We start from the raw sequence: 504,687 nt of genomic DNA, 5'->3' as shown, positions 1-504,687 counted from the left end.
TCAAAGCAGCTGGCTCTGTGTTTTCAGTCACTCACGAGGACGACTTATTACTTCTATGGATATGATTATTCATTTTTTATCAGTTCTTTTTGACAGTTAGGATTTAAATATTTTTGCATTAGCACTGTCATTCATTTATGTTTCAGGTGACCATGTAGATACAAGATTGCCACCTGTATTTATTTTGCTACAGAAAGTGAAGCATCCCTATCATTTTTAAAGAGAAACACCCCCTCAGATTTGCACCTCCTGTTCTCTTTTTTTTTTTTTGCGGTACACGGGCCTCTCACTGCTGTGGCCTCTCCCGTTGCGGAGCACAGGCTCCGGACGCGCAGGCTCAGCGGCTATGGGTCACGGGCCCAGCCGCTCCGCGGCATGTGGGATCTTACCAGACCGGGGCACGAACCCATGTCCCCTGCATCAGCAGGCGGACTCTCAACTACTGCGCCACCAGGGAAGCCCTCTCCTGTTCTCTTTTAAACAGACATGTACATGGACAGTAGCCCATGCGCCAGTGCCCTCACCCTCTGCTTTTCTGTCTTTTGTCTTTTTCTTCTTTCTGGCGTATTGCTTCTCAGGACCCCCATAATACCTATTGGCCGTGTTAGCTGCATCTAATTGGTGTCAGTCCCAGAGCAGGCACTGGCGTCATTCAGTTAGTGTCTGAATGCTTACAAATCAGCCAGTCCTTCACAAGACCAAGAAGGGAGGATGAATCAAGAATGCAAGACAGGAATTTGGGGGGCTCAGTAGCATAAAGCTGTGGCAAAGAGCTGTGCCTTTAAGATTTTTTTTTTTGCCTTTTTCTTCAGTCTGTATCTTTAGCTGAGAAGTGGCACATCCTTAATGACAACCAAGGGTACAGGGTCACTGTCCCCCACATTTACCTTGCTCTGTCTAGGCACTGGTCCCAGAGTTAGCGGCCATTATAGCCTTCATCTGTAGCTCTGCCCAAGGCAGGGGGGAGGGCAGTCTGTCTCAGTCCCTGTGTTCGCTTGTTCCAAGTGCCTGTATCAGGAGGTTAAGAAATTAGAAATAAAATCATTCTGAAGGGGATCACTTGTGACTCATTAATCCGTGTGATTTCTGATGCTCATTCTCACTGGAAATTGAGTTGGCTAAGTCTGTTTAACTTCTGTGATGAGGGATCAGCGTTCACATTTGAGGTTCTGGGGGCTGAGAGGGATGAAAGGATTGTGTTCAGCTGTCCTCCACTCCCCACCCCGCAGCCACGGCAGCACTCCTGGCTCTTTGTCCTTGGTCAGCAGGCCTCCGTCTGCAGTGAAACCCTGGCAGGGAGGCGCACAGAGCAGCGTGGAGGGTGGCACAGCACACTGGTAAACCCGACCCGCCCAAGCCCACTGCCACCAGGGGTGACGGGCACGACCAGCATCAGTGTCTCAACAGCCCAGGTGCCCAGAAGGGCAGGGGAGACACCTCTGCAGACCCCACAGAGAGAGCCATCTGGCCTCTTATTCCTCAGTGGCTGTCTTTTCACTGATTTTTTTTTTTTAAACAAAGTCCATAATTAAACTCTTACCATCTGATATTTCTCAAATCCAGTATTAAGACACCTTACAAATGTGTAAAAATGTGTTAAATCGAGTAACAAGCACCCACTCTCATTTCCCTTTGTATTCTTAGCACTCAACAGGTGGCCACTGTCTCTTCTTGGGCTCCAGCACACAGCCGGATTCTGGAAATGCCATCCTCTCTCTGTACCCCTGAGCCTCGGTGGGGATGCTGGTCCCCAGATGCCTTCCTTTGCCGATTGCTTTCAGTCTGCCCACACTTCTTCCCGTTGCGGAGCACAGGCTCCGGACGCGCAGGCTCAGCGGCCATGGCTCACGGGCCCAGCCGGTCCGCGGCATGTGGGATCTTCCCGGACTGGGGCACGAACCCGTGTCCCCTGCATCGGCAGGCGGACTCTCAACCACTGCGCCACCAGGGAAGGCCTGCCCACACTTCTTAAAAGTCTTTTCAAAAAGCCTGACTGAACATGTGTGTATCTCCTTCCCCCTTCTGGTCCTGCCTGCCTCTCATCGTCAGGATCTGACCCTGGCCCTCTCCTCCAGCGCAGCCTGCGGCCTGGCCCTTCTGCATCCTCTCTGTCTCTCACAGCAAACTCCTCCTCCCCACACACCTGGACCCTCGAGTCCGCTGCTCTTTCTGTCCCGAACACACTGTGAAGACGCCCTGGGCCCCTTGCGTGTGGGCTGCGTCTACTGTTCGCTGATCACATCGTTTTTGAATTGCTGCCTTGCCTTTCCAAGACTGGAGGTTCCCCGAGGTCAGAGACCACATCTTAATCACCTGTGCATCTCGGTGCTTAGCACAGCACGGAACACACGGATAACATCATGAAACCATCGCTAAATCACAGCTGAAAAGGTTTTGTCTCCTCTATTGATTTTCTCCCGAGATCAGCTTTCTATCTTTTCAAATTTTAATCAATTCAAAATTGAAGTGTCATTCGTTTCAATCTTGTCAGTATGTACGTAGATAAACGTATATCTTATAATTAGTATTCACACGATAGCATGTTCTTACCACACTGTATACAACAGTTATGCTCTCAAAAATTGAGTAAATTAATATTTCTAATTCAGGTGTTAAAATTTAAGGTCATTTGATTTCTTTATTAGTGGCGAGGCTTTTTTATTCCTCCTTTTTGTAGAGCAAATAGTCATACTCTAGGTTATTTTGGAAATACTACTTCCTGTACATCAGATTTACCTTAAGAAAAGCAATTGTATGTTGTACCCTACTACATTACAAGTAGATTTAACTGAGAAGTGTCATTTTTCTGTCTTTTGCCCGTAAATATAAAAGTAAAGACAACGATGCAACAGTTGTATTTTTCCTCAAGGCCACGCACTGTCTGTGTGTTTTCGGCGGTTGGAGAAGGTGGAGGGGTGCACAAGCTCCTCTGTCCCTCCCTGTGTTTTCCAGCGCTAGCAGAGACGTTTTCTGTAATTGGTTTTCCACATTTGCCAAGAGTCTGTTCCTCTTAACATTCAACATGTTTAACAGAAGTCTTGTAATAGTTCCAAAAACAATAAAACCAGTCTGGAGCATAAAAATGATACACATACAAAACACACTGGTTTTTTGTTGTTGTTCTTGTGGCTTTGGTTTTGTTAAGTTCTTTCTAATAATTTTTAGTGTCAAATCATGTGGTAGAAGAAAAAGGTTTTCTTCACAGTAATAGAAACCCCCTAAAGAAATGCAATCAGAGAGTTGTCAGCACAGAGGCCGTCCGGGGACAGTGGTTCCCCTGCACGTCGCAGTAGTGATGAAGTGCGGGTTACGATTCAATTTAATGCTGTGTCCTCAGAAGGAACAAAAGCTTATTTGAGGTACAGCCTTCTGATGTATCGGTAAGGCTGTTCTTAATCTGTGAAAGTCCGTTTCTCACATTGTCAAATGTTAACATAAAAAGCAACACTAGGGTATATCTTATCCCACCCACCATCACTCCTAAGAAGAGGGCTAAAACGTCCCAACGATCAATTTCTCTGCTTTAACAATTAGATGTTTGACAAGTGAAAAAAAAGTGGAGACTTTTTTCAATTATTACTTAATTTAAATATTACAGTTACTAGTTTTATTGTTGTTCAAGCAGCTTTAAGTGTTCAGGGCATCAGGACTTAGGAAGAGCTTTGAAATCCCAGAGAGGAATCAGAGGCACTGACAAGCTGGAAACTGTGGAGCTGATAACAAAAATCTCCACGATCTCGTGCAAGGCATTTTAACCGTTTCTTCATCAGTAAACTGGAATCCAAAAGATAAGTCCTTGGCAATAAAAATAAATAACCCTGGAGAAGGGACGTCACCGCAGGAGCGAGCAACACAGAGCTGGCAGGGTTCTATCTCCTGATCCAACCCATGATTGGGAGGCCTGTTCTGGACATTTCCCCAGTCCGGCCCTGGCTGTCCACTAAAGGAGCCGGCAGTTTTCCACCGCACCCCGATGGGGCGTGAACTAAAGCTTTGGTGCTCCAAGCATGTTGGGTGACCATAGACCACGCTGGAAATGCAGAGGCTCAGGCTGCACCCGAACCTGCATCTGAACGGGGTCCGCGGGTTCCCGCCAACACCACCCCAGCTGAAGACCAAGCAAGAGTGTCCAGAGCTGGTAAACTGGGAACCCCCTCGGATACTGTGGGTGTCATGTGAGCATCTGTTTCCCAGAAGTGGGAAATTTGGGGGGGAACAAAAAAGGAGTATTTAACCTCACGGAGCTCGACCAATACACGGAGTTCAATTTATATTATCACCTGCGAGGTAAAAAAACAAAACAAAAAACTGGTGGGCGCGCTCGTCACCCAGTGGAGAAGGCTTACCTTTCAAATTAAAGAAATGGGAGAAGGCACCCATTGCTCAGGGCTGCTGGAACAAGGAACCACGGCCTGCGCGACCCGCGGGCCTCGCTTCTCTCCGGAAGCAGAAGTGCCGGCAGGCCGGGCCGCTCCTCCCCGACGCTGGGCGCGTGCGCGCGGCCTGCGCCAGCCTCGCGGATGCCCGGCGGTCCTTGGCTCGCGGCCGCAGCGCCCCCATCTCCGCCGCGGGTGACACGTGGCCTCTCCTGGGTGTCTGCCTCTTCGCAGGGTGTGTTTTCTTCTTCTGGAAAAACCAGTCGTGTAGGATTAAGCCCCCTCTTTCCCAACTCCTCTGTGATGTCATCTGCAAAGATGTTATTTCCAAATAAGGTCACGCTCTGCCAGCCTCCAGGATGCGAAGGTGAGGAAGACCTCTTCTGGAGGGGGAGAGGGCAGAGCAGCGTGAAAGCCTCGCAGGGTGTCTTTCCAACTTCATTTCAGGACACCCCCCAGCCCCATTTCGAGTCCGTGGCCCTGTAACAAGCCCCAACCGACAGCCTCACTTGCAACCCAGCGCTACGGGCTCCAGGACGCTGGCGGAAGGCCCCATCCTCCCATGCCGCATCGCCCCCGCCCGGGGCGGCCCCAAGGGCGCTGTAGACGGATGCGGGAAGTGTGAGATGGAGACGGCGGAAGAGCCTCTTGCTGGGGAAAGCAATTAGGAGTTTGTCACTAGAGTACAGTGACAGTGACAAGGTCCCTTAACAGTGTCACGACGCACATTTTTATTGTTGTGAGGTCCATACACCAACCTCAGGCATTTCAAACTAGAGGCGGTAAACTCATCAAATGTTCGAGCGCCAAGCACGCGCAAGACCCTGTACTCAGCGCTGCGGAATTTGGGTGGTTGGCTATTAGAAACAAACAAACATCAAATTAAATAAATCTAGGAAATGAATCCAAGGTTGCAATTAAAATTTTTTTATTTTGCCAATTATGGGCATTTTTTAAAAAATTGCCATCATAAAAGCAAGGACTTCAATTACTTTATTTAAAATGTGTATTTATTTTGAATAGTAATATCAAAATGTACGAAGGATGACAGGGAAAAGTAAATGTCCCTCCCACAGGGACAACCACGATTTCTTGAGAAAAGACATTTTAACACCAAAGAAGTAGGAAGGACATAATCTTAGAGGGAAAAAAGGAGCTTTTTCCAAAAAAGGAACAGTTTGAAAAATATATATATATATATATTTTTTTCCTTTCTTTATTCATCCATTTATTTTTTACAAGTATTTTTTACACTCCTTTTATGAATGCGGCATTGTTTTTCGTGCAGGAGACACACATCAGAGAACAAAAGAGTGAAAGTAGCGTTCCCTGCCCTCTTGGACTCTACGTTTTGGCGAAAACTGAATCTGAAATTGGGACAGAGGAATCCAGGTGGATGAAGCTGAAGGAAGAGGATGCCACCGTGGCCGAGAGCCACCCGTTATCCTGCAGGCACACGAGGCACAAAGGTGGCGTGAGTTTAGAAGCAGCCCACCTGCCTTGCCCAGGACCTGTCAGAGGTCAGGTCACGAGGGCCAGTTTCATGTGTGGCTCTGAACAGACTCGAGAAACAGAGTCTGACAATAGAATTTGGTTCAGGGGTGAGTAAAAGTGCAGGAGGTGGGTGTCAAGGTGGGTGTTGGAGGGATATTATGGGCAGAGAGGAGAGTGATTTTTAATTTTTTGATGGGGTTTCTGCTCATGCAAAGAAACCAGCCAAGTCTGCATGCTACCTTCCTCCTTCTTCAAGTATCCGGGCGTGCCTCTAACCCAGGGAGCGGTTCAGCTGTGGCAGATTACTGGGCTCTGCCTGTGGCTCTCCCATCAGGAGATCTGGTGGGAAGCATAAACCTCAACCTTTACACTTTTTTTTTTTTTTGCAGTACACGGGCCTCTCACTGTTGTGGCCTTTCCTGTTGCGGAGCACAGGCTCCGGACGCGCAGGCTCAGCGGCCATGGCCCACGGGCCCAGCTGCTCCGCGGCACGTGGGATCCTCCTGGACCGGGGCAGGAACCCGTATCCCCTGCATCGGCAGGCGGACTCTCAACCACTGCGCCACCAGGGAAGCCCCAGCATAACATTTTTATCTTAAAATATTATGCTGCGTGCAATTTCTTTCTTGACGTGAGTTTGTCACTATTTGACATCACGACACAAAGCTAGAAATAAAATTTCCCCTCTTTAAACTCCATCAACATTTAATGACCAAGTAAAGCTTTAATCCTGGATGTTACTAAGCATTTTTATTTTTTGGTAGGCAAAAATTGGCATCTCTTTGTTTCAACTTATATTTTACTGATCTTGACGTCTTTTCATATGTTTGGAAGTAATTTGTATTTCTTCTTTTGTGAATTGTCAGTTCATGTCTTTTGCCTATTTTTTTCTTTTGAAATAAATGTTCATTTATACAAGTAATATATTAATGTAGTAGTATTATTAAGAAATTCAAATAGCGTAGAAGTGTATAGAATTAAATAAGAATTCTCCATCCAGAAATTAGTTATTAAGTCCAAAGTTTGGGATGTACTCCTCTATATAATTTTCTGTGTGTGATACATATATACATACATGTGTATATATGTATATATATGACCGTAATATATGTATTATGCTGCATTGCACTTTTTAACTTAACAATGTCTTGTAGATGTAGATTTATATATTATATAAATGGTTTTACTTAATAATGTCATACATATTGAAGCCTGATTTTTTTTACCATTGCTTAGTGTTACATGAATTCTTTTTTCTTTCTGTTGAGTCAACATTTATATACTGCTTACTGGGCATAAAGTACTCGTCTAGTGCTTCATAAATATTAGCCCATTCATCATCATAACAACCCCATGGAACAGGTATGGCTAGTATCCCCATTTTATCAACGGAAGCAGGTATAAAAGGTGAAGTAACTCTGCTCAAGGTCAGCAGTGCTAGTCAGTTGCAGAAGAGATTTAAAATTTATTCTAAAATTCCCTTATCGATAGGTTTAAGTTGTTTCCAATCTTGACTGTAATCAATATCCCAGAGACATGGCAAGATGCCTGAAGAAGGGAGGGGGAGGAAATCAGTCCAGAAAGGCTGACGCGGAGCGGCTGGGCCCCGTGAGCCATGGCCGCTGAGCCTGCGCGTCTGGAGCCTGTGCTCCGCAACGGGAGAGGCCGCAACGGGTGAGAGGCCCCGCGTACCGCAAAAAAAAAACAAACAAGTAAACAGAAAGGCTGAGAAAGTCAGAAGGAAGTACCAAGCCAGGTAGGAGGAGGGCCAAGGGCACTGGATGGGCACTGGTCTGCAGAGAGCACTCATCTTTACAGTGTCTCTCAGGTAAAGGGGTACCATGGAGCCAATCAGCGCAATCTGTCTTGGGGGACAAGGCTAAGAGAGCCCGCCTGCTGGGCAGGACACCATGTGGAAAACTCGATTAGGCTGTAAGCAAGGACTCCGATAGTCATTATTTTTTAATGATTTGGATGCATTATATTATCAAGTAGCACATTCACATGATTTACTATACTTACTTGGCAAATACCCAGTATTTGCTGAATGTTCATTTATATTGAATTGAATCAAATGCATACTGAGTGAATATCTGCTGTTTATTTGGGGCTGACATTTTATAAGTAAAACAAGAGAAAGGCTGTTTTTTTAGGATAATGAACTAAGAGAAGTATAGAAGAGGAAAACAAGCAGTTGAAAAATAAAAATAGACGAGAAATGAATAAAAATGAGCAGAAATCATAAAATGCCTCAGATTTGGTTAAATAAAAAGCAAAATGGGGGAATTCCCTGGTGGTCCAGTGCGCTTTCACTGCGAGGGCACGGATTCAATCCCTGGTCGGGGAACAAGATCCCCCAAGCTGCGTGGTGCGGCCGAGAAAAAAAAAAAAAGCAAATTTGAAATGCAGAAGTAAGATTAATTTTAGATTTTTGGAAACAAACTGAGCTCCTCAAAATTCTGTTTCTGGAATGAATGTCATTATCCTAAAAGTCCTTGTTGCACAGAAAGACATATCTTGTTCCTGGATGAGAACATTTAATATCAAACAATGCCAATTTTCTCCCAAGTTAAACTATACATTAAAACAATTTTTAAAAATCCCAATAGAATTTTGGGGGTCTTGAGAGATGGTGGGTGCTAACATAGAAATGTAGAAGTCTGTGACACAATAAAAATGTCAGAAACAAGTCCAAATATGCATATAGTTTTTTTGGTCTGAAATTAAAGCATTTAAATGTAATGAGGAAAAGATGAACTGCTTAATAAATAACACTGAACCTAAAGATTTTCAAGTCGCCAAAACTATATTTTTTTAAGTAAAAATTCCCATTTTTGGTAATTGAGTACAGGAAGCAGGCCACTCTCAAGGTCTATTTGGAATATAAATTGGTACATTTCTCAAGGGAAATTACATATATAAAATCTTTAACAATATCTGTACTTTATGAACCAGTAATTCTGTTTCTAAGAATGTATTTTAAAGAAATAATTGTTGATGTGCCCAAAGATTTAATGACAAGGATGTGCACTGAGTGTTGATTACTGTGTCTAAATACTTATAACCCTGGCAAACAGGAGGGGATGAAAAGATAACTGATATCACCTCCACACAGTGAAATGCTATACAGCCACCAACAGCATGCAGAAAATACAAGGTAATATTTACTGAGCACTTACTATGTGTCAAGCAAATTTTCAAGAACTTTCCACGTGGCAGCGTGTTTTCCCCTCCCCGCCACGGTATGAGGTGGGCGATTGCTCCTTCCACGTTATAGATGAGGAACCTGAACGAGGCGGTTCCATCCCTCCCAGTCAGCGGTCCAGCCTGTATTTGAAGGTGACAGTGGAGCTCCTGAGCCCGCATTCCTCCTCACTACAACTAAGGAGATTCTGTAACAACATGGCAATAAGTGAAAGAAAGCCATGTGCACTGTGGGATGCCATTAGCGTAAAAGAACATATGCAGACATAATCACAGAAAGAGACGGGAAAGAAATACAGCAAGCTGTGAAATCGTTTTCTGGTGGTGCTGAGATGCTGGGTCATCTGAGCGGACGCTGTTGGTGCCCCTGGTCCCCACCCTCGAGTCACCAGCGCGAGTCCTTTATTACAGGCCAAGACTTCCCTGCCTAAAGGCCCGCTCGTCGGTGTACAGGGCGGCCGGGGGGCTGAGGTCCCAGGAGCAATGGCCGCCAATGAAGGAGGGGCCCTTGGCTGCGATGCGTCCCGCTCCGGGTCTCAGAGGGTCGCCGTGGGAACGAGGCTGGGGCACCTACGGCAGTAACACATCCCATAACGCCCCTTCACCAGCGCCACCTCCTCTCCCCGTTTCTGCAGGTCCTCACTGTGCCCCTGGGATCCCCTCTCCCCCAGATCACTTGCACCCAGAACTTGTCTCAGAGTGGGCTTTGAGGGGTATCCAAACTTGGAAAGTAGTTTTACATTTTTCTTCGTTTATGTTCTCCACAGCAAATAGATCGCATTTTAACAAGTTACAAAGGAAGATGAAGTTTTTGTTTTGTTTTTTGTTTTTTTTGAAGGAATTCACTGGACTTCTAGTCAAACAAGGTGGATTGAACACATGCATTTATCTCCTCCCCAAGACCTCAACAAATGGCACTACAGGAATAAAATGTACAAATACACAAGGGCAAAGAGGATAGGAGAGGAGATTGGCAGTGTATAAAATGCCCGGGACTTCCCTGGTGGTCCAGGGGTTAAGGCTTTACCTTCCACTTAAGGGGGTATGGGTTCGATCACTTGTCGGGGAGCTAGGGTCCCACATGCCTCAGTGCCAAGAAACCAAAACATAAAACAGAAGCAATATTGTAACAAATTCAATGAAGACTTTAAAATTGGTCCGCATCAAAAAAAATGTTAAAAAAAAAAGGAGAAATGCCCACAATATTCTGACTTAGCAGAGGGAAGGTCTGTGAACAGTGAGCCAGTCACCTGGGAAGGGGAGCTGGAGACGTGCGGTTGGCCCATGCCACCGCCCACCACTGCGGAGCTGGAGTGCCCACCTCTGTCCCTCCAGCACAGGGGCGGGAGGGTGACAGGGACGCACCAAGAGACAGGTAAGGAGCCGGACTGAGAGCTCTGGGGAGGAGATTGTGAGATGGGGCCGGATGGGACGAGGGATGGCTGTTTTTACTGTAAACCTTCTAATACTATTCGTCTTTTTAAAAACTATGGGCAAATATCATTTTAATACTTTAAAAAATTAAAGTCATGCTTTTGTTATTTAAACGTAGAAAAATCAGAACCAGGTTGGCGCAAGTACTATCAGGTAATCAGACTGATTTACACACACACACACACACACACGTGTCCATTGCAGCCGTGGTCATAATAGCCAAAGGTGGAAACCAGCCAAATGTCCCTCAGTGACCGAATGGACAAACTGTGGTTTTACCCATGCGATGGAACATTATTCAGTCATAACCAGGAATGAAGTACTGATGCACATTTCAACACGTGTGAGCCTCAAAAACATTATGCTTAATGAAAGAAGTCAGACACAGATGGCCACATGTCGTATGCTTCCATTTATATGAAATGTCCAGAATAGGTAGAACCACGGGGACAGAACACAGATTAGTGGTCACCAGGGGCTGGGTGGAGGGGTCAGGGGAGTAACTGATGAATAGGTACGGGGTCTCTTTTGGGGCGATGATGAAAGTGTTTTGAAACCAGATAGAAGGGGTGGGTTGCACAGATGGTGAAGTACTCAAGGCTACTGATTTGTTCCCTTAAAGATGCTTAATTTTGTTATGTGAATGTCACTTCAGTCTAAAAGAAAGAAAGAAGCATTCTGGTTGAGAAAGGAGTGGGAAGGCAAGAAGGATTAGGAAGCTTGGTACCACTGCACAAGCCCCGTTTTCAGTAATTTCATTCTGCAGATGGCGATGCTGTCTGATAGGATGACACATGGCCCTCAGACCGGGTAGCATCATGGAGACCCACGCGTGCCGGCCCATGAAGCTGTGGAGGCCCAAGTGGCAAAGGGCTCAGGTTCCAATGTTTGTTTGTTTGTTTTTTTGCGGTACGCGGGCCTCTCACTGTTGTGGCCTCTCCTGTTGCGGAGCACAGTCTCTGGATGTGCAGGCCCAGCGGCCATGGCTCACGGGCCCAGCTGCTCCGCGGCATGTGGGATCTTCCCAGACCGGGGCACGAACCCGTGTCCCCTGCATCGGCAGGCGGACTCTCAACCACTGCGCCACCAGGGAAGCCCTCCAATGGGTCTTGATTAAGTAGTGAGACATTCAGAATTAGGAAGGGGCTTATTTCATGGTTGATTTAGTAGACACAAATGAAAATAAGGAACCTGAAGGGAGCATTCTTCAAAATCTCTACGCCTAGCTTGTTCATGTCATGCGGTGGTCCCCAAAGCTGCATCATAAACACAGACTAGGCTGATTATAGAGCTGAGTGCCTTCCTTTCATCTGTCCAAAATCCATAACCCATAACCACATTTGTTACGGGCTGCACTGTGTACCTCCCCTCCCAAATTCATATGTTGAAATCTTAAACCTCAGTATTGAAGAATGTGACCTCATTTGGAGATAGAATCTTTAAAGTAATCCAGTTAAAATGAGGTCATTAGGGTGGGCCCTAACCCATATGACTGGTGTCCTTATACAAAGAGGAAATTTGGATACGAAGACACACATAAAGGGACGATGATGTGAAGAGACACAGGGACAAGATGGCCATCTACAAGCCAAGGAAAGAGGCCTAGAACAGTCTTCCCTCACAGCCGTCAAAAGGGACCAGTCCTGCCGACACCTTGATCTTGGACTTTTAGCCTCTAGAACTGAGAAAATAAATTTCTGGTTTTTAAGCCGCCAGTTTATGACACTTTGTTCTGGCAGCCCTAGCAGACTAATACAGCATTACATAATGACCCCTGCTTTTCACCCTTGAAAGGCACATTGGTTGCATAAATGCTTCACCCATCATGTAATGGCTGGTCCCATGGAATAAATCATGGTCCTTGGAGATGGTAAGTTTCCATAGGACAGGTCCCAGGAACAGACAGCTTTGTGGCCACAGCCCCTGACAGAGCCATCTCTGATTACAGTCCTTAGCAAATGTTTTCATAATTCAAATTGCAAAGAGGATGTTAAACTTTAGTGCTTTAACACAAATCAGCACCTGCTTGAGGGAAAAGTATGAAATGAAGTATGGGTATGTGTCCCGGCTGCGCCCAACTCACGCAGAAGCGCGTGTGACAAGACAGAGCGGAGGGCGGACTGCAGCCAGTTTCCACGTTCTTGTAAATGTGAATTCTGTGCAGCAGCTCCTGGGGACTGGAATGTGGCAATTTTAATGCAAAATTAATTGTCAAGTAGAAGACTGCAGGGGCCTTCTCCCTGGTGACTATCTCACCCACCAGCTAGTTGCCTTCACTCTTGTTCTCGATGCTCTGTACCTTGTTAGCAATATTCAAATGATCAAAAATGATTCCAGGGGCTTCCCTGGTGGCGCAGTGGTTGAGAATCCGCTTGCCAATACAGGGGACATGGGTTCGAGCCCGGCCTGGGAAGATCCCACATGCCGCGGAGCAACTGAGCCCGTGCGCCACAGCTACCGAGCCTGCGTGCCACAACTACTGAAGCCCACGTGCCTAGAGCCCGGGCTCTGCAACAAGAGAAGCCACCGCAATGAGAAGCCCGCGCACTGCAATGAGAAGCCCGCGCACCGCAATGAAAAGTAGCCCCCGCTCGCCACAACTAGAGAAATCCCACGCGCAGCAACGAAGACCCAACGCAGCCAAAAATAAATAAATAAATAAATAAATAAATAAATAATGATCTCAGGATCTCAATCTCAAAACCCAACCCCTCTTGGTCAGCTCGCACCTACTTTTTGTTTTTACTTGCTTACTTTCACAACAGGATGTCATTGCTGAACTTGCGTTACCATCTCCACTTTCACTGTCAGCATCGTAATCATCGTTAAGATCACACTTGTACACACTGACATCTGCTTCAATTTTAAACTGAATTCTGGGCTTAAGTAACATTAAAAATGCTATCTTTAACGTCATATAAGGGAAGTCCTGTGCTGTATCTATGATTTTTCATGAAATCCCTATGTACAAAAATGTTCATATTCTGAATAGCATCTGGATGTGTAAATTAAATTACTCTGAAGCAGGAAGATGTAAAAATATTCCTAGAGATTAACTTTGCTTCTCTCACGATGATTTCTACACGTGCTACGCAGTGAAGCAGCTGTTACTCTCCCATAAACCCACGGCTTCAACACGACCTTTCACTGAAGGGACACAGACAACCTATCAAAAAATGTCTTCATTCATAGGATGTAAGGTATGTATTAATTTCCTAGGGTGGCCGTAACAAAGTATCACTGACTGGGTGACTTGAAACAGCAGGAACTTCTTCTTCCACAGTTCTGGTGGCTCGACACCAGAGTCAAGAGGTCGGCAGGGGTGTAATCCCTGAAACCCGTGGAAGACTCATCCTAGTGGCTGGTGGTTTGCTGGCCATTTCGGGGCTCCCGGGTTTGAGGCTGCCTCGTCCACGTGGCCTTCTCCCTGTGTGTGTATTCACATGGCCGTCTTCTGATAAGGACACCGGCCCTGATCCTGTATGACTCCATCTTAACTCATTACATCTGCAACCATCTTGTTTCCAAATAAAGACAAATTCTGAGATACGAGGGCTTAGAACTTCAGCATACATATTTTTTGGGGGGCTGGTGGGGAGCACAGTTCAATCCACGAAAAGGAGATAGGGTAGACTTCACATATTCAAGTTCTGAGAGCAACTCATAAGGCAGCATTTTTGATCGATGGAGACAAAGCCTTAACTTACAAGAAAGTACACACATCGGCCCAGTTTAAAAGATTTAAAGCAAGTATCCGTGTAACCCCCACTTAGGTCAAGAAACAGAACATGTACCAGAGAAGCCCCCCGCGTGCCTCTCCCTCATCAGAACTGCCTCCAGGACTCATCCAGCACCCCACATTACATTCAGCTACCACATCTGTCTCCTCCAATCTGTGTGCCTCATTATCTTTCACAACCTTGTATTTTTGAAGAGCGCTAGCCACTTTGTAGGATTTTCCTCAATTTGGGTTCGTCTGAGGTTTCCCAATGACTAGGTCGACGTTATACATTTTGCGCAAGAATTCCACAGAACTGTGCAGTGTGGTAATGTCACTTTTTAATACTATAGGTAGGTTCTCATTAGTTTTTATTTCATTTTGAGTTCCTGGTACATCATGGTTGATTTAATTATTTTCAGAGTATGTGAAACATTACTGTAGTTTTGAGTTAAACGAAACTGTATATTGAAAGGTGCTACTCGTCCCGATTCGCCTTAGTTTCCACTCTGTACTCACCCCCTAATGAGACTAGGTAACCAGTCTCATTAGTTTCTAGTTTATTATTAGTTTCTAGTTTATTATTCTTGTGTTTCTTTTGCACAGGTGAGCAGATACATGTATATTTTCGTCTCCTGCCTTCCTAATTAAATGAGCGATGGTAAACTGTAGACACGCTTGCATTTTGCTTTTCTCATTTTGCTTAACAATATATCCTGGAAATCATGACATCAGTACACAGAGCTCTTCCACAGACTCTTTACACCCGTGCAGGACTACATTGTGTGACGTACCAGCTTACTGAATCACTCTCCTATGTAAAGACACTGAGGTCATTTTCAATTATTTTGCAATTACAGCCAATGCTGCAGTGAGCAACCTTGTGCACATGTGCTTTCGCATTGTTGGAGGGTATCATCAGGGTATTTTCCTAGAAGTGGGAAGGCTGGGTCAACAGGTAAGTATCTCCTGGTTCTATTAGGTATTGTTGAGTTCCTCTCCAGAAAGCTAATATCAGTCTGCACTTCCACCAGCAACATGAGACATTTCACCAACAGAATGTGTTGTCATACTTGTATTAAACTTCTTCCAATATCATAGTTGAAAAATGGCATCTCAGTTTTAATTTGCATTTCTAACTGTCTGAATTTTAAAACATATTTTAGGGATACTTTTACTTCATTTTTTGGTGAACTGTCTTTTTCCATGTTTCCTATCAGGTTTTTGGTCCTTTGTCCTTCAATTTTTAAGAGCTGGCCTGATGATTTTCTAAACCTAATGAACACTGAATATATACACGTGCAGCTTAAAGTTTCCCATCATGACTTCAGCCAAGTAAGTAGTGTTATCCAGTATATACCAATGCAACATGAGATACTCTACTTATGGGGTTAGGCTCTATTCTCATTTGAACACTGAAGCACATGTGAACTCTTTCCAGGAAACACAGGTAGATATGTTCATGCATTTGTATAGTCAATTATTTATTATGGAACAGGGTTATCTTTTTGCATTATTATGGGTTTTTGTGGTATTAATTTTTAGCTCACATAGTCAAACCCTGTGCTGCCAACCTTAGTACTGAGCTTAGATGGAGCTTCACTACCTATGAGGGAATAAATGTTTAATGTGTCCCAAACACAAATCATTTGAGAGATTAGACACATTTTGGTATCATATATATTCCTACTCTCTTCACTATTAGAACGATTAGAAACAGGAACTATTTTCCTCTTAACAGGCTATTTTAAAATTAAAAACATAACTTATAATGGAAAAGAATTAAAAAAGAACATAGATGTATACATATATAACCGAATCACTTTGCTGTACACCTGAAACTATAACACAATACTGTAAATCAACTATACTTCAATAAAAAAATAAAAATAAACTGTGTAGGAAGATATAGTTTCACTCTCATGTACTGTTTGAATTGTATATCTAATTATACACTACTCTTCCAAAAATTTGGTCTTAATCCAGTTTTGTTAAACCCAGAAGGCAAATTATAACACTATATTTATGAAGATTACAACTTTGGAATGTTACATGTTGAGACATTAAAAGTTTTATTTTTTGTGACTGATTTTCTAGCTCTTAAAACATGTCCATAGGTGCTACCAAAATTGACCAAAGATCATTTAAAGACTTAATTACAGTATTAAAGCGTTTAGTTCCAGGTGCCACTATTACATTATTTGTGACAAGGATAATAAAACAGCAGAGTAGAAACCAGACGGTAACACTGTTTTGTCGACTGACATAAAGGATTCATCACATATGTTCCTTAATGGCAGATGAAACTTGTAGAGAAAGTGGTGACAACTACGGAGAAGTCCTCTACCCGCCCCTGTGGCCCAAGGCCGAGGCAGGTTAAGGCTACTGTGCAGGGGCTGCATTTGAGGGCTCCAGCTCTTCTTAGGTTATTAAAATACATGTGCTTTGTTGTTGTTTGTTTTCCCCATGACTTTCTCTTCTTACACTTGATTTATAAAAGAATTAGAGGAGACAGCATGGAAAAGAAACACATTAAGTTTCTGGAAAAATTAACAGCAGTTTAAAAGTAACAGTTACCAGGGCTTCCCTGGTGGCGCAGTGGTTGAGAGTTCACCTGCCGATGCAGGGGACGTGGGTTCGTGCCCCGGTCCGGGAAGATCCCACATACCGCGGAGCGGCTGGGCCCGTGAGCCATGGCCGCTGAGCCTGCGCGTCTGGAGCCTGTGCTCTGCAACGGGAGAGGCCACAACAGTGAGAGGCCCAAGTACAGCAAAACAAACAAACAAACAAAAAAACAGTTCCCAAAGAATCATCCTCTTCCTGGTACAGAGCAGAACAAGTTCTAGTTGTCTTAACTTGTCCTACTCACCACTAATGAGAGTGAATGGTAAGATCAGTGAATTTGATAAGACCACTTTAAAGAAAAAAAAAGTTCATAATAAAAATACTCAAGAAACTCAATTTCCCCTCACCTTTCTCTCTGTCCTCTAGGAGCTAGTTAAAGCAAAAAACTCAGATAGCATTGGGTGACTTCCCACAGGAGTAATGTCAAAGCTTTGACAGAGCACTGCTGAATCTTCAGGAAAGACCGGTAGAAAGCTGAAGTCAGTGAGCGGATTGAAAGTAGTTAGTTTCATACTTAAAATACTTGCTTACATCATCAATAACAAAAAGAATTTCAATACGGTAAAAAGATTTTTATCACATTCTAGCAAAATTTTTAAAAAGGGTAGTGTTGTTAAACATCCTGACCCTTAAAAAAAAATGTGCTTTATAATACATGTAAAAGCTGTGGATGGACTGAAAAACTGCATTCTTAAAAAATGATGTGGTCATAAAAAAAAAAGAACACTTTTATACATAGGATTTTATTTGCACTGCTATAACAATTTCATTATAGTCCAAGGGAGAAAAAGAAAAGGAAGGATAAAACCACCACACTGAGCAAATTACTAAAGCTTTTCTACTTTTAACAGGATTTTCCATCTGGTAGGTTTATTGTCATATCCCCTTCAAAACAGACAAGATGCTCACCATATTTTAAAGATTATAGGTTGCCACGGAAAGAAAAATTTTACACAGTCACTGTACATCAAGGGTTGAAAAACTGTCCTGCGTGAAAAATATATTTAGAAATCATGTGAATAAAAGAAAAAGAAAACATTATTGTGTTCAAGGAAAGATTAAAGTCCTCATAATGTGCCGTCTAAATGTGGACACTCATTCCTCCTGGAGTCGCTCAGGCAGAGGGAGTCCTTTCTTCCGCCTACCTCACTCATTATACTGTGTTTTTACCCAACAGTCTGCATTAAGGCAAACAAATCCTTTTCTGAAGAGGTCTTAAAGAAACTGTGGACAAATAACAGACTTTTGGCATTAAAACAGGTTAACACACACATAGCCTTTAGAATGTACATTAAGCATATTTCTCTCGGACTAGTGACAAGAAAAAGATGAACATGCTTGTTAACAATGTCAAAAAGTTTAAAATTCAGTGTCCAAGCAATTCCTAACGATGCTTCTGTAGCTTTAAGCTCTAAACAGTATAGAATTTATGCAAATGCATTAAAGAATTCAAGCTTGGCAAATTACACCCAAGCAGGTTATAAACTATATATACAGAAAGTAAATGATAAATACAGAATTAAAAGAGTCCTTCGGTTTTCCTTATAGCCTTGAAAATTGACAAACTTTTGAGGACAGTTCTATAATATTAAACATTAGGTAACCACAGGTGTGGGGAAACCTAACTACACAAACCGATTTAAAATACTCAAGATGACTCTGTAGTGTTCAATACAATTCAGTTCGTAGGTAAGGGCACAAGACAACATTTAACAAAAATAATCACGTCAATTGACCTAGAAATCAAATGCAAATAGATATGAATACAATCTCCAAAATCTGTCTTTTTAAGTGAACATTAACCATTTATTCAAAGTTATACAAGAATTTGAAGGATTAAAGTCTTCTTCTGTGACATAAAGCCATTTCGAAGAGTTTCATGTCTCAGCTGAGCAGGAGGGTGAAAGAATAGGTGAGTAGCCCCTTCTGGGCAGCGAGACAGTAAAAACAGACTCAACAGCAGCCTCCCCCGGCCTGCTGTCCTCCCTGACTGCCTGCGTGCGTGGCGTTAGTAGCAGCATGCTGAGGGCCAATTTTAATGCCATTTGCCTGGAATGAAAGACAGAAGGATAATAAATGTATCTGGAGCCAACCAGACAGTATAATTTAAATTTAAGAAATCCTCTGGTTTCTTAGTGGCACAATCTTACCAAACAACTAAAAAAAAAAAAAAATATATATATATATATATATATATATATGCTAAGCAGATTTTTACAACAATTAAAACAATATCTCTCAGGGGATGTTCCTTCCTTTTAAAATAATACTTGTGGAAATATTCCTGCAAACAATTCCTTATCATACCAGGTACTGCGTTAACAGAAACCAGAGTGCTGCTTTTAAGGGAATTCTCACAATGGAGAGATTGTTTAAAACGTAATCTTTAAAAGAGAAAAATATGCAAAGCCTATGCTCCTCTAATACAACGTACAATCTTTCCTCTAGACAGCGTTTCTGTTCCATGTTGAATCAGCTGTACAGGCTAAGGGCATATGAGTGTTCTGTGTCATCAATAATTTCTATGATCCCCAAAGACATGGCAGCTTGCCAAGAACCCACACACAGAGTGGTTCTTTCATTCATCAAACTCACACTTATGTCTCAACCCTCACTCCCTCAAGTGGATTTTACCTAAAAATACAACACTCTGAGAAAAGTAATACAGTAGCTTCAGAAATTAAGCTCTTAAGGAAACTTTACGTCACAGTAAATCTCAGATTTATAGTGCTTGGCAGTTGTTCTGCAACAGTAGTAGCCTTGGGGTTTCTGGCACTAGCTCAGTATTGACAGCAGCTGATGTGGTTTCTTTTCGCTCTTCTGACTCCTCTTTAATAAAAAGCATGCCCTATGGCTCATTGGTTTTGCCCCCTCTGGGCTGGTAGCAACTTCTTGAGGAATCAAGAAGTCAGACTTGGCATCAGGCCAGATAAATCGCACGGCCTGTTGGCTCCTGACAGCACATTGCAATCAAAGCCACGCCAGGCACAGTAAAGCACTCAGCTACTATATGAAACCAGTCAGAGACAATGAACATGCCCTTTACAAAGACGCCCAATTACTGTTCAATTTATATGGCATTAGTCTCTGAATGGTGTCGCCTTTAAATTAACTCAAGGTCTGTTGCCATATAAGCCTGGAAAGTATGGGTTAGAAACTTTATCACTACAAATTAAAAGAAACTGGAAAATCAAACACTTTTTGGAAACCCTAGGCAAACTGTTGTTTGTTTTAGCCAAGAATATTGAGACAGATAATAAAGAGGCTCTCTTGCACATGCCAAGAGATGCACACACAATGTCTTCCTAACACGGTGCTTCCTCACTGCACCTGGGGGAGGAATAAGGGTTTTTCTCTTGGAAGCAAGAAGTCTTATTATAGAATGGCAGAAACATTTATGTAAAAGTAAATAATATGCTCTTATCCACATAAAAATTCTGAAATAAATAAGGACAAATGCATAGTGGTGATTTAGGTCAAAATGATGGCCTTTGGTAAACACTCTGAATTATCTGTTTCAAAGTTACATTTTATCCTCATCATGTTGATCAAAACTGGCTCAAAATAATTTTACAAAAAAAAAAAAAGAAAAAAAAAAGGAAAAGAAAAGAAACCCACAAAAACAAACAAAACAACTAGTGCCAACTGCCAATTACATATACTAACTCAGGCTCCTGAAAACACACTATGCTGAACTGGGAGTAACTTCCAATTGGACGCCTCCCTTCTCCGCACCAGACACAATGGAGAGAGCACCTTGCATTAGCTGACGTCACACACGCATTTACACACTAGAAAATTATTCCCAAAGCAGATGACACCATATGGATGTGTAGATGAAAGTGGATTTTCTTCTCTCTTTGGAGGATTTATATTATTTTGCATTGCTTGCAATAAATGGATAGGGTCACTTATTTTAATCCGTTTTCATAGATAAAGTGATGCTTCACTAGAACATAAACATTTAGCTATTATACAACATATAACAAATTTTCAATGAGAAGATTATAAACTTATCTGTTAACTGACATCATAGATCCATTTTACGAATTTTAAAAAGTAGAAATCTTGACTCCAAGTAATTAAAATTCAATTCTAAATTAACTAGCCAATAATATTTATATATATATATATATACCTCATTATTAATGTCAAAGACTCCTTCTTGGATTTTTTCATAAATTTCTTTTGCTGTATTAATAAATGCCTGAAATATAAGGTAGAGAAATTGGTTCAAATTATTTAAAACCACACAGTAAGAGAACATTATATAAAAAGCTCCATAAAATATTACAATGCTCAACATAAGAAAATCAACCAATGGAACACACCATATTAATAGAATAAAGGACAAAAACCACATGAGCATTTTAATAGGTGCAGAAAAAGCATTTGACAAAATCCAACACGTTTTCACAATAAAAGCATTCAACAAACTAGAAATAGAAGGGAACTTCCTCAAGCTGATAAACAGCATCTAAGAAAACCCACAGCCTGTATCATACCCAGCGGTGAAGTCTGAAAGCCTTCCCTCTAAGATCACGAACAAGACAAGGACGTGTGGGAACTAACGCCAGTAGAGCAACAGCCAAAAAGTGGAAACAACACAAATGTTCACCAACTGAAGAATGAAACCCAAAATGTGGTATAACCATACAATGGAATATTATTCAGCCATAAAAAATGAAGTACTGGTTCATGTGACAATGAGGATGAACCTTGCTAATAAGTAAAATAAGCCAGACATGAAAGACCACGTATAGTTCAATTCCATTTATATGAAATGTCCAGAAGAGGTCAATCCACAGAAGGAAAATAATTATTGGTTGCCAGGGGTTAGGGGAAGGAAGGAGTGGAGTGATGAAAATCTTCTGGAAGACAGTGGAGATGGTCGCACAACTTTGTGAATATACTAAAACCCATAGAATTCACCTTTAAAAAAGGGTGAATTTTATGGTATGTGAATTATATCTCAAAAGAAAAAAATTCATGACTGGAGAAGGGGAAGGGGGAGGGGGAGACCATAACATAAGAACAGCACACCTGAGAAAAACATGTCAATTAGATAAGCTGCATAGATGTCCATGTTGAAACTAGCTTACTTCTGGAGGCCACCGTTCCATACAGGATCCTTTTTCCCAGACAATGTATTACTTAACATACAGTTTGGCAGGTGGCGGGGGGTAATAATCAAAGGATGCTTATGATAAAGAGATAAAGGCAGCTCAACTTCTATGCCATGTTGAATAAAGTTTCACCCTTTTCCCATAGAGCATACTACTAAATGACAAGAAATTAGCATGAGAACATTGTAACCAAATTAAGCCTCTAAATACCAGAATCAATCCAAAAGCATTCTATATTTATGTAAGACATTAAGATATTTTACACATTATTGCCAATGCTACAGAAGGTGTATACAAACTCAGGTTCTAAACTATCAGATTTGAGAGATAATAGTATTAATATTATATTCAATTAGCATTCTATAAAAATTCATAAAAGAAGGCTGTTCTCCACTACTACTGATACAGACCTAATTCAAAATTTAAAAAGTAAACAGGTCCATGGAGAGGAACACATCATATCTTTCGTCTTTTCTACACTGTAAATATCTGACTGCTGAACCTGCCACCAGAGCTTTTGTTTCCTAATTAACAGGACTGATATGTTTTCACCTTTAAGGCCCTACAGCTCCCCAGAGCAATCAATCTACTGCCGCTCAATTACTGCACCAAGAACACACCAGTCAGTGCAGGGCGCGTGAGCGACTGCGGCAGGCGCGCAGAGGAATGAATATGCATCAACTCTAAGTGGCTGATCGAACCATCAGAGAGGGTCACGAGAACTTGCAGAGAAATAATGAGAAGAATTAATCACTGCAGATTCACAAGGCACTTCGGAAGCCAGTGTGCTTTTCCAGTGTGTGCTGGAGCTCAAGTGAAGGAGAAACTGGCTGTCAGCCAACTATGAATTGATTCACATTCCTCAAAATGGAGGTTATCCTTATAAATAAGGGAAAACCTAACTCTATTTCCAATAACATGTCAATTACGGTGATGGCCAGGCTAACTAAATATTGAAGTCAACAGATTCATAAATTCACAGAGTTGGAATTCCTGCCAGGGGCACCCACACGTGTACATTTCACTAGAACATTAGAACTACAAGGTCCCATAAATGAGTTATAACTTCATATAAACAAGCATTTATATTATAAAAGTCATTATTACATGTGCCATTGGATGTAAATAAATTGGCTTTTTGCTAATCTGTTGATGAATCACTTTAAAAACTGGCTTAAGAAGGCTATGTCTTTATTTGTGCTAAAATTTCCAAGTCACTACTTATTTTATTACTTAAATAGTATACTTAATACTTTATTTAAGCACCTTCAAGAATAGCTGTACCCAATGGACGTAAGAGGTATTTTATATCAGAAAGACATGCAATTAACTCCATTATAATTAAATATAGCAAATGGTTTTCTTTTCTAATTCCCATCATCTCAGTGAAATACTCTTTGGACAATGCTACAATTTACTTGTCATCCAACTCTCTGATTACATATTAAAGACACTGAAATAAAATATTTTCTACTTCTCTGAGCACACTATACAGAGGACACTATATAAATGGATTGTTTTATTTACATCATGGCAAAAATTAATATTTAATATATATTACTAAGTGATTAATTAATGATCAATTTTAAGAAGTCCTTAAGAGTTTAAAACCAATGTGACAACTGTAGACATCAGTACACCTCTTTTCAAAGTATGTGGCTGTGGACTGAAATTGTTGAGTTCCCAAACATAATGAGCATTAAGCAAATACTGTTAAGGCTTAGTAGAGATAAAATAAAACTTCTAAGAGAACAGCCTTCGTTGTCACGGACAATAACTGTCCACTAAAGCTGCAAAGCACTTCAAAAACTCAGAAAGACAAGAGATACATATCTGTTACAATAATTGACTAGAATTTTCTTTCATTGCTCATTTCACTCCAGTCACTAAAAATCAATCTCCGTATGTATCTTTCAAGGAAGAGATGTAACAACCTGAAATACCTCTAGAACACAGGGAAAAAAAAAAAAAAAAGGAAGAAATTAGCAACAATAAGTTAACTAAATAGATACTACAAAGCCTTTAAAAGCCTTTACACTAAAGCTCATGCTTTTTTTTTTTTTTTTTTTTTTTTGGCTGTGCTGTGTGGCTTGCAGGATCTTAGTTTCCTGACCAGAGATTGAACCCGGGGCCCCGGCAGGGAGAGCACAGAGTCCTAACCACTAGACCACCAGAGAATTCCCTAAAGCTCATGCTTTAATAGGACAGTCTTAAATTGAAATTCCTTCCAATTTTAGACATCATTTTAACTAGTTTTACTTTTTCTATTCCCCAGGCTACAGAAGCAAATTATGAAAAGGAGAGGGAAGGAGAAAGAGAAAGAGAGTGAGTGTGAGGATGTGTCTGTGTGAGAGGCCAGCGGGGATGTGCATGTGCGGTTTTGGGGAAGAGGCCACGGGGGAGCCCGCACATGGCAGCGGCTGCGGGAGCAGTGGGCCTGTGTGAAGATGGGCTCACAGCTCCTGACTGAAGAGGGCATGTGTTGGCCAAGGTGGCCCGAGTCATCAAGGGGAGAGAGACTCAGGATTTGCTGTTTAACATAAGTAACACAAAACACGTTCTTGAAACGTCTTCATTATTCTTACGAGTTTTGATGTTTACCAGGGAAAGATTTTTTAACAATTAACTTATATGGAATAGTTATTTCCTTACTATCAGAAAAATGAAACAAGATGATGGCATAACTCCAGAAAATTTTTAGCACTGCTTAATTAACATAATACTCTAAAAACATGACATCCTAAATATCACTGCAGGTTTTGTGACAAGTCAGAATTACAAACATATTCATCTATACTCCATGTTTCAAATATAGTCAAATCTGAATATTAGTTAATAGATTATAGAACAGGAAAAAACATTTGCTGAGAAACTGATGTGAATGGATTTCATTAACCCTGTGAAACAATCTAGGCAGATCCACGATTAAGAAGTATAAGAGATTTCCTTGCAGCCAACTTAACTTGGCGAGCCTCTGGCCTTCCCATGCAGCGCTGCACACCCGTATCTGAAGCCTGACTCTCTCTACATTTTCCCATTAGCTCCCCGCTCTGCCCTACTTTGATTAATTGCCATGTCCAGTCCTTTACCTTCATTAGCCATTAATTGCCCTCCACCTCAGACACTAATCTTTCAACCCTTGGCAGTAGTTATCTGAATGATTCTGATAATACCTAAACTTAAGTAAGTTTTCAGGGACTTCTATAGCACAAATTAAAATAAACATAACCACAAAGAACTAAAAATGTATATCCTACCTATTACCTGGCCGTTACCCAAGGGCACCTATTCACTTGCTGCCACAGATCTGGTCCTTCTCTGGGTACCATGGAAGGTCCAGGGAAGAGGACGACTGCCGTAGTTCCTACTGCTGCTGAACTAAAACAATTTAGTTGGGAGAATCTCAGTATGAGGGCTTACATTTCGGTTGCAGATGCAGGAAAAGTAAACTCTGCCCTGGCTTACAGTGACAGCGTGTGCAGGGCAGAACCAAGGCAGGTCTAGTTGTGGGCTATGGACACTGGGCTATGAGGGCCTTCACAACAAACGAGGGGGAATACAGACAAAGGGGAACACGGAATAATATTTTGTTTTTATTATGGTTTAACAGTTTTTAAGGCAAAATACTGAAAACTAGTCTACAACAGAATAACATTTCAATTGTTTCCTTGTGTAACATGCTGCCACCTGGTGGCAAGATAAAAATTATAGCATCTGTTAGGTAAGAATTCAAAATAAATTGGAAGTGTCTTCGTTTTATTTAAACATCTTGAATAGATGTGAGTCTTTGGTTCTCTCTGAGAAGTGGGAAACAGAGAGCTATAGGATGCTGTTTAATTTTCTTCTCCATGCTAATCAAGGCTGTGGACATTCCAGGTGTCCATTTGCCAAAGCTTACACTAACCAATATTTACCAAATATTTACTATGGGTCAGTCACTATACTAAGTGATTTACACAGGTTCTCGTTATTTCTGAAAAGAAGTTCAAAATATGTGTAAAAACGAGGAAATTAATTGTGCGGGCTGAAGCTGTATCTCCCAGTTTGCTAGCAGAATGGCGAAGGGGAGGCTCTGAGCCAGGCTGTCGGGGTCAAAGCCCAGCGCCACCTCTTACCACACGTGTCTCTTGGACCTGCTGCTTTGCCCCTCTGTAAAAGGAGGGCAACCGTGGAGCCTAGTCCAGACCTGCTGGCTCGCAGGCGGACTCGGCACACGCCCGCCCTCGGCACCACGGGGTGTCGGAGCATACCACCGCGGGAACGAGAGGAGAAGCCGGGAACGAGAGAAGGGGGGACTCAGGAGCAGCCTCCTCAGCGAATTAAAATATCCTGATTAGATAGAACTAAGCATCAAAAGGTAAGTTAACAACATATAATGTGTACGGTGAGCCGAAAGAAGAAAATGTATTGAGATAAGACTTTAGTATTATGCAGATAGGAAAGTCCTGCGAAAAGAACATCAGACGAGAAGCAAGACAGGCGGTTTACACATGAAGCTTCGTCGAATTCCGTGACGGAAAATATTCTGGTTGGAGCTGCGTTAGCTTCAGGAGAGCCTCCCACACACCGCGCCCGATGCAATGGCTTCAAGCACGTTCACGGACATGCCGCGGGGGCCACCATTTCCTCCCCCTCCCCCTCACTTTCCGCGGCATCCCCTATTCCAAAGTAGAGTAGTTCTGCTCTTCTTTCTTTCATCCAGTTTCCTGTGTTTCATTAGAACAAAGAGGGCTGCTGCTACATCTACTGACCTGTCATAACTCTCACTGTACAGACGGCACTGGGCTGCCAAGGAGAAGTGACTTGCCCAAGACCGGGCACAACTGTAGCAGAAGCAGGGTTAGCAGGATTCATATTCTGCCCACGTTTATCCTCTCTTTATTAGGATCACTTATCTTTAACACAATTCAACGGAATTTTCATTTATTTTGCTTATGTTGCCACTAAAATTGAAAATAAAAAGCACACAATTATCCTCTTAAAAACCTTCTAGCTAGAAATTATTGTGGATTGCTAGGATTATTTTTGGAAGTACAAAATATTTGTGTTACTTATAACACACAGATATGTTTAATTCCTTAGTAATTTAGTTCTTCCATTCAACAAGCATTTACTGAGTGTCTGGTTTGTACCAGGCACAGAGCATACACTCAGTTATATACTTGGGTACATGAATGTCTTTGACCTCAAGGATGTGGGAGTACTACAGGACAGATGCAAATCCAAAATTGGCACGTAGCACGAAAACCTCCACAACAGCTGTCTAGAAGGGTAACGTGGCATGACCGCTTCTGCTGGTAAAAAAACTGTCAAGAGAAGAAAGCCCCGTGAATGAAGGCTTGAAGGAAAGTAAGCTCCCACTCATTTATTAGGAAAATTAAGGGGAGGAAAGACTGGTCTGGACGGAGAGGCAGACTTTAAGCTCAGTTACAGGGGAAGCTGGGGACAGGGAGCCACGTGGGATGAGGGTAGACAGGGCCCGACAGACCTCAAGGAACCTTGAAAAGGTAGGAAGCAGGCTGGGGACAAAATCAGAGGCTGCTCTAGAGGAGGAATTCTAAGGAGGAAGGTTGGCAACAGGAAGGCCAGTAAGGAGTTGAGAACTATAATCAAGGTAAGAAATGAAGGCCTGACAAAACAGTGGCAACCAGAATGGAAGGCAAAGATCAAACTTAATATCTCCTTTGGAGAAATTAACTGGACTTGGTAAAGAACACGGTAAGGATGACTCCATTTTTGGCTTAAAGTGACTGAGGTGGAAGGGTATGCCGTGAAATAAAAAAGGAAGAAAATCAGGTTTCAAGGAGGGAATGAAGAGTTTACTTTCGACACGTGGAAGGATCGCTAATGCTGATGGGAAAGTCTTGGTAGCTGGTGATCTATATAGTTGTGTAAGTGCATAACATGCACCTAACAGCATGAGTTTCTTCAGAAGTGTTTAGCTACCCTGGTTTAGAAGTAGAGAAATTGGACGTAACTTTCAAAGTTAGTTTGGTTTGGATCATCCCTGAAGTCCCCTAGGGTGACGGCCAAACAAGGAGCAGAGAAGCTGACGCTAGTCCGCAAAGCCTTCCAATCTGTGGAAGGGAGTAGTAAATATTTATTACACTAAGCTCCCCTCAAGGGATGCTGGAAGCTTGATAAGCTCAGGTCAGATTTCCAGTGAAAAGCCCCGTGGTACCCATGACACTGAGAACAGGGTTGAGGGGTAACACAGCTTTCAGTTTACAGCTACATTCCAGCTCTACAGAAACATCTGTTCCACCACTTACAACACAGCCCAAGGCAAGGAAGATGTCCCCTCAACCCAAATTCTGTCTGTAGATCTCAAGTAGCAGGACAGGACGCAAGTATTCACAAGGTGCCTTGAAACTGGTCTTAGTCACTAAAGCCTTACTGTCAGGTGTTCTCCCCGCCCCACCCCACACAGAAACCCACTGACCCTGTCAAGGTTAGATGTCTCGGCAGCCTACTCCAGTGTCTTCGGGTCAGGTGGCTGTATTTTCAGCTGTCATCTTGGCTATATCTTTAGTGCTCTAGCAGCTAAGCCAGGAATTTCCAGCCCTGATTTTTCAACAGTTTAAGATATTTTTAATTACTAAACTTTTGCCTCAAAAGTTTTTGATGTTTATATATTCTTCTGGTTTCACATAAATTTCCAATCTTAATTTTAAGTAAAATTGATGAATATTAGGGAAAAATCACCCATCAAATGGCTAAGAGATTGAGAATGTTTGACAAAGTGACAACTGTTTGACAAACAATATGTTTATTTCACACCACTATCACCTTTGGGTCCTAAAGGAAATATAATACTGTTGAAGTTCTGGTAATGTACAACTCCGAGAAAATGAAATTTTAATTTAGAGGGAATACAGAGAAAAACAAGGAAGGAATCATAGAAGTAAATATATCACTTCTAGAATATTCGGACACCTTTAAAAAGTTGACCTGCAGCCTTTGGGAAGGGGTACTTTCCCTAGCCTGCCATAATCTTTGCTGCAGTTATTCCTGGGTCTAAAAAACCTCTTTCAAACCACAAAGACCCCAGGCGGCTACTGGAGGGAGCTCCCAATCAAAGGAGAAGCCAATCTATTCACCTGTGTTTTTCAAAACTCATAGGTTTTAGAATGCTTAGGGCAAAGAAGGTTTCGGACAGAATTCCACCTACAAGTTAACAAGTGAGACCAAAGCATAAGCTGATTAAAGACTGCGGGGAGAGGAGTAAGGTTAAAGTAATTAAATAAATACATAACCATCCAAACAATTATCTACCGTGTGGGGAGAAACTGTGCTAGGCGTTGGGGATGCCGAGATGAAAAGACAGCCTATGTTTTCAAGGAACTCTGTCCACATGTTGAGCCAACGTGAAAAACAAGGGTCGTGACAGAGTCATGAGAGAGTGCGAAGATAATAAACCCCTGACACAGGAATGACTAAATACAGAGAAAGGAGCACATAAGAGTGGTGAAGGGGGCAGGGAGGGTGTGTCACGTGTCACGCATTCCAAGAGGAGGAATCAGACTCACTATATATCCTTGAAGGATCGGGTCGGAAGGAGGGCGTTTCAAGCGTGGAGAATACGTTCTGCGGAAGCAGGTCAGGGGCACTGCCCTGTGGACGCGCTCTCTAGTTTAACAAGAACACAGAGGGGAGGACTGGCAAATAAAGGGACCTGTCTTCCAAGCTAAGGAGTTTGATGCAGAAGCCGTGAGGAACCACCTCAGGGTTTTAATAAAGCTGGAGAGTGACATTCAATTTTCATTTTTAGAAAGATCTTATAGGCAACAGTGTAGAGGACTGAAAAATGAACACAGGGAGTCCAATTAGGAAGCAATCACAGAAGAGGACAATTTGGAGAGATATTTAACAGGCAGAAATAATAATACACACATGGAAGGCAATACATATTAACTGAAGAAATGAGTGTAAAAGGGTAGGGAAGGGGGTTGCTTTAGGATACACGAGAGTGCACATCTGCAGACTAGAGCAGAGGAGGGCTATCAGTTCAGTCTGAATGTGTTAAACCGGAGGCTCTGAGACCCACTCATGCAGAGCTGTCCAAGTAGAGCTAGACACACAGCCTAAGAAGGGTATTCATGGATTTAGGTGACATTTCAATGTGGAAGAAGGAGATGGTAAAGGCGTCTGGAAGGCTAGAGAGCACAAATAAAGATTAGACCATGATATCATGGAGCTAAGGAAAGAGCAAGTTTATAGACAGAAGAGTAGTCAAAAGTATCACTTACCCCCCAGGGACTGTTCAAGGTAAGAAGAGAAAAGCATTTGTTAGGAGGTCTAGGGTGACCTTGGCCATGATGGAGGAAGTCAGACTGTGAACCGAGGTGTGAAATCCAGTGAGGAAACAGCGGTAGATCTTACTAGAAGCTAGAAGAGAACATATCCAGGAGAACAGGGACTGATAGGGTTTGTTTTTAAGATGGCTGAAACCTGATTATGTAATTATATTCTGAGAGCCAAGAATCAGTAAAGGAGAGGATGAAGATGACGAGAAGGTCTGAAGAAATCATGAATCTGCAGAGCAGAGAAAGGACAGCACTTGGCTGGACCGTCTCGTTCACTCACAGCCGGGTGACTTTCCAGCCTCTCCGCTCCCCAGAGGGAGCCCGGGTCACGGTACTGACATCACCTGAGAGCAAGCTGCAAATGCAGACTTTCAGGCCGCACCCCAGACCTACTGAATCATAAGCTGCATTTTAACAGGATTCCTAGGTGAAGTGAATGCACATTAATGTTTGAGAAGCACTGTTCTAAATACAACTGATTTGGAAAAAAATATTTTTACAAGATATTCTGAGCTTAAGAAGAAAGTAGTCTCCACTTCCCCCACTGCAACCTCTATGTGACCATGAAGTAAGAGAATTAGCAAAACTAAAGGACATCAATCCTTTGGCTATTACGCACCCTCCACCCCAATTCCACTGGGGCGGGGGGTGGGAATGGCTAAATCACACTTGGAAAACTCTAGGTTAAATAAAAGCCAACAAATTTCTTAACAGTGGGTTTTCAGAATAGGAATAACACACTACTATTGTGAATTCTGGTTTCCTAAAAGGGGGGTAGACCCCAGCTCCTCCTAAGCTCACCTGACCACGGAACCCTAGGCAGAAGCGATCATTTTAATTCATGCTCCTCAAAGAAGGGCAGGCTAACCTTCAGTGCTGCTATTCTCCACTGTGTGGCAGACAGAAGGGGAACGAATGGGGAACCTGGAACACCTGGGTTTGAGTCCTGACTACGTATGTGAAAGAACTCTGACAATATGCCATACAAATATACAACCACATTATTATTTCAGGGACCTGACATATTTTAATCATTTGAAAATACTTCTGAAAGAAACCTTCCACTTATGAGACACTCTTCTAAATGCTGCAAGCAAGATCACCAGATTCCAGTGGCTGGAGGAGCGTCCCTTCATATCAACTCCTCAGTGTGTCATAGGACAGACCAAAGAGGTCAGATCTTCCTGGAACCCTGCAGACTAGGACACTAAACAAAGCTGTGGTTCTGGAATGAACTGCCAGAGGGTGGCGGCTGAGGAGGCGTGTAGCCAATGGGAAGCCTGGGCAGTTACCAGGCAGCATGATATCTTGATGTCCTCAATAACCTTTAAGTCTCATTTGAAAATTGAAGTCAAACTAATATTCAAAAATATTTACTGCTGGTCACATGGTCGATTTTTATTTCCTTATCAGCAAAATGGAGGTCAAAATAATCGTTTTTTTTCCTTTTTTGTCCACCAGAGGTAAAAGAGCCTAAACCTCATTTTCCCAATATAAGATGTGATGACACTATACATGCTCTGTATATTCAGCATGAACATCACTTGAATAAATGGTAGACAACTAAATACACGGGTCCCCCCACCATTTGTTATACACTCAAATATATGTGTATAGCATCTAAATATTAAGTTTAAAAATCTGTAATGGGAACTGAAAATGTAAAGGATGAGTTCTGGTCTCCTATTTCTATGGGAATACCACATAGGCAAGAATATTTTGGTTGCAATTGGCTTTTTAATTTCATTGACATTTAGGAGATGAATTCTGGGGTGTACCTCTACTATCACATTTAAACGTGCATTTCTTCAGCAAATAGCAAAAAGGATGAATGATAATTGCATGTTTGGAGCAACCCCAAGTTGTATAAAACTGACTAGAATCCACTTCATAGGAAGGGTGAATTCTCTTATTATAACTTGTAACTTGGAAATTATAATTTACAGTTTGGAAACAAATAAACATAATACGTGTGTACCACAGTAGTTTGCTAATACAGAGAGGTTTTATGTGGAGAGAGCTTTCTATGTTTGTATTATATAAAAAAGTGTTTCGGGGCTTCCCTGGTGGCGCAGTGGTTGAGAGTCCGCCTGCCAATGCAGGGGACGCGGGTTCGTGCCCCGGTCCGGGAAGATCCCACATGCCGTGGAGCGGCTGGGCCCGTGAGCCATGGCCGCTGAGCCTGCACATCCAGAGCCTGTGCTCTGCAACGGGAGAGGCCACAACAGTGAGAGGCCCAAGTACAGCAAAAAAAAAAAAAAAAAAGAAAAAAAGTGTTTCTTTGTGTGTATATAGTCTGTGTGTGGTGTTAATCTTTTTTTTTTTTTTGGTGGTGTTAATCTTATACATGATTTTATAAATATAAAACGATACCCATCTATTTAATAGTAGATCTATCTGAGAAATTCTTACCTCTGTAAGTATCTAGTTTAGGCAGACTAGGGTATCATTTTATTTTTATGCTCTTTATAAAATAATTTGGAAAAAAAAACTGGAAGTACAGTCTTGGGTGCCATTTTCCATTTATCATCCCAGTTGAAGACAAGCAGCATAAATTCAGGTAAGAGCAGAACAGTCGGCACATGAGAGGCTACAGTTAAAAGAAAAACATGAGTCCGCAATACTATAAGTAGAGCAGTGCTGAATGATGTTGCCAGCGGGGCCCCGAACTGGAAAAGAGAAGGACATCAGCGTGGTTTAGAAATATAATGAGCTTGCATCCAGCTGTCAGCATCATCAGCAAGACGATGAAACAGTTGAGGATTCTCACTGTAGAATTCACAGGTCAGAGCCAGCCCATAAAACAGAAGTGGGACCCTTCATAACAGGACTTTCCAGTCTTCACTCTCTCCCCCAGGTTGTCATTGAAATGAAGCTTTTTTAGATCAAAATATACACCATCTTACCTACTACTAAATGAATAAAGAGGATTCATGTATTATGCTAAGTTGTTGGTGCTTCACTTCATTGATTTTAATTATATCCTGTTATTTTAGCTCAGTGTTACTGACATTTTGGACTCGGTAATTCTTTTTTTGTGGACAGCTATCCTGTGCATTTTTCTCTAATACCACTTTGATCCTTCCCCTCAACAGATCCTTCGTGGACGAAATCATTATGCTGAGTAAATCAGTACATCCAGAGATTAACAGTAAACCTATTTCCAGCAACAACGCAACAAATGCTGGAAAAATGGTGCTATCTTATGCTGCAAATTGTCCAATTGCTTACAGGGAAATACAAGAGTAAACTTCATGGTCTCGACTTGCATTAGGTAACTGGACCTTGGTTAAAATATAAAGATAGACCACAGCACAACAGGAAAAGGAAACAGGTCTAGTTCTAAACTGAAAGGAATCATCAAGGTACCAGTTAGGCTTAATCTTAATGAATGATCACATAGTTTTAAATTTCTAAAAAGAACCCTTAGTCAGATGGTCCATAATCAGGACACTGGCATTTGTATAAATCATTCTATCTTTAAACATAATTATGTTTAAATAATTTATATTTAAAAATGGCTTTTAAGAAAGTTTTTTTCTTTAATACCGGAGTTCTCTAACTTCTCTACACATGAGAGCCAAGGATTGGCTAGGAATCAAGTACTTTTTAAAGATTATACAGAAGAGGACACTGACCTGTGAGCTGCCCGAACACCGACCACCACTCTTACTAGCTGACCAGGATGCACTCAGGATACCTGCCTTACTTTTTTAACTCCTCACATGATCAGCTCTCCCAGAGGGTCCTCAAGTTCAGGCAGTAAGCTGAGGATAAACTCCTGTCTGAGCCCACAGCCCAAGTTTCTACCCACTGTGCTAAATGGCCTCTCCCATGGAGGATGGCATAATTAGGCAAATCCAAGTCCTTAGAAAGCAAAAACAGAAGGTATAGCACTTAGAACAAACATCTTTGAAATGAATTATTATTTTCTCCAACCCCAAGTCTAAGTCACTAACTGATCAAGAATCTAAAGACCCTGTAAAACTAATGTACTTATTGCTTGTTTTCAGGATGATTCCTCTTTGGATCTAATTCTAGCAGGCTAACTCTTGCTTAAATCCCAGAGAGCGTATACTGTAATTTTATGAGCTGAATAGTTTCCCACTGAGGCCTCAGCTCTCCTGCTGCAGGAGCCGGTGCTGACTGCTGTAACAAGGAGGGTGTCTGACAGATGCTGGCTTAGTTCTCCTTCCTTCCCTTTTCAAAGTAGAAAGAACAGGTTTTGTTAGTCTTCCCTGACCTCGAAGAAAGAAACTAAGTACCTGTTTTCCAACATCAATTGCTGAATGAAAAAAAAAAAGGGGGGGGGGGGTGTTATTCAGACTTGATATCAGATATTATTAAGGAATTACTGCTAAGTTTAATAATGGTATAATAATGGTATGATGGACATATTTTTTTTTAAATTACTGTTACTGAAATTTGTAGGTAAAATATTTCTGGAATTTGCTTACAAACAGGGCACATAATAAAATAGTATCATCAAAATGTCAAAATGGTGGTAACTTCTGAAGCTAGATGATGCATATGTAGGTTTACTTTTAAAAATGGTGACACTATTTAAACTGATTTATAATAGCAGCTCCATCAATCTTACTGTGAGGCTACCAAAATGCTTTTAATACAGGGGATGTAAAAAAAAAAAAAGGATAAATGTGTACTGTCATATAAATGCTCTTTACTTAATGATGAACTTAATTATTTTAAAGTCTGACATACATAGAGGTCATCAATGAACTCTTTTTCAAAAAAAAAATACTAGTTCAAAACATCTAATATTTAGCCCATTTTTGGCATTCTTCCTTTAGTTACTTTGTACAACTCATCATTATCTTCCAACCAGGTGTTTTTTATTCCATATAGCCTGGCTGTCTTTTTTATGAATATTAGTGTAATTTCATGTTCTGCTTCTTCTGAGAAATAGTATGAAGGAAGTCTATGCATAATAAAAATCACAACAGTAACTCTATTATTTGTTAGGCATATGCTAAACATACAACATTTAGCATGGAGGGAACTGGTTGTATAAAAATTTGCTCTGTGTAAGAATGTGACAGACTCATGAAAGAGCCATACTTAACAAATAATGACAATAATTTGAAAAAGAAATCCTGGGGTCTTCATGAATTAAAAAAAAATCACTTAAGCCTTTATAATTATATTCCATATTCTCACATTAGTATTTCATTACAGTTGTGAGGTTTCGTAATCCTTAATTTTTATTTTTTAAATTGCCATTGTGATCTTAAAGAACAGGTTAAATTTAATTAAAGTTGCTTGTATGTGGTTATTACTATTATGTTTTGATCAAACTTTCTGAGATAATTAGACTGATGTGCAGGTGTAAGATAATACAGAGATATCCTGTGTGACTTTCACCTCGTTTCCCTCAGTGGTGGTATCCTGGAAGCATACAACCAAAATAATGAAAAGGGATACAGAACATTTCCGTTTTCAGGGATCCCTCACGCTGTCTTTTTATAACCATACCACCTCCTCTTCCACCCTGACACCCTGGCTTAACACTGGCAATGACTAATCTGTTCTCCATTTCTCGAATTTTGTCATTTCAACCAAGTCATATAAACGGAATCACACAATGTGCAACCTTTTGGGACTGACTTTACTCATTAAGCATACTTTCCTGGAGATTCATCCAGGTTGCTGCATGTCACAACAGTTCGTTCTTTTTTGATGCTGAGTACTATTCCATGATGTGGATGTACTATACACTTTGTCTAACTATTCATCCGCTGAAGGACATCTGGGTTGTTTCCAGTGTTTGGTTATCATGAATTAAGCTGCTATGAACATCTGTGTATGGGTTTCTGTGTGAACATACGTCTTCAATTCTCTCGGATAAATGCCCAGGGGTGCAACTGCTATGTCATATGATAGATGCACACTCAGCTTTTAAAGAAACTGCCGAACTGTTTTCTAAAGTGGCTACATCACTTTAACATTCCCACCAGCAATGCACGAATGACCTAGTTTCTCCACATGCTTGCTAGCATTTGGTGTTGTCACTATGTTTCATTTTAGTGTGTAGTGATACCTCATAGAGGTCTTAATTTGCATTTCTCTAATAGCTAGTGATGCTGAATATCTTTTCAAGTACTTATCTGCCATTTATATATGCTCTTTTATGAAATGTCTGGTCATGTCTTCTGACCATCTTCTAATTGGACTGTTTTTTTTACTATTGAGTTTCAAGAGTTCTTTATTTTAGATACTAGCGGTCCTTTGTCGGATATTTGGTTTGTAAATACTTTCTCCCAGTCTGTAGGTTGTCTTTTCATCCTCTTACCAGGCTTATTCATAGAACAAAAGTTTTTAAAGACTAATTTATCAGTTTTTCCTTTTATGGATCATGCTTTTAGGGACAAGCATGCCTACTGCTAGAACCAAAAGATTTTCTCCTGTTTTTTTCCATAAAAGATAAATAGGTAGAACATTTTACATTTAATTCTGTGATCAGTTTTGAGTTAGTTTTTGTATAAGGTTGTGAGACTTAGGTCCTTTCTTTTTTTTTTTGCTTATGGATGTCCAATTGCTACAGCACCATTTGTTGAAATGGCTATTTTACCCTGTGAATTGTTTTTGCACCTTTGTTAAAAAGCAGTTGGGGGCTTCCCTGGTGGCGCAGTGGTTGGGAGTCCGCCTGCCGATGCAGGGGACACAGGTTCGTGCCCCGGTCCGGGAAGATCCCACATGCCGTGGAGCGGCTGGGCCCGTAAGCCATGGCCGCTGAGCCTGCGTGTCCGGAGACTGTGCTCTGCAGTTGGGCATATTTGTGGGTTCTCTATTTGGTTCCACTGATGTTTCTCTCCCTTCACCAATATCACACAGTCTTGACAACTACAGCTACGTTAAGACTTGAAATCAAATAGAGTGATTCTTCCTACTTTATTCTTTTTCAAAGTTGTTTTAGTTATTCTAGCTCCTTTGCCTTTCAATATGTATTTTATAATAATATTGTCAGATTATCTACAAAAAAATCCTACTGGAATTTTGTTTGGTAAGAGTTGGGTTAAACCTGTATATCAATTTACGAAAAAGTGACATCTTTACTAGGTTGAGAATTCCAAACAATGAACACAGTGTATGTCTCTCCATTTATTTAGATCTTCTTTACTTTCTTTCATCAGCATTTTGTAGTTTTCAGCATACATGTCCTATACCTGTCATTTTTAGATTTATACCTAGGTATTTCATTTTCTTTTTGTGTGATTATAGATGGCACTGTACTTTAAATTTTGGTGTTCATTGTGAGTATATAGAAATACAGTAGATTTTTTATATATGTCTTGTAAAAATCCTGTAAACTTGCTGAACTCACTTATTAGCTCTAGTTTATTTATTTTGCAAATTCCTTGGGATTCCTACAGAGACAATCATGTCATCCACAAAATAAACAGTTTTATGTCTTCCTTCTTGAGCTGTGTGCCTTTATTTCATGCCTTTATATCATGAGAACAGGTATCCTTGCTTTGTTCCTGATCTAAGGGGTAAAGCATTCAGCCTTTCACCACTAAGTATAATGTTAGTTGTAGGTTTTTTTGTAGATGCTCTTTAACAAGCTGAGGAAGTCCTCCTCAATTCCTTTTTTTTTTTTTTTGAGGGTTTTTAAACACGGCTGGTGTTGGATTTTGTCACATGCATTTTCTGCACTGACTGCTATGATGTGATTTTTCTTCTTTATCCTATTAAAATGGCAGATTATACTGAACCAGCTCTGTATCCCTGGAATAAGTTCCTTCTGGCCATGATGTATGTATTACATAGGCACATGTATATGATTTCATATGTTGTTGAAATTCTACTTGCTGATATTTTGTTGAGAATTTTTTTCATATATTAATAAATGTTATCAGTCTGTACCCTTTTTTTTTTTCCTTTGGTTTTGGTATCAGGGCAATATTAGCTTCTTAAAATAAATAAGGAAATGTTCTACCTCTTCTATTTTCTGGAAAAGATAGTGTAGAATTGGTGTTCATTCTTTCTGTAAATGTTTGGTAGAATCCTCCAGTGAAACCATCTGAACCTAGATATTTCTTTTTGGAACATTTTTAAATTACTAATTCAATCTCCTTAATAGTTATAGGGCTGTTCAAACACTCTATTTCATACTAGGAGAGCTGTAGTAGTTTGTGCTGAGTTTGTGTTCTTTTTGTCCATTTCATCTAATTTACCATATTTATGTATTATTCCTTTGATGTCTGCAGGATCTATAGTTATAACTTCTGTTTTGTTCCTGATATTGGTAATCTGTACCTTCTCTCTCTTTGCTTCTTTGTCAGTCTTGCTATATTATCTACTTAAAAAAAACCAGCCTTTAAAAATTTCCTCTATTGTTTTCCTGTTTTTGATTTCACTGATTTCTGCTCTTATCTTTATTATTTTCTTCCTTCTATTTGCTTTGGGTTCTTGAGGTAGGAGCTAAGATTCTTGATCTGAGACTTTTCCCTTTTCTAACGAACGTGGTTAATGCTATAAACCTCCCTCTCTGCACTGCATTATGTGTTTCCCACAAATTCTGGGATGTTGTATTTTACTTTTCATTCAGTTCAATGTATTTTTAAAATTTCCTTTGAGACTTCCCCTTTGACACACACATTATGTAGAAGTGTACTGTTTAGCTTCCAAGTCTCTGAAGAATTTCCCAGTTACCTGTTATTGATAATCAGAACCAAAAGAACTGAGAGGAGAAACAAATCCATAATTATAGGTGGAGACGATGATTGATTTCTAGTTTAATTCCATTGGTTCTACTGGTTTTTGCTTCATACATCTTGCAGCTCTGTAGTTTGGTGCACATAAATTTAGGATTGCTATTATCTCCCTGGTGGACTCTTCTTTTATTATCATATAATGTCCCACTCTGTCAACTTTATCTGGTATTAAGAGAGCCACTCATGCTTTCTTTTGATTAATGTTTGTGTCATATGTATTTTCCCATCATTTTATTTTCAAACCGCCTGTATCATTATATTTGAAGTCAGTTTCCTGTAGACACCATATAGATGGGTCATATTTTTGAATCCTCTCTGCCAAGCTCTGTCTTTTGATTGGTGTATTTAAATCATTTATATTCCAGGTAATTATTGCTATGTGAGGGTTTAAGTATGCCACTTTATTTTTGTTTGCTAATTTTTTTCTTTTTCCTGCCTTTCTGAGGGTTAACTGAACACTTTTTAGCATTCTACATTGATTTATCTACTGTTTTTTAGTGTGTCTCTTTGTGTATTTTTTAGTAGTTGCTCTGAGTATTGCATTATACATACATACATACATACATACATACATACATAAATAAAACCTTATCACAGTCTGCTAGTGTTGTCATTTTACCAAGTCAGGTGAAGTATAAAAACCGTACATCCCTTGATGTCCCTTTCTCCAGTGTGGTTTTATTTCCTATATGTACACTGAAAACCACATCAGACATTAGAGTTTTGCTTCAATTGTCAAATGTAATTTACAAGACTTAAAAGTTTTAAGAAATAAGTCTATTGTGATTATTCATACTTCTGGTTACTGGTGTTCCCTCTTAAAAGGTTCTTTCTTTTATCATTTCATTTGTTAGATAATTTCTTTAGCCATTCGTTTATGGTGGATCTGCTACTGATAAATTCTTGCTTTTCTTTCATCTGAGAATGTCTTGATTTCCCTTCACTCCTGAGATATTTTTGTTGGTTCTAGTATTGTGGACTGAAAGGTTTTTTTTCAGCTCTTGAAAAATGTGCTATTTCCTTCCGGCCTCCATGGTTTCTGACAGAATTCTGCTGTCATTCCAGTTAGTAAGGAATTGTTTTTCAACAATTGTTTTTCACTGCTTTCAGGATTTTTTCTTTGTCTTTAGCTTTCAGAGATTTGCCTATGGACAGCAGTTTGTCTTGGTGTGGATTTTTAAGGTTTATCCTGTTTGGAGCTGCCTCAGATTCTTGAATCTGTAGGTTTATATCTTCTGCCACATTTGGGAAGTTTTCAGTCATTACTCCTTTGAGTACTTTTTCAGAGCCATCTTCTTTCTTCTCTCCTTCTAGGAGTCTGATAATACAATGTTAGAGCTTTTATTATAGCCCCACAGATTCCTGAGGCACTGCTCATTTTTTTTCTACTCTATTTCTCTCTGTAGTTTAAACTGAGTAGTTTCTATTGTTCTACCATCCAGTTCACTATTTCTCTCCTCTGTCCCCATCATTCTGTTGTTGACTCCATCCACTGAGTTTTACATTTGTTGTTATATTTTTCAGTTCTAAAATTTCTACCTTGTTCTTCTTTTTATCTTGTAGTTATTTTGCTGAGACTATTTTTCATTTGTTTCAAGCATGCATGCATGTTATTTCAAACATGTTTCAAACATGCATGCATGTTGAGGCATTTTTATGATGGTTGCCTAAACAATCTTTGTCAGATAATTCTAACATCTCTGTCATCTTGCTGTTGGCATCTATTGATTTTTTTTTTCATTCAGTTTCAGGTCTTCCTACTTCTAGGTATGGTGAGTTTCTACTGGAACTTGGACATTTTGGGTACTGTGTTATGAGACTTGGGATCTTATTTAAACCTATGCTTTAGCTGGCTTCCTCTGACACAACTCCTACAGGGAAATGAGGAGCGTGGAAAAACCTCATTATAGCCAGCCGATGGTGGAAGTAGTACCATAATTTCCTTTGTGATGTTTGGCTGTAGTAGAATATTTTCTCTAAAAGCTTTCTGTCTGGACTTCCCTGGTGGCGCAGTGGCTAAGAATCTGCCCGCTAATGCAGGGGACATGGGTTTGAGCCTTGGTCCGGGAAGATCCCATATGCCGCGGAGCAACTAAGCTTGTGCGCCACAACTACTGAGCCTGCGCTCTAGAACCCGCGAGCCACAACTACTGAGCCTGCACTCTAGAACCCGTGAGCCACAACTACTGAGCCCACGTGCCACAACTACTGAAGCCCGTGCGCCTACAGCCCGTGCTCTGCCACAAGAGAAGCCACCGCAATGAGAAGCCCACACACCACGACAAAGGGTAGCCCCTGCTCGCCGCAACTAGAGAAAGCACGTGCGCAGCAATGAAGACCCAAGGCAGCCAAAAGTAAATAAATAAAGTTAAAAAAAAAAAGATTATTTCTTAATATTCTTGGCTTCTGAGAGGCAAATTAATTTACATGATTAAGTAAAGTACTGCTCTCTCATGAGTATGGGAAATACCCGCCTGATCAAATTTAAACAATTATTTTTATTATTAACCAAGGATACAGAATTTTTGTAATAAATGCTGCCAAAACATTAATGAAATATATTTTATTTAAATGTTCAGCCAAACTGCCAATAGTAATTTGCTACTTACACATAAACACCTACTGTTACTTGTTAAAAATAAGAAAAATGAACACAAAGGCATTAGAGTCAAAACTAGAAATTTAGAATTACTTTCCGGTAGTGGCTGCCTTGTCATCTAACTTCACAGTATGGTTCTTTCATAAAATACAGACAATTCTGGCTTTAAGGTTCGCAAAATCAACAAGAAAATCCATTGTTAATTATCAGTAAGGATATGTTTCAGATGTCTTGAAACCCCCATAACACGTTGGCCCTTACAGTTTCAAATCCAACACCTCTAATAAAGGAGTGCTTCATGGAAACAGGCAGCTTTATATGTCTATTTTAAGTCAAACAAGAGAACAGAACGGATTTCTCTCTGGGTTTGCTGGGTGAAGTAAAACATTATTCTTGGATGTTATCAAGATGTAATTAATTTGCAACACAGGTAAACCATTAGTTGGAGCCTGTAAGAAGAGTATTAAGGACAATCACAGAGCACCTCATCAAGTATAGATGAGTATAATATCTTACCTAAGAATTCTTCAGTGAAAATACCAATGCTGTTGAACTACCGTAGTCAATTTTTGGGTTCAACGGTTAATCAGACATGCTCCGAGTACTATTCCTAATAAGTATTTACTCATTGTTCACTATGTTGAAGGCACAGTGCTAGTTGTGGCCTATGACCCCATCCTCTGCTATCCTTAGGACAAGTGCTTCTCCAATCATTTGTTTTCTAGAATCCCCTTCTGCCGCTGCTCTTAAGATTCTTACCCAGAAGGTGGAAACTCCAGCATTACTCTGGGCAAACTACATATTTTCTTATTCTCATTTCTGCTTTTTATGAAATAGAGTGTAGTAATACATTTACCTAAGAGAGGATTAACTGTCTATTCCTGTATGTATAATAAATAAATACCATATCCACATTCACAAAGCACAGAAGAACATGGTGTGTTCACAAAACTTCCATAGTTCAGGTTGATCAATGGAAATAACTGATACTACAATTTTTATTTATTAATTATGTCAGAATTCCCATGCTTTGTATAATGTTACATTGCAATAATATAATACTTTCCCTACTTAAGCAGAAGTGGATACAAATAGCTACAAATGTTTAGTGTCTTGAAACATTTCCAAATTTTGTTAGTGTTCTTTTTTTTCCCTCTCAAGAAACATAAAAATGATTTTAAGGAAAGTATATACAAAGATCTGTGAAAGCATTTTGGCTTCAAGTGAAGGCTCAGAATATAATTGAAGAGCCTGATATAAGATGAACATTACAAGGCATTTCAAAGGAAAGAAATTTTCTACTTTACAAGCTTCAAGGACTATCTGTGACTAAAAAGCTTACAGGGGATAATCAACAAATGAATATTAAGGTATATAAAAAGTTTCTATTAAGAAGATAAAACATTTTAAAAAGGCCTCTTACTTACCTCTTCTACATTAGAAGCAGTCTTAGCCGAAGTTTCCATGAAGATAAGTCCATGTTCTCGTGCAAAAGCTTCACCTTCTTCTTTTTTTACTTCTCTTCTAGATTCTAAATCACTAAACACAGGGAAAAAAGGACCAAGTTATCAACGAACATAGTACAATTAGAGACATCTGTGGAAACTGTACCATAAGATTCAAAGTTGTGCTGACCATTCTTTCAATTAATTTTTGACACACAATAATCAACTTCATTATTCAGTGTATTATGAGAGTCAAAAAGAGCACACTGCTTAGCTTCAAAGAACTAACAATCCAACTAAAGAAAGATTCTAAGTTAGAGCCCTAGAATGCTAAAACTAGAGAAACCCAAAGGGAACATCTAGCCCAAACCCTACCTTTCAGTTACAGTGGGTTCCCAAAGAAGGGAACCATCTTACTCAACATAATAATTTGAGAGAGCAAAATTACACTAGTCCCCTTATCCTTTAGCCAGACTGAGTTTCTATGAATGTGATAAAAATAAGTCACACAATTTTCAGAAACTATAGGAAACTGCTTAATAAAATTCAAAGCAGTTTAGAAACATTAATTAATTTTTAATCCCAGTTAATTCCCAATAGAACTGTTAATGGAAGAAGAGAGAGAGAAACAAAAGTCTAAGCTAGAAATTTTGGACAAAAGTATGGTATTCATTTTTATCATACTGAAATTGTATTAGTTAAGGTAGGGGTAAAAAGTAGAAGTCTCCTCTTCAAGTGTGTTTTATTGTAAACACATTTAAACTTTACTACTACAAATTTATGTGCCCAGAAAAGGATGGAGAAAAATATAATATCCGTGTACTTCCATCTAGCCTTGACACATATTATTTTGACAGATTTGTATCAGATTTCTTTTCTGCTGAGAAATAAAATCAATAGTTACAAGTTGACTGTGCTATGAAATACTAGTGGTAAAACGAGAACATAAAAAGCAGGCAAACTCAGTTTGCAAATATCATAGCATGACTGGACGAGGATAATTTATCCAACTATACTCTGGGGGCTTCCTGTGTGCCAAGCCCTATCCTGGATCTGGGGACAGACCACTCAACAAAACAGACATAGTACCAACCCCCTGCCTCCAGGTGGAGCTTATATTCTAGTAAGTGTAAAAAATGGCGGCGCGGGGGTGGGGGGGTGGGGGGGACACTAGCAACAGTGACATGGTAACGTGCTCCTGAAATTCAGTCCCCTTATCTGACAATCATTCTTAAAGGAAAATTAGCTTTGAAGTACACAAAATCTTCAAGAAAATACTTTCCCTTAACTGCCCTTTATCCCATTTTATGCATATGCCACATTTTATTTAAACAATCCCTTATTTGGAGATATTTAAAGTTACTCCCAGTTTTCCCCTACCAGTATCGCTGATGATGCCTGCATTTGCAAATGTTTCTTAACAAAGAGGGTTAAGGATGTGTACATTTAAGGGATGGTTTGAAAAAAAGAAAGCGGCACTTCAGTATTCTGTATTTCTGTTTTATCACTCTTCGTTTCCTCAGTTTTCCAGGTGTAAAATCATATTGTTGTCTTTGACTTTTCACTCCATTAATCCCATTTAAATTGCTTTTACTACTTAAATATCTTTCTTTCCTAAACCATTCTCTTAATTTATGCTTTTTTGTTTAGGGTATTCTAATCCCTTGACTATTAAAAACTTTCATCCTTGCAGACTCTGCATCCTATTTCCTGTATAACCAATATCAAATGCCACAGTTAAGAAAAATCCATATCATATCTGTCATTCTGACTAGGTCACTGTCTTTCTCAAACCCCTCCACTGGCTCCCTACTGCTTAATTCACCTAACTCAAAAATTGTTTATTCCCTGTTTCCATGTCTACCCCAATTCACCTCATCTAATAATAATCCCCTCATTTATCTCTGCTCGTTTCCATTCACTCTTTGCATGCCATACATTCTTTCTTCCCTTCTCCTAGTTTCTTCCCTAAAATGTCTTTCCACACCTACTGTATCCTAAGGATAAGAGCTACCCATCTACAATCATCAGAAACATCTTCTGTACATACTATACTTTGCTCTTTCTTTTCACAACTGAACTATGGGCAGCAACCAAATTTAAGCCACCAGTAAGCTGCCGGCCACCTTGTTTCAGACACAAGGAAAACACCGGCAAGACAAAACTATGAAAATTCTCTTTATTCTTCAAATATTCTCTTACTATTTCACACATTATCATTGAATGGTAGTATGAATACTCCCATATTACAAAGACTAAAGCTTCCCTCCAATAGCCTTATGCTTAAAAGGATTTTGATATCTGTGGGGAATCCAATCCCCCATGGATGTGGAAGGACAACTGTATGTTCTCTTAACAGCAAACCTCAATTAAAATAACACTTAAAAAAATCTAATCTATGCAGTATAATATTTGTTATATTACTTTTTTTACAGTTTTACTGCAATATAATTGACATAAAAAACTGCACATTTAATATAAAATTTGATGAGTTTCACGTATGTACACCTGGTGAAGCCATCAGTCTCCCAAAAGTTTCCTCATTCCCCACTGTAATCCATCCTTTCCTTCCCCTGTACCCTAGTCAACTAATGATCTGCTTTCTGCTACTAGAGAATAGTCTGCATTTTGTGGGGTTTCATATTAATGGAATCATATAGTATGTTTTCTTTTTTGTCTGCTTTTTTTCACACTCAGCATAATTATTTTGAGATTCATCCACTTTGCTGCATATATCAATAGCTCATTCCTCTTTATTGCTGAGTGTATTCCATTGTACGGCTGTATCACAATTTATCCATTCACCTGTCAATTGAATTTTGGGTTGTTTCCAGTTTGGTGCTATTGCAAATAAAGCCACTATGAGAGTCTGTGTATAATTTTTTGTGTAAAGCATGTTTTTCTTGGGTAAATACCTAGAAGTGAAGTGGCTAGGTGGTATGACAAATGTACGTTTATTTTCTAAAGAAACCACCAAATTGTTTTGCAAAATCGTTGTATCATTTTGCATTTCCACCAGCAATGCGAGAGTTTCAGTTCCTTTAGATCCTTGCCAATACTTGGTAAGTTAATCTTTCCTATTTAAGTGATGTTTGACAAAACCAGAATCCCTAAGATTTTATATGCTTTCTTCTAGAATATTTTTTATACTTTTAGCTCCTGTATTTAGGTCTGTAATCCATTTCCAGTTAATTTTTGTATATGGTGTGAGGTAAGGGTTAAGGTAAATTTTTTTGCACATGGCTATTCAATTGTTCCAGCACCATTTGATGAAAACATTACCCCTTCCCCCACTGAACCTTGGCATCTTTGTCAAAAGAATTAATTGACAGGACTTTCCTGGTGCTGCAGTGGTTAAGAATCTGCCTGCCAATGCAGGGGACACGGGTTTGAGCCCTGGTCCGGGAAGATCCCACATGCCGCAGAGCAACTAAGCCCATGAGCCACAACTACTGAGTCTGCACTCTAGAGCCTACAAGCCACAACTACTGAGCCCTCGTGCCACACCTACTGAAGCCCTCATGCCTAGAGCCCGTGCTCTGCAACAAGAGAAGCCATGGCAATGAGAAGCCTGCACACCGCAATGAAGAGTAGCCCCTGCCAGCCGCAACTAGAGAAAGCCGTCATGTAGCAACAAAGACCCAATGCAGCCATAAATAAGTAAATAAATAAATATAAAAATACTAGTTTTAATTGTTACCACTGTAATTTTCTACTAAACTAATGAAAACTTTCCTACACTCTTGAAAGTTTATAGAAACTATGGTCAAGAAACTGTTTTCCCATGTACTATCATTTTAAATGTAGAGCACAAGGACATTCACTGCAAATAATGATCCCTAGATATATAAAGTAAAATAAGATTGAAAAAACAACATGAGCACGACACAAATATGTAAGTCTTAGAGGTAAGCTTAAAAGTACTAACGTGATATCTACTAAACAATATTAAAAGTGTTTCAGGCCTTTAAGTAGAAATACACCTGATTAATCTATGTATTATATTAAGTCATATAATACACATTAAGTCATGAAGAAGGGAAAAAAATATTTTTCTGAGTTCTGCACAGATCCTTATTTACACTGCCAAGTATTTTTGATAATACTGAACAGTGACCTAACCACCAAACATATCAGTGGGATTTATTTTAAATTACTAATCAGATAAAACTACTTAAGAGTATTCTTTAAAGTATAGCTTCCAACAAAAACTATTTCAAATAATAATTTCCAATAAAGCTTATTATATGCATTTAAAAAAACAAAAGAAACATCTTAGTATCTTGAAATTTTTATAATTTAAGAAATCAATAACTTATATTTTGCACAATGTACAAGAGACAGGCACTTTAACAGTTACCACATAAACAGTTACCATATAACAGCTATCCAGTCTTCATCATTATGTAAAAAAGCTTTAAAAGAGTCTTTTTACCTTTTATTTCCAATAAGCATAATGACCATGTTGGAATTGGAATGCTGGCGGGCATCTTCTAACCAGGTTGTCAAGTGGTTGAATGTGTCTCTTCTAAACATAAATGATAATTTGATTACTGTTTTCAAAGTATTTCCCCTAGTGGTGTACAATGAACAGTATACATTCCATTAAAGATAATTATTTTTAGCCATGTCCAAGTAGGAAACAGATTTTAAGTACAGTATCTGGAGTCAGAGCTCACTGACTATAGTTCAGTTTAGAAATTAAATGTAACCTCACTTTAGGAAATTCCAATGTATAAATATCATTACTAAATCGATCAACTTGGGGTGCTTATTAATATAAGAGAATAACTTAGTTACAGATTTCTGTAGTAAATTTAAAGTTAATTCAAGATACATAAGTTTTAAAGGCAGATAGCCAGGACATAAAGGCAAAGCTATACTTTTATTACTGATAATCATATTTATTTAGAAAGATTCTCTGCACTGACCACTGAACCAAAAAATTTCCACGTTCTCACCTTGTAATATCATACACTAGCAAAGCCCCTGCTGCACCTCTGTAATATGACCTTGTGATGGAACGGAAGGACTCTTGCCCTGCCTGTGAGGAGAGAAGAAAAGGTTGATAATTTCCTTCAACAAACTGTCCTCTACATTTTCTTATTATTCATATGTAGAATATGGACAGGTAGGGAATGAGTGCATAAAGGAAAAGAAGAAATCCTAACTTCACCAGTCTTAGGAAAAAGTCACATAATACTATACTACTACTGCTCAAGTCAACCAGACGCACATGCAATCCACAACCCCCCACCCCCCAAAACAAGACCTCTAAACCTTTTTTGGCAATCCCTGACAACCCAATTTACTGAATGGCTTCACAATACATGAATCATTATTAGAGCACAGAATGGACTCCTAGCAACTAAGCTCTGAAGACAAATTTGAAAGGAAGCAAATAACCCAGAGCCTCACATTTGAATTCAATAACCCACTCCCTGGGGCAGCTGTTGACACTAGAATAAATAAAGTCCATTGTAAATAAATGATGAATGACATCTTTACGCCCACCATCTGCTGGTGTAAAGGTTGTTGGAAGGCCAAGGATACAGATTTTATCAGTTATATCATAAACTACAGTGAGCTTTCAACAGTCATCAGATGGAATTCTTTGAGCAATCATTTTATTATGAAAAACAGAAAATGGTTCTGAATTTATGAAATTTTTTTCTCTACACTTAATCAATTTTCTCTGTTATTTGATATAAAATGCTTGTCAAAAGGCAACAGGACAAAAAGTCATCTTTATATCCACTTGTGAAAACAGACTTCAGAGATTATGCAAAATTAGTTACTTTCCCTTCTACCAGTAGCACTAATGTTCTGCTTCTTAAGAAAGGCTGGTGTGGGATATGCCTTTTGCCTCTGAGTTTAAAATTGAGACAGTTCTTATCAAAAACACTTTTTCATTTTTAATCACTTAATTTCTACCTTTGAGAAAAAATATATAAATTAAGTAAACAAAGCCAGTGTTCACAATTTTTGTATTCAAAATCTACTAAGTCCTTGAAAAATACTCATGTTTCCATATTCTGAGTTCTGATCTCCAAGTGTAAATATTAAGCCCCTCCCACCCTCAGAATGCACATGGACAGTCAGGTTCTGCCCTGTGCTAACACTGATACTCAATGCTGTAATTCTTGTTGCCATCCCACTACACTCCTGTCCCCCAGCCCCAGTGCCTAGCACTGGGTCTGGCACACATCAGGCATGCAGAGAAAGCCTGCTGAGTGAAAGAATGAATTCTAATGTCTCAGTCAAATGCACAAAATGGTCATTACTCCATCCCACCTAAATGAGTGGACATCAGTAAGTCCTGACATACTAAGATTCAGTAAAAATAACTTCTCCCAAGTGGAAACTAAAGATTAGACCTTCTTTTGGTAACCCGAACGCATTTCTGGCACTTAGAATAACGTCTTATGATAAATTAGATACTGAGAAAGCCATCACATAAAAGGGCTGTAAAAATAGCCAACTCGTTTCACAGAGTTTGAGGTTAAAACACTAGATGATACTAGCTGGAAGCATGAAATTAATTAGTCATTTTTATTGAGACACATCTTTCCCAAAAAATCCTTTCAAATCCAAGTTCAAAACTCAAGCATTATGGGAATTTCTTCTTTAACTGCTTAGCATGGGAAAATTAAGGACTAGAACAGTGTGAATTATATATACCAAGGAAGGATCATGTGGTAAACAATACAGAAAAAGATAAATATTAGTTCAAAATGAAAATCAAGCTTAGGCTCTTGTATCTCCCAAGCCTAAACAATGAGCAATGGTAAAAGTTCTTTAAATCAATCTTGGTGGGACCTTTTGTGGGAGGAGTTAAAATGAATACAGTTGACCCTTGAACAACACCGTTTTGAACTGTGTGGGTCCACTTACATGTGGAGTTTTTTTCCATGGCAAACAATACAGTACTACACAACCTGAGGCTGGTTGAATCCACGGACACAGAAGAACTGCGGATAGGAAGAACCACAGATAGGAAGGACCAACTATAAATTAGACCCAGATTTTCGACTGTGTGGGAGTTGGCAACCCTAACCCATGTTGTTCAAGGGTTAACTGTACACTGCTATAGATCTTATAGAAAAATTATAAGATCTAAAACTTCAGTGTTTCCAGTCTAGATAAGAAATAGTGAAAGGGAAAAAGTTTAGGAAAAGCACATATCTATATACCATTCCCATTCCTCCTGAACTGTTTTACAAAGAACAAACATGTTGCAATATGGAAATAATGTATATAATACATCAGTTTATACTGAATCCACTGAATCTGGATGGATTTTGCCCATCATTACAAAATCAAAAACTCCAGCAAATAAAAAATGAAACATTCCAAGTGAGGGCTGTGAAGGTAACTGTGCACCTTGAAATTTAGGATCACTGTGTAAAAAGCGAAGATCAGTGTTCAGAACAGTTTCCAAAATCTGGAGACCTGGCTTGTCGGGACAACACCCCACACTCTGGCCTAGTCTCTGTCAGTGGTGCTGGTAGCCTTAACATAAGTCTTGCCCGATAACGTGTTTTATAACAGCTTCTCCAGCTATAAACAAACTGTTAAACAACTAACTGCAGAAAGCTAGCCCAATGGTTATCTTGATCACATTAAAGCAAAGTAATCTATTTTTAAGAAGCATTTTAATATAAACCTATTCAAACTGTGATCGACTGATATTGTTTTAAATGAAAAAGAACGTCAACTTAGGGCATATAGATGTTTTTGATCCTCTTCACTATAAGATGCTGGCTTAAAGAAATTTTAGAACTTGGAACTGAACAGGATATAGAATTCTTTGTATCAAAAGAAAGGGACGCCTGGGACTTCCCTGGTGGCACAGTGGTTAAGAATCCGCCTGCCAATGCAGGGGACACGGGTTCGAGCCCTGGTCCGGGAAGATCCCATGTGCCGCGGAGCAACTAAGCCCGTGCGCCGCAACTGCTGAGCCTGCGCTCTAGAGCCCACGAGCCACAACTACTGAGCCCGCGTGCCACAACTACTGAAGCCCACGTGCCTAGAGCCCGTGCTCCCAACAAGAGAAGCCACTGCAATGAGAAGTCCGTGCACCACAACGAAACGTAGCCCCCGCTCGCCACAACTAGAGAAAGCCCGCACGCAGCAACAAAGACCCAATGCAGCCAAAACTAAATAAATAAATTTATAAAAAATAAACAAAATAAAATAAAATTTGTGCCCAGGATTTAAAAAAAAAAAAAGGGGACTCCTAACAGCAGCTAAGGGTATAAAGGAAAATGCATTTCATGAGACAGGAACTAAGTGAACAGCACCAGAAAAACCTGGTTGGGACAGCCAGAGTAGACCATGAGCTGCCAACTCACAATACAGCTCTGTGATTTCTGGGTAAAAAAAAAAAATCAGCAAGATACCAGATATGCAAAAAAGCAGTACAGAAAAGTCCGCCTCGGGAGATAACAGGCATGTTCATTTTGAGGACACTTACTACTAAAATTAGAGCCACAGAACACGTGTGAAAAAGAAGCCTTGTAGCCCTCCATTTTTCATGTGAGAATTGTTAAATTAAATAAACTTGATTCTTTGCCCCAATACCTTTAAAATTGACCTCCAATTGCCAGATAAAGATTCCCCCAAATTGGCTTCTCCGAGTGCCTAAGTCTTTCTTTGAAACAATTTTTGTAGTAACCAGTCTGGCAACTTAACTCCTCCTCTTCTGTTATCTCCATAATATACAACTTCACACACATCAAGCTACTGTTAAAAAAAATCTCTACCCTGAATGTAAGTCCTAAGCTCTTGGGAATCTGATCTCTATTTGGTTCTCTAGAATTTTATATTATTATTCAATAAAAGTCTTGTTCATACAGCCATTTTTTTTCTTACTGGTATTCTGCCCATATTCTGAATATTCCTGCTTTTGTGCCTCTGTTTAAGTCTTCGCCTGAAAATCTTTCTCCTCTATCTATTTATCCAATTTCTATTCCCTTTGAGGACCAGTTCAAGCCCCCTAATCTTCTCACAAAGCTAGGAAGCTTGCCTACCACAGCCTACACTTATCCTTTTCTCCTCACAAATCCAAAAGCAATTTCATGTGATCATTTGGTTCTAATACTATTGATTAGATAAAATGAACACACTGCTCAAATGCTTATCTTTTTTCCTCCTTAGTTCTCCTTGAGGGAGAGCCTAACTCAGAACACTGAAGTATATTTATAGTGGACACTCAAATATGTTATCTTGATTGATCCCAAACAGCCAATGAAGTTAGAAAATTAAGATTTGTGAGAATCAATATTACAGTAATACCTCTTACTTTCATTGTTAGTCATTTATCTAACAACTCCAGCTACACAGAATACAGCCAAGAGCCAGAAAGAAAAAAAGGATTTCTAAGTAGCCAAATAAGTTGTCCAGTGCTCAAGCATGGAATCTCAGGTACTTTACTAAACAGACTCAACTTAAAAATCTAGACCTGTGATCAAGGAACTGCTGTCATCGAGGAAAAAGATTTTCAAATCTACACACAAGAGCAAGACTTCTGGTTGGGACGACAGCAAGATTAGTAAGAATCACAGTAATTTTTAGGCTGCCTCAGTGACCACAGCAAGGATGGAGAAAAAGTCAACTGGGACAATTTAATTCTAGGTCTTTTAAAGGAGTTTCATACAGAAATTAAAGTAGATTCTGGTAAGAGAAATAAAGGTTGTGACTATCTAGGAAAGAAGAGATGTTGAATGCTTTAACAAATTTAAGAAAAGTTACTTTGAAAAAAGACTCAGGATGCAATTGCTGACTTCAGATTCTTCTAACACTGCCATATAAGAGAAACTGGAGACCACAGGTGGGAGGTAGACATTAATGTAGAATGACATGTCTAAGATAGTTTCCTGTCCCTGTGCTTGTTCAAGAAAATGTTGATAAACAGCTGCCAAAGGAGGTGAAACAGCTGGACCTTCAAAGGCCTCTCAGCTCCTGGGGCTGGGGGGCTGGGGGGCTGGGAGCAAGGACTGGCAGAGGCAGGACTGCTCCCCGGGGCTTGGCTCCAGGCTCTTTCTCTAGCGCGCCTGAACTCTGGTCACCCATCCTCACTGCTCCATTGAGACAACAAAAATTCTCATTTTGGGGGTAAGAAGGTGGATATGAACTGACACATTTTACAAAGGACCAAAAAATGCCTGTCATTTGCTGAAAAGGTACTTTCAGCATATAGGTTTCACATGATTTTCTACATAGTTTCACTAACTTTTATTTGATGGGAAAAATATTTGTCAGTCTAATGTAAGAATATTTTCAGGGAAGCTGAACAGACACATGGACTTAAAACATCCATACTACAAATTTTGGGGGGAGAATAAAATTTGGATATGCTGGGAAGGCAACTGAAAAAGTTAACAAAAAGCAAAAGACAAGCAAGAATAGAAAAAGGTAGGTAAAAACTGGATGAGGGTCTGAGAGTGAGAATGGAATTGGGTACAAGGCATGTTTCTCCTCTGACTTACCTTGACAGACACCAGAAATATCAAACATTTGACTTCCCGTAAAAGAAAAAAGGTTACAACAGGGGCAGCGGAAAGTGCTTTAAAGGATACACTGATAACTATTATCACTGCTTCTGGCAAGGCCTTCAAGGAGTATCTGTTGGCAGCTGTACTTACTATTTTTGAAAGAAAGCAAAGATGCTGGATGTGGAAATTTTGCAAGGAAAACCCCTTACATTTATTTTTATTTTTATTGTGAATGGAAACAGATATACAACGGATGACAAACATCCTAAGATACTGAGACTCAGTCATTGGGAACAAAAATTCAGTTTCTTAAGGCTGATGAAACAAACCATAATATTTGGCTAATTATTCCCTGAAGGACTCTGGGATGGGTTTGTAAATATCCTGGGCCAGGAACAGCCATGACCCTTGCTACTAAAAACACAGCGTGCTATACAAATGTATAGACACGCTGCAAAACGTTAATGATGTGGGAAACTGTGTTTCACCAGATATAAACTAAGTGTGGGAGCAACCTTCATGTGTGTCAGATAACATCCATTAAAGAGTTTCGGAAGTTAGCTATGAAAGAAGAAAACCAATGATAAGAGGAAAACCTGTCTGTAGGGCAGAGACTCAAGAAACTTTCATAAGTTAACAGAGTTTTTTGAACAGTCCTTAAAATCTGGCCATGGTTCCTAGCACCCTCCATTTGGAAGCCCTGGAATTCTTTCTGGGGGGGGTCACAATGTCTTCAAAGACGCCAGTCTCTTCGTGTTAGACAAAGGGGAAAGAAGACCACCCCCTGCCCTTCAGAGTAAGTGTGAACAAGAGGGTTGTTTTTGTTCTATTCCCCTTTCATACTGTCCAGCATAAGTAATTATTATAGATTTCTTTTGAAAGATCACTGCAGGTAAAACAATTAACTCATAAACTAAGGGGAAAAAAGGTACTTATCAAAAGAAGGCATGGCTAGTTATTCTAGAAAACAACTGGGGAATGAATGATTTGTTCAAGTTTCGAAAAGAGGGGAGGGATTATTTAACAGAATACCTTAAGGATAGAAGAACAACTGAATAAACAAAATGAACTACAATGAGGTGGTTTGTGCCTAAAATATCATACAATTTTTATTACTATATTAATCTTTCCTTTTGAAACCATGTACTTTAGTAGATGGTATCTTTTCAGCACTTCCAATGATCCTAAAGTTGCTTAGACAGAATGAGATAGATACTTCACTCATTCATTCAGTAAAATTTACCAAACATTGCATCAACCAGTATAAACTAAGAATACAAACAAGGCACAAAGCTGAATAAGACATAGATGGTTCTTTCCCTCATGATGCTTATTCTGAGGAGGGTAAATATGGGAACAAAAAAACTCTGATAACAACGGGGTAAGAGCTATAACAGAAATATGCATAAAACCTTAAGGGGACAACCAGCTATCCCATGGGGGTCAGAAAGGCTCCACAAGTATTGATACCTGAGCTAGTCTTAAACAGAAAAGGGGGAAAAAGTACTTCAAGCAAAGCAGGTATTTATGCAAAGTACAAGGTATGAAAAACATATTTATTAAAGAATAGCAAGTAGTTTGGTTCACACTACACTGCAGGATGTGTGCTGCACAAGTTTATTAGCTAAGGAAGCAAGTTGGTTTATGTTAAAACAATCCTTCTGAAAAAGAAGTGAAACTTTTAATACAGAAGTAGAAAATACTTCCTTTTGGTTAGAGATCATTAATTTTAAATCTTCAGGAAAGAAGGGACTGTGCATATTTGACTTTTTGTCTTGCATGGAAATGCAGTTTTGAAGTAATGTCGCCTCAAAGAATATAAATCCAGAAAGTTATGAGATGCTACTGGCTGGGAGGGGAAAACACTAAGAAATGGTAAAAGCATAAATCTTTACTGCAAAAAGAGGAAATAAGAAAGCATAAAAACACAGAGCCCAATGTATAACTCTGGGACAGAGCAAGACAGAGATTTGGGGTTTTCCATTTCAAGGATGATTGTGTGATGCATGGGAAGGATCAGCCTTCAGAAACTTGCTTGGTCTTCTTGAGAATCCAGTCTGTGAGACTGAATAGTCTTCAAGGTGCCTTCCTTCAATAATGGCTATTAAAGGTGACAGGTGAGACACTACGACTGCATGATTAGGGGAAATAAAAAAAAAAGACCGGGGTATATGATGATAAAATTCCCCATATTTTATATTTCATTTACTAGTTTAGAGAGATGCTCTTTGTAGGAGACATTTTGGTTTTTCTCAACTGGGGTTCTGTGAAGAATAAAGTCCTAACTGCCCTAAGGTAGTGGTACTCAAATTTTGATCCCTGACCCTGGGGAGTCCCTGAGTCCTTAAGCGTCCATGAGATCCTCCACTTCCCAACTACCTATTTGTGTGAGGTTATATTTTCTTCATATACTTCAACAAAACAACACATAAGACTCAATACAGGGGCAGATATGAGAATCTAGCTGTCTTCCACGAAGCAGACAGTAAAGAGATTTTTCAAAAGGTAACAGAATGGCACTCTTCACACTGGAAAAAATATAGTTTTTTTGTTTTGGAAAAACAGTTAATTTCCATAAAAATTGCATCGTTTATCCTAACATACAATGAGTTTATTATGGTTATTGTACAATGAATTAATCATTAACTATTTAATAAGCTTCTCAGTTTTAATTTCTAATATGGTAAATATTGATAGCTATAAGCCACATAAGCAAAGCCTCTTTGAGGTCTTTGCTAATTTTTTAAAGTATAAAGGGATTCTCAGACAAAAAAGTTTGGGAACCTCTACCTTGAAGCATCCATTGTATATAATAAAGTAACTTCTCTTTTATGCATAATATAGGAAGACAAAGAAAAGTCACTCAAATCATTTTCTGTGGTTCAGATGAGAACCATTAAAACACTACATAACAAGATATGTAATAGGCACTCAATGAATATAAATGACAGAATCAGGAACTGGAGCAAGGTAGCTTCAAGTGGTTGGAACTAAATCATACTTTTAAAATAAATGAATAAACTGTCAGATCAAGTGACTCTATCGTATTGACATTCATGTATTTTACTTCTTATGTGTATGTTAGATATACTGCTTGTTTTTCTTAAAAACATAGTTTCTAGAGCATTTCTGTTTAGATCCCATAGACTGAGCATTCGCTCAGATATGTTCACCAAAACCTGACACCTCGGGTACCACTGTTTGAAAACACTGCATAATAAAAACGAATCTTTTCTGGTACCACATTTTCCACCATGGCTGCAGGGGCGTTGGTGTCTAACAAACCATAACAGGCATAAAATAACATTAAAATAGAACAAATGTATAATGTAATTTTATAAAACAACTTTACTGAGGTCATACAGTGTATTTTTGCTATACTTACTGTATCCCAAATCTGAAGTTTTATCTGTTTCCCATCAATGGTTATCATTCGAGCACCGAACTCTACACCTGAATAGGACAGAAAATGTTTTGTTATACAAACTAGTGAGAATATATTTCACATTTAAGGATTTTTTAAAAAAGGCTGTCTATTTCTAGCACATGTTATGCCAAGTGATATACAGATTAACAAATACAGCTCCTATCCTTAGAAAATGTATAAGCTAAGGCAGAGGCTAAGGATATAATTAAAACACTAAGATATCTGAGTCTAGTGTAGTCAAGAAACCAACTGTGGTCTTCATGTTTTGCAGGCTCTGTAATATTTAAAAAATCTAGAAATGAGATTCAAGAACCATAATTATTAATCACAAATATTAAAATTTCTTAAAAACTATTAGTGTGTAATAAAATTCACTAAAACGGACAGATGAATTTCAACATCATCGTCTTGGTTCCCAGCATGGGTTATCAACTAGGAAAGAAATCTCCAAATCCACCCACTAGAGATGACCATTGTTTAAACATATTTTCAGACATTGCTCCATGAATAAAATACACACAGAAGTATACAATTTTATATAAATGGGAACACATAAATGCTGTTCTGCAATTTGCTTTTCAGTCACTGTGTCATCAACATTATTCCATACCACAAAGTATCTTTACAAATCAAAAAATATATAAAACTATACTATTGTTTTTGATGGCTGCATAATATTCCTGTGTGTGTGTGTTATCTCTCTATATACACGCATTTTATTAAGTTGGTTACTCTATTGCTACAAATTTTGGTTGTCCTCAAATTTTCACTAAGTAGTTGATGCTGAAATGAATTTTTCAACTTATGATTATGATTCTTGGCAAATTACAGGAAATAGGATTGCAGGTCAAAGGGAATACAAACTTTACACTTATCAGTTTACTACTCTGGCTTTTCTCCCTGCATATATCAGCTCTTTTGAAAGTACTCATTTAATCATCAAAATAGGAGGAGGAGAAAAAGAGGGGGTAATTTCAGAATAGCAAACAACTGTGAAGGCGACTCTGCAAGAAGTCTATCACTCACATTATACCACATCATTACTGCTTGGAGTGTGTTCTATCAGTATTTACATCAGAGTCAGGGTGAAGGGAAGACACATATGGTCCCCAGAAACCAGATGTCATCCAGGCAGAAAAACAGCTTTTAGTTAGTTGCCCAGGAAAGGGCATACTGCCCAGTGCCAGAATTCCATTTCAGCATCTCCTATAATTCCCCCAACTGTGACTAGGAGAGTGAGTACAAAGGTAAGTTAGCCTCCCAGAATATGTAACTTGATGGAGTTTCCACTCTATATTTTATTACTTATTCCATCCTAGGAGCATAGTCAATACAAAGAAACTAACGGTACGTTTCTCAGACTCAGAAATACAGGTAAGCCAAAGAAAGGGACCCAGGAGTCATGATGTACTAGAATGAAAAATGCAAAACTATAAAACTATGTCATATAAAACCATTACAGTGGGGCTTCCCTGGTGGTGCAGTGGTTGAGAGTCCACCTGCCGATGCAGGGGACACGGGTTTGTGCCCCGGTCCGGGAAGATCCCACATGCCGCGGAGCGGCTGGTCCCGTGAGCCATGGCCACAGAGCCTGCGCGTCTGGAGCCTGTGCTCCGCAACGGGAGAGGCCACAACAGTGAGAGGCCCGCGTACCGCAAAAACAAAAAACAACCATTACAGTGTTTACATATTTATCTATCTACATGCATTTATTCATACATACTGTGTGCCACAGGGTGGGGGGCACCCAAAACAACCATCCACCAGCTTACCGTTAGTGACACGAAAACGAGTAGCTGAGGAAAGAAACCAGTGACTAAGTATGGGACAAATGTTCTTTGAAATATCCAGTATTTAAAAGGAATGTTCTAAAGTAGAAAATTCTACACATCAGCAAGATAGTTGACAAAATGGAGGCCTTTTCATGAATCTATTGTTTTTTTGTTGTTGTTGTTGTTGTTTTTCGGTACACGGGCCTCACCGTTGGGGCCTCTCCCGTTGCGGAGGACAGGCTCCAGACGCGCAGGCTCAGCGGCCATGGCTCACGGGCCTAGCCGCTCCGCGGCATGTGGGATCTTCCCGGACCGGGGCATGAACCCGTGTCCCCTGCATCGGCAGGCGGACTCTCAACCACTGCGCCACCAGGGAAACCCTCATGAATCTACTGTTTATAACCACAGAGAGAAATCCTATATTTCCTTCCACTGTCATGGATGGGTTTTTAACCACAATCCAAAAACATCTGCATGGCTCAATGGGATTCAAGATTTCTTAAATCCAGTGCATAATGTCAAATTTGATGAAAAACAACTGCAAATTAGAAACAGACCCTTGACTGACACCAAGGGTGGGCAGGTAAGGGCAAGCAGATGCTCCTTCTCTGGAAATGACATCCTGGGCAGAGGGATAAAGATACTAAAATTTTTCTTTTTTAACATCTTTATTGGAGTATAATTGCTTTACAATGGTGTGTTAGTTTCTGCTTTATAACAAAGTGAATCAGTTATACATATACATATGTTCCCATATCTCTTCCCTCTTGCGTCTCCCTCCCTCCCACCCTCCCTATCCCACCCCTCTAGGTGGTCACAAAGCACCGAGCTGATCTCCCTGTGCTATGCGGCTGCTTCCCACTAGTTATCTACCTTATATTTGGTAGTGTATATATGTCCATGCCACTCTCTCACTCTGTCACAGCTTACCCTTCCCCCTCCCCATATCCTCAAGTCCATTCTCTAGTAGGTCTGTGTCTTTATTCCCGTCTTACCCCTAGGTTCTTCATGACTTTTTTTTTTTCTCCTTAGATTCCATATATATGTGTTAGCATACGGTATTTGTCTTTCTCTTTCTGACTTACTTCACTCTGTAAAACAGACTCTAGGTCCATCCACCTCACTACAGATAACTCAATTTCGTTTCTTTTTATGGCTGAGTAATATTCCATTGTGTATATGTGCCACATTTTCTTTGAGGGATAAAGATACTAAAATTGACTGGCAACCATTCCATCATCTGCTGTAGGATGGCTTTTATGGTCTCTGCTTCCTGGCCTCTTAAGATGCGTCATTCCTGCCCGTTCCCAAGTCCATGTCCCAACCCTCCTGTGGGTTCTTTATAAAACTCCATATATTCCCTTTCCTTAACTTAAGCCGTAATTGAGTTTTGGTATATTTATCACTTTAATCAAAGTAAATACACAAGAGATTACTGAAGCTTAAAAAGTCCTTAAACAAAGATTTTGCCCCTAAAAACACATCCAATTTTAAAGACATGTTACACGAAAATCAGGATTGGTTCTAAAGCAGGTAAATATAATAAGATTGCTATTTTAAATTCACTTATTAATAAGGTCAGGACAGAGAATAAAAAAACAAGAAGTCAAGAAACTAGTTAAAAGGCTACTATATTATCTAGGAATGAGATAAAGAATGATAAGAAGATAAAGAATGGTATACATCTCCAAAGAAAAAACTGACAAGCACTGTTGATTACTGAAAAACTATGATTTCTGTTTTCCTATCAAGTGAAACAGAAACAATTCAATTTCAGCCTCAAAAACCTTAACTCTTTCCCATTTACCTTCTCATAACTGGGTTCAATGCAGGTTTTACCTTTGTATTCTATGTGGCAAAAGAAAATACTGAAACCTGAAGTGTCCTAGAACTCACAGAAACAAACAAAAAACCCAAAAACCTCATACTTCTCTTCTGGATAGTAAAAAATTTTATTAAACTTTTTCCTTAAGTATATATATGCTTGAGAATCTCATTTAGAAAGTTTTCCTTATCTTTTTCTTTTTTTCTTTTTTTTTTAATGGGATAAACCATCATCCCCTATGCCCTTGAGGCTCTCTTCCCAGATACATTTTCAATTAACAGCCAATTTGGCTGCCAGAGAAATTACCTGTGGAACCAAAGGCCGGGCCTCATTTACCTGACACAGTCAGGGGGTGATGCTTATTTTCTTCTTAGATGTTAGTCACTTTCAACCTTCCAGGACAAAATACTCTGAAGGTAAATACACACTTTCTAAATTACCTCTAGATCATTACCATCCTTGTAGAGTAAGTACTTGCATCCTTGCACAGTATCCATTTCCTGAACATTCAATAATCGATACCTACTAATTGTGTGACCCTGAGTAAGCTAAGTTATTAAATCTCTTCTGTGTTTTAGTTTCTCTTATTTGTAAATGGTATTAATGATATCCATCTCATAAATTTTTTTCAAGATTAGAAGAGTTATTACATATGTGCAATCTAAAAAATGATACCAATGAACTTATTTAAATAGAAACAGACTCAAGGACATAGAAAACAAACTTCTGGTTACCAAAGGGGATAGTGGTGAGGGGGCGGGGGGAGGCGCATGAATTAGGAGTTTGGGATTAATGTAAACACACTACTGTATATAAAATAGTTAACAACAAGGACCGACTATATACCACATGGAACTATACTCAGTATCTTGTAATAACCTATAATGGAAAAGAATCTGAAAAAGAACATATATATATGTATGTATTACTGAATAACTTTGCTGTACACTTGAAACTAACATAACACTGTAAATTAACTATACTTCAATTAAAAAAAAAGTTACTACATACAAAATAAGTGCCTGGCACACAGTAAATATTTGGTATGGGTCCACTGTCATTATTATTTTATATTATACCCTCCTCTACTCATCAAGCAAAGGCAAGTACGCAGCAGAATCAAATACTGCCTTATGCCTATTTTAACAATCACTCCAACATTCCTTTAAAAAACACGTGCTAATTACCTTCTAAATTGTTTTTATGTCAGAAAGATAAATTCTTGTGATGGGTGTCACAAGGTATAGTAGTCAGGGTCCAACCAGAAAAACAGAAACCATACGTAGGTATTTAAAACAGAGGGGATTTAAAGTAGGGAACTGGTTACATTAAAGGAAGGGCTGAGAAGCCCAAGGAGCAGAGGGTAAAGCAACCCAGAGATTAGGAACAGCCGGAAGCTGCTGCTGTCCCTAGGCCAGGGGGCAAAGAGAGAAACCAGGGTTCCCAGAGCCCAGGAGCCAGACCATCAGTGGGCCTGTCGGGCAGGGGCTGTGGCTGAAGCCACGGAGGGCACATAGTCTCAGCAGAGAGGGGAGAAGTCCCTCAGCTTCACTTTGCTTTTAACCTCCTAACTCCCAGTGCCTCGCATCAGCGAACCCAGAGGGAAGCCAGCTGGTACAGTTACATGGGTTACAGTTTTCTAAAAACTCCCTCTGGTGTACTCCCCCTTACATAGGCTCCCACAAGTAGAGCCTATGCCGATTTCTAACAGCAGTGAGGTTCCGGCCCATCCGCCCAATCAGGTGTGCCCTAACAACTAGAAATTTACACGAAAGCTTCAACGAAAAGGAAGACACTTTTGTCTAGTACCCTATACGAAAAACAACTGGCTAGTTGTCTCGGGACCAAATCATGCCTAAGAGATGGCCTCAAGGTTCAGACCTACGGAGCAAAGAGCAGATCCTACACAAGGATGAGCTCACCAAAGTTAAACTGCACCATGACGATCAGCATGAAAGAGCAGTACCTGTTTTACCCATCATTACTGGATATAATTAAAACTATCAAAATGAAAACAGAACCACATATTCTTATTGATAGTAGCCAGTAAGGAAAGATTTTAATATATCTACAAAGTACATGTGGCTTGGCTGAATACTATTAACTGATCTAATAATTTGATTCGTAAACTCTATCTTCGATTTGGTATTTTAAAAGTACACAGGACATGAGAATCACCTTGTTATGAAGAGTGAGTTAATCATATCTATAGAACATAAGCAGTCACTGGCTCAAAAGACACATTAAGCTATCAATTGTAAAGTTTAACTAGATTTCCAGTTACCTTGTTTCTTCATGTTTGACAAATCTCTAATTGTTACTGGGCTACAGCCATAGAAGAATAATCTAGATTCTTTAGCTTTCAGGGTATAAATATTTTTTTAAAACAGATAAGAACCCTGAAACAGTATGCTTAAAGTTTTTAGTTTTTCACTTAATTTTACACTTTTGCATATTAATGAATAATATCACTAATAATAAAAACTAGTGTAGCTAATAGTAATAACAGCTAATATTTGTTGACCATTCCTTACCAGTAACTGTCTCATTTATTCTTCACAATTGAGGAAACTAAAAAATGCTTGATGGTAGTTTTTCTCAATTAATAATTATAGGTAAGCCTAAAGCACTTAACACGCTGCCAGGCACTGTTTCAATGCATCATATTTATTAACTCATTTACTGTTCAGAATAATTTTGTGAGATGGTTACCACTGTTTTTCTCATTTTACAGATAAAGAAACTGAGGCATGGAGTGGGAAAGTGGCTTGCCCAGCTAGTTAGCAGCAGAGCCCTGATGTGAACTCTGACAAACTGGTTCAGAGTCTGCTCTTAACCCCTCCCTATGATATACTGTCTCTCAATCAACTGTTTTATGATTAAATACAATCAAAATCAAGTATTAATGTCTTGCTGCATTCCAACCACTTTTACAGAGTTGGGGAATATTATTTTTACTATACATACTTATATTTTTTTAAAGTGATGGAGACTAAACTCTGTACAGCAACAAATCTAGTTTCACTGATTTCTGACTCATCACTGATGGAATGAGCCCTCTAGCACATTCCATTCCCACTACCCAAAACTTCTAAATGCTTCTCATCTCTTTATAAAACTTACCAATAGTAAGATCATGTACTGGCTGAAACCTCTTGTCTGTAAACTGTAGCAATAAGCATGATTTACCAACACCTGAAAGTTAAAAGAAAAAAAATTTAAGGGACAAAATTCACAGAAATTAAGAAATACTTCATACGAGTACTTGGAAAAGAGGCAGCTAGGGTGACTGGTGCTCTGAGAACACAGTCTGCCATGATTTTTCAGTGCTCTCATTTCTTGGGGAATTAGAGGACTGATGATTTGGGTGAAAGGTGTTGACCAATCCAAAACACGCTTTTCATCCTTTTGCATTCATTCAGCATTTCACTCTGAAAGATGAGAGTGGCAGCAACTCCCAGAGACAACCAACCAGGTCCTCCCAGCAGCCTCTACACCACAGGACTCATGCAGTGAAGTGTTCATGCACTTCTGTTTTTTCTGTAGTAGTGAAAATATTTTAAAAACATAGTATTTTCCTCCTTTTATAGTTTATTTTATCTTAGTCTCCTACAAACAAACAAACAAGTAAGTGTTCGGGATCTACTTTTCTGGGAAAAGCTGCTCACTCTATCTTCTGGCTGATCCATTTCAGGATCGACTCTATAATCTGAATAGCATTCCTACACTCTATTATTGAGGTCTTGAGTAACTTCCAAATTCCCAAATTAAAGGCAAATTTTCTATATACATCCTACTTGCCCTCTGAGGAGACCTGAATATTGAATACCACACCACTTCCTACTCATTTTCAGGCCTGTAACCTCACACTAGACCAAATCTGCTTACTTGGTAGCAACCTGCACTTACAAAACACAAAGGCAGTCATCACTTATTCATTCATTCACTTACTCAAAAAGTCTTCATCAAATGCTAACTGTGCACATGGAAAGCTGATATGCTTCCTTCCTTACAATCTAGCTCAGGGAGAGAAATTTAACAGAATGAGTGCACAAATAACCTATACGAACTGTAATTTGAAATAATTATAATGACTGCCATTTGAAAGAAGAAAATAAAGTTCTATGAGGAAGAGTAACAAAAGAGACTGAAGGGCCGGAGAAGGTCTTTCTTAAGTGATGCAAACTAAACTGTTCAATGTCTTCTAGATTATCCGCTCAATGAGAGAAGGACAATGAATACCTTGTCACTTGCTGCCTGTCTTAAGGCAGAGATAAATCACTTAATAATTTTGCTGAATGACTGGCCCTAGTGTCAAATGCTATAATGATTGTCAAAATGCCCAGTGACAAATCAAATACATGGTCTACTCTGTGTGTGTGTGTGTGTGTGTGTGTGTGTGTGTGGTGTGTTTTAGGAACTATTTTATTTGTTCAAAGTTTTTTGAATGTTTTAAGATTCTAGTTAACTGAAAATAAATTGGAATTTCAAAACATTTGACCTTGGTTTTCTTCTCTTTCTTTTATCCACAATTTCTCTTTTATATTACAAAAGGCACAAACTCCTTAGATTTCTAACACCCTTGAATAACCTTTCAGATCTAGGAGAGAAAGAAAAGAAATTTTTTTTTAGTTCTTTGTGTGTTTTAAAATTTTTTATATTAGAGTATAGCCAATTAACAATGTTGTGATAGTTTCAGGTACACAGCAAAGGGACTCAGCCATACATATACATGTATCCATTCTCCCCCAAACTCCCCTCCCATCCAGGCTGCCACATAACATTGAGCAGTGTTCCCTGTGCTATACAGTAGGTCCTTGTTGGTTATCCATTTTAAATATAGCAGTGTGTACATGCCAATCCCAAACTCCCTAACTATCCCTTCCCCCCATCCTTCCCCCTTGGTAACCGTAAGTTCGTTCTCTAAGTCTGTGAGTCTGTTTCTGTTCTGTAAATAAGTTCATTTGTAACAGAAAATTATTTTTTAAGTGTTAAAGTACAAAATAGGTGAACAACTGAGATGTGAAACTTCAGTTCTGTTTTAAAAAAAGAGGCTTTAGGGCTTCCCTGGTGGCGCAGTGGTTAAGAGTCCGCCTGCCGATGCAGGGGACTTGCGTTCGTGGCCCGGTCCGGGAAGATCCCACATGCCGTGGAGCGGCTGGGCCCGTGAGCCATGGCCGCTGAGCCTGCGCGTCCGGAGCCTGTGCTCCACAACGGCAGAGGCCACAACAGTGAGAGGCCCGCGTACCGCAAAAAAAAAAAAAAAAAAAAAAGAGACTTTATTTTTAAAAGCACTTTTATAGGTTCATAGCAAAATTGAGCAGGAAGTACGGCAAGTTCTCATATACTCCCTGCCCCAGGGGAGCACAGCCTCCTTCCTTATCAACATCCTGCACCACAGCGGTAACACTGGTTACAACTGATGAACATACACTGACACATCATCACTTAAAGCCCTCAGTTTACATCTGGGTTCATTTTCGGTGCCGTCCATTCCATGGATTGTGACAATTGTATAATGTACCCACCATTACAGTATCATACAGAATAGTTTCACTGCCCTAAAAATCCCCTATGCTCTGCCTATCAGCCCCTCCCTCACTCCTAGCCCACTAATCTTTTTACTGTCTCCATAGTCCTGCCTTTTTCTGATTGTCATATAGCTGGAATCATATGGTATTTTAGCTTTTTCAGATTGGCTTCTTTCACTTAGCAATATGCAATTAAGATTCCTCTGTCTCTTTTCTTCATTTCTATTTTTAACATTTGAAATTTCCCCATATGGTATAGAAAAAAATTATAATTAGAAATCACAGACTATTACTGAGGGACCTCAAGAATCATCTCACAGTCTGATAATCACTTAAGTGATACAAGAGCCTGAAACCCTTTTCTTACCTCACAACAGAGTATGGATTGCTCTAGCAATAACAATACCACTTATTCTGACCAAATACTGACTTCACTTTCAAGACACCATATTCTTTCTTCAGGTAATGAAAGTATCTTTCAATGCAGAGAACATATCCAAGTGCCACTGTGGTGTTTCCCAAGTCTCCTTAATCACCTATCTGTAGATCATTTGTCAGGATCGGTTAAATTTACAGGTAGCTCATCTTATTCAATATATGTTGACTTCTACTATTTAATTCTGGATAAAATACTTGGGGTTTCTGGCTCACAATCACCAACACTTTTCCAGATTGCCAAATTGAATTAGCTAGTCTTTTTCTCAGTCCTCAATTTATTTGATCCAGAAACAGGATCTGTTTACGTCCATAAAATATTTCCATATAGTTTATCTACCTACAACCTCCTTGAAAATGATCACTTCTAGCTTTAACCACCTCCTTGGTCCCTTGATTCTGTGACAACTGCTCTTCTTCCATGCAAGCCTTAAAAACTGGAGGTTTCACCACCATCTCATATTTGGTTATCTTTTCTCTTCAGCTGAGAGAACTAATCCAGTTCTATAGCCCCAACCTACATGTATAAATTAGTCAGTGATTACCAAATCCACCTCTTCAGCCACCATCTTAATTAATTTCACTTTTATTATATCCAATTGCCTACTGAACATGTCCACTTTGATTCCTTCAGGGCTGAAACTCAAACTTCCAAAACCGAATCCATTCCTTTTCATTTTCCTGCCTACCATCCTTCCAACAATTCAGAACAAACTCAGCATCTCCTTCAGTATTTCCTTATCTCTGGAGTTGGTTCCCAGGGCATCACACCAACAAGAAAATCAAGTCATCCTTAATTCCTCTTCCTCCTTTATCATCTACAGCGAATGGCTCACCAATCTCATGAATTCTCTCAGAAACACCTTGAATTCCACGTTCTCCCCTCCTCTTAATCCTCAGTACTCTAGTTCTGGTCCTAGACATGATCTTTCTGCCTTTAGCCTTTGCCCTTTCTCCAACCTACTTGTATAAACCTCTGTGAAATTTTTGCTAAAATGCACATGATTAACCCGCTCTCACGGAATACTGCTTAAAATATAAAATTCAAGCCCTTCGAAACAGTAAACAAGGTTCTTTGCATTTAGGCTGAAAAACTGTTATTCCAATAGATCATATTATCATACCACAGTCTAGAGACCCTAGATTTAAGCATAACACACCATCTCCTGTCCTCTGAAATGACACCATGTTCTTCCCCCGTATCTCTTACCAAGGAACACTTCACTCCTTGGCAACTCTAAACTCATGCTTAGAGATTCCAGCTTAGGGATTCCTATGCCTTCTTCACTAAAGCATTCCTGTTCCAAAGATTCTACCAATCCTCAGGCAGAACTAATGGTACATTGGATTTCCATAATATTTCATTTATGCCTCAAAACCCTGGTCAGAATCCCAGCTGTCACTTTACTAGCTGTAACATGGGGCAAGTATTTGACCTTTCTGAGCTTCAAAATCCTATCTATAGGGCTTCCCTGGTGGCGCAGTGGTTGAGAATCCGCCTGCTGATGCAGAGGACACGGGTTCGTGCCCCGGTTCGGGAGGATCCCACATGCCGCGGAGCGGCTGGGCCCATGAGCCATGGCCGCTGGGCCTGCGCGTCCGGAACCTGTGCTCCGCAACGGGCGAGGCAACAATAGTGAGAGGCCCGCGTACCGCAAAAAAAAAAAAAAAAAAAAAAAAAAAAAAAAAAAATCCTACCTATAAAATGGGGGAAACTCCTACACTTTGGTGAACTGTTGTAAGAATCAAATGAAATAAATAAATGTAAAAGGGCCCCTCTACAGTGCTAGTTACCTGTGTCCAGTTCCTAAACATTCTTTGAGCTGTTTATTTAGGACATGTGCCTTTTTCTATATGCATGATATACTGCAATAAAAATAACAACATTACGGTCTTTCTGATGCATCAGCTTGACTAGGGCCCTCTCCAGTTATTCAATCAAAGACTAATCTGGGTGTTGCTGCGAAGGCATTTGGTAGACATAATTAAAGTCCATAATCAGTTGTGTCTGGTATAAGATAGAGGTCCAGTTGCATTCTTTTGCATGTGGCTGTCCAGTCTTCCTAACATCATTTAATGAAGAGACTGTCCTTTCCCCCACTGTGTATTTTTGGCTCCTCTGTCATAAATTAATCGACCATATATGTGTGGGTTTATTTCTGGTTTCTCTATTCTGTTCCACTGATCTATGTGTGTTTCTATACTAATACCATACTGTTTTGATTACAATAGCTTTCTAATACAGTTTGAAATCAGGTAGAGTGTGGTACCTCCAGCTTTGTCCTTCTTTCTCAAGACTGCTTTAGGTACCTGACCATTCTTTAATTAATACAAATTACTGCACCTAATAATGCCGCTGTTAAGAGTTCCTACTATGAAGTCACCTTACCTTCCTCCTTTACTCAGGGTCCAACACACTGTCCTCAGCAGGACTCAGTGTTGTGAGAATTGACTATCTGACTACCACCATATCAATGCCAAACGATTACAAGTAACACTCATTAAAAATGCCGATTCGTAAAACCCCCACCCCACAGATTCTGATTCAGTTAAGTCTTTGGTTAGGCCCAAGAATCTAATAAACCTGCCAGTGACTTTTTTTAGGCAACGAGTCCTTCTCCACAAGGAACACTGGCATAAGTGCTAGGTATTCTACTGAAGTTTATTTTCCTAGTCCTAAACTGATTTCCACCAACTTCAAGATAATTAAAAAAAACTGACGATGGCTCCATTTTTAAAATTGTAAGACATATAGCTTTAACTTAAAGGATGTGGAAAAAGCAAAAATATAAAAGACCAATTCCTAACTACCGAAGTTTTGTCCAACTGTCATCCTGAAATCATGGCTGCATACTGTCATCTACTACACTGGGTTCTCAAAAAACAAAATGTAACAAACCACGAATTAATGACCTATCCACATAATTGAAAGTAACCCACTGAAGAGTTATATGTTTTAAAATCATACCAAAGAACTGACAGACCTCAAATACAGATCATACAGAGATATGGCAAATTGGTTTAAATGTTAGTAGCTTATTTTGCAAACACAGAAAACTATATCCTTTGTGCTAACATTCCAAATCGAAAAACCCGTGAAACATGTAAAAACAGTAAAGTCTGCTGCTCTTTTTAAACAGAAAATTAATAAACTCAGCATAGACATTAGAAAGAATACAAGCTTTACAGTTGTAACACCAGTATTCAAGTCCACCTGTATTATTTCATAACTTGTGCCCTCAGACAAATGAGTTATAGAAACTAAGCTCCATTTCCACATCTGTAAAATGGAAAAAAGAAAACATGGCATTCCTACTTCAAAGGAATATCATAAGGCTCAAATGCAAAAATTTTGAATTGTGCAAATTCAGAAGTTCAATAAAAAGTGTTAGAGGATTCTTCAGGATGAATACAGCTGAGGAGCAAAATCTCCAACCAAACCCATCTGACCTTGAGTTCAAATTTTTAAATATATATTTTCTAAAATTAACTGAAGAAAATAGTCACAATCTATAATTTTCTTTTAAATAAAATGACTTCAGAGTTGTTTTCATGCTGCTGGTTTTCCAAACATCATCCCCCTCACATGTACGATAGCAATCCTCTCAATTACTGCAACTAGATACTAATCTGGTGGCTTACTGGAGTGAGCTAGAATGGTTCCCAAAGAGATATGTCCAAGTCCCAACCTCTGGAACCTGTGAATGTGGCTTTATTTGAAAAAAGGATCATTGCAGATATAATTAAGGATTTTGAGATGAGATCAGCCTGGATTCAGGCTGGGCCTAATTCCAATGACAGATGGATATGCAGGAGAGAAGGCCGTATGAAGACAAGAGGCAGAGAATGGAGTTATGCTACCACAGCCAAGGAACACCTAGAGCCACCAGAAACTGGAAGCAGCAGGAAGGATTTTCCCTGGAGCCTTCAGAGGGAGCATGGCCCTGCCTATCCCTGGATTTCAGACTTCTGGCCTCCAGAACTGTGAGAGAAACAGCCTATTATTGTTTTAAGCCCTGAAACAACTTTCTGATAATTTGTTAAGCTGCCCTAGAAAACCAATGCACTTATCAAGAGTATCTGCCTTCCTTCTTCACCTTAGATTTTTACATTGCTCGTCTCCCACTCTTGTTGACTCCGTCTCTAATAATTCCTACTGTAATCAATAAAGAGACTCAAACACCAGAAATATTGAGAGAGTAATAAGGGAAAAAGGAAGCAAAGAATACAGAGCATTTATTTGAAAAATCTCTCAGTGATGGCTAGGAGGGTAGCAAAGAGAGAGTCACTCAAAAAATATTTATTAAGTACTCACTATATTCCAGGCACTGAGCTTAGTAATAAAGAAATTAAAGAAAGTTCTCAAGAGGATGTAGCTTTAAGAACGTAAGACATCTTTTCCTCAAAACTGGAAGATATAGAAACAAATACGCAGACAAGGCTGAAAGACTTGCTTAAGAATCAACAAAATGAAAAGGAAATAGGAAGATGTGGAGAACTAGCCCTCCTTCCCTTGATGCAAATCATCTACCGCTTTTCTTTATCTTCGTTTTACAATATTAAAGTACCCCAAGTACTAAAACACTTTTTCTGAGATGAGACCAAAACCATGAAAATGAGTAAAGCAGATAACCTCAGCTGAAAGTCTCTGATTCCTTAGGCTAGTACGCCTTATACATCAGGTCTCTGCAATATTTATTTAGCATACTTTAAGAGCTCTTTCTCCAACACTCAGTGACTTTTTGTCCACTTAGCTAACAGCTACTTATTTCTAAAACTCAACTCAAATGCTGTAACCTCTAGGAAGCTTCCATAGTGCACACCTACCTTCACAAAGTGAGTTAGGTATTCTTCTGACTCTTAAATATGGAGACTTCCTGGCTGTGTGTGTATATAAAATAATCAATATAATTGTCTGGCTTCCGGGAAGAAAACAATATCCTCTGCTGTAAATGCAAGAGGAAGGAACACTGCCAGGTTTCTGTGATCTCCCTCACCCTGTGTATGGCACGGGCTCCAGGAACCACATCCAGACCTGAGCTCAGACCAACAGATGAAGAAGGCAGGCCTCACTGAAGGGTAAAACACAGGCTTAGAAGAGCTCCAACCACTCTCTTTATTCAGCCACTATGGGGACTGGAGAAGCCCTAACCTGGCAGTTTATTTCTTACCCTGCAATCTTTATGAAACCTCCTCCGCAGTTTGGATTTTTGCCCCCTTAGTTTCTACCTCCGTTTTCTGTCCCAGGATCCCATCCAGGACACCACATTACACTTGGTTGCCGTGTCTCCTCAGGCTCCTCTCGGCTGTGATAGTGTCTCAGACTTTCCTTGCTTTTGATGACCTGGACAAAAGTCTTGAGGAGTACTGGTCAGGTATACTGTAGAATGTGCCTCAGCTGGGATTTGTCTGATTTTTTTTCCCTGCGACTGACTAGAATACGGGTGTTTGGGAGGAAGACGACAGAGGCAGAGTATGATTCCCATCAAAAGGGTACATACTATCAACATGACTGATTATTGCTGATGTAAACTTTGGTCACCTGGCTGAGGTAGTTTGCCAAGTTTCTCCACTGTAAAGTAATCCTTTTGCCCTTCCCTTTTCATACTAGATCCTTTGGAAGGAAGTCACTGTGTAGCCTGATCCTCTAGGCTTAACAAAGTTTTAACCTCTGTATTCCCCCTGCCTGGTTTCTCTTTGTATGATGTCATATTTCACCTCCCCCGATATCCAGTCTTCTGCCCTTCCATAATGTTTCAACAGTATCATGTGTTTTTGTTACTTTTATATTAAAAAATATATGAAATAGAGCTCACATTTGGAGTATGTACTCCTCTGAGATGGAAAAGTGCCTGAAAATGTTTTAATTTTTTCACTCCCTACAACATCCTCCCCTAAATCCTGTTAATTCCAACTGTCACCAGTATCCTCTTCATTTTCACTATCATTGTCTTAGATAAGGCCTTCGTTACTTCCTACCTGGACCACTGTAGTAACCATCCAACTACACCCCATCTTTCTAATCTGTCCTACATATGAGTGCACCAGAGATGGATAAGAAAAGATAGAAGGACTACATTTAACATCTAGTATGTCTCTGCTGCTGTATTACAACATGAATATATACAGACATATACATACACATGTGTATGTGTGTGTGTATATATACACATTTAATTTCTAATTTAGTCGTAACTCTAGTCCTGTACTCTTTCCTTTAAAAACTTCAATATTTTCTACTGTCTACAGAATAAAGTTCAAACTCTACCTTAACCTGTCACAACCCAGTACTTACCTAAGTCCAACATGTCTAATGAACTTATCTTTCCTTATTTCCACTAACTGTCTGACACAGGGTCTATACTACGGTTAAGCTGAATGGTTTACAATGAGGAAATTACAAGGTATGGCACTTAGCAGATGTGTAATAAACGACAACTATCTTTCTGGTTTTTGCCTAGCTTTACATTTTGATTATTTAACATTTTTACTTGTCTAAACCCTACTCACTTTCCAAGGACCAGCTCAAATGCCATTTTACCCTAAGTTTTCCGAGGAGGAAGGCACTCTGGACCCTATGAAGTTCCAGGCTTTCTCCAGGACCTCAATCAGAGCCCTTATGACATTCTACCAGCACTGCTAGACTATAAACCCCTTAAGGGCAGGGACACACCTGATTCACTTTTTAAATTCTTCTTAGAACTGTGTTTTACATTTGGTAAACTTTTACTGTTGCAGCCTCCTGCATTGCAACACACACCACCAGTTTAAGAGATAAATACCGGACTACTTTTGGATCCTGTGTGTGGTGCTGGTAGAAAAAGTTGTTTCAGGTCTCTAGGCCTTGTTTGCTTATTTGTATAATGGTAATCATACCATTCACCTTATTCAGAAGGCTACTGTGAGGAATAAAAGAAACAGCATGCAGAGAATAAAAGGTAACACGTCTGTGCTTTTTCTTCCTTCCCCAGTACGCAGAGGCAGACCAACACACCATCCCATGCTACGGCACAGTACTCTACACGTACGTTATTAAGCACTTCTCACATTAAACTTTTACCATCAGTTCACACATCTACCTGCCTCCCTTGGGGGCAGAAAATCACTTTGCTCTGTGGCCTGGCTTAGAAAGCGGATGCTCAGTGAGTGAAGAGCATGTGTATCGCATGCTCGCTGAAAAGGTCACAAAATGACGTACTCGCCTTTTCTACTTAGTGACAAACTTAGTCTACATTTTAAAAAGTCAATTTCTCAAAAATATTTTATTCCCCATAGTGGCTTTTCCAGATAGAAAAATGATGCTAGAGAATGAAAACGTGACTGCATGAAATTAAGAACTGCGTCCCTAATAGTATCTGCCCCTAATTGAAGTGTACTTGCCCTTTGGAAACATCAGGTCTAGCAAGTGCACTGCTGTGCCAGGTATCAGTCAAGTGCCTCCTGCTCTAGACCCTCTCTGGCCTGCTGGAGACACGAGGACGTCTCTCCCTTGACAGCTGGCATGATAGGAAGTACCACCGGTAGAAAGTAGCACTCCAGCTCTCTGTGGCCACTGGCCCCCAGCGCCCCTTCAGGCTGCTTCTCAGGGGCTCCCAGGCGCAGCCCCGCCCCACAGAAGGCTTCCCACAGCTTCCCAACCCATCATGGCCCCTCAAGTGCAATTCTCGGCCACCAGATGGGCCTCAGCTGCGAGCCTCCAAAGATGTCTGGATGCCAGATTTGTTTGTTCCTTCCTTCCTTGCTCCGCCTCAGTCTTAGGGGTAGTGGCTGTGCCCTCTACCTGCGGTTGCTGTATTCTTAGAGTTCTCTTAGCCAACTCCCCATTACTCTAATCCCATATTAGAGTCAGTGGTTCCTTACACCAGACATTCCCTGTTCGAATTCCTGTGTGGTTTCTGTCTCCTAGTTGGACTCTGACTGATATGAACTAATATGGTTAAAATACATGCTTCATTAAAATAAAACAAATTTAACTTGGTTAAGTCAAGGATTTTTTTTAACACAAGCCGAGTTTAGATATCCTTAGGAAAGACCTAGTTTGTGCAATATTTTCACAAAAACAAAGCTAGGTGCAATTTACATTTTTAAAAAATTGAAAAATAAAATGGAGCATTTGCTAATTTACAGAGAATAAATGACAGAATATTAAATTTAATAGCAAGTAAGATAGCAGAATGTGGTTAAAAATAGCATCTCTTTCCTTTTTTCCTCCCACTCTTGGGACTTTCCTGAACTAGTTTGTTTAATGGTGGAAAATGGCTTAGAGTGAGAAGAATCAGAACGAAGAAAACTGAAGTATAAACTACCTCTCAGAATATCAGAATGTCTCAGTATGCTGGAACCAAAGAGGTCTTCTATGCAGTGTTTTCTAAACAGTAGGCTGTAACCAGTTAGGTCATGAAATCAATTTACTGGATTACAACTAGCAGTAAAAAAATGAACTAGAATAAACCAGCAAATATTAGACTGTATGTACTAAATAAAGTTAGGATGAGTGCTGTTTGGAAACGATTGTTTTAGAGATATATATGCACTTACACACATATCTGAACCCTGGGTTGCAATGTAATAGGTTATTGCAGCTTGTAAAAAACAAACTTGGAAATTATTCTCCAGCATCTCATCCAATCACATATCCAATGAAAGAACCCATCCACAATATTTACGTTAGTAAACACGGCAAGACGAATCAGCCAAAGAATCTAGAATACTTCTATTCTCATTTAAAGAACATTTACAAGAACAGGGATCAAGGGAAAAATATGACTGAATCATCAGTTGGCAATTTAACATATAAATAAATAAATAAATAAATAAACCTTGCATACCATGAGTCATCTACTAGGTGACAATTCTATTACATAAACCTCTTTGCAAAAAGATCTTTCAAATAGGTAAAATTAGGATGACCCTGTATCCTGGTTTGCCAGGGACAGGCTTAGTTATTCCTGGTGTCCTGCAACATTAGGAATCAGCCTGGACGATGAATTACATGGTTTCCCTAAAGTGCTGATTCTCAAAAGTGTGGTCCCCAGAACAGCAACATCAGCAATATCTGGAAACTTGTTAGAATGCAAATCATCAGCCCCGCCCCAAACTTAGTGAGTCAGAAACTTTGGGCTGGAATACTGAAATCAGAGTTTTACCAAGCTCTCCAGGTGATTCTCATGTGCCCTAAAGTTTGAGAACCACTGGCCTAGATATAACCAATTAAAATGCTGGTTTCAGTGTCTCATCCTCTTTAGTTTTCCAGCTACACAACTAGTGTGACGCCATTACATGCTTGGTATAACAGAAAACAGTGAAGTATGTTTCACCTCGGTACAGGTTAAGTTCAAAACAGGGTTATCCTGGTTTCCACTTAGTATCTTTGGCAATTCCTCAGCTTAGAACAGCTAGACTACCTGATGCCTGCCAAATACCCAAAGGACAAGCTTCGCTATACACAAGTAGTTTTTACTGCAGCCATGGAGTCCTACAATTGAGTTTATGCTAACATACTCTTGTCTTATGTAAAATATATGCCTGACTTTTGACATTTTGAAGGTGAAAATAAGCTCCCTCTTCACACACAATCTTATCTGACCATAACAGTAAGCCTATGGCATCAGTAAAGCAGGAATGATAACCTTTTTTAAAAATTTTTTTTTTTTGCCATGTGGCTCGCAGGATCCTAGTTCCCTGACCAGGGAATTGAACCCAGGCCGCGGCAGTGAAAGAGCTGAGTCCTAACCACTGGACCACCAGGGAATTCCCGATAACCTCATTTTGAAGATGAAGAAAGTGAGGCTTAAGTGACATGCCTCAAGTTAACACAGTAAGAGGCAGAACTGAAAGTCAGAATCAGGTTTTTTAATTCCAAGCCATATTTTTCCACTATACTGTCCAACCTCCTGAGTTTGTTCTCAGGTACATATTACTACTTGCAACCAATACCTCTCCTAACTAAAAAGAAGATATCTCACTTACCAGGTTATTAGCAGCAATACTAAGAGGAAGAAGGGAAATGTTCTATAAGCTAAATGACTCTGACAGAGCAGAAATTTAATGAAGGAAGAAGGTTTTAAAAGAAATGAATATACAACTTCCTCGATGTTGACTTTATCCCAAACAACAATGTTCCAGTGAATACATCAGGTATACTAACATACTTCAATCTGACCATTTTCCTAATCCTTTCATAGGTAAAGATTCCAAATAAGAACTATAGCATCTCAGAAATAGATTTCAGTGAAGTAGTTTGAAGATGATACTTTTTCATGATGCTGTGGGAAGGAAGGTGTCTGGATGTAAATGTACAAAATAATTACTGTACAGTAAGTTTATTGTACATGATCTCTAAGTAGTATGTTACGATATAAATGGGTATCAAAATTAGAGGCTGTAAGCAGAAAGATCTATTTCAAGCAGCTGCCAGATTAATAAGAAGTATGTGATAACAGTAACTAAATCAAGCTGCTAAACCCCCAAACATAGACTTGGTATCAGTCGACAAAGATAATGTTGAGACTAGCCTGTTAAATTTAAGTACATGAAATACATACCGAGCTCAAAATTAAATATTCTTTCTAAATTCTTATTTTTAATGGAAGGTGATTTGTGACCTTCCATTGTGGTCACATGTGACCTAGGCTGAGCCAATCAGATGTTCCTGTTCAGAATTTGGAATCCTGAAGGAATACTTCAATATCAGGGACCAACAAGCGAGAATTCACGGTGGCTGCAGAGGAGGTGACAGACGACTGGCAACGCATCAGCATCTGCTTCAGCAGGAGTTTGGCTGTGCCTTGCCTTCCTTGGTTTTGTCATTTTCAAGCTTGATTATACTGCCTTCCTATTAACTCTATGGAGCACCCAATCTTTACAATAAAATCTTCCTCTGCTGAAGTTAACCACAGTAGGTTTCTGCTGTTTGCTACCACAGACCAGGACTAACAGAATCAGGAACTGACTGAATTAATAATGGTTCAGCTATGCAGGCTTTTTTAAAAGAATGAAACAGATTTACATGTGATGATATGTTAAGACACCCAAGATTTACCCTGAAGTGAAAAAAATAAAGGTATAGAACAGCACAATTTGTATAATCATATTGGTGGGACTGGGACACACACACACGCAGGCTTAAAGATGTACAGAAAATTTCTAGAAGGATACACAAACCATTACTATATTATGTAAAGTGGTGGAGTATTTAAATTTTCATTTTTTACCACAAGCATTCATCATTTTTACCATAATAAAAAAATGCTTTTCAAAGAATCTATTTTAGCATCAAACACTATATAAGCAATACTTTTACTGGCCTCATCCAGTGACCTCCATAGCGATGTGGCATTTAAATAACTAGCAAAACTTCTAGTGTGACCAGAAATAGTTACATTAAATATTGGTCTGCTAAGAAAATTAGAAGCCTGCAAGTAAAATAATGTGTTGTGAAATAGAAGATTTTGATTTCTTTTTTTAACTCCTAAAAACCACTAAAGAATAAGTAATCAGCAGTTCTTTTAACAAAACATACTCATGGCTAAGGCTCAAAATTCACCTATTCACGCTCACATCCAATACAATTTTTCCAGTTCTCAGGTAAATTCTCCAAGAAAGGAAACTCTAAGCCAGAGAGGACGGGGAAAAAAAAGACCGAGAAAGAAAATAAGGTTAAATGGAGGAAAGGCCTCAATAACCTTTGTCAGAAACCTGCATGAAGGGTTGAAATTTATCCCATTTAGAGATGGGGAATAAGGCTGCTTCTGTGAAGCGTCCAGAGGATACAAAACCGACTCTTGAAACTGCACCACACAACACTCTTCACGGTACATGGTCCCTAGATTCCTTCAGTCTTCACCCCCCAGAAACCCTGACAAAAACTCTACACGGTCACACTCCGGATCACGTTCCTGGTATAAAGTCATCTGCCCTTCTTGGCAAAATAAAAGACTGAGGAGCTCAGCTCAATTCTCTGTTCTCCACACATAACAAATACAAAAATAGGGGCAAAAGTACAAACTGATTCTACGGGATTATTAGGTGGAAAATTTCTCAAACAAACGAGACCATGCCTGATCAAGTCACATCTGATCTATCATTTGTAAAATGTGGCCAAGAGCTATCTAGGATTACTGTGAGAAACATATGAAAGCCATAGAACAGTATTCAGCATATAGTAGGTGCTCAATAAATGTTTACTGAAAATCCGAATCTGTCATGAGCCACTCACTCCAGTCAGAATGAACCTTCTCCATGCTCCTTTAGTACTCTCTGTACATACACATCTCTATTTCATCAGCTTGTAATCTCTGTGGCAAATTGGTCTCCCCTCTAGGGTGGGGCAGTCTTGTTCGTTTTTCTAACTCCAGCACAGGAAATGCTCACATAGTATCTTACATTTCTTTAAAAAGAAAAAAAAATTCGAATCCAATCCCCTACTGTTTGCATAAATACTATCTTCCAAGCCCTAATGTGTCAGTCAAACCTCTGCTTGCACAGCCTCGGTAACAGACCAACTCACCACTTAACACACTCTCTCCATTTCACAGGCAGTCTTCTCTTCCTGGTCCTGGTTCTGTCCGCGAAAAGCCACAAAGGGTAAGTTTAAGTCCTTTTTTATGTGACAGTCACCTAAGTATTTGAAGGTCATTATTATATTCTCCTTTGCCTTTTTTTTTTGTTGTTGTTAAAATGTTTCGGTTATTTCAACCATTCCTAAAATGTCATGGTTGACAGAGACCCTGACTGGTCTCCGAGCACAGACTCCAACGTGCAGATATCCCTCTGAAATAAGAGTTTCCATAAGTGAATTGCAGTTGAGTCCTGACAGAGTACAACCATTACCTACCTTGTTTGTACATCACACTTCTACTAACCTAGAGCCACATTTATTCCTTCGTTGGCTTTATAACTCATCTGACTCATACTGAATCTAGTCATGTAAAACTTTTTAGGTTTTAGACATATCCTGCTATTTAACCAGGTGACCATCATCTTGTATGGTTGTTTTAAACGTAAATATAGAGCTTTCACTTCATTTTTATTAAGTTCCATTTTGCTAAATTTAGCCAATCATTCTGGCTGTCAAGGTTATTTTGGATTCTGTCTGGTGTAATCCACACATCAGCTCTTTCAACCAAAGTGGACTTTATCCAAGTTCTTGCCAATACGAAATATAAAAATCCAGGACTGAATATAGCAGCATGCTCCCTCCAGCTTGCCTACATGGGGAAGTCCTTTATGGATAGTCATTCAACCAGTTAAAAATCCACTTTTTAGCTGCAAAACCAGAAGAATTTCTTCACCCCATACCAAAGGTTATCCTGAAAAAGTGTAACAAATACCTTCCTTAAAGGACTGGTGAATCAACTCACCAGGCACACAACTACTACTGCTTTAACTTGTAACTAATTTCCCTATTTATTAATCTTTGTATCAAGTAAAGCTTTGAGCGTAAGTGATTTTGGACACATGTACTTTTACTTTGCCCTTTGAAACGGTTTAAACTGAAACAACAATACTTCGTCCAAAGAGATAAGAAGATAACCTTTGATCAACAGATTCATTTATACTGAAGACTTCTGTAGATCTACAGAACTGCCTCTTTCCAAAAGGGTTCAAAATTGAGAGAAAGCATTCAAGAGGTACATCAAGGTACCAAGAGTGAGTGTAGGAGCCCACTATCAGCCTTATCACCTCCTTCCTGAAGACTGCTGAAAAAGAACACCTCCTACCTGATATTCTTCTCAATCTCAAGTGGCTCATGAGGACATCTGAGCTTGGAAAAGACGTTTTCTTTTATGCAGTCCAGAAAGAATTTCAGGATCAAAGAACTGCCATTTTGCAGGTTAACATGTGCTCTTGCTTCCTTCAACTCAAGTAACTACAGTTTGAGGTCAGCATGGTGAACAGCTTTTTCTATAGGCAAGACCTCCCAAACTAACTAAATTTTAGGGTACTCAACAAATTAGAAAAAATTATCTCTAAAATATTGCTATTAATGAAGCACTTTGCAGCTTAAAGGCATCTGTGCACAATGTTTATTTCAAACTCACAAGAAAATCCTGTGAAGTAGCTAAGCCAGACATTACTACTAACTTTTTCTAGATGAGAAAACTGAAGTTGAAGACGTCTGAACTTTACCAAGGGACAAGTAAGCAGAGGAGCTGTAATATTCTAATTACAAATACCAGGCTCTTAGACAATTTTCAAGAGTGCTGTCTAAGCTAAAATACCCAGAAAGGACTTAGAATAATATATTGTTTGCCTTCTAGATGCATAGTAGTTATTGCTAAAGGTGGACAAATGCTAAAGGGGGAGCCATCCATCAATGTTAATAATGCTGGAGGCCACAGAGCAAGCATAAAGGCACCACTTACACTGATTTATCAACTGTAAATAAACAAAGGGAAACAAATCACTGACACTTGCGTTTCAAAGACAGCTACAAAGTTAGGGGGAAAAAAACAAAAACCAGCCCTAGAGCACTGGTGAATAACCCTATAGAGTGCACTAGCCGGTACTTTACACATTTTACAAAGAGAAAACTCAGGAATCTAAATTAATTGTTCACCTGCACAAATGAGAGTTATTGGCAGGTATCCTCTTTTCACATTGCCCTATAAGGAGCAGGTGACACTATACATGCTTGGGAAATCTGACCACCATACTGCTTCCTGTGTGGGACAAGTGCTGCCTCTTCCAAAAGCCCATGGCAAAGGGGCATGCCTGTGACCTATGCCCTGATCCCTGCGAATGGCTGAACCAGGCTGGTGCCTAATAGTAGATAAAAATTCAAATTCCCCAATGATTAAATTCTCCTAGTAAAAGACAGCCTCTCAGATTGAATTTTTTAAAAATATATCACTGGGCTATATAAAAAATAGGTTTAAAAAAAGTGACATAGGGCTTCCCTGGTGGCACAGTGGTTAAGAATCCACCGGCCAATGCAGGGGACACAGGTTCAAGCCCTGGTCTGGGAAGATCCCACATGCCATGGAGCAACTAAGCCTGTGCGCCACAACTACTGAGCCTGCGCTCTACAGCCTGCGAGCCACAACTACTGAGCCCGTGTGCCACAACTACTGAAGCCCGCGCACCTAGAGCCCGTGCTCCACAAGAAGCCACTACGACGAAGAGTAGCCTCCGCTCGCCACAACCAGAGAAAAGCTCGTGCGCAGCAAAGAAGACCCACGCAGCCAAAAATAAAATAAATAAAAATAAAATACTTAAAAAAATTTTTTTAAAAAGTGACATAGTAGGGCTGAAACAAAAATCAGAGTTGACTGATAACTACTCTGGAGAGTGATTCAGATTAGCTGGTAGAGCTGAAGAGGGGCACCCATTCCACCCACAGTTCCACTTGAAGGTGTATCTCCAGAACTCAGCACATGTGCTTCAGGAGCAGGCATGAGAATAACCCATGCAGTGCTATCTTTTAGAATGCAACGGAATATAAAGAAAACTAAACTGATCAAGCAATAAATACCAACAAAATAGAGCAAAATATATTAATATATTATTATAGAGCAAAATATATTATTAATATATTATTATAGAGCAAAATATATTAATATATTAATATAGATAAAGCCCTGAAAATAATGTTGAACAAAACAGTTTCAGAGCAAGTACAGTAAAATTCCATTAATATGAAGTTGAAAAAAATACAAAAAAATACTGTGCATTGTTTATAGGTACATACATATATACATATGTAGTAATCATTTGGAAACTTTCATAGGAATAATAAACACCAAATTCAGGAGACTGGTTACCTCTAGGGACAAAGAGGTGAAGCGCATACAATGGGCTTCAACTGTATCTGTAATGTTTCCTAAACAAAACAAAACAAACCAAATACCTCATTCCAAAAGAAAAAGGAGAGAGGATAAAATAAGTATACACTAGGCAAATATGAACAAAAAGTTAATATTTAAAATTAATATCAAATACTTGAATACTAAAAAGCATACTACCAAATACACAACATGTAAAATTATAGGGGAACTTAAATAACAAAGGAATAATTAACTTTTCAGCGAGATATAATGCCCATACACACCTTACAAATTAGCCCTCAAGTTCACTGGGGGTGGGGGGGTGGAATCAATTTGACAAAAACTACAAAACAAACAAAAAATCCCCCAAACTCACCCAACCGTCGTAATAGGAGATATTTACATCTCGCCCCCAAATTCAAAAGACTATGAGGAATACAGAAGGTGTGACACACACAACTAGCAGGACTGCTCTGATGGACACGTATGGAGCCCTGAACCCACCACACACCCAAGAATATACTTTTCCAGCGCACATGCGACATATACAAACAGTGACCAAGTACCTGGCTACAAAATTAGTCTCAAATACTGAAGAATCAATATACACAGTCTGTATTACTTAAGTGAAATGAAGTCAGAAACTAATAATGAAAAAATATTGTTTTTTTAAAAGAAGAGAGAAAAAGAAAAAATATGTTTAAAACAAAAAACACATTCCTAATTATCTTAAGGCTTAAAAGAGAAGCCATGAGAGGAAAACAAAGATTTCAGAGTGTCCAGTTTCCCAAGACTTGATCACAGTTTTTCTTGGATTCCTCAGCACTCTTCAAATTCTTATCAAAACCTCTCTTCTTCAGCTAGCTGGAGGAGGCTTTTGTTCTTCTTAATCAAATGGGTCCTTCCTAGAACAAAATCAGTCCTTCTACATCATTAGTGGATTGGATGGGCATATAGACTACATTAAGCAAAGCCGATAAAAATAGACGCTTAATAAAATGAATCTTGCTAAACAATTTTGAATCTTGTTAAAAAAAAGTTGATAAAGGAACCTTCCATAAAACATCTAGTGGCAAACAAATATGGTAAGTACAAAAAAAACACCAACGTAGGCTAGGAAAGCAACAATTCGAGTCAAGGATGGCAAACTCTTTAAAGTATCAGCTGGCCATAAATGAGCAAGCTAAGCAGGGAAGTTGAAAAAAAAAAAAAAAAGAAAAAAATCACCACATTAGGACACATGCAGGGCGAAAGAAATTACTTCTGTTATGAACAGCATTAGTCAAACACTGTACAGCACTGGTCAAGTTTGGGTTAGTTTTTCAAATGTATATGGGGAAATTACTGAAACATTCAAAGAAGCAGAATAAAAAATGAGGATGAAATATTAACCATTTCTTGAGTCAGTGTTACACATATTATCTCATTTATTCATTCCATTTTATAGATGAGGACCCCGCGACTCAGAGACTGAAGAGGTTGCCCAAGCTCACAGAGCTTGTGAGGAGCAGAGAACAAACTTTATTCTTTTTTTACATAGAATAGTTCTGCCCTGTTTTGAAGAGTGGAGGTGGCTTCTGTTTTAGTAAAGGGAATTGAGGGACTGTGTACTCTCACGTCAACTCAACAGACCAAGCAGTTGGTAAGCCAACACAAGAGCCGTGACATGGAATTTGTGGGAATCAAGAAATGCATATGGGAGATGCATACGGGAGATGCATACGGGAGAGAGAGCATGGACTCTGGAGTCAGAAGGACCTGGGTTCAAATTCCAGCTTGGCCACTTAATGGCTGTGTGATAGGACAATAAGTCTCCCTTTCCTCACCTGTAAAATGGAGCCTTCCTCACGGATATTACTGTTCAGATTCAATGAGTTATACCACTAGAAAAGGCCCTATGTGTATAAATACATTACTTGTATATTTACATTTTTCACTACTTTACACTGTATTCTTTTTAAGAAGAATCAGAAGAAAATGCTTTTCAAGACTCAATTAAGGAATAAGTATATGAATGCACGTACTTTTAAAAATGGATACTATAATTAAGGTAAATGAAAACAGGGTTCTCTGCACAGCTTAGTACTAAGTACAGTGCCCACTTCAAAAAGGTATACACAACACGGGTATTTACTGTTTCTACCCACTGCTTCTCCTCAGCCTGCAGTGGTGGGCAGAAAAATGCCCCACCCCCAAAGACATACACACCCTAATCCCCGGAACCTGTGAATGTGCTACCCTACATGACAAGAGGGACCTTGCAGATTAAGATTACAGATCTCGAGATGGGAGATTATCCTGGATTATCCAGGTAAACCCAATCTAAGTATATGAGTCTTTAAAAGCACAAAACCTTTCCCAGCTTCAATCAGATATGGGATGACTCAAGAAGAGTCAGAAAGATGTGACATAGGACTTCCCTGGTGGTGCGGTGGTTAAGAATCCGCCTGCCAACGCAGGAGACACGGGTTCGAGCCCCGCCACAACTACTGAGCCCTCGTGTCACAAATACTGAAGCCCGTGCGCCTAGAGCCCGTGCTCCACAACAAGAGAAGCCACCGCAATGAGAAACCCGCACACTGCAATGAAGAGTATCCCAGGCTCGCAACAACTAGAGGAAGCCTGCGCGCAGCAACAATGACCCAACACAGCCAAAAAAAAAAGATGTGACATAAAAGGACTTGATCCACTGTTGCTCGCTTTGAAGATGAAGGAAGAGGGTCATGGGCCAAATCATGTGACGATGTGGGTAGACGCTGGAAGCCGGGAAGAGATGACAGCCAGCAAGAAAACGGACATCTCAGCATGGAACTCTATCCCTACCAACACCCTGAATGAGCAAGGACCCTCCAGAAGGGTACCCAGCCCTGCCAAAACCTTGATGTTAGCCCAGTGCAACACACATCAGACTACTGATATGTACATGAACTTATGTAGAGCTTCAGAACTCTAAGATAATAAATTTGCATTGTTTGAGCTGCTAAGAATATGGTGGTTTGTTACATTAGCAACATGAAACTAATACGCTCTCTCTTACTTGCATTAAAAAAACTGTAAAAAATTTTTATGTAAGTGTCCTTAAATCCTTTCTGAAACAAGGACAAATAAATTGGCCAATGCATGTAGCCTAACCAGCAGAGGCTACCTAGCACACATTCATCGTTTTCTGAGGCACTAACTCTGTGCCAGGCACAGTCTTGCCTTCAAGAACTTCACTCAGCATCATCCATCAATATTCATTTTCTCCCCCAGATTTGACCAGAAACACAAGTAACTGTCAGCTACCCCTGAAAAATGGCAACATTTTCAAGACAGAACTGGAGAAACTTAGAGTTACATCATAGCTATGAAAAGCAGAAGAGGTGGGGAGAGGGAAGAAACAGTTTGCCCCAAAGGACATAGCTCAGTTTCTTCATCTATGAAATGGTAACCTCACACATACCAGTTGAAGGACTGAAAGATAAAAAGCTTTTGATATTGTGTATGAACTATAAAAAGTGTGGAGAATCCCTCATAAGAATCTACTAGGTAGACAGAGTGCCAAGAACTAACGTAATGGAGAATTCCATATAAATTCACCCTGGATATGCCTTAGGGATTACTTCAACAGAATCCCAGAAAGCAGAAAATCTTACAGTTTTAGAAAAGAATCAATTTTAGAAAAACAGGCAAAAAGGCTCATAATTAACAAGGAGAGGAATGTCACAGTACCACTACAAACAATGCTTTTAAAAAACAGATGTCCAGGACTCACTGCAGATCTACTAAAACAGCATCTCCAAGGACGAGACCCAAGTCGTTTGAGTTGAGAAACACCACAGGAATGAAAGGGGGTGTCCACGGGTGTATATAGCAGAGGGAATCTAGCATCTTTTTGCCAGGTGTCCTTTACTTACAAGTGAAGAATAACAGCTAGAATGTGGAGTATTTTCAAACCAGCAAATAAACGAGGCTGATGAAATCAAATGGGGAAGTTTCACAGAAAACAAAAAGTCAGAAAGAGGGACAAGGGCGGTATGTGGTTGCATCTCTTGTGGCAAAGGACACAGCCTCCCAGACTGAGGATGAGCAGAGAATAACAAAATGGAGCAAGCACAGCTGGGCCAGAGTGAGAGGGAAAAACAGCTAAGCTGGCAAAATCAGGATCTGCTCAAGTGAAACAGCAAAATTACTGGCTACCACAAGAGGAGGAGAGCTGTCGAGATGACATGGGGGAGGGGGAGCAGTGGGGGAGATAAAGGAGAAAATTAATTTCAGGTTGGCGCAGGAATGGAGCGCGGGCATAAAGGACGAGAGCACTAGCTAGAAGAGCGAGGGCCACGACTGGAGATGAGGACGCAGGTTCACCAGGAGAGAAGGGGAAAAAGAAATGAGAACAATAGGGCCATGGCCTCCCCGCTTCACTAGAAAGTCTCAGGAGCAATATAAATATTAGGGGAAGCAAGCAGGACATAAACGGTCTAGGAGAGAAGGAGAAAGAGAAAGGGCAGTCAAAAATCCTGAAAGACTACAAACAACATGCATAAAGCAAAAACTTCAATGAAATTCTAGATGATGTTAAAATGTATGTTTCAGGCACATTTTAGCTCTCTCATTTAATGAAACAAGTAAACACATCTAAAAACAGGCAAAACTTAACAATATATTTTAGGGATGTGTAAATGATACAACTGTGAAGAAAAGCTAGGGAAGGAATAATACAGAATTCAGGCTAGTGGAAGCCTGGCGGAGAGGTATACGATGAGGCTCTGTATTTCTCTGGAATGGGTGTTTGATTCAATACTACTCTTTAAAGTGTGTAAACATATAACATGCATATGTTTTTATATGCATGATATATTTCATAATTAAAAAAAAACTTCAGTGGAATTTTTCTTCCTCCCAATTTCCCAGTTTGTTTTCCTACTGTTTGTTTTCCAAAATAATCTAACAAACTTGCTCATATAATTATATAAAATGATTAGCGAGCGTTTCTGGCCTCAGATTTTGTAACAAGAAGCTGCACCTCAGGTCTAGTGAATCAAAATCGCTGGGGGTTGGGCCACTGAATCCTTCAAAAAAAAGAATGAAATGAACACCCTAGGTGACTCACAAGAATCTAAAGAAACTCAAGTTTGAGTCTCCCACAGGAAGAGGTCTTCTTTCTGTTACAGCCCTAAAGCTCTGGAGAATCAAATGCCATTCCTTCCCCAAGTTCTCTGGGATTTTGCTCCTGCCCTCTCTCTAGTATTTTCAAACTTTCAACCTCAAGTCTCCCCTATCCTAATACACACACACACACACACCAGCCAACTTGATCCTGCAGCCAACTGTAAACTCACTCTTTCCTTCTCTTTCACACTCAAAGTTTTCTAAAATGGCCCACAGTATGGCTCTGTTTTTAACTTCCCAATATCACTCTCTCTTTTAAAATCATCATTGATTGAGCTGCAAACATGTACTTCCAATTACCTACTAGACATTTCCCCTTTGCTCACCTGGCAAATCCTTATGCATTCTAATTTCAGCTCAAATATCACCTCCCAGGTAAAGCCCTGCAGCACCTCCCCCAAGCGCCCATCCACTCACCTATTAAACATTTCTGATACAGAATGCCTACCCTTACTTTTAAGACAAAGCCAAAAACTTTCCAAACAAACAAAAAAATTAAGATGCACGTAGTAAAGGTGGTCAAAAGGTACAAACTTCTAGGTATAAGATAAACAACGCCTGTGGATGTAATGTATGGCATGATGAGCATAGTTAACAACAGTGTATTGAAGATCTGAAAGTTAAGAGAGTGTATCTTAAAGGTCTCATCAGAAGGAAAAAAACCTTTCAAACTATGTGTGGTGATGGATGTTAACTAAACTTATTGTGGTAATCATTTCACAATACATACGTTTATCAAATCATTAGGCTGTGTTCCTGAAACTAATACAATGCTATACGTCAATTATATCTCAAATTAGAAAATGCATTCAGATGATATGATAATGTGTGACCAGGCTGGTCTTGTTTATTTATTTATATAGCACTTGTCCCTGAAAGAGTTTAAGCAAAAACAAAAACAAGCCAACCAAACCAAACGGTGGAGGTGGGCAGAGGAGGAAGAGTGGAGGTGACCGGCACCAGGCGACAGGGACGGGTGGGGTTTGTTATCATCTTAAAAGAATGAACGAATAGGAGTTGCTCAGGTGAAAAAGTTCTGACCTAACCTGTCTTTTCACTTTGGCTGGGAGTGGGGCTTTGGGGAGTGGAGCACAGTAAGAAAGGGTATTTCAGACAGAACACAACCAGGTTTGTGCTTTTCTGTGCCTAGCTGAAAGGCAGGAAAGGGGAGGGAGGGTTAGTGATGAGATTAAAATGGAAGGCAGACGCCAGAATTTTAGAAGCAACAATTATAGGTTTACTACAATTTTTCTCTCCCTCTATACTTTATAATTCTCTGCTTATAATATTAGTCCAGGCTTGTTAAAAGCTAATTTCCACTTTATATCTAGGTTTAAATGACACATTTTCCTAAACAATTTTTCAGGAACAAGACATTACCAATGAAAAATTGTAAAGCTATATTTTAACTACATTTGGCCATGCAGTAAGAAAACGAACATTTCAACAGTATCATGATCATGTAAAACATTTTAAAAGTCTCTTCTGTGAAAGAGGGAACTCTGGAAAGGAAAATGTGTGCGGTACTTCTACATTTGTCCTCATTTTAGCTCTCTACTGAGAGAAGGGAAGGCTAATAATGATTGCTTCACAGGCTAGGGAAAGGGAGAATCAGGAAAAACAGTGATTTCCTTCTTTCTAAAATGCATATTTTTCACACTATGACTGTTTTAAAAATCAGGATGGATTTCCCACTACTGATTACTGATCATTTTTTTGTGTTTGGGGAGGGCCACATTAAGTGGACCTTACAACTACGGGTATACTTTGAATTAAGAAAACATAGTAAAGGATTTTGGCCAAAGTTAATGATAGTAGTAAGAAAGTGGCAGAATTGGACTAAAAAATTCTTCTGTCAAGTTATTAATGTATATTAGTAGGAACATTATGGCCTGTTTGGCTGTTCTTTCATCAATTTAATTAAACGTATGGAGCCTACCGTCCATCTTCTACAGGCTCTTCCTGGAATACAAAACCATACAAAACACCTTTTCTGCCCTCAAGAGGTATATAAGCAATTATAAATGTCTACACAAGTGTCTACAGAACAGTCAGGAATTAATATCAGAAGAACAATACAAAGTGGGATACATCCAGATAAGGAGTGGTGGTCACTTCCAGCCAGGATACCAGGAAGGCCTGACACATCAAAATAACTTAATAAACATTGACTCTGAAAGATTACAAAAGACTCAAGTGAGACTTTGAGGAATGAAAGAATTTCGACAGAGAGGCACTCCAAGCAGAGAGGGTAGCAGAGACCAGGAAAAAGCACAGGGCCTCACTGGCAGGAGGAAAGTGGAGACTCGCGAATACTGGGAACGAAGGCTAGAGAAGTTAAACACGGGCTAAAATATGGAGTTCCCTGAAGGTCAAACTAAAGAACGTGAACAGAGGAACAGCCTCCAAACAGCTGTGTTTGGGGAAGGTTAGTCTGACAGTCAACTATACCACCTGAGCTGGAGTGGGGTGAAAGCAAATGCTGTGGACAGTCCAGGGTCAACTGCTCAGTGCCGGAACTAGGTGGTAACGGTAGCAATGGCAAGAAAGAATGTCATCCCTTTGAACCGCCAGGGGACTGTTTTTGCATGAGGGCAAATTCCAAAAGAAGGGAGCACCGCCTTGTGAATATTTGTAGCCCCACTACTCCCAGTACAATACTTTACCCACAGCAGATGCTTGGTAAGTAAGCTGAACGAAGGCAACCTGTAAAGGCTAATCTGAAGCGTCACTACTGCTTCACGTCCATAATCACTCTTCTCTCTACTTCTCAAACCCGCTCATATAGCTGTTAACGTGAACTCCCTCTTCCAATCTCAGTGTTACAGCCTCAATTAAAATTTGCCAGTAGGCTTTAGAACCCCACTTCCTTCAAGTATGCCACAGCATTTAAAAAAGCATATAGACACACTATGAACATGTGCAAAACACTGCTTTATCCAGGATTTTACGCAGAAAACTATCCCGTTTCCACATGCACACCAAAAAGCCTTGCTGAAAGACTGTTTACAGCAGAACGTTTTTCTTTTAGGCAGCAATCAACATACTTCTTGTGCTACTTATTCAATCTGCCATATCACTAGTGCAACCACAAGCTGCTGCTTACATTTCCAAAGTTGTGCAAAGGGTCCAAAGTTGTGCAAGAGTCATCACTGCAACCAGACTCCGGTATATTAATAGTTATAACACCTGAACAAGTCTTAGTTTTATTATCAGATTCAAAGTAATGCCAAGAAATCGCAGATATTAAAAATATTTTCAACGAGTTTGACTACTTTATCTGCGAAATACAATGGAATGTTATCTTCAGTGCAAATAACTGTATTTCTTTCTGCTTCGAATGGACATCAGGTCACCTGATAACTGGCAGTTGTGAGCCTGGATTTGATGTATCGAAAAAACCAAAGTGTCCCCAACACACACACACACACACACACACACGCGCCAGCGCACACCAAGAGCGCTGAACGCCTTGCATTACTATCAAAGAACCTCAAGTTTACACGTGGCAGAAGTCGACAGAACTCTTTCATGCTTTAATGACCTCGAAAGGGCCCAGGCGTCAAGTAACGGGATGTGACTTACTCTGACTTGGGAGTTGAGTGATAAAACTACATACCTATGTTACTACTATTATTATTTTTTAGAGGTTTCTGTCTGTCCTCAGATGGCTGTCCCACGCCAGCAAGCGCTCTGCCCGGGCCTCGGCAGGTGCGTGTGGGTCAGGAAGCCCAAGGTCCTCCTCCCATCACCGTCTGCTCTCCTCGGCCCCGCTTTCCTCTCTCGGGGGCGGCGAAGAGGCCCAAGGCGAGGGGCCCGGGGCAGGGCGTGCGATCCTCAGAGCCAGGCTCTGACGGCCCCGGGCTGGGCCGGCCCTCCTCTCATACACTCCCCAGATCGCGCGTCGAAACGGCGGCCGCGGCCCCCAGCTGCAGGGCCGGGGCCGGGGCGGCGGGCCGGGCCGGCCAGGCCAGGCCGCGGCCTCTCGCAGTGCCCACGTCACCAGCTCCAGCACTGCGGAAATGGAGCGGCGCGGCCGGGGGGGAGGCGCCCGGCGGCGGCAGCTCCCGCGCCGCGGCCAGACGCCGTGTGCCCCCCAGCCCCGGCCCGGAGGCCGCCGACCCCCGCCCGCCGCGCTCACCTGTGTCGCCGATGATAATGTACTTGAAAAGATAGGCGTACGCCATGGCCGCGGCCGCTCGGTGCCAGGGCACGCGGCTCCTCCTCCTGCTTCTGCTCCTCCTCCTCCGCGCCCCTCACCCCGGCGCCGCTCGGCCTCGAAACGCCAGGCCCCGCCCGCCGCAGCCGCCGCCGTCGTCGTCAGCCTCCGGGAGTGTGGGGCCGAGAGGAAGCGGGACAAATTGACACCCTCTGAGCCAAGGGAGACAGCGCCCAGCGGAGCCCAGCTGAACAATAACAGCCGCCGCGGCGCCTCCGCCCCGCCTCCGCGCCGACCCGGAAGTGCTGCGGCCGCCGGCGCCGCCGCCGGGGGAAAGGGGAGGAGCCCCGCACGCCGGCAGCGCCACGCCGGCTGGAGCCCCGCCCAGCCAGAGCCCCGCCCCGCCTCGCCTCGCCGGAGACCTCCCCGGTGCAGCGTCGGCCACTGCCGTCGGCCCCGTCGGCCCAGAGCCAGGCGGGGCCGGGCGCTGGTCTTGCCGGCACCTTTGAGCGGCGGGCTCCGGCGGCCGGGAGACGCTGGGGCAGGGGAGGGGCCTTGCGGCTCCGTCGCCGCGACGCGAGCAGAGCCGCGTCCTTCCGCCCTGCGGTGGGGACGCAGGACACGTGGTGGGAAGGCGGAGGTCGCGTTCGGCGCAGGGCCTGCCCTGGGCCCGTGACAAGGTGTTCGAAAATGATGGAGCCTCTCGGGGCGGGGTTGGAGGGCGAGGCTGTATCTGTGGTGCGGGACGGGGCTTTGACAGGGAAAATGGAAGTGTTTGTAAATTCGAAACCCTAAGTTAGGGAATATGCGGTAAACCATGATATGCACCTGCGGTGGAATACTATGCGGTCTTAAAAAAAAAGCCTGACTTAACGTTACGCAAAAACAAGGCACAGGACTCAGTGTATAAATATACATTTATGTTATATATATTATTTATATATACAACTATCTTATATATAGTAAGTGATACATAAATTACATTTGTATGTTTATAAGCTATATTTTATTGTTATATAAATAACTTTTTATTTTACCATTGTGTAGAAAAATGACAGGAATATACTTAAAGACCCATACATAGTACGTAGTCAATCTGAAAGGACACACCTGGGACCAGGGGAAGGAAGGGATGGGATTGGAGGGAATATCTACTTTTCACTGAATTTTTCAAGGGCAGTTTGAAATTTTGCAGTGTTCATGAATAACCTATTGAAAAATGCACTTAAAGGAAAAAAAGTAACTTTTTTGTTTATTCAACTAACACTTTAAGTACATACTATATTTCATGCACTGCTAGGCCCTGGAACTAAAGGCAGACACTGTTCTAAAGGAGCACACAGATTTTGGAAGAGGAGATGCAAGACAGAGTTAAAAGTGTCAGGATAGGTTATCTAGAGAAGATGATGTCTGACCCAGAAATATGAAGGAAGAGTTTGTCAAGAGGACAGAAGGTGGGGGAAGGGAACTGAAGTTTAGGCGCAAGAAACAGTGTGCAAAGGTCCTGGATCTGTTCAGGGAATATGAAGTTGCATAAGGAAGCTTATTTGCTAACCCATAGCCTCTAATGTTGGCAGTGGAAGGAGAGCCATTGCTAGGGCAGAAGTGACTGGGGTTTAGTGGCTCTGGTTCCTGTTGCCTAATATTTTCCTCTCCCTTTTAGGATCTGTCATTCTACCGAAACCTTCATGCTGGGCTGGCAGTACTTCGTTGCTACATGGTTTGAATGGCCTTTCCAAATGTCAACTCACAGGTTTGTGTTTGTTTGTTTGTTTTTACTGTTTGGAGGGGATTTTCAGAGACAGCACACAAAAATTTGATGTGAAAAATTACCAGGAATTGCATAATCTAGTTCACCCATCTTTAGTTTGGGGGTGGAGAAGTCCCTTCTTAGGCCTGCCATGTTCCAAAGGCCGTTTTGTCCCTCCCATCTGAGTGCCTTCACTCAAGTCTTTCCTGGTGATAGACATGTAGAAAGTTCCCTCCTTCCAGGAGAAACTCAATTTCTTACTACTCTCAGCAGTATGCCCTTTACACATAGCCTGAACAGGACAACTCTGTGGGGATGTTCCACGAAAGCCTAGCATCCTTACGATCAGAAGCATTCCCATACTGTTAGAGGAGAACTGTGGGAGAAGTCACTGGTGCCAGGTCATGCACGGGCTTGTTGCCATGTCAGGATGCATGCGGCACTTTACCCAGTGGACATGGAAACTGAGAAGAGGAAGGTCAGAACTGAATGTAAAAAATTATAGAAAAGGATACGTATAGAGCTTTAGAGGCAATGCAGTGTAAAGAGAACTTAGGAAACCTGCTTTTGATCTTGGTCTTACCACAAACTGGTTGGATGATGGTTGCAAATCTTTTGGCCTCCTAGAGCTTTGACACACTCATTGATAAAGCAATGGAGTTAAGTGTTACCTGAAAGGTCTATTCCAAGTCTGAAGTCCTTTAATTTTATGTCTATCCACCTCCAGATCTAAAGCACCTGTAAAGTAGGTGGTAATCTTTCTCTCATGAAAATGTCAGGGCCACAGGAGTCAAGTGTATATGGTTCTTGCACAGAACTGAGAGGTGTTAGTTATTGGTGTGCAGGAATTATAACAATCAGTGGCTTTGAAAAGAGCAAAGACTAGCTTTTCAAGTCCCTCGCTAAGCCTCGGTTTCCTGGTCTGGAAAATGTAGAGAATAACTGCCTCTCAAAGTCAATTTAGGATCAAATGAGATAATATATGTGAAGATATTTTGTAAATTATGAAAAACATATACTTAATGTGTGAAACCCTTAGTGCTGCATAATTTCTAAAAATTACCTTGAAGGAGTTAAGGCCTAATCACTATACAAATTCCTGTTTTAAAGTCAGCTCCTTTTCTGTCTCTATTTTATGTCTCGACGTTTATTTTTTTCTATGTGTAATTCATAATATTTTGTTACATTTTCTCTAAGCCTATATGCTGTCTTAAATAATCTTTGAAACAAGGTGTAAATAAAACCCACACAAACTTCATTTTAAACACTTTACGTAGCCCCCAAAATCCAAAGACATTTTTTCAAGAAAAACTCCTTAGGCAAAAATGACAGAAATAAAACTCTCTTCCCTTAAATTATAGGATACTTCGTGGGATTTTCCATTCTGTTCGATTTTCAGCTATTTCAGTCCCTTGGGGACGAATTCTGATAACCTCATCTCTCAGTCTTACATCATATGTGGTCTGAAGGTCATAACGGTGAAATTTAAGGATTGTTTAAGGCTACATTCTCCAAGGTCTCCTCATTCAAGTTTTCCATGACATTTTAAAGTAGAGTATTATATTAGACTTTTGAATTTACTCTTCCCAACCAAACTTTCCATGTGTTTAAATTTTCTCTGGTTTTTTTTTTTTTTTTTCTTTTCCCTCTGGTTTTGATCACTCTCAGACTGTGGGAAGAGAGGTAGTGGGGGAATGGGATGGGAGAAGAGTGGCTTGGAATACTGCAATGCATAGGTTCTTACTTTGGTTCCCATGGTTTCCTTAGCCAGCTCTCGAATGCATTCTGGGAGCCCTGTGATCCTCCAGAAATGATATGCACAATGTTGTATGGATTTGCATATTTGTAATTTTATGGGAGAGATCCTCGCACGAGTCCATGACCCAGAAATAATTAAGAACCACTGTGAAATGCTTGCTTTAAGCCATTTCTAAACACCATGACAGAATTAATTTTCCTGCATATACTCATAAGCTCAGTACCAGTTCTGGAGGAAGAAAGAACTCCGTTCAACTCCTGAATTTACCCCCTGTCAGATGAGTGATCTTGGATAAATTACTAAACTCTCTAAGCCTTAGATTCCTCATGAGATGACACAAGTGTCTAGCAAAGTGTCAAGCTCTCAGGAGACACTAAGTAAACACTGAAGTCATTTCTCCCTTTCCTTCACCCTCTCCCTGTGTTCCACCTCCAACCTGTCACTGAGAACTGTAGGAGTTAAATGAGCCCAACAAAGACGCTCCCTTAAAGGAGATGAGAGTCTCTCTCATGTTAAGTCATGGGTAGTCATTGTAATACATGATGAAATAATTATACAACTCACCATAATGCAGAATCAGTGGGAGCCCTGAGCTGCTTTTCCTGCAACTAGATGGTCCCATCTGGGGTGATGGGAGACAGTGACACCCGAAGTGTGTTGCTTGTGTCCACTCTACTCTGTAACAATCAGCTTACTTGTCACTTGCCACTCACTGATAGGGTTTTGATATATCTGCAAGCAATTGATTTACTATGGTCTCTGTGCAGTCAAACCTCTCTGCTAATGATAACCTGTATATGTAGCTGCTCCCCAGCAGAAGCGGAAGGAGAGCCTCTAAGCTGAGCCTTAAAGGGCCTTATCTTCCATAGTTATTGCTTTACTAGTCATTCCAGATGTTTCAGCAGCCCTCTCCACTGTACTTTGTTCACCTTATCCACCTCATCTGCCATTTATGTTCTTGTTGGGTAACACACTTAGTATTCCCTCTCTTACTTTTCTACTCATGACTGATTTCTGACCACTTGTCAAAGCCAGAAATGACTGGTTTCTCTCTTCCATTGCATTCTTTTTTCTTTTTTAAAATATCTTTATTGGAATATAATTGCTTTATACTTCCATTCCATTCTGCTCATCCTTCAGAAGTTTACCTGAAGGGTCAAAATGGAATGATTGCAAATTCACATCCTGAGTCAATGTGTGTGTAGGTGAGTGAAGAAACTTTCTTTTGTATGTAGGTTAGTTTTGTTATCGATGGACTTACTATTCATAACAGAAGGGGGCTACATAAGTGCACAAATGAGAGAAACAGTGAATATTGGAATAATAATAAGCTCATTTTATAAAATCGTGGATTAAAAAAATATAACTACATAATGATTAATAACAAATTTAAAAGTGAGTTAAAAACCAAAATAGTGTTCTTAAACTACCTACTTTTCTCAGTCCTTAACAGTTGCCTAGTGCTTTCCACAGAGAGAGTGGTCTGGGGAATGGCCCGATATTGGATTCCAGGAGGCCTGAATTACAGTCTTTCTTGCCACCAGCAAGCTGACCTTGAGAATTTTTGTCATATACTCAATAGAGATGATAATTCCAGTTGCTAATAGAATCACTAGGAGGTAGATATGAGAGCACTCTGAAAAGTACATTATTACTAGGAGAGAGTGTATATACCAAATTGCAGGTGAATGATTTTCTTGAATGTATCTAGGTATATTAGAAGACTGACCCCTATAGAACTATATAACATCGGTAATATTTTACTATCTGCATTGTTGGGTTTTTGTCAGCAAAGACTGGACCATGTAATTACTTCAAACCCTCTGGTTTGAACACATATTCATCCGTTTATCCTGAACGTGTTCTGTGTCTCGTGTTCATTGGTAGGTGTCCTTATTTTGGAAAAGTCAGGATCAGAATGAGAATGAGGATACCTGAGGAGTATACCTTATATTTTGCTGAAAAGAAACCATTTACTACTCCCATGAGTGTTTCAATTTATTTTAATCTTTACCCGTAAAGGTCTTTAAATTTTGATAAAGGGAAATCCATTTTCTCTCCAATTGTGAGGACATGATAAGCTAGCTCTGTCCCAGTGGGAGGTGCGGACACTGAAAACCTTCTGTCACTGATGTCTTTTGTGTGAGATGGGTGCCAGGAATTACGAGATCACATTTCAGTCTTCTTCCAGCTCCCCTCCCTCCTATATAATCTTTATCTCTGCTTCTAACAGTCTCATTATCAGAATTTTAAACATATGGAATGAGAGAGAAGAAAATGACTATCAAAGAATCACATTTTCACTTCTAATATGGAGAAAATAGGAGTCTATTTTTCCAAACTTTTTTATTTTAAAGAAGTTAGTAAAATAAAATAAATCTGTCTGTTCTTCAGACATTGAGGTTACATCCATTTAAAAATCTGCAAGGCTAATTTAAATTTGGCCAAGAATCATTGCTGTACTTCTACCGCTCTTTTAAATTTCTCAATGTAAGTAATCTGGGGATCAATTTCCAGCAATTCCTTCAAATGAAACAGATTGCGAAAAAGTACAGTATAACCTTACAACAGCAGTAAACATTTATTCTCATACAATTTTTATGCATCAGAAATCTAGGAGCAGCTTAGCTGAGTGGCTCTGGCTTGGAGGTCTCTTCATGGGGTTGCAGTTAATCTTTCAGCCAGGGCTGCAGTCTGCAGTCATCTGAAGGCTAGATTGGGGCTGGATGATTTATTCCCAAGGTGGCTTATGGCTGAGGCCTTAGTTCTTTACCACATGGACCTCCCAGAGGACTGCTTAGTATCTTCATGACATGGAAGCTGGTTTCTCCCAGTGTGAGAGATACGAGAGAGTGAACATAAGGCCAAAACCTCAGTGTCTTTTGTGACCTAACCTTGGAAGTCACATCCCGCCACTCCTGCTGGCTAGAAGCTGGCTACCACAACCTACAGAGATCAAGTGGAAACAAGGATCTAATAAATGTCTAACCATCTGAAATCAGATACATTTTGGGTCAAATCAGTTTCATTTAACCTGTCTACAATAAAATTTTACTATAAACAGATTAGTCTATAAAGAAGTTTATTGTGGTTTTGGTTTTGTGCACTTCTAAAAGTATTTTTGAAAAAAAAGACCTGAAAAAGAATCATTTTACAGTTGCAAAAGGAAGAGAAAACATGTTTTTCAGGTTTTAAAAATTACATTTCAAAGCAATTTTTTGAGGATCAAATACAATGACAACGATCTCCTAAAAAGGATTTTTAAAAAGGAATTGCTGTTTTCTTTCATCTCAAGTCCTTAAGGATTCATGTGGTTCAACAGAGTTAACAATTTATTTCTACTTTTTCATTAACTTATTTGAATAATTTTATGGGAACCAGTATTCTCCTACCTGCACATATTTCCTACCTGCACTGTTATGTCCAAATATTATAGCAGTTGATCATGCGTTTTATGTCTCAGGTTTAAAAAAATCTATATTACAACATGGATGGACCTAGAGATTGTCATACTGAGTGAAGTAAGTCAGACAGAGAAAAACATATCATATGACATCGCTTATATGTGGAATCTAAAAAAATGTTACAAATGAACCTATTTACAAAACAGAAATTGAGTCACAGATGTAGAAAACAAACTATGGTTACCAAGGGGGAAAGGGGTGGGGGGATAAATTGGGAGATTGGGATTGACATATACACACTACTATATATAAAAGAGAACCGATAAGAACCTACTGTATAGCACAGGGAATTCTATTCAGTGCTCTGTAATGACATATGGGAATGGAGTGTAGAAGAGAGTGGATATGTGTATATGTATGGCTGATTCACTTTGCTGTACAGCAGAAACTAACAACATTGCAAATCAACTATACTCCAATAAAAAATTAATTTTAAAAATCTACATTAAATGGAGGTAGGGGAAACACTGCCTTTAAAAGGTTTAAGGTACAAACAAGTAGAGTTTGACTATCATCTTATTCCTTAAATGTAGTGTTTTCTTGTACTCTAATATTTATTAGAAGAACTGCAGGCTTATGTCACTTTGGGGTCTTATCTTGAAGTTTTCATTACTAGACTTAATGGAGAAGATTTTTTATTCTTAGTAAATGGATAATTTTCTTCACACTGTATTTGATACAAATTATAATACAAAAGCGTCTGTTGGAAAGAGTAGATTATTCATCATTGATATACTCTAATTTTTGTTAATTTTTCCTTTAGAAAAATCAGTTATAGACAAAGACCTCTTTAGAACTAGATCCCGCTTTCTCTCTTTGAATCAACTGAGTGCATTTCTGGAAGGTTCTCGTTTCACTTCACTCCAAAAAACACTAAATCCAAATGCCAAAAGTGAGATTGTCTCCTCTGAACCCTGAGATAAGCTATTTTGCTTATTTATAAAAGAACAGACTGAGGCTCTTGAATCACTAATTGAAACAAAAACTGAATTATTTACATTTTCTTTCTTGGAAACAAGCAGAGATGAGGAAGTAAGTATACAGATCTCCCTTGACTTACTGTAGGGTTACATCCAGATAAACCCATCATAAGTTGAAAATATCTGTTAAGTTGAAAATGCATTTAATACACCTACTGAACATAGCTTAGCCTATATACCTTAAACGTGCTCAGAACACTTACATTAGCCTACAGTTGGGCAGAATCCTCTAACACCAAGCTTATTTTATAATGGTGTTGAATATATCATGTAATTTCTTGAATACTCTACTGAAAGTGAAAAACAGAATGGTCGTCTAAGTGCAGAACGGTTGTGAGTGTACCATTGTTCACCCCCACGATCGCGTGGCTCCCTGGTGACTGCGGCTCACTGTGCTGCCCAGCATCACGAGAGACAGTATTGTACAGCATGTCACTAGCCCGGGAAGGAGCAAAATTCAACATTCAAAGTACATGTTCTACTGAATGTGTACCCCTTTTGTAAAATCAAAAAATCATTAAGTCAAACCGTGGTAAGTCAGGGACTCTCTGTATAGTATGTGTGACTATAAGCGACCCAGGATACAGGAAATGGAGGGTGGACTCAGTATACAGGCCTCCCACCATTAACATGAATTCACTTAAGAAAAATTTGAAGTCAGGAAACAACTACTCAGTGATTAATTTAATGTAGCTGTATAAGAAAGAACTGAGACATGCTGTTCATATGTCAGATACTATGCCAGCTGCTAAGGATATATATATAGAGAGAGAGAGAAGCTAAGGAACCTTAAGCTCAGGGTCCCTCACTTGCATGACCCCTTCCAAGGCAAATGTGTTCACGTGGTCAATTTTCTTTTTTGGTAAAATTTGCAAAAGTAAGATATTTAAACTTTAATTTGTGAATTCTGTTCTTTCTCTCCACTGACACTTCCCCCTTGTGTTGGGAAGTGCTGGAGTGTCTACAGGGTTTTTTTGTTTTGTTTTTGGTAATGGTTAAGGAAGGGTTGAGAGTTGAGTGAGGGAGACATTTAGCTCCCTAGGGTATATTTATTCAGTCTCTCATGTGTGTAGCTGAATCATTCCAAGTTGTCCAGCATAGAAAAGGCTTCCAGGGGACTTCCCTGGTGGCACAGTGGTTAAGACTCCACGCTCCCAATGCAGGGGGCCTGGGTTCGATCTCTGGTCAGGGAATTAGATCCCACACGCATGCTGCAACTAAGCGTTCACATGCCACAACTAAGGAGCCCGCCTGCCACAACTAAGACCTGGCGCAAACAAACAAAACAACAACAAAAACACATGGTATTCTTTTAAAAAAAAGGCTTCCAGGAATACTGTAATCCCTACTGTGCTGACTCATCATATGGTGTAGAGGTCATATCTCAATATAAGCGTGTCCTACTAGATTCGTTTTCTATTGCTGAGTAACAAAATACCACAAACTTACTGGCGAAAAACAATACCCATTTATTAGCTCGCAGTTCTGTAGGGCAGAAGTCTGGGCCTGGTGTAGATGGGTTCTCTTCTCAGGATCTCAGAAGGCTAAAATCAAGGTGTCCACTTAGCTGCATTCTCATCTGGAGCTTGGGGTCCTTTTGCAAGCCCATGTGATGTGGCAGAATTCAGCCTCCTGCAGTTGTAGGACTGAGGTCCCTATTTCTTTTCTGGCTATTAACCAGGAGCTGCTGTCAACAACTAGAGGCTCCTGCATTCCTTGCCACATGGCTTACTCCATCTTCAAAGCCAACAGCAGAGAATCTCCCTCATTTTTAATCCCTCCTGCTTTGAATCTCTTTGTTAAGAAGGGCCCCGTCACTTGTAAAGACTCAAGTGATTAGGTCTGGCCCATCCAGGACCATCTCCCTATCTTGAAGTCAATTGTTTTGGGACATTAATTGAATCTGCAGAATCATTTCACAGCAGCATCTAAGTTAGTATTTGGTTGAACAACTGGAAGAAAGTGTGTGTACACGGGGGAGTGGAGATCTTGGGGACCATCTTAGACTTCTGCCTGTAAGCAATGGACATATATATATAGTTTAGTAGAAGATATACCTATTATAAAGCTTTCCAACTCAGAATAGATACCTTCAAAGACTCAGAAGAAAAATTCAAACATAAATAAATGAAAATTTATTCTAACTTGACACAGCTCTAGAGAACCATTTTAACTGCAATGTTTCTAGTAAAACTAATAAGAAATTACAGGCTCCTAATTTATTTATTAAAAACCTAGAGATTTTTATTTATTGAAAACAAAGGGTTCATAAAACAATAATAGAAGATGCAATAAAAGCAATAAAGATGAATGATAAAATTAATAAAAATCATCCTGTCATAGAGAACTAAACTGTAACAAAAGTCTTTACAGGACACAGCAAAAGCCATAGTTTGTTACAAAAAAGAAATAAATTGTGAAAAGAAGTAACAGGTAGGCTCAGTGACTGTCTTGGACTCTGGGCAGAGGAGGGGGCCCTTCCCTGATCCCCGCACTTGAGAGCACCTTGCTCATCATAAATACTGAAGCACAGGGAGGGTTAACTTGCTTTTTGACCTCATGGAAGAGGTTTCTGAAAGTTTGGCACCCAGAAGAAGACTGGAAATTATAAGAGGGGGACAGGCAAGGAGGCCTGGCCCCGAGGCCAGAGGAGACCGAGGCAGGAGACAGCATGTGGGGTCAGGAGGGACTCAGCACCCCAGCCCTTGGAGGCCAGCAACCGAGGAGCTGCTTCAAGCTGGTCCCTCCACACCACCCAGGTGGGTGTCAGGGTCCCTAGGCGCTTGCTTTTTCCTCTCTTCTGCTCTGCTGGTGTAGTTTTGAGAGGTGAACTTCCAGAAGGGATGGGATTTTTTGCAAGGCAAGAGGGAGGGTATATGCCCACCCTGATTTCCTGAGGCTCTTGACCGTGTCCCTCCCCTCTGGCTTCCAGAGGGGTCCAGGCAGCAGCCAAGCTTCCAGGGTCCAGCCAGTCACAGCTAGCTGATGTAGTATATACGGAAGGACTGAGAAAGAGAACAAACAAGCATGATCCCTAGATATTTTGCCAAATGAACAGGTAACACATTAATTGCAGGAGAAGAACAGGTAGGTGGGAAAGAGGGGAGAGAATCAAAGATTCTGTTTTGGACACGTTGAACTGAGATGCCAACAGTCATTCAAGTGGAGGGATCAAATGAGCAATTGGACATTTGGGTCTGGGGCTTGGGGGAGTGGTCTGAGCTCCAGATAGAAATACCATGCAGCTGGTACGGTTGTTGGGACCAAATGTTTTCTCAAGTGTCTGATAGACACTTGTGGTTCTTCTATTGTGTATTACCTGTTTGCATGCTCTACCTGTGTATCTATTAAAGTCTCTGACAATCATTGTTAAAATTCACATACGTTTAATACAATTGAAAATGTGTAACAAACCTCCCAAATCATTTAATCTTCACAACAAATCTGAAAGTTTTTAAATTAATTTATGTTTTTATTTTTTGCATTTTACCCTGAGGGTTTTTTTTTTTAATTAACTTACAGTGTTGTGTTAGTTTCAGGTGTACAGCAAAGTGATTCAGTTCTTTCCCTTATAGTTTATTACAAAATATGAGTGTAGTTCCCTGTGCTATACAGTAGGTCTTCGTTGGTTTTCAGTTTTTTATATGGTAGTGTGTATATGTTAATCCCACTGATAGTTTTTTAATTTAAAATATTTAAAGAAAAAGAATAATAATCAGAAATGGAAAAAAATGTGAGGAAGTGAAAATTCTTTTGTAAAACTTGAAAGGGCAAATTGAATCAATTTTCAAAAAGGTAGTGAAAGGATTATCATAATCCTTTAATATATGCAAACACTTGCACCTAAATTTCCAAATTCTGATAATATAGCTAAAGGAAATAAAAATAAATATACAGAGAAAAAGTCTTTATTTGATAGAAAAGGAGACTGAAGCTTAAAGAGTTTAAATAATTTCTCATGTCGTGACAGCTAGTAAGTGGCAGTGCTGGAAGCTGGAAATATTGGTCCAATGAGAGTTTTGACCTCCACATACAAATTTAGAAGTCATCATCATGTAACATGTAAGAAAAATGTATTTGTCCTCCACAAGGAAGTGATGAATGCTTTATGTTCATGAAGAGGGGTTAGATTGAGTCTCCCAAGGGAACTCACAGGTTGGTATATATAGTAAATGACGCTTAGAAACCTGATTTCTCTACACATCAAAAGTGAATCCATCTTTCAGAAATGGACTCACATTAACCTAGTTTACAAGTCTGATTTTTAAAAGTAGAATGTCAAATTGCAATAAGAAATCACTATCTCAGAGACAGGAATATGTGAAATGCATTCCACTAGCTTTTTCTTTTCCTTACAAAGAGTAAAGTGCATGGAAATATTTAATGACTTTAAGTGGAGGGAACACAAAACATCCAGCTCACGTTTGGGATGGTCTTTCCTGGGGGTAAAACCTATGCCTCCTAGTGCATTTCGTCCCCTCATTCATTTCATCAGTTCGACCACACCCTGTCGTCTCACTCTGACCTGCAAGCCGTATCTGTTTGGCCTCCGAAAGCATTTGTAACCCTGGCCCAATAGCCTTAACCAACTACCAAATATTTTGATGAGTCAAAAACTCCCCTGAGTAATATTTCAATAGAGAATACCAATTTTTATCTCCAAAATTTTCCTTTTTCCAGCCTCTAAGACTGACCAATCCTCCTTCTGATGGACTTAGCCAATTCAGTCAAATTACCATCAAGTTCTGGCCCTGGGATTCAACCTGCATCTTTAGGTTGCTTCTGGTGAACTTCATTTTGCAGTATATTAAGCCCCCTGTCTCATTAATTACCTACCATGTGACCTAATGAAGACATTGATTCCATCTGAAATTCAGTTTCTTAATCTGTAGAATGGGGAAAATAATATCAAAATCATAGCATGACCATGCAACGCAGAGGGTGTGTGAAGCTCTCAGTGTGTTATCTGTCATTTTCACTACCTGACTGTCATCATTACATGTTGAATGTTAGCCTGAACTCTCAGGGCACAAACTTACTTCCAAGTTCTGAGGAGAACCCTTGCTGTAAAATCTAATGACTATAATCTCAGTCACACGTGGTTCTGATGCTAAGAAAAAATGGGACAGTGGGCCCTGTAACATGAGCTTCAAAATTGAACTGAGGAGCAGTGATCTGAGAGATTTTTAAAAGATTCGGCAGGAAACGTGGTGTTTTCTTTCAGCAATAGATCCCTTTAGCATTCGTGTAAAGCTCATGGATGCCTGCTCAGAATAATGGTATCAAAGGTACAAAAACAAAAAAACAAAGGATTACAGAAAAAATTATATTAGAATTGTTATTAAAATATTTCCAAAACAAATTTTTGTTAGAGTAATATATGTGCTTCTTTATTAATATATTAAAAACCAAGATCTAACAAGAGGTCTAATAATGGCTATAATTTAGCAGTTGGGATGAGTGTAAATGATATGACAAGATGTTTGTATCAAGTGTATTGTAAGATGACAACATCCGTATATCTATTAGTGACAAATCGGTAGATACTGCTAATAGACCTTGGTGCTGACAACAATCATAATTGAATAAAATGTTAAATTTCAGTTAGAGTTAATACAAATAAAGATGCAAATTTCCCCCTATCCATATCTATGTAATCCACAGCCCCCAGATTAAGAAGCTATGCATCAGAGGGTGGTAAACACAGACTCCAAAGGAAGAGAGAATTTTTGAAGGACAAACTGATTGACACATTTAATAAAAAGATTAGAAATGATAAAGATGAAAATACTTATTGGGTTTATCATTTAGGAGTTCATCAGTGGACATCGCCATTGAAGTTTCATTGGGGAAGTTGAGGGCATAAATCAGATAATGGTAGTTTAAGGATTAGTTGGGGAAGGGGAGTGCAAACACTAGGAAGTGGGGAAGTCAATGAAGGTGGCACTTTTTTTTTTTTTTTTGGCCAGGCCACGTGGCTTGTGGGATCTTAGTTCCCCGACCAGGGATCAAACCCATGCCCCCTGGGTTTGAGGAAGCGCAGTCTTAGCCACTGGACTGCCAGGGAAGTCCCGGAGATGGCACTTTTAAGGAACCTGGCTGTGACGGGGCCGTGCCAGAGATAGGAAGTGCATTAGTAGGAGGGAGGACTTGGTTGACAGGAGAAGGTCTGGGCATAGTATGTATCTTGGGTGAAGAACCATAGAAAGGGAGAGTCAAGGCAGAGGGAAAATGCGTGATGGGGAGAGAGGTGCGCACTTCTGAGGAGGTAGGAAGAGTCTGGACCAAGAGAGGGAGTGAAGGAATTCACCTTGGACTGAGAAAGGAACATCTCTTCTACTGAGAGGAGGGAGCTACACCAAAGGCAGATGCAGAAAAAATCTGAAGTAAAGAACAGAAAGTTGGGAAAGTTTTGAAATAGAAATCGATGCCTTTGTCCTGCCCTTCACTGCCACTAGCCCAAAGGGCCATGTTCTTTATGTAGAGACAGCAGGACCTAAAAGCCTAAGAAAGGTATTATATCAGGTAGATTACTTGCCATGGTAAGAAACAGGAAGTCCAACATTTGGGGTTTGTTATTTAACTTCATTGACTTAAGGAATAAAGGCGATTTATTGCCTCATTCAACAAAAAAACTCCAGAGATGAGTGAAAAGTTTTACATGAAAAGTTTTACATGAAAAATTCCAGGGTAAAAAAATCTGTTTCTTCCAGATATACTCTCTCCAGAGAGCTCCCTAGCAAACCTCCCCTTACACATCATTTACCCAAGCTGCATTCTTTTTTAAAAAATAAATTTATTTTTATTTATTTATTTTTGGCTGTGTTGGGTCTTCATTGATGCCCATGGGCTTTCTCTAGACGCGGTGAGCAGGGCCTACTCTTTGTTGCGGTGTGCGGGCTTCTCATTGCGGTGGCTTCTCTTGTTGCGGAGCATGGGCTCTAGGCGTGCGGGCTTCAGGAGTTGTAGCATGTGAGCTCGGTAGCTGCGGCTGGCGGGCTCTAGAGCGCAGGCTTGGTAGTTGTGGCGCATGGGCTTAGTTGCTCCGCGGCATGTGGGATCTTCGCAGACCAGGGCTCGAACCCGTGTTCCCTGCCTTGGCAGGTGGATGCTTAACCACTGCACCAGCAGGGAAGTCCCCCAGGCTGCATTCTTATTCCTGGACCACCACCTGTGGCAGAGAAATTCCACCCCATGGTTGGCTTACCAACCACTGCGTAAGTTCCTGAACTGTCATTAGCAGGAAACACTGTGCTCCCTATGGACCAGCTGTTCAAGCAGAGCCTTGGCATTCAGGTGTGTGTTGGGCATTTTGGGTCATTAGAATGACTGCAGGAGGAAGTTAGGGATGCAAGACATCCCAAGATGCATGGGACAGTTCAGAGCAAAGAGCTGGCCAGCCCCAAATGCCCATTGTGCCTGCTGCTAAGAAATGCTGCTGTAGACAGAGAAGCCCACGCTTGAATTTCACTGGCTTCATGAGGAGGTGTGGTATAATAAGAAAGATATTTGGTATGTCCCCATTCCTAGCACAGAGCTCCTAAAACCCTTGGAATTTCCTGAGCACTCAAAGTCTTTTGTTATTCATAAGAAGCCCATGTTTTGATCACACAGGAGTCTATGCTAATGAGGAGACTCAAGGCTGTGTCCCTACATAGCCTCAGGATGGGGCTGGTCACCAGAAAGACTGAGTGATTAGAAGGTGAGACTTTCAGGTCCACCCAGCAACCTCTAGGAAAGGGAAGGGGTACTGCAGATTAAGCTCTATAAAAACTCTTGAACAATGAGACATTTGAAGAGCTTCTGGGTTGGTGAACACATGGAGGTGCTGGGAGAGTGGTGTACCCAGAGAGCGCATCTCTTTCATCTAGCTGTTCTGAGTAGTATCCTTTTATGAAAACCAGTTAAATGTTAAGTAAATGTTTCCCTGAGCTTTGTGAGTCATTCTAGCAAATTATCAGACCCAAGGACCCCTCGCGTTTCTGGGAACTCCAATTTATAGCTGGTCATTCAGCAGGTGGCCCCTGGACTTGAGACTGGATCTCAAGCAGGGGAATCTGGTGAGCCTGAGCCCTTAACCTGTGGGATGTGATGCTATCTCCAAGTAGATAGGGTCAGAATTGAGATAAATTTGTATGACACCCAGTTGATGTCCACTGACCTTTGGAGAATTGCTTGGAGATGATGGAAAACACCCCAGGAAGATATGGATACCTGAACAAAAGTGTGGAAGGAAGGGGAAATGGATTTAGGGGAGGCGGTCAACAACACCTGCTATGGATATCATAGATCTCAGAAGCAGAGAGCCTGGGGCTTAAATCCTGGCTCTGCCACTGAGGAGCTGTGTGATCTTGAGCAGGTTAATGAATGTTTAAAAGCCTTACTTTCTTTAATAAGTAAAAATAGAATAATAAAACATACCTTTGAGACTTCTGAGAGGATTAATGAGAGAATGTATGCAAGGAGTCTGTCAAAGGTCCTGGCCCCTAGAAGGGATTCAATGAGTATTGGTTTCCTTTCTTCCTGCTCTTACATGCATTAATTTCCAGGGTAGCTATCTGATAGGATCTGAAGGGATCAGTACCTTGCTATTTCCAGCAAATGTTTTTGAGGTGCTAATATCTTCTAATGAGAACATGAGCCATCATTTAAACCATTAGATTAGGAACATTACAGATGGTCCCAGCACAATGTGTTTGCGTCGCAGATGGCTCGTAATAGCAAGTCAGTAGTAATAAGCAAGGAGAGAAATATCAGTTTTAGCTCTGGGCTTTCAACTCCATCTTTTTTTAAAAAAATTATTTATTTATTTATTTGGCTGTGCCGGTTCTTAGTTGCGGCGTGTGCGATTTAGTTCCCGGACCAGGGATCAAACCCGTGCCCCCTGCGTTGGGAGCGCAGAGTCTTAACCACTGAACCACCAGGGAAGTCTCTCAACTCCTTCTTAAATATACTAGTGCTGTAGAAAATAAATACAATAAGTATGTACACATATGTTTGCCTTTCTATGTTTCTTTTATTTTTTTATTATTATTATTTGGCCACACTGCGCAGCTTGCGGGATCTCAGTTCCCCAACCAGGGATTGATCCCGGGCCATCGCAGTGAAAGCACTGAGTCCTAACCACTGGACCGCCAGGAAATTCCCTCTATATGTTTCATAATTAGGTGAAGATTCATAAGAAAATGACCTTCATTCCGGTTTTGAATGCATCTTCTTCCCTTCAAACACAGGCCTTTGTGCTTTCTGCCCTCTCTGGAAGATGACTCTTATTTTTCTTTCAGAGTCCATGTAAATGATCAATTCCTCTGGAAACGCCTTCCAATTTTCTAGGCTAGGTAGGACATTTTGTTTTTGTTTTCATAGCCTTGTGTTTTTGTTATCTATTAATGTGTTACAAACCACTCCCAAATTCAGTGGTTTTAAATACCAACAGGGTATTAATTACCATGATTATTTTTGTTGATCAGGTGGTTCTCATTTCTTCATGTGAACTTGACTGAGGTGCTGAGATAGCTGGAAGGTCCTGAGCCCGGCATATCATGCTGGACACCAGCTGGGAGTTCAAGGCCCCTGGTGATCCTGCATGTAGACTGTGCACTTATTCGTAGAATGGCAACTGGGTTCTAAGAAAGTGCATTCCAAGAGGTCTAGTCCCATTGGGCAAGTGCTCATCAAACCTCTGCTGGCACCATGTATATCATGTCCCAAGAATCAAAATTAATGATGTAGCCAAACCATTGTCAACATGGAAGGGGGTTGCACAAGGGCAAACTGCCAGGAGGCCTGGTTCACTGGGGGCCAAAGTCTACCACATCCAGTGAGCCTTTCCTTCATAGGACTCATCATTGTTTTCAATTATATATTTATATGTGTTATTATTTTTCTCTCTCAATAGACTCAAAGATCCATGAAAACGGGATCTTTTTGTTTCTTTGCTAATTATTGTGGAGCAGAACCTTAAACGCAATTTAAAGGTTTTGAAGAAGCCCAAGTGACTGAGAAACTAATACCAGGTGCCATCATGCAGGTCTTGCAAAAGAGATCGGTCCCCAAATGGCCTGCCCACTGTTAGCTGATCACCTACCATGACACTGTTTCGAGGAGAATTGTAGGTATTCTGTTCTCCCTCTCATCTCAAGCCAAGGGAGAGGGATTTCAAAAATTATTTGGAGAACTTAGCATGTGATCCTTGAATTTTGATGCACCATCCCTGCTGACATCCCTTTGTTTGCAGGCACCAAGGTTATTTGTGGGCATCAGACCCTGCAAGGGAATTGTCTCAGGAATGTCCTGCCAGGCATTCCCTCTGAATGAAGTAATCTGAACATGTCCTGGATGGACACCCAATGATGTCTTCTACCAAACGACATGAGCTACATTTTTTGAGTGCTTCTTATATTCAGGGATGTCCCATACATTTTTTCTAATTTGTATGATAACACGGCAAGGTATGTAGGTTTCATTCACATTTTACAGATGAGAAAACTAAGTGAGGTTGAATTACTTGTCTGATGTCCCATAGCTAATAAATAGCAGAGCTGTGTTTCGAACCTGGGTCTGAATGTTTTCAAAATTCGTGTCTTTACATAGCACCCCACCGTCATAGTTCAGGCAGACATGGAGGAGACACATCTTCAGAGGCACACACGGAGACCAAGTGTGCGGTATATTTGATAGGAATATCAAATATTCCTTCCTTATAAAAGGAAGGGGGGTAGAAGCAGCATTGGGCAGATGGAGAAGTTGCAATACAGGCTTCAGCGACCCTGCAGGAGCTCTGGAACACATTGTGTCCGTTTGTGTGGCACCCTTCAGGTAGAAGACTGGACCTTCTACCTTCTGCCTTACTCAGGCAAGAGACGCACATTGCCCCTGTGCTAATTTTGTGTCAACTTGACTGGGATACAGGGTGCTCAGATACTTGGCTAAACACTATTTCTGGATGTGTCTGCGGGGGTGTTTCTGGATGACATTAGTGTTTGAACTGGTAGCGTCAGTGAAGCAGATTGCCGTCGCGATGTGGGTGGTCATCATCCCATCAGCTGAGCGGCTGAATAGAAGAAAAGTGCAGGGGAAGGGAGAATTCACTTTCTCTGCCTGACTGTTGAGCTGTGATGTTGGTCTTGTGCACTTGGACTGGGACTTACATCATCAGCTCCTCTGGTTCCCAGGCCTTGTGATTTGGACTGGAATCGACACCACTGTTTTTCCTGGGCCTCTGCCTTGCAGATGGCAGATCATGGGGTTTCTCGGTCTCCAGAATCATGTGAGCCAGCATCTTGTAATAAGTCAATCTCTCTCTCTTTGTATTATCCCTGTCTCTATCTACCTCTATCTCTCTATTGGTTCTCTGGAGAACTCTGACTAATATACCCGGGAAGCACCTGTCCTCAGGGTGCTCTCTGCAGCTGAAACCAGTCTCAAAGTGGCTGGGGGTTACGTGCTAACTTCACAGCCCACAGCTAGGCAGCACATCCTTTCTGCTCTTCACAGCACAGCCCCATGTCTACCACAGCTCTCAGCTATTAATTTTAATTTTGCTTTTGGTATTTTAGTTTTTTGACTTAAAAAATATTATTATTCATGTTTTAATAATATTGTTATCTTGAGATTCATTTAAAAGCTAATCAGATTTGAGCATGGACACCTATATTTAAAATCTGAGTGCCAGTTAAAATGGTAAATTTTATGTTATGTATATTTTATAACAATAAAAAAAATCTATGACTCCTACACATACCTATATGAGAGTCTAATTTCCTTATCGTGGTCCATGAAACCTATCAGTCAGATCTTAAACTATATTTATAAGCTTCTACTACTGATCAGTCCCGCTCCATTTTTAGCCTCCCATCCCTGACTCCCCCTGCTTCTGGACAATGCTTCAGCGATACTCAACTTTTCACTGATCCCCAAATATTCCATCTTCTTCAGCTACTGATGTTTTGCACATCCTAGATTGTCCGCATCACGCTTCCTTGATTTCTCTGCCTGATGAAATCCTACTGACCCTCTTCAAGACAAAATGTAAATATTATTTGACTCTCTGGGCAATTTTGTTTGCTATATCCTTGTGTTTTCCTATTATGTAGCTTCTAAGGATTCTTGGTTTACATATACATGCATGTGTATGATTGCGTTATACATACACGTTTCATCATTTGCACTGTATTAGGATGGTGTTGGCTGCAAGTAACAGAAAAATAGGTCTTGCCTCTCTATTGGCTATACCCCTTTAACCTATAATTCTGTTTTTGTTTGTTTGTTTCTTAAAATCTTTTATTTAATTTGTTACAATATTGCTTCTTTCCTGTGCTTTGGTTTTTTGGCCACGAGGTATGTGGGATCTTAGCTCCCCAACCAGGGATCAAACCCGCATCCACTGCATTGGAAGGCGAAGTCTTAACCACTGGACTGCCAGGGAAGTCCCTATAATTCTGTTTAATGTAAACATTGCAAATTCAGTGGTGGAGATGTTTCAGTTCTTAATTTACTTGACTTCAGTTCTAGTTATCTATTGCTATGTGTGGTACAATAAAGAATTTGTTTGATTTTTATCCAGGTTGCTGGCATAGAGCTTCACAAATCCTTGGAATTTCCTGTATGATAGGAATGTCTTTCTTATGCTAATGAAATGAGTCATGATGGGCCCCCTAGATAGCTTCAGGATGGGGTCTCATTACCAGAAAGAGTAACCACAGGATTAGAAGGTTGAGCCTTTCAGCGCCTCTAAGGAGGGGAGCTGGAGATTGAGTTCAGTCATGTGGTCAAAGATTTAATCAATCATACCCATGGAGTGAAACCCCAATAAAACCTCTGGAGCTGAGACTTGGAGGATCTTACTGGCTAGTGAATACATTGATGTGCCAGGAGGGTGATATGCCCTCATTCCATGGGGAGAGGGCCGGGAAACTCTACATTGGGGACCCTCCTAGATCTTGCCCTATGTGCACCCATTATAATAAAACCGTAATCCTAAGTATGCCACTTTCCTGCGTTCTGTGAGTCACTCTAGGGAATCATCAACCCCGAGGGGGCTGTGGGAACCTCTGAGTTTGTTGTCAGTTGATCAGTAGTAAGCGTGGCCTAGGGACCACCCCCCACCCGACCCCCCTTAGATATGCAGCTGGTGTCTGAAGTGAGAGTTGTCTTGTGGAGGACTTAGCCCTTAACCTGTGGAGTCTGTGCTAACTCTGGGTGGATGTGTCAGAATTGAATTGCCGTACACCCGGTTGGTGTCAGTTGGAGTTGACATGAAATACTCTGTAACTAACCATCCAAATATTAACTGTTTAAAATAATTTTAAAAAATCATGATTTCTTAAAAAAAAAAAAAAAAACCATGATTTCTCACAATTCTGTAGGTTGACTGGGCTCAGTCGATTGGTCCTCCCTCACCTGAGGTCTCCCGTGCAGGTACAGTGAGACGGCAGCTGAGGCCCGGGCAGATGGTGCCTGGGCTGGGATCGCTGAGCATCTCTCTTATCGTTAGCTCGGGCTTTCTCACAGTGTGGTGATCTTGAAGTAGTCAGACTTCTTACGTGGTGGCTGGAACCTTCCAAGGGAAAGGATTGGAAGCTGCAAGTCTCTTAAAGTCCAGGCCTGAAAATGGGCACAGCATCATTTTTGCTGTATTCTACTGGACAAAACAGTCACCAAACCCACCTAGACCTAAGGGGAGGGGACATAGAACCCCACGTCTTGATGGGGTTCTATGAGTACCAAATAACTGGCCATCTTTAATCTGCCTCATCCTCTCTTTGGCATTTCCCACTGTTTTCCACAAGTGATATGACATCATGTTCCCTGATTTTTCCTTTATCACTGACTCTTCTTCTCTAGTCTCCTTAAGTGCTATCTTGCCCCCACTATTTGAACGTCCTCTTCCTTTTTCTCTCTCACTGCTCATTTACCTTGGAATATCGTATCTACTCTTGTGACTCCCGTCACCACCTTTAGGCTGGTGATGCCTCAGATCTCTAAGGACGTCTACTCTAACCCTCTGACTCACACAGCCAAGAAGCCTTTACGACTCCTGGGAGAGGTATCTGGATGAGGCTCGTGCTCACCCACCCATGGGCAGAGCCACAAGTTTTGTCCAAAAGGCGGCCAGGTCTTCCTTGTACAGCTTTCCTGAGAGTCTCCTGCTTGTCCAACTGCACCACATTTGTGGCAACCTCCATGAATGACCTCCACAAATGACAGCCTAGGATGACACAGCTCATGGAACCCACAAGTGTCCAAAGGATGTGGCAAGGCTGACTGGCTGAATGAATGAGAATGATTTACACGAATATGTAAAATCTTTCACTGTAGAACCTACATTTAGTGCTTTCCAGATCCTTTGGCTATAAGAAGTGTAGACACAGTTTGTATGTTTCCATGAACTGCACTTCATCATAATTGCACCTTCACAGGTAAGAAAAGAACACCAGAGCAGCCAATGCATGACCCACAGCACTCATTTCTATAGAAACGGCGTTTAGCCGTATCCTTTCTCACAGGCCATGTGGACATGGCATTCGACAGTAAAAATAAGCTAGTAGTGGTTCCTGAAAGCAAACTTAAAAACAGATAGATTTGAAAGAACAGCTTGCTTAACAAAAAAAGAAATAGGCTATGAACATTGTTTAAGTAAATCCCAATTTTGTTATATGTATGTAACAGTTTGTGTTAATTTTGTTATATTTATACTTGAGTTCTGTGTTGGCAGACCATTTCTGTGTCACCCCACGTATTAACTCTAAGGGGCAAGGACCTATGTTTTGGAATGTGGGTCCTCAATTGGTTTCTTTCCCATAATTGGCCCAAATCTGGGACTGGTTCTCCTCTTTAGTCTGTTGTGTAAGCATCGCAGTTTGAGAATGTACCACGATTTGGCATCCTCAGTCTGACACCATCTTCAGTGAAATCCAGCAAACATTTGTAAGGCACTGTGTTCCATCCCGTGGAGGATACAAAGAGCCTGGGATGTCAAGATGAATGAGGGAGAGGGGAGCCACAGAAAACTGCAACAGTGCAGCAAGGCGACTGTGGCACACAGACACAGGCTTGCTGCCCTGTGCAGGGAATTAACTGTCGCTTCTCATCTGAGGAGCGAGAGGGATGGGAAAAGGATTCCAGATGGAAGGAGCACAGTAGAGGCACAGAGCAGGAGTTCAGGCTGCGGCTGGGGTGAGGAAAGCCTTGGCTGGAGTACAGAGCATATGCAGGTGGGTACCAAGGAAACCGACCGAACAAAAAGCGGGGGGGACATTGAGGAAAGCATCGTTCAGAGAGAGCTGAGTCATCAAGGCTTTTGAACATAACTAGGGCTCACTCCCAGCCCCCGTTCTGTGACTGTCTCCTGTGGAGTATCATGTCAGCCCTTGATTGCATGGGCGTCTTATTCTCACTCTTCCCTGATGGAAAAGACTCATTTAAAAATAAAAAGCAAAACAAATAAACCAAAAACCCTGTCCTTGAGCTGAATCTCTTTCTAATAACTTTCTCCCTACACGGCCAAGCCCATCAGAACAGGCGAGAAGCTCTGAGTCTGAGTCCCCCACTTCTGATGTATCTATATATCACTATCTCTATATATCTGTAGGTACATTATCTATCTATCTATCTACACACACACACACACACACACACACAAACCCTACTGGTTCCATCTCCTCTGGACAACCTGAACGAATATACCAGTGGATCTCAAACTCCAGTTGCATTCGAATCACTTGTCTTACTCATAATACAGAAGATGCCGTGAGTCCTTTTCTCATAGTTTGGCTTTAGTAAGTCTGGAATTGGGCCTGAGATTTTGCAATTTCCTCAGCTGCTTCTCAGGCACATGGTGAGAGATTTACACGAGAGACACTGGTCTGCATGACGATCTCCTCAATTCTCCTGGATCTGACTCTTGTCTGTAAGGAGATTATTCCCAGATCTATAGCTCTTGGCCAGAGCTCTGCCGAGTGCCAGATCCTTGTAACTGTCTGTTAAACATCTCAACTACTTGTTCCTTAAGCAGCTAATCTCACCATTTCCCCTGTAACACCTTTTCTTAGTTCCCATTTCAGTGAATGATACCAACATGTACCCATTCCTTCAGAGGAGGGAGCTGGGAGTCCTGCTGAATCCCTGCCGCCCACTTCTCCATGTCCTCAGCATCTTTCATATCTTCTCTACCTTTCCACACCGCTGCCATGGTCTGAACCTCCCACTCTGTGGAGCCTGGGCAGTAGTAATGAGCTCCACCCTGCCCCCTGTCTCTTGTCCCCTGCCCTCCCAATCCAATCTCCACTGCTTTGCCAGGTCCATTTTCTAAAATCAAATCTGATCAAGGTTAAACCCTTTAATTGCTTTACAGCCCACAGAGTAAAGCCTCCGTTCCCAGGATGACGTAAAAGCCCTCCTCCATATCTAGCCCTGCTCTGCTTAGTGAATGCCTCCCTTCCAGATAGGCCTGTGCTATGTCCAGCTGTTTGTAGCTATGTAGACACATGGGGCTGCTTTCGGCATATTCATGGTACTGTTAAACTGATCTGTCTTCCTAGAATGTGTCCTCTGCCATCTTCATGCAAAATACCCTTTTGCTTGCTCATCCTTCAAGACTCAAGAATCATCTTTTCTGCCAAGTCTCTTCTGATGTTCCTATAGGTAAAGTCACATTTTTCCAGTCTTACTTGGATCATAGCCTCTGGAGTACTTCATTGCATTTTCTAATTTACATGTGTAACAGTAAATAAATGGCAAATAATTCCTATTAGATTGGGAATTAATTGTTCACTTTTATATCCTAAGTACTCAGCACAGAGTGTGACATATAGTATAAATGTATGTTTGTTCCTATTGAATAAATAAATGAATGAATTATAGTGGAAAGAACATTGTTCTAAATAAGGTCTGAGGATCTAATATATAACATCGTGACTATGGTTGATAATACCATATTGTATAATTGAAATTTGCTAAGGGGGTAGACTTTAAATGTTCTCACCACCCCCAAAAGAGAAAAAATATATAAATATGTCTATGAGGTGATGGATGTGTTAATTAACTAGGTGGGAGGAATCTTCACGATGTGTACATATATCAAATCATCACAATGTGCACTTTATCTTACAATTTTATTTGTCAACTATATCTCAGTAAAAGTGGAGGAAAAAAAAGAAAGAACATTGTTCTGGAAGTTCAATTACATGAGTCTACTCCTGGCTCAACCACTAATTAACTTACCTCGGACAAGTCATTAACTGTCGTGCAGTACAGATAGCTTTGGGATTCGCTGGAAAGGAAGTGGTAAAAACAGCAAACGATGGCAGAACTGGCATGCAGAGCCTACTGTGACTATCATGAGCCCCTCTAAAAATTCTTATCAATGCTCAGTTTATGTACCAATAATCCATGTTGTGCTGAGGTCGCAAGGTTTGGAATCCTAAAAGAATTGGGGCAAAGCGTAACTCATGGTGCAGAAATAATACAGATCTCCTTCCTGCCAATCCAGAGGGTATGAGAGGAGAGACTTCAGGGTAAACAAGTCAGGGCGGGTGTCCAGCCAGCAGGGGAGCGGAGGGGCCTCTTACCACACAACGCGCATCTGCTGTGGGACTGGGAAGGGGCTTCCCTTGCCTCACGCGCAGGGCACACGACCACAAGGCTGCCCCATCACTGATAATGAATCAGACACCCTGGCTGGCAGTTGGCTTTTCTGATTCTGTCCTAGGTTTAGGGTAGATCTGTTGTGTGAGAGGAGTCCTGTGCTCAAGCTTCCTTTCACTCAGCCACTGGCAGAAAGCAAATGAAAAGAAGTAGGGCTCTCGGCTGACCTCTGCTTTGCTTCCTTTCTCTTCATGGCACCATCTCCCTGAAAGATTAAGAAGCGCTTTCTTCCTGAAGCTTGGTTGGCCACGTCCCCCTTTCTTCGGAAGCGGGGAGGGAGAAGGTCTTACGTTTTAGGCTTAGACGTTACCATAACAACAACAACAAAACAGCAGTAGCAGCTACTGTTTGGAGGACAGATACTGTTTTCCAGGCTCTGTGCTAACCATTTGGCACATGCTGCCTCATTTGCTACCCGTGATAACCCTAGGTGATGAGGACACTTTTTATCTTCCTTTACAGATGAGTAAATAGGCTCAGACAGATTAAGGGAGCTACCTTAAGCCACACAGCTGGTTAAGAGGCAGAGCCGAGGAACAACCCAGGTCTGTCTGACTCCAGATTCCTCCTAACTGAGGAGTCTTCTCCTGAACTATCCCAATTCTATAGCATACACTCAAAAATTGATATTGGTGATTCTGTATTCCTTGAATTCAAATCTTTGAATTGATCGAGCAGTTATATGCACAGACATGTACATGACTTATAAGAAAACTATGACAGGGGGCTTCCCTGGTGACGCAGTGGATAAGAATCCGCCTGCCAATGCAGGGGACACAGGTTTGAGCCTTGGTTCGGAAAGATCCCACGTGCTGCGGAACAACAAAGCCCATGCGCCACAACTACTGAGCCTGCGCTCCAGAGCCAGTGAGCCACAACTACTGAAGCCCACACACCTAGAGCCCGTGCTCCGCAACAAAGAGCAGCTGCAGCTCGCCGCAACTAGAGAAAGCCCGCATGCAGCAACGAAGACACACACAGACAAAAAATAAATTAATTAATTAAAAAAAAGACAGTAATGCATTATTAAAAAAAGAAAGCTATGACAACTTGAAAATATAGGTCCTTGGATTTTTCTGATTAAAAAAACCAAAAAACCAAAGCCCAACCAACCAACCAAGAACCCCCCAAAACCAATCAACTAATAAAAACCTCTTATGTTAGAAACTTTGTCCTAAAACAGAATGGCATTCTAAATACTGGTGAAGCCACAGGTTCATGGATTTGTGAGTCATCTGGTGAATCATTTTTCACCTCTAAAGGGCACTCCATTTCCAAACACTTTATCAGTGAGAGATTAATGCATGAGCTCTGAAGTCTTAAGAATTAATTATTCACTATATGTCTTACTTGCTCATCAGCTGAATATTTTCTCCACCTATGGTTCTGATCAGTCACTGCTTCAAATATGTTGTTTCCAGTGATAATGTTGTTCATTCCCTACTCATACAAGTTCATTTCTTCTGAGCCCTGTCTCCCACCGAGTGCCTCTTTTAAAAATTGTTCTTGTGAGTAATAATCTTTCACTGCCAACTGCTGTGATTCATGGGTGAGGGCAAGCCTGGAAGGTGAAGAAAAGACATTCTTATTTTTACCTTAGTGTGGCTATTCCAACACTGCCTTCCGAGTCATCCCTCCCACCTACACCCCCGTGCTCTGAAGATACCTGATTGTTTGCTGTTGAAATCATGAGATCTGTGAGTTACAGGGAAAGATTAAGCCCATTCCCTTAACACTGCATCAATCCAGATCCAGATGATTCAGCCAGAAGGACCGGCTACACCTGTCAGCCCCAAGGGCCAGCTATTACTCCCCAGGCTTGGGAAGCATCAGTACCTCGAGGTTGCAGACCCTCTTGGCTTACCTTTATCCCTTTGAAATTCAGTAGCCAGGTTCCACCCTGCTGCCATCCACAACTGATCTGTAATTCCCACAGGACAAAACCGTAAAAGTTGCCCCCAGGCTCGCAGTTGTGGCACTTGGGGCCAAGAGGAGACAACTTCCCTCAAGTCAACTTTGTAATTCTAACCAGTCATTCTTACTGAGTAGGTGCTAACATTTATAAAATCGTTATTAAGGTGGGGATCCCCTCTGCATTTAGGGGGCGTGGCACAAAGCTTTGGCATCCCACCAGTGCTTCTGTGTCCCTGTGGTAGTCTCTGGACGCTGCCTCAGTCCCCCTGCAGGAAGAAGGGATTTATTTGTGTCCATGCCGTCTTCAGGAATCACCTCAACTGAGGAGAGCTGCCTTGCCCATCATGGTAGATGTCTAGTGACCGAAGGAGAGCAGGGTGTGAAGACAGGTTCCCTACCCCTCTTGGGCTCTGCTCTGAAGGGTGACCAGAGCTCTAAGCTCTGGAACCTCACACCTCTCCCCTCAAAACTGCTCTACCTTCTGTCTTTCTTACCTTGATGAATAAGTCATGCAGCCACCCATCCAGCTCAGATGCCAGAGCCCTGGCAGTCACCTACGCGTCCCCTCTCTTTACTGCCCCATCCAGTCACCACGTCCTTTTTAGTGACTGTGTTGTGGACATCTGTCATTTGAAAAAAAAAATTATTAATTTTTTTTTTTTTTTTGGCTGTGCTGCGTGGCTTGTGGGATCTTAGTTCCCCAACCAGGGATTGAACCTGGGCCACCACAGTGAAAGCACCGAGTCCTAACCACCGGACCGCCAGGGAATTCCCTTAAAATTTTTTTATATGAAGAAACTTTGATTCTTTTTTTAAAATTGAGGTTTCATTGATGTATAATATATATATTTAATTTTTAAAATTTTGTTTTTATACATTAAAAGTTGACATATACCACAAAGTTACACTTTGCTAGGGCTTCTTCCAGAATCTTAGGAGATACCCCATACAAATGAAGTGACCAGAAACATATATTTTATTAGCTGCATAGTAAACCCCACTCTGAGTGCAACTTACTGGGCATTTGTTACCTGATAGACATTGAATTAGACACTTTATTATCTCATATCTGTTATGTCATATTTCATATTATCATCCCATTTATTTATTTTATTGAAGTATAGTTGATTTACAAAGTTGTGTTAGTTTCAGGTGTACAGCAAAGTGATTCAGTTATACATACATAATTATATATTCTTTTTCAGATTCTTTTCCTTTATAGGCTATTATAAAATATTGAGTATAGTTCCCTGTGCTCTAGTATAGAGTAGGTCCTTGTTGGTTATCTATTTTATATATAATAGTGTGTATCTGTTAATCCCAAACTCCTAATTTATCCCTCCTCCCCCCTTTCCCCTTTGGTAACCATGGGTTTGTTTTTTATGTCTGTGGATCTATTTCTGTTTGGTGTTTAAGTTCATTTGTATCATTTTTTTTTTAGATTCCACATATAAGCGCTATCATATGATATTTGTCTTTCTCTGTCTGGCTTACTTCACTTAGTATGATGATCTCTAGGTCCATCCATGTTGCTGCATATGTCATGTTTGATGTACAATACTATGTAAATTTCAGGCGTACAACAGAGATTCACGGTTTTTAAAAGTTATGCTCCATTTAAAGTTATTATAAAGTAGTGGCTGCATTCCCAGTACTTTACAGTATATCCTTGCAGCTTATTTATTTTATACGTAGTAGTTTGTACCTCTCAGTCCCTTCCCTACATTTGTCATTTTCTTGATGGTTCAGGCTCTGACTTCGTTTCCATTTGGGGGAATTCTGCATCGTGTGAGATTCGGTGAAGCCAGGACTCTGCCCTCCGCTTTGGAAGCCAGGCTCTCTCTCTTTCCATCCCTGGTAGCACTGGTGCAGGCACGTGACAGGCAGTTGGCTAATTGGATGCTTTCTTCGGCATTTTAAATTCGGTTTCCCATTCCACTCTTGGCCCTTCAATTTCTTTTCTGTAGACGAATCATTTAGAAATATAAGTCAGACCATGTCACTCCTTGCTCAAAATCTTCTAATGCCTTTCCATCATATGGGATACCAAATTCAAAGTCTTTATTGCAACCCCCAAGGTCCTCCACGATCAACGAGTGGCTGATTCTCTGTGTTCATGTCCTATTGCTCTTCCCCTGGCCCATCTGCTCCAGCATCCTTACTGTTCCTACAGCTTGCCAAGTACACACTTTGTATCTGCTGTCCCTCAGGCTGAAAGGCCCTTCTCACTGATTTTTACATGGTTCACTCTCTCTCTTTTTAAAAATATTTATTTATTTATTTTGGCTGTGCCGGGTGCACGTGGGATCTTTTAGTTGCAGCATGCGAACTCAGTTGCGGCATGCATGTGGGATCTAGTTCCCTGACCAGGGATCGAACCTGGGCCCCCTGCATTGGGAGCGTGGAGTCTTACCCACTGGACCACCAGGGAGGTCCCCATGGTTCAATCTCTTAATGCCGGTTTTATTCAAATGTTTACAGAGAGGCTTTCTATGACGCCTCCTGTGCAAAATAGTCACCCCCTTCCCAAGTCCATCTCTGACCCCTAACCCGACTTTATTTTTCTTCAAAGCACCTCCCACCATCTGATGTTATACTGTTTACTTCTTTGTTTACTGGTCTATTTTGTATCTTTCCCACCAGAATGCAAACTCCCTGATGGCCAGGATGCAGTATATCTGTATCTAGCCCTGGTGTATGGTAGGTAAGAAAATAGTCACTGAATGAAAACATGGTAGGGTCAATGGCTTGGGAGCCTCAGTGGGCTCACAGAATTGCTGCAATGGAATTTCAAGAGGCTTTCTCAACAAGGAAGCTGTTGGTATTTTGAGTGGTACTGCTTCACACATGGCAGGACATTCAGCATTCTTCACCCTTAGCCGTGACATGCCAGCAGCACCCCTTGTCACCTGATGCTATGGTCTGACTATCCAGCCCCTCCAAATTCACATGTTGGAAGCCAAACACCTGATTTTTTTTTTTTAATTTTTATTGGAGTATAGTTGATTTACAATGTTGTGTTAGTTTCCAGTGTACAGCAAAATTAATCAGTTATACATATACATACATCCACTCTTTTTTAAGATTCCTTTCCCATACCGGCCATCACAGAGTATTGAGTAGAGTTCCGATGGTGTTAGAAGCTGGGGCCTTTGGGAGGTGATTAGGTCATGAGGGTGGAACCCTCATGAATAGGATAAGAGCCCTTACAAGAGAGACCCCACAGAGCTCCCCAGCCCCTTTTGCCACGTGAGGACACAGCAAAAAGTCTGCAAAAAGGAGAGAGCCCGCACTTGGCCGTGCTATTTCCTTGGACTCCCAGCTTCCAGAACTGTGAGAAATGAATTCTTGTTTTTTGTAAGCTACCAGGTCTGTGGTGTTTGTCATGGCAGCCTGAACGGACTAAGACATCCACAACCAAAATATTGCAACACGTTTCCAGATTTGCCCTTGGAGGGAAGGTGCAGGGCAGCCCTTGACAGAGTACCAGTAGTAGAGGAAGTGACTGGAAGTACAGGAGGCTGTGATCAGAGACTCAGATGCTCTTGTTTTTTCATTGTTCATATTCTATCTTGGCTCATTCATTTCCACCTCGGTCCCTCCTACTAACCTCTGAGTTCTTTGAGGGCAGGAATCCTGGTTTGTCTGAGTGTATTAGCCCATGTGAATACATGAATGTATATGTACATGTATATGTATGTGTGTGTGTGTGCGCGCGCATATATTTGTATTTATATCTTTTCCCTTTTGGGCCGCCTGGCCTCCACAGCTCAGTTCTTTTCCCCACCCTCTGACCACGAGGCATCACTCAGCAGATAGAGTAAGACAAAGCAGGGACTCTGACATAACGCACACTGGCCCTTGTGGGACCATCTGTCCCAGCCGTGAGCCCGAGTCTGCTCTTGTCACTACGGGTATGATTATCTCCATTTTACAGATGAAGAAATTGAGGCTCATCTTTACCTGCCACTCATTGATTGATAACCAATCGGTCCTTGTAACCCAACCTTTGCTCTCGCCTCCATTCCGAAAAGCTCTTCCTCAGCCTCAAGTCATGATTTTATAGAGAAGGCTCTCCAGGTAGGAGGAGAAGGTGCTGATAGCAGTGTCATTATTTTAGGTTGGGGAGACTGATAGACCTGCAGTCGTGCCCTCAGCCTGTGCTAAGTGACCTTGAGAGTGACCTTGGAGTTGGAGCAGCCGCTGTGGCTGGCAGTCACTTGCAGCTGATTCTGCTGCTTTGTCTCGTGAGATGTGAAGTGACCTGACCTCCACTGACCTGACGAGTGATGTAGCTGGGACAGGAATTCAGTATTCCCTTCTTGGTCTCACCAGGTTCTCTGTGTGCTTGGTGTCTTCTTGACTTCAAATGTGCCTTGTCTGATAGGACCTGAATCTCCATCACCTTCAATTGTCAACTCCTCTGGCCCCAGGCGTCCCAGTGGCTGCCTGGAGCACAGACAGTCCCATGTGCTCTGTTACTAGGGCTCTAGGGCTTTTGCCCCCATATTCTTTTACCTTGGTGCCTTGGGCAGGAACATGTATAAACCCTTTGAGTTTAAGGTTTGGAGAGGCTTGGGAGACCCTCAGCCAATTTTCTTAGTCTAGACCCACACCCTCCTTTTTGCCCTTGAACTGAGGCACAAAAAATATGAGTTCTTGTCCTTCAGGCCTGAACAAAGTGGCCCCCTTTCCCCACAGCAGTGTTTTTTAAACTCTGGGTCATGACCAATTCGAGAGTTGTAAAGTCAATTTTTTACAGTTGACCAGCATTAAAAAAATGAATAGAATAAAATTTAAGCTATAAAAGTGGTAGTGAAGCTCTGTTCTATGAAGTCTTTTTTCAGTCATGTGTGTGTATGAATGTGTATATGTGTGTGTGTGAGTGTATCCTGCATCACAGTTCAAAATGTATTTCTTATTACATTTTATAGTAAAAAAAAAAAGGGGTTCTCAACTTGCAGGTGATGATTTTGATTTGGTAGAACATAGAGCAATATGCCACTAAAAGCATATCAGTCTCTGGAGGGAGCGCGATAGGTATGTGCGTTTATTTATTATTTTTGGCTGCGTTGGGTCTTTGTTGCTGCGTGGGCTTTCTCTAGTTGCAGCGAGCAGGGGCTACTCTTCGTTGCGGTGCGCGGGCTTCCGCTTGTGGTGGCTTCTCTTGTTGCAGAGCACGCAGGCGCGCAGGCTCAGTAGTTGTGGCTCACGGGCTCTAGAGCGCAGACTCAGTAGTTGTGGTGTGCAGGCTTAGTTGCTCCGCGGCATGTGGGATCTTCCTGGACCAGGGATTGAATACATGTCCTCTGCATTGGCAGGCAGATTCTTAACCACTGCGCCACCAGGGAAGTCCCGGTATGTGTGATTTTGTTATTTTATTTTATTAAGTATAGTTGATTTACAGTATTATGTGATACAGTTATACAAATATATACATTCTTTTTTATACTCTTTTCTATTATGGATTATCACAGGACACTGAATATAGTTCCCTGTGCTATACAGTAGGACCTTGTTGTTTTGTATGTGTGTTTTCAAAGTTCCTGATTAAAACATACCTGCCCTGCTATTTCCCTAGTGTGCCTGCACGTGCGTGCACACACACACACACACACACACACACTCTCTCTCTCTCTCTCTCTCTCTCTCTCTCTCCCTCTCTCCCCCCCCCCGCTGTTCTTTTTTTTTTTTTAAATAAATTTATTTATTTATTTATCTATCTGTCTTTGGCTGCTTTGGGTCTTCGTTGCTGCGCACAGGCTTTCTCTAGTTGTGGCGAGCGGGGGCTACTCTTTGTTGCGGTGCACGGTCTTCTCACTGCGGTGGCTTCTCTTGTTGCGGAGCACGGGCTCTAGGCACGCGGGCTTCGGTAGTTGTGGCTCATGGGCCTAGTTGCTCTGCGACATGTGGGATCTTACCGGACCAGGTCTTGAACCTGTGTCCCCTGCATTGGCAGGTGGATTCTTAACCACTGCGCCACCAGGGAAGTGCCCCCCCCCACACCCCCCTCCGCTGTTCTTGAGAACAACAATATCTTATCCATCTGGATAGCCCCTTATTCCTGAAACAGTGCCTGGCGCTCAGGGGTACCCAATAAATGCTTATAATTGTCAAATGACAGAGCTTCGAAGGTTAAAAGGTGGAATCTATGTAGTTTTCTTTCACCATGCCCAGCACACACTTGGCACTTCATAAATCACTGGGTGTGATCGTGATGACTTATGGAAAACAAAAGTGCAATCATGAGACGCTGCGTGAATCAAAGGCACAGGTGTGATGAACAGCCGCAGAGCGGGGCCGGCCTTCACAACAGAACAAAGCTCTCTTTCCCCCTCAGTGCACTTCAACAAACCCATCCAAACCGGGAAACCTCAGGGACAGAGTGGCTGTCATCTCCCTAAGTAATAGAGCCTATCTCCTCTTAACCTTTGTGACCCTCAAAAACCAGTAAATTCCTTCTTTTATCTATCCCAAATCCTTTATATTACCCCCTAAGCCAATTTTCTGTTGTACTGTATTCAATGGGAATTGAAAACAGCTGGTCACCATCTGCTGTAGATTAATTCTTCATGTACTTGAAGCCTATAATTAGGTCATTCCTCAGCCTTCTCTTCTCCAGGCTAAATATCTTCTTTCTTTTAGCCCTTCCCCAAAGGTTTTATTTTCCAATTATTTAATTGTCTTCCTAGTGTTACTCTCAGCGTCAGGCTTTCTGTTCTCCATACACCTCAAGTGGAGAAGGCTGATTAGTGTGAAGGGTTATGGGTGTTGAAGGTCACCACTGCCACTTTGGAGGAGTCTTTTCTTCCGTGAGTTGTTTATTTTCAGAGGGCCATTTAGAAATGAACAGCAGCCTTTGACTGCCACAGTGAAATTGGAAACAGAGTAATCAGACGGTTGTGCTTTGCTTCCGCCCTAATTCCAGATACACTGGACAGTCGCCTTGACTTTGCACCCCGAATCTGTGAGATGCCAGTGCAAACCTACGGGGAGTAATTTCACTCTGGATTACGGGTGCATCACTAGAACAGCATTTTGGAAGTGTCTTGGAAGCCTGGAAGGTCAGTGACAGCTGGAGACAGATTTTTAACTTTAAGCTCAGGAAACAAGCGTCTGGTAGAGAGAAGTGTTCTCCCTCTTAGGTCCAGGAAACATCCTGCATGTGGAATAACCCCGGTGTCCAGTCACCATTCTCCAAGGCAGTGGTTTTTACTTTTGTTCTTTCTGGAATTATATATATGCAACCCATTGCCTGGTATCCAGATTTTTTAATGAAATACAGGAATGTTTTGTGGATCCATCAATTTTTGAAATGATTGAAATCATATCTTCACTTCTGGGGCTTTCTGCTCTGTCTCTCAAAAGTGTGTTGGACTTTTGGTTGGAAGAAGTTACCCTCTGCTTATCTGTCCTTAAAAGACTCCATCATTACTCAGAAATGATGGCCAGACTAGGTGATATTCTTCGCCTAACTCTATTGACTATCCCCTCCAGCTGCACGCACCATGACTAAGCCAGAAGCAGCCCCTAATGCATGGATTCTGGGATTTCATGTGCACAGTCCCTTCATGAGGTACATAGCATCACCCTCATTTTCACAGATGAGACAGATACAGAGAAATTGTTTTTAAATGTGTTTACGGTGGCTTAGGCAGCAGAGCTGGGATTTGGATCCAGGTCTGGTTGGTCTCTAGTGTCATCATGGCCGCCTCTGCATGCTTGTTAAACTGCAGACATCGGGATCCCATGCTCAGATTCTGAGTTAGGAGATGGGGCCCAGGTACCTGCCTTTTCAGTCAAATAACCCAGCAGAGCTGATGCAGGTAACCCAAGTCCCATGCATACAAAAACACTGTCTAACTTGGTCCCTGAATTAGAAAATTTAGGTCGCTGTTCCTCAAACTCTGTCATACATCTACCCAGGAGCTTGGTGAGAAGAGGTCTGGCTTCCACTCCGCAGCTACTGAGTCAGAAGCAAAGAAGGGTCGAGTACAGATGCTGTATTGTTTAGTTTTTAATATTTGTTTATTTATTTATTTATCTGTTTATTTGGTTGTGCCGGGTCTTAGTTGCAGCATGCGGGATCTCTAGTTGCAGCATGCAGACTCTCAGTTGCAGCACGTGGGATCTAGTTCCCTGACCGGGAATCGAACCCGGGCCCCCTGCATTGGGAGCACGGAGTCTTAACTGCCCGACCGCCAGGGAAGTCCCTGGACGCTGTATTGTTAACGAGCAGCCTGGGGTATATTCTGGGTCACTCTGAAGTTTGGAAACCACTGGTGTGAGTCTTCCTGCCAGAGGTATCTTATGCCCAGCACTTCTAGATGCTTTTGTGGGAGATGGAGGCTGGTAGGGTGGAAGATGGGATGGTATGGGCTTAGAGCTCTTGGCTTCCTGAATGTGGAAGGAGCTCTTGGCTAAGGAAACAGTGGGGAGATCACCCCTGAGAAAGCCTGCTTCCTTACCTCCTACAGAAGAAACTTTAACCCTAAGGATGAAAAGCCAAGTGTTGCATTTGATATCAGAAGTCCAGCGAAGGGATAACCATCCGTTATGATGTCGTAGCAGGTAGTGTTGCCTTGGCAACATAGCAGGAGACTTACCGAGGAGATAGAAGAACAGATGGGCAGGTGTCATTCCTCGGAGAACACAGGGGTGACAGAGGTTTACTAAAATGAGCAACGTAAAAAAATACTTGGCACCCTGAGAAAACCAGTCATAGAAGATGAAAGCTTAGAAGATTTGTTTTACGAATATATTTTAAATCTACAAAATAATGTTTTAACAGCAGCGTCAGAAGAATCCTCACAGACGTCTGAGAAATCTTCGTTCTATGGACCCTCCTTTGCAAGCAGCTTTCTAGTAAGTCACATTCTGTACCATATGCTAGTAATATTCTGTGTGAGGGAAAATGAGGCGAGGGTTTGCACTTAAAAGCCAAAGCTACACAAGGATAATTAAACTGTCACTGGATGACCTGAAGAGAATTGATTGAATTCAGCACAGCAATTTCTTGAGTCAGTATGTATCAGGTAAATAGATGGAAATAAGTTTGAAGGTTCATGCACACTCGTATTTAAATTTCCGTATTATAATATTTATAGGCGATATTTAAAAATGGATCTAATTTTAATTCCCTAGATGAATTGTGACTCCTATTTATTTTTTACTTTGAACCAAGGAAAGGTTATTACTTGACACTTCAACATCTATACTCCATCAATTCCTCAAATGCATGATAACCTAATGAAGATTATCGGGGGAGGACCCTCTCTACTTCAGTAATTCAACTTCACTAGTTCCTTAAGTACACAATTACTAAATTTAAATCATTTAAAAGGAAACATATGCAATCTATAAAAATGTTTATCCTATCACTTGATAGAGATCAAGCAGGTTTTCTGCCAAGTTAGGCAGTAAACAGATGCTGACCTTATCAGATAGGGCATGGAAATTCCTCACATTTTTCTTGGTTGAACTGGTCTGTGAGCTCTAAGGATGGGAAAAAGAATGACACCTTATGCACGTGAATGAATCCCATCTGGATACTCCTTGGGATACCCTGAGAGACTGGATCCTTCCTATAGACAGGAGTATTCCCAGTTCTTGTTGGGCTGCTTCCCAGATCCTGTGCAATCCTACCCTTTCTCCTCCTGACTCCCTGTAATTTACCTATTCTAACGTCTCCTTTTGCTTCAGAGCCTGGTAAATGGTAAATGGAACACCTTCCGATCAGAGCATCTCTCTGCCTTTCTTTGGAGGCATCTGATTTTTCCTTATTCCCCTGTCGTCTCATAACCGCTCTGGGTCCCTGTGTTCCACTCTGCGTCACAGATGACATCTTCAGTCTTCCCAGGATGAATTTCCCACACTGCTTCCTCCTGTGAGAAGTGGAGCCCCTGAAATCCAATTCTGAAGCAGGCAAATTTGCTCAGGGCATCGATGGAGAGCTGAACTAAGCTCATGGCTGTGTGGGACCCACGCTGTTTATTCCTGGTCACCAAAATCCCACCCTTTCCTATGTCAGCACTAAGGAAGGTAGTTGTGGGGAAAATTGAGACCTGCTTTTACAGTGTGACCAAGTGAGAAAGTTATGGAATAACCTCAGTAAATACTTGCCACTTAGGGGTTTTCCTGGAGGTCAAGTGGTTAAGACTTTGCCTTCCAATGCAGGGGGTGCAGGTTCGATCCCTGGTCGGGGAGTTAAGATCCCACATGCCTCATGGCCAAAAAACCAAAACATAAAACAGAAGCAATATTATAACAAATTCAATAAAGATTTTAAAAAAATCCACATCAAAAACAAAATCTTTAAAAAAACCCAACAAACACCTCCTACCTAGAACATAGAAAAAGGAGAAGAGCCATTGTTGGTGATAAGCCCAGAGCTCATGCCTTCTATTGCTGATAAATTACAGGATCCCAGAGTCTCGGGGTCACCTCATTGCTGGCAGTGGAGTCAGTTCTCTGGTTAGCGGATCTGGAAGTATCAGGTTCTGACTTCTGGGTGCCCTTGTCTAGTGCCTTTTCAGGGCCATTGGAGAGTTGCACATGGGATGATGTGGGGTGTGCTCAAAGCAGTTCACTTTCTGTTGGTGCAAATACTTGGGCCTTGGGATTGCTTTAGAAAATGAGAAATTGTGGGCTCTCCTTCACTAGATCTGAGTTTCTCTGGTTTTTGTTTTTCTTTCCTATTTCTGGCAATGCAACTCCCTTAAATCATTATTTTAAATTCCAGGACTCCATTTGCTCATAACCACTGGCAGAAATCCTGTGTGTCTGTTTCCCAACATGGGGTCAGGTCATGCTCTCCCATGTCCCTGGCTTTCAACTGGAGAGATGAGTTTTCTTCTTTTTAAAAAAATTTATTTATTTTATTTATTTTATTTTTGGTTGAGTTGGGTCTTCATTGCTGCGCACGGGTTTTCTCTAGCTGCATGGAGTGGGGGCTGCTCTTCGTTGCAGTGTGTGGGCTTTTCATTGTGGTGGCTTCTCTTGTTGCGGAGCACGGGCTCTAGGCGTGTGGGCTTCAGTAGTTGTGGCACGCGGGCTCAGTAGTTGTGGCTCGTGAGCTCTGGAGTGCAGGCTCAGTAGTTGTGGCGTGGGCTTAGTTGCTCCACGGCATGTGGGATCTTCCTGGACCAGGGCTTGAACCCGTGTACCCCACATTGGCAGGCGGATTCTTAACCACTCTGCCATCAGGGAAGCCCGAGTTTTCTCCTTAATCTGCCCTGGAATGTTCCTCCGACCTCCTCTGTGAGCACCATCACCTGTGTCTGCCAGGAGTGACTTTGGTCTAATCCCTCCTTCTCAAAGGCTATATTTGGGAGAGTCTATCCAGATCTTGGGAATGAAGAGTTGAGCAAAGAGCAGTGATTATTCATTCACTCCATTCCCTAGCCCTTGAAACTGGACAGGCTCGCCACACACCACATGTGGGCTGGCTTTCAAAAGCAAGCCACGCATGATACTGGTGGGAGTGGTGGCGTATTCTAAACAATATCCACCATTAAACATTGTTTAGTAGTATTTAAATAATGTGTTCCTTTCCTTCTCCCAAAAATCTGCTTACACTCACTCTCTGGTCTTCTGGGCTGAACTCTTAGCCCTAGAGTCAGAATTCATACTCTGTCCCCCTGGAACCCTGGGCCCCCTTCTTGACAGTTTGAAGGGTGGCACTACCTGGTTTCCATGTCTGTCTGTTGCTCCAGTCTTGGCCCCCTCCTCATGACCTCTGATCTCACTCTAGCCCTGTAACCCAAGAAATCCAGAGCATCCCCAGGATCGGAGGGAAGACACACAGTGGGGAGACATTTCTTTGCCTTCTTCGTCTCTACATTTTCTAGTGTCTTTGTTCCTGGAACAACTAAATAATCCGGAGGGAAAAGTTAGAAAAAAGCACATTCCTTGGGAGCAGTGCACAGCCCCCTAAAACTATTCCTCCCAACAGTCAGGGCTCTGGAAGATCAGTCCTGAGCACACGATGAGAACGTCATGAACAAACTTTGCTTTGGGTCAGTACTTGGATCTTGGGTCCTCCCTACCATGGGCAACCTAACTGGGCTGTTCTTTTGAAAAAAGGTGGGTATGTCATGCTTTGGGGTTGTCTCTCTCCTTCCTCATCCCTCCCTACTTCCCTCTTTAAGTTGCTTTCTCTTTTAAAGATTTACTGCGTACCTATTATGTGTTGAGTGCAGTGCTCTGTGTTGGGAATAGAATGGTGTACACAGACAGACACTGTTCAGTCCAGTGCGGGGAGAGTCAAGGCATCACGTATTATCGTTGTGAAAAGTGCTGTGATGGGGAGGTGTACAGCGCGCTATCGTAGAGCAGAGCAGGGATGCCTAATCTGGACATGGGAGGGTCAGAGAAGCCCTTCAGTAACTTTACAGTTGAGATCTGAACAGTGAATAGGAGTTAATCGCGGAAATTTAGACTTGGTGATGATGGTGATGAATGGGAAGTAAAAAGAATTTAGGCAGCAAATGTCTAACAGATGTCAGCCATGTCTCCCTTCTGCTAAGATCTGGTTAGGATGGACTCCAATGCCCATCTCACATTCTGCAGAAGTTCAAAGTTGGCCTCAAGATCTCTGAGACTGGTTTTTGGGTTTGTGTCTCTTATCCCTGGCAAACTTTGCCCTTTCCTTAATTGCTACAAAAATCTACTCACACAAAGAAGTTAGTCGTGGACTTAACTTTCTTCAGCATTTAGGGGTCACACTTCTTGGCCAGATTAAGCAGAATAAGAAATCAGAGACTTTGTTTTGAAATGTCCTTTGCTTGCACGACCTCAGGGGCTTCCTCCCTTCTCCTTCACCCTTGAATGGCCCAATCCTGCACCCTGCTCTTGTTCTCCTCTCTTCCCTCCCCTTTCATTTGTCCTTACTACCTCCTCTCAGGACAAACCCGCAAAATTCCTCTCACTGTTCATCTGCTCAGGGTCTTATCTTTTACTAGTGGTTTCCTGAAAATGCAACCCCTTGACGCTGATGGTGGGAAATCCAAGCACAAAGATTGACTGTAGAGGAGAAATATTGAGTCATGAGTTTTCTTGCTCTCCCAGGATCATTCCATAAATATTCTCAGGCATAGGGATGGTTGTAATATAAGCTACCCACTTACATAGATCACTTCTATTACTGCTGCTACCGCTGCTGCTACTGCTATATCAATAGTACAGTTACCACGACTACGGCTCTTCCTTCCTCCTCCTGTTTCTGCTGCTCCTTATTGAGTACTTACTGGATGAAGCTCCTTACATCTGTCATTGTGTCTCATCATCACAACACCATTAATCAGGTATTATCCCCATTTTACAGTTAAGGAAATTAAGGCTTAAAGAGTTTAAGTAGCTTAAAGTCACTCAGCCAGCAAAGGGTGGTGACAGCCAGTCTTGAAGCCATACATTGAATCATTATAATAGCACGGTCGCTGTTACAAAGCCCCTTTCCATGTTTCTTGGCTTTCATTATAATATAGGTCAGGTGTGTGCCTTTGTGTATAGTGGTTAACAGTGCCATTCATACTGTAACACAGTCTGTGACTGAAAATATGCACATTAGTTGAATAAAATGGAAAAGTATCTTCACATCTGTAATGAAAATCAATGAGAAAATATATTTGAAAATTCAGTTCTCTTTTCAGAGATGTTAGCAATATACACAAATACAACAAGAGAGTAAGGCGCACTTGCCACACTGAACTGTGTTCTGTTTCAGTTTCCTACAGGATTTCACAGTCGCACTTATGGGTATGATTTCACACTGAAATATTTGCATAAGAGAAAGCTTGTGATTAACTGCATATTGCTTGAGTGTTCATCTGTGAACATGATGAATCTCTGTTTTTACTTATTCCTTGCTTTTCAGTAAAACAATCAAAATCCTGACAAATATCTAATATATTTGAGGACCACAGCTACAAATTTCTGCATTAGTACTTCTCTCCCTTCCTATCTCCAAATGGGTAACTCAGAATCACTCCCAATAAACTTTTCCAAAATGTTACCTGTGAACTGTGGTTCAAAATGCTTCACACATTCCCATAGCACTCTGCTTTTAAGTGTCTAAAAATATGGAATTGAAATACAAGATTTTCATGCTTTAGTGAGATTTATAATCAGAAAACTAGTGTCTGCATTTTGGCTTCAACATCTACCAGGTCGGTGACTTACCAGCCTCAAATTCCTTTTCTGTCGGATGGGGTTGTTTAAAAATATGGAGGTCTAGGGACTTCCCTGGTGGTCCAGTGGTTAAGACTCCGTGCTTCCAATGCAGGGGGCCTGGGTTTGATCCCTGGTCAGGGAGCTAGATCCTGCATGCCGTAACTAAGACCCAGAAACCCAGAACAGCCAAATAAATAAACACGTATTAAAAAAATATGGAGGTCTAGGGAAATATGCGAGTTTCTAGAAGCATACGGTAGGGAGTGGGCAAAATCGTTGAAAGTGATCAAAAGGTATAAACTTCCAGTTATAAAATAAACAAGTCCAGGAGATGTGATGTACAGCTTGATGATAATAGTTAATGATACTGTATTTACATTTAAAAGTTGCTCAGAGAGAAGATCTTAAAAGTTCTCATCACAAGAAAAAAACCTTTGTAACTCTGAGTGGTGATGGTTGTGTTGATCATTTAGCAATATCGAACCATTATGTTGTACACTTGAAACCAAGATAATGTTTTATATCAATTATATCTCAATAAAAATTACATTACAAAATTTTAAAATGTATATAGAAAAAAGAAAGACTATTATGACATCACTTTTGGTAGGTTAGACATCTGGCGAGTTTCTTAATCAAAAAAATTATTCGTAAAACTATAGTGTATCCGTATTAAAGAAAGGAAAAGAAATACTGAGATCTGGGGAAAGAATAAGCATTTCCTGAATACCACATATCAGAAACCCCTCCGTTAAGTCCTTCACATCTGCAATGACATTTAATTCCCATGACACTCCTCTATGGTAAATAACATTATCCTTTACTTACAGACCAAGAGGCAAAGGCTAGGGAAGTCCAGACATGCAGGGACCCACTAACAGGCAGGATCAGTGGCAAAGAGCATCCAGACAACTTGTTACTAGGAGAAGGAAGCCCATGCAGCTGAACTTTGTTTCGAAATCTTCTGTTTCCTAGTTCTTCTATGACCAAGTTCGTCTTCAGCACACAGCCACGTCCACCGCTGGACGGTGTCCGGCGAAGCCTTCCCTGTGGTCCTTGTCTGAGTCCCCTCCTCCTCTGGGCTTGCAGATGAGGACAGGTCCCTCCCACGAATCCTCTTCCGTTCTCGTTAGTCCACATTTGTTATCTGTCGATGCACACTTGGGGTTGTGTGTTTGCATCCCTCCCCTCTGAGTCTCATCCTCGGGCAGCCTTCTTTCTGGTCTGGGGCTTCTTCCTTTTTTCTGAGATGGCTGTTCAGGATCACTATCTTCTTAAAACACGGAAAAGCAAACATACGATATGAAAATACTCCATCTTTCTTTGTGTAGAAAGAAAAGTATGACACTTCTGCCTAACTCTAAGTTGGTAAATTTATCTTTCCAACTATTTCCTTCTCCCTCTGGGTATATTACAAAGTATTTCAACTTGGACCCTTTGAAAATTGAATTAATTATTTTCTTCCTGGAGTCTCCAAGCACCTTCTTCTGGGGTCCAGCACCTCATTCCCCCCTTTCCCTTCTCTTTCCCTCCTTTCCACCTTTTATCCCTCTCCTTCCCCCATCCTATCACTTACTTCCTTTACTTTGGCTCCACATCACCCAAGCCAGAAGCACAAGAAGCATCCTCAATGCCTGTCTTCTTCATATTCCACGGGTACCATGTCCTATTTATAGTAGCTCCTAATTGATCCATCTTCACTTCCTTAAAAATAGGAAATCAGGAACTTCTCTGGCAGTCCAGTGGTTAAGAATCTGCCTTCCACTGCAGGGGGCACAGATTCGATCCCTCGTCAGGGAACTAAGATCCCACAGGCCACAGGACATATTTGCCACATGCCGCAACTACTGAGCCCGCACGCTGTGGAGCTCGTGCCACAACTGGAGAGAAGCCTGCACACCGCATCGAAGATCCCACATGCCGCATCTAAGACCAAACGCAACCAAATAAATAAATAATTAATTAATTAAAAAAAATAGGTGCTTTTGATGAGATAAAGTAGGAAGTACACAGGATCACCTATGAAGCATTGTTGCAAAAAAAGTAAAAGGAAAAAAGGACATTTAATCTAAATCTGATTAAATCTTCAGATCTAGCTACAGTTTACAGGAAATTCAGGAGATAGAGGAACATGTTAACTGATACCATATGGATGCAATCAGCAGAATCCAGCAAGTGAGAAATTCTGTAGGTTTCTCCAACAAGTAAGTGGAATAAAAATAGCACAACAGAAAGAGTAGGGAGGGACTTCCCTGGTGGCGCAGTGGTTAAGAATCCACCTGCCAATGCAGGGGACACTGGTTTGATCCCTGGTCTGGGAAGATCCCACATGCCGCACAGCAACTAAGCCCATGTGCCACAACTACTGAGCCTGCGCTCTAGAGCCCGCGAGCCACAACTACTGAAGCCCGTGCACCTAGAGCCCGTGCTACGCTACAAGAGAAGCCACCGCAATGAGAAGCCCGAGCACCGCAACAAAGAGTAGGCCCCACTCGCCACAACTAGAGAAAGCCCGCATGCAGCAATGAAGATCCAATGCAGCCAAAAAAAAAAAAAAAGTAGGGAAATCGTGATGGTATAAAGAGACATAAAAGACATCAATTGAATGCAATGTGTGTGTCTTTTATTGGATCCTGATTTGAACAAGTACGTGTATGAAAAAAGTTTTGAGACATTTAGGGAAAAATTGAAAATATATTGAGTATTAAATGATATTGAGACATTAATATTAACTTTATTATTTGAGATAATGATTTTGTGGTTTATGTTTTAAAAAGACCTTATGTGTTAGTTTGTTGGTGTTACATTCTGAAGTATTGATAGATAAAGCAATATGTTTAGCACTTATTTTGTGTTATATACAAAATACACAGTTTTTAAAGCATTTTTACATACAATAACTCATTTAATCTGTATAGTAACCTTACTAGGTAGGTATTATTATTATCCCCATTTTACAGACTGGGCAACTGAGGCACAGAGCAGTTAAGTAACATGCCCAGGGTCTTGCCAGCCGGTAAGTGGTGGATTCAAATATATCACAAGAGTTTCTTGTTTCCTGTTGTCTCCCAGACTTTGTTCACACGCTCACATATTTCCATAGCTGTAGTTGTAATACACTTAAAATCAGATACTCAGACTTATGTTTATTAGCATATTCTAAACATTTCCCCCAAATTTTACACAGACCTAAATGTTACAATTTTAAATGACTGTATCACATTCTACTGAACATAACTCAGCATCACAGTCAGTTTGATTGTCTCTCTTTGGAAATTTAGGTTGTTTTCAAGTTTTTCTGTTACAAGTAATACTAGAATGATTGTGTTAATGCATGTAGCCTTTTATTTCTTTAATTTTTTTTTTTTACTTAGGATAAAAACCTTAACATCAGACTAGTTGTAAAAGAATGTAAATGGTTCATCATTCTTGATGTGTAATGAAATCAAGAAAAGCTGTGTAAATATGTACCATTAATAGCATAAGAATCTTGTTTTCTTCCCAACTGTACTTAAATTTTGCTGGGTATTCTTGCTTACTTTTCAATATGTATGTAGTAAGGAGTTCCCTGGTGGCCTAGTGGTTAGGATTTGGGCTTTCACTGCTGTGGCCCAGGTTCAATCCCTGGATGGGAAACTGAGATCCCACAAGCCACATGGTGTGACCCCCAAAATTTAAAAATAATAGGTATATAGTAGAATTTCTCTTTTTTCATTTTCACTTATTTATTAGGAATTTTGGATAATTTTTAATAAAATGTTTCTTTCCCTTTTTAACTGCTGTATTTGCTGCAAATATCTTTCTAATCTATTGTTTCTTTACAATTTTAATTTTAATAGTTACCTTCAAAGAAATTAAAAACCTTTTTATGGGTCAAAATGGTTTGTCTCTTCAGCTATAATATCTCCTGTTTCTTGGCTTTTAGAATGTCAGCATTCTAATACAAATATTGTGGGTTATTTGTTTATGGGCAGAGGGCTATTTGATTTTTGGTACACATGGATTAAATTGCTAAGAATCGGGGCTTCCCTGGTGGCGCAGTGGTTGGGAGTCCGCCTGCCAATGCAGGGGACACGGGTTTGTGCCCCGGTCTGGGAGGATCCCATGTGCCATGGAGCGGCTGGGCCTGTGAGCCATGGCCGCTGAGCCTGCGCGTCCGGAGCCTGTGCTCCGCAATGGGAAAGGCCACAGCAGTGAGAGGCCCGTGTACCGCAAAAAAAAAAAAAAAAAAATTGCTAAGAATCAGTAAAAGTCCCAGAAGTTACCTAAGCAGAGCTCTGAAGGATAGTTGGAGTGTCATGGAAAGCTGTGCAGATAGCTGTCTTCCTCACCACATCTACACCATGCTGTAGCAGTTCACAATTTAATGCCCACTGCTACTGAATTTATTTACAGTTCGAAGACCTGGAATCTTTCCCTGCAACACAGATCTGGCCCAAGACAGCAATTCCTCCAGTTTTATAGGCTACAAAGCTATTTGGAGGAGTATTTGAGGTGAACTGGCAGGTGCACATCTAATACTGTTATTTGTCTAGGTCTGTACAATGGCATTTGACAATGTTGGGATATTATTAAGGAAGGTTGGTTGTGTCAATGCCCACGTGTCTCCTAAATTGGCATTTACCACCTATAGATTCCACACTATCCCAGATCAGGTTCTCAGCTTTAAAGCTTCAAACATTTAACATTTTAAGCACACTTGGTATGAATCCAGCCCTCAGGGGCCGACTCCCATTAACTCAGGTGACAGAAGACTGAGGTATACATCGAAGTGCCAGTATTATTTTGCGGTGGCAACTCTGAGCATCCCTTTGGCGGAGAGATTTAGGCCAGTATGACGAGCATATGCTCTCTCTCCTGGCAGCTCTCCTTGGGGAGTAAAATTATACTCAGGAGATTCCCTAGTGAATACAGAATCAGAGCAAAGAGAAGGAGTTGTCTGATTTAGATAATTAATCACATTGGGTTTCAGGTCCACTGATCGTAGGGCTGGGGTCTGTGGGTCGCTCCACCCGCCCCCTTCATCAGCGCTTGTGCGGGTACCACCCCCTGGTGGATCTTCATGTTTCCTGAATCTGTGTGTAAGGCTGACCATGCTTTCAAGTTCACTCTTTCTTCTGATAGGGTTCAGTATAATTGACTGATTCTCTTGATTGCCTGATTCCCATCACACAGCAAGTCGGCCTTCCTATGGTAGTTCTTGAGTCCTTCTGGACTGGCGTTTTGGGTGTTCTGACCACCTTTCAACAGTCTCTTGGGTTAACCAGATGACTAACCTCTTACATGAAACGTAGACTCACCAGCTTAGCTCTTTGGGGACAACTTTCTTCCATGTTCCTGGGGGGTGGTCACTTTGTGTTACCTGCTTTGGCTCTCTACATTGTGGTCCAGGGAAAGTGAGGAGTTTTGGTCTCTTTGTCCTTCAATCCCTGGCATCTCCTTGTTGCCCCTTCTAGGGAATTTTCCTCGTTCAGACAGTTGGTCTTCTCCTTTCTTTGCAAATGTCAGGCCGTGCAAACTTGGGGCTTGGTTTTCTTCCTTCAAAAGTCACTCGTGATCCCTCCTGAGCTAACACGCAAGGCCCAGACTGATCTGCGGGGCCACCCGGGCCTCCAACTGCTTCATCTCAGCTGGGGTTTCCTGACTGTCCTCACACCCGCCCTCCGCTGCTGCCCTCTCCCGGGCTCCCCTCCCTCTTCTCTCACCTGGTCCTGGTTCCTGGCCTCATGCCTGGCTCACCAAGCCCAGGCGAGCTCTGCCAGCTGCTTAGTGATGGATGACACTCAGGGACACGCTGGCAGTCTGGCCACGTCCCAGGACAGGCTTCGTTAAAACCAACAGAATAAAATGTGCCCGAATAGGTAATGTACTACTTTGGGGAAAAATTTTAAGATGTTTAAAAGTATGTTAAGAATAGTAAATTTCACAGTATTTCCCAATGCCCGGCACAATGGCTTGGGCTAATAAAAAAAAGAACAAAAGAGCAGAAGTGAATCGTTTTCTCGTTACGAAGATATATCAAATGTCGTTAACTGTTCATGAACACCATGCCAAAACAATAGCATTTTTGTTATCAGAACTGTTGATTAATCAGGAATTTATAAAACTTAGCAAATGTTGTACTTGTAAAAGTTCACCTTCAAACTGATTCTATCACTTTGTGGGCAAGGACACAGCACTGGCTAGAGCCAGGTTGTATAGAATTCACATCTTCTTGTTCTGAGTTTAAGGCTCTTTCCATTATAATTGATGACACAGAACCATCTCCTTCAGTGAACCGCACCCCAAAGGCAAATGTGTCGACGGGTAGAGGTGAGCAGCTGGCTTAGAGCTCAGCCCGAACTGGGATCCAGTCCTGGCTCTGCTGGTGCCAAGCTGAGGGGCCTTGGGCAAGTTAATTCAGCATTCTGAGTATCAATGATTTTCCAGCTGAGAAGCTGAAATAATAATAAAAGCAAATAATGAGAATTATTACCATATAATAAAGTGGTAATAATGCACATGAAGTACACAAAGAGATGAGTCAAATAATAGCTTTTATTACATATATATGTATCACGTCATTACGTAGCCACTGGGTCATCAGTCTAATCAGTGGAGACAGAAAAACTGGATGGTCAAGGCTTGTGAGGATGCGTAAGAATTCTCTGTTCATAGAACAGCGTGTTATCACATTAGCCTGGTGGTTCTCATGGAAGCTTTTGGTTGGAACATCATTTTGGTGGTACTGAATTATATATTTCATAGTTATTTGCTCCAATGGTGTTCTATTTGAATTCCTGAAAAGAAAATGAGGAGCTTGAAAACTAAGTTGGAAAAATAAGTAATTGGATTGAGTGTAGGTCATGGTGAACCTGTTTTTTGAAAATGTCCCCTTTTTGAGAATACAAACAAATCCTGTATCTGTATAGGACTTTGAGTCTATGAAGTACTTCATATCTATGAGCTCATCACATCCTCATGATACTTTATGAAATAGTGTGTTATTTACATTTTCATACATGAAGAAATTGAGCCTCAATTTATTTTTATTAGAGTCCCATCTAGAATTCTAATTTCCGGACTTCCCTTCCACGTGGTCACCAGCCCTGGAGAAATGATGCCTGTATGTGACTAATGAAAGGTAGGCTTCTGACAAACATGTGCTTTTCTTGCCAAGTGCCTTCTTCATCAGGCTGTTACATGTCGTGGTTGACAACTACAGTGACAAGCACTAAGAGAACGCCTCTTCTGTGTCTGAGACCGTGTCAGTGTTTTTTTTCCTTATTTTTTTGTGGTACGCGGGCCTCTCACTGTTGTGGCCTCTCCCGTTGCGGAGCACAGGCTCCGGACGCGCAGGCTCAGTGGCCATGGCTCACGGGCCCAGCCGCTCCGCGGCATGTGGGATCTCCCCAGACCAGGGCACGAACCCGTGTCCCCTGCATCAGCAGACGGACTCTCAACCACTGTGCCACCAGGGAAGCCCCCGTGTCAGTGTTTTTATGTGTGTGTGCCAGGCATTGCTTATTTGCTCTTAGACCCAGTGTCACCCTTTTTCTCTGCTCTGTATCTCCAGGAATTACCTTTCCCAGGCCACCCTGTCTTCTGACCTCTCCCTCCTCCAGGCAAGGAGACTACAGGGTGGTGAAGGCCTTTCTCCCCGTTCCCATCTGCCTTGTGTGGGCTCTCCACATCCAGCTAGTTCTCTGTGGTGTTAATTCTCCTGCCCCACCATGGTCCTAGCTCCTGCTAGGGACCCTGACGCCTGGACTCTGTACAACTACCACCTTCCTTTGACCTGCCGGCAGCCAGTCTCAGGATGAGCTCTTTATTCTGTTTGGTTCCTCTTAGCTCTTCCATCCCCTGTGGAATCAAACCCCTGCCTTGAATCCTGTCTGTGTGAAAGACCTGGAGTGGTTTTGTTTCATGACCAGTCCATGCAGCTACAGCATGATATTTACATCTGACTTTGACAGCATTCCTGGGAGGAGGTAATACTATTATCTCCATTTACAGACAAGGAAATTGTGGCTCGAAAGACGCAAGTGATGCGGCCAGTCTCATATAGTCCATAAATGGGAGCTCTGGGGCTCCAGTCCAGCACTCCCCCGAGGACAGGTGACTCTGACTGAGTGCATTCCAGTGTCAGGCCTTGGGACCTGAGGGTGCCTATATGCACCGTCCCTTGTGGCCCTCACAGCCTCCCCGGTTATGGATGAGCCCCGAGAGTTCAGAGATGTTAGCTCGCCAAAGGTGCAAAGCTGGTAAGCAGCAGAGAAGAGATTCAAACCAGATCTTTTCTGACTCCAAGCTTGTTTTCTTTCTACTCCTACAAGCGCTTCCCAAAAGGTAGTGTGTATCACAGCTGCAGCGGTGTGGTGTGGTTGAGATATAAATTCCTAGTCCCTAACCCCCCGAAATTCCAGTTCAGTAGCTTTGAGAAGGGGCTCAGGAACAGGCACTTTGCACATCTGCCCTAAGTGATGCTGAGGCAGAGGGTGTGCGAACGGCATGGGGCCAACCTCAACCTCCATGCCTCCCGCCACCCACCTGTGACACCCATGTAGCCTCTGCATCCTCTCCCCACCTGCCTCAGTTTCCTTGTCTGTAAAGTGAAAAGTTGGACTGGATAATCTCCAAGGTGATCCTAGGTCTCTGCTGAGTCCCCTGTGCTGCCAAGGGGACCACTGCTGTGCCACTGAGCCCTCCCAGGGCACAGCTGAGGGCTGGGGGTCTGGGGTTTCTGATGGATCCCCCAGGCTGTGAGATCCGACAGGAGCCCTGTGGCTTAAGAGTAAAGGGAAGCCCTGTTTATCAGTTTGCAGTAGTTGGCAAACTGGCATTTAAAAAAGGAAGTGAATTGTGGGGTGCGGGTTTTAATTCAGGGAGATACTCGAAGAACTCAGTGTTTGCTCTGAGAGGTCATTAAATAAGTTTTGTTCCCACACTCTCTGGAAAAATGATGCTTCATTAAAATGGCAACATGAGGTGTAGAGAAAACGGTGAAATTGGGAACCCTGAAAAGACACATTCACTAGGTTCCACTTAAAATGTAAAAGGAGTGTAAAGAAAACAAATGGACATTTTCTTGAGGCAGCTGAGCGATACAAAACACAGGCATCTTTGTCTCCTTCTTGAAAACTTCCACAATGGGTTCTCCTTTCTTCCTCTTGACCAATCTCTACTTCTAAGAGGTGTTGAGTTTCCGCCAAACTTTCTGCTCCGCTCGCATCAAAGGCTGCCGTGTCGTGAATAGTCAGCTCTCACCTACCGATCCTCACCTGCCGACTCCTGCCCAGCGCACTTAGGTCATTCACCATAATTAGCTCATAGACAGAATTTCCGGGCGGGGTCCGGGAGCATCAGTCACAGGGATGAAGGGGAGGTCGGTGCGTGGGAACCGCGGGAGGTGCCGGGCGCAGAGCGCGCAGTGGTCCCTACGACCCAGTCGCCGCAGATCTGCCCGCGCGATGCTGCGATGCTGCCTCGGTTCCCCTCCGGCCACATCTGTGCTCGACAGACAGGTCGTGTTCGTTTCCACACAGCCTCAGAGGTGCAGAATACCCCATGGGGGGAGGCAGGCGAAGTTTCTGTTCCTGCTGTCTCATGCCCTCTCTACCTGGTTTCCAAATGCGTCTGGCTTCCAGGTTGGGGTTTTCTTCGTACCGTTAGCGGTTCTGCGCTTGGGGGTGGGGATGGAGTTGGGGGTTGGCGTGTTTAACAACTAATGGTACGAGCGAGACTTGGCTTCTGCTTTGGGCCCCGCTGCTTTCTCCTTAAAGCCCTGATTGCTCGTGTTTAATTGTTTCATCTATAACATGAAGATGATAGTTCAGAATTATTAGCTAATAATGAATAAGAGCGAGGTCAGAACACTTTGAAAATACAAAATAACTTTACGTATGACATCCTCGGTTGCTGTTTACTAATATCCTTTACCGGGAGTCTGGGGTCTTGTTGGTGCAAGTGCCCCAGGCGGCCTCTTCCCCCGAAAGCTGGTTCCTGCTCTCTGACGCTGCAGAAAGCGCTGGGGCCTGCGAAACTGTGAGTTCAGCGCTAACCTAAGTCTGGTCGTTTTTGATGCCTGTATACTGTGTGCCTGTTCTCTGGGACCACCTCTCAGCACCACCTTGCCCAGCAGCTGAGTGTCCTGCCGTGCATAGGGCAGGAGGAGGGCTGGACTCCAGCTCAGGCCGAGGGCCTGCTCCCGGGGGCTGTGTGCCGCTGCGCCTGGGGCACTTCCAGATCCTGCAGCGCAGAGAGGTTTTCCTGGGGGAAGGGAGGGCACTTTGACACTAGAGAAAGCAAGTGGCCCAAACCTAGTGAAGTCTAAAGCAGCATCAGGTCTATGCTGTCCCCTGGTGGTCGTATGTTGTACTACAGCCAGCTCTCGGAGTCTGTGAAGTTACAATGAGCTCTTCTTTTTCTATCCTGCAGTATGGAAGTCCAGAGACTTCAGGAGTCAGTCAAGATAGCCTAAGGGCAATGAAAGCATAGATCTAAATCTTCTCATGGGTCTGAATGTAGAACTTTTACTGTAGGAGCCATTTAGTCTTTACCTGGTAAGGTGTATAAACTAGTAAACAAGGCCAGAATAAAAAGGACGCATTTGATGGATTTAAATTGGTTTAGACGGTTATAATTAAAATCATATTATTTAGTCTATTTTGAATTTAGTCTATTTTGCCTTTTACCAAGTTTGTTTTCGAGTTCCATCTCATTTTTATGGTTTTACAATGGTTTGGGGGGAAGAGAACGATATAGTTTTAATCCCTGTTTCACTGATACGGAAAGAGACAGGGGCCTAAAGTCTCTGCAGAGTCAGGGTTACAGGTCTCTGGGCCCAAATCAGAAGTCATAAGTGGGACAGGGTGACCAGGGGCAGACCTGGAGAGCTTTCCTCTTGGATTCACGGCCTCACGCCCTCCACTTCTGCACATTCCTGTCACTCGCACTAGGAGTGTTTCTAGTCAGCTGTGTGCGCTATGTTAGGCATTTCAAATATGTTTCTGGAAGTTGTCAGGGCTGTTCTCTGTGAGGCCTGAAGGCAAAATTCAATGTTTGTAGTAAATAAGTACTAAAATTATAGCAGCTATTGAGAGGATGGATTACTTCCAGCTTGCTTAGCCGTATTGGCTGAGGCTTGACTTCAGCAGTGGTGCCAACATGCTATACACAAGAACCCTGTGTTCCCGGGAATCGCGCTGAACGTGGCGGTGCAGAGTCTGCTGGGCAGGACACCAAGGTGTGGCCAGCAGGGTTCAAGAAGTTTATGGAGATGCAACAGAAGGTTCTGGAAACTTTGCTGGGATGGCACTTCCCTTGGACTAGTTCCTGGAGACGGATATAGAGGAGACGGGCAGCATCAGAAGCTAGACTTACAGTGTTTTACAAACCGTGGGCTCCAAGGAACGTTTGTTCCTGGAATCAAAGCCACCTCTGTGTGGGATTCTCTCTTCCCATCTCTCTAAGTCTCTGTTATGGGCTGAGTTGTGTTCCTCCAAAATTCCTACACTGAAGTCCTAACCCCCGGTGTCTGAGAATGTGACTTTATTTGGAGACAGGGCCTTTAAAGAGGTAATTAAGTTTAAACGAGGTCATTAGGGTGAGCCCTCATCCAGTATGACTGCTGTCCTTAGAAGAAGAGGAAATTAGGACACAGACACGCACAGAGGGAAGACCATGTGAGGACGCAGGGAGAAGGTGGCCAAGCAAGCCCAAGGAGAAAGACTTCTGCAGAAACCTACCCTGCTGACACCTTGATTTCAGACGTCCAGCATCCACAATCGTGAGGAAATAAATGAATGTTGTCTAAGCCAGCCGGTCCATGGTACTCTGTTACGGCGACCTGAGCAACTAAAAGAGTCTCCTTTTGGATTTAGGGAGCGTGACTGAAGGGCCCATCCACTCAGAATCAACGCCAACCAAGTGAAAACCACCAAGCCACTCTGTAAGGAACTAAAACATCTTGAAAAACAGGAAAGTGACCTGTGAAATAGCATCTGGTTTGAATGGCATCCAGTATCTCTTACTAGACAAGATACACTAGCATGATTTCTGGAGAAAAGCCCAAATACATGCCCCAAATATGTACACCACGGTAAGGATTGCATATAAATCTTTTTTCGCCTGGCTCGATGGTGTCCTGTGGAAGGAATCCAAATAGTATGAAACATGTCTTCAAGTCTTAGTGAGTCATGCAGCCAAGTTTTATGGAGTCAAGCTACAAACCTATCAATTACTACAAGAAAAAAATATTTGCCTATGTCACCCTTAATTTTTCTTTAAGCTGCTGTGAGATATCTGGTGTTTAGCTTACAGGTTACATTATTTGATGAAGCTCTACAAAAGATTTAGTTAAAAAAAAAAAAAGAACCTAAGCACCCAAGACTTGGAACCCAGCAAATGCAGCTGTTCTGCTTGGTTTCATCAATGGTGGCCACGAGGTTGATGCTGGCGATGAGATAATTTTTACTGAGTGTTTCTCATGGCAAAGGCACTAAATTAAGTGCTTGAAATAGGTGACTTAGCTTTCACAGAAACAGATAGATAGGTAAGACGTGGTGTAAGGTAGCTGTTCAGTCTTGGTCCCCGCTGCTACTCAGCCTTGGGATCTTGAGCAAAGTACTTTACTCTCTGTGACTCAGCCTTCTCATTTCAAAAGTTCGTTGTTAATGCACGAAGTGCTTGCAATAGCCCCTGGCACAGGGTAAGGTTTCAGTGAGTGTAGGCTGCTGGTGTTTTTCTTTCTTCCTTTTTTTTTTAATTTTATTTTTGGCTGTGTTGGGCCTTCATTGCTGCGTGTGCGCCTTCTCTAGTTGCAGCGAGCGAGGGCTACTCTACATTGAGGTGTGTGGGCTTCTCATCGCGGTAGCTTCTCTTGTTGCGGAGCACGGGCTCTAGGCGTGTGGGCTTCAGTAGTTGTGGCACATGGGCTTCAGCAGTTGTGGCTTGCGGGCTCTAGAGCGCAGGCTCAGTAGTTGTGGTGCATGGGCTTAGTTGCTCCGTGACATGTGGGATCTTCCTGGACCAGGGATCGAACCCATGTCCCCTGCATTGGCAGGTGGATTCTTAACCACTGCACCACTATGGACGTCCTGGTGTTTTTCTTAATGTCTTCAGATGAGGAAACAAAGGGCAGTAGAGATGAGAGGCACTTTGCTCAGTACCTCGTGTACCACTGTGGAGGGGAGTCTAGGCAGGCACAGTGCTCAGGCTCTCCAGCACCTCCCATTTGGTGATACTGTCCTTTGCAGGTACTTGTGACCTTATTCTTTCTGGGACACACATGAGGGTGATCTTTTTTTTTTTTTTTTTTGCGGTACGCGGGCCTCTCACTGTTGTGTCCTCTCCCGTTGCGGAGCACAGGCTCCGGACGTGCAGGCTCGGCGGCCATGGCTCACGGGCCCAGCCGCTCCGCGGCATGTGGGATCTTCCCGGACTGGGGCACGAACCCGCGTCCCCTGCATCGGCAGGCGGACTCTCAACCACTGCGCCACCAGGGAAGCCCGAGGGTGATCTTAATACGTGCTTTCTTTACGTGTTCCCACGCTGGCTTCCCCTCCGAGAGGAGTAACCCTAGTTAACATTGCTTATCTCCAACCGTTCAATTCTCTCTTCTTCTAACCATTACAATTTTTATTCCATTTTCTTCACATCCTCAAATGCCTTATTTTCTTTTTTCTTTTTTTTGGTACGTGGGCCTCTCACTGCTGTGGCCTCGCCCATCGCGGAGCACAGGCCCCGGATGCGCAGGCTCAGCGGCCATGGCTCACGGGCCCAGCCGCTCCGCGGCATGTGGGATCCTCCCGGACCGGGGCACGAACCCGCGTCCCCTGCATCGGCAGGCAGACTCTCAAACACTGTGCCACCCGGGAAGCCCTCAAATGCCTTATTTTGACCATGCTTCTGCTACGTGGCTGCTTTTGGAATGTAGAAATGCCTCGGATGCTAGGACTCTGATTCCCAGACATTTCTTCCATCGAGGAAACGACTGGCTCCTATGGAAGAGCCCTGCCCCAGGGCTCTCAGCTTTACCACCACTGCACGGACTGCTGGTGGTTTATTCTTCCCAAGAAATCACTTGCTGTGTATACACACCTGGCAGGAACTGAACCACCTGCTAAATGACAGTGTAGACAAGGGGTGGCCGCAGTGCCATTGTTTCCTGGCTGGCGGTTCTCAGGCACACTTTCTAGATGTTAATTCCAAGGGCTTTGTTTGCTCCTTTTGGGGTAAAAGAAAGAGGCAAAAGGCCCATTGGAAGCTTAGATTTTGGAAATGAGTGAGAGCATAATGATGCTAAAGAGAAAGATGACATTTTGCTAACAATGACACAGTGAAGGTGTAGAGTTATTGTTGAAATGGGAAAGAATTGGCTGTTTACTTAAAAGGTGGGAAGGAAGGTTGGGAGTCTACATAAAAAGGAAAGTGTGAGTTCCAGAGAGCCATCTGCTTGCTAGTTATGGAACAAATAGAAATAGAAGTTTGCACATTACAAAGCACTTTCAGTACCCATGCCTCCATGCACCCATGCACCCATCCATTTGTTATCTGTTTATTCAGCACTTCCCCGCTTCCATCCTAGGCCCCAAGGATGCAGATGTAGAAAAAGGAAAACCTCAGTCCATTCAGTGGGGCAGGCATCGCAAAGGGTAATTACAGTGTGGTGTGGTAGGAGCCATACAGGGGCCATTGCTGGGATGTTGGGGGCATAGAAGAAGGACTAAGTCAGGAAATGTATATGGAGTAGGAACATTTCATTAGGATCTTGCAGTATGTGTAGGAGTTTGCTGTGTAGATGAGAGGAAAGATTGCATTTCAGGTACATGCAAAGCCTGGAGTTACAAACAAAAAGGAAGTGATCTTGTGAGGTCGGGGGAGGCAGAGCCCTTGGCTTTGACTGGCTCTGTGGGTACTTACAGCCAAGCAGCATCTGATTAGGGAGAATCAGCCCAGCTAAAGTCAGGAGGGGGAGACACTAACTTAAGCCCCCTCGCCGTGCCCTCCTGGGCCTTCCTGAACCTTCCTCCTTTGATCTGTTGGAGGGAAGGGGCTCTGAAGGTATTTGTTTAATGAAAGAGAAAAATGAATAACAGTTTAAGAGAGTTGTTCTCACCCAGGGCTGCACTCCGGAATCTCCTTGGGAAGTTTTTGAGATTTACGTGGTCAGACCATTATCCAGAAGCTCCGACTCAGAGGCCTGGGTGGGCCCAGCGCTGACCCCCTTGACAGAGCTTCTGAGGTGCGTCCTTGGTAGAGACCATCTGCTATATGTGTTTCCTTTACCAGGAGTGTCTGCCTGCGGGGGGAAAGGATATCGGGTGCCCTACGTCCCTCTCGGAAGATGGGCCCTAAGGAACCTCTCGGAGGAAACATGTTCTGTCTCCCCTGTGCTGGGTGTAAACTCTAGCGATAGGACCGCCACCCGCTTCCCACCAAGTGCAGCTCAATTCCAGGAAATACTTTCAAGTAAGATTTTCTAATCTCCTCTAGGGTCTCAGACTCCATTTACATCATACTTTCTGTTAATTTTTATATCTGGTTTTATCATCAAGTTGGAGGCTGAGAAGAGGCACATCCAGGGCTTCTGAGTGCTGGCTCTGCTCCGTTTCGTGACCGAGTGCTGATTCCATGGGGTGTTCACGCTGTAAAAACTCAGCGCGCTGCTCACTTACCATGTGTGTACTTTTCAGTCTATATGTGATATATTATTTTTCCAGTTTCTTTTTCTTAAATTGAAGAATAGGTGATTAACAAAGTTGTGTTAGTTTCAGGTGTACAGCAAAGTGATTCAGTTATATATATATATATAATATATATATATATTCAGCTTTATATATATGTATATTTCAGATTCTTTTCCATCATGGGTTATTACAAGATACTGAATATAGTTTCCTGTGTTGTACAGTAGGTCCTTGTTGTCTATTTTATATATAGTAGTGTGTATCTGTTAATCCCAAGTTCCTAACTTATCCCTCCTCTTGCCCTTTGGTAACTATAAGTTCATTCTCCGTGAGTCCCTTTCTGTTTTGTAAATAAGTTCATTTGTATCATTTTTTTTGATTCCACATATAAGTGAGATCATATAATATCTGTCTCTCTCTGTCTGACTTACTTCACTTAGTATGACAATCTCTAGGTCCATCCATATTGCTGTAAATGGCATTCTTTCAATAAGTGAATCATTTTAGAGCTGAAGTCGTAATGAATGCAGAGCCCGTGTTCCCCTTGGCCAAACCCCTCGCGGTGGGCATATTCCCAGGACGGCCCCGGGCGCTCTGTGCTTTGGCAAGGATGTACCTCGCGGTCCAGGCAGCGGCACAGTCCCCCATGTGTGGAGGGCTCCACGGGCTGTGGGAAGGGCAGACTTGGATTTCCTGACTTTTGTCCATTGATGGTCTCACTCACAGAGTTGCATTAACTTGGTTTTGTAGGCTGAATGAAACCACTGGCAACTTTCTGATTTGTTTTTTCAGCCCGAGTAGAGGCTGGTAACTAAGCCAGGAATTCCCAAACTTTCCCAGGCCAGCGCGGAGACACACTGGGACGTCTTTTTCTTCTCCCCCGTCCATCTGCAGGCCAAGTGCGCATCGGTCAAAGGCAAACTCTGAATTGAGCTTTGTGCCAGTCTCTGGAAAGACACCCAAGAGCGTGTGATGGGGAGAGTGACAGTGGCGGTGGCAGCGACATCTGCAGTGCCAGCCCCGTCCCTATCTGCACAGAACGCGTGTGGGCACGCTTCATGAGAACAATCCAGCCGCCAGAGAATGGGGCTTTTGACATCAGCTGCGGCCCGGGCTGCCTTACAATGAGAGGCCTGTTGGTGAAAGGGAGACTGTTTAATGAACTGAGAAGCAGAGGCCAGCTCTGGCCATCTGGACTGAGCATCTTTGGAGCAACTCTTCATCGTAAATGGCTACACTGAAGCACGTTGCCTTTCCAAGAAAGCAATTGCAACAGTAAATTCGTATTTCAAAATTGTGCACAATAAACTCCTATTTCAAAATCGTGAACTTTTAGATATTTGTGTGTGTGCATGTGTTGGAAAGCATTGTATAAAGATTAGATATTACCATCTTAATTAGCACGGAAGCCTGAAAAAGCATCCCACTTTTGGTTCTGAGGTCAGTAATGATAATGGCTTTTTCCTGACACCGGGTAGCCATGTCCTGTCAAGGATGTGAAAACACTCTCTGAAAATGAAATCCATTAAAGCCCTAATGATCAGGTGAGGGAGGCAGGTGATCACGATTGTCACCACTTGGCTGGCAAAACACTGAGACCCAGGGAGGATGATGACTCATGACCAAGGTCGAGTGGCAGGTGGGGGGTGGAGCTGATAGCTAATTGTGTCCTCCAGCCCCAGGCGCTGGGGAAGGACATGCAAAGCTGGGGCTGACTTTTCCTGGCAGGCTCGCTCTTCGCAGCCGGAATGCAGGTGGCACTGTTGTGATTCCTGGCGTAAACTTCAATGCGTCAATGAGCATGTTGGCTGGCGCCAGGCCCCAGCTGAGTGTCACAGTGCAAGACCCGGGCTTAAGCGGTGCGTGCCGAGGTTCTCCTAGCAGCGTCTCATTTATTAGCTGTGTTGGAAAGAAATCCTTTGCAGCTAACCGGGTACCTCTGGATTTTAACAGCTGTGGTTTATAAGGGATTGGGGAGAGGGTTGTTTTCAAAGTGCCTTTCAGAAAGTATCACCTTAGAGGGGAGTTTCCCTTCTGATCCAGGAGGACGACTGGCACCAGTGCTCTGCTCAGAAAACCAAGCCCGCAAGAAATATCAGGTTCTATTTTCTTACAACCCATTTTAGCAAGTGTGCCTTCACACCACCTACCCGTCTCTTCCCCTTTGTTGGCAACAGTCCCGATTGGAAGGGTTTTAAGTCCAACGTGTCTTAGAAGGTGCCCCGCACAGACTGCGTGGCTGGGGTCTGGCGGTCGCGGTTGGATCGGGGGACCTCGAGGGTCCCTTCCAGTCTGAGATGTTATGACTTCAGAACGAATGCGTCTCAACTCCCAACATGAAACGGGAATAACTACCAATTACCGAGTACTTACCGTGTTCCAGCCCTGTGCTGAGATCTTAACGTGTTACTCTGAATTCTAACAAAATTGTTGTGACTATCACCCCCAGTTCACAGATGAAGAAACTGAGGTTTAGAGAAATTAAAAACCTGTCTGATAACACAGGTTTAAGATTTCGTAAGTGACGGTTCCCTGGAAGTTGAGTCCAGACCAGGCTAATTCCGTGCTCTAAACCCACAACTTAACCAGGACGAACTTTAGTCGCCTTGTGGTTCCCTCTTGTCAGATGAGCTCAGATCTCCAGCTCTCACGGTAGCTGGTGCTAGTCTCTTGTCAGACTCAGTGTTGAAATCAGAGAGGAAAACCCCAGACAAAGGCTGCGGAGGTCCTGGTGCACGAAAACTCCTCTCAGCTTCCCATCCTCCTGCCGGTCAGAGATTCTCTAACTGTAAATACAAATGCCCTTGAAGAGATAACGCATTAATTGTCACCCATTAACACTATTGTGTAAATTAGTGTAACTTAGCAAATGCTCGGAAGGAAGAAACTCAAGGTCCGTAGGTCCAGATTAATTCCGACATGGGCACCAGCACTGGGGAACTCTGAGACGTCTGTTCAATAAAGATTTGTTGACTTTAAAGATTTGTTGACTTTTTGTTGACTGGAGAGTTTTGCTTTCCAGTGGGTCGAAAGCATAATATTTATTAGAAGGAATGCTTAAAATTCTGACCTGTGTGTATGGAGAGCACGTATAATAAACTACAATTTATTTTAAAAATATGGTCTGAGAAGTCAGATTTATTATACGTGTAAATATATTTTTTCCACAAAAGGAGATATCTATATCTATATATCTTTATCTGTATTACATATAGACATCTATAGCTGTCTCTTTCTCTCTCTGTATATATTTGCTTTTTGTGAAAAAGTTATCCCTACCGTCTGATCCCAAGGGAATATTATTTCTCATCCAGTCTGTGACTAACTGTATTACAAAGTAATGCTTCCTGTCTTTCGAGTGGAGTACAGGTCCAGTAGCAGTCTACCCGGACTACTTTTAGCTGTAAATGTTTTGTGACATCAAAAGTCACTTCTCTTCCACAATTGGCTCTAGAGGTTTTATGCAAATAGTTAAAACGTCTTTGTCATAAAGGAGATGATAATAATAGCCAAGTGGCCTTAAGCCGTGTGAAATATGCAAGTACAATCTAACACTCATGGTGAAAAAGACAATATTTTAGAATAATTCAAGCTTTGCAGCTTGTTTTAACTTTGGAATGAAAATGAACTCAAAAGTTAAAAAAAAAAAGGGAAATGGCTTTATTAGATGTCAGGGTGTTGAGACACAAAGTATACAAGCAGATACTGCAAGAATATAGGTTCATCTCATCACTCAAGGCTCATTAAAAAATCAACACCAAGCTCAGATTTCGTCCATGAAGCTAATATTTTTTTCAGATTTTATGAGGACTTTTCCAACTTTGATGTTTTCCGGAATCCACTGCAGGCTCAGCTGGAAGTTGCCTGATGATGCTGAGTGAGGAAGATGTCAGCCTGCTTCCTGCTGGCCGCCAGGAAGACGAGGTTGGTCCGAGCTGGGTCAGGGGCCTGCTGACAGTGCGTCCCATGCGGCCCCAGGACACCCGTCGGCAAGGGTGTCACTGAGGCTCTGCAAATCTTGTAAAGTGAACAAAACCCCCCCGAATCTGATATAGATCGTTCTCGCTGACATTTTAACATTTGAAAGATGTCATGAAAATTGCAGATGGCTACGTAGAGAGGCAAGATCTATTCTACTTTTAATGCCTACGAGTAGTTCTTTCTCTTTTTTTTTTTCAACAAGAAAAGGGAGCATAGCAAAACTACTTTGGAAAATATGAGCAGTGGAAGTACCTCGTTAGATAGGGATGCAGGAAGGAAGGGTGTGGCGAGTGGGGCTGCCAGGGCTGCACGGCACACTCCACTGCCTGGTGCTGTGTGTTCTGAAGGCAGCATCCCTCAGCAGGGCTCGGTGGCACTCGCTCCTTAAGGGGTACGTGTGCTCCAAGGCTACTGCAGGTGGAAGGCTAGTCTGCATCTCTGAGTTTTTCTAGAACTGTTGCTCTTCCCTTCTCCTTTATATAATTTGACCCCTGGCTGCTGTTCTGATCAGTAGTATTGCCTCAATATACTGAAAGGGGAAAATATTGGTGAAGTCAATCCATCGGTCAATCAAGCAGTGAAGTTTGATGTGATGTAATGAAACATCTGGTGCAAGAGAGTCTGGCTAAAATAGGATTTCGAAGGGATAATAATGGAAATTTAATCACGAATCTATGTATTTTCAACACTGACATTTCACACAAACATTGGTTGTAAATCTCCAATGTCACAATGTTTTTGTCTTATTACATCTCATTAATTATCTTGTTAAAATAATAGTGTAAGTCTTCCAAAATTCTTTTGGAGCTGGCTGGGTAAGTAAGATAAGTAAATCCTAAATTAGTGAAAGAATATACATTTCTCTTTGAAGTTAGGTCACATCCAACTGAAGAAGCCCTAAATTACTCCCCATCTCAACTCTAACTACGACTTCTTTCCTTCATCCCTTGTTTTGTTTTTTTTTTTAAGATGTTGTGGGTAGGAGTTTATTAATTTATTTATTTTGGCTGTGTTGGGTCTTCGTTTCTGTGCGAGGGCTTTCTCTAGTTGTGGCGAGCGGGGGCCACTCTTCATCGCGGTGCACGGGCCTCTCACTATCGCGGCCTCTCTTGTTGCGGAGCACAGGCTCCAGACGCGCAGGCTCAGTAGTTGTGGCTCACAGACCTAGCTGCTCTGCGGCACGTGGGATCCTCCGAGACCAGGGCTCGAACCCGTGTCCCCTGCATCGGCAGGCGGGTTCTCAACCACTGTGCCACCAGGGAAGCCCACCCCTTGTTTTTATCGAGTCACTGGTTCTACTCGCTCAAGCAGAACGTTTGGGGACCCGTCATTTATTCATCTCTTTGTTTTCCTGACCAGCAAGTATTTATTAACACTAAACGTTACACTCTGGCACCTGTCTTCCCGGGTTCTAGACTCAGACTACAACAGCGAAAAAAACCGATAAAAAGTCTCTGCCTTCTTGTAGCTTATAGACTGGTAGTTTAGAAAGTCAATAACTACGATAAATAAATTTTAAATTGGGTAGTGATATATCTTCGCGTGGCCGGCTCTGCTTCTGGGTGTCTGTGTCTTCTCTTCTGTCTCTTATAAGGACACTTGGCATTGAATTTAGGGTCCGCCCAGGTTATCCAAGATGACCTCATCTCAAGATCCACGATTTAATTCCATCTGCAAAGACCCTTGTCCCAAACAAGGGCACAACCACCGATTTCCCGAGATTAGGATGTACATATATCTTTTGGGGGGCCAGCGTTCAACTCCCTACAGGGGAGAACAAGAAGAGCTGTTTTTTTTCAGTTTTCAACTGGAGGGCCTTTCTGTTAAGGTGGGTTTGAGTAAAGACCTGTAAGAGGCAGGGGAGAGAAGCACGCGGACCCTGGAGCTGAGAGCCCAGGAAGCGGGAGGGGTTGTGATGGCCTGGCGTGCGTTGTAAAGGCCAGAGAGCAGACAGAAGGGGCGAAGGCAGAGACAAGGAGAGCAGGTCAGGCCCAACAGGAAGCCAGGAGCGGGCAGTGGCCCGAGCCCCCGTGGCTGCTGCAGACGTGGTGAGAGGTGGCTGGGCTCTGGCCGTGTTTTAACGATGCTGCCAACAGGATTTGCTTGTGGACCAGATTGGGAGTGAGAGGAAGCGGAGTCAAGGGTGACTCCACGGTTTTGGCCTGAGTTACTGGAAAAAATACAGTTGATGTTTACGAGATGCAAAAGACCTGGGGTGTCAGAGACCTCGTCCTGGGTGCTCGACTGTGAGCTAGGGTTTGGGGGCTGGAGTCGGCTTCTGGTCATCTGGATTCAGGTGGTGCTTACACAGCGGGGCACACAGTCGGGGACAGGCGGGGTCTGCGCTGGAGATTCAAATCTGGGACCTAGAGCATAGAGAGGAGACTGGGGGAAACCTGCCAGCGTGGGAAGGAAAGAGAAGTGGTCCAGGGGCTGGGCCTGGGTCACTCCAGTGCTTAGAGGTCCAGGAAACGAGGAACTGAAGGTGTCTGAGAAGGAGAAGAGGTGGGTGGGTGGGGGGGTCAGGCAGCATGAGGCTGCAAGTCCAGGAGAAGAAGTTTCCACTTGCTCAGTTGCATCCTTCAATGTGGTTATTTCTCCCCTTCCATCATTTCTTATTACGCCCTGTTCTTCCCATTTGCCTCGTCTTCCTCATTTCATCACCTCGCATTGCGGTGACAGTCCCAGCACCAGTTTGAGACACAAAAAGTGGGATTTCAGAGCCCATTCCATCTGTCACAGGTGTACTGGTCTCTCCCTGGCTTATACCCATGGCTGTACGGTGGGGCAGGGGGCCCTTTGACCAGCTGATGGAGAGAAGAAAGGCTAAGCTTAGTTCACGCTGGGTCAGCCTGGAATGTGATGCAGGCTAAGACTGGACCACGGCTGTACTCTGGCCCCATGCAGGGGGGCACTAAAGGACAGAGGGCAGGGGACATCCGAGGGGTGGGGAGTTGGATGGTCCAACTAATCACCCTCTTAGTGTGTAAGGGGAACGGCCAAGGCACATGGATTCCCGAGCAGTGGCTGATGGCCTGGTGGGATGGTCAGAGGCCCGCAAGGAGAAAGGCTGGACCCTCAGGGCAGAGCAGATCTGGTGAAGAAGCAGGTGGACGGGCACCCAGTGTGAAGGGCTTTGTTCCTCAGGTGGGACCTACAGACAGCATCCACCACTCACCAAAGCCAACCAGCCTCCCCATCGGGCTCCCCAGGGCTGGCCATGTGGCCTGACAATGGAGCAGCCCGGCTGGCAGGATTGGAGGCGACGTGTGGCCCATCAGCAGGCCCCCGGTCACTGAGACTACTGGCTGCAAGGGTCCAGCCAAGACAGGGGTGCACCTGTGTCACAGTCTACCCGCCCCATCTGCTCAGGGCTGCTGTCTTTGCTCCCTCACAGTGTGTTTCCCGAGAGCACGCCCTAAGGAACACTCTGCAGGCAAATAACTATCTTTGAGTTGTTCCCGGGGAGCCTGGGCTAAGACAGGGAGGGACACGGAAGAAAGTGGAAAACAGAAAAAGAGAAATGAACATCCGACATGATGTCATTGACTGACACAGAATGCTTCCTCCTGTCTGTATCTCTTTGTCTCTCTCTGTAGCCCAAACAAGTACATGCAACTTTTATCTTAGAGCACGTTTTTCAAAACATCCACTAGGTGGAGAACTTGCATCAAGTTTGCCACTCAAACAGTCCATAAATGCAGTTGAGGGAGCTGCATTTATGGACTCATTTATTTATTTATTTAACCGTTATTGAGATGAACTGATGGGTGCTAACCGACGAGATGCATTTATGGCTCTTCTTAGTGGCCCAAGCTTTTCAAATATTATCGGCCCGAAAACATCATACAGAATTACATTACTCTTGTGATTGACTGTTAGTACGGGACGTTTTTAGGAGAAAATGATTAACTGGGTGAGGATAAGCTAAAATTTTTGCATAATCATTTTTGTTGAATGCTGACTCTTGATAAGTTTGTTATGATTTACTCTAAGCTCTTTTAGCTTTGCAAGATTTTGATTGTTTGTCTGTTTGTTGGGTTTTTTTGAATCTCTGGAAGTGTGTATTGATTGAATGATAACTGCAGATTAAGGAAATAATTTTATTCATTAAAAAGCCTCATCCATTGACGTGCTTTTTACATTTCAATGTTCAAACACTGGGCAAAGGAACTTCTTTTCATATGCATTGTTATTCTTGCTGATTATTGAGAAAGTTTTATTGAGGTCACAGAATGTAGGTTAATAGAACTGAGTATACTGTGCGTTCTTGGTTGTAGCTCGGAATGGTAGGGATGCGTTCCCGATTCAGCTGCCAGCCATCCCTGTCCCGGGAGCACTGCCCCAGGTATCCTTGTTGCTTCCCCATGACGCTTCTGCATGGGCTTCTAGTCCCGTCACCAGTGTTAAGAGCCCTGGACAGCAAGGGTTTCGCAGCCCTCCAACTCAGAGTGGTTTTTACAGTTGGACACTCTCAGTCCATTTGATGATAGAAAATACTCACTTTGAGCCACAATGGTGTGAAATATTTTCCTTCTCTTCCCTCCTGCCAAATTCCATTCTTCTCATTAATAGACCTGTACTACAAAAAATCATGCTCACTTATGATATTTTGGATTTTATCAGGTAACATTTGTGGGAATTTGTTTTCTCTTTGGAATGTAAGCACCTAGATAATACCCATATTTTGCCTCTTGACCTGCAAAGCCTCTAGTATTTATTATCTAGCTTTTACAGAAAAAGTTTACTGACTCCTGCTGTAGAGGGTATGTCCAAAATTTTATGTAAAATAGTGTCTGAAGCATGTGAATTTTCTTCTGGAGAGAGGGTTCCTGGCTTTGCTTCATCTGAAAGGTGCATGTGAGCACCAAAATGTTAAGGACCACCAGTGTCACTGGATGAGGGCCTATCCACTGCCTTTAATAATAATAATGATGATGATGATGATAGCTCAAATCGTTATGGGGCCAAGGTACAAAGAATGATCAAAATATTACCCATCTGAATTTAAAGGGACCAAGTGTAGGGCTGAATTGAATTATTAAAAATTTGCAAGCAACTCTTCAGTCATAATCACAAAGCTTATTATGTTTTGCTGGGAATAGTGTAGGTGCTTAGTAAGTTATAGTGTGATCAACTTTATGACATAATGTGAAAAACCGGAGCCTCCTTCTGTGATGCACTTGAGAAAAGCACGGTGCTTAGCACTGAATAGGTGTTTAATTGGGGCCCATGACTGAATGCCCCACATGAACACAATTCACTGGACATTTGAACCGTCAAAGGCACATAATTAGGGTGATGCAATCATTTATCCTTATGAATTTGGAGCTAACCTAACCAGGATGGCACCTACAAGGAGTGAGGCTATAAATAGTGTTTTTTGGCATTTCCTCCATTTCGTAGGGCCCACTTAGCAGTTTACGTAGTGACTGCAAGACTCTGAGGAATTAATGTCTTTTAGAAAACAGACAGGGACAGAGAACCTTCTGAGAACCAACCAGTGATTCCTTAGAAGGCAAATGCCATAACTTAGTTCTGTTCAATTACAATTTCTGGAAGGCCCAGTCTTCTCACCTTTTCAGATCCTACCCCTGAGTATTCAGAAAGACTAAACGGGTGTTGGTCACACCAGACACATCCTTCCTTTCTGGAGCTGGCTCCAGTTCATCCTTTCTGCAAAGCCGGGTGCAGACATGTGGTCATTACCACTCCCACTCACTGGAAAGAAGCAGGGGCAGAAAGGAAAACAGAGACAAGACCATTGCCTGGAATCAAAGCCAGTATATTCTTGCTCAGCAACCTGGGAAGCGCTGTCTCAAAGGACTGTCCTTGGGGCTTCCCTGGTGGCGCAGTGGTTGAGAGTCCGCCTGCCGATGCAGGGGACGCGGATTTGTGCCCCGGTCCGGGAGGATGCCACATGCCGTGGAGCAGCTGGGCCCGTGAGCCATGGCCGCTGAGCCTGCGCGTCCGGAGCCTGTGCTCCGCAACGGTAGAGGCCACAACAGTGAGAGGCCCGCGTACCGCAAAAAAAAAAAAAAAAAAAAAAAAAAAAAAGGACTGTCCTTTCTTTCCCAGCAGGATACTTGGCCTAGTTTATAAAAAGGAGGAGGATTCAGACACCTTCTCCTCTGATTGAGCTGTTTGTGTTGCTGTGAATTCTGCCAAATGTCTCCTAGGGCTTAGCTGAGTGGTTTAAGTACGACATCGCTGACTGTTCCAATTTTGGAAACTCTCCCGAGATTGCATGAAGACAAAGAGGCTGCGGAGAGCTGCAGCCAGTAGTGCCTGACGCTCTAATCTGAGTTCTGCTCCCACAGACCTTTCTAATCCTCTTGTACCTGTTGTGGAGAGCAGTCTAGGGAAGGGCAGCTAGAGCAAAAGCTGCAGCATACAGATTTAATTCAATCTAGCAAACATTTACTGAGCGCCTCCTGTGTGCCAGACACTGGGCCGGGTTCTGGGGCTAGAAAGATTAATAAGATCTGATTCGAGAACTCAAAGCCATCACGGTTTGCAGGTGGAGAGGCACAGCTGCATGAATAATAAAACAAGAGCGGGGCAGGGGGAATTCATCACTAAAGGGATGACATGCGTGTGTCTTCACTGAGGAGGAGGTGGTAACAGGTAGAGAAGGGGCAGGTGGACAGCCTGGGCCAAGGAAACGGCGTAAAAGCAAAGTTAAGAAGGAATCCTAGTCCATGGTGTTTGGGGTGAAAGTTGAAAGGATGTTGTCTCAGGGAGAGGTGGGAGAAAAGGCTAGAAGTGTAGGCTGGGCACAGTTGCTACTGCTGAAGACAGAAAAGCAAAGATAAACAAGTCTCCCCTCCCCCTCCTTGTGAAGCTTACCTTTGGAGGTGAGGACGGATAATAGATATAAAACACAGGCTGATTATTTGGTGTGATTATTAGTTTGCTAAAGCTGCCATAACAAGGTACCACAAAGTGGGTGATTTGGACAATAGCCTTTATCGACTTACAGTCTGGAGGCTGGAAGTCCAAGATCCAGGTGTCTGCAGGGTTGGTTCCTTCTAAGGCTGTGAGGGAGAATCTGTCCCGGCCGCTCCCCTAGCTTCCGGTGTTTGTTGGCTTTTGCAAAAGCTCCATCCTGAACTCTGCCTCCTTTATCTCATGGCATCTTCCTGTGTGTGTGTGTCTGTGTCCAAACTTCCCCTCTTAATAAGGATACCAGCCGTATTGGATGAGGGCCCACCCTAATGACCTCATCTCAACTGGATCATCTGCAAAGACCTTTCTTCTAGAAAAGTTACATTCTCAGGTACTGGGGATTCGGGCTTTAACATTTCTGGGGGGGACATAACACAACCCATATTAGTATGTTAGAGTGTAATAATCCTCTGGAGCCAAAGAAAGCATCATAAAGTGTGTTGAGGGGGTCGTCTGTGTAGGAGGCAAGGTACGGGGAGGTTTGCAATTTTCAGTAAGGTGGTTCAGGGTATGGCTCACTGCAGAGGAGACATTTGAACATAACCTCGAAGGAGATGAGGGAGTTAGACTCACAGATGTTGGGGGTAGTGTTCTGGGCAGAGGAAAAACCAGTGCAAAGGCACTGAGGTAGAGTGTGACCGGTGAGGCTGGAACAGAGTGAGGAGAAGACGATAGAAGGAGATGAGGTCAGTGATCATGAGACATGCAGGGTCTTATTGCTGCTGGGAGGACTTCATCCATGGGGCTACTGGGCAGTTCTGTTTTTTTAAAATTTATTTTATTGAAGTATAGTTGATTTAAATGTTGTGTTAATTTCTGCTGTACAGTAAAGTGACCCAGTTATACACATACAAACACTCTTTTTTACAGTCTTTTCCATTATGGATTATCACAGGATATTGAACATAGTTCCCTGTGCTCTACAGTAGGACCTTGTTCTTTATCCATCCTATATATACTAGTTTGCATCTGCTCATCTATTGGTCAGTTCTGAGCAGAAGAGTAAGATGATCTGACATAAGTTGTAAAAGGTTTTGGGGGAATTCCCTGGTTGTCCAGTGGTTAGGGCTCGGCACTTGCACTGCTGGGACCCGGGTTCAATCCTTGGTCGTCAGGGAACTAAGATTCTGCAAGCCGCGTGGCGCGGCCAAAAATAGAAAAGGTTTGGGGGTTGCTGTGTTGAGAATAGTCTGGAAGCAGGGGCCCGGGTAGGTGTGGGAAGGTGGGTTAGGAGATGACTGTAAGAGTCCAGGTGAGAGGTGGAGGTTTCTGGGACCCGATGGCGAGTGGAGGTGGTGAGCACTTCAGATGCGTTGACGTTGAGCTACATTTGGCACACACAGGTGGAGATGCGGATGGACGCTGAGGCCAGGCTCTGGGGTTCACACTAGCCTAGGCCATCTCATCCCTTTCACAGAGATAAGCCTCTCTTTTATGAGGTCAGGGACTTATTGTACATACGCAATAGGACACTCCAAGGGTGTCCTTCTGTTTTCTATGGAAATGGCTTAGCTCCTTAAAGGCTCCTTAAAGGCTTCAGAATGTCTAGTTCTGAAGAATAGACATTCAGTGATAGGGAATCATGTACTGTGGACTCTCTCTTCTGAACAGCAGAGAAAAGACACACAGAGGTAAGTAACCCAATATGATCCAGACATTCTACTTTTGCATCATTTGGGTCTGGTACAATCCAGTGCCTTGACTGTCTTCACTGAGTGGTGGGCTTTGCAGTAGCTGTGCTGTAGGAACCTGCTCTACTAGGCAACCAGGCAAAGACAAGTCAGAGTTGCTTTGGGGTTGACATAACCTCATCCTAATCTACTTCTCCAATTAAACTGTGTGCCAAATTCTGAGTCCCTTTTGTCCCTTCCTCTGACTGTCCTATTTCAGGCCTGAATTTCCTCTCACCTGGGCTATTGGAATAGTTTCCCCAATGATCTTCCTACTTCTAATCTCTCTGTATTTCCTTCTAAACTGTTCTGACAGTTTTTTCCAGAATGTGTCTCCTAAAATATAAAGCTGATGATAGATGTCACTTCCCGCTCCCTCTTGAAACCCTTGGATGACCTGCGTTGTCTTACGGAAGCCTACATTCTCTGTCCTGGCCCACGAAGCTGTTCTCAGTGTGGCCCCGACCTGCCTTTTTAGCTTCCCCTTCCTCTGCTCTTGACCTCAGATCCCAGACCTTTTCCTTACTGTGTAAGTCCCTTTCCCCCTAACCTGCCCCTGTCTATGCCAAGAAGAAACCTTTCATCCACAACAGTAACCATGATTGACTAGTCTCCATGTCCAACTATATCATTCACTCTCATGGAATAATCCAAAGGGCATGGATTTCTAAATCGGCAAGACCTGGATTACACTCATGGCTTTGAAAATGATCACCTGTGTCACTTTGATCAGCTACACAAACTCTCTGAAACTCAATCTCCTCATTTATACAATGGAGATAACCATATCCACCCTGCAGGGGTGTGGTCCAGGTGGAGATCACGTCGTTAAAATGACAGCTCACCACCAGACTTGTAAGAGGTTCTCATTGAGTGATGACTGTTATTAGCAAACACCAGTTTGGAGCTCAGGGGAGAAATCGTCTGGAGTTAGACTTTGAGGAGTCGTGAGCATCTGTGGAAGCTGTGGGCAATTTATAATTTCCCAGGCAGATCGTGTGGAGAAAGAGACAATGACCCAGGACAGAACATGCACCATTAATTGACATTAGGTTTTAATCTAACGCATACTCACATCTTCCCAATTTAAGTTCAACTAATTTAGCTTTTATGACACTGCAGGCAAAACTGGGTTGGAGCTTACTTCTGTGCTATTTATGAGAAAATTAATAGGGAGAACATGATTCCGAGCTCTAACGTGGGGATGTTTAACCTACTTAAACAGCTCAGCTGAAGCTCTGTTGGAACCAGTTTAGCGAGATTAGTTTATGTAGAGACAATGTGTTACTTTACATGGTTTAGAGATGTACAGTTAGACTGTGGAAGCCAGAAAGGATATTGAGATCATCAGCATATGTCCCTCATTTTAAAGATGAGAAAATAGAGGAATTAAAAAGGTCAACTTGGGCTTCCCTGGTGGCGCAGTGGTTGAGAGTCCGCCTGCCGATGCAGGGGACACGGGTTCGTGTCCCGGTCCAGGAAGATCCCACGTGCCGCGGAGCGGCTGGGCCCGTGAGCCATGGCTGCTGAGCCTGCGCGTCCGGAGCCTGTGCTCCGCAACGGGAGAGGCCACAACAGTGAGAGGCCCGCATACCGCAAAAAAAAATAAATAAATAAAAATAAAAAGTTAAAAAAATATACAAATAAACTCTCCTTTTAATAGGCAAGGAAAAAAAATCTTTCCTTTTTTTTTTTTTGGCCAAGGGTGTAAGGTCCGCAGAGTTACTATTATCTGACTTCTGGAGAATCTGAAAAGAAGGAAATCTAGTGTGATGCATTTTCAAAAGGTCCATGTATTTGTTTGACTTAAAAATTTGTATCCTAGTAGCACTGCCCCAGGCTGTCAAGACAAAATAAATCAGTGTGTTAATTACTCGAATAAGATAACAGTAGAAAAATAGCTTCAGTTAATGGAACGGAAACAAATGGAAGCCGTTTTATTCCACTGGGGAAGATTACAAACTAGGCTGGAATTCAATACAAAAAGAAATCGGTAAAAATGTAAACTTCTTCACTCTGCAAACCACACAACAGTTAAACACTACAGTCCTCTTTCTACTCGGGGACGAAGCAAACTATGAGTCATCCTTTAACCGCTGAGATTTCCATGACTCTGTCTTTTTCCTCTTCTTCTCGGATTTAATAATTATAATGGGAATAAGAATGCAGATCAGACTTAAATATTAAATTAAATTAAATATTATATATCCTTTATCTTTTTTGGTCAGAAAGATAAAGAACATAGGAAAGACACTGGTATGAACCGTGCTAACTCGTAGTTTTTATTAACCCACACGGACTCCAGCATGTGACTGGGTGGTTATGGGACGCACCAGATGCTCTGTGCCCAGCTGGAAAGCTCCTTTCTTTCTTTCTTTTTAAAATTTTTATACAACTTTTAAAGTTTGCTTTCCACTTAAAGTTATTACAAAATATTGGCTCTGTTCCCCATGTTGTACGATACATCCTTGAGCCTGTCTTACGCCCAATAGTTTGTACCTCCCACTACCCAACCCCTAGAGTGCCCCTTCCCCACCCCCGTAACCACTAGTTTGTTCTCTACATCTGTGAGTCTGCTTCTGTTATGTTATACTCACTAGTTTGTTGTAGTTTTTAGAGTCTACATATAAGAGATCTCATACAGTATTTATCTTTCCCTGTCTGACTTATTTCCTTAGCATAATACCCTCCAAGTCTATCCATGTTGCTGCAAATGGCAAAGTTTTCATTCTTTTTTATGGCTGAGTAGTATTCCATTGTATATATGTACCACATCTTCTTTATCCATTCCTCTGTTGATGGACACTTAGGTTGTTTCCCATGTCTTGGCAATTGTAAATAATGCTGCTATGAACGTTGGGGGTGTATGTATCTTTCTGAGTTAGTGTTTTTGGCTTTTTTGGGGGATATATATCCAGGAGTAGAACTGCTGGGTCATGTGGTAGTTGAAATTTTAGTTTTCTGAGATACCCCCAAACTGTTTTCCATAGTTCGGAGGTATCTCAGAAAACTATGGAATGTAATTGGCTCCACCAATTTACATTCCCACCAACAGTGTACAAGGGTTCTCTTTTCTCCACATCCTTGTCAGCATCTGTAATTTGTGTTCTTTTTGATGATAGCCATTCTGAGAGGTGTGAGGTATTATCTCATTGTGGTTTTTTTAATATAAATTTATTTATTTATTTTTGGCTGGGTTGGGTCTCCGTTGTGGTGCACAGGCTTCTCATGGCGGTGGCTTCTCTTGTTGCGGAGCACGGGCTCTAGGCGCGCGGGCTTCAGTAGTTGTGGCACATGGGCTCTAGAGCGCAGGCTCAGTAGTTGTGGCGCATGGGCTTAGTTGCTCTGCAGCATGTGGGATCTTCCTGGACCAGGGCTCGAACCCGTGTCCCCTGCATTGGCAGGAGGATTCTTAACCACTGCCCTACCAGGAAAGCCCTCATTGTGGTTTTAATGTTCATTTCCCTGATGATTAGCAATGGTGGAAAGCTCATGATTTCTAACAATGTTAGAAATGTTAGATTTCTAACATGTTGCCGTGAATAAAAGAATCCAAGGCCTTCTCACGAAAAGTTTTGGCCCTTTGTAGCAAAGGCAACATCATTGTGTCATGATGTCAAGTTCTGTTTGGGGCTGTGGCTTTGTCTCCAGTGTCCTATCTTTCCTTTCTTCTCTCTCTCTCTCTATTTCTTCCTTCCTTCCTTCCTCTCTGCCTCTCTGGCACATAGTTGGTGCCAAATAAAAACTTGCTAAATGAACGTCAGATGAGCTGTGTTGAGAAAGTTAATTGGATGGGAAAGTCAAGCAAGTTGTTCCAGGAGATGTATCTGAGCTAGGTCTTGAAGGCTGTGCAGAAATTCATCAGATGGAGAAGGATGAAAATAATAATCCACGTGGGAGTGGAAAACACTGCTTCTTATATAAAGACCTTGGGTTGCTTTAGATCATCACTTTGAAGTAATGGCTAACAGCGAAGTAAAAGAAAGAATCATTGTCTAGCTGAGATGGTTTTGAAAATATTTGCTAAAATATTTTGAGGACGTGTGTTGAACAAGTCACCTTGGTGAACTTCATCCTAAAAACAAGTCTTTGATGGATCCTTACTAATTAAAACAGTACCTGGGTATATAGCAAGTGGTCAGGGAGGTTAGGTAACTCACCAAAGGTCACACAGCTAATATGTGGATTTGAACTCAGTTTTCTCTAGTTCAAGAGTCCAAGCCATGCCTTAAATTTATGAGTAAGGAAGAGTAAGGAAAATGCCTTAAGTTTAAGAGTCTAAGACAGTGCTGTCTAATAAAAATATAACGTGAACCATATATGTAATTAATACAGTTTTTAGTGGCCACATTAAAAAATAAAAAGCATGAGATTATTTTGAATGATACATTTTATTTAACCAAAATATTATCATTTCACCATGTAATCAACATAAAGTAATTACTGATGAGACAATTTACATTCCTCCTCCCATATTGTCTTTAAAATCAGTATATATTTTACATTTAAATTACACCTCAATTTGTTCAATTCGTGGCATTTCAAGTGCACTTTGGACACAAGTGACATTGGACAGCGCAGGTCTAAGCCCTTAACACAGTCTCTGAGTCTCGTATGATTTTGGTTGGTAATTGGGTTGTTCAAAGGGCTGAAGCATAGTTTTTCACCCTTTTCCTAGGAAACTACAGATTCAGCATTTTGCTCTTAACGTCCTCAGTTTTATTTATGGAAACTGTGTTAAGTCTATTTCTGTATTTCATTTCTAGGACATTCCTATTTAACTGCATTTGTTCTCTAAACTTGGTCATAAGAGACATGATTGGGTTGATTACAAGCAGCAGGTAACACTGTCTTGTAATTGTCCCTGAATGTGATCAGTGTCTATCTCCAGACTAGCTCCTGAGTCATCTGAGGGCAGGTTAGACCTCCAGGGCCTAACACATAATAGCTGTGCTGTAAAGTTTGCTGGAGGTTAAGTGAATATTTCCACAACAGACCCCGTCAACTGTTTCTTTCTTTTGGTGAATTACTTGGAATCAGGCTACTATGCAAGATCCTGGAAGGTTTCACCTGTAAATCTGTTCAACTCTGACATGGATTTTAGGACCCAACAGAGTCACAAAAGCAATCTGTATATAGGTGAACTTGCTATTTCTCGTAAGTTACCAGTATTATGAAATGGAGAGTTTTGGGGGTTTTTTTGCGGTATGCGGGCCTCTCACTGTTGTGGCCTCTCCCGTTGCGGAGCACAGACTCTGGACGTGCAGGCTCAGTGGCCATGGCTCACGGGCCTAGCTGCTCTGCGGCATGTGGGATCTTCCCGGACCGGGGCACGAACCTGTGTCCCCTACATCGGCAGGCAGACTCTCAACCACTGCGCCACCAGGGAAGCCCCTGAAATGGAGAGTTTTTAGAACACTCTTGAAACATTTTAAAAACAAGACCTGGGACTTCCCTGGTGGTGCAGTGGTTAAGAATCCGCCTGCCGATGCAGGGGACACAGGTTCCATCCCTGGTCCGGGAAGATCCCACATGCCATGGAGCAACTAAGCCCGTGCGCCACAACTACTGAGTCTGCACTCTAGAGCCTGCGAGCCACAACTATTGAGCCCGAGTGCCACAACTACTGAAGCCCGCGCCCCTAGAGCCCATGCTCCACAACAAGAGAAGCCACCGCAATGAGAAGCCCGCGCACCGCAACGAAGAGTAGCCCCCACTCGCCACAGCTAGAGAAAGCCTGCACATAGCAATGAAGACCCAGCACAGCCAAAAATAAATAAGTAAATAAATTTATTAAAAAACAACAAAAAAAAACCAAGACCTGAGAACCCATTAACAGGAATATGGTTTAGTTTGCAGAGTGATTCATAAAGTTCATGATCCTTTTTAAATTCACGTTACCCAAGTTTGACGATTGTCTTTGCACAATCACCAAGACTAAGATCTACATGAAAACAATGGGCCTTGGCTGTCAGGACCTTGCCCGCTCCAGGTATTTTTTATTCTATATTCCCATTTAACAAATATGAGAGCTCAGGTTGGGATATGCTGCTGATAGGAGCAAAGTTTTCCTAACAGTGAGTTTTCACTCTGCTTTTTGGTTGCTGGAAATATAAGTTTCATCTTGCAGACTTCTATTTGGTATTTCAACCACGTTCCCTATACATTCCCAAGGGTCAGTTGTTCTCTCTGTAAAGCTTGCAAAGGAATTTTTATTGGCACACAAGTGTAGATTCAACCTTTTTGCTTATCCTCCGATCTCTATCAGCAAATTGAGGTTTGGGATTTGATGGGGTCATGTCAGAATCAAATTCCCTTAATTCTCATTTTAACACAGTGTTCTATCTAGTTGAAAGGTCTTCTGCTCTGTCGACATTTATTTCTTCAACATGGGATGAATCAAAGCAGGAAGTATTAGCGTCTTGGGTTTTAAACATCAGTCTGAACTCTGGCAGTAATGGCTGATGTCTCCTGCACTGTGGATTCTTAACTACGGTATATGAATGGGAAGTTATGGGTTTGAATGTCTTGATCGAAAATGACTTTGTAACATATTAAGTGTTGATGACTTGTCCCGATTTTATGCATATTTTCAGCATAGCTTCATCTTGTAAACACATGTTATAGCAGCAATATTAAACTGTTAATTTGATGTTTACAGCTCTGTGATTCACCTTTTCTTAGGAACAATACTATTTTCTATTTTGTCACTGTGTCTCCAGTAGTTTTTGGACCATTTTTTTGTGACTTTTTTCTTGATTTTTCTGGGAAACATATTCCTGTCAGCTGAAGCTGTTGTAAGTAAATGAATAAATGAAACCCTTACTCCTGTGGAGCTAGTCTGTTCTTTCGTTTTCCTAAACTTAGAGTCAAACCACAATATCTGACCAGCACCGTCTAGTGGGATTTACCATGATTACTTCTAAGGTGAAAAATTTACATTTGATTGTTAATATTCTTCTTTAAAAAAAGTACTGATTTTTGTGGGGGAGGGTGTTTGGAAGGGGTCTACATTTTTTTAAAAGTTTAGATAGAAGTAAAATGCTTACTTTTCAGTTGAACATACCTAAATTGAAAAGGACTCAATAAAATTCACATCCTGAGTCCCTGAAAATAAATACAAGCATTTTATTATAAGTGGATCATATGTTTTGAGTTCAGTGAACAAAGAGTGACCTTAATTGACACCTGGAAAGCCTTCCTTTACAAGTATTTCCAGAAAGAAGGACTTCAGAAACTAAAAACTCATAAGTTTTAACAGACTCTGCTAACCTACAGCTGGCCAATAGTGAACAGCCCGATAAAGCAGGTCAGTCCAGTCAATCATGTTAGGGCCGATTCAGCCAGCTATCCTGGGAGGTTCGGGTGAGTAGTTTTACTACTTAAAGCTGGATCTCAAAAGGGGCTTCAATGAGGTTTTTTTTTTTTTTCCTGAGATTTTGGTAAATAATTTTCCATACAGAGACGCTTGTTTCCATGTTCTAAATAACAGAGCTTCGAGACTCAGGGGCTCATTTTTCTGTGTATTGGAGTAGAAAATCTTGCCTGGGTCCCCCCGTACTCTTAGCACCCTCACTGCAGGACTGGTGCCTTCCTACTCTGCATATGACTTTTTTTAGGTGTCTCAGCTTTTATAACCTTACCCCTCTCTCAGCCTACTACAGAAATACACGTGTTGGCTTGTAAATGGCAACAGGGAACTCCTGCACTTTTAAGCACTGGCAGGAGGGTTCCTATGATCCCAGGGTGCTCTGATGCAGTCTTTAGGGTCATGTGCCTGAAAGTCGTGCAGCCCATTTTCTAGATACTCTCACTTTTACTTCTACTTTATTTTATTTTATTTATTTCTGTATGTGTTGGGTCTTCGTTGCTGCGCCCGGGCTTTCTTTTAGTTGCGGCAAGAGGAGGCTATTCTTCGTTGTGGAGCATGGGCTCTAGGTGTGTGGGCTTCAGTAGTCGTGGCATGTGGGCTCAGTAGTTGTGGCGCACGGGCTTAGTTGTTCCATGGCATGTGGGATCTTCCCGGACCAGGGCTCGAACCCGTGTCCCCTGCATTGGCAGGCGGATTCTTAACCACTGCGCCAGCAGGGAAGTCTCACTCTCACTTTTAGTTCTGCATGAAACCTAAACCACATTGTTTTTGTTCTCCTACAATGAAATTACTTTGCTGAATTCAGTTTATATGACATGCCATGGATATACCTTGAAGGAATATTATAAATGCCTTATGAATATTCTTGTGTTTACTATAAGAATATTGGTGAAGGTACAGGGTACTAAATTAAAGAGAAACTTCTTTGTAAAGACCTACCACAGGAGACATTACGCTCAGATTTCAGATACTGAAAGTTAAATAGATTTTGCTTATGATTTCGTTTTTGTAGTGATTGCTAGAGAGCTCAGAGTCAAATTTCCAGGCCAGCTCAAGCAAGTGCACATGCTGTAATGCACTGTTTCATCTGTGGCTTTATTTCTGTCTTTCAACTATTAAGTTTCTATAAACTCAGTTCCTACTTGTTATCATGTTTCATTTTACAAATTTCTGGACTTTAAATCCTTTGGAACTAGATATAGTACAAATAAAGAAATAGTACAGGACTAATTACTTTTTTTGGGGGGGTGGTTAGAACCAATTAAAATGTCCACAGAGTGCAATTCCAGTGGCAGGAAGTGACTCCAGCGTCTATGGCAGTGGGTAGGACTTCAGCAGCTGGGTGGGCAGCAGACTGTGGTTCTCACCAAAAGGGGATGGGAACAGAGTGACAATAAAATGACAGGTTCAGGGTGATAGCAGACAGGATAGCAACCATCCTCCCTCCTCAATAAAAATACCTTCCAGAAATAACTGGAGCTGGAGACTTTCTAATGGGAGGTGCTGGGATCACAGATGGATGGATAAATCAGTGGTTTACATTGTCATTGCTGTTGGGACAGCTTGATTTTAAACAGAAAGTTGGGTTGGTCTAACGAGACAAAAGTTACATACAAATGAGGTAAGCAATTCTTCAGGATGAATTCTGAGGGGAAGCTCCATAACCTGCTGTAAAGACTGCACTGCCATGATTTGAACGTATCCCTAAGAATGAAAGTTTTGTGTTTTCAGGAGTCTTTTGTTAAAGATCCATAAGTCCGAAGGCAACACAGTGAGATTTGGCTGTGTCACTACCAATACACGGGGACTAGCCTATCAGATCGTTTATGTCTGGGAGGGGATATGAAAGCAAATGTGTCACAGAGGAAAGTATGAATTCTGCCTGGTTTGGGACATAAGACCCAGAGGACAGGGAGGTGGTCTAGCCCTGGGAGAGAGAAGAAATGCCATGAGAATAGAACTGAAATCTGTATCGCTGTGGTTTAAGAACCATTCTAGAACTGAGGAGGCTAGAAGTCCTACACCAAGGAAGGTGGTCCTCAATTCTGACTGATACTGAGCAGGACCCTGGGGGGCTCCTGGGCACAAAAGCCTTTCTGTGTCCCCTGTTTCTTGATTACAGGAAATAAGCTTCATTCAGCCTCCGTGACCTTCCCTGAGTTCTAACAAGCAGATTCAAACATTTGCTAATTAGGGAAAGGAGGGGATGCCAGACAAGGGAGGAACAATCAAAAGAAACAATAGTGCAGCCTTGGGGCAGGGTCTCTGTCCTCCCTCAAGAAATACACAATAATATCCCTGAGCTGTTTTGCAGGTACTGAGACCCCCACCAGGTGGGAGAAGTTAGCTGTGTGCTGCCCACAAGCACAGAGACCCCAGGTGGGTTGGAACCAGAAGGTTGATGATGCCGACTCCCACTTACCTTACCACCGACCAATCCTAAGAACGTCCATGAGCTGACCACGCCCTCTTTGAGCTATTACTATAAAATTTAATCAGAGAAGTGAGAAAATGCAGAAACAAAAGAAAACAGTCAGAGGAGACCAAGGAATAACAGTTTAGTCATTAAGCAAAGTCAAGGACCTTTAGTTGCTCCTCAAGGGCTATAGATAATATTCTGAGCCATATCCTGTGAGCTGTCTTGTAGATACTGAAACCCTCACCAGGTGGAAGAAGTTAACTACATGATGAACAGACTGTAGCCATGACATAAGCTGCCACAATTCCGAGAACTGGCCTCAAGGAAATGGGAAAAAACCGACCCTGGAACTGAAAATTAACTGTAGTTAAAACAATCAGGATGACTCCGATCAGACCACTGATGACCAATTTCAAGATGACTATCAGAGCTGACTGTGCTGTTTCTGCGTGTAGCCCCTCCCTGCACCTGTAAAAGCTCTTGCCCCCTAGTTGCCGGAAGGTGTTGGCCTTTGGACAGGAGTTCTCCTCTCCCCCACCCTAGTTGCCAGCATCCAAAAGAAAGCAAACTCTCCTTTCCACCAACCTTGGCCTCTTTATTACCTTTTGAGTGGTAAGCAGCCCGACCCCACCTTCAGTTACACTAAGAGTTCTTATGTATTCTCGAAACAAGTCCCTTATCAGATGTATGATAGGCAAAAATGAGTTGGGAAGTGTTTCTTTTCCCCTCTTTTATGTTTTGGAAGTTATAGTAAAGAATTGGTATTAACTCCTCTTCAAATATTTGGTAGAAGTCATCAGTGAAGCCTTCTAGTCCTGAGCTTTTTATTGTGGGAAGTTTTTTTTTTTGATTACTTTTTGATTAATTCAATCTCTTTACTTATTACAGGTCTATTCAGATTTTCTGGTTTTTTTGAGTTGGTTTTGATAGTTTGCATTTTTCTTGGAATGTATCCATTTCATCTAAGTTACCTAATTTGTTGGCATACAGTTGTTCATAGTATTCCTTTACACAGTAATTCTTTTTATTTATGTAATATTTGTAGTAATGTTCCCTCTTTCATTTTATGATTTTAATACTTTGAGTTTTCTTTTTTTTTTCTTAATTAATCTAACTAAAGTTTTGGCAATTTTTTGATCTTTTTAAAAAAACTCCAACATTTGGTTTTGTTGATTTTTCTTTATTGTTTTTCTAATCTCTATTTATTAATTTTAGCACTAATTTTTATTATTTCCTATTTTCTGCTTGCTTTGTGCTCAATTTTCTCTTCTTTCTCTAGTGACTTAAGGTGAAAGGCTAGTTTGTGGATTTAAAAATCTTTCTTTTTCTTTTAAGCTAGGCATTTGCAGCTATGAATTTCCCTCTAAGCATTACTTTAGCTACATTCCATAAGTTGTAGTACTACGTATGTCTTCATTTTCATTCTTCTCAGAGTATTTTCTAATTTCCCTTTTGATTTTTTCTTTGATCCATTGATTATTTAGTAGTGTGTTGTTTACTTTCCAAATATTTGTGAGTTTGCAAAATTTTTTTTCATTTTAAATTTCCTACTTCACTCCTTTGTGATCAGAGGAAATAACACTGCATGATTTCAATCCTTCAAAACATGCTGAGGTTTGTTTATGGCTTAATATATGGTCTATCCTGGAAAATGTCCCATGTGCACTTGCTCTCACCTGTGAATCAGAATTTGCAGAGCCCCTGACTGTTGTGCTGCTGGGCTTAGGGAGTTGCTCTTGTTGATTTTGAATTCTCCTGTTCTCAGGGCTCTCAGATGCCCCAGTTTCCTTTTTCCACATGAATGGAGATATCAAGTAGGTCTTGTCACTATTGGTGGTTCAATCCACACTTGTAATACTTTGAAATTCTTATCAACTAGTTTTATTGTAGATGCTTATATTCCTTTGATAGTGTGGTTTTACCCTAGATACCACCATACGAATACATATGTGGTTTCCTTCAACTTCTTAGATCACACCTAGTCATAATTCTATACTTTTAAATCTTTATGTGAATCACAGAATACTGCTTCTAAGCCGAGGGGAGATGACAGAACGACTGTCTAGGGTTTTTCTCACAGTGGTGAGGCCTCTGAGTCTTCTTAAACCTGATGAGCTGGTGTATCTAAATTTCATTGTATCTGAACTTTGTCTCTGATCCAGTTCTAAAGAGCTTCAGAAGGGAGAAGTGGCAGTTTAAGGCCATTCTATTTCTGTGTTAAAAAATATTCTCCAACCTAGAAAATTAATGTCTTCACCCTATGAAATTCTTAGTCTCTTGAAGTCACTAGGTTTTTAAATAACCAGGCCTTGATCCTCAATTAGAACTAAAATATACAAAGTCCTTAACTGCCAAGGTATTTGATTATCTACTTTCAAGGCAAGACTAAAGTTATAAGCTAATCATATATATGCTAAAAGAAATCACAGTTGAATTATGGTCAATTTTTCATTATCAGAGATGAGGCTTGGAATTTTCAATGAGTCCCCAAAGTCAGTTATTTTACATGTGTATGGGGTTAAAAGCAGTGAACATTTCTTTGCTGAACTGCTGATGTATAAATCTGGGGCATATCCTACTTTACTAAGTTCTGTAATAAAATGTAAGAGCTGGAGCTATTTAAAAAAAAAAGCAATGCCCTAGTGCATTGAACGTTTCACTTGCTCAGAGACAGAATAATTGATGGGATTTAAAAAATCATAATCATGGGGCTTCCCTGGTGGCGCAGCGGTTGAGAGTCCACCTGCCGATGCAGGGGACACGGGTTCATGCCCTGGTCTGGGAAGATCCCACATGCCGTGGAGCGGCTGGGCCCGTGAGCCATGGCCACTGAGCCTGCGCGTCCAGAGCCTGTGCTCCACAACGGAAGAGGCCACAACAGTGAGAGGCCCGCGTACCGCAAAAAAAAAAATAATCATAATCATGACTTTGACATTCCTAGTTTCTTTGGTCCAATTATTATTTACTATAAATCTCATTTAAATTTTCCTTGCATTTCCTTATCAACAAGTAAAAGTGTGTGATCTCTATTTCCTTTGGAATCACATGGAGATGGAGAGATAAAGAATGGTAAAGAGTGAAATAAAACAAAATAGAAATTATAAAAATATTTGCTTCTATATATTTCGAATACTTGAATTCACAAAGAAATTTGGTTTCTTTGAAGATTAAAAAAATGGCAACTCAGTGGTCTACAAATGGACTGTTTCATTTCATTCAGTCTGTTTTCTATAATTTTTTCTCCTTAGTAATATAAAACAGTTTCTAGCTTGGTCCCCAAATTCCCTAGTGATATGTGTTCCAGGGTCCTGCTTTCTGTTGGAGTAGAGACTGAAGGGCAGTCGGGAAAGTATGATTCACAATTTCTGCAGCACTGTAAGCCTCCAGCAACACGAGATGGAATAGGACAGTGAAAGGAGAGAAGCAAGAGTGCTAATAGGCAGTGCACTACTGAAGAAGTCCTGACCCCCTTTCTAGAGATCACTGTCAGCTACGTGCTTTTGGAAGTAGAATTTTCTATTACATTCTCCACTTAGGATGCTACTCTCCATACACCAAGTAGGCACAGCGAATAAATGAATTGAAATTCTTCCCAATCAGGATAAAACTCAAATACTGCTTCCTCTTTGAAGCCTGTCTTGATCCCTAGTCAGAAACGATCTCTGATCCTTCCCTTCTCTGATGGCCTATGGAGTCCTAAGAGGAGATGTGTTTCCTGGTGTTGACCAAATTCAGGGCTCATCCTAAAATCTTTACCAGAATGTAAGGTTGTGGGGAATTGTATTTCCTGTTGGTGGCTCCAATATGTATTCAATCCCATCCCACTGCTCTTCTTACAATATGACTGACACTCCTCCCACCAAGACATGGGGCCATTAGAGGTTATATTCCATCTTCTTGAGTCAGGGGAGGGTGGGGACACTCACAAATTGTCCCAGCTGCCCCAATGGAGTATGGCTGAAAGGGTCCTGTGTGACTTCTGAGGCTACATCATAGAAAGGAGACAGCTCCTTCTTCCCACTCCCCCATGATCTTACCCTCAGAACCCAGAGCTGGTTTTATAAGGAAGCCTAGGATGCTTCTCAATCTGTGACCAATGGCCAGCATCAACACCAGACACGTGTGAGTGAATCTTTGGATGATTTCTTTTTCTTGCCTAATTGCTCTGGATAGGACTTCCAATACCACATTGAATAAGAGTGGTAAGAGTGGGTGTCCTTGTCCGGCTCCTGATCTTAGAGGAAAAACTTTCAGCTTTTCATTGTTGAGTATGATGTTAGCTGTGGGCTTGTCATTTATGGCCCTTATGATGAGGTAATTTCCCTCTATACCTACTTGTTGAAAGTTTTTTTTAATCATGAATGGATGTTGAATTTTGTCAAATGCTTTTTATGCATCTATTAAGATGATCATATGATTTTTATCCTTAATTTTATTAATGTCATCACATTGATTGATTTGCCAAAGTTGCACAATACTTGCATCCCCAGTAAATCCCACTTCATCATGGTGTATGATCTTTTCAATGTGCTGTTGAATTCAAATTTGGTTGAATTTGCTAATATTTTGTTGAGAATTGGTTCATCTATATTCATCAGGATATTGGTCTATAGTTTTCTTTTCTTCTAGTTTCCTCATCTAGCTTTGGTATCAGGGTAATGCTGGCCTCAGAAAGTGAGTTTGGGAGTGTCCCCTCCTCTTCAAGTTTTTGAAAGTGTTTGAGAAGCATTGGTGTAAATTCTTTAAATGTTTGGTAGAATTCACCTGTGGACCCATTTGATTTTTGTTTTGTTTTGTTTTGTTTTTGGAGGGGAGGGCTTTATGGATTATTGATTCAATCTATTTATGTGTTATTGGTCTGTTCAGATTTTCTATTTATTCATGGTTCAGTCTTGGTAGGTTGTTTATTTCTAGAAATTTATTTATTTTCTTCTAGGTTATCCAATTTGTTGGTGTATAATTGTTCCTAGTAGTTTTTATGATCCTTTATATTGCTGTGGTATCTCTTGTAATGTGTCCTTTTTCATTTATGATGTTATTTATCTGAGTCTCTTTTTTTCTTAGTTTAGCTAAAAGTTTGTCAATTTTGTTTATCTTTAAAAAAAACTAGCTCAGTTTCATTGATATTTTCTATTGTTTTTCTGGTCTATTTAATTTCTTTCTGCTCTGGTCTTTATTTCTTTCCACGTGCTAATTTTGGGCTTAGTTTTGTCTTTTTCTAGTTCCTTGAAGTGTAAAATTAGGTTTTTTTAATTTGAGATCTTTCTTTTTTTCTTAAAGTAGGCATTAACCTCTATAAAATTCTCTCTTAGATGTGCTTTTGCAGCATTCCATCATTGTGCATTCATTTTCATTTGTTTCCAAATATTGTTTGATTTCCCTTTTGATTTTTTTCTTTGACCCATTTGTTGTACAAGTGTGTTGTTTAATTTCCACATATTTGTGAATTTTCCAACTTTCCTCCTATTGTTGAACTCTAGTTTCATACCATTGTTGTCAGAAAAGATACTTGGTATGATTTCAATCTTAAATTTGCTAAGACTTGTTTTGTAACCTATAAAATGATCTATCCTGAAGAATGTCGCTTGTGCACCTGAGAATGTGTACTCTCTGCCATTGGATGGAATGGTCTGTATATGTCTGTTAGGTCCAATTGTTTTAAAATATGGTACAAGTCTAATATTCCTTGTTGATTTTCTGTTTGGATTATCTCTCCATTACTGAAAGTGGGGTATTGAAGTCCCCTACTGTTTTTGTGTTGTTGCTTATTACTCCCTCAGGTCTGTTAGTCTTTGCTTAATATATTTAGGTGCTCCAATGTTGGGTGCATGTATATTTATGATCATTATCTCTTCTTGATGAACTGGCCCCTTTATCATTATATAATGACCTTCTTTGTGTCTTGTTATTATTTTTGGCTTAAAGTCTATTCTGTTTGCTATAAGTATAGCTATTTATGCTTTGTTTGTTTGTTTGTTTGTTTCCATTTGCATGGAATATCTTTTTCCATCCCTTGATATTGAGATTGTGTAAGTCCTTAAAGCTGACATGAGTCTCTTGTAGGCAGCATATAGTTGGGTTGTGTGTTTTTTAATCCATTCAGCCATATTAAGTCTTCTGATTGGAGAATTTAATCCATTAACATTTAGAGTAATTACTGGTAGGTAGGGACTTAATAATGCTATCTTATTGATTATTTTCTGACTGTTTTGTAATTCTTTTCTCTCTATCTTGCTGCCTTGCTTTGCAAATTGATGATTTTCCATAGTGGTATGCTTTGATTCCCTCTTTTTCTTTTGTGAATCTGCTATAGGTTTTTGCCTTATTTTTACTATGAGGTTTATTTGAAACATCTTATAGATATAACTATATTTTATGCTAACAGAAACTTAATTTTGCATACAAAAACTCTACCCTTTTATTGCCATCCTTTTATGTTTCTGATGTCACAATTCACCTCTTTTTATTTTGTGTATACATTAACAAATTATTGTAGCTATAGGTATTTTTAATACTCTTGCCCTTCACCTTTTAATTAGCATTCAGTGGTTAACACTTCACCATATTACAGTATTAAAGTATTCTGAATTTGACTATATACTTACCTTTACCAGTGTCTGGTATATTTTCATGTTACTGATTAGCATCCTTTCATTTCACTTGAAGAACTCCTCTCAGCATTTTTCATAAGGCAGGTCTAGTGGTGATGAATTCCCTCAGCTTTTATTTGCCTGGGAAAGCCATTATCTCACCTTCATTTCTGAAGGACAGTTTTGCTGTGTAAAAACTGGCTGGATTTCTTTTTCTTTCAGCACTTTGAATAACTATATCATCTCACTCTCTCCTGGCCTGTAAGATTTCTGCTGAGAAATCTGCTGATAGCTTTATGGGGGTTCCCTTGCAAGGTATAAGCTTTTCTTCTCTTGCTGCTTTTAAGATTCTATGTCTTTGGTTTTTGAAAGTTCTATCACAGTGTGTCTTGGAGAGGATTGCTTTAAGTTGATTTTGTTTGGTGACCTATGAGCTTCATGAACTTGGATATCCATCTCTCCGCAGATTTTGGAAGTTCTCAGCCATTATTTCTTTAAATAAACTTTCTGTTCCCTTATATCTCTTCTCTCCTTTGGAACCCAAAATATAGAAAAGCAGAGAGAAGACTATAGAAGGTAGTTGCTAATCCCATCACTCACTTATAATTCCTCTTAGAGTTGGGGTGTGTGTCCCTTCAGTTTTTTCTTATAGTTTATACAGTACAAAATGTTACATTCCAAGCTTTTTCCCTGAATGCTATTCTATAAATATTTTTCTATTCATTTAGAGATTGTTATTACTATTAAATGATAGCAAAATATTCTAGTGAAACACATACACCATGAATTATTTAAAGATTTCATATAGCTGTATATTCAGGTGGTTTGTTTATTTTTTTAATATTATAAGACAACTCTACAATAAGAGTCCTTGTAGCTCAGTCCTTGCACAAACCTCTAGTTATTTTCTTTGGAAAAATTATTAGAAATGAAATTGGTAGGTCAACAATATGCACATTTTTGAGGCCTTTGAAAGACTCACACCCAGCTGCAGTGTAAATATTGGTTAGCATCCAAACATCTTTTACTCTTTAGCTGGGTTTCCTGCATTCCAGCAAACATATTACTGGTATGGTGGACAGGCAGGGTGAGGCTTAGAGAAATAAACTTCAAGGACAACGTTTTGGAATAAAAATGGCTACCTTTTAAATCTTACAAGTATTGATGGCAGCAAGATAAGGGTAAGCTAGAACCAGATTGAATGTGTGTGTGGGCATCTCTGTTTGGTAGCTGTCATCAGGGGTCCACTTTTTCCCACAATAAGTTCCAGACCATCCTGACTTAGGGTGTATACTTGAACTTGTCTGGAATAGCTGCTGTTATGGGATCCTGACTTTTGAACACCTTACACTCAGAACCTGCCACCTCTCCTTTAACTGGCCAAATTCCCAAATAATACTCATCTAAAGCTTGGAACACTTGAAAATAAAGTAACTTCTGCAGGTGTAGTTGCTGTAGGGTAGAGCTCCGTTGGGTAAGTTCTTCATAGTGATGAAATAGAATCATTTAGGACAGAAGGTATATGCAGCTGCGTGAATCTATTTTTACCTCTTGGAAAGACAGCCATTGTGTCATCCGCGTACTATGTCATTGGCTAACTGGTGGCCATTATGTCTAGAGAAAACCACCACCACCATCACCATTACTTCAGTCTTTCTGCTTAGAGAGTAATTGATGATCAGTTCTTAGTACAGGATATGTATTGCTTACATTTAGCAATAAAGAAATAATCACAAATTCCCATAATGTGAATGTGAAATGAATTAGAGCCAACAGAGCATTGCCCATTGTTTACATGTCAGATCAAAATTTCTTTTTGGGGTCTGAACACATCAGATGGCAGAGAGCAGCAGCATTCTTCCTTTTCACCAAGGGAACTTTTACTGTGCCCGGTTTCTGTTTATGCATGCCCAAATTGGTCACAGAGACAAGACTTTGGTGCTTCCCTGGTCTTCCAAGTAGCTGGTGGTGGCAACGAATGGTATTTACGCTGGGAACTCTGCTTGCACTAAACTCGCTTGTGTGCTGGCAAGCAGTCCAAGTACTGGCTGTCAGGGCCGGCAAACCTGTGGTAGGCTGTTTGTCTCTGAGGTTCCTACCTCCCCTCCTTGTACACCTTCTTCACTTTCTGTTCTTCCTACTTCCTGTCTTGCAGCCTGGGTCACAGAGAAGAAAGCTCTGATAAACAAATTTTCAGTAAGTTGATAACAATGCATGTTACTCCTCCTAGAAATATTTAAAATTTAAAGTAGGTTCCCAAGAAGGAGGACATTCTTAACAAAAGAGTAATTAGTTCCCAATGTGTGCTTCACTGCCACTTCCATGTGTACGTACGTCTTTATGGAGACATATAGGTGGTAAGAGGGCGAGAAATGTCAGAATAAAGCGTAGAAGAATATAGCTTTGTAATGTAGTTGTTTTTATTTGGTCCAAGGATTGTTGATTGATGTGACAATTTGTCAATGTAAACAGCCATTTGGTTGGTGGAAGATTCATTCCTTTTTCATTTATAGTTCTTTACCCTTCATCTGTTCTCCTACTATTAATGGGAGCAGAATTTAGAAGCTGTTAGTGATTTGATTACTATGAAAATCACTGACTGTTTTCTTGCTTTGTTAAAAAAATTCTTCATGGTTCACTGCAGCAAATTTCTTCCTGATTATCCTGGAAACGTTCGCACAGCTCATTGTATTCTTTTTGAAATATGGAAAACATTTGCTACAATTTCTAGTCACTAGCGGAACATGTAGGGCTTTAAAAACGTAAACAAGATAAATGCATCTGGTCCTGTATTTATACTCCAACTCTTCCTATTCTTTTGGAATTCAAATTTCTTTTTAGGTACAAATACCTACTCATAAAAGGCAAAGAAAGATTGAAGAGACTGTATTCAAATAAACAGGCGCTTTTCTAGTGTGATTTCATGGTACATATCTTTTAAATTATTTTATGTGCTTTTATTAAGAAGAAAATTTTACTTTATCCTTTTGGTAATAGGTAGTATACATTAGAATCTATGGGAAGAATTATGTATTTTCGCCTTTAATTTTGTTTGGAGGAATAAACCCTAAAAAGAAAAATAATTTCTTTGGTCTTTTAGGATAGTTATTACTACGTATTGTACAGAAAAAGCTCCATATATATTTTCATTTTATTTGTTACCCAATTTTTAATGACTTTATTTCAATGCACCAGGAGCTTCTCTTTGGGTGGATCAAGCTACGAGGATTCATCACTGTGAGAAAATAGTTCAGTGTCGCAAAAGAGAATGTCCCTTGTAGGTCTGTGGAGTTGACTCAGCACAAATCAGTAGCTAAAATTCAGGTAAAGGTAATAAATATCTCACAAGAAGACCAAGACTCTGGTCAGAGATTCTTCGTTTCTTAGGCCGTTTCTGAAGAAGTCATTTAATTTCTCAAGTTGCATCAAATGTTGCTCTGATGTTTTAATTTCTTTGATTCACTCTCTCTAAATACCAATAGCATTTACTGTATGAAATTCCATTAGCACGTTGGCATTCTGCTCTTTTCTAAAATGGATCATAGCACATAGAAAGGGCATTCAAACTGCCACCACTACCACCATCACTGTCACCAACATCAACAACTTGATTATGGCTTGGGTTGAAGTAAATTCATCTTTGTGGGATTTCACAGAGCAAAGGTGGAGTAAAGAGGTATCTCCCAGTCATGCTGTGCTTTATTACACACATGGATCCACAGAGGACTAAAGTTGCACTGCAGAAATGGGTCAGGTCAAGCAAATCAATATTTAATTAGCAAAAGAAGTTCACCATTGAAATGGATGGGAATCTCATAGAAAATGGTTCCTGGAAAATTTTCCTTTATTTATTTATTTAGGTATTTATTTACCGTAGGTAAAACGTTATTCTCTGTTTAGAAGAAGTCTTTACGTGCTGATCAAATGTCAGTCCTTGAGGGTTTAGGGTCTTATCCATAAAGCGATTAAGAAAAGTATATGATGAGATTTCTGGAGAAAGCATAGGCTATTCACTTAGTGAGAAAATGAAAGGACTAAATGTTGATATATAAACTTTTTATCATGTGGAACTCAACCAATTCACAGTCACAGTTTTCACACCTAGATCCCCAGGATTCATGCACTTATCAGTCTAAGAAGTGTACGGTGAGTGGCTGCCACGTGTTGGCACTGGGATAACTGTTGGAGATAAAAGGTGAATGAAAATCTCTGTTTTTCGGAAGTTTATAGCCTTGTGAGAAGACAAGACTTCACAGAAATAACTATGGAAATTAAAAGAGGCATGAAAATTGCTGTGACATTCTGATGGACTAACTCCAGCCTGGCGAGAGTTAGGAAAAGCTTCACCAAAGAGGTGACACTGATTGGAGCTGAGTCCTGAAGAAAGAGTAGGAGTTGAAGATGGAGAAGAAAGGAAGGCGTCAGAGGCAAAGTGAACAGCACGTTCAAAGACACAAAGCAGAGCTTCTCAGAGTCCTTCAGAAGCACAGGGGCGGGGGGAGGGTACTCTCTCAAAGTGCAGATTCCTGGGCTCACGCAGCTATATTTGGAATCAGAATCTCTGTGGGCGGGGCCTGATAATTTACATTTTGGCATGCGTTCAAATGTATTCTTATGTATGCCACAGTGTGCGAACCACTGGTGTGGGGGAGAGACAAGAACTTCTAGATTCCCTAATATTATTAATAATGAAGGTATCATAGGTATTACATGCCACAGTGTGAGAACCACTGGTGTGGGGAGAGACAAGAACTTCTAGATTTCCTAATATTAATAATGGAGGTATCATAGGTAGTACATATTACATGCCACAGTGTGAGAACCACTGGTGTGGGGGGAGACAAGAACTTCTAGATTTCCTAATATTATTAATAATGAAGGTGTCCTAGGTACATATTACAATTATTATCATAGTCTGGCAGTTTGATGTCAGATAAAGTCAATTTCCTAGGCAACTGTTGTCCTTGCTTTACTCTGTGCTTTTTAAATTTTCATATCTGGAGGACCATCACTGGTTGAGTTGTGTCCCCCAAAAGATACGTGCAAGTCCTATAACCCGCAGTACTTGCAAAGGTGACTTTATTTAGGAAAAGGATCTTGGCAGATGAAATCAAGTTAAGATGAGGTCCTAAGAGTGGGTCCTAATCCAATATGATGTCCTTATGAGAAAGGAGAGATGCAGAGAGAAGCGCACACAGGGGAATTCTGTGTGATGCCAGAGGCAAAGTGGGGAGTTTCGCTGCCACGAGTCAAGGCGTGCCTGGAGCTCCCAGTAGACAGAAGAAGCAAAAAAGGATCCGCCTTCAGAGAAGTCAGAGGGAGCACGGCCCTGCCAACAACTTGATTTCAGACTTCTAGCCTCCAGAACTGTGAGAGAATAAATTTCTGTTACTTAAAAAAAAAAAAAAAAAGAATTTCTAGATTTTTCCTGAAAAAAGTCAGTCTTACAATGGAATGTAGAGATTCAGCAGGCCCTTTGGGAAATACGGTAGACTGAGTGGTTGCCATATTGGTAGAATTTTTAGGGGTCAGGTGATCCGGGCTGTGTCAGGACATCTCCTCCAAAGCACTGCATCTTACCCTGTCTTTCACGAAGAAGGGATCACAATACCTGTGTGGCCTCTTTGGACTGTAGAAGCAGCAGGTTCCACGGCTGGAAATACTGCTCCAGCTCCCATGCTAAGTGGACCAAAAGGCTACTTACGAGCTCTGAATGGGACCGAGTAGGAAAGGTCCCTGCAGCAGGTGTGGGATGTATCAGTAGCGGGGCAGAAGGTGTGTGGAGCACGTGGAAGGCCTCAGTGGGAGAATCACTAAGCAGGCCCCCAGCCTCCGCTGTGCTCAAGCCATTTCAGAGCAGCATGGAATTACACACTTTTGAAAAGCATCTCCTGCTGTGTTACTGGGCTTTGGAGCACCCCGTGACCATGCAGCTGGATCTGTCCATCATGAGCAGGGCAGACCTAGTAAATCATAAAGTCAGGCTGGCCCAGCAACAATCCAACGTGAGATGAAACGGAGAGTCCAGGATTGAGGTCCAGCAGCTCTAGTGGGCAAAGCAGACGGCGTGAACAGCAGTGCACACCCCAGTGCGCCATGTCTGTTGTTCCTTCCCCCAGTGGCTTAGCCCCATAGCCATACAGAGCTTCCCACTGGAGGGAGAAAAAACCCATGCTTGCTTGTAGAGAGTGAGCTCGTTAAGTGGGTGCAAACTGCAAACGGACCACCACCATGTTGCAGGCTCCCTGCGAGGCGGCCTTGCTAGAGTGTGGTGAGAGAAAATTCTTCCAGTGGGCAGTGCACCTGGTCACCCACTTTAAAATGAAAGAGAAGTGGCCCAGCGTTAGAAATCAAGAGAATCCTGGGAAATAGTGAATGGCCTGGCCAACTGGGCAGGGGTTTAGAAGGAAAAAGATTGGAAGACCACGGCTATGTGTGGATGGACACATGGAGGGGACCTGACGACCTTTGTGTCACATGTTAACACGAGACAGGGTAGCCTCAGAAGAGACACTAAACAATGGAGCAGACAGAACGCCCCAGCCTCATTGGTAACCACCCTAGTGCTGGCGTGAGGAGCCCCTGAATGCAGGGGCCGTGGTGACTATGCAAGGGCCCAACAGCACGGACCTACACCCACCAAGACCCGTCTGGCTGTGGCTGCCATAGAAAGTCTAAACTGCCAGCTCAGAGAAGAAGTATGAGAGCTTCTGTCTTCTCCAGAGCCCTGCCCTGGATCACTTCCGTCCTATCCCAAAGGGGCTTCGGATTCACCCTCAGAATAGCTTCTTGAAAAATCCGAGAGATTGTTCACTTTGGAAACACTACCATCATACTTAGAATTCTTAAAACTTTTCACCTGCTGAGCTGCTAAACTGGACAGATCCAGTTTTCTTATTTTTAGTTTTTCTTTTCCTTTGTAGATTATTACAGGATATTGAATACAGTTCCCTGTGCTATACAATAGGACCGTGTTGTTTATCCATTCTATATACAATAGTTTGCATCTGCTAATCCCAAACTCCCAATCCATCCCTCCCCCACTTACCCCTCCCCCTTGGCAACCACAAGTCTGTTCTCTATGTCTGTGAGTCTGTTTCTGTAAGATCTAGTTTTAGTCCTAGTAGAAATAAGATTTGACTTAAAATTCTTCACGTTGTCTTTAGACAGTTAATAAACTGACATTTATTGAAGAAGTCAGTTTTAATAGCACTAAAATAGCATCACAGAACTCTCATGTTGGGAGAGGTGGAGGCCTCATGCAAAGGCCATGGGTGAGAAGTTGATTTTCTTTAAAACTCCACTTCCCCCATCTTTTAAATCAAATGTGTCTCAATTTCTGTAGGAAAACTCAAAAGCATTAATATTACCTTTCATCAGTTCACAGTATCTCATAATAACGGGTGAAAATCTCATAGAATGTACTTTAAAACACCAATTGTGTTTGAGAGAAAAAAACCAAAGTGATCTTTCACAGAAGCCACTGGTCATATAAAAGACCAATTCCATAGCTCGGAAAACATAAGAACATTCATTTGTAATGTTTGTAATCCGTCAAGATGTGAATACACAAAAGTCTAGCTTTTGAGAAATCCATTCTTGGCAGGAGAGCAATTTCCACTGGCAGAAGTAATCCTTGAATCAGTTAATGAATTATCTGGAATTTCAACATCCAGATAAAGCCTGCTTGTTTGGGATAAACCTGCTTTGTGGCTCCAAATTTGTAAAACTTTGCCCCGCCCTGTATTTTGAACTTTATCAAAGTGACTGGTAAAAAAAAAAAAAAAAGTCTCTATAGGATTTTGCCCTAGAAGGACAGCATCATACAATGATCTCTGGAGGTGTGGTGTCACTACAGCACAGGACAAAAGCTTCTCTGGTTTTCAGTGATAGAAATGATCACGGTGTATACTGTAAGCTGACGGCAGAAGAGGCGTCTACATTCCTTCACCGCAGGCAACTAGGCAGAAGAGCCGAACTCTCTGAATGCCTGATGAATAATCCAATGGCACATGGAACTTGAAAGAGAACAGGAATTGCCTCAGGCATCTTTCCAAAGACTGTGCCTTTGGGAGGCCTCTGCTTTTAGAGATTTTGGTAGCAAAATAATCAGTGTTTCTTGTATTGAATTAATAGCTTAAAATTGAATGAAGTCATATTAGGAACTTACACCTTTGTTTTAGGGAAGACTTAGCTTTGCACTTCCTGGGGTTCCGACACCCTTCTGAAAATCTTGTACACCTGCCTCGCCAGTTCTACTTCTCAGCAAGCGTTTGGCTCTCTCACTGTGCTGTGTGCTGTGCCCTGAATTCTCTCCAGTCCTAATGCCCCCAAGTCTCTGCTCTGTTGGAAATCCTCCCCTGCCACCCCTGCCTCCTGGTATCCTATCCATTCTTGAAGATCTAGTTCAAATATCTCTTCCTTGAAGAAACCTCTCATCTGTACAACAGGAATCAGTCTCTCCGTGGTAAGATCGCTCACAGAATTCTCACATTCAGTCGTGTTAATGAAACTGAGCAGGACCCTGTGGGGCTCCTGGGCGTGGAAGCCTTTCAAACAGTTGCTAATCAGGGAAGGGAGGGGATGCAGAGATGAGAGAGGAGCAGTAAAGAAACAACAGTGCCACCTTGGGGCAGGGTCCCAGCCCCCCCCCATAAGGGAAACACATAACAATATCTTTAAGCTCTTCTGCAGAACTAAAACCCCTGAACCAATGCAAGATGCTAACTACTTGATGAAGTATTCTTCAGAGATCAGGAGACCACCCGGGGCCAGATTAAAGGAATGCGCGGGGGGTGGGGTGGGGTGGGGGGTTGGGGGCCTGCCCTGCACACACCCTGCACCTTATCAGCAACCCCGCCCTTGCACCATCGCTATAAAACTCACCAAATCCTCTCAGGTTGGGACACATAGTTTCTGGAGGGCACAAGTCCACTGTGTCTCCCTTTGCCTGGCAGAGCAATAAAGCTATTCTTTTCTACTTCACCCAGAACTCTGTCTCTGAGATTCGATTCAGCACCGGCGCACAGAGGCCGAGATTTCGGCATAGGGTTTCGGCTAATGCAAACCTATTTAGTACAAGTGTATCTCCTTCTCCGAAACACAAGCTGAGATGGGGACTTGCCTCCCTTTTCCTCCCCTCCCCTGCTTTGCACACAGCCTGTGCAGGCGTCTACTTCCTGCATGTCAACACTTAACACAGACTCCTGCCACTGAGGTCTGAACTGTCTGCCTCCCACCCACCCCACCCTTCAGCAAGATTGTAAGCTTCAGGAGGGTGGTTGTTCTGGAAGTATCTTGGGAGTCATTGTACCCAGTGTTCAAATCACGTGAAGAGCGCGTGACCCACAGAAGACGTTTAGTATATATTTGTCGCTGCTTTATCCCTCTGCACTTGCTTTCATAGTGTGATAAAATTAGTAATGATTTTTTCATTTGGGTCAAACTGCATTAATTAATAAGCCTTCCCAATCTGTCAAGTGCTTTTGGAAATGAAATAATATTATCGTCGTCTAAGCCCAGTTCGCTTCCTCTAAAGCAGAGGCCAGGCACCATTATTAATGACTTGAATGCTTTGGAAGATTACCAGATTGTTTATACAGTCGAGAGTGAACTTCTGCAGGCACTTGGCCTCTCTTAAATCAGCAAAAGCCACAATGTTGGATCCAAAGGAAGGTACACAAATGAACACAGGGTACATTTCCAGTGTGGTAACTTTTCCTTTAACAAAAGGATCTCTGGAAGCAACCTGTAACCCTATGTGTATTCCTGTGACTTCTCAACAGGTAACACTAAGGAATTGTAGCAAACTGGAAACTATCATGTGCTACACTAAGTACGTTAGAAATACGTACGATTTATACCTGTGGTTTTCTAATTTTGTAATGTGTAATACAACTGTGAGGATTTGGTACAAGAGTTGGCAAAATGTTTTCGTCTAAACACTGTTACATTAACTAACTGGCTGTTCTGCAGGGGAAAATGTAACTTAGGAAAACTTCAGCTGAATGGCGTGAATGTGCGGAGTTCCAACTCCTTGACCGCAGTGAAACCCTATTACCCAAGTTTAGAAACTGTTTACATAAAATAACACTGAATCTTAGAACTTCTCAGATATGCAAACCCAAGATTAAATAACAACACGAATGACGCAAACCAGGGAAAAGGCTGTTACCATTCTCTAAAATAGGTCTTTTCATGGAAATAAAATAGGTGATACATATTTTTTTCTGAGTTAAAATTTGGTTCATTTTCATTTAGGGTTGCTATTTGTTCACCATTCTCCCAGCTGCATAACATCTTTGGAATGTTCTTAGAAACCAAAGATCCAGACTCCTTCACTCTAGTGAAAAGAAAATACAAATGCAGAGTGGAGATTTTATGCCCAAGCCCGTATTTTGAATTCTGCAGGGGGCGTCCCACAGACGCTACTTCCACTTCTTTCATAATCACTTCTGACATTTTCCAAGAGAAGAACAATGAAGTTGAAATGCGGTGAAAGCTGATTGTGTGAATTTATTTGGTTTTACGTACTTGGAATTAGGGCCATTTGGGGAAAATTTACTCTGCACTATCACTGAGGATGAGAAAACACCCTCCTCACCGGCCTGCACAGGCTTTTCTACTTTCATATCTATGTCTGGGTCCGTTTTTGCAAACCTTCCCCCTTTTCAACTTTGGAGCCATGATAACTATTTTGGCTCTGATCTTTAAATAATTTTGTGTCTATTAAAAATGCTCAAATACATCATAACTTGATAAATGTCTTCCTTATGATAGTTGTAGAATAGCAGTTAGGTGTGGGTTCTGGAGTCCAACTTCATAGATCTAAAACCTGAGCCCATTGTTACCCGGTAGTTGCTGAGCCTCTCCAAGCTTCCGGGCACCATCTCTAAGATGGAGACGACGGCTGAACCTCTGTCTCAGGGTTGTTATGAGAATAAATGAGATAACGTTTGTATACAGCTTAGCAGCGTCTGCTAGACAGTGAGTGCTCAAAAAATGGTAGCTATTGTTTATATGTGGGTTACCATTACTGTGCGATCTTCTCATTTTTCAAACTCTATTGGGAATATCATCTTATTTGGCCCTTCATTAGAATCATAACTGGGTCATCCTAAGCTATCTCTGCCAGAGAGGTGCTTCAGGCCTCACCTTACCGAGCACTGATACTAATTCATTTCTTTTTAATTTATCAAGGGACTTCCATCAGCTACTAATTTAGCAGAGCCCAGAGTCTCCCTGTGTGTCCTTGAGCTGAGATGCAGAAGATCAAGTATGTAAGTGAGGAACAGATATGAACTGCTTAGCCTGCCAGCTGTTCACCTTCTTGTTTTTCAAAGCGGCTCTTAGCAGCAAGCAGGGCACAAGAGGAAGGTTGTTTTAAGTTGGAACTTGATTTAATGTGTTCTGGACACAAAATTTTCACTTTCAGCCCCGTCAAGCCTGAAATACATGAACTACAACCTGCAGTGTATTCAGTGCACTGTAAGTGGCCTAGACGTCAAAGGGAATCAGGCATTAGGGGAAATCTGATCCTGTTGAGAAGTGGCTCCTTCAGGCTGGCTTAAGACGGATGTGCTTGGGCTTCCCTGCTGGCGCAGTGGTTAAGAATCCGCCTGCCAATGCATGGGAAACGGGTTCGAGCCCTGGTCCGGGAAGATCCCACATGCTGCGGAGCAACTAAGCCCGTGCTCCACAACTACTGAGCCTGCGCTCTACAGCCTGCGCACCACAACTGTTGAGCCCGTGCGCCACAACTACTGAAGCCCGAGCGCCTAGAGCCCATGCCCCGCAACAAGAGGAGCCACCGCAATGAGAAGCCCGTGCGCAGCAACGAAGATCCAATGCAGCAAAAAATAAATATAAGTAAAATAAATTAAAAAAAAAAAAAAAAGATGGGTGTGCTTGACTTGGTTCCTGACTTGGGAAGCAGGGACAGGGAAGTTAACAGTGGCCCCTCTGGAGCGGGGACAGAAAAGCCTTTCCAGATTCCTTTCTCTTAATGTCTGACTTTAGGCAGACTGAAGTGGCCGTAGCTGAGGCCACAGGTCCATTGGCTCCACGCACAGAAGGGACAATTGCGGTGTGGGAACACGACACTCAGCTCTGTCAGTGCTCAGACCTGCAGGGTCCAGGGCCTGTTTGCTGAGAGCGGAAAGAAAAAGGCTACTTCCAGTTTATATGGGGTGGAAATTGTTGCTCTGCCTTGTTTAGCTCTGTTGCAACTTGTTGACTTTTATTCTAGTTAAGACTCATCAAGGGGTAAAAATCTATAGAACCTGAAAGGATATTTATAACAGAAAGTAATCTAAGGATTATTTTTCTTTTTCTCCACTCTGTCTTTATTCAGAAAAAAATTTACATGCAATGTGCTTAAGTTGAAACAGATTTTTACAGTTCAAATCATAATTCTGATACTAAATAGTTGTTTTACTTTGGTCCCTTAATATTTCTGGATGTCTGCTTCCTCAGATAAAAAAAATGAGGGGCTTGGAATAGATGAGCTATAAAGACCCTGTCAGATTTAAAAACTTTATGGTTCTTCCAGAGGCTTAATTTATAAAAAAATATACACTCCCGTATCCCAGTCAATCCCAGACAATGGGCTGTTTTTCACAAACATTACTGATGTAGCATGTATTTTCAGTTTCCTTTGAAATGGAGAACAATGTGACACATTTAAAAGCTAGCTCATGAGAATATTACCCTGCGTTTATCAATCCTTCTAGTTAATTCTCTTGATAAGGACCATATGATAGAAACCTTCCTTTGCTGCAAAACTAACAGCAATCTAGACTGTATTTGATAATACGGTACATGCACGCTGTAATAGCTCTGAAAAATGATTTCATATTTGTTGCCAATTGAGTTTGCTTGAGTTGAGAAAAAGAAGAAAATTCACTTTTATGTTCATCTGTCCTGAATGACTGAACAGTTAAAAAGACATATGGTTTCTCCAGATCGTTAGAAAGTATAGCTGTTAATTTCAACGTGGATTGCTCTTGTGCTGATGATCCAGAAATGATTGCTATTAAGATAATAAGAAATTTCTTTTTCAGTTTTAAGAAAATATTCTTCTGTTCACGTACATGCTTTCTTAGGATGAATTAAAGGATGTTTACTAAGAAAGACAGGAGAGTAACTGAATAATGGAAAGCAGCATTATTTTAATAAATAACTCAGTTCACGGATGTAGTTTCCTACATTTCATCTATCTAACAGCAATCTGGCTCATGTCTAACCATTGGTGATAGCTAAAAGAGATAGTAAAGATCTGTTTCCTTAGAGAGGAACAAGGCTGGGAGATATTGGGTAAGCGAGGTCAATGGCTCCTCGTCTTTATATTCACTTTTAGTAACAAAGCTCCTATTCCGGATTAGGGGCAAACACCAGAGTACATATTTTTAATGATGTGTTAACTTCTAAATGCATAAGTAAAAAAATACAACAAAGGGCTTCCCTGGTGGCGCAGTGGTTGAGAGTCCGCCTGCCGATGCAGGGGACGCGGGTTCGTGCCCCAGTCCAGGAAGATTCCACGTGCCGCGGAGCGGCTGGGCCCGTGAGCCGTGGCCGCTGAGCCTGCGCGTCCGGAGCCTGTGCTCCGCAACGGGAGGGGTCACAGCAGTGAGAGGCCCGCGTACCGCAAAAAAAAAAAAACACCAAAAAACCACAAAGTGATGGTACATTAGCCAGTAGACATTCTGCACACAGAGATACTTAAGGGATGCTTTTTAAAAGCAAAAAACCAACCCATCTATACTGATAGTACTTCTCTTAATACTTTTCAATCTCTGATATCCTTTCTGGAAACATGGCACACATGCGCGCATGCACACGCGCGCACACACACACACCTCTTGAGTTGTTGATGGCGGGGAAGGAGGACACACCCTTCAGTGGCAGCAGTGGCAGTGCTGGGTGGGGCTGGGAACCCGAGTCACGGCAGGAGCACCGCAGGAGCACCGTGTGTACTGTTCCCTTATCTCCAAAGGCAGCTGCAGAACAAGGTACCCAGGAGAGGGGGAGGGCAACACGGGGTGTGAACTGGGGAGCATCCTCAACCGCTGCTCAAGGATGATGCCTCTGTCTCCAGCTCACTTTTAACAGCAGTGATACGGAGAGAGTGTGGAAAGTGAGTGACGGGAGAAGAGGACAGTGAGACGGAGGGTGAGGGAGAGAAACTGAGGGAGGGGAGAACGTCTGTCCATGAAGCACGACGTGGCCTCAGAGAAGGGCAACCAGGCATCCGGGGTTGCCCGTTGTCCTCATATAATTAGAAATAGTGTTCCTTCACTCTAAAAGTGTCAAAAATGGATGACAAATTGTTACCCCAGATACATGCCCCAAATGCTGGTAACATAACTGATGACAGGTCACCAGTCCTGGGGCTCTAAAGGGTCAACCGACACAGCCAGGGAAGGAAAATTGCTGAGGGTTCGCTGATAACTCGGACAAAAAGGGAGAAAGTGTCACTGCATTCTTCCTGTGTATTTCTATGATTTGATTGGTAGGCTGCCGGCAGCTTAGCAGCGTGGCTGTGTGGAGGTGTTTTTGTATCAAATATTACAATCTTAAGGTTCAATAAGACTTTCCCCTCGTCACATCTCTCCCACTGTCTCTGTCTGCCTTTTGCTGCTAAGACAGACCCAGTGGTGCTCATACCCTCGTGTTATCCCTTCCCCTCGAATGTAGGCTGGGATTTGGGGACTTGCTTCTAGCAGATAGAATGGGGCACGGGGGATGGGATGCCTCTTCCAGGTTAAGTTATAAAAAGACTCTGGATTCATCCTGATTCTCTCCCTCCCTCTCTCTCAAACTGGCAGCCATGTCCTGAGCTGCCCTGTGGAGAGACCCACGTGGAAAGGAACTGATGTCTCCGGCCACCGGCTTCCAGGGACGGAGGCTGCCCATGGCCACGTGAGTGAGCGTGGAAGCAGACCCTGCCCCAGCAGAGCCCCAGGATGACAGCAGCCCCAGGTGACACCTTGACTACAGACTCGTGAGGGACAGAGGCTGGCACGCAAGCCAAGCCCAGAGTCCTGACCCACAGAAACCGTGAGATGATGTTTTTTAAACTCGTATTTTGGAATAATTTATTATGCAGCAATCGATAACTTAGATGAACATCATTTTTGTCCCCTTTCAAGGTTCGTGGATTAGCTTCCCACCGACCACACCCGATTAAAGCAAATCCTGTAACTGGGCTATCACTGAACAAGGTTAATCGAATGTCTGCTGCTTAGTAGGAGGGCAGGGAGTCAAGAGTTTCTGAGGGAAACGGTCCCAGTGAGAGGGTGTATATGCAGGGGAGGTGTCATCCTGGAGAATGTGCCCAGGGCAGACCTGGCCTTACTCCCGTCCAAGGTCTCTTACAGTTCGTATCGTCTATGGGAAGACTCCATCTAGACTCCTCCCGTGCAGCCACTTCCCCTTCTTATGAGCTGCTCTTCAGCGATGGGGTCCTCATACAGGTTCTGCACCCGAGACCCCGACCCTTCTAGTCCATTTCATTTGGGGCGGAGGCCGAGGCCAGGCACGTGGAGCTCTCGCTCTTACTTTGTTTGGAGAGTGATGTTTCCACTTCCTGCTGCTGACTAGAGAAACTTTTGGTTGACTCGTTCCACATTTTACTTTGTAGGTTTGAAAGCACAGCTGATGTCATGGATAAATGAGGCCCCCGTTTCTCTCTGATAAGGGTTCTTATCTGGTTTCATTCACTCTTGAGAAGCAACAAAACCTGGTGGTTCAGAGCTTGGCTCTGGATCTTGACTTCCTGGTTTCTGGTTTTGCTGTCATGTTTACCAGCTGTGTGACCTTGGGCAATCTGCTTCACCTCTCTGTGTACCCGTGTACTCAACCAAACGCTGGGTAATAATAACTGTTACTGAGCACTGATGACCATGTATCTCTTATTTATTTATTTTTTAAAAAGTTTATTTATTTTTGGCTGCATTGGGTCTTCATTCCTGCTTGTGGGCTTTCTCTAGTTGTGGCGAGCGGGGGCTACTCTTCGTTGCGGTGCGCGGGCTTCTCATTGCAGTAGCTTCTCTTGCTGTGGTGCACGGGCTCTAGGCACGTGGGCTTCAGTAGTTGCAGAGCGTGGGCTCAATAGTTGTGGCTCGTGGGCTCTAGAGCGCAGGCTCAGTAGTTGTGGCGCACGGGCTTAGTTGCTCTGCGGCATATGGGATCTTCCTGGACCAGGGATGGAACCCGTGTCCCCTGCATTGGCAGGTGGATTCTTAACCACTGGGCCACCAGGGAAGTCCCATGTGTCTCTTATTTATAAACACTAGAAATGGTTAGCTATTTTTTTGTTCTGTTTTTTTTTTAGGAAAGAACTAGAAACTGAGTTTGACTTCTTATTTATTTATTAGGCTGTGCCAGGTCTTAGTTGCAGCATGTGGGATCTAGTTCCCTGACCAGGGACTGAACCCGGGCCACCTGCATTGGGAGCGCAGAGTCTTATCTACTGGACCACCAGGGAAGTCCCAAGAAATGGTTAGCTGTTTTACAATGCTGAAAATCAGGAATACATGAGAACAGTCTCGCAGCACGAGCATGAGGAAGTTAGCCTGTGCTTACAGGACTGCCTGGCTTTCAGAGAATGCTCTGTGAACCTCAGCTATTATTATCATCACAATATCATTTGGCACAAATATAAAGCAATCATTTAAAAATCAAAAAACTTTCTTGAGCTCTGACTACTTTCTCCAACTTAAATTTTTGGAAGTTGCCGTGCATTGTGAAATAACCCATGGACATAGAGTGGATTCTTAGAGAGTGGTTCATGACTCAGGTTCCTCAAAAGAAATAAGCCCTCCCTCTGCAAAGCCTTTGGAAGTCATTTGTATTCAAAGAGTGGGGATAAGTCCTGAATTCTTTCAAGAAAAGAGAAATTGCCTATTTAATGGGTGAAAAGAGAACACTACAGAATCGTTTATGGAACTTTTGAGGAACTGAAATATGTGAAATAAATGAGGCATTGTGGAAAAGTCAGTTCTGTTAGTCAAAGGAGAGTGTGATTTAAGTTTCACTATTTTTTAAAAATTAATTAATTTATTTTTTATTTTTGGCTGTGTTGGGTCTTCATTGCTGTGCGTGGGTTTTCTCTAGTTGCGGCGAGCGGGGGCTACTCTTCGTTGTGGTGCACGAGCTTCTCACTGTCGTGGCCTCTCTTGTTGCAGAGCACGGGCTCTAGGAGCGCAGGCCTCAGTAGTTGTGGCACACGGGCTTACTTGCTCTGCAGCATGTGGGATCTTCCCGGGCCAGGGCTCGAACCCACGTCCCTTGCATTGGCAGGCAGATTCTTAACCACTGCACCACCAGGGAAGGCCCCTAAGTTTCACTATTTTTTATCGAGGAGATGAATCTGGACCCAGTGATGATGCACAGATATCCACAATAACCTCATGTCATACATGCTATTCATAGCAGTAGTTTTCAGTGGACTAAGGACATGTATGTATAGAATGCTTGGTTTATAAGGCCTGGAAATGGATTATCTGTTTTGATAATATATATATAAAATATAATTATAATATATATTATGTATCTAATATATATAATATATATGATATGATATAATATTTTATGATAATATGATAATATATTATATATATATATTTTGGCCGTGCTGCGTACCTTGCAGGATCTCAGTTCCCTGACCAGGGATTGGACCTGGGCCACGGCAGTGAAAGCCTGGAATCCTAACCAGTAGGCCACCAGGGAACTCCTGAGTATATTATATTTTAAAAAAATGACAGCAGATCCTAGACCCTTGAAACTCAAAGTGTGGTCCTTGGACTGTCAGCACTGGCATCCCCTGGGAGCTTGTCAGAAATGCAGAATATCAGACCCCACATCAGACCTACTAAATCTGAATCTGCTTTTTAACAAGATCCCCGAAGATCTGTATGCCCATTAAAGTTTTAGAAGCATTTCCTGAGACATAGATCAGGTTAAAAGTCAAGTTCGTACATTGGCCTGGCATAGTGGTAAAAGCATGGAAACTGAAGCTAGCATGCCTAGGTTTAAATCCTGCTTCCACCACCTACAGTCTGAGTCAGACAACTTTCTTAACCTCTCAGAGACTCAGTTTTCTCATCTGTAAAATGGGAATGATAACAGCACTATCCTATTGGATTGTTAATTGAATTAACAATTGTAGAATGCTTAGACTGGCATATAGTGCTATAGAAGCGTTGTTTAAATACATTTTTCTAAACCTATGTAACAATCAAAAAGTTCTAGAACTTCTTTACACAGTAAATTTATGGACTGATTACCAAGGCCTACCAATTTCTCCACATTCTCGCCATTACAGTGGTCCCTCAGTATCTGCAGGGGATTGGTTCCAGGACCCCTTGCAGACACCAAAATCTGAGGATGCTCAGGTCCCTTATATAAATACCCAGTCAGCCCTCCGTACCCTCGAGTTCTGCATCTGTGAGTCAACGGAGGGTTGACTTCCTTCCTTACTCCCCCTTCTGGGCGTCCTCTGAGCCTCACACATATTTCTACTCTGTGCTTAGTGCTCTGAAATGTAGCTGTCTGTTTATCGCTCTGCCCTCTACACTAACTAGCAGCCCTTGGGAACCAGGACGGTATCTTAGTCTTTTTCGTATCTGCCCCCCAGAGTCTGGCACACGCATCAACAAATGTTTTTAAAGTGAATGAATAGATGTTTGGTCACTTTTTTGTCATCTTTCTCAAGGCCCATGTTTTTCTCATGCATTTTTCTCTTCATATCATTTTAACACCATCAATTGATATTTGTGGAGAACCCATTATATGTAGCTGTATATATTTCTTGGTTTACTAAATACATTTTTGCATTATTTATATTTGAAAGTGGTGCCTGGTAGTCCTAATAATGCAAAACCCAGCAGATTTCTTTAACGTGATTTCTATAAGATGATTAGAGCAGGGAAGAGTTTCTGCTCTCAGTTTGGCCCCTGTATCCTTCGCAAACAGCAGGATGTGACTTCATCCAGCCTTAGCCCCTTTGGACGCATAGTATAGCCTGTATCACGCACCTAGTTATTTAGGCCTAATTAAGGCATACAATCCTATCTTTGAATACTTAAAACACTAGCAAACCAAATACAGCAATATATAACAAGGATTAGACACCATGAGAACTTGGGATTTATTCCAGGAGTGCAAGGTTGGTTTAACACCAGAAAATCAATTAATGAAATACACCATATTAATAGAATAAAAGACAAAAACGACGTGATCACCTCAACAGACACAGAAAACTATTTGACAAAGTCTGCTGCTCCTTACCAAGTTAGGGACAGAAGGGAAACTCCTTAAACTGATAAATGTGCCAAAAACCGTCAACAAGGATCATACTAAATGATGAAAGACTGAACGCTTTACCCTTAAGGCTGGGACTAAGGCAAGGATGTGCACTGTCACCACTTCTATTCAAGTGCACAGCGGAGGGTTGTGGAGATGGGGGAATGCAAGTGATGCTAATGGGCATAAGGTTTCTTTTCAGCTGCGCCGTGCGGCATGCGGGATCTTAGTTCCCCGACCAGGGATTGAACGAACCCGTGCTCCCTGCAGTGGAAGCGCAGAGTCCTAACCACTGGACCGCCAGGGAAGTCCCTAAGGTTTCTTTCTGAGATGATAAAAATGTTCTCAACTCAGATTATGGTGATGGCTGTACATCTCTGTAAATACAGTAAAAACCATTGAACTGTACACTTTCAACAGGTAAACTTTACGTTATGTATACTTGAATATAAGGGTTAAAAAGTCATTACAGGGGGCTTCCCTGGTGGCGCAGTGGTTGAGAGTCCACCTGCCGATGCAGGGGACACGGGTTCGTGCCCCAGTCCGGGAAGATCCCATATGCCGCGGAGCGGCTGGGCCCGTGAGCCATGGCCGCTGAGCCTGCTCGTCCGGAGCCTGTGCTCCTCAACGGGAGAGGCTGCAACGGTGAGAGGCCCGCGTACCGCAAAAAAAAAAAAAAAAAAAAAAAAAATTCGTTACAATACCTAATGACAAATGTTGTAACAGCAGCTACCCTTTTCCTAAGCACTGAAGGTGTCCTGGGCAGTGCAGGCAACTCTTTCAATACATTATCTCCATAATCACATAAGAAGTAAAGGTTGCTATTACATCTTACTGCGTTTTACAGGTAGGGAAGGTGAGGCTTAGACAGTTTTAAGCGATCTGCCGAGGTTACACAGCTGGCAATCGGGGGAGCTGGCATTTGGTCCTAAATACTACCAGGCTACACTGTACAGTGAGATTAAAAGGGAAGAATCTTCCAAACTCTACTGTTATTGAACACATGCTCTGGTCATTAAATATTTATGCCATTACAGTTCTGTGGACTTACACAGACCACTTCCCTTGGTATGAAGTGGGGGCCTGGACTCGCAAAAGGGGGCTCATGTGAGTCATAAACCGTTCCAGAAGTGGGCTCAGCTGAAACTCAAATTCACACATGGGGGGTCACACACCCTTTCATTCACCCTACAGCAATGAGAACAAAATCCCACCCAAATTATCGGCAACACACGCATGCAGGGCAGTAGGATCTTTCTCTTCCTTCAGCTCCTGGGGAGACAGCACAGAGGTGGGTGGGCAGCATGGCCTTCTACCTCTTACAAGACAGCCTAACCCATGGAGAGTGAGCATTCCAGAAGAAGGGATGGAGCGCTAGCAGGTGGAAGGGACCGCGGAAGGAGGTTTTCCCTCATGTTACGAAAAAGACGGGACACTCGGTGAGCGCTAAAGCGCATGGTTCTTCTGTCCTCTTCTTCCACAGAGGCAAAGGGGAACTCTTTGACCCTCGTGTGCTCTCTCTGGCTTCCCTTTTGTGATTTGTGTTGGCTTTCAGGGCTCTTGGGCATTTCTTTTAATGTGTTTAAAAATATTGAATTAGAAGGTGAAAATACATAGGACAGGGTGAGAAGCCTGAGTGTGCCGGGCTCATCACCACCCGCAATGATTCATGGGAGCACGGCTGCCGAGGGAGCTAGGACTTACTGCTGGCCCCCAAGGGCCCTGCATCAGTTTCTTTGGAAAGCTCCTATTAGTGTACTATAACTACAAAAGTAAGACCACTTGTTTTTATAAATTCGATCCTCAGTTTCACTTACCTGTTGCTTTCAGAGCCGTCTCCCCATTGTCTCACTCTGGGAAGAACCCAAGTTAACTTCAGGCACTTGAAAATAGCTATTTATGAGACATCTAACAGAGAAAACAGAATAAGCTCAGGACAGCTTTTAAATAAACCTAATAAAAAATAGGTGCATGGAGGCTTGTATGTATCTTTTTTTAAAAATGAATTTATTTATTTATTTTTGGCTGCGTTGGGTCTTCGTTGCAGTGTGCGTGAGCTTCTCATTGCGGTGGCATCTCTTGTTGTGGAGCACGGGCTCTAGGCGCGTGGGCTTCAGTAGTTGTGGCACGCGGGCTCAGCAGCTGTGGCTCGCAGGCTCTAGAGCGCAGGCTCTGTAGTTGCGGCGCACGGGTTTAGTTACTCCGTGGAATGTGGGATCTTCCTGGACCAGGGCTTGAACCTGTGTCCCCTGCATTGGCAGGCGGATCCTTAACCACTGTGCCACAAGGGAAGTCCGTTGTCCATATCTTTCATAAGAGGTAAGGAGTCACAGAAACAATGACATAAAAATTGTGATAAATAAATAAATCAGCCCAGGTACTGAGGACCTGCTCTGTGCCAGCCAGTTAGCTGATGCAGAACAGATTCACGGGGAAGCCAAACAAGCTCAGGTCAGGGTCCCTTACTTTCATGGGGTCACTTGTAAGACCCTTGAAGGCGCTCTGGCGATTTTATATTCTTAATTTTATATTCTTATTATTTTTTATTATGAATGTAAAATTTTTATTCTTTTTTTTTTGGCTACAAACGAGTGTTTATTTAAAAATAATGTTCAGGAATTTATACTCACAGGACATGTTATAGTTAACATCCAAAGACAATCAAAAAATATTTCTGGACGATTTATTATATGCTTAGTACTAAAAAGCTCCTAAATCTGTACAGTGTTGGCATTACAAGATTAGAGAGTTGTTTTTGGCTAATGATTATTATACAAAAACAACGAGGAAAATTTCAACCGTTACAATCAATCAGGTATAATTTCGTATTTCACGAAGGACAGTGGTCGTGTTTAGCAATAGCCTCGCTTATAAAGTGTACTCACTTCCAGGTTGTATTTTGATGCTGTTTCTTTTCCCTTCTCTTCTCACAAATAACCAGCAAGATACAAACTGCTTCCAGTTGACAATCCAAAGGAGGAATCACGGCTAACCATCGAGTTGCTAACATTTGTGAAAGGCAAATTGCAAACTTCACCGAAAGGAGTAAAGCTGTCCCCTCTGACCACCTTATTCCATGAAAGAAGTGTACTCTGACTTCTAAGATGCTATTTTAAAATTCAGTAGAAAGATTTAGGAGAGTCTTTTTTTTTTTTTTTTTTTTGCGGTACGCGGGCCTCTCACTGTTGTGGCCTCTCCCGCCGCGGAGCACAGGCTCCGGACGCGCAGGCTCAGCGGCCATGGCTCACGGGCCCAGCCGCTCCGTAGCATGTGGGATCTTCCTGGACCGGGGCACGAACCCGTGTCCCCCGCATCAGCAGGCGGACTCTCAACCGCTGCGCCACCAGGGAAGCCCTAGGAGAGTCATTTTATTGATGTATAACATAAGGAAGAGTGGACAACTGTGAATTATTCTTCCAGAAGAGCAGGCCCTGCCCTCAGACTGTATAAGTCTCAGTCCCACCACACCCGTGTCAGCCTCTGCTTGCCCTTGCTTCTGTAGAGGGTCTCCTCCCTCTTCCTCTCTCTCATCCCTCCTGTGGAAGCAGAGTTTGCTTACCAAACGCCTCCCTGAGTTCTGAGTGATTTTTGGCATCCAGTTTGCATTTTGATAAAGACAGAAATGATACAATAGTCATTTCCTCAGGTTGGAATAATGTACTCAAATTCTCAATATTAAATTTAAAAGGCATAAATGTAAGAAAAAAAATCTAGCATCTGAGTATTAAAATAAAATACTCAGTATTCGGTAGGGGAAACTTAGCTAGAGTATCATCTGTGAAGAAAAGAAGGAATGTTTTGTTTCTGTAGTGCTAATGAGCTCGTTAGAAAATTCTGGAGTTAGGAGATGTGGAGTAGCCCGGCAAGCAGAGAGGAGCCCACGGTACTCAGCACACATCCACTGCGTTATCCTGTGTGCCGGGAATCCTATTTCAGGAATGTGAAGGCATAATTTTCAGAAAGGTAAAATCACAAAAATAAAATGAATATGTGTCAAATATTTTATTAACTCATTAATTAAAATCCACTTAAATGTGTTTTTGACTTACAGAGATTTATATTCTCTGCCAGACAGACTTCATTTGCATTGCCATGAACAGGAATCATTTGCACTGCTATGGGCATACAACGTTTGTGTTGTTATCCGTTTTCTATAACTTAAACTCTATCCCTGCAGATTTGGAAAATAGGCTTGTCAATCAAGTGAAAGTGCTCACCCCTTTGGAATTAGATACGCCCAGAGGGTTTGGTAACAATGCCCTGAGCTCCAGAAATCACTTTGGCCCTTTTCCAATACGTGGACCATTTTTCCTATACGAGGGATATTTCCAAAGAAGAGGATGCTTAACAGAGAGTAACTGTGAAAGCAGAAGCTCTTGAAATCATGCATTATGTGGACAAATGATGGTACAGGGGATATTTTCAGCCTAGCAAACACAAAGACACATTGTTGACAGTGACTCAAGTTATAAAATACTAAAGAATTGTCATGAAGCAAAAGGTTATCCTTATTCTGTGCGGTTATGGAGGTCAGAACTAGATAAAGGAAAAAAACAAAACAACAAACAAACAAACAAAACAACCAAAAACAAACAGGAAGTTACAGCAAGGCAGGTCTTAATTCAACATATATGAAAGACCTGTTCAGAAGGTGCTCATAGGTGGATTCCTCGCCATTGAAAATATTTAAGCAGAGGTTATATAATTTTCTATAGGAATTCCGTGGAGTGAATTTTTACATTTTTAAGAAGTTTGGTCTAGAGCAGTCTTGTCCTATAGAAATATAATGCAGCTCATATGTAATTGTAAATTGTCTTTTAGGTGGATTAAAAATTTTTTAAAAACCGATTAAATTGATTTTAACAGTACACTTTGTTTAACCTGATATTCCAATTCATTATTATTTCACCATGTAATCAATATAAAAACATTAGTGAAATCTTTTAATATTTTTTTTTTTGTACTGTGTTTCTGAAATTCATTGTGAATTTTACACTTACCTACACATCTCAATTTGGACTAGCCATGTTTCAAATGCTTGATAGCAACTTGTAATTACCTTACTGGACAGCACAGGTCTAAGACCACTGGTTCTCAAACTTTAGCCTGTTAAAACACGATCGCTAGATCTAGCCTCAGAGGTTCTGATTCGGTGAGTCTGGAGTGGAGCCCAGAAATTTGCATTCCTAACTATTTCTCAGGTGATGTGATACTGCTGGTCCAGGACCACACTTTAAAAACCGCTGGTTTACACAATGTTCACTGCAGCTCTATTTACAGTAGCCAGGACATGGAAGCAACCTAAGTGTCCATCGACAGATGCATGGATAAAGAAGATGTGGCACATATATACAATGGAATATTACTCAGCCATAAAAAGAAACAAAACTGAGTTATTTGTAGTGAGGTGGATGGACCTAGAGACTGTCATACAGAGTGAAGTAAGTCAGAAAGAGAAAAACAAATACTGTATGCTAACACATATATATGGAATCTAAAAAAAAAAAAATGATTCTGAAGAACCTAGGGGCAGGACAGGAATAAAGATGCAGACATAGAGAATGGACTTGAGGACACGGGGAGGGAGAAGGGTAAGCTGGGACAAAGCGAGAGAGTGGCATGGACATACATACACTACCAAATGTAAAATAGATAGCTAGTGGGAAGCAGCCGCATAGCACAGGGAGATCAGCTCGGTGCTTTGTGACCACCTAGAGGGGTGGGATAGGGAGAGAGGGAGGGAGATACAAGAGGGAGGAGATATGGGGATATATGTATAGCTGATTTCCTTTGTTATAAAGCAAAAACTAACACACGATTGTAAAGCAATTATACTCCAATAAAGATGTTAAAAATATATATATATGGAAATTGAAAGAAAAAATAATACAGGATACAAGAATATCTGAGACTCATGAAAGAATCTGATAAAATTGATTAAATCCAGTTTATTCTGAAAAAAAAATAAATAAAACCCTCTGGTTTAGACAAACCTAAGATCTTTACACATAAGGCGAAAAATGCTTCTCTTGATAATGGGTACGCGTGTTGGATATTTGTTTCGTGTTTTTGTGAGATGATGGTGTTTGTTCAGGGAAATTAAGACTTTCAGGGTGGACTCCAAAGGATTCTGCCTTTCTCAGTCTTTGTTAAAGTTTCCTCTATTATGTCTTTTTTTTTTTTTTTTTTTTTTTTTTTGGTACGCGGGCCTCTCACTGTTGTGGCCTCTCCTGTTGTAGAGTACAGGCTCCGGACGCGCAGGCTCAGTGGCCATGGCTCACGGGCCCAGCCGCTCCGCGGCATGCGGGATCCTCCCGGACCGGGGCATAAACCCGTGTCTCCTGCATCGGCAGGCGGACTCTCAACCACTGCGCCACCAGGGAAGCCCTCCTCTATTATATCTTTATCTCATTCTTGAGCACCTAGTGTTTTATTTGCTTTTGACTTCCAACAGAAGGTTACAGCTTTTGAGAATATGTAAACATTAACATAAGAATAAGTCAAAAGTGGAGTTTCAGATTGTTGTGTTCTTATAAAGGGTATTCAGTGCTGGGACACGATTTTCCAATGTGTTAGACCCCAGAGGCATCAATAGCCCTGTTTTTCTTTGGGTACCATACCCATTGGCTATTGAACCCATGAATTTATCTAAATCTTTCAGAAAACTATAGATTTTTAAAACTATAGCATAATTTTTCAAAACTTATTAATTGTACAAGATAGACTTTCTTTTAATTTTTCCTGACATTACATCTTCTAATCTCCAAAAGGAACTTTCTTAATTTTATTATTGCAGAAATTGGCAAATACATCTATAACTAATTTACTGATGCCACATCATTTCCCAACTAGAATGTATCTAGTTATCCTTGGGGACTTCAGTTTGCCCATTGGTGCTTATCCAATGGTTTTATCCCTCAGTATCCATCAGGTATTCCTTTTTCAACTTATGCTATCAAAACTCATATTTCTTGCACAAGTTTTTTGGTTCGGCCCCTCAGAGATCATCAGTTAGTGCCAAAGCAGTTATGAAAAGGAAAAAAAAGGGAGGAGGAGTTATATTTCCGTGTACTGGAAAAGGAGACAGGTCTGGGTAGTCTTGGTAGCCAAGAAGACGAAAGTTTCTTCTTAGTAGATACAAAGAAACACAGATCCTTACAGAGAAACCAAAGTTCCTTCTCCTTAGGAAGTTCTGGAATACAGCAGGGACCACTTTCTCACAGTCGTCACAAATGCACATGGTTTCCATCAACTCCAAATACAAATGGGCTTGGATGTGCTCACCGGTCAGGAACAGCAGGTTCTCATCAGGCTTCTGTTACAGAGGGAAGCTTATCCAAGCTGGGGCAATTCCCAAGGAGGACAAAAATCAACGGTTTTAAAAGATAAAATGTAGAGACTTTCAAAATGTAATAAAATTTTATGAAGCGTTCCATAAAAAAGAACTGATTCAGATGTATTGTGGCTTAGAAACTCTGTGTAAGAATAGGACTTTGACCTTCAAAGTGTGCAGTATATGAAACAATACGGTTCAGTTATTTTTGCCTGGAAGTGTTCTAAATCACTTTTTGCAGACCCAGAATGTTCATTTTAGAGTCAGATTATGGACTTTCCAAAGCATTTGTTCTAGGTTATTTTAAAAATGATTAAAATCTGGTCATGTGCATTAGTCAACAAGCATTATTTTGAGGCAAGACCTGCCTCTTACTAGGTCTTGGGTATTCCAAGACGAATAATATGTAGTCACTGTTTCTTGAGAGCTTATACTCAAGCGCTGGAGAAAGATATGGAAGCAATGATTATGGTGCAAATGCTTCCAGAATAGAATAGCACCTACTTTGGCAAACTGTGGGAGGTGGGGAAGCCTACATAGGGAGGAAGAACTTGAGCAGAGTTTTGTAGATAGTCAGGGGCTAAGAAGGGCTGAGGAGGGGAACAGGAAAATGAACAGGAGTTCTCCATTTGTGTGGAGAAAACACCACCCGCAACGTGAAATACACGGTGTATCTGGGGACCAGAAAGTATCTGGTGTTGTGGGTATAGAAGAGGTTGATTCAACCCAGCTGAGATCAATTCTGTGTGCAGCGCATGCATGGGAATTTTGACAGCATAGAAGAGTCAAGATTGAGGGAATCTAGGAGGGGTCACAGCTAATAGGGAATCGGCAACAGTCGGTGAGAAACGGTAAGGTCTAATTAGCTAACATCTTGGTACTATACTGTGTACGTTGGTAGGGATCTAATACCTTTTGAATGTCAATTGCCTTTCTGAAAGACAGATTTTAGCTTGTCAGTGATCTTGTCAGCAGGTATTTACTGGTTGTCCAACATGCTTCTTGAGTCACAACATCCTCTTATTGGAGTAATGGAAGCCATACTATCTTTCAAGTGAGCAGATTGTGTGCATATCCTAATTTCATCGCTCATTGTTTCTTTCATTTTGGGGAAGTTATATAAACTCTCTGGGCCTCAGTTTCCTTGTCTGTCAAATAGTGGTAATAAAACTTACATCATAGAGTTGTCACAAGGATTAAATGAGTAAATAAGTCAAGTAGTGTTTGATTCATACTTGTTGCCCAAACTGTGCTCATTTCCAGCCCTAACTCCTTCCCCTGCTTTGGTGTGAAGTGCGGTTTTCCCGTGTCTGCTTACAGGGTTAACGTTGATTGGATTTATTTAAATAACATTTAGAATTTTTGGCATCTCTGGTTCACATACCTTGAGCAATTTCACAAGTATGCACATCATAAAGACATTCCTAAATACGAATACAATAACATGAATAACAGCGAGATGGACAGTATTCAAACTAAATGATGACAATAACCAAATTAACTCAAAGATAAAATGATCTAAGAAAACAGCCAGGTCATATACACCAAGTGTCCATTTCTTATATTACAGCAATAATAATCACACTAGCTGAGTGCTTATTAGTGGCAGATACAGTCTGTTTTGCTATAATGTGATACATGTGTTCCTAAAAAACACTGTGCTATGAAAAATTGGCAAAAACAGCCACAGGGCTTCTGGGGAAAATGGGATCAGGGGCACAACACTCAAACCCTTCATCAGTGACACATTTAAAAAAAACCCAAAGGAATGGAATAAAATGGTAGCCGCTTTTACACACTTCAAAGGTTAAGAAATGCATAAATGCTAAAATAAGTGCAGCATTTTAACTTGGAGAAGCCCTGATGTTGGCTTGTAGAAGGGTTTGCAGCTTGTGACTTGCTGTGAAGGGGTGGAAGGAGGGTCACCTGAAGTCTGACGGAGAATTGTCACGTCAGACGTAGCTGGCCGACGTCTGAGTGTGTGCATGTGCGCACATGTGTAGTCCCGTCATGACTCAGGTCAACTGGGTGCAGTTTTTTCTGCTTCCATCTCATGTTTCTCACAGGAAAGAAAGTGGCCTGAGCGAACAGGGAAGTCTTGGTGTGCTCAAATTGTTCCCTGATACATCAATTGCACTGGAACAAATCTGCATTTTCACAGCAAGCATCCTAGTAGAACTGGCTCTTCTCGTTCAGATGCATTATCTATATGAACTTAGGTAATCTTCTCAACACCGCTTTTGATCTGGTACCATTATTGTCCTCATTTTATTGATGAGGAAATCGAGGCAAAGAGAGCCTAAATGACTTCATCAAGATCAAACTTATTAAGCAACAAAGCCATTATACTATACCACCTTCCAACATAGTGTATTATGCTAAAGATAATAATCCATTGAATAAGATATGTATTTCCAGCAGACGTTGGATAATTCTTTATATCTGATAATTATTGTGTCTCACCTAAAGCTCTCATGTTGTAGTTTTAGTCTATTTCTGTTATCTCCTTTCAAGTTGGGGACTATCAAGCTATAATGTTGTGTGTTGCTGCCCCTTAAACAATTAAGGCCCAGTCGAAACTACTGCAGTCAGTCTGGTTCAGTACCTTGTGGGTACTTACTTAGCACCACGCTAACCTCTTTCTTCCATCATTGAAAATTATGCTAAAAGTGATGGTTAGTGAAGCCCAGTCGATGGGGTTCCTACCATAATGTCAACATGTGTGCTCCAATAGCATTAGGAATGTTTATTGCTTTGTGTATTTCATTAGTGTCCCTGGTTCCTCCTCATTACACAAACTCTTTATGAAATAGAAATATTTAATAAAAACACCCTGAAGGCTTTCTGTTTTTTGAGGAGTAGCGTGTTAGATGGCTAAGGTGGTACTTAATTTATATCCCGTTGAGTGCTGGGTGCAAATGCGAATGGATGAATAACTAATGACACTTTGAATGGGATTTTGTTACAATAGTGGCTAAAACCTGACTCTAAGGTGAGAGGTGGGAAAGGGGTATGGAATGAATGTTGGCTGTACAGCTGGGTAGACCTGGTTAACTCCTGTACTTGTCAGCTGTGTGAACATGGGCAAAGCACTTAATTCTCTGAGTTTCAGTTTCCTCATCTATAAAAAAATACTTTTTATCATACTATTATGAATTAATGAGTGAAATCACATTACACACATAATACATAATAGCAAGTTTTGATTAGCAAATCAGCCAGTGAGAGGGGCCCTGTAGTCCATCAAGAGACATCAAATCCTGGGACTTCCCTGGTGGTCCAGTGGGTAAAGCTCTGCACTCCCAATGCAGGGGGCCCGGGTTCAATCCCTGGTCGGGGAACTACATGCTGCATGCATGCTGCAACTACAAGTCCGCATGCCACAACTATAAAAAAGATCCTGCATGCCACAACTAAGAACTGGCACAGCCAATATTAAAAAAAAAAAAAAAAAGAGAGAGAGAGAGATCAAATCCTGAGTTGTTAGTCTGAGCAGGGCAAGCCTGAGGTTGAAGCAGAGGCTAAGACAAACAGAAGGACAGAGAGGGGAGAGGTCAGAGGAGCAACAGAGATGGACTAATGCATGGCTGCAGAGTAGGGTTAATTTGGGAGCAAATCTCTTCAACACGGGATTCCAGCCACAGATTCCCTTTTCTATACCTAAGCAAAGTCTTTCTTTTTCTTGCCACTCCACACGGCTGGTGGGATCTTAGTTCACCAACCAGGGATTGAACCAGGGCCACGGCAGTAAAAGCGTGGAGTGCTAACCACTGGACCGCCAGGGAATTCCCACTGCTGGATTGTTATGTTTGGAAATGGGATTCCAAGAGCAGAATAAAAATACCAAATTTCATCAAATCCCCAAAGCAGAGTCTTAAAGTTATACACAGAATGTACAACATAAAGAGTGAACCCTAATGTAATCTATGGACTTTTAGTTAATAATAATATATCATTAATATTGGCTCATCAATTGTAACAAATGTACCACACGAATGCAAGATACTAATAATAGGGGAAACTGGGCTGACATGAGGGGGTAGGTGGCAACTGTCTGTACTTTCTGCTTAATTGTTTTGGAAAAAAAACTGCTCAAAAAAAAGTCTATTAATTAAAAAAATGTTTCAGTTTTGTATGGCTCTTTTTCCAAGCTTCCTTTCTTAGCTTCCTTGACCCTTCCATTTTTGACCCTCTTGACTCCAGCTGCCAAGACTGGTCCAGCATACCTCCCTGTTTGCCCAGAGGCAGGATGCGTTAGAGCTGGAGTATGCATTTAAATTGCTGTCTGGTTCTTAACTGTTTTACAACCCACATTCTCCTGGTTGTGGAGACAGAGCACATTAGCTGAGTTCACCAACTCTGCAGGCAGTCAGTTTGGCAGTTCCGAGCACGGGTTCTAAGAGAGGCAGATCTCAGGTCACCCACACCTCTGTCTATGGCCACCGACAATCTCATCTGAACATGGAATGATATTTCTAAAGCTCTTATGAGACTTAAAGGAGACAGTCTATGGGGGATGCTTGACATAGTGCCTGGGACACAGTTAGTGCTGTTTCAGTTCTTTATGCTGCATAATTAACCACCCCAAAGCTTAGTGGCTTAAAACAATGATTTATGATTTCTCACAATTCTGTGGGCCAGGAATTCAGGCAGGTCTCGGACGGGCAATTTTTCTGCCCCACACACTGTCAGGTGGAGCCACTCACCTGGCTGCATCCGGCTGCTGGCTAAGCTGGGCTGGAAGGTCTCAGTCACCTGTGCCCTGGGCTGCTCCAGGTGTTGTCACGTGGCTGGCTTGGGCTTCCTCACAGCATGGTGGGCTTGGGGTGGTAGAGTTTCTTCCATGATGACTGGTTCCTAAGAGCAAAAGAGGAATCGGCCAGCCCTCTTGGAGGCAAAGCCCCAAACTGGCCCAGGGTCACTCTACCGCTGTCTACTGGACAAAGCAAGTCACAAAGCCAGCCCTGATTCAAGGGAAGGGGAACCAGCCTCCCCTCTCATGTGCCTACAGGACGGGAATTACAGCAGCCATCTTTGGAGACAACTGTAGTGCCCGGCTATTATTTTCCTATGAACTGGCTTCGCCATCTTGCACAACAGGCATAGCGCATCTCCTACTGCCAACAGCATGTTGTAGGGCAGAGTGAGGCATCCCAGTTGCTGTGGGAACTGAAGTATGAGTCAGGCCAACAGCCTACTCTAACTTGGCCATTGCATCGTTTCTTCATGTCAAGAGGGCTCAAAGCATTTGTTTTTTAAACCTATTTTTTTTTTGGCATAAAAGTCTCTGTATCCTTGAGGATAATTTTTTATTTGTTTGGCCATACCGCTTGGCTTGTGGGATCTTAGTTCCCTGACCAGGGATTGAACCCCAGCCCTCGTCAGTGAAAGCACAGCGTCCTAACCACTGGACTGCCAGGGAATTCCCTCAATACATTTTTAGCATTGTTGTTCTGTCAACAGTATGTACCTGCCTATCATTTACTTTGTACTTTATTTCACTTCATGAGATTATTTTGAGACTTAAAAAAAAATCACTAAAACAGAGACACACTATTTAAAGGTGTCCCTTTGCCCTTTTACTAACACCACAGAAAGCCTTCTATTAACACCACAGAAAAAGAAAAACTTGATCAAAAAGTGAACCCAGGCTGGCTTCTATATTCGAGTTTTTGCTGTTTGGTTTTCCTTTTCACTGGAATGTCTTTCTTACCTCACTTCCTTCTCCCTTCTGTGGGCAAAAGAACACTTATTTATCTTTTAAGACCCAGCTCACATGTCACTTCCTTTACGAAGCCCCTATTGACACACCTGCCACCAAGTGAACTTGATCACTCCCTTTTCCATGGTCCCACTGTACCCTGAAAGCTTCCACCTTAGCAATCGTAACTTTTTTTTTTGGCGGTACGCGGGCCTCTCACTGTTGTGGCCTCTCCCGTTGCGGAACACAGGCTCCGGACACGCAGGCTCAGCGGCCATGGCTCACGGGCCTAGCTGCTCCATGGCATGTGGGATCTTCCCAGACCGGGGCACGAACCCGTGTCCCCTGCATCGGCAGGCAGACTCTCAACCACTGCGCCACCAGGGAAGCCCAGCAATCGTAATTTTTATTGCACTAATATATTGGTAAAGGCTGATCAGGTGGCACGTGGAAGCTAAGTCCTAAGTCCTACCATGAGGGGATACAAAGAGAAATAAGATGAACCTCTTGCCCTAGAGGAGCTCATTTGTCTATTGGAGGAGGTTATACAACACGTACTTCAAACACAATCTTCATTTCAGGGCTAGAGATCTACACAGATTTATTATGAATGCACTTTAACCACTTGAGTGGGCGATTTCCTTTGGCAAACACTAGGAAGGCTCCCTGCATAAGGTTTTGCTTGTTATAAAGACAGATTGTGGAGCCATCAATATAATGGTCTCAGACATCCCAGATTCAGCCTCTGTCATTTTGGTGCTGAAGGGGGCACTGGGCCCCAGACATAATTGGTGTGATCTCAGAGAAGTGAAGAGAGCTATGGCCCATGTCTACTGGAGGAGATGTGGGGTTTTCCATGGATGAGGGCTTTCTCATGGTGTGGTGAGGTTGTCAGGATCCCAGTTAGGGCCAGGGCTTCTAAGAAGTTTGCAAGGCAGAGATAAGTGCACTGCTTTAGGCTGTTTAGTTTCCTTACAGGTCAGAGAGGTACTTTTACTTTGAAAAAAAGACAGGTGCCAAAAAGCATTTGAGCCAATGAAGATTACCCTTGAACTCATCTTTACCTGAATGGCTACTGTAACAATCAGCTTTTGCTAGGTTATGCTGCTGTAACAAACAGCCCTGAAATCTCAGTGCCTTATCAAAGGTTTATTTCTCACTGACGTAATAGGTTGACTTTGGGGTGTCTGTGGTTCTGCTCTCTGCATGTTTTTTTACTCCAGGATCCAGACTGACTGAAGGAGTAGTGCCTTTCTTGGACTGGGTCATTTTGGGGCAGAGAGACAAATATGGTGGTGGAACCACATAATAATTCCTAAAGCTTCTACTGGGAAGTGGTACATGCACTTCTACTGATATTTACTTGGTCAAAGCTGTGAGGTACAATCTCACAGAAAGGGCCAGAGAATGACAGAAAAGATACATACGAACCTTCAAGTTGTGAACTTTCAAAGATGCAAATATACGTTCCATCAATATCAGGCGTGAGTGAAATTGCAGCTTGCCCACTGTCTCCTATCGCTGACGATCCTTCAGCTCTACCATCTCCCACCTCCTCTCCCTCCTCCAGCCCATAACTCTTCCTGCCTGTTAACTCGATGCCAGCCCCTGGATGCCAGCCGTTGTACTGTCCTACTGTACTTTCCAAGGTACTGTACTGTAAGATTAAAAATGTTTTCTTTATTTTTTGTGTTTGTTTTTTATGTATTATTTATGTGAAAAGTATTATAAACCTATTACAGTACAGTACTATATAGCCGATTGTGTTAGTTGGCTACCTAGGCTAACTTTGTTGGACTTAGGAACAAACTGGACTTAGGAACGCACTCTCAGAACGGAACTCATTCATATGTAGGGGACTTACTATACAATCTTCCACAGCTACACTGAACCCAAAGACTAAAAGTTGATGATTCTGAAGACAAGAGACCAAGAAGAGGTCAAACAAATTAGGTTGATAAATGCTACTCGAAGCAGGCAAAATACGAGATTAATCTGTTGCAGAAAGAAATATGAAAGAATCAGAACTTGCCTACTAAACAAAGCTTGAAACCTTCAGAAATCAAAATGTATATAGTGAGGAAAATTTTGACATCTATACTGACAAAACAAAAATCAGATTAGCGAACGTAACAACCAGAGAAGCGTCTTACTTCAGACGTGAGCCCACTGAAGCACACATGTTTTGAGTATCGCGGATGGGTTTTGGCAGGTCATAGAAGGCCTTCAGAGAAGAAAATGGATCGATGACAAGCACTTTCATGATTCAGCATCATTGGTCATGCCAGTAATCGTACTCCCTCCCTCACTGCCCACCAAAAACTCCTACTCATCTTTTATGGTGGGCCTAAAATGCTATCTTTTCCCAGAAACCTTCCTGGATCATTCCCTTGTGTGTGAATCGCGTCTTCCTTAGATGGTGATGGTACTTGCCTCTCTATTTAACATACTGCCTTTATTACACTTAATTACCTCTTCTCACCTCCTCACTCCCAAGACAACTGTAAATTCTTTAAGGGCACAAACAGGATTTTATTCATTCTGGGGTCTCCCACAACAGAGCGGTGCACACAAAGGAACACAATTCATTGTTGGTGAAGTCCAGAAATTGATCTGGTTCAAAGCTACTTGACATGCAAATATTAGCTCCATCCTTGAGGTGTTCCTAGAGCACAAGGTGCGCACAAGAAGGTAATGATCATTTATGACAACTCTAGGGCCCAAACTCATCCGTACAGTAAGAAAGCCTTGGGAAGGTAGATAAAGGGTGAGAAAAGATTGGGAGCAGAGGGCTGTGTAGGTGTGCGGTGCTGTGATATCTAGATTAGTTTGCTCCTTTTAGGTATTTCTAGTTCTCTTTTCTTAGTATCGGATAGTAATTAGTTACATATATCTTAGTTTTAATAAATTGTTTTAGGATGTGGTTTGACCTCAGTTATGCAAACACTAAAAGTGAGCAATATACAGTTAATTTAAGGAATTATCAATCAAAATGATACTAGGTTGAAATGCATTAAAATTATACAGAGGGATATGTGTAGTACTAATATTCATAATATAGAGCATGAATATTTTTAGACTCTCTGATATTGGATTTAGGTGTGCTTGTTCTATCTTGTAAATCAAAGTAATGGCCTATATCTTTGATCTGTGTGTTCAGGTTTTATGGCAACAGATATCTTATAATAACTAGAAATAGAAACTCCACCTTTAGTGATAATATAGTACAGCGATCTGAGAAGAGAAGGTCTTAAGGTGCTGTTAATTAGCAGAATTCTGAAGCACACAGTCTCAAAGCAATTAAGCCTGTTAATTGAATATCTGGACGCATGGTGGAATAGCTCATATGTTGCTTGCTGGGCAGGTATCCTAGGCTTGCAGAGAGGAGTTACATTACACACATGATGTTGAAAAATTCACAAAGAACAAATATGTGTAAACATACGTTTGTCTAGTAGCTAACTGTATTTATGAATACATCGTGGGCTATATGCAGAATTGTCTATGAGTTGCAAAATTCAGCATTAACAATTCAATCTCTCAGCCTATCTGTTGTAGATACGGCGCACCATCTACTCATGGAAAACTGAGCTTTTCCCACAAGATTTTGCTGTCCTCTGGTTTGGTAAACATCTCTATAATTCATGTGATCCTTTAAATGAAATTGGTGGTCACACAGTGGTTGCAATCTAGCATCCATGCAGGTTTGGGGGCAAAGGGGAATGGACACTGCTGACGAGCTCAAGGTCACAAAGTGATCTATCTTGTTCTCACGATCCTGCCTGGGTTCCATGAGTTGCAGCATTTGATGAACGTGTGAACCTACTTCTAAAAAGAAAGTCGATTGAAATTTTCAAGACTGTGAAAAAGTTTTCAAAAATGGAAAAAGAAATAAAATGTTCCTTTTAGAAGAACTTCAGTGGAAAGTGGTTAATATTTTGGGCAGTGCTTATTATTATTATTTTAGTGCTTATCATTTTTAAAGGCTATATCTTTAGGGTAGACCTCTGCTTCTGTCAATCCCAGGCTTACTGGGGTGCAGAGGAGGGAGGGTCTCCACTAAAGAACACCAAAAGACAGTGAGCGAAGAATGAGTTTAGTCTCTCTCAAACTGTGTATCAGTCCTCTGAATGGTGGACTTTCTGGTCTCTGTGTTAAGGGAAAAGAGAAATTACAAGAATGCTTGAAATCCTCAAAGCTAAAGTTGACCAATAGCTTTTATCTATTTTGCTAAACATTCCAGAAAGTGGCAGAATTGGTTGAGTCCGCCCCTCCCCCCCCACCCCCTTTAGTCCCAATCCATTTTCCAGAGAAATTTCTAATAGCCTATAAAGTCGCTTTTTACAAAAGTAGAGGGCTGAGTAGGCAGTGAGGGCTGGGAACACAGAAACTAAACATCTCCAAAGTGAGCATCTCCATCCTTACACGAGGAGTTAAGCATTCATAAGGATGGTATCATTTAGAAACCCGCTATTCAACCTGCTTACATTTTGGTGCACATTAATAAAAATCTTACCTAAGGTCCAAATCTGAGCTTACTATGCACACAGACCTTCTAAAAATGCGGGGTTAACCTGCTCTGAGTTAAAAGCTCTTGGAACAGGGGGTTGAAGTCATTCACCCTGGATTGAGAAGCATATTCAAGAGGTGACTCTTTGGATCAGCAAAGTTCCTGTTTGTTATGTTATGTGTGCACTTCATTATTTACACGATTTCACCAGGTGATTGGGAGCTGTGTACACAGTCAGCTGCGCCCGAAGTTTTAAGCCAGGCTTAAAACTAAAACTAAACAGCCTTCCGTTACTGTCTTTCACTCCTCTTGCCTTTTTTTTTTAATGGAAAAATTTCCCTAAAATTTCTTCTCTAGATTAAAATAATTTTTTTTTCCTTGAGTGTTTTTAGGAACTATACGTTTCCTGGAAAATTTTCCATAATCGTTTCCGCTGGTCTCTAAGGATGAATTAAAAAGTAAATATTCAACGTCTAAGATTCGGAGCGGGAAACTTTTTTTTGTTTTGGTACAGGGTTCTCCAGCCCTCTCTTTACTCTTATCCGGGGCAATTCGTGTCTCTTCTCCCCGACCCCTTTCTTTCTTTGTGGTATTTCCTGGAATAAGATGACTGTAAATTAGGGTAGGAAGACCCTGGCCTAGCCCCTGCGCACCGGGGTTGGGCGCGGGAGGCCGAGCGTGCGTGCGTGCGTGCGTGTGTGTGTCTAGGGGTGGGTTCTCCTGCTTCGGTGCGTTCGGCCCGTAGCCCCGGGGCCTCTTCGTGCGGTCCATCCCGGGCCCCCGCCTGAGCGCAGGGGGCGGTCCCTCCCGTGCCAGCCACGCCCCGGCCGGGTTTATAACTCGCCTGATCGCGCTCCGGGAGCCGCGGCTTCGCTCCCGCTCCGGCCGGACTCGGGCACGCCCCCAGGACTGACCGCCCCACGACTCCCGCCTCGCGCCGCTCGCGCTCGCTCGCGCTCGCTCGCGCGCTCACACCCACGTTGCCCTTCACCGCACGCGCTCACACTCCTTCTCGCGCGCTTGCCTCACGCACACAGGCGCGCTCCCACTCGCGGGAGCGCTCCCACTTGCACGCGCGCTCCCACCGCCCCGTGCGGCGCCTCGCGCTCCGGAGCGCTAGCCTCGCAGAGGCGCAGGTACCGCAGGCGAGAGCGCCGAGGGGACCCACGGCCTCCCCATGGCTGACCTGAGCTTCATCGAAGATACCGTGGCCTTCCCGGAGAAGGAGGAGGATGAGGAGGAAGAGGAGGAGGGTGTGGAGTGGGGCTACGAGGAAGGTAACCGGCCGCGCGTCGGGAGGCTGGCGCCGCTGGTGTCCCGCTGCTCTGGCGCGCTCGCCGCGCCCCGCGTCCGCTCTTTCCCACGTGCGTCCCCGACACTTTCGCACGCCCCCGGCCCGTTTCGGGGCACCAGGCGCTCCGGGGAGAGCGGGGGTGCCAGCCGCCGGCGTTCGCGTCAGGGAGCCCGGCCTTGGTGCCGGGCAGCGGTTGGCATCTGCCGCGGTCCGGAGGGCGAGCCTGAAGGCTGCGGCGGTGACATTTCCGTCTTGCGAGTAGCGAGAAGAGCCGCGCTGTGCTGTACTCAATACCTTGAGAATACACCGTTAGTGAAACTAATAGTTTCTTTTAAAAAATGTTTTATTGGCGTATAGCTGATTTAGAGCGTTGTGTTAGTTTCAGATGTACAGCCAGGTGATTCAGTTATGCATCTACATATAGTCATTCTTTTTCAGATTCTTTTCTCATATAGCGTTAGTGAAACTATTAGTTTCTTGCTTGCCTGCGGGGAGAAAGTATTTGAGCCACTGATCTTTTCTCTGAGGATGCTGACACCGCTCAAGTCTTCCTAAGTTTTGAGCTGAATCAGTGGACCTGGCAAGACGGGGGCTGCCCTTATAATAAAACGTTTAGTTTCCTAAATGTATCCCTGAAGATGTAGGACTCCTAACAGAGCTGACTACTGGTGCTGATGTTGGCTACATGTATTGAAACAAACGGAGAGTTTACAACTTGAATTATAAAAATACGAAAAGAGTATTATGTATATATTACGTATATACAGGTCTGCGTATATACGCATATGCGCACTTCAGAATACTGTGTTCGCATTTCTGGTAAGGAGTGTTCATTCACTAGCAACAGATTTATGGTTTTTGGCTCTCGCCAAGAATGCTGAGTGTTACAGGAATTTCCCAAGTACTGCACATAATTAAACTAATGAACAGAGGAAATTTTTGTGGTGTCATTTTTTTTCTAATCACTTAAAGATGATCTAAATTTTCTAGAGCCATAAATTAGTACCTCTGTGTAGGCAAATAGAATATCTTATTAGTCTAGGACTTTGAATGTGTTGTTTGATAACATTAGATCATTCAAAATATGAATGCAAGAATTCACACACATTATTATTACCATATTTTATCTGTAAAGGGACAGTAGTCATAACCTTCTTAATAATGGCAAGGATCATAAGCAGTGTTTAAACTAGTTTTCCCCATGTTACATTTTGCTGTAACTTATTTTTTCAGTCTGTTCTAAGTTTGCTTCCTTTTGTCCTCAGGTGTTGAGTGGGGCTTGGTGTTTCCAGATGCTAATGGGGAGTACCAGTCTCCCATTAACTTGAACTCAAGAGAAGCTCGATATGACCCCTCACTGCTGGATGTCCGCCTCTCCCCGAATTACGTGGTCTGCCGGGACTGTGAGGTCGCCAACGATGGGCACGCCATTCAGGTTATCCTGAAGTCAAAATCAGGTATTTTAGATGTTTCTGCGTGCTTCTTAAACTAGAAGTTTATAGAGCTTGTGTAACCTTAAAGGTAGAACTAACCTAGCTCTGTTGTCAGGATACCTTTATAGACTATAAAATGCATTTTTTAGGGGAATAATTTTCTGAAACATTTTTGGAAGGATGAAAGGATGAAATTATGAAGGTGTCAGTTGGTTGTTCCATGTTGTGTGATGTTACTGGAACAGCCTTAGTTGGTCAAATTCCAGCCCTGTGGTACACAAGTGTACCAATCTGCATTTTGTCCTAAAGTGTTGATTAGCTTAACAGTATGTTCTAGATTGGTCGGTCTTAACAGTTTGCCTGCTGTATTTGTAGTAACCATTTTCCTTGGGGCTGTTCAAGCAAAAAAGGTAACTAACTTCATCTCCTTTTACACTTACTTGGAGATTTTAGTTAGAGTGTTTAACTGGTATGAATTAATAGGGTTAGATTTTTATTTTTAAGAAAAATTCACAAGCTAACTTCCACTTAATTCATTACCGTTTGTTTTATTGAAATGTATAATTAACTGAAAAAAAGATTCTTGGGAGTACGTTGTCATAACATTTAAAGAGAGTTCCCTTCATTTAAACTAAATTACTATTTTATGTTGATCTGCATATTTCTGTATATTTGTCATGACAGTGCTTGCAGTCTATTTGGTGTACTGAGCAAATAAACTTTCCATTTTAAAGAAACAAAAAAATAAATCATGTAGATAATTATAATTCTCTGTTTTACTAACTTGTAAAACTAAAGATTAGGATTTATTGACATAATCTGACATTCAAGATAGACTTTCCAAATTAATTTTCTCTGCTAAATTAATATGACAAGAAGAATTTTAATTAATAGCAATCAAAAACAGCCTGTAAACTCAGCAAAAGATTTAAATGGCAAACAAAGCTCTTTTACTCATTTATTTTTTAACTCTCTTCTTCCCCTCTGAACCTATTTGAGATGGATCTGAAATGTTTTTTAGAAAAGCTGTTGGGTAATTACCAAGGAAATTGGCTTTTGGCTCAAATGTAGGAGAGAGGAGAGTGGAATATTTTAAAATTAGCATTAATATCTTGCTTTTCATAGTGAATAATAACTCTGTTTCCCTCTTGGAAAGAACGTAAAATAAGGAGTACGTTGAAATACTAGGAAGCATTTGATAAACAGAGATCAACTGTACTCAAATTAATTCTGAATCGATAAATTTGATATTTCAAGCCATAAAATCTTTGGGTTTATTATGAGGCAGGGCAGGTATTGATTACCAACTATGGATATTTTATTCATTGTGAATGTTCCTGAGCTTTGTCTTCCCAGCTGCTCTGAGTCTAGTCAAGGTATGGGCGTCACCCAAAACAGAATCTAGGTGTTGTGTGGATGTAGTCAAAGAAGACAGCTTCAGATGTAAATTTGAACTTAAATCAGATTTTTTGGGGGGGGTTATCTATGATGGGACGTTATGTATTATTTATAAAATATATAGTAAAATTATTGTATGCTGACTGTCCTGACATAAAAAACATTTTAAGGTAATGTTGGTATTACGTTTTAAGGTTTATTGGTATGTTGACGTGCTTTTTCACTTCTGGAAATAAACGTTTATATATCTATACAACTAACTTGCATTTCACATCAAGCATCATGGTGATTGAATGTTGGTTTGTATACAAATGGATAAGAAGGTTCTTGAGGATTCATATTGATGAAAACACAGTCGTTTAGAGCCTCAGTGTAAATACGACATGGTGTTATAAAGTATCATGGGAGCGTAGAGGAATGACTGAGTCCAAACGCTGGCAGTTAAGACTCTGTGTCCATTCCTGCTCGAAGATCAAATTTACTCCATCACACTGAGTTGACCATTTTCTTCTGGTAACTTCTCAAGCCTTCTCAACCTTTTCCTTGGCCCCCTATCGCCTCCCAGAACAGAGCCGATCAAGCAGTGTTTCGACTCTCGGCCCACTGGGTCCACCCTGACCGCCGAGGAAGAGCTGTCTGTATTTTTGTCTGGGTCTGATTTGACGTGCAAACTCCAGATCCCTTACTTCTGACTCCTTGGAGACCTTGCTCCTTCGGATGCCTGTCTCCTTTCTGCCAGTATAATCACTTCTTCATTGTTTCTTCCCTTTCAGTGTTTCTCCAAGCTTTAAAAAAACGTAACCAAAGCAATCCCATGTCTGGACCAGCTTATTTATTTGCTTCCTAGCATATATAAGTTTTTCAAAGGAATGGTCTGCAAGCCCTGAACACCCTGTATTTCATTTATTTAGTTCAAGCTTTATCTTTATCAAGATAGAATGTAAACATAATTTAAATAGTTGGCTAGTACTATATTTGTCTCTGCTTCTGGTTATAACCCACCCCTCCCCACTTAAAATTGTTTGCCTTGATTACGACCACTTTCATCTCTTAGCTGTTTTTCCTGCTGTCACTTCCACATTTCTTTTCTTTTCTTTTTTTTTTTTTTGCGGTATGCGGGCCTCTCACTGTTGTGGCCTCTCCCGTTGCGGAGCACAGGCTCCGGACGCGCAGGCTCAGAGGCCACGGCTCACGGGCCCAGCTGCTCCGCGGCATGTGGGATCCTCCTGGACCGGGGCACGAACCCGTGTCCCCTGCATCGGCAGGCGGACTCTCAACCACTGGGCCACCAGGGAAGCCCCACTTCCACATTTCTTAATAGCATATTTATACTGTTGTGCTTTGATATTTAAGATATCTGTGAACTCCCTATGATGGACGACGAGTCTAGCTCTCTTATTACCCTCCCCCATCATGGGTTTGCCCCCCCCCATCATCCCTGTGTACTTAAATTACAGTTGTTATTTAAATTAGCTCAGTGTTTTTATTATTATGACTGTGTAACTGTCATTTCCAGCTGAGACTATATTCTGTTTCCTTTATTGAATAATGTGGGGTTCCCCCCTGCCCCTGCCCAGAGTTGGTATATTTTTGTTTCTTTGGTTTTTTGTTTATCCGTCATGATTTCATTTCCAAACTCTCTGATGTCGAGCAGGCACATCTTCTCCCAGGACATTCAAAAAGTCCTTCCAGTCCTCTCATCCATCCTTCCCCTCTTCAGCCCATCTGGACTGCCATCGCCCACAGCTCCCTGGACCTCAGGCCTAGTAAGTCCCTTGGCTTGTCTCTGTGTCCAATTCCATGTTTCCTGGATGATAAGACATCCTCTTTTTGAGGTTGTTCCCTCATTTCAGGGATTTGTTGGTTTACTCCCTCCTACAGTTCATCTCCCAATAACTTGCTGAGAAGAAGGGCTTGTGAGAGTAATTGTTTGCATACCTTGTGTGTCTCTCTGCTGGGCCCTTGGTGGGCCCTTTCAGTCAGGATAATTGTCTTTTATTTCTTAGAAATTTTCCTATATTATTTCATTGATAAGTTTGTTTTTTTTTAAGTCTTTTTCTTCTACTTTCTGGTAGATTTCCTCAACTTCTATCTTTCTATTAAACTTCTAATCTCTGCTCTTATATTTTTAATTTCTAAAAAATTGTGTTCTATGAATTAAAGAAAATATGGCTGCCAGTATTTATTTCATGATTATAGGATCTTTCTTCATTCTCTTCTGTATTCCTTTCTTTTCTGTTTCCCGTATGTCTCTGTTTTATTCTGGGATCCTTCTTCTGTTTGTTTTGGTGTCTCTGTTCTATGTTGGAGATTCTCCTCAGATGTCCAGCGATCTTTGGCTCTCTGTTCATATTTAGGAATGGGTCTAAAAACTGAATCAGAGGCTCTGCACATGGGCAGGGATTGAGGTCTGGTGGATGTCACAGTAACACGATTACATAGGACCAGGCTGTGTTGTTGGAGCAGCCTTTGTAGGTTTATGGATTTCTCTGAGGGGAGGGGTGTGATGGCTCACACCTGGCTGGCAGCATCTGGTTGTTGACCGCAGGCAAAACAGTGTAATCAGAGGGTACATCTGTTACAGTTAGTGAACCTGCATTGACAGCTGAACCCTCAGCGCCCAAGTCCATAGTTTACACTAGGGTTCGCTCTTGGTGTTTTACATTCCATGAGCTTGAACAAATGTTTCATGACACGTATCCACCATTGTAGCATCGTATAGAATGGTTTCAGTGCCCTAAAAATCCTCTGCGCTTCTGTTCTTCCTTTCCTCTCCCCAGCCCTTGGCGATCACTAATCTTTATACTGTCTCCATAGCTTTGCATTTTTCACAGTGTCATATAGTTGGAATCATACGTTTTATAGCCTTCCGCTTGGCTTCTTTCACTTGGTAATAATGCATTGAAGTTTCCTTGGATGCTGCTTTTTTTTAAATAAAAATATCTGTAGAATAAGCACAATTAAAAAAATTGTTCTGCTTTGTTTATATTAAAAAAGGATAAAGAATTACCAAAAAGAATTACAACAATTGTAGCATAATTTAAATGCTTCCATTTACTAAATTAAAGCTTTTAAAATAATCCTAATGGTATAGTTCCCATATATAGTAACCCTACCTGGGGTTTTAAATTTGAGGCATGTCATGAACAGGAGCCTTTCAGCCCCAATCCCCTGCTGAAAGTTCCCAAACGAACGTCACTGATAATCTCATTCTACGATCGAATGGCCACTTTATTTTTATTATTATTATTTTTTTGCGGTACGCGGGCCTCTCACTGTTGGGGCCTCTCCCGTTGCGGAGCGCAGGCTCCGGACGCGCAGGCTCAGCGGCCATGGCTCATGGGCCTAGCCGCTCCACGGCATATGGGATCTTCCCGGATCGGGGCACGAACCTGTGTCCCCTGCATCGGCAGGCGGACTGTCAACCACTGCGCCACCAGGGAAGCCCTCGAGTGGCCACTTTAAAATTCTCAAAATACTTTAATTCTGCTGCATTTGCAATGGAATTTTTGGAAACTCTTTCTCCTGTTGGTCTCTATGACGTCATAGATGTTTCTTCTTAATTTTGACTGCCTTTCCTTTGCCAGTTCTTCATGCCCCATTAACCTTAAATGATAGGATTTCTCAAAGTTTCTTTCTCCACCCTTTTCTCTTGTGATACAATCACCTTTCAGCAGCTCACTCACACAGACTGTATGCTACTTTCTTCAGTGTTCTGATTTCCACTAAGGCAGCCCATGAGTTTAGGAAAGGGGCTGAATCATATTCAATGAGTGGGATGGGCCCCTGGAGGCCCCCAATCCAGCCCCCATATCTCAGACCTTCTGGCGAGTGGCTGGGTGGCTTCATCATTCCTCACTGAGGAGATCCATTTTGCTTTTGAGTAATTCCCCAGATCGAAAAGTTTCTGGGATTGCCCTCCTTGTTTCTATTTTGGGATGCTGGACTGACATGGAACACATAAAATTGTACTTCCACATGACATTCTGTAAAAGATTGACTGCCATCATCATACCGTGGAGTTGCCATTTTTCCTTCTGGACATAATTAGTTCCTTCCACTGGTCCTCATATGATAGCCCTCCATTCATTAATACATATACTTATTGATCACTTACTACCAGAATTAGAGATTCACTTGTCTCTTCTCAGAGAAGTTCCTATAAATGAGGGCAACCAGGAGAGCAAAACTTGAATTCACTTATGATTATGTGTGTTATTAGCTGACTTTGGGGGACTTGAATTACCTGGACAGTTGCCTTCACCCCCTTCCCTTTGCTTATACAACCCAGCTTAACTGGTCTCCTCTCCCTACTGTTATGTTAGTGCTACACTTATTAGCTGATGATATTTATTCTTTAATATGAAATAAAGCTGTAGGTTAAAAGCTAAGGACTGTTTAAAAAATATTGATTAAGACTTCAAATGTTAAAAAAACTAATTAATACTATTTTTGGAATGCTTTCTGAATACATTTGGGATTCCTTAAAAGTTAAACTGAGGCTATAAAATCTTTAAACCTGTTGAGAATGAACTTTGGGGGCCTCTGATCCTTTGGGGGACGCATCAGGGACCATTGGCGTTGGTGTCCCTGCACGTTGGAGTCGTGGCTTCAGCAGCCTCTGTCTCCTGGCCTCACCGTCTTTGGCCGGCTGTGACAGCAGCCTTTTCAACAGCTGCGCTTGCTCTTGGCTGGTACACTGTCCATGCAGACTTGGGAGTAATATATATATATATTTTTTTTTTTTAAATAAATTTATTTATTTATTTATGGCTGCAATGGGTCTTCGTTGCGGTGCGCGGGCTTCTCACTGCAGTGGCTTCTCTTGTTGCGGAGCACGGGCTCTAGAGTGCAGGGTCAGTAGTTGTGGCACGCGGGCTCAGTAGTTGTGGCTCACAGGCTTAGTTGCTACGCGGCATGTGAGATCTTCCCGGACCAGGGCTCGAACCCGTGTCCCCTGCATGGGCATGCGGATTCTTTTTTTTCTAGTTTAAAATGAAGCTTTTATACATAGCTCTACACATATGAACAAGTAGCTCTGAAGGCCAGAGAACTCCAAATTCTGGAAACTTGGAGGCTCTACAGATGATACTGGTTTCAACAAGTTACAGAATCTTAGGTAATAGCATCTACAGGCTTAGCCTTACAACTGTGTGGGAGAAACTAACTCAAGAGTAAAAAGCTTCACATTCTGAAAATAAATAGTGGCGAAACACAGCATTCCTGGATTGAGAGAGGGACATGATTGGAAGGAAACCTGTAGAATTCTTCTAATCCCAGGTTCCTCAAATTGGTACAGATGATAGCAATCTGATAGCGCCACCAGAGCAGTCCCCTTGGGAGTAATATTTTAATCCTTTTTTTTTTGGCCATGCCACGCAGCGTGCAGGATCTTAGTTCCCCAACCAGGGATCGAACCCATGCCCCCTGCAGTGGAAGTGTGGAGTCTTAACCACTGGACCGCCAGGGAAGTCCCAGACCTGGGACCTGGGAGTAATATTTTAAAATGCAAAAATATTAGCCTCCTGCTTAAAAGCTAACGATGATTCCTTCCACGATAAACTCCAGCCCCTCCACGTGAGCTGCCATCCGTCCTGATGTTCACACCTTGAGGCCTGCCTTTGGCCACTGGGTACCTCTGACTTTATTGTCTTGGAGTACCCTCAGTTCGTTTCCCATCTCTGAGCCTCTCTGAGCCTCTTCTCTCTGCTCGGAATGTACTTTCTCACTCCTGCTGTTAGCTTACCCTTCAAGACTCTGCTTAGCTGTCATCTCTTCCAGAAAGTCTTCCCTGACTTTCTGACCACCCCCCACCGGCCTTGGTTTTGGCTTGGACCCTGCTGGGCGCCCTCTGAGTGCCTTGTGCATTTTCCCCTACTGCCCCGATGCAATCACCTTTAGTGCCTTAAGCACAGAGAATGCCTTGCCAGTGCTGAGACTATATCCTTCCTTTTATACACTGAGTGGTCAGCACAGGGATGGGCATGGGGACCATCTCAAAACGTGTGTGTTGAACTCAAATGAAATGAGGGGCAAACAGCTTTTGATCTATCTGGCAAGTCTGTTTTCAGCAAAGGATTATAGAAGCTTAAATGGATTTAGGTAAATGTATATATGTCATGTCTCTATGGGATTCCCATATTTTGCAGAAGCTTCTGAAAGGAACTCTTTTATGTCTATAAGCATAATGGCTGTGCCTATCAAAGAAGAAGGATTAAAGACAACGGAGGTGTAGCAATGGCATCGGTGTATGCTGTATTCCTTTCACAAGGTTGTTATTCTCAGGAAATGTAGCGTGTCGTCAGTGTGAGTTTCACGTTTCCTTGTAATTTTATTTGACATAATGGCGCCACAACTAATAAACCTGCCACATAGTGACAGAATATCACTAAGCAAAATGTGATCTTCATAAATGTAGGAAAAGTGCTCTTCTTGTGGTATGACTAGTTTTCTCATAAAACAAGGACATGGTCAAAAGGAAGAATAATGCCTTGAGAGGATGTTTCCAAATGGATAAAAGAGACCTGCTATTTATTTGTGGTCTGTAAACACAATCATTCTTGGGGGATGAACAGGTAACGCTTTCACCTGGCACCTCATAAAATTCTGAATTCATGATTTTGTCGTTTTTGATGGCTTTGCAGCGCCTCGCGATTTTAGTGTGGTTTAACTTTGGATTATTCTTCTGCAGCAAAAGTGAAAGGTACCAGAGCCAATTCCTGGCTGAAAGCTGCCCCTTTGTCACCTCTCCCTGGGGACCAGGCTTGGGAAAAACGCTTCCCTTCTTTGTGCTCATTTTCAACCCAATAGAATGTAAGACCCTGAGGATCTGGTTTCATTATAATTTTCTTGAAATAATGACCATGTAATGACCAAACATCACAGTAAAAGTCTGATCTTCATAAATATATAAATTCGCATGTCATCCCAATAGGATGTAAGATCCATGAAGCCGGTGAATTTTGTCTGTTTTGTCAACATCAGTGTATCTTTTTAAAAATTTTTATTTATTTATTTTTGGCTGTGTTGGGTCTTCGTTGCTGCGTCTGGGCTTTATCTAGTTGTGGCGAGCGGGGACTACTCTTCGTGGCAGCATGTGGGCTTCTCATTGCAGTGGCTTCTCTTGTTGCGGAGCATGAGCTCTAGGCGCGTGGGCTTCAGTAGTTGTAGCACGCGGGCTCAGTAGTTGTGGCTCCTAGAGCACAGGCTCAGTAGTTGTGGCGCACGGGCTTAGTTGCTCCGCGGCATGTGGGATCTTCCCGGACCAGGGCTCAAACCTGTGACCCCTGCATTGGCAGGCAGATTCTTAACCACTGCGCCACCAGGGAAGCCCAACATCAATGTATGTTAAATACTGAATATGGTGCCTGTTACAGTGTAGATGATCAAAAAATATTTGTTGAAATATTTTTCAGTGGAACCCCTGTGGGCCTGGAACTTCTCCCCAGTAAGACATACATCTGTGCAGTTTGAATTTCCAGGGCATTTAAAATATCAGTTCTATTCCCAAGGTTTAATCTAAAGAAATATTGACCATTGGTCAGGTGAGGGGTATACGTGTGAAGCACAGATCTCTTTTTGGCCCCTGAAATCACGGACAGAATCAGCTTCATCCATTGCTATAAGAAATTACTGGTGGACTGCTCTGTAACAGTTTCAGAAACTCTGTGTGTACCTGATGAAAATGTTTTGGGAAAATATATTTCCGATCTCACGTATGCTTCATTCCACAGTACTCCCGTTTCTTTTCCCTTGGCCGTGTGGCGCTAAGCCTGGTCCAAGACAAAAGCCTCAAGTCGGGTCGTAGACCCACAAGGTGAAGGGTGTTTCCATTTCAAATGGTGCAGGCTGGGGTGCAGCAAGCATGGGACTGATCTCGGGGAGATAGTGGTGAGCAGTGGCTTGAAGCGAGATCTTAGTTCCCTGCCCAGGAATGGAACCTAGGTAGCCTGAGTGAAAACCAGGAATCCTAGCTGCTAGTCTACCAGGGGCTAGAGGCTAGAGGAAAAGTTGCCCTGGCTCTTGCCCTGTTTGAAAAATGGATTTCTCAAGGAGGCAAAAACTGCAAAAGCAGATACAGAGTTTATTATCAGAGACACAGCGCAATGTGGGAGAGCACACAGAGAAACTATGTATTTAAGACAGAAGCAAGGCAGAAATACACACCCGGAGAGAAAGGGTGTGGGTGTCCTCCCTAACGAGGAGAAGCACAGTAAAGAGGTGGTTGAATCATTTAGACAGGGCAGTTCTTCCGGCTCTTTGTCTACCTTGGGCCGATTATCTTTCTTCTTTTCCCACACCTGACCTGTCCTAGGGTCCTTCCCTGGTACGTGTGTGCATCGATCTTTTTGCCAAGATCGATTCCAGCGTGGGATGGGGTAACGCCCCCTCCCTTTTTGACTCCCGAGGAGCCTTTCTGTGCATTTGCAGTTGGGGAGTTCTCCTTGACCTCAGGAGGGGTCCTCTTATCTCTTTACTCCAGCAGAGCTCAGCTCCCTCCATTAACTTGGTCCTTGGAGTGTCTGGGAAAACAAAGCTCCAGTTTATTCCACTTGGCAAAACTCCAGCTGTCCAGTCCGCGGGCCCATCTACCTGCTAGCCAGGACTCCCAAGAAGCCTTTCCCATTTATTCTTTCTGGTTGGGAGGTGGGGTACACAGCGGGTGGACTCCAGGCCTCTTTGCCAGTTTTTCTTAAGACCCAGTTCGGACAACCGTGGTAAGGGAATGAGTTTGGAGGGTATTCAGAAGCTGTGGCACTCTGGTTGAGATCAAAACACTTTAGACCTTCTTCAGTCCACAGCATGATGGTTATTGAAGAAGATGCAGTGAGCCTGCATTGTGGTTCTAGATTCAGTAATCCCTTTTTAGCCATGTATTTACATGGCTAAAGACCACTGTTTTCTGGGTCATGCTCACGGGCACCGAAAGCACGGTCTCCGCATCTCACTGCGGGCTGTGGGTCACAAGCTTGAGTCCCAGGTTCCTGGAGCTGGCTCGCTGGATGACCGGGGCTGTTCACCCTCAACTGGTTTCAGCCACATCGATGGGATGATAACACCGACCCCTCAGAGTTGCATCGAAACTTAAAAAAAAAGACCAAGCGTGAGGAACGCATTACAATCTTGCGACATGGTGTCACCCTAAAGGCCATCACTGCACTTCCCTTTCCTCCAGATGTGAGGGTTAAACCCTTGAAAAATTAAAGTCCCTTTTTGCCGCTGCTGGTTTTCTTCTTTGCTGGAGCTGGAGGGAGGCTTGGCACCAAATCTGTCGGGCGCTTTCAGCGAGGTCTGCGAGATGTTCATCTGTGCCATGGCCTCATTGCTCCGTCTCTTCTCTGCCTCTGTCTTTGTTTGCCCTTTGCTCTTCCTTCTGATTTATGCCCTCTGGCTGCAGGATAGGAACTTTGATGGAAGCAGCTTTAAATTCTTTGGGGGAAAAGTGATTAGATGAAGAACCAACCAAACAAATATGGCTGCACCAACTCCCCTTCTTCTCCTTTGAGTTTAGAGGAAGGATGGAGAACAAAGCTGATCCGCAGTGGGGCACCAAGTCTGGCCACCGTCGCTTCCTGCACAACGACAGTCCACGTGTGAACACTAGCCTCTTTCAAGGAGACCACATCTGGGGGAGAGGGTGAATTTTGTCAGCTCCTTGGCTGAAAATAACCAATAATTCTTAGCTGATACCATTTAGAATGAACAGTTTTGTTAACAGGAAGAATGCAAACAACCTTTATTTGTGTCAAAATTGGCCCTTTGTAATAAACTTTATGTTTATTTTTCCATATGATATCAGGTGTTAACTAATCAAAGTATTTTGTTGCCTCAAGACAAGATGTATTTTTTTTATCATCCTTTAGAGTGCTCTTATTTGGGACAAAGTTCTGGGTTATCTCCGGAAATGAGACATAGAGACAGGGCCCCATAGAACTAAATTTAATATTTTAAGTATTGTTAATATTTTATTACAATTTTGTTTACATTTATGACACTGGATGATAGATTGCTTTTGTAAAAATGTGATTTCATTGTTGAAAAATCAGATTGGCTTAATAATATTTCACTGCATGGATAATTTTGTTGGCTGACATCTGTTGTCTCAGTTGAAAGCCTGCTCGTGTAAATGGATTATCTGTAAACAAGTTTCAATTTATTGATAGGTCTATAGCGAATTATTGGTCAGCCTGAGACTCAGACCATATTCTTGTCCCCTGATCAATGATAAGTTTAAGTGTCGGGGAGTATAAATAGCTACTGTGTTTATTTTCTGTCAACTCCTATGCCTAAAATACACAAGAAGTTAACATATACATATCATTCCCAAGTATTTCAGAACTTTTACTGAAAGTAAAAGTTATTTTTGAACTTTTACTGTATGAAGATGACAGTATAAATTCATCTCACAGTTGTGATTCACTCTTCATTTTGGTTATGTGAATTTATTCTGTAGAGCTCATGAGACCTTTTTGGCAAAAAAATGTCCCTAGTGTTTATAGTGATGTGCTGATGAATGTGTTTGAGATGTAATTAAATATGTTATTTTCTTTTTTCAGTTCTATCTGGAGGTCCATTGCCTCAAGGGCATGAATTTGAGCTGTATGAAGTCAGATTTCATTGGGGAAGAGAAAACCAGCGTGGTTCTGAGCACACAGTTAATTTCAAAGCTTTTCCCATGGAGGTAAGAAGAACAAATCAGCTTGTAAAACTTTTGTTGTTCATGTAAAGTATTCAGCGATTTACTGAAAATGGTTTAGTTTAAAAGTAGATGTGTAGCTCTTGAATGTAATCAATATTAAATATATTAAAATAAAAAAGTGCTCCATGAAATATAAGCTTGGGGCAGCAAATGAGGCTTCCCATCAGCCTTAGTGGGCTTGGAGAATGCGCATGGGCTGTTGGTTATAACGGCAATCTATGCTATTAAGTTTCATCTTAGTATTATTACTGTTGTAAAAATTCTGCTGCCTCTGCAAATTCAGGAGGTCACTTTTGTGGATGCTATGAATAGATGATAAGCTGAAAACAAATAACTTCTGGAGAAACCTCAACAGTAATTAAAAGTCTGGTTTAACTCTGGTTAAAATTGGTAAGTTGGTTTTATTCGCCTCAAGCAGTTAGAGAGCAAGAGAGAGAGAGAGAGAGAGAGAGAGAGAGAGAGAGAAAGAGTTTTAGAGTCTTTCTTTTGTCTGAAGAGTTTTCTCCCCTACTTATCTTCTTAGCCAACTCCAGCTCTTTCTTCAGTATCTAGTTAGAGTATCCCTTCTTCCGTGGGACTTCTTCTGAGTTCCTTCCCTAAGCAGAACTAATTCCTTCTTCTTCTGTGCTCCCAGTGTCCTTGATGGATTGCTGCTGTGACATTGATCTCATGCATTGTAACCTTTAGTGTTTAAAGAGTCCTTCTCACTGAGTGTGGGCTCCTATTATGGACTGAAGTGTTTGTGATCCCCACCCCCCCAATCAAATTCATATGTTGAAACTCTACCCCCTGATGTGATGGTATTAGGATGTGAAGCCTTTGGGAGGTGATTAGGATTAGAAGAAGTCATGAAGGTGGGGCCCTCGTGAGTGGAATTAGTGCCCTGATAAGAGTCCAGAGAGAGTTTGCTTCTCCCTGCTTTTTGCCGGGTGAGGACACAGGAAGACTGCCATCTCCAAGCCCGGAAGTGTGCCCTCACCAGACACCAGTTCTGTCGGCACCTTGATCTTGGACTTGCAAGCCTCCAGAAGTGGGAGAAATAAATTCTGTTGTTTAAGCCTCCGGTCTATGATAATTTGTTATTGCAGCCCAAGCTAATACAGCTCCTGAAGAAAAAGTCTCCCTTTCACTCTCCGTGTTACTCCCAACATTTAGTGCAGTGCCAGGTACATCAGAGACAACCCACATTGGTGAAATTGACAGGATGTCTCTGTTGTTCATATTTGTTTCTATAAGGACCGCAGTTCTCTCCTGGGAAATAGCCCATCAGTGTCAAGTAATAGTACATTTCAGGGGCTGCCGAAACACCAGTCTTCCTTGTCTGTCTTTCCCAACTGCACATACTTAAGTATGGAATTGCTCCTGACCAGATACCACGTCCATGCCTGCCTCATTGCCTGGAAGTCACTACTGGTTAACTTATATAAATGATATATGTGCCTTAAAGAATGAAGTTAGAGAAAGTATTTCTCAATATTACTTTAATAATCATTAAAAAATTTCTTTTGAAAGCCCCAAATATCCCTTTCATTAAAAAAACTCAGGTCTTAAAAGTGAAATATTAGGACTTCCCTGGTGACACAGTGGTTAAGAATCCACCTGTCAATGCAGGGGACACAGGTTCAAGCCCTGGTCCGGGAAGATCCCACATGCCGCGGAGCAACTAAGCCCCTGTGCTACAGCTACTGAGCATGTGCTCTAGAGCCTGTGGGCCACAACTGCTGAGCCTGTGTGCCACAACTGCTGAAGCCCATGCACCTAGAGCCCATGCTCTGCAACAAAGAGAAGCCACTGCAATGAAAAGCCCACGCACCCAACGAAGAGTAGCCCCTGCTCGACACAGCTAGAGAAAGCCCATGCATAGCAACAGGGACCAAAAAAAAAAAAAAAAAAAGTGAAATATTAAATGTTTCGAGGATGGAGGGAAAAACGGTTGCAGTGTGTTGAATAATATATGTGGTATGTGATGCCGAGGACAGTAAGAGGAGACAGCTTCTTTAAGGCCTTGATGGGCGATGTTGGGTCTTCAAATGTTAGCCTTTCCAGGGGCTTTTTTCTCAGTTCCCACAGACATCCTGTCACTTCTAGTGCCTTGAAACAATTCAGCCCTGTCTCTGTGTCACCTCTGGCTGTTGCCCTGTCCTCACCCAAAGTGAAAGGGAAGAGTTCACACCAGAACATATCAAAGAGGAGGGAGGACACAAGACAATCCCAAATAGTTAAACCTGCAGGGTAGCGGAGGGCCGAGGAGGGGCAGGAAAACACTGGGCTGTCAGGGCCTCAGCCCTGCCCTCTTCTTTGAGTTTGAAAAGCTTTTTCATCTCAGTCAGCCTTCAGAGATACAGTCTCATAATCAAAAATTTTGGGAGACATGGGAGTCCTTGGGTCGGCGCCAGCTTCCGGAGGGGATTCAGTGACTTTGCCTGCGACTCACAGAATTTACAGCCTCGGGAAGCTCCATGAGATTAGGTTGGTGATGTGTGCTCTTCGCCCCACAGTCGAGTAGAATTTTGGACCCAGCGTGCAGACTGGTCCTGCTACTTGGTGAAGTTTTAACTGCCCTGGTCCGTTAAGCGCACAGGTAATGGTTTGTGTTGATGGAGATTAAATTCTGGTGGTGAGGCTTTGTTTCTGCAGAAGTATTTATACTTATGATGATGGAGTTTCTGACTAATTTTTCCAAAATAGGTGATGAATAATACTTGAATTCTTTGTTATCCCAGATTATCTCTGATCCAGTCCTAAAGAAAATACTTCTGTCGGTCATCTGACGTTCGTCTAGTGCTGGATCCTGTGGAGTGCATCCGTCTTTTGGGTTCGCAGAGTTTGAGGGGCATAGCTGTGAGTCAGGTGCTTTCTGTTTTGTTTTAATGGAGGCTGTGAAGAGTGAGCTGGGTTTTCAGGCGGAGAGGGCTGAGCTGGTGAGAGGAGAGAGGGACTCCACATAGATAGTCTGGGAGGGAATGAGATGCCTAATGTGGGGATAAGTAGGTAACTTCCCAGCATCCCCCTGTTCTGTACTGCCCTCAGGGCCGCTTGGAACCCAAGGACATAGCCGACAGGACAGTGGGGAGTGAGGGCGCTGTTTACCCGGTATGTGATTTAAAAAAATAACTTTTTAGGACAGTTTCCATATCTTATTTACATTTTAAGACTAACTTTAATCTCCAAAAGACACATCAATGTGTATTTCCTTTTTGCTGATCTCACTTAAACTTAAATGGATGGTTTATTCAGCAGCCATCTGTAAACAAACAATTACCTTGTCTGTTACATATAATGTGGGAATGGCTTTTAACAGAAGCTCATCAAGCTCCCCTCTTGACTTTTTAAAATTATAAATACAGGTATAAACGCAATCCTGAATATATTTTTGATGCTACGAGTCGTCAGCACCCACATCACTTCAAATATTAACACAGTTTGTGACATTAAACAATTTATTTATTTATTTATTTTTAAAAAGATTTATTTATTTTTCTGGCTGCGTCGGTCTTAGTTGTGGCACACGGGATCTTCACTGAGGCATGTGGAATCTTTTGTTGTGGCGTGTGGCTTTTCTCTCTCTAGTTGTGGCACGTGGAGTCCAGAGCATGTGGGCTCTGTAGTTTGGGGCGCACAGGCTCTAGTTGAGGCACGTGAGCTCAGGAGTTGTGGTGTGTGGGCTCAGTTGCCCCGCGGCATGTGGGATCTTAGTTCCCTGACCAGGGAGCAAACCTGCGTCCCCTGCATTGTAAGGTGGATTCTTTACCACTGGACCACCAGGGAAGTCCCTAACAATTTAAACTGCAGCTCTTGTACTCAGCAAAGTAGATAAAGCTTTGTCCTTTCTGCTTTTCCTTCTTGGGGTTGATAGTTTTCAGAAACACACATGCTTCCACAGCTACCTGACATTTTTTGCCATGCTTTCATCTTGTAACCGAATTCTATTACGAATACTCCAGGTTTCTGCTTAAATGACAGCGCCTTAACAAGAGAAAGGAGAATTGTGCTGCACTTTTCTTCCCATTACCCATTACCCGAAAACATAATGGGTTTGCACGTGTTAACTATATTCTTACAAATGTCTGGGTGAGGTCTACCAGCTGGAATTCTTAATGTGTGGGTATTTTGCATCGAGATATTTAATCAAGACAGCAAACGTGAGTAGAATGTTGTTGATTTAAAACAAGGATGGGATCCAGTCAAATTAATTCCTGTATGTTTGTCCTGGCGGTGGTGGTAGCTGCATGTTTTCTTTGGACGGCATTAGATGTCTTAGCTCTTGAAGTACAACTTTAATGCTGTATGAATTTTGTGATTTTGCTAATAGCAGTATCCTTTCTGCATCCACCGTATCACTAGAATTATTTATTCTGTTCATGTTAATTTTGTTACAAATCTAATTAATGGAGGAACTTCCAGGTATTTAGGTTCAAATTCAACTTTCAGGCTATGTATTGTGTTTTCGTCATTTTGTATGTGGAGACCGTCATGTTCTTTGCTACTTCAAGGTAGCCTAACTGTGTATATAACTCCTGGTAAATTAATCTTTGCACATGAATCGCTACTTTCATACTGCTATGGGAAAGTACATCCCAGGCATTTAGATTTTATGCTGGAGCAGCAAAATTAAAAAAAAAAATTGGGGGTTGGGGAGACCAACAGAGTGGCCAAGTTTTATTTTTTTTCAAGTAACATTATAACTCTCTGCTGTCCCCATCAGTTTGTAAAGAGAACATTTCTAATTTAATAGCTAAATGTAGGAAGGATATGGTCTCAGAATAAACACAGGCCTATACATTTTTTAAAAATTTATTTTTCATTAATTAATTTATTTTTGGCTGCGTTGGGTCTTCGTTGCTGCGTGTGGGCTTTTCTCTAGTTGTGGTGAGCGGGGGCTACTCTTCATTGCGGTGCGCGGGCTTCTCACTGTGGTGGCTTCTCTTGTTGCAGAGCACGGGTTCTAGGCTCATGGGCTTCAGTAGTTGTGGCTCGCGGGCTCAGTAGTTGTGGCACACAGGCTTAGTTGCTCCGCGGCATGTGGGATCTTCCCCATCCAGGGCTCGAACCCGTGTCCCCTGCACTGGCAGGCGGATTCTTAACCACTGTGCCACCAGGGAAGTCCCTAGGCCTATGCATTGAATAGACTGAGCTTTTAACAAACTCCCTACATTATTTCTGTTTGTCTCATTTCACTCCAGATGAAGGATAGTTTTCTTAGGATGGGCACTGATCCTGCCCACAGACCAGCTGGAGATCGTGTACGGCAGGTTTGACTTTCTTGCCCTTTTGGCCTAAAAGTTTACAATTTGAGAGTGAATTATCCAGATAGAGCACAGCATATTGTAGGGCAGACTCTTATCTTTATCTACATTGTATTTAAAGAGCAGGTCTTGCTCTGTGTACTCTGAAGGGCTCGGTGATAATTGAGCCACATGCCAGCTGTTTATGGAAAGCTGAGTGCATTTGATAGAGTTCCACTGTGCAGAGCAGGAGTCTGTAATTGTGAAGAGTCCAGATCTTGATTGCAAAATAGGCCGACAAAACATTATGAAGAATGTATCTCATAATAAAGTGCCAATCTTGAATATTATACCTTACCCCCCAATATCCTGGGTTTCCAGATAACCCTGCGTTTCTTCTTTTCTTGTCAGGGAGATAGTAGTGTCTGCTATTTAAGTGTTCTTTCAGTGAAAAAGACCTGGCTTTTGGGCTGCTGCCTCTCCAAGTGATTTGCATATTCATTTGACAGAAATATATTTATTTTTATTTATTTGCTTTACTACTCCGAGGAGATACCAGGAAGAGTTTGCCCGGTTAATAGTGAATTGATGATCTTTTCAAGTTATTTGGTTTCCACGGGCATCCCAAGTTGAGCTTCGAGTTTGTGAACCTCTTCCAAAACAGAGACTTCATTGCCTTTCCAAGGAAATGTCATAGGGTGACTTCAGTGAGTTAAACTATCATGAGGGGGCTTCCCTGGCGGTCCAGTGGTTAGGACTCCATGATTCCACTGCAGGGGGCACGGGTTTGCTCCCTGGTCAGAGAACTAGGATCCTGCAGGCCGCGCAGCATGGCCAAAAAAACCCCCGAAAACAAAAACATTATGAGGATTAGACATATAAGGCATGTAGATAATTTGTCTGTAAAAAGAACTCTAGAGATCACCTCGAAAGGGTGTATCAAACTAACTTTCCAAACTCCTGTTTTAACCTCGGAGAAATCTGGGGCTCCAAAAAGTTAGGAGTCACAGAGCATCTTATAGGAAACCATGATGTATGGCCTGGATGAAGAAGAGTGCCTTTTGTTTAAATAAGTATTCCATTTAAGAATTATCCTTTACTACTGGTCTTGTCTCTGGTGGTGTAGATGGAAGGAGACAGCACCACAGTCTTTGTCTCCCTCTCCGCCGCCCCTGGGAGGGCTTTTATGTCTGCATGCAGCCCCATTTAGAGGTGAGCGTGTTTTAACCTTGCTCGGAAGGGTTCTAGTGAAGCTGTGGCCTTGTGCCTGGATCTTACAGGCTATGAAGACAAAGCTCAGATGGGCTTTGTGAAGGTACAGGGGTATGTGGTCTCGAAGGTAGAACCTTGCTGCCCCCTGAGAATTGGGGTGGATTTAACGGACCATCTAGTTCTGCCCTCCCTCTGCCTCCCGCCCCCCAAACCCACTCTGCCGAGATGCTCCGCAAGGTCTGGGGGGGGAAGTGACTGGTTCAGGAAATGACAGAGGACACGTGAGACCTGTGAACTGACTTCTGCTCTGAGGGATGCTTTTTCCACCTTCCAAAGCCACTTCTTACTCGGAAAAGCAGCTCTACTTTGAGATTTTATTTGCCACGGTAGTTACAACTTTGGATTGAGATTGCTTTAATGGGAAAAAAAGGGAATCTTGCCATTAAAAGGAGTTAAGACTGACACTAAAGGAAACAATTTCACATTTGAATGTACAGCTTCTCTGGGAAGTGTTATCATTTTGACCAGAAGCAGGCTCTGACCATAATGTTTATTATCATTTGGGGGTCCTGGGATTGTCCACAGCACTAGCAGGCTGAGCCTCACGGGTAAGCAGATGAAGGAATTAGATCCCTGTGCTGTGGCCCCTTCAGTCGTCGTAATTGTGGGAACTCCCTCTCCCATCTGGGTAAAGAAAAATAAAAACAAATTTTATGTTTCCTGAATTCTAATGAACACTTGCCTTTTTATTCCATAAAAATCATGGCTCCTGCTTTGATTCAGCATATTTATTTATTTTTCATTTATTAAAATGTATTTGGAGCAGAAACCTCACAGTTTACCGAGTAGAAAATAAGTTATGGTGTTGAACGCACAGAAATGTTCTTTTAGTGGTACCACGTGATCTGGCAGCCTGCCATTTCCTCTTAGAAATAGAATTGTATAAGACCAACTTGACCTTCAGGTAGTCACTTTGAAGCTACCTTCAATTTTATCTTTGTAAGGATTTCTTATAGTAGATTATTCATTGTCATTGTTTGAGGATGTATGAGAGATTTTTTGGCAAACTACCTGAAAGAAACATTAGTATGGTAGCTGACTTTGCTATGTAAGGTAAATTTGTGCGAAATGAAAAATCAGTTCCTATAAATGAATATGACATATAATGAATTTATAGGCGGTTCTAGACTTGCTGCATGTAGAAAATATTTTAAATTGGGTTCTTACAGATCGAAATCCTCCAGTAAAATACATCGTCTCTTAATAGGCCTTCCAATAAAAATAGACTCTGGTTTAAATATGTAGTTCATAACCGAGTGGTCATCTTTAACTCATCTCCATCCGTTCTTCCGTTTATCCATGCATTCATTCAGTCAATCAACAGGTATTTCTGGGGAACCAGCTGTTCAGGCCGTGGGCTGAGTGATAGGCATATAGAGTTGAGGGCAATAGACAACGCGTGGCATGTTTGTTACACTGGGGGAGTCCAGGTGCAGTGTTCATAATTTGTCTCCTCCCCGCTTTTCTCTAAATCAATGAGTGTTCAGAAGACTTAATTGAGGGTTTCTGTGCCATGTAAAGGGCCTCATCCCCTCTCTCCTGTCTATATAGTATACAAATTCCAGCTATTTAAAGCTAATTAGAGGAAGATTTTTTTTAAAATTAATGTTTATTGGAGTATAGTTGATTTACAATGTTACGTTAGTTTTCTGCTGTTCAGCAAAATGAATCAGCTATACATATACATATATCCACTCTTTTTTAGATTCTATTCCCATATAGGTCATTACAGAGTGTTGAATAAAGTTCCCTGTGCTATACGGTAGGTTCTTGTTAGTTATCTATTTTATATATAGTAGTGTGTCTGTGTCAATCCCAATCTCTCAATTTATCCCCCTCCCCTCCTCTTCCCCTTTGGTAACCCTAAGTTTGTTTTCTACATCTGTGACTCTGTTTTGTAAATAGGTTCATTTGTACCATTTTTTTGAGATTCCACATATAAGCGATATCATATGATATTTGTCTTTGTCTGACTTACTTCACTCAGTATGCCAATCTCTAGGTCCATCCATGTTGCTGCAAATGGCATTCTTTCCTTCTTTTTTATGGCTAAGTAATATTCCATTGTATATATGCACCACGTCTTCTTTATCCATTCATCTATCGACGGACATTTGGGTTGCTTCCATGTCCTGGCTATTGTAAATCGTGCTGCAGTGAACACTGGGGTGCATGTATCCTTTTGAATTATGGTTTTCTCTGGATATATCTAGAGGAAGACTTCTGAAGACATTTATTAGAAAGCCAGTATGTTATTTGAGATATAAATTATTGTCAGCTAAGTGAAATATTTATCAACTAGTTTGCAAAAGGCACTGTGCTAGGTACAACCCTGTTATAGGTAGTTGTAAGCTAGAGTAACTAGGATAACCTAACAACATTAGGATTGGTGAGAGACAGGATAGGAGAGTGTTGATGGTGGGGAAGAGTCGGGAAAGGTCTAGGTTCTGGGAAGCAGCCGGAGAACATGGCACCAGTACTGCTGCCTTGATTAACAGTGGAACCTTGTGGGAGGGAGTCAGGATGGTGTAGCTGGAAGGAGTTTGGGCTTGGAAGTCAGAAAACCAGGATTGAAATCCAAGCTCTGCAACCTTGGGCAAGCTAGTAAACCTCTTCCAGCCTCGATGTTTCTGTCTGTAAAAGGGGCTTGAAACTAGCTCAGAGGCTGGCAAAGAGTAAACCCTTCAGCATGTACTTCCTGTTACTAGGAAGAGATGGGGGATGTCATTGTGGTTGTGATGATAAAAATCTGGTGAAAATACCGTGAGGGGGAAACCAAAAGCATTTTTTGTTCATACAGGTAAGAAACGCAGAGACTATGAATGGAGAAGAAATTTTTTTTTTTTTTTAAACCCCTACTCCCCTGAATACATTATCTTCTACAAGTCTAGTCAGTATGTCATTTCCTGGTCATTTTTCCTGACACATCTCTTCATGATTGCTTGCGTGCACACGCAGTAGCATTTATATTATCAGCTTATTTTGTAGTGAAAATCAAGTAAATATTTCCTGTGTAAACAGTGTGATTAAACTTCTAATTGAATAGAAGGATGTTAAGAGGTTTTTAACTTCATAAGATCTTAACCAGTATAAAAACTGCATACGTCTTTCTGGTTGTTTTTCTTTTTGTATTTAAGAATGATAAGTTAAAATGGCACAGTGAAGTTATTAGTAAGATAATTTTGTCCTGGCCACTGCTTTCCTGTGCTTGAATACATTTTTCCTTTCAGCTTCTTAAGGCTACACACAACAAAAACTCACTATGGAATCCTAGAGCAAAGTAGCATGAAGCCTATGGGGAACTGGACTTTTTGGTGCCGTGGTCCCCTAGGAGGCAGCCTGCTCTGGTGGCATAGATTATCAGTCAGGGAGGGCTACACTCTGACTCCAGTTCACCAGGGTGTTTGCTGTTGGACTTCTGTGTGGTTGTTTAACCTCAATTCCTTCACTGGTGCATAAGGATAATACAATTGTTCCCACCCTTGTGAAACTTAGGGAGAGGCTGTAAAAATTAATCGTATACTGTTGGAAGCACGGTTCACTGAATATAGTGGTGGAAAATAGTGTTACTCATTACAAAATCTGGTATTAAAGTGTTTCCTAAAAGCATTTTAAGGGCATAATTAGTGTTGGATGCAAATGTTGTAGCATGGGCCAGTACAGTTGTTTTGTTTTTTTTTAAGAAGCCTTGAAATGAGTAGAAACAAAGAAATCCAGATTTTAAACTGTTGACTATAAACATTACAAACACTAAGTATAAAAGAAAGACATTTGTAATGATGAGACCTGATAAATGAAAGATGAACTTTTTTTTTTTTATCAATTCATGCAGCGGTCCCCAAGCTTTTCGGCACCAGGGACAGGTTTCGTGGAAGACAGTTTTTCCACGGATAACCGTGGCGGGGCGGGGGGATGGTTTCAGGATGATTCAAGGGCATTACATTTATTGTGCACTTTATTTCTATGATTATTACATTGTACTATTTAATGAAATAATTATACAGCTCACCATAATGCTGACAGGAGGCAGAGCTCAGGCGGTAACACGAGCGATGGGGAGCGGCTATAAATACAGATGAAGCTTCGCCGGTAGCAGTCTGTGGCCTGGGGGTTGGGGACCCCTGAATTGATGTTTTCACTTGGGCACCGTAGGGCAAGTGCATTCTCTAAACCTGGCTCAGTGAATCACTTAGCTCTCTGTATGAGAGAGTTTATTCAGTGGAAACCAATTTATCTGGCTTCAGAGTTCATGTAGTTCCCATGAATATTCCTTGGTGGGTCTATAAATTGGTGAGCTCTCTGGGGAGATCCCATAAAGAGATTGCTTCTCCCCAGCCTGAGCCCTGAGCAAATAGGAAGTAGACATCGTGAGAGTCATCAGATAACGGAGAACAAAGCATCACCTTTATTATGGATGAAGGACACTGGAGACATAGCTTAGTATGAGGGAGTCAGCCTGCTCAGTTACAGGCAGTGGGTGGAGGGAGGCGAGATAGGAGGGAAGGAAGGGAGGTGAGGAGGTGGGGGGCGGTGAGAAGTTACAGGTTGGGTTTATTAGCCTGCTCTCTAAGCCTAGCTCAGATTTCAAAAGAGGAATAAAGAGGAGGGTGGAGTTGGTTGAAGGAGTGGAGAGGAAGGCTAGCTTTCTTTTGGGAAAATCCCTCTTTATGGGAACAAGGAACAGAGAAGAGGTATTTCCTGTTAATAAGACTATTCAGAATTCTCCCAAGCGCCCTTTAAAGTTCTATGGCACTGGACACTAGCACGAGACCAACCGCATCGGGGCATCAGTGAAGGAAGTCCTGTTTCCTTTTGCTGCAGGTTTGTCCCTTTTAACCACCTGGGACCACATCCCTTTTTGCCTGCAGGTCCATTGTACCTAACATAGTCGCACAGTCTTCCACTTTCTAGAAGGAGCTGGGGCTTGGAGTGAGCCAGGATTTTGAAGCATGTGTAGGATTTATTTATTTTTTCTTTCTGATTCACTTGGGTGGGTTGTTGCCCGCTTCACCATCTCAGCAGTTGTTTAAACACAAGGTATAACTGAGGGAAGTTTATGGATGTTTCTCTTTTCAAAACTTATGACCCAGGTCCAGGGCTGAAATCATTAATCCTGTTCCGAATTTGGGTTGTACGGCTCTGAAAATATTTTACAATAATTTTTAAACACAAATATCACTTATTCACCTTGTGATGGAGAACAAGCATTCCAGATTTTTATCAGTGGGCATTGTTCCTAATTAGCTTATCGGCCCGACATTCTTTAACTGTGTTCCCAATCTGGCTGTTGGGAACAGCAAGATCGAGATCTAACTGATCTAGAGCTCGACTGTGTGGTCAGTGGCTTGGGTCCTAGTGGGATAAAGGCTGTGGTGATGCCTGCTGCCTTTTCCTCAGCTGAGCTCAGTGGGCTGCTTTGTAGAAAGACATTAACAAGTTTTGAGTCTGTTAGGAAGGCAAGATGGTGGAGTGATATATACCATTCAGTTAGCAAACATTGGTTAAGTGTCTGTGTTTATGGCCAAACTCTGTGAGAAAAATAAAAGGTAAGAAGACAGCATTTGTTTTTGTTGTTGTTTTATATTTTAATTTTACCGGAGTATAGTTGATTGACAATGTTGTGTTAGTTTCAGGTGTACACCAAAGTGATTCAGTTATACATATATCAGTACATGTAGTCATTGTTATTTAGATTCTTTTCTCATATAGGTTATCACAGAATACTGAGTAGAGTTCCCTGTGCTATACAGTAGGTCCAGGTTGGTTACCTACCTTATATATAGCACTGTATGTGTGTTGATCCCAGGCTCCAGATTTCTCCCTCCTGCCCAGGCTTCCCCTTTGATAACCATAAGTTTGTTTTCAACATATGTGAGTCTGTTTCTGCTTTGTAAATAAGTTCATTTGTATCTTTTTTTAAAATTAGATTCCACATATGAGTGATATCATATGATATTTGTCTTTGTCTGACCTCACTTAGTGTGATCATCTCTAGGTCCATCCATGTTGCTGCAAATGGCATTATTTCATTCTTTCTTATGTCCTAGTAGTATTCCATTGTACATATATGTACCACGTCATCCTTATCCACTCCTCCATCGGTGGACACTTAGGTTGCTCCCATGTCTTGGCTGTTGTAAATAGAGCTGCAGTGAACACTGGGGTGCAGGTATCCTTTTGGATTATGGTTTTCTCCAGATACATGTCCAGGTGTGAGATTGCTGGATCACGTGGTGACTGTAGTTTTAGGGTTTTTTTTTTTTAACATCTTTATTGGAGTATAATTGCTTTACAATGGTGCGTTAGTTTCTGCTTTACAACAAAATGAATCAGTTATATATATACATATGTTCCCATATCTCTTCCCTCTTGCGTCTCCCTCCCTCCCACCCTCCCTATCCCACCTCTCTAGGTGGTCACAAAGCACCGAGCTGATCTCCCTGTGCTATGCGCCTGCTTCCCACTAGCTATCTACCTTACGTTTGGTAGTGTATGTATGTCCATGCCTCTCTCTCGCTTTGTCACAGCTTACCCTTCCCCCTCCCCATATCCTGAAGTCCATTCTCTAGTAGGTCTGTGTCTTTATTCCTGTCTTACCCCTAGGTTGTAGTTTTAGTTTTTTAAGGAACCTCCGTACTGTTCTCCATAGTGGTTGTACCAATTTACATTCCCACCAGTGTAAGAGGGTTCCCTTTTCTCCACACTCTGTCCAGCATTTACTGTTCATAGACTTTTTAAAAAAAATTGGGGTGTAGTTGCTTTACAGTGTGTTAGTTTCTGCTGTGCAACAAAGTGAATCAGCTTTATGTATACATATATCCCCTCCCTCTTGGGCCCCGCCCCCCCCATCCCATCCATCTCGGTCATCACAGAGCACTGAACTGAGCTCCCTGTGTTATACAGCAGGTTCCCACTAGCTCTCTGTTTTACACATGGCAGTGCACACACGTCAATCCTAATCTCCCATTTCATCGCACTCCACCCCCCGTGTCCACACATCTGTTCCCTTTGTCTCTATTCCTGCCCTGCAGATAGGTTCATCCGTACCATTTTTCTAGATTCCACATACATGCGTTAATATGCGATATTTGTTTTTCTCTTTCTGACTTACTTTACTCTGTATGACAGACTCGAGGTCCATCCATATCTCTACACATGACCCACTTTCATTCCTTTTTTGATGCTGGCCATTCTGACTGGGGTGAGGTGATAACCTCATTGCAGTTTTGACTTGCTTTTCTCTGTTAATTAGTGATGTTGAGCATTTTTTCATATGCTTTTTGGCCATTTGTATGTCTTCTTTGGAGAAATGTCTATTTAGTCTTCTGCCCATTTTTTGGCTGGGTTGTTTGTTTTTTTGACACAGAGCTGCATGAGCTGTTTGTATATTTTGGAGATTAATCCCTTGTTGGTTGCTTTGTTTGCAAATATTTTCTCCCATTCTGTGAGTTGTCTTTTTGTTTTGTTTATGGTTTCCTTTGCTGTGCAGAAGCTTTCAAGTTTAATTAGGTCCCACTTGTCTATTTTATTTTACTTTATTTATTTATTTATTTATTTATTTATGTATGTATGTATGTATGTATGTATGTATGTATTTTGCGGTACGCGGGCCTCTCACTGTTGCGGCCTCTCCCGTTGCGGAGCACAGGCTCCGGGCGCGCAGGCCCAGCGGCCATGGCTCACGGGCCCAGCCGCTCCGCGGCATGTGGGATCCTCCCGGACCGGGGCACGAACCCGTGTCCCCTGCATCGGCAGGCGGACTCTCAACCACTGCGCCACCAGGGAAGCCCTATTTTATTTTTTTAAATACACTTTTTTATTTTTGGCTGTGTTGGGTCTTCGTTGCTGTGCGTGAGCTTTCTCTAGTTGCGGCGAGTGAGGGCTACTCTTCGTTGCAGTGCGTGGGGCTTCTCATTGCGGTGGCTTCTCTTGTTGCGGAGCATGGGCTCTAGGTGCACGGGCTTTAGTAGTTATGACCCACGGGCTCTAGAGCGCAGGCTCAGTAGTTGCGGCGCACGGCTTTAGTTGCTCCACAGCATGTGGGATCTTCCTGGACCAGGGCTCGAACCTGTGTCCCCTGCATTGGCAGGCGGATTCTTAACTGCTGCGCCACCAGGGAAGCCCTATTTTTGTTTTTATTTTCATTATTCTAGGAGGTGGATCAAAAAAGACATTGCTGTGACTTATGTCAGAGTGTTCTGCCTATGTTTTCCTAGACAGCATTTTTTAATGATTCTGTTGTCTGGGTGGAAGAGGCAGAATTAAGATAGAAACGTATGAAATGATAACAATCGATAGGTGACATGACAATGGAAAACAATTCACAACATCCGTAGGAAGCAACTCCTATGTGTTTGCTGCTGTGGTTGGTGCTGTTATAGGGCAGTAAATAAGAAATAATCTAGATCTAGAAGAAGTTCCCATTCCCTATTAAAAATGACTGTTATATATGAAAATAGCTTTAAGGGATGAACTATAAAGGAGGACATACATCATGGAATAATGGATTTCTCCTGGGCTCAGAGAAAAACTGTGGGAAGGGGTGGATATTGGAGCTGGGCTTTGATGGCTGGGTAGGAGTTTGCTGGATAAGAATGACATGGATGGAAAGAGAAGAGGTGGGTGTAAAGATGTAGGAGAGGATATGGGGATAGGGCTTGATGAGTGATTAGAAAAGACCAATGTGATGCTGAGAAGTGGAATGCGAGTAATTGAAATAGTGATGGCACAACTAATAGGAAAAAGAGGGAGTCAGACAGTGAGGGACGGTGCTGGGGAGAAGCTAATTAATTTGGATTAATAAATGATACTATTTTAACAGGTGCCGTTTTATCCTATTACTACCTACAGTGCTTTTCATCCCTGCACACTTTCAAATTAGGTAAAGAATAATAGTAGTTGGGGTCACAGTTCTTTGAAAAATTGAAAAGATGCCCTTCATTGTAGGTGAAGAGGAAAATGTTTGAAGCTATACTAAGCCTTATATAATTTGAGTCTTAATTAGAGCTAATATTTCTCCACACAGCGGAAGAGTGAGTTAAAGTAAAGATGACTAGATTTTAGTTTTTACTTGTTAATTGGAGTTGATTTGTGTTCTCAAGGGAAAACATTTTCAGCTTTGTAATTTCCATTCCCTGTCTTTAGTCTAATGGTCTGAATTTATTGATCTTTGCAGGGTAATACGTATTTCTGCCTGGGTTTCCTGGGCAACACCCAGCAGAACCTCTCCATTTTGGTGTTTTTCGAGGGGCTTTTTCTTGATGTCTGTGCTCCTTGGAATTGCTACACGTTGCTGTGGTCCGTTGCTTGTTCCAGAGTCTGTCTCTTCCTCTGTCACACCCTTCACACGGTGTTTTTTTCCAACATAGATGTCCATGACCTGTCAGTGCACCTGATGGCTCTCATAAGTTTCTGTATTTTAAAAATTAAAGAAAGTGGCAGAAATAAAAAAAGGTATTGACAGTGAAAGCAGCAAGTGAAGATGCTTCGGCTTACCTGGATATTTACATTTACATCCATCTCAATTTTAATGGAGACTTTATTTTGAAGTTCGTGGAATTTTACTTTAGATGACTAGAATTTGTCTTATTGGCATTACTGATCCGGGTGAGTGAAAAGCTTCTGGAGAACTAGACTTTTTGCTTCTTGATTCTAGTTAAATTTGAGCCCTCTCTGTAGGAAGAATTATCCTTAGTTGTTTGAGTCTAATGTCAGAACCACGTAGGTGGCATCTCTTATTGAATAAATAGTGAGTCCGGTGGGGACAAAGATTGGGGAGAATGGAGGTGATTCTGCCTTTCTCTCTCTGACCTTCTTTTTTGGTGGCTTGGGAAAGATAGTAGGTGCAAAAGTGGGCTGACCAGCTACTATAATTTTTTGGGGGAATAATATTCGGTGAGCTGGTACATTGTATTATGTGTGTCAGAAATGAATGGAGATTTTGACTGGGAGGCTTGGGAGCATTGGCTGTTGTTAAAGGACTTGGGGATGCCAAGAGGGAGAGGGAATTGGGGGGAAGATGTCAAGGTCTGCTTAGTCATGCTGAATTGGAGATTGCTTGAGATTTGTATATAAGGCAGCTGAAAGATAAATTGTAGGAATTTTCATGTTTGGAAGTGTGGTTTGACTTCTAATAGAATTTCAGTTCCTGGCATGTAGGGGGCCTTAAATATAAACAAGTGGGTGAAAGCAGAGATCCGAAAGTTCGAGGCATAATACCAGGTGCTGGGGATGTAAGACAGAAAGTCCTCGCTGAGGGACTTTGGCCTTGCCATCTCTGTGTCTAGAATGTTCTCCCCCCCGATAGCCACATGGCTGCTTCTTCAGCACCTTTGGGTCTCTATTCAAATGTCACATAATCGGTGAAGCTAACCTTAGCCTGCATGCAGTCCACGTCCACCTCTAATTTGTTTTTCTCCATAGCGTTTCACAGTAATTTAATACATATATGTGGTTATGTATACGCATACGCCATGTATGTGTAAACATATAAATATAATCTATTCTAGCTGGAATTTAGGGGATCTGGAAATTAATTGGCTGGAGGTAGCTTTAGAATGGCAGGCTGAGGACGAAGAGCAGAGGCTCCTGAATGACAGGTTTCCGTGGAGAAGTTCTCTTTGTCGGATGTATCACGTATATGTGGTCTATTACTAAAAGCAGTGGGGAGCGCTGTTCTACACCTCACAGCTGTGAATTCTTCATTCATTCGCCAACTATTTATTGAGCACCTACTGTGTATGTTCCAGGCAGGTTTAGGTACACCCATGACAAAATACGCAAAAAATCACTTCCCTTCTAATACTTTCCTTCCGGGGAAATGTAATCAATTGCCTTGACCAGAAGAGGTGATGCCCTTTAGGAAATCATTTTAAAATCCAGGCATGACGTTCAGACGTTGTCAACCGGGATGACGGCCCTGACAAGAAAAAGAAGGGCATGTGTTAGAAAGGATGTGGGGAGAGAACATTCAGAGCTTTGTTTGGAGAATCAGGGGCTGAGTTGTGAGCCTCAGTAACTGGAAGAATGGTGGAGCTTTTAGGAACTCCAGAAAGGGACTGTATTGGTAGCAAATTGTGGTGTATACTTTGCTATGTTTTGGATTTGACAGTTGCCATTCATTCAAGTGGAAATGCCTAGGAAGAATCTGGAAATGCAGCTCTGTAACTCAGAAGGGAGGTCACAGACCAGGATTTATTACAGCAGCGGATGGTATTTACTTACGTATCCATTGAAATCTGGCTCTAGGTAAATGAGTTAATATAAGACCACGTGGTATCTTTTCTTCATCCAGTGTCATGGGATACCAGTGGCAATTTTAATTTGGTGTCTTCTCACCATCACTTATTGGTCAATATCACAGGAATATGTTATGTTCCCAAGTAAGCCTAATCAGGCAAGACTTCACCAAGGGGAAACTACATTCCTGATCCTAGGGAGGGGCTATTTTACGCCCTTAGTTGACATATTCCGATTGTAGCTATAATAATAGTATATATTGTCCTTATCTACATCCTCAATTAATCCATTCTTGAAACTTACTATACTAATCACCTTAATAATAAACTAATAAAATCTCCTGCCTATTAAGAAATATTAATGTGAGTATAAGAGGTTTAGGATTAGATTTATACTTCTGAAATCACCTTAGCTGATGATATATTTTATGCTCATTGGTAATTGGTTTACATTCTTCATGTGTTTGTTTTTCAGGGTATTATAAAGTGATGATATAGAGAAAATGCCCCTTAAAATATTTCGGTGAAAAGCTGTGTATCAGAGCAGAAAGCTCAATCTGCTTTTGTCCACTCTTAGGTATAACTTTATTTTCAGAAACGATTAGATTTTGTCAGAAGCCCACATTTGGATTGTAATGAAAATTTTCTTTTACTTATGAAATTATTCACGCTACGCATGCGTGTAAAATACTTGATGTAAGTAACAAATGGAGTGCTCAGCAACCTACATCTCTTTCATAGGAGTGCCTTAGTTTCAGACGAGTAATGGAAGACACAGCTAAGAAATAACAAGAGAAAGTTTTCCTGCCACATTACAAGGAGTCCCAAAGCGCAGGTCCAGGGTTCCAGGACTTTTCCAGCTGCTCAGCCGTGTTTCCAAAGGCCAGGTTCTCTCTGTTTTTCTGCTAAGCCATTTTAGCATTTTGGCTTTTTCCCTTTGGTTTTTTTCACTCACAGTTGCAAAATGGCTGTATCATCTGTAGACATCCAATCCTCACAGATTAATGGTTAAAGGTCGTAAGAGGAGAAATTTTATTCTCTGGCATGTAATGAGTTATAATTTATAAAATTCACTCATTTAAAGTGGGTGAATTTTACACATTATAAAAGGCAATGGCTTTAGTATATTTACAGCGTTTTGCAACCATCACCATATTCTAATTTTAGGACACTTTGATCCCCCCAAAGAAATACTCATCCTCCATCCTCTCTCCCCTAGGCAAGCGACTAATCTGCTTTCTATTTCTATGGATTTTCCTACTTTGGACATTTCATATAGATGGAATCCTGTAATATGGGGTCTGTTCTGACTGCCTTCTTTCCCTGGGCATAGTTTTTGATGTTCATTCATCCATGTTGTAACCTGTATCATTACTTTTTATTGCTGGAGAGTATTCCATTGCTTGGATACACCACATTTCGTTTATCTGTTATGGGTATTTGGTTTGTTTCTACTTTTTGGCTATTATGAATATTGTGGCTATGAACATTTGTGTACAAGTTTTTGTGTGGAGATACGTTTTCATTTCTCTTGGATATGTATACCTAGGCGAGGAATTGCTGGGTCATATGCTAACCCTTTGTTTAACATTTTGGGAATTGCTAATTTGTTTTCCAATGTGGCTGTACCATTTTACAGTCTTACCAGCAGCAGTGTGTAAGGGTTCCAGTTTTCCACATCTGGGCCAACACTTGTTATTGTTTGCCTGTTTGACTGTAGCGATTCTAGCGAGTTTGAAGTGGTAGCTCATTGTGGTTTTGATGTGCACTTCCCTAATGTTAATCATATTGCACACCTTTTTATGTGCTTACTGATGATTCATATATCTTTCTATTCAAATGCTTTGCTCATTTGAAAAATTGGGTTGTCTTATTATTGAATTGTATGAGCTCCTTATCCTTGATACAAGTACTTTATCAGACATATGGTTTGCAAATATTTTTTCTCATTCTGTGGGTTGCCTTTTCACTTTCTTAATGGTGTTGTTTGATGTCCCAAAGTTTTTGATTTGGATGAAGGCTAATTTATCAATTTTCTTCTCTTATCAGTTGTGTTTTTCATACCATCTCTATTAATTAAAGTAAAAATTTTATAGCTAAATAACATATAGACAGAAAAGTAACCAAATCACAAGTGTACGATTTGTTGCATTTTCACAAAGTGAACAAACCTATGAAACCAGCATTCAGATTAATAAACAAAGTAACCACTCTCCCTTCATGGCCCCTCCAGGGTTACCCATGGTCTTGACTCTGACACCATAGGTAAGTTTTACCTGTTTTGGGATTTTACATAAATTGAGTCATATGGTATGGGTTATTTTGTGTCCAGCTCTCTTTTATTCACCATTATGTTTAGAGATTCATGTGCATTGCAGTGTGTATTTTTTGTTTACTTGTCCTCATGTATGGTATTTCATTATGTGAATTTTCTATAGTATATTTTTTCAAATGTTGATAGATGTTTGGATTGCATTCATATCTGATCTGTTAGGATGGAGTTTCTCTGAATATTCTAGCCTTTTGGTGAACCTATACTTAGGAGTATATCCGGGGTTACAGGACGGTCAGAGTTCAGTTCTAGCGGACTCTGTCAAGTAGTTCACCAAAGTAGCTGTAGTAATCCACGCTCTTATCAGGTTTTGAATCTCTTTTCAGGAACTAGCAAACGTTTTCCCAGAAGTCTTCCTCACCTCCACCCTCGAGTGGAATTCCCTCACGTATTTTTGGCCAGAACTTCTGTGCACACAGGTTCCTGAAACAGTCATTTCAAGGGAAAAGACGAGGCTGGAATAGTCTTGGCTTGGTCAAGATTCACCCCATGGGGCTGAGGAGGGGTCCAACCTTCCCACTAGCCCTTGACCTGCTGCTGTGTAAATGCAGTTGGGTTTCTGTTTGCCTGGAAGAAAGGATGCTGAGGGCAAGTCAGCTGTGTCTCCTGAGAGAAGGATCATCCAGTTAAACCAGTTAGATGCCTATCTGAAAAAGTGGCTTTTTGCTGTACAAGATAACTCTTCTGGAATTATTTTGAAAATGTACCAGGCTTTTTAGTTTCAGGGTAGCTAAATTAGTAAGTGCTCAATAACTGTTTTCTATAGTGATTCTATTTTTCTCGCTTTAATTTACCTTTTTATACCCGTATGTTTTCAGTAGGGCTGCCATCATGAGCTGAATGTCTGCCTTGGTACAGAGTTGCTAGTCCTTACGTGTGTCTCCATCACTATGCCTTATTGGAAATGGGCTATGAAGTGCTCAAGTATAAAGCTTTCCCATTTTCCCAGAGAACACGTTTTTATTGAACTTTTATTCCTGTTAAAGGCTTAATAGCAAATTCATTAAAAATATCTAGTACTGTGTTATATAAAAGCAAAGATAATAAAACAACTGTATACCTCTATAACAATTTTAGATGCAAAATTATCTTCCGAGTTATGTTGCTTTATTTATTTATTTATTTTAAGATTTAATTGTATTTATTTTTGGCTGTGTTGGGTCTTCGTTGCTGTACGCGGGCTTTCTGTAGTTGCGGTGAGCGGGGGCTACTCTTCATTGCGGTGCGCGGGCTTCTCACTGCGGTGACTTCTCTTGGTTCTAGGCGCACAGGCTTCAGTAGTTGTGGCACGCGGGCTTCAGTAGTTGTGGCTCGCGGGCTCTAGAGCGCAGGCTCAGTAGTTGTGGTGCACGGGCTTAGCTGCTCCGCGGCCTGTGGGGTCTTCCTGGACCAGGGCTCAAACCCCTGTCCCCTGCATTGGCAGGCGGATTCTTAACCACTGCACCACCAGGGAAGTCCAGCTATGTTGCTTTAGAGCAAGAAAGGCTCTTGCTTTTCTAAGGGACCCATCTCAAAGAGTATATATACACATGAAAACAGAGTTTTGTTCTTTAATATATTTCATTTCTCTAAAACACATATGCTATCAGTAATTAAAACTTACAGAAAACAATGATTTTGTTTCTATTATTTGCATTTGCATAGGGTTTTGGAGGACAGTTTTGGGTGGCCAAGATGATAAAGGCTTTGAGTAGCGGAGCGTATGTACTGGTTAGACAACAGTGACTACATGGACCAGGGGAATCAGGAGTGTTGTAAAACAGAGACTCCCCCAAGTCCTGGAGAGGCAGGCCCAGGGGTAGGCAAGATCGGGCGTAAGCGAAGTCCTCATTTCCTAATTGGTGTTCCCATATCTGCCCTCTGAGCATCTAAAGCACTTCAGCATTGCTGATAATACATTTTGGATTATGTGCAATACGTAACCATCTTGTTTTAGAAATGCTTGTCCCCCTATGTCAGAATGAGCTGTACAGAATTACAGTGTATCGCCATGTAAATGTAGGTGAAGTTTCCTATCAGAATTGTGCTTTTCTGGTGCACACCCACTGATGTTTTTCCTGTTCCTAGCTGACCTTTTTTGCCCTGAGCTGTTTTGGTACAAGTTCCACATCAATCAAGGAAATTGATACTTTACCTTATCACAGCATTGAAAAGAAACTTGGACTCTGTGTTTTAGGTCAGTAATAAGTCACAATCCAATTTTCTAGAATGTCCTTTAAAATAATTTGATTCATACTTGGTTCCCTAGAGCCCTTGCTCCTGTGTTGGCAGGAAAGTTTTACACAAAGCCCTGGGAAGCACGGTCCCCTTTAATTAGCACTGAGAAGTGACGTGGTTTATGGTGAGTTTGCTAAAGAATGGTTCTTTGTGCAACTGTCTTGAGCAACAAGTGAGTTGGATTAATTCGTTATGATTTTAAAGTTAATAACAAAACTTATATAAATAAGGAAGCACTTTGTGGGAAAAAGCATAGGTGTCAATCTTTACAGAACTTTTTGTCCATAAGATTAGGGCCGCCTTCCTGTGTTCTCATCTAGTTGTGTAGCCTGTCAAAGTTCACTCTTCTCACAATAATTCGAAGATGCAAGACGTTTATATTGTTGGAAAGTTTTCTGTCCCTTGCATTTTCTCATAGCCATGGGATTAATGCAAGATTCATTTTACTGCAGTACTCAGGGAATTGTGGGGACAGTGTTAACACTTTTGAAGGCCATCCGTGTGCCAGGTACGTGCCATATCTTATTTAATCATTAAAACATCCCTTAAGGGTAGATGTTATGTCTGTTTTTCAGGTGAATAATTCAGGTCAAGAGGCATTAAATAAGTTGCCCAAGGTTACGTTGGTAATGGCTGAGACCCAGACCAACTACCATTGTTTTCCCTCTACAATATGTGCCTTCTCATATTTCTAATAAAATGGTCCTCATTTTTGCTCTAGATAACTGCCATTCGAGAAGTGAAAGCCTCTGCGTATGCTGTGTCCACAGACAGGTACCTTTCCAGGCACAGTGAGGGTTAAAATGGATTTTCTTCAACATTTTCAGATAAATGCATTTTATTATAAATCGTAATCTTTTGAATATTTTAATTGGATTAAAAAAATATTGTTTCTGAAAATTAGGTTGTGAGGCAATGTACTAGGTATATAATAAAGTTGGAGGGTGAAAATTGACAGTGGTATTTCGCAGAGAAATGAAATAGTTCTGAATTTTAAATACAATTAAGATTGCTTTCTATGTGTTCTTACTACTAAAAAGAACTTATTACTGTAATTTTTATCACCAACTCACCTGAAACAGTTAATACATAATAAGTCAAATTTGCCACACTTTCAAAGGTTATAGAAAGATATATTCTTTTAGTGCATTGCGAGGACTGTGCCCTATGGACAGGGAGAAGCCTCTGATGAACTTTCCCAGGCGGACAGTATGACATAACTGCAAGGTGGACTCTGCAATGAATTTGAAAAGCCAGTCTTGGAGGCATGGAGGCTAGTTAAGAGACCTGGGCCGTAATTCTAGCAGTAGATCGTGGATATCTAAAGTAAGGAATTGCTCGTGGGTGGAAGCCGAGTGGATGCATTTGGGAGATGGTAAGGAGGTAGAAAATGTCAGCACATAGTTCTTTTTTCTTTCTTTTTTTTTTTTTGATTTTGTAAAACTCTTTGTGTGAATCAACTTTACATACGAATTTCTATAAATACTTACAGAATTTCTTTTCTGTTAAAGTTGCCTATCATTTCTTCAATTTTGTAGATTTCTGAGAGTTAATAGAATGTTCTTTGCCTGGTTGTCGCTCTTATTTTTTAGTGTGAACACTAGCTTTCACTAAGGCCTTTTCAACTCCTTGGTCTGGTTCTGTTCTGAACACACCTCTAAATTAATGCTCTAGCGAGGGTCAAGCACTTTGAGCAGTGATATTAGAACAAGCTCTCCAAGTTCTCTAATAAAGAAATACTTAAAAATTTTTTCATCACATTCACGTGGCTATATTTCTTAGTTGTAGAAGTTGCAGGACATAGTTCTTGTTTGTTTGTAAGGGAAGAAGAGGACAGAAGAGGTTTTGGGCTTGGGTCCATTAACAGAGCTAGGAACAAAGAGGGGGACAGAGGTCTGAGGGATGGTGGAGGGACTTCAGTTTTGAAATGCTAACTATAAAATATTTCAGTAGGCAGTTTAGTAGAGAGATCTAGACTCAGGACAGAGATTTGGTTAAAGATGTTGACTTTGGAATCATGGACATCTAGGTGACAATTGAAGACACAGGGTCACCCAGCAAGAGTATGCTTAATGAGAAGAGAAGAGGTGAGAGGATGAAGCCCCGATGGTACCACCCCTCGGGGGGTGTCAGGGGAAGCAAACCAGTAGAGAGGCCTGAGATGAAACTGGTATTGAGGAGGTGGAAACCCACAGAGCATGGTGCAAGGCACGCACCGGGAGGGGCAGTTCGAGAACAGGCGGGTCTCAGATGCTGTAGAGCCGTCAAGTCAGCCCAAGCCAGAGATGTGAGTTAGAAGAAGGTTCTGGTGAACTTGGCGAGAGCAGTTTCACTACAGTGATAGGATGAGAGATGGATTTCAGTGGATCGTGGAGGAAATGGGCAGGGAGGAAGTGTCAATGGGGAGCATAGCCAAGTGTTTGAAAAGTCTGCTGTGAAGAGAAAGTAGTAGGAAGGATTTGAGGTCAGGGAAGTGTTTGTTTTTTAAGGATGAGAAAAATCTGAACGTATTTAAATGATGCACATATTTAAATGGTGATGACAAGGAGCTAATTAGAGAGGGAGGTGTCCGGCCGCAGAACTGATGGGGCAAGGCCCCTCGCGGGGCCAGGGAAGAACAGAGCAGAGGCAGGTGTTGACTCGGGAGGAAGGAGGGGAGATTGGCAGGATGTCCTGGCGGGAAGCAGAGACAGTTCCCTTTCCGATGGTTTTATTTTCGCTTCCAGGCAGGAGACCTTGCTGTTGGAATATTAACGATGTTCCCGAGGGGCTGCAAACCGGTCGCCTTTGGGGCTGGATTATGGCTGGATTCCGTTGGCACTGTTTTTTTTGTTTTGTTTTGTTTTTTTGCGGTACGCGGGCCTCTCGCTGTTGTGGCCTCTCCCGTTGCGGAGCACAGGCTCCGGACACGCAGGCTCAGCGGCCATGGCTCACAGGCCCAGCCGCTCCGCGGCATGTGGGATCCTCCCGGACCGGGGCACGAACCCGTGTCCCCTGCATGGGCAGGCGGACTCTCAACCACTGAGCCACCAGGGAAGCCCGGCACTGTGCTTTTTAAATTTGGGAGTTTAGGCACCGCGGGCAGGGCACCGATTCCCCTGTTTCACAGCCCCTCCCTCCTGCCCCATCCCATCTTTCCCTCATCTATCAGCCTACTTCCTGGAGGCCTTTGAACGGCTGACTGACTTTGGTGATCTGGCTTTCTATAATGGAAAGAAACATTATTAGTTATCGTTAAACCTTAAGAAAATAAACCTAGAGGGGTGGGATAGGCAGGGTGGGAGGGAGATGCAAGGGGGAGGGGATGTGGGGATATATGTATATGTATAGCTGATTCACTTCGTTATACAGCAGCAATGAACACACCACTGTAAAGCAATTATACTCCAATAAAGTTGTTAAAAAAAAAAAAAAAGAAAATAAACAGTGAGCTCAGGCAGCATAATGAGAAAATAACCAGACAGCAGGTAGATGAGCGCACCTCCGTTTTCAAAGATCGAGCTGTTTAAATACAGCCCTGCCCACTCTCCCTGGCACCTCCCGCTTCTCTTGACCATAATTGGCTCTAGCCAGCACCCACTTGCAATTTACCAGGAACTTTCCAAATAAGATCCCTTGTCCTGGTAACAGCTTTACACGTTAGGTGGTCTGATCTCTCTTTTACAGCTGAGACCCCCGGGGGCTCAGATAATTTTCCTAGGAGCTTGTAGTGAGAAAAGAGCATTCATTCACACTGGGTGTGCTCTTGGCCTTGGGCACAGCCTGGCTGGATTCTAGCCATTTCTTGGGTCATACATTCTCCATTCCTCTTCCCTGGTTTTCCTTGTCTCTCCAGAGGACGTTGTTTGTCGTTCCTCCGCGTGTCCTGTGAACAATCACGCTGAGAGTTCTAACCTACTCAGTCTTCTACCCTCCCTCTTTGGAGGAGAGAGGCGGCCTAGAGGCGACAGAGCCAAGCCTCCCGGGACCAGGTCTGGCTCTGTCACTTGTCAGCTGTGCAACCCTGGACAGGCTGCTTCCCCCTCTGTGCCTCCGTTCCCTTCTCATTAAGATGCGGGACTGGGGTTTCCCTGGTGGTGCAGTGGTTAAGCATCCACCTGCCAATGCAGGGGACAGAGGTTTGAGCCCTGGTCTGGGAAGACCCACATGCGGCGGAGCAACTAAGCCCGCGAGCCACAACTACTGAGCCCTTGTGCCACAACTACTGAAGCCCGTGTGCCTAGAGCCCGTGCTCCGCAACAAGAGAAGCCACCGCGATGAGAAGCCCTGCACCACAACGAAGAGTAGCCCCTGCTCGCCACAACTAGAGAAAGCCGGCCCGCAGCAACAAAGACCCAATGCAGCCAAAAATAAATAAAAATAAAATAAATTTATATATTAAAAAAAAAGATGCAGGGTTGGCGGCAGTCATGACATCTACCATTGTAAAGATGATAGTGAGGGCTGAGCGAGGTGATGTTTTTTAGGAACAGCGCCTGGCAGAGCAGGTAGTACCAGTGCTCGTTAAATAAATACACATACTCAGAACATCCTCTGTCATTTACAGGACACGCAGACCCTTTGTGCTCATTTTTTCTTCTGTTGAACTATCAATTTCATGTTTTTATTTATTCACGCCCTGGATTCTTTTATAAAACTATTGGAGGTCTTTGTATTTCCAGTGTTGAAAGCAGTGCACACTAAAACCCTAGATGTTATCGGTGCCCAGTAAATGTTTTGATGAATGCCTTGATTATTTTAGAGCTCTGTTGTGAAATGTGGTTCTCATTTGGGGGCAGAGGGGGATCGAATAACAGATGCAGTCTCTAGATGACTTACATTCTATAACACCAAGACCCTTTGACAGTCCCTTTACCTTCTTTATTTTATAGAATGACACGTGAAATATAGAGGATCTAAGTTATAGTGACTTAATTGCAGCCATAACCCACAAATAAGACAGAGGATATTTCCTGGCAAACCAAGAAACCAATGTCAGTGAATCAGTTTTAACTGCTTCTGATCTTACATTAAATATAAAATATTTCAAAATGATGTATTTTTTCTTCGATTCGCTCCAGTGAGCCTTTTCCAACCTTCCATAGTGAATTTCCTAAGGGCAGCTTTGTTTTTTGGGAAAAGAACCCTAACCACACTGCGATGCCCTGCTCCTAAGAAGGCAGCAAAATCGAGGTAAACAAAAGGAAATTAGCAAAGAGGAAATCATTCTGCTCTGGAAAAAGTGTTTTCATAAATTACATGAAACTAGTGCCTTTTCTTTTTTTAAAATTAAAAAAAAATTGAAGCGTAGTTGATTTACTAGTGCCTTTTCAAATTGAGGATTCTGAACCCTAAGAACATATAAGTAGCTTTTGATATTAATATATTAATAGATGAAGTTGCCCTGAAATGCTCCAGCACAGCCTCCTATTTCTCTTTTTCCGATATCAGAAAGTACATCATTAAGTTTAGGCAAATGTGACAAGTAGGCGACAGTTAGAGGTAGAGTTTCAAATAATTTATTTTCCATTCCTTGCTTTACAGCGCTTTGTCACTGTTCTATGTCTACACCTTGAATGTCCTTTTCTGAATCATAGCGGCATGATATATTGACGATGACATCTTAAGTGCCACAGCACCTGAAAATAATATACACTAAATCTCAATTTATCTGCAGATGGATGGCTGCTCCGCACAGTCAGGAGTGGATATGGAGAGAGGGGTGCTTTCTCTGCTGGTTTTCAAAGCTCCCATTTTGTTACTCAGACGTTTCACTTTCAGTCTTCTTGTCTTAAAAATTCCAATACTTAACGTCTTCCTTCTTTCAACCCTCAGTATCCTAAGTGTAGTCGAGACGTGAACCTTTCTTTTTCCTTTTCTAATTTTGTAGCTCTTTCCCAGTGCGCTGAGAATGGATATTTTGGGTGTGATAGGGTGAGAAATAGCCGGGTGAGAAACTTGGCTCTGGAAACTCAAAACCTAGTGGGAGATCTGCTACAACTCTCACGGTTGACTCTCTGGGACCGAGGAAAGCAGTTAAGTCAGGGCACAAAAACCAGGACGTGCTCTTGGTGACCCCTTTTCTTCTGTGACTGTGTTGAATTGTGGTCTAGCTCAGAGGAAGGGTCTTGATGACTGTAGTTTTCAGGAAAATGGTTTTCAGGTTCAGTTACACCTGTTGTCATAGGTGCATCGAATACTTCTGATTTTTCAACACTTATAGCAGCCTGTGATTCTTTCAGGTTTTACTTTTGCCCATTAAAAGAGTAGATTAAAAGAATATTACAAGTTAAAGGTGTCACATGTGGGGCTTCCCTGGTGGCGCAGTGGTTGAGAGTCCGCCTGCTGATGCAGGGGACGCGGGTTTGTGCCCCGGTCTGGGAAGATCCCACATGCCGCGGAGCGGCTGGGCCCGTGAGCCATGGCCGCTGAGCCTGCGCGTCCGGAGCCTGTGCTCTGCAACGGGAGAGGCCACAACAGTGAGAGGCCCGCTTACCGCAAAATTAAAAAAAAAAAAAAAAAAAGGTGACACATGTGGAATCTAAAAGACGACACAAATGAACTTATTTACGAAACAGAAACAGACTCACAGAGAGAGCAGACTTGTGGTTGCCATGGGGGAGGTGGAGAAGGATGCAGTGGGAGTTTGGGATTAGCGGATGCAAACTATTGTATATAGGATGGATAAACAACACGGTCCTGCTGTAGAGCACAGGGAACTGTATTCAATATCCTGTGATAAACCATAATGGAAAAGAATATGAAAAAGAATGTATATATATGTGTATAACTGAATCACTTTTGCTGTACAGTAGAAATTAACATTGTAAATCAACTATACTTCAATTTTAAAAAAAGGAATACTACAAGTGAAAGATGAATTTTTCTTAAACTCAGGCAAACTGATTCTTCTTATTTAAAAAAAAAAATCCCTCAGCCCTCCCTACAGCTACCTTTCGATTTGTTTTCTGATGCTCACTACCCACGTTCTAGGCTGAGCTGGCCCTGCCCCACTTGTTCATCCTGATGTCTTTACACTCTGCCTCTGCTCCTTTCATTGTATTGCAGCCGCCTTCTCAATTATCTTAAAGACATCAGTCCAAAGTCTCTTTCTGTCCTTCTTTTCTTTCTTTTCTTTTTTTTTTTTGTAGCTGTTGTCGCTTTGTTGTGGTAGAGCCTTGACTCTGCTAACCACGCTTTCTTCCAGAAAGTCTTTTCTCGTTGGTCCTAACAGGACTTTGGAATTTTCTGGGTTTCCTCCTGCGTATTTGATAGTCCCCTTTCCCTCATCTCACCCTTACTCAAAGCTCAGTCCTTACCCTTCCGTTGGTCTCTTCTGGGACTTGACCCCTGGGTGAGCTGACCTTATAAGGCTGTCTCTCTGGGTATCTAGGGATGTCTGCAGTCTGCACCTCGAGCCCCTGCTTCTCCAGGCAATTCTGGTTCTGCATCTCTTACTGATGGGACCCAGTTTGATTGTAATGATGTAACTTTCGACACCTAAAACTGGACTCATCCTACTTTTGGTTAGTGGTTTAGGACAGAGACCTGTTATCCCTTTCCCTTCGTATCTGTTGGTTCATGTTATCTCTATCTCCAGCTCCAATCTATCTGTCTATCAGATGCCTGTGGAGGCCTCGGAGGGTGGGTAGAATTTGGGTAAGCGGCAAGATGGGGGGAACAGCATTCCAAGTGAGTGGAACAGAAAAGGGACGGGGAGGGTGTTGTGAGGAGTCAGGAGTCCCACTTGATTTGAGTATTTGGGGATAGTTGGGGAAGGATGGGGTTGGAGAAATTTAAGCCCTGTATGGGCAGGCAATGAAGGAAGTTAGAGATTTTGAACAGAGAAATACGGTGAGAGCAGTGTTAGAGAGAGATTGGTTGAGCTTTGAAATGCAAATGATTAGGGGTCAGCAAAGCCTTGGTGAGTTGGAGATAAAGGGGTGGGGCTCCCCGGGGGGTTGGGGGCTCCATGAAGAAAACAGTGAGACGGTGCCTTTGAAGGGAATGGATGTCAGTTCTGGAAATACTCAGCTTGAAGTGGCTCGAAGCCACTTGAAAGGAAATGTCCATTAAGCATTTGAAGATAGAAGACACAGAACCTGTGTGAGTACAGGGCTGGGGAGAGAAACGTGTGAGTCATAATTGCCTTTCCAGTTTTTACTGCTTTTTCCATTCCTCATGATTCATTCTTTTGTACTCTAATGCGGTTGTGTTATTTGTGTTAATAATAAACCTCATTTGTCTTGACGATAGCTTTCTGTTAGGCTGCCATGAACTGTTCAAACTTATTTTTTCTCGGTGACAAATAAATGATTATAAGGCTACGGCTTGTCACAGTTTCATAACTTTGGACACATTTATCTATTGCTGTGAGTTAAGTACATTAAGATGAACGTTTCGCAGGTACTCATGGTGTAGCGGCATAATCAATGGCAGGAAATTGGAATTTGGGAGCCCTTCAGCAAAAGAGCAAAGATTTTCTCTAAAACTGTAAAAGGTTGCTTTACCGTTGTTATCCTAGGGTCAGATTTTTTTTAATAGGAAGGAGTGAGGGTCGTGATGCTGACAGAGTAATAATGGGTCTTTGCTCTTTTATGTCTCTGTAATAACGTACACTGTTAACACACGAGGCCACGTGCACGGAGGCCTTGGTGGGTGGGGTGGAGGAAGAATGGTAAGAGGTGAGGAAAGACTCAGCTTTAACTGTGGGCTTCCTGCTCTGATACCCCAGTTTGGGAGAAAGACAGAACATTTTGCTTCTCGAGGAAGAGTCACTGAGCGGGTGGGGAGCTGCCCCTCGCTTCCGCTGAGGAAGAATCATCTGTTGTTCAGCTGTTCTTGTTGGCAAGCTTGGTAGGAGTTTGGGTTCAGACTGCAAGAGGCAAGCCCTCTGCCACCTGCTGTCCCGTGTGTTTGCAGGCAAAGAAGGTCTAGGCTCCAGAGACCTTTGTGAGGCCAAGTCCTGCCTGTGTCATCGGAGGAGTGAGCTGGCTGAGCAGAGGGGCCCCTCTGAGTCGAGGCAGCGGACGGAATCAGCACACCCTCCAACCCTTGTCCTCCTTAGAAACGAGCAGTGTTGATGACCTTGGGCTGCACTGCAAACTGGAAAGCTGCTTGCCGCCCTCCAAGGCATCACCCCGCTTCTCTGCCTTTGTGGGTCACGTGTAACTAAAGCTAAGGAGGGCGAAATGTGATAGGAATATGGGGGTAAAGAGAGCCCAACGGGAGGACAGAGAAGGTGTGAAGAAGCCGAGCTTTAAGGCGTAGCTCTCCTTACGGTAAAGGGAGACATGCTCCGAGAGGTGGTGGCTTGTGAGGTTCGCAGAGCTAGGAGCTGAGACAAGCGTCCAAGGCTGGTGGCTCCCAGCTCAGAAGTCTTTTATGAGAGCTGTTGCCTCTAAGAAGTTAGCAGTAGAGTCGCACAAGTGCAGTGTTGCCCCTTGCCGTTCTGCCCTCTGCCGTAGACCTGCCCCGCCCCAGAGCGTGTCTGCACTGTTAGACTTGGAAATGAGTCTGCCATGTGCCCTCAGCAGATAACTGTCTGCTTGGACCTCTGCTAAGCCTCCCTGGGACTCCATGGGCTGCGTCATCATTATCTAAACCATATCCTTAGTATCAAATGCCTTTCCGTTCAAATCCATTTGTGCCCAGACAAATTTCAGAGCACATGTCCTCAATATGTTCATATTTATTACTAAATTAATTCATGCACTCATATGTATTATAGATGTGCTATGTGTATTATATATATAATATATAATCTATTTTGTGTAGCATAGGAAAATTGAAATGAAAAGACATTGGATAAAAATAAATGTAAGCAGACGTTCTGTTCTTTTTGAGCAGCAGTAGATCATTTTGTCCCTGACCCTTTGCCAGAGGAGCCATGTTTAGTCTTAGAAGAACAAATTGCAAACACTGTCACATTAATTGTTAGAGCCCTTTGTCTTTATTCCCGTTGCTTCTAATCTTGTTCAGGTTTAAACCTCCGTTCATCTCCACACTTTTTTTCTCGTCACACACTTTTTGTTTGTTTGTACCACCTGTATTAGAGTTCTCAGGAGAAACAGTATATGTATATTCTGAGACAGAGGAGAGTTAAGATTTATTTTAAGGAACTGGCAAATCTGAAGTATGCAGGGCAGGCCAGAGGCTGGAAATGCAGGTAGGATTTTTTCACTCCGGAGGTAGAATTCCTTCTCCTTCAACTGATTGGATGAGGCCCACCCACATAATGGAGGGTAATCTGCTTTGCTCAGTCGACTGATTTAAATGTTACCACAGCTAAAAAATACCTTCAAAGCAACATCTAGACTGATGTTTGACCAAACAACTGGGCACCATAGCCTAGCCACGTCGACACACAAAGTTAATCATCGCACACCTGTATCGTAATCTTCTGTTGGAACTTTCGTGGTAGCCACCTAGCTTACCTTCCCACCTCCCACGCCAGATACTTCCATCCATCCCCGTTCTGTCGGAAGAACCTTTGAAGGGGGATTTTGATTGACTCTAAGCAGCATAAGTAATGATAATATTCACTGCAATGATATATTGCTTTAGTGTTTCCCAAAGCACAGTTATGATAAAATTTAAACCTCTGTGCCATCCAAACCCCTCTAACTTTCCAGCCCCATCTCTCCTGTCACTGCTGGTCTTATGTGCCCTCTAGTTACCCCCAAAGTACTCAGTTCTTCACAGGCACTGATGATTTTCCTGTCTCTGTGGCTTTGCTCTATGAAACAGAAGCAACACTAATATAAGGCAAAATATAAGATAATAGGAATAAAGAAGGGGCTGAGGGAGACGGGAAGGTGATGTGAATAATTCAGGCTTCTCAGACCTGAAAAAACTTCATTAAGCTGGGGAGAAAGGGAAGCGGGGAGATAGACGGTGTTAGGCGCTGAATTCCCCCCCCCCCGCCCCTCCCGCCTCACCAACCAATTCATATGTTGAAGCCTTAGCTCCTAATACAGCAGAATGTGACTGTGTTTGGGGACAGGATCTTTACAGAGGCTGTTAGGTGAAAATGAGGTCACTAGTGGGGGCCCTTGTCCAGTATGACTGGTGTCCTTATAAGAAAAGGAAATTTGCACACAGACGTGCACAGAGGAAAGACCATGTGAGGTCAAGGGAGATGGTGGGCGTCCGCAAGCCAAGGAGAGAGGCTTCGGGAGAAACCAACCCTGCCCACACCTTGATCTCGGACTTCACGCCTCCAGAACTTTCAGAAAATAAACTGTGGTTTAAGCCACCTAGTCTGTGGCACTTTGTTATGGCAGCAAACTAACATGGGTGGAGTGAGGCAGGGCTCAGGGAACACAGGCCGAGAGGCAGCAAACATATGGAGTGTGCGATGGGCGTGGACGGCTCATCTATGTGACCGCTACCGGTTACAGCTGGTTTCCAGAATGTGTTGGAAATTTGCCTGGTCCTTGAATTAACCATCCTCTAGTGGCTTGGCAAGGGGATTTCTGATGATGTTTTGTTCGGTCTTAATGAGAGAAAGCACCTCCAAGAGAGGGGCGTCTCTCAGTAAATACCAGGCTGGAGCTTTGCCTCTGAAGTGTGGGTTCCTTATGGAGTGTGAGGGAAGAATCTCTTTTGCTCCTTACTGGAGTATCAGCTGATGGTAAGACCCAGGTGGTAGAGCAGACAACAGGTGGTAGAGATTCTCTTGCTATTTTCGTTCTGTGTTATTGTACTGGTCACACAAGGGCCATAGCGATCTTCTGTTATCCTTTTTAGCTTGAGTTAGTGGAAGTGCCAGGACGTCCCTTAATTTTTCTTTTCTTTCTTTCTTTTTTTTAAAAAAATAGACTGTATATTTTAAGAACAGTTTTAGATTTACAGGAAAATTATGAAAATAGTACAGAAAATTCCCACCTGACCTACACCCAGTTTCCCCTGTTATTAACATCTTACATTAGTATGGTACATTGGTTATAATTAGTGGACCAATCTCAATACACTAAGTATTTTATTCAGTTTCCTTCATTTTCATCTAATGTCCTTTTTCTGTTCCAAGATCTCACCTATGACACCACTTTACATTTAGTTCTCATGTTTCCCTAGACTCCTCTTGGCTGTGACATTGTCTCAGGCTTTCTTTGTTCTTTGACGACCTTGACAGTTTTGCGAAATACTGGTCAGGTATTTTGTAGAATGTCCCTCTCTTGAGATTTGTCTGACGTTTCCCTCTGGGTTAGACTGGGGTTATGCATTATTGGGAGAAAGAGCACACAGGAAAAATGTCCTTTTCATCACATCATGTCCAGGGTGCCTATATCAACATGTCTGATGACTGCCGATGTTGGCCTTGGTCACCTGGCCCAGGTGGTGTTGGCCATATTTCTCCACCATCAGGTATTCCATACTGTACTCTTTTTTTGGGGGGGGGGGGGATACAGTGGTGTGCTGCAAGCCTTGTGGATCTTAGTTCCCCGACCAGGGATTGAACCTGGGCCCCAGCAGTGAAAGCACCGAGTCCTAACCACTTGACTGCCAGGGAATTCCCCCATACTGTACTCTTTAAAACGAAGTTGCCATGTACAGCACACACTTAAGGAGTGGAGACCCTCAATTTTTTAAACACAAAAACATGTGAAGTAGGTTTTGAGGAACAGGTGTGAGTGATGATGTTGCTGAATTATGGAGGAGTGGCAAAAAAAAAACAACAAAAAAACCCCAAACATACTTTTTTGGGTTTGTTTTGTTTCAGAAAAAAAAAAAAAGCTCCATACTGTCGCTATGAGAAGTAAGAAAAATGTTGATTTGAACTTTGCAATTTGTGGAATAAAAATAGATTTCAGCCTTGGGCTTTTTTTGTTGATTTAATTAAGGCAATCAGTTCTTATCTGTACCACTGTACACTTATCTGTACCACTGGGGACGCCAAAGCTATTGTTGCAGCCGGAAAAGGAAAGATTAAATTGGTCTGTCTTTCATTACTAACTGAAAGGTTATAGAACATCGCTTTCTTAAAGGCAGTGCCTTGCCAGTTACATTTACTGGACAATCCAAGTTCATGTGGGCTTTTCATAGCCTGACCTGTCCTGGGTGACCGTTTCTATTATAGGCAGAGGACCTCATTACTTCCCCCTAGTGGTCAGCTTTATAATCTTGAATTCTAGTTGGACAAATTCAGCAGGAGAAACCTCAAAGTTCACGGCAATCCTCATGATAATTTTCCTTAATATTTTAATATGGATGCTAAAATGACATGGTGATTGAATTTTAGTATGTCTTTTTGGATTAAAACTAATTTTTAAATGGGTCACTGTTTTCAGGCAGCAGGTAATGGTAACTTGATTAAAAGCTAAAGTGAGGAAGATTAGTATTCTAGGCGGAAGGTTTACCTTGCTACTGTTCCACTGAGAACCTCAGCGGCCATTTGATTTTAACCAGGGAATTGAATCTGGCTTCTTGCAAGCATTTTATCAGCACTGTAGGAGCAAGTGCACATGCTACATAAACCTGAAGACTACAGAGCTTTACGGGGCTAGTAGTGGGAGAATCCTCTGGAGTATTGTTTGTCATTCCTTCACAGGTAAAATTTTATCTCCAGGACAGGAAATGGCCTTCGTTTAGAGTTCTCCATCAGCATTCATTATGTTACCATGCTTTAAAAAGATGCAGCGCCTTTTATAGGATGCTATCTGTCTACATATTCTTAGAGAGTGGAAAGAACTTACAGAATTGGAGACTGGTTTTGTTATTATCCTTGATGGAAATACTGGGTGACACAGTACTTGAGTATGTAGGTGGTAATCCTTCGAATGAGTTCTGGTGTTTGTGCCCAGACCGGAGTTCTGTTTTATTGAGAGCCAGAGGGGATGGCGTCTAAGGAAAGGCAGCTAAATCTGCTAGTCTTCTTAGATGTGCTCCTGATTAGGACAAAAGCAGAACCTGAATGAGAAATGAGAAGGGAGGGATTCAGACAGAGAACCAGTATTAAACCAGTCATCTCTGTGTCTGTTTGTGATACTCTCGTTGCATATGACACCATACAGATATGGTCAAGGAGCAGTTGATACGTCTTTGTTTTCCTGAGCGGAAGTACGTTTAGTAACGAGGTTACCTGTCTGTTCTTGCTCACTCAGCTCCACCTGATACACTGGAACTCCACCTTGTTTGGCAGTATCGATGAGGCTGTGGGGAAGCCCCGTGGAATCGCCATCATTGCCTTGTTTGTTCAGGTAAATGGTCTCCTGCTATGATTGCTGTATTGTGCAGAGATGCTTATTTCTAATTCATTTTGCAAAGGGTTTTTTGTTCTCTCTCATTTTTACTACTTAGAGGTGACATTAAACACCTATACAGAGAGCACTGATACTTTAAAAATGGAAAACTTGATCTCTCTGGGTCAAGGATGAGTAGCCGTATTCACTGGTAGAAAATGATTCATTGGCTTATTAGAACTTTTCTTCGGAGTGGCATTCAGGGTCTTTGGAGAAAGGAGTTAGGAAACGTCTCCTGAAGGCAGAGTTCATTTTATTATTGAAAAAGAATTTCAGAAAATATTTTTGGACCTCGCCTTCCTGCAAAATCTAAGAGAAATCAATACTATAATCATGTAGTAGATTCCTTTAGCTATTCGTTATTAATAATTTTCACTCTAAGATGATTTGAAGTGCCTTGTAGAAAACACTGATAGGATGAGAGCGGCAAAGACCTTGGTGGATATAGTCAATGTAAAGTTTAGATTTGAGCTCTTTGGTGGGCGAAAAGAATATTATATAAATTTAGTGACACGTACAGAAGCGGACCATATGCTTTCAAAGGTAAAATTTTAAATCAGTTCCTAAGGTGAATCTCTTAAATCTTTTGTCTTGTTGTAATTACTTGATGTAATAAAAGATTGAGAGGTGAAGGAGACCCTGGAAATTGTAGGCTTCCCCCTTCCACCTCTTATAGAAGAGAAACCAAGGGCCAAAGAGGCCACGTCATTGTTTATAGTCACACAGGGATTTGACGTCACCAGGCAGGACCAGAAACCATTGTCCACTCTGTGTGGTTCCAGGCTGCCTTTGGATAACCTAGTGGTCCTTAATAACTTAATTTTCCAAAGAGTGCTGAGGAAGGGGCCTTTTGAAACCTCTTTTTTTCGGGGTGGCATATATTTCAATAGTATTAATTCCAACAATTTCCTGTTATAAATACCGCTAAGATATTTCTTTATTGATGTTTGAAAGTAGCCTTCCAGTTTTATTTAGCCTTTTAGTATTTTGAAATCCATGTTTTTAAAGTATAACACATGTCATGGAATTTAAAACAAATCCTTACATTTTAAGATAAATCTTCTCAATTCATTTCATGCGTTTTTCACAGGCAGGGCCCTATATTCCTTCTATTTTATATCTGCATTGTATAAGGAGAATGGAATCACAAAATGTGGATGAAAAATGTTTCAAATGATACTACAAATATATTTTGATAATCTTTAGTATATTGAAAATAATAACTGTTAAAGTCCATCTTTTGTAACCTGAGAAAGTGAACAGAGCATCCAGATTTGACAGCATGAGGCAGTAGAAGTAGAAGGCAACGTCTCATTATTAGAAACAATAAGAATAAAATAAAAATAAGAACACAAATAACCAAATAGTCATCTGTAGGAGGGGAGGGAACATGTTAGTTTCATCTTTGGAGGCGGTACTCAGTACATACTTGGGAATGGAATTCAGTATGATAACTTGATGTTTTCACTTACTGCTTCTCAGTGTAGAACAGCTGACATGCAGCAATAGTGCACTAGATTGGAAGCCGAGTCTCTTGGGACCAAACATCGCCGTTCCCTGGGACCAGCTCATTACTGGAGGCAGGCAAAGCTTGGGAGCTTGTACTCTGGCTCTGACTTTCCATAGGAGGGAAAACCCAGGTTATCTACGTGAAAATGCCTTTCTCGGGAGAGAACAGAGTCGCAGAAACTATAGAGCAAACATTCACGGAGGAAAGAAGGGCTGATCGGGAATGTCAGCTGAGGCAGAGAGGAAAGGACCGCATGCGGGGGTCTTGCACTTAGGTCAGAGGCTGGGAGAAGCGGAGGGGAGGAAGTCCAGGCAGTGAGGATAGACTTCCCTTTCAGGAAGCTTGACTCAAAGACAGATGGGGTGATAACTAGTGGTGATGTGCACAGCAAGGTTCAGATTGTTTCATATTGAGATCCGAGATGGGCCTGTGTTTTTATTCTGAGCAAAAAGGGCTAGCGCAGATGTTGTTTAAACATACCAGCAAGAAAGGGGATAATTGATGTAGAAAAGCCTCAGAGGAGGTGGAAAGGCGTGAGATGAGAGCTTAGGTGGATGGACTGACCCTGGACAGGACGGGCCCCATCCCTTCTCCGAAATAGAGGGCCAGGAGGAAAGGGTGGGCATGAATGGCACACATTTTTAGGTGAAGAAAGCCAGGAATTTAGGGGAGTTTATGCCTGATGACCTGTACTATCTGAGACATGCAAAGCAAAATTATTTATAGAGCAAAGGAAATATGGGTGTGGGATTGGGTTTTGAGATAGCGCAGGAGGGGAATGACAATAGACTTGACGGTCCTTGTGGGAGACCCACTTGAGATTGGACATCACAGATGGTACGGGACAGCGGATCATCCAGGGAGAGGAGCAGAGAATTCTAGCAATTTTCTTTTTTTCTGGCCGTGCCCCGCGGCATGTGGGATCTTAGTTCCCTGAGCAGGGATTGAACCCATGCCGCCTGCAATGGAAGCACGGAGTCTTAACCACTGGACTGCCAGGAAAGTCCCTCTAACAAATTAATTGTTGTATTGATCCGTTACAGAGCATAAGGTTTAGGAGGACAAAGGGATTAGAGAATGGAGAATGGTTGAAGAGGTGTCATTCAGCATAGGCAGGAAGGGAAAGGGATGAAGCCAGGAGGGACCTGAGGGGCGTGACGCTTTGTGATCGGTGAACAGGAAGAGAGAGAAAAGAAGAGAGAGCTGGCCGGATGGGCACTTGTGGTCAGAGGCAATGGTCTTTGTTTGGAGTTGCAGTTTTCAGAGTGAAGACAAATGCAGGGTGTGTTCTTAGGATTGGTTTGCTGAGGTGGGAGGGAGCTGACGGGCATGAACTGAGGGGTAAAGAGACAGGCCAGGGAGGGCACAGGTCGCGCACAGGGACGCTGAAGTCCTCCGGAGTGACGGCAGGAGGGGATGAGCACTGCGAACGACCGGCGGGTCAGTAAGTGACCAGTAGAGCAGGATCGCAGCGGGGGAGGGCAGTCCGCTCAGAGGAGGAGGGTGGCTTTGGGCTTGTGGGGTAGAAGACCCATCTGAAAGTGACAGCTGGGAGCTGGCTACAGCTCTCACTCCTGTCTTGAGGGAGACTGCACAGTGTCCACTCCAAAGGCTTGGGAGGGTGGTGGCCTTGAGCAGACCCCAGGGGTTCACAGAGACCCCCTGGGGGAGGTGGCAGGAGAGCTTGTCAAAACTGCGGAGTCATCCAGTTTCAGAGGCTGCGGTGGAAAATGAGGGGGGATTAGCGTTAGAAGCGGAAAAGCGCAGGGCAGTGCAGGGCTGAGGTCGTCCGAGAGGAAACTCACCAGAGGGCTGGCATTTGGGGCGGCGGTGAAAGATGGCCGAGGGGAGGGTCAGGAGTTACTGGGTTCCTGGCAGACTCTTGGTCCCATGTTGCGTTGCCACCTGGACTGCTGTAGGATTTTAGGGGCTGAGGTGTGCAGAGGATCCATCTATATTTTCTTTTTGATGGCTGTAACCCCATCAGACAAAACTTTGACAAAGAAGGAAAGAGATCGAGCAATAACTGAAGTTGGTTACAAAATACAAAGTTTTGCCCATAAGGTAAAGAACCTTTATAGACAGAAGGAGCCAGTAAGAGTTACTAAGTGCTGCTTTATGTAAGAACTGTGTTCGATGCCATGTAGCATTCTGATGGGTGGTCCGGGTGATAGTCACTGAATTACAGTGCACCGTGCCCTGTTCTGAGGTTTGTTTTTTAAAAATATTGATTGATTGATTGATTGATTTGACTATGTTGGGTCTTAATTGTGGCATGCGGGAATTTTAGTTGCGGCACGTGGGATCTAATTCCCTGACCAGGGATTGAACCCAGGCCCGGCCCCCTGCATTGGGAGCGCAGAGTCTTAGCCACTGGACCACCAGGGAAGTCCCTGTTCTAAGGTTTTTGTTTGATTGAGTCTTGTCTTCAACCCCGTCACTTTTGTCTGCCCCACTGTATAGAGGAGGAAGCTGTAGGACACAGAGGTTAGGTAGACATGCTCAAGCCTAAAAAGAGAGTCAGGGTCAGAACCCAGCATCCAACGCAAGTGACCTTTGCTCCTGGACCACTACGCTGTGTGGCCTTACAGCGTTCAGATGTGGACTCTTCAAGGAGTTAAGCTCTGACAAGAGATGCATGAAGTAAAGACAGAGCTGACCTGTGGGTGTAATCACCCAAGTGCTACATTGTGGTTAAACCAGTACAACAGAGGGGTCTGTTTCCCCTGAAGATGGGGTGAAGGTGTCTGCCTACAGGTCCAGGCTTTTGCACCCAGGAGTAAATTTCCCTAAGATATACATATGTGTGTGTGTGTGTGTGTGTGTCTGTGTGTGTGTGTATATGTGTGTGTATATACATATGTGTGTGTGTATATGTGTATATATATATACACACATATGCACATATAATATATATATACATTTTTTAACTTAAGAGAATTCATTTTCTGTTTTTAGTGCCTATCTCAGGAATTGCAAACACTTGGAAAATGATGTCTCAATTATTTTGAACTGATTGGCCTATCTTAGGTTATGTAAGTTTTTTGTCTTACCTCTTTCCTCTGATGCCCTTTCACCTAGCCTGTTTCCCAGTTGGATCACGTGGAGAGAAACAGGGAATATAAACATGGTGACAGCTCTTCTGGCTCCTTGTAGGTCATTCTCCAAAATTTTTTTTTTAACATCTTTATTGGAGTATAATTGCTTTACAATGGTGTGTGAGTTTCTGCTTTATAACAAAGTGAATCAGTTAACCATATACATTATGTTCCCATATCTCTTCCCTCTTGCGTCTCCCTCCCACCCTCCCTATCCCACCCCTCTAGGTGGTCACAAAGCACCAAGCTGATCTCCCTGTGCCATGCGGCTGCTTCCCACTAGCTATCTATTTTACATTTGGTAGTGTATATATGTCCAAAATTTATGGGGAAGAGAAAAAGCCAACTGTAACAAGGATTGTTTGTCTGAGGTTATAAATTGTCTCTGCTGTGACTGCCCTCCATTATCATGGACTGTTGAAACTTGGCTGAAAAATGGAAATCAGATTGCACTTACAATTTTTCAAGTTAGAGTCAAGAATATTTAACGTCATATTCTTTTTAAAGTCTCGAATTCTTTGGAACATTTTATACACTGAAAAAATGTAACGATACATAATGCTTTAAAAGAGAACGCTACTGGGAATTCCATGGTGGTCCAATGGTTAGGACTCAGAGCTTTCACTGACATGGCCTGAGTTCAGTCCCTGGTCAGGGAACTAAGACTGCGCAAGCCACTCAACGGGGCCCGGAAAAAACCATAGAAAGCTACGAACAGCATATTCTTATTTATTTAAGAATAAAAAGGGGATTATAGAACTATGTCCTGTGGTAATCAAGAAATGTCCTGATTTTGGTGACAGGACAATGAGTACGTGTGAAACCATGTACTCATTTTTCTGAGTTAATAAAAGTTTTTCAACACGGATAAAATCTTTATAGTAATGGCCTAGAAATGCCCAGGGTGAAAATGGAAGGCTTTGGGAATGTGTTGAATAATTTTAATTCAGAAATATCCTTGAAATTTCTATATCGCAGTCTTATTACTTTATATATATATAGCACAGCGGGTAAACCTGTACTTAGCAAGGTGAATTTGGAATGGATTCTTGGAAATGTCTAGGAACATATCTGATACTTTCTTGTACTGGCTTCTGTTACTGTTACACCTTTAATTGCCTTCAGTAGATGTTGACCTGGCTGTTATTAAAAAGGGCATTTGTTCTCCAGGAAGGACATTCAGGTGAACTTGAACTTCACTTCTGTTGGTTATTTTAAGTAGAAGCTACATATTTAAAAGCTTTATGGTTCTGGTTTATGCTTTACACTTTGCAGATCGGAAAAGAACACGTAGGCCTGAAGGCTGTCACTGAAATCCTCCAGGATATTCAATATAAGGTAAGTCATTCTTTAAAAGAAAATAAAACTACTGGCTGTGTCAGAGGCTTCCAAGCCCACCTTCAGGCTGGGAGATTCCCTAAAAGGACTCACAGCCAAGTGCTTAGCCTCCTGGTTGTGGTTTCTTCCAGCGGAAGGCTACAGTCCCGGAGAAGCGAGCCACAAGCTTCCAGACAGCCCCGCCCCGTGGAGTCGCACAGGGACACACCTGATTCTCCTGGCAGTGAGGTCACAACAGGTGTGAAGCATTGCCAACCAGGGAAGCTTTCCTGGGCCTTGGTGTCCAGGGATTTTATTGGGGGTCAGTCATGCCAGCCGGCAGTGCCTGAGGGACTGACCTCAGCTACTCTGACTCTAGCCCTCCCCCACCCTGAGCAAAACCGGGCTTTCACCATAAATCACAGTGTTGGGATATACTTATCTGGTCCAACTGGTGCAGCCTGACCCAAGGCCTCAGGCACACAGAGCCACTCTTCTCAGGCAGCATATTCCAAGGGCTCAGAGACTGTCTCCCAGGAGCCAGCCAGGGGCCAGTCTTGAAGACAGGCCTTTTAAATTTTTTTTTGGATTGTGGATTCGAGCAACCCAGGCCAGCCGAGTTACCCCTTTCTGCCCGCTGGTTATAGGAAGGTAGTGTAAATGAAACAAATAAAAATTGTGGCAACCACACTTCAAAGTATTTAAGTAAAAAGAAAAAAAGAGACAGGTACCTATAAGCCATAAGATGATATATCCCACAGAAGGTGATTCAGGTTGATTTGAGCCTGTAGCGATTCGGCCTAGCATTGCTGGGAAGCCCAGTTCTCTTATAAACAGTACCTTTTATGCTCACGTTGAGTCAGTAGAATCTGAGTGGCCTTGTGGGGGAGAAGTTCAATCCCATGTGGGTGCTGGAGATACCGCACAGGGGTCCAAAGACCCAAGGCCAACCCTAAAATCTGTCTGGAAACAGTCTCGCTAGCTCTAGACTCACTAGCTCAAGCCCAGAGCATCTGGAACCAGGCAAGAACCTCTACAGAAGGTCTCCTGAGCGCAGGCTCAGAGTGAATCCAGCTGCCAAGGGAAGGCACAGACTGGTCACAGAAGCTGGTGAAAAGGGGACAAGGACACATTTTCACTGGCATTTGTTGAATAGAAATGGGTTGAGAAATTTTCCTTTATTGCTTCAGCTAATGTGACATCAGTCGTTACGGAATACAGGAGGATGGTGGGAGGTAAGTAAGCTGGATTCTTTAATGTGTCCAACAGTCCCCAGAAGTAAGGAAGAGAGCAAGAGGTCATGCACTTACCTTCCCTGTTATGTCTGCATTAGTGGAGTAATCTTATAAGAGACATCCAACTGGCGTGACAGGTCTGTCTGTCTAAGGACCGACATTTTAAATGGGCCTATTTAAAATAGTGATCAGACATGTGAATTGGTGATGGTACACATAGTTTATTGAAATTTAAATCTAGTTTTGATAAACGTGTATTGAAATTTAATATTTTCATCTGAGTGTCAGTTCTTCCTCTCTGGAGGAGGAGAGCATCCAGGATAGGTCCTAGAGCTGAGCTACCAAATCCAAGGGGGGCAAACCGAGAATTTGGGAGGCAGCCCGTCCTGCCAAGAAGGTTAGGAATTGAGATCGTAGTACCAGGAAGAAAGTCGTTACCAAAGAATTCCCTGAGCCAGTGCCTACGTCTCTGGTCTGGACGCGCCAGGAGCCGGAAAGGTAGCTGACATGGGGCATATGGACACTGGACGATGTTAAGTTTCACACCTGGAATTATAGGGAAAATTGAGCTGCAGCAGCAGAGAAAAGAGCTACAGACTCAGGGCAGGAGTGTCTTGTTGGAATCAACCCCTGTGGCTCCAATGAGAAGACAGATTGACACAAATCTGTGGGGTCTGATAAGCCGTTCAGAAAAGACTTCAACCTGGATTTTTAGTGCTCATAAATGTTCTTATTCTAAAATTTAGAAATTTTATGTTAACATGGGCACACTGTTTTCTGTTTCAGGGGAAGTCCAAAACAATACCCTGCTTTAACCCTAACACTTTACTACCAGGTAAGCATTCATCTGCGTAAGATGAATTTTAACTGTGGTCATGACTGCACTGTTTCCCTCAGAACATACACAACTATATCCTATTAGTTAATAAAGTTTCTTTACAATTTGTATTCTCTGTAGTTGGTACCAGTTTCAGATTGCTCTAAACCTGGGAGTAAACCTTTTGAAAGAATAAACACTTTACCGCTAGTTCCATTAATCCACGGAGAGGTTTCTTTTGGATTTTCATTCCTACAAATTGCCTCCTCTGTGTAAAGCACGACTGTAATAACATAACCTTGATATACGTGTAAGATTGGTCAGTGCAGTTCTTATTAATCTCTGGTGTGACATAAACTTTATATCTAATTTTAAAAGATAACCTCTTTGCAATGATACTATTATTTAGCTATTATTTCTAAATACTGAGGTATGCCTGAACAGGTAGAATTGTATATAAAATACTCAAAATATAATTTGTAGATAAAGGTTGTTTTGTACAAAGTTTTGGTCTTCACATTTCTCTGCCTAAACTATGTGAAATTTTTTGGTGTTCCAAACAAAACCAAATGCATCGTATCTTCTACTTTCTACATTTAATTGCACTGCTACAAACCAGTTTTTCCATATGTTGAACACTCACCCATCATATTTAATCACAGATTCTTCTAATGCAGGGCTACAAGATTTTATAAGAATGATTTTTTTTATTCTATCATAATACAATTTCAATATTTTGCTATTGAAGAAGCGATATAGAGGTAGCTAGAACAGCATGGTTAAATGCACAGACTGTTTTCTTGTCTCTCATTTTTATTAAAAAAAATCAGATGTATGATTTAACAGGCTTAAAAGAATCAAAAGCTCTAAATAATCACACCTGGGAACAACTTAAGCCGTCTCTCCCTTTAAATCCCAATAGTTACAGATTATTGACCTTTTTTTTTTTGTATTTTACACAAATTTATTTTAACTGAATTTTTAAAAAGATAATTTAAACACACAGACTTTGAAGCCAGACCGCTTTCGTTCTCATCCTGGCTCTGGCCAGGATGTTAGCCCAGTGACCGTGGGCATATTACATACCCTCTGTGATTCATTTTTCCCATCTGAAACGTGCGGGTAATAATGGGACCTATGTCACTGGTTTGTTGTAAGAGTTAAATAAGTTAATGTAAAATGCTTAGAAGAGTACTTCACGTGTGGTAAACATTCAATAGTTATTGGGTATAATCAGTCAGGTAAATCATCCAATAACGTAAAAAAAAAAATGGATACACTTCTCCTCAAGTGAGTAAACTTGATATATAGTATATATATAGTATATAGTATATATATCAAATATGTGTATATATAATATAGTATATCAGGTTTATATACATCCAGTTTATACAGCCATATTTAAATATGTATAGTAACCCATTGAGAGAAACTGCTATAAATAATAGAAAGAGGATTCATCATGTTTTTTATTGATTGTTTTCTCCATGATGATTAGATTAAAAACACAAACGTGAGGCTCTAGTTTAAAAATGACATCCGTCTGAGAAGTGTTATTTGGACAGTTTGTAAATTTGAAAGTTATTGTTGGAATCTTCCAAATTATTTTTCATTAACTTGCCTTTCCGTGACATGCCCACGTGATGGCACAGACCCTCTGCTGCGCGATTACTGGGTCTACGAAGGCTCTCTCACTATTCCGCCCTGCAGTGAAGGTGTTACCTGGATATTATTCCGATACCCTCTAACAATATCCCAGCTACAGGTGAGTGCAGTGCTTTTAAATCTTCCAGAATGAAGTTCTGCGTTAAAGGTTAAATGTTGTCTCTACAAAAGGGAAACATGTCTGTTTTACGTTTTGGCTCCCTTTGGATCAGTTAGATCAGTCACCTCTTTTCAGATAAAAGTTAAATGTCTTGAACCAGTGAAAGCAATGGAAAGGTCAAGGATGAAGAAAACCCAGCTCTCATTTATGATCTGTATTTTAAAAGTCAGTTTTTATAGAGTAAATAGAAGTCAGTGAAATAGCCAAACGTTTGATTATTATAGTTATTCCTTCATGTGGGTTTTCCCAGGCATTGGAGAGAAAAAAGGTCTTGGAAGTAAAGTGAGAATGCCGGTTATTTCTGTAAGTCACATGCAGGCTTTGTAATAGCTCTTTCTTGGCTTGCACAGGAAAATCCTGTATGCAGAGGGTGAGGGCGCTAAAAAGAACGCCCCGGAAAGTTCTGGATTGTTCTCTAGCCCCATTTTTGTTCACCTACCACCCACCTTGGGTACAGCATAGGTGCCCTACATGCTAATGCACAGTGGGTGTGTCTCCAAGGTGAGCTGTCCCCAGGGTGTTAGGTGGCAGAGCGGGAGGCAACATCACTACAAGGTGTTTAAACAATGGTTTTGATATTATTACAAAAAAAGCTTTAAATGTCTCCTGTCCCCCAGAGGTCTGTCTAAGGATGTGTTCTGGAAGGCTATACTTGTTCTTCATGATCAGTCTCAGAAGACTTGGGCAGTCCTCTCAATAAACCAAGATTCCTTTAGAAACTTTTTACAAACTTTTATTATATCCCCTATCATTTTATAAGAAGTTCAAGTTTACTCACTACTCAGGAAAGCCTTCTTTTGTTTGTCCTTAAATCTTTAAAATCCTTCTTTCAACCTTTAACAATTTCTTATTTCTCTTTTTTCTAAGGATTAATTTTAAAAGTGCCCCATTCAGCATCTTCATTGTTTCATTATTTTAGAAACTTTGATCACACCACCTTTGGGCCTTCGTATTTTTAATATGACAAACCCCAATTCCTTTATTTATTCATTCATCTGTTTTTTTCTTACAAGAAACTGTTCCTGACTGCCAACCAGACACAGAGGATGCAGAGATTCAGACACAGTGTTTACTCTTAAAAAGTTCACCATAGAGTTGTGGAGGCAGATGACTATTAGACAGCTATGTTGTGTCATAAGTAAGGTGCTCTGGAAACACAAAGGACAGAAACCCAATCCAGACTGGGAGGTCCAGGGAATAACTCCTGAAAAATATTAGGAGTTAGTCTAGTAAAGGAGAGGAAAGAAATTAGAAGTTTGAGTGTAATGTTAAGAGTAGAGGTTTGGACTAATGACATATAGATTTGGAATTTAATAGCAAAGGTTGTAACTGCTGTAACAGATATACCTCAAAACTTCAGTGACATCACAGTAAGAATTTATTTTTTACAAACGTAAAATGTGTTTTTACATTTTACAAATCCAGCAAATGTGTTTTTGATTCACAGTGAAGGCTTTTCTCCCGTTACGGAGCACAGGCTCCGGACGCACAGGCTCAGCGGCCACGGCTCACGGACCCAGCTGCTCCGCGGCATGTGGGATCTTCCCGGACCAGGGCACGAACCCGCGTCGCCTGCATCGGCAGGTGGACTCCCAACCACTACGCCACCAGGGAAGCCCAAGGCTTTTCTTTGTGCATTCAGGGAACCGGGTTGAAAGACAGTCTGCCATCTTTAATACCTCACTTCTGGGTCCTTAGGTGTGGTCATGTAGCCAGCATGAAGGGAAAGAGCGTGGAGGCTCTCAAAGGGGGATTGCTTTTAAAGGGCCAGACCTAGAAATGGCGAACACCATTTATGCTTACATTCTGTTGGCTGGAACTCAATCACATGGCCATACCTGATTGCAGGGGAGGCTGAGAAGTGAATTCTAGCTTCACGTCCAAGAAGAAGAAATGGATTTGATGATCAGATTAGCTCAAGCTGAGGAAGAGGCAAGATAGCCCAGCTGAGGGCAAAACCCCAGTGTAGGTAGAGGAGACGGCAGCACATAGGGAACTAGGGACTTGCCCAAGGGCCTTGGGAACAGCCAGGAGGGAGTGAGTCCAGGACAGGAGAGAGTATCTCCAAGATGCGGAGAAGAAAGGCTAATAGTGACAAATGCTACAGAGAATTTAAATAGGATGCATGCTGCCCACCCAGGTAGAAAATAACTACGCTGTATAAACACGTGCCCAGATGCCGCTGCTGGGTTCTCACCCTTGACTCCTGTTTCTTGGTCTTGTGTGTTCACTGGTGGATCCTGGTATTGACACTTCTCTGTTGCTGAGGTTTGGCTTCTCTTCTCCAGTATTATTCCTCCACCATCCCTTTCCGTTATGCTGCACTCGGTGTTCCAGGTCAACACCCCAGCCCATCCAAGCAGTTTGCCTTGAGGCTCTACCATGGAGAAAGCCTTCATTTCTTTTCAGAGTTGCCATCATGCAAACAAGATTCATGAACAAGGACCATCATTGCCAGTTAACTGAATTGTTAACTGAAGTGAGATGTTTCCATGGAGTGTTGAGCTGAAAGGAGAAGGGGACCAAGGGTAAAAGTTTTAACTGACATTAGTCACAAGGAGAGGAGACTGGCAGAAGTAGTAGAAGGAGCTCGGGGTCTACAGTCACATTTGTTCAGCAGTTTAAAGGTAATTTTCTAAAAATAGGTCAAATCTTCTAGTGAAAAATAAAATTTTTCTCTATAACCACAATAAATGTCTGTCTATTGGAAGTCAGTTCGAATTAACCTTGCTGAGCCACAGAAAAGAAAATTCTCAGTTCCACTTAGAATTCCATTAAGGATTCCCTTGCTAGCACGGTATGGGGAACGTTAACTGACAGTCTGTAAATGTGAACGAGGATGTTTTACTTCCACGTCGACCAGTATGCTATGCGAAAACCAGAGACAAATCGTCATGCCTTTCAGTCTCGCTGTCTTCAAAGGGAGCCTTGCTTTGTATTGTCCCTTTGAGTAAGGCCAGTGACAAAGTCTAGCCCTAACCCACTAAGTGATGCTCCTCAATTATTGGGAAATAAGCTGTATCTTCCTCAAAGGGAGCCAGAGGCAAAGGAATGTCCATTGGAAGGAATAATCCCAACTGCTCTTGGAAATAGACGACTTTCCAGTTAGCTGTGGCTTTTCAAGAAAGAAGATGTAGGTTCTGTTAGCACAGAGCTCCATTATAGCGTCTGTTCAGAGGGCAGGAATGTTGAAATGGACACACACACACACACACACACACACACAGGTAAATTAAAATGCAATTTAGAGTGATTTAGGAAAAAATTATAATTTTAGGAGAATATAAATCAGTCTGTCCTTGACTTGAATGTTTCACTGTTGCTGCTCATATAATTTCATAGAAGGCAGAGCCCAAAATAGAGAAGGTCCAGAGAGGGCAGTACAAACAAGAGGAACCCAAGAGAGAGGATGTGATTCTAGAATCAAAACCAAGAAAAATTGAGAAGCCTCATCCTGTTGTACTTAAAGAGGAGCAGAGAGATACAGAGAAGGAGGCAGAGAGGGACAGAGGATTGATACAGAAAATAACAAAAGGAATAGCCAATGGCAGGTGGAGTGGCTACTAAGTTGATTATATTGAGAAATAGAAAACTTTGTATTGAAAAAAATCATGTGTCCTCTTATAGACGTAACATGTAATAAAGCAGCTGGATATTATTGTAGAAACAGTTGTATCTTGAAATGCGTCATCTGTCACAGGATAATAGTGTCTGCACTTGCAACGTAATTAAGGAAAAAGCTCTAGATCATAATGCTTTCCTAGGAAATGCACAGCTGCTGGAGGTGGGTGGGGGGAGAAGGAGTCAGCGGCTGAAGTGTGGTGTTGACAGCTAAGCCTGTCGTGGACTATTTGCATCTTCTTGGGCACTAAGAATTCTAGCTTCTGGGACTGGAAGCTCCTGATTGGTTGACTTTTTCATGTTATTCCTGGTTAGCACACCCTATGCTAGGGGAAAAACCCCACACAATTGGATGGATTTGGATGAGTGTAATTTAAAACATTTAAAAAAGTGATCTGTAACCATTAAATTACTGTAAGATAAACAGTTGTCTAAAGCATTTAGAAAGCCGAAGTGAAAAAAAAATTTTTTTTTCAGCTGGATTGTTTTTTGTTTTTGTTTGTTTTTGGCTTTTTATAGCTGCACTGTGAGGCTTAGTTCCCCGACTAGGGATTGAACCCAGGCCATGGCAGTGAAAACACAGAGTCCTAACCACTGGACCACCAGGGAATTCCCTCAGCTGGATTGTTCTGTTTGGAAATGGGATTCTGAGAGCAGAATAAAAATACCAAATTTAATCAAATCTGACAACGGAAATTGTAAGACACATTCTGATTTCACAGTGACCTTAAAATGTGAACAATATTCAGAATTGATCACACGTGGTATTCTGATATGATGGCACATGTACAAATATGTGAGCATGTGCACACACACACACAAATGATTCTTCAGTTTTACTCTCATTTTCCTGTCTTTTTTCTCCCCACTTTTTCTGCACGTTCCTCTTACTCACCTGTTTCTATTTCTTAACTTACCTACTTTTCCCAGATTAGATGTGTCTGTCTTTGTTTAGTCCTTTCTCTTTCAACTTCCAGTAACGCCAGTGAAACAGAGGAATATGGATGTTGTTATTGGTTTTCACCGTGTGCATATACGCCCGTTAGAACTCGGAAAACCGTCTTAAATTTTGTTTCCTCCCAATCCTGCCTCTTCTTCATCCTTCCCCATTTCTGACTTCCTGTGGATTGAAAAGTGGGACTCTTCCTAGCCCGATTTCTGGCACAGATGCTTGTGGCCTGTGGGGTCTGGGAGCCCGTCTGGCCTTGGACCTCTGAGGAGCAGGCTTTTTTTTATGCTCCATGTGGGATTTGAGTGGCCATTAACCCTGCAGACCAGGATGCTGCGGGACCCCAGCACGGTTACGTTTGAAAATGATTCCAAGTGATGTGGAACATTTGTTGTGCATTTTCTTCTGTGTCCGTGTTTCTCTAATTTGAGTGTGCAACAGAATCCCCCCCGGGCGGGCATGTTAAAACACAGACTGCTGGGGCTTCCCTGGTGGCGCAGTGGTTGGCGGTCCGCCTGCCGATGCGGGGGGCGTGGATTCGTGCCCCGGTCTGGGGGGTCCTGCGTGCCGCGGAGCGGCTGGGCCCGTGAGCCATGGCCGCTGGGCCTGCGCGTCCGGAGCCTGTGCTCCGCAGCGGGAGAGGCCACAACAGTGAGAGGCCCGCGTACCGCAAAACAAAACAAAACAAAACAAACAAAAAAATGCAGACTGCTGGGCCGCACCCCAGAGTTGCTGATTTGGTGGGTCTGGGGCACTTATTCCAGGAAGCACACTTTGAGAACCACTGTTTCTCATCTACCCGCATTTATGTCCCCAGTTAATTGAGGTCAGCCGTCTTAACCCCAGAATGCTGAGTGCCTGAAGGCCGGTGTGCTGGGCGGCACTAGACCAGTCCTGTCCAATGGAAACACCACGTGAGCCGCATGTGTGAGAGAAAATTGTCTAGTAGCCACAGTAAAAAAAAGTCAAAATAAACAGGTGAAGTTAATTCAGGTAGTCTGTTTCAACCCAGTGAATCAAAAATATCATTTTAACATGTAATCAGTGTAACAGACCATTGATGAGATTTTTCACATCCTTATTTTCATACAAAGTCTGACTTTGTGTGTTTGAATCCTACGTTTCCAGTACATCTCAGTTCAGACTAACAACATTTCGAACGCTTGGTGGCCACAGGGGGCTGACTGGTGGCTGCTGTCCTTAAGCAGCGTAACTCTAGGACTTTCTCTTGCTCCTGGGAGACTCCCTCTTTCCTTTCTTAAAATGCGTTATTTTTAGGGACTTGTGAGAAAGTTCGTATTTCTTCAGCATCTTCCATGATACAGAGCACTTCCCGTGGAGCCACGAGCTCTGTAATCTCTATGTCTCGAGTAAGTTTCGATCTGTGTGGCTCATTAGTAGCTATCCTAATGATGGGACGACAGTGGCCGAGCCCAGAGCTGGGGATTGGGTTGATAGGCAAGTTTACGTCAGTGTTCCTGGGGAAAGAAAGTTCTTTTCTCTAAGCTCTGCCTCAAAAAAAAAAAAAAAGATCAGATTAAGGACTGATCAGTGACAGAATGAGGGTTGTTTTAGGGATGAAAGGTCAGGAAGAGAGAGCAGTGATGTTAGAAAGAAAGTTAGATAATGGGGTAGAAGAAAATGAAACTAGAACAACAAGGTTCAGTACATGAAAGGTGGAGAGATATGTGTGTGTGTGTGTATATATATATATATATGTATATATGAAATCTCGTTATATATACACATATATGGACTATTTAAGTACAATTTGCTTTGTTCCCTCTATTTAACTACTACCACAAGGAATTCATTTCCTCTAATTCATGGATCATCGCCTGGTGATGAAAGAGAATAAGATGAGAACACCGACTTATGTGTTATTTTTCTCTTCTAACATGATGACATATGAACTGTAAGTCAAAATAAGTCTATTATAGGATGAGCACAGGACCTCGGAAACTACTAAAATTAATGAGTGCCAAACCTCAGACCCTAGAAATTAGCCCTTTAAATGCACGCATGAAAAGAAAGCAGAACTTTGAGTGAATCATCGGGGTCCTGCAATAAGGAGGTCGCAGTAAATGTCTGAGACCCACTGGCGTGCCACCCGGGTTCAGAGGAGAGTGGCTGCTCAGCTCTGCTACCTTCAGAAGGTGAGGACTTGTCTCTGTCCTCTCCATCCGCCTCTTTCAAATTGGCTAAAAACAAATACCATGTTTAAGTAGAGTAGCATTAAAAATCGATGAAATCGTACATCCTGATATACGTGATAATGATAGTCTCTGTACAGCCATGACATTTGAGTTTTGCTGAAGACTTTTATCCTGGATTATTATTCTGTTCCTTTCTCACTCTGTCTCATTTCAATGTGAGATAACGCAGTGTGTACTTGAAACCATCTGAAGTGACTAAAGGGTTCCGAGCGGTGGTTACTTCAGAAAAATTGGCATTGCAGAGAGATGCGTCTTACGGGGGATTCTCCTGCCGCCGTGGCTCTAGACATTTTTCAGATGCAGCAAGCAATATGGGTGCTGCTATATTCCCCCCTCTAAGACCCTGTGGCAGCCTAGCGGAAGACGGTTATGTAGATCAAACAGCTGATGGCTTCAATATAAATACAGCACGTGGCCGTTGTTTCAAAAAACAGGACAGCTCTAGTTGGATCAGGCTTATCCCATTGAGTGAAATCAAACAGTATTTGAAGACATGGAAAACTAGAACCATCAGAAGTCAGATTTCTAACCTGGGTTCTGATCTAACAAGCCACTTAATTTTCCCCAACTCTTGTTTTCCGACGCATATATGAATGGTTTGAATCTTGTGGGGTTCAACTCTTTTGGAGTCAGGAACCTCTTCTTAAGAAACTACTCCACAGGGAAATTTTTACAAGTCATTCAGGAGTTTCATGGGTCCCCTAAAGTCTAGGGGTCTCTAGACTTTTATTCGAACCCTGAATTAGTTCATCTCTCGCATTTTTTTCACGTTATGATTGGGAGAAGTCTATGGGTGTGCTGTATGAACCTTTGCAGGCAGAAGCCTCTGATTCGCAGATGGTGAACTTTTGGTGGATTGATGCTGTTCAGATCACACTTGCTCAACATCCGGGGATAAGTGCCAGATGTAGGGTCTACTGATGACTAGAATTTCTGAAGAGGTGGCTGTGAAGCTGGGAAGGGAGCAGCTGGACTTGGCATTGTCAGACCCGGCTAATCTGGAAACTTCCTTAACCCATGTGGCCTCAGTTTCTCCTTTTGTATAAGGAGGGAAGAATATCTGTGGCATGTGATTTTATGGGGCATTTAAATGAAATAACAGACCATGACTTAACAGAGGTAAGTCAACTGCTAGTTGGCAGTGAGCCTCGCGAACGCTCATCACGTGTTTACTTGTTGTTCAGACACTTCCCAGGGGGTTGTGTCCGGCAGACTGTGGGTTCTTAGGAGGTGCAGACCCGGCAAGTCAGGGTCTTGCCGTGCACTTGATGGGAACGGTCCCGTGGGACTGTGGGAACCTCTTCGTGTGTAACAGGAAACCTGAAAAGGGAGATGAACTTGAAAATCGCTCTTGCCAAGGGAGGAAGATGGGCTCAAACTTTTGGAAAATCAGAGGCACTCTTTGGACCTGTGCTCTCCAGAGGGCTAGACAAACATCAAAGGGAGTCTTTTGATGAAAAACCCTCCATCTGATACATTTAACATCTGGTCAGTGTTAGCGTACAGTAACACCAGAATTCATTACTTAAAGAGATACTTGGGAAGCATTTCAGATCACTGCTTCATTTGTTCACTTTTTCTCATTATGTCACAGGTGGCCATAAGAGCTTCTAGAGAGAAGTGTGTATCATTTTTGTACAAACAGATGCAGCAGGTTTCCGTGGCAGTTTGGGTTGTCTGCAGACCTTCATCCCTGCTTCTGCAGTCTTCATTCTTCTTGCAGGGGTTGCGTCTAATGTCTTAGGTCTGGAAGGATGAACTTCTTTTTCTCTCTTTGAAGTTTAATTTTAATTCTCTTTCTAAATTCTTATAATGTATGCATATTTTAAGCCATTGATGAAACTGCAGTTCTTGTTCATGGCCGGTAAGTGGTTAATCTGTTTTGTTCTGCTTTTATTTTCAGATTGAAGAATTTCGAAGGCTGAGGACACATGCAAAAGGGGCAGAGCTTGTGGAAGGCTGTGATGGGATTTTGGGAGACAATTTTAGACCCACTCAGCCACTCAGCGACAGAGTCATTAGAGCCGCGTTTCAGTAGCTGAAGAGAGCAGAAGCCGGTGCGTCTTCATCTGGGTATGTTCGGATTAAGCAACGAAAATGAGGCACACACAGCTGAGCCTGTCACACCAAAGCGACTCTCATTGTCAACGCACTTTATTTAAATCTAGGACACATTCTCAAGCCCCATTAATCACAAGTCAGGTGGTTCGTAAAAATTTCATGCCGTGTTGGACAGAAATCTGCAGTCCTTATGTTTTCGAGCAGAGCAGCCTTTCATTCTAGGTTTTGCTCTAATATCGGCTTTCATGAGGGAAGGTGCCTGAGGCAGGGGAACCGTGACATGCAAGTACCTCTCGGTACTTTACTATGTTGTCGCACCCTTGAAACCGCAGCTGTCACCTCCTATTGATGGGGGAGCGTAAGGGAAGGGACTGGGGGACCTGTTGAGCCTCAAAGTGGCCCTCGTTGTTCGGTGCAGATTTGATCATCTTGTTTATCGGGGTAGGTAGGTGAGGGCAGATCTGGCATGAATGAAAATACTTGTCCTATGGAAGTGCTTTTATTCGATAGATCAAGAAGCCCTTGCTAATGATCTGAGTGTAGGATGTTTCTGTACTGATTAAAACCTAATCTGTACATTTTAATATATCGAATTCAGTGTTTGGATTCCTTACCCTTAAGGACTAACAAAGTAAAACATCACAAACATGGAAAAGCTAAAATATACATAAATGCCTCTGTACTGGGTTACTTCCTCACCTTGTAGGTTGCCCAAGGGCGTGTACCTAGGTCAGTGTGCATTGCTGGGAAACCACTGCTTCTCGTAAGAGGGAAGCGTCTGTTGGAACAGTTTCCTAGGAGTCAGGTCAGAGCTCTGACTGTTTAATGGACCGCTAAGGGTATGTACTCTCATCCCGTGTGAAGGGTACAATGGACCGGGGAGTCACAGAGGAACAGAAATCTCTGGCCTCAGGGAGCTCACAGTCTCACGAGCCAGACAGCTGATATAGGAATTTTAAAGGGTGATCACGTTGTCCATGTGTTTCCCTCTCCAGTTTTCTTGCCCCTCTATTATTACTCTACTGAGGCACCCAGTACTCCAGCCAATCTGTCTTTTCTCTTCTGTGAATGTGCTTTGCTCACCCAGTCCTTCCCCCCTTCCCTTTTGCTCGTTGAAACCCTAGCCGATTAGAGGCCCAACTTGCATACGGTCCTCAGCAGGAATTCTCTCCTTGTCCCTTACATCGTACCTCTGTTTCACATTTTTTCTTCCATTTAGCTATTCGTATATTTATTTCCTGTGTCAGATTTCAAACTTCTTAAGGGTTGAAACGTGTTGAGTTTACTTTGAATCCATCATGGCATGTAACACCTGGAGTCGTGGATGTCGTTAGGGAAATTAGAAATTCCTTAGAACTTATGTGTGTCCTGTATCAGCCAACTGTGTTCCAGTCCTTCGTTCCTTCTCAGTTTCTGTGTCAGCTAGTAGATGATGAGATGATGGGGATGATGAGGAGGAGGCCAGGCAAAGTCACCTGTGGTAGGAATGAGAAGGAACTTTCTGTAATTCATATATGATAACAATGGAGAACATCCCCGGGGGCTTTAAGCTGAGCCTTATAATGGATGAGCTAAAGAATTAAAATAATATTCAGTCAGAAATCATTATTGAGCACCTACTACGTGATTGGTTCTGTGTATACAGAGATGAGAAGAACAGATGTGGTCTCTGCCCTCATAAAAGCTAGAGTCTGAGATGGGGAACCTGACAATCGAGAAACAAACACTTCTGGCACAGGGAGATCAGCTCCGTGCTTTGTGACTACCTAGAGGGGTGGGATAAGGAGGGTGGGAGGGAAACGCAAGAGGGAGGAGATATGGGGATATATGTATGCATATAGCTGATTCACTTTGTTATACAGCAGAAACTAACACAACACTGTAAAGCAATTATGCACCAATAAAGATGTTAAAAGAATACACAGTTAATAAATTCCATGAATGAAAAGAACCAAGAAATGGAGTGAAGGAGATTTCAGATAGAGGGAATATCTTTTGCAGAGACCCCGAGGGCCCAGTCTCTGTGGAGGTGGTAAGAATTTGATGCATTGATGAACCTGAAAAAAGCCTTGTGAGTCTGGGGTGTGGAAATGCAAAGGGAAGATCAGGCAGGGCCCCATGACTTAAAGGGCCTCGGCAGCCGTGCTAAGACATCTTTACTTCATCGTCAGTGTGCTGAGATCTAAGCGTTCTCAGGGGAGTGGCCTTCTCAGGAGATCACAGTGGCTGGAGAACAAATGGATCAGATGATTGTGGGCCAGGCTGTGGCGGTGGAAGGATATTTTAGAGGTCCACTGGGTAGCCAAGGTGAAAGGCATGCAGGCATGGGTACCAGCCTAGGAGCAGTGCAGATGGAGAGAAGCTGACATATGTGAAAGGGTCTTGGAAAGTGATATCTAGGGATAAATTGGACGAGGGTGGGGGGAGATGGACATATCAAAGATAACACCCGGGGTTTGGGGCTTTAGAAACTGTGTGGCTAGAGTGCCATGGAGTGACAAGAGGGAAGCCGGAAGAGGCTCTGTCTGAGATGGAGAGCGGGGGGCGGGGGGGGGGGGGCGGGGACGGGGGGACTGAGAGAGGCTTGTCAGTCACAGCAGTGGGCCTGGTGTGAAGGAAGCTGGAATGTCGAGAGCGGAGGTCAGAAAAGAAGTTTGAACAGAATGCGGGAGTCGTGGGCATAGAGATTTTATACATACAAGTGTGTACGTATAATGTTCTCATGCTACACGGGGATGACCTCGGATGTTCATAAAATCTTACGGGATGCTTTATGACCAGTTAACCAAAGCACAGAGAAGTTAGGTCATCTGCTCAAAGCCATTGGGCAGCGGGACTGGAAGTTGGACCCAAGCAGCCTGCCTGGCAGAGCCCCTTGTTGTAAGCACTGCAGGACAGAGGTCAGGGAGCGTCACCACGCTGGCTCTCAGGGTGGCAGGAGGACGAGGGAGGCGGTTGCGGTGGGCAGAAGTTGGGCGTGAAGGGAGGGCTGGAGATACCTAGTGGTGGCAGCTTCAGACAAGCGTGTGTAAGTTTAAGGTGTACGATGTGTATTTTGATTTGATCCATTTTTATATTACAATATGATTCCCACCTTAGCGTTGGCTAACACCTCTGTCATGTCCCATATATATCATTTCCTTTTTTGAGGTGGGAATGAGACTTTTTTTTTTAAACAAAAGAAGTAGTAAAACTTTTCTGTATGTGGGGGGGAGGGGGAATGAGCCAGTGGATGGGCAGGGCTGAAGGTGCTGTTTCTCGAGGGGCTAGTCCTAGCAGTGAAGTCCCTGAAAAGTTGCCAGGGGATGGGGCCCTCGGCACACGTGGAGACTGACCGTTGTTATGGGAACGGACACTTTGTGCGCTATCACAGGAGGGAAGGAGGTGGCGGTTTATAGACAGTGTTTCACGACTTGCTTTACTGTTTAAGGAGGGTTGGGTAGAAGCTAGAAGAGGTGAGCGCTGCCAGACAGCTGGGAGATGGGTGCAGAGTGAGGGTCCGGAGGGCTTACGGGCACGGCCCGGTTGGAGGGCCAGGCAGAGAGGGGCGGTGAGGTTGGTGAACGTGAATTTATGAATTTCCCCAGTGTAGGTTTGGTATACTCTCTTTGAATGTCGGTAACTATAAATGACGCTTTTTATGAAATAAGATTATTGGCTTTAATTTTTGATCCATATCTGGTCCTACACCAGAATTGCCTGTCTCTAAATATCTAAGTAACCATCACTACTTTATCTGTCTCTTGCACGCACACACACACACACACACACACTCTTAAATGTTTATGAGAAGATGACATATATTTCAGATACTTCATATTCATGGTATGATAGGAGGACAGTGTGTAATTTTCAGTCTTCGATTAATTGCAGTTTAGATATTTTAAGAGAGGATGGATTTATGTCCTTGTCTTGGTGACTGAGATTGCTAAAAGGAGGTCATTTTCCCCCAAATTCCTAAGAGTGGTGCAGAAATTCTTTCAAAGGCGACTTCACTTCTGACCATATCCTTTTATGAATACATTTTTGATCCTTTTATCTTGAAATGTGTAATACAAATCTAGTCGTACTGCTACATAAAAATTATATCAGGAAATCAGACTTATGGATGTGTGCTTTTTATTTGATATTTAATAATGCCCTAAGGCAGGTAATTCAAATTTTTATTAAAGTGAAATGACTTGACAGTCAGACTTTGAATTTAATGCATGAATGTTTCATTTAAGCTCTTGGAACTGAAAAGGAAAAAAAACCTTTTTTTCTGATAGTTCTCTAAAAAATGTTCAAAATAATTCAGATTTATTTTAGCTACGCTTTACTAAAATAACTTTAGTTTTTGGACTTAAAATGACATTTATTTTTGCATGACATGTCTAGACATCTGGAGGGTTTTGATAACCAAGACTTATTACTCCCATGAATTATCTGTGACTTTTTGTATTACCATTTAGGAAGTATGAACTATGGTTTTGTACTTGTTTAAAGAGTTAGCACATAAGTCACCCACGTGCAGGGCTAGTTCAGATTTCTAGGAGCCAGTTTACCCAGTGAACTTTCTTTACGATGCAGGAGAACCAAATCTTACTAACAAACCAAAATAAAACCAAGCTTTATGTCCAGTTTCCTTGCTGCCCTTGGCGTGATAATATTGGTACTACCCTTCCAGTGAAATGATTATTTACCTGTTTGTTTCATTAACTATTAACCAATTTTTAGAAAGCTATGTTGACTGTTCAAAGATTTGCCTGCTTCCCCTGTGACTCAAATATTGTTAAACTGCACACATGGTTACAGTAACTATAGTTAATTATAATTATTTTCTGTAAAAACCAATGCCACAGAGCTCTTTAAATACCTCCCTGTAAACAGGTAAATAAATAACCTACATTTCTTGGCAACATTATTTCCAATTACATTAACAATTGATCTCTTTGTGAGATCTGCTATTTACATAAAACCGTGTTTCTTGAGTTGATTTAGCTTTAGAACAAAACAATATGATTAAACAACATATATTTTAGCCATAGAATTAATATAATTATGAATAAAAAATGTTTTCTCCAGAAAAAAAAGTAACCTCCCTTACCCTCCTTAAAAGGGGAAAATATGTGTGCTCCAAATAGATGAGGAGAAAAAAAAAAAAAAAAAAAGGAAGAAGAAAGAAGAGGGTTATTAAACAAGTATCTGATCCCTGTGTCAAACTTACCCTCGTATTTGGGCAAAGACCCGTTTTGGGTCTTTGAGTGACATTCAGACTGTACTGAACTCTTCCCCATGTATACTTTTGCAATTAATAATGTTCTCTTCTTAGCTTTAATAAATGCTATAGCTAACATCAATTTCATATCAGCTTTCTTTTATAACGTAACAGAGTTGGAGGTTAAAAAAGACTAAGCCATTATGGAAAAGGAGGGGATTTGTGGGAAAGGGATAATGTCAACTCTGAATGACTAAGTAGGTGAAAGCTACTATCCTTTCAGGATAAATGGAAAGCTCAGAGCCTTATTTTCAGTCAATAGAACTTGGACTGACTTCACTCCAATAATTTAATATGATGCACAGCATTAGGGTGAGAAATGAAAGCTTGATGGTAGAGCTATTTTTTATTTACTGTATCCTATAGAATTGCCCGAAAATGAATGGATTTCCTAAAGGTTCTCAGTATGATTTCAGGAAAAGGCCAAAATACCAAGGGTGGTCAACCCATCTATTATGTTTTGATTCTGTGATACAAAAATTGTTCTTAACCCAAGAATGAAAAGTATCAAAGCTGTATAGACATTTCTTCAAGATTGGTAAAGAAGGAAAATAATCCCTGCTTCCGTATCTGTCCTTTGTTTCTTTTTTCACTATTAGAAAGGTTAATTTATTATGGGTAAAAATTCCTGAATGATTTATTCCCCTCCCCACCCATGAATTTAAACAAAATTGTGTTTGGGAGGAAGGAAGAGAACATCTTGCAGTCATGGGTCAGCTTTTATGTTGAACATTAATATATTATGATACCCTCAATATAGTAGATTTCATGATTTTAAACTTCATATATTTTCCATAAGAAAATCACCGAGACCAGGTTATCTCCTCTAAACACGTAGTATTACGTCTTTTTCCTCATGGATGCTCATTTTTGGTAATTTTCTCAAGCCAATTTTTAAATTTTATTTTTCCAGTTTGAGACTTATTAAGAAAACATCGTTCACAAAGAAGCGTTCATTTCGGTTTCTTCCTCATTTACTGTCTGTCCTTTCCAGTTCCTCTTTTCCATGATGAAGTTCATAGAGACTTAGGAAAGCGGATTCATCATAGACCCAGGGAACTGTGAAAGCCCAGCACGCAAAGGGACCTTCCTGGAGGTCACTTGCTGTTGGAGTCCGCATGGCTCAGCCTGTGGCACCCCCTCTCTCTGTAGGTGGATCGTCTGCACCCACAGCCTCTGGTACCACCAAAGGCAGATGACCTTCTCATTTACCTGCCGACACCAGGTCTCTCTGTTAAGTTCTAGAATCGGATGCCCAGCTGTTTGCCTCACTTTGCTTTTGGATGCATCAGAGGCGTCTCACACCCAATATATAAAAGATTGAATATATGATCGTCCTTCGCAGACTTGGCTTTCTTCCAGTTTTCTTAGGAATTCAAGTCATACTGGACACTTCTCACGTCACCTCACCTCACATTTCCAATTTATCGTCCAGTTCACAGATTCGCCTTTGGATAGCTCCCAAATCAATCTCTGTGATCATCACAACCCATAAAGTTAGCATCAGCTCTCACCTGGGCTGTTGCAGGAACACCCCCCTCTCTTCTACATAGGATTGTTGAAGAAAGATTTGTAAAAATAAGAGACATGGGTGACAGAGAGCCCTCAAACTTGCACGTCAACTCTGATTGACTGATATGAGCTGTCTAGAGTGTTGAGAAGGATTCTGCATCCACGGCTGAGCGCAGTGCGAAAGGGTGACAGGACTAACTGGCGACATCTGTCGCTGGGGGCTGGTGGCGGTATTGTAGTTTGTTATTCCCATCCGCAGTGGAAGGTTGGGTGATTGGCATCTGACTGAAATGTCTCAGTTGTGAAGTTGCAGAGTCTTGAATGGGTTTTGGAAAATTGACCTGCGTTACATCTACTGATACGTAGCTGGATGTTAGCAGTTATCGAGGAAATACAGAAACATGATGAAAAGACTGAAGTCCCCTGATCAACCTGCTTTTTAATATTTTCATTTTCTTTTGTATTAGTTACTAAACATAACTAAACATAGCAAATAGCTTACATATAGCAAAACCTAGGAGATCTGAAATCTCAGCATAGAAATGAAATGGCATGAGGGTGATGGAAGGATCATGGCCTGAGAGTGGAGGAACTTACCTGCTCCAGGCCCTTTGTTAGGGATGGAAGCCATCTCCTGAAGAAGGGAAAAGGGTTTGTTAAAGAAGAAACCAGGTAAGGGAAAAGTAGATACTGACATGCCACCCACAAGGGTGAGAAACAATGTATTTTAAAGTATTAAAAAAAAAAAAAGCCATACCAAAAAATTGTCAATTTAACTATATAGATAAATTGAGATATTTATATGTTAGTACAAATAGATTTGCCTTATTCTTTCAACTACTTCATTTTTTAAAAATTGAAGTATAGTTGATTTACAATGTTGTGTTAGTTTCAGGTGTACAGCAAAGTGATTCAGTTATGCGTATATCTGTTCTTTTTCAGATTCTTTTCACTTATAGGTTATTACAAAACTTTGAGTATAGTTCCCTGTGCTATACAGTAGGTCCTGTTGGTTATGTATTTTATATATAATAGTGTGTATATCTTAATCCCAAACTTCTAATTTATTCCCCCACCTTCCCCTTTGGTAACCATAAATTTGTTTTCTATGTCTGTGGGTCTACTTCTGTTTTGTAAATAAGTTCATTTGTATCATTTTCTTTAGATTCTACATATAAGTGATATCATATGATATTTGTCTTTCTCTTTCTGACTTACTTTACTTAGTATGATAATCTCTAGGTCCATCCATATTGGTGCAAATGGCATTATTTCCTTCCTTTTTATGGCTGAGTAATATTCCATTGTATACAAAGACCACATCTTCTTTATGCATTCCTCTGTTGATGGACATTTAGGTTGCTTCCATGTCTTGGCTATTGTAAAGAGTGCTGCAGTGAACATTGGGGTGCGTGTATCTTTTCGAATCATAGTTTTCTCTGGATATATGCCCAGGAGTGGGATCCCTGAATCATGTGGTAACTCTATTTTTATTCTTTTAAGGAACCTCCATACTGTTGTCCGTAGTGGCTGTACCAATTTACATTCCCACCAACAGCGTAGGAGGGTTCCTTTTTCTCCACACCCTCTCCAGCATTTGTTATTTGTAGACTTTTTGATGATGACCATTCTCACTGGTATGATACTTCAGTTTTAATTAAACAAACATGCCAGTGAAAACTTGTTTTGGTAGCATACAAAGCTGAAATAGCCTCGACAACGCCCAATAGCTTGGACAGAGTCTGAAATATTTGTTGAATAATATGGAGGTTTCTCCAATCAAGAAATTTGCCCCTATGCAACACCATTCTCAAAGTAAATTAATTGTTAAAACAATAAAACCACGTTGGTTTTGGATGGGTCTGTTTTCTATGACAGTACTTCTTTAAATGCCTGCAAAATTTCTGAATTCTTATACTTTATACGTAAAGGTCTTTAAGGCTTGTCTGCAGAAAATATTTTCAGACACATCTTAGAAGCATGGAGTCGAACTGGATCTCAAAAAGTTATTTAATCTAGTCTTCTGCCCGAAAAGGTCTTCAGCTAAATTATTATAGTTGATTGGTCCCCACATCTAGAAACAAACAAGCAAACAAACCTTCCTTGTATGAGATACCTACTTCAGAGGTTCTCCTACTCCTGCATAATGCAAAAGGGAAAAAAAAAAAAAAAGAACCTCATGAAATGCTCTCCCAGTAAAGTAAGAACTGAATTGGAACACCATTTTGATAGTAATATTTTTTATGGTTTGCCATAAATGAATATTTTTGATGAACGTAACCAGTTATATTCCAAGTACTCCAAGATTTATGTTTTTCTTGTGTTTGCAGCATGTGAGAGTTCCTGTAACCTTTACAGTGCAGAGAAACTCACGTAATTATTCACAAATATGAGTGTTCATTCTGATTTTAGTATGGGTACAGCCGGTGGTTCTCTAATGGTACCATTTCTTTCAAGAATGATTATATTTAATGGGTCCCAGCAATTAAATCACTATAATGAGAAATAAAAGATTGTAAATAAGAATAACAGTGTTATTAATCATCTAAATTAGTCACTTATGGCACATTCCTGGACCTGAAATATTTCCATAGAATATGATGCTAAAATCCACATTTACTTATAATTAGACATAATGCAAACCTTCTCTCATTATAATAGTTGCCCAAATCCCACTTCAACTTAATTTCATTGACTTTGATTTCTGGACTGAAAGCATTAAGCTTGAACCTAGTGAAAAATGTATAATATGTGCATTCAATTAAGAAGTAATTAGATATTCAATCACCCTTACAGCACACTAGGGATTAGGGAAGGAGGAAGAAAAATGTGACGCGCTGTAGTGTGTAACACAGTTTTGTTAATTAGTGTAGTGCTAATTGAGATTGAGAAAGTGTCAGAATAGTATAACATAGGTTTGCTTGTGAAGAACTTTAAAAGCTAAGTTTAGTGTTTTATGATACTTTGATGCAGAGTTGTATAGAATATACCAAACAATCTGATGTGTCCTTGAGTTTCAGTTAAAGTTTACACATCCATTCTAAGTGACACATACTAGTGAGTGATGAAGGGGAAAGAACAGCTGCTTTTTTATGTTTCTGACCCTCTGCTATATTTTATCTCATTTAATCCTCACAACGATCTTGTGAGGCATGTGCTTTTATTTCCATTTTAGAGATGGAGACCCTGAGGCTGAGAGGGGTTGAGTAACTTGTTCAGGGTCACAGCCAGTACAGGGCAAAGCCAGGGTTCACACCCAGGTAGGTTTCACTGCAAACCCTGAGCTCTTTTCACCACGCCTTTCAAATAACAAAGGGCAGATAATTATGAAGTCCTTGTATATCTTTGCCTCCTTATCTCTTTAGATAAGTTCCTGGGAATGAGATTTCTAGGGAAAAAGGACACCCGTGTTTTCACTTTTGGTATCACGTTGCTAATAGTCTCCCTAAGGGTTAGTGCTAATCTATGCTTGCACCATGGATTGAAGGTATTTGTGCCCTTTTTAAAATCAATCACTCTGTATACTTTCCACCTCTTTGTCATCTCCTTTTTACTCCTCACTTTCTCGAAATGTGTTCATCTCCGTTTACCTATTGAAATTTCTGCGGCAAGAGTAACCCCTTTGATTTCTCTGAATATGGTACATGTTCATGGTGGAAAATTCAAACAGTACAGAACAAAATGAAGCAACAAGGATCTCCCAGACACGCCTCTCGGTGACAGTCACCATGAACACTGGGGTGAGCGTGGAGGTCCCCCCATAGCTCAGTGGGGGATGGCTTAGGTTCCATTCTGACTCCACTGGTAGGTAGCTGTGTGACCTTGACGAAGTTCCTAATATCTCTAAGTCTCTTTTTTTCATCACTTTAAAGAAGGCCATAGTAGTAACCCATCTCATAGGGTGGTTGTGAAGATACAGTGAAGTAATGCACTTAAAGTGCTTACCATGTTTTTGGTCCACAGTGTTAAGTATTTAATAAATGTTACCTTTATCATTATTTTTGTTCTTTTGATCTCTCTTTTTGCATAGCTCTCATAAGCACAAGTAGACACACATATAATGTTCCTCATGGGATTATATTATGCAGGATATTTTTCTGTCTGTTTGATGTATCTTTTCACGTCATTCAATAGATACATGTGTACATTTTAATGATTGTACATAAGTTGACTTTAATTATGTACCAGAGTTTATCGAGTGTTCCTCTATTATTGTACATTTTAGGTCATTTTCAGACTTTGCTATAATCAACAGTACTGTGGTTAACATATGCATTTATTTCCTTAAAAACTTCTTAGTAGTGAGATTACTGGGTCAGAGAGTTTTAATTGTAATACTATATACGTGCAAATTGCTCTAAGAGTTGTATCCCTTTATGTTTCCACTGACCATGTGTGCAAATACACATTTTTCTTCACCTTCAGTGACATCGAGTATTTTCAAATTTCTTATCGTTGCCAATCTGATTAGAAATGATTCTGTTACATTTTATATTAAGTCTTTCTTTGAATACTTGGTTTTATCCTTGACTTTCCTGTTCTGTTCCATTAATCTGTCTGTTCATGAGCACCACCCATTGTGTTTGTGACATTGGTGTATATTTCAGTGTTTGGTAGGACAAAATCCCTTATTAATCTCTTCTGCAGAATTTTCTTATTTCCTTGTGTTTAATGCTTCCAGATAAGCGATAGGATCATTTTACCAGAAGGATTGAAGTAAAGAATCAAAGAGAGGGTGAGAAAAAGAGAATGAAAGAAAGAGGAAAAGGAAGAGAAAGCATCTTGCTAGAATTTTTGATTTGGATTGCATTGAGTACTTAGAGTAATTTAAGGAGAATTGATATCTTCACAATGTTGAATCTTTCTGTCAAGGAGCAATGCATAGGTCTGTGCTTATTAAAGTGTTTTGTAATGCTCTTTAGATGTTGTATAGTTCTCTCCTCTGACTGAATTTGCTACAGGATGTGCATTTGGAGTCTGGAGTCAGCCTGGGGTGTGGCTTGATTGGGAATATAGCACTTTCACCTCCTGCTCCATGGTTTGGGCAGATTATAGATATTCGTTCAGCCTCAGTTTCCTCGTCTGTGAAATAGGGATACTAAGAGTCATACCTCTTAGAGGTGTTGTGAGGATTAAACAAAATATGGTAAAATGCATAGCCTGGTGCTTGGCAGGGGGCTGGCATTCAATAAATGTGAGCTATTACTATTATTATTGTTGTCTTTGTACTCATCAATTTTGATTAGTGTCATTTTTCACTACATTTTTATATGAGTTAATATTTATTCAATGAAAAAATAATTGCTTGGCTTTGTCCTTGGCTTTCTTATTTGACCTTTCATATAGTTTCCAGTGACATTTTAGTTGATTGTTTGTATTTTCTACATAGACCCTGGTCACATCTGTAAATAATGACAATTTCATCTTCTCCTTTCTAATTTTACTAGTTCTTATTTTATTGCACCCTCTAGAACTCCCAGAATAATGTTAAATAATTAGCAGTGATATCTGGTTTCCCTTTCTTATTTCGGATATGCCTGGATTTCTATTTCCAAATCCTGTGTTATCTTGCCCACCCTGTGTCCTTTAAATCTTCAAAAGCAGTTGACACTCTTGACCTTCTCCTTTCTCTTTCTCCTTTTTCTGTTTATTTTCCTTCCTCCTGAGCTGATACTGGTATTAGTGGGTGTGTTGAAAAAGAAGGTTCCTATCTTGCCCTTGCTTGTAAAGGAAGGACATTTATTTTTAACCTTCTGTTCAGTGTATGGCAGTATCCTAGGGACTGTGTGCAGATATACACATTATCAGCATAGACTCCCCTGAGGAGCTTATAGCCTGGTGTTGGGAGCGAATCAGGTAACCCAGCTAACTCCACATCCAAGCAGCATGAGAAGAAACTGCCCCGAGAGCATTCGGAAAGAGTTCTCACGTCTAGCATCTCGCTATTTCTTAAAAGACTCTTCTTTTGGAGATTTTACACGGAGTTATCTTACTTAAAGAGGGAGGTGGCAGTGGGTTATCAATCAGCTGAGCCAAAGTCACTGGAACTGAGGTCAGCCCTGTGACCTGCAGCAGCCTTTGTGAAGGACACGTGGGCACATGTGCTTTTTTTATTTTTGATAGCTTTGTAGGAAATTCTCCAATGGTGATTTGATTTGCGCTCATCCCCAGGGGTCTCTTCCCAGAAGATCATTTAAGGTTCAGAAATAGTCACATGAAAGATGGCATCTGTTATAATTATATTGAAATAGCTTTTGATTTAGAAGACTTCTTAGGATTATGGCCTTACTTCAAGGTCTCATTATGAACAATGATCACTGGATAATAGAACATTTCCTTTTATAGTTAAGCTTTCTTATTATTTATAGATAGATAAATGGGTATTTGGGAGGAGGTCCCAAAGGGGAGAAAGTCAGCCTGATTACCTTTGTGTATTCCGAGTGTCATTTCTTTATCCAAATAATAGGAAATCTGGAGAGAGAGCAGAGAAATTTTAGGAGAGGACCAGCAACAAAATCATTCAAAACACTTTTTCAGAACTCAGGGACATAAATTTACAAATTGGAAAGGCGCACTGAATTTCCAGGGCAGTAGATCAAAATGCACCCACACCAAGGCACTATCATCGTGAAGTTTCTGAACGTGGAGGGAGAAGTTACAGGGAGGAAAAAACAAGTCAGACTCAGAGAACCTGGAGTTTAAATATCAGTCTTCTCAACAGCAATACTGGAAGCTAAAAGCCAGGGAAGAATGACCTTCAGAATTCTGAGAGAAAGTTGCAGCCCACCTACAATTCCTCACCCAAACTTTCAATAGTCATGTTCAGATATCAAGGTCATTAAAAATTTATTTCCCAGGAAGCTACTGGAAGATGTGCTTCACCAAAATGGCGTAAACCAAGAAAACAGATGTGGGATCCAGGAAACAGGAGAGCCGACAAAGGAGAAAGGCACAGGAGATTCCCAGAATGATGGTGAGGTGAGGTAGCCAGCATAGAGGATGTGAGTCCAGATGTGAGCAGTTGAGAAGGTTCTAGAAGAGCTTCCTCCAGGAAGACGAAGTTGATAGACTGCATGATGTGTCTTAACTTCTTGAGAGGAGAGTCAGACAACTGTAGGTAGTTTTGGATTGAGGATGTAGGTGGAAGAAACTCAAGATAATGATTCACTCCAGAGTAAACAAGTTGTGCAAGAAAGGAAAATTAATGATATATTAACACATGTAGTTCAGTTCTGAATAATATTTACATCATCACAATGATAGAAATCAAATATTGATCCAACCCAAATTATTATATAACTGTATTGGGAGGGTGGAGTGAAGGGAAGGGTTTACAGTGTGTGAGTGGTGTGTGTGTGTGTGTGTGTGTGTGTGTGTGTGTGTGTGTGTGTGTGTGTGTGTGTGTGTGTGTGTGGAGAGAGGTAGGGGCTGATAGGAGGAAAGAAGGTCAAATGACATTCTCCATAGGGAAAGTTGACAGACAATGCTAAAACTGAAAAGGAGTGATGCAATCATACTGATTAGCTCTACAGTATTAATAAAATAATCAGCTCAAAGAGTTGAGGAGGACCAAAGTGGAGGCATATAAGACGGGAAACTGATAGTTTTCATAATACACCCTTTAGAACTACTTAACTTTTTCAACTATGTGCATGTATAATATTGATACAAATAAAAACGTTAATAAAAATGTTAAAAATTTAACTTTTTTTTTAAAGCTCTTTCTGTATTCAGAGCGTTTTTTTTTTTTTTTAGATGTTGCGGGTAGGAGTCTATTAACTAATTAATTTATTTTTGCTATGTTGAGTCTTTGTTTCTGTGCGAGGGCGTTCTCTAGTTGTGGCAAGCGGGGGCCACTCTTCATCGTGGTGCGCGGACCTCTCACTATCGCAGCCTCTCTTGTTGCGGAGCACAGGCTCCAGACGCGCAGCCTCAGTAGTTGTGGCTCACGGGCCTAGCCGCTCCGCGGCATGTGGAATCCTCCCAGACCAGGGGTCGAACACGTGTCCCCTGCATTAGCAGGCAGACTCTCAACCACTGCGCCACCAGGGAAGCCCCAAAATTTAACTTTCTATACAAGTAAAAACGTTAAATAAAAACGTTAAGTAAATGACAGGAGCAGTTGCTACTGTCATTTTGTTATACTTTTTAATGTATGTACGCACACATGCGTGGGCACACACGCCCATGCACAGACATACAAATGTGCATTTTCTTGGAGTGTTTGCTTTGAGCCAAATGTTGTGTTGGGCCTTGGGAACACAGTGCAGATGATATCAAGTATGATTCCATCCCATGAAAAATTTCTCTGAAGTGCTGAAAAGTAAATGTCAAACACATGCTATAGAAAATAATAGGCCATACCGTAGTTCAGTTTTCATTTAGTGAGATGTCTGTAAAATCAACGAAATAGTCACCAGTCACTCAGTTATGTGCCCAGGAGGCACTGTTGTCACATTATATCTGTTGTCGTATTCCATTCTCACACAAACCCTACAAAGTAGGTATTGCTATCTGGGGCTCAGAAGGGGCAAATAGATTGCCTAAAATCTTTCAGCCAGTTGGTGGCAGAGCTGGGATTTGAACTTGAGTCTTTCCGATTCCACATCCACACCCCAGAGTGTGATCAACTGAACTCAGGGATATAAATTTTTTTTGTAATTTTTCCAGCTAATCTGGTATCTTGCAGTGAATGAGATCAAACATCCATCTCTTGGTGGGGGAGCTAATAGATCATCCTCAGAGTGCCTTGGCTTTGGGAGGTGACATTTTCTTTGTTTGAACAATGTAAAGGAGAAAAATTCAAGAAGCATAGGGCATTAACTTTAGTTTTCCTGTGAGGGAGATTTTAACAGTGAGCAACCTAAATTCACCAGCAGAGTCCACACTCAGGTGAATTAGAATTCATTCTGCATTTATTGAGAATCCTGTAAATCAAGCCATTAGAGCTTTAAAATGAACAAGACACCTGAGAGCTTGTGCACCTATTGCACTCTGGTTGTATGTTCAATGTTAAGATGCTTTGGGTAAGACCTGACCTCATGTCGTTAGAGTGATTGCATATTTACTTACCTATCTTTTGTCTAATTGATGTTTTAGACCACGGTAGCTTAATTTTTAGAGTAGTTGGGTAAAGCGTAATTGAATTACTTTCATAAACTTGGAATCTCTGCCTCTAGACCAACCTTTCCCAGATGTGTTCTGCAGAGCACTGGTCCATCAAGATGTTTGTTAAATCAAGAATGACTGTCCCATACATTTGGAGAATCCTGAATATATTTTTCTTTTGCAGAGTGACAGTGCACATTAGCATATTAGAGACTGACATGGTTCTGTTTGAAAGAATCATATTTTACTCTATGTAATCAGAGTTTCCACAGTATTTTTTGAATACAGATTCATTTTTTCCACCCAACTTCTAGAGTTATGTGGAACACATCTTAGGAGATGGGGGACTCCAGTTATTTTCCTTTTGCAAAGAATTCATCCGTGCTGACCTTTAGGCTCCTTTTAAAAGCTCTGAAATGCTGAGGCTTTACAGTTTGGATCATCAGTCTGCTTTATGTCAGTCACTTTGACTTGTAAATGTGCTGGGTTATAGTTGTCAAATGCAGACACAGACAGTGTCCTCCTTTACCTTCGAAATCACTTCTGTGAGGCATAATCTTAAAGAGTTGGTCGTGACTCACTGTCTTATGTGAAATTTTAGTTTGGAAGTATATACCCCAGCATTATTAATGTTTTCTAATAAATTGTTCCAGAAATTATATGTATCTATGTGAACATATGCATACATGTGTGGACATGTATATGTACATATGTACAAGCCTATCCACCCACATACCATGTATGAACAATTTTAAAGTATTCCATTGTATCATAATTTATTATTTTTTTTTCACATCTTTATTGGAGTATAAATGCTTTACAGTGTTGTATTCATTTCTACTGTACAACAGAATCAGCTATATGTACACATATATCCCTGCATCCCCTCCCTCTTGCGTCTCCCTCCCACCCTCCCTATCCCATCTCTCTAGGTCGTCACAAAGCACTGAGCTGATCTCCCTGTGCTAGGTATCATAATTTGTTAAGGAAGGAAATTATTTAGCTTTTTCTAGTTTTTTTTTGCTTCAGTGAATATCCTTATACATAAAATCTTTGTATGATTAGGTGTTTATATCTCTATGATAAGTTCCAAGAAGTAGAATTCTGGGTGAAAAGTATATGCGCTCTAAATTTTAATAGATACTTGTTGTCCAAGAGATTGGGCTTGTTTATTTTTAGCAACTGTATTAAAGTGTGTTCCCCCAGTCCCATCTCTGGCAACACGAGTAGATGTATTGAACTGAAATCTTAGCTGATGTTGTTTTCTAAATGGGAAGACTATTAGTTCTCTCAAAATGTACGTTTCATGTGTTATTCTATATTTATTATTTCCTGATTTATTTAATAGAAATGTTACATTATTTGGGGACTAAGAAGCAGTGGTCTTTGTGCTCAAACAGTTACCATCTGCAGTTATTACACAGGAAATTAATGACAATAACTAAAAGCTTTAATTTTATTTATTATTATGCATGACGTGTAAAGTTTTTGTTTAGAAAACAGTTCAAGCGTTTGTTTATTTATTTTGGTTGAAAGTACATGTCTCTATGAAATTTTGCATTAATAGATTCTGCCAGAGAAATAAAATTATGGTAGACTTTGTGGGAAAATTGCAGAGATGACAAACTTGAGCACGAAGATATTTTTGAAATTTCCACATTTTCTCATGAAACTTCTCGTTTTTGCTGTCTCATTGGACTGTAGAAAGACTTTCCAGTCTGCCTTGGAGGAATGTCAGTAACATAATCGATTCCTTCTCTTTGCCTTAAAGGAGGAAGACAGTGGTCCTATAGTGCCCATGGGTGAGAAACGGAAACTTTGAGCTGCAGCTTCGGTTTATCCTCAAAGCCTGCATTGTTTGTCTTCATCTAATCGAGCTTTAATGGACATCTGTAACAGTTGCCTGTACACATGCTCTAATGAAATATTAGAAATGGCTGTAAATTCAAAAGAAACCCCATGTTATGTATCCGCATCACTGCTGCCAGTATTCATATTTTTGCACATACTGTTTATTGCTTATGTGTAGAAGAAATGAAACTAGTTTTCAGAGTTATTATTAATATGAATATATATCATGTATTAATACTGAGACAGGAAAAATACATTTCCAGCGTTTGCAGTCCTTCATTTCCTGTCTCCAACAGAAAATTCACTCATTCAGAAAATAATGTAATTCTTGATAATAAAATGAGAGTTTTGATCAAGAACAGCATATACAGCTCCAAAATGGAATGTGAAGGATTAGTAAAAAACACATCTCATGTTACTTTGCAACCCTCATACCATGGTTAATGTCAGGGTGATTTGTTATAAAACACGATTTGGGAGTTAATGTAAGAACATAATACTCACTTTATATATTACTTTCTTAGTTAAAGGATTTAATTGATTATACGAATCTAATCATACTTATTTGACATATTAGAAGCTGAGGTTTCTAGGAATTTGAGAAAGGTATAAGAAATAAATAGGCTAAAGAGAAAGTGGATACTTTATTTTATAGCTTTATTTTCCATGATAGAAACATAAATTTAATAGTATCCTATAATAATTTAGTGTTGTACATTTTGTAAGACTTTAAAATATTTTATTTTATAGGTTTCACTTTGGCATATTGAGATCTTTGTTTTGAAGATGAATCATATCCTTATTTTAATTAATTTTAAGTGCTACTGGCAAATTTAAGCATATGCTTAGATGCAGTTAGATGTGATAGAATGAGATAATTTATGTAAAGCAGTAGAGTGCCTGGCACAAAGCAAGTACTTAATAAATGTTATTAGTTGTTGTTATAATTATTGTTGTAAAACTAATGACTTCAATAACATGTTACACTCAATTTTGAGGGATTTTGTGATGCAGAATATCTAAGTTAGAAATAGAAAATAATACAGATGGAATAATTATGTGTTGAGAGATTTTAAATGTGTTGGGTAAAGGTTGTAATAATTAAAAGCATTAAATGCAAATTAAAAAAATCTTACTAAGTATCCCTGAAAACAGAAGCTAAGGAGGTTCACGGTGGAGCCTTGGACAGGGAGAGAAAGAACCAGAGCTGCCCCAGAGAGAGGAAGCGGAGGCGGATGAAGGGTCAGCATCTAACAAAGCCCTGGACCACAAGAGGGCGGCATCAGGCAGAGCCTCTGAGAGGTAAAGGCAGTCCCGGGATTTTCCCTTCTTTAGTTTCTTGTATACAAAAATGAAGAAATGGCAAAGCATGGCTACAAAAACTTGGCATATTTAAATACGTATCTTATAGACTAAAACTGATACCACGTACTTGCCAGACATTGGCTGCAGGTGTGGCCTCATTTGCAGTTAACATCAAAAGGCAAAATCAAAACCCTCTCATGAGTGAGAGGTCAACAGGGCTGCTGGCACTCCTCTGCTAGACCCTGCGTTCAGGCCCTGGGGCTAAACAGTACATGGGCACCCAGTGTCACTGATCCTGATGTGGTTGGCACTGAGCAGCTGGGGACCGTTCTTGGACTTAACTTCTGATGCTTCCTGCAGTCTCCAATCACTTGTCCCTGAAAAATACAAAATAAGCATAACAACAAAAACGAATTCAAATGACTCTCAGGGTAATATCTTGTTGCCCATACTTCCCCTCCAAAATATCTTTTTTAATTGAAGGAATCAAATTTATTTACTGGATATTTTCTGATTCAAAAGACTGAAATGAACTACTTGGTTCAGCTTGTGGTGTTCATTGGTGAGATTGTGTGGAAGCTTATATTCTTTAATGTGGGAAACCCATTCATTCCACCATTAGGTACCTCAGACTCAGATTAGGAATGCTGCTTGTAGTGATGCTTTTGTGGGAATGAAGTTGAAAGAGTAATTTGGCAATAACAAAAGTGTAAATGACTGGTCAGAAATCTATCTAGTTTTGATGGTGGCATGGGAAAGAAAAGCATGGGATGGACCTGGAAATTGGGGAAGAAGCCTCCCAAAGCAGAAGTGTGTGTATGGGGTAGTTAACTAGGGATAAGGGACAAATTTCACAGATCTTGAAATTTAATTTAGGGTGGATTTTGTTTACCTGAAAAAATGGCAAACTGAGGGTTTTCTTCTCATGTGGTTTACACATATATAAGCACCTCTTATTCAAGATAATTAATGTAGCTGATGGTATGTAATGTAATATTGATCTCAGAAAGTTTGGTCAGTTAAGGTAATTTGAGTCATTTTGTTGGTCAGTCTAGCTGAAAGACTTGCTGATTTTGTTGGTTCTTGATCCTTTCAAAGAACCAACATTTGATTCTGTTGGTTTTCTCTACTGTGTTTTTATCTAATCTTTATTATTTCCTTCCTTCTACTTGCTTTGGGTTTATTTTGTGCTTTTTCCATTATCTTAAGGTGGAAGTTTAGGGTATTGGTTTGAGATCTTTTTAATAAAGGCATTTGTAGTTATAAAATTTCCTCTAAGCATTGCTTTAGCTGCATCCTATAAGTTGTGTTTGTTATATTTTTGTTTTCTTTCATCTCAAAGTATTTTCTAATTTGCCTTGTGATTTCTTCTTTGACCCAATGGCTTTTTAGGAGTGTGTTGCTTAATTTCTACATATTTATGAATCCCCAAATTTCTGTTATTGAGTTATAATTTTCATTGTAACACACTTTGTGTGATTTGAATTCCTTTAAACTTATTGAGGCATGTTTTATGGTCTAGATATAGTTTATTCTGGAGAATGTTCCATGTGTTTTAAGAAGAATGTGTATTCTGCTGTTGTTGGTGTTATGTTCTATGTCTATTAGGTCTAGTTGATCTTCTGCATATTTCTATCTATCACTGAAAACAGGATATTGAATTCTCCAGCAATTATTGTTGAATTACCTATTTCTTGCTTCAGTTCTGTCAGTTTTTTTTTTTCATGTACCTTGGGACTCTGTTGTTAAGTATATATACATTTATCATTTTTATATCTTTCTGATGGAGTTATCCTTTTATCATTATAAAATGTCTCTCTTTATCTCCAGCAACATTTTTGTTTTATAATAGACTTTCTAAGACATTAGTGTAGCACTCCAGCTTTCTTATGGCTGCTGTTTGCGTGATATGTGTTTTTCCATCATTTTACTTTCAATCTATTTGATCTTTAAATCTAAAATGTGTCTCCTGTAGACAGCTTAAAGTTGGATCTTGTTTTTCCATCTAGCCTGACAATCTTTGCCTTTTGATTGGATTGTTTAACCCATTTATATTTAATATTATTGTTGATATATTTAGGTTTATGTCTGCCATTCTACTTTTTCTTTTCTACCTGTCTCGTGTCTTTTTTGTTTGTTTGTTTTGTTTTTGTTTTTGTTTCTTGCGGTACGCGGGCCTCTCACTGCTGTGGCCTACTCCCGTTGCGGAGCACAGGCTCCGGACGCGCAGGCTCAGTGGCCATGGCCCACGGGCCCACGGGCCCAGCCGCTCCACGGCACGTGGTATCCTCCCGGACCGGGGCACGAACCCGTGTCCCCTGCATCGGCAGGCGGACTCTCAACCGCTGCGCCACCAGGAAAGCCCTCGTGTCTTTTTTTGTTTGTTTCTCTGTCCCTCCTTCATTGCTGTCTTTTGCATTAAGTGACTACTTTCCAGTGTACTATTTCTTTTTTTTTCTTTTATTATTCCCCAGTGTACTATTTCAATTGCTTTAATGATTTTTTTAATACTTTCTTTGGAGTTTATTTTCTTAGTGGTTGCTCTAGGGCTTACCATATATTGATACATGTTAATTTATTAGAATCTACTTCAGATTTATGTTAACGTGATTACAGTTGGTGTTCTTTGTTCTTGTCAACTGCCTCTTGCCCTAGGCAAAATCTTTGAGTCACAGCTCAGGAGCTATGGGTAGAGACAGTGGTTTGCTCTTTGTGGAGTGACACTCCTGCTTTGCAGACAGGGTTCTGGGTAGGGGCAGAAGCTTCTGGTTTTTGTGGCTTGCCTCTCCCAGACTGAAACTTCCACCCTATGAATAAGCCAGGGTGAAGGTGATCAAGGTCCCAATATTCTCAGCCTGCTGCACCTGGTGTAGAACCTCTGCTCTGTGAGTGGGGGCTGGGTGGAAGAAGGGGGCTTATGAGCTCTTGGAATTTAGCCTCTGTGAACCTTTTATGTATCCCTTGGTTGGGATTTGAGGGAAGAGGGAGCCCCATCTTCCTGGCCTTACCCACTTAGAATGGATTGTTAATCATGCCAAACTGGAGTGAGTGTGTTTATGGCTCAAATTCTAAATAATCTTATTGAGATTTAGGAGATTTTTCTTGAGTACATGTTTTCTCCATTTGCTGTATGTCCTTGGGAAAATTTCCAGACACTTTAAATTTCTTCTTCTTCTTTTTATTCTGTCAGGTATGGTAGTTGCACTGGGAAGCAGGTCTGTGGAGCTTCTCTCATGTCCATTCTGGGTGTAATGCTCTGTCATCTAAGATGGCACATTACTCAAAATGTCAGGCTATCAGATTCCTTCTGGAATTTTCACTGGAGTAAGTGTATTTTTCAAAATTGTGTGTCAGATATCATCATTGTGATTAAGGGTAGACTCATGCTTTTGGATAACTTAAAGTTTCTTAAAATGAAAATGAAGTTGACATAACAATGATAGTAGTTATTGAGTTAATTACTCTGAAACTTCTCCATTTTATTTTTCTATTTAATTAATTAAAAACAATTAGTATATGCTGATTAATGATTTTCAAATCTGACCTCTACAAACTGAGACTCAAGATGGCATGTGTGTGAATAGACACCCAATAAACCTCATTTTCCTTAGAATCTATTCACTTCTATTAGAATATATTAACAGAGCAAATATTGATATGATGAAAAGCAACCTATATTTTGTTTAATACAGAATATTATTTGGGTCATAGTATAGAGTATTATGTAAAAGATGAGGCTTTGTACACCGATGATGTAATGCAGTTCCTAAAGATAAGCTCACAGAAACCTTTGTTCCTTTTTTTCTGTGTTCCCTTCCTTTGTTTAGAGGTATTTCCTGTGCTGCTTCTGTGTGAAGCTCTTAACTGACACTCAGTCAGGTAGTGAGGTGGTGACACGTGACCCTTCAGACGAGTGTTGTTGTTTTTTTAAGAAAGATAAAAACAACATAGAAGAAAGGCTTTTATTGGAAACTTTGTGTTGTGTCAGACTTAGATTACATTTTAATAAAGTATACTAGAAGTTTTACACTTCAGGTTGTACAGGAATCCCCACTTGGAAATGACACTATTGAGTTTTGAGAAACTTTTCAATTTCTGAAACTTCAGTGAATCTGCATAAACGACTGACTTGTAACACTTCTACACCTCCACCACCCAGTGGGACACTGTAGTTTAGTGAGTCAATAAAATTTAAGAAATTTCTTAGAGCTGCTCCAGAGACCTAGATATGCTTGTATTACTCCCTTTTGGGCCTGATTCATTTCCAGAATAACTCTACTGCACACTTCCTTTGATAAACTTTAATTGCTTTCAAATTACATTGGAATTTAGTCAACCTCAATAGGAATTTTCCTATGAAATTATATTAGAATCTGGCCCAAAGGGATTAAAAAAAAAAAAGAAGAAGCATAATAAAGTCTATACATTGCATGAAAAACATTTTATCTTTTATAACATAAAGATGCTTCTTTATGGCATGAAAGAAAGCTATAGTGTTCTTAAAGCACAAGACTGGGATGAAAATTAACTGTTTGAAATTTCAGTCATATTAAATAAATTTCCTAACAAATGCTGCTTTCAGCAAATCTCATTTGAATAAATTAACCTTAAAACAAAAAAAATCTTTATAATTAACATGACTTCTTTTCCCCTTTTTTTTTCTGCTCAGAAATTATCTTCAAATGACATAGTTCCAAATATTCAAGAAATATATTTGGGGCCCTATTAAAAAAATCAGATGCACATCTGATGGAGTCGTTTATGAGGATTTTGCCTTTGCTCTTAGGCTCGGTAGTTACAGTGGTCGAGCTCAGCCTTCATACCTAACCAGAAACTTGAAGCAGTTCAGGAAGAACTGGGACCAGCTAAGAAAAACCTACAATTCCACAGATCTTTATTTTCTAAGTCCACAGAAAAGAAATGTGAATACAGTTCTTCTGGTGAGGAAATTGGTTTTCCCAGGAAGAGGAATTGATGCTTCTAGAGCACCAAGGAGGTGATTTTCTCATTTATGTAAGTGTGAGAAATGTCCTAAGTGGTACACTCTTATGCGAGACAAGTACAGGTGAGCAGTTAACTCCAAGGAACTATGCGTCTCACAGAGGCCAGGGCCATTATTACTGCTAGTCCTTGCACGAAACGATGTATTTGAAAACATTTTATGGACATTGATTGCACCTATTATTTCTCAATGAAGTTCCGACCCTTGGGCTCCAGCCTTGCGTCTCTCTGTTCTCAACACCCCACTCCCTCCCCCCCGCGAAGACTAGAGGGGCCATTGTTGCTAACTGCTACATCTTTGGCAAGAGAACACATATTTTCACTACTGTCCTTGGAGGCCTTTTCTGATTTCTGACAATTGGTCTGTATTGTTTTTTATCATCTCATGCATTTGTATTAAATATGTTTGAATCATCATAATCACTCTACTGTGGGAATTGGCTCAAAGGAGGCAGACAACATTTAAGCCAGAAGAAGCTTTTTTTTTTCTTTCTTTCTCAATCACCTTTTAAAAACTGATCAATAGGATGATGTAATTGATTTCTGGGGTTTCTTAATTCTGTCCTCTGATTTAGCTGAGGGTAAACTTCCTTTTTTTGACCGGAAAGAAAAATGTGTCAAGTATATGTGTGGTCAAACCTATGCATCTTCTGAAGAATTATTTTTATTTTGAACTGTTTTAGAATATTTCCAACTTTCCCCAACAGTATTCATTTCCACCACCACCCTGGGAAGCAGGAAAATGAGCAGCAGTAGCTCCTCCAGGTGAACTGTGGCCAGAGAACAACTCAGCCAGTGGAGACAAACGGTGCTTCCCAGCAGAGTGCGGTATGTGAGGAGAGAATGTACCTGGGGTGGGTGGAGACGTGAAAGAAGCTGTGAAGACTTCCCAAAAGGAGCAGAGAATTTCAGTGAAGCCAGACCCGCTGTAGAGCAATAGCTGCAGCTGATACAGGTCAATACCTCGGATGATTCAAAGTGGTGTTTGTAACGCTGTTCTCTGGGCAAAGTTCTGTGACGGACTGCAGGTTGTGTGGTCACATCCTGTCATGCGATCAGATGGGCGGGGGTAATAGCGGTTCAAGACACAGACAGAAACCAAACTCCTTGACTTAAATGTTGGATCTGAGTCCTGCTGGAAATGTGTGGCCTTGGTCCATGTACTTAACCTCACTGGCCTCAGTTTCTTTGTCTTTATTTAAGATTTACTACTTAAATCTTGAGATGTCTGTTTATATTATTTTAGCACTCATTGGATTATCTGGATAAGGGGTTGCTATTATTCCTCTATCACTTATAGGCTCTTTGCACCACAGTGGCCAAGAGGCCCGGGCTGTTGGAGCAGGGCTACCCAATACGGTCATCTTGCTTCTCTTTTTTCTCACTCACTTTCCCCCTTTTTCAAGGACAGTCATTCCTGCGCCCATTGGCTCCACCAAGGGCCCTCTGTACAGCCATGGGCTTCCCTCTGCAGCGTATGCCTGTATTAGTATGTGCTCGGGTACCAAGAGAGGAACATCACTTTCTGAGGCAGAATCTGCCGAGATGCTTCACAGCCATTTTTTCTTCCCCCATGCTAGGCCCCCAGAGTAGCTGTATGCCTTAGGAAGGACCAACCTCAAATAGGCGCCCGAATGTCAAAATACTTGAAGGAAATGATGAAATAATTTGTGAAGGGTGAGTGAAGCCATACGCTGAAACGAGCGGCAAATATGCGATTGCCACGTGTAACTTTGCAGGCTCTGTCTGTTGACGCAGACGAATAATTGAAGAAGTTAACTCTGCCTGCCTCTTCAATAGGTAGGTAGAGACAGTCTCCCAAGGGTGCAACTTCCTAGGGCTTCAGAGTGGCTGAGGGACCCCCTCTGAGAGATGCGAAGGTAGGCCACTAGACACCCATTGCTTGGGGGAAGGGCACGGAGGGACATTTTGACCTCGACAAAGGTCCTCTGGAAAAGGAGAGCTCTGGGGTGGAGGGGAAGCTATTTCCATAAGGAGTTAGAGTCCTTCTGGGAGTGAGGGAGCTGAGGGTCTTAAGTGAGTTTTAAAATTAGGGAGACCCATGGGAGTTCACTGCTTGGGAAGGGCAGCAAAGCGCTGCACCACAGGGGGACGGGCAGGCCGACCTGGTGCTGTCTGACCAGTGCTGAGCCTAAGGGTTGTGGGTTCGTACTGGTTCCAGCATTGTGGAATCTTGTCAGCCTCACAGCTTTGGATAACACTGCTGAACGTGAGTGCCCCTCAGGGCCATGGGAGCAATAACGCCGGAACCACTGGACTGGCTTCCTTTGAAAGACAACACTGGTTGCTTGGACAGCTCCGGAGAGAGAGAACCCCCCAGGACGGAGCTTAGACTTCCTACTGATAAGGACGTGTGGAGAAACAAGCCCCACTGAAAAAAATAAGAGCTGTATGGCCATTTCTGACACCCAGGCTGGTAAGGGAAGTCATGTCCATTATTTACGCACAACACACTATAAAGAACATCTGGTGGAATTGATACAAATCTATAGCTCCTCCTAACTAAGAAGTGTTATTAGCCCTTAAGCAAAGGGGAACGAGTGTGGTTCTCTCTGGATCTTTTCCTCGTGTTGCAGATTATTCTCTTCCAAGCCAAATACCTTCTTCCTCATTATTATTATTTTTCCTCAGCACTGATAATTCTTAGTTTTTTGCTTATGTACTTGCTCCAAGTGCACTCTTGAAGTCCTGAGTTTTCTTCGGTAGATTCCTTCAGAAGCTTTCCTTTCCTCTGTGATGTTCTGTGAGGTGATGGCTCCCCTGAGGCCACAACTCGGCCTTTGTCCCATCAGGTGAGTCCGTGTCCTCTAGAGCAGCTTCCTTCTCTCTGGTGATAACAGCGTCCTCCACTGTGTAATGGTAGATGTCACGCTTGAAACTGAGCAGGACCCTGGGGGGCCTTCCTAGGTGCAGAAGCTCCTCTGTGACCCCTGTTTCTTGTTTGTAGGAAGAAAAGCTTTAGTTTCCTAGGCCTTCTGAGTTCCAAAGAGCAGACTCAAGCAGTTACTAATTAGGGAAGTGAGGGGATGCAGAAACAAAGGAAAAGCAGTTAAGCAAGAAAAGTAGTAATAGCTTAGATTACAGTTCAGTGATAAAACAGAGACCTAGTTCCTCCTCAAGGGGCATACGTGATAATCTGATGCATATCTTTGAGCTGTCCTGCAGAAACCAAGATTCTCCCCCCCACCTCACCCCCTTGGAGGGCCGTGAGTACATGCTGGCCACAGCACTTAGACCCCAGACTAGTTGGAACCAGAAGGTAAGGGATTAAGTTTCCTGAAACATCACCCTGTTACCTCACCACCAACCAGTCAGAAGAAAGTCCATGAGCTGCAACCCTCATCCCAAATGTTGCGTTTAAAAACCTTTCCCTGAAAGACATCAGGGAGTTCTGAGCTGCCTGTTCTCCTTGCTTGGGGCCCGGCAATAAATGCTGTCGTTTCCCACACTGCGACCTTGTGTCAGTGGATTGGCGTTGCTGTGCGGTGGGTGAGCAGACCCAAGCTCAGTTTGCTAACACACTTATCCCCAGTCTGGTTGGAAAAAGTCACTTTCTGCTTGGAATCTGAGTGGTATAATCTTCCACATTCCCTCATAACACACCAGACTTCTTATGCACTAATGTGAAATCTGAGTTTCCTGGGGCGTTATTTTTTAACCAGTTAACTCCCAGTTTTGTGTGGGCTAGATTATGATTAGGTTAAGAATTCCCAGTTTTTCTTATCTTGAGTAGAAAGAGAATATTTAGTTTCCAAGAGCCACTTAGATAAGAAAAAGTTGAAAACACCGTGAAGGTACGTGGAATTGCTGGAGACTGGAGGACTTCCTGTGTTCACTAACTATCGACACTCATTGCTTCTGCCTCCCGTGGAGAGCCGGCATTTGGACCTTGCCTGTGGTCTGTTTATTGCGCCCATCAAAGAGGCGTCTCTGAGGGCCAGATGGGTGAGTGAAAGTAAGCTCCTCAATTTCCCATCTCCACTGATAAATCCAACTTTGTCATAATGACAGAGCATCCAAAGCAAACGACTGCAATGCGTGGACACTTCGCTTCATCCTGGTTGTGTGCAAAGACCTCTTAAACCCGCACAGAGGTGGATTTTCAGTTGCCCCTAACCACCAACCAAATGGATGCCACTAGCAGAACTTTCCAAAGTTTCTGCCTGAAAACACTCTAGCAAGAGAATCTGAAGCAGATGAAATAGATGGTCATTTGATTCATACGAATCATAAGCTGCGGAATTTGATCTAGTTCTAGTACATTAAAATCGTAATAGTTTTGTCTTCGCTGGCTTTTAGTCGAGACTCTAAAAAAGTCAGCAATTACTGAATTATTGAATCGCAAAGGTAGGCAATGGGCAGGGCTTTTCTCAGCAGCACACTGACTACGGAAATTAAGTGACCAGGAGGCTTGAGGACCCCTGGGACTAAAACTCTCATTCCTTACACATTGGACAAGTCCCTTCTTAGACAGGATGTCGGTTTGCGGGAGGTGATCCGTGTATAAGTGTGAGTTAATAGTAGGCCCTTTAATTCTATTCCCCACATTCCTCATTAATCCCACGCTATTGGATCACTGCTTTATTTTGTTCCTTTATAAATTTATATCACAAAACCTCGATTTATGGTATGACCATTGATAAGTTTTTTCAATATACACAGTCCATTTATTTTCACGCCCACTTAGGACCAGTGAAATTTATGTAGCAACATATTATTAATTGCCTTCCAACTTCTGTCCGTCAGAAATATTTAACAAATGTCCACACCCATTACTATAATACTATTCCTGAAGCAAAGTGCTTTCAGAGATGCATCTAATTGACGCATTGTCTGTTTTTGGAGATGTACAGATTTCTAGAAAGCAGCCCACTGACGGGTCTCTACGTGTTGGGGGGCGAGTGTTGTTACTCACTGAGATGCCTCCTGGGATGATGGCCTGGCTCACTTTGAAGCAGAAAATAGAATAAAATGAGGTTTATGTGCTGTTGGCGTCAGAAAAGCCCATTACGATGATTTTGCTTAACGCTCGTCATCTAGTTTGTAGTTGTCTGTAATACAGTGCCTGTCCTGATGCAGATTTTTTGTTTTAGGGAGTGGGTATCCACATCCACAAATGCAGGGGCTGCTGGACAGTAGGAAGGGTACATGGAGGATGGCTGTGGATGGTGTGGGAAACTGGGCAAAGTCAAGGGCAGTAATTAAGCTCCTCCCTCTGACTTGCTTCTTTTCTTCCTCTTCTATTGCTGTAAATTAAACGTGGTTGCTAACGTCTGACATTTCTCCCTCGACAGCGAGGGGGACACGATACAAGTCTGTCATTTGTTTATTCAGCAGGTGCTTATTGATTTCTTCCTGTGTGTCAGTTACTGTGCTGGTGCAAAGAAGACTCAATCCTTGCCCAGAACACACCTAATTATAATTCAGAGCATCTTCTAAAAGCCATATGAGTGGCATAAATTATATGTTCAAAAAAGAAAAAAAGAGTATGCTGAGGCGAACAGGGCGTATTCATGGAGAAGGTGTCATAGGACTTAAAAGTTGGAGAAGCAGGTGAGAAGAAGGGGTCCACGTATGCAGACTAGCAGGAGAAAAGGTGTGAGGAGAGTGAAGCAGGAGGCCTTAGGCAGAGTTGGTGCGTGAAGCATTTTAGCTGAATTAAAATATATACAAGAGAGTGGAGAGATGTTATGATAAAAGGCAGGATGAAGGAACCAGACTGGGGACTTGGAGAGCTAGGTGATTAAATCAAACCTTTATTTCTAGGAGATAACGGGTCCATCGTGCAAGTTAGTTACGGAGCACTTGAGTAGCGGGCACTGGAATAGGTCCCGGGAAGGTTGGAGGATCAGTGATGCACAACCACGTCCCTCAACTAGAGGCAGCAACGAGGCCCAGAAGAGTTTTGAACACGAGCTTGATGTCTTCTGGAGATTAGCTCCACGTGAGGTAAAACGGGGGGTTGGCAAGCCTGTCACCCAGAGGTGTAGGCAGGTGTGGGGGGGATCGGGGCCAAGAAGCAACACGGAGAAGCAGATGAGGCAGGACAGGTACCTGCTCTACCTGCTGGCGTGAGAGCTGCTGTCTGAGGCTGCATCCTTTCCCACATCACAAGCTCTTCTCCTCTTCATCCAACGAATAGACGAGCCCAGATGTGAGTGAGCTGCTGCCCCTCAGTTTACTATTTGGGGAGAGTCATTTGCAAGTTTTTTACATGACTCCCCAGCTCCGAGAAGTATAAACTAGCTCTCTCTCTTTTTAAATGTCTTGCTTGTAAATTGTCCCTAAAAAAACTACTGTGCTCATGTCTGATCCTTGCAGGTAGCATTGAAGCACCTTGAAGGTAAGGACTTTGACAGGTTCCCACAGCTTATCTTTCTCCCCTACACCCTTGTCGCCTGACAGGTTTCCCAGTGAGACAAAAGAGTCTGAACTTATTACCAGACACAAGCAAACATCAGTAACAACTACATACAAATTTTCTTTTCGGAGATGTAAAATATACCTCTGTGTGTGTGTGTGTGTGTGTGTGTGTGTGTGTGTATGTGTGTATGTGTGTATTTTCCACCATCTTTTCTCAGCTGTCATTGCTAAATCCATGATTTCATGGTAAAAATAGCTGTAACCTGGAAAACAACTAGAAACTTCTTGGTTTTTAATATTCTCGTAAAGGCAGAGCATGTTTTTCTTTCCAACTTGCTGACAACACAGTTGTTGGGGGTCAGACACTCAGGATGGGTGCTTCTTGATAAAAAATAATGGACACGTGGTTGTCCTAGCAGCTTCTGACCTTGTTTCTGTTTTCTACGTGTTCTCTAAGAGCATGCCTGGGTCAGCTCTGACACACCCAGGGCTTTCAGCTCTTTCTCAGCATCCTGGACCCCTGCCAGTCTCCATTTTCTCCAGGTCCATGAGGCATAAGACAGATCTACAAGGACTTTGGAGCTGGGCATCTACAAGGCAAAGTTGAGGAGCCGGATGGTCCTCTGCCAGTGCATAGAGAGTTGGGGGTACCAGCTGGTTGATTGGGCAGGTCCCCAGGCTGAGCAGGATTCCAGCTCAGTAGACTCAGAGCAGCTCTGGGAGAACTGGTAAACCCACCCAGGGCTCTGGCCCGGCCCATTCTTCACCTTGTCAATGTCACCATCTTCTAACCTCTTTTTTGTTTGTCTTCAAACAGCCCTCCTTTTGAATATCGGTATCCCTTTAGAAGCTGATTTATTCTGTCTGCTTTATGCCACACGAGTGCTTTTTCATGTGGTGTAAGCTGGTACTCTTCCTCCTTTCGATGGGGATTTGTCTTCAAAATTAATTTCAGTCATTTCTTCTTCTCTTCGTATCTCTATCAACTCACAAACATTTCTTGGAAAGACCAGTTTATATGATTTATTGGATCTTTAGAAAACCATTACTATCTATTCCATAATTATTTTACTTAAAGGTTTATAAAGTTATACTATTTTCTTATTATTTCCTCTCTCTATATATATTTATTTATTTTTTATTGGAACATAGTTGCTTTATTCTGACATGAACGTAACAAAAAAAGTGTCCTTCTGTTTACGTAGTAAGTACAGGATAAAATATACCAGGATTTGTATGTTGTGTCCACATATTTCCGTGGGTTTTCTTCAGCCTTTGCAACTACAAAAGCAATACAGTTACTTTACTTGATACCTACCAGAGAAAAGGAGAGCTGTCAGCTCTAAGTAGTTTTTCAATTAATTTAGTCTTTCTTTCTCCACTGGTAACAAGTGTGTTGCCCGGAAGCCTTCTCCCATAGTGCTGGGGTGATGAAGCATGGCTGGCACATGGCATTGCTTGCAATGACATCTTTTTCTGCACAAGCGTCCTGAAATCACTGTGGATGGATAGATAACCTGTCTTAAAAGGACAGCCTACTGTGATTCGTAATCCTGGTACCGCAACAGTAGGCATAGCTGCCTAAGACAAAAAGGCTTTTTCCAGCTTTGTGTGAATCATCGCTCAAGCATTTAAAACACGGAGTCTGTTCTTCCAGTGCAAAGCCCTCTCGTTAATATTAATGAAAGTCACACATTTTCTCTCAAAGACAGAAAGGATGCCTCAGTCTTTCCCCAGGAATCCTAGATTATAAAGGAAGAGTATCTGTAACTGCTTTTTTTTTTTTTTTTTTTTTTTTTTGTCGTGGAGTAGAATGGAATAATAGAGCTTAGGCAGAAGCTGGCAACATTTAAAATCAAGCTCTCCGTTTGTTGACACTAGAAAAATACCTCAGTGTTGGAGCATAAATGCAAATGTCTCCCTCCGTGTTTGATACTTCTCAGGTTTCTCACTCTCTTTTTCACTTTGAAGGGAAAAGAAAAATCATTTTGGTTTTTAAAAGATCAAACAGATTTTTAAAAACATTTAACAGACACCAGCTACTCATTTCCCCATTAATTCAAATCAAGCCTTCTTATTGATGGAATCTGAGAAAAAGAGAGGAGATAAAACACAATAGATGAAAGACACCGATAAAAATAGTGGCAGCATAATGGTCCTGTTTTTCAGCTCTTAAGGGAGCCTATACTATCATTCTTCTTAAGCTAAACTACCTCTGGTATTGGAGGGCTGAGGGCACTGAATATGCCTCATTTTCAAAGTATTAGCAAGATCAATTAGCAAATCCTCACAACCAAGAGGAGTAAAAAGCATTCAGCAATAGAGCAGTATCGTGTAGCACTGTTCTAGGAGTTACCATTTTATGTTTCAGTTTTCTGTGTCAATCCACATGGCGAATCCTATCCACTTTGAGAATTTCGGAGTAGTTCAGTATTTTGCTCAAAAAATAAGAGGCGGCCCATTTAGTGAAAAGGGCATGGGTTTGGTGCGTAGAACACAGACTCACATTTTCTTAGTAAATACTTACGTGCTGTGCACTCCATTGCTTGTCCTTGTAGGGCTATGGAATTCTGTGTACGGGACTTAGTTTTTCTGAGCTTGTAGAAATCTATCGCAACTTGTCTGCTCAGCAGTTTTCTTTCAGGAACTACCACTTTTCTACCTGACAAGGTTGCCAAGATCTTACCTCCTCTGTAAAGTGACTCAGACGGGACAGTCTGAAACACTCAACCCTAATGGCCACCGTGATTAACTTGGGGTGGACCCGTGGCCCGAACTGAGCCAATCTGAGAATTTTTCTGGAGCTTCCTGGACAGAGGAGTGAGTGAGCTGCTCTCCAGGATCACAAGTTATAAGGATGGTGTTAACTTTGTTTCCAGATAAGTGCTTATCTGTGAATGGATTTTAACCCACAGAGGAGGAGGCCTACGGAGCTGTAAAGAGTCTGCACAGGAGAGCTCTGATGATGTGTTTTGAGCCACTGCATCTAAACTCACCTGGATGCAGTTCTGGACGTTTCAGTTGCATGGAATTAAAGGGGTTCCAAATGAGCCTCCCCACAGTGTGCCACTCTGACACGTGGATTATTCTGAGCTGAAGACAATCAAGGCCCAAAAGACTCAGAAAGAGCTTTTACCTCCCCCTTAACTGCCTAAAAGAATTTAGATAGAGGGCCTGGTCTAAGAGAATTATCACCAGAGATAACTACAAAGAGTGTGGGCGAGATGTGGTGAGCTGGGAGGGGCCAGCAGGCCTGCGTCCCACTGTGTGTATATGGCGTGTGTGTCCCATGGTGTGTATATGGCACGTGTGTCCCATGGTGTGTATATGGCACGTGTGTCCCATGGTGTGTATGTGGCACGTGTGTCCCATGGTGTGTATGTGGCACGTGTGTCCCATTGTGTGTATATGGCATGTGTCCCATGGTGTGTATGTGGCACGTGTGTCCCATGGTGTGTATATGGCACGTGTGTCCCATGGTGTGTATGTGGCACGTGTGTCCCATTGTGTGTATATGGCATGTGTGTCCCATTGTCTCTGCCTGGCTCAGCAGACATTTGTTTACCAAACATGTGCTCTTTCCACTGTCCTGTGAATTGTCTCCCTCCCATTTGAAGTTCCAGACCCCCATCCCCTCCTCCTTAGCTCAGGAAGGCAGATAAGCCTCAATAGCCTGACTGCCTTTGACCCTTTCATGTCTGTGTGAGCCTCCCATACATAGGAAATTACATTTAGTTTTCTCCTGTTAATCTGTTTCATTTCAATATAATTATTAGATCAGCCAAAAGAACCTGGAAGTGTAGAGGAAAATTTTTCAATATATTTTTTTCCTTTTACCTTTTTTTGTTGCATTTTGTTTAGACCAGTTCGAGTCCTGACACGTCCTGATTTTAGTTCTTCATTGGTAAAACTGGAATAATCTTTTTCCTAAAAGGTTTGTTGTGATGTCTGAATGAGATAATGTGAGTGAAAGGGAAACACACAGATTACCTGCAGGGTGCACTCACCACGGGGAAGGACTTGGAAGGTTAGGACCCAGTAACCTTTTATTAAAAAAATTTTTTTGGTGGAAATATAGTTGATTTACAATGTTGTGTTAGTTTCAGGTGTACAGCAAAGTGATTCAGCTATACATATACATATATCCATTCTTTTTCAGATTCTTTTCCCATATAGATTATTATAGAATATTGAGCAGAGTTCTCTGTGCTGTACAGCTTGTTGATTATCTATTTTATATATAGTAGTGTGTATATATTAATCCCGATCTCCTAGTTTATCCCTCCCCCGTGCCCCGGCTATCCCCTTTGGTAACCGTAAGTTTGTTTTCTATATCTGTGAGTCTATTCTATTTCGCCAATAAGTTCATTCATATCATTTTTTTAGATTCCACAAATCAGTGATTCTTTGTCTTCTGCCCTAAGGTATCATTATTCCAAGCAAATTATGTTTTGACTAACGGGAAAGGAATAAAACCTCCACAGCCGCTAGTATCCATTCGTTCAGCAAATATCTGTGAGTGCCTCTGTGTGTCAGGCACTGTTCTGGGTGCTGGAGCTAAAGTGGTAGGGATGAGGTGAATCAGCTTCTGCTCCTGCGGTGCTTCTTTTCAATATAGATGCAGGACTGTGCACAGAAATGTACTCCAAATGGGATTCGGGTCAGCACTTGGGTGCTGGAAATATGGCTAAGAATTCCAGTTCTATCGCTCAGCTCTCATTGGGGCATGAGGAGGTTAAGCCCCAGGTTATTTGATTCCTTTCCTTTCTTCAGTTACTTACGTGTACTTCTGATCCAGATCTGCCCTGATTTTCTTTTCATGAAAATTGGCAAAATGGGAAGACAGATTTGCAGATGGTCTCAGGGTCCATGAATGAGGCACCAGTGATGCAAAGGCAGTAAGACGGCTCTGAAGTTTGCTCATTTGGCGGTGCTCACCCCACTGCCTTATCACAAGTACTAGGAGTATTTGCTCAGCTTCCATACAATGAGGAGGGATCTTGCTTAGAATAATGAAAAATAACGCTTGACCCGTATAAGGCATCAACTGTTTTAAATGCATTTAAATTTTCACATTGGGGCTTGTGTTGAGCTAGGCTTTCACTGTGTTTTAGTCATTCTAGCCTTGTGAACAAATTGCAGTGTGCAAGAAGCAATGTGGGGTGTCCAGTGAAAGGAGTGCAAGCTTTGGAATCCAGTGGGTTAATGTGAGCCCTGGCTCTGCCACTTAGCATTTGCACTGACCTATTTTCCAAGTATGTAAAGATAATCTTGAATTAGTAACTAAATAAACCTTATTTAGAAATGTTACCTAATTCAAAATGACTTTTTGCAATTATTTGTTTTTTCAATCAGTGGATTATAAATGCATAAATAATATCAGATATGACATATTGGATTATTTTTAACTTCAAAAGGAGATCTCTCAAAAGTTATCAATATTTAAAAAATATTTGTCCCTGTTTGTTTTGTTGTATTTTGACCTCCTTCCAGTTCCATCCTTCATCCCCCTTCTTCCCCGCCCTTTTTTTCTCTCCAGCTAAGGTTCTCTAATCTCTGTGTCCAAACCCACCGTGGGTTAACACTTTAAAACTAGCCCCCTCTCCCCACAGTTGCCTGTTGCTTTTTCTCTCGGAGTTGCTTTCAAAGAGCCTTGCCGAAGTATACAAATTGTACAAGCGTTTTTCATCCCATGCTACCAAAATACATTTTTTAATGGCTTTTTATCCTGTCAACCAAGGTTCTCCTTAGGGGTTCACAGTGCATGTCTCAGTATACCAGTTCTGTTGTGTATACATCTAGGTGTACACCAGCTTCACCTCCGTGGATTCCAGGGCACACAACACACTGAAGTCCCTCTGGCCACAGCTTGAGAAAGAGATCACATAAAGTCACACTTCCTCAGCTCTCATCCACTCACGATCGCAGTATCTTCTCTCCGTCACCAAGCCAACCTACCGAAATCATTGCTAAATTCTCAGACTTTGAGTATCTTTTTACTTTTCTTCAATTTTTAACAATAAATTTGTAAGTTTAAAATTTAGAGAAAGTTAAAATAATGGTAATAAAATTAAGAGTGTATTTTCTCACCACCAAGAATTAACTATAAAGAAAATTTGTCATATTAGCTCAGCCTGTTTGTCAAAAATGCAAAACATAACACGAAGCAGAAACCCCCTTTAAGCACCATCACTTGTCCTACCCCGCTACCCATTTGTCAGAGGCAATCAGTATAATTAATTAGTGAGTAGCTTCCCAGTTCATCTAAATGCATATATATTGACTACATAGTGTTGCTTTTGCATGTTTTTATTCATTCATTTATTGTTATATAAATATCTTTTTTATCTTGCTTTTTCTCACCCAACATTTTGTTTTTACTGTCTCTCAATGTAGAGTATCCTACTTTATGGCTTTATTTTGTTTATTTGTTCCCGATTCGGTGGTCATTGCTACCATCCAAAGATGTCATCAATGCCCATCTTTGTATCAGTGGGGGAACTGTCCTAACATATAACATTTAAACATTTGGTACTGTAGGAAAATCTATGATACTGTGTTAAGACCTTAGAATTCTTCTGGTGGTAGAGTCGTGATGCTAAAATTCTCTTCAAGTTTTCAGCATCCGTAGTAGTGTTTTGTTTTGCCAAGTGTTCAAAATTCCTTTCTCCATCTTTCCCCTTGATTACCCCCACCCTTCCACATGTGCCCTGCCTCTCCTCGTAGATGTACTCATAAGCCAGCCTCCCACCCTATTAATGTTTTACCCAGTGTAGTTGCTCAGAGGATGTACATACGTATCGCTTTCCTGTGACACTCGCTTCAGAAATAGCACAAATAAATCTGTTGGAAGAAAATCACAGAGAAAGACCTATTCTTTATAATGCCAGCTATCAGGCTGATATGAATGACTCAGATTCAGGGAGTGACGAGTAATGTGTTGTCATATTTGAAACAGAAATTGCTAATCTTGAACCCTTGACCAGCCAGATCATCGCAGATAAGATTTTCTTGGTACTCCCTATGTGAGGGCAACAGGCAGCCTACCCAATACAATGCATATCCATTCCTTTATATGCCAGCTGTCATTACAGAATATTTTATAATGGGAGCCAGGTCCTTAAGCAAATATTTGAAGGAGCAAAAGGGGATAATAGTGTCAAGTGACAGGGTAAGGAGGAGGAAGAAATCCTTAGGTGCCAACAGGTTTTGTCCTAGAATTTGATCGGATTAAAAACTCTCAGATGGAGTCCGCCTGCTGATGCAGGGGACACGGGTTCGTGTCCAGGAGGTTCGTGCCCCGGTCCAGGAGGATCCCACATGCCGCGGAGCGGCTGGGCCCGTGAGCCATGGCTGCTGAGCCTGCGCGTCTGGAGCCTGTGCTCCGCAATGGGAGATGCCATGACAGTGAGAGGCCCGCGTACCAAAAAAACAAAAACAAAAAACTCTCAGATGCAAATAGACAAGATATTGTAGTTTTTACATATGAAGAATATTTAAATTTCACTACTCTGTTTATATGTGGTTTGTGAAGAGGAAACAGGCTTGGGTGAAGTCCACATAGATCTTACCAGTGGCGAGATGGTATTTGAATGCATGGCAGCTGAGTTCAGTGCTTCCCCGTTGTATGATTATGGGTATCATAGCTCAGACAGTGAAACAGTGGTCTCAGAAAATTAATGCTTCACTTCTGGGTAAGCACTCAGTGTCATTGCAAACGTTGCAGTGAACAGGGGCACTCAGTGTAGACAGTGTAATGGTTTGGAAGGAGTTTGAACTTGCAGTCAGAATCACAGTGGCCTCTCATTAGCTTTGTGACTGCGGGAAGTGTCCCTCTAACCGTGTCAGTAAAGGGAGCTAGTATATTATACACATATGAAATCCTCAGATCTCACCATTGTCAAATATGTTTCCTTCCTTCTGGCTTTTTTCCCTTTGGACCTCCAACAAGTAGCAAATGTGCTCACGGAAGTTTCAGACGTAAAAATTAGCGCTACTTAGAAAAACAATGGTTGGGTGAATGAATGAAAAGCCTTATAGGATAGTTCAAAAGAAATTCAGATGTCATCATTACAAAGTATACATTCATACAAATAACCGGGTACTTCTAATATCTCTTTTAGAGATGCTTTGCTAGATGGAAAATTAATTTGTGATTATTATGATAATCCTGGAAATAAATACCTGTTGGTGTATACTGTTTAACTAGGTTTAGATGTAGGCTGCATTAGCACTATTCATTATTAAGAAAGTATAAAATATTAGCTACTGCAGGACTTCCACTTCCGCCCGGGAAGAATTAAATACTTTGGAACCTGCTCTTCTCCCATAAAACCTAGAAACCTGGATTGTGATCCCAAGACAAGGAAAACAATGGACTGAGCCCTACCGTTGGCCAGTTTACTGCTTAGAGGCAGTTTCCAGACTGTGGCATAGGGCAGAAGACACACACGGAGCCGGCAGCTTGCTGACTCGAGGAGACAGAAATTCTAGTCTGGGGAGGCTGAAGCGGTCGCATTTCATGGGCAGAGCACCAGGGAGAGAGAGAGAGCTCTGGAGACCTGCAGAGGTTTCCTTCTGAGCCTTTGGCTAAATGCTGATCTGCACGTACAGTGCGTGAATCTTCAAAGCCAAGAAAAGAGCCACCAGAAAGCAGTATGTACACCAAAGGATTTCCAGAGCTCACACAGGACTAAGGAGAGTTTACATGCTCCCCAGTCTGCACGAAGAAATCTGGTATGACGTGGCGTATCGGCAAAATTCTCCAAGGAGTCACACCATCGTCTTGGGGCTAAATTAGCCCTGGAGTCGTCTGCTCTGGGATTACCCTGATAAAGTTTAGCACCAAGCCTTGAAGGGGTCAAAATGATATGCAAGTAAAAGTGCCAGAGAAGCCAAATACTCATGAAAAGAAAGCAACAAAATCCAACACTCAATGACATAAAACTCACAGTCATCAGTAAATGATAAAGAAATCACTCTGCTTGCAAATAAGCAGGTAATGACGACCAGTACCCAAGGGAAAATCAACAGTATGAAAACCAAAAATGATAGAGGTAAAGAAATTAGGAGACAAGAATCTTAAGACAACATTTATAAATCTTAAATATGCTCAAGGATGTAAAGAAAACATGAAAAAGATCAGGAAAGAAATGATAGACATGATAAAGAACCAAAGGAAAATTTGAGGGGTGAAGAATACAATATATATACACACAGAAATAGACTGAATGAGATTAACATCAGATTAGACACGGTAGAAGATCAGTGAACTTGACAAAGCAACAGAAACGATCTAAAGCAAAGTGAGAGAGAGAAAAAGACTGAAAAAAATGAACACAATCTCTGTGACCTATGCTACAATATCAAGCAGTCTAATGTATTTAATTAGAGTCCCAGATAAGAGGAGAAAGAATGGGTGGTACAGAAAGAATATTTTAGGATCTAAGAAAATCCACAACCCCTGAAAACAAAAACAAACAAACAAACAAAAAACCAAAATAAAACCACAGTGTGTCAAGTTCCAGTTAGAAGAGAAAAACGACACAGTCATTTGGACAGGGGAAGTTTAATATGAAGGTTTATTAACTGTAGCAGGGGGGTTGGAATAATAAGAGGCTGGCTAGTAAGTAGTAAAGAGAACGCTAAAGAACACAGGAATGGCAGCTATAATGCACAGTCAGTACCCCTAGGGCTGAGGAAGAGCTCTCAAGGATGACACCCTCCAGGGCTGAGATCCAGAGCCCATTGACGAGGGCACACTGATGGCAGAGAAGTCACCATGGTGTCATGCCTGGACCTTGCTGTAAATATACCCTCTGGTACTTGCTAAAATTCCACACTCTAGCGTGCTGGGGAAAGCTGTTTTGGGGGGAGGTGTTTCACTGAAGATAGTGCTACGAAACCAGCTGAGGGGGTCCTAAGGGGAGTTGCTAGCCATGATGTGCTCCTGGCCACACGTGCTGCAGGATACTGCCAAACCAGAGCTAGGCACAATCTCAGCTGCTCTAGGTTCTTTGGGTGGAACAACCCAAACATTCTTTCCTGAATGATCTGAGTCCTCAATCATTCCGCTTGTTGTTGTAGTTTTTAAATTACTTCTACTATTGGGCATGGAAGTGGCAAGAAGCATCCCTGAGGATGCCCTGGGCTCTGTATGCAGTCCTCCTTGTCTCTTCTGTACAGTAGCAATCCAATTTCCCTTTGGTGATTGGGAACAGTTACTCCAGTCAGGAGACTAAGACCTTTCTAAGCTATTGGTTCAATGGTGTAAGGAGCCCAACATGGCAGGTAGACGTTTTAGTGACACCACTGTTGTGTCCCTGATGGGATCATCTTCCCCTTGAGAATCGTTGCCAGAATTCTATACCCAGCAAAATATTTTTCAAAAATGGAGGCAAAATAAAGACGTTTTCAGATCAACAAAAGCTGAGCGTAATTCTTCGTTTCTTTGTATGTGTCATTTAAAGACACCCACCCTTTATTCACTGGTTTCTTTTAAAATTGTTTATTTGTTTTGGATTTTTTGCAGTTTCACTATGACAAGTACCTGTGTGTTTTTCTTCTTCATTTTCCTCTTTGGTATTCATCAGGTTTCACAAATATGTGGATTGTTTCATTTCTGGAAATTTATCATTTCTTCATCATTTCTGGAGAATATTTAGTCACTCTTCAAATATTGCTTCTACTTCATTCTTTTTGTTTCTTCTGTCTGGGTCTCCAATTAGGAATGTGGTAGACCTTCTTACTATATCTGCTATATCTCCTACACTTAAAAAAATGTTTTAAATCTTTTTGTTACTTCAGGTTTCATTCAGCTAATTTCTTCTAACCTGTCTTCTGTTTCATTAACTCTTCAGCTGGGTAATCTGATAAACTCTTCCATTCAGTTACTGTATTTTTTAGTTTTGAACTTTGTACTTGGTTTTTCTCCAAATCGTCTATGTCACTGTGTAATAGTTTCCATTTTACTGCTGATAATTTTAAACTTGGCTTATAACAATATAGTTGTTTTGTAGTCTGTTGTCTGGTAATTCCACTCTCTAGAGTTCCTGTGGGTCTATTTCAGTTTTCTGTTATTTCTGCTGATTCTTATTCGTAGGGTCTTATTTTTTCTAGATGTTCAGTCATCTCTGACCTTTTTGGATACCTGAAATTTTAAGAATAATCTGAGGTCCCAGATGATATAAACTTCTTTTGAATATCTTTAGGGTATCTATAAATTGTAAAATTTTGTGGTATCTATCTACAAAATTTGTGAGCTTCAAATGAATGAGATTCCATTGTGTTGTTAAAAATGTATGTGTATCTCTACCTTAATCTATCTATTCATGTCATTAAATGCTTTAATTTGAGGAATCTAACTTGATCTAATAGCTAACTCTGGACCAGGCATTTGTATTCCTGATTTTTGCTTATTTCATTAGAACTGATTTGATTGATGTCCTTGTTTCCCTTTTAAACTTTTTGTTGTATACTGTGAACATTAAAAAAATCATTCCAGATATAACGTTCTGAGTCACGTGACTTTTAGACTTTTAATTGATTAATAAATGTATTTATATTGCCTAAATTTAAAAATCATGTTTTTGGGCTTCCCTGGTGGCGCAGTGGTTGAGAGTCCGCCTGCTGATGCAGGGGACACGGGTTCGTGCCCCGGTCCGGGAAGATCCCACATGCCGCGGAGCCGCTGGGCCCGTGAGCCGTGGCCGCTGAGCCTGCGCGCCCGGAGCCTGTGCTCCGCAGCGGGAGAGGCCACAACAGTGAGAGGCCCGTGTACCCCCCCCCCCAAAAATCATGTTTTTTAAAAAAATAAATTTCTATATATGATATCTTTTTGTTCCTACTACCTTAAAATATGAGATGCAAATAATGGTCACATTACTTTTGCACAAGAACAGCCGTGCCAATATTACACTGTAATTTGTCCTGATTATATTGATGGCTTCTTACAGAATCTATGAGATTTTGATCACAGTGATATGGTCCCCTGGAGACTATATCCAATAGCTACCTGCCTGATATTACAGAATGCGGTAGATAAAAGAAATTAGCTTTAAAAGTTACCTTGATATAATTTAAGTTTATTAATTATTAAGCATGGAATTCATTCTTTTCTAGGAGCTGCCAGTAATTGTGTCTCCTTGAAATCAGTATTCATTCCAACAAAAAGATAAAACCAAATTGCAGCGAGTCATAAAAATTCCTTTTCCCTTCTCACCCTCATTTCTTGTCATACTATTATTTTATTTTAACTCTTTCTTCAGCTTTATTACTTCTAACCATAAGTATCTTACAGCTATCCCTCTGATTATAACATTTTTCCTTTGGGGAAAATGAGCCTTTGCATTACACTATTTTTCCAAATGTTTCTAGGATTAGAAATACAACATTACTCAGATAGGTAGTACACATATTGGTTTACTTAAAATTTATTTCTTTTGTAACACAAGAATAAAATATTGGTCTATTTATAATTGGACCACCAGATATATTTTCCTTTTTCCACAGGGGACAAAATCATACCCAGACTTTAGATATAAGAGCAGACTATGTATACATGAGGGAACTAACATTATTTGAATCTATTACCTTCCTTTCTGCCCATACCTCTTTTCTTCATCGTATTACCCACTCCTCGTGGAGACTCCATATTGAAACAAAACAAAATGAAACAAAAGTGAGACAAGATGCAGAAATGGATTTTTCCTTCATTCACATATAAGAAACCTCTGCATTTTGGTCTACGCTGGGAAGAAAGTAATTTAGTTTTTCTTTGATTTGTAGTTTCTTATTCGTTGAATAGAATGGTAATTTCTCACTTCAGTGTTTTTTTAGCCTTTTGTGATGGGGGGTGGTGAAGCAGGATAACTATATCATTTTTCATTATCTTTCTCAAAAATTCAAATACCTTTTCATCATCAGTGAAGTTTGCTCTTAAGATCATTTTAATACTTTTGTTATTTCAAAACAAGGATGTCTCGACCAAAGTTCTGAGCGGTACAAAAAGGAGGGGAGAAGAAATGAGCAAGGTAGCGATCTAAACCACCTTAGACTAAGATTATATTTCATTAGACTTCTTTAACTAAATGAACTAAGGTTCACTGAATGTTTGAGATGGAGCTGGACCTGCAGCCCTGGGTCAGGAGACCAGATGCCAGGTTGGGCATCTAAGCCTCAGCACCATATGAGACCCAACTCCTGGGTTTGGTGATCTGAGCCTCATGACAGATTTAACAAATAACAACCTTAAACACTTTGAGTGCTTTAACCAAACAATTATGGTACTAAATTCGACATTAAGAAATACTCATCGAAAGGCCTGGATTATATTATGGTGTCTGTATCAATTAGCTGAAAATACAAAATAGTATTTTTAAAGAAGCAAATTACTTCTCTCCTTGGAAGAATAACATTAGTCTTTTCTCTTCTTACGTGATCAACCTCCCTGCATCCTATCTATCGTCTATACAAGCCAGTGTGCATTCATCATACTGGTACTGAATGCATCTTGAAACTTTCAACTCCATCCTGTTCCCCTGAGTTCTTTCATAAATACAACATTGATTTCACATTTAGTGCTGTTAAAACTTTTGTTGTTTAAATTTGCCTTTGTAGAGTCCATTGTTACTATCATTATAATGCCTTTGGTACTTACATCTGGACAAAATATCCCTTCTCTCTCTTGTGTTAATGATTAGCAGGCAGGGGATATACAGGCTTCAACTCTTCACTGGCTTAGGAACTCCACTGACCAACCTGGTCTAAGTCACCATAGCATAGGTGCAGAATTCATCCATGATCCATTTACTTCCCTAGCATGTTTACCACCCTTTTCTCTTTGCCAACTTGATCTTGGAGCTAACGAGGGAACACTGCTGTTGAATTGTGTGCTATAGGTGAGAACAGAAGTGCCCGCTAACTCAATCCAACATTCGTGGGAGCCAGAGCAACGTCATTGCTTCCATTGACTTTTCTGCATTATCAAGAGAAGTAGCCAAAAAGCGTCAGCACCAAACGGCTCCAGAGAGAAGTCTGAGAGTATTGTTCTATTGCAATAATTGCATTCATCAGAAAGAAAAGCCTTGGCACCTGGTGATATCACTCTTACTCATCTGGTGGAAACCTTGTGTCATGCAGTTCGGACCAGCTTCATTGTTCCCAGAAAATCTAACACACTCATTACAAATGGTCAGCAATCTGCCCACAATCTTCTCTGTAACCCTTCATCCCAAATTGGCAGGGAGCAGCGAGTCTGTGGACTAACAGGATGGCTGGAACGAGAGGTAGTAGGTCCTGCTGGTCATTGGAGGCATTCTCTTCTGATAGTTCTTTTCCTAAGTCTGTGGTAGGCAGAGTAATGCCCCCCCGCAAACATGCCCACGTCCTAAACCCCAGAATGAGTGAATATGTTAGGTTACATGGCAAAGGGGAATTAAGGTGGCAGATGGAATTACGGTTGCTAATCATCTGTGCTTGAGATGGGGAGAGCATCCTGAATTATCCAGGTGGACCCAATGTAATCCCACGATCTTTCAGTGCGGGAAGAAGAGGTAGGAGAGGACGTCAGCGGAATGCAATATGTGAAGGACTCAAAACCTCTTGCTGGCTTTGAAGAGAATGAAGGGGGCTACAAGCTAAGGAAGGTGGGTGGCTTCTAGAAGCAAGAAAGGGCAAGATAGTGGATTCTCCCCTAGAGCCTCCAGAAAGGAGTGCAGCCCTGCTGATACCCTGATTTTTTCCCAGTGAGACCCATTTCAGACTTTTGAATTACAGACCTGTAAGATAACACGTTTGTCTTGTATTAAGCCACTAAATTTGTGCTAATTTGTCATAGCAGGAATAGAAAACTAATACGATGTCTTTAACTATCTCACCATTCATTCAGCTGGATCATGAACCCTATTGATGACAAGGCAGATAAACCATTTGTTTAAAATTATCTCAAGTTCACTTTCACTATCGTCAGAGAGAGTATCTACGCCATCCCAAAACTGTAGAGCTGCTATTGCTGACATAGAAATTTTAAATGACGTCAAGCGCATGTGGTGGTGTTTCAAGGTGTTTTTTTTAATGCAATTCAGGACCTTTCTGATTCTGGATTGTCCCCGAACAATACAGATAGAGTATTTTTAATTTGTTATTTAAAAATAATCTCTAACTATGGAAGTCAAAAACAGGAGTAGGGCTAGAGTCAGTCATTTGTTGGAGCTGCCTTGTACAGGCTTGGAAGATATGGTTGTTAAAATATTAGTTTTTTAAGCCATGAAGTTATCCGTGGTGGATGTATTTACTCCTCAGAAACCAGCAGACACTGCAGTGGGAGAGGTGACTGCTCGATCTGCAGCAGCACAGCACTGGCTAGAGTTCTCTTGGACAAGCATCCTCAACACAGGTTGCATCTCCCTACTCCCAAGATGTACCCACTACCGTCAGTTTAGTATGCACCGTCCACATTACTTTCTATGTATTTATATACTTTGGGGTTCACGCATAAAACATATAGTTTTGTTAGCATTTTTCCTATTTATTTTTACAAGTGTCATGATCAATTTACTTCGCTGTAGCTTGCTTTTTTCCCTCTCAAGAAAATCTTGGTCTCCCTCATTTTTTTAGCCTCTATCATGTACCATATATGTAGTATCCTATCATATTGTGTAACTTATTTAACAACTGCTCTATTTACGAATGTGAGCATAGTTTAGAATGTTCTACCACTACAAACATCGCAGCAGCAAATGTCCTTGTACTCATTTTCTGGTCACTGTGTGTCTAGGATAAATAATGACTTTTGGAATTTCTGGGTTTAAGGGTCTAAGCATTTATAATTTTAACATAAACTGTCAAATTTTTTTCCAAAGGGGCTGTAATAATTCACAGCTCTGCCAGCAGTACATAGCCATGAAGTTTCTCTGATTTTAACCTAGATTTAGTCAATGTATGTTTCCCAACATAATGGATAAAAAGTGATCATTTTAATTTGTGTTTCCTTGATCACTACTTACACTTAGCATAATTTCATGTTTATTGGGTATTTGCTATTTGTTTTTAGGGAAATACCTTCTGGTGCTTTCCTTACTTTTCTATGTTTTGGTCCTTTTTCTAATCAATTTGCAGACCACATTCTGGGTACTAATCGTTTGTCTATTACTATGGTACGAGTATTTTCTCCCATTGTCCTTTAACGGTATTGTTTTTTCAACGTTAACTAATCTTTTTATTTTCAATTAGTGTGCTACTGACAGAAAAGTTACAAAGACTGTACAAAGTGTTCCTGTATACCCCTCACCCAGTTTCCCCTGTTGTTAACACTTCAAGTTACTGTAGTACATTTGTCACAACTGATGAACCAATACTGATGCATTATTATTAACTAAAGTCCATACTTAATTTTTTATTAATTTTCCCCAAGGCCCTTTTTCTGCTCCACGATTCCATTCAGGATACCACGCTACATTAGTTGCCAAGTCTCCTTAGCCTCCTCTGGATTGTGACATGTTTTCAGACTTCCTTTTTTTTAATGACCTTGACAGTTTTGTGACGTACTGGCCATGTATTTTGTAGAATGTCCCTCAGTTTTACAAAACAGAATTTTGTTTGTCTGATGTGTGTGTGTGTGTTTTAAAATTAATTTATGATGTCAGAAGTTAGAAAAGTGGTTACTTTTTTTTTTAAATTATTTATTTTTGCTGTGTTGCATCTTCGTTTCTGTGCGAGGGCTTTCTCCAGTTGTGGCAAGCGGGGGCCACTCTTCATCGCGGTGCGCTGGCCTCTCACTATCGCGGCCTCTCTTGTTGCGGAGCACAGGCTCCAGACGTGCAGACTCAGTAGTTGTGGCTCACGGGCCCAGTTGCTCCGCGGCATGTGGGATCGTCCCAGACCAGGGCTTGAGCCCGTGTCCCCTGCATTAGCAGGCAGATTCCCAACCACTGCGCCACCAGGGAAGCCCAGTCTGATGTGTTTTCCTGGCCTGACGGGGATTGTGGTTGGGGGAAGAAGATCACAGAGGGTAAGTGTCATCTCACCACGTCATGCAAGTGTCCATGCTCTTCTGATTTATCCCTGTTGATGTCAACCTTCATTTCCTGGAGAAGGGAATGTTTGCAGTAGGAAGTACTAGGTAAATCATAGAATTGCATTCAGACCTCTGCTTTTTACTGTTTTTTCTATAGAAATTGAATATTGCCTTAATAAGAACTAATCGGCACAAAAAGAGAAACCAGAATATAGGTAATTGAGTTTATTGAATAATTCCGAGTAACTGCATGTTAAATATTTATAAAGTCTGTTGTTTTTATGAGTTTATTTATGACAGATGGATTTTGCCCATGAAAGTGCACTGGTTAAACTTTCTCTAAGGCTATTTGGTTAAAAGGGATGGTTTCATAAAAAGAAATGAAATTGAGTTATTTGTAGTGAGGTGGATGGACCTAAGGTCTGTCATGCAGAGTGAAGTAAGTCAGAAAGAAAAACACATACCGTATGCTAACACGTATATATGGAATCTAAAAAAAAAAAGTTTCTGAAGAACCTTGGGGCAGGACAGGAATAAAGATGCAGACCTAGAGAAAGGACTTGAGGACGTGGGGAAGGGGAAGGGGAAGCTGGGACGAAGTGAGAGAGTGGCATGGACATATATACACTACCAAACGTAAGGTAGATAGCTAGTGGGAAGCAGCCGCATAGCACAGGGAGATCAGCTCGGTGCTTTGTGACCACCTAGAGGGGTGGGATAGGGAGAGAGGGAGGGAGATACAAGAGGGAGGAGATATGGGGATATATATATATATATAGCTGATTCACTTTGTTATAAAGCAGAAACTAACACACCATTGTAAAGCAATTATACTGCAATAAAGATGTTAAAAAAAAAGGGATGTTTTCCTCTGTCTTGTTCTTTAATAGTAAACAATATGACAGGAAATAAACAGAATAAAGACTAGTACAGCACATATTGCATTTATAATAGTATAAATTTACAATTACATCTAATGACCAGCATTAAATACAGTGTATTAAATTATTCAAAATGCTCTTCAGTATAAATTATGCCATTGATTAGATTTACAGTGGTAGCTATGAGATGTAAAGTAAACATTGTGACGTTCTTTAATTGAAATAAGTGCTTGTACTTCAATTAATGGCCATTTTTTAGGTCATTAACTCTAGAAATTTGTTTTCATAGTCTATTCAGAATTCGACAATCAAGTGAATTGAGACACAGGCAGCATGGGTTTTTTAAGAACAAATCAATGTCATATAAACCTGATAACATTTTTGGGATATAATGATAAGGTAGCACACACAATTTGCTCTGCAAAGGAGTGAAAATGTCTATGTCTGTCTCTTCTATATCTTATTATGTCAAAGATGTCGACTTCTTTCCAAATAATAGTTTGTGGGCAAAAGATATCTAGACCTTACGGTGTATGAATTTTGCTCCCCTATCGTTTAACCCATCTGAGAATTCTTCGTTAGCCCTGATAAAATGCAGCCACATGTTAACCTCAAGTACAGAGTAGGCAGAGTTAGCGCGATTGTGCCAAAGTGTTCATGGGTGTCACCTGGAGGGAAGGGCAGGGTCTTTATTAAAGTGTCTTACAAAACTTGACCGAACCCTTGTCATTTCACTTCAGCAACGTTAAAAGAGTAAAATCTCTGAAGGACACTGAGCAAAGTATCAACGTCTAAATGATATTTCTCAAAGTAGGGGCCAAGGACGCATATCAAGATCACCTTGAGTACACATTAAAATGCAAACCTGCTGAATCAGATGCTTAGGAACTGGGGAGGCATCTGCAAGTTTCCCATCTCTTTAGGTATCCTTATGCAAACTGAAGTTCAAGGTCCACTGCCATGAAGGGTACTGTTTTATTTATAACATGTGTGGGAGAATAAAGATGAATACATGAAGTTCTCAAGTAGAAAGATCTTCCTACCAAATAAAATATCTGTGACAAGATGCTTTGCATTTCTGAGGATATCGTATTCCATGTAGCTTGTCTCCTTTAACCCTTTGTGGTGATAGACTGTGTCACACTCCACCTTGCAGTTACCCAGTATCTCTGCAGTACTAGGGTGTAACCTCCTTGAGGGCAGGACTCGTGACGTCATCTCTACATCCTTATAGCGCCTATTTGATTGAGGGCCCAAGAATATTTGACGATCTGAATTGGGAAAACAATTAGCTAATCAGATGAGGTAAAGTATTACAAGTTGCTGAACATTTGTATTACTATTAGGTCCAGTGATAAATTATGATAAATGACACTGAAAACAACAGGCATAGTTTCTGCCCACCAGAAAGTAACACAGTCAGTTCTCTTGATTATTTCCTAACATTTCCCTCCTAGCTTAATTCCAAGGCAAACCTTTTCCATCACTTTGCTTTGCATTTCTGTAACAGTTTCCCTCCAGACTTAAGGGACATTTCCAGGCACGCATGGTAATGTTCTTTGGGCGTAAGGGAAGTTGGATTAAATATATACTGACTCTTATATATGTATTTATGATTATTTAGGTAATAATAATGATAAAGGATCAGAAAACATATTAAAGATGCTTAATTCATTCTAACCTTGTACTAACAGGTGAGTAGGTGTTGATTTCTATTTCTCATCTCTCACGTGCTAGAAAATCATGAGATCTCCTACCCTGTATCCCCTCAATGAACTCAAAATGTTTTTCCTGTTCCTTGGGTTTGGGGATGGGGGCTGGTGGGGGGAGAAGACTGAAAAGATACTGGAGTTGTGTTTTTTCTGATTTCATCAATCCAAGCCGTACAGCTCTCTAGTGAATGGCAAGATGGTAGCAGCCTTTTATAGGTCACCTGCCGTTGGAGATGTCATCACACAGGGAATTGTTACTTTGTAAATTTCATACTTTTTAGCCGCTAACAGTGAAGAATTGCCTTCTTCCCCGCCAGCGACTGAACCCGTGTCCCCTGCATTGGCAGGCGGATTCTTAACCACTGCACCACCAGGGAAGTCCTGGAATAATTTTTCATTTTTATTTATACTAATTTATTTTTCCCAGCTTCATAGAGGTATAACTGACAAACAAAATCGTTTGTATTTAAAGTGTACCCGATGATTTGATATATGTATACACTGTGAAATGATTACCACCATGAAGTTAATCATAGTTACCATTTGTGTGTGTGTCTGTGTGGTGAGAACCCTTAAGATCTACTCTTTTAGCAAATTTCAAGTAGACAATACAGTATTATTAACTATAGTCACCCTGCTGTATGTTAGAGTCCCAGAACTTATCTTATAACTGAAAGTTTGTACCCTTTGACTAACATCTCCCCATTTCCCCCACTCAGGCCCTGGCAACCCCCCTTCTACTCTCTGTTTCTGTGAGTTTGACTTTTTCTTAGTGTGGAATAATATTTAATATTCATCTTTGTGGAGTAATATTTTGTTTATCTTTGTGGAACTTTGCACATGAGACTTTGCCTTTCTAAAAACAGGCTTGTAAAGTCTCTTTGCTTTTCACTTTCAGATTTATACCCGTGATAGAAAAAAGCGGAAAACAAGTCCAGTGATGAGATGAGGCCACCATGTGTTAAGAGCTTTGACAGCAGAGAGACTAAAATAAGTAGCCGGGTAGTTGAAATATCCTGAAAGCAGCAGATTTCTCTATCATTAAGTACGTGTCCAGGGGTGAGTAGATCGTGTGGAATGGGGCTGGACAGTGAATCTTTGGTTGTGTTGAAACTGACGATTCCTGCTATCACCACCAGAGGATGTTCTAGGCACACTTTTTGTCAGAGCAACTTGACTCAAACAGCCCATCCTTCCAGCAGAGACAGCATAACGGCTCTGAGGATGTGCAAAATCTCAGTGTCAACAGCAGCTCATAAATGGAAAAGAACATGGTATCAGCTTTGTGTTTAGAAAAGTCTGAGGCGTTTAGCCCAACTGTTCTTGAATCATTACCATGATACTGACAAGCAAAGAAGCTCCTGAGAAACCTGTCAGATTTAGTCCTTGACTGCATACGGTTAATAGAGAAAAGAGCCAGGCTACCTACATTACAATTCTTTTTTGAGTTTTGGGCAAGCAGCCATTTTGGTTATTAGATTTTTGTAAAAAAATTCTTGTGGTGAGATTAGGGTAGGAAGAGACACAGGGAAGAGAATAAAGGAGATATTTTTAGGGGAATGTTAGTGTAGTGTTCTTTAGGTAAGTAAGGGGAAGGACAGGGAAATGTGCCTTTACAGTCACCCCCAAAATAAGCTACAAAATGCTAAAAAGAGTAGCAAGAGCACCTGTTGTGGATAAGAGCTTTAAAAACTGGTGTCTCATAGCAAAGTCTGCTATCGAACGTCAAATGTCAAAAATGACTTGGAGGTTGAATCTCATGTCAGCTCAGAAGGAGAAACGGTTAAGCTGAAAAGCAACCTGTTTTCCATCAGTTTACCTCATTATGTAAATTATATCCTTTTTGCACGCTGCAAGAACACTTGAGAATATGTGATATATATTAAAATGGGTAAGTGTAATATGTTATTAGAGGTAAATCATTGTGTGCGTATGTGCGTGTGTGTGTGTGTATGTGTACACACTTACACTGAAAATCACAACAAATGTTTTTCAAATTTAAGGGCATGGGTTTTTTAAAATAATTAATTAATTTTTGGCTGTGTTGGGTCTTCGTTGCTGCGCACGGGCTTTCTCTAGTTGCGGCGAACAGGGGCTAGTCTTTGATGCAGTGCGCGGGCTTCTCATTGTGGTGGCTTCTCTTGTTGCGGAGCACGGGCTCTAGGCACGCGGGCTTCAGTAGTTGCAGCACGCGGGCTCAGTAGTTGTGGCTCGCGGGCTCTAGAGCACAGGCTCGGTAGTTGTGGCACACGGGCGTAGTTGCTCCGCAGCATGTGGGATCTTCCCGGACCAGGACATGAACCCATGTCCCCTGCAATGGCAGGCAGATTCTCAACCACTGGGCCACCAGGGGAGCCCAGGGCATGGGTTTTAATATAATACATATTTTAAAGGCCATTCACTGCTTTTAATAGAAAAGGTGTTTATTTATTCATTTATTTATTTATGTAAGAACACTTAACATGATGTCTACCCTCTTAACAGATTTTTAAGCGCACAATACAGTGTTACCTGTAGGCACAGTATTGCACAACAGATGTTTAGAACTTATTCATCTTGAAAAACTGAAAGTTTATGCCCGTTCATTAGCAACTCCCCATATCCCATCCCCCCGACACTGCTCCCCACCATTCTACTCTCTGCTTCTATGATTTAACTACTTTGGATACCATACATACCTGGAATCATGCAGCGTTTGTCCTTCTGTGCTTATTTCTCTCAGCGTAATGTCCTCAGTGTTCATCCATGTTGTCACATATGGCAGGATTTCCTTCTTTTTTAAGGCTGAAGAGTATTCCGTTGTACTTAGAGACCACGTTTTCTTTATCTGTTCATCCGTCGATGAACCTTTAGGTTCTTTCCACATCTTGGCTGTAGTGAACAGAGCGGCAATATATTCATTATTATAAGGTTTGATTTATTTTTTAAAAGATTCTCATAGTAAAATAATGAAATAATTGATATAAATCTTAGTGAAAGCTACAGTTCTTATAGAAAAAACAATTGGCATCTGGACCCTAGGCATGGAATCTAGCAGGCAGGTGACTTTGTGTACAAGTTGAGGTCATGGCTGCAGTCCCCTGGGACTTCAAGGGAATCACAAATGCCTTCCTCCTGGAAACGCTGGGGGTCAGTGTAACAATCTAGTGTCTGGGGTTCCGCTGCCACACTAGTTACCTCCTGCCCATCTGTTTATTACGTGAACATGGGTCGTCCAGACAACGGGGGACTCTAGTAGCTCACAGGATTACTGTGAAAATGAAAGAAACTAACAAATGTAATGTGAGTAGCCAAAGCCTGGCCCATACTAGGCATTGAATAAATACCAGTTATTATTATTCCATTATTTCTGTCTCTTGTTAGCCACAGCTGTACCTGAAAAAGACCACATTCAGAGCCCAACTCCATTGAGTTTGGAAGGAAAGCAGAAACTCTCATCTTCAGAAACTTTGAAGAATTACCTGAGTTAATTGGAAAGGAAGTCCCATGAGAGGCCCTTCTGATTTCCTTCCTAGAGCACATCTCACCAGAATCACTGATTGTATCATTTAATTGTCACCACCATGATGATCCTGGATTGGCTGAATTTTATCAAAGGAGTATTAACACCCCTTCTGTCAAAGGTGATATTAACAGCAGTAAACCTTGGTTTATTGGGGCTAGTGAGAGCACCCAAGGCAATGAAACAGGCTTGCCTGGGATCACCTAGGAGGTGCTGGTTTCAGAAAAACAAGTGCCAAACAACAGAGTGCTTGACGGGAGTGCAGGGAGGGGTCAAATGGAAGAGAGAGATAAAAAAAAAAAAACCCAAAACAAAAACAACTTCCCCTCTGCCCAGTGTGAGTCTGGTAATGATCTAGACTATGATGTTGATATTTACTATTATTATACAACTCAGTTTTCTAAAAACATATTTTAAAAGCCATCAAGGGAAAGTATCTGTACTTTGTCACTACTTATCAGAAACAAATGTGTTTATCAAGACTTTCACTTCACATGCCTCTTCAATTTATTTCCTAAAATTATGCTGGTTACATAAAATTCACTGTAAACATGAGTTGCTGGATTTTACTAGAACTCTACGTGAAGGTCAAGTTTCCAATAAAAATGCTATGGTAAAAAGGATTGGGGTCTCGAATTAAGGACAGACATTACTGTAAGTGTATTTTGGTAAGAAATCACAATTTTTAAAAATTAATTAATAATTAATTTTTGGCTGCGTTGGGTCTTCATTGCTGCACGCGGGCTTTCTCTAGTTGTGGCTAGTGGGGCTACTCTTCATTGTGGTGCACGGGCTTCTCATTGCGGTGGCTTCTCTTGTTGTGGAGCACCGTCCCTAGGCGAGCGGGCTTCAGTACTTGTGGTTTCACGGGCTCAGTAGTTGTGGCTCGCGGGCTGCAGAGCGCAGGCTCAGTAGTTGTGGTGCACAGGCTTAGTTGCTCCTCGGCATGTGGGATCTTCCTGGACCAGGGATTGAATCCATGTCCTCTGCATTGGCAGGTGGATTCTTTTTTTTTTTTTTTTTTTTTGCAGTACGCAGGCCTCTCACTGCATAAAGGGCATAAAGAGACCCGTATCCCAGCCTCTCCTGCAGGTTGGTGTGTTCTTTGGGACTAGGTTCTTTCTGCACAGTGGGGTATAAGCAGAAGTGATGCTGCCGTATATGCAGTTCATCTCTCTAAAAAGGGGTGTGTGCACACATCTCTGGCCTTTCCCACTGGTTGGAGGCCTGGAGCAGCTATTCTGCACCAGAAATGGGAGCTGTGTGCTGACCATGGCAGGGGCACCCAGCCCATCCTGGACCACTCTTCCCTGGCCTATTACATGAGAGGGAAATGAAGTTCCGTTTAAGCTATGTTTGGCTCTCTGCTATAGCTAGGTAGCCTGTTTTGTAACTGATATAATCATGAGGTGTTCTAACGGGTTTTAAAGCATTGACTTATGATAATATAAATGACTTAGGAATGTTCAGGAAAGAGTGTCTCAATTTAAAGCAATTGTCCCAATGTTGGGTATCCCAGATACACGGGTATTTGACAGGACAGGTCTATGCAGGCAACTGGGGTCCTGTAACACTATCTCAAAAATAGCAAACCCAGTCTGAGAGACATCTTACAGAACAACTGCGTGTACACTTCAAATATATCTGGGGCAATAAAGAGCAAGGCTCAGGAACTATTTCAGATTAAAGGAAATGAGACAATTAAATGCAATGTATGGTCCTGGACAAGGGAAAAAGAGCTGTAGGGGCCATTACTGGAACTGTTGCTGAAGTTTGAGCATGGACTGTCCTTTAGATACATCAGTTCTAATAATCTTGATCTTGATAACTGTGTTGTGGTTATATAAGAAAATATCTTTGTTCTTAGAAAAAACAATGAAGATTTAAGTTTAAAGCATCATGATGTGTACAACATATTCAAATGGTTCAGAAAAAATATGCACACGTATATATGTATACAACACCCATGAATACTACTGGGAGAGAGGGGGAGAGAGAGAGAGAGAGGGAATGATAAAGCAAATGGATAAAACAAATGTAAGCAATTGGAGAGTCAAGGTGGTAAAGTGTAGAATAAACACCAGCAACTTTTCTGTAAGTTTATTTATTATTCTTTTTTAATATATATGTATCTTTAAAAAACTATTTTAATTAATTACTTAATTTATTTGGCTGCACCGGGTCTTAGTTGCGGCCTGTGGGATCTAGTTCCCTGACCAGGGATCGAACCCAGGCCCCCTGCATTGGGAGCACAGAGTGGACCCACTGGACCACCAGGGAAGTCCCTCTATAAGTTTAAATTTAGGTCAAAATGAAAAAGTATAATGAAAAAGAGATGAGTATAATTTTCTCCTCCTCAGTCATCAACAATAACGTCAATAGTCACATCCTTGTATATGAATATCGCCTGCCAATTAAATTTTTGCTGTTGGCAAAACTTGGCCGGTTGCTCAAGCATGTGACCCTACGTTTTGGGCCCATTTCCAATGCTCCAAATTTTCCTTGAAGCAAATTTGTCAAAATAATTGTGGAATAAACTCCCAATTTAGAAGTTGTCAAAACAGACCCACTCTCCATCTTTTATAGAAGAGCAGATGTGGACTTTGGGTTTGCATAGCAGGTGGACTTAGAGGCCGATACTAAGCACGGGCTAAAATTCAATTCGTGTGTTTTGGTGATGTGTCTATTTCCCCAGTTTAGGGACATGCTCCAAAATAGATGCCTGTACACTTCCACTTCAAAAATATGGAAAGTGAGGTGGTGTCAGGGATGTGCATTAAGGTCATCTTTATACCAGTAAAGCTACTCTAAATCAGAAACATCCTGTAATCCAGTAATGTTATCTTCCAATTATTGATGAAAAGAGACAACACAGATGCATTCACAGACCAAACACCTCAGCGATTACTTCTTAGGTCATCAATAGGTCCTGAAAGATTCTTAGATTATTTAGACAGTGGATTTTGGGTCGCAGCTTGCCTTATTTTCTCCAGACCCTGGTTAGAAATTCATTCATTCATTCAACAAGCTTTTTTTTTTTTTTTTGCGGTACACGGGCCTCTCACTGTTGTGGCCTCTCCCGTTGCGGAGCACAGGCTCCGGACGCGCAGGCTCAGCGGCCATGGCTCACGGGCCCAGCCGCTCCGTGGCATGTGGGATCTTCCCGGACCGGGGCACGAACCCGTGTCCCCTGCATCGGCAGGCAGACTCTCAACCACTGCGCCACCAGGGAAGCCCTCAACAAACATTTTTAAGCACTGCCAACTGTCAGCCACTGAGTTAAGTACTGAAATGACACAGTTTGCCCTTCTAGTGCTTATAGTCAAGAGAGAATGAGGGAGGTAGTATTAGTTGAGAACCTTAGTCCTATATGAATTCATTCTTGTTGTGTCTTGCCATCTTCTTTTCATTTTTTAGCGTTTCCTCTTAAGATGCATAAGTTCCTCTTATACGCATAATATAAATTTTTTTTTACAAAAGTAGTGTATGGAAATCACATTTCCAACTACAGTTAAAGTTAACTTTCAATGCACGTGGGGGAGATGTTGGTTGAAGGGTACAAATTTCCAGTTAGAAGATGAATAAATTCTGGGTATCCAATGCACAGCGTTGTGAACATAGTTAACAATACTGTATTATGTACTTGACTGTTGCTAAGAGAATAGATCTTAAATGTTCCAACCATAAAAAGAAATGGTAATTTTGTCATGTGATGGAGATGTTGGCTAAGGCTACAGTGGTCATTGTACTGCAGTAGGTAAGTCTATGAAACCAACACATTGTACGTTGTGTTGACATATAACACACAAGTTTACATGTCAATTATATCTCAAGAAAGCTGGGGAAAAGTTAAATGCATGCAGTAACATTATGACAACTCAAATAAATATAAACCTAGTTTTACTTTCTGGTCAAATATCATGTTGACAGTTCAAAGTGGGATTTTGGAAAACTAATTACTCATCCCTCTTTCCTTGTGGCTTCATGCAAAGAGATTAATATATAGCAATTTTTTTTTAATTTATTTTTTTGGCTGCGTTGGGTCTTCATTGCTACGCATGGGCTTTCTCTAGTTGAGGCAAGCGGGGCTACTCTTCACTGAGGTGTGCGGTGCGTGGGCTTCTCATTGCAGTGGCTTCTCTTGTTGCGGAGCACAGGCTCTAGGCACGCGGGCTCAGTAGTTGTGGTGCCCAGGCTTAGTTGCTCCTCGGCATGTGGGATCTTCTCGACCAGGGCTCAAACCTGTGTCTCCTGCATTGGCAGATGGATTCTTAACCACTGCTCCACCAGGGAAGTCCCTATATAGCAATTTTTAATAAAATACTAATGTGTTAATAGCTGGTAATCACCCCATCTGTTCCAACATTGTCCTCTTGTGTAGTATCTGTGCAGGACAACGTGGTTCAGGCTTGAAACTTCTCTTCTGAATCTAGGATAATTGGATCTGGGAAATCTGCTGACTTCTGGGAAGCAGGAATGAAAGGTGGCATCAGATCATGGGGCTGGCTTCTCCCACCGGGAAGCAAAGCCCAAGAAAGGTCTCATATTTTGGCCAGTAACAACTTCTCTTCATCTGAGGGCAAGAAGCCTAGATAAGGACATTGGGATGAGGACAAAAGTTCCCTTTTTAACATTCTACACTGTCTTTATTAAAGATTTGTTGGGTGGGTTATACTTCTCTCTACAGCTGTAAGGTCCTTGTGAGCAGAAACCATACCTTAACACATTTTTTATTGTCTCTGCCTAAAGTAATAGAGACATGTTTGCTGATTGATCAACCTTAATTGCTTTATGCTTTAGGTGACATTTTTTAGAAGGCATTTTGAGATCTCCAGGTGCCTTCAGGATATGACTATAAACATCAATTTCCATTGTACTGTACATGTACACAAGTCTTGGTTAATAGATATTTCCAGATAAAGTAGGTTCTACGGCACTACAGTGTAGGATATTAATAGTTTTACAGTATCTGTGTCACTGTGGAACAACATCATTCAATAGCATAAAGCTACTGAATTAATTACCCCAAAGAAAGTACAGTGCCACCTGCTTTTAAACTATTTTAATATGAGGTTTATACCACAGGACTGAGCAAAAAGAAAATTATGCCTGTTGAAGAACAACTTTCTGGAGATTGTGTTTGATACAATTAATTTTTTTTCTCTGGAAAAATCTAATCAACCATTAATTTTATAATTACATAATTATCTGTTCCAAAGATCACACATTTACCAAGAGAATGCATGCAGAATGTGTTTTGAAGGTATTTTATCCATCTATTAGCCAAAAATTCTATCCATTCATGACTATTTAGTAAGCTTTTATGGATATAAATGTAATAAATACTCAACAAATATATAAATACTCAGCAAATATTTATTGAATGGATTCATTGACCTCCCTTGAAGAACTGGCTTAAAAAGCAAGATTCCACAAATACCTGAGCCTATTTATTCCCTCAACAGCTTTCTAGTTGACCTCAGCATCAATCCATTCATCTCAGTGATGAAAATTGTGGAGAATCACATTGGACCACACAGACCTGCAACTTCCAACAAACTCTGCTCTTGGTCAAAACATTTTCTAGTAGACTAACATTGTCTTCTGTTCTCTGGTTAACAGAGGGACATCATGGACATATCCATAAGTTAGAAATCATAGTGAGCACATCCATCTTCAGCGCTAAAAAGAAAGTGATGTGTAGACTACTGTAGCGTTGCAAGCTGGTGAATAATGGACAGACCTACAATGGGTTTAATTCCTGACTCTAGTTAGAAATTAACTCCCTCCTTAACGTATTAGTGTGCATGGGCATATTTGATGCTATTTATTTAACATTCTCTATGATAACTAAGTAGGATACAGCAGTGATGAGTCTGCATTCTAGAAATACACCTAAAGTAAGGCAGAGTTTCTCTAAATTGTAATTGACTAAATATGTAGTTTCTAGGGTGGTATTTCGTGAACTAGAGTTGCTGGGTTTTTTTTTTTTTTTTTTTCAGGTCCAATGCACCTCTAAGAACATTTCTTATTTTGTGTTTATAATATGAAGATACTTAAAATAGAACCACAAAAGTAATGTATGGATGCGCTGGGTCTTGTAGGTGACCACTTCACGATCGAGCATGGCCATGTACTTTCAGTGTCTGTGATCACCTTTGCTTTTGAGACAACATCAATATTTTCACACTGATAGCCTTGCCCCTCTGGGGATCCAAAGCCATATACTCCTAGGCCCCAGATATCTGAATTTGAAAAAAATCTTACTCTAGAATAGAGAAGAGGATTCCACAATCCTCTTACATCAGAGAAACCCTATCCACTCTTACTCTGGTAGGGAAAGGATTAATTAAAAGAAGCTTCAACTGTTAATACCATAGATGTTGTGAGATGCTGCTACACTATTGGGCTTAGCTGGATGAGAATGGCTGTTAAGTGTTGTTGAATGAAGTAATCCCACCTGCCACAGAAATCCTGGGAGCCTGTGTTATTGGCTCAGTCACTAGGGATTCTATACATGTCAAAAAGAACTTTGCCATGACAGGGTGACTCGAAGTTACTATGTATGATATAGGGGAACAATGGAATCTGTTATTTGAGTACAAAAAGAAGCTTTTATTCTATATTATTTTATCGTTTGGCCACACCATGCAGCCTGTGGGATCTTAGTTTCCCAACCAGGGATTGAACCCAGGCCCCAGCAGTGAAAGTGGAGTCCTAACCACTGTACCACCAGGGAATTCCCCAACAGAAGCATTTTTTTTTTTAACTTTTTTTTTAAACATCTTTATTGGAGTATAATTGCTTCACAATGGTGTGTTAGTTTCTGCTTTACAACGAAGTGAATCAGTTATGCACATACACACATCCCCATATCTCCTCCCTCTTGTGTCTCCCTCCCACCCTCCCTATCCCACCCCTCTAGGTGGACACAAAGCAGGGAGCTGATCTCCCTGTGCTATGCAGCTGCTTCTCACTAACTATCTATTTTACATTTGGTAGTGTATATATGTCCATGCCACTCTCTCACTTCGTCCCAGCTTACCCTTCCCCCTCCCCGTGTCCTCAAGTCCATTCTCTACGTCTGTCTTTATTCCTGTCCTGTCCCTAGGTTCTTCAGAACCATTTTTTTTTTAGATTCCATATATATGTGTTAGCATATGGTATTTGTTTTTCTCTTTCTGACTTACTTCACTAGGTATGACAGACTTTAGGTCCATCCACCTCACTACAAATAACTCAATTTCGTTTCTTTTTATGGCTGAGTAATATTCCATTGTATATATGTGCCACATCTTCTTTATCCATTCATCTGTCAATGGGCATCTAGGTTGCTTCCATGACCTGGCTATTGTAAATAGAGCTGCAATGAACATTGGGGTGCATGTGTCTTTTTGAATTATGGTTTTCTCTAGGTGTATGCCTAGTAGTGGGATTGCTGGGTCATATGGTAATTCTATTTTTAGTTTTTTAAGGCACCTCCATACTGTTTTCCATAGTGGCTGTATCAGTTTACATTCCTACAAACAGTGCAAGAGGGCTCCCTTTTCTCCACACCGTCTTCAGCATTTGTTGTTTGTAGATTTTCTGATGATGCCCATTCTAACTGGTGTGAGGTGATTGTAGTTTTGATTTGCATTTCTCTAATAATTAGTGATGTTGAGAATTTTTTCATGTGCCTCTTGCCCATCTGTATGTCTTCTTTGGAGAAATGTCTATTTAGATCTTCTGCCCATTTTTTGATTGGGTTGTTTGTTTTTTTAATACAGAGCTGCATGAGCTGTTGATATATTTTGGAGATTAATCCTTTGTCTGTTGATTCGTTTGCAAATATTTTCTCCCATTCTGAGGGCTGTCTTTTCATCTTGTTTATAGTTTTCTTTGCTGTGCAAAAGCTTTTAAGTTTCATTAGGTCCCATTTGTTTATTTTTGTTTTTATTTCCATTACTCTAGGAGGTGGATCAAAAAAGATCTTGCTGTGATTTATGTCAAAGAGTGTTCTTCCTATGTCTTCCTCTAAGAGTTTTATAGTGTCCAGTCTTACATTTAGGTCTTTAATCCATTTTGAGTTAAGTTTTGTGTATGGTGTTAGGGAATGTTCTAATTTCATTCTTTTACATGTAGCTGTCCAGTTTTCCCAGCACCACTTATTGAAGAGACTGTCTTTTCTCCATTGTATATCCTTGCATCTTTTATCATAGATTAGTTGTCCATAGGTGTGTGGGTTTATCTCTGGGCTTTCTGTCCTGTTCCATTCATCTATATTTCTGGAAAAGCAGACATTTAAAAAAATAGTTTTGTTTCAAGATTATTGCAAATGAATTTTTCCTCAAGCACGTTTCTTCTAGATGTTTTTTTTCCTCATAGACATTTAATCTCCATGCTTCTGATTTATTTACGCCTGACTCATCAAAATCTGTTTTTTTTTTAAAGTGTTCTTTGAAGTCTAAGGAACCTAAATAAGATTTGTAAAAGATGTTTAAGTCTGGAAATCATGTTGGCAACACAAAATAAAACATGAACGAGCCAGTTTGAATTGCCATAAGTACTGCTCTGATAATCTGCTATGAGGTTCCTTGTAATCATCTTTGTGACTGACTCACTCCCTGGATAGAGGCAAATTTGAGTAGAAAATCAAAAAATCTGCATTCTTGGGCTTCCCTGGTGGCGCAGTGGTTGAGGGTCCGCCTGCCGATGCAGGGGACACGGTTTCGTGCCCCGGTCTGGGAAGATCCCACATGCCGCGGAGCGGCTGGGCCCGTGAGCCATGGCCGCTGAGCCTGCGCGTCCGGAGCCTGTGCTCCGCAACGGGAGAGGCCACAGCAGTGAGAGGCCCGCGTACCGGAAAAAAAAAAAAAAAATCTGCATTCTCTTCCTGCCTCTCCCTGAAGATACAATGGAGTGCTGTATTCAAAAGTGAAATGTTTTATTTGCAATTAAATTCAAACAGCTGTTTCCTTTCTTTAAAAAATGATTATCCAGTAGTTTCACTATCATCAATATTGAGAAGATAACAGATTTGGAAGATTTAACTAATAGAAAAGAATGTAAGAATTCCTTGACTTTTGGAGTAACTAAGTTTAGGCTAATTCTGGAACATCTCTCATCTTGTTTTGATCTGAAACAGATGTGCCTTCTACCCCTGACAAAAGTACTGCATAGGTGATTCACTACGTTGTTTGAAGCGTCAGTTTCGCGTTACCTGTTGAACAGCAGAGATGGGCATGCTTTCTCCGTCCATGTGGTCACACGAGGTCCTTCTCGTCATCTCCCCACGGCAGAGCGAGGGCTGTGGGCTGGGGCAGAGTCAGGACCAGAGAGCGTGATGAGGGTCAGCGGTCCCGCAGGAACCCTCTACGCGACTAGGTTTGGGAGCACCTCAGCCAATGGGCCACAGCACATGCAGGAGGGAGAAGGGAGGCCATACCAGTGGGCACGAGGTGTGGGGGGCTGATGAGCCACTTCAAGAAGGCAAATGGCCAAGGCAGAGAAAAGTACAACCTGCCCTACTCAATATCGTAGCCACCTAAGGGCTACTGCCGCCAAGGGCTCTTTAAATTAGAATTCATCAACATGAAGCAAAGGCAAAGATTTATTTCCTCAGTCACACGAGCCACATATTAAGGGTTCAACAACCGCATTTTGGTGAGCGCAAAACACGAAACGTTTACAACATCGCAGACGTAAGCCGTCTGTGTCATAATCCCAAATATGACCATCTTCGCTCCAGGTTAAAAGCAAAGTCTCATGGAAAACAAACTTATGGTTACCAGAGGGGATAGAGGGGGTGGGGGGAGATAAATTAGGAGTTTGGGATTAACATATACACACTACTGCGTATAAAACAGATAAACAACAAGGACCTACTGTATAGCACAGGGAACCATATTCAGTGCCTTGTAATAATCTATAATGGAAAGGAATCTGAAAAACAATATATATTTATAACTGAATCACTTTGCTGTACACCTGAAGCTAACACGACATTGTAAATTAACTATACTTCAATTAAGAAATGGTTATTAAAAAAAAAGCAAAGTCTCACCTTTGCCCAATTACATATGGTCAGAACAGCCATCTTTATTGAATGAGAAAACAAAGGAGAGACATTGCATTGAGTCACTGCTAATTCAAAAAGAGTCATGTACCACAGTGTTCACTGCAGGTCTATTTACAATAGCCAGGACATGGAAGCAACCTAAGTGTCCATCGACAGATGAATAGATAAAGAAGATGTGGCACATATATACAATGGAATATTACTCAGCCATAAAAAGAAACGAAATTGAGTTATTTGTAGTGAGGTGGATGGACCTAGAGACTGTCATACAGAGTGAAGTAAGTCAGAAAGAGAAACAAATACCGTATGCTAACACATATATATGGAATCTAAAAAAAAAAAAAAAATCGTTCTAAAGAACCTAGGGGCAGACTGGAATAAAGACGCAGACGTAGAGAATGGACTTGAGGACACGGGGAGGGGGAAGGGTAAGCTGGGACGAAGTGAGAGAGTGGCCTTGACATATATACACTACCAATACACTAGCTGGTGGGAAGCAGCCGCATAGCACAGGGAGATCAGCTCGGTGCTTTGTGTCCACCTAGAGGGGTGGGATAGGGAGGGTGGGAGGGAGGGAGACACAAGAAGGAGGAGATGTGGAGATATATGTGTATGTATAGCTGATCCACTTTGTTGTAAAGCAGAAACTAACACATCATTGTAAAGCAATTATACTCCAATAAATATGTTAAAAAAAGTCACTGCTAAATTAGATAGATTCCACTTTAAAAATGGAACGCATAACTAATTTCTGATTTTTCCGGAGAGAAGGCATCTCTTGAGGGTCTTTAAGTCTCTAAAGTATCCAGAATGCCTTTTAGTATAATTATTAAAAAATACTTTGTGAATATATTATTTACCGTATTCAAAAAATGCGGGCAAGGGGCTATGGGGTATCTAGGCTAATGCAACTGGGACACAATTCAGTTTTCTCACTTGGCCCTTCGAGCTCCACGTATTGGGGTTGCTCTCTTTCTCCACCTTTCCTCATCAACTCCTCCTCTCATCCATCAGGCTCAAGACAGACTGGGGCACCGTCTGTCTTCTGAACACGCCAAGCCAGTTTTTGTTCCAGACATGTTGCAAATGTTATTTCCTCAGTGTGAGGTTCTCTTCCCTCAGATCTTTGCACGGCTGGCACATGTGACCTAACACCTGAATGCTGACAAGGGGTTAAGTCAAACATGATCCTCCTGGACGACCTTCTGGACACCTGTCTATGGCCCCTGCTTCCAGCTTTGCACTCCTGTAGCTCTATGTATTTATAATTCGTCTGTATCAGCTTCTTTGTGGTACTTGCCACTCCCTGAAATGACCTCAATTACTTGTTTATTGTTTGTGAGCAAGGACCTTGTCTCCTTCACTGCGGTATACAGTGCCTAGAACATAGTCTGGTAATAAACATCTGTTTAAACAATGAATGAATGAATGCACGAAAGGGATAAAGCCCTGCATCTGTGTTGCTTATGTTCTAGTGAAATAGTAATAGCTAACAAGTGAGAATTTACTATAGAGTAGACACTTTACATAAATTATCTAATTTACTAATGTAGAAATCTGATAAAAATACTCTTATTATCCCTGTTCTACAAATTAAAAATACTGGGTCTTAGATCAGTTGAGTAACTTGCACGAGATTAACGGGTGGAGACAGAATGGAGCTCAGGCAATCTTATCCCAGGACAACGCCTTCATCAGAGGTCTGGCTCTCTCTTTCTCCTCTCTGTGTACATTTCAGAATTAATTTCCTCAATTGGGTTCCACATCCCCTTGAGTCCTTGGTGCTTGAGTCTTACTTTGAATGAATAATAATGATAATGATAATAATCTACAATGTTTATAAAGCCCTCTACAGTTTATGTAGCAGATTCTCATGTGTTATCTCTTTTTGGATCCTTATAACTATCCTCTGAGCTAGGCAGGAAAGATATTATTATCAGCAAAATCACCCAGTGGAGAAGATACTCAGCATAAAGGAAAAAATCATTATTTTTGCATGTGAGAAAAACAATGTCACCCTGATTTTAAATGTCACCCCAATTTTGAGAATAGCCTCTGGCTTCTCCGTGAAATCACTGGAGTGAATGGTAGAAGATAAGTAGCACTTCTGTGCATGAATAAACCATGAAATACTATTTGACAATAAAATTTTCAATTAATGTGGAAATATTTGCTCTGAATCTTGGCTCTTGACGATTTAAGTCTTGGCCAAATATTAAAAATATGTTTTATTTCATTGCACAAAGCACTCTGCAGATGCTTAGATTCCTGAGAAACTGAAAACTGCCATTTTTCAGCATCCTGAATATGAATTAGGCTGATGGATGGACCATGTTGGGAGAATTAGGTTCTCTGGGACACTCAGTAGCCTTTACCCTTGCGCAGTGTGGCTCTGTTAGAGAAACAGGGGCTTTTACTCCGACCGGCTTTCAGATGCCAGTTTTCCTGGGCCTCTTGATCCTTTGTGGAATCCTCTTCAATCCAGTGATCATGCCAAAAAATAGTAAAAGTTTAAAAAGGGAATCTGATCAAATATTTTTGACTAACGCGTTTATTTAGAATTGTGTACCTTAAAAAAGATCTGTGTGATGTCTCAGACAAATACGCAGATTGCAGGGTAGGCATTTTATTGTGCACAGTGACGCAATGGGAGACTATGAAACAAAATGAATGAAGCGGAACTCCATGGATCATGACGGATTGACGTGGAAACGGAATGTTGAGTAAAAAAAGAGCAAGATGCAGAAGTGTAGTTATAGTGCACCAGTTATGTGATGTTACTAACATGTAAAATTGCCCGATTATTTTATACATGCATTTGCAGCTAAAATATAAGGATGCTGGTGATAAAAGGTAGACGTTAAATTCAGGGTAGTGATTGGTTCAAGGGCTGGTGGGGGAAGGTAGGAAATGGGACCTGTGAGATGTACTCAGGATGCTGCAATTGTATTTGTAAGTGGTAGATTCATGGGGGGTTATTACTTAGTTTACTTTTAAAAAAAATTTATTTATTATTATTTTTAAATTTATTTTTTTGTTTGGCTGTGCTGGGTCTTCATTGCTATGTGCAGGCTTTCTCTAGCTGCGGCGAGCGGGGGCTATTCTTCGTTGCGGTGCTACTCTCATTGAGGGGGCTTCTCTTGTTGCCGAGCATGGGCTCTAGGCACAGGGCTTCAGTAGTTGTGGCTCTTGAGCTCAGTAGTTGTGGCTCGCGGGCTCTAGAGCGCAGGCTCAGTAGTCGTGGTGCACGGGCTTAGTTGCTCCGCGGCATGTGGGATCTTCCCGGACCAGGGCTCGAACCCGTGTCCCCTGCATTGGCAGGCAGATTCTTAACCATTGCGCCACCAGGGAAGCCCTTGTTTACTTTTCAAAAAGCTAAGATATTTCATCACTAAACAACAAAAACCCCATTCTCCTACACAGTTGCAAAACAGTTTGGTAACTGCCACAACAGAGGTGTGTAGAGGGAGGAGGAAGCCTTTGTTTAAAGCTCAGAAGGTTGCAGAAGAGAGGGGAAAACATGCAGCTGCCCTGAAGGATGGGTGAGGCTGGCCTGGCGGTGAGATCATTCTAGAAGAAGAAAAGCACATCCAAAGTGCCAGGGGCATGACAAAACCTGATGTGAATGGAAGCCGGCGTCATAATTCCTGGGGCTGGAGCATACGCCACAGGTCAAAACCATACATACAAGGTCATGAGGTACTTAAGAAAGCGGATTCTGGACTACCTGGGTTCAAAATCCGGCTCTGCCTTTTACACTATGTAACCATCATTTTTTTAATTAAACAATTTTTATTTGTTTTAAAATTTTTTTTTAAATTTTTTTGGCTGCGCCCTGCAGCATGTGGGATTTTAGTTCCCCATCCAGGGGTCCAACCCGCACCCCCTGCATTGGAAGGGTAGAGTCTTAACCACTGGACGGCCAGGGAAGTCTCCTTTAACTATCATTTTGTTATTTAATCTCTCTGTGCCTCTATTTCCTCATCTATGAAATGGGGCTACAGAGACAATACTTAGTGTCAGCTGCCATTGTTGTTACGATGAGGGTGATAATCATTAACCCTTACAGCAACCCACCTGCTCCTCCAGGCACACTGAGTCCTGTGGATTCTGCCTTACTAGGGTCTCTAATGTTACTCCCTTCTACTGCAGCTCAAGTCCTCAGCCTCAATTCATGTGTCCTTCAAAACGAGACGATCGGCCTCAAGCCCCGCTCCTCTCACGTCAGGTCGGAAGGCCTTCCCGGGATGCTTTGCGGTGCCTGCACATTCAGGGGGAGTGTCTTCCATGGGCCAGAGCAGCCTCCCCTCACCCAGCCTGCTGACCTTGAGTGCCATCCAGAGTAACATGTATTCACCCCACTGTCCATAATCTGTTTCCACATATCATGTGCTTGGGGCGTCATAAAACTTTGGCGCAGAGAAAGTCGAAAACAAAGGAGAAGTCTTTAATTCTTATTATTTTAATATGCCACTTCGCTAGATTTCTCTCTCTCTTTTGTTTCTGTACTTACTGTTTCTAGGTTAACGCAGCTTTCATGCCCCTGTACCAGAGATGGGAATTGTTATCTCTCATTTCCCCGTCTCATTATTTTGACTCAGGAGGTAGAACGTGCATCAGCCATTGATGGCACGTTTCATCTCCCCCACTGACCGTCTGCAGTCCTCTCCTCACTCTGAGGTAGGCTCATCGCTTGCCTTTGCCTTTTGGTGTTATTGTACATCCTTCCTTCCTAAGTGTCTGCTTTCTAGGATGCTACAAGGAAGTTGTGTAAGGCATGTTGGGGGGATTTGTTAATTAGTCTGCATCCTAACCTGGATGTTCCATATCGCGGCAGGAGTGGCGCTGTGCCGTTCTGGACGCAGCCCTTTGAAGGTATAGAAACTCCTGCTTCTGTGCTTCAGGAATGCTGTAAGGAAGCTCAGGCTATCCTGCTGGAGAGAGAGGCCACTTGAAGAGGCCGTGGAGGGACAGACACCGTGTGGAGGAGGCCCCAGACTTCTTGGACCTTCCGGTCCATGACCAACGCCAGGCTGCATCACACGGAACAGAAGAAACACAGGCCACCTGCAGAATCTAGATCAGTCACCATTAATCGTTTTAAGATGCTGAGTTTTGGGGAGGTTTGTTACTCAGCAATTGATAACTGAAACACTCAATTAGTCTGCATGTTCTTCATTAAGAGACTATGAAATGGTAAGAAACAATGTAGAATTTTATGAGGACAGGCTTTCTCTCCTATCTCTAATGTTATCTTTATTCCACTTGCATGTCAGATTTTATTCTGCTTCTAACAGGCTTATTCCCATATCTGTGCTTATTTTTGATAAATCCCCAATTTTCAGTCTAGAGTGATTTTGTTTCATGTCTGCCTGAGTTAGTGTGATCTTTGGGGGAAAATTTCTACTCAGAGAGCCTAAGAACAATTACATTGCTTGTGAATTCTAGTCATGCAATGTTTTAAGAGGTATATTCATAGCAGTGCCTTCACAATATTTATTGGGAATAAAATTGGTAAGGTCCAATGATGATCTCTTTAAAACAGTTATTTGGTAAAATCTGTGGGTCTGGGGGGCCAACATGATGGCAGAATAATTGCTAAGTCACTGTCAAGGCGTTGCTCTATTTAATGTCTGCAATTTTGCACAAGCCAAGCGGAACTAATCAAAATATTGAAGGTAGGTTCTTGCTGCTGATAACTCCCCCAGCACGTACCAGGAGAACTGTTTACAAGGCCAAAAATACGAGTTTATATATCGTGAGTGAATTGGATTTTTAAAATAAGAAACCGTGGTTGAAATGAAGCAATCATTTGTTCTAAAGAGAACTACTAGTGATGTTTTCAGCGCTTAAGTTCTTATTGTGCCCGTCGCTGGTGCATCTGGGGTAACACAGGCATAGGCTTAAGCAGCCCCATCATTTTTTTTTAACCCATTTTGGACACATTTACCTGTTTTTCACAACAGAGTCTCTCTGTGTATATTTCAGAGCCTCTGTGTGAGGTGTGGTTGGCTTCCTCTGACAGCCCCTCCCTGTGTGTGCCCCGCCCAACCAGGACTAAGCCCATCCCGTGGGTGGAGACTGGGAGAGGTAACCTCACGGATTCTTCCTTGCCTGTTACCCTCTTGTTGACCTTCCTCCCAGAGGCTCAGTGCTTGCCAGCCTCACCCTTGATCCTAAAGGCTTGCAATCAGATCCTCCCTCTTAGTCTGTCCTTTCTTCCAGTTCGCCCTTCCACTGGAATTCAACCGTCCTGTCTTCTTTCCTTTATAGAACGTCATGTTCAGATGGTGGGCAGTCCTTGGAACTAAGAACCTGATACAAGATCACGTGTTAACCCAAATGAGGGTCCATAAGGATGGAATTTTTAGGCCACAGGAAAAAATATTTTGAGACAAAAGGCTACTTTTATTCTCCTAAATGAACACCAAACGCTTGGTGGCTCATACAGTAGAGCTAGCACAGTTTATGGACAGACTGACCCGGGCCCGTGGGAGTTTCATCAGCTCTGAGTCTCTTGAACACAGCAGTGATCCCAGAGGTAAGACAAAAAGCTGAGCAACAGTGAGAAAATCTGTCAAAATCACCTTGTTCGTTTTTTTGTATCAGACAAAGAATCACCTTCAGAACCAGGGATGTAGGTTCAGGTACGTAATTATGGAGTAGGGGAGCAGCTGTCAGGCCAAAGTAAGAGCAGAGCCGAGGAGATGGGAGACCAGGGAGACAGAAGAGGCAGGGCAGCCGGGCATCTTGTACGTTTGCAGGCTCGACGGCTGCACAGTGATATTCATACGGTAGGGTCAGGCTCAGGCATATTAATAGCGATTACCCCACATCCTCAGAAAAGATGAGGTTGTATTCAAGGCGCTTTGTTTAAAAAGGCAACAAAGTGTAATGCATTTTTAAAAAGGCCTAATTGTATGTGGTTCACACACAAAAATTTTGCTGCTACAAGAGGTAAAAGTTGAGTTATTTGGGAAAGTTAGTTATTTAGAACAGATCACTCCCTAAACATGCTAGGCGCGCGCGGGCACCTGCACCACCCGACATGCACACATCGATCTAGATTCAAACGCGGAAATGCAGTTGCCAGATATTGAGCATTTCATTTGGATCAGCTCCATTTATCTTCCCATTGATCTTGGGGACGATACTACTTTGACTTCCGATTTACATAGTTGCTAGTCATTCTCTGTCACTTCTTGCTGCCCCCTGTTTGTGCTGTGGGATTCCCTTTACCCTGTCTTTCCTATTCCAGTCCTACCTGAAGGCCACCTGGCTGCATCCTCTGCAACATGAAAAGCACCATTAGCTCATGCCACTATGGTTTGAGTCTACGGGAAAAGATGGGCCCTAGCCCGGGGGCGTCACCAGCTAGGGGGCCTGGATAAGGCAGGGTGGGAGGAGGTGGCAGCAGAGAGATGCAGAGGAGAAAGCCAGCTAAAGACACTAGGTTAAGGCTTTAAGCAGCTTAAACCAACATTGGTATATTTATTTTATGGCTTTATTTTCCCTCTTCAGAAATAATTAGCCTTCAGCATCATTAACATTGTGTAAGTTAAAGGTTGAATTAAGAGGTTAGAAGGTGGTTAAGAAATCTTATGTTCACACACTGTTACATTTTTCAACTGTTGGTATGGGTATGTGCATTTAATAATGAACTGTTGGGAAAATGGTTATGATAATCTTAAATAAGAGAGTCATTATACAGAAATTATTGCGTATTTTTCTACAAATAGTCATCTTGATTTGAAATAGGCTAATCAGCTGAATTTAGTGATATATTTGTTCTTTGTATTCCATCTCTGAGGCACTTAGAGAAGAAAAATCACATATTTTAATAGAGCCTGAATTTTTGGAAAATGTTGCCCATCACATCCCATGGGGCTGGGGGAAGGGAGCTGGACAGTCTGGGCTGTGAGCCCTCTACCCTCAGATGTATTCACCAGTCCTTTCTGAGCACTGCCAGCTCAGGCTCGGTTTAGAATCCATCAATTTCTTATCCCCATGAAAAGGCAATTTTGTCTAAAACCTTGGAGTCTGTAGACTTCAAAGTTGAAAGAAAAGTCACACCAAAGGCTGAATTTTCTTAAACTCCAAGTTGCACAACAAACTAAGTCTAGAAAAAGACTATGCTATTCTTTACGAAATGTATTATTTTGCTTCCAAATAAAGGATAAATTGGATTTTGAGTTTCTTAAGTTAACAGGTATTATTTATTATGTTAAAACATTACAGCTACTAACGTCATCATCCATGAAAGAAAATGTGAAATTGATTTCCAATATGTGCCTGGATGTCTTCCCTAATCCTTGCACCGTGGCTGGTAGTTAGAGATGTGAGACTTTTATACTCATATATTCTTGGTTGGAGCAATTGTACTTAGGATCACACCCTCTTAGATGGTGGGGTGACTTCGCTCTGAAGGGAAAATAAAACTATGCCTAGTCACCAGTTACAAGTAATAAGCCTTGCTTTGAGATTATGGGAACTTCAATTAACAGAGACCCTTTTAAAGGAATCTTGGCAGGAGAAATGTGATACTTGTTGGATGTCTAGGTTGGCTTCAATCCTGTTTACGCAACACATTTGTCTTAAACTATTGTCTTTTGTTAAATTTTGTCTTGTTTGTTTAGCATTTTACTTCACATTCAACCATTTTCGTACATTATAGTTTGCTCTGTCTTTATTATTTTCTGCATCTTACTGGCTTTTAACCTTTATCATGTTAGCACATACTATTGTTTTAATAGTTTTAGACTTTTGCTCATTTTCAGTTTTAATTTTTACTGATTACATACAGTTTTTCTGAGCTTTCTATCTGTTTTAGTTAGGATTTTATGTTCAAGGACAGAAAACAGGAAATCTCACATAACTGTGGCTGAAAGAAGATAGAAGCTGACCTAACGTCTCCCTCTGCATAAAAGATGTCCACAGACAGCACTTGAAGGCTGGCAGGGTAACCATTGCTATCAATGACCAGGGTCCAGACTTTCTGATGCAGGTCCTAATGTGTGTTTTCCACGTTCCTGGTCAACTCATGGTCCAGGATGGCAGCTGCAGCTCCAGCCTGGAAAAGGAATAAGATGAGAAGATTGAAAAGGGGCTCTCCCAGCAGCTTAACTATTTTAAGCAGCCCTCCAGAAGTCCTAGCCAGCTCTGGTGCTTACACATCTTGATCAGAATATGACTGCTTCGTTGCACCTGGCTGCCAGGTGGGCTGGTGAGTATAGTCTTACCTTCTGGATGGACAATGTGCCCAGTGAAAATTAGGGCTCTGTGTCTAAGTGGTAAAAGGAGAAGGGATGCTGGTCCTGGCAGCTAACCGTGTCTGCCATTTATTTTCTTATTTGACGCTACTTATTTTTAAATCTATTAACCTTTTTTTACATGTATAAGTACTTTAAATTTTTAATGAAAAATTTTTAATTGAAATATAGTTGATTTACAATGTTGTGTTAATTTCAGGTGTACAGCAAACTGATTCAGTTGTACATATATATATTCTTTTTCATATTCTTTTCCATTATAGTTTATTACAAGATATTGACTATAGGACCCTGTGCTATGCAGTAGGACCTTGTTGTTTATCTTTTTTTTTTTTTTTTTAGATACGCGGGCCTCTCACTGCTGTGGCCTCTCCCGTTGCGGAGCACAGGCTCCGGATGCGCAGGCTCAGCGGCCATGGCTCACGGGCCCAGCCGCTCCACGGCAAGTGGGATCTTCCCGGACTGGGACACGAACCCGTGTCCCCTGCATCGGCAGGCGGACTCTCAACCACTGCGTCACCAGGGAAGCCCTGTTTATCTATTTTATACTCATTAGCTTGCATCGGCCAGTCCCCAAATCCTAATTTATCACTAGCCCCAAGCCCCCTCCAACTTTCTCCTTTAGTAACCATAAGCTTGTTTTCTATGTCTTTAAGCACTATAAATTTGGTTTCACTATTTGAAAAATATTGTATTATTTTTAAGAACTATCCATTTATTATATTCTACTTTAAATGTATTAGTTTTTAACCCTTTTATTCCTATTTGCAGTACTTTATTTTTTCTAATTTTTTTTAATCTTTATTGGAGTATAATTGCTTTACAATGGTGTGTTAGTTTCTGCTTTATAACAAAGTGAATCAGTTATACATATACATATGTTCCCATATCTCTTCCCTCTTGTGTCTCCCTCCCTCCCACCCTCCCTATCCCACCCCTTCAGGCGGTCACAAAGCACCGAGCTGATCTCCTTGTGCTATGCGGCTGCTTCCCACTAGCTATCTACCTTACGTTTGGTAGTGTATATATGTCCATGCCTCTCTCGTGCTTTGTCACAGCTTACCCTTCCCCCTCTCCATATCCTCAAGTCCATTCTCTAGAAGGTCTGTGTCTTTATTCCTGTCTTACCCCTAGGTTCTTCATGACATTTTTTTCCCTTAAATTCCATATATATGTGTTACCATACGATATTTGTCTTTCTCTTTCTGACTTACTTCACTCTGTATGACAGACTCTAGGTCTATCCACCTCACCACAGATAATTCAATTTCGTTTCTTTTTATGGCTGAGTAATATTCCATTGTATATATGTGCCACATCTTCGTTATCCATTCATCCAATGATGGACGCTTAGGTTGTTTCCATCTCCCGGTTATTGTAAATAGAGCTGCAATGAACATTTTGGTACATGACTCTTTTTGAATTATGGTTTTCTCAGGGTATATGCCCAGTAGTGGGATTGCTGGGTCATATGGTAGTTCTATTTGTAGTTTTTTAAGGAACCTCCATACTGTTCTCCACAGTGGCTGTATCAATTTACATTCCCACCAACAGTGCAAGAGGGTTCACTTTTCTCCACACCCTCTCCAGCATTTATTGTTTCTAGATTTTTTGATGATGGCCATTCTGACTGGTGTGAGATGGTATCTCATTGTAGTTTTGATTTGCATTTCTCTAATGATTAATGATGTTGAGCATTCTTTCATGTGTTTGTTGGCAGTCTGTATATCTTCTTTGGAGAAATGTCTATTTAGGTCTTCTGCCCATTTTTGGATTGGGTTATTTGTATTTTTGTTATTGAGCTGCATGAGCTGCTTATAAATTTTGGAGATTAATCCTTTGTCAGTTGCTTCACTTGCAAATATTTTCTCCCATTCTGAGGGTTGTCTTTTGGTCTTGTTTATGGTTTCCTTTGCTGTGCAAAAGCTTTGAAGTTTCATTAGGTCCCATTTGTTTATTTTTGTTTTTATTTCCATTACTCTAGGAGGTGGGTCAAAAAGGATCTTGCTGTGATTTATGTCATAGAGTGTTCTGCCTATGTTTTCCTCTAAGAGTTTGATAGTGTCTGGCCTTACATTTAGGTCTTTAATCCACTTTGAGCTTATTTTTGTGTATGGTGTTAGGGAGTGATCTAATCTCATACTTTTATATGCACCTGTCCAGTTTTCCCAGCACCACTTATTGAAGAGGCTGTCCTTTCTCCACTGTACATTCTGTTATTTTTGTATGGAATGTCCTATAAATATCATTTAAGTCCATCTTGTTTAATGCATCATTTAAAGCTTGTGTTTCCTTATTTTCACTTTGGATGATGTCCATTGGTGAAAGTGGGGTGTTAAAGTCCCCTACTATGAATGTGTTACTGTTGATTTCCCCTTTTATGGCTGTTAGTATTTGCCTTATGTATTGAGGTGCTCCTACGTTGGGTGCATAAATATTTACAATTGTTATATATTCTTCTTGGATCGATCCCTTGATCATTATGTAGTGTCCTTCTTTGTCTCTTCTAATAGTCTTTATTTTAACGTCTATTTTGTCTGATATGAGAATTGCTACTCCAGCTTTCTTTTGGTTTCCATTTGCATGAAATATCTTTTTCCATCCCCTTACTTTCAGTCTGTATGTGTCTCTAGGTCTGAAGTGGGTCTCTTGTAGACAGCAAATATATGGGTCTTGTTTTTGTATCCATTCAGCCAATCTGTGTCTTTTGGTGGGAGTACTTAGTCCATTTACATTTAAGGTAATTATCGATATGTATCTTCCTATTCCCATTTTCTTAATTGTTTTGGGTTCGTTATTGTAGGTCTTTTCCTTCTCTTGTGTTTCTTGTCTAGAGAAGTTCCTTTAGCAGTTTTTGTAAAGCTGGTTTGGTGGTGCTGAACTCTCTCAGCTTTTGCTTGTCTGTAAAGGTTTTAATTTCTCCATCAAATCTGAATGAGATCCTTGCTGGGTAGAGTAATCTTGGTTGCAGGTTTTTCTCCTTCATCACTTTAAATATGTCCTGCCAGTCCCTTCTGGCTTGCAGAGTTTCTGATGAAAGATCAGCTGTTAACCTTATGGGGATTCCCTTGTGTGTTATTTGTTGTTTTTCCCTTGCTGCTTTTAATATGTTTTCTTTGTATTTAATTTTTGACAGTTTGATTAATATGTGTCTTCGCGTATTTCTCCTTGGATTTATCCTGTATGGGACTCTCTGTGCTTCCTGGACTTGATTAACTATTTCCTTTCCCATATTAGGGAAGTTTTCAACTATAATCTCTTCAAATATTTTCTCAGTCCCTTTCTCTCTTCTTCTTCTGGAACACCTATAATTCGAATGTTGGTGCGTTTAATGTTGTCCCAGAGGTCTCTGAGACTGTCCTCAGTTCTTTTTATTCTTTTTTCTTTATTCTGCTCTGCAGTAGTTATTTCCACTATTTTATCTTCCAGGTCACTTATCCGTTCTTCTGCCTCAGTTATTCTGCTATTGATCCCTTCTAGAGAATTTTTAATTTCATTTATTGTGTTGTTCATCGTTGTTTCCTCTTTAGTTCTTCTAGGTCCTTGTTAAATGTTTCTTGCATTTTGTCTATTCTATTTCCAAGATTTTGGATCATCTTTACTATCATTATTCTGGATTCTTTTTCAGGTAGACTGCCTATTTCCTCCTCATTTGTTAGGTCTGGTGGGTTTTTATCTTGCTCCTTCATCTGCTGTGTGTTTTTCTGTCTTCTCATTTTGCTTATCTTACTGTGTTTGGGGTCTCCTTTTTGCAGGCTGCAGGTTCGTATTTCCTGTTGTTTTTGGTGTCTGTCCCCAGTGGCTAAGGTTGGTTCAGTGGGTTCTGTAGGCTTCCTGGTGGAGGGGACTAGTGCCTGTGTTCTGGTGGATGAGGCTGGATCTTGTCTGTTGGGCAGGTCCACGTCTGGTGGTGTGTTTTGGGGTGTCTGTGGACTTATTATGATTTTAGGCAGCCTCTCTGCTAATGGATGGGTCTGTGTTCCTGTCTTGCTAGTTGTTTGGCATAGGATGTCCAGCACTGTAGCTTGCTGGTCATTGAGTGAAGCTGGGTGCTGGTGTTGAGATGGAGATCTCTGGGAGATTTTCGCCGTTTGATATTATGTGGAGCTGGGAGGTCTCTTGTGGACCACTGTCCTGAAGTTGGCTCTCCCACCTCAGAGGCACAGCACTGACTCCTGGCTGCAACACCAAGAGGCTTTCATCCACACGGCTCAGAATAAAAGGGGGAAAAAGTAGAAAGAAAGAATTAGTAGAAGTAGAAAGAAAGAAAGAAAGAAAGGAGGGAGAGAGGGAGGGAGGAAGGAAGGAAGGAGGGAAGGAAGGAAAAAAAGAAAGAAAGAAGATAAAGTAAAATAAAATAAAGTAAGATAAACTATAATAAAGTTATTAAAATAAAAATAATTATTAAGAGAAAAAAATTTTTAAAAAAAGGACAGATAGTACCCTAGGACAAATGGTGGAAGAAAAGCTATACAGACAAAATCTCACACAGAAGCATACACATACACACTCACAAAAAGAGGAAAAGGGGAAAAAAATCATAAATCTTGCTCTCAAAGTCCACCTTTTTTTTTTTTTTTGCGGTACGCGGGCCTCTCACTGTTGTGGCCTCTCCCGTTGCGGAGCACAGGCTCCGGACGCGCAGGCTCAGCGGCCATGGCTCACGGGCCCAGCGGCTCCGCGGCATGTCGTATCTTCCTGGACCAGGGCACGAACCTGTGTTCCCTGCATCGGCAGGCAGACTCTCAACCACTGCACCACCAGGGAAGCCCCCACCTTCTTAATTTGGGATGATTTGTTGTCTATTCATGTATTCCACGGATTCAGGTACATCAAGTTGATTGTGGAGATTTAATCCGCTGCTTCTGAGGCTGCTGGGAGAGATTTTCCTTTCTCTTTGTTCTCACAGCTCCCAGGGGCTCAGCTTTGGATCTGGCCCCGCCTCTGCGTGTAGGTCGCCTGAGGGCGTCTGTTCCCCGCTCAGACAGGACGGGGTTAAAAGGAGCCGCTGATTCGGAGGCTGTGGCTCACTCAGGCGGGGGGGGGGGGGGGGGGGGCCCGGGGTGGGGGGCGGGCCTGCGGCGGCAGAGGCCGGCATGACGTTGCACCAGCGTGAGGCGCGCCGTGCGTTCTTCCGGGAGAGTTGTCCCTGGATTCTGGGACCCTGGCAGTGGCGGGCTGCACAGGCTCCCCGGAAGGGGGGTGTGGAGGGTGACCTGTGCTCGCACACAGGCCTTTTGGCGGCGGCAGCAGCAGCCTTAGCGTTTCCCGCCCGTCTCTGGGATCCGCGCTTTTAGCCGCGGCCCGCGCCCATCTCTGGAGCTCCTTTAAGCAGAGCTCTTAATCCCCTCTCCTCGCGCACCAGGAAACAAAGAGGGAAGAAAAAGTCTCTTGCCTCTTTGGCAGCTCCAGACTTTTCCCCGGACTCCCTCCCGGCTAGCTGTGGCGCACTAACCCCCTGCAGGCTGTGTTCACGCCGCCAACCTCAGTCCTCTCCCGGCGCTCCGACTGAAGCCCGAGCCTCAGCTCCCAGCACCATCCGCCCCGGTAAGTGAGCAGACAAGCCTCTCGGGCTGGTGAGTGCCGGTCGGCCCTGATCCTCTGTGCGGGAATTTCCCCGCTTTGCCCTCCGCACCCCTGTTGCTGTGCTCTCCTCCGCGGCTCCAGCTCCCCCCCTCTGCCACCCACAGTCTCCGCCAGTGCAGGAGCTTCTAGTGTGTGGAACTCTTTCCTCCTTCATAGCTCCCTCCCACTGGTGCAGGTCCCATCCCTATCCTTTTGTCTCTGTTTATTCTTTTTTCTTTTGCCCTACCCAGGTACGTGGGGGGTTTCTTGCCTTTTGGGAGGTCTGAGGTCTTCTGCCAGCGTTCAGTAGGTGTTCTGTAGGAGTTGTTCCATGTGTAGATGTATTTCTGGTGTATCTGTGGGGAGGAAGGTGATCTCCGCGTCTTACTCTTCCGCCATCTTCCCGGAAGCCCTCTATTTTTTCTAATTTTACTGAGATATAATTGACATAATATTGTGTAACTTTGAGGTGTACAACATAATGATTTGATATATGTATATCATGTGAAGCGATTATCACAGTAAATTTAGTTAACATCCATCACATTCAGACACTATTTAGACATTATTGCTTATAATTTTGTTGACTTGTTATGAAGTTTCTTACTTCCTAGTTTAATAAGTGTCAGGAAGGACAGAAATAATGGGAACATCTAAGACAGGAACAATTTTTTTTTTTTTTTTTTTTTTTTGCGGTACGCGGGCCTCTCACTGTTGCGGCCTCTCCCGTTGCGGAGCACAGGCCCCGGATGTGCAGGCTCAGCGGCCATGGCTCACGGGCCCAGCCGCTCGGCGGCATGTGGGATCTTCCCGGACCGGGGCACGAACCCGTGTTCCCTGCATCGGCAGGTGGACTCTCAACCACTGCGCCACCAGGGAAGCCCGACAGGAACAATTTTAAGCAAGGGAAATAGGATGACTTTTCCATTAGCGGGGCCTGAGCTGCTATTTGTACTCCCTATAACATACTTCCTTGTCCTGTCAATGTTGAAACCTCTTATGCTAAAGGCTTTAACTCGAATGACCCAGGAGATCTTCAGGATGAAAACGCCACTCACCACACATCTCCCAGGATAACTATAATTCAGTTTTTATTAGTAATGCTCTTGAGCTGTTGTAGCAAAACTTTCTCATAGACCCATCTAAAATCCATGCATTTCGGAAAAATAAATAACATTCTCTGGAGTGGACTAACGTTTTTGCCGATAACCTTAACTTTTGTTGTACACAGACATTTTTAATTGGCCTAATAATCAGAAATACGAGCTTTGCTCTTTAGGTTTTATTGGAAAACTATGAAAAATGTTTCTTCAGATCGTTCCTATGTATATTTAATAAGGAAAACGAAAAAATATCATTTGAGAATTGACTTGGGTATTTTATCTATTGGCGTGTGTCAGTTTGTGTGGCATGCTTGCATTTCTGCTATGATTTTTGCAGACATGAAAGAAACCATTTAGGTCTTTACCAACTGAAATACAATTTTGATTATTGACAGCCACTGACCGACGAGCTTGACACCTGCTGGATCTCAGTGAGCCTGACTGGGTGTGATTGCTTGTGTTAATGTCTATATAGTGTCTTTATGTTATTTCTTCACAAATAGAACCAAACACCACTAGAAAATAGACCCAGTTTTATTCAGTGATTTAAATTTTATGTTGTGTTACAGGAATATTTTAGTATTTAATATTTTAGTATTAATAGGCTATGAGAACAAACTTGCAATATGTTTAAAAAAGTTTTTATTAAGAGCTATTTACATATTATTGAAAGGTTACCATGCACTGCTATGGGGAAAAAAAAGGTATGTTCCCAGCTCTCAAGTAGCTAAAATTATACTTGGTAATAAACTCAAGTACACGATATTTGATGAGTGATAAAAACAAGTGTACATACAGCAAGGTACAGAAGCAGCTAAACATGGCCATGAGTTGTTTCAGAAGGCTTCCCTGAAGGAGGGGACATTTCATATGAAGCCTGAAGAATAAGTAAAAAATATCCAGGTGAAGAAAGTGGAGTGGCAGTGAAGCTGAGAGAAGGGAATTACAGGTAGATGGTGAGAAAAAGTTAGTGTGTTTCGGGGGAGTGAATGATGAATGTAGAGACCAGTAAGAGGAGAGTGTTGAGACGCTGGGCTGGAGAAGGCGGGGCAGCATTCTGATAGGAGAGTCTTTCTGGCTTTGCTGCACGTTGAAAGTGGTACTCTGAAAGGCCACCCACGAAGACATGCCTCACAGAGGAACAAGACTTCAGTAATGATGCTTATTCATAAGAAACTGTTGTTGTTCTGTCATTCAACAAATATTTATTAAATATCTATTAAATCACTGGAGTTCCATTATATTTCGTCCTGGACGTGCAGCAGAGACAGATATTGACATTGTCCCTATTCTCATGGGGTTACAGGCTACTCCAGGAAACTAATGTTAAACCTCTAGTCACACAATGTTTTGACCTGTAAGTAGGTACGTCGGAAGATGGAGTGGGGTTTTGTGTGTTTACAGAGCATGGAGAGACCAGTGTGGCTGAGGTGGACCATTAGGGGTGGGAAGGGAAGGAGCATATGTGGCTCAAAGGGACTCAGGAAGAAATTGCAGAACATGAGTCCAAGGAGCAGAATGTGCAAGCATGTGTGGGTTGAGGACTGTGGTCGCCTCATCTTCATCATCTGAAGAGCAGTGGGAAATCTCTCAGAGGGATAAAGCAGAGACTGATCAGATTTACCTTCTGAAAAGTGTCCTTGGGGGCTGGGGGATGGATGGCGATGTTACGCTGTCTTTCACATGTTAGATGATGCCACCGTTATCAGTAGGAATAATCTCTAAGCTGCTTTATAATTTGGTTGGGATAATTGTTATCCACACTGTTTAGCCAGTCTAGCTTATGGCCAGAGACATGACTTCATGGGATGGCTATAGTCTGTGACAAGGACAAAGCAAAGCTAAATGGCTTAAGAAGAATAGATTCTGGGGTTTGGGATTAACATATACACAGTACTATATATAAAATAGATAATCCACAAGCACCTACTTGTATAGCACAGGGAACTCTACTCAATATACTGTAATAACCTACATGGGAAAAGAATCTGAAAAAGAATAGATATATGTATGTGTATAACTGAATCACTTTGCTGTACACCTGAAACTAGTACAACATTGTAAATTAACTAGACTCCAATATAAAATAAAAATTAAAAAAAAAGAAAATGGGCAGAAAAGCCAAAAAAAAAAAGAATAGGAATAGATTTCACCACATGGCCCTTATTAGCAGCACGTTCTATTCAACTGAACTAACCAAAGATGGGCACCTGTAATATCAGCCAACAGGAGTGTGTAATCTTAACTCTCATGATGAAGTTAAAAGTAGACAATATAATTAGACGTGGCTAGATCATGAGTGCCTCCTGCCCAAACCCTATAGGTACCAGTTATGAAAAGAAATGTGAGTAATTTTGCCATTTTTGAGTTCCTTTCAGTGCAAGAGGATCTTCATTTTTGACTTTATTTTCTTTTAGGTACAGAAAAGTTTAGAATCTTAAATTATACCTCTTTTGCCTTGTACATTAGAGCTGATTCCCCACAGGTAAGACCAAATTCTATCCTAAAGAATGGTGTGCAGTTCATCCTGACATTCTTATTTAGTGCCGGTGTCTTTCTTCTTGCTTTTATCTGTTAAGAGTGCATATGTCATAATATCTTAATCCTCAGTTGGATCCCTTTCAACAGAAGTAACTCTTTTGAACTAACCAGAATATCTCAGAATTGCAATCAGATTTAGAAATACGGGCTTTATCCTCCATGGGCCGTCGTTGGGTTTATTATACTCATCGAATACCTCAGACTTTGCAGTGTGATCAGACTGAATAAATACATCCTAAACTGAATATGTGCAAAATTATTCAAATATGAATATGTAGATATGCAGATCTATAAAGACAGTTGGGTTAAACTGTGAACACAACTCTAGGAATCTTAACAAATGAACACATGTCAGAGGGACGTGTCTTACTTTCTTGAATGTAATATATTTTATATGAACTTTCCATCCTATAATTAATATTAATTTAATGACTGTTTGCAATTAAAGAATCCTGTCTGTTCTTTTATTCACTCAAGCAAACTTTTATCAAGGGCCTGTTATGGACAGGAGCTACGCTATTATTCTAGTGAAAGCACAGTTATTCAAATATTACTTATCTAATTTTAAGATTAGACAGGCCTTTTATTCCTCCTCTTTGCCTCTCTGCTTGCTCTTTGAACATGTAATTGTTCATTGTTCTTTAGCATCTCTGCCAGTCGATGGACAGGAGAAATAAAATGAAGCAAGAATGAGATCAAGTAATTCCGTTACTTGTCTGCAAATTTGGTAGGAAAGGACTCTGTAACTGTGTTTTTGGTTCTCTCCTTATGAGTTTTCGATGAGTTTGGTCTCTGAGTCACTAAGTGTTTGAGCCACGTTTGGATTTCTACTCTCCTTTTCCCCTATCACCTCATATTTTGACCAACTGAGACTTGCTTAAATTCCAGTTTCCCTTTTGGATTTCACAGGGCTGTCCTGTTTTAACCATGTTACCGTGAGTGAGGTATGGTGAGGTCCAGGTGCACCTGGAGAGAGAGGACACCAGAAAGTGTTACAGTTTGTTATGCTCAGCGTTCCCTGGGGGAACGGAGCACAGGGAGCGAGGGGAAAATGGGGGGAAGAGTCTTTACTGTGGCTTCCACAGCAAGAAGTAGGCGAGGCTGGGTCAGCAGGCTTGGGACTGGCTAGTTTGAATGATTTCAGCGGGCTCAGGAGCATGGGGGCTGCCTGTGGTCTTCTGTACCTGCCTGGGGGTAATCAGGGCAGGGTACTCATGGCCTGGAGTATGAGGGCCGGATAAGGGAGGAGGTTGAAGATGTGGACGTACCCAGATGCTCAAGAAGGAGAACTGACCAGCCTCTGGTCAGGACCTCACAACTGGGTCAAGACAGAGGTTTAGAAAACTCGATTACACATACTTATTAAAATCCTTTTACGTATCTCCTGACAGTATCTACTTCTTTGCTCACCTCCCAAGTCATAGCTCTCCCATCGTTGGCTTGGGGCACTGTGACTGACTTCCGTCCCGCATTTACTTGGGCCCACTGGGCTCATTTCTCCACGCTGCAGCCAGAGTGAGCTTGGACAAGTTAAGCCTGCTCCCTCTGCCTCCACCCTAACCCCCATTTCCACTGGAAACATTTCAGGGCTTCCCATCGCGATTAGAACAGCAACCAAACTCCCACGTGGCCCTGCCTGGCTGGATATGTGTTTCGACCTCTGCTGGTTCACCCCCTGCAGCCTCTGCCCACCTGCCTTGGCCTTCTCCCTGCACATTTGTGACACTTTTCACATGCTGTCCCCCAAATATTCACCGACTGCATTTTACTAGATCTAATATTCTATTGATTATAAGAAACATCATTTTTTTCCCAAGAGGAAAAGAGCTGGCAATTAAAAGAAGACTGGGTGTCTTATTAATAACTCTGGAGAATGCAAAATTAGGCCTCCTCAGCCTATATTTACATTAAAACTTCTTTCTTGTATTTGAAGGGATTGGGTAATGTTTGCTGCCCTCAGTCACGGTGATCAGCCAGCTTTTTGCACTTCCTCAGTAACAAAACTTATCCCAGCATCAGCCATTTGTGAGCATCTTCCTTTCTTATGTTGCAAAATGCTTCTTGTTGTTGCTTTCACAGAAAACATGCATTTGTAGTCATTCCTCCGACTGGACGTATTTGCTCCACTAATATCCAACCCAGAATTCTTCCTTTGTTTTCACATCTTTCTGTGTTCACAATAACCTTTCATTTTGATGGCTAACTGGAAACATTTTAAAACATCTTGACAACACCTGTCAAAACAACGATGTACATAACTCAACTGAAGGAAGAACAGTCTGAAGACCCAAGACCAAGTTCATGCACAAACGGACAAAGACAATAACGTCACTATAGGTTCTTTTCTGTTTTTTCACTGGAACTCATCCTCTCAAAACTATTGTTCCATGATTTTCTCCTTATACACCCCCTTTCCTTTCTAATAATTAAACTTATTTGCCTATTTTCATGCTACAGCCTCACAAGATCTAATTCATGCCAGACTTGTTATTTAGTTGTCTGGAAGTTGAGAGTTGTCTGCAAACAGAAAGACTTCACTCTGAAATCTTCTGAGTGATTTATAAAATTGCTAAATAAGATTATTCTAATTAATGCTTCTCTATACCAAGAACTGTGGGTTTTTTTTTTTACCTGTTTCTCACTCAAACAAAGCATTTCTCATCATCTTATGTTGACTGATTTGAATCTGAAAAATTGACTTTCTACAGAATCTCTTCACTAGCTATTCAAAATCTAAATAAGTTATGAGAATAAATGATCCCTTTTCTATACTTAATAGACAGACCTGATTTTCCTTTATTTAAAGAGACTATGTTGCCTTTTCCCCAGTAGGCTATGATTGCATCATCATCATCAACTGTGTCATTTCTATGGCATTTTATACTTTTCAAAGGATTTTAACATATATTATCTCATTATGTGCCCCATGTTCCTACTTTTTCAGATTCCACTAGCCAGCCATGAGTATGCAATAAAGGTGTGCCGTTGAATAAATGAATGAGTGAGCAAATGAATGATCATCATGTTACATCCACTATAATCCAGAGTCTCACCTGGTTTGTGTTAACTTCGGTAGGATCTGTCTGGGACTGGCTTATTTTCTAGGACTTCATCATGCTTTGGCAATGGGTTTTTTATCTGATGCAAAGGAGCTGTGAAAGAGTCATGAGGAAAGCATATATTTCTTCTAGGATTTTGTTTTAAAAGCAAGACTTAAATGGATAGAACAGTAATGGCAGAAGACTAGGGGTTGAAATACTGTCCTTCCGCTCATGTCAACTCTCAATTTTAGTTTTCATCTTGCTGTGGAAACAGATAACCACATTTGCTAATTATATACTAGGTTCTAGGTGACTCTGTAATAAATGCTTTCATACATTATTGCATTTGATCTGGTTACACGTTGTTTTTCTCTTGCTGTTGCTGTCGTAGTATGGCTTGCAGCATCTCCTGTTTGCTTACAGAAAGAGTTCCTTCATTGCTTCTCATAAAGGTGTAAATTCTCTCATGGGTGCTTATCAGTCTATTACAAAATGACTGGAACGTGTTGTTTGCATCTCGGTCGGATGAATTGCCTCCCATCTGAATTGGCTATTGGTCCAGCATCCCTTTAGTGATGGGCTAAGGCTCAGTATTCCAGCCTCTGGATCCTTCTCAGTCTCTAAAGTTGCTCTCATTTGTTGCTCTTGGTTCCCTGCTCTGCGAAACTCATCCAGGAAGCCTGAGAATTCACCGTCTGGGCTGAGGTGGCACTTGCTATGAGCCGTACAACTCATCAGCTGCTCCATGGGTCTCTCTTTCTCTGGCTCCCAGGAGGCTATTTCTGGAGACAGAGAAAAACAATGGCCCATTTACCTAATGGCTCTTCACCCTAGTGGATATGAATGAGAACAGCAATTGGAAGTTTTCTCTGAGTTTATTTTTTTCTTCGGATTGGTTGCTTTCACAGCAATAGTTGTGTAGACAGCTCTGTATTAATATCCTGCTTCTATCAAGCAGCAGAGTGAGTGGCTCTTGCTTTCACAGCGCCAACTTGGCTGTTCTTGCTTTTAAGTTTTATACTTTTCGCTGACTTGCAACCTAATGGAGAGAATACCAAAGAATAAGTAGACTCCCCAAACTTGCAATTAAAAAAGAGAAGGTTCCTTAATCTCAGGGTAAAGAAGCAACTTAGTGCATATTAGTTGCTTACATTTCTAAGGAAAAGATATGTGATCGGCTTTGTGGAGTGTTAAGTGCATTGAAAAATTTGACACTACTGTCATAACACTCACATGGTGATGTCTATGACACCAGGCCAACTCCTGGAGACTTATACTACAATTTCTCAAATGGTATCGTCAGAAATACTGGTTTGAGTATTGAGTATATTCCAATATACTGTGCATTATAAAAAGTGTTAAAGATGAGGTATATCTTTGGAATGCTGACCTGCTAACATCATCAGTAGGTTTTTTCCTAGAAATTTTTTTTCAATATGGGAGAAAAGAATAGCTTGAGAATAAGTTAGAAATAAAGGTGAAAGTAAGTAAAGCCGGGCTTCCCTGGTGGCACAGTGGTTGAGAGTCCGCCTGCCGATGCGGGGGATGCGGGTTCGTGCCCCGGTCTGGGAAGATCCCACATGGCACGGAGCGGCTAGGTCCGTGAGCCATGGCCGCTGAGCCTTTGCGTCCGGAACCTGTGCTCCGCAACGGGAGAGGCCACAACAGTGAGAGGCCCGCGTATCGCAAAAAAAAAAAAAAAAAAAAAGTAAAGCCAATTCCATCTCCTGATACAGAGATTTTTAAGTATTTCCATGTGGATAAAGCCTTGAGGGTTGGGAGCCTGCATTTTAAAATGGTATCTATTTTGTCTTCCCAAATACCTAAAATTGGGGCTAGTCAATAAATATTAAATATTTTTGACTGAATCACTTACATTTGTCAAAGATCTGACATTAGGTAACTCCGCTTGGAGTTTCTTCTGCTTCTCCTTGAATTTATTGCTGCCAATTTAGGAGAGAACTTTTTCTTAACGGTAGAATTCAATTTTATTACCATGTAATTTGGTTTACCTAAAGCTACTTTTTTGTACGGCTTTATTGTATGTATTTATGTGCTATATTTCTATTCCTATCCTCATTTATTCCTGATGCTTGTACATTTAGCTTGCTAGGAAATAATCCCATGCCTGTCTGCTTCATTTTTCTATGTGTACAATTTAGAAAGCAGTTCACAAGATTTCACTTATGCTGTCTGCATCGGACACAATTTTACTTTCTACAGATATAATTTTCAGAATAAATTTTTTATGTTCAATTGCCAAGAAAAGAGTTTCTCTTGACATATTTTTGATTTCATATGTATATATATGTATATATCTGTATAAATGTATACATGTATATTATATCCTTGCACCTGTGTTTAATTTAGAAAATCTGCCAAAGAAACGGCAATGTTAAATAATCCTTCCTTTGCTCTTAAAGATTTAGAGATTCATCTGATACAGGAGTCCTTACAATTTGATGCTACAGACTTAATTTACTCCAACCAATTCTCATGATTCTTATGCTGAAGTAAATGTATTATGATGATATCCTAAGACGTGACCAGAGTTTTCAGGGTGCGTTTATAGAGATGTCTGAGATCTCTATTTGACTACCGCTGTGTTTCCGGTTGTTAGCCAGTGATGAGTTAGACCTTCACACCATTTCTAGGTAAGCCCAGTAGAGTGGTACCTTTGTAAAAACCACTGTGAAGACTCTACTTTCTAAGTAACAGTGACAGAGTTCTTGCAAATTGCTTTCTCCAGAGGGACGGTAACACATTGCCATTGTCTGATGACACAATGATGGTAGTCAAATTGCCTTCCATAAATTGGCCTGGATAGAAAAGTCTGGGTAGAAAAGTACTTTTCATTGCCTTAGAGCTTGACCACAGCCAATTAAAACATCTGGAAATGCTCTGAAGCATGTTCTGTGTTGGGGATTTGAAAAGAGAGGAAAGAGTGTGACAGTCATCTTCAAGAGGAGAGATTGCTAGAGTATGGGGGTTAGCATCATGTCCCAAGGCATAAAACGTTCAGATTTTTAATCACTGCAGATGAGAACAACTACACACTGAGATAACTGGTCTTACTTTCAACATTCCTCAGTTTCCACAGTCAACTCTTTGGCTGGAGTTACATACATAAGATGATCTCAGATGTCCTCCCAAAACCATAAAGTGATTGAGTTTATTCAGTAAACCTCAGGAGAATAATTGTGAGCCAAAGAGAAGGAGAGAGTAAAGTGATGGCAGATAGTAGGGCTATAGTTTGCCAGGTGGATTTCGGTTTTTCTTTGGCCCAGATCACACAGATGGGCAGCAGCAGTGCTACCATAGAGCTGGCCCTGAACGAAACTAATTCCAGGGGGAGAAAATGATCGTATTTTCTTTTAAACAGTATGTGAAGTGAATTAACACCCTCAGTTCCCTTGAAATTTGGTTTGATTTAATTTTTAAAACACTTTACTCAGATTGGTAATTACATGTTCACCTCTTACGCTTTAAGCCTAATCAACACTTGATTGCCCTGAAAAACATGTTCTGGTTATCCAGGGAATATCTCTTTCCAGTAAATTGATATTTTTATTCTTCTAAACAGTCTTTAAGACTTTTTTTTTAAATAAAAATTTCTTTGACATATCCCCAAATATAGTCTCTTCATGTTTCATTACAGCAATGACTTTCAACTCTACCTCCTCTAGGGAAAATTTTGGCTCCTTAGTTTCTGTAATGTTTTTCTGGTTCTTGGTGTCTGCACTATTTCAATTCCAATTTCAGCTTCAGTTTTAATAACTTTATTGTCATGACAAAGTATGTGAGTTTTGCCAAAGTCAATGCAGTGAGTCTCTGTGTCTAACCTTTTAGTTTTCTCAGAGGTAATAGAGCTTAATTTTCTAAAGTTCCTGTTCCCAACTGCTTTCTGATTCAGATTTGGTGATAGGCTGCCACACGGGGCAAAACTGTTTTATTTATTGCTTTTTCTCCCTTTGCCAAAGTAAGGCAGGATTTTTTTTTGTGTTCAATTTGTGTGTGTGTGTGTGTGTGTGTGTGAAGTTATACCATTTCAGTGATCAAATAACTAGCTTCCTTATATTTTTCTTTACATTGTTTTTGTCACTCAAAACATAAATGTTTTAACATAAAAAAATAAATGTCTTTATTTCCTTGCACACTTTTCATTCACTTGGTCATTTTATATTTCTAAGTGTCTCATGTTTCAGTTGGTAATCATGGCATTTGTATTTGATCTGCCGTGTATTTTCTACATTTAGAGCAATAAGAAAATCCGTACTTACCAATAAGGGAATTTTGTGTTAGCTCAATCACCATTTTAAAGGATGGAGTGAGTGAATATTTTTTAATGCCTGGGGCTAGCTGACATTTCAACAGTTTAGACGACCAGTACACTAATAGAACTTAAGTGGTACTTATGATGATTGTAATTAATTCCAATGTTTGAATTAAAATGTTAATCTTGCTAAGCAGGGCAGAAATTGTTTATCAACAAATTGTGAGGGATTGCCTTACCCTCTCCTTCATTTTGATCACAGGTAAAGGATTATTTTTCATCCCATTTCATTAAAAATGATACTCAATGGGAACAAAAATTAAAGGTACGGGTATTTTGGAGATGTGTAGCTATGGATAAAGATGTTTTCCTTTATCATGCTTTTCACCAAAGTATGCAATTAGATCTACTTTTGTATTCCATCTTTGTCTCAAAATACTCCTGGTTTTTGTTGTTTTCTTCCTTTCGTAGGCTGTGATGAATTGCATTTTTCTACAAAACATCTTAAATAAGATTACATGGTGTGGTGGTATTCAAAGAGGTTACATAACTTGGCTTCGTCCACAGCTAAGTGGAAGCCAGTATGGGGAAAGTTTTTTCCAAACCTAAGCCTGGATGACTCCAAAGAATTCTTTCCACTATATGTATAATACTGCTTTGGTGGTAAGAATCGAAACCATCCGTACTCACACAGCTTGCCATCTATATTAACATGATAGTACTATTTGCCTGTCTCACTAACTTAACTTTATTATTCTATTGTTTTTGTCAACATGACTTTACTATTCTAGAAAACTCTTGTCCAGGGAGATAAAATAATTTCATTGTTCACATCAGGAACTTTGTGGAAAACTCCATTTATTTTTATTTCATTGAAGTATAGTTGATTTACAATGTTGTGTTCATTTCAGGTGTATGACAGAGTGATTCCGTTATACATATCTTTACATATGTATTCTGTTCTTTTTCAGACTCTTTTCCATTATAGATTATTGAAAGATATTGAATTTAGTTACCTGTGCTATACAGTAGGTCCTTGTTGGTTACCTATTTTATGTATAGTCGTGTGTATCTGTTAATCCCAAACTCCTAATATATCCCCTACCCCCTTTCCTTTTGGTAACCATAAGTTTGTTTTCTATGTCTGTGAATCTATTCCTGAAAACTTCATTTAAGTGAACATCCCGTTGTTCAATTATTGAATAAATAGCATCAAATGACTGTTGACTCCCCAAGACTCTTCTGCTTGTGCACCAATGTGCTCTCCTTTGTCCAGCGAAACTAAACTATTGTGTTGTGATCTTTACATAATTCCCACCAAGCCCTCACACTGAAATATCGGTCTTAAACTAGATTCCCAAACCTCATACATGTCCTGATTTTCCTGTCCCCTCCAACATGCTGGTTACACTTTGCCCCGGTAGTGTTCTGCTGTACTATGGTGAGCAAACATCTCTACTTACCTTATCCTCAGGTCAGCTTGATGATATTGTCAAGGATTCAGCATTAGAAGGTGGTTAGTACTTATTACATTTCTTTGATTTCTATGCTATAAATGCTAAATGGATATCTGTTGATTAATTCTGAAAGAGACAATGAACGGTCTCCTTAGTTCCATTACTAAGTCTTCTTATTCACTGTGATCTGAGTAAAGTTCCTTCTCTTCAGTTTTCTTCTCTGGGAGATATATTGTGAGTTTCAGGGTTGTGGTGGGACTTAAAAGAGGTATCTTTGAAACTGTGCAGTATAGTGCTGTGTAAATCAGACTCATCTTTTCCGTGGTATTTTACTTATTCTATCTAGTGATGCTAATCATTCAGTGTCCAACAGATTTCTGACTGGAGTTTGGAGGTGCTGATGTATGTATTTTGTGTTCCTACCCTCTGTTAGGGACTGTGGAGAATAAAAAGAGGGGTAAGCCATTGCCTCTGACCTGAAGGGATTTACAGTTCCTTTTAGTTTTCCTCCCTTTTTTTGATTCGCTGGAATATTATATTTCCTAATATTTGAGCTGCTTTCTAATATTTGATGGTAATTTAACCCCAAATAGGAATTCAAATTTTAGTGACCCTTTCCTCCATGGTTTAAATTTCCTTTTTGAAGTTCTCATCTCCCTTTTCCATTTTTTACCTCTTTGTGTGTGTGTGTGTGTCTCACTGAGTATCTCTTCACTGTTTCTTTTTGATTGTAAGCCCATGGTGTGGGAACTGTGTAAGACTTTCTTTTGTACTGTTCCTAGCAAATGTGTCACATCTGGAGGTTAATGAGAGACAAACAATGAATACTGGTGAATAATGTTGGGTTCACCGATGACTGTGGCTGTGTCTGTCTCCTCTGAAGAGAGGAATTTCTGTGGTTAAGATGGAAACGGAATGCATTCCTCGGGTATTGATTAACAGATGGAATTTTCCTTGCTTTGTTCTGTAGCTATTGTTTGGAAAGTTACTGTATTCTGAAGAGTAGTCATTTGTAGCACAGCAAGTGCAGTTTTTCAGTTGGTGAGTTATACCACCTTCTGTAAATCTGTAGCTATTGTCGGAGTCTGATTTTTCTCATATATACTGGGGTAAGGTGAGCCATGTCATTGCACAGAATGCTTTGTCAGAAGCTGGGCATGCTCAGAGACTTTTTTTTTAAAATCTGAAAATAAAGTTCTTAAAGCTTCTGTTTAGAAAGAGTAATTTTCTTCTAAGCTGATCTGAAATTCCTTAATGTAGTTACTGTGAAGCACAGAGAGAGGTAGGGGTGTGTGTGTGTGTGTGTGTGTGTGTGTGTGTGTAAGTATATGTGAATGTAATTTACTTTGTGACTTTTTTCTGGCGAAAGATAAATACAACTTCGCATGTCTCCTCAGTTTTCCTGGATCAAATATTGTCCACTTAAGTCATAAAGGAAAATGATGCTAAGGCAGTGGCCAATCTCTAGAAGCCTGTGATGTTCCAAAGATGTCATGATTATCAGCCTCAACAGTGGTGACTATCTGCCTCTCGCAGGTACACCAGAGGAATGGATACATGACCCAAAGATACTGGCATCTTGCAACGTGAGGCATCAGGAGACCTGCTGCGTCTGGTTTAGTGTATACGGAGAAGCACAGAGCATGAGTGAATACATGGATATAAACATCCCAGTGGAATAGTTACGTAAAAGCTTGTTTCAGTAAGAAGCTTAGACTCAGTCATATGTATTGATACCACATTCTAGTTAACTTGTGCTAAGGGTTGGCAAAAATGGACTAAAAGAGCTCAAAGTAAAATTGACATATTTAAATACCACTGTTGAGGATCTTCAAGGGAACTCAATTTATGGGTGGCTTTGGGCTGTACCCTAGCCTCTAATGAAACCTTTTCTGGTACTTTAATGGAAACGTAGTTTAGTGTATTGTAGGAAATTTGCAGGGAAGGTTCAACAAGAGAGAGTACATAGTGCATGATGGGACTTGGAAAGGTAGGCCTGTGGGGGTGACGTGAATTGTTTTGTCACCCAGCCAGCTTCCCTGCCCCTCCTCTTTCCTCTGAGGTCTGAGGCAACGGCACTACCCCTTCCTGTAGGAAATACTCCTTTACACGCCCCAGTCGCGGAGTCTGAATGGTGAGGCCATTTCATTATTGACTCTAATATGGCCGCAGATGATGGAGATCCAGGAGTGGGCTTTCAAACCAGACCAATCAGGATCCTCCCCTGGAAGTTTTGCAAACATAAACAAGGGAAAGACAGAGTACCCAGATGGTGACAAGGCTGTGATATGTCAGGGACTAGAAGCAGCTGGGGGCTATATTTTCTATACATGGAAGAAGCAGGCCAGAGAGAACAGTGTATCCAGGTGGAGAGCAGCACAGACAGGAGATGGAGAGCCTTGGAAGGTATACATTTCTCTTTCTGTTGTTCCTAAGCCCTCCCTATACTTTGATCTTTTCATTGCTACATGTCTGCCAATAAATTCCTCTTTTGCTCAAGCTGGTTTGATTGGGTTTCTGCCACTTTCAAGCAAAAGAGTCTTGACTTATTAATCCTGAAAAATATAAACCAGGGGGAAGTACTATTTAGGGGCCAGAAAAAAGCAAGTTGGTTCTGTTAAACCAAGTAACCTTGCTTTACTAAAGAAGTCTGGTCCACCTGTTTGGGTGGAGCGCTTCTCTGTGAAAATTAACTACACAGTAAGAGTGTGATAAAAACCTGATTAGCGTCTGCATGAATCTGTTGTGTAGGATCTAGAAAACAATATTAAAGTTAGAAACCTGACACCTATGTGAGATTAATATTTTATTCATTTCAGCTTTCTCTCTCCCCCATCCTGCCAATGGAGTTATTCGGTTGGTATGAAACTCAAAGAAGAGCAATGTGCCAGGAAAACACAAGAATTCTAATGCAACCAGTATGTCACTCAAAGAAGCATTCATTTCATACCATAGTGGAGTTCCTACTACACAAGGTAGATGAGAAGCAAGCAGTTTCTTTTCCATGGGAGCAGTCCTAGATTGTAAGTTGTTATTTACTAATCAGAGAAGGGCATAGTTATAGTTTAAAATTATTATTTATTTTTTATTTTTTTGCGGTACACGGGCCTCTCACTGTTGTGGCCTCTCCCGTTGCGGAGCACAGGCTCCGGACGCGCAGGCTCAGTGGCCATGGCTCACAGGCCCAGCCGCTCCACGGCATGTGGGATCTTCCTGGACCGGGGCACGAACCCGCGTCCCCTGCATCGGCAGGCGGACTCTCAACCACTGCGCCACCAGGGGAGCCCTAAAATTATTTTTAATTTATAAGATAGCAACCCTAAACATTTTTCAGCCACTTGCCAATAAGCACAGGATCTGAGTCTAAGTGCGGGAGCCACATGCATCCATCTTGTCACATGATGTGTATCCCCCGGGGCCCACCTACTCCTTAGGATGTGGATACCCCTCCCTATGTCCATTTCCAACATTTGTCTTCACCCCACCCCACCTTGACTTTGGGTTGTATATACCTCCCAGGTAGCCGTGCCAGAGAGGAATGAGTCCTAGACTAGAAATCTGGAGATAACAAGAGGCTCTTCCATTTACAGATTCTGGAACCTTTTGGTTAATTCAAAAATATTTATTGGGCTTCCCTGGTGGTGCAGTGGTTGAGAGTCTGCCTGCCGATGCAGGGGATGTGGGTTCGTGCCCCGGTCTGGGAAGATCCCACATGCCGCGGAGCAGCTGGGCCCATGAACCATGGCCGCTGAGCCTGTGCGTCCGGAGCCTGTGCTCCGCAACGGGAGAGGCCACAACAGTGAGAGGCCCACATACCGCAAAAAAAAAATAATTAAAATAAAAATAAATAAATTTATTGAGTGACTGTTATCTGCAACACACTCTTTTGGGATCTTGGCAGTGAACAAAAACCCCCCAATTCTCTAGTTGCCTAAAGCTTATTGTCTAATGATAGAGACAGACAATAATGGGTAGAATATATATCAATATAATGTAAGAGATTGACAAGAACTAAGGAAGAAAATACAGTGGAGAAAAGGATTAGGAATTTCTAAATTTATAGCACATACATAGGGTGCTAAAATTTAGAAATATGGTAGGGAAGATGTCACTGAAGTTATAGCTGGGCAAGGACCAGAAGGAAGAAACGCGGGGCCAAGCCATGTACATATCTGGGGTAAGAGCTTTCCAAGGGGAGCGAACCATGTGTGCCAGGGTTCTAAGGTGGAATCACTCAAGGCGTGTGGGACAAACAGGAAGGACATCATTGTAGCTGGAGTGGGGTGAAGTGGAGGAAAGATCCCGGGGGCCCTTCTAGGTCCCTGTGAGGAGTTTGGCATTCACTTTGAATGAGATGGAAGGCTGTAGGAGGGTTTTGCAACAATTTCCTTGAAAATGCCTAGATCAGTTCTGGCACATGGCAGGTATTCAAGAAATGTTTGCTGGTTGACCCAAGATTTGGTTTGATCGTATCTGCTTGCACTTTCAGCAGGAGCATGTAGGGTTGGGACGATGGTCACACTTTACACAGTGTAAGAGATGACTCTGGACATCTCAGGGATGCCGGCAGCAGCTTACTACTCCTCCATTGCTGTCATTCATTTAAGAGGCTGGAGGGGTGGTCAGAACGGGCTTAGCATCTGTAATGCTGCAGACTGATACTCTTGCCAATAACCTGTTAGCGTCGGTGCGTGTCTTAGGAACAAATCTGATAGTCATCATATTTCCTCTCTATTAACATGGATAGGAGTTCATTAAATATATTTACTTAGTAGCTTTAGAACCATTAGGAAAGTTAGTTACACAGTGTTTCAGAGAGCATAAAAATAGAAAAACAAAGAGTTGATCAGAGAGGAAGAGTTACACCTGCTGGGTTTCCCACATGACCTTGATCCCGAGATATGGTTGTAATGGGAGGAAAGCTGGCCTGTGATGTTGAAAGTGAGGTTTCCACTCCTGTGTTCACAGATGTTCCCAGCTAGCTCGACTCGTCTCTGAGAAAATCAGAAAATCAGAAGATTAAGGTTAGAGATGTGTGCAAATGAGCACTTGCTATTCAAAACCGTAATTTAAAAAAGCCCCTTGATGCAGTGAGCAAACAAGAAAACCAGCTGCAAAATAAAATGTGACTTTCTTATTTTTCCTTTTATTTGTTTTAGGAAGGTGTTTAACCAATACTTGCTAGTTCTGAGTCTTGCTGGTTGATGACTGTTTAAGCTTCTAAACAGGAACCAAATTTAGTCTTTTACTTAACAAGGTGTCCATCGATACTATATTTCTTTCTCTCTCCCTTTTTTTTAACATCTTTATTGGAGTATAATTGCTTTACAATGGTGTGTTAGTTTCTGCTGTATTACACAGTGAATCAGCTATGTGTATACATATATCCCCATGTCCCCTCCCTCTTGCGTCTCCCTCCCACCCTCCCTATCCCACCCCTCTAGGTGGTCACAAAGCACCGAGCTGATCTCCCTGTGCTATGCGGCTGCTTCCCACTAGCTATCGATTTTACATTTGGTAGTGTATATATGTCCATGCCACTCTCTCACTTCGTCCCAGCTTACCCTTCCCCCTCCCCGTGTCCTCAAGTCCATTCTCTACGTCTGCGTCCTGTAGACGTATTCCTGTCCTGTATTCCTGTCCTGCCCCTAGGTTCATCAGAGTCCTTTTTTTTTTTTTTAGATTCCACTTATTTTTACCTCACCATCTTCCTCACCTGAAAAACAATAAGACCTATTGACTTTTTGGTCACGACCGTGTTGCAAAAGTTTTCAGTGCAGAGTATATTTAAAATGAAAAATCTACAATTCAGTTTGAGAGGATTAATTTCACAGCTATAAACAATCATTTTATGATTAAGAGGTCATGGTGGCAATTATATTCATCAAATGTGTTTGCAACAAATGGGAGTAAACATCCCTGAAATCACAGACAGTTTACTTTTTTCAAAATAGACACATTTATTAGTAACGTCTCTGAAACATCATATAGAGTATCTAATGCATCTATAATTTTTACATTTTCAAAGTAACTGTGAGAATGAGATTTGTTGAAATAGATTGAAAAAGAAGAAAATTGAAGTAAATAAGATTGAGGGTCAGGGCAGATATGAGATTTATATTTTTCTAGACCAAATAATTATGATCTGACTCAGTTTAAATTGGACTCCATGAAAACTGGTCCCATAAAAGTTGCCTAGGCAAGGCTAATTTGTGTTCAATGAATTTTAGATATTTTCCAATCTTTTTACCTTCTTAAAAGCCTGGCTAATCGGAAGGAAATGTAATTCGGCATAGGGTAAGAACATGTCTTTGGATGAGTTGAAGTTGGCAGGGATGTACTTGTCTAGTGAAATATGTTGTTAGGTGCCAGCACCCCTCCCAGCCTCTGATAAGAGCACTCACCCTCTCATTAGGAAAGTCACCTCCCCAAATTCTTTACAATGAGATTTAGTGGATGCTGCCAGCTTTTTACAGAACCTCTTCTTCCCAGCCACAGTGACTGGGTGAGGAGTAGGCAGGTTTGGACAACTGTGGTACCTAATCCCACAGCTGTAGGCATTGGTTGGGGAATAGGCATATATGACCCAAATCAGTCTTTCCCTATTTTTCAAAAAAATTAGAGCTAATAAAAGAGTGGTAATCCTTCTTGGAGGCCGGCAGTTCTAGGAAGCCACGTGGAAGAGCAGTGCAGGAAGTCCTGTGTGGAAGAGGTAAGCCTCCATAGGAGATACCGAATTGCCAGGAGAGACAAAAAGCAGAGTGAGAGTCCTGAACTTGAACTAGCTCTGCTAGACACCCAGCTTTGGAGTTGGAGCTGGCACTGTTGTTTTTGGCTGAGATTCGGAAAGACCAAGGCCTGGGATCTGGATGGTTGAGAAAAGATGGCATTGTATCTCTGATTGCGCAGAGGCTGGACAGTATTTTTCATACTCATTTAGAAATCTTGGAAAACCCAAAGATAAGTTTACCTCTCAGGTTGAGTTCAGTACTTAACTTGTTTATTTGTGTTTATTAGTGATGCTTTAAAATACCTTATTTATGTTTGTCTTTCATTCAGAGGCAACTAATATGCTGCATATGTAATGGATGTTTCAGGCAGAAGCTGAAATTACCAACAGGCTGTATGGAAGACAACTGAAAATATGACCTTTAAATTTTTCAGTGTATATTTTTATATTGCTAGTACTCATTCTATATAGTTTTACCTTTATAAAGAGAATTCCTGCTATGATAACCAACAAGGATTTAGTCTTGTATCTGGGCACTTTTATTGTGCTACATATATCTGTTGTCATGTAGAAACATAAAATATATATTATAACACACACACACACACACACACACACACACACAAACGCACACACGCACACACACCTGCAATGAAACCCATAATGATGCAATTTGCCGTTACTGAAACTAAGTAATCATCCACTTACCACAGGTTCTTTGCAAAATATTCTAATGATAAATGCAAGCTTACTGGTAAATTTTTAAAAGTCAGTTTAGAAGACTTTTGTTGCAAAAAGTCCATCTTGCACTGGTTTTTATGCTGCCCATTTATGAAAACAATTTCTATCTGTGGCTTGCCAGGAGTCTGTTGAAGCATCCCACAATCATCAGTGTTCATATGTAGATAGACATATTGCTATGTTTGACATCAATAGATGTAGCATTTTCATACCATACGGAAAGTAATGGTGCCTGACATTTCTAGGTTGAAAGACGTGCTTTGTTTCTTGCACTAATGGAAATAGATTTTGTGACCTTCTTGTTTACTTCAAGATTGTATGTAAATGTTTCCATACAAATAGGGAGGTTTCTTTTGATTATCTCCTGGAAGTTGGGAAATAAAGGTGAAGGGAGAAAATTGCCAAAGTAAAGATGATTTTAAAAATAGTTTAAATTCTATGTATCAAAGATAGAATTGAGATACCAGTAGTACTATTTTTTTCTGTTTTTGTAGATGGAGAATTGATACAACATTTCCATAAGAAACTAAAGGGTAGAATACTTCTGAATAGAGATATTCAAACAGCTGAAATATACCTATTCCCTGGTATCATTTCATATTTAGGTGTTATTTTGTTCTCGAGGACAGAATAAAAATCCTATTACTTCGATTCTGAAGAAAAGAGCCCTGACAAGGTCAGATGGGGCAGCATTAGCACCCAGGAATTTCACAAAGTCCACTTGAATCAACTGTATTTTGACCAGCTTCCATTTTCTAGTGAAGCACTGGAGTGTTTACCAGGGTGACATGATTTTTGTTACCTGAATGTTTGGACATGGTAGGGAATCAGTTGCTACAGAAAGACTTAGCAGTTGAACAAGTGTGGCCTGAGGTAGATGGTGTTTATATCCTGGAAGAGAAAACTGCATTTTTTATTCTTAGGTAAAATGTGGATGATACTAATACTCTAAAATTGTGAGGCTGACAGGCTGTGTTCTAGTCACTTAGTACGGTGGTCGGTGCTCTAAGGCAGTGGAAGCAAGCGGGTGATGAAACGAATGAAACTTTTCAAAAATAACTTTTATAGAAGCTTTCCTTATCATAGACCTTAGTTTGTATTTTTTAAAAAAGAATTCAATGTTTATGGTCAAGTTGTTTTAATTACAATGCAAATATTTTAGTTTTTACTCAAAGGAATACAAGTTTGTGTAGAAAATTTAGAATACCCAGAAAAGTAAATATAAGAAAAAAATTTCTGCACATTATCTCATCATCCAGAAAAAAATCACTGTTAAAATATGGACAGTATTTCCTTTCAGTCATTTTTCTATGCAGAGGCACATTAAAAAATCAGTCTTTTCATAGTATAAATTATGGTGTTCCTTCCTTTTTTTGCATTTTAAATGGGAAGTTATGAAATAAGCATTTCTCCTAATTAACTGTTATCTAAAAACATGTATAATGGTTACATGATATTATATCCTATGAATGTGTAAAACTTTAATTTTGTTGTTTCGGGACACTTACATAATTTATAATTATTTGATGTATAAAATGGTGCTCCAGTTTACATTTTAGTAGCAGTTTGTCAATATCTAATAGAGTTTGAGCCGTGCATATATATGGTATAGCCTTGCAATGTAATTTTACTTATATACTTGAGAGAACTATTGCCTACGTGTTATAGAAGGGGAAATGTACCTTGCTGCATTGATTATAATAGCTCACTGTTCTGTCAATAGGGTGTTATATAATACATTGGCGTCTATTTATGCCATGGACCAGTGCATAGATTTGCACATCGGGTACAGCACATGGTAGCACGGTACAGTGAGTATAAATTGAACAAACCAGGTCTGTAGTGAGTCAATGTGCACGAATTCCCCAAACTTCAGGTTAGGATCAAAAAAAAGTGACAAAAGGATTCATTTTATATCATTTATGAAAAAATTTTAAACACAAGTTTATTACATATTGTTTATGGATAACCCAGCAGCACATTTACCCACCTAATAGACTTATTGACTGATGCTAGGGATGACATAGCCATGTTTTATTTTAAGCCAATCCTCCCATTAGTATAAAAGATCCTAGCCCTTTTCTCTACTCAGGGATTTTGCTCCAGTAATTCTCCCCTGTCTCTTCTGCATCATCAATTTTTCCCTCTTTTCTGGACCACTTCCATCATTTAAAAAAAATCTGTAGGGCTTCCCTGGTGGCGCAGTGGTTGAGAGTCCGCGTGCCGATGCAGGGGACACGGGTTCGTGCCCCGGTCCAGGAAGATCCCACATGCCGCGGAGCGGCTGGGCCCGTGAGCCATGGCCGCTGAGCCTGCGCGTCCGGAGCCTGTGCTCCGCAATGGGAGAGGCCACAACAGCGAGAGGCCCGCGTACCGCAAAAAAAAAAAAAAAAAAAAAAAAAAGCACTTTATTTATCTAGTTTCATACACACACAGACACATACATATGTGACGCATGGAAATGTAGGCAACTTGAGTAATAATTGGGGAATTGAACAAGTGTTGACAAAAACTAGTTAATCTTTGTTATGCCATATTAGTTTACGTTCTAAGCGCTTTGCATGCGCCAACTCATTTCATCCTCACACTACGTTAGATAGATGCTATTATATAATACTAGTATAATAATAATAATAGTAATAGTTATTATTATTTAACAGATAAGGAAATCCTTGAGGCATAAGAGAGATTCCGAGACCCACCTAGAGTTACACAGGAGGAGGTGGAACAAATCTGGGGGTCAGCTTTAGAACTGCTCTGCTAAGTGCTAGAGTTAATATCACGCATTTTGTGACTTCAAGGGACTTGAACGCTGCTGTGAAGATGGTCGTGTCTACACGTAACAGACACCACAAAGCGCTGGAATGGAGCTGTGGGTAGGAGGATGGCTCTGTGCTCAGAATCTGCTGCCACCCGCCAAGCAAACAGGGGCCAAGTTCTCAGCCCTGCAAAACTTCAGTGATCCATCTGAAAAATGAGAGAGTGATGAAAGCCTCTTCGTAGATTTATGAAGACGATAGAGTAAGATAAACCATCTCAGGCACTGAGCAGAAGGTCTGTCACCTGGGGACCTCTTCATAAACATCAGCTACTCTTTTTGTTCCAGAGCATAGTGAGATGTACTGTCTGTCCCCTGGAAACACACATTTAGCGATCAGCCAAAGAAGTCAAAAAGCTCGACAGGAGCTAACTTGGGCCCGTGACTTAGGAAAACGCACAGTGTGTTGGGAGCTCTCAGGAGAGAGATCGTGTCTGGTCCTGGGACTAAGCAGTCTTCATGGTGAAAGCGGTATTTAGAAGGTCTCGGCAGGTGCTCACCAGGTCCATGTACTGATCTCCTTGGAACCTGAAAGTAGCGTGAGCCACAGTACAGAGGCTGTGCTTTATTCCCACCCTGCCCCCCTGCAAAAGAAAGAGGCAAAGATGCACTGACTTGAGAAAACTCAAGGCTCAGAGTAGTAAGCCTAAGGCTCTAGAGCCCAGCTCTTGTGGCCTGTGTCCTGGGAAGCCTCCCCTGAACCCTCCACTCAGGAGCACCCTCCTCTGTGCACCTGTGTTTGCACAGCTCTAAAAAGCTGCTGACAAAGCCTTGTCATTCTCCACGTGTGTGTCTCTGAGTTCCGCGAGGGCCCACGTGCCCATTGGGCTCATGGTGCTCTGGGAGCTTCTCTTGAAGGAATGAATTGAATTTTGCTTTGGTTCGAGCAAGTAGAAAATTGAAGATGGCCGGGACTTACGACTTCATAAAGGCCCTTCAGGCCTGACCCTGAAGACAGGGAAGAGAAAGCTCTTGACAGTGGAGGCCTTTCTGTTTTTATTAAAGGAAGAGAGGATGGGATGGGAGAGGAGAAAAAAGTGTTTCCAGGAAAGTTTTTTTAAAAAAATCCTTTCGTTCTTTATATCACCGTTGCTTTCATAGTCGTAGCAAATAAATATTCACCAAGTACCCACCATGGGCCAGGGACTGTGGAAGGTGCTGTAAGTACATTGAGGAACATGACAGTCCAGACCTCCTGGCCATGCATGATAGTCCTTTGTCCTGTCCTGCACACAGATATATTGTGTCCTCATATAATCTGGTCCCATTTAAGGCATATTTCTCCAGATTTAGGTAAAGCAAAGTGCGACATGACAGAGACTTTCATTGGGTCCTTGGAACCTGCAACAGTCTCTTGATGACACCAGCCCAAAGGGTCAACTATCTTGAATGTGTCATGGTTTGATAGGTGTTAATTCATCCGCGAGATTCTCCTCCAAACTAGAAGTGGAATAAGAAATAATCACTTCATCTTCGGAAACCGTCAAAGCTCTAGGATGAACGTGAACACTGAAATAATTGTAGGATGCCTGTTCCTATTACCCGGTAGCTGTCTGTTTGCAGCGTGGCATCCTGGGTTTGTGCCCTTTGGAGATTCAGGGCGTTCTTCAGTGATTAGGACTCATTATGTTTGTGATAGCTATTCACGCACGTTTTTCAAAATGGATGTGTGCTTGAATTAGGCTGGATTGGGTTTCCTTTTTCTTTCCAGGTGAGCTTAAAACTCCAAGGGGGGGGGCGGTGGGAGTGGGGAACCCACAAGAGAGTAGGAACATCAGATGATTCCCCAGCTCCCTCTATTTGTTTCTAAGTCATGCTTTTCACCGCAGAGAGTACATGACTACATATGTGCAGGCCCTGCTTGTTGCGAGCCCCGAACAAAGAATCGTGCTTCAGATTTCAATGCGTTTGGACCATAATGTGCTGCTTTCTTGATAATGGGCTCTTGGCATTGAAATGAAAAGCAAACATATCATTAGGAAGGCGCTCCATAAAAACTGTCTGTCATATATCTTAAGCTTCATTAGTTTAGATTAATGACTTACTTGATATACATGACGGTAGGTGAAGCAAATCTTTGTTTATTTATTGACAATTAAATGTGGTGGTGACATGCATAAACAGGCTTCCCTCTGATTAGTACCATGTTTTAAAGTAACTTTGTGTTATAAAACTTGTTAACTACAGTATCATTTTATTGAGCACTGCTGGGTGAATGATGTGATTGTCATTGAAAGGCATCAATATTGCAGCCATTCTTGGCAGTCACTGGAGCATTGTGCTCACAGATTGGAGTTGATATCTCATTGTACAAATTCAGGGACCCAGAAAATGCCCAGTTATTGAGCCTCTGCCCTGGGAGGACAATGTTCTATTCATGGAATCTGGGTGCAAGGTCACAGACAGAAATCTGAAGGAAGGATGAGATTCACATTTGCTTCGGGGTTTTGCCGAGGACCTCCCTGAAATTCAGTGTCTGGAAGGCATGGCGCTTCCCCCAGAGCATCCTACTACAGCATGATACTTCATAACGCAATGCAAAGGAGGCTATAAATAAATACAGCCCGTTCCAATTAGAAAGCTTCTCTAGGACTAAGCAAGCTTCTCTGAAGAAGATGCCGAGGCGTCTGATATTACACGGCTTCAGATGACATAAGCAGGCTTCCAAGAACACCTCTGTAGCAGACGTACCATTTTGGGGTGAGGAATGATGAGAAAAAGGGGAGAAGGGCAATGTGGCATAAAATGTATCTGCATGCTAGTCTCACTGAAACGTTTGTGGTTTGCCTTTCCACGCATTCCAGAGTTGGAGGCTGTCAGGGATAATCAGCCGTTCCCATCACGGACACCCCATGGTTCTCCTTAATAGCTCTCTTTTATGTGCCATCAGTCCTCAAAAATATATTTAGAAAAGATTTATTTAGAAAGAGGCATAAAATACAATCCATGTCGCGGTTGAGTATTACAAATGATTTCTGGACTCCATTCTGTGCCGTCAGGCTCTCTGTAGAATTTTCATATACAGTAAAAAATAAACTCTCAGCCAGCTTGAAAGAGAACTCCTTTGACAAAGGAAACCAGCTTATTCTTTTGCGGTACGCGGGCCTCTCACTGGTGGGGCCTCTCCCGTTGCGGAGCACAGGCTTCGGATGCGCAGGCCCAGCGGCCATGGCTCACGGGCCCAGCCGCTCCGCGGCATGTGGGATCTTCCCGGACCGGAGCACGAACCCGTGTCCCGTGCCTCGGCAGGCGGACTCTCAACCACTGCGCCACCAGGGAATCCCCAAACCAGCTTATTCTATAAAGCCTCTGACAACATCGCACGAAGGCAGATCTCTCTGGATGCTGGAGTCCAGGAAAGCATCATTGCTCTCCTCAGGAAACATTGGGCAAAAACTGCACACCTGGTGATCTTTCCTGTGGAATCGAGGAGAGTTTGAATGTAAAGGAAAGAATGAGGTTAAACCAAGCATTGTCTCATTTTACCTACAGACCCTGAAAACCTCATACACAGACCTTGTCCCAAGATGACTTTGCAATTGTTTTGTTCATAAGTGATGTTAATATTTCATTTAATATGCAAAATCAATCCCTATGATATAGAGGAGTAACTAAACTCTGCTTCTTGAATTACCCTTTTCCTTTTCTTCTCATTAAATAAGCCATTCCCGCCCTCCTTACCCAGCCTCCCCCTTCACCCCTCCCGGCGCCCCCCTCACCAATCTGTATTACAACCTCTCAACAGTCACCTTAGCCTGGGACGTTTGAGCTGGTGTGTCCTACCCTGCAGACACGGTCTTCGGATGGCAGCGTTTGAACTTTATATGGAATATAAACAATAAAAATACTGAATTACTATGTTTACACGTGAAACTAATATAATAGAGGAAGTCAACTATACTTCAATTCCAAACAAAACCAAACAAAACTTGCCCTCATTTTATATCCATCTTCTATCAAGTTTGCCCTTTGGGATAGAGCTAACCTCTCCCAGAGGAGCAGGGCAAACACCCAAGGTCTGGGTGCAGGAAACGCCTGCAGGGGCTGTGGATGAACATGCGCCCCGGGGATGAAAAGGTAACCTTCACCTGTGCCCTACTGCTGACTCTCTCTTCTTCTTCCTGGATTTAAAGACTTGAAAGTCCTGCTAAAACAGTGATGTGGTGAGTTTTGGGTTTTCCAGGCCCTTCACCACTGAGCATTTCCATGTTTCAGCTTTCATATAAAAAGTTGAAATTCTCACGTAATAATCACTATCATCAGTTGGCAATGAAGAACACTTGGGTGACCAGCCTCTTATTCCTTTCCGTGGTAGGTCCCATACTTATTTTTCAAATGCCAGCTTTCTAGTATAGAAAAGTCTTTATATTTGGAAAGAGGAAAATGTTCAGAGTTTTTGGAACCTAGGAAGATGTGCACCGTCACTGTAAAATTTTTGTGGGTTCATTTATTTACCTACACATTGAAGCTTTTTCTTCTTTGTGATTTTGGAAACATGTTTTGATATCGTATCAATATCTTTTGTGAAGAAATAGCAATCTTCATAGAATCATCTGTGGTTTATGTTTATGAACGAGGTTATTTTATAATTGGGAGCCGTTAGATTGTAATAGGTATATGAAATAATGTAAAGAAACTAGTTTCAAGACTATTGGACAATGGTGCTGAAACTAACATGCAATTATGTAAAAAAGATTAGTTGATAAGACTTTGTATTAGACCAATAGTAGGAGCGCTCTCACAAACCAAGATCCTTACCAAACCACAAAATTAAATGGAAAACATCTGCAACTTCAAGGTAATAAACATTTTTTTTCAAGACAGGCAAACGAACATGTTAGACTTTCCTCATGCCAGATTAAACTGAAGCTCAAAAATTTTTTCTCTGAGGACCTTTGTTATATTTGTCCATGTTTCACAAACTCTTCATCGTTAGGCTTGATTTACCTGTTCGAAGGGGATAGTCACACACTAACCAGGAGCTCCTAAAGCACTGTTTTTTCCTTCACATGCTTTGCTTATGTTATTTTGCTCTCCTTTGTTCCTAAGACTCAGCTTTCCTTTCAAAATTACACCCTCTTTTCTCTGTTGTGGTGTTCTGAGAATTAGAAGGCAAATGATCATTTACAAATTGAAGGTTAACAGAGAAATGCATTGTACTTGTGATTTGATGAGAAAAACCAAATCACAAAATGAGAACAAATAGCAGTATTATCCCATAGGAAAGAGCCTTGTGTATTGATCTATTATTTCCCAGCTTGAAATGTGCCACTATTGTAGTTCCACTTGATTATGAACCTTTTTATCACTTCCCCTGGTTGATTCAACTGGAGTGCTTCTGACATTTGCAAAGTTCCTCACATATTCTGCTGAGCAGCAGGGGAAACCTTGTTAATGAAGAAATAACAAGCTGAAGATTTGAATAAATATTTAGCCGATTGAAAGGAGGTATACAGTTAATTTTTTTTTTTAATGCTGACAACTGAGGAAACTCACTAACATGCTTTGCTTGTGTTAGCTAAAAATGGGTTCTAGTGGAGTTTTTTACTGAACCACAGGGCACTTTCATTTCCTGATTCTATTATAAACTAAGTGGCCACCTGAACCTGCCAATGAACTTGTCCTATTGTATTTTTCTATTTTTAATCCTGAAGGAGTAAACACATTTCTCATCAGATGTGTTACAGAGTCCATTGGGGAGATTAATGAAGGTACCATTGGATTATTACAGAACCATTCATTTATAAATGTGTCCTTTCTGAAAGGATACCATTAATAATAGCAGAGTTTTCTTCATTCCACAAATCTATATTATAAAAGGGTATGGCTATTTTTTTTTTTTGATACTTGCTATGGTGGCATGGAAACGATTTGGATTTTACGCCTGTTTAGGCGGTGTTTTCAGTCTTTATATATAGATTCTGGTCTGATAACCAAGGTGATGTTTTATGGGACTCACAGCAGTAGCTGTGAGTAAAAGCAGAATGGTTCCTTCAAGATTCAAGGATTAGTTACAAGAGTTCTGTGGGCTTGGTTTAGCTCTTCAAGGAATGGTTGCTGGTGGACGTGGGCACCCACAGAAGTTCCTAAATTATATCCCACGGTGTCCTAATAGGTTCTGTCCCCTGGGAGAGAGCTTCCCGTGTGTGTGTGTGTGTGTGTGTGTGTGTGTGTGTGTGTGTGTGTTTTTAAGACGTGAATCTATGAATCTATATATGCTTCTAGAGCATTTTTAGCCCACGTGATTTAATGTCCTGATCTGAGAATATTTGAAGCTATCTTCCAAAGAACACTCCCAATACCAAAATCTTTGAAGAAAGCTCTTCCTTGAACAAATGTATTAAGAGCGAAAATGAGGAAGGATGAAGTGCATTTGGGCATGAATGTTACTTATTTTCTGCTTCCACGTGTGATAGAATGTCCAGAATCATAGCAGCTAAGGTTGGAGGGTAAACTTAGAATTCATATAGTCTGAGAACCCCAAGAGATGCTTGAATGCCTTCTAAAATATCCTGGCAAAGTCTCCAACTAAATAAATAACCCCAGGCACAAGGAGCAGATGTCTGTTTCTCAGAGAAGCCTACACAATTTTGCACGACCATTACTGTTGGAAAGTTCCTCTTTATACTAAAATTTACCTCTTCTTACATTTACCAAGATCTTAGTTCTGTCTTTTGGGCATAGACAAAACAGGTATCCTCTTACTTTGCAAACTACCCAACTAATACTTGAAAGTAGCAGTGATGTTCCTCTTTTATATACTAAATATCCTTTATTCCTTCTAGATCAGTGTTTCTAACTTCACTTACATGAGATTCATCGGGGGAGATTAAAATGCAGGTAGTTTCCCCAGAGTATTAGATTCAGTAGGTCTGTGTTTGAGTCCAGAATTCTCCTCACCCAGGAAATGTAGGTACTGTTATTATTCATGTTCTACAAATGAGGAAACTGAGGCAGAGACAGTGAGCAATTTGATCAGGAGCTCATTCTTGTGGCAGAGCTAGGATTTGAACTTCAGAACTTAACCGGTGGCTTTCACTGTCACCGGTATAAAAAGGGCATAAGATAGCAGTAAATAGTCAAGGATCTTAAATTATGGTATAAGAACTTTGGACTTAATCTACCAGTTATGAGTGGTAGTAATACAGTAATTATTCTTTAACATACTGAATATTTGTATTCACCATAATGCTTACTCAGGCAGTGTTTACTGAGCTTTCTTAGAACACAAATTCTGCAGGATTTTAATAATGTTGCTCAAAATAAGATAAAAACAAACAAAAAAGGAGAGATTTAGTCTTCATATAACTTTGTGGAATAGTAGGTTAAAAAAAGCTAAGTGGGTTTCTTAACTGTAGTGCTTATGAGAGACTTTAATATGTTCATATCTATTTTTACACTCAGAGCATAATAGATTATGTGGGCTTATCAAATTTATTTGACAAATGAAGGCTTCTGTCTCTTTTCCTTTCTTTTTTAAAGGAAGATCTCCTGAGGGAAATATCTTAGAAAATTCTTTAAGGAATCCCTACTAAACTATGCATTGAACATTTGAACACAGAGCAGCCATAACTTCTGGTCACTTCCCTGGTTCTTTAGCTCCCAGTAGGTCCCCTACAAAAGTTAGTTTCCCGACAGCATTGAAGTAAGCATGGCTTTAGAGTTTTGAAAAAGTTACTTTACATTAAAAAGTGCACATAGGCAGCCTTGCAAGTCTTTGCGGTAGACTAGTCTGAAAGAATCTCGGAGAAGGAGAGCCACAGAAGTTGGCAGCGTTGTCCAGATGGAACTAAGAGATGAAGGGCAGGCAGTTCAGATCTCAGGCTGTTGCAGGCCTCCCAGCACAAGAAGATTAGAACGTGGTATTAAAGGAAATGGTGAAATAGCGGTGTATTTGAGACATATGAAAGATCACCAATGGGAAGTAGTAAAGATTGGCTATTGGGAGTAAAGGAAGAAGAGCCGAGCAGGAATTCAAGGTCTCAAGACTGTAAGACTAGGGAAAAAATATTAATGTTGATAGAAATAGGAGAGTTTGGCAAGTTATACCAGATCCTGGGATGGGGTGAGGAGGAAAGGGAAGAAAGGATAAATGTTAATCGAGCACTTACAACGTGCTCAACATTTATTCCCCTCTGTCAAAATTGATAAGGTTTTAAGGGGAAACCATTATATAAACCGAATTTCTCTGCTTGAAAGGAGTTGGCAGAGTCTTGAGTTCTACATGGTTCCTTCTTAACTCTGCGGCTTCTTAGCTGGCTCTGAGAAGCCCCTGGCATTTCTCAGAGCACATCAGGAACATTGCTGATTAATTCCAACCCCACATGTTGAGCTTGAGGTGATGGCAAACTATTCAACTGTGAGATGTTTCGTTGTGAGTTGTGAGATCAAGAATTGGGTGCCTAAAATAGTCAGTGTGAGTCCAAATGGAGAGCCACTTACTGCTGTCAACATAAATATTCAGTAAATGCTCATATAAATACATTTCTTGTGAGAGCCTTGTATAGCAATGCTTTGAGAAATGGCATTTTAATATTGACACATGAGAGATTTAATATTTAAAGAGGCAAAGCTCTTTTACATATGATATGGTTGAATATTTCTATATTCATACATATATGTGTATATATATATATATATATATTTTTTTTTTTTTTTGCGGTACGCGGGCCTCTCACTGTTGGGGCCTCTCCCATTGTGGAGCACAGGCTCCGGACGCTCAGGCTCAGTGACCATGGCTCATGGGCCCAGCCGCTCCGCGGCACGTGGGATCCTCCCGGACCGGGGTACGAACCTGCGTCCCCTGCATTGGCAGGCGGACTGTCAACCACTACACCACCAGGGAAGCCCTATATATATATATTTGAATACGTATGGCTGAATATTTCTCCATCCTCATCCTCTCTAATTAATCCCAGGCTTAATATATTGAAGAATACTTTGCCATGGGAGGAAGAACAATTATCACAGAAAAATTACATTCCTCTAATGAAAGTGGATTTTGAGAGTTTGACCTACTGGATTCATATAAAGAAATGCTATCTATAAAATTCACATATTCCACTTCTCAGACTATGTATATGTCATATTAATGCCCAAACGAAAACACGAACTCTTACAGAAGAGTTTCAGTAAATGTCTCTTCCGCAATTCTGTTTTTAATTCACTGGAAGGTCAGGAATAATGGCAGTGTTTATCAGTTACACTTGTAGAGTGTATAAACTTTATATATAAATGAATTTAATAGACTGTCTTAGAGGGTGCAGTGTTACTGGTTTAGTTTAATCTTGATGCTGGGAAGCAAATTTGGAGCTGCTGATGGATATCGTGCTTAGGTTCAATCATTGGCAGATGTTAACTAAACTATACAAGCATCATTTGGCTACGGCAACCTGTTAGCTAGGGGGATTATCAGATTAAAAATGGAAGTACACTCATTACTAAATCAATTATGTGTCAACAATGCTTTCTGGGTCATGCATAATAAATATGAATATTATCTTGGATGAAAAAATTATTGGCTTCATGTAACATGGAATGTTGAGAAAAAGTTTTGACTTTCATCCTGTTCATAATCCTTGCTAGTGAAAATAATGTTACATCAGTGTTTTTCTAGTCTTATTAAGAGGCAATGTTGCTGTAATTCAGCGGAACTGAGTCAGTTCTTAAAATAGAGTTGTTTTAGAGCAGAGAAAGACAATTTATCAGCCTTAATGGAAATGTCCTGTGAGATTTTCCAGCTTCCCTTGTTCAAAATTTGTGTTCATAAAACAATCTCTGCTTTTATATAATTTGTTTTCCTGGAGGAAATTTATCTACCGGGATTGGGTTTGCAAATAGCCTCCATTCGTAAGCCAAGTAAACTTTGTAAACTATTGAAATTACATCTGGTTGACAATGTTGTCTTTTGTATGTTTACTTAGCCCTAGTGTTCCCTTTTAGCTTGATCAATAATGGATGTCCTTAAAAGTTGAGTTTGGGGCTCTGCAATCCTAAAGGCAGAGCCAGGAATTGTGCCTTTCTGTCAAGGAGTCAAACACCGTGGGGGGCAGCCAGATGGTCTCTCTTCCTGACATTTTTAAAGCATGTCAACACCGTTTGTCTTATCTGTGATTTACCGAAAAAAGAAGAGATGGATTTATGACATTTCTAATGCAACTCAGAATTGGGGGGTTTTCCGATTCTTTGTGCTGGCTGAGCTGAGGATCCTTTTAGGGATCTGTGGTGAGACCATCCCGTTGCTGAACCCGCCCCCTGGTAGTTACGCTCGCATGTATCCAGCTCACGCTGACGGGTGGCTTGGCCCTTTGACTTGTTTTGGCCAATAGAACATTCGCAAGTGAGATACAAGCAGAGTCCTGATAAACACTTGAACAATGGGTCCTGCCCACTTGGAAGTCTATCTTTTGGAAGCCAGTAGCCATGCTGTAGGGAAGCTTGTGCCAGATTCAAACAGTGATAAGCCAGATGGTAAGAGGCCCTGGAGGGTGAGAGGCCATCTTGAAAATTCCAGCCCCAGCCATGGTCCCCCTGAGAGTACTACGTGAGACACCTCAGTTCCATCCCTTGAAGCAGAAGATAAACCCACAAATTTATCTTGAGTGTAGTTTATGCACAGACTTGTGATAAATAAATCATTATCCTTTTCAGCCAGTAAGTTGTGCTGAGTTGGTTTATTGCACAGCAGTAGATAAACAAACTAGGGTTCTTTTGCCATAGCTATAGATCCCTTTATTGTACGTGTACCAGTATTGAATATTTGAAGGAAATGCTATCTAATTTCAGGGGATGTCTTAGTGAGTAGTACTTATCCAAAGTCCCTTAAGCCCATTTTTTTTTTCCCCTCCTCTTTCCATACATGAATGGTATTGCACTGACATCTGGTGGTAAAGACTAATTGTTCTGGATGTTTCATGGAATCTGATGAGCTCATCCAGTAGCACCTGTGAAACTGTTAAAATATGAAAGTGCACACGTAAGCGCAGAGAACTCCAGGGAACCAAAACTAATAAGGAAAAATGTTTTGTGAGGTGACAGCAGTGACACTGACCCAAGTGTGTGCAGAGTACGAGAATCCCGTGGCCGGTGACTCTTATCTCCTAGTCAGTCTTGAGCTGCCGTGGACTCTGGGAAGATACAGTGTTACGGGAAGCCAGCTACCTCTCATCTCATCCTTTCTACTAGACCAGGGAAGAGCGGACGTGATACTCACGGGTGAAAATTTAACTCATGCTTCTTCCCTCATCTTGTGGGTATGAGGTTGTGAAATGTTCCTCAGTTCTCTCAGAGATTTGCCAAACCCTTTTAATGTGGGCAGAGGCTGCCGTGAGTGGGGTGAAGAGTGGGCGGGCAGTGGAAAATGAGAGCGTTTTCAGGTGCTGATTTCATTTGATGTTACCTTGCTTGTTTTGCCGTCATCAGCAGGAACCCATACTTTCAGGAAGCAACGCAGTAAGGCTGCTGCTAATGACTTGGCAGGCATGGCCACCTGGCCCCGGCTTCTCACTGCCCTGGGCTCTACTCCCATGTAAATGAGGTTGTTTAGACTTGGGTCTAGGGTTTTGCCATCGGGAAGACCTTTTCTTTGCCAAGACAGATGATAGGCACAACTCAAATACTTTGGGGGCTCGAAAACACATACTGCATAAGAACTACAAATTTCTTCCTAGTGTTAATATTTCATCAAAGAAAAATAAATCATTATATTTTCGTTGTGTGTTTACCACCAAGATACATCGACACAACATCTATTGTAATAAATAGTGGGTGTTTATTTGTGCTCATGCTAAATCTAGAAAGGAAAAAACCACTTTCTTCCAAGTAAAATGATTTTATCTGAACTCAGGATGTTGAAGGAAACAGTACTTATCTTTTCAAGTTGAAGTAAATTTCTCTTAACATAATATATATTACAATAATAGCATCTCGTTAAGATTTCATTATGACATTTCAGTTCAATATAATACAAAATCCTTGCCATGTTTTTATAAAACATTACTCGGTATAAGAAAGATATTCACATTAACTACAATTGCTGAAATGACTGATGTTTAAATCAGGCGACAGTTTCTATCATTATTAAACTTCATTATAAAATAAAGTATGTGGGTGGAATAGTGGCTTGATGCTTTTGTAATTTGCTCTCTACCTTTTCAATGTACTTTTCAGTTACATCAATTGAATCATTTCATCTTATAGATGCAAAGATGAAGGAAAAGAACAAAAACATAGCCATTAACGGAAGCAGTGCAAATGGGCATAGTTAATGGAAACCATTTAGACATTTTGTATTTGATTCCATGGTGTACCTACTCAAACAATTTCCATGGCATGTTAGAACAAAATGCTACATTGTGCTCTTCTCTAAGAATGCAAGTAATAGAGTTCAAAAATTACCTTTTCACTGAAAGTATTATCTGCTGGAAACGAAGAAATGTTTTACGTTATAAGAAGCTAATAGCAGCAGGAGGGAGCGATGGGCTGGCATGATAACGCAGGCAGGGGAGGGATTTGACTCTTTACTCTCCAAAATGCATTCTTTCATTTTATAAAGCACAATAACAATATTCCTCATCCAATTCCTGGTCTCTAATTTTTTTTTTTTTTTTTACATCTTCTGACTGCATTGTTACTAATCCAAGCGAAGGTTTATGCTAGTTAAGATGGAGCCCAGATCTCTGTTTACTGCAGGACCAAAATGTAAAGCATAATAACTGCTTTTGAGTTATGTTCATTTTGGTTCTGAGAGAGAGGCTTGCTTTATAAAAATAAGTAGTAAGTTTTAAAAATTATGAGCATAGGAAAAATAGCTACTTGGTCCCTATTGTACAGACTAACAGACAGCTCATTTATTGGGGAACAAATATAGGTTCCATGAATTCTACTAAAGATGTGGCTCATCAGGGGTATCTTGATGTAGAACAGGAGAAAGGGTGCCTACACATTTGAGGGAGTGGCCCCAGAGGTGCGGGGTGTTTACACATTCCATATCCTTCATTAAAGTACTTTCACATAGAAAAAGCTTATTTGATTCCCATGACAGCTCTGTGAAGCCAGCACTGTTTCCTTCATTTTTCTCAGCTGAAAACTGAAACTGAGAGAGATTAAGTGATTTGCCCAAGTTCGCACAACGAATAAGAGACATAACCAGGAAACGAAGCTGCGGAAAAGTGGAGGCGGGGAGCAAAAAGGGGAAATAAATCCATGCTACAAGGCCAAGTGAAAGAAGCCTTTTCTTTGGGTTGGGTGCGTTTTTACTCTGTAGGTTGACATTGATTTGAAGGCGGAAGCAAGAGTGGTTAGAGAGATGTCAGTGATAAACCCTGAAGACGGTTTTGTTTCAGGAACACGAATAGTATAAATTAACCAGATAATAGGTGACTTGATAGATGGTAGGTTCTAGCAGAACAAAATCTCAATCTCTGGCTCCTTGTATCCTGGGCATCTGCTCTGCAGCTAACTGCACTGATGTGATAACACACACCACACACCATGGGCAAAACCCCAGTGAATCTCTGCCTTGGTGCCTCGGTAATTTGATGGAAAAGGGGCAGGCAGAAACCAGGTCAGAGCTACAGGGAAACCCAAAGACCTACTTCTGCAAAAGAGAAGAGGATGATATGCTTTATGGAGAGAAGGCAAAGGAGAGAAAGCCCATTGCAACATCCTTTCCACTACCTTCTATTCCATGTTTTTTCTTTTTCTTTCTTTTTTTCTTTTTTCTTTTTTTTGCGGTACGCGGGCCTCTCACTGCTGTGGCCTCTCCCGTTGCGGAGCACAGCCTCCGGACGCGCAGGCTCAGCGGCCATGGCTCACGGGCCCAGCCGCGCCGAGGCATGTGGGATCTTCCCGGATCGGTGCACGAACCCGCGTCCCCTGCATCGGCGGGTGGACTCTCAACCACTGCGCCACCACGGAAGCCCCCATGTTTTTTCTTGCAATGCACCTTGCCCCACTGCAAGAACCAAATGAACACCAACAGTTCAGAAAGTCTCATGGTCCTGGTGATCAAGATGGGGGCCTTTTATGAAAATTCACCCTGCCCTATTGCTGGTCTAGTAGCTATAGGCTGACTGGAAGCCTACAAGTTATGTAGAGGAAAATAAGAGGCCTGAATACTAAAAAATCCATTTCTTCAACTATACTCCAATATAAAATAAAAATTAAAAAAATAAAACATCCATTTCTGTGTTATCTGAGAGAAGAAAAATGATAAATGTCTACAAACACCCAAGGCATCCCAAAATTTTTTATATGAAAATGAAAATTAGTCAATTCATTGGTTATACTGTTCTTAAACATAAAGCAATGAAGTAATAGTATTAGCCTACTTAAAATTCAAAACCTTATTGTCCTGGCCAGTTCCTAAGAGAATTGAAACAACAGTGTGTATGTGTGTTTTGGGGGAAGGGATGTGTAGTGTGAATATTTTTCTTTAAAACTAGCTTCTTCCTTTGCAGGGAAAACTTATTCTTTTAGAGCAGTCATCAGGCCACTGCATGTTGGAAGAAAGCACGTGGTAATGCGCATTACTGTACTCAGTATACACCAACAGTGAGAGTTCCTTCCTAAATATCTTCAATTTAGAATAAATACATTAACAGCTAGTGTATTTCTTCTAGTTCAGAAGGCACAGTGATACTTCTGAGCTGTAACTCATCCTTGCAGCTTCTGTTTTTAAATTGGACATTCTTTCAATCTTGAAGTAAAGTTCGCTATCTCCAGAGAGAGCAGGCTCTGGTTTCTCTGTGAAGAAGCAGTTGCCACATTCTTTAGCAAGTCAAGGAATTGCTAAAGACTAATTTCCACGTGAGAGTATCTGCCGTAAGCTGAGGAGCTGGAGGCATCGGGGACTCACCATCAGTCAACTGAATAAGGGCGTTGCTGCCGAAGGGAAGCCTGGTGGCATCTGGGTACTAAGCCAGGGCACTGCAGCGATGCTGCTGGTGGAAGCCAACACAGCAAATTACAAAGCGTCAGGAGAGATATGGACCTGTGTACTTCACATTAGCGTGCATACCTTGGGGAAGAGATGGAAGGTCTGAGCATGTGGTGGTCTTTAGAAGCTCAGTCCCAAGCACGTTAGACAGCAAGTGAGGAGGTACAGATTAACTTTGGACCCTCGTGTTTAGTAAGGGTTGAGGATACTCAGGGGCTTTCAGGACACTTAGGGGCTTGTCTCTTATTGGCTCATGGTCCGAAAAATACTAAGTTGGACTGTGGACTTTCTCAGACTGATAGACTACGGGCAATCAACACAGTTGATCCTTTTGTAAAATGTGAACTGTAGAAACACAGAAGGCTGATGTGCTCCTGCACTTACACATTGAAGGTAGGGAACTGATATGGACAGAGCTGTGGCAGGATTTTGACTTGATGGGCACTGCTCACCAGGACAATTACAAGGCCTGTAGAAGCTCTCTCCATGAGAAATTCAGGTGCTAGAGCTGCAGAAGGGATGCCTGGACCTCAGGTGCCCCAAGTGCTGGGAACAAGCTTTACTAGTTACCTAGGGCCACATATTGCCTGCCTGATACAGGTAGACAGGTGGATACGTAGACACAGGGCCTTATTTAAGCATATGCTTCTTTGTGACAATAATACTTCATATTATAATTGTTATTTGATAAACATATATACACATTTTGGTTATTTACATACATTTATGCAAATTATGTGAGCCACGATGCACCTACAACTTAACATTTGTACTTTTACCTGTGAGGGGACTGAAGTGTCACTGAAATGGTGAAACAGCACTTTTCTTGAGAGAAATGTGAAAAAAATACACTCTAGAAAAATCTGCCATTGGATTTCAGAGAAGATTTCTCTCTCAAACCGTATAGTTTTCATCAAACGATACTTTAAAATATGAACTATGTTACTTAAGCCAAGAAGCCATGTCTTAAGTTCTAGGCATATATATTGGTGACTATATACAATGAAGGAAAAAACCCGCAAAAAGAATGATCACTTGATGTGTGAGTAGTTGAGATAGACAATGGCACCAGGTGGTGCCTTGGTGCATAATAATGAGAACAGTATGTCAAAGCACAGCAATCAATACCAAAGGAAAATCAACACATATTCAACATCATCCTTACAGTGTTAAGCTGATTATCCACTTCAAGTAATTGAGGCAGCAAGATGAATGTGTTCAGCAGCCTTTATTTTTCTCCTTTAGAAGGCAGAGCTAGGTATAAGGGTTAACTGGTGTCTTGTATTGCTCATCATTCCATACCTCAGTCATAGATTTCCAAGGAGAGAGATACTTTTTCCAGTGACTAACGCCTACATGGCTTCTATCATTGTTAAGCTATGCTGTCAATGTAAAAAAAAAGTAAAAAGAGTAACATGATTTTTTCAATTGCACACACATATACGTAAATACATATATACAAACATGAAACATAGAGACATGCTTATGTATATATATACACAAAAGACACCATTTACATCATTTGAAGAGTTCAGGTGCATGATTCTTTAAACAGACCCTTTTAGAACAGACTTTCCCATTTTACATCTCTACCTTTGAAGAGACAGCATGTGTATATGGCAGAAGGAGGCTTGATGCCACTTGCTGAGCTATAACATGGGCTTGGATAACCCCACAGTGAGGAGCTTTTCCAGCTGTCCAGGAGGATTAGAGAATGTTTATTACCCTTAAACCCTTGAAAACAACACGGTCATCTATCTTGGGAAAACAATTTGTTACTTCATCACTCTGTTTTGTCATTATGAAAGTTTGAAATTTCTAATGTGTAAGCTTACAAACTTTGTTGTTTCTCACCCTCTGGGGAAGCACCCTTCAGGAAAGAATACCATTGTAACATGATTGCCTCAGCTTCCTGTTCACAAAACATGAAGTTCTCAGTTCCTTTAATAGCCCTTAGAAAATCCTTTGGAATCCCTTCTTCTTCAAGATTTTAATCTGAATCTTTTCTAAGTCTACATACGCATCTTAAGTCTCCATACCTTAGTACTCGACTCCTCCTTTAAGGGCCATTTTAAGTTGTACCTCCTCAACAGACCGTTACCCTAAGAAATACCGATTTCTCATTCTTCTCATAATACATCCTCATTAATGCATGCCAAGCACAATGTGCAGGTTTAAGAGCATAGCTTCTAATCAGCAGATGTGAGTTTGAATGGACAAGCTGTATAACATGTCTTAGCTTCCTTTCTTTCTTTTGTAGATCAGAGCGATTATATTGTTTGTGTAGGATAGTTGTGAGTATTACATGATCAAATGCAGGTGGAGCATTGGAGCCAGGATACATGATAAACGTTTTGTAAAAATTTCCTTTCATTACTACCACATATGCATTACACTTCTGTACTGCACAGATTTCCTTATGTGTGTGTATGCTTCATACTGTGGGTGTCCTGGAGCAGGACCCCATATGTGCATGCTATAGGGTCAAATATGACCAGGCTTATTTAGAAGAACGTGGGCCCCGTACCTCAAGCATCTTTTTTCATGAGTGTTCTAGGAGGTTCAAGGGAAGGAATGTACCTACGTGTGGTGGAAATCAAGGAGGAAAACTTGGTCGAAGAGGCAATTTTAAGTATGGCTTTTCTCAAAGGAAACTTTAGTCCAGAGCCCCAAGGTTTTTGCCTAAGACCTGGGAAAACAGCTGATAAAAGTAATAGGGGTGTGTCAAGAAAATCTCTAAAATATACTGAAGGTAAATGTCAGATGTTTTTGTGTCTTAGACTGCAGACTGTGATGTTACTGGGCTGAGAATATTTTTCGGTCTATTTTAGTGAAGTGACTGTTGAAGCATTCATGGCACAAGTGAAGCATATAGTCAGCCATAAAAAGAGGAGAGGGCTACTATTGTCTCTGAGACCCAGGGAACTTGGTGCTGAACCTCACTTCCTACACTGCGATATCAGCAGATGTTAGAGAATTGAATGGAACTCACGTGGCTGCGGCTGGGCAGGAGCGGGAAGCGTACTACATGGTATTCAGAAAAACTAGATTTTCAAGCACATGTTTTATACCATAGCAGAATCTGAAGATTTCCTTAATTAGTTGCATGAGTTTAAGGTAGGATGGGATTGCCAGGCCCTGCAGAAGAAAATTCCTCTGGAAAAGGACATTGTTGGGATGCTATTGTATGGCCTGATTTTATGAGTCTTAAAGCAAAGTGGATTAAACATCTTCCTTGCACCTAGGCTGTAAATTCCTTGAGGGCAGAGGCTTACCCATCTGTGTTCGTCTGCTCAACCTGACAAAACAAACAGAATGCCACAGATTCAATGGCCTAAAAATAGAAATTTACTTTCTCAGTCTGGAAATCCAAGATCAAGGTCCTGGCAGGTCCTGGTATCTGGTGAGGAATTTCTCCTTGGTTTTCAGATGGTTGTCTTCTTACTGTGTCCTTACCTCGCCTTTATTCCATGTGCATGGACTCTTGGTGCCTCCTCCTCTTCTTATAAGGACACCAATCCTATTGGATTAGGGCCCCATCCTAATGACCTTAGTTAACCTTAATTACCTCCTTATAGACCCTATATCCAGATACTAACTGCCACACTGGAGTTAGGGTTTCAGCATATGGATTTGGAAGGAACACATTCAGCTCATAACATCATTTCTATTTTATTAAGCACAGGTTCACTGCTGGGGTACATCTTTATTAAGAAGCCTGTATTGTGATATCAGACCATCAGGGGAAATGGATGGGGTGCTGAACACTGAAAGTATGAAGATTAAAGTGGTCTAAAATAATACAGGACCTAGCATATTAGAACTCCATCAGTTCTCACCAGAAAAGCCACCCCTATTCAACCACAGTTGAAGGAACTTTCACAAGATGTTTATGAAGCTCCTCGAAGATGAAATACTAAGATTATTCTATTCTTTTTTTTTTTTTTTTTTTTTTGCGGTACGCAGGCCTCTCACTGTTGTGGCCTCTCCCGTTGCGGAGCACAGGCTCCGGACGCGCAGGCTCAGCGGCCATGGCTCACGGGCCCAGCCGCTCCGCGGCATGTGGGATCTTCTGGGACCGGGGCACGAACCCGTGTCCCCTGCATCGGCAGGCGGACTCTCAACCACTGCGCCACCAGGGAAGCCCAGGATTATTCTATTCTTTAAGTGAGCTGACTGAAAAAAGTGTTAGGAGGGAACAAAATTAAGGTATACGTGACTGATGACAAAGAGTATGAGGAAGTGCAGACCCCAGAAGACCCCAGAAGGATTTAGTTGGGTTTGTGGTTCTAATACTCAGTAAATCATACATCAGCCACAGGACCACAAAACAAAAAATGCCAGAAAGTCTCATAAATAGCTGGTGCGAAATGTAAATTGTTACCCTTTGCTTCTGATACAATTTTTTATATGCTAGAAATATTAATTCTACTTGGTGAATATATTTTAAAGAAATTATTCAAAAGTGGAAAAGCTAATAGATACCATTTCTTTAATGTTTAGCATCTGTTTTATTGAAATTAGAGTATAACCACATTATGAATGATTACACAGTCTTTAAACTGACGATCATAGGTTACTTGTGCTAATGTAAAAAATGCTTATGCCATCGTATTAAGGGAGACAATCCATATTTAAATATATATATCCCACATATAAAATATTTATATAAATATATATAATATATATCAATTTATATGTAAACTTATAAGTAAATACATCCTTTTTTTTGAACAAAGGATTTTAATTGGCACTTCCATACTTTTTCATAGCTGTTCATGTATAAATATATATAGTATATATACAAGTGTATATATATTTAAATATGTAAACAGCCATGTTACATAGCTGGGAAAAGCTAGAAGAATGTATGCCAAAATTTAAGAATGATTATCTTTGGGTAGTGAGACAATGAGAATTTAAAAAAATATGTTTTCTTTCTTTTTCAATATTGTGCATAATGAGTGTGTATTATATGTATAATACAAATGAAATTAAAATATTTATACTTCAAAAAATATATCTTGCTAAATTGCCCTATCAAATAGTTGTATCAGTTTTATTCCTGCCTATTTCCTACACCCACAGATTGGGGATCATATCTACCCATTCTTGCCTGCCTTCTCGTATAGCAAACTGGACAGTGCCTACCATATTGTTGACTGAACGAGTGGACACCCTAAGATATTTTCTGTGGGTCAGATCTTCCTCTTCATTCCTACTGCCTCTTCTTCTACCCCTTGTCCAGATTTTTGCAATGGCCCTGACTAATGTCTTCACAATGTGTTTCCTTTCCTCCTCCTCCTCTGGTGACTGGCGTTGTTTCCTGATTAAGAAACTGAAACTGATTAAATCTCACTTTCTTAATTTAAAAAAAATAAAAGAATGAAAAATTGTATAGTGCTTGAAAGACATTAAGCAGTAGGAGAGTGAAAAGATGTGTCTTACTTCCCTACGAAACAATATCACTCAGTGCCATGTGGACATGCCTTCTGTGGAAGCTGTTAAAGATTGCAAATAAAAGGGAAAGAAAATGAATCATTTCCATGCCTGTGGGTCAGGAAAGAAGTTAAAGATAAGTAAGAGATAGTCGCTGAGGAAAAGAAAGAAAGTAAGTCAAGATTAAAAACTGCTTTTTTTTCTCCTTCTTCACAGAATACACTCTTGGTTCCTTTATCCTGCTATAACGTGGCACAGATGCACTGGAATACTATGAGATAGGAGACAAGAATATGAACAATGAGATGAATTTTTTTTCTTGCCTCCTCTAAAATTGGCCTTCAGCAAAGTGAAAAGGAGGATTTGATTGCTACATGGGAATATCTCTCCAGAATTCAAAGCAAGACAACTTCTCTCCAACAAAAGTAACCTAAAACAAAATAGATCACAGCTACAGAAGACAGTTTTGCTTCTCCTTCTTTCAAATAAATCTATTTCATTAAAATTTGAGGTATACTAGATTAAACATTAATTGTAGACAGGTAACAAATACTAGGAACTTAAATTTTCTGAAATTTTAGCCCGTACTCCCACACCATGTTGCATATAGTCTGAGATGAGGAATGACTTCAGAGTTTGCTTTGGAGACTTTGGTGTGGTTGCCATGACAACAAAACTTTAGGGCATTGTTGCCTGCATGGAATCACAAAATGACAGATGGCCCATTATGAAACGGTACATATTTGGAGATGAAAAGAAAATACATCACTCTGAAGTCCATTCATTTTGCTCTTGCAAAAGAGTTGGGATTTGATAACATGAGTGGGGTGAGAATAGTCAACCAGAAAGGAAGGGTTAAAATATAACTTTATCCATCTTGAAACCATGTCAACTGACTCGAAGATTGCTTGTAGATCACTGCCTCTCCCCACCCATGTAGAGAATTCTATCCCATCATTTGGCATTTATTTGGCACCATTCAATGGAAGTTTGAAACTTCCTGCATTATGACTACAGTTAGGAGGCCAAGGTACAACTGGCTAAAGACAAGGGGGTAAAACTCTTATTTAAGTACAAATGGGAAAGTGTGGTTTCCTAACCCAGCCTTTGGGTGGTTTTGACAGTGTGCTGGATGATTTAGATGCATGACTGTCTAGAGGGCTGAGTATCTTTCCTTGTAGGTCTGTCCAAGATGAAACATATCAAAATTATAGGTCAAATGGAATAATATCAAACTTCAAACACATGATGTGAAGTTTTGGGCTAGGTCCTGAAAAAAATCCTTGCAAATTCGGGAGAGATGCTTAGGAGGAACTGTTGTGAAAGGCTTAGCAATTTTGGCTAAGCTGGTAAACTCAGGATGGGTAAACAGTGTGATGTGTCTGCTGAGTGACACTGTTTGTTACCAAATCTTGATGTCCAGACAAGGAAAGTGTGATAGTCTTTTGTAATTTGTTCATCATTTTTCAAGATGTCTGCAGAAGTATACCTGTCTGTCTATCTATCATCTATCTGTCTGCCCAACCTCATCCTTGCTATCTATGGATAAACAACTGGAAACTCTGATAATGAGTGAAGCTTAAGTCATACCATAAGCCACGTGTTATGCAACTAGACAAATTTTGCCTGTTTTCAAATATACGAAGGATGATGATGTAGAAGAGAATTCTCTGTGGTCCCAAGGGGGACTTTCAAGAAGAAATGTCTCAGTTCAATATTTTGAAAACTTTCTGAAAGCCAACCTTTCTCAAAATAGCATGCTGACTTAGAAGGTAGTGAATTCCCTTTTATTGGAAGTTTTCAAGCGTCAGTATTTGGCCTCATGGCATGTGTATTGTCAGGAGGACTTAATTATCAGATGGGGAACCTTGGTTGGATGGCTGCAAGGCCTCTTCCAGCTTTGAGATCTGTTCTATGATCCCTGAGCTGGCCCTGTGATGCTCCTCAAACTCCTGAACCATGAAAGTCCTGCATTCCTCAGGCCTAGACACTTTATGCAGAGTGCACAAATCATTCACAAAGTTGGATTGTGCAGTTGAGAATGAGTGAATTTAAGGACAAGGCCAGCGTGAGTAGATTTATTCTTTTTGATGGCTACTTGGTATATATTTAACCTTGGCCTCTAAGGATGTAAAGTCAATACATTAACCCTGATGACACTACCTCTTTTCCAAGATTTCTGTTTAATTAATAGAAACATAAGGCTTGTCAAAATGAGGAAATGAGGCCATTCCACCTTTCTAAAGAGCTCCAGCAGTAAATCAAAACATACTATGTTGAACAACGCTTTCTCGAATTTTCACAGCACTAACATTTATTGAGAAATAGTTTTGATGCTTAGAATTTTTGTTGAATGCCATAAAATATTAAAAAATCTTTAATCTTGGGAGATATCTGTATGTGGTATTGCTAACACGCGCACAAAAATGTATAAGTACTATTCATTTTTTGCATGTTGGCATGTTGTAAAATTCTGTTTTCTTTTCATTCCCAGATGTTGTAAATAAACTGGATCTGTACAGTAGGTTTTTGTCAGACTCCCAGAAAGACAATTTTATTTTATAGCACATCCTAGAGTGACAGCCAGAAACCGTTCTGCACCACCTCAGTACAAACAAAATTAGCTTTTCACAATATTTTTGCAGATGTTAAAGGTCATTAATAGAATGAAACCAGATGATGAAAGCAATACATTTGGAATGATTGGGTTTTATTTTTCTCCCTAGCTTATTAAAGACACAGAGTCCCATTTTCTCTCCTACTTGGCTGCATTTCCATTTTTTTTCTGTTATTTAATGGTTTCCAAAATCATAAAAGTAAAAGTGGTCGGATATGTATTTCTTGGCTTATGCCACCTTCCTTGTTTGACAGAGTTGGAATTTTATGAGGATGAAAATAGTATTAACTGTTCAAAAAACCCACACTGTTTAACAATTGCCCAAGGTTTCTGCTTTTACGGAGGTCACATTTTTGTTATGAATTACCTGAAATCCTCTTTCCAATTAAAAAGAGGAGAAGAGGGAATTAACTGGAAGAAATGCTACCAGTTTTCTCTTTCAGAAGAGAAAGGGGAAAGCTATTTTGAAAGCACAGTGACTTGTTGATTGAAGAATGATCTGTGCTTTGTTGGGACAGAATGGACATGGTGCCCGTCCATACTGTTTTATTTGTAGCATCTGGCCCACAGGTAAGAAAGTTAATACCTACAAGTAGATATGTTTACGTTCGCAGTATTTACAGATCAGTTTGAAACTAGTATACTTTCCAGAATGATTCTGCCTTTATTATTCAGCAGGGGATCATTTAGAAAATAATTTTCATCATGTAAGTTATAAAAAACAAACAAACATGACTTCTCTCCATTCTTCAGTGAAAATGAAGCAGCAACAAAAATCTGGTTTTGGTCCTGCAGATTTATTGTGGACACGTGGTGCGTATTGAAGAAGTTAGTATGTTACCCTCCTATCAGGGACAGAGCAACCATTCCTGCCCCCAGTACAGCAAACCACACAGTAGGATTAACTCTTCTGTAGAAGGAAGTCCTTGAGGAAGTGAGAATAACCAATGGTGACTTTCTTGGAGGCACATTTTTCTTTAATCCTTTTCCAGCTATTTGAGGTTTTAATTTTTTCTTGATCTAATTTTTGAATTTTTAAAATTTCCAAGACAATTATCAATTTTAGCTGTCTTCATATTTATTGACATGCTTTATTCATTGTATTCCACTTTGAATGAAAATATTAAATCTGTCTGTGGTTATATCCTTTATTCCAGTCCTGATATTATTGTTTGTCATGATTAGTCTTCCCAGCTGTGTGTCTCTTCTATTTTTTCCACATATCTAGATTTCTGTTATGTTGCTCTTATCTAATGTTTTGGGTACATATTTGTGTATGTTCGTGTATTTTCCATTTAATAAAATTTTTGCTTTACTTTTCCTTTCTTCTTTCTTTTCTGTTGCATTTACTTCATTATTTTCTCCCTTCTTGAGTTGAATGCTTAGCTCACTTATTTTCAATTATCAATATGTTCTAATATTGGAATTTAAAAGTATAAACTTCCTTCTAAATATTTCTTCATCCATATTACACAATTTTCACTATGTACTATTTTAGTGTTCTAAAATTTATACTTTTTTTGTAGCTAGTAAATTATTTAGAAGTGCTTTTTTTTTGTATTCATGCAATTTGGGGGGCAGGGGAAGCTGTATTTTAGAATTTAATTCCCAGTTTTACTGCTTTATGGTTAGAGATGATGGCGTATGTGATATCAGTTCTTTGGCATTGATCTATTTCTGCGTATGTTTGTTTGTTGAAGTTATTCAAATCTTCTCTGTCATTTTTGTCCCCTTGATGTATCAGTTTGAAAGTTAAGCTAAAAATTTCTCACTACTATGGTGTCAATTTCTCCTTGTGATTCTCTTAATTTTTGTTTCATTTTTTTTGAGGTATGTTGTAAATTATAGTCAAATTCATGATTGCTATATATTTTCAGTGGACTTTTTCTCAACATAAAATATTCTTCTTGTTCCCTTTTATTGCTTTTTGCTTGAATTTTATTTTTTTGACATGGAGTTTATTTAGATAATTATTTGCCTTTATTTTTCTGTGTCACTTTATTTTTGTAGAACTCTAATAAACATAATTTGTACAGGCATACCTCAGAGATATTGGGACCTCTAAAACATAATGGGTTCATGCCACACAGATTTTTTTACAATGTTTTTATTTTCATATAAAATGTTTTAGAGTTATTTTCTATATCTATAAATGTATATGGGCAGGAGACATGGTTTTTTGTTTTTTCGTTCCTATAAGGGTGTCACACAACATGTACTTAACAAATATTTGTCAAATTTAGTTATTTACTTAACAACTATTTATCTATTTTGTACTAAGTATTGGGCAATGGGACATAATAGTGAGGATAACTTGAGACTGTCTTTTTAATTTGATTAAAATCATTGAATTCCTATTATACACCAGGCAACATCCTGGCTACCTGGGACATATCCACATTCAAACACACTATAGCTTGTAAGGGCCACAGATATTAATAATCACACATACGTATATAAAATTAAAACTGTGATAAATGAATGTTGTGAAATTTGACTTTGTCTAGGAGATCAGGGAAGGCTTCCCTAAGGAAGTAATGATTGGATGTCACCTAACAAAGGAGAATTAGTTAAAAAGTTGAAGGAAGGAATGGAAGAGATTAAAGCCTGTGTCCCATCTCTGAGGAGAAACTGCTGGAAGGCCAGCGTGGCTGGAGTGTGGATGGGGGAGGAAACATCCTGTGAGGCAACCTGGGAGAGAGAGAGGACCTTGTCGAGTGCATGAAAAAGTTTGGTCTCTATTTTAGGAGCAATGTGTAGGCTCTGCATTGTTTAAGTCATGGAAATGAGTGATGGGTATGTGACATAATAAGACTGTGCTTTTTGGAAAGATTCCTCAGGCTGCAATACAGGAAAATGTATCTATGAGTGAGGGTAGTTGAGATGATAAACAGTTAAGAGGCTATTACAGTGGTGGAGACACATTTCATGGTGAGATGTACTAGGTGGTGGAAATGTGAAAAGAATGGGTATCTGGGCTTGGAGTTAGAATGGAGAGGACCGGGGTACAGATGGCATTGGCCAGGGGTTGACGGACTACTAGCTGGTAAATGGCAATGGGATCTTTGACAGGACATTAGATGGGATTGAGAGATTTGGATTCTAGTGTTGGGTATACTGCTATCTTACTAAGAAATACTTTGATGCTCCTCAAGTTGTCTGAGCATCAGGTGATAGTGTATGTAAGCTCTTGGAGGGCAGGCCCACATCTGCCTTGCTCACTGATGTGTTCTCATCCCAGGCAGTGCCCTACAGAGAACAAGATACCGATTGAGAGGTTGACAACGCTAAAATTGCATACAACTTAAAAGATGTCGCATGGAAAAATACAGAGATAGGTTTTATTACGTCAGTATTGACAATAATAGTAAATATCTGAATTATTTTTCAATTATGTTTCTTTATCTCTGTTATGTATAATTTCTTTTTTTTTAACGTCGTTATTGGAGTATAATTTCTTTACAATGGTGTGTTAGTTTCTGCTTTATAACAAAGTGAATCAGTTACACATATACATATGTTCCCATATCTCTTCCCTCTTGCGTCTCCCTCCCTCCCTCCCTCCTTCCCATCCTCCCTATCCCACCCCTCTAGGTGGTCACAAAGCACCGAGCTGATCTCCCTGTGCTATGCGGCTGCTTCCCACTAGCTATCTATTTTACGTTTGGTAGTATATATATGTCCATGCCACTCTCTCACTTTGTCACAGATTACTCTTCCTCCTACCCATATCCTCAAGTCCATTCTCTAGTAGGTCTGTGTCTTTATTTCCATCTTGCCCCTAGGCTCTTCATGACCACTTTTTTTTCTTAGATTCCATGTATATGTGTTAGCATACAGTATTTGTTTTTCTCTTTCTGACTTACTTCACTCTGTATAACAGACTCTAGGTCCATCCACCTCACTACAAATAATTCAATTTCATTTCTTTTTATGGCTGAGTAATATTCCATTGTATATATGTGCCACATCTTCTTTATCCATTCATCTGTTGATGGACACTTAGGTTGCTTCCATGTCCTGGCTATTGTAAATAGAGCTGCAATGAACATGTTGCAATGAACAACTCTTTTTGAATTATGGTTTTCTCAGGGTATATGCCCAGGAGTGGGATTGCTGGGTCATATGGTAGTTCTATTTGTAGTTTTTTAAGGAACCTCCATACCGTTCTCCATAGTGGCTGTATCAATTTACATTCCCACCAACAGTGCAAGAGTGTTCCCTTTTCTCCACACCCTCTCCAGCATTTATTGTTTCTAGATTTTTTGATGATGGCCATTCTGACTGGTGTGAGGTGATACCTCATTGTCGTTTTGATTTGCATTTCTCTAATGATTAGTGATGTTGAGCATCCTTTCATGTGTTTGTTGGCAATCTGTATATCTTCTTTGGAGAAATGTCTATTTAGGTCTTCTGCGCATTTTTGGATTGGGTTTTTTGTTTTTTTGATATTGAGCTGCATGAGCTGCTTGTAAATTTTGGAGATTAATTCTTTGCCAGTTGCTTCATTTGCAAACACTTTCTCCTATTCTGAGGGTTGTCTTTTCGTCTTGTTTATGGTTTCCTTTGCTGTGCAAAAGCTTTGAAGTTTCATTAGGTCCCATTTGTTTATTTTTGTTTTTATTTCCATTTCTCTAGGAGGTGGGTCAAAGAGGATCTTGCTGTGATTTATGTCATAGAGTGTTCTGCCTATGTCTTCCTCTAAGAGTTTGATAGTGTCTGGCCTTACATTTAGGTCTTTAATTCATTTTGAGCTTATTTTTGTGTATGGTGTTAGGGAGTGTTCTAATCTCATACTTTTACATGTAGCTGTCCAGTTTTCCCAGCACCACTTATTGAAGAGGCTGTCTTTTCTCCACTGTATATTCTTGCCTCCTTTATCAAAGATAAGGTGACCATATGTATGTGGGTTTATCTCTGGGCTTTCTATCCTGTTCTATTGATCTATATTTCTGTTTTTGTGATAGTACCATACTGTCTTGATTATTGTAGCTTTGTAGTATAGTCTGTAGTCAGGGAGCCTGATTCCTCCAGCTCTGTTTTTCTTTGTCAAGATTGCTTTGGCTATTCAGGATCTTTTGTGTTTCCATACACATTGTGAAATTTTTTGCTCTAGTTCTCTGAAAAATGCCAGTGGTAGTTTGATAGGAATTGCATTGAACCTGTAGATTGCTTTGGGTAGTAGAGTCATTTTCACAATGTTGATTCTTCCAATCCAAGAACATGGTATATCTCTCCATCTATTTGTATCATCTTTAATTTCTTTCATCAGTGTCTTATAATTTTCTGCATACAGGTATTTTGTCTCCTTCGGTAGGTTTATTCCTAGATATTTTATTCTTTTTGTTGCAATGGTAAATGGGAGTGTTTTCTTGATTTCACTTTCAGATTTTTCATCATTAGTGTATAGGAATGCAAGAGATTTCTGTACATTAATTTTGTATCCTGCTACTTTACCAAATTCATTGATTAGCTCTAGTAGTTTGCTGGTGGTATCTTCAGGATTCTCTATGTATAGTATCATGTCATCTGCAAACAGTGACAGCTTTACTTCTTTTCCGATTTGGACTCCTTTTATTTCCTTTTCTTCTCTGATTGCTGTGGCTAAAACTTCCAAAACTATGTTGAATAAGAGTGGTGAGAGTGGGCAACCTTGTCTTGTTCCTGATCTTAGTGGAAATGGTTTCAGTTTTTCACCATTGAGGATGACATTGGCTGTGGGTTTGTCATACATGGCCTTTATTATGTTGAGGAAAGTTCCCTCTATGCCTACTTTCTGCAGGGTTTTTAAAATAAATGGGTGTTGAATTTTGTCAAAACCTTTCTCTGCATCAATTGAGATGATCATATGGTTTTTCTCCTTCAGTTTGTTAATATGGTGTATCACATTGATTGATTTGTGTATAATGAAGAATCCTTGCATTCCTGGGATAAACCCCACGTGATCATGGTGTATGATCCTTTTAATGTGCTGTTGGATTCTGTTTGCTAGTATTTTGTTGAGGATTTTTGCATCTATGTTCATCAGTGATATTGGTCTGTAGTTTTCTTTCTTTGTGACATCTTTGTCTGGTTTTGGTATCAGGGTGATGGTGGCCTCGTAGAATGAGTTTGGGAGTGTTCCTCCCTCTGCTATATATTGGAAGAGCTTGAGAAGGATAGGTATTAGCTCTTCTCTAAATGTTTGATAGAATTTGCCTGTGAAGCCATCTAGTCCTGGGCTTTTGTTTGTTGGAATATTTTAAATCACAGTTTCAATTTCAGTGATTGTGATTGGTCTGTTCATATTTTCTATTTCTTCCTGGTTCAGTCTCAGAAGGTTGTGCATTTCTAAGAATTTGTCCATTTCTTCCAGGTTGTCCATTTTATTGGCATAGAGTTGCTTGTAGTAATCTCTCATGATCCTTTGTATTTCTGCAGTGTCAGTTGTTACTTCTCCTTTTTCATTTCTAATTCTATTGATTTGAGTCTTCTCCCTTTTTTTCTTGATGAGTTTGGCTAATGGTTTATCCATTTTCTTTATCTTCTCAAAGAACCAGCTTTTAGTTTTATTGATCTTTGCTATCATTTCTTTCATGTCTTTTTCATTTATTTCTGATCTGATCTTTATGATTTCTTTCCTTCTGCTAACTTTGGTGTTTTTTTGCTCTTCTTTCTCTAATTGCTTTAGGTGTAAGGTTAGGTTGTTTCTTTGAGTTGTTTCTTGTTTCTTAAGGTAGGATTGTATTGCTATAAACTTCCCTCTAAGAACTGCTTTTGCTGCATCCCATAGGTTTTGGGTTGTCGTGTTTTCATTGTCATTGTTTCTAGGTATTTTTTGATTTCCTCTTTGATTTCTTCAGTGATCTCTTGGTTATTAAGTAGTGTATTGTTTAGCCTCCATATGTTTGTATTTTTTACAGATTTTTACCTGTAATTGATATCTAGTCTCATAGCGTTGTGGTCGGAAAAGACACTTGATATGATTTCAATTTTCTTAAATTTACCAAGGCTTGATTTGTGACCCAAAATATGATCTATCCTGGAGAATGTTCCATGAGCACTTGAGAACAATGTGTATTCTGTTATTTTTGGATGGAATGTCCTATAAATATCAGTTAAGTCCATCTTGTTTAATGCATCATTTAAAGCTTGTGTTTCCTTACTTATTTTCACTTTGGATGATGTCCATTGGTGAAAGTGGGGTGTTAAATTCCCCTACTATGATTGTGTTACTGTTGATTTCCCCTTTTATGGCTGTTAGTATTTGCCTTACGTATTGAGGAGCTCCTACGTTGGGTGCATAAATATTTACAATTGTTGTATCTTCTTGGATTGATCCCTTGATCACTATGTAGTGTCCTTCTTTGTCTCTTGTAATAGTCTTTATTTTAAAGTCTACTCTGTCTGATATGAGAATTGCTACTCCAGCTTTCTTTTGATTTCCATTTGCATGGAATATCTTTTTCCATCCCCTTACTTTCAGTCTGTATGTGTCTCTAGGTCTGAAGTGGATCTCTTGTAGACAGCAAATATATGGGTCTTGTTTTTGTATCCATTCAGCCAATCTGTGTCTTTTGGTGGGAGTACTTAGTCCATTTACATTTAAGGTAATTATCGATATGTATGCTCCTATTCCCATTTTCTTAATTGTTTTGGGTTCATTATTGTAGGTCTTTTCCTTCTCTTGTGTTTCTTGCCTAGAGAAGTTCCTTTAGCAGTTGTAAAGCTCGTTTGGTGGTGCTGAACTCTCTCGGCTTTTGCTTGTCTGTAAAGGTTTTAATTTCTCCATCAAATCTGAATGAGATCCTTGCTGGGTAGAGTAATCTTGGTTGCAGGTTTTTCTCCTTCATCACTTTAAATATGTCCTGCCAGTCCCTTCTGGCTTGCAGAGTTTCTGCTGAAAGATCACCTGTTAACCTCATGGGGATTCCCTTGTGTGTTATTTGTTGTTTTTCCCTTGCTGCTTTTAATATTTTTTCTTTGTATTTATTTATTTATTGAATTTTTGTGGTACGTGGGCCTCTTACTGCTGTGGCCTCTCCTGTTGCTGAGCACAGGCTCCGGACGCGCAGGCTCAGCGGCCATGGCTCACAGGCCTAGCCGCTCCACGGCATGTGGGATCTTCCCGGACTGGGGCACGAACCCGTGTTCCCTGCATCAGCAGGCGGACTCTCAACCACTGCGCCACCAGGGAAGCCCTCTTTGTATTTAATTTTTGATAGTTTGATTAATATGTGTCCTGGTGTGTTTCTCCTTGGATTTATCCTGTATGGGACTCTCTGTGCTTCTTGGACTTGATTAACTATTTCCTTTCCCATATTAGGGAAGTTTTCAACTATAATCTCTTCAAATATTTTCTGAGTCCCTTTATTTTTCTCTTCTTCTGGGACCCCTATAATTCGAATGTTGGTGCATTTAATGTTCCAGAGGTCTCTGAGACTGTCCTCAATTCTTTTCATGCTTTTTCTTTATTCTGCTCTGCAGTAGTTATTTCCACTATTTTATCTTCCAGGTCACTTATCCGTTCTTCTGCCTCAGTTATTCTGCTATTGATCCCTTCTAGAGAATTTTTAATTTCATTTATTGTGTTGTTTATCATTGTTTGTTTGCTCTTTAGTTCTTCTAGGTCCTTGTTAAACATTTCTTGTATTTTCTGCATTCTATTTCCAAGATTTTGGATCATCGTTACTATCATTATTCTGGATTCTTTTTCAGGTAGACTGCCTATTTCCTCTTCATTTGTTATGTCTGGTGGGTTTTTATCTTGCTCCTTCATCTGCTATGTGGTTTTGTGTCTTCTCATTTTGCTTATCTTACTGTGTTTGGGGTCTCCTTTTTGCAGACTGCAGGTTCATAGTTCCCGTTGTTTTTGGTGTCTGTCCCCAGTGGCTAAAGTTGGTTCAGTGGATTGTGTAGGCTTCCTGGTGGAGGGGACTAGTGCCTGTGTTCTGGTGGATGAGGCTGGATCTTGTCTTTCTGGTGGGCAGGGCCAAGTCTGGTGGTGTGTTTTGGGGTGTCTGTGGCCTTATTATGATTTTAGGCAGCCTCTCTGCTAATGGATGGGGCTGTGTTCCTGTCTTGCTAGTTGTTTGGCATGGGGTGTCCAGCATTGGAGCTTGCTGGTTGTTGAGTGAAGCTGGGTGTTGGTGTTGAGATGGAGATCTCTGGGAGATTTTTGCCATTTGATATTACATGGAGCTGGGAGGTCTCTGGTGGACCAGCATCCTGAGCTTGGCTCTCCCACCTCAGAGGCAAAGCCCTGATGCCTGGCTGGAGCACCAAGAGCCTTTCATTCACACGGCTCAGAATAAAAGGGAGACAAAATAGAAGGAAAGAAAGAAAGAAAGAAAGAAGATAAATTAAAATAAAGTAAAATAAAATAATTAAAATAAAAAATAATTATTAAGAAAAAAAATTTTTAAGTAAAAAACAAACAAAATATACCGGAGAGACAGAACCCTAGGACAAATGGTGAAAGCAAAGCTATACAGACAAAATCTCACACAGAAGCATACACATACACACTCACAAAAAGAGGCAAAGGGGAAAAAATAATGTATCTTGCTCCCAAAGTCCACCTCCTCAATTTGGGATGATTCGTTTTGTATTCAGATATTCCACAGATGCAGGTGCATCAAGTTGATTGTGGAGCTTTAATCCGCTGTTTCTGAGGCTGCTGGGAGAGATTTCCTTTCTCTTCTTTGTTCTCACAGCTCCCGGGGCTCAGCTTTGGATTGGGCCCCGTCTCTGCGTGTAGGTTCGCAGGAGGGCGTCTGTTCTTCGCTCAGACAGGATGGGGTTAAAGGAGCAGCTGCTTCGGGGGCTCTGGCTCACTCAGGCCGGGGGGGAGGGAGGGGCACTGCGTGCGGGGCCGGGCCTGCGGCGCCAGAGGCCGGCGTGATGTCGCGCCGGCGTGATGTCGCGCCGGCGTGACGTTGCACCAGCCTGAAGCGCGCCGTGCGTTCTTCCGGGAGAGTTGTCTCTGGATCCCGGGACCCTGGCAGTGGCGGGCTGCACAGGCTCCCCGGAAGGGGGGTGTGGACAGTGACCTGTGCTCACACACAGGCTTCTTGGTGGCGGTAGCAGCAGCCTTAGCGTCTCATGCCCGGCTCTGGGGTCCGCGCTGATAGCCGTGGCTTGAGCCCGTCTCTGGGATCCGCGCTTTTAGCCGCGGCTCGCGCCCGTCTCTGGAGCTCCTTTAAGCAGCGCTGTTAATCCCCGCTCCTCGCGCACCAGGAAACAAAGAGGTAAGAAAAAGTCTCTTGCCTCTTTGGCAGGTCCAGACTTTTCCCCGGACTCCCTCCCCGCCAGCCGTGGTGCACTAACCCCCTGCAGGCTGTGTTCACGCCACCAACCCCGGTCCTCTCCCTGGGATCTGATCTCCGAAGCCCGAGCCTCATCTCCCAGCCCCCGCCCGTGTAGAAAGTAATTTCTGACTGAAAGTTAAATTTCTGGTATCATTAAACACTGATTCTATATGAATTCTGTTTGTACTGAACTCTGTGCTTGGGTACGTATGGACAAATCACAGTTCTAGAAAAATCTGTGTGGTTGTGTTTAACTCTGAACATCAGGTATTCCAATGAAGTGAATTCGGATGCCCCCTTGAATACCTAGGCATTATATAAGTTAAATAGCTACCCCACCCTATCCCTGTGTGCTAATTAGGTCTCCTTTATCCAGGCATAGTTTGATGCCAGATGAAGTTTGCCCTTAAATTGTGTTACCTTTTACTTTAAAAGCTAAAAAACTTTAAGTATGAGTTTGGAACTTATCAAGTGCAGAGTTTTTGACATGATGTGTCTAATGTCATATGCAGAGTCACTGAAATACTAAATGCCAAATTGTGAATAAACTTGCACATAATTCATTTTCCCCTCATTTTCTGGTTGGAACTATCATTATTGTTCCTCATTTTAGGGTTAGACAAATGGCTTCCATTTTCCCAAATAACTCGGCAAAGCATGATTAAATGACCCACGATATAATGACCTAGCAAAGCAGGGTGACGAACTGGGGGACCATGTCATCATCAGGCAAAGCCCTCTTCCCAGTTATCCCCGTTTCTCTCTGAGGTTCAGTAATTCTTCAACTTTCTCAGCTATTAACATGGAATTTACATTTCCCATTTCTTCTTCCTTCATTCCGGCTTGGTATTGTCTCCCTCAAAGCACCTCTTAGATGTGACTACTGCTCAGTCACATCGCCCACTTGCTCAGGCCACACCACAGACTTCTGAAACCACAACGGAAGTTGGTGATTACCGCCCCTGGCTTCGCTCCTCTGCAATCCTCTCCATTTCACCGAGAAAACGTTGCAGCACACAGGGCCTCCCTGTAGTAAATGGCTGGCCTGGGATCCAAGCCTGCATGGTCCGCTTCCAGGCCAGTACTCTCACCAGTGTGTCGTCTCTTTTCTCACCCTTTCTCATACTGATCCTCATGACACATTGTAATGTTGCCTGTCACATTAAATCCAAGCTCCTAACTCTATCCAAGTCGAGCTTTCAAGGCCCTACCCGGTCCCGTTCCACATAATTGATATTCATTTCGTCAATGTCCCCAGCGTGCGGGCTCCGCTCCACTGAGTCTCAACTCCCTGAAGCCTGCTTGCCGTGTCCTCCTCAATGTGGGCCTCACCCATCTCTGCCTCTCTGTCCTCCAAGAGTCCTTCTGCTTATCTGTGTCATTCATGTAAGTACTGTTTAACTGACACAGATTTGGCTGCTTCTTTAAAGATACCTTCTACTTCATTCATCAGCTCATCCATCTGCTGAGTTTCCTTGTGATACCTCATTGTTTGATTCCTACCTCACAGATTAATAGGACCGCAGAATACTAAATTCAGCTTTTTAATTTTTATACACAAGGAAACTGAGTACCAAGGCATTCAGTGTTATTAGCAAGATGGGGCACATAGTACGAATATGGAACTTCAAAAGAAAGACACTGCTTGTTTTAGACCAGCGGAGCTTGGCTCACCTGTAGGTTACCTAAACTGAGATGTCTAGTAGGTCTTTGGCTGTACAGATCTGAAGTTCATGACAGATGTGTAGATAAGAGACAACGTTTTGGAGTCCACCACTGTAGAACTGGCAGTAGAAGCCTGGACTATGGCTTTGAAGGCTCAGAGAATATTTCGAATTAGACAAGGCATAAGGATTGGACCCCAGGGGTCACTGACAGGTTTCTGGGAAAGCTGCAGGAGGAGGGGCCAGTAGAGGTGATTGAGAAGGTAGGTAGTCAGGGGGGTGGAAGCAGGAGACAGTGGTGCTGACTGCAGCAGGGAACCTATAGAGTGTGTCCTTACAGAGATCTCTGAAAGCGATATGGAAGGAAGCTCAGTCCCTGGGCCTTGATTTTCATGCAAATGACCTTGAATATGTATATTCAAGACCTTTCCTCCCCACTGGTATTCAGCCACGATAACCAAGCGTGTATGGTTTTAATAAACCTTGGCCATGTTTTTTTGGTTGTGGAGGTATAGATGGAATCCATGTAAATATCTTGTTCCATCTCCAAATGATAAATTGTGTAACGATATGAAATTCACTTTAAACATTATGAGGTAAAGGAGTATGTGATTTAAAATATCATGCTTTGGAGGTATTGTATGAGCAAAATTCCTATATTCAATCATCCAAAGCAAACTATTATTTAGGAACTATTTGAAAATAGATAAGCTGAAAATATTTTAAGAGCAAGAGAAAAGTGATGGTATATCAAAAATTACTTTTTCCTATCATATTGGGTTTTGGGTTACATTTAGTGTTATTTAAAGAATCATAAGTTAGAACTTCAAAATATCTCAGGAAGGCAATAAAGATCGTCGAGAACACATCTCATTTAAATTTCTCTGAAACTACCTCAATTTCTCTCAAACTTATTGCATGATAAGTTTAAAACCAAACAAAAACATTTTTATATTCCAAAGGTTGGAATTGTTGCTTTAGAATGCTGCAAAAAATAAGTTTTAAGTTGGCTCAAGCTTTTCCATTACACACCACACACACATACATACAAATATACGCATGAAATTATCATGTAAATGTATATGCTATAGTGAAAGAAAACATTAGGGGCCTAAAATTATTATATAATATTGGGTTAACTTGAAATATATGAATATTGAGAGGCTTAAAATCTTAGAAGTTACTATCTATAAAGAATATTAACGGTTGTGCTCATTACATACAGGTGAGAAACAGGCCCAGAGGTAGCAAAAATTTAGAAAATAGCAATAATAACAATGATAAGAACTACTTGCTTTGAGTGCTTACTGTGTACCAGATAGTGTCCTACATGTGTTAATGGATGATCTTATTCAGTCCTTACAGGTAAGATTATTTTTCCTGTTATTCATTTTACAGATGAAAAAACAGGCACAGAGAAGTGAAATAATTTCCATGCCCTAGTTTGATAAAGCAAGTATACATTTTATGACCTCCTTTTATGATATTTGTAATTCAGAATAAATAATTCCTACGATTAAAATAATTCCAGAAAGTAGGAAAATGCTTCTTTCTTTTCAATCGGTGCTACCTTCTGTCCTAACACTTCCTCCCCAGCCTCGCCTTGACCATCCCTGCTCTATCAAATGTGGACCATGTGTGGTTTATGTGACCAGTTCTTAGGACATCCACCTTGGGAAGCTTGGTCTTTCAATGAAACATTTTCTGAGCATGCAGGCATCATGGTAGATGCCATCACGGAAGAACACAGTCTGAGAGATCAGAGGAGCACAAATCAAAGCCCAGGGTGTGGGGAGGATGTAAGGGCAGAGGCAGCTCATGAGCAAAGGCTCTGAGATGGGAGAGCCAGGGTGGGGATGGGAATGAGTTTTCCTATTCAGCTTGGGTACACAGAACTTCTTTGTAAGGTAGAAATTCAAATTCAGGTCCCCCTTTCTCCATCTTCCACTGAGGAAAAGGCAAATGTCTCTCTTTAGCTCTCCCCCTGCTGCCCTGACATCTTGTGGCATCATGACAAAGTCACGATGTCAAGAATCCATTAATCAGGCTTAATTTCAATTATAAGATACTCTTGTCCAATTAACATCAATTTATTAAGTTTACTTGATTTCATGAAATAATTTGGAAAGAAACAAACTCCTTTCAGTTTTTATTTTTCTTGGAATGTAGCGGAACATAGTAGAAGGAAAGGATAGCGAACTCAGAGTCACACGGGTCTGCGTTTAAATACTGACTGTGCCCCTAGCTGGCAGATACTTATGTGGGCAAGTTTCTTAAGGTCTTTGAACTTCCGTGTTTTCATTTATTAAATGAAATAGTAATGTGTCCTAGGGTCGTGGTGGAAATGAAGTGAAGTAACATGTATAAATCTCTTTGGCAGATGTTGCCTAAATGTTTGTTGAATTAACAAATAAAAAGAGGTGAACTGAACAACAAGATAAGATGGAGAATTGAGTAGAGGGACAGTGGTAGGGTGGACCAGAACCAAGCATGGTTAGCAACGTTCTTGAAGGTTCACAGAAGAGAAGTCCCAGCTCCGGCAAATGCCGAATGTCTTGCAGTTACAAAAGTCCCAGCTACCCCATCAAGCTTAATGTAGTCATAGATCGAGTGCCATCATGCCTTTGCCTCTTCTCAGCTGCTTTTGCTACGGACTGGGAAAAGTAATAGCTGGTGTACACAGATCCCCTGCCGACAAACTGTTAAGCATGGGGGGTGCTTTGTGAGTTACTTTATCTAAGCCTAAGCTAATGAGGATGTTTAGCACAGTCCTTAGCAATTTGTCAACACCTTGGCATTCTAGAGCCATTTCCCAGGGCACTGAGTAAATATTTACATGTTAGAGACGAAACAAGCTCCTCACTAAGAATAATGTTATACTTTTCTCTGTGTGCTTTATCCTGCTATTTTAGAAATGAAAGAGCTTTTCTTTTCAGCTGGTGATTTAGTAGACAATCACAGGATATTTTTACAAGAGTTTTGAAGGCTTTCCTATCAGAGATTTTCACAGGTCTTCTAGATATTCCTGGTGGGAAAGTCGTTTGCAAATCTACCAACCTAAGCCCTTAAATATACATGTTAATCACACCGAAAGGATTTCCAAGATGACAAAATATGAAAGAAAACAGAGAGGAAGTGAAGTAAAAATAGCACATTCTGTTCTTGTCACTGTCTATTCTGAGTTAATGATGTGAATATATGACCGTAAACTTCGTAGATGTGTTGGTGCTTTATAACAATTCATTTGTTTAAAAAAGCATGGATTGAACATGACTTTCTTAGTTTTGACAAATTTACCATGGTTTTGGAGGAAGTTATCATCAGGGGAAGCTGGGTGAAGAGTGTGCGCGAGCTTTCTGTACTCTTTTTGTAACTTCTCGGTGAATCTAGATGTATTGCAGAAACTTTAAAAAGTTTAAGTGAACTTTAAAAGTATTCACAGATAGGGCAGTTAATGTGAGAGATCTAGTTTTATCTTTGTCTTTTATCGCTTTATACAATCTTATAAAATGCAAAATAAGAGAAAGTGTTTATTGAACCCCTATAAAGTGCTATCCTAGGCCCCTGAGATTCATCAACAAACAAAAGAGACAAGTACCTCTGCCCTTACAGCACTTATATTAGTGTAACTTATTGTGTTCTGACAATAAAGAGTAGGAAGAAAAAAAGAAAGAGAGAAAGAAAGAAAAGAGAAGTAACTTAGAATGTGGTCAGTGGTATGGAAAAAACCACAGTTAGAGATAGTGATCACGGGTGTGTGGTGGGGGGGATCAGGGTGGGGCTTACAGTTTCGCAGAGGGTGGATCTCTCTGAGATGGTGCCTTTTTAGCCAAGGCCTGTAAGAGGTGCTGTGTCTGGGGGAAATGGAAGAGGAAGAGCCAACCTAAAGCTGCGGGAAAGAACAGCAAGGTGGCAGGAGCTGAGGGGAGGAGGAGGAAGGGTGGTAGCACATGAGATTTTCAGTCCATCTTTCTTTTCAGTGCATTTGAGCTCACGGTAAATACATTAGGCTCTCGTGGAAGGAAAGAGAAAGCACGTTTACCTGATACCTACCGTGTCCCTCGCCATGAACCCATAAAGTGGGACTAACTACCCCTCAGTTTATAGGTGAAGAAGTTGATCCTCAGAGAGGTTAAGTAACTTCCCTGAGGTCACACAGCAAACAAACAGCAGAGCCAAGGTTCAGACATGACCTCTTAGCATAGAGACCGTGACCCATCCGCATAGTCCACTTTGCCGTGCTGCCACCCCTGTGTCATGCAGATCAAACAAGAAAACATTTTGTTTCTTCAATTTCTTAGATATTGCTATTGATTATGGCATATTGAGGCATACTAGCGTATGGTTTTGTAAATTTCTGTTTATTTTCCAGTATCTACTGAATTTGAGGTGTCCAAATGGATAAATGGGAAATTTTGTTTCCCAATTTCTCGTTCTAGACAGAAGAATATTTCTGTTGACTAATATGTTAAAAGTTCCTGCCTTTGAAGTCTTTAATGTACATTACAACATAAGACAGAATCAAGAGTAATTGCTATTTCTGAATTTAAGAATCTTTAGTTTCACATGAGTCTGAGATTGTCGTCTAAAGGAAAAGCATTGCCCAAGCCTCAGTACAACCCAAGAGTGATCTGGATATAAAACAAATCTTTTAGGTTAGGTTTGATTTTATTTTATAGGAGAACACTTTGTTCAAAAGGAGATTTAGTCTTACATGGAGAGAATCTGCAGGACCTAATATCGTACTTATTTCAAAAAATTGAACATTTTAGTTGCAGAATAGGAAAAAACAGTTAAGTTTGGCAACAGCTATGTGGGACAAAGTGAAGTCTGACTGTTGAAAGAGGAAATAACAGTATCCACAGTAAAATCAATGCATAAAACTGGAATTATTTAATCATTTAAAAGTTGGGAGAATGTAAGATGATAATATTGTAGTATTGATAATATAGAAAATATTAAGACTTAATTAAGAATATTGATAATATTCTTTGCATAAGGTCCGAAAGAAAATCTTTCAGAGAGCATTAGACCTGACCCAAACTAAATTAATAATGTGCAAATCTCAGAATGGCCAGAGATCGGTTTAGATAAGATTAAAGGCGTATTTAAAAATGAAGTCTTTGCGGCTGTTTTAACTTTTTGTATAAGCAGTGTTTCTTGTAAAGTTGTGTCTACCTTCACAAGAGAGTACTTTTGGAAATACCCAGAATAAATATTATTAGCTCAGCATTTTTTATGACTGCTTCAGATTTGTGGTTTGATAAGGTAGAGGATTCTGTGCTTCTGTACTGCAGGTATCATTATTAGTAGCAGCAAGTGGAGACCTTGTTCTGCAAAATGCTAGCGTATCACGTGGAATCTGACTTGTCAACTGGGGAAAATTATTATGGGGTGGAGTTGCCTCTCTCCCTTTCCCTTCCTCTCTCCCCCATTTTCAGTGGAGTTGTCCCTTCACTTTGCTTCTTTGGACACAGTTCTCCTGTTCTGCCTGTTCAGTTGGTCCAAAAATGAGTCTGGTCTGAGAGCTTCCAGTCCTTTTTTGTTGACTGTCTGTGATCAGCTCTGTCTTCCCATCTCTCAGTACGTGATGATAAAATGATAAAAGAATAAAATGATAAAAGAAGGCCCTGTTCCAGTCTTCTCTTTGAGCTCTAATTTGTGGAGTGACCGGGATGAGCTCATTCCAGGGATCATGCTTTTACAACAGGGCCAAAAATTTCAGAAGATGTGCATGAGATTCTGAGTTAAAAAAAAAAAATTAAGATTCGAAACTGAAAAGTAACCATCCCATTCTGTCCTCCCCAGCGCCTGGAGGCCAGTCTGTTCCACATGAATGTTACGTCCTTCAGCTTCTCCAGGACTGAGAGTTGTCCTTCTGTCCTCCTATGTGGAGCAAGAGCCTTAGTTCTGATGAAGCAGCATTACAACACGGTTGATCCAAAGGTTAGACTATTTTAGCGTTTCTCGGCAGGATTTACCAAACTTGATGAGCCAGCTGGTCTTCAGCTGGGCTGTTGCTGGTTTAGCATTATTTAGAAATATTTTTAGCCATTTGTCATCTGTTCCTGATAACTTGAGCTAAGGTGGCTTACTGAAAATCACACGGGAACATGGACTCTGCTAAGGACCGCGATTCTGAACATGTGCAGAGAAGTGCAGCACGACTGCAAATTCTCAGCTCGTTCAGTTGCTGTCTTTCCATAGCTCACTTCAGAGTGGATATTGTTGAGGAAAGCGTATGTATGTTTAACATTTTATTTTGGTGAAAGCAATATCATCAAAGGGCTTAGATTTAGAGTATTAGGCTCAAATTTTACTTCTCGAGTTACTTTTCGAATTAGTTAAGGGCCTTTGAAATTCTACATGTAATTACAATATTTTCTGAATTCAGTTCAGCATTTCATAAAGTACTTGTTGCTGATTGTTTTTATAAATATTTCACATTAGCAAAATAATCTGTATTCCAGTATTTAAAAATAGATAATCATGTTCACTATTTCTCCTTTGAATGTCACAGTTGATGACTCTGAATTCAAACACCTATATTTTGAAAAAGAAGAATTTTATCTTCTTAACTATGTTTATGATTGGAGAGTATCTTCTGTTGTGTAAGAACAAAACCTGAGAAAAATATTGTTATTATATCTATCTACTTCCTTCTTTTTTGTACATAGCAACAGATATTTGTCATCTAGTTTAGAGAACTTTCTCAACGACTCTCTAACGTTTTCCCTTCTTTGTAGAGCATAAATCATGTGGTCACAAACTTGCAGAGTAAATTCATCTCTAGATTCATAGTGTGATGCAAGTGAAGATTGGAAAATAATCATTTACCCTCCATTTTAAGAGTGGACCCACTTTCTATGTGTTAACAAATTCCCAAGTTCTTCAGGAAAAGAGGACTATAAGCCATGTGGGAGATAATAGTTAAAAAAAATTTTTTTTTATTGGAGTATAGTTGATTTACAATGTTGTGTTAGTTTCAGGTGTGTAGCCAAGTGAATCAGTTATGCATATATCAACTCTTTTAGATTTTTTTGTTAGATTCTTTTCCCATATAGGCCATTACAGAGTACTGAGTAGAGTTCCCTGTGTTATACAGTAGGTCTTTATTAGTTATCTATTTTATATATAGTAGTGTGTATATGTCAGTCCCAATCTTCCAGTTTATCCCTCCCCGCCCCTTACCCACTGGTAACCATGTTTGTTTTCTACATCTGTGACTATGTTTCTGACATCATACTTTTCTGAAAGAACTCAGGCATTATAACCATACAGACCTGGTTTTGGACCCTTATTCTGCCATTTGTCAGTAGTTTCGCAAACATTACTTCACCTCTTCGAGCTTCCATTTCCTCCCATGTGAAATAATGATAATAAAGCTGCTATTGTGAGCAGCAAATGGTTTTGTATATACAGTGCCTGGTACTGAGCTTGGTGGATGATAAACATTCACAAGTGGTAACTGGTTTGAAAGAAGGGATGATACAAGTTGAATCGCAATTTAGCCACCTATCAGCCAGGCGATCATGGGAAAGTTAATTCATTCTTCTGAGCCTGACTTTGTGGAACCACTAATTTTATACGAATATTTCTGTGTCTGGACTGCTGCCTATCTAATGCTTAGAATATGATTAATATAGTCTAATATATGGCAGTTTTTACCACAATGACTATTGTCATTTGCCTTTCCTGACATTCTTCTAGTCTCTGAAATTCAGACTGCCACCCAGTAGTTTCATGTTTCTGCCTCTTCCAGCTCCCAGGCAGATCATAAGGGGCAGAGCTCTTATCCTTTCTTTCATGTGCTCAGGGAGTCTCTTTGTTTCCTGAATTGTGGAGGCCAATTGCATTCTGCGAGATGTTGGCAGCATCCTTCTGTAATTTTATGTTGTGTTGCTTCAACAGGGATTGCTTTGTTGACACACATTGGCCATATGGAAACGATTTTGGATGGTACTGTTGACAGCCGTGTTTACATTGCTGTTTGTGTCTTTTTCCCCCTAGTTCTAAAACAGTTCAGGCCTGGGAGATTCTATCCACATTGCAATAAGCATCTTTTTCTTTCTGTCGCCCCACCTCCCTTTTCTTCTTCAAACACAACTTGCTCCTTATTTGTATGTGTAGGCAAATTGCCGAGGTGTGTATCAGAATTGATGATGATGAGTGTGTTTTAGAAGAATCCTCTGTCTTAAGGGAAACACTTTACTAAGTTTCCACTGGTATAACTGAAAAAGATAAAAAAACAAGTGAGAAAAATAGGCTAATAAGATGAGTCAAAGGGGAAAAAGTTTGAAGTTTAAATAAAGGACTATTATAAAGACGGGGAATGGTATGAGGGTTTTCATGGGCTTTTCGGGGTAAGTCAGACTAAACAACCTATTATAATAAAAAACACAGCACTTTACATATTTAGACAGATTGCAAATGCTTACTGTTAAGTATCTCTTCTGGTTGAGAAGTGGAAATTTTGATCAAATTTTGGAGGGGAAGGGAGAGAGAAAAATCTCTAGGTGATTTATAACCTATATATAACTTTTGGCAACATGCCACATTTGTTAGATGATGTTCTGATGTTCTCTTAGTAAGGCATTTGCAGCAAATGGACTAGATTCTTAGAAACAAATGCAAAGGAAAGAATGATCAAATTTGCCCATATTCAATAGCTTCCATGTCATGAAAAATTCTCATTCTAATCACAGAGGTGGCATATGGGGCAAAATAAATTTATAGGATGATTCCATTAATATGAAGTACTAAAATAGGCAAAACTAACCTATAGTTATTAAAATCAGATCTGTGGTTGCCTGGGGTAAGAGGTAGGGGGGGATAAATTGGAAAGGAGCATAGTGAATTTTCTGGAGTGATGGAAACCTATATGTTGATGGAGTTAGTGGCTGATGGAAGAGTACACTTGTCAAAACTCACTGAACTGTACCTTTAAAATATGAGTATTTTATTACATGTTAATTATACCTCAGTAAAGATGACTGAAAAATTGAATCTGTACTAAGGCATAGGAGAGAATATAAATATTAATTAGGAAACCTGTTGAGAGTTAGAGACAATTATCACAAATATAAGAGTATAAATAGATACTAAGCTCTCAGAAAATTAGAACACATGATCCCGTGAAATATCATCTTTAGTCAGTTGTTGATTAAAACTAGCTTTCAAAGAAGAACTGCATCCTTATTTCTTGCAGTTGTCATTCATTTAATTGTCTACTGGATCTGAGTCAAAATATTCAGAGTCCAGATTCCCAAGGAGTTTTCTACAGTCTTTGGCCACACAATGGCACAATATTTGGGTGAAGAGAAAAAACAATCCAGATGTTCATTTAGATGTGAACTAATATCCAAAGACTCTTGGCCTCGTATTGAATTTCCTCAGTAAAATATGTATCTTGTTACAAAATTATCAATATGTGAATGTTACAGTCTTTTTCTGGTATTCCTCTGCAGCCTGATTTTTCTCCTTAAGTAGAGGGGTTCTGTGTGGGAACAGGTTAAAGCACACAAAGCTTTGTGATCTTGGGTCATGTGTATTTGGTGGCAGTAATGGACCCATTGAAACAGGTGCCGCCATTGAACTGTGTAACTGCCCTAAGATCAAGTTAGAAGGGAGGCACAGAAAGGGACCAGCCTCTGGGCCAAGCAGGTATTCACCTGGAGTAAGCTACTGCATTTAGCAGAGAGCCTTGTGCATAGCAGATGCTCCAAAATATTTAAAATTTAGAAGATATTCACTCCCTTCAACAGTCAATTTTATTTCCCATTTGAAACACCATAAGGATATAGCAACGAGTTAAGCTTCCTTAAACCCTGAATTTCTTTATGAGTTAGAACTTTATTGGACACATTATTATAGTGTACAATGCTAATTTATTTTCCTATATAAGTGACAAAAAAGTGGGAGCTTCCTCACAAGCATTTCTTACCATGATGAATCGTTTAGTTATCAAAAGGTTGTGGTGAATTTCTTGGTGATCATGGAATTCTACAATAGGGTATTAAAAAAAATTTATCCAGGTTAGGGAAAAGCTTTACACATTAATCTAAGCCAGCTGTAATGTTTAATATGATTTGGGGATCTAATTTTGCTTCATTGGTTCTGCTTCAGGTAATGCCAACTTAACGATCCATTTATGTAATTGTAGAATAATAATAAAAATGCCTAACAATTTTAAGATACAGGGTGTTCCGAAACATTTCTCCTGGAAACCTAATATATCACAGGGTGATCTGAGGGGAAAAATTTATGTCAAAAAAGTTTGGGGAACATTTTACAGTGTTGCAGTTTCATCGTGCCCATTTAGCAAATGAAAGTCTGTCTTAATTAGTTCAGGCTCTGTCACAGAACACCGTAGACTGGATGGCTTATCAACAACACACATTTATTTCTCACGGTCCTGGAGGCTGGGAAGTCCAAGATGAAGGCCCTGGCAGGTTCAGTGTCTGGGCAGAACTTATTTTCTAATTCATGGATGGCAGCTTTCTCGCTGTATTCCCAAATGGCAAAGCGGTGAGGGAGCTCTCTGGGGTCTTTTTTATAAGGGCACTAATCCCATTCATGAGGACTCCACCTTCATGACTTAATCACTTTCTCAAAAGCCCTACTTCGTAATACCACCACATTGGGAATTAGGCTTCAACATACGAATCTTGGTGGGGGGCACAGATATTCAGTCTAAAGCATTTCACTCCTGGTCCCTCCAATTCATGTCCTTGTCTTATGCAAAATCATTCATCCCATTTCAATATCCCCTGAACTCTTTTAACTCAGTCCAGCATCAACTTAATGTCGAGAATCTCACTGAAATATCGTCTAAATCAGATATACATGGGACTCGAGGTACAATTCATGTGAGGCAAATTCCTCTCTAGCTGTGAACCTGTGAAAACAAGTATGTCCTGTGCTTCCAAAATATAGTGGGACAGGCATAGGGCAGCATTCTCATTCCAAAAGGAAGAAATAGAAAAAAGAAAGGTGTAACAGATTCTAAGAAGTCCAAAACCTAATGGGGTAAATTCCATTAGATCTTAAGCTGGAGAATGACTTTTTTTGGCTCAATGTTTTGCCTTCTAGGCCCACAGGGGTGGCAGTGTCACCCCTATGGTTTGGCAGGACAGTCTGAGTTGGGTTTCAACATATGAATTTGAGGGGGCGGTAGTGGTGCAGACACAAACATTCGGTCAATGGCAGAGTCTCAGGGAAATAGCGCAGTGAAGAGCCATAGAGAATTTCATTTAACCCAGCATTTCTTAATTGTCCATTACACCTTCTGTTGTCTTAAGGAGCACTGGTCTTGAGAAAAACAGAGTTTGAGACATGTTGGTTTTTTTTTTTTAATTATGTATCTCCTTTATGTCTCAAAACTACCCAGTGAAGTACTCACAGAGCTTAAATTTCTTTCCAGAGTGAAAGTAGTAAGTAATGGAAGAAAGATCAAGTACTCAACGAAAGATCAAAAAGCTCAAGTTGTTGTCTTCTAATGCCATCAATCCATTCATCCACCCATCCTTCTATCTCCCTTTCAACAAAATATGTTCTTCTCTCTGTTCTAAGCTTGTTGGCTACAGAGCTAAACCAAGCAAAGGTGGTTCCTTAGTGAGAGGGGGAGGCATCTGATAAATAAGATGTTTCACACAGTGATGTCTACAATGATGGAGCCCCACTGGTGGATGTGACAGGGAGGGACTGGCGTGGGGATAGATTGGGCTATTTTAAATGGGGTAATAATGATGATCCTCCCAGTGGATGTAAAACCTGCTTTGAGACCTAAAGATGAAGAAGAAGCTCTTTCCACTGAGCCATATTTTAAATTTAACTAAAGGACTCCAATACGATATAGCATGTCATTAAGAGCATAAATCTGCCTTGGTGTAAATCATAATTGTTACTGATTGGGTAACCTTGGGCAAGGAACTTAATGACTCTGTGCCTCAGGTTTCTGATCTGTAAAAATGCTGTTATTAATACTACCTGTCTCAGAAAGCACTGTTAGGGGTTGGATGAGTTAATACAATGCTAAGAACTTAATACATCACCTGACACGTAGCAATAAATGCTAGTTGTGTTGTTACTGTTATTTCTTTGTGATTTCTGGTATTTGCCTCCTACCGGAGACCTGGGGTGAGCCTGGCTGTTGAGCTGGTTGTTGGGACTGCATGGCTTTATAAGGCTTATGGAGTTTGGGAAAAGCAAAGTTGTAATTTCCCCTTTGTCACTGTGAAGGTTATAATCCTGAGAAACTCCATGACATGATCATACATGAGCCCTTAAGACTTTTAAGTCCAGCATGGGCATCAGTGTGCTCTGCAGACTGTTCAAGCTGATGTGTGAGTGGCCTCGACTGGCCAGCTCTTGGCGGGGCTGAGCAGGTTGGGGGCCGTGCTGCTGACTCCTGTGCTGCTCACTCTGGCTGTGATCAGTCCCATCAGGACTGAAGAAGGCCAGCCAGCAAAGCAGACCTGAGCCTCTTCCAGCCCCCTGCCAAGGAGGGGGGGTTAGGTACACTCCTTTGTGGCACAGCTGGAAACCTCTGGCCTAGTGGTTCTCTGCAGCTAATTAGTATCCTGGGATGCTGTGGGGCAGTCTACTCATGTGGGACCCAAAAGATTTGGCAGGAGAGACCTTGAATCCCAGGAAGGTCATCGCGTTGGTGCTTGAGTCCAGCAAGTGCCCCTGTCTCCCCAGTAACAGTCTTTTAGGACCACAGACTGACTCTGGACTGATTCTTTAAGAAGGGAACCTTGATCAGTACAGCTCAAAACTGCTCCAAACCTAGTGCTCCTTCTCTCTGCCCCTCACCTTTTACCTTCCTCTTTCCTGCTGCTCCCATTTGAACCTGATTCCTTCAAGGCTCCTCCTTTAAAACTAGAAAAATCCAAAATCTGACTTGATGGTTTATGAAGAAAGACTTGATGGGCCAGGGAAAGGCATCCCGTCATTTACTCCTCCATAGCTTGCTTTGTTTTCCTTAATGATGAGAAGCGCTCAAGCTTAGGAATAAGATCTCTTATTTTTCCTGAAAAGAGAAATGTGAAATATGTAAAACTCAACATATCTATAGAATTTTCAAAACATTATTTTAATGAGTGCAGATGGTTAGCTAAATTTGATCATCTTAATGAAAATAAAGAAATCACCACTCTGGAGAATACAGTATTTATAGGATGCTCACTAGTGAATTTCCCATGTGTCTCCTCATTCACTTTTTCTCCCCAAATATCGATCAGCTTTCAATTTATATACTTAAGCCACATAATTTCTACATTCAAAATTTTATTTATTTAACAAACATTAACTGAGAACTTATTATGTCCCATACACTGGTAGATGTTGAATGAGTAAGCTATATTTCCCTCACTTGAAGAATTACTATTATATAGTGATTCAGATACAAAAATTGATAAATTAAGACACATTACAAAAATCACAAAATTCAAGGGCTCAGCAGAGGTCTATTGGGGATATAAATGGTGAGTGGCCAAAGCTGCCTGGGAAGGTTGAGAAGTTATTTGAATTGACAGATTCGAGGATTCCTGAGGCAGAGGAAAGAGGACCTTCTATGTAGGAGGAACAAAGTCAGAGATGTAGGTATTGGGAGTAGTGGTGATACATTTAGTGTATGTGTGGGGTGGAGGAAAGGAGATGAGCTCAGGGGTGCAGAACAGGGCAAGACTGGGGTGAGTCTGTTGTGTCAGGGAAGAAAATTGACCTTTTTCTCGTTGGTAGTGGAACGTGACAGAGTCCTGCTTTATTTTTTCTTGGACTTTGTTGAGAGGAATTATGGCAGTGAGACCAGATAGAAGACTTTCGAGATTCCTATCAAGAAATGATGAGCTCCACTGAGGACTGATGAGAAGAGTGGATGGATTAGAAAGACATGTAGGAAGCGGAATACATAGAATGTGGAAATGTAAGAATGGAAAGAGTTGAAGATGATGTCAATGTTTCTAGGGTGAAAGTTTATTTATTAAAAAAATAATTATTGAGGATTTTTTCTAAGCCAGGTAAATATAGGGGCATATTAGAGTTTCCAGTCCTGGGCCATGTGTTTGTTCACCCAGGAAATGACAGTACAGTGTGACATGCGCTACATTAGAGTTTAATGAAGAGCACCAGGGACACTTCAGTTGCTATCGTTGCCTAGCAAACCACCGCAGAAGTAGTGGTGTGAAACAGCAGCAGTTTTACTATGCTCCTGGATTCTCTGAATCAGGAATTCAGAAAGGCAACATGTGATATGAGGAGCCTCATCTGGGAAAATGTGAAGATGTGGAAGAAGATGACCCATTGCTGTGGGCTGGAATTATATGAAGGCTCATTCATTCACATGTCTGGGCTCCTGGCTGGGAGGACTCAAAGGTTACATGTGGGTGTCCACTCTATGTGGGTTGACTTGCTCAGTGCAGGGAAACCTCAGAGGGGCTGGACTTCTTACCCGGAGGCTCAAAGCTTCAAGCACAAGTCTTTCAATTAACAAGGTAGCGTTGCCTTTTCTGGCTGGCCTTAAAAGTTGTGCATCATCACACTGCCACATTTTATTGGTTAAAAGAGAGTCCTAAGCCCACCTGGATTCTAGGGCAGGGGACATAGACTCCAACTCTTATAGAGAAAATTGTCAAGACTTCATTGTAGAAAAGCATATGGCAGGGAAGATATTGTGGCCATCCTTGGAAAATAAAATCTGCCATAGACACCCAACCAAATTTCAGGATGAGGCTTTGTGGGGAAAATTGTTTTTAAGTGTGTAGGCAGAGGAGACAGCATACGCAAAGATCTTCAGGAAGGAAAGAGAACACTTTGCATCCAGCAAATCTGAACACAGAGTTGAACTAGAGCAGTCAAGAGAACTCAGCCTTGTATAAGCCACTGTGACCTTGACCACAAAAGGTCTTTCAACCTTTGGAAAAAACCTCAGACCTTGTCTTAAAGGTGGAGGGAATTCTTGAAGGTTTTTAAGCAGTCATGGGGTGGGGACATTTTCACACTTTGATTTAGGTATATCCTTCTTTCTCTTGGGTCTGGAATGATGAGCCAGGGTTTGCTAAAGAGAGTAGGATGACAGAAAGGATGGGATGGACAGTCCTGATATGCAGAGTCTTCTAAGAGAAGGGTAAAAAGTGGACTGCAGAACAGAGAATGGATGGGAACATGGCAAGATTAGAGGCAGGGTTCTCAGGGACCAGGCTTTTACGGTAATTTAAGATGGAGTAGTGTCTAAACTAGAAATATTGAAGAGTTGGAAAAAAATTGACAGATTTAAGAAATAGTCAGAGACTATAATAGACTGGATCTAATGACTGTTCACATGTGTGGGATAGGGGAGAAAGAAGAAATGGGAATTCAGTTACTTGAGATAGAGAATACAGGAGGTGGCGCAGGTTGGAGTAGAAAGAAAGAGCTCCTTTTCGTTAGTGTAGTTTAAATAATTAATTTAGCATCTAATGATGTGTGACATTATGTGAATTTTATGTACTGAGACATGGTGATATTTACTCTTTTTTTTGTTGCTTTGTTTTTTAAGAGTCTACCTCTATTGCATACATAGGTGTAGAGTATTTAGTGTTTACAGCACTGTTAAATAAGTAAGAAAATCCTCTTCTGAAGTAAGATACACATTTCCATGTGAAATTATGGAATATATTCTTAGTCATTTACTTTTTATGGAAATAGATTTATTCAAAATTAGATATTTTGCGTTAAACACGTGCAAGAGGCCCTCATTAACTGACAATAATTGGTACTTTTGTCAATCTTTGCCCATTATAAGCAAGAAGCAACTGCAGAAATGACCTTATAGAATCTGAAGAGCATAAACAGTCTCTCAAGTATGTTAACGTTGGGTTTGAACTACCTGGAGAAAATTGCACTGAAAAATATATTATAGCAGAGGGACAGCTGGAGGTCACAATGGAAGCTTTGGCCTGTGGTTTTAAACATCAGAAATTTCATCCAACTACTCAGAAGGTTCTAGAGACTTAAAATTGTAATTGCTACAAACTCAAATCGACTACAACCTCATTTATTTGCACTTGCACTTCCAAAAGGAAATGCTGTTCTTGGCTATGAAAACACAGTTTCTTCCCTAATGGGCTGCCCTTCCTTTGTGAGCAGGCTTTGCTTTTATTATTCTGAAAGGACAGATGCAGTCAAGCTGCAGAATGACAGCTGCACACTGATGTCAGCAGAGTAAAGAGGGACTTGCTCCCTCATTCTATTTCGTTTATAGGCAATGTACCCACTTTCAAACAAACTAAGAAAATACATTAAATGAGAATCTTGTGTAAATTTTCTGTAAATGGAAAGAAAGCCTGTACGTATATAAAAGTAATTTCTATGATTTTTCATATAAGTGTATTTCTTATGTGTGTATTTTTCATATAAGAAGTGTATATTTCATATAAGTGTATATGTATGTATATCACAATGTATATATGCACACAAACACAGAGCCTCATCAAGCTATTCATTCAATAAGTACGTATTAAGTATCTACTGGCTGCAAAATAACATTCTAGGTGCAGGGGATATAGCAGTTAACACAGAAGGCTGAAATCTGCGCACCGGTGCATTTCACATTCCAGTGGTGGGTAGATATAGGCCCAAGATGAGTTTGGATGAGAAAAAAATGAACTTCTCTAAATAATCTCCATCTTGAGTATCTCTCTTTATCATCCATGGGTTGCTGAAATTTTACGGTGCATCAGAGCCACCTGAGCTACCTATTGAAGGGCAGATTCTTAGCCCTCACATCCAGAATCCCTAAGTCACTGTATCTCAGTAGGAGTCGAGAAATCTGAATTTTAAAAATGCACAGATTAGGATGAAGATGTCCACAAACCACATTTTGGGAAGTTCTGTTATATGAGGAAAGTTCGTTTGTTGCGTCTTCCATAATTTCTTTACTGTATGGTCATTGTTAATATCCTGCCACACCAGTAGAAATGCCAGAGAACCCTTCATGCCCCAGGACTTGAGTGATTGCGAGTATATGGTGTTCTTAAGAACAATCCGACTTTATTTATAGAAATGAAAAATTTTAATCAGAATATTTTCAGCTACAGTTTGTTGTCATCAATCATGTGAGTAACATGACTTGTGTACATTTATTTATAGCTTATATAAACATGTGTACATTTGGTTATGATTATACTTCTTTGTTAAAAATATCACTGTTTATATTTGCAAACATTTGTCATGTATGCTTAAGGGAAGATTTGTGTATTACTAATAAATGTAAATAGTAATACTACATGTGGCTTGTGATTTATGTGTACCTTTTTCTAGAAGTGCAAATTTAAAGCTGCCTGAGGTCTTTTTTTTTTGAGGCTTGGGAAAAGTATGTTTTATTTTTTAAATTTTTATTTATTAAAATTTTTTTTATGGGAGTATAGTTGATTTACAATGATGTGTTAGATTCAGGTGTACAGCAAAGTGAATCAGTTTTACACATACATATCTCCACTCTTTTAAAGATTCTTTTCCCACATAGGCCATTACAGAGTATTGAATAGAGTTCCCTGGGCTCTACAGTAGGTTCTTATTAGTACGGATGCCTGAGTTTTGTGTTTTGTGCTAATCCCCACTTTTATTCCAGTCACAGTTGATCAGGCACACAGTCAAACTCTCCCATTCCTCTCTTGGGTCCTCCTTAAAGTTGCTGCTGAATTTTTATTCGCAAACAGACACTCATAACACACTCTTCTTAATGATGTGTGGTGTCTCCATTTTGCCCACAAATTTCATCAACTCAAGGGTGAGGCCAATAGTGTACCACTCACCCTTTTCTAGCCTGTCACCATGTATCTTATTTTTCAGCCAGGAGGAGTGTTTTGCCTGGAACTTTTATGCCACCAGGTTTGAGCATAGACTTCTCCGAATGTTTAAGATACAGTTTCTTATCTCTTTTTTAAAAAAAATAACAGCTTTATTAAAATATAATTTATATACCATATAATTTACCTGTTTAAAGTATAAAGTGCAAATACCACCACGATCTAATTTGAGAACATTTTCATCCCCCTATCAAGAAATTCATACCCACTCACAGTCACCAGTCCTAGACGACCACTAATCTACTTTCTGTCTCTATAGATCTGCCTGTTCTGGACATTTCATATAAATGGAATCATACAATATGTGGTCTTTTGTGACTGGCTTCTTCAACTTAGCATATGATTGTCGTGGTTCATCCGTGTTGTATCATGTAGTTCATTCCTTTTTGTGTTTGAATAACATTCCATTGCATGTATATAGTACAATTTTATTTATACATTTGTTATCTAATGAACATTTGGGTTGTTTCCAAATTTTGGCTATTTTGAATAATGCTTTTATGGATATTCATGTATCTCTTGCCTTTTTTATCTGGTTATATCCTAGCCATCTTTCAAGGCCAAACTCAAATGACAGCTCCTCTGTGAAATCTTCCCTGGTCTTTCACGAAGTCACTCACCTTTCCCCTACTTTCCTTTCCATTATGCACTTTCTCATGAGCACTTTCCCTGGGTTTTTAACATTTCTGTCCCCTTGTTCAACTGTGAACTTCCCAAAGGCATGGGCAGCATCTCACCATTTTTCATACCTGCCTTGGTGCCCAGTATAGTCAGGGCTTGGTCAATAGTCAGATAAGTGTTATTTGTAGGAAGGAAAGAAGAAACAAAGTAAGGAAGGGAGGAAGGAAAGAAGAAGATAGTCTTAAGATAATAAGCTTTTGTTTTTAGCTGAATCACAGTGCTATATTTTCTGAGACTCTTGACGTCAATAGCCAGATGAATTGTTGGAAGAGTGGGAAAAGGGGTTTTTGAGTCAGAAATAAGCTCATTATATTGGTACTACAAAAGTAAGAGACTTGAATAGTTTTATCATATTTCCAAATCTTATTAGAATTAAAACTGCAAAACCAGGGACAACAGTGAGTCAGAAAATTAAACACACAGCTACAAATAGACAATTTTATATTTCAGTGATTAATCATAACAGCACCACTTAATTGGTGTTCTAAAAAGGATACTTTTTTCATTAAATATTTCTTCATCTTATAACATGTATTACGTAGCTGAGAAATTAATTGTAGTATATGAAATATGTAGAATATACATAAGATTTGACATGTAGAATATACACAAAATTTGGCAAGAACATGGAGGCGAGAAAGTTTTTTCTTTAATCCGAAGGAGGGAAAGTCTGCATCAAAATGGAGAAACATATGTGTCTCTTTCAAAGTGAACAATTTCATGTCCATAAAGAGTAGAGTAGAGAAGAGTAAATCTGAGATGCTGGAATCTGTGCTGTCAGGTTGGAAGGACTCGGGGGGCCCTCGGTCAGTGGGGTGAAGGCGCCGGAAGGAAGCCATCCTTGCTCTTGGCTACCCCTTATCCAGCTATTAATGAACTTTTAAGGCTGCCAAGGGAGAGCCCTGTTGGAGGTGAAATGGAAATGGCTGAAAGTTTTCAAGAAGGATCTGAGTCTTTCACTCTCTTTGTGCCCCCAGAGTAATAAGAGGGATAATTTCAGAGCAAGAAAGATAAAACCAAAACACAATTTGACCTACTCTTTACTTTTTCCTAGGGCAAACCCTGACTACTCCATTCCCTTTCTGCTATTGCTTTTGTTCAAGTACATGAGTTATAGTCTTGGGCTTGGTGCAAAATGCAATAGGGTGCTCTTGGCAACAATTATCACCAGTGGGTGGAAAGCTAATAGGTGGTATCAATAACAATAATAAGATCTACCAATTATCAGAACCTATCATGGGGCCAGATACTCTGCTAACTGATTTGTATCTGAAATCTTACTTAATAATTATTGCATTGTCCTAATGAGGTAAGTAGTTGTATCCCTATATTTTAAGGGAGAAAATAGAGACTCTAAACCGTCAAGCCTGTTGTATTTCATGAATTTATTCATTCCATCTACTCTTTCAATGACGATTAAGTAGTCTCCATTCTATAAGAGGCATATGTTTGAGTGTTCAGTTTGTTCATCTCCAAAGCTACCACCTCCTCCTGTACTCCAGATCCATCTCTGTACCTTCTTGGAGTTTTGCTTCAATCACTTATTTTGTCTACATGTGGCATCAGAACTTTTTCTATCTGCTTTTCCCCACCATGTTAAAATCTCTTAGCCATTACAAAACTGCTTTTTAAAATTACATTTGTCCCCTTACCTACTCCATCTCTCTCCTTCCATTTGAGGGCAAACTTCTTACAATAATGCTCATTCATCTCTAACCCATCACATATTCACCCCTCAACCAATGTACGTCATTCTTTCCCACTACTCAACGGAAACTGTTCTAAGCAAAGTCATCGTTAACTTTCCAATTGCGAAATAATGCACGTCTTCTCCTATGTCTGTCTTACATGATTGCTCTGTGATATCTGACCCTGTGGACCATTCTCTTCTTTGGGTTTCCCCTCCCTTGACCTCCATGTTTCTCTTATCCTCTAGCATCTTGTTCTCAGTCTCCTTTGAAGACTTATCTTCTTGATCCAACACTGGAATACTGATACTAGTCTTTCCCAGAGTCCAATCTTTGGTCTTTTGCTTTTCTTATCTATATAGTCATCATTGGTAAACTTGCTTAAATCTGATGATTCCCACATTTATATCCACCTCCCAGATTTCCTTTTCTAATGTTAAAATCATAAGCACAACCACTGATCTTTCCCATTTGGTTGTTCTACACACATCTCAAAATCAACATTAAAAACTGACTTCGTACTTTCCTCTATAAAATTGTCCTTTTCCTTATTTTTATCAGTGATGACATCTAATCACCTAAACCAGGTAACTGGCATCAGTCTAAGCCCCTCCATCCTTCAGTTCTTTCCTACCTTCGTTTGGTCACTTGATCCTCTTGAGTCTGCTTTCTGTATTTTATTTGGAAGACATCTTTTCTCCATCCCTCCTTGTTACTGTTTTAGTTTACATCTCTTCTTGCCTTAATTACTGTAAAAACCTCATGAATGTTCTTCCTGCCTTCAGTCTTTTTTCTCTGTAAGTCATCTTTCACAGAACTTGCAGAGGGGTGTTAAATGCAAACCAAAGCATGGCATTCCCAGTAATAAATTCTTGTGATGGGTTTCCATAGCATTCAGGAAAGTCTGAACTGCTGAGCTTGGCAAACAAGGCATTCATCACTAGGCCCATGTATTTCTTTCTAGCTTTATTTATCATCCACTCCAACATGCCAGCTGCACCCCCAGAAAAGTTGAAGTGCAGACTATTTACCATTAAAGGTCCTTGGTATGTGATCCTCTCAGTAGTGCACTTTTGTTCTTTCACCCCTTGAGACTGTTCTGTCTTTTCTCCTTCTTTTACAATTTCCTTTGGATTTGTGACAGGTGGATCTGATTGCTCCTCTAATCTGAGCTATAGATGATTTCTCTCTTTTTTTATCCCACAGACTATGGATTATTCTTTTTTAAAATCTTTAACCTGATACTTACAACACTTCACTCAAAGTAGTGGTAAACTTATTTCTTTCAGAAATAGAGTGTTAATTTGTTGAGGAGTTTTTATCTTTGTCCCTGGCACACAGTAGGGGTATAATTAACATACATAGTGTTATCAAATAAATGAATGAATCCATCTGAATCTGTTCTTTAATGCCCCAGTGGAATCATCTTAGGTTTTCTCTAAATGTAATAGCAGAAGGCACTTTTCTTTCCAAAAAATATCATGGAGGAATTAGAGCATTTCCTATACCTTATATTGTTTTCATAGAGGGCACTGATTTCTCTTTGATTTTCCCAGTAATAGTATTACCTATACGACTCTCTTTCTGATCAAAGTAGACCCTTGGTGACAGAGAGCTTAGATAAAGATTTTGAGAAAATCAGACACAGGGGAATTCTCATTATGTGGTAGATTAAAGATTGTCCTAAAGCAAGTCCAGTTTATGAGATGCCCTCAGCCTGCCTGAGATCTGAGACTTCTGAGGTTGTAGGATGCTTGTTTGTTTCCTGTCATTTATTTCCAAACATCTAGTGTAAGGGAGAAACTATTTTTTAAAAATAGACTTGTCTCTATGTGTGAATGTTAGTGATCATGTAGGGAAATAGTTAAGATGTAGAGTTTTAGATAAAATCTAACATTCTGTAGTTAAGAGAAATGATGTTTCAGATGTGCTAACCATGCATCATGTTGGTGTAATCACTGAGAACATCACGGATGAAGCTGGCACATTACACTTGGATCAGAGGCTTTCCTTTCTTCATTAGTGAAGAATGATTGAAATTTCTCTGTCCTAGTTCTCTAATTTCTTTATTCTCACTTATTTAATACTCCATGATTACGTGGTATTCTACCATATTCTTCCCTCCAATTTTCAACTTAATATTCTCTACCTCATCCCCTTGACAGTCTGGCGCAATATTTTCTAGGGAAAATAAGAAAGATCTCTTCTCCATGCTCAACTAATGAATCTTTTTATTTCTCTGAACATATTCATACCTCATTCATTCCAATCTCTTAAAAATCAATATGTTTTATTTTTCTCCTTTTTTGCTTTGAAAAAATATTCAGTTGCCCATAATCTTCCAGTGGTTTTTCTCAACCTTGGATTTAGTCACAAAGCATGAAAAAGAGCTTCAAGATTCCATATTTATTCATTTACTTAACAAGTATTTATTGACGACCTACCAGGTATCAGCCACTTGGAATGCACTGATAAAAAATACAAACACGAATTGCTTCTCTGTGACTTTACATTTCAGTAAGGGAGGCATATAATATCTAGCAAACATGATAAATAAATGTGGAGTATGTGGTATGGTAAAGATAATAAGCTATATAAAAAATAAAATAAAGTTAAGGGAATCAGAACTGTGAGGGGAAAAGAAGCAGTTTACAATTTGAAATAGAAGGCTTAGAGTAAGTGTTGTTGAGAAGATTAAATATGGGCAAAGACTGAAGCAGGTGAGGGAAATAATCCCAGATCAGGCAATGTGCATTCCTGATGGAGAGAAGAGCAAGTTCAGTGGCCCCAGGATGTTGCTGTGTGTGGCAGGTGTGAAAGACAGCAGGAAGCCACTGCAGGTGAGGAGGAGTTGGGGAAAAGGGGGCATCTTGGTGCTGAAGACGGAAGTAACAGGAAGCAGATCATGAAGACCTAGGAATTTGGCTTTTATTCTGAGCGAGATGATAAGCCATTGGAAGTGTTTAAAGAGATCCGTGGCATCATCTGATAACTTAAAAATATCACTCTGGATGCCATTTCTGAGTAGTTCGAAGAAGATACAGTAGGGGTAGGGAGAACTAAGAGGCCACTGCAGTACTCCAGGTGGGAAGTGATGGCTACTTGGAATAAAATGACACATGTGGAGAGAGGGAGAATTTATCAGGATCTAGATAGTTTTTTAAAAAGTGAGCCTGATAGCATTTCCTGATGGATTAAATGTGGAGTTTCAGAGAAAGAGAGGAACCAAGGATGACTTTTAAGATTTTTGTTCTGAGGAACTAGAAGGATGGAATTGCCCCTGGGATAGGGAAGATTCAGTGGAGCAGGATATGGGAGAAAAATCAAAAGTTCAGCTTTGGAAAGATTGAATTGAAGATGTCAAAATCCCAGTGAAGATGATAAGTACGTAGTTGGATTGATGACTCTGGAGTTCAGAAGATAGATTTGGGCTGGAGATATAAATTTTAGAGTTTCTGTCAACATATAAATGTATTTGAAGCCATGAGACTGGAGGAGGTCATAAAGAGAGTGTGGGTACATAGACTAGAGAACTATGACCCAGTTTGAACAATAAGTGACCTAGAAAAAGAGGAAGACACAGAAAAAGAAACTAAAAAGGGAAGCCCAGTGTGATGTGGAAAGAAAGCCAGAGTGGGGCTCCCTGGAAGCCAACAGAAGAAAGAATGTCAAAGAGAGAGGAATCACTTCTATCCAATCCTGCAGATGGGTCAAACAAGATGAGGAGGAAGGTCATTAGAAGGTCAATAAGCAGGTCATTATTGACCTTGACAAGAGAATAGCTTTCATGGACTGGTGAGGGAAAAGTCTGGTTGAAAGAGTATTTTAAGAGCATGGAGGGAGAGGAATTAGAGGCAACAAGTATAGACAACTTGTCTCAGGAATTGTACTGCAAAGGGTAGTTGAAAAAATAGGGCATTAGCTGGTGGGGGAAATAGTGTTGACAGTGTATTTTTTTAAATTTATTTTAAAATTAATTTTTATTGGACTATAGTTGATTTACAATGTTGTGTTAGTTTCTGCTGCACAGCGGAGTGAATTAGTTATACATATACATATATCCACTTTTTTTAAGATTCTATTCCCATATAGGTCATTACAGAGTATTGAGTAGAGTTCCCTGTGCTATACAGTAGGTCCTTATTAGTTATCTATTTTATATACAGTAGTGTGTATATGTCAATCCCAATCTCCCAATTTATCCCTTACCTCCTCTTTCCCCCTGGATAAATCATGTCTGTTTTCTACATCTGTGACTCTATTTCTGTTCTGTAAATAGGTTCTTTTGTACCATTTTTTTAGATTCCATATATAAGTGGTATCATACGATACTTGTCTTTATGTGACTTACTTGACTCAGTAACACAATCTCTAGGCTTTTTTGTGTGTGTGTGGCTGCGCTGGGTCTTTGTTGCTGCACACGGGCTTCCTCTAGTTGTGGTGAGCGGGGGCTACTCTTCGTTGCGATGCGCGGGCTTATTGTGGTGGCTTCTCTTGTTGCGGAGCACAGGCTCCAGACGCACAGGCTCAGGAGGTGTGGCTCACGGGCCTAGTTGCTCCGCGGCATGTGGGATCCTCCCAGATCAGGACGCAAACCCATGTCCCCTGCATTAGCAGGCAGATTCTCAACCACTGCACCACCAGGGAAGCCCCTCTAGGTACTTTTAATCATAGAATAAATAACTTCTATTTGAATGCTGTTGATGAAATGGTGCATTAAAAAGGAAGACATTAATGATGTGGGAGAGACAGGAGAGAAAACTCAGAGTGATGTTTTTGAGGAAGCAGGGACGAAGTCTAGTGCACAGGCTGGGGGCTGGCCTTATCAATAGCATTAGGTGGGCAGACAGTATATAAGTGTAGTTTCTGGTAAGTGGATTGCTGTGGTGGTGGGATGTCAGATAACTCCTTCTAATTGCTTTACACCTAAAAAACTTTTTTGTTAAGAACAACCACAGAAGAGTATACTAAGTATCAATATACAGTTCAGTGAGTTACCACCGTACTGAAGACTATGTGGCCATCATCTTGGTCAAATAATAAAAAACAACGTAGGCAGCCCGGCGCCCGCACCCACACGTGTTCCTTCATAATCCTTATGCACTTCCCCTCCAACAAAGCAACAGTTATCCTGAATTATCACGCTACAGTTTAGTTTTGAACTTTAAAAGCGAATATACAATATTTTGCATTTGCGTCAACATTGTGTTTGTCGACTTCATCTACTTTGTCATACATTATTGTAGTACAATTATTTTTACTTCCATAGAATATTTCATTGTAAGATTACATAATTTGATTTTCCATTCTACCCTTGATGGGCATTTGGACTGTTTCTAGTTTTGAGCTTTTAGCCTGCTATAAACTCTGTGGTACATGTGGTGGTGGTGGGGCTTTTTTGTTGAATACACACCTATGGGTACACATGTTCAATTTTAGGAGATAATGCCAATCATGATCATTTGGCTGTATCATTTGCACTTCCACTGGCAGCATATGAATGCTCCCTTTGTCCCAAATTCTTTCCAACATTTGCAATTATTATCTGTTAAGTTTTGATGTTTCTAGTGAGTGTGGCTTTTATTTCACATTTCCCTAGAAACTACTCAAATGGTGCACATTTTCGTCTGTGTATTGTCCACTTTGATACATTTTTTTCTGTAAAGTATCCATTCAAGTTTCTTGCCCACTTTTCTGACTATTCCCCATCAATAAGGGATCTTCATATATTTTGGATGTGACCCCTTAGCTGGTTATATATATTGCAACTATATTTTCACATTCTGTGTTTGCCTCTTAACTCTATTAATGGTACTTTTGAGGAGCTGAGGTTCTTAATTTTAATATAGTCCCATTTATTAATTTTTGCCCTTATGCTTTGTGCTTTCTACATACTATAAGAAAACATTTCCTATGCCTCATTAAAAAGATATTATTTCTAAAAGTTGTATTGATGGTTTCTCACATTTAGATTCATAATTGACCTGGAATTAAGTATGGTGTGAGATCGGGTCAAAATTAATTTTTTTTTCCATAAGAAAATCTAATTTTCTCAGCACTACTTACTAAAAAGACCATTCCTTGTCCGTATCTCTGAAGCGCCACATTAGTCTTAAAATGAATATCTATATATGATTGCGTAGGTTTCTTGATCTTTATTCCATTTTAGTAGTCTATGTGTCTCCTTTTTCATCAATACCATATTGTCTGATTAATGTTGTACACACACACATATATTTTCTTAGCACACATATATTTGTTAAATATCACTATACTTTTATTATGTTTTAGAAGCAATATCCATTCAAATCTTTACACATGTTTATCATTTTTATTGCTTGTCATTCCTTCATGAATTTCTGAGTTCCCACCTGATTTCATTTCCCCTTTTGTCTGAAAAACTTTTTAGGATTTCCATTACTGCAAGTGTGCTGGAGCTAACTTTTCTCAGCTTTCCTTTGTCAGAAAATATCTTTGTTGCACCTTCACTCTGGAAGAATGTGTTCTTTGCGAGCAGCGTTCTGTGTTGGCAGTTATTGTCTTATGTCTTCTGTTGTTTCTGTTCAAAAATCTCCTTCAGTCTATCCTGGTCCTGTCAGATTAATCTCTTTTTGCCCCTGCTGTAGTTGTAAGGCTTTACTTTTTTGGTTTTCAACGTTTTAAAATGATACACTTAAAAAAAAATTCTACTGCTTGTAGCTCACAGTGCTTCTTGAATCTGTACTTCATAACGTTCATCCATTTTGGAAAATTTTCAACCATGATTTTTTCAAATATTACTTCTGCCCTATTTTGCTTTCCTTCAGGGACTTTAGTTACATATATATTAGCTTCTTTCTTTTTTTCCCGTGTCTGTCTCTTTTCTATTTTCCATGCGTATATTTCCTACCTGTTTTGTTCAGGATATTTTCTTCTTCCTGACTTCTAGTTCAATACCGTTCTTCTGGGGTCTGTTTAATCTGCTGCTAAAGTTATCTTTTGGATTCTTAATTTTGATCATTATATTTTTCAGGTCTAAAATTATCTTGTTTTATTTTATAGTTTCAGTATTCTTTTGAAATTCTCAATCTTATCTTTTATCTTATGAAGTATATTAAGCATAGTTACTTAATGCCTCAAGCCTGATAACACTATTTTGTGAGTATTCTGCGTATCTATTTTCTTTTGTGTTTCTTTTTCATTTGTGTGATATTGTCTCTTTCATGAACACTGTTTTGATTAAGTTCTGGACATTGTATGTAAAAATATTTTTTAAAAGTTATTGAGGATAATATCTTCCTTCAGGAAGGGTGTATTCTTGCTTCTGGTAGATATCTAGGAGCACTAGCAGTCTGAATTATCTCATCTAATTTTAAGGGATTGAGACAATATAAACCTTACGTATTTCAGAGTTTGCTTTGTTCTTATGGCATAGCTGGTTTTTATTGACCCAACCCAAAGTTTGTGTCGTTTACCAGGGTCCTTCCTTCTTGGTTAGACCTATTTCCCAACATTTGGGAACTCTTCAGAGAAGAGCTTGAGGACATGCAGTCTTTTTGTGGTGAACCATCCCCTTAGCCTAGAAAAGATATTGAATGTGCTGTCGAGTTTCTCAGCCTCTCACATGTCTCATCCTGAATCGGCAGATGTCCGTGGGATAAGTGGCAGGCACAGTTATCTGTGTTTTCTTCTTCTCCTGGATCATATGCCACAGTACTTCGTTATCCTATTAGTTCTATCTTGCTTTCAAGAAACTTTCAGGCGTATTTTTTTCTAGATCTCATGGCTTGTTTTTAATGGGGGAATTGTCTAGTTCCCTTTCACTTGAAATGAAATTACTTATTACTTGAATTCTTTTAGTCAGGTAGGAAGAAAAGTCATCCATTTTACACAAGGATGGGACAGGAAATGCTGAAGGTTTGAGGATCAAGAAAAAGGTGTGAAGGAGTCAATTACCACAGTGAGAGAGTAAATGTACTAAGGAATTATAGTTTGGTTGCTGGGTATTATTAAAAGCAGGATTGGGGGTTATGGTTATTAATTCAAAATGGTACTAAGAAGTCAGTTGTGCTTTCCTTTTGTTATGTTCTTTAATTATACAGTGGCTAGGGGCATAGGTTATTTTATCCAGGCTGGTGGTTTTGTCAAACAAGTCCAACAAAGACTCTGATGGGCAAGGGAATTGGGTGTCTATGTTAGGGGGTGATGAAAATGATTGACTATGGAATTTAACCCAGGTATAAAGGGAACAAAGGAGATCATGGAGCTGAGAGACAATGAATAGTGATGGGAACAGTGGATTGAAAGTCCCAATGAGATAGAAAAACTGTTGGCATGTGAGTATGAAAAGAAGTGAGCTGGAAAGAGGTGGTGCTCGGAGAAGGGGATTCTTGGAATTGAGGCTGTGGAGAGGTTGCAGGCATTGATGATGCAAGGTCTGAGGTAGGTCCTTACGAGGCAGTCGCTGAGATAAGGTGGAGGTCAAATTGAAGGAGAAGAGTTCAAAGACTGAGAGCCAGAATATTGGAAGGATTATCTATGTGCATATTGAGATGGTCAAGAATTAAGACAGGAGTAATTTTGGAGTGTCAGTGGGTCATGGAAATGTGAAGAAGAAATGAAAAGAGAAATGAGAAGGAACCTGGGTGTTGGTACATAACAGGAACAACAAATAGTGGGTGATACAATCTTGTGGGGCTTTAAGCAGGGAGAATGGTCTGGGAGCATCAGTGAAGTCAGGCTGGACAGCTGCTCCATGTCTACTTTTATCAGTGCCTGCATCACTTGAGAAGGCTGAAGGGGAGAATGTCTACAGGGGAGAATCAGAATGCATGAGAAGGAGGGACTCTTCAGAGGAGAGTTTGAGGACATGCAGTCCTTTTGTGGTGAACCATAAATTCCAGGAGACGCTGCAGGCTTACCTATGACTACACTGAAAAGCTATTGTTAGGAATAAATAAGAAAATGTATGTGACAGGACCAAGTATAGTGTCTGGCCTACATTATGGTTCAATGTTAGAGTATCTTCACTCTAGTAAAACACTGTTTAGGATGGGTCTCAAAATGTGTCCAGTGAGGAGAGTTTGGGCAATTTATTTGGACTTCTTGATAATAAGCACTAATTAAATATGTGCTCTTTCTACACACAATACACTGTGTATAATACTGCAGAAAAGTATAAATTAAAATGCCTTTGGCAGCAAACAACAAAAAATACAGCTCAGTGGCTTAATTTATTATTTATTCACTCAAAACAAAAGATCTTGTGGTAGAATGACTTCATGTTGTTTTAATTAAGGGGTCCGTGACATCATCAAGGTCATAGTTTCATAGTTTCTGTCTTTCGCTTCTGCCATGTTCAGCATTCTGGATTGTTTCCTTATTCTGGCTCTCTTTATTAACCCAGGATAACTGGTCAGTTGCAGCCATGACGCCCAGGTAATCTAGAGGAACATGAAGGAATGTTTCCTCCTGTGTGCGACTTTTTAACAGTGAGGAGAACTTTACACAGTAACTTCTTCTCAAGTCTCGCTGTTCAGAACGTCACCCCATGTTCACTTAAACCAATTACTGCCAAGGCGATGAGATCACCATGACTGGCTCAGACCAAGTTGGATCCACCCTCTGAGGCTTCTGCCTCCTTCCCTGAAGGACACAGATACATGTTGAATAAAATCAGGACTTTGTTAGCAAGGAAGAAGTATTTCACTTTTCTCCCTTTCATTTTTCAAGTAGTTGTGTCTAATATTACTTGTCACAATTATAATTACCTCTTGACCCTAAACTTGCTGTAATCCTTTTTTCTTATGTGTAAATATATGCAGAGATAATATAAAAATAGGCATAGAATGTATTAACTTTTTATTGCTGTGTATCAAATTACCACAAATTTAGCTTCTTAAAGTAACAGGGGATTATGATGTGAGGACCTTATTCAGACTGCAGTTCAAACAAAACAACTACAAACACGTTTGGAGACAATGTGGGAAATTTGAACGGGTACCAGGTATTAGATGGCATTAAGGAATTATGGTAATTCTGTTAGGTTTGATAACAGCAGTGAACATTGTAAGAAAATGTTTATAATTTTTAGAGATCTGTTCCAGAGTACGTAGGGGTAAAATAATGGCTCGGCTCTAATTAATAATTCAGAGAGAAAGAAGGAGAAAAGGAGGAAGGAAAAAAGGAAGCGAGGGAGGGGAAAGAGAGAGACACTAGACAAAGTAAATGTGGCAAATTCTTGATAATAATTGAATCTTGTGATAAGTATATATGATAATTCATTATCTTATTCTACTTTTCATATGTTTTAAAATTTTCATAATGAAACATTTTAAAATGAGATTTACCAGGTTGCTGTTAAAATTTAATGTGTTTAGGCACTTACTTCTCCACTTGAATGCCTTTGCAAAAACTAAAAGAATAATGTAGTAGAATGTTTATCGTTCTATATTTTTAATAAGAAGAGACTTAACAATGAAATGATAAGTGTGCTTAAAATAGATGCCTTCTAGATCAATTTTAAGGTTACATTCCTCTAAAAGCACTTTAAAAGTCAAATCTGAATTGTTATTAAGTCCACGGTCTTGGCATTAGTCTTGAATCACAATTTATTTCCCTTTCTCTCAGTGCTTTCAGAATATTTTTTTGAATTCATTTGGCAAGGTATCTGAAAGTTTGCCTTGATTTATTCATAAATCCCTGGGTTCTGCCTGCATATTTGGCAGCAAGACCATTATGAAACTAGTTTCTGAGTAGACTCTGTCCTTCCATATATCGGAATCATTCAGAAAGACCCAGACATAAAGGGTGTTATAGAGGCAACCTAAGTAATAGATTGTGGTGGTAGATGAGCTAAAGAGTAATAGAAAAATGCTTCTGTATTGGCTCCTGCCCAGCTATGAAAATGCAGATATTATTTGTCTTTGCGATAATGCAACCCAACCAGGTACATGGATGGATTACCACGGCCCCACTTTTGTTTTGTTTTCATCTGATCTCTGTGGTGGAATGTTACTTCACCTTGATCAGTGTACAACAGAATGACTATCTGTCTTAAATGTTATTAGTAAGGCTTTTCTATTTGTTTTTATGCAGTAGAGTTGATGGAATTTTGTTATGAGTTGAATTATGTATCCAACACATTTAGATATTGAAGTCCTTACCTAATGCCTCAAAATGTGAATTTATTTGGCAGCAGGGTCATTGCAGATGTAGTTAGTTAAAATGAGGTCAATTAAGGTGGGCTCTCATGTGATATGACTTGTATCCTTATAAAAAGAACACTATGTGATGAGAAAGAGACATGCACAGAGGGAAGACAAAGTGAAGACATAGTGAGAAGGTGGCCGGCCATCCGTAAGCCAAGGAGAGAGATCTCAGAAGGAACCAACCCTGCCGACACTTTGATCTTGGATGTCTAGCCTCTAGAGCTGTGGGACAATAAATCTCTGTTGTTTAAGCCACCAGTATGCTGTGTTTTATTGCGGCAACCTCAGAGACATAATACAAACTCCAGACAAAGATTAGATGTCTTCTCATTTATATTGCCATGTGGAGTCTTTATTTTTTAGCTACATGGTTCAGGCATTCTTAAAATCTACATCAGTAAAATATCCTTTGGGGCGCATCTGCAAAGCACTAAGAAAAGTGAACTATCCACTACTTTTGACTGATTCATAACAGTTTATAACCCAGGACAGAGGAATCCCTAGCAGCCATCTGAATGGTCTTTCCTTATCGGCCACCTCTGCTTTGGCAGTTTCTACCCTTTATCACCCCAGTTAGTTTTCTTTCTTTTTTTAATGTGGGGAGTAGAGGGTGTATTAAGAAGTACTGAACACAAGGTTATAATAGTTGTATTTGAACTAGTATTTTTATTATAAAGTTACTTTTTTTGGATGACTATATCTCTGCAGTCTAGTGGGAGAGAAGAAAAATAGAAAAGACTTCACTGCACAGTAAAGAAATAATAGGAAGTTTCCTCTGTAATGTGAGTCTTGTTTCCATTATTCGTTACACGACGAAAGTGTGTGACCCTGGGTAAGTCCCTGAACGCTTCTGAATTTCAGTTTACTCATATGCAAAATAGATACAGCCAATTATAAGAATATTTAAGGGATAAAGTAAGATAGTCGATATGCGTAAGTTTTGAACGTATAGAGCACTATGGAAATGTAAGACATTAAATTATTAAGTCTGTGAAGGCAGAGTCTGAATCCTAGTATAAACAAATATTCTTATAATACTTCCTAGCATATTGCCTTGTATATGGAGGAAATACACGGCTGTGAAACTAAAATAACTGCTGAGAATAGTTGTAGGTTAAGAGAACCTAATAATTCATCCTTCCTCCAGAAGTCAGCTGAAGTTAAACACACAATAGCATTCTAATACTGGTGGTGATAGCTTGTGTTTTTCAAAGTGTTTCCAGTCTTGTCCCATATGCTCTTCTTATAAAGTGGCTGACACTCCTCCCACATGGATGGTGGGTCTGTGTTTCCTCCCCCTGTGACTGTCCTGTCCAACAGAGGATAGTGGAAGTGATGCCGTGTGTCTTCTGAGCATAGGTAATAAAAGGATATAGCATCATCCCACTTCCCCATCTCTCTCTCTCTTTTTGTCTTTCTCTCTGTCTCTCTCTCTCTCTGTATCTCTCTGTCTCTCTTTCTATCTCAGAACACATGCCTTTGGGAGTCATCCATCATGTTACAAGAAAGCCCAGGTCACATGGAGAGCCATGTGTGGATGCTGCAGTCAACAGCCCAGCTAAAATCTCCTCCTGCATCAACCGTATGACACACAAGTGAATGAGTGTTCTCTTGATTGGAGCCACGTTTTCAAGTTCTAGCTGAGATCCCAGACACCGTGGAGCAGAGATGAGCTGGTCTCACTGTGCCCCATTGGACTCTCAGACTTACAGAAAGTGTGAAAAATTACAAATGACGATTGGTGGGGGGGTGTTTGTTATGTGGCAACAGATAACCAATACATTGGTGAAAGAAGATTAGACAAAGGAGAGCCTCTTTATTACACTCTCAATTAACAAGTTACCCTCTGAGTTCAAGGTGAAGAAGCTACAGAAGGGCTGCAACTCACTTGGTCTTCCTTATGAATAAAAAAGGAATTGGAGATTATACTTTGTTTGAAGGGAGCAGGAGAGGGAGAGGGGAAGTATCCTTGTTTCCCTGGAGTGACTTTGCCCTGATTATTCTACCATGGAGAGGAGTGAGTGCAGAAGCACTCTAGGCATGATATCAAAATGGGATCAGTGTTCACCAATAGTGAACATGCATCATCAAAAAATCAGAAGAGGGGAAGCAGACAATTCTTTTTAACTCTTATTTAGTAGCCATTTTTAAAAATAGAAAGGTCATGGTGCGTGTGTTTCATATTTCTAGCACACATTGACCCACTCCCCAGTTATAACCTTCCCCTCTCTTGCCTGACCTACTTCGTGTTCAACATCGCTATGATTATGAAAATGAGGGACATGATTAGCATCAGTAGTAGTCACTGGACCACTGAGAACACATGCAGTGGTTTCACAGGGAGAAATTGGGGACAGAACTCATAATACTGAAATACCGAAAGGTGGAATCTGGTTCTGAGTAATGAGGATGTGGTTTCTAAACTCATCTGATCTGCCCCACCAGAGCTGATATAACTTTTCTTCATGGAAAAAATAAGCATGAAAGCAGCCAGTGGTTCTTTTTAATCTGATGCTATTTTAAAATTGTATGACAGCATTAATATTTGCTCTTTCCTTTTAATTGACTTCTTTGGAGATTTAATCCACAAAGCTTCCCTCTTTGTTTTAACCACCTCCCACCCCGGTACTTATTTTTCCTCCAGTGTCTATGCTGCTATGTCAGTGTTTTTCACTACTTTCTCATAGAAGGATGACATTTTGTCCTGGTTTCAAATTTCATTTTAGTTTTTACTCAAGACTTCTGTACTTAGGGATCATCATCTCATGTGAGAAAAATATTGACATCTTCAAAATCTGTTGTAAAATTAATATCCAATTTAGAAATTTGCTAAGCTTCTTCAATTCACCTTCTAGTTTTGTCCAATTGATAAATCTCCCATTAAAAAATTCAGAGGTGAAATATTTTACAAACCTCACACTGTTTATGTCTTCCATAAAAAAAAACTTGAATAAAAAAAAGTAAGTGCAAGGTTAATGCTAGGTAGTCTTGTATGAAGTCAAAGAGGTGTATCAACCCCTCTACTGGAAAAGAGCACTGGGGGAGCTGTCTACCACTGATCTTCCCCAGCCACAAATATGTTCTCTTTCATTCAACCTAGCCCAAGCCTGTCTCTTTGTCAAAACTTGTATTGGCCGTTTCAAAATAGAGAGGTACCACTTATTAACCGAAGAGTGCTCTAAAAGATTACTGACAAATTATAAGCAATTTCCAGTGCCTGTAAATGTTTCTGGTGGATCGTTGAGATTGACCTTGAGACCATCTTAAGCAATCTGGGTATTTGTCTTTCATATATTTCTCTGATGGGTATGAATATTACTTGCATTAAAAATGATGGATGTGGGCAATTTCGTATTAACTGCCAGAGGAAAAAGAAGTCTTAATACCTTGGGATGGGTAGCACTGACCAGAGAGAGAGAGAGAGAGAGGAACTATATTTCAGCTGAGTATTTTTCCTGGAAATTTTTGTGTAAACAATTTTGAATTGATGCTTTAGAATAGTGAGAAAGACGTGTCATTGGCAATTGTCCTAGAATTACAAAAAGTGCAAGAAAATGATGAAGTCACCTATTCAACTTAAAGTAATCTCCAGGCACAAGAAAGAAAATAGGACATTTATTCTGTCTCACACTTTTCTTGGATCTGTTGCTGAAGAGCTGAATCTCAGCAGGTTCTAAAAACAACTACATTTGTGCTTATTCTTACTTATTCCTTTCAGAATTTCTCTTATAACTGACATAAGCATTTATCACTTTATAATTTGCATTTCCCCATACAGTCTCCATGTTTAAAATTAATTAAAGAAATTTGTAAAAATATTCTACAAGCTCACTTCTGACTACCTCAGTGTGCTTTAAAGATGGGACTATTTGGCATACTTTTTTAAGTCCTGTTAGTTGTGTGTGCATGTGTGTGTGTGTGTGTGTGTGTGTGAACTTAGCATTCTTTTTACTACGTATTGAAAGAAACTTGATAAAAGTAATTTACTAGAAAAGCGTATGTGTATTATGTTTAATTAGCTATACTACATTAGACAGACCTAACAAGAGCAAGTTATTTGTTCGTCCAGGCAGAATATTTCCAATTTCAGCCCTGTTTCAATACATTTATTTTTTCTTTCTCTGAACAATATACCACATGCTTTCCCTTCAGAGAGCCACAGCAGAAAGTAGTCTAACCGTGGGATGAGAGTCAGGGATAAGTGTGAGTACGGGGTGAAAGTCATATGATTATATGTGCTGTTCAAGATGCCATAGAGTGGATACAAGTCAAATAATGAGTCCACCATTACCCCTGACAATGACAGGGAGACAGTTTTATTTTTCTATTCCACTTTATGTGTACATACACAGGACATAAATTTACCCTGTAAAAAATATTATGAAGCACAGGCTCAAGAGATTATTAATTAAAAGCATAAGTACTGGTTTTATAGCTCAAGATTATTATGAAGCTGCAAAGAATAGCTCTGATGGAGTGTTTCTCAAAAAATTTTAATTGAGACATGTGTTTCACTTTTAATAATCAAAAAGTCTTCATTTGCAAAGAAATGATGTGTTTAGAACTCACTGTCCTAGTGAACTAATCTTGTTGAGAGACTCTCTGGTCTCATCATGTGGCACTCGACACCTCCTTGGGTCCCATGTTTCTTCTCTTCATATGACCTTGTAGGTTTGTTATGAAAAAAATTCCCACATACTTCTGTTGTGCAGTTTCGGCCACAATAGTAATAGATCTGACCCAAATGAAAAGATAAGAGCTCTCAGTTTTCTTCATAAGCTGTGGACTGACAAATGGATAATTAAGTGTTTTTACTTTTCTTAATGCCCAAATCAGATCAACCGTTAAGGCCAGTCAGTTGCTAAGTAGGCAAATAACAAAAACATAGAGCCACACTGGGTTAACAACCACAAAAATACCCATTTAAGGACAGTGTATCAAATAATGGAAGCTTAAAAATGTTTGAGTTAGAGAAAGCAGGACAGAATAGTCTCAAACTGCAAACACATAGCTCTTTTGAACATCAGCAAAATTTACCTCTGAGTCTTTGTAGAGTTCTATCTTATCCTCAAAGAATTTATATGCTAAACCTACAGATGGACAAACATGTTATTTTAATATCTTCTGTTTAGTTTTCTTGAAAATTTCATTTTGGAAACTCCCTATTTGAGTTTTTAAATATCTCATGACTAAGGGATTGCATTAGTCCCATTACTTAAACAGTTAATTTAAAGAAATGATCGAAGATATATGAGTTACAGAAAGGGGTGACTTGAATTAAGATGTGGGCAATTTTAATCAAGACATGCTATATTCAGTAAACTCTGTAAGATCAGTGAAGGGAAAAATGTATTAAGGTTAATCAGTTTTGAAGAAATGTAACTAGTAGATAATGTGCCCTGATTTTTTTCTCTGTGACAGGAGTAATAAGCACAATCACTGTTCATCTATATTTCACTGGGCATAAATGCAAATTTCACATTTTCACAGAAGAGAGAATTTTATTACATTATATTGATTTAGAAATAATTCATTAACCTCTACTCCTTTTTCTTTACATATCAATCTGTCTCTATTCAAGGTTTTATCTTCATTTTTCAACAAGTTACTGAGAAGTGTCTTATATTGCAGGCTATTAAAAGACTGTTTTTTATACATTCAGCTTTGTCATTCTTGGCACAAAACTGGTACTGGTTTTCTGTACATTTTTGGATATCGTTTGGTTGTTCAGGAATGCTTGTTATATTTTCTTGAAGTTGAGGATTTTGATAGTTTTGTATAATGCAAAATATTTGTTGCACTCTTCTGGACCTCTACCAGTTTTTGAAAATGAGGTATATTTATATGTTGATTTTTTTCTTCCTCTTCCAAAGTCAGGTGTGTATAATGTTGATGGCTATAATGGAACTGACTCTTACATAAGCTCAGTGATTTTCAATAGAGGAGAGGTCTTATGATCCACCTCCAGGACAGTTGTTGACATCTGAAGACATTTTTGATCGTCATGAGTACATGGATGGAGGTTACTACTGACATCTAGGGATAAAGGCCAGGGATACTGCTAAGCATCTTACAATACACAGGGAAGTCCTCTGCAACAGAGGATTATCTGGTCCAAAATGTTAACAGTGCTTGAGGTTGAGAAACCCTGTTTTAGATGATTTGCACTGAAAGCTGGAATCCACTTTTCAGAAGTGTGAAATCAGATACAGCTTAATTTCTCTGTGCCTTTCTTTCCCTTTTCCATTAAAGCTGAAATTTAAACACCAAATAAACAATCAGACATACACAAAAGTATCTAGGCCCAAGGATGTTTACCGGAATTTTACACATAATGGTAAAAGGTAGAAAACAACCTAAAACTCTAACAATACAAAATTTATAGTATTAATCATGTTTAATATATAATTGGAATGTAAGAGCATAAAAACTTATAGGTGAGTGTTGGAATAATATGGAAAGTGTTGAGTGTATAAAGTGAAACATTATTGTACCATGTGACATATACAGAACGATCTAACATTAGAAAAAATATATATGTTGTTTGTTTATTCTCATAGACAAAAGTTGAAAACCAAAAATGTTAGTTACCTCTGAGAATATGGGTCAATTCTGCAGCTAATAAGTACTTTTTATTTATAAAAATAGGAATGACATTTTAAAAGGTGTGGATAACAATTTCATGTGGTTGTGAGAGCACACACTGTGGGGCTTGAGAGATGTGATCTTGCACACAACTGCTGTGTGACTTTGGGCTTCAGTTTTTTCATTTTTAAGTAATGCTCCCTTTAAATGGTTGTTTTAAAGATTAAATGGCCAAATTGCATGGTCAAATTCAGCTCTCTTCTTCCTTCCTCCAATGAGATAATTTGAGGCATTATTAAGAGGATTCTTGAAGGTGTTTTCCTTTTTATGTATTTCCAGTAGTGACTAATAGAGATCTCAGATCTCAGTTGGGCCCAGAAATGTAATTGCTAATTGATTTGTGAATGAATTGGTCTGATGTCATATTCCCATCCCCACCACTACCCTGGCTCCCAGTTTCAATTCAGTTTGATTTCATTCTATTCAGTTCATCAATTCAGTTCAGTTCAGTTCAATTCAATTTTGTTCAATTCAGCTCACAACTCTTAACAGGAAACTTATCTATTTATATGATAAATGCAAATATGAATAAGACAAGATCCTTCCTCATCACAGCCACACAGCTTAGCAGGCAAGGCAGATGGATATATAAGAAATTCTAATATAAAGTGACAAAGAACTTCAAACTGTGAAGTGAGTGGACAAGTAAGGGAAGAATGGGAACATTTTATAAAACTAAGGGCAAGTGTTTGGTGTAGCCTTCAAGAATGGGAGGAGTTATTGGTGGAAAAGGAGAATTTTCCTTTGTGTTGCACAGACACCTTGGAGGTGTAGATTTCAGACATCTTCAGAAAGAGTAGAAGGTCTGCTATGACTGGTTTATAGTGGACAGTTCAAGAACAATGAGAATTAGGCTGAAAAAGAAGACGAGGAGATTAGAGACATGCTTAACTATCAAGTGAAGGAAAACAGGTTTTATTTTGTGTGCGGTGTGGAGTCACTGAAAGTTCTTCATGAGGAAGTGACATGAAAATAACTCTGATTAGTGAACTGAGCAAGATTTAAAAGCTAAATTTAACACCTATTTTATCTTACCTAAAAGTAGGCTAACTTACTACTACGGTAAGCATCTTGAAACAAACCACATGTTTAGTATTTTTGTGACTAATTAGAATTAAGGAATTCTAGACAAAACTTAGGGCAAGAAGAGTATCTTATGCTCTGGTCCTGAGAAATGTTGATTGAGGGTCTAGTGATAATGATTGAATCCTGAATAAAATTATTATTTCTGTCTCTAAAATGATCAGATAGAATTAATCTTTGAAATTCATCTACTATACAGTCAAGAAATAAATTAATGTCAATGCTTAAATGACTAATTCCAAATATTCCAAGTGAAAATACATGATTTGGAGACACTTTTGAGTATATATTTCATGTCGCCAATCTGTAGGATTTTTTTTTTGAGAAGATTATGCTCTTGGCTTATAACATTGTTGGTAGATTCATTTTCAGAAAGTAGAAAATCTTATTTCTATAGTCAGAAAAATTGGTCTTTATCAATTCTAACTTCAGTGCTTATGTTATTAATTTTAAAGAATGGCCTGGGGAAGAAAATAAAAAGAGTTTGCTTATCTGAGGAAAAACATAATGGACCAGAGGACCTATCCACTTTCTTTTTAGATGAGTCTGTGGAATACATTGGCTCATTACCAAAATACATATTTTAAGAATTATACTTCTTTCTAAGCAGTGGTTTGCAGTCCATTTCCAAGTCTAAGGTGATTTAAATTACATGATTTCTCTGTGCATTTCAAATAAGGTTTTTAATATTTTAGTTTTAAGTAATAAAATGCCATTCAAGTGTGTAATTTATTACTAAACCTATTAATATTTATAGCCAAAAAATGATTTTCCTGAATGGTGGAAAAAACCCTCAATATCAATTTTTGCCTAGAAAAAAAAGGAACAACAATGAAGAACCCTGTGACAGAAGTATATTAAACATATATATTTTCTTTAGACCAAAAAATAAACTTTCCATCCAGTGGTTTTCTATAGGATCCTGCACTCTGAAATTCTAAGTTAAGTTTAATTGGTAGATTAAGTATTGGGAGATGTTTATGTGGTTGTGTAGCTCTTTGTAAACTCTGATTTTGGAAATGAAGAAACCAACTTACTGAAAATGCTATTTTACCTACCTAAATAAGGGTTTATGATGTCTACCGGCATCAATCATTAATTTATGCATTCAATAAATATACATTCAGACCTTGATATGTACCAAACCCTGTTCTAGGCACTGAAAATATAGTAGTGGAAAGGCAAATCCTCAACTTCCATGGCCTTATGGAACTTACATTTCAATGGAAATCAGAAAGTATTTCCTTTATTTTAATATATATTAATAAATGAAGAGTACAACTCATTTTTTATAGATATTATTCATTTTCCAATGCTGTAAACTTTCGATAGATTTCTACTGTTTGTCCAGGACTGTATTGCACCATGAAGTCTCTTAAAAGAGGAACACAAATGCCAATGACTTTGAAGAGTTGATGACTATTTCTTTATTTCTGTCTCCATTCTGGGGCTTTCACTTATTTCCCACTTGAATTACCTTCAATTACCACAGTACTCATCTGGTCCTACCCGTGCTTTCAGTTGCAAACTCTCACAATCCAGGATGAAATTAGGATGAAAACCACTGTTAGATTCACCTGCCTGAAGACCCCATTTCCAATGTCACTTCCTGCTTGAGAATCTTTAATGTTCAATTACTTTCAATGAGATCGAGACTTAATCCTAAAAATCTGTGTCAATCAGGGAAGCAGGACCATTGTGTGTATTTTAGATGAGGTAGTCATTTTAAGAATAAGACCTAAACAATCGTGCAAGAAGCTGGGGAAGTGAAAGTCTGAAAGGTGGGTTGGAGCGTGAGGGAAGTCCCTCAGCAGCCCTCCTGAAGTCAGATGCATCACTGCTGGAGTGGAGCCGTGAGGGGACCTGCTGGAGGATGTTATGGAAGGCTGTGCCTCTGCATCAGGTGGTGGGTCTGAAGCTGCAGTTGGTGAGCAGAGCTGACAGGTAGGGAGAAGAGCTGGATGCAGAGTGGAGGAAAGTAAGGTGTCACCGCACTTCTCTGACTCTTACTATCTCTGACCTTAATGACCTTAATGAGGGTAGTGGCTGCTGGCTCATATCCACCTTCCTAACATCATGCAAATTCTCTTTTGGTCAACTCTAACTTGAAACTATGGAAGATGGTGATTCTGTGAAGCATAGTTCCAGCCTCGCCAAATTTATGTAATACTATCAGCTTTTTAAAAATAAATTTATTTATTTATTTTTGGCTGTGTTGGGTCTTCATTGCTGTGCAGGGACTTTCTCTAATTGTGGCGAGCTGGGGTTACTCTTGGTTGCGGTGCGTGGGCCTCTCATCGCGGTGGCTTCTCTTGATGTGGAGCACAGGGTCTAAGTGCGTGGGCTTCAGTAGTTGTGGCACGTGGGCTCAGTAGTAGTGGCTCGTGGGCTCTAGAGCACAGGCTCAGTAGCTGTGGTGCACGGGCTTAGTTGCTCTGCAGCATGTGGAATCTTCCCGGACCAGGGCTCTAACCCGTGTCCCCTGCATTGGCAGGTGGATTCTTAACCACTGTGCCACCATGGAAGTCCCACTATCAGTCTTATCTCTTCTGATTTCCCAGTCTCAAGTGCTTTTTTTCTTCTCTCAAACTGGTTTCCTTACTTCATTTCATAGTCCTCTGACTCATTCTACCTTTGGGCTTTGTTAACGCCATCTCATATATCTGAAATACTTATCTACCTTCTCTTTGCCAATCTGCAAACTTACTCCCTGATTTAGATTCTTCGTTGAACACCAGATTACAGAGACTTTGACTTTATTTAGGATTTTAATAGCACTTGTAAATATCCTATAATCTGTATTTGAAATTCTCTTTTCTACTACTTTGAAATGGCTGCAGAATTTTGAGGAGGATGTGATTAAAAAAAAAAAAAGATTTGATCAGAGGAAATGTTCATTGATCTTGATAAAAACAGTTCTGAACAACCCAATGTTGAGAGTGGGAGAATTTTGCACAGGTTTCCAGAGGACCAGGTGATCTAAAAGGAGGAGGAAAGAAAGTAACCTTGGTAAAGGTATAATATTTTTCAATATGGTGGATCTAGACAGATAGGTGAGGAATAAATGGAAGGGATGCTCGTTATGCAGCAAGGAAAAGGAAAAAGTTTGGAAGTTAGGTTTACCAGAAAGCTGGAAGAGTTTTGAGAGAAACAGCAAGATGAAAATTTCGGTTTTCACTTTTCAATATGACCTCATATTGATATCTGTAAAAACAAACAATAATAATAAAGGGGCAGCTATTGCTGTATCACTTGACTCATGCCGGGACCTGTTCTATGTGCTTTCCATATGTTAACTCAGTATTTTGTTCATACTCCAGAGAGGGAGGTACTCTCTCTTACCTTCATTTTACAAAGAAGGAAAATGTGGCACAAAGAGTTTTAATTTTTTTGCCTGCACTATTGTAGCTAGCAAAATATGGAGACAAAATATGAACTCAGCCAACCTGGCTTCAGAATCTATGTTTTTTTTACCATTGCACTATATTGTCTCTCTATTTAATAGGCATTTAATTTGTGGAGTAAATAAAAGCAACTTATTTCCCTCCTCACTATCTAAGATATCCCAAGAACAGACTATGAAGAGTTCTAAACACTCAGTATCATCAACCTATCAGCTTGGAAATCATAAGAGAGGTCCCTCTACCTTTTTTACCGTTAAACCCTTAATTTTTATATGTGCCTTTTTACTTTTCAATTCATCAAACTAGAGCAGCAAAGTATGACTCACAGACCAGCAGGATCAGTATAGTCTGGAAACTTGTTAGAAATGCAGACTGTCATGTCTCATCTCTTACTGAATCAGAGTTTGCCTTTACCAGCGTCCCCTGGTGATTTACGTGTACATTAAAGATTGAGAAAAACTACTTTAGATTATCTTTTAGAGAAAAGGTCTTCACAAACCACACCTGACACATTTCACAGCATTTTTCCCCCAACTATTTCTACCTTCTACCCAGGTTATTATACTAGCAGCCCATGAACTTCATATATCCCCTGGGGATCTTTGAAAAAAATACAGATTCTTGGATCTCACTCGAGATCTGTTGAATCTGGATTTCCTGGGAAAGGGCTGGGATTTGAAGTTCTTAAAAACTTCTTAAGTTTTTCTGAAGCAGAGTCCAGACTCTAATGCCTCTTTACCCTCTACAATAAAAAGTGCAGAGGAAATACATGCGTTCATCAGTCTCCAGCCCAAAGATCACCTTCTCTCACATGCTTCGCTCAAGCCTTCAGGTGAAATTGTTATTATTTCTTATCATGTTAAGTAAACTTCTGTGATTGCACCTAGTACATCACATTAATCTATTTACATCTCTATTTCACATCCTGGGTAGAGCTGTGAATAAGAGCTGCATACATTTCATTGAATCAGGGAATATATAGGCAGACGTGTTATGAGCATATAGCCACGTGAGTGGTTTTTGGTAACAGTGGTGATTTCTTACTATTGACCATGACTGCCCACCTTCCCATCTGCTTTCCCTCAGTGGTAGGCTTTTCACGGTCACATTCTTGAAGTTCCTTGTAGAGGAAAGGTCTGTGAATCATTTTATAGCATCATGTTGGATCATCATTTTTACGACAAATATTAAATATTTGTAATTATGTATTAGAGGAAAATGTATAGACACCAAATTATCTCCTTAAATAAGTTTTCAGAAATAGTTCATAAATAGCTTCATGTCAGACACTAGACAATGCATTTAATTTGTTCTTAGTTACAAAAAACTAGGTAATTAGGTTTACTTACTAATGCTCAAAGACTTTTTTTTTCTTCCCCTTAGAGCTCTAAGAATGATTTGATTGTTCAAGGGAATGAAAAATATGTTTCAAAAATTTTCTAAAGGAGGATTCCTTTAGAATCGGGTATGTCTAGGACTATACTTTGACCTCCTTTTAGTCTTTTTTTTTTTTTTAAATGGCCTTATAGAACTGTGGATGTTAGGAACTTCAAAGAGTGACTCATGGGAACTATACATTCAACTTCCACTTCTAATTCTTAAACTTAGACCTTCCCAGTGGAAGTCAGAAATTGGGTTTCCTGTGAGTCTCCTGACTATTTAATTTATAATTTCTCCTCCTATTTGGCATACCAAAGTTAGCTAAAGCAACTTGGAAATTAGGCCATGTTACCACGAGATGACATCAATAAAAATGAATGAAAATCCCCTTGCTATGTAAAGTTTGGCTTCCTTGTTTGTAAAAAATGTTTTACTACAGGCTAATTAAAGAGACATTTTTACCAGTTGGAATCAGATGAAATATCCACTATCTTTTTTAGCTTTTATTCTTCTTAAGGTTCATCTTAATTAACTTTAATTAACCCAGTTGTTCCAATTGTAAAACAAAGTTGTCAATTTTAGACAACATAATCAAAGGTATAATTATAGGGGGAATATATAAGCATAATATATCCTCTTTCAAATATAATCAGAATAAATGTTTTCTTCTTCCTTAGGAAAAAATACTTCTACTGATTTGGCCCAAGATGAGGTCCATCATGTAAGGCAAAACTTCCTAACCACTAAACAGAACAGAGTTTATGGACCCAAACCCCTATTACTAAGAATAGGAAGAATGTTTATACAAGAATGACACTGAAAAATAAAAATAAAAATCATTTATAAAATGTATAAAATCCTAGCTATAGTATATATATATGCATCTCCACACCTCATTTCAGTAGCAGGTCACGTTAAGAAGTGCAGAAGACAAGACAAATGTGGGGAAGTCAGAGAAGCTCGAGGTATGAAAATGAATTTATAGGGGGGTTAAGTTAGAACCAATGGAATAAAGATCTAATGACCAGGAAGCATTTTGAGAAAGAGAAGGGCAGTTCCATTTATATGTAATCATATCAATAGAGTTAAAAGGGGTAAAAGTCACCACAATTGACGAATAGCCTTAATAGGCTTCCACCTAGTGAATTAAGCAGTAGTTTGAATCAACCAAATTTATTTAGCATCACCTGAAGGAGACAGCTTATTTTTTAATTTATTTTCTTTGTTTTTAAAAAATTAATTAATTAAAAAAATTGAAGTATATTTGACTTACAGTATTATGTTTTAAGGTGTACCACATGGTGATTTGATATTTTTATACATTACAAAATTATCACTATGATGAGTCTAGTTGCCATCTGTCACCATACAAAGTTATTACAATATTATTGACCATATTCTTTTTTAAAATTTTTTACTGGAGTATAGTTGATTTACAATGTTGTGTTAGTTTCTGCTGTACAGCAAAGTGAATCAGTTATACATGTGCATATATCCACTCTTTTTTAGATTCTTTTCCCATATAGGTCATTACAGAGTATTGAGTAGAGTTCCCTGTGCTATACAGTAGGTCCTTATTAGATATCTAGTTTATATATAGTAGTGTGTATATGTCAATCTCAATCTCCCAATTTATCCCTCCCCCACCTTCCCCCTTGGTAACCGTAAGTTTATTTTCTACATCTGTGACTCTAATTCTGTTTTGTAAATAAGTTCATTTGTACCATTTTTTAAGATTCCACATATAAGTGATATCATATGATATTTGTCTTTCTCTTTCTGACTTACTTTACTTAGTATGGTAATCTCTAGGTCCATCCATGTTGCTGAAAATGGCATTATTTAATTCTTTTTTATGGCTGAGTAATATTCCATTGTATATACGTACCACATCTTCTTTATCCACTCATCTGTCGATGGACATTTAGGTTGCTTACGTCTTGGCTGTTGTAAATAGTGCTGCTATGAACATTGGGGTGCACATATACTTTTGAACCATGTTTTTCTCTGGATATATGCCCGGGAGTGGGATTGCTGCATCATATGGTACCTCTATTTTTAGTTTTTTAAGGAACCTCTATATTATTGTCCATGATGGTTGTACCAATTTACATTTCCACCAGCAGTGTAGGAGGGTTCCCTTTTCTCCACACCCTCTCCACTGTTTATTGTTTGTAGACTTTTTGATTCTGACCAGTGTGAGGTGATACCTCACTGCAGTTTTGATTTGCATTTCTTTGATAATTAGTGATGTTGAGCATCTTTTCACGTGCTTTTTTTCCCATCTGTATGTATTGACTATTTTCTTTACGCTGCATGTTATATCCCTGTGACTTATTTATTTTATAACTAGAACTTTGTACCTCTCAATACCCTTCACCTACTTTGCCCAACCTTCCAATCCCTGTCACTCTGGCAACCACCAGGTTGTTCTCAGTACCCCTGAGACCCTGTAGGTCCATCCATGTTGTTACAAATGGCAAGATTTCACTCTTTTTTTATGGTTGAGTAATACTGCATTGTATACATACAACATTTTCTTCATCCATTCATCTACCAATGGACACTTAAGTTGCTTCCATATCTTAGCTATTGTAAACAATGCTTCAGTGAACATAAGAGTACATATCTTTTTGAACTGGTGTTTTTGTTTTCCTCAGACATAAGAAATTTTATCCAAAGTGAAATTGCTAGGTCATATGGTAGTTGTATTTTTAATTTTTTGAGGAATGCTACAAGCTTGAATTACATTTCTTTGGCCTTTCAGAGAGACTTTGCTTAATCAACACATACATATTCGTCTTGGCAAAGCTGTTCCTGCTCCTTTAAATAATGGACTGTATATGTTTAAGGACCACGGCTACTTACTTAGCTTGTCATTGTTTTGTATTAGTAAGGTAGTATTAGGTACAGAAAGATAAGCATCATAAAAAATTAATGTTTATTGCATAATCAATCATAGGATATGCCAGAAAGGACGTCTTCAGTTTGGATTGGCAGCAAGATGAGTATAAGAGGCCATTTGTATAGCAAAGAAAACAACCACTGATGCTTCCTAACAAGTCTATCAACACTTGCCTGATTTGCTTATTATAAACTCCAAAGGGCCAATGTTTAAAAAGAATGAAAAAATTGTCCAATTCCTTATCAAATAAAAAAATGTAAATGTTCAAAGACTCTCCCAGTGCAATGTTCTAAATCACAACAGCTAGAATCAGTTATTTTTATGTATAGTCTTGTGCAGATATTTTCAAATGAGGATTTTTTCTCTTATTACAACGTTTGCATCTTATTGTGAACACATCATCCTTGGATTAGTAATTCCTTATCTTAGCAGGTTCTTTGTTTTTTAAATGTATAATATATACTTAACACTACATAATAAAAGTATAGTATTATATAGTAATGAATTGGATCCCCATAAAAATATATTTCAGTAATCAGTCCTAGAGATAAAGACTTTTATGAATATAAGATGTAAACTAAATTTTCACTACATAGAATAAAATAGAATGAAAACTCTAGAAATGGCATCTCTAAAGTTCACAAGTTGGAACTGAGATGCCCACTGGGCTCGAACAAGAAAGGGAGCACAGGGAAAGACACACAGAACAAGTGCTTTGAAAATATCCATAAAATAATAGAATCATAGAATTTGAGAGATGTAAGTGATTTAATAAGAGCATTTAGTCTAAGCCCTTTATTTCCAGACAAAAAAACTAATATTTAACATCACACTATTACTACTAGAATTTTCAGAAAATTGAAGCAATGTGTGTAATGGCAATATTTTACTTAAAAAATGATCCCCAATGTTTAGCAGCTAGTACAAATAAAGGAAAAAAAATTAAGTGCTTATTAAATTCTAAGAAGATGCTTAGAGGTCTGGAAATTTTAAGAAGGAGCTTAGAGGTTTAGAAAAACAGAAGTCAGAGAACCAAGTACAAGCCTAGGCTGCACCAATAAGATTTACATGACTCTGGCTTAGTCACTGAGTTTTTTTGAGCTAGGGTTTCCTGGCCTGCCTCCTGTGAGGTTTTGTGAGGCTTGGCGAATATGTTCACCATTCATCCAGTGACGTAAGCCAACTTCCTCCCATTAACTGTAAGTCAGTTTGCCAAATGGTCTCCCTAAACCCCAGTCAAATTAGTTAGTATTCTTCTACATATTTGCAAATTTGATGGGTAGAAATGTGTCCTTTAAGTTACATTTTCTTGCTTATCGATGAGTTGATCATCATTTCTACATTCATTCCCTATTTTATTCTGTGGTTTAGCTATTTTACTGGGTGTGCATATCCTTTCACTATTTTTCTACTGGGTGACTGGTTTCATTAATTTGAGGTGGCTTTTTAACATGTAAAGAATATTACTTTTTTATGTTATGTACATTAAAATGTGTCCTTACAGTCTGTGACTCCTTTTTTAACTTTCTTGATGGTGGTTTGGCTTTATAAAGTTGAAAATTTCAACGTGGTCAAATTCACCATTATAATTCTCTACGACCACTGAATTGTACGTCTTACTCAGAAAGACTTTCTATATCCCTAATAAAACTATTATCCTATATTTTCTACCACTATATCTAAGAATTGTAACACATGTTGTTTTCTTTTACTTGATCTGGAACTTGGTTTTGTTTTTTGCATGTCGTGATGTAAGGCTGAAATCTTATTCCAGTGTTTGAGACACGTGTTTGGGTTATGTTGCTATTTACTGGCTATGTCTTTGCTTTATCAGTGACTACGGTATGATACACAGTCAGATCAGAAGTATGTATTAGAAACAAGTGCAGTAACACTAACTTGGAAAAGAGACATGGCATGTCTCATTTGAACCCCTTTTGTTTGAGGAAACTCAGTCTTTACCAAGAAGTGAGAAAATATGGCTGTTCTGCTCTCCTAGTTGTTCTAAGAATGTTGGAGAACATTACGATGAAAGGGCCATTCTTAATCGGAATTTAGCTCAGACGTGTTCAATATTTATACTAGCTGTCTATGAGATTTCCCCCTAAGACAAAAATTGAGGTAGTTCTGAGTATAAGCTTATAGATGTGTATAAATGTTTAAGCAGATATAAACTGTTTCTGTGGAACTTGTTACATTTTCCAAGAGAGATCAGAAGCTTTCTGTAGCATTGCTGTTAGAATGTTATTCCATGAAACTCAAATGAATTCAGCCTCACAATTGCAGATACTAAGAGTTAGATATGAATTAACATCTATACGGAATCATATTGAAAACATAGTTTTCATCCTTTTAGATCATACCCTCTTTGTGAGATTAGGAACCTAGTCCCAGTTTTCCAAATTTAGGATTTAAAAGCTGAGAATTTGGAAGCACAAAAATTTTTCTGCTTATGAAAAGGGTTAGAGCTGCAGGAGGGATTAGCTTCCCTCTATCAGAAGCAGAAGGATGACTTTGGGGACTGAATCTTGTGGTCCAGAAGAATCATGGGGGCTCTGAGGCCCATGATAGAAGGCATCCAGCAACTGCTTATTAAATATCGATGAATAAATAGCTTCTCCACATTCTGGTCGGGAAGAGACGATGGGAAAAAAACAAATGGGTAGGTTAATTGACTAACTACTAAAGAAAACAATTTTTGACATCCAACATATGTCTTTAGCTTCCAAGATTAGGGATGCCCAAAAGCTTGATGTCTACGTTTGGAATCACTGCTGTTGCTCTGGCTCGTAGATTACAGGCCTTGTTAAAGACTGTATTGGCTCCGGAAGATCCTTCACATATGCTGTTCACTTCTGCCTTGTCTGAGACCAGGCTGAGCACAGCCTTGCTGCAACTCAAGGAGAATGTGGAGGGTACAGGTGCAGCAAAAGATCATACTGGGACTTCTAAGCTCCCTATCACAAGGAATCCTTTAGTTAATTTTTTTGCCTAAAAAGGGGATATTAAGGTATCTTCTCAAAACTAGTATGACTTAATATATTGTTTAATTTGTGCTAAGGTCAATGTGAAATTTAAATAATTGCATCTCTTCTCAGATAGTTGCTAAACTAAGTAAACAGAGTGCATTTTGGAGAAAGAGTGGATAAGTGCTCTGCAAGATTAGGAGATGGCTTTCTGCTTTACGCAATGAAAGCGTATGCAGAATATCTACCCAAACATCACGTCCGCTCCATGTCCACTAACTAGAATTTTACGTTTGTCTGAGAAGTAGGTGCTCCGTGTAACACTAATCTCATTGTTTCGTCTTTCGGCTTCCTGACACCTATCTTTAAAATGGTGTGGGTGTATTAAAGCATCCATTTCTTCCAATAATGAAGGTAACACTGATACCCTGTGTCTAGTTATAAAGAATAACAAAGCAGTAGGAGCCAGTGTATCTATTCTTCTTTGTGACAAGGAGTGATTTATAGCAACATGCCCGTGCAGAGCATATGCTCTATCTAACAAGGCTAGTTATTATTTGAGTGACCCATTGCTAGATCAAGCTCCAAGGAAAGTTTTGCAAACTTTAATTCTGTAGGATGACTTCTGTTTCTGTTTCTCTACTACTCAATTGTATGTCTGCTAGTGCCACACAATAAAGGGCCCTAAGATCTGAATGAATTTTACTATTGAAATGTAGCATTCAAAATATTTATGTGCTGCTTTGTGATTTTTTTTCTTTTTCCTTTTTTCATTCCTTTTTGCCACCATGGTCTCTACATTTTGATCGGTTTGTTTATTTATTTATTTAAGATTACAGTCACATTTCCAAAGAGCCTACGGAGAAATGTTTTAAACACAGAGTCTTGATTTTAAGGAGAAACTGAGCAGGGCTAATTACAATAACAGCAAACGTGCAGTAATAACATTAGAAGGAATTCTGTATGGTGTTTGTACAGGATGTGTGGATGCTTATAAAAAGCCCTTGAACTCCCATGATCTCTTTCAGTTTATGTAGACTTAAATCCTTCATTGTACTTTAAGTGGTCTTAGTCTAGTTTCTATCATTTCAGGTTGTTTTTTACTAGTTGGTAAAATCGGAAACAAGTGTATTGTTAACAACAACAACAAAAATTCAGAGCCGCTTACAGCTTAAGTCACTTGGCGATGATTTTTCTTTCCTTCCAAGTGGCATGGATGGCTCTGTCAGCTTGAGTGTTCACCAGATAAATGAATGGCTGGAGAATTACCATATGCTTTCTCCTCTGGGCGATGCACAGCACAGTGATGGAGATACCTCCGGCCAGGCTTCTCTTCAGCAGTCTTCCGCCAACCCCCCTCAGCTGCAGAGCTGACACCAAAGCCAGCGGACAGCTTCATCCTTCTCTTTGTGAGCCAATGATTGTGGAAAGTACAAGCGTATTTGACAATAACTAAATTTGTTTGAAGAGCAAGCATAATACAGGAGGAAAAAACCCTAATCAGAATATTGTTATTTTGACACTTTTAGTTACTTTTTAGAAAGTGCCCTCCTAATTTGCGGCTTGCCGTGATCTCAACATCCAGTAGAAAGCTGAGGATTTTTCATCCCGTTGACAGGAAGCCATTAATAAAACAACAATCTTTTGTGTCTAGTAATCTTTAATCTCATTTTGTCACACACTTCTCAGTCGCACTTCCACCCGTTTTACAGTATAATCTATGGCACCCAAACAACTCCTGCCTTGGAAAAGGTCATTCTGTCAAGGTTTACTTGTCTTTGAAGAAAAGTAATAGAGCATTATTTATGAACCGAAGAATGCACTTCACTACTTTAATCAATCAGGAAGATGCTTGTATTATTGTATCTTTTGCTGCTACCAACCCCCCCCAACCCCAACCCAAAGAACCACAAGCAAAGGATACGCCAATCTTGCTTTCTCTTTTATGTTGTAAAAGGCCTCTTACCTTTTATGTCTCTTCTGCTTTTGTGTTTATGGCACCATGGAAATAACAAGCCTGATGATGTCTGATATCTGGAAACAGTTTGTAAATTCTATGCAAGGGGTGGATCTATTCTAAAGATCATAGAACCTCTGGACAGATGAAGCAGCCCATCCAATATGCTCATTATGGGAAGTTCATCTGATAAAACAGAAGGGAATTTGCAATTAAAAACCTTGCGGATAAAGAAAAAGTTGAAGAGTTTTGAGACTGTCTTAGAGAGTAATCAGCAAAACAAAAGCAATTATCATGTTTTTGTACAGAAGATCCCCAAACATAACCACAGTTGGTCCCCATATGTTTCTAGAAACTACCACGAGCCCAAATTAGAACTTGCTGTGTGGGGAAATGAATTGGTAGTTCATTAGAGAAAACAGTTAGAGTTGAAATAAATGTCTCCAATAAGGATTTAATTTAAGTTAGGATGTTGGGTGTGAATTAAATACCAATAGATAGCAATGCCATTCATAAAATTTTAAAAATTTGTTAAAAATATATCTAATTACAAAATGGTCAAGTAAGAGTCCATGTATTTTTGGTAACCTATTTTATAATACATGAGTATGACTTTAAGAATATGTAAGAATCAACTGACAATGACTTTTTAGAACTTAATTGAAAAAAATAAACCACAGAACCAGAAAATGACATGTGTTTGAAATATTTTGTTTTGAACGTCATATTAGCCAAAGCACCAAATTGAACATTGAAACCTTATAGTGATTTCCAAGTAGATTTAGAAGTTAAGACTGGGTCAAATAACCTTACATTATTAGCTTATTTATTTACACCACCACAGAGATTTTGGGGTGGCTTATATTCAGTTAAGACTATTCACTTGAAAAGAACAACAAATGATTAATTCATCAAAAATTAAGAAAATAACTCCCATCCCTCAAAATTATGATTAAACCAGTTCCATTACCAAATGAGTAAACTGGATTTTAAGTTTTTTTTTTTTTTTTTTTTTTTCGGTACGCGGGCCTCTCACTGCTGTGGCCTCTCCCGTTGCGGAGCACAGGCTCCGGACGCGCAGGCTCAGCGGCCATGGCTCACGGGCCCAGCCGCTCCGCAGCATGTGGTATCTTCCCGGACCGGGGCACGAACCCGCGTCCCCTGCATCGGCAGGCGGACTCTCAACCACTGCGCCACCAGGGAAGACCTGGATTTTAAGTATTTAAAAATTGTTGTAGTGATGATTGAAAATAATTGCTTTTAGATATAAATAGATATTTCGAATTCCAGAATGAGGATAATGAAAAGGGAATTCTCTCAAGGTTCAGGGGAGAAGGGACCTTGCAGTTGGGGCTGATGTGTAGGTGAAACAGAGGAAGGGAGATGTGAAAAGGTGAGAGGTTTTCTTGAAGTTCGGGTCTGGTCATTGCAAGTGGTACTTGCTTTACCTCCATGTTATAAACCCTCTCAGCTTCTCAATAAACATGCTTATGAAGAAATGAAGACATGGGATAAAGACATGACAATTCACAATGTTAAATATAAGGTCAACTTTATGCCATAGGATAAAATGGAATTGCAATAGATAAAGTATAAAACCACACTTACAATAGAGCATCTTGCTCACTGGAAAGAAAATAGGGATTTACCACACCTCTTCCCAAAGTAGGGATGTACCATACCTCTTTCCCAAATAGGGATCTACCACACCTCCTCCCAAAGTAGGGGTGTACCACACACCTTCCAAAACTAGGGCTCTCCCACAATTGCTTTTCAACATCTGTCCACTGGCTCACCAATCCTTGCTTGGGTCTCTGCCATGCATATGCAATTGTTTGCACATCACCTCCTTTTGATACCACCTCCGTATAAAAAAGTTGCCTCTTTTTGTTTGTCAATTTGGATCTCACAATGCCCACAGAACAACAGGGAAGGAAGATGTTGGCAGTGATTCTGTTTGCTGGTGGCTGGATAACAGTGAGGGAAAAAGGCATAGAAGTGGGAGGGAGGTAGCAAGAGCCCTCTCCTAGGTATATAGGAGATCAAAAGTGCTATTGAATGCCATCATTTCAGAGTGTCAGAGAATGAGGAGGTGAGGGTCAGAGTGGATACCACCTCAACTCAGCAAATCAGTTTGGATCATTCATTAAAAGTATGGGCTCGAGAGCAGATTATTTGGTCAATGGCACTTCCACAGTTTATTTAATCTCTAAGTCTCAGTTTCCCCATTGAGAAAATGGAGATGGTAATAGGAACTTCCTCAGAGAGTTATTTTGAAAATTAATTAAACAATCTATGTAAACTGTTTAACTCTGCATGGCACATATGTGAACCCTCAAACATATAAGTTATTTTAATTTGAGGATAGAAAATGATTGATCAAGGAAAATGTATCTTTGACACAGTTTAATATAGGAAAAACCAGGAGCACCATACATAGAGAATGATTGTTTTATGCAGGGGAGGGAAACTCCTGTATTTCTGGGACAGGATAGGATTTAGTGGGTTTTTTCCCCAGTCATACACAGCACTTCTCTTTGAATTCTTGTCTTAGGGGCTTCTGGGGAAACCCACACTGAGATACCACACATATCTCTAGCTGCCAAATGCTGTCTCTGGCTACACTTCATTTAAAGATTTTTAAACAGAAGAGAACGACAACAACATGAAGCTTATTAAAAAATAAAGCAAATTTTGGTATGAGCTGAACATGACTTTTCAAAGCCAATGGCAGAGACTAGTGTATGCACTTTGACACAGCTCACAGTCATTTTGAATGAAAAAATATCTACTAAGGAGAGAGTTATATTTATAACATAACATAAATATAACATAAAATGTTATATTTATAACATAATAAAGACTATGTATGACTATCCCACAGTAAACATAATACTCAGTGGGAAAAATCTGAAAGGTTTTCCCCTGCAATCAGAAACAAGACAGGTATGTCCACTCCCATCACTTTTATTCAACATAGTACTGTAAGTCCTAGCCAGAGCAGTTAGACAATAATAAGAAATAAATGGCATCCAATTTGGAAAGAAAGAAGTAAAATTGTCTCTATTTGCAGATGACATGATATTACATATAGAAAATTCTAAAGACTCCACCAAAAGTTGTTAGAACTAATAAATTAATTCAGTCAAGTTGCAGGGTACAAATCAATAAACAAAAAATTAGCATCTCTATACACTAATAACAAACTATCAGAAAGAGAAGTTTAAAAAAAAATCCCGGGCTTCCCTGGTGGTGCAGTGGTTGAGAGTCCGCCTTCCGATGCAGGGGACGTGGGTTCGTGCCCCGGCCCGGGAAGATCCCACATGCCGCGGAGTGGCTGGGCCCGTGAGACATGGCCGCTGAGCCTGCGCGTCCGGAGCCTGTGCTCCGCAACGGGAGAGACCACAGCAGTGAGAGGCCCACGTACCGAAAAAAAAAAAAAAAAGAAAATCCCACTTACAATTACATGAGAGAGAACAAAATACCTAGAGATAAATTTAAACAAGGAGGTGAAAGACCTGTACTCTGAAAAATAGAAGACACTGATGAAAGAAATCAAAGAAGCCACAAATAAATGGAAACAAATTTTGTGTTCATGGATCAGAAGAATTAATATTGTTAGCATATCCATACCACCGAAAGTAATCTATCAATTGAATGCAATTCCTATCAAAATTTCAATGACTTCCTTCACAGAAATAGAAAAAAATCCTAAAATTTGTATGGAATCATGAAAGACCCTGAATAGTCAAAGCAACCTTGAGAAAGAAGAACAAAGCTGAAGGCATCAAACTTCTAATTTCAAACTATATTACAAAGGTATAGAATCGAAACAGTGTGGTACTGGCATAAAACAGACACATAGATTAATGGAACATAATAGAGAACCCAGGAATAAACATATGCATATATGTCCAGTTAATTTATGACAAAGCAGCAAGAATATACATTGGGGAAAGGATAGTCTCTTTAATAAATAGTGCTGGGAAAACTGGACAGCCACATAAAAAAGAATGAAATTGGGCCCTTATCTTACACTATACACAGAGATTAACTCAAAACATATGAAAGACTTCAACATGAGACCTGAAACTGTAACACTCCCAGAAGAAAACACAGGGGGGTGAGCTGTTTGGCATTGGTCTTGGAAATGATTTTTGTTGCAAAGACAACAAAAGCAAAAATAAACAAGTGGGGCTACATCAAATTAAAAAGCTTCCACACCCGCACAGCAAAAGGAAACCGTCAACGAAATAAAAAGGTAGTCCATGGAATGGGAGAAAATATTTGCAAAGCATGTAACTGATAAGAGGTTAAAATCCAAATATATAAGGAACTCATATGACTCAATAGCAAAAAAACAAAACAAAAAACCCCAAATAACACAATTTTTAAAAAAGGCAGAAGAACTGAATGGAAAAGTTTTTCCAAAGAAGACATACAAATGGCTAATGGGTACATGAAAATGTACTCAGCATCATTAATCATAGGGGAAATGGTAATCAAAACCAGGATTTATCACTTCCTCTCTGTTAAGATGTCACATATATATAAAAGAGAGGTAAGTGCTGGAGAGGATGTGGAGAAAAGGCAACCCTTTTGCACTGTTGGTGGGAATGTAAACTGATACAGTCACTATGGAGAACAGTGTGGGGGTTCTTCAAGAAATTAAAAATAGAATGGCCATATGATCCAACAATGTCATTTCTGAGTATATATCCAAAGGGAAAAAAATCACTGTCTTGAAGAGATATCTGTACTCCCATGTTCATTGCACCATTATTCACTATAGTCAACAATCCGAGTGTCAATTGACAAATGGATAAACATGCACTTGTGCCTTGGAGACAGACAGACATGGGTTCAAATGCTGGTTCTACAACTTAATAACAGATATCTTGGGTGAGTTATTTGACCACTAACTCTCAGTTTCTTTTATTGTATAATGTGGATTGTGTGTGTGTGTGTGTGTGTGTGTGTATGTTGTATGTGTGCAATAAATTCCCAATCAGATTCTACCAAATGATGACAGTTGGCATGAAACTTTAAATCTATTTATCATCTCTGACTTGGCAGAAAATCATTACAAAATCACAGTCATCATTTAGTAACTCAAAATGCTTTTTTCAAAGGACACTAACATCACTAAAAGAGATTTGTATCTCTTTTATATGTAGGAGTCCCAAATAGAACTGAGTATTTCTATACTACCCGAAGCTTAGCAAAATGAGATCTCTATTTTAGAATCCCTCCACTTTCTAATGTTTGATCCCCAATACATCCTGCTTGCTGATTTATGTTAAGCCCTGTGGTTTTCTAAAATTCTCTTTCTTTTATGATTGCACAATATCGTACTCCAAAACCTAACGCGTTAGGTACAATGACCATTGAAATGATAAAGCACAGTTTCTAAAGAATGTGGCATATATGTACGTGTTCTTTTCTTTTTCAACTAGAAGGAACTGTTTTAGAATAGAAAATAGGAATACATTTAAAAACCCATAAAGTAGGAAGACATAGTATTCTAAGGAACAATAATTAAAGCTAAGGAGATTATAATGCAGCCAAGAACGGTTATATCACTTATTTGTGCACTGAAATTGAAATAATGCTATTCAAAATTCTATTGAAAATATGATTGCTAATATCAGAGATGGCATAAATGAAGCTAAATTTTAATGAGGAAAGAAAATGGAATGACTCTCCAAGCCTGTGTAATTTGTTCAGCTCAGAGCTAAATATATAATCTAAAAATGTATAGAAACTGATATGCTCATCATTCCATAGCAGTAAAATGTGAGTGGATTACCAGAAAAGGTTCATTACTGATGAAAGATGATGCTTCTCTGAAGCAAAAAGACAGTAGATGGCGTTTCTTCACAAAGGGCTAGTTTATTTTGAGGGTGAATTTCACACGTGTTGGAATGTTATACACATTCCGATGGCTTACAAGTATTTGTGTTTACAGAATATCGTGAGCAGCTCACTGAAGATCAGGCTTTCACTAAGATTTAAATCCATCTTATATCCTGCTGGGAATCTTGAAAATTATAATATATCTCCGTTTATTAGTTTAAATGAAATACCAGAGAAATTACACTATTCAAAAAAATAGAGTGCAGAAGGAAGAAATGAGATTCTAATCAACGGAGAAGATTTCGCTGAGTTTTTTGGTTACTGAAGTGGTAGTTAATACTTTTCCTGTTTGTAACACAGGCTATGTTAACCACTGCCTATCCTACAGGTCTGAAGGGGGAGCAAATATGTCCCCAACCAAGGAATCGCCCCTGTCTACTTGTGATTTTCAGAAATAGTATCCCTAGCTCAAGGGCTTTGCCATGAGGCTTATGTCTTAACTGATAGAAACATTGCTTACTTAGGAAGTTGTGAAGAGGTGGGTGCCTGGCTTCCACTGCTCCTTTCAGGTAATTTCCTTCTGCCAGCACCTTCAGAAGGAGATAAGAGAGGAATTTCTGATCTAGTAAAAGAGTTCCTCAACCTTCCTGCTTCTCACTTATCCCCCGAAAGGTCCACTGCAATCCCTTGTGTATGTGTGAATGTATGTATAAATATATGTATATGTCTGTAAGTACATGTGTTTGTATATACATATTCACCATTTATTCATTCATGCAGTCATACATTCACTAAATTGACTACATATTTACTATGTGCTGTTGTTTAATTGCTAAGAGTACAAAACAGAGGAAGACTTGAAGTCACCGTGTTTGAATCAGGTAAACTTGAACTAAAATATTTACTCTGTTTATTATCTGTGTAACCCTACAAAAGTGTCCTAAACACTTCTTTATCCAGTGGTGATAAAGTAACTCCTAGAGTTAATGTCAGAAATAAGTAATTTCTTTGTGACCAAAGGACATAGCACTTAGAGTAAGTACTCAATAAATGACAGCCACATAGTAATAATTATGTTTTTAATCTAATGAAAAACAATTTCTTCCTTCTCTTTAAACACCAGTTTCTCTCTCCCTAATGGATCATTTGCACTAAAATACATTTTGCTGTTTCATTTATTTAGAAAGAATCTTACTTACCCCACTTCTCCATCCACTTAGAGCCCCATTTCTCCTCCTCTTTACAGCAAAATCCCGTTAAGTTGTCTGTACTCGTTCTGTTCAATCCCTCCCCTCCCACTCCTTTGAAACCAATGAAATCAGGTTTTCTCCCTCTCAACTGCATCAAAACTACTTTCTGTGAAGGCCACCAATGGCTTCTATTTTTCCAAACTAAGCTCAGTACTCAACCCTTATCTCAATTGATTCTCAGCATCATCTACCTAAGTTAGTGTCTCCTCCCTTTATGAAACATTCTCTTTACCTTGCTTCCAGGACGATATCCTCCGGGTGTTTCTCCTGTCTCACCAGGAGTTCCTTCTCTATCTTCTCTGCAGATCCCTCATCGTCTCCCCAAACTCTTCCAGGGCTTATGCTCAGTCCTTGGGTCATTTCTTTCTCTCTACATTTACTCCCCTGGAGAGCTCTTCTAGTTTCATAGCTTTCTATGTCAAAGACTTACAGATTTATGTCTCCAACTTAGACCTTCCCCCTGAATTCCAAGCTTGCTTTAATCGCTTTTTCTTACTTGCTATCTTCAGTTCGATGTCCAGCTGACATCTTGAAATGAGCAGTTTTGATCTTTTCCTCAAAACTTGCTTCTCCTGAAGTCTTTCTGATCATAGTAAATGGCAACTCCATCTTTCGCATTGTTCACATCAAGAACCACACTATGATCCTTGATTCTCTTTTTCTTCTCCTGTTATATATATTATCTCACCTGTCATATATACTGCCATTGCCTTAAAAATAGATCCCAGATCTGACCTCTTCTCACCACCCTGGCAAACCATTGGAATCTATTGAATGAGTCAGTTACCTCATGAACTAGACTTCCTGCCCTTGCCTCTGCATAACCTGGCAGCTAGAGTAGTCCTTTCAAATGCATGTCAGCTCCTCAGGCTTCTTTGTTGAAAATCCTCCAATTATCTCCTATGTCACTTTCGAGGAAAGAGATATGGGAACATATGTATATGTATAACTGATTCACTTTGTTATAAAGCAGAAACTAACACACCATTGTAAAGCAATTATACTCCAAAAAGATGTAAACAAACAAACAAACAATAGCCCACAAGGCTGGCCTTACAAGGCCAACGCTTTTCCCCCAGATACCCACTGGGCTCACTCCCTCACCTTCTTCAGGTCTTTGCTCAAGTGTTCTCTTCTTCTGAGGGCTTCACTGAGACTCCTCTGTTGAGAATTGAGCCTTGACCCCATTCCAGCACTGCTCATTCCTCTTTCTCATTGTCTTTCTTCTACAGCACTTATCACCATCTGATATACTACTTACTTTACTTATGAGATTTATTTGTTGGCTGTTTCCCATACTGCAATTTCAGCTTCATGCAATAAGTTTTTTTTAAAGTCTGTTTTGTGTATTACTGTTTCCAGAGTTAGATCTAGATTTTCTGAGGCTTAGAGTTCATACAATTTGGGGTTATCTCTTAGAAACATAAAATCGTGAAACCATGAAATATGAAAATTGGTGATTATTTAAAATGAGAAAAATTACAATCAAGTTACACTTTTCAAAAAGCTTAGAAATTCAAACACCACAAAAATAAATGACTGTTTTTTAAATTAATTACCCCAAATTTTTTGATGCATGTTTTGAAATCAACATTAAATAACTGTTTTGTAACATAATTTCAATACAGCATAACAAAAAAATGAAAACCTCTAGCATGGTCACTTGAAATTTGTTTGTTTTTGATAATTTAGAAAAGTTACATTTTGTTTTCATTTGCTCTTTTCACTTGCAGGTACCACTTGCATATTTGGCAGGACTGGTCTGGTGGAAAGTGGCCGTTAGCCAAAATAATTTTTAATTTAAGTATATCCATGCAATTTTTGGGATAAAATTATACTAAAAAAATTCCCCCTTCTTTATTGGCGGTTCAGATTTAACTGGTGTTATGTATATTTATATTCTAAATCTGGCAATCTTACTATTTGTTCTCGGAGAGAGCTGCCTAACATTCAAGTAAGATAAAAATTTACCTGTAGCCTCGAGTTTTGGTTTTGGTTTTTGATTTTATTTATTTATTATTTATTTTTATTTTTAAATTAATTTTTATTGGAGTATAGTTGCTTTGCAATGTTAGTTTCTGCTGTACAGCAAAGTGAATCAGTTATACATATACCTATATCCACTCTTTTTAAAATTCTTTTCCTATTTAGGTCATTACAAAGTACTGAGTAGAGTTCCCTGTGCTATACAGTAGGTTCTTAGTAGTTATCTATTTCATATATAGTAGTGTATATAGGTCATTCCCAATCTCCCAATTCATCCCCTGCCCCCTTGGTAACCATAAGTTTGTTTTCTACATCTGTGACTCTATTTCTGCTTTGTAAATAAGTTAATCTGTACCATTTTTCTAGATTCCACATATAAGGGATATCATACGATATTTGTCTTTCTCTTTCTGACTTACTTCACTCTATATGACAGTCTCCAGGAGTTTTTGATTTTAAAGTAATTTTATTTTGTACATTTAAATGTCTGTAACAACTGGAATTGATTTTAATAATTAATAGGTGTGGCTCCCATTTAATGTTTATGAATATTTCACCTGAATGGTTTCTTGTTACACTGCGTGCTCCTTGCAGACCCGTGTATCTCACCTGTGTCAGCAGAGGACCCAGGGAAGGGTGAATGCAGCCTGTGCTGGATACTAGGGGAGTTATCTGGAGAGACACTGCAAGCAATAATAATAGTGACTGAGAGCTGGTCAGAGTTTTATTACCACCATGTATGTCATGTACAACGTCAGTAATAATGTGCTCTTCCTTGCTGGGGCACTCCTCTCCGTGGCCCCAGCCCCTTAGAATGCCCCTGTTTTGAATTCCTGTCTCTTAGCACAGTACTCTTGTTATTGAGTGCCAGAGGGGTTTTTCTGGAAATTGTCAACTATATTGAAGTCTCACTGAGTGCCTGATCTCTGGCGACTTATTTGATTTCCTTTCTTTTTTGTATCCAGTTTCTCTGAAATTTCCCTCTTTTCTTTCAGCTCCTCCATTGAATTTCACCAACCCAGAGTTCATCTCCAGGGACCACACTTGATTTTGCCCCTTCTACTTTGCTTCTGTCAACTTCTCCAACAGTTGACACACCGGTGCTTCAAAACTTGGTGTTCATGCTTCCCCCCGCCATATCTATACCAAACCTCTGCCCTGGGGGAAACTTTTTTTCTTTTGTTACTAATGTGAAGCCTGTTTATTGGTGAGGACTGTTTTACCTTAGAATCTGCCATTGTGCACGGCAGCTGAGTGTCAGTTCTTTAGGATATTGGACAAAATAGACCAAATTTTCATCATATGCCAGGCACTCTTCTAAGCCCTTTGCAAACCAACAAACATGCAAATAATGAACACTCATAACTAAACCCCATGAGAAAAGTTGTTTTATTATCTTCCCAGATGGGGCCCTGAGAAGCAGAGTGACCACTGGCCAGGTCTCACAGTAGTTAAATGTTGGAGCCGGGGTTTGAACCCCAAGTCATTTCAGAGTCTGAGCCAGGAACACATCTGTGCCTGTGCTCTACGTATGTTACCCGATGCCATTCTCAAGAAGCTCCGTGCAGTAAGATTTATTCTCATTTTATGGATGAAGAAACTGTGGCTTGGAGAGACAAAGTAACGTGTCTAAATTCACACAGTAGGTCAGTGGTGGGGTTGGAATATGAACTCAGATCCATGTGACATGAATCCATGCCCTTCTCACGCCATCATTCTCACTGTCAAGTTCTGTGACATCTACCCAGAGCCCTGGGATGCTTCGAAATCACACGGGAAGTTGCCATCACAGCGAGAAACCACTAAAAGAAGGAGGGGCAGCCTCAAAGCTAAGTTCCTCAACTTTCTGATAGTAATTTGGGGCCCACAGGGGTCTCGGGGCACCCTGGTACTGCTGTTGTCCAAGGTCCAAGGTCCCTGCATCCGTCCCTCTCCTTTGACTGTCAACGTCTCCCCTGTGTGGGACAGACAACCTTGGGGGGAGGCTCATGACACTACAGGTGGCCTAGAGAATGTCATGTAGAATATTAGCCGTCCCTTCATTTTAAACCTTTTTGATTAAAAATAAAAACTCACAAACTAAATGTCTTTTCTTTTAGAACATCATTTACTTTTATTACACATTTGATTAATGGTATGAATTGGCCAAAAACATTTTCCTCCCTGAATTTCCTACTCTGTGGAAAGAGAGTATGTTACCAGAAAGAAAAAAAGAAATTTAAACACTTTGTATCTGAATTTCTTGATCTCATCACTTGGATCACTGGCTCAGATACACAATTTTGCATATTTGTTTCTTTCTGTAACGTTTGTCTTCCATAGTCTCCTGGTTAAAATTCTGAAAATGAACACAACTCCCATTTTCCTGGCTGTAAACCATTAGTTTCAGACTTACTTTATTAAACAAAAAAATAAGGAATTAAAAAACATATTCCAGAAAAACATGGTTAATAACAGAAAAAAATACCAAGGAGAGTAAAATTCATGAGGTGGTGACTCTTACCCGTTGCTCTTTGACTGAAGTTTTCAGTTTTCAATCAATTGTTTCTGTACCTGTTAGGCATCACCTTGGACAATTTTCCTTGTGTTTATGGGAGTGCTTGTAAAATTGCTTTGGATGAAAATGCAGGAAGCCAATACTTGAAAACTTTTCTGGGCTTTTTTTCATGTACCACTTAGATAGGAGAAGAGCTGAAGCGATCAAGGATAAAAGTAAAAGTGTGAATGACACAGGCAAGAACTGTTTTTCAAAAAGGGTTTAAAACTGAGGCAAAAAAAAGGTCTGTTGGTTTATGTATTTTCCTATTCTTGCTACAATCATTGTCTCAGGAATGAATTCATATTCTGCATCATTTTCGGTTACCTTTATAGTCCTTCTCACAAGAATGAAGAATGAAAATTTTAATGCCTCATATATTCTACGAATTACTGTAGATGGCTAGACGGCACTACTTTGATCTTTCCTATATTCTGTGGTTTGATTGGATCGTGATGTGAATGGAAAGCAGCACAAAACAAATCAGTTTCTGAGGGAAAGACCTTAACAAGAAACGGAGAAAAGGTACCTCAGCCCACTTCAGAATATCTCACATGTGGCAGTAAGGGTCCAGATAACTGCTCTTGTGTCCAACTCAAAATTATCACAGTCTTTCGGCTTGTTACACATTCTAACCTGAGAATTCATTACGAAACATGGCGATCGAGCTTTGGAACAAATAACCATTTAATATCATTTAGATTTATGTGTGTTTGCTTCCCAGGAATCCTAGCATTGTGCCTTGCACGTTGCAGGTTGACAGGACATGTGGAATGAACAAATGAAGGAATGACTGAATTCAACAGTAATATGCAAAGATAAATGGGACTGCATAGATAAATTTTTCTACTGTGATGCATGTTTCTCTAATGCAAATCAGCTCATCCTCGGTTAGTGAATAGGAGGATCATGTTACTATAATGCAGAAATTGTGTTTGTTCATAAGCAATTTTTCCGAGCATTTTAATGATTTGTGTCACCAAATCATACCAGCTGATTTCCAAGTACAGAGCACAGGGGAACTCAGCAAGTGCATAGGGCATGGTTCCTGGAATCCAGGGAGCTTTTTGCCCTTGTGTCCAAACCAAAAGCCTCAACCCATCTGCACACCCCTTTCAATCAGTCTACCATTACCTTTAATTAAAGGTAAAGTCTTATAGCTACTGCCGTATTAATTTAAATTGGGAATTCAGTGTGTCTTTTTTCTGAATTAGAATTTAATTAGGATTATTTTGTTTTAGTTAATGCTCTGGTTATCAGATTACATAGCTTTCTGCAACTGCCTATGGCCCTATTTCCCCTGCCCTCAAAAACGTATTATTTTTAGTGTGTAATTTTGAAGAACCTACGTTTGTTTCCCCTTCAGGAATGCACGTGTTTCATTAGAGTGGAAAAGCCAACATTGGTTAAACAAAGACAGGAGAGAGTTGAGGGAAAAAGTTAACCTATGTAGAGGGTAGGAAAAATGGTTTGATGTCTCTGATTATCTTGGCAAGAAAAATCTTACAGTATCAGAGCTGTGGCTGATTTTGCAGATTGGGTATTCCTGCCTATTCCTTATACCAGTGAAAGCACATTACCCAGAAGATGTACGTAAATTGCCAAAGATCTTACACTTGATATTGACAGACTGAACTCAGTTACCATGCTGGGACACCCATCTCAGAACTTCTCACACTCATGGAAACTGACTGTCATCCTGATGCTGCCCACAACTTCAGAATGAGTCTTCATGTTAATGCTCTAGTTTCCTCATGGGTAAAGCAAGGATTTCTTTCCTTGTCATTAGCTTGTGTTAGAGTAGATAACTCTACCTCTCAGTTTGCCAGGGCAGTTTCAGTTTGTACCTGTTTTCTTTTTCTTTTTTTTGTTGTTTTGTGTTTTTTTTTTGCGGTACGCGGGCCTCTCACTGTTGTGGCCTCTCCCGTTGCAGAGCACAGGCTCTGGACGTGCAGGCTCAGCGGCCATGGCTTACGGGCCCAGCTGCTCCGCAGCATGTGGGATCCTCCCGAACCAGGGCACGAACCCGTGTCCCCTGCATTGGCAGGCGGACTCTCAACTGCTGCGCCACCAGGCAAGCCCTAATCAGAACTTTTTAAAAACTTATTATTTTTACTACTACTTTTCTTCCTACTCCTGTTAATAGCAGTTATAATAGCTAACATACCTTTAATGCTTTTGTGTGTGCCTGACACCTTTGCAGTTTTTTGAAATGAATTATGTAATTGAATTCTTACAAGACAGCAATAAAGTAGGTGCTATAGTTGTCATTAATCTCCCCTTTTATTGGTGGAGAAACCGAAGCACAGAGAGGGTAAATAACCTGCCCAAGTTTAGGCAGGAAGTGGTGGAGCCTGGATCTGGACGCAGGTGGTCTGACTCCAGAGCCAGCACTGTTAGTCAGAAAAAATGCTCTCTCTCTATCACCAGACCTCCTTCATCCAGAGATGTGTAATCTGGTCACAGTGTTTGCTGATTCTGAAAAACATCTCATGATCCTCTTGCATCTATGATGCAGCATAATCATGGGCCGTAATCATAACCATGTCTTTCCTGCCGCTTATTTATTTTTGTTTGAGCTTAGAGAGGTGAATGTAGTGCACTGGTACACACACCTGAGCAGGGACTTACTATACCTGGTCCACAGGGAGGCAGTGGGTGAAGTAGGGAAGAACATTGGCCCTCCTTGCCAGACTTCTTGGGTTCAAATCCTGGCTCCACTGCTGACTAGCTGTGTGACCTATAGCGAAACTCTGTCTCGATTGCCAGATTCCTAAAGTAGACATAATATTAGTATGTACCTCAGAGGATTGTTGTGAGGGGTTAATGAAATAATATATTTAAACCCCTAGAACTCAACCTGGCGCAAAAGTGTAGCCGTTTTAATTACGACGTTCTTGAAGACAGAGCAGAAAATCCAGTTGTCTTCAGTCTGTGTTGTGGATCAAGAAATCTAAATATATAGCAAATTTGTCTTTGATTAGGACTCTTGAAGTGAGCTGGAAGCAGCAAGACCCAGATTCCAGCAATGGATTGGGAACGCAATGACCGTATCTCTGTTCTCCAATCCCCATTAGTTTGTGGTATTGGACAAATGGCTTACTTCTCTCTCCCTGGTTGCCTCTGCAAACTGAAAGAAAGAAAAGGAAGTTTATCTTCATCTAAAGCCTGAAAAAAAATTCATGTAAATGTTAAGCATGTTATGCTGAGGGAGAGACTAGTCTTTTCTTCAGGGCTGGCTGTACAGTTTTCATCCCCAGATAGTACAACCTCTGGTGACCACGCCACTTCAGTCGCCTTGAGAAATAAACACAAGGAACACTTTGAGAAATATAATTTTGAGAACCCCCCCCAAAATCTCTCCATTACAGAGGAAGTGTAAAGCTCTCTATTATCCCTCTTGTGACATTCAGCTATTAAAGGCAAGAATTCCATTTTATTGGCTTCTTGTAATCAAGATGCTGTGATCTTTACAGGATTAATATCTCATTCTTTTGCTAACTAATTTACTCTAATAATGCAGGAAGATTCTTTATAGTGTGAAAAAAACACCTTGGGGTATTGGGATTGGATATAATAGCTAGAATGAAGCCATTATAGTTGGAGTAAAGCCATTATATAGGAGTAAAATCTTAAATAAAAATTTGTAACCATGGGATACGGAAAATTTTTTTTTTAATGTTAGAGTTTTGCTTTTATTAGTCCTTTGTTAAAAGACCTGCTCTGTTTTCACAGTAAATTTTCAAGGGCCTCTACCTTTGCTTAGCCTTTTGTCATCTTTCATTCTATTATTCTTGTTATTCATTTTATACAAAGCCAAATTAGGTGGTCCCATCACAATGTTGATATTCATTCACATGTAGCTGAAAGAAAAGACTCCCAGGACTCCTATCTGCCTTGCCTGCCCCATTAGATAGTGAGCTCACCCAAGGGAGAGACTTTCTTCCGAATCTCTCTATTCCTAGGATCTAATCAAGTAGCGACACACAGTAAATGCTCATTCAATGAGTGGTAAATAAACAGTGATATTCCCCTGCACCAGAACAACTCAGAATTTATATTTTATAAGACCCAGGTAGGATAAATGATTCACTGTAGGCTCACCAGTTCTGCAGGGTAGCAGTTGCTGCCTTGGCCAGCCTACTAACTCCGACTTCAGTTATTCCTTAAGCACTTTTAAGAATGTTCCGCCTCTGTAGTTTCACCACTGAATGTCTTCATCATAAAATGAGGAACAGTGAGATTTGGATTCTATCTACTCAGAATCTCATCTAAATTCAGACCCCACCTGCTCGACCATTGGTCTCTACAACCAGTGTTCCAACCACATGCTGAGAGGTCTTGGGCCCTTCTCTTCTTCCTCCATACTCTGTCTTTGTGGTCTCAGTTATATCCACTTATTCTAAAAAGCATCTTCATGTGTATCCCTCCCTAATTCATGTCTTCTCTTCAGACCTACCCTCTGAACTTCTCCTTTCATATTGAACTGCATGCTTGAGCTATTTCTTTTACCTACAGCTTCCTACCAACTCTCTCTGCTTTCACTATTGCGTCTTTCTATTTCATTCTGCATGCTGAAAAAAAAAAAAGACTTTTTAAAAATCATTTTTTATGCTTAAACCCCTAAGTGGCTTTCTAGCACACTTGGAATAACAGCTACACTTTTGTGCCATGGCATACAAAAAAACTTTATGATCCGGTCCATGCTTCTCTCTGTAGTACCTATCATAACTTTCAATTATTTCATTTGTAATTTTATTCATTTTAAAAAATCTATCTCCCTCTCTGGAACATCAGATATTTGAGGGCAGAGACAATATCTGCTCGATTAATTATTGTATTCCCAGCACCTAATATTCTGTCTGATACATGATAAGTACACGGAAAGTATTTGGGGAATAAAGAAGAAGAACTTTCTATAACATCTTGCCCACACATTCTCCACCTGAATCAGTATGCTCAATTGCATTCTACTCCATTCTTTTCTCCCCGCAAATTATGACATTTTAAATTTTACTAAGAATATTAGGTATAAATCTTTCAGTATTTCCTTCTCTTTGGCTATTTCTAGTTACTGTTTTGACTGTTTCCATCTCTACACCCTTGCCACCCACCTTGAACCAAGCAATATTCCTCTTGTTCTTGCCAAACTTCCACATGGGTTCTTGAACTTGCCTTCTCACCAGGGCCTGACCCCATCTATCAATTATTCTCTCCCCAGCATCTTCAATCTCTTCTTCTCTGCACCGGCTTCTTCTCTTTTCAACATATTTAGGCATCTTCTTTTTGTTTTTGTTTTTTGCGGTACGCGGGCCTCTCACTGTTGTGGCCTCTCCCGTTATGGAGCACAGGCTCCGGACGCACAGGCTCGGCGGCCATGGCTCACGGGCCCAGCCGCTCCGCGGCATGTGGGATCTTCCCGGACCGGGGCACGAACCCGTGTCCCCTGCATCGGCAGGCGGACTCTCAACCACTGCGCCACCAGGGAAGCCCCATCCTCTATCTTTTGACGCTCCCTTTGGCTAACATCTCATTCCTTGTGTCCTTTTATTATCAAATCTTTTGATGTGTTGGCATATCCATTCCCTCTAATTCTTTAGTGCTTATTCTTTCTTCACGCCCCTGTGAGCTAAATATACTTTTTCCTCCGTTAACATTTTCTTCATGTCCCAGTAGTTTCCTAACTGTCAAATCCAATTCAAGAAACTGTGTTCGCTGTTTACAACAACTTTCTTTCTGAAACTCTCCTATTCTTCACCCCAGAATTCCAGGCTGATCTTGTTCTTTTCTAGCTCTCTGATCAGCAATTTTCTATCCTATTCATGGGATTGCTATCATTTTACTGCCCTGTAAGTGCATATTTCTTCATAATTAAATCTCCTCCATTTGATTTTCGCTTTGTAGAGTCTCCCAAGAAAAACTCATTTACATCTAACATAGATTAAGTTTATCTTTCTTCCAGCTTAGTTTTCCCCTGGGTTCCTGCTTTTGTTTATGTCATCATGGGCCTCCACTTAAACCTTCAATAAGTCTGTTTACTGCAATCACCGTACTTCCTATGAGGTCCCAGCCCCTACCATATTACGTAGCACAAGCGGACACTCAAAATGAATATTTGAACTAAATGAGAACATCCTATAATCTCACCTCCAGTACAGCAAGTCTTTAAATATTCATCATCTTCACAACCAGTATCTTATCCAATTGATTCTTCACCTGCCTTGAAATATGTTCCCATTTTTGTTGTCTAGACAAGTACAGGAGTGGCAAGCTGATTTTATCTTTTGAGCCCACCCATAGGACGGTGATTGCTACCTAAAGTATTAAGAAGGATTTTTGAGGTCTCATGAAGACTTGGTAGGAAAGAGCGTGATGACTGTTGAGAGATAGCTCTGAAGAAGGGACGTAGAGAGGTAAGTGGTGTGTGCCAACTAGGCTAATCCCTTGCCTACAAGATAAAGATCGTATTTATTAGCCTAAGAAATCAAAGCCTGAATTTTTGGCTCATGGCTGGTGGCTCATACTTGCTTTTAATAACATCTCTACTTATTTATAGTTCCCACTATTTTGCTTCAGCAAACTCATTGTTCTTCAAACAAATCTCCCAGCTTTTCATGCTGCGGAATGCTCATATATTACCCCAACTTAGAACTTCCTTTAATATCCTTACCTCCTCTCTCTCTTCTCAATTTAAATCCATCATTTTCTGTAAAGCTTTCTCAGAAGATTTTAATCCAGAGCAGTGTCTTCTGAAGTTCTATGATAATGATTATCTGAGCTGTTCATCCTGCATTTAAGCACACAGTATCTTGGGATATTGCCTGTATTTTTATGTGAACTATTAAGTGCCTCTTGTAGTATCTGTTTCCATTTTCTGTGTTATATCTTTAATTAAACTTTAAGGGCTTCTATATACCTGGCACATAAGAAGCCTGCTTACACATGCTACTATGTGTAGTAATCTCCAAGGCTAGAGGGACTTGTTTACCTAACAAATTGCCTTTCACATAGTAAGTGCTCATGACATCTTGTTGGTTTAAATTCCAAATGCTAATAGATATTTCTAGGTTCATTTTGTGTTTTACTTTGTGCCCTATGCAGTATTTGCATCATCTCATTTAGTCCTTGTAAAAATCTTATGAGCTGTGTTGTAATATCCAAGCTTTGCAGAAGCTATGAGGTTTGGAAATATTGAAGTTAAAAAACTTATCCAATGTAAGTTACACAGATAGTAATTGCTGGAGCCATGGTTCAAATGAAGGTCAGAAGTACTAAGAATATCACTGGAAAAAGGAGTGGAAAAGCATGCTTTATTCTTAAAGTAAACCCTGTTACTCAGAGGAGCTATCTCAAAGTGTTAACTGTCTGTGGTCATTGGCTATTGTGACAAAATGGCCCTGGAGGTTCTGCACCTGAGAGCTGTACAGCCAGCATTCTCAAATGCTAATAAATCTTCTAGCAAAATGAACCCATGGTTTTGTTATATAGCTTTAGTTGAGAATCTCTACCTCTAGAATGCAAGCTGTGGAAACCAGGAAATGGATTGAGACTTAACTATTCCAAGAGAAAACATTCTATTTGCCTATTATCCTGAGCACAAGGAGGGCTAAACAGCTCCAGCACTCTTAATACACTTGGTTCAGATAGATGTTTGGGGGACGCTCCAGATCAACTTGTAACTTTTGGAATTCCAAGTCAATTGGAATTGGATTCCAAGTCATTTGGAATCGCTGAAAAGACCACAGACACCTGGGGATATTCGAAATGACCTCTATCTTTGTAGATAACTATAGGCTGTCTAAGCTGAGACTGAAAACCTCTAGAAGACCTTGTAGAGCAGATACAGGCATGGACAGTACAAGAGGGCCAATATATCCATCCAAGTGGGTGCAGGATGCCCCTAACTGCCTTAGAAAGGTGTAATTAAACTGCAGCCATCATAGTTCCCCACTTGGGGGCACCAAAATGATGCCTCTGTTTTCCTTATTTCTCATGGCAAGAATTATTTTACAATGAGATGAAGAGAATTCCGTTTGCAATTATTTTAGTATGAGGGCAAGTTGGTAATGGTTTATATTTATCATTCACTCACACAGGCTGCTTTTAATGCTTGCAATCTCTCTGTTAATGAACTAGAAATTGGCTGCTTCCAAGAAGTGGTAATGTCCTTCTGCTGGATAGTGCATTGGGCTAGGAGTCAGCCGACCAGGTGCCAGAACAGAATGAGAGTCAGAAGTGACTTCGGAGGTTATGATCCGACCTCCAACTAATTCACAAATAACCTCTCCAATGCTCCTGACAAGTGATCATCCACTTCCAGTTCAGGAGGACCACGGGGTAATTGCGTGATTAGGTGAAGCACTTAGCAAGTACATTATAGAATCATAGGATGATTGAGCAGGAGAGGACCTTGGAGGTGGGCTCGTCAGTCCCTTCGCTCTGAGATGAGGGCCAATGGGGTTAAGTGACTTACCTCTGAAGGTTAGCAGTACAGCGAGAGCTAAATGTCTTGACGCCCAAGTCAGAAGAATCACTCCACCATAACAATTTCTCTTAATTTAGTTAAATGGAGGTAGAGGCAACTATTTTCTAGATGTCAGAGCTTTGGGAAAAATAATTGCAAATTGAGAATACTGTCATTTGAATATTCTGATTACAGAATTAAGGCGGAACCTAGAGGGGGAAGAAGGGAGATGGCAATGGTTATGGGGCCAGTTAGAAGTTAATTCAATCAAGTAGCACATCCTGGATTCAAATGGTATTATGTGCAAGAATAATACCCTTTGCTTGAGGCTCACTTTCAGGAAGGTTGATTATAGCAACCTCCAGATTGGAAGAAGAAATATTTATCTTCCCAACCACCTTGACCTGACCTCAGGATTAGAGGAGTTCACTGGTTAATCTAAATTTACTCATTCACATTTCACTTTTTAATCCGTTTTGTCAGGTTTATCGCTAAAATTTAAGTAACTTTTAAAATGCATCCATCTCCGCCTCAGACTCTGTTGCTTTCAGCCCCAGCTGCTTATTTGAACAGCTTGAGGACTAATTTGGATCACACTTTACTTGTGGGGTGCTCAGAAAGTGTGTGATACCTTAGGGAGTTGCCTGACAGAGATTTTTAAGATGTTTTAAAATGAAGTACATCTAAATTCTTTAAATTACATATGGTTTAATCTAGAAAAGGACAATTGAAGCCTTCATTAAAATAGATTTATTCCAATTTCATATGTGGAAATAAATTTGTCTGAGATAACTTGGTGTATGCCTATCCAGATTGTAGCATTTCCCCACTTTCTAAATTAAACGTTGCTGTATGTGAATCTTGGCTCCACAGCGGCATATATTAAAAGGCTTAGTCATCATTATTGTAAACATCCCAGAATTGAGTCAGGTTTCGCTGGAACTTAGAAGTAACTTCTTTTTTTTCTTCTCTTTTTCGTTTTCACTTCTTATATTTCCCTGCACTTCTCCTTTACATTTGCTTGCTATTTTTTTCTTTCATCTCTTTTCAGCCTTTGTCAAGAATCTAAGACTGTCTTCCTCTGTTTAAAAACCTAGTATTCTCTGTCTTGAGTCAAAGGGGCAGTTCTGGGCCTTTATGTAATAGGAAGAAAGGAGACTTTCTTACTACATAGGAAGCAATTTATTTTTACTATATCAGTTCATATTTTTTAAATCTTATAAGGTAATGTTAAAAGATCCATTTAAATATTAGGAGAAAAGCTCAGAGATTTAGTATCTTAACAAGGCCACATAAATAGTCAGTGGCAGAGCTGGAATTTCAACCAGGGCCTCTCCTGCTCCAAAGCCTGTGCACCAGTACTTGACTAAGTCAAAACCAAAGCATTTCTTAAAAAAAAAAAAAAAGAAACAAAATAAAACAAAGCAAACAACAGCAAAAAGCACATCTGTTTTTTAATTTGCTGTAAAGAAAGCAAAATTTATATATATTTTATTTATCTGGGGCCACTTGGCTTTTCCTTTTTCATGAGGTAGCCCCATTTCTTGAATCATCCAGAAACACTCTTATTGCTTCTTGGCTTCTACTCTTGGTATTAAGAAAGCATGGTAATTGGTAACAACAAGAACAAACAAAGCATGCCATCTGCACTGTGATCGTTTCATGTGAGTAAAGACAAAATCAAGATTCAATCTATGTACATGATGAATTCACTCTGAGAATCACTGTTCCATAGCCCAGCACTGTGCCTCTCACCCAGCCAACACTCTTCTCTTGCACTTATTATAAGTACAAACCGGGGCCCAGGGAGATTTTCCAGATGTCCCGCACACATCCATTGCCATTATTATAAGATTGTCTGGGGAAAATAATTCTAGATATGCATCATATTGATAATGGGCCAACACAGTTCCTTTGCATGTGTGTTCTGGTACATATTTAATTCTATCTTATATCATTCATTTGTTCAGCAAATTCTCTTCAGAACTAGAACCAACTTTGAATCTTGAAGCAAGGATTCAAGTTCAGGCAAATTATAAAGTCATTTTCTCACCTGCAAAAACATGAGACATAATAAATAGCACGTAGTTAATTCTAGTTAATGAGAGCTGTTTAGATTTTTTTCTCTTTGTTCTAGATCATAAGCACACTGAAAGCAAGGCACATGGATGAAGTACCTCTGTATCCTCGTGGCACTCAACACAGCAGGCACTGAATGGCGCATGGTTTTCCACTGTGCCATGTGTGTGGAAAGGATCAAGCACACAGATTCTATAATCCAACTCCCTGCAGCCTGTAATAAATATCTATCAACATTGAATAGGTTATTGAGAATTACATAATTATTTAATTCTATCCAATATATTCAGCCACTTTATACAAACCAACTACCTTATCTTCTTTCTTTTTACAGCAAATTGAAGAATGTAAACATTTTTATAGAGGGATAAAAGGGTATCTCATGACTTCTAGTCTGCTTGGCCCTTAAAGAAGAAAGAAAAGGAGGAGTTTCCCATGAAAGGCTCTGATATCTGACCTAATTTTGAGATAGGAAGGGCACCAAGTTGCTACTCCTCTGGGATCTCAGCTAGAAAAGGGCTTGGCTACAGCTCAAAATGCAATACAAAATAAAATAGGTAAATAAAGTATTTAAAGTTGGAGTCACTGTTATATTATTTAATGCTTACAGAGTAAAGGCAGGGACCTTCATTGCTGAAGGTATTGTTACTAAAGAATAATTATCCTGATCACCTGGAAGTTTCTGGAAGTTTTTGTGGGTATGCTGATTTTGAGTCCCCTCCTCTGCCAAAGTTCCTGTGGGATATCTCCCCCTGCCCCCCACCCCCAGCTGGAGGGAACAAAGATGGTGGCCATCCAACCACTGTTCCCAACACCCAGGAAGTAGGTAAGCTGTCCTTTACCTGTGGAGATACTGGCTGAGCTGGTTTGAATGCAGACATCATAGACTACAATATATGCCCTTGTAGTATTTTCCCATCAATCATTTGAGAACGATCAGGCTCTTTCATTTCTTACTGTAGGAAACAGCAGACACTTTCTCTGCCTTGCATGTAACTATATTACTGGGAGGGCATTCTCTAAAGAAATCATATTGAACTCGTTTTCTTTCTTTTAAAGAGGTTTCACCGAAGTCATAAGAGGAGTAATTGGTAGGTTTTCTTTTTGCCTGTCTTAAGGGGAAAAAATGCTCTATCCCATTTAAAAGATCTATAAACAGCTCAGCTAATAGAAAGTGGGTGGGCAAGAAAAGTAAAATAAAATAATAAAAGCACTAACTTCTGAACTTTAGCAGAAGCCTATACGTTGGAATAAAGAAAATGATTCAGAGGAGCTCTTTGATAGTTTTTTCCACTACAACAAAGTACAGCCCTGCTTGTCAGCCCATCTGTATTTTCCCTTCATCTAATAAACTGGCTGGGCCAGAGCTGCAAAGGAACATTATAATATTGACAATGTTTCTGGAAAACCATGTGCTTTAGAATGAATTAACTTTTGCTGCACTGCTGAACATATGAAGAAAAATTGGCTTAGTAGGAAAAAAAACTGACTTTAACCCTTTTTTTTTTTTTTTTTTTTCTGCTACTGGAGCCCGACGCAGCACTCAAAATGAATAGGATCCTTCAGAAGAGCTGGGGCATCTGTCCCTTATACAGAAGCCCGTCTTCACACACCCTTAGGCCATCATACATTTCTGAAGCTTCAAGAGATTTCTGGCAGATCTTGGAGTGATGTAAATGAAATTGCAGATAAAACGTACCAAATAAGCAAGTTGTGGGAGCTGTGAAGAGGTTAACTTATTGGTAATAGTGCAAAAACATAGTAATTAATAAATAATGGAAAAAACAATATGTACAAATAGAAACATAATAACTCTGGGTTACGGTGCAAGTCATTTTGTATGCCTTATCTCTTGGGCTGTGCAGGTTAACCACTGCGTTTCTAGTTCTAGAAATGGAACTAGGAGTAGGTTCCTTTTTCTCTAAATGAGTGGCCTTTGCATAAAGATCACAAACACACGGGGTTTAAGTAGAATGAAATCCAAGCCTAATGTCAGCTTCTGTCTTCCTTAGACCAAAGGGAAGAAATGGGGGAGTCACTGATCCAAGGAGCTGGTACGGCTGCAGCTCCTGGCCATTCTAGGTGCATGTCCTGGGAGACATTGCAGTTTGGGCATCCAATAGTCCCTCCAAGAAAATGATCCTTCCTCATTCTCTTGGAGGAAGGGAGAGGTTACTTCTGTCCCTGGATCTACAGGTGGGAGAACAGCATGGACCAGATGCATGCATAGTGCCTCACACTGCCCTGGAGAGATGGCCAGAGTATCCTTCCTGTGGGGCCAGTGGTTTAGAGAACACCAATGGAGGGTGGTCATATATCCAGGCCACAATGCCCTGTTTCCAGTGAGTCACCAATCTTTTTGAAATGTGCAAGTTAAAGCCGGTCACACACCTACATTTCAGTCATGAATTGATACCTCTGTGCCAACCGCAGCATCATGACTGAGTTGTGTCACTGACTTCATGTCGAAGACTTGCGGACTTCAACCAATTTAGAGAACATCCAGGCAGTAAAGGAAAGAAAGGCACATTATGGCAGGCCTCTGCCCTAAAAGTGGTTATCTCAAGGATCCCCCCAAATACAGCTCTAAAACTGCAAATTATCTGTATTTCCTCAAGACTTCCCTGTCCCAGTGGAATAATCAGGATGAAAAGTGATCATAAAACTAATATTCCATGGCCTGGCTCCTACTAGCTGGGTCACTACTCCTGAAACCCTCCCTCTTTATAAGATTGTCCACTAACCCTATCTGTTTTTTCAGTTCCCACATGAACACCTTCTTGGGTAGCACCAAGATATTCACACATAGCTTAAACAGTCCATTTTTCCCTTTACCATGCCTGTCACATCCTCTGGTCACGAGTCACTGATGCCAAGGCTTCAGTTCTCAGGGGCTCCAGCTGTGACTCTAATCTCTGTGCTGCGTGCCTAGGTGAGTCACTAGGCTCTCTTGACAGAGCCCAGCACACAGCCCTCCTTCTCTCTGCCCTCCATCCCTGTGTCCCCACCCCAGCTTTCCCTGTCGTCTTCCTATCCTTGTCTCCTCCACATTCTCAATGAACTGTCCTTACTTGGGAGCTTTAGACAAATAACTCTCTCCAGATTTCCCAGTGGCAACTGAAATGAATATTAATTATTAAAATGGGAAGAAATTATGAAATCAGTGTTTTTAAGAACAACAACAACAAAATTTAACATTTCTGGAAGGATCTCAGACTGAACTGTTGGTGATGTGAGGCTCTAGTTTCTGTTAGGGAAAATCTGTACTGAACAGAACAAAAAGCTTTGTGGAAATAGTGAAAAGAATCAAAGTCTCTAATTGCTTTAAGAAGATAAGGAAAAGAATATTTTATACTGTGTTATAGTAGTAAGATAAGCGTGTCACAAAGAGTGCTTTGTAGCTAGACAGCCCCAGGCTCAAATCCATGTCCCTCATAGCAGTTTACCAAGATATGGACTTTTGCAAGTTATGTAACTTCTCTAAGTGTCCGATTTTGGGTTTTTGTTTTGTGTTTTAAAGTCTACAGAGTAGGATGTAGTATTAGTTTTTTGGGTTTCTTTTTGTTTTGTTGCTGTAAAGAAATGTTTAAAGATTGAGTTAACTTCCAACCGCAACGCCTGGCTCATGATAAGTTACCAAGAAATGTTACTGTTTTTGCCTCCTTATTCTAATGGATATTCCACTCAGGTTCATCGGTTTCATGAGCTCTTTAAAAGCCACCGGATTTAAACTTTAGCCAGTGCTGTTTCCGCCAACATACCCAGAGTTCCCTTTAGTGGGAATCTGATGAATTTTCCTCTTCAATTTCCATTCCTCACATGGAAAAGCAGCATCAGAAGGAAACAATTTTGATGTGTTTCTTAGGTTTGGTGAAACATTGGCTATTGAAAGCTTGATGTCCCACTAATAGTTTGAAATAAGTAATAAAGCGGACCCAATGGAAAGGAAGTGTGTCTTCAAGTCCTGTGCAATTTTCTGACAGCCAGCTGTGACTCTACTATGGTGTTTTGTGAAAAATGGTTTACCTTCAGAGAAGTAGAATAGTTTCCACATACTACATGCTGTAAAAGCCTCAGAGTTAGGTCATCACCCAAACTTTCAACTCTCTGAAGATTACTGGCTGTGATCCTTTGTGGCTTCCATATTGTATTGCATGAAAAAAGAGCTTCAAAATGGCAAAGACTCTATTTTTTATTGGGAAAACAATCAAAGGCAATTAATTTTCTTCAACCTTTCTGAGCTTTATCCAATATAATGGAAAATTGCTCATCTCAGTCCCTCCCTCTTCATTAGTTCTCCAAGAACTGAATAAACTGCTCCTTGGAAATTTATATTTGTAATGAAATATTGGATAGGATTCAATGAGGGCTTTACGATCATCTAGTCTATTGTCCTCACTTTCCAGATGATGAAGCTGGGACTAGGTGGAAATGATGTACCTGCTTGAGGTGGCCTGGTTAGTTAGTAGGAAGGTCTTACCCAAATTTACCACCTGAGACCACCTAATTATATGCGTTTTCCCCCCTACCATCTACATCATAAAACATTTATTTCCTTATCTTCTCAAAGCAATTGGAGACTTTGATTCCTTCCACTATTTCCACAAAGCTATTTTCTGTACAGATTTTCCCTGTCAGAAAGTAGAGCCTGAAATCCCCAACAGTTATTTTGAGATACTTTCACACAAGTTAACTTCCTTTTTTGTTCTTCAAAACAATGATTTCCTCCCATTTAAATGGTTAACGTTCATTTCCATTGCCTTCAGAAAAACCAGAGAGAGTGATTTGTCTGATGCTACGGAGAAGGACTGTTTTTTAAGCTTTGCCATGTTGTATCTTGGAGGATCCCTAAATTGTAGTCTCTATACATCAAATACTTCAAGTAGAAAATGCATCTACTAATCTCTCTATTTGGTCTCTTTTGCGCTGCTAGATTTTATTCACTTAAGTGGATTAAATCAACTGGGGATTGGGTGGAGAGTGTAAACTCACTAAGCAAACAGAGTTGTACACTAAAAGAAACATTGCTCAAGCCATAGATATGAGAAAATGAAAGGCAGGGTGTATTTTAGAAATATCCTTTTTTAAATCAGGGAGTTGGTGTAGTTTTGGGGCTCTCTACAATCATTCTTTCATTTTTACTTATTGACTATAAGTTGGAGTGAAAATTTTATTCATTTTAATTGATTATTATAATGGTCAATGAAAAGTTATAACTGTGTAGTAATCATGTAGCTATGGGATTCTAAGCACTTTTTAGATAAGTACCATCTTTTGTTTGTTTTACTAAGCAAGCATAACTCATAATTGTGTTTGATTATTTTCATTGAGGTCATTTCTTAATTGATAATTCAACCATTCTCACGATAGCAAGTATATACTTTTTAAACTTAAAAAAATGACAATTGGAGAAGGGCACACATTTCTAGGAGAAACTGGAATGGTGTGCTGTCTTGGCAAATCACATCACTGGGTTTGGTCCTCTTTTGAAGGTTGTTTCTCCAGCTTTTATTTTCTCTATTCCTTAGTGCTACAAACGCCTACAATATATGTCTAGCTTGTTATCTGGCCAGTACTTCAGAATGAATACTGTATATTCAGGACAAAATTTATTTATTTTTTACTTTCAAAATTACTATTTTCCCCTCTGAGTTCCCTGTTTCTCTTAATGACACCATAATTCTCCCAGACACAGAAATGAAATGAAGTCATTACTATCCCCAGTAGAGTAAAGCATCTAAGCCAGGCAGATTCTCTGGTTTTGAATCTTGACGCTGCCCGTTACTCAGATAAAGAATGTTGCCAATGTAGCAGCACATGATGTGTATATATTGTACTATTGTATCTGTGGGTATCAGTTTTCTATTCTAAACTGTGAATTCCATAAGGACAATGAGTATATCTTATTAATATTTACATATCTTATAAACACAGCACAATGTTGTACACACGATAAAAGCTCAGTTGTATATGAATGAATGAGTAACTGAATGAAAATATAGATGAATAGCAGAATTTCAAATTTGAAATGGATACGAAATTTTCCAATTACCCTTCTGTCAGTTGGATCATCTCTCCAAGTTACCAGGAGCTCTGTATTTAATGAAATCAGCCTAAGAAATTATTCTGAAATAGTGCTCATATTTAGATAAGATATTTTTAAAATATCTCAAGCCTAACTTTGGAAACTGGCAGACGTGATTTCCAAAGGTAATAAAATTATTACAGGAATTTGATCACACCAAGGATATAGTTATGTTCATTGACAGAAATGATTAGCATTGAGAACAGAATTCAATATAAAGAATATAGTTTTATACAAAAGTTTTATCATTGATAAAATTTGTTTACTTTGAATCTAGGAAAGCATCTGAATACCTTAGGGTGTGAAGTGGTTGGAATGAAAAATAAATGAATTGTGGTTTATTATTCATATACATGAAGATTTTTAATATCTTCACCTGAATGCACTGATATCATGAGAAGGAGGAGAAATAGAGCTAATTACAAAAAGGGTATGTCACTCCTTTTCTTCATTTTTGGGAAAATATCTAGAAATTCAAACCTGACCCAGTTCTATGTAGGTAAAAACTTTCATCTTCCCTTTGGTTCTTGTTACTACCATTTAAATAAACTATTTAATAAAATAATGTGTTTTGACTGTCTGCCTCTGCAAGGGAGTGTACTAGAAGCTGGTCATAAGAGAATGCCTATTTAATAGCAGAGGTTGTGTATTGTATATACACATATATAATATATACACTATATATATGCACGTTAAAAATGTGTATGCATATGTACACATATATAACAGGAGCAATTGAAAAGCTAAAATAGTTACCAAAAAAATACTGTAGGAAAAAAATAATCATACTATACATACTATGATTGGTAGGCAGTGATAGTTATGATATTGGTACTAGAATCCAATAATAAGCAGAAATATATTCAACTAATCAGCATTAGTTTATCTGCCATATTCCAGGTGTTGTGAGGTAGGAAAAGATGAAAATTTTCCCTCCAGGAGTGTACAGTGTAGGAGGAGAGATAATACATGAATGTAGGAAACTACCATATATGCCTTCATGTCTCATGAGAGGTATAGATTTCATGTTGGTCTAGGTGGGAGGAGCGCCAGTAAGGGGTGACTCTCTGGTGTGAGATGATGAATTACAGGAACGAAAAAGCTTCGGAAGGTCACACTTTGTAAGGGGTGCAGGACCACCTGTGGAAAGTACAACCTGCATTTTATACCCCTGGAAGCTCTGGACCCAAACACAATGTCAGTGGAAAGAATGTCCAAATTTTTAATACAAATGAAAATGACAACTTCCATTCATAGGTACACCAGACAGATTTTAGGGCTGATCTGGGGGACTCTGGACTTTTTGCATGTGCTGTGGCTCTCGTCCCTTGCAACTGCACAGCTGCTCCCGGGGGGCAGATGTGAAGGCAGTCCTCTTGCTGCGACTGCTGTCCTTGGCAGCAGCAATGGGCTCAGGGAATTATATCTCTTACTCAACTCACTAAACAGCAGTTTGGAGCGATAAGCCATAGAATTTTAGGTGGTGATTTGAAATAGATTGCCCTTGACTTTCCACAGTGGAGACTGATTGGTCTTCGTGGCTGTGTTTTGTTTGTTTTTGATCATTGCCTAATAATCCACAGATCCAAAATGTTCTGTGCTTTGTGAACAGAACTTGCAAATAAGAATAGGTTAGATTTGGGGTGAAGGAAAAGTGTAACAGGAGTAGAGAAGCTCTCATAGAAGCTCCCATTTCTTTAATCTTCCTATTAATTTTGTGTTGGGCTGTTCTCATGGATTCGTATTTGCCCTAGACAGTTCATCATTTACGATAAAAATTCTCAATATTATCTCACTGTCTCATTATCTAATTAAAAATGTACTTTTTTCCCCTTTTTTCTTTAAAAGGTCTTATCTGGACTCTGAATAAATGTTCTTTTATCCCAAAGTTTGCCAGTGGTGAGGAGATACATACTGTTTGTGTGGTTTTCATTTAAATTACTTTGTTTTAAAATATACTGTGTTGTCTTCATCGTCCCTGAGCCAGAATACACGCTACTTCCCCAACATTTTCTCCATACATCCATCGGCATGTAATGAATCTGAAGTCTGTCCTGGTTACAGACTACAAATCTTTGTTGCAAATCTTTAAGTGTTTCTGAAATTTCAGGCAGTATTTTAAACCAAGCTTCCACATTGTAAAATTGGGGAACTTTAAAAGTTCATCGTAGGAGATATAGGAGTGCTGCTGTATGCTGGGGGTGAAACCAAGATCTGATGCAGTATGAAGAATCACTGAGGTTCTTGTTTATACACACACACACACACGCACGCGTGCGCTCACACACACACACACACACACACACACACACACTTCCCATGTTTACTCTTGATTTGCTAAATCAGAATCTCTTAGTGAGGACCTGGAAGTATGTACATAGTTTTGTGTACTCTTCACCTGGCTTCCCCTACTAGTGACATCTTATGTAGCTATAGAAGCATATTAAAACCAGGAAACTGACATTGGCACATTAATTATACTACAGATCATATTCAGCTTTCACTGTTTTAAAACCTGCATTCACTTATGTGTGTCTCTGTGTGTATGCACATGTGTGCACATGTGTGGTTCTATGCAGTAGCATTTTGCATTTTTGATAAGCCCTCCAAGTGAGTTATGATCAGACAAGTTTTATACACACCGATTTAGTGCAATTATTCACAAACAATTCAGAAGAATTTCCCTGGTGTCTTTTTTTTTTAATTAATTTTTATTGGAGTATAGTTGTTTTACAATGTTGTGTTCATTTCTCCTGTACAGCAGAATGAATCAGCTATACATATACATATATCCCCTCTTTTTTGGATTTCCTTCCCATTTAGGTCACCACAGTGCATTGAGTAGAGTTCCCTGTGCTACACAGTGTGTTCTCATTAGCTGTCTATTTTATACATAGTATCAATAGAGTATATGTGTCAGTCCCCATCTCCCAATTCCTCCCCCGCCACCACCGTTTCCCCTTGGTATCCATACATTTGTTCTCTGTGTCAGTGTCTCTATTTCTGCTTTGCAAATAAGATCACCTATACCATTTTCCTAGATTCCACATATACACGTTAATATACAATATTTGTTTTTCTTTTCCTGATTTCACTCTGTGTGGAACTCCGTAGGTCCACCCATGTCTCTACAAATGACCCCCTGGTGTCTTTTTTTTTTTTTTTTGGCTGCGTTGGTTCTTCTTTGCTGTGCACGGGTTTTCTGTAGTTGCAGCAAGCGGTGGCTACTCTTCGTCGTGGTGTGTGGGCTTTTCATTGCGGTGGCTTCTCTTGTTGTGGAGCATGGGCTCTAGGCGCGTGGGCTTCAGTAGTTGTGGCACGTGGGCTCAGTAGTTGTGGCACGTGGGCTCTAGAGCGCAGGCTCAGTAGTTGTGGCGCACGGGCTTAGTTGCTCCGCGGCGTGTGGGATCAGTGCTCGAACCCGTGTCCCCTGCATTGGCAGGCGGATTCTTAACCACTGCACCACCAATAAAACCATAGCCCCGCCCCACAAATACCCGCCAGGTTCTCAATGAGGAGGACTGGATTAGACCGGGGATTAGCATCAAACATGAGCTGATTCTGATGCTGTTTTTCTACAAACCAAACTTTGAGAAACCCTGATTGTTATTTTAGCAGGTAGAACCGGGCTTCAGCGGAGAGACCTTTATTGAGAGGGAGCATGATGGAGCAGCAATGGAACATGCTTAGTTATTTAAGGGAACATGTGTACTAGGACCAGCTTTTTAATAATTACTTCTATCAAATGGGGCAATCTGGTTCACCACTCTGGTACTCAACTTCCCCCTCTGTAAAATAAAGTGAATGGATTATATCATCTTCTGTGTCCC

The 504,687-nt window shown here is 40.8% G+C and overlaps 2 protein-coding genes and 1 pseudogene across 41 annotated transcripts; 1 reads left to right on the top strand and 2 right to left on the bottom strand.

Annotated features, from left to right (window-relative positions):
• Window positions 1–17,575: 17,575 nt before the first annotated feature.
• On the bottom strand, window positions 17,576–91,831 carry RAB2A (RAB2A, member RAS oncogene family). Of its 3 annotated transcripts, none has more exons than XM_019925284.3 (8): window positions 91,608–91,825; window positions 63,706–63,777; window positions 56,944–57,011; window positions 48,024–48,106; window positions 47,498–47,590; window positions 43,045–43,156; window positions 20,990–21,058; window positions 17,576–18,900 (listed from the first exon to the last, which is right to left on the bottom strand). In XM_019925284.3, exons 1-8 carry the CDS (start codon window positions 91,651–91,653, stop codon window positions 18,805–18,807), a joined length of 639 nt encoding a protein of 212 aa, XP_019780843.1. In that variant the 5' UTR covers window positions 91,654–91,825; the 3' UTR covers window positions 17,576–18,804. The 3 variants fall into 3 exon arrangements, with proteins under 3 accessions (XP_019780843.1, XP_073650519.1, XP_033698971.1); XM_073794418.1 differs by lacking the exon at window positions 91,608–91,825 and adding an exon at window positions 91,086–91,256; XM_033843080.2 differs by lacking the exon at window positions 63,706–63,777 and having other exon boundaries at window positions 91,608–91,831.
• A 187-nt stretch (window positions 91,832–92,018) lies between these two features.
• On the top strand, window positions 92,019–391,514 carry CA8 (carbonic anhydrase 8). 38 transcript variants are annotated; one of them, XM_033843082.2, is made up of 16 exons: window positions 215,832–216,081; window positions 217,364–217,555; window positions 229,486–229,610; window positions 265,996–266,091; window positions 272,017–272,079; window positions 274,080–274,128; window positions 275,763–275,875; window positions 284,625–284,794; window positions 302,431–310,616; window positions 311,018–311,253; window positions 314,604–314,786; window positions 353,274–353,565; window positions 354,358–354,459; window positions 354,643–354,910; window positions 357,204–357,592; window positions 385,891–391,514. In XM_033843082.2, exons 1-8 carry the CDS (start codon window positions 215,982–215,984, stop codon window positions 284,757–284,759), a joined length of 873 nt encoding a protein of 290 aa, XP_033698973.1. In that variant the 5' UTR covers window positions 215,832–215,981; the 3' UTR covers window positions 284,760–284,794; window positions 302,431–310,616; window positions 311,018–311,253; window positions 314,604–314,786; window positions 353,274–353,565; window positions 354,358–354,459; window positions 354,643–354,910; window positions 357,204–357,592; window positions 385,891–391,514. The 38 variants fall into 38 exon arrangements, 1 of the variants encoding a protein (XP_033698973.1); XR_012327165.1 differs by lacking the exons at window positions 215,832–216,081; window positions 217,364–217,555; window positions 229,486–229,610; ... (11 more) ...; window positions 357,204–357,592; window positions 385,891–391,514 and adding exons at window positions 92,023–92,305; window positions 93,289–93,378; window positions 126,067–126,202; ... (3 more) ...; window positions 148,844–148,966; window positions 149,816–150,304; XR_012327162.1 differs by lacking the exons at window positions 215,832–216,081; window positions 217,364–217,555; window positions 229,486–229,610; ... (11 more) ...; window positions 357,204–357,592; window positions 385,891–391,514 and adding exons at window positions 92,024–92,305; window positions 93,289–93,378; window positions 126,067–126,202; ... (3 more) ...; window positions 148,844–148,966; window positions 149,768–150,304.
• LOC117308742 (ubiquitin-conjugating enzyme E2 variant 2 pseudogene) lies at window positions 233,818–259,341 on the bottom strand (annotated as a pseudogene).
• Window positions 391,515–504,687: the final 113,173 nt, after the last annotated feature.

Source organism: Tursiops truncatus, chromosome 17, assembly GCF_011762595.2.
Source record: "Tursiops truncatus isolate mTurTru1 chromosome 17, mTurTru1.mat.Y, whole genome shotgun sequence".
Taxonomy (NCBI): domain Eukaryota; kingdom Metazoa; phylum Chordata; class Mammalia; order Artiodactyla; family Delphinidae; genus Tursiops; species Tursiops truncatus.
Note: the sequence above shows the minus strand (reverse complement) of the source record. Positions and strands in the feature narration are given on the sequence as shown.

Bases quoted from the DNA above. Each gene is read 5' to 3' on its own strand.
- RAB2A (XM_019925284.3), bottom strand. From the start codon at position 91,653: ATGGCGTACGCCTATCTTTTCAAGTACATTATCATCGGCGACACAG. The intron at 57,012-63,705 runs GTAAGTTTTATA...TGTCCTATTCAG, and splicing joins AGTACATGATCTTACTATTG to GTGTAGAGTTCGGTGCTCGA. The intron at 43,157-47,497 runs GTAAAAAGACTC...CCCTGTGTTTAG, and splicing joins ATGCTTATTGGAAATAAAAG to TGATTTAGAATCTAGAAGAG.
- CA8 (XM_033843082.2), top strand. From the start codon at position 215,982: ATGGCTGACCTGAGCTTCATCGAAGATACCGTGGCCTTCCCGGAGAAG. The intron at 266,092-272,016 runs GTAAATGGTCTC...TACACTTTGCAG, and splicing joins TCATTGCCTTGTTTGTTCAG to ATCGGAAAAGAACACGTAGG. The intron at 274,129-275,762 runs GTAAGCATTCAT...GTGATGGCACAG, and splicing joins CCCTAACACTTTACTACCAG to ACCCTCTGCTGCGCGATTAC.